At 47.0% G+C, this 571,033-nt stretch overlaps 8 protein-coding genes and 1 pseudogene across 21 annotated transcripts; 5 read left to right on the top strand and 4 right to left on the bottom strand.

The window, feature by feature from the left end:
- The window catches only part of LOC126541199 (tubulin alpha-3 chain-like), a 9,875-nt pseudogene extending 5,575 nt beyond the window's left edge, over positions 1 to 4,300 (bottom strand).
- Positions 4,301 to 8,287: 3,987 nt separating this feature from the next.
- Positions 8,288 to 38,211, top strand: Pbp45 (proximal sequence element A Pbp45). The gene is made up of 8 exons (XM_050188056.3): positions 8,288 to 8,590; positions 8,652 to 8,679; positions 8,911 to 9,039; positions 12,325 to 12,465; positions 14,893 to 15,003; positions 24,051 to 24,160; positions 33,251 to 33,296; positions 36,298 to 38,211. Exons 1-8 carry the CDS (start codon positions 8,442 to 8,444, stop codon positions 36,637 to 36,639), a joined length of 1,056 nt encoding a protein of 351 aa, XP_050044013.2. The 5' UTR covers positions 8,288 to 8,441; the 3' UTR covers positions 36,640 to 38,211.
- A 9,952-nt stretch (positions 38,212 to 48,163) lies between these two features.
- Nup107 (nuclear pore complex protein Nup107) lies at positions 48,164 to 51,527 on the bottom strand. Its single transcript, XM_050188051.3, has one exon. The coding sequence runs from the start codon at positions 51,370 to 51,372 to the stop codon at positions 48,655 to 48,657; it is 2,718 nt and encodes a 905-aa protein (XP_050044008.2). The 5' UTR covers positions 51,373 to 51,527; the 3' UTR covers positions 48,164 to 48,654.
- A 236-nt stretch (positions 51,528 to 51,763) lies between these two features.
- Positions 51,764 to 175,730, top strand: LOC126541322 (transmembrane protein 198). Of its 8 annotated transcripts, XM_055076543.2 has the most exons (8): positions 51,767 to 51,928; positions 63,163 to 63,323; positions 161,806 to 161,938; positions 164,310 to 164,472; positions 164,969 to 165,298; positions 170,032 to 170,265; positions 171,889 to 172,022; positions 174,488 to 175,730. In XM_055076543.2, the coding sequence occupies exons 4-8, from the start codon at positions 164,328 to 164,330 to the stop codon at positions 174,623 to 174,625; spliced, it is 981 nt and encodes a 326-aa protein (XP_054932518.1). In that variant the 5' UTR covers positions 51,767 to 51,928; positions 63,163 to 63,323; positions 161,806 to 161,938; positions 164,310 to 164,327; the 3' UTR covers positions 174,626 to 175,730. The 8 variants fall into 8 exon arrangements, with proteins under 8 accessions (XP_072142625.1, XP_054932523.1, XP_054932518.1 ...); XM_072286524.1 differs by lacking the exons at positions 63,163 to 63,323; positions 174,488 to 175,730 and adding an exon at positions 165,454 to 165,553 and having other exon boundaries at positions 51,764 to 51,928; XM_055076548.2 differs by lacking the exons at positions 63,163 to 63,323; positions 174,488 to 175,730 and adding an exon at positions 173,722 to 174,481 and having other exon boundaries at positions 51,765 to 51,928.
- A 6,592-nt stretch (positions 175,731 to 182,322) lies between these two features.
- hay (ATP-dependent DNA helicase hay) lies at positions 182,323 to 213,370 on the bottom strand. Its single transcript, XM_050188053.3, has 21 exons — positions 213,209 to 213,370; positions 212,981 to 213,061; positions 212,717 to 212,841; positions 212,430 to 212,510; positions 211,054 to 211,209; positions 210,886 to 210,960; positions 210,658 to 210,774; positions 210,136 to 210,311; positions 206,815 to 206,886; positions 206,626 to 206,732; positions 204,637 to 204,740; positions 204,410 to 204,482; positions 198,879 to 198,998; positions 197,308 to 197,510; positions 194,413 to 194,478; positions 193,395 to 193,531; positions 189,061 to 189,275; positions 187,015 to 187,163; positions 185,487 to 185,615; positions 183,545 to 183,687; positions 182,323 to 182,547 (listed from the first exon to the last, which is right to left on the bottom strand). Exons 1-20 carry the CDS (start codon positions 213,222 to 213,224, stop codon positions 183,556 to 183,558), a joined length of 2,334 nt encoding a protein of 777 aa, XP_050044010.1. The 5' UTR covers positions 213,225 to 213,370; the 3' UTR covers positions 182,323 to 182,547; positions 183,545 to 183,555.
- A 338-nt stretch (positions 213,371 to 213,708) lies between these two features.
- LOC126541320 (protein Loquacious-like) lies at positions 213,709 to 249,020 on the top strand. The gene is made up of 8 exons (XM_050188054.3): positions 213,709 to 213,848; positions 218,646 to 218,705; positions 218,983 to 219,112; positions 224,111 to 224,293; positions 224,955 to 225,205; positions 229,728 to 229,825; positions 236,853 to 237,162; positions 246,622 to 249,020. Exons 1-8 carry the CDS (start codon positions 213,836 to 213,838, stop codon positions 246,756 to 246,758), a joined length of 1,182 nt encoding a protein of 393 aa, XP_050044011.2. The 5' UTR covers positions 213,709 to 213,835; the 3' UTR covers positions 246,759 to 249,020.
- Positions 249,021 to 268,957: 19,937 nt separating this feature from the next.
- Positions 268,958 to 434,711, top strand: LOC126541323 (uncharacterized). Of its 6 annotated transcripts, none has more exons than XM_050188065.3 (6): positions 268,958 to 269,195; positions 409,254 to 409,280; positions 422,851 to 423,137; positions 423,810 to 424,015; positions 430,594 to 430,763; positions 432,859 to 434,711. In XM_050188065.3, exons 1-6 carry the CDS (start codon positions 269,185 to 269,187, stop codon positions 433,010 to 433,012), a joined length of 855 nt encoding a protein of 284 aa, XP_050044022.2. In that variant the 5' UTR covers positions 268,958 to 269,184; the 3' UTR covers positions 433,013 to 434,711. The 6 variants fall into 6 exon arrangements, with proteins under 6 accessions (XP_050044022.2, XP_050044023.2, XP_050044020.2 ...); XM_050188063.3 differs by lacking the exon at positions 268,958 to 269,195 and adding an exon at positions 374,711 to 374,927; XM_050188059.3 differs by lacking the exon at positions 268,958 to 269,195 and adding an exon at positions 401,714 to 402,155.
- A 15-nt stretch (positions 434,712 to 434,726) lies between these two features.
- On the bottom strand, positions 434,727 to 459,779 carry Elp2 (elongator complex protein 2). The gene is made up of 19 exons (XM_050188052.3): positions 459,535 to 459,779; positions 459,387 to 459,474; positions 459,194 to 459,264; positions 458,960 to 459,104; positions 458,805 to 458,891; positions 457,605 to 457,739; positions 456,529 to 456,681; positions 453,888 to 453,983; positions 450,893 to 450,993; positions 449,809 to 449,931; positions 448,459 to 448,617; positions 445,021 to 445,209; positions 443,094 to 443,241; positions 441,978 to 442,108; positions 437,671 to 437,848; positions 437,324 to 437,445; positions 436,183 to 436,319; positions 436,026 to 436,121; positions 434,727 to 434,896 (listed from the first exon to the last, which is right to left on the bottom strand). Exons 1-19 carry the CDS (start codon positions 459,655 to 459,657, stop codon positions 434,752 to 434,754), a joined length of 2,427 nt encoding a protein of 808 aa, XP_050044009.2. The 5' UTR covers positions 459,658 to 459,779; the 3' UTR covers positions 434,727 to 434,751.
- A 293-nt stretch (positions 459,780 to 460,072) lies between these two features.
- On the top strand, positions 460,073 to 540,886 carry LOC126541316 (E3 ubiquitin-protein ligase HECW2-like). Of its 2 annotated transcripts, none has more exons than XM_050188049.3 (25): positions 460,073 to 460,168; positions 472,934 to 473,290; positions 477,732 to 477,842; positions 478,773 to 478,879; positions 480,171 to 480,249; positions 484,754 to 485,060; positions 485,454 to 485,554; positions 485,633 to 486,799; positions 488,536 to 488,668; positions 498,043 to 498,234; positions 499,846 to 500,045; positions 500,544 to 500,691; positions 501,628 to 501,931; positions 509,032 to 509,114; positions 511,167 to 511,269; positions 512,021 to 512,185; positions 519,281 to 519,567; positions 520,689 to 520,801; positions 525,570 to 525,690; positions 526,251 to 526,364; positions 527,589 to 527,840; positions 529,303 to 529,582; positions 530,391 to 530,505; positions 531,452 to 531,650; positions 536,894 to 540,886. In XM_050188049.3, the coding sequence occupies exons 2-25, from the start codon at positions 473,005 to 473,007 to the stop codon at positions 537,003 to 537,005; spliced, it is 5,079 nt and encodes a 1,692-aa protein (XP_050044006.2). In that variant the 5' UTR covers positions 460,073 to 460,168; positions 472,934 to 473,004; the 3' UTR covers positions 537,006 to 540,886. The 2 variants fall into 2 exon arrangements, with proteins under 2 accessions (XP_050044006.2, XP_050044005.2); XM_050188048.3 differs by having other exon boundaries at positions 485,630 to 486,799.
- Positions 540,887 to 571,033: the final 30,147 nt, after the last annotated feature.

Raw genomic sequence — 571,033 nt, 5'->3', positions numbered from 1 at the left:
GTTAAACGTTCCCTTGCGTGCGCCACTGCTGTTTGTCTGCGTACTGCACAGAACACACGGGGAGAGGTGTATTTTTGAGGCGTTGTTGTGCGTCATACTTCATAACCTATAGCTGATGGCGAATATTTAATTTCTTTAACGTTTAGTTCAGCACAAGAGTGGCGCGTTGATGTTAAACGTTCCCTTGCGTGCGCCACTGCTGTTTGTCTGCGTACTGCACAGAACACACGGGGAGAGGTGTTTCCTTGAGGCGTTGTTGTGCGTCATACTTCATAACCTATAGCTGATGGCGAATATTTAAGTTCTTCAACGTTTAGTTCAGCACGAGAGTGGCGCGTTGATGTTAAACGTTCCCTTGCGTGCGCCACTGCTGTTTGTCTGCGTACTGCACAGAACACACGGGGAGAGGTGTTTCCTTGAGGTGTTGTTGTGCGTCATATTTCATAACAGTTGACAGCAAATATTTAATTTCTTCAACGTTTAGTTCAACACGAGAGTGGTGAGTTGATGTTAAACGTTCCCTTGCGTGCGCCACAGCTGTTTGTCTGCGTGCTGCACAGAACACACAGGGAAAGGTGTTTCCTTGAGGCGTTGTTGTGCGTCATACTTCATAACCTATAGCTGATGGCGAATATTAAATTTCTTCAACGTTTAGTTCAACACGAGAGTGGTGAGTTGATGTTAAACGTTCCCTTACGCGCGCCACTGCTGTTTGTCTGCGTACTGCACAGAACACACAGCGAAAGGTGTTTCCTTGAGGCGTTGTTGTGCGTCATATTTCATAACCTATAGCTGATGGTGAATATTTAATTTCTTCAACGTTTAGTTCAGCACGAGAGTGGCGCGTTGATGTTAAACGTTCCCTTGCGTGCGCCACTGCTGTTTGTCTGCGTACTGCACAAAACACACAGGGAAAGGTGTTTCCTTGAGGCATTGTTGTGCGTCATACTTCTTAACCTATAGCTGATGGCGAATATTTAATTTCTTCAACGTTTACTTCAACATGAGAGTGGCGCGTTGATGTTAAACGTTCCCTTGCGTGCGCCACTGCTGTTTGTCTGCGTACTGCACAGAACACGGGGAGAGGTGTTTCCTTGAGGCGTTGTTGTGCGTCATATTTCATAACCTATAGTTGATGGCGAATATTTAATTTCCTCAACGTTTAGTTGTGGGAGGCCAAGCTTTCCTCCGATGACCTGGACGACCAAAGCAGTCTCGTCGCCCGGGCCAAAGAGGCAGCCCAAGCCAGAGGGTTCTTGGAATGAGGAATCCTCCCACCTAGGGTGAACCGGGTTCTGACTCGGTTTACCGTTTCGGAAAATAAGAGTTTAGTTCTCTCTCTCTCAACGTTTAGTTCAACACGAGAGTGGCGCGTTGATGTTAAACGTTCCCTTGCGTGCGCCACTGCTGTTTGTCTGCGTACTGCACAGAACACACGGGGAGAGGTGTTTCCTTGAGGCGTTGTTGTGCGTCATATTTAATAACCTATAGTTGATGGCGAATATTTAATTTCTTCAACGTTTAGTTCAACACGAGAGTGGCGCGTTGATGTTAAACGTTCCCTTGCGTGCGCCACTGCTGTTTGTTTGCGTACTGCACAGAACACACGGGGAGAGGTGTTTCCTTGAGGCGTTGTTGTGCATCATATTTCATAACCTATAGTTGATGGCGAATATTTAATTTCCTCAACGTTTAGTTGTGGGAGGCCAAGCTTTCCTCCGATGACCTGGACGACCAACGCAGTCTCGTCGCCCGGGCCAAAAAGGCAGCCCAAGCCAGAGGGTTCTTGGAATGAGGAATCCTCCCACCTAGGGTGAACCGGGTTCTGACTCGGTTTACCGTTTCGGAAAATAAGAGTTTAGTTCTCTCTCTCTCAACGTTTAGTTCAACACGAGAGTGGCGCGTTGATGTTAAACGTTCCCTTGCGTGCGCCACTGCTGTTTGTCTGCGTACTGCACAGAACACACAGGGAGAGGTGTTTCCTTGAGGCGTTGTTGTGCGTCATATTTCATAACCTATAGTTGATGTCGAATATTTAATTTCTTCAACGTTTAGTTCAACACGAGAGTGGCGCGTTGATGTTAAACGTTCCCTTGCGTGCGCCACTGCTGTTTGTCTGCGTACTGCACAGAACACACGGGGAGAGGTGTTTTCTTGAGGCGTTGTTGTGCATCATATTTCATAACCTATAGTTGATGGCGAATATTTAATTTCTTCAACGTTTAGTTCAACACGAGAGTGGCGCGTTGATGTTAAACGTTCCTTTGCGTGCGCCACTGCTGTTTGTCTGCGTACTGCACAGAACACACGGGGAGAGGTGTTTCCTTGAGGCGTTGTTGTGCGTCATATTTCATAACCTATAGTTGATGGCGAATATTTAATTTCTTCAACGTTTACTTCAACATGAGAGTGGCGCGTTGATGTTAAACGTTCCCTTGCGTGCGCCACTGCTGTTTGTCTGCGTACTGCACAGAACACACGGGGAGAGGTGTTTCCTTGAGGCGTTGTTGTGCGTCATACTTCTTAACCTATAGCTGATGGCGAATATTTAATTTCTTCAACGTTTAGTTCAACACGAGAGTGGCGCGTTGATGTTAAACGTTCCCTTGCGTGCGCCACTGCTGTTTGTCTGCGTACTGCACAGAACACACGGGGAGAGGTGTTTCCTTGAGGCGTTGTTGTGCGTCATATTTAATAACCTATAGTTGATGGCGAATATTTAATTTCTTCAACGTTTATTTCAACACAAGAGTGGCGCGTTGATGTTAAAGGTTCCCTTGCGTGCGCCACTGCTGTTTGTCTGCGTACTGCACAGAACACACGGGGAGAGGTGTTTCCTTGAGGGGTTGTTGTGCGTCATATTTCATAACCTATAGTTGATGGCGAATATTTTATTTCTTCAACGTTTAGTTCAACACGAGAGTGGCGCGTTGATGTTAAACGTTCCCTTGCGTGCGCCACTGCTGTTTGTCTGCGTACTGCACAGAACACACGGGGAGAGGTGTTTCCTTGAGGCGTTGTTGTGCGTCATATTTCATAACCTATAGTTGATGTCGAATATTTAATTTCTTCAACGTTTAGTTCAACACGAAAGTGGCGCGTTGATGTTCCCTTGCGTGCGTTCCCTTGCGTGCGCCACTGCTGTTTGTCTGCGTACTGCACAGAACACACAGGGAGAGGTGTTTCCTTGAGGCGTTGTTGCGCGTCATATTTCATAACCTATAGTTGATGGCGAATATTTAATTTCTTCAACGTTTAGTTCAACACGAGAGTGGCGCGTTGATGTTAAACGTTCCCTTGCGTGCGCCACTGCTGTTTGTCTGCGTACTGCACAGAACACACGGGGAGAGGTGTTTCCTTGAGGCGTTGTTGTGCGTCATATTTCATAACCTATAGTTGATGTCGAATATTTAATTTCTTCAACGTTTAGTTCAACACGAGAGTGGCGCGTTGATGTTAAACGTTCCCTTGCGTGCGCCACTGCTGTTTGTCTGCGTAGTACACAGAACACGCAGAGAGAGGTGTTTGCTTGAGGCGTTGAGGTGTCATTGCCTCACATGGCACATCGCATCGTGGCAGATGTATTAAACTTTAACTGATTCGCGGGGCTGTAAGTGGGAAAACCATAATCGAATTATGAGGAACGCCGTGGTGGCGTGCTCCTTTTTTGACACTGTGATGTTATTTAACGTGTCGCTAATTATAAGTGCGCGAGCGTTTTATTATTGTTATTATTATTTTGCCGCCGTCTTTATGCGCCTGCCGTGGTCGGGATCAATCCCGCGATCTTAAGCAATGCCATAGCCGCAAAGCTACCGTGGCAGGCAAAGAAATGTTGATGTACGACTGCTTCCGTAGTGTCGCCTAGACCCTGTGGTGCACTTTACTTAATGCGGCTCTGCTACTGCAGGCCTGTGTAAGTAGTCCTCCTGACATATTTCCGCAGTGTTTATTCTTTAGAAATTACATAAACGTACTGTACCGTACCTTGAAGTTAAATATACCCAGTTTCCCCGCAACCGCTGTCGTGTCTCTAGTAGCAGCATTTTCGTTGCTTTCTCACGTCAACTTTTTCCTATCGCCTTCTCCCTGTATGGTAAATGGTAACTGCGAATACTAGAAGGTGGGCTAAATTCATGTTTTGGAAAGTAACAGCGCTAAACGGAGGACTTTGGCAAAGAAGAACTGACACGGGCGCTGACTATATAGCAACTGAAGTTTATTTCGAAGAATATCACATTTATAAACATTGGCCGACAGGGCAACAACTAAACGACTGTACTTGCGCACCAGAAGCCATCTTGGTGAAGTGTCGAACTACGCGGAATAAACCAGTGCGTCATAACAAATAAAAAAAAACAATAAAAGACTTTCATTATCAAACTTAGCAACAATCTATCGTGATACACGTTCTTGCAAATATCTCAACTCTTTTTTACTAATAGCGACAGACGACTTGCTGACACATCTTTCCCCTTCCCTATCAAAATAAAAGGCTTCCATAAGCTTTCTCGTTATTTGATCCTCATGCCAGAACAAACAAATAGATTTTTTTTTTTGCTAATGGTCGGCCCCACGCTCTCTACAATGCTAGTACAAACCCCCCGCACCTTTAACGATGACAAGTGTTCCTTCAATCTAATATTCACACATCGACCGGTCTGGCCCACATAAACCTGCCCTCAAGACAGCGGCAACCTGTAAAGAAAGATCTAAAAGATCTACATTTAGCATATTTATTTTATTAACTTATCGGAACAGAAACTGCATTCCTTGCCAAGGACAAACATTTTTTTTTTTTTCTTTAGTGTAAGCGGGAACAAATCGTGGTAAGCTTGTTGGGAGCGGACATGACCACACACACTTCACGTTCTTCAAGCAATGCGAAAACTTCTGTAGATACGACATCACCACCGGTCTTTTCTTTGTCTTTTTTTCCTTTCGCGCGGGATCTTTTGATTTATTCTTTACCTTATCAGTACCCTTTACCCACTTAATCAGATTAGCACAGGCCCTCAATATTTCACTGTCCGAGTAACCCACGTTCTGTAATCTCTGAATCTGGCCAAGGAAACTATCCCTCTGCATGTCTTCTGTAGCACCGCGCGCAGCACAGCGTAATAACACCGGTTTTTACTAACTTACACTGTCAAACAATTTACACCCTTCAAAGTGAAAAAGGGTGAAATGTGTCTATAACTCACACCCTTACGATGTGATTTATATAACTGACACCCTAAAGGCGTGATTGATAAACACATTTACACCTTCTTTTCACTTTAAGGGTATAAATTATTTTAGTGAGAGTGTCCTGAGCAAAAATTTAGCAGCGCCTTTACAGAACGTCGCTTATATAACCAGCACAAATGGTCCTCCCGAAACATCAATGTAACATCCACGAATTGAAGCTCGCCTTCAGCAAGCAAGACAAAGGTAAATTAGGTAAATTTCAAACCTTCACCGCATTCCTTGAAAACCTTTAAAATCTAAACTACCTTACTATTTCGGTTCTCTCTTTCCGTGATGATGAAGAAATCATCAACGTATCTAACGACACTACAGGCCAAACATCCTAAATTTCCAGCAATACAACTATCAACTCGACTAAGAAAAATATGGCTTAATGCTGGGGTCACCCTCGACCCTACAAAAATTCCCGATTTCTGTAACAACGTGCTCCTTTTCCATTCAACAAACATAGAGCGCAAATAAAAAGACAACAATTCTAAAAGCTTTCCACAGATGTTCCGCAATTACTGACAAACTTGGCTTCGTCATTATCATCAATCACGCAACGATTTTGGCGATTTTCTACAAACGTACTGAATCGTTAGAGTAGGTCCTTCTGATCATTAATTGACACATCTAAGTGCTCTGCGTAAAGCGTGTAATTTATTATTAGGTTTTAAAAATGCACATCGCTGTCGATCGCAGCGCACTGCTCGGCGGAATTTTAAGCCGCCCCTACCCATATGATGCAAATAACCCATATGACGTCACATGGGCGAGCTATCTGATTGGCTGACCAGGGCGCGTGGTCGATAATTTTTCCAACTTTATGGTGAACAAATGATGCTCGTAATAGTTGGAATGTTAGTTACTTTGTTTTTGTAAAAAGAAAATAACTTAAAGAGAATACACAAGTATAGTTTTTTAGTACACTTGAGCACTTCCGGCACACAGCAAGTGTCGTCTGCTTGTGTTACAACGTGCGCAGTCTTTGACGAGAGCTCCGCCGTCAGTGTCGATCAGTCTTTTCGTGAGCACGATGAATCACCCTTGTTGCGTTGTGGGCTGCAGACGTAGCGACTGGAAAGATGTGAAGTTGCGAAATCGTGTCTATCTGCAAGGCAGCATACGAGCGAACTGGCTGCTGCGCATCGGACTGCGGCTATCCGATAGGCGCCAGGATTTGCGCGTTTGTGGCCGTCACTTTACAGCGGAAGATTACTAACGCAATAGCGTTTCGCAAGTCCGGTATTAGGGCAAACACAAGCGCAAGGGGACAGGGTCTGGCCGCTTGACTGCGCCGGGATGAGCCATGAGATGAGCAGAAAGGTAAATGTGAATTGTCTGCACGGTGCAGCCACCTGGTGGCACAGAGCTCAACCATACACAGTAGCAGCAACGAAGTGCATTCTTCTTTGCTGCTGGTGTGTATTTTTCGCAGGAGTGTAATCATCAACACGTTGTTCTTATAGATGTTTAAAATGTTTTACACTTGGTTAGAGCAATATTAGCGCTTCGTTTGACTGGTTAAGCGCTCCGCCAACAAGTGTCTGGACAGTGCAGACCGATCAGGCTGCTCACGTACGTCTACTGTGAAGTTCCTTCATCAGCTTGAGTTTATGCCTCCAGTCATTTGCCGAAATGACCAGCTTGCCTGTGGTTACCGGAATACCGGCCACCTTCGGCGCTACGACAGAATGCTCGCAACGCACGCTGCTTCGATGGCTCTCGGTCGACGGCCAAGCGGCCAGCGGAGAGGTCTCGCGCGGGAGGAGGCGTGCTCCAACAACCGGAAGTGGACGATGTGACGTCGCATCGTGACGCAGGACCAGTGAAGGCGGAGCTTAGCGCCGCTCGCTCGGCGAGCGAGTTGAGGAGGAAAGGCATGGCTAGGGAGGAGGGTAACTTCTAATCGCTTGTAACTCCATTAATACGTAACGCTTCATTTAAATTGTGGTGCGAATGTTCTACTTAAGCTGTACCCTATGCGCCTACAAAATTTGTCCGAACCGTTTCAGGGGCCCTTTAACACTCTTCATAAGTTCATTATGACCCGAAGTCCCCTCCGTGGGGAACTCCTCATAATCAAATCGTGGTTTTGGCAGGCAAAGCCCCAGAATTCATTCAAGGCTCTTCCGACCAGAAAATTAAGCTGAACGGGTTTCGGAAATTGAAAAGCAACGCCCTTCACTCTAAGTACCCCTTCTGCTACACAACGATAATCGTCATCTGCCTTGATGTGTTTCCTTTCTTTAACGCTGCGAGCACGGTACTTTCCAGTAACGAACGGCACGCGCGTTATCAGCATGATAACGCGCGTGCCGTTCGTTACTGCTAACGCGCGTGCTAACTTGCTAACGCGTGTTATCGCGCGTGATAACGCGCGTGCCGTTCGTTACTGGAAAGTACCGGGCTCGCAGCGTTAAAGAAAGGAAACGCATCAAGGCAGATGACGATTATGCTATCATGCTGATAACGCGCGTGCCGTTCGTTACTGGAAAGTACCGGGCTCGCAGCGTTAAAGAAAGGAAACACATCAAGGCAGATGACGATTATCGTTGTGTGGCAAAGGGGCACTTAGAGTGTTCAGTCGCTGCGCTTTATTTACCTAAACGGTAAACCACGTCTACGGCTTCATGCGTTAAGTTGGGTTTCGCCATCTCGTGCCTAAGATGAACAACTACGGCGTAAGGAGATGGCAATCACGTTATGGCCTTCGAGATGCCAAATTACAACAAAGTCTTCCTATGGCTTTCTATCACTGTGAGCGTTCATCTACATTCAACAACACTTCTCAATCACAATTTATTTCTTGGGTCATGCTATTTCCCGTAGAAAGTGTGACGACAACTTACCCTTTCACATAGAGTTTCTCACTATAACACTGTGTAGTGAGAAACTCTATGCCCTTTCATGTCACCTAATCTCGGAGGCCGGACCTGTGCCCGCGAGGGGCTTTTGGCTTTTTCATAGAGGGCTTTTCGGACTACGCTCTCGGAGGCCATAGAAGAGAGAGAGCACTAGACAGCATCATGACAAGGAGAGAGAGCGCCTTGCAAATCACGTGGCGCCCTCGTTTGCGGCATTTACGGTTCGTTCGTATTGCGTTGCGAAGTTGCTATCCTGTATTCTGCCGGCCAATTTCATGTTGCTCTCATCTTTTATAGCACAACTTTGCTCGTTAAGCTAAAGCAAAGTGGTACGAACCCAGTATGAGTCGTGTGAAAATTCCAAAGAAAGTATCCGCTGGATTTCACACTGACATGAACATGCTCTTACGAAATTTTATGTCAGTGGAAAGTCTACGATACAATGCATTCTCCAAAGTCTGGAGGGAGGCAAAGTTTTCTCTGGTGTTTTGGTAAGCTCGTCATGCTACGACGGAAATTTGCACGAAAATAATGTACGCTGTTTCCTTTCAGTGGTCGGAAGGACCGGGAACTTCGTCTGGTGAGTAGCAGACATTCTTGTGCACGCGCGATGTGCGTTCTTGTTTATGGTTACGACGCGACGTGTGACTCAGGAAAACTATTGTATGTCTGTCACACGCGTTCTTTCATTAGATCAAACAAATACTCACAAAGAGTAATCCTTGCATTACCTTGTTGCCTTAACAGAATTATTATTGCAACTGCCGGCGAGAATGGCGCGTTGTGTCACTGTTGGCTTTTGCTTTTGCAGTTCTTCGAAGAAATCGTTCCCGTCATACTGCAGTTATGGCTTCCCACTTGCTCATTCCGAGAGAGAGTGTTTGGTCTTTACATGCTGTATGCGGTCTACACCATGCAGCCAACGGTGCCGAAATTGAAGGTTCGTATGAAATAATTCCTACTGCAGTTATGGCGTCCCACTTGCTCATTCGGGGAGAGAGTGTGGTCTTTACATGTTGTATGTGGTTTACACCATGCAGCCGACGGTCCCGAAATTGGGTTCGTGAACATAGTGCTGTCTGTAGCCCGAGCAATTTGCATATTGTTTCTCGCAACACACATTCGTTTATTGTTCACCATAAAGCTCAAGCTTGTACTGGGCAAGTGCGCTCAATGGATTTGAGTATTGCGCTTAACTGCGTGATACGTTCATTTCGTCCAGCCAGGTCGGGCATTACGGACGCGTCTTAATGAAATATGAAGTAATATAATTTTTTTTTCAAGTACAATATGACTCGTGCCAGCTGTTTCAAAATGAAACGATCTGCACTGTTTTTGTTTTTTTTTTTTTCCTTTACCGCAAATATGTATTGTGGTGCGTCCGCGCATATAATAGCTGCACTCTAGGAGATGACATCATGTCAAGCCTGATTGTTTGTATAGTATGCTGCATCAAGCACCTGCAACTTGCTACAGGCGTCAAAAGAATGCAGAACCAGCTTCTCTCATACACAGAATTCTTCTGTCAAACATAATTTATACTGGAGCTCAGTGCAGAGTTCTAAAATCCCTTTGCAGTGCGAGCAGTGCTTCAGAAGATGCTGGCCGCAGCATATCTAACGTCATAGCCATACACACTCTTCAAAAAGGTCGCACCCTTTGGGGCTTATTTTGTCCCACAACAGTAATCGACATCTGCCTTGCTCGCATTTCCTTTGTTAAAAACTGAGAATGCTGTGTCACGCTGAGAATGCGCAAGCCGTTCATGACTTGGAAGTACTGTGCTCGCAGCATTAAAGAAAGGAAATGCGGACATACACAGATCATTGTTCTGGGTCAAGATAAGCCCCAAAAGGCGTAAAGTTTTCGAAGATGGTAGAGTTCCCTGTCTTTTGAGGCTGTAAGTTACTTAGCAATTTCACTCCAACATACCATACATTACAGCACTCGTACACCTAATATCATTAACCAGTTAAACTAACTATTAAGTGTCTGATCAACACATCTCAATTGATCCACCAAAAAGCTATCACTTAATTTACATTGGCTCTCATCGTTCGATGGTCTCTGCTCAGTTTTTTAAATGTAAGGGAATCGGTAACTAAAACATAATGGAAAGTTTTATAAAAAGTATCTGGCAAGATCCCTCATAGGCCTTCAACTGTGCTCGTTATGCACAACCCATAAAAGAAATGAAAATAATGGTATGCAGATCCCACACAATGTGGGAGCTTGTGTAAGCGAAGCGTTCATATGCTGAAGACAAAATGACGCATTATAACAAGAGATGTGCTGCAAATTTCAGTGATGAATGCATCCTTCAGCCAGCATGGCGGAGCTTGCAGAGCAAGCGGAACTTTTATTCAGCGTTAAAACATGTTGTATCACAAGACTTGATGTGCTTGACCTCGTAGAAACATGCCACAGTGCCATGATACGATGACAGACATGCCACAAACTTAGGTGGCCAACGCATCCCATAACCTTTGTACGAGGTGTGTACTCGTGGCGAAGTTCTCAAAGGGGCTATCAAATACTTTTCATGCCACTGTTTTTGTTCACAGGTCGTGCAGATTCATGGTTGGAGAGATAACTGCAACAAGAATGACAGCGATAGGCATTGGGCAAGCGGACTGGGCATTTCACCGGATGAGCATAAACGCATACGAGAAAGGCCTGCACGGTGAAGGCACCTGGTGGCGCAGAGCTCAGCCAGACAAACAAGTAATACTGCAGTAATCAATGTGTATTTTACTTTGCTGCTGGTGTACATTTTTTACAGCAACACAATTACGCTGCTACTGAAAATTTACACCAGCAGTGAGGTAATATAGCGTACTTGGTTACTGCAGTACTAGCTCTGTGTCTGTGTGATTGAGCTCTGCGTTGCCAGGTGGCTGCACCATGCAAGACATTCATGTTTGTGCATCTGCTCACCTGGTAAAACGCCCAGTCCGCTTGTGTTTATCCGAATACCGGACAGGCTAAAACTCTTACCACAGACAGCTATAGAACATTTAGACAAGTAGCACCAAAAAGTTCGAGAGCTGGACCAGTAATGCCGAATTGCTCTAGCTTATGTAATAAAATACAATGATTTAGTCTATCAAATACCTTTGTCAGATCGATAAATGTAGACCCTACAATTCCCGATCAATGGCTTGTCCAATATTGTAAGTGAAGTGAACTAGTGCTAACTCAGTTGAATAGCCATGTTGGAACCCAAACTGGAAGGGAGTGGTAAGCCTTAACTTGTTTAGGTAGTTGGTGAGGCAAGTATAGATTAGTTTTTTCAATAACCTTGCTAAAAAATGGCAAGATGCAAACGGGACGGTGATTGTTAATATTTTGACAACGGCCTTCTTTGAAGACTGAAATTAGCAAATTGAAGTCAGTTCAGAAATACTCCAGTATGGAACACTTTGTTAATAATATCAGCAAGGACAGGTGAGATACCGGTAAATACAAGCTTCATATGGGCTCTTCTGATAGGATCAAGGCCTGGTCCAGTTGATTTCAGGGATGAAACAACATTGTAAACTTCTCACGGCAAAGCAGGACTAGGATAGAATGAGCATAAGCTACATGAAATACTTAGCACTGTGCTAGTTGGAGGGCTATTATCAGAAGCAGCGAAGTGATCACTAAATGCGAAAGCAACATCAGGATCTTTGGTGTATTCGTGATTATTGAGGATAATTTTTCTGATGCCCAGATCACTCTTTCATATTAAATTAAGACACTATCTAATTAGTTTTCAGTTATGCCTGGTATCGTTTCCGTTTTCAGATATGTTATTTTCGTAGTAGTTTCATTTTGTGCACCTGAGAACGGTGGAAAGAATGTTTGATTATCTATGGAAGCGACTTTTAAAAGTTATGTTAAGGCTGGTGATGTTACTTTTTGAAAAGTTTTTATGCAACGCAACATGGCATGTGTGATCAAAGAATTTCTTGGAGTAGTAGACTACCAATGTGTGACTTTTGAATAACTAGCACACTTATCAATGCATTTAGTAATTCTAGAAAGAAGTGTAGTAAATGCCTTCTCGGCACAATTTTCCATATATAAGGCATCCCAGTTTGTGGTCTGAACCTGATGACTAAAATATGGTTTACTGAATGAATATTTAATGTTGTGCAAGTTTTTGGAAAATAATGTTTCAATCATTGCATGGACAGTAAACAAAAGACAAGTGTTTTACTTTGGTGTAATGTATGCGCAGATAAGACTCAGACTGTCGGACTGGGAGCAGTCAGAGGTGCTCTTGCGGATAGCCAGCAGAGAGCAGCACTTGGATGCTTGCTACCTCCTCTACAGAATGCGCTTGGAGAAGTGCTTTCACTTTGTTGCCCTCTTGAGACAGGTACATGGTGTGTTTATGTTGTTCTCAAGGGACCCTGTAATACCTGTTTGTAGATTTTGCATAAAACATTACAATGAGTATGGCACCCAGCAAGGAATATTTTCCAGGAAGAATTCATTAGAAAAACTGAATATCAGCATACCATTTACATTCTCTGTTCCCCCTCAACTCTTTCTTTATTCCCTTACATAAGGTGATACAAGGAGCAATATGGCAGCTATTCTGCCTGCATCACATCACTGAGAATGTATAATATCCCCCCCCCCCCCCCCCCCATTTTTTTTTCTGCTTGACCAAGGAGCTCTCTGCTCTCCTTTGTTGGTTCTTTATCAACCATGCTCTGTGCTGCCTGCTATGGCCTATGTTTGCATTTTGATGTCTCCTACTGATCTCCAGACTTTTGATTAACGGGTGGCAGATGTGCATGCACATATGCCACTTGTCATGAGTTAGCTGGTTGAAATCCATACAGTAAGATGTCACACAAGATGCTCTATAACTTTGCTTGGATGCTTTCACACGTGCGCTCTACCCTCTAAATACCTTCATTCAGGAAGGTCAAGGGCAGCTACAAACGTGCTTGTAAAGTTGGAGATTATAGGTGCGCATGATCAATTCCTTGCTGCCAACGTCTGCAGGTGCAGCGCCTGATATCAAAAGGGTGACAATGCAAGTGCAGATCCTTTCTTACTTTTTCATCTGCTTGCACAGTCGCTTTGAGCTGACACCCATCTCACTAGCCAGAATTTGCAGCAGCAGCTGCCAGCTGTGTTGATGATGAAGCAACAGCAAAACATTTGTGATTACCGATGTGAAAGCTTGGCACATCTTCTTGAATTCTGGAAGTGGCTGCTTGCACTGTCTGTACTGGCAGCAGCTGCTGCTTCGTCATCAGTGCAGCAAGCTGTAGTGGCTGCAAATTCTGACGATCAGAAGGCACTTCAGCACAAAGAGACTGGACAAACAGGCCATTATATAGAGAAGAATGCGGGCATGCATTGAAGCCATCTTGACACCAGGCACCTCACTGTCAGACAGCACACACTTACAATTCACAATGCAGTGACGTGGTTTCCAAACTTATACATGCCTCCTAGAGTGCTGGTTTAATTGCCTATAACTTATATCCTGTTAGTGCAAGCTTGTATCAACATCTTCAATTTCTTCCTTTGCGTGTACTGGTGGTTTGTTGGCTCTCACTGAGATGGAGAGAGGAAGAGAGGGAATAAACTTTTATTTAAATAAAATCACCAGCGCCTCGCAGGGGTGACGGTCATGGGCCGGGTCCTCAATCGAGGACTCTGTGAGCTCCAGCCACTAGGCGCGCCCGCTTGACCAGTTTTAACTGGAGGACGTTATTTAAAGAAAAGCAGAAATGTTGACTCGGGAGAACTGAGGGGCTGGGATTTTTGTTAGTTACAACTACACAAAGCCAATAGATAATGTATTCAGAGAAAGCATCGGTGAAATTAACTGTTTCTTTTAATTTAAATGTAGAAGCAATAAAAACGGAAACGAAAGTGAATGACCACACAGCGTAAGAGCCAAACCCACATACCTAACATTACTCATGTAGTGCCATAGCATTGAGCTACTCCAGCAACCACTCTCCCATTCACTTTTGTGGGCATATGTGTATGTGTACAACATCCAGCCCTGGGAGTGCTACCCAGCACCATTCATGGAAGCAGCATCTTGATGTCTGCTTTTCATGCCTACATTTTTCCCCCCTCTCTTATGTTTCTGTATTGCACTGTATCCCATCCTAGAAGGACCAAATTGTGCTCTACAGAATGTTGTAAATAAAAAAAATAATTAAATAAAAAAATGTTCTCGGAATTGATACTTCGGGAGGGGGGGGGGTGCAGATATATATATAGAGAGGTGCATACACAACCATCATATACAATTTCTACAGATAAGGTAAATTAATTTAGTCTGGCAAACTGCTTACTGTCTGTATAAAAAGTAATACAACAGCAAAAGCGAAAACATTCCAAAGCCGGTGTCTCTGGACCACATAGCTGGCTGAAGTATGGAGCAAAAACTCTCACTTTAGTGAGTTGGTCAGACATGCAGTTCAAAGAATAAGGCAAAAGCACCATAATTTCACTTCAGTGTTTTCATATTGATCTTTAGGTGTATTTTTTGAGTAACGTTGCTAGCTCAACTTATTTCTGTCACAGTGGATTCTTGATCATTCGAATGCAAATGTGCTGGTGGGGCAAGGGATTTCACTCTTGTGTTAATCATCTTAAGCAGGCCACTGGACGGAAAAGTCGCATGTCTGTGATATTCTCGAGCTATCACATGCTAACTGTTCAATATAGTACTGCATGCTTCAGCTTCCTCAGATTGCTAGCTCATGCCTTGGCTGCTGTTGCGTCTGTGCTAGGGGTTGAATATCATATTTACATTTTTATGCAGAGGAGCCCTGTGATGTACCATGGTCAAGAGGAGGATGTCAGTACACTTGCCGCAGCCAGCGCCAAGGTGTTTTCTCCACTGGAGAGGATGACTAAAAGTGGCACACTCCAGGTATGCAACGTAAAGGATTTTTACCAGAATGTGCGTGTTAGTTCTTGAGCAAAAATCAGTTATGAAACATGGCTCTGCGCCTTTCAAGTTTGTGAGGATGCTTTCCAGCATAAACAAGCTGTGAGACGGGGCTCGCACGATGTTAAATAGTTGAGAAAAGAAAGCCTTCACAGATGTATGCCAATCTAACATCTGATACATCAAAGACTTTGAAGCTGTATAGGCGAGTTCTCACACCCTTCGGAAGCACTAGTCTGAAGTTTGCTTGCTGGCTCACAGCCTTACTCGAATGGAGTAGCAGTTGCTTCTCAGTTCAAGTGCAGCTGTAGCTCACTCCGATTACTGACGGCTTCTGCAGCCATACAAACGCCCAGCTGACCTCCTACATGAAGCCAGTGTAACACCACGTGAAAAACAAAAATTATTAACTGTTTGTACAGTTAAACCTTGATATAACGGAAGTTGGTAGAATCAACACTTTGTTATATCGAAATTTTATGTTGAAATTCGACATATGCAAATGCAACATACCGTATTTACTCGCGTATAACCCGCCCTTGCATATAACCCGCACCCCTAACTTTGAACCCCATGAAATAAAAAAAAATATCCTCGCGTATAACCCGCACACTTACCTGAAAAAATGAGGACTAGGAAGTTACAACTGAGCAAACAGTCACCATTTTAGTTTTCAAAACAAATATATTTGAAAACGACTGCCGCAACGTTGTCAGTGCTGTCGTTCAATTGTCAATCGTCGCCACTCTCACTGCTGCCGTCTGAGGCTTCATCGCCGCTCTCAAAGACGTAATCATCTTCGGTACCATCTAGGCTGTTGCTTATGGCACACTTCTTGAAACTCTTGCGTACCATGTCGGCCGGGATCATCCCCCATGCATCTACGATCCACTGGCACAGCAGTGCAATATCTGGCCTTCGCACGCGTCCCGTCGGCGTAAGGGCGTAAAGGCCATCGGCCATCCACTGGGCATATAGCCGCTTCACGTGAGCCTTGAAAGGCTTATTGATGCACACGTCGAGTGGTTGGAGCATGGAAGTCATGCCGCCAGGTATTACGACAAGGTCTGTGCCGTTGTCAGCGAGGCGAGCTTTCACCGCGTCAGTGCAGTGGCCTCGGAACGAATCCAGCACCAGCATCGAACGGCGTGCCAACAAGGCACCTGGTCTTTTTTCCCAGATTGCTTGAATCCAGTCAATGACGAGGTCACTGTTCATCCACGAGTTATCTTCCACTCGCACAACAATTCCTGGGGGAAGTGGTGTACTCGGTAGAGTCTTGCGCTTGAATATTACATACGGGCGCAGTTTGGTGCCGTCGGCCAAAGCACACAACATCACTGTGCAGCGCAGCTTGGTGTTGCCGCCAGTCAGCACACTAACAGATTTTGCGCCCTTTTTTTCCAGGGTCGTGTCCATAGGCATCTCGAAATATACTGGCGTTTGGTCAGCATTTCCCAGCTGAGATAGCAAGTAGTTGCGCTCTTTCCTCAGTCCGATGACGTAACGTTGAAAGTTGAGCAGCTTCTCCTCGTAAGCGTCGGGAAGCCGCTGGCACATGGTAGTTCGCCGCCGCATCGAAAATCCATGCCTGGCCATAAAGCGCTGCAGCCATCCGCGGCTCGCATGAAACTCGCGTGGAATGTGCATTTCCCGGGCCAGCTTCAGGGCTTGCATCTGCGCCATCTCTGTAGACACAGCGTGGCCACGACTCCTCTGCTCCTCGATGAATTTTGCAAGCTGCGTCTCGAGGTGAGGGTACGCGCCAGTCTTCGGGCCGCGAAATGCTCGCCTGTCCTTGTTCGCAGCTTCGAGAGAGTCTTTTTTCTTCCGCCAGTCGCGAATGCAAGATTCGTCGACATCGTTCTTTCTCGCAGCAGCTCTGTTGCCGATTTGTTCAGCAGCGGCGACGATCCTGAGTTTCTCCTTCGCCGTGAATGATTGCCGCCGAGACACACTCATGATGCCTAGACAAGGCTGGCGAACTGTGCAAACTGGGCGTACAAGAAACGGCACCTTACTCAAGGCCCATCAACGTCTGAACAAAGCGTATGCAAAGCATGCGAAACGCGTGGCTGGCGTGGGACTAAACAGACTATGGATGTGGATCTGGCTGTGACCTGCGTTGGCCTCTTGTTGGCTGGATGGATGGATCATAGTGGCTTAGCCCTTTGTAACGGTGGTGGCTTGCGCCCCCTAGCCTAGGATTCCCCCCTTTTTTTTCCCCCGTAATTTTGTTCGTATTGTGAACTGTAATTTGTCCCTCTTTTATAGACTCACTCGTCCCTAGCCCCTTTTGCACCAATCTTCCAACCTACTCTTTGTCACCACTACCCTTCTCTCATCCACACGTCCGTCCTCCCCTGCAAATCCCAGGGCACCCTCTATATCTATCGCCGCGTCTTCGGCAATGTCCGGACGAAGTGTTCTGCACCGCAAAACGATATGCTCCATGGTCTCCGCTTCCACGTGGTCTTCTTTCAGTCCATACTGGCCTTCGGTGGTCAAAAGGTTGGTGCAATATTAATATGCACTGCAACACACGTTGATGTCGATGGGGATGCGGACTCTGCACGGCAGGCCGCGCGTTGCCGTGAAGCCGACCCGCCGAGCCCCCCTTCTCCGGAATATTCGCGTATTACCCGCACCCCCACTTTTTAAACACATTTTTTCAATTTTTGGTGCGGGTTATATGCGAGTAAATACGGTATGCGACATATGTGACCTTTTATGCAAATAAGTAGTCACAGGCAAATTTTTCTTACCCATGGAAGGGGCCATAAAATTTTTCGAGTTACTGGGCAATTGTTAAAAAATAATTTCAATGAGAAAAAGAAATATTTTGTTCGATTTGACAGTTGGCAACCAAAGTTACGGTGTTGTGCTGTGTCAACGATGTTTTCACATCGGCGGTACAAAGCAAAGCCTGCGACGCTCGTCCACTCTGGCACCAAGGTGGGACTCCCAGGGATATCATGAAGAGCGCAGGCAGAGCAAATGCTGCGTCTGCCTCTCGCTTCAATGTGTCTCTGAAGCTCAAAATTACATGCACTCTAGCACTAAATGCACAGGAAGGTAGAGCACATGAAGCCACGGCCATCTCGGCACACCCATTATTTGCAACCATCTCCAGGTGCGCTTATAGCATGGAGGTGACGTACACTCAACTGCCACCTCACGCCCCCTCCCCCTTGCTTACTCGGGAAGACAACAGGCATCAAGTCACCATTCTTCTCGGATCACCCTCACAAGGTTTCCCTCGCACCCACAGCATACGTCGTGCGGGGTGCAATAGAATCTTATCGATCTTGGACTTCATATGGAACATGGCAGTGAGAAGGTCCTGCTGCTATGTTTTGGTGGCCGCTCTTCACACGTCTTGTGATTTAAGAGTTCCGTTCGCTAACAATATGTACTTCAACCATTTGATAATCTGCGCCCATGCCAATTTCCGTTTATTGCCTCAGTACAGTCAAACCTTGATATATTGAACATGGATATATTGAATTATTGCGTAGACGAGCCATATGTAAAAATAATGAAAGATATCTATAGCGGCTCCACAGTTACTGTAGTCCTCCATAAAGAAAGCAACAAAATCCCAATGAAGAAGGGCGTCAGGCAGGGAGATATGATCTCTCCAATGCTATTCACAGCGTGTTTACAGGAGGTAGAGACCTGGATTGGGAAGAATTCGGGATAAGAGTTAATGGAGAATACCTTAGTAACTTGCGATTCACTGATGATATTGCCCTGCTTAGTAACTCAGGGGACCAATTACAATGCATGCTTACTGACCTGGACAGGCAAAGAAGAAGGGTAGAAGTAGAAGAAGAAGTAATGTTCAACAGTCTCTGAAGAGAACAGCGGTTTACGATAGGTAGCGAGGCACTGAAAGTGGTAAGGGAATGCATCTGCTTAGGGCAGGTAGTGACTGCGGATCCAGATCACGAGATGGAAATAATCAGAAGAATAAGAATGGGCTGGGGTGCGTTTGGCAGGCATTCTCAGATCATGAACAGCAGGTTGCCATTATCGCTCAAGAGAAAAGTGTATAACAGCTGTGTCTTACCAGTACTCACCTATGGGGCAGAAACCTGGAGGCTTACAAAAAGGGTTCTACTTAAATTGAGTGCAACGCAACAAGCTATGGAAAGAAGAATGATGGGTGTAACATTAAGGGATAAGAAAAAAGTAGATTGCGTGAGGGAACAAAAGCGAGTTAATGACATCTTAGTTGAAATTAAGAAAAAGAAATGGGCAGGGCATGTAATGAGGAAGGAAGGTAACCAATGGTCATTAAGGGTTACGGACCGGATTCCAAGAGAAGGGAACCGTACCAGGGGGTGGTAGAAAGTTAGGTGGGCGGATGAAATTAAGAAGTTCGCAGGGACAACATGGCCACAATTAGCACATGACCGGGGTAGTTGGAGAAGTATGGGAGAGGCCTTTGCCCGGCAATGGGCGTAGCCAGGCTGCTGCGCCACTTAATAGTTTGTTATTGATACTGTTCCAAAATGCTTCAGTTGATGGACGTGGAGATGGCAGTGGAAGTACTGGCCAAATGAAGATGCTACTGAGGTTGATCCTGCAAGTGCTAATGTTGCCCCACTCCCAACTTCAACTGAGCCTGTAGCTGCTTTGGCCCTTCTACGTCACTACTGCAGCACAATAGAAGGCACTGGCTTATCGCTTGTGGATTGTTTCGACTATGTTGAGGATGGCATGGTTAAGCATGCGGCTGCCAATGAGAAGCAGGCTACACTGCTGCAGTACTTTGATCCAAAGAAATAAATACTTTGCGTGAAGCTTCAAGTGAGTATTTACTGCACCACAATTGGTTCGTTAATTGATTTGTACAAGTTCTTTATTCATTTTTTACATGACTTAATATATCGAATTCTGGCTATATCGAACTGTTTCACGATCACTGCACTGCTTGGTACTGTATAACGAGGTTCGACTGTAGTTCGTTGCGGGGCCAGTGAAACATTATATTATATTGCACACTTTATAAGCACACTTCATTATATTGAGATTCAAGATACTCGTCCATTGTGTTTGTACAAGAAGCTATAAGGATACATCATTATATAGAGAATTTCATTATTTGAAGTTTGTTACATCGAGGTTTAGCTGTATAAGTTGTTGCTTATTCGAATGTGGTACAAGAAAGAGAACATTTATTTTAGAGTCATTAACCCCTTAAGTGCCTGGATGAGCTCATATTGCCAATGCGCTTTGGGCGAGCCCAGCTGGGCAGTGGCAGTAATCTTGTTTTCAAGGTCATCATCATCATCATCATCAGCCTGGTTATGCCCACGGTGATTCAAGGTGATTTGGGCAAACTCAGCACATCCACTTAGTTTTTCTTCTTCTACATAGATGGCTGCAGTGCTAGTGTTTGAAATCTGCAGTTATTTCGCTCTTTTTTGCTTCACTTTATAGCTGTCAGCACATTTTCAAGGCCTTGAAGGCTGCGTTGATTACATTTTCATGTTCTACAACATATATGGCAGCCATTTCATCAGCGCTGTAGAGATGCATTTATTGTGGTCTTCGTTTTCTACTACAGTAAAACCTCATTAAACCGTACCCGCTTAAACAGTAGTTTCGTTTTAAATGTAGTAAAGTCAAATCCCCGACTCAGTGGCCATTGAACATGTGTTTTGTATCGGCATAAACCGTACCAGCTTATTGCGTACATATCGGTTAGCACGTAGCGTTTCCACTTTTCGTCGCACAAATGTAGCGGTGCGTCGTCTCCATCAGGAGGCCCGGCAGAACTAGAAGCTTCAGAAATCAGCACAACGGCCTCCAAGCGCCCTGTGCATTTGCGCGTTAAGCCACATCAACATCAACATCATTTCGGCGCCATGCCAGAGAGCGTTGTGGCGTTGTGCAAGCGAGGACTTGCGTCATGCCGAAACTCGAATATAAAAGGCGCCGGGTGCTTAGCTTAGAAACAAAATTAGACATTGTTCGTGCTATCGAATGTGACGCGAAAAGTCGGCGCTGGCACGCGACATGGGTCTACTGTTGACTATAGTGTGTGGCATTTTGAATGCGAAGTTGCTCGGCAGCGCTGCTGCGACCACAAAGAGATTTTGGCTACGAGGTTCGACTTTTTGCCATTGTTGCCTCTGTTGTTGCCGAAGTGTCCCCTAGCGACAGTGATAAGGACGACACGGAAAGCGACAGCACGGCCGATTCAGGCCCGACAGTGGCAGAAGCTGCGCTTTACGTCAGCCTCATGAATGCAGTCGTCGCGACGAGAACAGCACCCCGCAATGAAAAGGTGCCCCACAACTTCTGCAACACTACCGCGCCTGTGCACAGAGAATATGTAATGCCAACGAGGAATCTGCCATGCGAGTGTTTGCTGAGAAGAGGGGGCTGGCTGAAAAGCTGGCTCGCAGCTTTAGTAGGTTTGAGGTCGCTGTCGTTGCTGCTAGGCCGTGACGGCGTCAAACGAAAATAAGACTTTTGTCGCACGAAGTGAATAAATACTGCATGTTTTTGCCCTTTCATCGCACTCTCTTTGAGTTGCCCTTTTGACAGGTAAGTGGGCGACCTCATGCTATTTTGGTTAAGCAGTACTACTGTTTAGTGCGTACATTTTCCGAGCTCCGGCCAAGTACGGTTTAACGAGGTTTCACTGTAACATGAAACAAACGGGTTGAAAAAGCTTTAGGAGAGCTTTCAATGGAGTGAGGTTTCAGAATAAGCCTTAAACAAAACGCAACATGAGGTTACTTTTGGTAAAAATAATAAAACACTTAAAGGACCCCTCACCAGGTCTGGTCATTTCAAACCAACAAGGGCAGTGCATGCAATGTGCGCTAACGACTGTGCCTGCAAAGTATTGCGCCGCTACACACCGCGAAAAGAGCTGAAATTCAACCCTAGTGCCCTGCGCCCTTCTCGCGGGCCCCATGTTCCCAGCTGAAGAGTTGACGTCAGTCACGCAAGTGACTTGACGTAGTTCACCATGCTGGGATGTCACTAATAGTAGCACGTGACTTTGAGAATTATTCAAGGTAACAGCAATTATTCGTTTCTGTTCTTCATTAGACAAATCAGTGTTTAGAGAAGTATCAAAACTTGCAGACTGAATGTCTGCGTGTCTTTGTTTTACTTCGTACCATAGCAAGAGAGACATACTTCCGTTTTATCTGCTTATTCGCACACACGCACAGAGCATAACTGTCATTTCCTACCGTGTTCCAGCGAGCGATCACGCTCTGTGATCCACTTGCGTTATACCACTAGTCAAGTGTTCTCGTGCACAGCATGCAAAATCGTGCGCTGCGCAAAATAAGACAAACTCAACAGCTCACGTGAGACCGTAAGCAAAAGCGTGCTGCATAACAGAAACACAAGAAAACGGAAAAAGAAGGTTGGGCCTGTGACATATGTGTCATGTGACCCTCCAGCTCCGGTATGGGAGAACGCAGGGAAGGAATGTGGCTTGTGGAGGCTAGACGGGGCCGAGTGGAGAGTGTGTCTGTGTTGGCAGTGACACTCGCTTCCTGAATTCATGGGTTCACGGCACTTAAATATTTTTGTTTTAGCTATTAGTGAACCAATTTGAAAAATTCTTACAGTAAAACACTTTTTAGGGGGCATGTAAAAACCTCCAGCATATTATCAAAGTTTGCTATGTGGCCTGGTGAGGCGCCCTTTAAGGGCTTGATAGTTTGATCTCTAAGCAAATTTGGGACTCCACCCGCTGGTCTTTGTCACGAAAATCGTAGTAGAACTCCCCTTAACATCTTTACTGTAAAAGTGACTGAGGCAAACTGATTACCAGTGCTTTAAGTGCTGGATTGTACTAAACTTTTGTTTTGGACCATTTATTTTCTGATGGTCATTAAGTGACTGTAAAGCGTCACTTCATTATTTTTGCACAGCCTTCGTGACAGCATAGTACTATTCTTGTCGAATAGTCATAGTTGCACTCTATGGGAGAGCGGTGTGATGGGGCTACCACACCACCTATGGAACTTTATGAAGCTCACTTTACAAGTGTTCATGCCAGCACACATTTATTAAATATACATATTGAGACATTTTAGTCTCTTACAAACACTCACGCACTGCATGCACATACACATTTGGGCAAGTATTGCATCTTTGTTCACGGTGGCTTAACTCCAAAATCTTAGGGGAAAGAAGAGGCTGATGTGAGTTGATGGTGGGAAGTAAATGTTGCTGTATCCATAATTTTGCTCTTTTTTCTTTGTCTTTTTTACCCACATGGCATTTTCTTGTGTGTGTGCACTGTTTACATGCACATGTATGTAAACATTTGTATTCAAGCCCTAGCCAACAACTGCATCTCTGTCAAACACACACACATCTTGTTTTCATCGCAGTCAATCTGTGTAGAGCTTTTCAAGCACAATCAAATCGCAAAGTGCAGCTGAATACAGCTGCACTGAAGTAGCATGTGCTTAAATATTATGGTACATACAACTGTTGGACATGCTCAGTCAGGGGTATGTTCAGGCTCAGCAAGTACAGGCTCAGCCAGAAGCGACCAGTCATAATTAGACTTAGGCCAAATATTATTCTGATTAACTTTTTCTAATCTGCCATTTTACAAGCAGAGACTGATGTTCCAAAACACAAGTGTTCATAGCAGCACCTCCGTTGCTCCTTCAATGAGATTGATAAGAATTTGAGTTGCCTTTAATTTGCTACCGCCAACATGGTATCCTTTTGTTATTGCAGTTATTTGGGCGACTTATAGTTCACTTTTTAATCACAGGAAGAACTCTTGCAATCCTATGTGAAAGCATGCAGTTATGGCTGCTTGGCGATCTCTGTAAAATAAATTGACTATATCTTATTCTTTTGTTGCCTTAGATGAGATGCTCTCACTTTAACATTCCTACAGAATCTTAATGCAGTCTTTGCTCATCAGGGCAAGACAGAGGTATTCAGTGCAAAGTAGCGAATGTGTGCATTCAGGCTCTTCAGTTGTCAACGACACTTCGTATGCTACTATATATCTGTCTTTGCAGCAACTGTCGCTGATTCATCGACAGTACGTAGCAATGAAGTCTGCTCAAGAAACACCTGAAGTGAGAGATCTGGCCATTGTCAAAGAAGATATCTATGAAGGTCTTTGCAGGTGAGTTTATAATTTCTGTTATCATTCGGTTTCTTCATGACATGTCAGAAATGCAAAAAAAGTTGCACCATGACTTTTCCATTACTCTTTATCACTGTACTGGAAGCATTTGGCTGAGTTTGAGCTAGGTGGGCTGGAAATCATGAGACAGTCACGGAGCTCCCATCATGACTGTTTCTCCCATCAAATGTCACTGACGGTGGCACATTTATTTCTGTTAACCAGTCTTAGTAGAGAAAATACCTACCTCTTTAAACTTTAGTGCTACAAATGTAATAGGCTGGAAGGCAAGGCACCTCGACATTAAGCGTCAAGCAGATGGAAGATGTTTGATGTATTCTTAGTGGGATGTCACCCGGCACCAGGGCATCTATTTCATACTGTGCGACAGCCGCACTGCTGTCTACAGAATCTGCTTATGTGTTTGCTCGCTAAAGTGGGTGTGGAATGACAAACATTTTGACTATGGATACGCTGTGCGTGTGGCTTGGCATGAAACTAGCACATCTACACTGGGTAACGTCACGCTGAAAATGCAGCTAGAGTGTGTTGGCTACTTTAGACAATGCTTCTCTTGGTTTAGTATGTCCATTTCGTGTGTTTATTTATGCCTTAAGTGTGGCAATCTCCAGCTTAGCTCATATAAGCCTTTCCACATTTATTTGGTGCCTTGAAACCACGCTGCATTGTGTGCTCTGTGTGGTGTAGGTTGCTAATTATTGGTGGCCGCGTCCCTCGTCAACCTTGTTTAATCGCATGGTGGCCATTCTCAGCTGCTGTCCTTGCTGCTGCTTCTGTGAGGCACTTCGTTCTCTATTGTCTTGTAATAGAAGTGCATAAATGCAAAAATTTCCTTATCTCCATGTCAAAATTGTTTTTGGGTACAAACGGAGACATACAAAGGAAAGACACACACATGTGCAAATTCGATGGTGTGCATCTTACCGCGCTTTGCAAAACCTGCTCATGTCAACAGTACTTTCTTCGTGTTAAGTTTCTGGGCAGGAGAGGCAATAAAACAGCACATGAACTTGGGGAGGCATATTTGATCAAAAAGAAAGGTTCTGCGTGTGTCTGTGGCACATTGATTACCTTACCTGAGATGCACTTGTTTGAGGGTAATTGGTTGCATTATTAATATGCTAGCACTGTCACAACATCTGCATTTTGTGTTGTGCATGCATGAAAATTGGGGTGCATTTTCTGTACTTTGAATCATTAAGTCAGTTTGTACAGTGCAGTCCACTTATAACGATACCACATATAACGATATATCGGTTATAACGATGGGTCGACATGAGAGTGTCATTTTATGCATTAGGTCTATGGGGAAAAAAACCATTTATAACGATAGGTTATTCACCGCATATCGGATATAACGATCAAAATTTTGCAGTATGGACGGCGTTTTCCGTGCCAAATAATCGTAACGTTTGCATTGCTTAGTTCCCTGAAACGAACGATGTCGAGACGAGGCGATGTTTACCTCCGTAAGTTCGTATCTGCCGCCATTACCGCGCAGCGCGTCTCGCCCCGCCCGCGCACGAGTAGGCGCAGCCAACGTTGGCGCAGCGCGCCACAAGATGGCGCTAGCTGCTTCATGCGCGTCGGCCACAGTCGCTCCGAAAGAGAGAGAAAGAAAAAAAGAAGCGACAAGCAAAGCGGCGCGGTGGCGCCCGTCCCGCGTCTCTCTCGCGATAGCAGGCTGACGCCACGCCACCGAAGCAGCGTGCAACCAACGGTTCAACCCAGTTCGAAGATGGCGCCGACAAAGCTCAAAGCTGTGTCGCTTGACACGAAGATGGATATTTTGCAGGACTCTCGATGCGGCTTCAAGGTGAGCGCCCTCGTGAAGAAGTATGAGCTCGTCCAGTTAACGATATCAACCATCTTGAAAACCGGGAGCACCGCGATTGTGAAGGCAGGAGCTATCAGCGGCCATTCCGATCAGCGGAAAAGGGGTTAGAGACCCCTTGTACGCCGATGTTGAAGAGGCGCTTTACCAGTGGTTCATCACCAATGGCTTAAAGAAGGCGGGCTTTCTGCGTAAGGACGAACTTCCCCAACCCGCCGAGACCGACCCGGTGGAAGTCGCTGACATAACCGAGCTCTGGGAGCTCGTTCCAACTGGTGACACAAGTGGTGTGTCGAAGGAGGAGTTTTTGACTGCAGACAGTGCTGCCTCGTTCTGCGATGAGGTCACCGACGAGGCGATCGCCGAAGATGTGCTGTCTCGACAGACGCAAAGTTGTGCGACGGTGGCGACGGCATCAGCGACAGTGACAACGAGATCGACAGTGGCTCCTTGACCTCGACCACGATGTCCACGCAAAGTGCACTGTCGTCGATCGACTCCTTAATTGATTTTATGCATGCTAAAGGATTGCCGCCAGTGTTCGCGCAGCAGCTGGAATCCATGCACACCGCGGTTGTGAAGCTGAAGCTGCCGCAAAAGCAAGTGCAGATTTCGGACTATTTCGGCGCGCCTAATCCTTGACACGGTCATTGGCGCTAGAAATAAAGTTTGTTTTTCACGGCCTACTGTATATATCTATTCTTTACAGCAAGTAGCGAATTCGAGTTCAGAGCTGCAAAGGTAAAGAGCGCAAACGCGTTTAAAAAAAATTTTTTTTTTTTGATAACTGCAGTCCAGATATAGCGATCATCGGTTATAACGATCATATTTTTCGTCTTTATCGATATCGTTATAAGTGGACTGCACTGTAATGCCACTTTGTGCATTTCCTTCCTTCTGTATGTCATATGTTGCACCCATAAACGTCTAGCAGACAGAACCTACTTGGCCAAGAAGTTCTATTCAAATGCCAATACAGTAGAACCCCATTCATACATTTTTTAGAGGACCATAGAAAAAAAAAGCATAATCCAGAAAAACGTAACATGCTGTAACATTACTGATGAGACAAAAAGCTACTCGCACGAGAACCTTTTTGAAATTGAATAGGAAACCAACAAACTACATTGGAACCTTGTTAATTTGATTTCAAGGGGACTGGAAAACTATTCGAATAAAACATAGCTGGAAATAAAAAAGAGCCCTATTTAATATGGCATTCAATAACATGCATGGTACTGTACACAACACAGCCATTGACCGGCAATGCAAACTTAATGGGGCCAGCCTAAGGGTCCAAGCAGGTAGACATCCTAAATATTCTATTCACCGGAAGATAAGTGCCTTAATTTCACAGGCAGCCAGAAAAGTTGGTCAACATGTTTGCAGTGCAAAGATATACCTGCATGAAGGGAACCATCGACATCCACCCATATGTAGCATGAAGCTACAAAGGAAACCCACATGGGTATCTCAGAAACAAAACTTTGCGGTTAAAGAAGAATTCGTCCTGGTCCAAGATATGAACCCGAGACCAATGCCTTTCCGGGGCGGTTGCTCTGCCATGTGAGCTAACCAGGAGGCTAGCAGATCGCAGCGAGGGGGTGAATTAATCAACAACTCAAAGCACAAGGACAATCAATATGAATCCGAATGGTAATGAATTCGGGACCAGGAAAAATTTATATTCAACTACGAAGCTTTATTCCTGACAATCCCGTGTGGGTTTTCTTTGTAGCTTCATGCTATATACAGGTGGGTGTCAATTTTTCATTTCATGAACATTCCTCCACCTTGTGGAATTCCACAGAATTGATCTGCCATATGCTTGTATGCAACCTGATTTGCCTGTCTTTTGCACTCCTGTCTTTTGCACTTGCGACCTGCTTAGCTTTGCGTCTTGCACTTGCGGCACCACTACTGCTAGAAAGCAAAGCTAAAACAAATGATAAATAAAAAATGACAAACAAGCTGCTTTGGCATACATGTTTTGTTGTTTAATAAGAGTGCCTAGCATTAAAATAAATGATAGAGAGCATAATTTATATTATGTTGAGTTCTGAGTGACCAGCTTTCTTACTTTCATCAGTCCGGGCAGTCCAGAAGCTCAATTTCGCTGCAGTGTACTAGAATAATTTTGAGCATTAGTAGCATTAGTATTAATAGGTTCTTTCCCGTGTGTTCTCGTGAAGCAGATTTCAGAGCTTCACATTATTAATAATTTGTCATGGCTAAATTAGTCGCTCTTACATTTTTCGCGTCCATAAATTTTCTGCAGTCTTTGGTGTTGCCATTCCAAAAATAGTCATTGGAAAGGCATTGTCTTCGGCTGGGACACGCTTCACTACCACGTTGGGCCACATCTTGGGCTTTGCCAAAGGATTTGGCCGCTTCTCTCCGTGTAGCCAAAGCATTTCTGTTTTAGGCCTACAGGCTCTGAAATAGATAACTGAACTCGAAAACAGCGCAGTTTTATTGATTAATTTCTGCCACTTATGTGAGGTAAGACATAGCGATGGCCTATATTGCCACTTGTAGCTTATGAAATTTACAAGTTCCCAAGAATCTAGTCAAACTTGGCGTAAGGTTAAAGTGGTCCCATGTTTATTGGGTGCCAGCGTGTTTATTGATGCAAAGCTTCTGGCGCAAGTTTTGGGGCTCCCTTTTACATTAGAAAATAGCGTGCCCGAAGCAAACCCCAAATCCTGTTTGTGTCATGTGCATGCGTAGCGTTGACACAATTCCTTTATAATATTCTAAAACTCTTTACTATCACGCTGTTGCTACACTTAGATGAGAGCACTGTCTATGCATGTACCAAATATTCGCCCCCTGCAACACGAACCGAGGTCAACTGTGCTCAAATTGCCACATGATCATGGGTTTCCTTGCAATAGTAATTTCCCAGCACTTCCCTCTCTTAATTGCTGCCCTTTTCAGTAGAGACATCAAAGCTGGAGTTGGCACTGTTGGAAGTTGCTTGAGGATTGTGACCGGAAAAAAATTCATAATACAATAGACTTCCATTAATTCTAATCCAGTTAATGTGATCCGGACTGAATGTCACAGCCAGTGACCATACATTTCTATGGGAGAAAACTTTCATTCCTGAAATTAGCCTTTGCCAGATAATTCGAACTTGGCTGGTCATCATGCATGCATCCGACCCCAATGATGGCTGCAGTAGGAATTCCAGTAGCGGCAGTGTCCGTGTTGGCGGCGCTTACGGCACGGTGAATGCATTGAACATATGCCATCTCTTGTAAAAACGCCTGTTTTCGGCCTGCCCCAGGAAGATTTTAATGTGAAACTGATAGCTCATGATGAATTACTGAAGTATTTATCAGACTGTAATACATGCCTTCTCTTCCAAGCATTGTCATCCTAAAATTGCTTGGTTGGTGCAGTCTGGTACAAAACCAAGACCATGTTCATAACAGCCTACCGTGAGAGCCAGCCTAGCCAGCGTCATTGCCATTGCCATTACAAGATAGCAACTATGGGTACCAACAGCATGAGTTCTCCCTTAGCATAACGATGCGCCACTTTCAACCTGGTTATGAAAGCACTTTCAAACAATAAGTTATTTTACATGTTAAGCTGTGGCAACAAGTCACATGTTCTTGGCATTCTAGAGAATTGTATGTGTCGCAGGATGAACTAGCGAAGTGGCCGGTCAAGGCTTTGGCCACCATGTCATTTGCAATCCTTGCAGAGTCGTTTAATAAATGTAGAATATCAAATGTGCTCTGGCTTATACTTAGGACAACACATTGTGGTTCTTCATAAACAACGATAAAGTGCTGTCTGAGAGTGGTGACAATAAACATAAAGCAAATAAATTTCCATTCTGTAAAGATAAAGTTCACTGTTTCTTTTTTTTATTGCCAAAATCAGAGGCACGCTAGGTATTCCTTATTAAAACATTTGATATGCATTCGATTTCCACTTTGTTTACGAGCTATAATGTCATTTCTGTGTTAGTCTTTTACTTTGAACCCCTAAAAAGCAGGTGCCCGTTTGATTCAGGGCCATGTAGAAATTGGGGGTACGTAAATACTGCCAAATGAATCGGCTGTGTGTTTTGAAGTTTTTCTGTCTCTTTTTTAATTCGACCGGCCAGATAATTCTACCAATTTCCTCAGTCCTGTCAGGGCTGAATTAATGCAAGTCGACTGTATAAATCAAAGAAATCGCCTGGGATCACGTCACACGTAAAGGAACAAACACTGAGTGTCCAAAACTCTCACGACAAACCACAAGTGGAGCCATGTAGCCTATACTACTTGACGACTTGACCTGGCTGGTGCTGTAATTTAGGTGAAGTTGGCTACGACTGGGTCAACTATCCGACTAGGCTTTGCTACCTTCAACTTCACAGAGGCGCTGGCAACATATTAAAACAAATATATCACTTTCTCTGCTTGGCTCAGTCGGCTTGGTAGCAGCCATATTGGCACATGGTCATGCAGGCGAAGCAGGGTGGGATCCAAATTATCAAACATTGCCCTATAAGTTGTTAGAAAGTTAGGTCATCCTCATACATTACGTCTGTGGAACCAGTGATGGTGCTGCAAAGCTGTCAGAATGGTCGAGCATGTCCGATTTACTGTTCGGTGACTGTATCATATTTTTGGAAGTGTTGTCTCGGAAATTATGGATCACCGAGCAATTGCAGCTTATATATAGCTTGGATTGCAAAGAGAAGGATAAGTGCACTGGTGCACTATGTGGACTACATGCTGTGGACCCATGCTAGGGACTGCTATGGACTGTAGTGACTTGTGATGGTAGCGGCAGCTACCACTGCTTGTCATCGTGCGTGATTGCATAACATGGTAGAGCTCAAGCCACCTGTTTCGATCTGAATTCACTCCTGCCATAGAATTTCCCACAATATGCTAGAGGGAACTCTGGCGCTGCAGTCGTTCACCTACTGTGGGAATGATGGGAAGTACATGGATTTGTCTGATCTTTGTGCTTGTGGATTCAGGCATTCTTGTGGCTTTGTTTATTATGGCTTATATGCCTTCATTGTCGTAGATTTCTGAGCAATCTATACTTTTTGAAGTGCAGAAGGCATTGTGAACATGGGCAATTGCTACTAATTACGATTGAGCTTGTCGAGGTGGCCAAATCGAAACGCTCCAAGCGTCTCGAGGCACTGGCATGCATGCACGTCACTTGTCGAAGCATGCGTCTGTGGCGTAACGGTTTCAATATCAGGCCTCTATGCTAGAGGTCCTGAGTTTGAATTCTGCCACCTGACGATATTAATGTTGTCTGTTTAATTACTTATTGCTCAGTACGTTGTTGACAACGACGAGCTTACTAAGTCACAAAGCCATTTGAAGCAAGAGGGACAAAGTTTAGGCAAATCCATGTTCTTGCCATAGTTCCCATGCTGCTTCAACCGCTTCCATTACAGCTCCTGTAGACACTGGCTCCAGAGTTCCCTCGAGTAGTTATTTTATGAAACTCTGACTCCTGCTACCATTTGTGATGGCAAGAAATAGTAAATGGTTAAATTGGCCATTGCTAATCCCATTTCATGTCAGAGTAAAATATTACTGATATTTTGTCATTATGATTGAAATCAACTGTCTGTTTTTGATGCTGTTAGGTCTAAGGCACCGGCGAGCCTCAAAAGTGTTTTCACTTCTACTTATCAGATGGCACCACAGAATTTAGTTCTTTTCATTTGTTGGCAGCTGATTCTTCACTGTATCATCAGCATGCTTATTTGCTGAAGTACAGGCAGTATGCCATTACAATATATGCTAAAACGTTGATCACATGGCACATCACCTTGGTTCCATGGAGAGGCAGTCCATGCGCTGTGGGCCTAACATATCACATAGGGCTAAAATGCTCATTAGTGTTGCCATTCAATAGCCTTTGGCACCGCCATACCCATAGAGTTTCTCACTATATTACCTAGAGGGAAATCTGGCGCTGCTGCGCTGTGGTATGCATGGGAATGCCGGTATATTGTGGATTCGGATTGGCATCGTTCTCGTAGAGACAGGACACCTTGAAGACGCGCTTGGCAAGTACCGTTCCGTCTGTCACGATGATTCATTTTCTACTAGAACAGCACATAAAAAGCTGTTTTAGCTTTATTATTACGCGAAAACATGTTTTGTTTAACTATGAGAACTTGTTATTGTGTGTACGACTACATGTTACGTAAGAAGTATCAGCGGGCCGCTAAAGTTGGAGGACAGACGACAAGGTTTGCGCTCGCTTTGAAACAGTTGGTCGTCTGTTCTTGCTTTTCTTCGCTTGGTCATGCATTGTGGGTGAGTAAAGATGTAATATGCGTGAATGGAAACACTTTATGAAGATTTTACTTCGAGAACGCGTTATTTGCGTAGCCATATCCACGTTTTAGACGAAGCCTCTTACAACACCAGCCAACACGAGCCTCGCAGACACATATACCGTCATTCCCATGACGGCACGGTGCCCCCTTAAGAAACTCCCATAGACGGTGGCGCCAGATTACCCTCTAGGTGTTATAGTGAGAAACTCTATGGCCATACCCTCCCATAGTAGAGGGGTGATCAGGGTTTAGCGGTGGTAAAGGCAGTGCTTATAATCGCAACACTACATTCTACTAGACTGTGGTCCAGACAATTTTGGTAAGCAAATACCTTTCTCACACATGTGCAGCAGCGTTCTGCAAATGGCCTGTTCTCAAATCGAATAGTACATACTTTCATTTCTGAAATGAGAGAATTCTGTTTGTGTATTAACATTTTCCAGTGTGCACACACCCCTCTTTTCTGGCCATGCCATGAGAACTCTGCATTACGCACTACTATATCCTCATAATTGGTCCTCACACCTATGATGATACCTACCTCGGGTAACAAATACAAATAAGTAACCTCATGCGGACAGACATAAAGTATAATTTGCATGAAAGTCAATGTTGCATATAAAGTTTTTAGTTCCTCACTCATACAAAGAAAATGCGGCATTGGTTTAGTTCCTTTTTTTTGTTTTTGTGTATGTGCATGTGTTGCATGTGTGTATAGTGGCAGTAGAGTACAGATCAGCGTTATCAAAATAGTTGTTCTTTGAATAAATCTCTTCATCTAAGAATGTTTTATTGAAGCGTGGTCTTAAAGAAAACATTGCAAGCTCACAGAATCCTGATTATGTGCAAATGCCACAATTGTGCCGTTTCCTCCGTTTATGCACTTATTTACTACTTCGTTGCTTTGCAGGGAAGTTGCTGTGCTTCAAGCCAAGTATCGAAGTCTGCAAGAGCAGGTAAGGGACCTACTGTTCATCCATCTGTAGGTGGTGCCTCTTTGTGCACACTTGGGTGCAGTAAACAGTTGACTCGAGTGGATCCAAAACACCAGCTTACTGTGTCACGATTTCCCTTCGTAGAGCTGCTGTGTTGTCGAAGATGATTTGTTGATTGATGTTGTTGAGCTGCTGATTGTCACGGTACAAGAAACTATTGATTATATTGTCGATAGTATAAGATCACACAGTGTCTTTCATGTAGTTACAGCAGCACAAGCTAATTATCTTGTTGGTCTGTTGAAACACTGGCTTCAGTGTTTCAACAGACCAGCCAACAACAAACCTTGCACTTAAGTTGCATCTGACAAAAAAAAAGAATATATTTTGCTACATCTGATATTTCTTAAAAGTACATGCTGATATCAACAGAAAAAATATTGTGGTCCCGTCTATGCAGAGTAATTGCGTAATCGTGGTGCCTCCAGCATCCCAACAAAGGGTCTCCTGCTTACATTGATTGCCTGTTGGGGGCTCATCTTGCCAGTAAGGTGCACGGGAAGAACAATAAACTGCATACATGTGCTTTGCACATTTGCCAATAGGCAACCGTGCGATCTGTGCAATCACACAAGATAGCCTCATCGGCTTGTTGGCTGCGGTTCTGCCAAGCGAAGCTGCAGTCCAGAATGTGCCATTTCAATATGGAGTTTTCTTTCATCCACGCATTTCAAGTTCCACTCGCCAGGTGTAGTCACCAACCGATTTTTCGGGCATGAAGGGGGCCGCATGCAGACCCTACTGTACAACTATGATTCTAGCCAGTGCGCGTGATCTCATGTTTGATGCCATTAGCAAATTTTCGTAGCAGTCGGCAGCCAAATTTGTGGTTTTGTGCTGATTCAATGTGTTGGTAGCTTTGTTCTCTCTCACATCTCTCACAGCTTCACATCTTAATATTTCTTAATAGCTCCTAAAGAACATGGTTTTATGTATTGAACTACAAAATTAACTGGAACGCCAATGCATTTCATCTGACACTGAAAATTAATATCTCAAAACTGGTACAGTCCAGAGAATTCGTGGATGCGCCTTGCAAACTCACTAGTTACAATTCGTAGATTAAGATATGTGCGTAAAATAGACAGTTATAAAGTTAATGAGCATAATTATGTGAATTACTCAATTAGGCATTTTAATTTCTCATAGAAGTAATGGCCGCCTCATCAAGTATTTTAGATCAAGGATGAGAATTGTGCTATCTTCCACAGACAATTTCTTCAAATTTGGTGCACCTAAAAAATAAGCAAAAGTACGAACTGGATAACGAACACAGATATAATAAATTGTCAGATAGAAAGAAGTGATCCTTAACTGTTTCCCACCGATATCAGCATGTAGCAAATTGATGTTTGCACTAAATATCGGATAAACAATGGTATTTTCACGTTAGATGGCACTTCGTCGTAATGATGTTCTACTGTATCGCTGTTGGCTGCATAGTAACTTAGCAGACTATAATAGTAATATAGATAATTATGTAGCCTGTATTATATGTTATCAATAGTATTGTTTTCTTTATGAACTACAATTTACAAAAGCTCTGTATTCTTGGTAGTCTGTATCTACTAAATTCTAACACGTTCATGCATCTTCGATTGTGATGCACACTCGATTTTTCACTGCCAGAAATAAAGAACGCAAAATGCAATGCAAATGCCAAATGGTAAGAGAGAAAATGGCAATTTGTTCTCACTCAGAAAAATTAAATGTATTGCATGTGAGCCACAGTGGAAGCCACTTGTCACAGCAGTCCTGCATTGGAAGGAAGCGCTTGAGATCGGCAGGTCAAGATTGCAGTTTTGGTTTTACGCTCGATTATTGTTTGCCATAGCTGAGCGAACCTTTAAGGGGGGGAAAATGTGTGTTAGTATTGAGCATATGTGGTATACAATAGTTTTGCATCACTGCTGTATGCCCGCACATCCTCCATGATACTAAAACCTCTGTGCACTTAGGTTTCGAAGTCTGTATTAATGAAAATGCAGTGCAGTAGAGCCTCCATTCGAATAAGATTGTGCATTTTTCTTGAATATATTTTTAAAGATTTATATCAATACTGCCTCTGTAATTTGTCCTTAGCAGTGCTTTCGTGCACCTTTATCTGTTTGTTATTAGTGCTTCAAGCTTCGGGGGCATTTCTAGCCAAAGGTACGGGAATCTTGTATACACGACTCCACATTGTGCATATGTACTATATTAGAAAAGGGAAAGGCGAATGGTTGAAAAGTCTAAAGTAAAACACCTTTGATGGGCAATAACTTGAAAGCTTGTCTTTGTACCGGTTTTGAAAGTTCATGTATGCCTCAAACTAAGCGTGCAAGCTGATATCGTGCCAGCGTCACACAAGGTAGTGGAAGCAGCAACAAAAGGATGGATTCTAGTAAGCCCTAACCTGCTTATACTCACATATCTGACAACTCTCCAAAATGTTTTGTAATGTTTACAACCTAGGGCTTCTTCTAAGATTTTATGAATGCTGCAATATCAAGTCTTACATGAAGAAAGTTTTTCTCGCAAGAAAATTTTGCTTGTCGGTCTCCGAACCTGCTGTTGGAGGTATCTCACTTGTGAAAGGACACCAAGAGATGTAATTTCTTCGATCAAGCTTATTCAGACAAGTTGCAGAAATAGGTGAAATCAGCAACAGCAAAGTCACTGATAAGATCACTGGGATTTACTGCTGCTTGTCAGTCTCCGCTGTTCCAAGTTAGCTGTTGCTTGTGTGCTCAGGGCAAACCTTAAATATAATGCATGCTTGCTCTCTCTCCCGCCCCTGGTGTCATGTGCCTGGGATTTCTACGAATGTTAATGTTCAGAGGTTGGCAGGTATGGATTCATTTGTCCATGACAGTATATGTACTAGTTTGTGTCCGTATTTCTTCTCAAATGAAAGCTGCCTGAGCCTGTAGTTTGTGTGTAACCAGATGCATTGACCTCTGTCGCTCTATCCTTTCCCAAGGCTGCAGGCGTGGTCCGCAAGGACAGAAGAATCTCCAACAACAAAGGGGAAAGCGTGGCTGCAAGGCGTCAAAGACTACGAACGCAGCAGTTCAGCACAGTGACCAAAACTCGCAAGGGAAAGCGCTTCGCAGAGCTCTTGCACGAAGACTCGTCCACGACCAGATGCGATGACGAAAGCATTCTAGAGTCCACAGAAAGCACCAGCCCCACTGCAAAGCGTGCGAAAAAGCAGTCTGTACTACGAAAAACGGCACAGGCATCGAAGTCTGCTAGTGCTGCCAAGGGTGACGAGGAACCAAGGAGAGGACGCAGAAAGAAGCCAAGTCAAGAAGGGGACTAAGCAACAGCTGGGCAGAACTTTGTATAGAATTGTAGTTAGAAAGTGACGGGACTATTTATTTTTTCCCCATAAGTCTGTCTTTAGGGAAGTGGCCACTGGCTATTGTTTTCTTTTTGTTCATCAAAACGAATGGTGAAAGCCTTGGTGTAAAACACTTTAATAATATGTATGAAATCTAATGGACAAAATTGGATTCTTTCGTGGATCTGCTCCACTGTCTTGATATTTCATTCATTGCAGCTCCCATTAGTGTACTACATTGGGCTTGTACAGTTTCTACTGCATTTATTCATTTCATCAGTTCAGAGTTACATGGCAAAGTACGCCTATGTCCTTTTAATAGCTTGTTTTGATGTCAGAGGTTATGCCTTCTGCATGTATATCACATTGTTGCTAGTCAAGCACTGTCAGTGAGAATAGTCAAAAGCCTTCTACGTTACTATGCAAGTTCATACATTAAAACCTATACTGCTACATGTCTGCATATATTACTTGGTGACACCTTTCTAATTTTTTTTGTTTTTGTTGTGTGTGTGTGTGTGTGTGCGTGCGCATTTTGTTAATGCATTCAATGACTTTTATGCAAACATGCTTTCATTGAAATTATTGCATGCAACAAAGTCCTTTTTGTTACTAGGCATCAAGCACAATACAGAATCTCTGAACATATGCTAAATAGCATATTTGTCGTCAAACCCCTTTCGTCTGAATGGTTTTGACATACTAAAGCCAACAGCTCTGTATACGTTGCAAGCTTCCAATGCCCCATTGGAAGCTTGCAGGCAAAAGAGATGGCATGTCCGGTGTTGACTGCAATAAAGTGTGCAGTATCTTCCATAATTTTTTTTACAGTTGTAAGGAAAAGGTAGCAGCTCCTCATTCATAAGGACAGCCGAAGTGCAAGTGGAGGAATTGACAAGGCAGGGATTTAGAAGACGGGGGAATGAACTTGAATAAGGTGTCTCATGATATTTGATAAAAGCTAGCCACATTATGTCAAGTGCCCCATCGTTAAAGAAAGAAAAAAAAAAAACAGGAAATGAAAATGGTTCTTATTTAAGGCACTTTAGGGCATACTTTTTTTTTTTTTTAATACAGAAAAAAGCAAGTGAATCTTTTGAGTCTGAATGGAGTGCCGAATTCTTACACGTGGCACTGTAGTTGCAAAGCACAGTCGTTGAAGCAGGCACGATGCTTTCTTTGTCAAACCAATGAGAGTGTGCTATGTGAGAAGAACTCTAGTGGCTTATTGTTTACGCCCCTTTTCAAGGCCAACTGCAAAGAAACTTTGCACCGCTTAAAATAAGCCTAGATTCATCATGGAAAGCTAGCTAAAATAGCTACTTTTTTTATACCGAAAGTGAGAAAGAGCACCACCCTCAAAGTATGCTGGAAGTGCAGCAGAACCCATTACATTGAGAAGCAGCATGGGGCCTGGGCATGGCACAGCAATGTGCTTGGAATCTCGGAGGCCATGTTTGGAATATGCATAATACTAAACAATCAAGTGCCCTTTTCATCTGCTTCAGTGCTACTTAAAGGCTGTGAATAAAAGAAATTGACAATTACCAGCATGGGTACTTGGAGTGGGTATTTGCTGCAGACCCCTTCATCCTTGATATGGCTGTAGTACACCTACAGCCCAAGAACTGTTGGGGTCATGTTTTATTTCTTATAACCAACTTTTCCTATGAGTAAAAAAAAAATGTTCTGTCCTGTGTACAGCGTAGCCCATAAATTTCAGCTGCAGTTAAATCTTTAACTCTGTGAAACGCCTAGTTTAAGATAATGTAGATATAGGGGAGCCACCATGCAAAATTTGACATTTAAAATACAAGCGGCAGCGTCGTGAAAAGCTGTACAAAACAACCGTTTCTGATACTGAAACTGAAGATAGTCGCCACCATTACTGCTTGCTGGAAGCGACGCCTGACCTAATGCATGGCTTTTTGACATCCGCAATCTTGGAGGCCTTGCCGCTGTGTAGCATAGATACCATGGCTGCTGCAAGGTATCGTGGCGAGCCCTCTCCCAGTGTGATCCACTCGGACATCTGTGAGCTTTGATTGGTTTCTGTGGTTATCCATGCGTTGGTAAGCCTGTAAAACCTCCTTGGGTTACGGGAACCAGCCTGAGCGCCCGTTGCCAGTGGCACGCTGAAAAACCTCGGACATGGCGTGCTGGTACTTTCATCATGTAGACATGACCAGGTATATGTCTGCTTAGTGCTGTTTAAAGTCCATTAACAAAAAACTGTGCAATTACCACTTTTAGGAATTTCCAAAGATTGGTTTATTGGTATATACTACTCATTTGTAACAAATTTAGTGGCATAATTTCCAACTTTCTCTTGCAGAACACTTCTAAAGCGTTTGGAACCAATTTACATAAACTTTATGCTTGCAAACCTCTTTTTACCTCTTCATTGAGCAATATATGTGCAGTCATTGCCACAAATATTACAGGCCGCGTTTCAAATCCAACTATTCTGGGAAACAAAGCGTGGCGCCAAAGACAGCTTTTCACTTATTTTATGGGCTCTATGGGCTGCAGAGCAGAAAAGGATGGACAGATACAGGCATGGATTTAGCCCTCTCATGGGCAGTTTCATTCCCGCCACAGGAATGTGTTGCCATCTTGCAGAGACTTTGTATAATTAAAGGTGCAGTGGTGCCCTCTGTTTATGCAAATTTGGATTAACAGTCGTTCTGATTCTTTAAGCCGATCTCAGTGATGGTGTCTGCTCGATCGTTTCATGCGAGTTGTGACATCAGAAGGTGCTAAAAGGTTTGAAATAATCTTGTTAGCAACAGAAGAGCTCCATTTATTCGGAATTTGCTGTGATTCTGTTTTGTCAATGCTGCAACATGAAAGCAGTAGAGAAACAAGCAGGTTCATTGCATTTGCCAGGGCTGTGCTGTGCCACTTTGTGCAGACCCCTGCTTTAGGCAGCTACAGAAAGTGAAGAACTCTCTCCTTTTTTTTTTTTTTAGATGTTTAGATGTTCATGTTGTTTCTTGAGTCATACGAAAAAGCTTTTTTGGCTCTTACGTGCACCTATGAGGCAGTGGGAAGAATACCTCTAACTGGAGTGCATGCAAAAATTTTACTTTAAAAAATCTGATTTATGGGAAATTTCCGTAACCATGTCTTATGAAAAAACCCCTCAATGTAGACTTCTCTGCTGTGTACAGCAAATTTGCTCATAAGAAGGTTAAAGGGCAGGAGCTGTGGGGACGGCTGACCTTCCCTCCCTCCTCGACTAAACTGTGATAGGTGGAAAGTAACAGCATTTTTCTCTCAACTATGTGCGATGCTGTTTTAAGCTTGAAACACTCTTTCATCACTTAAATTCAGAATTTGTGCACCCCCTAAGCATCGTTCACCTGTGTTCGTAAATGTTCTTGGCTGTATGAAGAATCGTAGTTTCAAATAATTTATTGTATACTTCCACTCCAGGCAAGTGTGTTGCAGTGAAAGGCATCTAATATAGACAAAAACTGCAATGCATTGAATGACCTCGTATGCAAGGTTATCTAATGGCAGTAGAAAAAAGTTTAAATTTTTCCAAAGTGCTGTACTTACATTGCATGAGAAATAGGTGCTTTATATATCAAACAAGTGTATGCAGTACTTTGTATGTTTAACATTTGCATGCATACTAAACAAGAAGACATCCCTTTAATCTCAGATTTTAAAAAAAAGCAAATGGCATGGTGGTGGTAAACAAACAAACGAAAGAAGGAGCTCCTGACACACCCTAATGCCCTACATAGACTGCATCGTAAGTCTGCGCATGGACAGCTGGCACACCACACACTGGCAAACTGTTGCCATCTGCCATTCTAATTCTTGCCACCTAATTTTAGTGAATGCTCTTGAAGTGCTAACAAAGACAAATGGAGAGTTGCCCATGGCCACTTGTTTGTAAGCAGCGAAGCGATCCATATTATTGTTGAGGATGAAACAAAATTCACAGGACAGAGAACCAAATCAAGCAAGAGGAGTGCTATGGTACTCGCGTTTCGGATAGTTCTCTGTCCTGTATATTGCCCCGTTTTATTCTTGACAGAGCTACACCAACTGGCCTGTGCTTCTACCTCGTTGAACTGGCCTGCACTTCTACCTGCGTTGAACCTATAGATGATAAACATGGCTATAATGAATTATCAGATATAATGAAATAAATATAAAAGGTTGCTCCGATATCAGCAAGTGACGAATACATACAGCAAACATGGCTTCGTGCCCGATGCAGTTTTGTAGTAATGAGGTTCGAGTGCTGTACTACATTATTAAAAACCTCATAATAAAGACTGCGTGGTTGCGTTATCAATAAATAGGCATTTGAAACTACACAAAAGTATGGAATGGGCACACTCCAGTATTTTAAAATGCCTGGTCATAAAAAAATTTCGAGCAGTTTAGCCCAAAGTGCACAGCAGTGACAGCGGTAGCCAGCGTAACTATGGAAAATGGCTGCTTGTGATTGTTTCACTTCCTTTCCCCATATCTCACTTTGCACCAGCTGAGGTGCTGGAGTGTGCCAATGGTCAAGTCAGCCTGTGCCAATGTTTTGTCCTTCTCTATTTCCTCCTTTGGGTTTTTCCATGAAGGAAGGAAACTAGGAGGGGGTTGCACAGCCGACCTTTGCAACCTATGTCTTCATGGGCTGTCCCTATTGCTCTTTCTCTCTCCCGTGTCTCCAAAAATCAGCTCAACACATGACCTCTGACTCTCTGCTGTGCTCAGTGGACTCAACCTAGTATGCTAGGTTTCCAGTAGGTTATAGTCAATGCGTACTTTGTTTGGGTGCTCTGCCAACCACTCTGTGCACATTTTCTCTTGATATGCTTGTGCAACGTCAATCTTTCTTGTAATGTGCACATTCATCTTTGTTGCATTGTGCAAGAGCAGCAGCTGCACATTAATGTTGCATCCATTATGTTTTTGGAAAGGCACACAATGAGTGCGGTGGTGGGAGATGCTAAAACATACGACAAGATGATGACGTACTGCGCCAACTTTCTTAGATTTCAGTTTTGTTGCATAACACTCCCTCCTAGTTTCTTTCGGTCCTTCATGGGGGCTTTTTGCTGCCGTCAACAAGATGTTATACCTCTCTCCTCAAAGGCGGCATGTTGATCAATGTCTGCTGTGGTGTACAATCCACACCCATGGCAGAAGCACGAATCCGCATGACGGTGGGAGGGGGGGGTAAACTAGTCGTGTAATGGTGAGACTTGTATGTAAGGAATTACACGTAAATAATGACTTGTAATCAATAAAAAAATTTGGTAATTACGTAATGTTTCAATTACTTTTACTCGGTAATGCTCACTGTAATTCAGTTACTTTTCTTCTTCTGAAACGAATTACATTTGACCATTTACTTTATTGATTAGACGAGACGCAACAGGCAACCTAGCGTCAAGCACTTAAATTTGGTAGGAAACTAATTTAGAACGGCAGCGGTCGTGCCATGTAGCATCCTTGCGGATGTGCATGCTAAGACAAGCAGACCTGTGAACATAGTATTTCCTCATCTTAATGCTCCACCAGATGTTGGCGTACAATTTGAACTGATTGAATAATTTGGCACTACTATGGCTTAGACGGCAACCACCCCTACAGATGCTGATGCCAGGAAATCATCTAAGGACTTTTTTTTTCATTGACCATACAGTGATCGCCTTCTAAGAACCAGCAACAGTGAAGTGCTGCACTCCCTAGAGGACCCAGATGCTAAGTATAAACACCATCTTGAGCACAAGATCCATAAGTTACAACGCCACCCTTCCCCCAGGTATGCTCATCGAATCAGTTATCAGTATCGCTGCTCATCTGGTGTCACCAGAACGAAATGAGAGCAGATGACCGACAAAAATGTTTTAACGAGATTAGTATAGAATATAAAATTTTTAAAATTGTGTCTTGCGTTCCAAAACCAGGATCTGGTTATGAGGCACGACTTAGTGGAAGGCTACGAATTAATTTTTACCATCTGGAGTTCTTTAACGTACACCTATGTTTAAGTACATGAGCGCTTTTACATTAAGATTCCGTCAAAATGCAGCTGCCATAACCAAGAACCGAACCGGCGTTAAGTAACACAGCACCATTGCCACCGAGCCACGGCAGCAGGTGTTAGTGTAGATTAATGTGTAAAGGGCTGTAGAAGAAACACTGAAAGAGGCAGGCCAGCTCGTTATTATATTTAATATATTTGTGCAATGTCAAAGGTACGGGCGAAAGTAACATAAAAGTAGTCAATTACATGTTTTAGTGAAGTGATTGTAATTGTAATCAGTTAATTTTCTTCTGTAACATGTATAAATCTGGTAATGACCAACAACATGAAGGGGCACACAGAAGCATGCATTTGTATGCATTGGAGTGAACTGGTTTGCAAGCTGGGCATCTTTGGTGTGTGAAAATGACATTGCTCTCCAACACTAGTCTCCTGTGTGAACTGAGGGAGACATTGTTCAAGAGCCGTGCACTGATTGCATGTGGTCTTCTACCCATGCACTCACATTTTATGCAATGCTACCTATGTCAGCTGGTGCAGTGTGGCTGAGCAAAGGCAAAACGTAAAGCATTGCACACCTCTAGTAACATATACTTCAATAACTATAACCAAAATCTTGCTCATGACTGGCTCCTATAAAAGCGCCATTGCTTTCTTCAGTCCTTGCTTTTCGAGATAAGTAAGCTTAAACAAGTGTTGCCCTGCAAAATGCAGCACATGAAATTTGGATTCAAAGTATTAGAAGCAAACAAAGAATGCCTTTGGTATCCATTTTTACCGGCAGCTTCCCAGAAGAGCTGCTCCTTTTATGGTGTAAAGAATGGCAACAACACAGAAACATGGGGCATGAACTGGGAGTGGCACAATTTTTAAAGGGTTCATACAGATAATATTAGTAATAAAATTGTTTAAATAAGTTCTGCTTCTGCAATTGCAGAAAAAAAAAGAAACACGTTGCAATTGTATGCCAATTTGAACAACTTGTACATCATAGACAGTGAAGCTACTTAAGAGTGTTCTCACATTGTGTTCTCACTCTTCGGAAGTCCTGGGGGGCCATATTTCAAGTAGTCCTTGTCCTTGTCTGTCTTCCTTGGGTCCGTGGCTTTATTCGCGCTAAGCTACTACTTCAAATTCGTCACTATGCCCAAGCCTTTGAACATACTTCATAGCTTAGTTGAGAGACCTGCATTCATCCTTTAAATACAATTTTTTTAAATGGCACAGCATGAACGAAATCATAAGAAAAGATATTAAATTCATCTTAGCCAACCATTGCACTCGTCAAGCAATGGTTTGTATCTGTAACAAAGCCAGGTGCATGGTCAACCATTCATTGCAAAGAGTGCGGATGCAAACCATTGCTTGACTAGTGCTCAATAATCGCAAAAAAACAGAAATAAATTGCCACATTTGATAATATGAGCATAGAATATGTCAAATCTGGAAGACAAGTGCATCAGTGTGCCATCGAATACATAGTCAGCAATAGAAATAGCATTTTTGAGTGTTTGCACACGTGTGGAATGACTTTTCTCGGCATGGGCATTGATGTTCGGCAACATATAAAATTGTCACGATAGTTTCGCAATAAAATTGTTGACAGTTTATGCTGTGTGTGTCTTCGTTCCTTGCTTTTGTCCATGTCTTTTACACTCAACGCAATGCGTTCTAACCTATAACATGCAGCTACTCAACGTGACATCCGAGATAAGGCTGAAAAATAGCGGAGGGGGTGTGCTGGGATTTGCATTTTAATAACGACCACCAACTAAAGGCATTGTGCATTTAGGTGCCGTTCAAATGCTGCTAACAAGAAAACTACAATTACACATCAGCGCCATGGCTTTTGCCAAGTTTGGTTGAGTGGTATATACAGTTAAAATTTGATCTAACGGAACCCGAATTTACGAAGTTCTCGATGTAACGAAGACATTTACATTCCCCAGCAGGTACCCATAGAGTTCAACGTTATCAACGCAAATTAACGAAACAAACTTGGCCAACCTCGATTTAATGAAGTTCTTTCTAAAATAAATTAGTCAAAAAAGGGGCAATTTCTTTCCAATTTTGACACAGATGGGTTCTTCGACTGTACGCTCTAAAGCTATAGTGTTAAAACATCTAGCCGCCATGGTCACATCCGTAGCTTTATTTTGACGAGGTTGTGTGCCGCGCCCATGCACGGAACAGCCGACTTAACACCGCCTAGGTAGTGGTGGCAGTGGGTGCCTTCGTTATTTCATGGTTTATGCGACAGATGACTGGATTAGCGGCAAATACAGTGCCTTGGTAGCCTTTGCATGTTGCTACGTTACAATTTTAGATTGCGAAGGACAGAAAAATTCCTCTCTCGATATTACGAACTTCCATATTTTATGAAATAATTTGAGTGTGGTCATCACTTCGTTAAATTGAGTTTCAACTGTACAGCTGATTTATAACATATTTAGCCAAAGTTAAATTTTGTTGCAGTTAGCATTTACTAGCTTTGCTGTAGCAGGCCAAACTTAGGAGACTGGTAAGCCGGAATGAATGGGAACATAAAAGACAGGTGGGTGACACTGCTCTGAAGATCCAGCACCAGTTTATTGTGACATCATGCACAGCATCTACTCAGACCCAGTTAATCCTGAAGTGGTAGAAAACTACACTGCTTTCAAAAGGAAGCAGTGAGTCAACTTACCAAGTTTCAAGGACTTTACAGTGCCAAAACTGTCACAGTACAAGAAAGCAATTGGAAATCCACGATGCCATGACAACCTAGTGGTGCTGAGGTTTCCGCAGAAAACTCGGCAAAGGGAAGTCTGGCCTGTATTTTCTCTGCTAGTAATAAGCCTTTTACCCCCAAATTAATAAATTTGTTTTGCTAGAACACTTAATTAGCTTGAATCCATTAAGTGTTGCTCTTCAGTGTCCCTCAAAAATTAATTTGTGGAGAGGCTATACAACTTTAAGCTATAGGTTGTTTGTTGCACATGATCATAGTAATCAGCATGACTTAAAATGCAGATTTAGTTGAGATCCATACACCTAGAAAAGTTGCTCGGGTTGCCCTTCAAACCACAGCAGAGGTGCTTGAACGCTTTGGCCTGGCCATGCTTAATTCAGCCGATTCATGCCTTGTCTTCTTAGCATCTATTCTTTCTTTAGAAATATCCAGAAATTAGCATTTTTTCAGATTATCTTAACGCACTTCTTCCCTTCTACCAGCTGCTGCTTGGAATACTTGACCATTTTAAGCAGGAGGCCAGTTCTTGTGTGCCAAGTGCAAAGAAAAGGATTAGGACAAGAAAACATGCAATGACGTACACATGCTTGCTTGACAAGAAAATCACACAAGAAACTTGAAAAAAATCAAATCAACTACAGCCAAACCTTGCCACAACAAAGTTGCCTTCGACACAAAAATACCTTCGTTATATCTAATATTTGTTGCAAGCATGAATTTGTTACATTGGGACATAGGCGAGAAACTTCGTAATTTACTTTATCTGCTTTTGTCAATATAGAGGTGCAACTGTAAAAGCAGCCTTCAGTATTTCGACACACCAGTACCTTGGGTGTTCATGTGTACCACAGTCCAGCATTCTCTTGCAAATCTGGTGTTTTATTTCCACAGGCATTGTACTAATATGCAATACCCTCCATAATGCTTGTTCCAGGCCATGTAAAATATGTGTAAGTTGCTTTTCTGTTACGTTTACCAAAGCTTTGTTTTTTACTAAGCTTGCGCTATTTCAGTTTTTACAGCAAGGTCGTAGAAAAACCAGTTTTGCAAATAATGCAACAGTTGGCAAAATATTACGTGCAGCAAGCCATAGACTTTCCCGTGCAATGTTTGTTGGAGCGAACATGTGCAGATGCTAGCTCGCCAATTTCTTTCAATTAAAATAACTTATAGTCACATTCGTTAGTGAAAGTTGCACCTCCCAGTGGTGAAGTGGAAAGGCTAGTTTTTTCTTCCCGCTCTTATCTATCTGGACTTAGTCGATGGTGTCTACTAAAACAATCCTTTAGCTCCTTACAGCTGGATTTGTTCAAACTTTTCTCATTTATATTTGGACTACCGCATTAATAGGCTTCCTGCAATCCTTGAAGAAAAAAAGACGTCAAAGCCATCTAGAAAACATGAGAAGCCAACCACTCGGAAAAAAAATAATAATAATAATAATGAAGATCAAGCTGACACACTGAATCATTGCCATTACATGTAGAAGACAATTTAGGACCTCTCCTCAGCAAGGGGAAAGGCTAGTGCTAAGACACGAAGTAAACGCAGGTCCCAGCTCTATCCACTAGACAGATGTTGAGCAGGGGCTGGCAATGGAAGCCGCTGGGGCCGTTGCGATTTTGGGATCGTATTCTCCAGTGCTGTAGCTTCAACCGAGAGGTATAATCATGTCATTTTTTCCCCCAGTGTAACGTTCCCTTGCACTGTGCAACCACCACGCGGTATAACCCTGGACTGCCAATCTCTTGGTCGTAAGTTCGAATCCTTGCAGCACAATAGGCATCATTTGTTTTACATCGAAGCTGTTTATGGCCAGGGTTCAATGCATTTTTTGCATCTGTGAACAAATCTGTGCAAGAAAGAACTATCATCATCAGCAATGGCTCGCGCATTCTACCACAGCTGGCTCACTGGCACCCCTCAGCACAACTGTGCTCGTGCCCCTGCTTACGTGTTTGTCGTTGTCTTCTTCCACAGCTGGCTACATTCTGTTCCCGCACTGCCCCTCCCTCTGCGAAGGCGCCAACAGCACTGGTCCACTGCCAGTCGAGGCAGTGATTTCGGTCTCAAGTTCTTTGCCTCAATACATCGCGAAATGAAAACATTAATGCATATAACAAATGAACACGGACATATAAACATAAATGTGCGTGCATACCTTTCATCACGATGACCACCGATAAAGACAATAAAGGTGTCCGTACCTTTGTTCAAAATTCTGTCTCCTCCTTGTTGTGTGCTACACAGCTTTGCTGGTCATCCACCTTCACAGAGTGGAATGGCTCATGATTTTTTTTCTAGCTTTGCACTTTTCTCGCCAACAATTTTGCAATTCCAGCGATGGACACAGGTGGTCATCAAAACTACCAGGGGAGCAAGCCACGTAGCAGGCCAACATTATAAAATTAAATCAATACAACTGTCTCAACCACTACATTAAAAGCTAAACATTTTGACACAACTACCTGGCTGGTTAGGATAATTAAGAATTTAGGTATGTCTCCGACCAATCCCTACTTTGTGAAGGCAGTTGTGCAGAAACTGTGGCAATGACTGCCACTTTGTGCAATGTAATAACATTTTAGATATGCTGCAAGCACTATAAGTGATAACATTCCATGGGACAATGCAAGAGTAGACAACGTAAATCAGTTGTAGGTGCAAGTGCCCAGAACATTTTGTCCTGAGCACAAAGTGTGTTTCTGCTCATAATAAAAGTAATTTCGTGTAGTTAATGTTTTTAAGAAATTCGACACTGCTGAAAAAGGCCGATCCAGTTTTTATTTTGTTTGTGCGCAAGGTGAAAACTTCAAATTTTTTTATACCTTACAAACTCATTGTCTTTTACAAATCCTGTACAAGCTGTGATGAGGTCGTCTTTGCAAACTATTGATAAGGCGCTAGAATTTAAGTAAAAATGTTAAAATTACTAGAAACAGACAACAGTGAAAGATAACCAAACAAGCATGGTATTGCAGCAGCTCACCATTTCCCCAAGTATTTCAACAACGAAGGCAATGACTTATGAATGCGCTTTCTGCAATTATGTAATACACAGGGAATTTCATGCTGTAAGTCTTGTGTAGACAAAAAGCTAGATGTCATTTACAAGGTGTATGGCAGTGGCAGTGTCACACATGACAACGCTGGAGAAAACAAGAGTGGAAGGTGTCCCTCGTTTTGCTCGCTCACTTCAACCTTTCTCCCATATTTTCACTCTTGTCAAGTCTGAGCACAGGAAGTCACATTATTACTGCAGTGGGAATCCTAAGGCATCAAGCCCTTCGTCCAGCAGGATAAGAGATGCGGCCCTGCTCTTTTGCAAAAGTGTTCGCAGCTCCTCATCACCAAACTCTTCGTACAATGCCTGCCTCTCTGACGCAATGGTGTCCACCACTTCGGTGAATTCCGCGGCCAACCCAGATTCTTCCAAGGCCTCCATGAGAAGAAAGGTCAGCTGTGGAATGCACAGCCTGCGCAGTGCTGCCATCTGACGGCTCCGCGGGTTGTCACCACTGGTCTGAGTCTCCCCCTGGTCCACCATCCAGCCTCCATCTACAAACAGGAGCACATCGAAGACGTCCCTCTTGACCTCTTTGGCCAAAGTAGTCACCAAGTTCTGCCACTGTTCCAGCTCCATAGTGTAGGTCCGCATCTTGTGCTCGTGAGCCAATTTTTCAGGAAAGCGAGCCCCTGGAGCAAGCTCTTCGGGAGCTGCTGGCTTCCTCCTGTGGAACTGATTGAACCACTCCTGGAAACTGGCATGAACCTTCAGCAGTGCCTCGAAGCACAGGAACTCTCGCACAGCGTTCTCCTCCTCAGCCAGCAGTTGCCTGTCACGCCCCGAAGAGCGGCTCCACTGCTCCATGGCCACCCTCACAGAGTCGACAGGCAGTTTTCGGAATGTCTCCCGGGCGGCACCAATCTTTCCCAAGCACACAAAGCCTCGCATGAGTGCATTGGCTTGTTTAAGTGCCTCGCCCCTGTTGGATGAGTCAAAGAGAAGCCACTCCAGCGATGCTACTTTTTCTCTATCTTCAGCCGTGGTCTCCAAAGAAGGCACAGTAGAAATTGCATGAAGCTCTATTGGTTCGTCACCAGAAACACGCACCTGCTCAACCAGTGTTCGAGTAATGGCAGCCACATTTAGCCCAGCCACCCGTGCTAGCTGAAGGCACAATTCCTGTTCTTCAGGGTCCCTTGTTTTGAGGCCGCGCAACAGCTGTGTGTACTTGTTGACCTGATCAGCTGCTGGAAGCGTGGCTGTATACGTGGCAACCAAGGGAACGTGCCCCTCATCGATGAGCAAGTCTACATAGGTGCGAAGAAGAGCATCGCACGCTGCAGTGCTGGTCTCACAGTAGACCTGTCGCAGCAAGAGTACCATGTGAGCCAGAAACCGCATTGTTTGAAGCGGTGGCTCTGTTGGCTGACTGGTTGCCCACTCGTGCATCTCTTCAACCATAGAAACAGGGTCATTTAGCACCACATATCGCTGCAGAATATGTGTAATATCTAGGATGCGCTGGTCGCTATCACCAGTAGCTGCTTGCAGATCGCGAAAAATGGCTTCGAAGGAGTCACGGTTGCTGGGGTAGCCCGATGGCAGTGGCTCAAGGCTCCTAGCTTGCTGCGTGGCGGTGCGGAGCTCCTGCTCCACGCACACATCCACCAGAACGCGCATGCGCGCCCACAGCTGATCCTCCCAGCTGGTACAAGCAGGCAGCACTGCCTGGACATTGCCACTTAGGGCACCATATACGGCGCGCTCGTACAGTGAACACGTGGGACTCGAGGCAGCTTCCCAACAGGCGCGCTTCCAAAGGTCCCGGTAGAGGTCGCCTTCAGCCGGCTGCATTGAATCGGTGCCCATAATGCTGATGCTGCTCCCACGGTTCGGGTCGTGGTAGGGCCGCCAGCCTTCAACCGCGGCGGCTAGCCAATGCTGGCCGTTGTCTGCCGCCAGCTCCTGAGCCCGCTGCAGCTGGCCCGCTCGTAGGTGGTAAAAGACGCTGCGGAATAGGCGACACTCGTCGTCTCGGTCCAAGTCGTGTATTGGCAGGCGCAAACGCGAAGGCGCGTCCGGATCCAGTTCGCTTACGTAGGTCGACTGTGCGCTACCGGTGGAGGCACGAGACAGGAGATGGTGCAGCGTGTTTTCCCATGCGCAGCCACCGTCGGCGAAGTACTCGAGCCTTTCGTCGTCGTCGCCCATCCCGCGTTGAAGCGCCGCGCAACTTTCCAGCCAGTCGACCACCAGTTGCGCCTGGCGTACGAACATATCCCTCGCCAAAAGTGCGTCGATGACTTCCTTGTCGCTAGCTTCGCGAGTTCCATCGACAAGCATGGCGTCGTCGTCGCTGCCTTCTTCCATGCACTGGTTCGCCTTCAATCGGTCGCGCAGGAGGGCACCCGTGAGCTTCCATGTATTGCGCTCTTCGGTCAGCAAGGTTTGGCACACCATGGCTTCGGTCCACACGGATTCGCCCTTGCGAGAAACCATGCGCTCCGTCACTTTTCGCACTTTGGCTAAGTAATTGTCACACAGGTTTTCATACTTTTCAAGCAGTACAAGAACGTCCTGACTACTTTGATGGGCCTTATAGGCTTCCATAAAATCGGCGTAGATACCGGCCGTAGCTACGACCGCTGGATGTTCAGTCGCCAGCGCCGATGCACTGAACGCGGTCAAGTCAGTGACTTCGAAGTTCGCGCTGACATTGCCGGCCCGCGAAGATCTGCCGCCGGGCGTCGCGAAGCCTACGATAGATCCTCCCGTAACGGCACTTGCATTCCTATTCATCTGAGCGATGGTGCTCGTGTAGGACGCCGCAGGGGTGCCAAATTCTTGTTGCCGCTGAGAAAACGATGCACTCCTGTTGCTGAAGCGGCTTCGCGACTGTTTATCGGGCACCGGCGTGGTGACGCTGCTCCAATACAGACACGAGTCACTTTCACTTTGCGCCATGTCCAGTCGCCGCTTGACTACTCACGTTTTGTCAAATGACCTTTTAGAAACGCGAGACATATCGACACATTTACATTTGAACTCCAGAACTACCGCCGCATTTTTAGGGTTAGCTTTAAAACCGCGTAAAACATCACATGCATTGTGTAACGCAGGAAGCGCCCCCTAAAGCGTGTGATAGAGAACACCAGACGCGTGAGACTTACGTATTTCAGAAATAACTAACTCCATTACAATAAAAAATTAACACGAAATTTTTGGTAGCTTATTTTGAAAAAAAAAGTTCACATTGTTTGACATTCAGTAACAAGAAATAGTTTTAAGCTTTGCATAGTTACATTCAGAACCGGTAGGGTCGCTAGCGTCACATTTTTTTTTCTTCGTCTGCTCTTGCGCGGTTTTGTGTTTGGTTGCCAGCCGCTGCAGTCGGTGGTTCGTTACTTCTTGATCGTGTGTATCATGTGGTGAAGTTCTCTTCCGTGTGTTTCGCCGACCACATATGCAAGCGCTGCCGTGGGAGCCCTCTTCAGCTACATTGTGATACCAAAACACTTAGGTAAACGCATTCAAACATATTCGCCTCTTCATTTCCCTGCCTGTCACGCCGCTGCCTACGGCTGGCGGTCTCATTGATCCACTTGCTCTTGCGGCACTGCGCATGAGATGTGGGGCCTCCAAGGGCCTCCACTGCTTCCGTTTGCTCTCGACTATGTTGAGCAGTGTAGGTAGTACCACTGTAGTGCCGGTATGGGCAATCAACGGATGCTAGCTGTAGCTTTCCTTGACTTGTACTGTTATCGCGCTTCGCAAGTGAGCAGTCGGTAAAGTACCGTTATGCTTGCGCTACTGTGTTACGCATTGGGCCGCCAGTAGCTTTTCGAAGCTGCCCGATGGATATTAGCGACTTCCCCATTCCACGAATATTGACTCAATACAACTTACAATTCCTTCCCCGTCAGTCACTCAAGGTGGTGATCTCTGTTGGGATAACAAATACTGAATTTAGAACTCCGAAATTGGTTTCACGCGTTGGTTGCGACTTCGCGATGTCGGGCGTGCGCGGACCACATTGACGTTCACAATTTAATGGATTTTATTTTGTCGTCTTGGACAAGAACAAATTCTATCTCAGTAAATTCAGTGGTTATATATCTGTAAGCAAACCAGAGCGTGTGCATATTTAGATGTTCGTTCCTGTCAGCAGCGATTTGGGAGCGGTTTCTATTGTTCCTGTATGTGCAAAAGTGCACTTCGTCGTTTATATTCTACACGAACGTCTTCGCATTTTGAGGGGTTTTTGATTCGTTTGGTACAGTGTGTGCAATCCAAACAAACGAAGTCCTTCTGAATAAGAACTTTTGCGCCCCGGCCTGACCACGTTGCTTCTATTTTATGTGGACCATGACATTGAATTTAGTTGTCTGGACAACAGGTGTTCCTTACTGATATCTTGCGCTATGATGCTTGCCAAAGCACTGGTAGAGGCTTTACGGTCGAGCATGCTTCATGCAAAACCCCGAGGGTGCTCTTTTTCTGTTCTGCCTGTTTGTGAACGTTAGCGCTGTTATTTCTTGCTTAATGTCCCCCTGCGATAAACTTGTGCGCTGTTTTGCACCTATCGTTTGAGGTGGTTATGCTCTTCATAATTCCGGTTTTGGCTTAAGAGGGTGGTGGTGCGGGAACACGATCTAGCAACGTATCAGTGGGTTACGAAATGCGACTGCGACGTTACGTAACAACCACGCTGAATAGATAAGCATACTTGCACGAGAAAACACGCAAGGTGTAGAACTCTTGATAAGTACTCCTGCAGTAAAAATAAAATTTAAGAAATTGCTTGGTCGGGGGAGCTGAGCGCGGACAATAAACAAGAACCAGTGCATAGATAAACATGCTACACAGAGGGTCAGGATGAACGTCCATGTCTCTTGTGTGTAGTGTTTATTCCCACAATTTTACGGATACTGGGAGAGCGAGAGATGCAGTAGTAAGCAAAGCAGTGACTGTAGCAAGGTATGATTAGTTTCTGCAGCTTGCTACCCTGTCCAGTATGAAGCAACTTCCCCAACAAAGTACTTCTGCTACCCTATACGAGCCAGAGAAGGGAGAAGCACGGACACGTACACACAAATAAAGGATAAAGACAGTTGACCTGTGCGACCTTGCAGAATCAGGACCCAATTTCCAAAGAAATTAGTTGCTTCTTTCGAGCTGTTGCAATAAGAACTTCAGTTACCTGTAATTAAAGCACATACCTTAAAATGTTGCCCGTATATATGACTGACCCGATTGAAACCCAGCCCGCATATAACGCTTTTGGGAACTTGTAGAGAAAGTTCTTTTGCAAAGCCAGTAATTAATCCAGACATATTTTACTTCGCCAGAAGAATTGGCCATAGTTCCCAACATTGGCCAACGTGTCTCGCATTGATCACCGAAGAGACCGGCAAAGCCATCTACACGCCTCGTATAACGAACGAAAATTTGGAGAAGACGAATATTCGGTAATCTTCAAAGCACATGATTCACCTGCACACATTAAAATTTCGATACATTCACCTGCAGAGTGACCCCTGTTTCCTCTAAATATGACACATTTGCCGTTTTTTGGTCCTCCCATAGAAGATGGGAAGCTTTGTAAGCATTTTACCTTTAAACGGGCCTGCAACGAAGGTTTAGCGGTCTTCATTTAACGCATATTTAACCCACATACTTCAAAATTTGCCTGCATAGCGACCGTGACGTTCCCCACATTTCCTGAAAATATATTATAAACTTTTTAAGTGTCGTGTTCTTTCCTTTCTCAGTTTCTTTTTAGAAAAATCGGGAAAACGGCCACATAACGTTTTTCAATGCTGCCATAGTGGCGTTAGTTCGGTGTAAAAAAGTGACGCATTTAAACTAGCTCTAGCTCAGAGGTTCCCAAACTTTCTGGCCTTGGGGAATTCCACCTGCCTTCCTTCCGCGGGCAGGCAGGTGTATAATGTAAAGGCCAATGGAAACGTCGCTGGCCATGCATAGAACGGATAAATTGACTTCTGCATATAGTGTACGGGTAGATGTATTCTCGCTTCATAGCTTTTACTTGAGGCCACCTATTAATGGTGTTACCAAGAGCTGAACACGACTCGGTGACACTTGAAACCATCAAGGCCTTTCCACAGTCACCTGAGTTTTTTGTATCAAATGCCGCTATACTACGACGACAGTCACGAAGCCGGTCGTTAAAGGAGCTTGATCCGCGGCATTTATTGTTTCATATAATGGGCACTGTACTTATCCTTGGTTATCTTTTTTTAAGTCATTCCCCTCTCTTCCTGCCCCCCTCTCTCTAAGTATTGTTGAACGGAGCAGAGCTTTCTCGTCACCTGGGGGATGTCAATAAATCACCGTCATCATCAACTTGCATGTGCAGAATCGATTGTCGTTTGACTCGAAAAAAAAAAAAATTTGCATAAGAGCATTTGTCCGAAAAAGCAACGCCTAGATGAAGACATACTAACGAAATAGTTTACGCATCTGGCATTTATTTCACACGAAAAAAAGAAAGATAGACTCCCTCGAAAAGGGCAGTGGTTTTGTTAATCATAGTGTGACATGAATTACGATTCGCATATGGGAGGGGCGGTAGCGCAGGCCCAGTTCCTGTACTTCCTTCTGTCTTCGTCGCATGCAATAGTGCTGCGACGAAGATAATAGTGCAACATAGTGCAACATATTTCGCGAGGAAAACGTGCGTTGATTGATTTTTGTTGTTGTTGTTGTTGTTATTCGCATCAGCCGTGACTAAGATAAACTAAATAATTTTTTCTTCGCCAAAGAATCTGCAGGGGCAGTACATCTCAATGGTATTGAAAGGCTGACTTCCCGTTTTTACGCCCTGTTGATTTTGGGGTTTCCTTTTTCCTTCTTTCCCTCTTTCTTTTTCTTTTTTCTAATTAACTATGGCGTCATGAAGTGCCTGCGGGCACCTCCTAGAGTAAAATTGTGAGAATGTATGGTTCGTGTTATTTTACTTCATCAGCTTGTCAGCGTCAATCCTGAGTTAACTTCATCATTAGTTTGCCGTATCAACCGTGACCTCCTCGACTACATTTCTTGAACCTTGTCTTATCGTATTCTAATTTCTTTTTCTGTCTTTTTTATTGAATCTAGGTCTTCAACTACACTGCTGCATCTGCTTGTGTACGAATTGCATGAGCCCGTGACTAGCAGTCATCGTAAGGGCTCAGGTGAAATGGTAAACTAAGTTGTTTATATATTTAAACTGAATAAAACCATTCATTAATTCACTCATTCATTCATACATTCGTTCGTTCGTTCGTTAATTAATTAACTAATTCATTCATTGATTCTGTAAAGGGGTGTATTCAGCAGGTAGCGTAAGCGTTGCAGTCAAGCGACGCAGAGAAGGAACATCTGGAAGCCCGAGCGACTCACTCGCGCCAAGCACTGGCGATCCGGCCGACTCAGTGGCTTCACTGCACACATCGAATCGACGATTCGGGTAACCTTGCCCGTGCGCTTTTCATTCCAATTCACTCATTCATTTAGCCACGCCATTCTTACCTTGAGGGCTTTGTATTGCAGTCTTCTGCACTGGACGATGGTGTGCATCTCGCTACCCAGTTCATGGACGTATAGCTCTCATTTCTTTTCGTGGCGCGCGCCCCAACCGTTCTAGCTGTGATGCATATAGTATATGTTACAACTGTTTCGCGGACTTAATATTGCCTTGTCACTCCGCACCTCCTTCTCGACATCTTCTCTGCGTACACTTGGTTCACGTGAATGTTCTGCTCCTGTTAAGGTTTGTGTTCACTTGGGCTAGTTGGTGCTACGAAAAAGAAAAAAGAAAGGAACAGGGTGATGACGGGACGCAGAGGACAAGAAGCTGACACAACGGTGTGCTTCTGTGACCGCGATCGTTTTCTTTGCACATGTGTAGTTGTTAGCGGCATTCTAGTCATATCCGATTCACACTGATTGACTGGCCTCCAGTGGTACCTATCGAGCATGATTTCTTTAAAGCTAAGGCCTTTTCGGGGTTCCGAAGAACTTAATTTATCCACCTTGTGCATATTGGCCGCCCCGGGTTATTGTTATCTTTTTTTTTTTTTTACGTTCAACATTAGCGAGCAAATAATATTTCCCGTTGCATGATATGCCCACCAAAGTGAGAATGTTTTTCTTTTCCGACTCTTTCTTGATGAAAACATCAAATTTTATAATCTAATTTAAGAAGAAACAATTTGGTTCGCCAATAGCCGGCCGCCTAATAAACTTGCAGCTAGGGCTCTGTACGGCAGCTTCATATCTCGAAGGTGTAAATTTTCTTTCTCCTGTACTTTTGTGTACAGTATAGTTATACTCTTACCAGCGCAATTTCTCAATGTCACGGAGCTTTCTTTTAGCTAGCACACTCTACCGTCGCTTCCGGACCATATCTATAGGTTCTATAGCACACTGCTAACCTCAATCTCCACATATCCTTCTTTATCCATCGCGGAACGAGGTTACTTGAGCTACATTTTGCTTGTAATTCCTATGTTGTCCCCGCTGAAGAAGACATTACATATGTCACGTCGCCGTATTTCAAATTGTGTGCACCGTTTCGCTGAATAAGTTTTAGGCTCTCATCATCATCATCATAAGCCTGGTTACGCCCACTGCAGGGCAAAGGCCTCTCCCATACTTCTCCAACTACCCCGGTCATGTACTAATTGTGGCCATGTTGTCCCTGCAAGCTTCTTAATGTCATCCGGCCACCTAACTTTCTCCCCACCCCTGCTACACTTCCCTTCCCTTGGAATCTTCCCTCCTCATTACATGTCCTGCCCATGCCCATTTCTTTTTCTTGATTTCAACTAAGAAGTCATTAACCCGCGTTTGTTCCCTCACCCAATCTGCTCTTTTCTTATCCCTTAACGTTACACCCATCATTCTTCTTTCCATAGCTCGTTGCGTCGTCCTCAATTTAAGCAGAACCCTTTTCGTAAGCCTCCAGGTTTCTGCCCCATACGTGAGTACTGGTAAGACACACCTTTTATATACACTTTTCTCTTGAGGGATAGTGGCAACCTGCTGTTCATGATTTGAGAATGCCTGCCAAACGCACCTCAGCCCATTCTTATTCTGATTATTTCAATCTCATGATCCGGATCCGCAGTCACTACCTGTCCTAAGTAGATGTATTCCCTTTACACTTCCAGTGCCTCGCTACCTATCGTAAACTACTGTTCTCTTCCTAGACTGTTAAACATTAGTTTAGCTTTCTGCAGGTTAATTTTTAGACCCACCCTTCTGCTTTGCCTCTCCAGGTCAGTGAGCGTGCATTGCAATTGGTCTCCTGAGTTACTAAGCAAGGCAATATCATCAGCGAATCGCAAGTTGGTAAAGTATTCTCCATCAACGTTTATCCCCAATTCTTCCCTTTCCAGGTCTCTGAATACCTCCTGTAAACACGCTGTGAATAGCATTGGAGAGATCGTATCTCCCTGTCTGACGCCTTTCTTTATTGGGATTTTGTTGCTTTCTTTATGGAGGACTACGGTGGCTGTGGAGCCGCTATAGATATTTCAGTATTTTTACATATGACTCATCTACACCCTGATTTTGTAATGCCTCCATGACTGCTGAGGTTTCGATTGAATCAAACGCTTTTTCTTAATCAATGAAAGCTATATATAAGGGTTGGTTATATTCCGCACATTTCTCTATCACCTGATTGATAGTGTGAATATGGTCTATTGTTGAGTAGCCTTTACGGAATCCTGCCTGGTCCTTTGGTTGACAGAAGTCTAAGGTGTTCCTGATTCTATTTGCGATTGCCTTAGTAAATACTTTGTAGGCAACGGACAGTAAGCTGATCGGTCTATAATTTTTCAAGTCTTTGGCGTCCCCTTTCTTATGGATTATGATTATGTTAGCGTTCTTCTAAAATACCGGTACGCTCGAGGTCATGAGGCATTGTGTATATAGGGTTAATTTACTTTAAATGCCCTGTTTAGGACGCTATATATATCAGCTCGGAAGCTATAGGATACGCAATTGAACGGTGTATAGACACGCAGGCTACGTTACCGGTAATTTGCGAATATGGAAATTGTCCTTATGCGACAAGCTTGAAGCGCGATACGTGCAAATGTCGATGCCAGCGGGAACATGGTCTGTTGAATGCATTGGCGTGCCGTTCAAGCGTTTACGGCCTCCCAGCGCTTGTTGCTTGTGGTCGCGTCTGGAAAGAATAATGGGAGAGAGTATAGCTCCAGCGGCCGCTCTGAAACATCGTGTCTACTCCTCACCCGTACAGTCATGCGCGCACAGCCGCAACGGTTTATGTTTGCCGTTGTGACACTGAGCACGAGATCCCATGTTAGATTCCTGGCCGTCGTTCTTTCATGTATACCGCGGTAAGAGTTTGTCAGGGAAGAAGTGCGTAATTGGTTGTGTGTTAGAAATACCAGCCGTAAAATTCTGAGCCAAGCGGTTCTATTTACGTAACCTCTCTAGCTCTTTTCAGTCTTCAGCTTTGCAGCTGCTGAAGCGATGTGAATCGCGGTAAAGTGAAGAAAAAAAGAAAAAAAAAGAAAGAAGTAGCGCTAATTGCTCGATATTTGGACACAGTGCATACATATCGCTGTTTGTGAAGCATATATATATATATATATATATATATATATATATATATATATATATATAGGAGAGATTCCTCCATCGCACTCCACTCTCATATTTACTCGCGACTTCCTTGCAGTACTGCTCTGGGAGTTGGCACGTAAGAGTGTACGAATTAAACGAAATAATGATTCACGGTGCTTAGCGCAGGCGCTGACGTACCTCGCGTGAGTGAAATACTTTGCGCAAGCGGCTTTATCGCACGTTCTCTCTCTCTCTCTCTCTCTCTCTCTCTCGCTCGCTCGCTCGCTCCCGAACTGACTCATTTGCTGAGCGTCAACGCGCCTGGTTCGCGCGGCCTCGATGCTCGACGCTCGATGGCTTGCTTCGCATGCTCTCCTTCGGTGGCCGAGTCAACGCCTCGTACACTGAGCGTTAAACGCGCTCGTTTACGGCGCTCGTCTGAAGTTGCAGAAGAAGAAGAAGAAAAAAAGGACATTTCTTGGAAATGGCGGCAAGAAGGGAGGCCCGGTGTGCCGTGTGACATAACTCCTCTATATTGCTCGTTCACGGCGTGCGCGCCTGATGACGCGTAGAGAAACAACACGACCGGCGCCGCCTGTTCGCAGACAGAGGATCTCCTCTTCGGTAGAAGTGGCGCGTCGTTCTTCTCCGCCCAGTTTGTTTTTCCTCATCGACGCTTCAACGAGGAGGCTCAGCGCGCGGCGACGAAGCCGCCGCCGCTGCTGCTGCTGCGTCCAGCTATAGTGTGTGCGCTTGCTCGCGCAGCCTGCATTGCAGCTTGAAAGGGCCGGCGTTGTTGTCCTTGTCGTCACGCGTATGCGGTTTAAACGAGAGAGAGTGAAAAAGAAAATACGAAGACTGAATGGAGCTGGCTTCAGGGTGGGCTGCGCTTTCACGCTGTATATGCATGCCTTTACGCGAACCCCGACCCACCGTTTCCCCGCTCCGCAAGTTCCGTGCAGGTTATAGGGCTCGTGTCAGCCAATCATTAAGGACAGCCGGCTGCGTGTTCCAGGGGAAGGCAGTAGGGATCGCCCATTGTGCACTACTAATCCTCACGTGACGTTCTCATTCAGTCGACGTCACTTAGAGGCTGGCTTGGAGGAGCCGCTCTTCCTCGTTCTTTTCTGATTCGCTGACGCAATTCGTAGCTTTCTCTTCACTGCACGGAATTGGCGAGATGGAGTGTAGCTGCCGTGTGGCGCGTACTGGCTCTGCAGTGTGGAAGCGTGCTGCGGCCATGTCTTGCCTGCGTGCGTGCACGATGAGGCGCCTGGTAACGGGACGGTGTAAAGAGGTAGTGGAGACTCAGTGTTGCTCCCTTGAAAGCCCCTCTGTGTGCTCCAGCGTTTGCTGCACTTTAGAATAAGGTACCTCTATGCAGGTGCGCGAAGGCTGTTGTGTTAATGTTGTTGTAGGCTTTACCGTCTTTCGTGGACGGCAGTGTAGTAACACCACCATCGCAGCCTTGCGTGCGAGCTTTGGTTGACTAGCCTAGCGTAAAGCCCCGCGGCATTTCTATGTCCCGTGACAGCGGGCCGGGGGGAGATTGTATATAGCTGCATGGCTAACGACGATAACGGCGGCCTCGCTCGGCAGTGCACCGCTATCATAGATATCGCGACGCTTCGGCGCTTTTGATTTTCTTTGTTTGCGAGAAACTTGACTCGGCTGATCTGACGCGTGCTTTTGGACATCGTCTGCTAATAGGGCGCTAGATGGCTGTGCAATAGGGCTAGACGTGTTGACGCCGGTGCTGCTACGCTCCCTACTTGTGATACGCAAACATTTGCGATTTTTCGTTCAATCAGAACTTGCGAGGGCGAATGCAGGGGAAACTAATTTATCTAATTTGTTAAAGCGCCCCGAAATTTGAAAACCTGTGCTTGCAGTGAGCTTCGCCCAGCCTGTATCAACTCCATCAAGGTTCGCAAATGGCGGCGCGACATAAATCCGCCTCATATCGAAAATAATAATGAAATCTTGAAAAGAAACTGAAAAAAATATATATAAAGCGCGTGTGAACGAAAATGAGATGATATAGGAGTAGCGTCACGGCAACGCGGTTTGCAATTTGAGCTGAACCTTATTACGAAGGCACGAACCCTGGCAGCATACATGGCCATAGAAACGGTGGTCCGCTAGAGTAACGACATGAATACTATGGAAAGTTACTGCCACGCAGCAACAATCACCGAATAATCATTAGAGGGAGTGGGAAATTTCATCCCTTCATCTTGAGCGGGAGTGGCGGCATGCTGGCACGTGCACATGTAAATGGAGAACTTTCGTAGCGGCACTTTTCCTGCGGTGAACTCGATTAGCACAAAGGAGAAGAAGAAGAAGATTAGGTTGCCGTTTCGGCATTTGCGTTCAATGAGGTTCATTGGCTATGGAGGTAGTAGCAAGGTCGCTTTCTATGTTGTATGTGTTCAGACGCGGTAACTTGAGCGCCCAGGAACTCTCCCGCGGACTGGCGCGCGGGATCGCTGGAGCGGTTCGATGACGCGCCCATGGGAACTGCGGCAGTGGGAATATAATTCGAATGCGCCATTTAGTCTCTTGAGTTACCTCTATAGAGCGATGACAACGTCGCCATGTCCGTTCTGAAGCCAAACAATGGGAATCCTCGGCAGAAGCTATAGCTGACTAAATAAGGCACTGTGGCAAAGCCGACTTCTAGCGCAGTTTAGCAATATACGCAAAGTTTGCTAATGATAGCTTGCAAGAGATGGATGGATGGATGGATGAAAAACTTTATTAGGGTCCTTTAGGGCGCGCCCTAGCGCGCAGCGGGCCACTCCCACGTCGGGACAGAGAGGCCGAGCCTCTCCGCCACGTCGCGGGCCCGTTGGACAGCCCATAACTGTTCTTCGAGGTTGGGGCTGTGTAGGACAGCATCCCAGCGTGAAGAAGTGTTACTTTCATCGCCACGTAACGCGGGGCATCGCCAGAGCATGTGAGGTAAGTTCGCTAAGTCATTGCATAGTGCACATGTATTTGTCGTCTGAATTTCGGGGTACATCTTGCAAGAGAGATTCCTATAGTATACCTTCTGTGCGCAATATCAGAGCATACATAACCCTTACCTGCCGTGGTGGCATGGCGTTGCTCTGCTTCTAAGGGCGCGGGATCGAATGGCGGCCACGGCGGCCGCATATCGATAGGGGTGAAAAAATGCAAAAACGTCCGTGCACCAAGCACGGGTGCTCGTTAAAGAACCCCCGGCCAGGTGGTCAAAATTAACCGGAATCCACCACTACGGCGTGCCTCGTAATCAAATTGTAGTTTTGGCACGTACAACCCCGGAATTTATTTTTCTCCCTCCCCCTTTAAAACATGCTTGTGGCGTTATGTTCATAAAGTGCCATAAAAATAAAGGAAAAACAAAAAAAAAGCTGCCCAGCTTTTCATCCGTTTGATGATTCCCATTATTGCTCGGCATAAAAATGTTTTCTCTGTAGCGTTGTGTGCTTTGTCGCTAAATTTAAGAGGGAAGTAACGACTTTCGCCTTCCGATGTGATCCCTTGAATGGTGTAGAATAAAGAAACGTTCAGAGTTGGAGCACAGAACATGCGACGTGACACATCACTCATGCGTGGATAGATTAAATAAGCTCTTGAAAGGAAGAACATACAAAAGAATACCCGTGGGTGTACTCTTCGGAGAACGGCGAAAGCTTATTTCCGTCATTTGCAACCGTGTTTATTTTCATTGTTTTGCAACTTCGTTGACTTGCAGGTATAAAGATGCGTCGCTCGTTGGGTGCGAGTGTAAACTCGACCACCGCAAAAACCCGCGTATAGTACGGACCTGAGTAATAACGCGAGGGACACAGGCGAGGAAAATGTAAAAATGAAAGTGAGCTATACAACGCGAACGAGATGCGTGCGACGGCATGGCGATTCTGACGCGGCAGACGTCGCGATACCTGCGCGGTGGTGTGCGATAGCGTGTAGCAAACGGCACGACAGTGCGTAGCATCCACGCTAAGGAAACAGGAGCGGCAGATTTGGGCTAAGAAGTGTTTCGTTTCGCGCACGAGGCGCAAATTTGACACGCTTCAGTCTGGGAAAAGAAAAGGGCGGAGAGTGAATCAGTTTGTAGCGCCCGGATAGTTGACATCGTCGTGTTATACTGTCTTGGAGGTGACATCAAAGCCGCACGGCGCCAAGCACGGCTCCCGTCCAGGGCAGCATGCAGCGCTCGAGCGTTGGCTGGCTGGCTGGATCGGACGTCCGCGGAGCAGAAGCAGAGGCTCGCTGGATAAGCTTTCGTTGCTGGTGCGAGGAGCGGCTAGGATGAGGAGGTGAATGACCTTTTTTTCCCCCCTACTCCCGCCACCCTCCGCCGTACACGTCGCGTTGTCATCGCCGTCTTCTTGGCCTCTAGGTTGGGCGGCTGTGTGAAAGGGATGCACCAACACCACCACCATACCGGGTGGTGCTTCGAAGCTGCGTCGAGGTGTGTGCGTGTGTGTTACTGTGTCCTTCCTGCGCGGCGTATATAACTTATGCTCGAGGACGCGGCGGGCACGACGACGAACCGGCAGGAAGAAGGGGTCCTCTTCCGCTTCTTCAAACTCTTGGCGCCGGCGTCGGCCTCATTTGTGCGCGCTCCGTCTTCTCGCGTTGGCAATTTGCCCAGCAGAGCCTGCACCGAGTGGCAAGCGTTGTTGCGCGGAGTATTGCTTTTTCTTTTGCCCCGTGCCGTGTATATATTCCAGGCCGCACGTTGTCTATAAATAATTTTACTCCTTTTTTTTTCTCTCTCTCTCTCCCGCGATATGTTTGTGTAGCGCGGCGTGCGCAAAGAGAAGGGCTGCGGCGTGCCGCGGAGCTAAGTGAAATGAAACTGATGATCCGCGTCGTAAAAAGGCGGCGATCGTTTGCGAGTCTTTCCGGCGAACGCCGTTGACGGATTTATTGAAGCGAGGAAACGCTTAGGGCGTGGCGCGGCTGTTTCTTAAATGTATATATCGCGCCCGTCACCTGCAGGCACGACTGCGAAAAGCGGAGCGCGCACTCAGTGTTAAGACATCATACAGCGCGCGTGGGAATTTTGCACTGCAGGCTGTTTTCCGTGTCGTCTGCTCTGAAGGGTTGTTATGGTGGACGATCACATATATACCTGTAATTCCCAACGTATCATTCATGTCATGCTGAATATTATAACTCAGTTTTGATTCAAGCACGGCAACTTTTACTCGTCGCCTCTAGTGGCGTTTATGATACGCTGGAAGCGATCGGTGCTTCAGTTGTGGAAAGTTCAGAAAACAAGTTACTGATGATGAATTAAGAATACGCTGATTAGGTACTTGCACGGATAACCTCTCTTTTGTGCGAACGCATTCTCCTTGGCCAGAAATAAAGGTGAACTAGCTGTTATAATTTTCCTTGACGTGGAGCTGTGTTTGCGTGTTACGTGCTATAGGTTTACGTACAGACCACGCCAACTTTCGTTCAAACGTCCGCGCGTATTCTGCTCACGCTCTGCCATGCAATGCTTGGAAGACAAATGTTCTCGCGTTTTTCTGTCTGCGCAGTCGTGAATCCCCGTTACGTAAGCAAGGCGATTGCCCGTCGCGACATACTCTACCCAACGGTGTTGCAGTAGCCGGTTGAACGTCCTCCGCGCGCGCCCCTATTTATTGTGTGGCCCTCGGGCGGCTTTGTGTGCTTTCGCACTGTCTGATTTGCGGGAAATCTCGGCCAGACGTGTCTACGCAGTGCGATCTAGGAAAGCTGTATATGCAGCTAGTGCCGCTCACTCTGATGTCTCTGCGATAGTTTGGGTGGCGCGCGCGGTTGATGCAGTTTATCATCCACCGCGCGCACTCCTTTTCTTTTTGTAAGCCTCGTTTACTCTGTGCCGCCGGGTTTTTCGAAAAGACGGCTGCCCGGGCGTCTTCCTTTATTTTTTCGCTCTTCCATCGGCATCGTCTGGTTGACCCCGATTCGCGCAGTGGCAACGTATACAGGCCTTGCCTCTCCCTCTGAATACCGCCGGAGGGCTGCAGACGACACGACTCATCCCCTCCATATCTCCTTAGCTCCTGCTTTTTCTTTCTCGTTTCGAGCCGAGGCTGCAGCCATCGACCTGCTCGGTGGCTTCATCGCTTGCGGCTTCCCGTGTCCACCCCTCATTCTCTTTCTCGTGACTGCTTGTCGCACAGTCGTCGTGTGTCTCTCGTGTTTGCCTGCTTGCCTTTTTTTCTTTTCTACTCCGACGCGCGATGGCGCGCTGCTCCCGCTGCTCCTCAGGCGGCGGCCGCCATCTTGGGAGCCGAGCCGTCGATCGATCTGACGGAATGGCGCGGTCAGCTGAGCGGCAACGGCAGCATCCTCCTGCGAGATGCGCGCACTGGCATGCGCGTGTGTAGCCGTCGCAGCAGGCCCGATGCAGAACGGCGCCTTCATCTCCCTCTCGAAAAAGACCTGCACCGCCCCTCCCCCTATTTGGCTCGCCGCCGTCCATCGGGGCCCATAGCTCGTCAGCGAATGCGGCATTGCCGCTGACGGCCCCTTTCGTTTCCCTGGCCGCTCTTGATCGGAGTGGGCATGGGGCGCCTTCCCATTTGTCCTCCTGTCGACAAGTGCTGCCTTTCAGGGTTTCGGTTGCGAGTCAAAACGAGATTTTACGCTCCCTGGTCGTCTTCCTTCCTTACTTTCTTTCGTATCGCGTATTTTGGTTATTTTACTTTTTCTTTTCTTCCCCCCTTCCCTTCTTTTCCCTCGCGACTGAGACAACGAGATGATGCGAAATAGGCGAGTGCCGACGAAACGCCCGTGTGCAGCTCCTGCAGGTCACACTTCTCTGGGGCTCACGTAGCCCGAAAGCTGATCTTGCGGTGTCTTTCCTATACAGAAGGAGAGAAATGCGTCCCAGCGTGGGTTTTGTGATCCGCCCGCAGTTATCTATCTACACATGTGCACGCTTAGCATCTCTCTCTCTTTCCTTCTTTCTATTTATCTTTTTCTGTATGCGTGTTTGTATATATGTATATTTTACTTCATCTTTTCTTTTTTTCCGTTAAGCCCAGAACATTTGTATTATCATTGTTCCTGTAGTATATCGGATGGGCCTAGACTATACTGACGTAATCAATCAGGCATAACTCAAGAACAATGGCTCTATATATGCACACGGCGTGTACATGCAGTGCAAGTTTGATTTGTTGTACTTCGTGCGGGCGCGAGTCAGGCTGAGTTGTTTTATATACGCGATTTAGTAGCTTCTGGCTCGGTAAAAGATGAACTGTCGGTTGTCTGGGGGAATGGAACGAGCTATTTAACACTTACGGAAATCACGTTATAACTCAAGCCCGCAGTTCTGTAGTTTGTTAAGCGCAGCTTTTATTAGCAGTAATTTAACGTACCCCATAACCTCGTAATCGCCAACAGCCACTTTGAAGCCCATAGCATGTTATCGCTGCAATTACGCGCAGTATGTAGTTGGCGCTGTTCGAGGGGTATTCATTAAGCAAGGCTTAACATGTGCACAAAGCTGTTAAAAAGGGTATAGGATGCCGAAAACACTCCGTCAACCGCGGGCGGGTCTTTGGCCCGGGCGTCTGTAAGCGCGGTCGTATATATTGACGACGTTATCGCTTTTTGTTGCGACCTCTGAATCCTGACGTTTAGTGGCCTTTACATTGCCTGGTAAACATTCCTGATTTCTTTTTTTTCCCAGGGGCCCTCTATTTCGCGTTTGTTTACGGAAGTCACACGTGCGTCGTTGAACTCTATGGTGCGAATAAAGCACAATTTATTACACGCTTTTTTTTTTGTTACATGCTCTGTTATTTCATACTGTGTGGTTGTGCTCGTTTCTCTTCATTAACCTGTTCAATTGTGAACATGACTTCGATCATGGAATATAAGGCAAAGCTTAGTGCTCGAATCGAGCCAGTTTGTTGTTGCCCTCTGCAAGGTCGTATGCTCCCATAGTAAGGGAAACACGTCATCAAACCTCAAGCCAGTATAACTGCAATATTGCTCCACTTCATAGAAAAATGAAAAAAAAAATCAAGTGGCTAATATGACGTTTCAGGCGGATACATATCCGTTAATTAAACATTAGTCTGAATGCAGATATGCATGACGAATTTACGCTACCCTGAACGCTTTTCTACTGGTGAGGGTCTTCTGTACCGATTCACATTCCCCTCGAAGCCTGCATAGCCGACTACAGCAGCCTGACATCCGGGGCTAGCAACTCTTGGCGTCGTTAATTGTGGAAATCTGTTCGTCGTGCGTCTGGCGTCAGCATAAATTGAAGCCGGCGCCACGTCTCCTTATTCGCCAACGCGATGCAAGAGAGAGGTCCCCTGGACGAAGGTTCTCTTACTCGCTTTCGATCGAATAAAATATATTCTCTCCATCTCTCCTTGTGGATGACCCTGTAGCCCAGCTACGACTGCCACTCTTTTTTTCGTGGCAGTCACTGTGCCGTACGCAAGGCTCGCATTCGTCTGTCCGCGGCGTGCAGTCACGCACCATGCAGCCCCCCCCCCCCCCCCCTTTCTTTTTTGAACGGCTTGTGCGCGCACTGTCGTTGCCGCTCATATGAAACAACGTTCATGCTATGTACCGCGTTCGGCACACCCGTGGTACATATATCGTTCTCCGAGCGAGCCGCACACGCGGAGACACGCCGTCCCTCCACGGCTGCTAGCCTCCTGTCCACAGGCTCGGTGCATGACGCTGCGGCGATTGTGCACCCTGCGTGCACGCGCGTCCGTCCAGCGTCGTGACCGAAGCGAGGACAGCTGTCGCACGACAGCGAATGGATGGTGGCGCGCGCGGTCGACCGCTAAGGCGAGGACGACCCTCGGCTCCTCTGTTGTCCGTTTCGTGAGGTCCGGTTCTCTAATTTGGAAGCGCGCTGAAGCAACGCGAAATTAACTGTCCGTTCGCCCGACAGAAATGACGGACCGACCGCTATTTGGCACCGCGCACGTGACAACCGTATAGCTCACGGTGGAACGTCCTTTCTTGAGCCATCTCTATAACCGTCATTCTTCCCCGTGCATGGTGACCGTACGAATATTATTCGTCAGGGTGTGCGACCGCTCCCGCAATGATCAGAATCGCACCACCCTATAAGCCGCCGCGAGCCCACTGTATGCGTGCAAGCCAATGAGCACTCGCTGTTTGCGGGCACGGAAGGCTACAGTTCGGTTTGTGCTCTTCAATTGTGAAAAGGTCTCCAATTGTGAAAATGTCTCCAATTGTGCATGAATGTTTCCGTGTATGAAACCAAGAGGCGTTTCTCCATTTTTTTCTTTTCCTTTTGTCCTGAGTTCTTCGTCTACACTCCAACCGTGTACGCGATAAACGTATATCCTCCGTAGCCTTCCCTTCTTCTTTATTCTTTTTTTTTTATGGCCATAACCTTCCAGATTGTCACAGCTCGGCTACCGAGACACTTATCAGTTATCACCGCACGGAGCTTGCACCCCTTGAGGCTGAAAGAGTATTTCCGACGCGTAATCATCTTGCGTAATCACCCAATTGTGCGCTGCATTTCTGCATGTTACGTAATGTACGTCCATGTCGGCATCGCCTTCCGTCGCGGTATCACAGTGCAGCTAGATAAACTGCACTCAGTTCGATGAACCCTACACTGGAGCACCGCTGGGCACTAACACACATGCGCCTTGTCGCACACGTGTGTACTTATCAAGTTGACATCCACATGGCGTCGTATTTTCGACGTGGCGTTGACCGATGTCAGCGCGTTAACGTTATACGTCGAGCGATAACAGTGCTCATTGTTATCACAGCAAGAACCAGTACCGCGGCGTGTTATTACCTGTCTGCTCTTCACCGTTTGCCGCACGGGACATATTTTAACAGGTACACCTTACAGTACCCTAGGTACTCCGCGTAAAGGGGCCTAACTGTAAGGCACTGAAGTGAAATAAGACCACAAGTAAACGCGTGATGAACTGAATTAGCGCAACAAGTAACAAATGAAGGAACAGATGTAATATAAACAAGGATCACCATTGCACAATTCTTAATAAATGTCACTAGATGTTTGACATGAAACAAGCCGTGTGCAGCATTATAAAGGTAGAAATACGTCCGTTCAAATAATGCGCTGAATTAAATTCTACCGGAACTGTATACAGCGCGATAATATAGCGCTGCGAGATATGGACACTAAAGAGGAGTAAATTAAGTTCAGCTGTATCGGTCAAGTACACTTCTGCAATACCAAAACGGCTGCTCATACACTGTGCACGAGGTCGCTTATCTGGCAAGCCGCACAAACACGAAAGGCGGGTGCAACGTCTCTCTGACTTACTTGCCCGCGCCAGGTCGTCGTGACGTCATGCATTTTGACAACGCCTACTCTGCCCTTTTGTCTGTCTATAGGTGAGGACTACGCAACACTTGCAACCAGTAACTCTGAAGACTCGAGCCAACAGTTATTGAAAACGTTTCCCGAGTCTAAACGTGTCGAATATAAAAATATACATTCGTCACCCTGACGCGTGCCCGGCGCCAAAAGGTTCCGGCGGGAAATTTGACGTGTATAACGTGGTTTCGGTCTTCATTTTTACCCGTTATAGCAATCGACCACTTTCCGCGTAAGGAGTACAGTGATTTTTCAAAGAATACTTTACCACTGTGTATGCTAAATTAGTATTATTCTCCAGTTTCCGCTGAAATAAACGCTCCGCGACGCTGGGCTTTATCTGAAGTACGTTCCACGGGGTCCCGTCCCTTTTCGCTGCCTCTGTTGTGTCGGCGCATCATCCCGCTCTGACTGGAGCGTGTCGTCGCGCTCTGTGGGAAGGACCAAAGGGTGGGGGGAGGGGGAGTGAGGCCGAATTGTGGCGGAACCAGTTTCGGTCGCTCGTTTGCTTTTGGCGGGCGTCACGCTGTAGCGCCGCCGCCACCGAGTCGACGACGACGTCTGTAATTTTACGAGAGCACCGCGAGCCCGTCGTCGTCCTTCACCATCGCGTGAGTGTAGAGATGACGCGCACGCCAGCGAACGTGTTACCGCGTGTACACTTCTTCGAGCTGGTCATTTTCTTTCTTGGTTGTTGCGTAAATGATGGCCAGGTGCAATTCTCCGCAAGTGACCGCTGTACATACACGCTGCCGTGTAACATCAGTCTGGAGATGCTGCATCCTATAGATCGACCGCCGCTCGACGTCGCGCCTGTTTCTTGAGGGAAACGCGTTCTTCGTTGTCAGTCATTTCCTTTCGCTGTCATTTTTGCTTTGACATCGAGACGCAGTAATGTCACGGCTATACGCGCATATACAGTTGAGGCTGCGCTTTTACCTGTGCCATCAAAGAGGTCGTCGCCGTCTGTGCATTGGATCAACGTAAAGGCCGTGTCATCTTGTCGGGTCGTCTCCAGTGAGTGGCCATTGTTCTAAATGGTGGTGCGGGCCGTGTGTTGCTTTTCCGCTGGCGTCGTGCGAACATTTCGCAGCGGGCACCTTTCGAACCACGCTCGGTAATGTAATGGACGGATTCGCGCAGGAAGTGACTTTGCTGTCATAAGTTCAGCTGCTTCTTTTTCGTTTAGTAACTGTTCTCTCTTATGCGCTTACGTTGCAAAATCGATAACAACAAGGAAGTGGCGATCAGTTGGGTTGCGCATTATCGTCGATCTGCACTTGAAGTCTGTCAATTATGTGTCACAAGTGGTTAATTATCCTTACATTTCCTGTATGTCTCCGCGGGAGTAGCGATCTTATTGGAGCAAGAGGTGGAACCTAGGTAGCACGTAAGTGGATGCGTTCACTTAACGACGGGAAGGTCATCGTACGTGGAGCGTTACGTCCGAATCCCGTGTGTGAGTCGCGTCAACGCGCCTGCAATCTGGCGCCTCTGCTCCGGATGCATGTCGCTCAGGTGTAAAACTCCGCCGCTTCCACACGTGTTTCCGCTTCGCTTTATAGCGGTTATCTTTCGTATATATGTGCTTTCTTTTTATCTGCCTCGTCCTATCTCTCGTCTCTTGTTCTTTCTCTTTTCGCATAGAACAAGTTTAAAAGATGGCACGCGCATGCGAGGAGCCAGGAATGCGTTGTGCCGTCCGCTGAACGACTTGAACGCGACGCCTCGAAAATAACGGCCCGCTCCCTTTGCCGCCCCGGAAAGAGACACCCAGCTCTGTGCACGCGCACCCTGGGAGCCGAGCAATTACTCGCGCGCGCGGCATCGGGACGGCGTCGTCGCGCCGCTTGCGGTCCATTGTGCTTCGCGGAGAGTTATAACTGTTCCGTGCGCCCATGTCGGAAAGAATGCACGCGGCTCCGTGATGTACGTCACCCGGTCGTGCGACTGCAGTGCGGCCCCTTTGCGTTTCTTTTCTGTCTTCGTTTGTTTGTTTCCTTCACCTTATCTTTCTTTTTTTTTTTTACCGCCCGCCTCTTCCGAGCCTGGCACCAAGGTGAGCTCTTGCGTAGCTGGACAGCGATGCCGCAGGGCGTGTACGCGCGCGCTGTACGCATGTATTATCAACATAAATTGAAGCGCGGAAGAAAAACGTAATGAGAACACTTGTTCCCTGTGAACACAAGGAAGTGCTATGTGCAGTCGTTCCGTAGCCCGTTTTGGAGCATGTTGTAGACCTAAAATTCACAATGTAGAGTTTGAATTAAGCCACTCAGAGGAATCTGGAAATGTAATAACGAAGCTATAGTCGCTTTCAATTTATTCGCGTTTGAATTTATGCTGATATAGTGCTCGTATAGTGCCGCCGTTTGGCGAGTTCGCAACAGCACAGGCCGACGGAAAAAAGGAAGGGGCGCCCTGCGGGAGACGACGGTCTTCCCGATGTGTGCCGAAGGGATTACCGGCCCCTTTTAAGCTGCAGTTTATGGGCGTGGCGATGGACTTAAACGGCTTCGGCGATATAAGCGCGCATCCTGCTCGTTTGTCTAGCTCCGTGTCCCAACTCGGCGTCGTGCGCTCGCACTTCTCCGTTTGCTTTTCATTTTGTTTGCTGTCATCCCCGTACTGCTACTGCGGTCGCCATATATAAGAAACGAGCAGCGGCGCCCAAGCCTCGCCGCCCTATAGAGCCTTTTGCGTTCGTACATACCCCTCACATAAAATGCTGCGGCTAACCTAATTTTACAAGAATCTCTCTCTCTCTCTCTCTCCCTCCTTCTCTCTCTCTTTATCTATCTATCTACCTATCCATCTATATGCGCGCGCGCGCGCGTGTGTGTGTGTGTGTGTGAGAGAGAGAGAGAGAGAGAGAGAGCGTTGGCTCTCGTGTCAAATTCAGCCTTAAACACGCTTAGTTCGATTTCAGCGAATATGCGGCCAGCCAAGTTGAGGCTACACCTCGATGTGACTGATCTCAAAAGCAACGGGATATGTATACCATTCGCTTCGGTAACATCTTTCACATGCATGAGTATACATACGGCGAGAATCTATGGACTGTTTCTCCCCCCTCCCTCCCCCCTCTTGCATTTCCCGTTGTGTGAAGGGGTGCATTGCAGTATACAGGTTCCTAGCGCAGTTATTGACTCGAGGCTGCTTTAGTCTATAGATGTCATCTTTTACCTCCTGCGGACGTGCGTGAGGCCACACTTAGAAAACTTTTGATAGGAAGACATCGAAGTCCTTGCTGTTCCCGTTACTTCTAGTAGCATGCTCGTTAAGTAGCCGCGTCCATGATCAAGAAACTTCTCAAGCTACTGAGAGGTAAAAATAAGCTCTCGACTACGTATATATACTATACAACTGGTTGGCCTGTGATGAAGCTCCTTAGCGGTGCGTCCCGATTTCTGTCGGCCATTAAGGCCCGGATTTGTATTCGCTTTACTCGGTATAGGACGCCGAGCTCTTAAGCGGCGGTCGTTTCTCTCGTTCACCATTAACCCGTTAATCATTGACATATCCCTTGTACAACGTATTGATTCGAGGGAACTTTCGGATTCCAGGGTACTGATATTTCGCCGGACATTAAACAAGTCCCACGCGACCACCCTCCCACCCTGAACACCTTGCCACTTAGGCAGGGCGTATTATCAGGCGCAAAACTTACTATATCAGTAAGCAAATAGCTATAGAGTCGAGGTGCACTTCGCCGGTTTAATAGTGAGCCAGCGTTTTCTGAGAAACGGCATGGTGGGTAGCATTCTGTGTCTCGCCTTCGACATTTTTTATTCTCTCGTCGGGGCACGGGAACAGCGCTGGTCCCTTGCGTGTGTTACTTGTTGTCGCCGTCTTTTCGCGCTGTTTAAACTCGAAGTATATGGCTTCTTCCGAGGGCTCGTCTGCCGCATCCGCTCACCCTGCGTTAAGGCAACTCGACCTACATGTGCCATTCTTGGCGCGTGCATCGCCTCCCTGACCACGCGCGGCTGTATGTATTCAAATTAGCCTTGCCCCCCCCCCCCCCCCCCCTCCCCGACGATGTGCACCCTGCTCTCGCCGTCCTTCGGGCGACAAGGAGGGCGAAAGAGGCGGGTGAAGCAGGTCGTATATACAGCCGCGCCTGCAGCGTCGTCGTCGTCCCTTTGCGCGGGCGCGCGTCTCGGCAAGCTAAAATTACGCTCCTCTTCATTCGCAGTGGAGCGTCCTCGATCGCACCCCCTCACCCCAACCCCACCCTTTCACCCATGGAGCCTACTGCTCTTCTTTTTAGTCCACGTCCGCATCCTCCTCCTCAATTCCTCCAGGGTACACGGGAACGCCGTGTTCTTTCCTGCGCGCTGCTCATGGTTTGCATCGTGTTCGCCTCGAGCGTTGCGCATCATTGCATCCAGTCGACAGAGTGGACTTCGACTGTACGCGACTATATGTGCACGGCCGCTGGATAAAACTTTCGTTTTTTATCCAGCGGCCGTGATATGTGCATGTTTGTCCACAGCTAAGACAAACGCCGCGTCAGTATCCAAGCACTCAAAGCAGTTCAATATTCACACGAAATGCTGAAGAACTATATTTTCACAACAGACGCTCACAATAGTCGTCTTTACACTATATAGGACACATTTTCCGCGTACCCGCCGCCGTATATAACCCCAGTGGCTATGGCGCTGCGCTGTATAGCTCAAAGTCGTGGTCTCGAACTGGGCCGCGGCGGCCGCATTTCGGTGGGGACGAAATGCGGGAACGCTCGTGTACTTAGATTTGGATGCATGTCAAAGGACCCCAGGTGGCCAAAATTAATCCGCACTCCCCCACTAATGGCGTGCATCTTAACGAGATTGTTGTTTTAGTTCGTAAAAAGTAAAAAAGATTCTTCTCTTTACCTTTCCCGCTTAAAGTAGAAAGAAGAAATGCTGAACTTACACTGCCTTGAATACATACGAGGTGTTTCCCTAGAAGTGGACGACCCTGTATGTCTTCATTTCATTTCTCGTCAGTGCAGGCCCGCCTCTCTTCCGGCCGTGCTGCATCGTATATCGTTGTGAGTGCACTCGCTATAATGGTCCATTGTTTGTGGGAGTGGCTGAAAGCGAGCTTGGTGATTGCTTCAGACGTTAGCTGTAATAAAATGACTTCGGGGGAGTCTGGTGCGGACTGCTAAGACGCTTTTTCTGACATCCTCGTGACTACCATCGTGGGGGAGACCAGTCGCCTCGTGAAACGCAATACGGTCCGCTTGCGTATAAACCTTTATTCTTCAGTATGCGCCGTGGACGCAGCCATGAATGGTTCTGCGTGCACCCACAGCGTATAGGCTCTGTATGTGCATAAGTGCAGGATAATTTTTTTTTTTTTTCAGTTGAACCGAAGGAATTTTCAGAAATTCTGCGTTGAACACTTCTGATTGAGTGCACTTCAGAATCGTGGCAATGGACAATGGAATGCACACGGCATCGTATTAGAGGAAGATGGGGTGAGAGGGAAAGGCCAGGAAGTTTTAACAGGTTGCTCTCTGTTTCCTACCGGACATAGGTGAGCCGATAAAAACATACATAAATATAGGTAAATAGTCCCAGAAAATTGCGTGCGCGCACACGCGACAGTGTTTACTGCGCGTCAGAAAGACAAGCACAATTCACTCTTCTAAGAACCACAGGATGACTGCAAAAGCTACTTGCGTGGATGGTGTTCAAGATTTTATTCTCTTCTTATGGCTAACCGTCGTCCGATCTGCATATTGAGGCACCCATATACATTATATTGCCCATTACCTCTAATCATTTCAAAAATTAACTCGGAAGTTAACTCGGAGTGTTTGGCGCATTATAGTCTGCACGGCTGCTGCGCCATAAAAATCCCAAATCATCCTCAACTCGGAAGTGATTACGTAAAATATTAATCCTGGATGTGACGTCAGATGTACGTGGAACTGTGTCGAAATAGTTTAATCATGTGCGTACCGTCAGCTTTCGAGAAAGTTGACACTAGTTTGATCAATATCTAGACCATTGTGTCGCCTTAGACGAAGACACTCCCTGTCTTCCCTTTGCTTTCATCTCTCTCTCAGACTACGAAAAGCCACCGTGAAGTTCGTTTCGACTACCGTGAGTTGACATGAACATCCAGTATCCAGCATCAACATGTGAAGCTAACGCGATGTTTCATTTTCATGTTTGTGTTTAGGCAGATAAAGGCGGTTTTTACCATAATGAACATGATAAAACACTTTGCCAACGTTCTTGAAGACGCTATACTTTTGACATATTACCGTTGCATTTAGAAACAAAAGAAGTCACAGTTTCGCCCGAAAGGCGAAGCATCGATTGCGATAGCAAATTAGTAGACAGCTATACGCGGATGGTAGCTTTGCCGGCCGTTCAACCTGTAAGCATTCGTTTACTAATTAAATTAACAAGCATGGTGTCACGCGCTCACAGGCAAGCATGAGCATATCTCACTCGAAGACCGGGCACAATCGCTGTCAAAATGCTAGAGCGAGAAAGCGCGACAGCAGCAGCGAGTGAATTGACCTTCGTGCTGCATGCCTCTCGCTTAAACGCGAACTAAGTGGCGGGAGTGCCAAAGTGTATATATATATATATATATATATATATATATATATATATATATGTCTATAGTATGTGTGTGTGTGTGTGTGTGGTTTGCTCCGAACCACTGTCAGTTGCACTGCGCTCCTCGAAGAGGCAGCACGTGTATCGAGTGAGCTTCTGGACAACATTCTGCAATGTTGAACGCGGTTCCGACCATGGATCCGGGGCTTCTAATAAGTGCGACGTAATGTTAATGCATTTCTCTCGCGTTTGCCGCGTAATCGCCACTAAAATTATGTCCCCTGCTGTGTGTATAATGGGGTGGACAAATGTACTCGGTCGGCGGCTTGTCCCCGTTGTTTCTCCATGCCCACCTATAGCGGAACAGTATAGACCCCCGTGCTGCACAGAACGAGCGCGAAGAGCGGCGCGTCGCATCGATCAGCGCGACTGTCGCCCGCCGTGCCCAGCTGATTCACGCTTGCGCGCACTCATCCGCCGCCTCCGGTGGCCTTGGGCGCTTGTGCGTGACTCCGAACCATGGCCTTGTCGCGCGAGTGGGGTTGGGAGCCCGTGTTGGGCCGCTGCGGCGTGGCCTCGTTGTTCGGAACGCTGCGCGCGAGGCGACGTGTGGCCTGCAAGCACTCGGCCATGCATGTAGTAGTGCACAGTAAACAGATTTGCCATATAGATTTAGCCACACGATGATGGCCATGGCTTATTATCATTCCCCGCCGTGGTTGCTCAGTGGCTATGGTGTCGGGCTGCTAAGCACGAGGTCCCGGGATCGTATCCAGGCCACGGCGGCCGCATTTCGATGGGGGCGAAATGCTAAAACAACCGTGTACTTAGATTTATAAGGGAACGTTAAAGAACCCCAGGTGGTCCCAATTCCCGGAGTCCCCCACTACGGCGTGGCTCATAATCAGATCGTGGTTTTGGCACGTAAATCCCCGTAATTGCTTATTATCACTATGGGAGGGGGCAAGCCGTGGCTTTTCGCTATGCTCTCGGAAGGCAGCTTGCTGCGCATTACGTAATTGTGCGCGTGTAAGAATACCGGCGCTATGTAATTAGGAAATATAATTTTCTGATATAGTGCCGAGTCCGTGGTAAGCCGTGTGAAAATCCTGGATGAATTGCAGCTGAACAGAAGTTTTCTGCAGACCTAGGGGGAGAAAAGGTGGCGAGGGGATGCCATGGATAAACACTTATCATCCCCTAGACGAAGGATAAACGGGATTTGCGTCCGCTTAATTGTGTGTTTGTGAATGTGTACGTGAGTGTGTGATTTAAAGAGAAGTAACACTGGAGGCTGGCACGGACGAAGCAGACTCCGCAGCCGTGCGTATAAACAAGTGCGAGCTAAATTTGTTCCCTGATAGGATGGCCCATAAAAGGGAGGAGCGGAGAGTCTGTATCTCAGTCTTGCTTGGTATACGTGTATAAGAGAGTATATATAGCGGACACCGTGTCGACAAACTGCGTTGCTCTGTTGTCGCTGCGAAACACGACAAAGTGCAAAACACAGTTCCAAAGAAGGAAAATGCATTGGTGCAATCTGTAAGCGCGTGTTTCCACACACGCTGCATATATATATATATACCTGAGGCCACAGCATCTCCCGCGCTTGTCTGCACGTCGCGTTTCGCTTTTTTTGCTCTCCCCACCTGACCCCGCGGCGATGTGCGGCGATGTGCGGCGTTTGATGCCGAGCAGCAGTGTCCACCTCGCTATGTGCGGCTCATGAATACTTTTCAGTTCGTTAATTTCCTATATAGACCAGTTTTCTTTCACTTTGATTCCGCGCAGTGCTGGCATTTCTTCTGCGGCGCGTCGGAAGGTCGAGCTCGCTTCTCTCTTAATTACGCCTTTCTTGAGAGCCGCCAGACTATGCGACCGCTTGTGTGCGGAGCGATTGTGTACCCGTTTCGCGCGTGTCCGTGCACATACTTCTCATCTTTTTTACATCTTTCAGTCGCACTTCTCCAGGTCAGGGTAGCCAACCGGGCTCAGCCTTGTTAATCTCCCTGCCCGATTTCTTTTTCTTTAATTCTCTCCCGGCCGGCCATTCGTCGCCGTAATGTAAACAGCGTTCTCTTCTTGCTTTTCCTGCACTATTCTTTTTTTATATTCTATAATACACGCTAACTTTGAAAACTACACCTTTTCCTAGCCTTGATATAATCAAGGCGTGGAAGGCTCGCGTATACGCGGTGCTGGATTAACCGGGCGGGTCTCTCCTCTCTCCCAAGTGGAAAGACGCTTCGTTGCCGAGACATCGACGTACGACAAACGTCACTCGAAATGAGTAAAAAAATAAATAATCTTGGCTCGTTGCCTGAACGCGCGCTTAACACGCATGCCTTTGGAAGGACGTGTCGACGCTCAGTGCGAAGTGCGCTCAGTTGGCATCGTTCGCCGCGGTGCTTCTATAGCCGGAAGGGTTCCGATGCTTTCCGTCCCCGAATACGCGGTTTCTTGTTTCTTCAGAGCTGCGAAAATTGATACTAGCTCTCTATATCATTTAAAGTATCTAGATTTCCTTGGCTATTTCGCCCGTCTCCTTGCTCGTTGGTGATGGTCGGACTTTCACCGCCGATGCGGAAATGGGCGGAATGAAAAAAAAAAAAAAAATCTGAGTATCTACAAGCGACGGCAAGCAACATTACCTTGGTTCTGTCCAGCTACGTGGCATTTGCATACTTTTAATGCTTGGCTCAAGTTACATGGGACACCCTGTAGATGCACGTGCGTGGGGGAGTGCAAGAAGCATATCCCTCCTCCTTTCTCTCTGCCCTCTTCCCCTGAAGCGGTTTCGGGAAACGGCTCCGCGTTGGAAGAGGAGCGTGGCAGCCGCCTTCCACGCCGGCGCTCTTGTCGCTGGAGGCAACGCACAAATGGCGAATCAGATTATTTGCATAGCCACCCATATTACCGCTACCAATGTGCTGGTTAGCGACGTGTACTCTCTCAGACTTGTGTGTGTGCCGATTTTCATTATAAAACTTAATGATTCTCCAGTCGTATCTTTTTAAAACCCTTTTCCCCCTTGCAGGATAGTAGATCGGGCTTTTCTTCTTTTTAACTTCACTGCTCTTCCTTCGTTTCTCTCTCTCTCTTTCTGATTAACGGCCCTGTTCCTTACGGAATCACGCAATGAACAAGAGACACTACCTAAATATTCTCGCTGCAACAAACATACGCGCCTTAAGCGCATCATTCTTTTAATAAAGTGAATGTCTTTCTAGAAACGTTCGACTGTTCGCTTGTGTTGGCAATAATTGTCGGTGGTTTCTGCGAAGTCTTTAGTTGTACTTTCTGGGTTGATTTCTATTATCGTAACTTTCGATCACGCGCCTTGCATTTAGTCGTAGCTGCCTCTCTCTTTTATTGCTTCTGCGCAGTATAAATGTCTCACTCAACCAACAACTGCTGCTATCGTTTAGTTCGCACAGATGGAGAACCTAGAATGAGCTGGTTTCTCTTCCACGGGCTCGCGTCTTGTAGTGCTCGTCAAGTCCTGCCTCCAAATGATCACGTTAGCAAATGTATTATCGTTCAGTATACTGTCCCAGATTTGCGCGACGCGCTATAGCTATAATTTACGCCGTGCCTTCCAGGCACCAGCACGCATAAAGCTGGCGGACGTGGCTTCGATCCGTAACAATAACGGTGTAATCCGTTTCTCTAGAGCTGCCGGAATATTTGAACGCGCGAATCAGTTCTGCGGAATATCCACGAGATGGACAAATTCTTACGAAAGAAAGAAAAAATGACCCATTCGAGATTATAGCAAGAAGGTATACAAAAGAAACCCGTATAAGACTTTCAGAAAGATATGTACGCAGTTGAAGAAAAAAATTCATTGGGCCAGCAGTTAATTCACGGCCAGTCTTGAACTACTGTCTCGAGCATGCATGTGGCCTGCGCAGCTGTTACCTCCAACTGCGCGTTGCGCACCTCTCCATGGGGTGTGTAACGTCCCTTCCACGCTAGGTTTGAGTGCGTGAGAGCGGAGGCCGCTGCATACAAACGACGAGCTTCACGGCGGGAGGGCGGTGAACAATGCATATTTGCGCACAGTTCGTACTGAACTTATTGTTAGCGGCCATTACTGTGTGTACTTAAGACGGCAGAACTTCGTCATTTTCATTTTACAGCTGCTTCGACCCGCGAAAGACTTGCGGCTTTGCATTCTGAAACGACGAGGTAAATTAAGCCGAATAAAACGAATGTCGATACACGATATAGTAGACATGCTGTGATAGGGCCCTCAAACAGCCCGCACGCGTTGCGTGGAATTTCATTTTGAGGGGAGCTTTATAAATAATTATCACTGCAAAATACAGCACAAGTGGTATACTAGAAGAGGTTGATGCATAAAGCGCACATGAATAAAAAACGATATCCCTACGATCGAATGAGCGCAGGAAAAAACCTTTTTTTTTCGGCAGACAGTTCTTTTTATAACAGCTTGGCTAACGTTATCTGGGACACCCTAAATATTAGCGGAAATTCTAGCTATAATAAAAATAAATACTTGTCCTTGTTTCATGATGTGCACGACGTCAGCGTCATCCAGGCTCTGACGCTTAAGTTTTCGAGCATGTTTAATATAGCTGGCTGTAGGCGCAGTGATGCCACTTGACACCCGCATTTCGGCTAATCGTGCGTTAAGAGGCGCCCTAATTCACTTCTGACCCTCCGCGTTTCACTTTAAGCTCCACAGTGGTCGTGCCCCACAGGGCGTCGATGTGGAAGCGAGATACGCGGGTGAAAGGGCATCGAAGACGATAAGCTTAAAGAAAGTGCCCAGGGCTAGCGCTCCATCAAAAGTTGCTCCACAAACTCGGGGGGTGCGCGTCGATGTAGGTCACGAAGTGTCACGCCCTCGCTCTCTATAAGACAAAAAACGCCACCGCGCTTTTCGGCGTGAATTTGAACTATAACCCCCAAAAGCTTTACTTAAAAAGAGGAGAAACAAAGTTCATCGCCCGCCTTCGTGTCTCACACCGTTTCGCAGTGTGTAGGGGACTGTGCCATAAGTCGGCGCGTATATATATAAGATGTGCGTGCAAGCTGTGTAAGAACAGTGGCGCGCGCGTGGGCTTGTACGCGGTCTCACCGAGTATTACTGTCACGTCCATCGGCGACGTAACGGCAGGGACCGCATCGGGGCCTTGGATCGGGCCGGCCCGCTTTCGTTCGCATTTTTGTCTTTCATTTTGCCCTTTCACCGAACTCTCTCTCTCTCTCTCTCTCTCTTGAGAGGGTACAGTTAGAGGTCGCGCCGATGTACGCGCGTCTTTTCCCTTTCTTCTTTTCTCCTCCTTCTTGCGCGACCGCAAAATGCGCTTTTAGAGGTCGGCCTCGCACCGTGGCAGCGGGGGGTGAATGCGCGGGGGCGTTTCTGTTTGAAAGTTTTATTACGTCCTTACGCAGCGAGCGCCTGTTCAACCCATCATCCAGTTTCGAAGAAGACTTGTCCCGTCTCGCAACGTGTACTACATACACGGCTTTATACCTTCCTTGTAGGCGCTTGCGCAACGTTACCCCGACGTGTGTAGTATAACGGGACCACCACGGGTCAGGGATGCTGTCACGGGCGTTTGCTCGGAGCGTGTTCGGGCTGTCAGAGCTGTGCGCCTCGACGGGCGCCTCTTCTGCAGCTATACAGCGTTGTGCGACAGATGGGTCGAGCGTGTATGTATATGGCTTGTGCGACGTGTCGACTTGCGGATGCGCGACTGCTGTGGCCACCGTGTAGAGTGCGTGAGCGCGGACGCCCGCTCAGTCAAGCAACGCGGGCAGATGTATATAGCTTAACGAGTTCTCTTCATACGTGACGGTCCTTGGAGGCGGTCAACTCAATGAGGCACGTGCCTGTCGAAAGCTGCGCACGAGCACGTTAGTGAGACATGAGAGCCGATCACTTCGCGATGCAGGACGATCGGTATCGTGCGTATAAGGTAACAGTGTGCGTGCATATATATGTAGGGCACACAGCCATTCGTCACGCCGAATGTGACTTTTGAATGTGTGTCTCAACGTTTTGTGTCGCAATGCAGATTCGATTTGATTAATCGCTCGTATGCGCTGTACAGGAACTCGATACTCTATACAGACGCTGGCGCCTATGCTTGCATGCAATGTAGCGGTGGAGATTTAGAGCGCGGCTGGATTGTCGCCTTACTTCAGCGTGCGTCGTTTATCAAAGAAAGGTTAGAGGTTCAAGAAAACCGACCCACGTATACCGTGTTCAGGTGAGGTTCTTGCGCGCCCTGTTTTATTGTTCAAATCACGCTCGCGGTGTGCTTGCAGCTGCTATTAAGTAACATTCACAGCTGTGCAAGCCTTTGGAGATGTTAGGCGCACTTGTCTTCGCGCTCGAGTTTCGAATCGAAAGAATAAAAGTACGGTTGAAGAACGGTGCATTTTCTATTTCGAAGATGCACTATGTGACACCCGTATACGAGAAGGCAGTGTCTGTTGACTTCAAAGAAAAAGCTCCTGCGACGTCCTTATTGTGGTAAGTTTATCTTGCATATATTTAACATTCAAACGCATAGCGGGGAATAACCGCATTTTCCTCCCTCTCTTCTGCATCCACGTGATACAGCTACCTATTAAGTATTCATTATTACTTTTTCTAAAGCCGTACTTCATGCCGCAGCGCCATTCACGCCATACGGGACAATATTTGAGGTCGAAACGATTGTTGTTGACTTCCCATTACTCACTTGCCTTCCCCCCCCCCCCCCCATGCTGTTGGCAGTCATGACATATTGTGTGCGAAACTTGGGAATATGGCACGAGTTAACCTTCGTCGCATTAGCACGTCGCCCTGCGGGGTTATGTCCATTTGTTTTGCCGCCGAAAGTTTTTAAGTGTGCGTGAGTACGTCGGGGGGATGGGGGGGGGGGGGGGATTTTCTTTTCTCGTCGCGTGGCACTTATTGATCAAAGTGTAACCGACCACACAGCTGACAGCAGCATTCTGCGAAGAATGGTTCATTGTGTTGGCTATAGCCGCGTTGGCCTTGGCTCCGTACGCTGATGGATCGCGTCCGCCTGTGACGCGCGGCCGTGCCCTCTGCCGCGCCCGCGCATTTATCGGTCCCTTTTCGGTTGGTGCGTTTGGTTCGAGCGTCCCCAATCGCTCACTCCAACGTATGCTCTCCTTACCTCTCGGCGGCTGCGCTACCGTGTTCTTCGATTGAGAGCATGTCTGTACATTGGGCTGCTGTCAAAATCTCCTTTAAATTTACGTGGCAGTTCCTTTAGTTGCACCGGGTATAGTTATCGCTTTGCGCGCAACGAAGCCGCCCTTCTCAGATGCACTCTCCTCGAGCAGACACTTTATAAAGTGTCTTGTTACTGTGTGTGCGTGTGCTGTGTAGGAATGCGCCGTTTGGCAGTATGCCATCCTCATCGCGTGGAGCAGCACGCCAGGCGAACGTCTCGAGCCTCCATTAAAGAACGATTCTCTCTGTCTATACAGGGGCTACTCCCTAATTTACAAGCTTCACGGCGGATACCGAAATGAAAAAGAGCGAAAGGAATTGGAAGGAAGCGTTGTGTTGATACACGGCTGTTGTGCAAAGTCCATGGATACTCTACCGAGCTGGTTTAGAAACGCTAATATGCCGTCTCGTCAGTGAAGAAGAAGAGTATATACCACTAATTATCCGCCGCGTGCGAGCCTTAACGCGTTCGTAGACGAGCAGTTAAAGCAACTCGCGTATCAGCATGCTCTCCGTGAACAAAACGTTACGACGCGCGGTTTCGAAAGCGACTTCGTGCTACAGCGCGTATCGAGAGAGCTCGCCAGCTGCGGTGCGCGCGTCGCTGGCGGACTCCGCACGGGGAGCGCATCTGCGCAGCGGTGTGCAGCCGAGTGTGACGGAACCAGGGAACTGCAAGTGCAGCGTGAAACGGCGCAGCGTGTTTCTGGGAAGGAGCTCCCCTTGTTACGCCTTCCTCCCGCGGCGCTCGCCGCCAATTTCGCCGGAAACGTCACGAGCACACTTCGCGCATCGCGCTTGACAGTGATGCAGTATAGTGCCGCTGCAGCCTTATCTCTGTCACTGTGTCACACAATAGGCGTATCCATTCCCTAACGCGGCTATATACTTGAGGTGTGGTGCTGTTGGTCGGCATTGCGTGGGCGTGTGTCGGCTTGCCTCATGAGATTGGCATGTGACAGGTCTGTGAGGTCACATTGTGTTTGAGCGTCCTATGCAGGGACTGCGGCAGCGGTTGTGTGCGCGCAATACCGCCCTCTGCACGGGCAATCAGCTACGTATACCGCGGCGCTGTCATAAGTATATCGTAAAGTGTCGCACCCGCTCGCATATTTTAAGAGCAGCATGCACGTGTAATACTGGTGTAAAAGGTGAGATTTCGTCTGGGAAATACGCCGGGTTGTAGGCGTCTGTATCGTAGTAGCTTGCATACGGATGTTTCTGTCGAGTCATCAAAGCGTCGAAGTACGTTAAAATGCACGTATTCAATTGCGGTAAACGCTAGCCACAATGGCTTGTGCAATGCAGCCGCTTTAGGGATAAGCTCAGTGGTAATTGAACTCATCTGTGCTTCATGTGGAAGAACAACAAAAAATGTTGCAAGGGATTAATTGTTGCAGGAACAAGGAATTACATGCCCTTCCAAACAAGAATCATCTTACAGCTCTTTGGAAAGAGTATACTCATCGATAGCGCTATACATGCTCAATGTTCATCGCTGTGGGTCGACGTCTTGCATCCTTTTGTGCGTGCGCCGCGTACTTTCTAAAATGAATAATTATGTCATCCATGCGCCGTATTATACTATTATTATTCCATTCTTTCTTTCCTTTTTTTTTCAGCCACCCCTTTGTTGTGCCCGCTATTCGTTCGCCTTTTATTTGTATATATTCTGACGCTGATGAAAGGGAAAAAATCGCATCCATTCGACTATAGTGCGAAGGATCAAAGGAAACCCACCCGAGTTCCTCGGAAAGAATTAAAGCTTCGCGGTGTAGAAAAAAATTCGTCCTGGTCGGGAGATCGAACCCGGGACCAATGCCTTTCCTCGCCGGTCGCTCTGCTATCTGAGCTCACTATGCAGCAAACCGAATTAATCGATAATTTGAAGCACAGGGACACTGAATACGGCAAATCAATTCTGCCGAAGCCCGCAAGGCGGACGAGGGAACGAACCTTCCAGCACCTTGCGTGATTCCGCAGAACTGCCCCGGTCTCCCGCAAAATTCTCGTGAGAATCTAGCTGAAAATTGGTACGAAGCCCACATTAGTATACTGCACACATTTTAATAAAGCTGCGCCTGTTTACCACAGTGTCATTACCATCAGATGTCATGACACTATTACAGTAACTCAGCGAGGGATTAATACGTAATCATTTTCCCTCGGTACGAAAAAAGAAACAAGAAGAAAAATAAGCACGATGCACAAGGATCACGGGAAAAAAAAACAAAGAAAGGAAATAAGTAAACAAGTCAACTACTTCGCTTGGCAGCTTGCGAAGATCGTAATCCTGTCCCACCATCAAGAAAGCTCCATTTCGTCCCTATCGACGTGAAGGTTACAATCCCGCGATATTAAAATGTGTGCAGTATACTGGCAGGCAGTTAATCGCTATGGTGCAAACCACCGTGCAGAATATAGTCATGTTGCAAGGTGTTTAGTAAAGCAATGAATGAGCCTTTACGTTCGTCAGTGTAACACTAAGCGCAATATAATCATGCACGGTATTTATTTAGCCGCTTCGCGAAGTTATCTCTCTCTCCCCCCTCTCTCTCTCTCTCTCTCTCTCTCTCTCTCTCTCTCTATATATATATATATATATATATATATATATATATATATATATATATATATATATATATATATATAGGGGTTTTCTTCAAAGTTCAGCACGCAGGACCCGACGCAGGACCCACTGTACGCTGACGAAGGCTGGTCCACCAGCCGAAAACGTTAAGCAAAAGAAGTCTTCCAAAAAGTTCGTCGTCTCTTTCCTGCGTATATATATATATATATATATATATATATATATATATATATATATATATATATATATATATATATATATCAAACTTCTATCATTTAAAATATATTCCCTTTATTTACAGCTATTGTACAATTTTTTTAAAGGGGGAGGGATAGGGGGTCTATTCGTGACGCGGCTAATTAAACACCCTGAAACTGATTGTATTCTGCACGGTGGTTTGCACCATAGCGATTACCTGCCTGTCAGTATACTGCACACATTTTAACATAGTTGTGCTTGTTTGCCACACTGACGCATTAGTATCAGATGTCATTATGTATTTTTTTAATTTTTTGAAGTGCGTATACGCACTTGAAAGTTTGTGCTTTCGCTCTGTACTCTGAAATCTGCATGGCGCTCGCTGTTCTTTTACACCGGGCACAATGATTAATTATCTCATTAATAATACGCGCGCTATAGTCGCGTGGCTGTTTGACATTAGCGGTATATGCGCTAAATATTCTTCCCAACTGTATACGCGGCTGGAATGGGAAGACTGTGGCTTAATCGCCTAATCGCACGCATTACACCGGCGGAAGCGACCTGCGCCATGAACTTGGTCCCGTCGCGGCAAGGGCCGCGAGTGTGTGCAGATTAGATTGTTTTGTCGGCGCGAATAACTGCGTAGGCGTCGCGTGTGCCGGATCGACGCCTGCCTCGGTCACGTGGTGTGTCTGTCTACCTGTTACGCGCTTATCGCCGCGGATTACGAGGCTCAAGTGCAACCGACCTACGCGTCGACGTCCGCTTTCGTCCCGTCGCAGTCGTGCTCGTTGTTTTAAGTGCTGGTCGATGCGTGTACGTGCTTCTCTCCCTCGGTGATTTCTGTTGGCGCTTTCCGACTGTAGTACACAGGGTGTCCGAACTATCATGCACCGATATTTTTAAAAAATATATATGCAAATGCCGCGTAGCTAGACAGAACCTAGGAGGTAATGTTGTTCGTCGTTTCTTGGAGATACCCGGACTATTTGTTGCGTCCCACCTAATTGTATAATTAGTCTTAATTAACTAATCAACTTCTCGATTATTATACTTAGATATATATCCGAGATTGGGACGCCTTTCTTTTTAAACAATTGCTATGACACTGCTACGGCAACTCGTTTACACTTTATAGCAAAAGTTCTTTCCCTAAAGCTGGTGGTTCTGTTGTGTCATTCTAAGTCGCGCTTGTTGCTTTCTCGAAGGTTTGAGTGGGCGCGCATTGTTCTTTAGTCTCCACTGACTGAAAACTCCTTCGTTGAGCTTCAAGTCTGCATCTCCTTATTCTTCTAGTACAGGATGCGTAGATGGAGAGCCATAACAAGCTCCGGCTAGCTAACCCCCTTGTTGTCTCGTTACTTTGTCTATGTCCATCTGCTGGCTTTTGTGTAGCTATTACGCATTTTCTTGCCGTATATAGGCCAGCCCAACAGTAAAACTTCGTAAACTGCCTTCATTAAATGGTTGATTTGATTTGATGCGAAAGTCAATATTACCAGCAACGCGCATTAACTCAACTGCGTCCCGTTTTCTGGTTTCCTCTTTCCAAGGGGGGGTCTTTAGAAGTAGGGTATACGTGCAGAGTTAGCATCATCCACTCTGCAACACCCGTCGGACCGTACGTATATCCAAGGTAAAGATTTCATCTCTCGTAATAACTACCTTATATAGGTCGACCAAGGCTGCGCCGGCCGTCGAGCTGCGCGATATATATCTGACTCAGCGTGCCATGCGCAGTTTGCGAACGTATACGATCAGTTAAAAGGGCGAGCGCGCGGCATACACGCTCAGGGGCTCTCGAGTGGGCTTCTTGCTGCCATGCGTGTCACCACGAGCGTGAGTGACCCCTTGGGATCTGCAGCGGGCAGCGCATGTCGTCTTCCTTTAATGCGCGCGCCCAACGTAGGCAAATGGCCGTGCACTGCCGCGCCGTCCATCCAAGCTAAACATGAGCCGACGCCCCCGCTGCCATGGGCGCATCTATCGCCTTTTCCTGTACGCTATAGTTCCGTACCTTCTTTTCCCAACGAGCGTGCGCGCGCCGAACTCCACAAATGGAAATCAAACGAGCGTGCCACTAACAAAGCGCCTTTCGAGAGGGAATTGTGCGATCGTATATACACTGCCTATAGCGCCACGAGCATGGCAGGGACAGCGAGTTATCGCGTGGTCGTTTGTCTTGCTTCGTCGCGGCGCGTACCGTATATACGTTCGCGGTTTACGCCCTGAAACCGACCGCCTGCGCGGGAAAGCCCTTTCTTCCGCTCTCCTTTGCCGGGTCGGCGCGCTCGAGCGGTCGGTCGGTGCGCCACACTTTGCGGCACTCTTCTCGCAGCCCTGCCATAGAATGAAGAACCGACTTCCCTGCACGCTGCATCGCGCCGCGCGACGTTTGTCGACTCGCTTCACCGGCGCCGCAGTGTAAGGCGATCCTCGCACCACGCCGTGTCTGGTTTGGCATTGTCCCATTGTTTATGGGAAGCGCCATCGTCTTCTTCTTCTTCTTCCTCCTTTCGCTAATGGGGCAATGAATTGTCAGCGCTGCCAGTATAACTGCGCCGCTGCAACGAACGAGATATTCGCGGGACGTGCAGGTGCACCATTCGCTATATAGTATGTACTGTGCGCTTCGCCTGAACGGTGTTCCGAATTCGGCAGCCGTGGGCTATCATGTATTGCCATCCGTACAATCTCGTACGCATTGTTACCTTATTTTACCTTGAGGTCATCGTAATCGATAGCACAATCGAACGTGATGACAGGCGTTTATTTATTTATTTATTTCGGAAGCTACAATGGCCCGAGGGCATTGCAGTAGGGCACAGACAGAAGAGAATCTGTGATGCCCCATCCCCTTATTCGCAAGTCTCGAAACTGACACATTTGTTATGGTATAGAATAATTAAGTACCCTGACTCGCAGACAGAGTTGGCTGCGTGTTTCTTCCCAAGCATTTTAAATTTCGCATCCTCGAATTCGCATTTGGGCGCCAGTGTATATAGTGCCGTCATAGTCCAGAGTACGCTGCAGCCACGTACGCATATAGCCTCGCTGCGGTCATTCGCGAACGCTTTTTTCGTGTTCGTCCCGCGAGCGCCGCGGTCCTCCTATAGATATGCCTTTCGCGTGCCAATCAAACGCACCGCGTGTGTGTGGGCGGGAAAGGATGTGGCGTGACCGCCGTAGCCGTTGCGTGCTCGCGGAGAGCGCCGCGTCGACGGCCGGTCGTGCGCTCCCGTCTCGGCTGTCGTCGACGGACCGAAAAGGCTGACACTGGCTCTGAGAGCGGGACGCGCGAAACACGAGGAGTCGGCCTGTATATGCATTACGAGCCAGACGGGCATGGCGCGATCGCTTCTGCCTCCCCTCCCCCCAACCTTCACCATTTCTTTTGTTCGCCGGCCCTTCTCCGCGCGATGTCATGGTTCGACGGCACTCTTCTTTTTCTCTCGTCCTGAGGCCCTCTGGGACGTCCTCTCTGCAGTGAAGAAGAGCATCGATCCTCGTTGACAGCGTCGATGACCGGAGGCAAGCGCTGTGTATATACGAGGCGTTCAGTCAGTTATAGGGGCGATCGTGTCCCTCGGTTGTCTTTGCTGTCATGCGAGGGCATTCTGTCTGCACGCGTCTGTATGTAGATCGGTAGGCTTATTGAAGCGTGTTGAAAAGCGGCGGGGCTTTCAAAGCGAACTTTTTTTTTTTATGCGAGAGCATTATATGGCGCATGAGGCGGAAAATCCGGCGTTGGCATGATCACTGGATGGTCCAAAAAGGCTACGAACCCTCGACCTTTGGTGTTAATTAAGGCGAAGTTAAATTAAGAGGACTGAAAGAGCACATTCATCGCGCGGTGGTCGCAGTGTTTTCGCATACATGCACGTAGGAATAACTAAGTGCTCATTTAATTCCTTTTTTATTTTTTCATCGCGTTGCGCTCCGTGTGGCCGTTAGAAGGCACTCGTGCTTCGCTAAACGTTTATACTTCCGCACTGGAACATTTAGCGTTTGGTGGTATAATTGCACAGGTGTTCTACTATTTACAGCGTTGCACTTATCATCATTATTATTATTTTATTATGCGTAGCATAATGCATTAGGCGAGTGCAGTTACGCCTTATGCTTCTTTGTCAAGATGCTTGCAAACTATATGAATCTGGCCGGTATACGTTCGTATTTTGTGGCTATATATAAGAGCGCTCTCCAAATCTGTTGCCGCCTTTGTTGCGCAGTTTTTCCAGTGTCAGAGTGCTTTGGCGTGTAACTTTGCCGCTCCATACCGTTGCTTTCAGTGCCCCCCATCCCCCCCCCCCCCCTCCTCCTGGGTTAGAGGCCGCAGTTGATTGTGCGTGAGCAGCAACATTAGCGCTGAAGCCTTGCGCGAGTTTTCTTAACGAAAAGCAACTACGTGACCTTCGTTGAGATTGTTACTGTTTTGCCTTTTTAGGCCAGTAGTATAAGACACAGTCGTGAAATTGAGTTCAGAAACATGAGTTCAGGCGTGTTTTTGTCGTATACACCGTCAAATGAATTTGCCACCAAAGGCTTTTATCCCCGTCGGCGTATGCGTTATTACGCGTTGCGGTGTGAAGATTGCTGTGCGCATATTTTCGCTAAAGGTCTCCAGTAGAACGATAAGTGTCATATATGTATGCTGGCGCTTAATTAACATACGTGTGCAGCGCTCCGTCTTCATCCGTTACGCGGCCTGCATAGCCATGGCCGTAACAATTAACGCGCCTCGGAGAGCGTGCATATATTTACGTAAGTTCCCATGGAGAGACCGCATTAATAAATTATACCGTATTACCTGTAGACTTAAACGCCCATTTTTCTCCTAATAATCGGTTTTCAAACTGAAGAAGAATGAATTATAGAATTGCCCGTTGTCTTCGCATTCCGTAATCATTAATCGCGGGATTATAAACTTGACGGGCTGTTATTAAGGGGGAAATTAAGTTTTCTTGACGGAACTTTTTGTCCACCCTCTTCAGCTTCCTTTTCGATTTTTCTTTCTTCTTTTTTTTTTTCTAGTGAGTGCGAATATATACGTATTTATCGCTCGCTGGGTTACTGTTTTTATTCACTACCAAGTATATAAGAAACCCGCGGCAGTCGGGGGAAAAGAAACATCGCTCGCGATATACGTTAACTCTTCAAAAGTGCAACAACAGTTGGCGGCGATGGAAACTAGGAGCGTGACGAGGGCAAAGCCGCTAAGACAGGTTCGGAGTCGACCCAGTTCTGACCGAGCGTTTCTAAAATAGAGGTATGTAGCGATTAAGCATTTCGTCTTTACCGCAGCTGTGGGCAGAAACTTAATATAAGCTCTATTTTATTTCCTCGACTAAAGAGCATATTGAGAAAACAAGCCATGCACGACCTATATATATATATATATAGGGACGACTTTCATGTCCGTGTATACTGTACCGCAAGGCAACGCCCTTAGACCAAATGAGCTTGTTTCAGAACAAAGGCGTAATTAATTCTGCTCCGTGCGGCTCCGCACACCAGCGCGAACCGTTTACGCGGTCGGCGTAAGCTTGTTCGTTGTATAGCTGACTGTCAGGCGCTAACCAAGTATACGCGCATGGTTCGTATGCGTGAAGAAAGATAGAAAGAAATGCAAATTGACCGACCTCCCTGCTCCCTCATTCGCGTTTGTTGCTCGCTTTCGACGGTCGCGTAGGTTGTTATGTACCTTGTTCGCCGTGACATCCTGTGTTTGCGTTTGCATTCTTTTCCTCGCACTACAATGTGAACAAAGAACGAAAAAAAAAAAAACTGAAATCGGTTCCGTTCTTCGCAAACGAAGAACCGCGCACGTACTACGTGCGCTCGTGGTGCGGGCTCATCAAGCCTTTGTTTCGTAACACACGAACCAGCTTTGTACCGTTGCGTCTCGCGGCGCCACCGTTCCGACGAGTGAAGTGCGCGTAGTTGCCGTGCGACCCCCCCCCCCCTCCCCTCATCTTCCTTCTCCGCTTTGTTCAGTGATCCATTAATACTAGTCTTACCCTCCTCGGTTCGCCTTCGCCGAGCGATTTTTATCGATGATGCCGGTATACGCTGGCAGGAATCGATATTCACTGTGTCCTGTATAAGCTCCTCGATATAGCTTGGAATGTGGCCGCGTGCTGTCGCACATGACGTCCGACAGAGAGAGAAAGAGAAGCAAAGTCTAATGGTATATCTGGAGTTGAGCGCAGTTCTGAATGCTAAGCTTACGCATATACTTGTATACTGTCTTACATATGGTAAAAGACGCTCAACCTGCTTGCTGCATATGCTGTCAGTATTCTTTCTTAGAACTGTTACGCCTTATTGAATGCGTACATGACCTTTCTTACCCTTCCATCTCCAACCCACATAAAATAAAGGGGGTGGGCGGGGGGTATATCCTCAGGCACGTTTCTTTGAACGCATCTGTCTCGACGCCTGTCACTTCATGCACCCTATATATATATACATATTTCAAAGAACCGCTTCAAAATTCCTTATTCGTGAACGCCTTACAAAGACGCACATTGCTTCGTGTTGCGTATGGACCCTGCCGTATACGAATAGGTATAAAGACGTCAAACACAAGAGTACTGAACATATGATTTGACAGGGACAGAAGCCATTGCCGCGAATCTGCTGTGTACTTCTCTCGCTCGTTTTCCGTGTCCGTGTTCATCGCGTCAACAGATATGAACAAAGCATTGTGCTTTTCGAGAACGGTGTGGCTGACACGGATGTCTCCGTTTCGTTCATCGACTCCGGCGTACCGTGAGAACTGAAACCGGCGTTTTTATCGTAACGTTGTAGAACAAGACAGGCGATCGAGAAAAAGAGCAAAACAAAAAACCAACAAAACCAAGAAGGATCAGACAGCGCTTGAACGAGCAGCCCTTACCAAGTACACATACACACTTTCTCAAGCGAATGAGGCGTGAAGAGGCGAAGTTCTAAGTCGACGGAGTTTCACTCGCTCCTTTTTCTGCGCGCACTAAGGTTGATCCGCCTATCAAGAGCACTTGGGCTTGGCGTCGCTATAAAATACTTTTTTTTTCCTGCCTGGTTTCGAGGAGGTCGTCAGACGAAAAGCGCTGTGTGCTATGTTACAGCCTCGGCACTTCAGAAAACACGCGCCGTTTACTTGAGAGAGTTTGATGGCTCGCCGAGCTCAGTTGATAGCAGTTTGTTGGACGTTTCCTTGATTGTTGCACTCCCTCCGCGTACAGGCGCTCATACTCCCAGTTCGAGTGGCGACCTGCTTTTGGGGTTTTCCTCCGCTATTCTCGTACAAGTTTACAAGAAAAGGCGTCAAGGTTAAATTAAATGAAAGCAAGAATCGCGTTAACGGTGGCGGCGGTGGTACGCTCTATTTAGCTCAAAAATGCGAGTACAAATCTTTGGCCTTCGCCGTTCCTTTACCCGCTTCTCTTTCCTCTTTAGATGTATAGCCCAAGCACTAGCTGTAAATATAGCAACGGCCGATTGCCTGCAGCGACTCGTGGAAACACCGCTTTCGGGGCGCCAGTGAGCGAAGCGGCGCATACGCGCGACACACGCGTGATTCTCTATCTCGCCCCGTACACGACACATCTCTCTATCGGGGAGCGGTGGGACTCGTTTTAACAGCTGCGGCGAGCGCTTGCTAGACCTCGGTATGTACGCGCGATCGACGGACGGTCGAGGCGAGCACAGTGAAGTCAGCGACCGTCGTGATCTGCCAATCGGCGTCTGCACAGTATCGCACGCGAGGCGCCGTCGCCCTTAGAGAAAAAAAGAAAATGAAAGCAAGTATCGGGCTGGGGGCTCTCAATGGGGATCTCGAAGACGCGAAGTGAACGCGAGAAACCGCGATCGCCCGAGGTGGGGGTGGGCTATCGGGGCCCGTCGAGAGAAGGGAGCCGCGCCGCGTCGGCGGCTGGTGTGACCTGGTTCCAGTCTTTTTACCGCGGCGACTGCGTTCGTGTGTGTCTTTGTAGTTTCGAGAAGGAGGAGCAAGTAGCCCCTTTGTGCGGTGAGCGACCACCGCGCACACTGCGCCCGCTCTCTCTCTCTCTCTCTGTATCGAGAAAGAGTGAGCGAACCGCGAGTCAATGCAGAATATCTAGTTCTCTCTCTTTTTCATGGTTGTGCCGGCCGTTCGTGCGTTTCTCCGTCCACTCGACGAGAGAGAGAGAGAGACAGGGAGAGAACAGCAGCAGTGCCCCGCGATAGGTAGCACAGCCTCTCCGATATACGTGTGCGCGCGCCGCGGCGACGGCAGCGCGTCCTCCGATCGTTCGCTCGCGTCCGCTGTCGCTGACGCGAGCGCGCATACACACTCCAGCAGAAGGGCCGCGCCGCGTTTACTTTCGGCCGAACCGTCGACCGGCGCAGTTGCGCTTGTGAGGCCAGCGGGCAACGCGTCGACCAACGCTGTCGGCCTCCCCTTTGTTGGGATTCTCGTCTCCAACGGACCGGTGGAAGCACCGCGACTGCGGCGAGCCGTCGTCGTTTCGCTGGGTGTGTATCGAACTTGCCGTGTCTCCTCTCCGTGGCCAAGGAGCTGAGGATCTCCGCGACTTCGCTGTCCGTTCAAGAGCGGACGTCGACCATCGACCGTCGATCGGTCCGGTACCGCCTTGGTGTGTTTTGTGATTCCTTGTTCTGCTACACTCTTGTTTCGATTCCCGAGTGCTTTTTCTGGAGTGGTGGCGACGTCAGGCCTGTGTGTGCGCGACACGCCTCTGTGGTGAAGCGTTCGACTTTTATTTTTGGTGGCCGAGAACTCGGCAGCCGTCAGGGCCACACGGTCGACTTTGCCTTTCGTGCATTTCGCAGGTGAGAGTTGAATGCTACGAACGTTGTATCTTTACTGCAGTCATGTCCCGTGGTCACCACTGCCGGATTCTTATAGATGTGCACTTGCGCATAGTGTCATCACGGGCCTGGTTGTTTTAACACACGCGCGATCGTTCACATAAACCGGCATGAAAATTCGTTGTATTCGTTGCGAATGCTGTCTGCGAAGGCGAGCCATGTTTACCTCTCGTACGCAATGTCAGTTGAGTGTTGTTATATAGCACCTATAACGTACCTGCGCTTTCGAAAAAAAAAAAAAAGGGAAAAAAATGCTGAAACAGTCTTTCTACATTGGACGGTTTACATCGCCCGCGAAATTACATCGATCTCTGTGACAGACAATGTATCTGCCTGTTCAGACTCTAGAGCGCATTGGCGTAAATCTTCCTTCGGTATACACGGAAGACACACGAGCGGTGGGCGTGTCGCCGGCGTTAGATTTTCTTCTCCGAGAATACACGCGGTGAACCGATTCTTCTTGCACAAAATACGCACCTGCGTCGCTGCGTTGCACTGACGCAGCCCGCATAACCGATGATTTCTTACGTAAACGCCGCGAAGAATAGAGATGACTGCGCGAAAAGGAGATAGGAAGGAGTGGTAGATGGGCTTCGTGTGTATGAGGAGCCTTGGCGCGTTTGTCCACGCGCGCGCTCTTCGATTTACTTTTGCTTTTCGTGACTCTCGAATGCACGTATATATAATGTCCCTCGATGAATGCACACTCCTGCATGCTGGGCTGTCACGATCTTCGTGACCCGCGACCGCGGCGCTGCCGTATAGTGGAGCTTTCTCTGCCGTGATCACTGCGGTGTAAGTACTACGTTCACTGCGACAACGCAGTGCACACTGTATGTACGGAAAGAAGCGGGCGTCGTTTGTGTCGGTCTATGTTTGCGTGTCCCTCCCTTCTCCGCTTTCTGTATCCTATACCCTGAGCCATTCCCCCCCCCCCCCCCCCCCCCCTTCGTTCACCGAGTCTCATGCGGGCGAGGAGATGATCATCATCGGTATACTCGACGTCGCTCGACGGCCTTCAAACTTTCGGCACATTCCGCTGTGGTAACACGGTCAGCGCGGTCGTTCGCGCGCGTATCGTCTTGTGAACGCAGTGCAGCAGGAAAACGCCGCCGCAGTCGACGGCGCCCGGACCTTCCATCGCGACGGCGGCCGGCGTGTGTGGCGGCGATCGAGGTTTCGAAGCTCGCATGTCCCCGGCGGGATTAGTGGGCGCGCGAACGCCGGCGACTGCGCTGGTTTGTGGGTCGCACAGGTTTGACTGGTTTCGCCCCTGGGCTGCTGCCTCTAACTATATCGGATGTTATACTACACAGGCATACTCCTCTTTGCACGGGCCGTCCCACTTGTAGCTCGGTCCGCACGGTTATAAAATAGGGCGGGCTAATTAAACTGGGGATGAAGAGTGATAACGACAGCTAAAAAAAAAAAAAAAAAGAACTCCCGCAGTCTGAGGCTGCAGTAAATGGCGCAGGAAGATCGCGGGCGACGATTCGTTAATATTTCCTTTTCACTTCCGTCTTTCTTTTTTTTTTTCTCTCTCTCTCTCTGACGTCGATCAAATGACTATACTCGCGCAAAATATTGTCTTAACTCTCTCTTTTAGGGTTTCTGTTGACTTTCGTCACAAGTTCCTGCAACGAACGAATATATTCGCATGTTCGACGTGAACTCGGTTTGTATTTCGTGCGCGAATTAAATTAGTCAGTTCCGTGGAGATCATGAGAAAACTAATCGTCCGCTTAATGTCGTTGAAAGGCACGCATTCGAACGGGTTTTTCGTTAGGAAAGCCTCGCAATTAAGAAAACAAAATTCGTCCTTGTCCGGGGTCATCGAACCCGCGACCACCGCTTGGCCGGGGCAGTCGTTCTATATAGCGACTAGTCATGAGGCTGGCAGTTAGCAGCAGCAGCACGAGGAGAAATTAATCATCTCGAACCTAGTTCTTGGATTAATTTTCCCCGCGCTTTCCTCTTTCCCTTTCTTTTTTTTCTTGCACTCTATCATAGTGTTCGCGGAAAATAAAAAAATCTTGTTCTCCTGGCCTGTGTCCGTGCACGAACTGATAACGAGCTTTGTGCGACTGGAAAGGAGCTCCCGGAACCAGCTCTAGGACCTTAGGGGCGCCGCCTACCTTGCGCCGCAGTGCTGCAGCTGTCAGGGTAAGATTGACGTCCGCGAATGACTGGCCGCACCTCTCCCCACCGCTTCTCCGTCCCTGGTGTAGGCTTTTTACACGCGCGCTTTCGGCTTTCCCAGTGTGTCTTGGCCGGCCACTGCGACCTCGCGAACGACGGCTGCCATCATGCAACGCCGTTGCGGCTGACCACCGTGACCGATTTACTGGCATGCATTGGACACCGCGCAGCTTTTTCTTTCCCGCCCATACCGCCGAGGTTCGCTTTCACCGCCATTGTTATTCCCGCGTCGAGTGTGACCTTGCTTCTGCTAAACACGGTACAAGCGCCGATGTGTCTGTATGCATTGAAGCTGTCGTATTTAGAGTTCGGTTTCTGTAAATCATTTCTTTTTTTCTTATAAGACATTGCCTGCTCTACTTTAAAACCCTTCTGGACCATTGCGCACTTGACAAGGCCGGCATGCTGCTGGGCCCCTTTGGTGTGGGCCACTAATTGATTACATCGTTTGAACCCCCTGTGTGTGTGTTCGTGTTTTTTGCGCTTATCGGGGTAAAAGAAAAACTTGCGCTGCCCTAAAAAATTCAAACTAAGTTGCTCGAAAGCGAGGATGAAAGTTCACTTCCGCTCTTCAGAGCATCGGATTGCCGAGGGCGGAGTTACTTGCGGCTCCATGCACAGGAACCGGCTCGTCGTCTCACGCCGAACGACTGTCCCTTCGATTCTGTATTTCCATAAGAATGCGTGGTCGTAAAGGGGAGAGAGGAAACAGTATCCCGAAGGGAAACAAGGGTTGCTAAGCACACACCGCTTAATACCATCAATACACACCGAGAGGGTTTTACACAGCTGTGTTTTGAGAGCCCTTCGGCATTTCTTTGTACACATCAACGTAATTTGTTCGGTCTGTAGACTCTTACGAACTCTTATGTGCGTTTCATGTCGGGACTACTTAAGTAATGTCACTCGTAAGCTACGTGTGTAGTGTGGTTTTTATCGCACAGTGGACAGGAACTTGGAGAGAGAGAGAAAAGCAAAGGAAAGACAGGGAGGTTAGCCAGAGATTATCTTCGGTTGGCTACCCTGTACTGGGGGAGGGGCAGATTGATGCGATAGGTTGTGTGTGTGTGTGTGTTTGCATTTCTTTTCGTAGGCGGCGTTTGTGTGTCTGTGATATGTGTGCGCGCACTTATTAGAAAGTGGGTATAGTTGCAAGTTCTCATTATTGTATTGGGAGAGCCTGCCCTAATGTATCTTGTCGTCCCATCTGTGTGCAGCTATTAAACAATAGCTAAATGATGCAGATGGCCTCCTGTAGCTGCAGTGACCTCCGCCGAACGGAAACATATTCCCTTCGCAAAGTGACGGTCGGGAAGGAAACCTCTCGGATGTTGCGCACTGTGCCATTGACAGCTTCCTCTATGCCGCGTTGCTGTTACTTTCAAGGTTATCTATTTTATTCTTACTCGTTCGCATCCGCTCTGGCGCAGCGCTGTCTGTCTGTTCTCCGCAGGCACACTCAAGCAATTTCAGTTAGAACCACTGGGAGCCGCCACATTAGGCTGTATATACAGGGGGTTTCATTTCTTTTTTCACTTTTTGAGCGTTGACAGCATTTTTAAATATAACCTTTGGCATGTAGCACAATTCTACACTTCTTGAGCTAAATTGCTGTAAGAGCCGCACATTCTTTGCACAGGAAATCAAAACGATATAATTAACGAATTTTCGCTATTTGCCCAATAAAGTAATTACATTACGGCACATTGAAATTTACGAATTGTAGCCGGTGACTTTGAAAGTCATATCCACATGGATATATGTGCATGGCACCAGTTCCGAGAAATTCGTTTCCAACGCTTGCGAAGAAATTCATTGATGTTTCAACTTTTATCCTACCAATAATGAAAAAGGCATTTGGTGGGAAAAAAAGGTAAGCAGAACAGCAGTGCATTTTTACCTCAAGTTTGACTGCGCTTATCGAAAGATGGTGCTATAATTTCAAAATTAGTTTTAAGTGGATGTGCCATGTGAAATCTCTGCAGCTTAAATTCGTGTATTGCATTATGTGCGCTCATGTTATTAGTTAAACAAGTTGATTAGTCAAATTTATATATATATATATATACCACAGGGATCTTTAAAAATTTTGCTAACGTACACTGCATGCGACCGGCCGGTGCACTGTGACGGCCAACCTGTAATCGGTGTAACAGTCGCCCAATCTTGTTAACCACTGGAAGACTGGCGAAACGCAGAATATTCGATTGGACTGCGAAAAGCCGAGGACGCAAAAAATGGATGGAGTGATGGCCTATACGCGCTGTCGGTTCGGGCTTTCATCTCTGAGTCGCTCTTTGTGCCTTCTGCAGAAACGCTTAACTAGACAGCGTGGGAAATAATGAAAAAAAGAAAAAGGAAATAGCGGACGAGAGAGGCTGTCATATATACGTTAAAGGGGCCTTATTTCAGAGTCCTCTCTGCTTATTGTGTATACCCACGAAATGGCGTTGTTCGATCGATGGCGTAGCGCATTTGTGGAATGCGAGCTCTATATAGGATGTTATTTTTTTTTTCCTTCTTTCAACATTATTTCAACATTACCCTGTCTACTAACTTGGGCCCGCTATTTATCATGGTAAAGTGACGGGAACGGCCTGAGAAGCGTCATGGCTCTTCGTAATCTCTTTCTTGAGTCATGCATAGCCTTCTGAGTCACTTTTATTTGCACTCAGCCAATGTAGAGCCATTCTTTCTTTCAAGCGCCTTGCCTCGAACGGTCTTCTTTTGCGCCTCGCTTCTGGCTATAGCTGAGATCAGCAGGCTAGCATGAGGCTAGCAGGCTATAAATGCTTGCGGTTCGGCGAACCCGGTGACTCTTCGGGTCGATTTACTGAAGCCTGGACAACTTACACGCGTTGCCGCGCAGCCCAGAGCCTTCACCGTGGTGGCGCTTTATATATAGACCGTAGCTGAATGGTCTCTATGTATCTGCTGGCAGTTAACGCACTAGATGAATCATTCAGCGCGCACCGCTAAGACATATATACACATTTCGAAGCTGTCATGTCTTGCACCTTTTGTATACTGACGAGCCTTATATAAGGGGTGGGGCACGAGACCGGACGTGCGCATGTATAGAACTATACAACGGTGGAATACGGTAGCTCAACCTTGTGAGCTACTGCAGCTTGTAGAATAGATGACACGCCGCTTATTATGCCAAGAAAAATGAAATATGGTGAAAGTCGAATGATGGCAGGACTGACGACGGATTTTCGAAACCTTCAGAAAGGGAAAATCTTAATACCTTCCTTGTTCCTTCGTTTTTTCTTTCTTTCTTTTTTTTTTTCTTTCACATACATAGCTTGATTGCCCCCCCCCCCCCCCCCCCCACTCTATCCCCGCTGAATTTCGGAAGGAAGCCAGCTGTAGGAACGCTTATAGCGAGCTGCAAGGTCTGGCCTGCCATATTCCATATATTACGTAAAACAACGAACCTTATATACGTCCCGCAAGACTCAAGCGATGGCGCATAGCGCGAACCAGCCGGCTTGCAGATTTCTGCAGCTTATAATGGGCTTGCCTTAAACTCTGTCTTTCCTCCTGGTAAGTGCGACGTCCGGGCAAAAGCGAGCCAAGTGCTTTCACGAAAGCCCGCTCTCTCGCTCGAGCTGCAGAAATTAAACTGGTGCCTTTGTTTGGAGCCGCATTTACGTGACTATCCCCATTTTTTCCGCCAGCTTCTCGTTCTCTCCGAAAATAAAGAAGAAACAACGGGGGGCGGGGAGGGGAGTCCTTTTTTTTTTCCTGTTTTCCTAGCGTCTCTCTTGTTTATGCTGTTATATCACCGCGTTAAAAATACCCCGCTGACTCTTCTTCCGCTTGCATCGTGCTCCACCTTCAAGTGCAGTGACTGAATGAGCGAACCGAGAGGACACGGTTTGCACGGTCCCACTTGCGATGAAGCCCAGCCGCACGCGGTGTCTTCTCTCCTCCTCGCGAGGTTGTAGCTTTCGTCGCTGCCTCAAGTGCGGCGGAAACCAGGCGAGAGAGGAGGAGACCGTGAGAACCACTTTTTTTTTTTCTTTTTGTTTTTTTTTAATGAGCGGACGGTGCGGCTCGGTCGGTGGTGCCGCCGCCGCGGCGGGTCGCTTTGAAACACGGACGCGCACCACGTAACAAGCGCATGCGCTGAGAGAATTGTCTGAGAGAAAACGACAGGTCGCGGGGGGAGGACGCTTCGCGGCGATACACCAGAGACAGCGTGGCCACAGCTGCGCACGCTCTTTATAAGAGCGTGGAAAACTGGGTTGGCGTGCAGTGTGTAGGAGTAGGTGGCTCGTTGCGGACGGGGCCAAACGCGCACTCACGTCTTCTTGGCAAGCAACAAAGAACGGCGCAGCGGGGGTGGTGTATACGCGGTGTCGCTTGAGTGATGTTGGTTTTTGAGTCGCGTATGTGGCGTAACTTCCGCGGCGTCGTGTATCGAGGACGCGTCCGTACCCGCTGGATGTATATCGGCGCAATGCGCGATGCATCTGACGGGAAGTGTTTGGCTTCACTTTTCTGTGTTCGTTTGTTGTTTCTTTGTGTGTGTGTGTGTGTGTGCGCGCGTGCGCTCGGCGTTGAGGCGAGTACGTTCGCACGTTAGCAAGTGTCAGCCAAAAGCGACTGCAGGAAGCGACTTGGTTCAGTTGCTCGATACCGTCAACGTGTCAGCGCGTCGATCAACGTCGACAGATTTGGGCGAGCTACATTTCCGGGGTTCTTCTTATCCCTCGTGGCATCATTTATGACAACGACACGAAAAATGAGGATATATATGTTCGAAAAGCAGTTGGCTCTTCAGTGTGTGTGTGTGTGTGTGTGTGTGTGTGTGTGTGTGTGTGTGTGTGTGTGTGTGTGTGTGTGTGTGTGTGTGTGTGTGTGTGTGTGTGTTTGTCACATGTGGGCGGAAAGTATAACCACAACAACACCATCGAGATCCGCTGCCACCGCATTCCATCTTATTCTGCCATAATGAAACCGAGGCATATCAGTTATCGGTTCTTCCGCTCGGACGCACTGTGACGTAGTGCGATTCGCGTGGAGGGTCGTTCGACGTCGATGCAGGTTGACCCAGGGCTCCCCCGGGGCCGAAGTTCACGAGACCTCGAGCGTGCGGCGCACGTCACGTTCGGATTCGCATGCATGCGGCAGCTGCGGTGGCTCAGAACACCGCTGCCGACCCGCGCGCACGGCACGTGCCCATATGCATATGCAGCGACAGACTCATTGCATAAGCCGTGGCTAATTCGTCACGCACTCGTGCAGGATCTATGCTCGACAGCACAGCCGGCCAAGAATCAAGCCCGATCGATCGAAGCTGCAGGCGACCAGTCACGGATCTCTTTGCACAAACCGTGTCTAATTGGTCCCGAGTCTCGTCGCCAGTGGGCTCTAGGAGAGCGCAGTCGGGCAAAAATGAAACGTGCTCAAAACCTCAAGCGCTCATTTGCATCCTGTGGAGAGGGCTTGTGTACGGTCGACGGTGAGTGTGGCGTAGTTCAATGTCGGTGCCGTGGCTATATATGTGCGCTTCTTTCTGTATGTATACTCTCGCGTGTATTCGCGTGACCCAAGCTCTCCTTGCCTGCCAGCTGAACAAACGGAGTGGCCCTTCGCGCAATTGTAAATATTGTGTCGTTTTCTGACCCCGTTTTTTTATTTTTCTGAATATATCGTCGTGCTTTCATCCGGGCGACGTCGAGTATCGGGACTTACTCCCAGGCGCATCAACATAATGCGAAATATGCATGCTTTCCCCTCTCTTCCCCCCTTTATATCAAATAATGTGTTCGCGGTTAATATTCCAATTGTAACCTCGATCCCCGACTCCCCCCATGAACTACGCCCCTTGCTGAGGACTGTAAAGAAAGGAGGAAGTTTTGAGAATTAGCTGGCGCTTTTCAAATGAGGCGTACGTGAACTGAGGATCGATGCTTGAAATGCTCCTCACGTAAATTAAATAAGGAACGTGTGAGAATCCCTTTGTTCGTCTTCGTAGCGGCGCATGTTCTGAAGGTATACGCCGACATGATCGCGGATTAGCTTTTGCCTACTGTGGATTCCGCGAATTTGCGAACAACGTATCTATACTCCGGGGCCTGGAACTAATCTACAAGCTTCTGCAGGGCGCAATTGTTTGGCCTCGGCGGGCGCATGTCCATGGGGTCAAAAATGCGTAAATCCTCGTGTACCGCGTTTTCGCTGCACGTTATAAAGGAACCCGGGTGCTCAAAGTGCAGGTTCTCCCTTACCCGGACGCTCGTCTGGTTGGCCTCCCATGCCTTTCTATCCTTGCTTTCTCTTCCTTCTTCCTCCCGCGAGTACGCACAATTTAAATTGCAAAATTAATGTTTCTGCGCCTGTCTATCATTCCTTTTAAGAGGGGTCGTAAACGTTGCCAAGTAGAGGCGGCCGAGTGGAAATCGTTGTCGGCAGCTGGCACGCGCGTAGATGGCCGAATTTCTCCGGAAATCCATCAGGAGAAGGCGGAAACGACGTGGCCAACCCTGCTGCTTCGCGCGCGCATGTCGTCTCCTCAGTGGCGGACAGGCAAACTGCGGCTTGGGGAGCCTTTTATGTGCACACGCGCTCTAGCGCTATGCGTATACATGAAAGCTAGTTCCCTATATCGCGGCTGTGCTTTCCACGGACGTGTGCAGTCTTTTAGGCGTTTCGGTGGCGCTGCCAGTGAAACGACGAATGGCCAAAGCGAAGGCGCAGCCCCGAGAAAGTGACCTGAACTGCGCGCGCCTTGTTCTCTTTAAATTGTGGTGGCGTTGGTCGCCTCGGGCCGAACTTCATCCCCGTCTTCCGTGAGCCGCACTGCCCGACAAGTGGGTTTATACTCGTATAACCTTTTCTTTCTGTCTTTCTTTACATTAGATGATTCTCGCATAGAGGACCATAAACTTCTTGCCAATTGTGGTATGTGAAAAGCGAGGACATTCATCTCATATCGTCTACTAAAGTTTGTTGTAACACCTGTCATCACCATTCCCCACTTGACAAGCATCATATCACTAGCGCTCATTAGAGAAGTTTAACAAAAACGATAGAAGGGGATACGAGGATAAGGAAAGGCAGGGAAGTTAACCAGGACTTCGCCCGGCTGGCTACCCTGTAGAGAGGGAAGGGGAAATGGAAGAAAAAGGGAGATAAAGACCATTGTTGATTGTTGATGTCGCCAGCGTATAGTTAAAGTTCTCTGCTCTGTATCACAGACGATCGCTCATTCCGGTAGTGCTCCTTCTGCAGCCGCTATATGCGAGGTCATGGCCCCAAAATCGTTTTCAACGAGAAAGGCCTTCGGTTTAACTGCTTTAGAGCTGTGCGAAGGACAAGCCTTTCATTTTTCGAAGGACGGGCAGTATCAAAGAAACTGTTCCACAGCTTCTTCGCCAGCACAGGCATTGTATTCCACGTTATCGGTCATTCCAATCAAGGGAGGAGTATGCATTGGCGAATGCAACGCCCCGGCGCGAGCGACAGTACTGTTTCTTCACCTCGTGGAAAAACTGGCGCAGCTGCATAGAAGGGTCGAGTTATAATGCAACCGATGGTGAGTGAAGTCAGGTGGGCGCCATATCAAATCATGCCCGAGCTTGCTGAGGTGCTAGTTGTTCCTTCATATGCTTTCCTAGCACCTACGTCGGCGAGGTCGTTGCCGGAGATACCGCAGCGACCCGGCAACCACTGAAACGCGATGTTGTGTCCTTTAGAGATTACATGGTGGCGTGTTTTTTGCATCTCCGACACAACTTGTTTACAAGGCCCGCGACGAATGTAGCCTACAATAGACACTGTACAGGGCCGCCTTTGAGTCGCAGAATATCGCCCACCGGATTAGTCGGTTGTTGATTAATATAATCATCAACCGACGGAGGGTAATAAGCTCCGGACCCGTCGAAGTTGTGGCGTGGGAAATCTTGTATCTGGTGTTGATTGACCGTGACGGTTTAACCACTGCGTCGGTGGAGCTGGTCTGAGTGGAATAACCATATGTATGTGTCATTCTCCACCGTTCGCAACGCAAAATGTCACTCACTGCCGCCATCGTGCTTCACACCCTCAGCACGTTAACCGTCAGCCTTGTGGTGCGTATACGACAAGCTGCAGAAGTGCGCCTTTCCGTTCCAGGGATACGAAAGAAAGCTGACTTGCCTACATTTGCCTTAAAGCGAGGAGCTCTGGATTATTTGCGTGCTTTGTACTTTGACTGAAAGCTTTAGATCAGATGGACGCATGCAAACAGCCTTGCGTATGCGCTTGAACCGAAACACTGCTTGAGTTTTGCTGGGAAGCGACTTGCATACGCAACCGAGACGCAAGGCATTTGCATCCCCTGATATCTGTTATTCCAATGTGAGTAGCCGGCATATATGCGATACCGACATCCTTGTATAGGACAGAGACAGACATGGGACTTCATGTCATACAGAGACTTCATGTCTGTAGGTGCCTATACAACACCCTTCATGTAGAGTGCGAGATCCGCTTGTAAACGTCATAAATATCGATTAAAACACTCTTGTTAGTGTAAAAAATGTTTACTGTATACACTATATACCCGAACACAAACGCGCATTCTCGCACGCCTGAAATTCGCTCGGTGCCGCACATCATGGGCGTGCGCAGAGGTGTCGTTGTCACTCTGCATGCGTCAAGCAAAAATACATCGAGTCTGCAGGGCGTCACGAAAGGGCGCTCGCTCGCAATTCCCGTGAAGTTCGATAGACGAATATAAACACCTTCGGTGCGTCTCTTCTTGCGCGCGTCGATTTCTTGCCCACTCGCCGCCTCGACCGCTGCTCTCTCTCTCTCTCTCTCTCTCTCTCTCTTTGTGCGCGGATGTAAAAAGAGCTTCAGAGAACTCGATCTTCGCTGCCGTGAAGGCAAAGATATATCGTCGCATTCTATAGGCGCCTTTCTCGGTCCTTCGCGTAAACCGTGTCCCGCGCTGTTTAGACAGCTTGCGCCGATGTAAACAGCTATATACATCAAGGCGGAGAGAGGAAAAAAAGTATACTGCGTGGCGGATATGCGAATGGGCAAAAGCTTTCTCGATGAACGGCGCACCAAGAATCAGCGTAGGTTCCCCTTGGCAACGAATTTATGTTGCTGATCTCATATTTATGTACTTTTATCGTTTGTAAAAGCGGGATGCACTATACATGTCACAATTGAAAGGATTCTGCGCATTTGTGAGCGGGTGGCATGTTTGTACAGCCTTTCATTCTCTTATAAGTTCAGCGTGGATCTTTTTTATTTAGTAATGCGTATATATCCATACGCATGAGCATTTGGTTTTCTTCGCCTTTTTTATTTGTTTAGTTACTCCTTAAATTCTTGCACTGTGTCGATCGAAGACTCGTATGATCTTGCAGGGTGCTCGCGAAGCGTTCAGGCGCCTGATATCAAGCCGTTTTATTTTGCCCAACATTATCATTATCTTCTATTGGCTTGTTGGGACGGATGTTTTGTCTTTTCTATGTGATAAGTTCACGCAATCTTTTTTTTTATGTATATAGATTCAACATTGCAGTTGTTCTCGCGAGAGTCGCTCAGCCTTTTTCGGCATCGCTCGAAACCAGCCTAAACTATCGTAGGAAAAGGCAAAAAGAATTTTAAGGTAAGCTGTGTCTGGGACGTAGCCGCAGTGGGGTACATGAAACGATTTTTGCGTGCTGCTGAGGGAGTATGGTCAACATAGTGTACAGAAATGACGTAACCAAATACACAGATGGCATTTATTCACATGTTACGAAGCTTACATGCTTCACTTATGATGGAGCTATATAGTACTGTAGGTTCTTATCTTGGAAGCGTACTCGCTGCTATATAGTGGTAGTCGACCCGCCCTGGTCAAAGGTGGTGTGGTGGGCGCGAACTGGCATCGATCCTTCCATCTTGCTGCATGCCGAGTCTCCTCACGCCATTTCTGGACCCTATACGTGTCGAAGAAGGGGGCACCACGCATACCTGAGCAACCGCCAAATTTCAGCAAAATAAATAATAATAAGGCGCACGTAAGCCTTGTAACTCCTGATTAGCACGGGTTTGATCGACTTTGATAGATTGTACGTATAATGTGGCTAACCGAGCTCTCTCAAAGGCGACCACTCCCGCTAGCGAATCGACAAACGTACTGCTGTGCCGTGCCTGTCTGAACGCCGAGCGAGAGACTTTAGCTCCTTATTCCGCCACGCGTGGCCCGACAAAGGCGCCATATCTGTACACGCGCGTCCCACATGCACATGATCGAGTAATGACTTCTTTTCTCTACACAACGATACCAAAGTAAGGCGTGTGGTTAGTGCTGCTGCAAAGATATAAGCGATAACGGTACAATTTGGTTTCGTTATACATGCGGTTTTAGCACAGAACTGAAAAAAAAAAGAAAGAACACTATAGCTCGTAAACCTCTGCTCGAATTTCACTTGGCATTACTGTAAAGCTGCTACAGCTCATCCACTATAATTTGGAGCATTGCTCCAAGCTCGCCTTTCTCGCAGGAAAGTTTTCTGGTCTTTTAAAACGGTTCACACTTGTGTGGAACAATTCATCACGCTGTCTTTGTAGATCAAACGGTGTGTTGTATAGGTTGTGCACTGTACAGGAGTTTAAAGGTGACGCTGTACCGGTCACACGTTGGCCATCGTTCGGTAAATATCTTTAACCTCGCTCGACCACAATTCGCCGACCCCCCCCCCCAAGGCGGTCGACATTATTCGCGCGAATGCCTCCAAGTACGCAGGTGTCTGCACGTATACGGCCCGCAAGCGTCCTCGTTCGACCACTGTTTTTGTTTCCTTGCCTCCTGCAATATAGTCCTCAGACATGGATGCGTTGAGCGCTCTTCGCGAACCATATTATAACTGTTCAGGAACCACATAGCAAAGTAGGCTTCGCTTTGAAAGAAAGCTGAAGGCTTATAATCGGCAGCGTGCCGGCTGTCTCAAGGTCCACAGGTCACGGGTTCGATACTCGACTCCACCAGTGACACACTGCCGTTGACAAGACGTTCACCTCGCTGTGACTCAGCGCATGTGGCGTACTGGGGCCTTGCGCGACGTCGCGCGGTGCCTTTTCGTGTCCGAAGCGGTCCGCGTGCACGGCGGCGGGATGCAGAACTGTATACGTTAAATCCAAGGCAAAGATATATATATATATATATATATATATATATATATATATATATATATATATATATATATATACTCGGCTGATATTTAATGAAGGAAACGATCACACCGCATTCGTTATGACATATGCGATTCAAGAGCCGTTGGTATACACCCGAGTTGCTGCCTTCGGGAATCAATCACTCGTTCATTATGTATGTACACGAGCCTTCCGTGTTGTGCAGGTAAAACGAGACGCGCTTACCACGCGACGTCCGCGTCGGAGTGCGCACAAGGCGTATACGCGCCGCGCTAGCTTGCGCGGGTGCGTACGAGGCCCAATCAGCTCCGAGAAGGGGCGCACCGTCTCGCGTTCGTTGCCACGCGCCAGTGCAGCATTTAGCTCTCCGCTCGCCTCAATCACTGTCAGGGTCGACCTCCCGCTCCGCCAGTGTTTGCCAGCTCCTCGCGCTCCTCCCAATAGAACCGCGATCGAGTGAATCGCGCCCGTTCCTCGCAGAGCATCCACATCTATGGAGTGGCGGAGGAACGGGTCGATGAACTTGTACGTGCAACAAGAAGACGGTGCCTCGTCTCCTTCCGCCACTTTCTCCTTTGTGCTGATAGGTTGCGGGTGGTTATTATTCTTACTATCCTTCTTCATCATCTTCTTCTTAGTATTATTATTATCTACACCTGCTCCGAGCTCCTCAGTTGTGTCATGTTTCGTATTCCGCGCAAGATCACCAGAGAACGTAGACCTTTCCATATCACCAACGCATACACTGATCAACCGTCCACAGAGGATACAGAGGCGTTATATTATTTTCATGGTCTTCTTATTTTTCATAACTCGCCGTAAATGTTATTTTACAATCTAGCTTTGCGTTGTGTCGTAGTTTCACATATTTTTCAACTGCCCTTCCCTTTCGTTTTCTTTTGTATTCACCTTGCGCATTGTTGTATGCACTGTTGCTTTTTTTGCATATATTCCCCTGCTTTTTTTCTTCTGTTGTACGAGTGCTCAATCACTTAGACCTCATCGTTGTTTCTGGGCACAGTTAGGGCTTTTCAGAAGGGTTGCATCGCCAAGCAAGCTGCTCGTCTTCTTAGCAGCTCGAGTCGATATGCTCTCACGCATCATTCAATCCACTGGTTTCCAGCTCACGTAGGGTCGGTCGAGGGTGCTCCCCCGAACCTCAATGAGTCTGCTCACGAGGCTGCGCGTGAACTCACCGACCGCGCTTCCTCTGCAAGAAGCACCGACTCCCCTCCTCCCTACGGCCACAGGGACGCTCCCGCTACTCACAACGAGATTATTAAATTCTTCTACATGTCTAGAAGGGTCTTTCCACCCCCTCACCCCAAGCTGAATAGGGCGCAAGCCGTTTCGCTTAGGCTTCTGCAGACCAGTACGTATCCGTGTCTGTCCGTTCTCCACGAGGCTTACCCGGACGTGTATCGCGACGACGCCTGCCCCTCCTGCGGGCAGACCTCCACTCTAGCGCACATGCTGTGGGAGTGCGGGTCGACACACCCCAAGTTCATCAAGGAGGAGTGGGACTCGCTTCTGTGTAGCCCCGCTCTTTAAAAGCAAATCCTGGCTGTCCGGCGTGCCCGCGACCGGGCCGGTGGGCTAGACCTGCCGGTCCCGACGTGGGACTAGCCAGGTGCGCGACGAGTTCGCGTCCTCGCCGGACCTGCAATAAATGTTTGTTCACTCACTCAAACAAATGATTGATCATCATCATCATCATCATCATCATCATCATCATCATCATCATCATCATCATCATCATCATCATCATCATCATCGTTATTATTATTATTATTATTATTATTATTATTATTATTATTATTATTATTATTATTATTATTATTATTCACACCCGGACCCGCGTATACAACCAGCTGGCAGTATATACGCGCGTATATACCTATGGCGTACCGCAGTCGCGAGCACTGCGCGCAGTGCTTGGGAAATTTAGGCACCCGAGATTTAACGAGGAGCTGTGCAGTACCATGCACACGTTGGCATTTCGTTCGCAACGGCGAAGGCGCCTTCATTGTTCTCCCTTCGGTATACGGGCGCCGCTCCCATCATCGCGTGCACGAAGCTGCGTACACATGCACCGTCGTGCTTCTGGCTCGTGGCAGAACGAGTGGCACGTATACTCTCTGGCTGCATACATTTCCTCGGCTGCGCACAATTGCGGGTTGTGCGCTAATGCGTCGACTGTGTTGTGCGTCGGCTCGAGGCCCGTGAACGCACCGCAAAACGCCTTGCTTCGTGCCAAAGACAGCTATGCGCCAGGCTTTCTTGCGTATACGTGAACATCAAGAAATAGCCGCCTCAGGTCGCACAGCTTGGCCGAATTCTTTCAGTCAGTGCGGTGCAGGCTTCATATAGCTCTGTTTAATGATCGGCTGACTCATTACGGAAAGAGAGTTAAGGACAACTTATATAGGCAATCGAAAGCAAACGGTTTACGCAAGTTATTTCCATAAGAACGCGTATTATAAGTCGAGCATTCGCGAGGTATATCGTCTGCTTCGTTTTTCTTCTCAGTTGACGGTCTGTGTGCCCTCGGATACACCGATTTCAGTCCTCGGGTGTCTCGCCTCTCACGCATCTCCGCCATGTATATATATATATATATATATATATATATATATATATATATATATATATATATAGTGCACGAATCTCCGCGAAATAGTTCAGCTTGCCGCCCGCGCAGCGGGTGTCGCGGCTTCGTCGAGTTGCGGGCTTTCGTTTGGGAGCATATATACATGCTTCGGGAAAGCGTTAAACCCGCCCCCTGAAACGCGCGTATATATAAACTCTTCTGCAGGATTTCGTGACTTCGTCTCAAACGCGCGCGCGCGCTCTTCGCGCGATCCGGTCGTAGCAAGCCTTGCGCGGTCGTGGGCGCCGTAAACTACAGCGGGATTACTCCACACGTATGCCTGTACTGTATACGACGCGAAAAGGATACGCCTGCGCTCACATTTACCGGTATACACGTTATACAGGAACCGCGAGCTGCGGGCCAGGAAGGAACTGGCTCGCTTGTGAATGCCTTCTCTCCTTCCTCGTTGCGGGCGCGCGGCGCGGCTCGCGCCAGGCGAGGACGTCTCCGGTGTAGAGGTGTGTATAACGAACGAACCGCAGGACGCGCGGTGGCTCTGCGTACACTTGTCGCGTGCAGTGGGGTAAAAGCTGCCGCCCGATGCCGGCCAATCACGATGCGCATTCACAGCGGCGCGGTTGCACTCTATTTGACCGACGCGTTGACAACAGTGACTTACTTATTCGCGATTGGCTCGATTGGCCAGCGTCATTGCACCGGCTATATATAACCACGAACCGCACCTGCGCGTTACGTTCTCGTGTGAACGCGTTCCTCGTAATTGGCGATCTCCAGACCTATATATATATGTATGTATACCTTGACAACGGTGCGCGGTATTTAGTGGTACCTATATAATACAGATTCGCGTGCACTCCGTGCGCGCGCGTGGTCGCAGCCGGTTGCAGCGAAATGGGAAATGTCCTTCACTCCTTTGCAGCCGCAGCTTTTAGAAGATATATATACATGCCGCTCTGCCCGGAAATGAGTCCGCGCGGCTGCAGCTGTGTGCGAGAGGCGCGGTGTTTCGCCGCGGAGCCTTTGGGCACGAATTGGTTAGACGTGCCTGCTTCTTTCTCGGAACGAGTAAGTCGTGCGGCAGTCATTTACGTGGCCTGGGGTGCTATGCAGGATGCGCCGAGTTTCTCGTTCACCCGAGTTTTACCCGAGTTTGCTAGACGGCAGTCAGTGAACGGAGATAGCGCGGAACGCGCCGAAGGTGCAGGCAAAAAAATAAGTAGACAAAAAGCCGCGTATGACAACATGAGCGCACCCTGCGCGGCACGCTGCTTCCACGTTTCAAGCGCAGACGGCTGCACAACGAAACGCGCCAGCGCCGCGTATTGTTATCAACGGATTATCGCAACTTAGCGATACCGTGATTGTGCCGCTGTCGGTCTGCACACTTGCCGTGAGCCGCTTGCCACGCCTTTCCCGGGCGCGTCAAGGGCGTGCCTCGTCTTTCGGGCACTATCTTTCTTTCCTCTATCGAATGCGAACAGGGTACATGCGGCGCATTTTTGCACCTACACTTTGACTCATACGAATACGTTAAAATACAACAAATAAAATAACAAAAATTTTTATTTCTTTAAGTATCTGTATTTCGTTTTCAACGCTAGACATTTGTGATGACAAACGGAGATCGAGCAAATTATTAAATTTTGCACTTCTTGCCGCGAGTGGCGACAGTGAGGCGAAAGCTTAGAAGCGGTACATTGAAACGGGTCGCACGCACGAGGGCGTTCATACGGTGATAAGTCGCCTAGGGGCGCTGCAGTGCTATTCTCAATAAAGTCAGTCATGATCCATGGAGGGTCATGGCCACTCTTTCTCTATTAGGCGAATAGAAACGCAGCGCCGCGGTACGGCTGTTCATCGCAGGCGCTTCACTAGGCCATTAAGGCCCCCGCTGACCAACTAAAAACGACACGACGGCTGTCGTTGCAAAATGGCGGTATGTTATTTTAGAGTGCGTTGTGACGCAGTTCAGTGAAAATGTACCAGTTTATCTTTGTACGTGAAGCCTCTGCGATACATTGCGAAAAGTGCGTGCTTCCCCAGCGACATAATTCATCGCTTGTCATCGCTTGCCCAGTGAAGGTGCCTCTGAGCGCATGTACGCAGTATATGAGTGTGTTGTGCTGTCGAAGATGCTTGCGGATTACCTTTGCTGGAGCCAGCAGCGATCGCAGATGGATATCGTAACGACACCGCAGCACTCGCATTTTGGCAGGTGAGGGCTCTTGTGTGCAGTTATGAAGTCAGATTTCGAACAGAGAGAGGTGTTGGAACTGTTGAGTGCGCAGTGCTTGCGATGAAGAAATGCCATTGCACTGGATCTAGAAGAGCGAGCGATTCTCGGACGCTGATCGTGTTTACGACGCTGTGGCTCCGTTTCATCACCGATGACAGAGCAACCATCTCAAACGACTGCTGCGATACGCACTCCTCAGCATCGTTGTTCCCCTCGGCGCATCGACGCCTTGCAAGCAGCTACAGTGACGTGCCGATAATTATTTACTGTGAGCTACGCGCCACAATGCAGGCGATGAAACCGTGTTGTGCGGCCATCTCAGCCCGAGAAAATGTATGCATAAGCCAGCGACAGTCAACGCTTTGTTTTTGATAGTGGTGCTCTGTACATCACCGATGACAGTGCGTTGTGCGTGTATTATGTTGGCGGTTCAGTGTAATCTGATTGTTGATGCCTCTCAGCTCGACACCGCGTCGCTGTTGCCGGAAGTTGGGCGTGGCCCAACTGTAGTGGGTGCGCGCACAAGAGTTACATGCCTCGCGCGGGGCGTGACCTCTGGTTTTGATTGACAGGCGAACTCGTGCTAAACTCGTACATCGCGAAACCCCCTCCGAGTTCAACTCGGGAACATGGCGGCGGCGGCAGCAGCCTGTTTCATTGCATCCAGCGGCAGCAAGCGTCAGTATAACCGTCCGGATCCGTCCACCTACATGACCGACGGGGAGTTTCAGCGTCATTTTCGCCTGTCGAAGACATCAGTGCGCTGGCTGTGTGACGAGCTAGGCGAAGACTCTCGTCTGCGGAGACAGCGTGGCGGGTTTCATTCGCTCACCGTCGTAGAGCAAGTCATCTGTGCCCTCCGTTTCTACGGGACTGGGAGTTTTCAGGGAAGCGTCGGCGCCGAGCGTTACATTGGACGCCATCAAACTACTGTTAGCAACTGTGTCAGAGATGTGTCTGACGCGCTTATCGATGCGGCAGTGCGTAAGCGGTGGCTAGCTTTCCAGAATACTGCGGCTGAAGGGGCATATATAGAAGAATGCTTCCTACTTCGTGGGAACATTACGAACGTAGTGGGGTGTGTCGACGGAACGTACGTAGGAATTAAGGCGCCTTCAATGTCAGCGTTACTGTGATTTACATTGAAGCAATGTTTAGACACGCCATATTGCCAAATTTGTCACTTCTGTGTAGCCGACTTAAATATTGTGTTAGCGACATCTCACATGCGGCTGCTTATGATACTGACTTTTTTCGCTGGTTGAGGACTTTTTCCGATTGTTCTACTTGTCTGTCAGGGTGCCTTCCAAATGGCTCACTTTCTTGGGAAAGAGGTTAATTAAGTATAAATAGATAAATGGATATCACAAATTGTGTGAAGTAACCTATAAATCCTAATTTCATAAAGAACTTGGGGTTCTTCATTGGTGAAGTTACTTAGTATGCACAATGCTGAATTTTGGTCATGCGTAATCTATCGGCCGCACTATGAAACAGCGAGGCATTGCACAATTTGTTGCAGCGCGAGATGCGGATGTCGCGCCAAGCCGGTGGTGCCTATGCATTTGTGGCGAAATGAAAATGCATTGAGAATCTTAGTGTGTTGGCTTGCATGAAGAAAATACTTCAGATTGTTTGCTCTGTTCACTGTCGATGCATGTACCAGAGGTTCAGTGTATCTTCTTTTTTTTGGGGGGCGGCATTATTCTGGATGGATAAATTGTATATTTTCGTCTCATAATGGGGCTCTAATTCTTAACCAGTAGAACAATGCACATCCAATGGTCTGCAGAACTCTTTGTACGTGAAGATGTCATGAACCACCAAGGCAAAATTACATATCGGGAGAAATGTGGTGCAGATGCCAATGAAAAGTGGGTCTTTAACCCACCATGATAAAAATAAAAATTACAGAGCAAATAGACCATTTGTACAGCTTTAGAGCAATGATTACACAAAACGTGATATGCTCAAACGAGTAAACGCTTGCCGCAATGCCAAAGTAGGCTGAGCGACATGCAGCATATATTGGCATTGAACATGTCTCGTAACCGTTACTTTTATTGTAAGCCCTCGCTGTCACACCTTTCCCTCCAGCACTCCCTTTACTGAAACGTGGCACTGTCTTTCCATTGTTGTCATGATGATAATGGTAACGGCAGCAGCAAGGCTGGTTAATGCTTCCCCCTTTGATTCCTGTCAGTTTAGTAGTAAAGAATATGGCACGTGCATACATACACCTGTGCTGCAAAATTTAACATTTGTGATTTTTTGGAGAGCTAATTTGTGTTGGGAAATTTCAAAGATGTGCACCATTGTGGCCTAATAACTAGAGCATTGGTGAGGTTGAAGACGGTGTATTGGTATAGAAGCTTGAAGTTTAATTGCACAATTCGACGGGCCACAAAGAAGAGAAATACACACAGCAGAATGCTTTGCTGTGTGTGTTACTCTTCTTTGCGTGCCGTTGAATTGTTGTGCGATCCAACTTCAAATAGAGCATTGGGCTTCTTTGGTGCAGGACCAAGGAAGTGTGAACTATTCGACAACATGCCAGTGCCTTGCCACACAATTATGGAAGTCGGAAGGCTTGCAAACAAAGCTTTGCTTTCAAATCCACCTGCTCATGTAATACAAGCACTGATTGAAAGAACCATCATACAAAAATAATGGTGAAATCAATGGCCTGTGAAAAGTGTAATTTGTATATAGACACTGTTGACATAATAGGTGCCATACCGGCCTCAAAATTGTACTGGACAGAGTAGTTTGTTTCCTATGTGAAGCACAACCTCCCATTACATGCTGTGCAGATAACCAAGCCCAGTTTGTTTTGACGTGCTACACAACATTCAGTGTAATCTGTTTTTGATTCTAAAGAAGTGCCAAACACCGCCTCTTTTTGAAGGATGTCATGGGGATATTTGGCGAGACCTTTGTACAGCCCCTCATAATGGAAGTGTGGCCAGCCAGCTTTGCTTGGATGCCTTTATAGATTTCTGCTCCTGATCATTGTGTGCTATCAAGTTGCAGAAGTCTATGCAACTGGTGCAAGGCATTACGTGTTTCTATAGTCGGATACAACTTTAGGAGGCTGCGGCATCTGCACTTTAAGGCAGGTGAACACAAGCCCGCACCAATGGGCACGCACTCTAGACTGACATCGTGCCGCCGGACAGACTCATTGGAGAGGGACTATTTCTTTACACGTGGAGGCAATCGGCTGCTGCGCTTTGGTCATCTGGGCGGGGCCTCTCCTGTCTTCTGAAGTTTTATCCGACTGTAAAGGATGCTGCTTTTCATACAACACAAAATGACAAATTGTACAGTTATTTAGCCTATGAAATGGATACATCAGAAGTGTGCTATGCAAGGGCTTAAGATGTTTGAAATATAGTACCTGCAATTATAAGACAATGTTAAAGAATATGTGGTATCGAACATGCATGTAATGGCACATTTGAATCGGGGAGTGTTGCAGTCATATGCACAGTCTATAGGTGATAGCATTATTAAGCTCCTGCTGTTTCCTGTCTTCATTGTGAATTACACATACCGTTCATCTTGTGGCTAATCAACACGCACTGTATTCTTGCACATACAAAGAACAGCACAATGACGTGTATGCTGCATTAGTGTATTTTTCATTTACATGGTCCAAGAGTGGCACAGGTTGTCTTGCATTTTTGCCTATTTTGAAGGGACACCAAGTGCATGTTACAAGTCTCCTAATATGCACAGCACAATGTTTACTGCAATAATTTTATTCGTGTTCTTGAATAATAGACAAAATATTAAACTGAAAGCTCCTTTATAAGGTGCCTTCTGTGGGCTCGACAGGAGAGCAGTGAGGGCACCGATACTACTGTTACAGAGCAGCCGTCTGGACCTCTGCCACACTCTCAAGAGCACGTGCCTGGCGCTCGCCTACTGCCACCAGGCGGTTGAGTGCCTCCAGCAGCAGAATGTTTTGCTGCAAAAAAGTGTATTGGAATGAATCAGCCGCATACAAACCATTATTTACAAAGAAAAATGCTCCTCGGACTGTTAGTACTAAGTGCCCTTAACTGTGGAAGCCTCTAGTGTAGTATGCATAATAAAAGAATGCGTTGGGACAAAGTTGCTTTATTTTTCATAACTGAGGTTTTCTTTTTCAGAGCCAATTGTCATGTTGATTAGTGTGCCAGCAGCTGAGGTGGCCCCGCACCTTCACGAGTCTCTACTGTCAGCACCACAAACCTATTTTTGTTTGCTGCAAAACAAATGCCTCACCCTACAATCCCGTCTTATACGAGCTGATTGCATCCTATGCCTACAAACATATTTTTGTCCCATTACACAATTTTCTACCATCCTCGGCTGTAGTTCTCTCTCCTTGACATCCATTCTGTCATGCTTATGTAATCACCTGTTATGAATTGGCAACAAGTGATCGAATACGTGCATGGCCTGCCTGCCGATTCCTTTTTTTTTTCTTAATCTCAACTAGCATATCAGTTGCCACGGTTTACTACGCCACTATCTTCCTGCCTTATTGCTGTCTCCAACAATTTTTGTTACTTCGCTTTCTTCAAAGTCCTTGACATGTCAAGTTTTGTTAACCTCCAGGTTTATATACCATATTGCATAACCGGTGGAATGCAATAATTCTAGACATTTTTCAAGGATATCGGTAACGTGGCGATCACGATTCCGTAATGCCTTCCATGTGCTGTTCAACCCATGAAATTTTTGTATAAGTTTCCTGCTTTATATCAGTACCTGCTATTGATATTTCACCCGGATAAAGATACTCTTCCATAAATTTTGCGGGCTTAATGTCACTCATGAATTTCTGTTATCTCGCCAAGTTAGTGAAGGTTACCTTCATCTTTTCCATATTTTCGCGGGCCCACTTGCATGCAAAATCACGAACACTCATTGGTTCTCACTGCCTTCTTTAAACTGCTGGACATTCAGTTCGTTACTACGAAAGTGACTTAATCCGTGCACTCTTAGTATGCCAAATATGAAAGAGTAGAAATATACTTGTCTGCAGTTTGTCGATGTCTCCTTCACTGTGTTGGTAGCGAGATCCATCGTCGGTACCACCTCCTTGTCGCATCGTAGCTATATAGGATGTCTGCCTTTTGCCCACCCTATGTAATGTTCGTGACGCCCGCAGTCACGCAGAGTGGAGGTACTCAGCGCACTCGCAGAAGCAGCACCGGACGAGTTGTTTCTTCAGCACTTCGCCGTGAACAGTAGGTGCACGTTACGATCTGTAAAATCGCCGGAGCTATTGGCAGTCTTTCGGGGTGCACGGAAAGATTGCTCACGGAGGAACAGAACTATCCAAGAAATAGTGGTCATCGTCGAGCCTGATCACTACGTCGCGCTCTGCAAGCTCGTTGTACGAGTTTGTTTACACTGGGCGCCTCCGATGCTTAGCCGCCATGCTCGCCCGGTGAATGGATGTGATGGCGCCACCACAGCGTTCCCTCGTGGTATAAGGCGAAGCGTGCTAAATTACAAATTAGTCTAATGCACATTCAGTGTGCATGTTGTAAGCTTTAAATGCTTCTAAACCACGTTAAACTAACTAATAATATAGTACTAAATGCGTTTGTTTTATAACTCGGTTGTGAATGTTATGCACTCGGTGGAACGACAAACAAGTGAAAGAAGGCACGACCATGCACCGACGGTATGATCACGTGAGCCCTAGTTTGTCGACCGCCCAGAAGGCAACGCCCAAGGAATGATAGCCAGCCAGAGTGAATCAAGATAAACCAATGAAACTGGAGGCTTGTCGAAAGATAAACTGTGTCTCGGTACCATTCGTGCTTTCATCTTGGGGTGTCGCCAGAGCTCGTGAAGATCCCGAGTTTCGCCAAACTCGGCGCATCCTGCATAGCACCCCTGAGCCGTAAATGTATGTAAGAGTACCGAAATGCGCGCGCGGCGAGTTTAGGCACGGGATACGCTTTGAGACTGTGGCAGGGCAGGATCACACACACGCACACACGCACGCACGCACACACATACACGCACACGCACACACACACGCACATACACACTATATGCGCACCGTGTTGGTCGCAAGCATGATATCGCAATGACCACACTCGACGCGGAACATTGATTCGCGTAAAGTGCGCGGCGTCCTCGCGAGAAGTGAAGCATGTATGCAAGGACTGGCGATAAGGGGTTATGTAACTCGCTGCTTTGTGTTCAAGGCGGGAAGCCTGTCCTGACATGTTATGTCGCAGTGGCGGTATCGCTCATATTGATATATGACGCACCTTATGATAACACACTCGGCACACTGCAGTTGCACGCAGCCAACGCGGCGTTGCTCAATACAGTTCTTCAATAGCAAAAGGAAACAATCTGAAAGTGAGAGCTAGAGAATATGATACAATGAAAGACAGGAAGATTAACCAGGACCGAATCCTGTTGGCTACCTTCTGTAGGAATGGGAAAAAAATGTTAGCGAGAGCCCGCGGTTCTCGCGCACTGAACCCGCCGACGTATATTGTAACTGCCAGCGCATTGTGCGTGTACGGTCACTCAGTCTGGCTGACCTCATCAAAAAACGCAGCATCGCGTCTGTGGCCTTCTGCTGCTGTGGGGTCTATAAGATCTTGCTTCCCTTGTAGCTAGCTGCCTGCGCTGTGTGACAGCTGTAGCAGCTATCAGCTATATATATATCGTGATGTGTTTTAAGTTACGGCAAGTGCATGGCGAGTGTGACGACGGGTGCAAGGACGTTCAGTACGACCTCTGGCCGTCGTGCTCGAGAGTGCAAACATGAGTAAAATTATAGTTGCGCGCGTACGTGCTGCACTGATACCGAGTCCCGCACGGAGTTGCAATCAAAGGAAGAGTGGGGGAGCGCGAGGCCGGATGGTGGCCGGCCGCTGGCTGCGCGAAAAAGTGGAACAACTGACGGAGGCCGTGCTGGTCATTAGTGCGTGCCGTAATACGGATGGCATGCGCATAACCTGGCGGCTAAGGCCTAGACGGAAGAGTCCGCGGCTAATGGGACGCATTATAGCTCCGCGGAATGATCGAACGGGTGCGGAGGGTGCGCTGACACCGTTCGGGGATGGGTTAGCGCACGCATATCGGTCATCTTGGAAAATGGTGATGCGCTTTATACACATAACGTCACGCTTGCCGTAAGCGTAAGGTTTCTCGACAGCGAAGCCTGTAATCAGTTCTAGATCCGTCGACGCATGGCGCTTTTTTATAGCCGCCTGTGTGTTTTGGTCGCGACCAAGCACGGCAGGCATCACCGGGCCATCCCAAGCAATTCGCAGCAAAGATGGTTGGTCGGCTTTCCTCAAATTGGGGCTCATACCCGCTATGGGGGATTTGCCAAGAATCGGGTGAGTTAGGAATATAATTAGTAGAGTCTAAATAGTCCGACTCCTCCTTCTTCTTCTTCTTTTTCTTCTTCTTCTTCTTCTTCTTCTTCTTCTTCTTCTTCTTCTTATTATTATTATTATTATTATTATTATTATTACAGATGCCATCATTCCTAGCTGAGATCATTATGACGGCCTTGGTGCACTCTCATGGCGAGATGACATGAATATAGCAGTCGTCTTTTAGAAGCGAAAAGCGAATAAATTGAGCACGAATGAAAACGAATTTGTTTCTTTATTGTTTCTATCTTTTATAATATGCATGGGTGTCCGAAATGAAATATCGGCTGATTAACCACGCGCTTTGAGCAAGAAATTAACAACTGTAAAAAAAAAATAATTTTTAGGTAAGTAAGTCCTATTGAGGTTAGGCCATAGACTAATATATCCGCGGTCAGCCTTCAGCGACTTCAGAAGTGCGGATAACGAGATAGCTAGTGGAGGTGTTCTGCAAGACAATCGGATTGAACGTAGCAAATTTCTTTTCAGATCTGAACTGCAAGAACAAGGATAAAAATCGAACGTTGAAAATAATCGACGTGCTGCGAGACTTCCTGAAAGGAGCATTTAAAGAGGTTACGTAAAAGCGCCCAAGGACGTATAAATGCAGATAACACGGGTGCGACCGTGGAGCCGAAAGTGGGTTGGGGGTATAGGTGTCTGCAGAACGGACGAATTAAATGGAAACTGGCGCAGGCGCGATAAAACAGGCCAGAAAGAGATCAAGAAACGCGTCTTGTGGTAGAGAGAGTATGAGCCCAGCGAAAGCTGAATGTCGGAAGTGCATCCATGCGAGGAAGAAAAATCGGTAGCCTCGAGAAATCTGCAGGAATAAGTGTCGAAACACCGCGAAAAAGGAGGCGAGCGAGGAATAACGACGATAGCAGAGACCTCGATTATTCGTGGGCATTTGAGATATCGTCTACGAGGATTTCAAAGAAACCGGGAGGACGAAAAGGGGGAGGAGGGGTGGAGGGGGGGGGGGGGCCGCCGCGCGCCGCGAAGGCTATTCAGTTGACTTGGCAACTGGCAGAGGATTCACCGAAGCGAAAGGTAGAATTCTTGCACTCGCCTGACGACGTTCCGCCGCCTTTACTTAACGCATTGTCATCGGAACGTGTATTTCCGTAACGAAGAAATTGTGCAAAAGTAATAAGCGGTGGTGTTGTGTAGCACAGATCAGCATGAAATTTAGGGACGGTAAAGAAAAAAAATTGTTGCGAAGCGTGCGTGAACTTGTACATATAGTTAACGCGTGTGCACCTGTGACGCTCCTTCCACTTTGTTTACTTTTTGTCCTCTTGATATTTGCGTTTCTCTTTTCTGTACAGACAACTTCCGTTTCGGTTTTAGTCCACATGATATACATTATACGTTTCCGTCGCCGAAGCTGATTGTCGCCAGGTGAAAGTTTACCTCGTTGCCGCCCGAACCATGGGAAGAGCAGGTGTTCAGAGACGACCTCACGCCGCTGGGAAAGAGCGGCTCCTTCGCGAGCGTGGCCCGTATACAGTCGTGCGTGTGCGCATACGCGGGTGAACAACCCGCCGTCGCTGAGGAAGTCGCCGAGCACTGTGGGCTACCGTCACTGCAGCTCGATGGCGGATGCGCGGAGCACACCGCCGCAGGTGGCGTGATGTGCAGCTGCTATCACGTGCGCGCCGTGACGGCTTCCCAGTCGCTTACTATATACTCGCGCCGTCTCTTTCTGACGCTGCATGCAAGAGCGTCAACGTTTGTTTGTTTATTTGTTTGTCCATACCGTGCTCCCGTCGCGTTGCCGGAACACGCAAACGTGCGCACGTCGACCGTCGCTTGCTGAAGTTTTCGTGGCCAGCGCAGGTTGCTTACTTGGCCAACTTGCGCACTGTCCGCGCTTGAAACGCACATGTGGGCGTCATTTACGTTAGTTCCTCTATGTTTCTCCTTCTGAATACGATAGGGGCAGAATGCAAAAAAAAAAAAAAAAAAAGGAAACCGCTCGTATACCATGTTTTCGGTACACGTTAAGAACGGTCGCAAGAATGCAAAGATCGCACCATGCGCGCGCGAACACGCGCACACACATACACATTATGCGACGGCTCTTGTGTGTGCTCGTATGTGTGCCGCCTTGCGACGTGAGGCCACGTATCTGTTGTAATTTTTTTCCTATCTGCGCATTCGCATAGAATTTCGCGCATGTGCCCCGGAGGACGGCTGTCCAACAAAGAGGCAGTTTGACAGCGCCCAGTTTCGTCAAGGCAGCGCGAACACGCGTGATTATTCCACCTATATATATATAATCGGGTGGGCTGTGCTGGACAGAAAGGCAAGAAACTGCTTCCGCGACATGGCCGTTGGCGGCCGCGCGACAGCGAACCGGACAACCCGCTGGACGAGGTCATTTATACGCTTTTCTTTAAGTGTGCGCGGCAAGCGTTTCTTTCGCGATTACGCGACCTGCAACCGTTGCTCGCGCGGCTTTGAGGTGTGGGTACGTCTCGCCCGCGCCCCGCTGTCCTTGCGTGCGAACGTCCTGGTCCCGGTGATTCCTGCTCTGGGCTCCCCTCGGGGTGGAAGGGGGCGGGGTGGGTCGAGGAGCGGGAGAGGGTTGTGCGCACGAGTGCAACTCTTTCTTGTCTTTGAGACAGGGACACCTTTACGTGACAGCGGTTCGCTTAATGAGACCGCATGTTCCGCGCTCCGCTTCTGGGCTGCCCACAGTAAACAGCACATCGACCGGAAATACGTACGCAGATTCGTCTTGTATAATGCGCTGAGCGCTACAGAAGAAACACTGAAAGAAATGGAAGGAAACGACGCACCAGAACGACGGAGCAAAATTTCCAATGTTCGTGTCCGTTTGCTACTGGTTTGTTAGTGCAGTACTCAGCGCATGGGGGAACAGGAAGGGAGGGGGGAGGGGGTATTACAAGATGAACAGCCCAATTTCTCGCTATCCGTCGCCGACTTCCTGTCCTCTTTTCTCTTCGCTGTCCGCAATTGACGTCGTTCATCCCGGAAGTCGTAACGCGTTGACCGTAGCTGGAACGCATCATCTTTTGGGCGTTCAGGAGTCCGCTATAAAGCACTGCCATGTCGTGCGAACGCACGGCAACTCTGCGCGCGGATGCTTCCACACAGGGCGTGATTCCTAATAACGACTTTTTCAATCGCTACACTTCGTTGCCCGTGCCCCCGCTGCTCGAGAGTGGCGACGTATGGGGCGCGTATGCCTTATCTCATATCGTGTTTATATTTGCAACTGACCGCGACCACCGTATTGCCGTTACATATAACGCTATGGGTGTTCCGGAAGAATAAAATGCGCAGCGAAGACAAGGACGAGAGGTCAAGGGTCCCTTGAACTCTCGTCCTGGACCTTTGACCTCTCGTCCTTGTCTGCGTCGCGCATTTTAGTCTTCCTAAGCATTGCGAACCAACTCGCCCAGCAACAAGTTTTATGTAACGCTGTGGATGCCGGTGTGTGTGTATAGACTTGTGCAAATATGTATGTGCGCGCGGCGCTGGAGTTCGTTCAAGCGGCCAAGAATTGCGCGTTATCACAACGGCATCCCGAAATTTTCGAAATGTGGAGCATATATAGGATGGATTCAGCTGACGTGAGGATGGGAGAAGTCTCTTCCCTACAGCTGCAGTGTTATGATGATGATGATGATGATGATGAGGTCATGCGGCGAGATGTCGGCCCCTGAACAGAATTTGCTAAGACCACAACGATCTGCTGTACAGAGAGTGATCGACACCACTTTATCGATATATAATAAATGGTGCAGAAATCGCGCGTGCAATGAGATAGCTCGTCTACATATGGTTTTCACAGCGCTTTATTTATTTCTTTTACTCGACTAGTGAGCACGTCCTATGAGCTGCACTCTAAAGCACATGACTGCTATAATCTGCTTTTGTTGTGCTATCCCTCATTATCGAATAAGTCTGCTTCGTTTATTATTTGCAATCGAGGCCCGCTACCTTGGGAAAGCTACTTTGGTGGTCTAGAGTGCACGGAAGTGATAGAGGAAGAGATGCTAGATATTGTAGTCGACGAAGGAAAGTCCATGGACTTTTTAGGCTCTCCGATGAAGGATAGTGCGCTACAGCATGGGCTTCCTGGTATCGGGTCATTTTGAACGTCGCGCAAAGCGAGAAGACGAGGGACGAGACAGGAAGGCCGCACACACGGTCACTGATGTGTTAGAATAGGTGTACATGTGTAACATGAAGTGGGAGCCAGACTCGTATACAGTGAATTTTTCGTCGGCATCTTTATTTAAGTGCGCGACCGTGGTACTCACTGGCTCACTGGTGTTGGCGGCTGTGTTGCGTCAAATGTCGTGAAGACATGCCACGATTCGCGTGTCGACTGCGCGTTTAAACAGTAATCTCCTGCTACATTTCGCCACTGGACGGAAAGGTTATCTTACCGTACAGCCGGGTGCTTTTTTCGTGCTCTAAATACGGCACGGCTGAAGCTCCCTTCTTTCCGCCGGATAGTATTTGCGCTCGCGGAGGACAATCACCATCTTCCAACGACCATTGCGAAGAGGCTTCATGGAAAGCGGGGCTTGTCGCTCGCACCGAACGAAGCCTGCACAGGACTGGCTCGGTTTCTCGTATACGCACTTCAGACCCCACGGGATAGCGCCTTTCAAGCGCCAGCACGCGTGCCATGGCGACCTGTATGAAAAGGCGAGAACGGCATATGGTATAACTCCTTCCCGAGGGCAAACGTTTATACATGTGGCTCTTCCGCTCTGCTCGGAGAAAGTTCGTTGGCCCACTTCATTCGGGCACCCCCTGTCTTTCACGGTGCGAGGGCAGCTGCCAAGTTGCGTCATCATCGTTCCAGAGAGCGAAGAAGTCGTGCCCGCTATGCGCTTCTTGGCTCGGAAGTCTTCTCGGGTACCCAGGCACGGGGAGAAAAGAAGGAAGGGGCGCGGCAAATCGATGGGCCCCTTCGTTGCTGCCTTCCAGCTCCTGGTTCTCGGCGCTTCCATTCACGTCGCTCTTCTCCCCCTCTCCCCACTGCCATCCTTTTGTGCAGGCGCGCAGTCGTTCATGGTGCTTGGCCGTTCAGCCGACCCCGCGCTGAGCTAAGGCACTTGCACCCTCCTCCTCCCAGCACCTTTGTCGTTTTCCGCCCCTGTGCATACTTCGACTTGGCAACGTATAGGCTTCAGGCACGTTGTGAGCGCTCCCTTTCACCCGACCTCCTGAGAGCTGGGCGCGGAAGAGAGGACTTCAAAGGGTGAACAATGAATGCACGACTTTTACTTTCCCTTTTTCGGCTTCTGCTGTTTCGCCCTTTCTTCTCTTCACCTTTCTTTTTTCTTTTGTTCATTCCTGATCGTTCTGTTCGCCTCCGTGCCCTTCATCGCTCCCCACGACATTGCTTCTGTTGGTGACGATGACAAGTCTCTTTCTTTCACTCTTTTCTCGTCTTTATTTTCTCCCTGCTAGGTTACCCATGGCGATGCACGTGCGTCTTGGCACAGTGGCCTGCTGCTGTAGTAGTGGCCGTGCACGACAAAGCGGACAGGTTCGAAGTGTTTTTCCGAACAGTTTCCGGGGTTGCTATCGTATGGCACCGAAATTTGCGCGCGAAATAACGTTATATGTGTTGGTCGGTGAATATAGCACTCTCATTCGCGTTACCCAAGTTACGCGCATCCTTCCCCAACCCCCGACACACACTCGCGCACACTCTTTCTTTCTTCTTAAGCAAGCGATGTCAGTGACGCGCGTGAATTAAAAGAAACAACTAAATTTGCGGTGAGCCGTAGCGAACGCGTTGAGGTTTCCAGTTTAGCGGTGACTTTCCGAATCTCCATCCTCTCAGTCCTGCCTTTTTCATCCCATCTGGGGAACAGTGATTGTTCTTTGTTGAGCTTCCTTTCTCTTTATCGGGAAGGGCTGTTATACAGCGCAGTAGTGCGTCGATCCTGCGTGGGACAACGTATACAGACGGTGGGGGGTATACATAAGAGACGTCTGTTAAACAAGTCAATGACCCTTCCTGTTTCTAGAATCCTGGGAGCCATAAGGATGAGTGGGGAGGCTGGGGAGGAGAGGGGAGTACTGATGATAAAGTTTTGGCAGCCCGACCAGCATGATGGAACAAAGGCAAGTGATCGCGCACAGCTAGAGAGAGAGAAAGCGGGAAGAGAGGGGGGTGCGTCGTCAAAACAACGAAACTTCGCCTATAGCCCAATCGCGTGCGTGCGCATAGCAGTATGCGCGCAGTATGGCGGTGAATCACAAGCGGGTGTGCTTGGAATTAAATGAAGCAGACACGAGCGAGTGGGGTCTCCCACATGGTGCCTGCCGCATCCCGCATAGAGAGCACTTGATTGCGGGCGTGACGCATACGCGCATGCTTGGACAGCGCTGTATGAAGCTCTAAATGGCCGTAGGAATAAAGAGCGTCTTTAGAGGAGACTTTACGCCACCGAGGAAGTTTTACGTTGCGTGCATATACGTAGCGAATTGCTGGCATACACGAACGTCGCATTGTGTATTGGTTTCTGCTATAAGACACGCTCGACCATTCGTCGATGAATGACGGCTTTTTCGCTTTTTGGTACTGTAATTTTCTTCCGTTTTTTTTAACAGATTACCGTCTGCTACCATATAGCATCTAAATGTTATGGAAGACTTATGATATTGTAGCAACGCATACATATAGTTAACTTACTTAATTTCCCACTTTTCTGCGACTTCCAGTCTTTACAGGAAAGGTCGGTGGGCGGAGTGTCATTTGACGGTAAAACCACAAGTGGTGCAATGGAAAGTGACATGGGCTAAGTTTCCTTTAAAGTCGGAGATGCGCAGAGCAAGGTAATTTTTTAAAGAAAGAATCGGGAACATTAACGAGAAGAAATGGGCAGCTTAAGTGCACGTATACCTGTATATCAAGAGCGTGGACACAGAATGGAGGAAAAGGTCGGAAATGTCGGCAGCCCGAGTACAGAGTAATTGAAATTGTAAATAGACAACCCTGAGTCATCAGAAAGAAAGTGAGAAAAGCACAGGCTGTAAATTGGCTTCGAAGAATGGGGGAGAAAAGACCATAGAGATTTACAAATACGGCAAGAAAGAAATCGGGAGAAAAATTCTGCGTGATAACACATAATGCAGTGCCATGCAATTCGATGTAAGAGCTGTCTGCTGGGGATAAAAGCATACCGGAACAAATATACGCAGCAGTATGAGGCATTTGTCTGATACAGAAAACGTCCGAAGAGAACTCGGCACATCGTATCGGAATGTCGAGGTATCTGCCCAGCAAGAACTGTTCTACAACTCCCAGTCTTTACAGCACTTACTGCGGACACCACTTTTCTATATTTGTTTTTTTTCCCCACGGCATAGCGCACATGTGCACTCCTACTTAGCGCTCCGCTCTTGTCCTCGTGTGCGTTATATACAAGCAAATACAGGTCACTGCATGTATGTTATTCGGGTGTTATGTAAAGTAGCAGTTTCGCCCGAAAGGCGAAGCATCGATTGCGGTAGCAAATTAGTGGACATGCATACGAAGTAAGGATAGTAGTTTTATCCGCCGTATAAACTTGTATAAACGTAGGCATACTAGCTTAATTAACAAGCATGGCGTCACGCACGCGCGAGCAAACATGAACACATCTCACTCGGTGACCGCGGAAGCTCGCTGTCAAAACGCTGGAGCGAGGAAGTGCGGCAGCAGCAGCGAGCGATTTGAGCTTCGTGCTGTGTCTCGCATCACCGTGAACTAAGCCGCGAAAAAACAGCGCGAGGCCGGACTTTGTCTCCGTCGCAGATGGCTTTCAAGACACAGCGGCGCGTGCGGCCGCCCGCCGTAGAACGCGCCCTCTTCCTACCCTCCCCCAGGATCCTTGCGCGCGACGGAAGACGGCGCGCTTCCACCCCGCTTCCCTGGCTTGCGTGCGCGAGATTAAGCCACAAACACCTATATGCCGGTTCACCCTCGCAAGCTTTCGCTGGCACATACACCGCGCACGGCAACGATCTTATCGGCCTTCGACTTTATACGAAGCCTCACGGCGACGGCAGAAATGTGCCTGGAGTGTCCATGTAACTGTTATATCACAATGAAAACTGCAGTGTTCATGGCCTTGTCGTGACCTGGGACGTATATACGACGACGTGATGACGCTTTCATGACCGCGACATCATTATTCCGGCATGAAATATATACACGAATGGACGCAAAAGCCGGCATCCCGAATATATATACACTATATATATGGTGTGTGTTCCGACGTTGCCGGCGGCACGACAGATGTTTGGGCCGCAACGAACCTCTTCTGTCTGCACCTACGACGCTTTCCGTTTTGTTAACGACGCGCGCACGTGGCCGATTTCTCCTCCCCGCGCTTCCGCACATGCAATATGTAACGAGTGTGCTCGCGTGCTGCCGCACTGGAGGGTTCGGCGGGAGTGCGCCGTTATAGAGTACATATATACGTATATATATACGTGCGGTCGTCGCGCCGTCGGCCGGAACTGGCACCGGCGGTGCGACTGGCGCCGCGCCGGCCCGACGGCAGGAGCGCCCCGGAATCGATGGCTGTGGAGCTTTCTCTGTACACGGCGGACCGCTGATTCATGCGCCGTGCGTGCAACGGGTCTCCAGTAGCCCGAACCGGGCCGACGGTTTTGTCGTAGTACATGCCCGCAAGGCTTTTGTGGCAGCGGTTGCTGCGGAACGCTTCTTTCTCTTTTTTTTTTTTTTCCTTCCCGGAACGGCCGAGCGAGGGAACGTCCCGGGAACCGCGTTGTCGCCGCGGGCGCGTTTGGACGAAGGTCTGCGGAAGTCTGCCCGCCGAATCTTGCCTTGCGCGTGTGACGGCTGGCCCTTTCGACATCGACGCGACCGTGAGAGCGTTTTGATTAAAATCGACCGGGCACCTTTTCCTCGGATTTGGTTGGCGCAAAAGGGCGTGGCACGCGCTGCGCGCGAATTGAAATGGAAATGGAACTCAGTTTCTCCGATTCACGCGCAAGAATCGGCGCGCCTATGAAAACGGGACGAGAAAAGAAACGTGAGCGACAGGTCGCTGTTTTGTGCGTATGCACATGCACGGGAGACTCTAAACAGATTTCGGCCTGCAGAGTGTCTTCCTCAATATTCCTACCTTCACCGCTCTTGCTTAATGCATTCTGTAGCCTACGTGTGCACTCTGTTGAGTTAAAGGTACACTAAAGCGAAACAACAAATCAGTTTAGACTAATAAAAATTGTTTGAGAACACTGCAGGCAGTCATTTCAAAATAATACTTTGATTATTAGATGAGAAAATGAAGGTCGAAGTATCAGTATTTGAATTTCACGCCGAAACCCCGACGCGGGTACGTCAGTGTGACGTCAGGGATTCCCAAGTATGTTTTCGCATTTGGGCCGCGTTGGCTGAGTAAAGGTTCCCGAAACTTGCCATGTGCAGCGACAATGTGCAGGAACTTCATGGAGGCGTCGCCACCCGTCTTTCTTTTTTGCACTTTTTCTGGCTTACTAAGGGTCTTACCGTGCTAAGAGTACATGGTGCTTTTGGTGTCCTAGAAATGTAATTTACTGATGCAGAAGAAATCATTTTTCTCTTTAGTGTCCCTTTAAGGAGACATGCGTGTAGTAAGCAACGCTTCTTCGTTTGCTATCACTTTGTCTTGCTGCCGAAAAAAAAAAAAAATAAGCAAGGAAAAATAATTTTTTACGAAAAGAAAATGTATGGCATCTACGTCTGCTCCATTTCGAATCCCGATTTGCTTGTATCGTTTGGTGCTGGCAACTTGGGCGCCAGTCGTCGGTGTGCGTTCGCTGCGCGTGTACACGAGCAGTGCGTACCGTCAGCGCGTGCGGTACGTGGTTAGCTTTCTTTATGCCTATGTTGATGCTCGTCGACGTACGGGATGTGCAATTCCTTCACTGTTTCCGATGTTCGGTGTTTTTTTTTTTTTCTGTCTCCATCTCTCTCTTCCGTTTTACTTCCCAATTTGGGGTATGTTGTCGAGGTTTTCAGGCCAGCCCTTTTCGTGAGTCTATGCAGAATTTGTGAAGGAAACAAGAAATAAAGACTATATATATATATATATATATATATATATATATATATATATATATATATATATATATATATATATAGTGAGAGAGAGAGAGTCTAGCAAACCTCGTTCTGCGATCCAAGCTTGGTGACGCGCGACCGTTCGGAATGTCAATGGTGTGTTACGTACAATCCGGTCTGTGCATGGTGGTTGCGCCTGAGAGAACGTGACGCTTCCCGTGTCGCCCCGCGGCTTCGTTTGCTTTGCGTTTAACTCGTATACCCCGAAGTTTCGGGAAGGAATTCATGCAAAATGTACAGCGGCGGAGCCGCACTGTTTGGTTGCATAACGGTCGACGCCGGGCTTTGTTGCTTCTTTCTTCTTCTTCCTCTTCTCTCTCTCTCTCTCTCTCTCTATCCCGCAACGATGCGGCTGTTACTTTGAAAAATTGAAGTGTGTAGCGTGAAAATAATTTGAAGGTCGAGTGTCATTTTGTTAGATAGCGAGCTATATAGCCGAAACTCGCGCAGCGTGTATACACCTGCACAAAGGAAGAAGGCAGAGCTCTCTTGCGCCGTGCGCTGTATACGATTAGCATGAAACGGCTGTTACCCGCCGCTCCGCAGCGCGTTGGCCGTGCCATCCACCCTACAGTACCGCCGTGCAGGCAGCGCAGCCTTGAAATCCACGCCAGTCACGAAACGCGCGTTTTCCGGGGCGCAGAGGCGCGCCAGCGTTGCGAGCTGCACGCATGCAGGGTCGTGGCGCGAATAACACGCGCGCGAACAGAAAGAAACCTTCGCCGCCTTATGAGATGAATGTAGCGATTGCGTAACTCGCGCTTCCGCAATCACAGTCATTACAATACCAACAAAGCAGCTTGCGTCGGGAGAATGCATGCGGTGCGCCATCACTCGCTTGAAGTGCTTGCTGGTCGCATGCGCGGCGAATGGGAGGAAACCAGCGCTGAAGAAGTGAGGCGCCATACACGGAGGAATTCTGGACTGCACAGAACTGTGACGCTGTGATTGTTCGTATATATACTTCGACTACGCGCCCTATCCGAGCCACACTGCGCCTTTGTGCACCGTTGTATGCTGTACACCCGACGGATGGTATTCTGTCTATATGTCGCACGCAGGCGTATAGACCGCGGCGCGGTGTGTCAGCTGCGCTGCGCGTCTCTTCACCCGTACATGCAGTTGGCGTGCTACACACGCGTGAGATCGAAACAAACCGCGCCAGATGCGCCCGGCGCCGTCTCGGCTCCTTCCTGCTCCGTCCGTGCGTTCATTTGTTCGCTCGTGCGGCCGGGTTCGCTATTACGCCGCCATCGACCCGAATTTCGTGCGCGCATTCTTCTCACTCGCCGTTTCATCCGTGCGGAACGCTGATTTGTGCTCCCCCCCCCCCCCCCCCCCAACGGGATTGGGGTTGATATATATCGTCGCGCTGGCCAGCTTTGTTTCCCCGCGTTTTCTTTCTCTTCGCTCGTGCCGGTCATCCTCCTTCCTCATCGATACTTCGTGTCTTCCTTCCATTGCTCTGCTATTACTTTTTTTATTATTATTATTGTTATCAATATAATAACGTTCGCAGTGCATATATGTCCATAGAGCGGTAGCTCCGCTAGAGATGCGGCGAGAAGCTCCCGAATCAATCTAGGCCAACTGGAGTTTCTGGTGCACTGGTGCTTAATGATCTGGGAAAAGAAAAAAAGAAAGAAAGAAGAAAAAATACTAAATCTATTGGATGTCCGCCGCGATAGTGGGACACGGCGTGTCCATTGGCGGACTTTATAAATGTGTGCACGCACTCGGGGCGCGCGGGCTGCGCGCGCCATTCAACTCATGACGTGGGCACAATTGGCTGTATAAGGCACCCTGACATGCAGTGCATGGTGACGCGATGCAATAAGTATAATATTAGTGCAGTCGATTCCCGTTGATTCGACCTCGTTAACTCGGTTGATTCGATTTTTCGTCAAATTTGATAGAATCGCACCGCTGGCACGAGTTGTTGGGGCCTCGGTGCTGACGCCCGTTATTGCCAATGGGTCGCAAGCCCCAAGGGTAGCGTTGGCCTGGCGGCCTGGGGCACTGGAAGCATCCGAAGGTCCCGGCAAAGCAAGAGAAGACTGGTAACAGAACAACTTGTTTATTCTAACATAGTAAAAGAGCGGCCGGTCAGTTCGACCGAAGTGGAGAGACGGGAGAGCACGTAACTCAACAGTACAAATCGGAGCCTCTCTCCTGGCGTCCGGGGGCAGCTGCTCTTATACCCTCGGCGTCGCGGTCCAAAAAGGGAAGGTCACGGGAAGAAGGTCACGGGATGAAGGTCACGGGACGGCGGAGCATGAGCCCACGACGGCGCGCACGGTCGAGCCGAGAGACCTGCTGAACCGAGTGTAGTGACGCATCGCCAACCCTCACTTGAGGAGCTCCGCTCCCCGGCTGCCGCGCTTTGACAAGCGTGGGCACACACACACACACGCACACTCGAAGACACGTGGCACTGAAACACGCCTGGACACGCTTGGCGGGGAAGCGTTGCGGCGGCGTCGCACGGGCCAAAATGTCTGCCGCTTTGAACGAAGCCCCGGCGTCCGTTGCATCCGCGCCGGCATTACCGCGCGTTGTAGGCGAAACGTAACAGACCGCCCCGCCGGGGGAAGGAGATCCCGATGGTCAGGGGACTACATCCGCTGTCCGGAGGGATGTCGCTCGATGATGCTCATAACCGAAGTCGGGCGTCCTTTGGCGTTTCTTGAGCGCAGCGCACAGAGAAGGCCTCGTTCTCACGTTCAGGTGCACACAGGACACTGCAAAGTGACTTCGGGAGAGTTGACATTTTTGTTCTCGTTTCCGGCAAGCGTTAGAACTACGCCGAAAGTCAACCGCTCAGTCAGCAAGCACGGCACAACCCTCACTAAGCCCTGCCAGGCTCTTTCCCCTTTTATGCTGCTGCCTAGTTCCTTACAGTAGTTTGGCAGCACTCAGAGCGCGTCCACAAATCGGAAAAATTGCACTAAAAAGCACATCATCACTTTGAAACACTACACAAAAGCAATAGGTTAAAAATCCTGCCTCGGGAAGAAAAACATCAGTAACAAGCAATTTTGAGGCTGATTCCCACGTTAGGGGCTTCGACTTAAGCCATCGGCGTTACCGTTGAGACTCCCCTTTTTGTAACGCACCTCAAAGGAATATTGTTGCAAAGCGAGGCTCCAGCGCAGGAGGCGGCCATTTTTGGGAGAGATGGTCTGCAGCCATTGGAGAGGGCAGTGATCCGTTTCAATGATAAACCTCGAGCCGGCTAGGTAACATGACAATTTCTGAACGGCCCACACGATACACGCACACTCTTTCTCGGTGGCGCTATACGCCTGCTCACGACTCGTCAGCTTACGACTAGCATACAGGACGGGGTGTTCTACTTCTCCATTTTCCCGTTGGCACAGTACAACGCCCATGCCTCGCTCACTAGCATCGCACTGAACAACGAACCCTTTTGTGTAGTCGGGCGATCGTAGCACAGGCTGGCTTGTTAGGGCGCTCTTTAGGGCGCTAAAAGCTCTTTCCTTCGTCTCATCCCAGACGACTGTTTGCGGCTCTGTCTTTCTTAGAGCATCCGTCAAGGGAGCCGCGATATCAGAGTACCTGGGGATGTACCTCTGATAGTAGCCGGCGACACCTAAGAACGACCGAATATCGGTCTTCGTGCGCGGTTGCGGGAAGTCTCGCACAGCGGCCACCTTTATTTCAGAGGGGCGGCGACGACCCCGACCAATCACGTGTCCGAGGTAGACAACCTCGGCCTGTGCTAACTGGCACTTGGGAGCCTTGACTGTCAAGCCCGCATCGCGCAGGCGGGTTAGCACTGCCCGCAAGTGCGCCATATGCTCAGGCCAGGATGCGGAGAATATCGCTACGTCGTCTAGATACGGTAAAGCGAATTCTTGCTGTCCCCGCAACACTTTATCCATGAGGCTTGAAAAGCAGTATGGCGCGTTCTTCAAACCAAAACTCAAAACTTTAGGACGGAATGTCCCCATTGGTGAAATGAACGCCGCATACCTACTAGCCTCTTCTGTAAGTGGAACCTGCCAATAACCCCTGACAAGATCTAGGGTGGAAATAAACTGAGCGCTACTCACTCTCTCAAGGCGCTCCTCGATGTTAGGGATCGGATAAATTTGATCCTTAGTGATGGAATTAAGCCTGCGGTAGTCGACGCAAGGACGAGGTTCCTTGCCCGGTACCTCAACTAAAATCAAAGGGGAGGTATAATCACTCTCACCCGCTTCAATAACACCGAGCTGTAGCATTTTCTTTACCTCAGCCTCCATAATATCGCTCTGGCGGGGTGACACCCGGTACGCCTTGGATCGTACTGGCTCTGGGGAGGTAAGTTCTATGTCATGAGTAAGGACAGAAGTCCTACCAGGCCTCTCAGAGAACAGACCTTGAAACTCTTGTAAGAGCTGGTGTAGTTCGGTTTTCTGCTCAGGCGACAGCGATGCTTTACTTATTAAGTCACTAATGACTTGATCGGTGTCTTTCCTGTTCGTCACTGAGCCTAGTCCCGGAAGCTCGACCGGAAGCTCTTCTAACTTTCCCGCATCGGGAATTTCCTCTCCAGTATCTGGTGCCTTTAACGCTACAGGCTCAATTTTATCCCGTTCGGGCGTGCTCTGAATACCAGCTTGCTGCGCCTCTGACCCTTTCTCATCGTTCAACAACGTCGGCCCCGTAACTACCGCCTTTGCAGCGAGCTCCCGAACCTTCGATCTGGTTAAGGCCTGAACGCTAGCCTCACCAAACAAAAGCCCCTTCTCGCGCAGGAGGTGATCGGACCTGTTCGAAAATAGGTACGGGTACTGGGGGGGCAGCATAGATGACACTGCGGCCTCCGTCTCAAGTGCTCCGAAAGGTCCTTCAATAAGCACTTTTGCTACCGGCAGACACACGCTATGAGCTTCCACTGCTTGCTTGATCCATGCGCACTCGCCCGTGAACATATCGGGTTCTACGTAAGAGGGGTGAACGACATCCATCGTAGCTGCGGTATCGCGAAGCACTCGGCACTCTTTCCCGTTCACGAGGAGGTCTCGCATGTAAGGCTCGAGAAGCTTCATGTTCTCGTCAGTGCTGCCTAATGAAAAAAACACGACTTTTGGTTTTGTTTCTGGGCACTGCGCCGAAAAGTGTCCCGGCTTCTGGCACGTATAACACACGCGCACTTGCCTCATCTCGAACCGCTTTCCGCGTTCGGCTTCGGCTGCCGCCGTCTCCTCACGTTCGGTCGGACACTGCGCCGAAAAGTGACCCGGCTTCTGGCACGTATAACACACGCGCGCTTGCCTCGTCTCGAACCGCTTTCTCATGGGCGTGAACTTCGGCCTCTCAAACTTAGAGCCAAATTCACCCTTTTGACCGTCCTTAGCTCCACGAGCCCGACGCGTCACAAACTCCTCGGCTAACTCAGCGGCTCTAGCCACCGTACTAACGTCTGGCCTATCCAAGACCCAGTACCGCACGTTCTCAGGTAACCGACTATAAAACTGTTCTAGCCCGAAACACTGCAGAACTTTCTCGTGGTCACCAAACGCTTTCTCTTCTTTGAGCCACTCCTGCATGTTTGACATAAGCCTGTACGCAAACTCTGTATATGACTCACTTTTGCCTTTCTCGTTTTCCCGAAACTTCCGACGGAACGCCTCCGCTGACAGCCGGTACTTTTTTAGCAGACTCGATTTCACTTTGTCGAAATCCTCTGCCTCCTCTCTCTCCAAGCGAGCGACTACGTCGGCCGCCTCGCCGGGTAGCAAAGTGAGCAAGCGCTGTGGCCACGTTTCCCGAGAGAACCCCTGCTTCTCGCACGTTCGCTCAAAGTTAACCAGGAACAAACCAATGTCCTCTCCAAGCTTAAACGGCCGCATCAGGTCAGTCATTTTGAACAATACTCGTTCTCCTGCACCGTGTGCCTGACTTCCATTACGAGCGCGTTCCATCTCTAACTCGAGACGCTTCATTTCCAAAGCGTGTTGACGGTCGCGCTCTTCTTTTTCTTTCTCTTTTTGTTCTTTAAGTTCACGCTCATCTTTCTCTTTCTGTTCTTTAAGTTCACGCTCCCTCTCCTCAATGGTCTCAAGGCATTCCGACAGCTCGTCATCCTCAGCTTCTAACTCAAGAATAGCCCTTAGCAGTTCTGGTTTTCTGAGTTTGTCTGAGACATCCAGACCCAACTCTCTCGCAAGCTCCAGCAATTTCGGTTTGCGCAACGACTTCAAATCCATGGCTGCTCTGAATGCTGCTTTCTCTACTGCCTACTATTGTCTTGCCGCAAACTAACCCGGCAGCAACGACAACCACAATTACCAGCTCTGTTTCTAACACTAACAAAAGCCTGGCAAAACTCAGAAGAAGAAAGTCCCGCACTCACCAAACCTCGCAGCCAAGACTTCAGCGCAGTCGTTCCGCTGCAGGCAACCAGTCATCACACAGGGCTCGTTGCACTGCTCCCGGATGGTCGTTGTGCTGCTCAGCATACATTCAACCGCATCTCTTCGCTGCTGGCCTCCGTTGTCGCGATCTCACCGCTGGCAACCAGATGTTAGGATCGCACCGCTGGCACGAGTTGTTGGGGCCTCGGTGCTGACGCCCGTTATTGCCAATGGGTCGCAAGCCCCAAGGGTAGCGTTGGCCTGGCGGCCTGGGGCACTGGAAGCATCCGAAGGTCCCGGCAAAGCAAGAGAAGACTGGTAACAGAACAACTTGTTTATTCTAACATAGTAAAAGAGCGGCCGGTCAGTTCGACCGAAGTGGAGAGACGGGAGAGCACGTAACTCAACAGTACAAATCGGAGCCTCTCTCCTGGCGTCCGGGGGCAGCTGCTCTTATACCCTCGGCGTCGCGGTCCAAAAAGGGAAGGTCACGGGAAGAAGGTCACGGGATGAAGGTCACGGGGCGGCGGAGCATGAGCCCACGACGGCGCGCACGGTCGAGCCGAGAGACCTGCTGAACCGAGTGTAGTGACGCATCGCCAACCCTCACTTGAGGAGCTCCGCTCCCCGGCTGCCGCGCTTTGACAAGCGTGGGCACACACACACACACGCACACTCGAAGACACGTGGCACTGAAACACGCCTGGACACGCTTGGCGGGGAAGCGTTGCGGCGGCGTCGCACGGGCCAAAATGTCTGCCGCTTTGAACGAAGCCCCGGCGTCCGTTGCATCCGCGCCGGCATTACCGCGCGTTGTAGGCGAAACGTAACAAATTCGAATGCACAAGAAAGTGCCGGCGAGAAACAGTACACATCGCAATGGAAAGAAAACTCGTTTATTCTGTTGGGGTTTCGGTGCTGACGCCCGTTATTGCAAATGGGTCGCAAGCCCCAAGGGTAGCGTTGGCCTGGCGGCCTGGGGCACTGGAAGCATCCGAAGGTCCCGGCAAAGCAAGAGTAGACTGGTAACAGAACAACTTGTTTATTCTAACATAGCAAAAGAGCGGCCGGTCAGGTCGACCGAAGTGGAGAGACGGGAGAGCACGTAACTCAACAGAAGAAATCGGAGCCTCTCTCCTGGCGTCCGGGGGCAGCTGCTCTTATACTCTCGGCGACGCGGGCCAGAAGGAAGGTCACGGGATGAGCCCACGCGACGGCGGAGCATGAGCCCACGCGACGGCGCGCACGGTCGAGCCGAGAGACATGTTGAGCCGAGTGTAGTGACGCATCGCCAACCCGCCGACGGACAAACCTCCTGGCTCCTCACTTGGGGAGCTCCGCTCCCCGGCTGCCGCGCTTTGACAAGCGTGGGCACACACACACACACGCACACACGAAGACACGTGGCACTGAAACACGCCTGGACACGCTTGGCGGGGAGGCGTTGCGGCGGCGTCGAACGGGCCAAAATGTCCGCCGCTTTGACAAAGCCCCGGCGTCCGTTGCATCCGCGCCGGCATTACCGCGCGTTGTAGGCGAAACGTAACAGACCGCCCCGCCGGGGGAAGGAGATCCCGATGGTCAGGGGACTGCATCCGCTGTCCGGAGGGATGTCGCTCGATGATGCTCATAACCGAAGTCGGGCGTCCTTTGGCGTTTCTTGAGCGCAGCGCACAGAGAAGGCCTCGTTCTCACGTTCAGGTGCACACAGGACACTGCAAAGTGACTTCGGGAGAGTTGACATTTTTGTTCTCGTTTCCGGCAAGCGTTAGAACTACGCCGAAAGTCAACCGCTCAGTCAGCAAGCACGGCACAACCCTCACTAAGCCCTGCCAGGCTCTTTCCCCTTTTATACTGCTGCCTAGTTCCTTACAGTAGTTTAGCAGCATTCAGAACGCGTCCACAAATCGGAAAATTGCACTAGAAAGCACATCATCACTTTGAAACACTACACAAAAGCAATAGGTTAAAAATCCTGCCTCAGGAAGAAAAACATCCGTAACAAGCAATTTTGAGGCTGATTCCCACGTTAGGGGCTTCGACTTAAGCCATCGGTGTTACCGTTGAGACTCCCCTTTTTGTAACGCACCTCAAAGGAATATAGTTGCAAAGCGAGGCTCCAGCGCAGGAGGCGGCCATTTTTGGGAGAGATGGTCTGCAGCCATTGGAGAGGGCAGTGATCCGTCTCAATGATAAACCTCGAGCCAGCTAGGTAACATGACAATTTCTGAACGGCCCACACGATACACGCACACTCTTTCTCGGTGGCGCTATACGCCTGCTCACGACTCGTCAGCTTACGACTAGCATACAGGACGGGGTGTTCTACTTCTCCATTTTCCCGTTGGCACAGTACAACGCCCATGCCTCGCTCACTAGCATCACACTGAACAACGAACCCTTTTGTGTAGTCGGGCGATCGTAGCACAGGCTGGCTTGTTAGGGCGCTCTTTAGGGCGCTAAAAGCTCTTTCCTTTGTCTCATCCCAGACGACTGTTTGCGGCTCTGTCTTTCTTAGAGCATCCGTTAGGGGAGCCGCGATATCAGAGTACCTGGGGATGTACCTCTGATAGTAGCCGGCGACACCTAAGAACGACCGAATATCGGTCTTCGTGCGCGGTTGCGGGAAGTCTCGCACAGCGGCCACCTTTATTTCAGAGGGGCGGCGACGACCCCGACCAATCACGTGTCCGAGGTAGACAACCTCGGCCTGTGCTAACTGGCACTTGGGAGCCTTGACTGTCAAGCCCGCATCGCGCAGGCGGGTTAGCACTGCCCGCAAGTGCGCCATATGCTCAGGCCAGGATGCGGAGAATATCGCTACGTCGTCTAGATACGGTAAAGCGAATTCTTGCTGTCCCCGCAACACTTTATCCATGAGGCTTGAAAAGCAGTATGGCGCGTTCTTCAAACCAAAACTCAAAACTTTAGGACGGAATGTCCCCATTGGTGAAATGAACGCCGCATACCTACTAGCCTCTTCTGTAAGTGGAACCTGCCAATAACCCCTGACAAGATCTAGGGTGGAAATAAACTGAGCGCTACTCACTCTCTCAAGGCGCTCCTCGATGTTAGGGATCGGATAAATTTGATCCTTAGTGATGGAATTAAGCCTGCGGTAGTCGACGCAAGGACGAGGTTCCTTGCCCGGTACCTCAACTAAAATCAAAGGGGAGGTATAATCACTCTCACCCGCTTCAATAACACCGAGGAGAAGACGACGAAGTGTCTTCTTGACAGAACGCTTGTTTCTGTGCTCTCTGCATTTTTGGTGAACTCTTTGCCTTTCGGGGTGCCTTACCTCCCCGTCTTGCGACCATGGACGCGGAGCATGCCACAGGCCCTCCTGGCCAGAAGTCATCACGGCTGTCAACCGCAAGGAAGCGAGTTGGCTCCCCCAGCGACACCGAGGACACCGAGCTGTACTCTATGTCGGAAGACGACTCATCCGACGACGGCTTCATACCCGTCCGGAGTAAGAGGGCGAAGAGAAAGATCGCCAACACAGCGCCGTCACCTCCTGCGAGCACTACGACTATGAAGTCAAGGCCTGCGCGCTGGCCACACGTCATCATCTTTATGCCGGAAGAACCGTCAAGCAACCTACGGTTGCTGAACAGGCAAGCCCTATCCATTTTTCTGGAACGTGCGGTGCCGAATCAAATTAAAGACATCAGAATAAACCCACGCAAGAATATACTCGCCATAGACGTGTACAACGCGAGTGCGCTTGGAACACTTCAAGAAATCACGGAGCTTGGCGGAATCAAAATGCGCCCCTTCATCCCGATCGACGACACATCGATAGCCGGTGTAATTTACGACATTGACATTGCCATTCCCAATGAAGATTTACCTAGCCTCATCAAGCCGGCAAACGAGGGCACGATCATTACGCAAGTGCGCCGTCTTGGGAATACGCGCTGCGTAAAAGTAATCTTCAAGGGGGATTGCATACCCTCCCACGTTAAAGTCGGACATTTTCGACATCCAGTTCGACCATTCATCCAGAAGCCGCTTCAATGCCATCAGTGCTTCAGGCTAGGACACGTAAAGGGCGTGTGTCCGAACTCGCTTCTGTGTCCCCGTTGCGCTGAACCTCATGCAGAAGTGACCTGCGGTGCCACAGTTCTGAAGTGCGCCAATTGTAGCGGCCCTCACGCAGCCTCGTCGAAAGACTGCCCCCGCATCAAGAGGGAGCGCGCGGTTCTGAAGCAAATGGCCAGAGACAATTCGGCCCACAGGGAGGCAGCCGAAGTAGTCCGGCGTCGGCGTCGACGTCGGCACCGTCGTAAGTCTTCAAAGAAGGCGCATGAGCGAAGCGATAGTACCCGCTCCACTACGGTACCACTTAGTCGCGACGCGATAGGGCCCACCACTTCCACGAGGGCATCAGATAAGACTCTTTCTTTAGAGGAATGGCCTACGCTACCGAGCCGCTCCCTTGCTAAGGAACCTCAGAAGGTAACGGCGCCACCGGAGCCTTCTCCGGCCATTGATGATTCACCTAAAACAGATCAAGTCATCTCGGTGCTACGTTCCCTCATGGAGGCCATCCGAACGATTTTAGTTGAGATGGGGACACCGTCTGCTCGAAGCGCACTTAAAGTGCTGGACGCCTTAAGCCCAGTGCTTGAATCCCTCAACTAGAAAGATGGCTACCCATACCCCATCCTTCCGAAAAGAAGTCAAGGCAGCGTCCGTCATGCAGTGGAACGCCAGAGGGCTAAAATCACGAATTTCAGATTTCCGTCAGTATGTGTACACCAATGTGTTTCCACTCATCGTCATTTGTGAGCCCAACTTGTCGAAACCAATCAGACTGTCAGGGTACGAATGTTTCATGTCATCAACAAATAGTGCATGCAGCAAAATCATCATTTTTGTTCGTCGGGAACTCACCTATGTTTTGCAACCGATTGCGCCCCACGACGACAATCAGTATATATGCGTCACAGTTAAAAAGAACAAACTCTTGTTTACTCTCATAGGCGTGTATATATCGCCTTCCAACAATTTCGACACTAAAAGATTAGCGGATATCTTGAGTGTTTGCCCCGCTCCATGGGTCATCATAGGAGATTTCAATGCACACCATCCAGCATGGGGAAGTACACAGACAAATGCAAGAGGACGAAGATTATCAAGCATCGCCTACAACTATGGCCTTACTCTCTTGAACGATGGTAGCCCCACCTTTCTTCGAGGCGTGACATACGGCAGCTGCCTCGACCTTGCTTTTGTCTCCAACTCTCTCGCCAGATATGTGAAGTGGTTTCCAGATATTGAGACCCATGGGAGTGATCACATTCCCACCTATCTGAACATCAAAGGCTTGATGTCTAGATCTGGCCCACGGAATACCATTCGGACGATTCAATGGGCCAACTTCAAATCTGATATGGAAGATGCCTGCAGCGAGGGCCTGCCCTCTGGGTTAGAACAAACAATTAAAAATACGATGCGGAACGCCACTCGCATACTGACGATCTCTGACACGCGAAACGACTTCGACATAGAATTAGAGCGACTTCGCGCACTTCGTCGCCGGGCGGAACGTCGATATCGGCGTACAAGATCAATCCATGACCTTAGGGCAGCCAGGAGGATACAAAAGAAGATTCAGCGTCGAATGAATAGATTAGCGTCGGAACGTTGGGCAACGTTTTGCCAAACACTCGACCCCCGCAAGCCGCTGTCTCACATTTGGAAAACGGTGCAAGATCTGCGTTGCCTTCCGGAACAGCGTTTTCCATTCAAGGCACTCGCGCTTTTCCAAGGGCGGCAAGACATCGATGTCGCAGAAGACTTTTGTGTGCGAATGGCAGACCAAGCGACACGCCCAGATCCTCCAGCCCGAGATGATGTCCCCCATTCCCGAGATTGCCGCATGGACCTTCCTTTTACAATGGAGGAGCTCGAGGCGGCACTAGCTCTCTGCAGGCGCTCATCATCTCCGGGTCCAGATGGTATATCATACCGAGCCTTGTGCTATCTCGGAGAATCCGCACGGACAGCACTATTGAGTCTCTACAACACCTCATGGCAGGAGGGAAATGTTCCTGACGAATGGAAAGTGAGCCGCCTGGTGCCAATATTGAAGCAGGGCAAATCCCCACTAGAGCTCAGCTCTTACCGCCCGATAGCGTTGGCCAGCTGTGTAGGAAAGATAATGGAACGGATGATCCTTGGCCGCCTGGAATGGTACCTTGAACACTACAAGATTTATCCGAGTTCCATGGCTGGTTTCCGACGTGACCGCTCTTCCATAGACAATGTAGTTGATCTCGTTTCATATGTCCAGCACGAAAGGTCCCGTAAACGTTTATCTGCAGCTTTATTCTTAGATGTGAAAGGGGCATACGATAACGTATTGCATGAGGCTATTCTCGACGCTCTTGTGACGGTTGGCCTAGGTGGCCGAGTATTTTTATGGATTGCAAGTTACCTATCTGCAAGATCATTCTATGTATTAACTGACGATGGCCCAACTACGCGACGCTATACCAGCAAGGGCGTTCCTCAAGGCGGTGCTCTCAGCCCGACGCTATTCAACCTCGCTCTTATTGGGCTTGCTGAACACTTGCCAACTACCACCAAAATTTCAGTATACGCAGACGACATCTGTCTCTGGACTTCGGCAGTCACACGTCCTCAGATACGTGCACGGCTTCAGAGAGCGGCTACTTTGACAGCGAGCTACTTGTGTGAACAAGGTCTCAGCATATCGCCAGAAAAATGCGCCCTAGTGGCGTTTACTCGCAAACCAATGACGCCTTATGTCATCTCAATCAACGGGCGGACCATTTCCTATGTCAGAACCTACAGATTTCTAGGCGTAACTATCGACCGAGACCTCTGTTGGAGCCCGCACGTGGCTTACATGAAACGACGCCTAACAGCAACCTCCCAGTTGTTTAAATACCTGACAGGAAAGACGTGGGGGATGTCAGTAGACGCAATGCTGAGACTCTACAGAGCTCTCTTTCTCGGTTTTTTAAGATACAGTCTACCTGTACTGAACAACACCTGCAAGACAAATATTCGTGTTCTGCAAGCAGCGCAAGCTCAAGCACTCAGAGTTTGTCTTGGTTTGCCGAGATGCACGTCAACTGAGGCAACTATTGCGATTGCTCGGGACCATCCAATGCAGACTCACATCACGGTGGAAACCCTGAGAACGCATATCAGGCATTTGGCACGGGCCCCCTATCACCACCTTGCAACACTACCTTCAGACAGGCACCAAGCATCATTCTCAAAAACTATTGTCAAGTACAACGACAAACTTCCCTCGGGCTTCACCGCTGCATCTAAACCATCGATGCCCCCTTGGTGCCTTGTCAGCCCCACAGTCCATCTCAACGTGCCAGGAATCGGGAAAAAGTCTGAGCTGTCGTCGCCTGTGCTGAAACAACTGTCTCTGCTTCTTCTGCACGAGAGGTACGCAGACAGTGCACATATTTATACTGACGGTTCCACAAACATCCAGTGTTCGTCCGGTGCTGCAGTCGTCCCAGAAAGAGGTATTACCATCAGCTTTAGGACTGACCACCCAACGACATCTACATCTGCGGAACTAGCTGCTCTTCGAGCTGCACTTTGTTTTGTCAATCGGGAACCACCTCGACAATGGTCAATTTTCAGCGACTCAAAGGCAGCCCTACAATCTGTACTATCAGCTCTGCGTCGCGGGCCATCTGAACAGCTCGTATTCGATATTAGATGCTTACTTCAAACATCTCATGAGAAAGGACATCACGTGACGTTTCAGTGGCTGCCAAGTCACTGCGGCGTCATCGGAAATGAAGACGCCGATAAAGCCGCTCGGACAGCTCTTGAAGACACACAGGAAGAGGCCATACCACTTTCACGTTCCGACGCAGCCAGCAGACTTCAAGTGCTTGCACAGGAGATCACGCTCTCTCTATGGTGCACACCAAGCAGCCGGACCAACCGCAGCGATCATCAACACGACCTGCCCTCCTTGATGCATCTCTGTATGCCAACCGGACTCCGCCGAAGTGAGGCCACCCTGCTTTATCGCTTATGGCTAGGGGTGGCCTTCACGAAATCTTACTCGTTTCTCATTGGAATGGCCGACAACGCTCTCTGCAATGCCTGTCTTTGCGAGGAGACGCTAGAACACATTCTGTGCGACTGTCCTGAATATAATGTTCAGAGACAGTCCATGGCGTCCGTTCTAGCGCACCTTGACAGTAGACCATTGTCAGTTGCAACCATTTTCACATATCGCCGACTGAAGACATCGCAGCTGAAGGCGACGAAGGGACTACTTCGGTTTATGAAGGATACGGGCTTGGACAAGCGACTGTGACAGTGATGTCACGTACCACACAAGAGTGACAGACTGTAACCAACGATGTGTGTGCCGTGTTATGTGCCCTCTATCTCTTCTCCCCATCTTTCATCCCCCCCATCCCCCTCCCATGTGTAGGGTAGCAAACCGGTTAGGCAAAACTGGTTAACCTCCCTGCCTTCCTTCTCCACTTTTTCCTTCCTTCCTCCTTCAATAACACCGAGCTGTAGCATTTTCTTTACCTCAGCCTCCATAATATCGCTCTGGCGGGGTGACACCCGGTACGCCTTGGATCGTACTGGCTCTGGGGAGGTAAGTTCTATGTCATGAGTAAGGACAGAAGTCCTACCAGGCCTCTCAGAGAACAGACCTTGAAACTCTTGTAAGAGCTGGTGTAGTTCGGTTTTCTGCTCAGGCGACAGCGAGGCTTTACTTATTAAGTCACTAATGACTTGATCGGTGTCTTTCCTGTTCGTCACTGAGCCTAGTCCCGGAAGCTCGAGCGGAAGCTCTTCTAACTTTCCCGCATCGGGAATTTCCTCTCCAGTATCTGGTGCCTTTAACGCTACAGGCTCAATTTTATTCCGTTCGGGCGTGCTCTGAATACCAGCTTGCTGCGCCTCTGACCCTTTCTCATCGTTCAACAACGTCGGCCCCGCAACTACCGCCTTTGCAGCGAGCTCCCGAACCTTCGATCTGGTTAAGGCCTGAACGCAAGCCTCACCAAACAAAAGCCCCTTCTCGCGCAGGAGGTGATCGGACCTGTTCGAAAATAGGTACGGGTACTGGGGGGGCAGCATAGATGACACTGCGGCCTCCGTCTCAAGTGCTCCGAAAGGTCCTTCAATAAGCACTTTTGCTACCGGCAGACACACGCTATGAGCTTCCACTGCTTGCTTGATCCATACGCACTCGCCCGTGAACATATCGGGTTCTACGTAAGAGGGGTGAACTACATCCATCGTAGCTGCGGTATCGCGAAGCACTCGGCACTCTTTCCCGTTCACGAGGAGGTCTCGCATGTAAGGCTCGAGAAGCTTGATGTTCTCGTCAGTGCTGCATAATGACAAAAACACGACTTTTGGTTTTGTTTCTGGACACTGCGCCGGAAAGTGACCCGGCTTCTGACACGAATAACACACGCGCACTTGCCTCATCTCGAACCGCTTTCTGCGTTCGGCTTCGGCTGCCGCCGTCTCCTCACGTTCGGTCGGACACTGCGCCGAAAAGTGACCCGGCTTCTGGCACGTATAACACACGCGCGCTCGCCTCGTCTCGAACCGCTTTCTCATGGGCGTGAACTTCGGCCTCTCAAACTTGGAGCCAAATTCACCCTTTTGACCGTCCTTAGCTCCGCGAGCCCGACGCGTCACAAACTCCTCGGCTAACTCAGCGGCTCTAGCCACCGTACTAACGTCTGGCCTATCCAAGACCCAGTACCGCACGTTCTCAGGTAACCGACTATAAAACTGTTCTAGCCCGAAACACTGCAGAACTTTCTCGTGGTCACCAAACGCTTTCTCTTCTTTGAGCCACTCCTGCATGTTTGACATAAGCCTGTACGCAAACTCTGTATATGACTCACTTTTGCCTTTCTCATTTTCCCGAAACTTCCGACGGAACGCCTCCGCTGACAGCCGGTACTTTTTTAGCAGACTCGATTTCACTTTGTCGAAATCCTCTGCCTCCTCTCTATTCAAGCGAGCGACTACGTCGGCCGCCTCGCCGGGTAGCAAAGTGAGCAAGCGCTGTGGCCACGTTTCCCGAGAGAACCCCTGCTTCTCGCACGTTCGCTCAAAGTTAACCAGGAACAAACCAATGTCCTCTCCAAGCTTAAACGGCCGCATCAGGTCAGTCATTTTGAACAATACTCGTTCTCCTGCACCGTGTGCCTGACTTCCATTACGAGCGCGTTCCATCTCTAACTCGAGACGCTTCATTTCCAAAGCGTGTTGACGGTCGCGCTCTCTTTCTTTCTCTTGTTGCTCTCGTTCTATCTGTTCTCTACGTTCGCGCTCATCTTTCTCTTTCTGTTCTTTAAGTTCACGCTCCTGTCTTTTTGCCGTCTCCCTCTCCTCAATGGTCTCAAGGCATTCCGACAGCTCGTCATCCTCAGCTTCTAACTCAAGAATAGCCCTTAGCAGTTCTGGTTGTCTGAGTTTGTCTGAGACATCCAGACCCAACTCTCTTGCAAGCTCCAGCAATTTCGGTTTGCGCAACGACTTCAAATCCATGGCTGCTCTGAATGCTGCTTTCTCTACTGCCTACTATTGTCTTGCCGCAAACTAACCCGGCAGCAACGACAACCACAATTACCAGCTCTGTTTCTGACACTAACAAAAGCCTGGCAAAACTCAGAAAAAGAAAGTCCCGCACTCACCAAACCTCGCAGCCAAGAATTCAGCGCAGTCGTTCCGCTGCAGGCAACCAGTCATCACACAGGGCTCGTTGCACTGCTCCCGGATGGTCGTTGTGCTGCTCAGCATACATTCAACCGCATCTCTTCGCTGCTGGCCTCCGTTGTCGCGATCTCACCGCTGGCAACCAGCTGTTGGGGTCTCGGTGCTGACGCCCGTTATTGCAAATGGGTCGCAAGCCCCAAGGGTAGCGTTGGCCTGGCGGCCTGGGGCACTGGAAGCATCCGAAGGTCCCGGCAAAGCAAGAGTAGACTGGTAACAGAACAACTTGTTTATTCTAACATAGCAAAAGAGCGGCCGGTCAGGTCGACCGAAGTGGAGAGACGGGAGAGCACGTAACTCAACAGAAGAAATCGGAGCCTCTCTCCTGGCGTCCGGGGGCAGCTGCTCTTATACTCTCGGCGACGCGGGCCAGAAGGAAGGTCACGAGATGAGCCCACGCGACGGCGGAGCATGAGCCCACGCGACGGCGCGCACGGTCGAGCCGAGAGACATGTTGAGCCGAGTGTAGTGACGCATCGCCAACCCGCTGACGGACAAACCTCCTGGCTCCTCACTTGGGGAGCTCCGCTCCCCGGCTGCCGCGCTTTGACAAGCGTGGGCACACACACACACACGCACACACGAAGACACGTGGCACTGAAACACGCCTGGACACGCTTGGCGGGGAGGCGTTGCGGCGGCGTCGAACGGGCCAAAATTTCCGCCGCTTTGACAAAGCCCCGGCGTCCGTTGCATCCGCGCCGGCATTACCGCGCGTTGTAGGCGAAACGTAACAATTCCGAACGCGAAAGGATGCCACTTCGGTTAGTTCGACCCGCATTGGCGCCCCCTCATGCGCGCAGCGGTTAGTGAAAGCTTGAAAACGCAAGAAATTCCGCAGACGGCGTTACTGCTTCCCTATAGGCGAGTGTATACGGTGACGGCAGCAATCTGTCCTGCAGTCATGACGACGACTTGCGCAGGGCTATGGGCGGTGACCACAGTGTTGCAGTCTGTGGGCCACGGAGGTACGGACCGACGGCGACGTGTATAGTCATTGCAATACTGTATAGAAGTATAGTCTGTTCACGACGACAGACTATATATCTAATGAAAAATAAAATGGATTCGTTGATTTTACCGGCGTTTTGTTAATTCGACCTTTCGGATAATTCGACCAAATCTCGCTGTCCCACAAGGGTCGCATTAACGAGAGTCGACTGTAAATGCGAGTGGTCTTTATCGTACGCAGTCACTAATGTGTGCGGTATATGTGAGCTTTGGTTTTGTATAGGCGAATACCGATGAAACTTTGTTTCAAGACTGACAAGCACGTCGTGCCGACTTTGCATGTAACGCTTGCCGTCGCGCTACTGAGAAACCTTCAGTTTCACCAACATGTAGACAATAAAGGCATATGCGTCTCCTATATAGACGTGATCCGTATAACCGCGCGGGAAGGTCCAAAGCCAGTGCGTTTAGTGGACGTCGCGGGGGCAACGCTTAGCGCTATATCATGGCATTTTCCGATGTTTAGTCTAGTATATGTAACGACGCTGCGAAAAGGCCTGTGACCAGCTATTTAATGCGATGGGTGTGACCTTATTGGTCTCACTCCCTTCTGATGACGTATGCACGCGAAGCACCAGCGGTATAAGTGTATACACAAATTTGCGTGCTCGCACGGCCGTGTTAATTAGTTATCTCTCTCCTGATAAGGTTATCTATAACCAACACAGTACAATGATTCGGCTCTCCTCCCCGTAACAATGCGCGGTGCATGCTGCTGATCATCGTTCTCGCTTCCCAAGAAAGCAATCGCCCGCACGTATGGACATCTGAACCCGTTGTCTCGATCTGCAGGTATACAGTCCCACGTTTGCAGCGCACCGTTCTTTTTTTCTTTCTTTCTTTCTTTCTTTCTTTCTTTCTTTCTTTCTTTCTTTCTTTCATTGTGTGTGTGGGTGTGTCAGCTTCGTGTGTCGGTTTAGCAATTGCATTTCTTTTACTTCTGTGTACTCTGCAACATTGCCGCTCTTCCCCTCTTTCTTTCTTTCTTTGTTTGTTTTATTCAACTGTATATACTCCTCTTTGTTATTCCCACAGGTCCATCCTTTGTTGATGCCGAGCTGCATGCAGGTAGCCATCCGAGCGTATCGCTCTGGCTGCCCGCGCGCCCGCGTTTCCAAACGAACTCGTCTGTGTATGCGTGCATTAGATCCGAGATCCACGGCGCCGATACACGGACGCGCAGCGGCGGCGGCGGTTGTGCTCGTTTTCTCATGCATGGTTTCGCGGGCAAGGGCGAGCCACACTCCACGTCGGCGATCGTATCGGCGCAAGTCTGGCTACTCCGAGCCCGACTCCGTTGTGCCCGCCGGTGCCTGTGTCGGTGTTGTGCGTGCGTGCGTTGTCTCCGTGCTCGCACATATATATGCCCGTTTTGCAGCGTATAATGTCCCTGATACGCCGGGTCGGAAAAAAGGTGCGCTGGCTCCCTCCGCCTTCAGCCTCTGGATGCTGGCTCACTACTAAGGCAACGTAGGTGTCTTATCGGACTCACGTGGGTTTTTATGCCCGCTTTCAGATGTTAAAATCGGTGGTATAAGCCAACCGTCGGTATAATTGGCGAGTGATTGCGCTCACGCTCGCTTATTTGCGTGCAGTGACCTTTATGCGTGGCACTGACCGCGGCAGTCTCCTGCTTGGTGCATGCAATTACACCAGTTTCGCATTGAGAATTAGCTATACCTTGGAACTCGTCGTGTACGGCGCATTTAGTTCGGCATCTGTACTTGCGGTCAGTTTTACGTGAGCTTATGCGCACACCTTGCTCAGAGCCCGGGTGCGCGTCGTTTCTTCGCATGCGTAAGGTCGCGCGCCTTTTTTTTTTTTTTTTTTGACCGAGGAAACAAGGCCCTTCGCTTTCGGAGGGGAAAAAAAGCTGCATATCTGATGTTAATTAAGATGTGCCGAATCGAAGGCAGGGACCTTCAATAGCGAACGTGGGTTCAAAGCGGAGTTTTTTAAATGTATAAGCATTTATTAAGTGCGTAAGCATTTATATATGCTTGCCCAACGAGGAAAGCCGTCCATCCGTCCGTCACGTAAGATAATCGCTTTCAAGATATGGCCCGCAGGAGCGAGCGAATTGACCTTCATGCTGCTTCTCGCTTCAACGCGAACTGAGCCGCGGGAACTCATAGCACACGAAGCTATCATCACTCGGCGCACTATATATGTCCCCATCGCAGATCGCTTTCAAGATAGGGCCCGCGCGGCCGCGCCATACGCATCCGCCGCCGCAGTATACCGTTGATCACCGTTGATAATGGCTAGCATACAGAGGAGGCAACGTAATTGACCACGTCTACGTACGAGGTCTACCAAACGTGACACTGTTCAATTACGTCACGTACTACAGCACGCATAGGCCATCTCCCGTCTTCCATGAAGCAGCGGCATCATCCTATATAACGTGAGTGAAGATTGCGGCTACTCGCCTTTTCTTCGTCGTCTCATATACTGGTCTCGTCAACGTTTAGGTATTGCAACTCCGCTTCACCATTTCACGGTTCTTTCGCGGTGTTTCTCGCAATTATACCAAATACAGCAGCGTACGGCTACAAAACGGCAGGTGATAAGTAGTAAATACTTACTCATCATTACATAACTCCCACAGGAGATTCTGAGTATTATTTTTTAATTGCAATTCCTGGCCGAACTGCTTGTGCTCTGAAACCTCCCCACGTTTGTGTATTATAGCAACGCCGCGATCATAAATTGATTAGCGCAATTTCCTTTATTTCAGTATTCACCTCCCGGAAAATCACTCGCAGTTGCACGCGTTAAAGCGCGATTTTGCCTTCGATTTTGTCTTTTTCGTCCCTACTTTTTCTTCGAACGTGCGAGTCACCGTATTTCGTGCACGGCCTTGGTGAAAACAGATCTACACTCCAGTCACGTCTCGTGAACCCTTTCGACTTCCCGTCGATAACTTCGCAGCTTTCTTTTCTTACTTTCGGGGCTGTATACGTACAGCGCCTGCGACAGGCATCGTGCGACCTAATGTCCCGTGACCACAATGCGGGTGCCCGTGACGACAATGCGAGTGCGCTCATCCAACGAGAGACAGCTATCTCAGTATTGGATCGCATTTTATTTCGCTTATAGTTCGAACTTCTCGCCAGGGCACGGTCCTGCATGGAGACAAACGTCGAGGCGGCGTCGGGCGTATAATCTCGTTCGCCGCAGTTGTCGCGGTAGGTTTAGCTTTCGCCTGCGCGCGCTAGAGAGATTACGCGCTCATGTGCAACTTTCACAGGTGCGGCGCCCCGCGGAAACGCATCCGTCGTGCAAAGTTCGAATCGCGCTCTCCATACAGGACGATATATGTCAACGTGCACTTAGCGCGCGGCCGCCTGTAGATGTATACGTGGACGTCTTCCGTCTCGTGTAATGCCGCGCGAAGCAATGGAGCGGGTGGCGTGTATACATGAGCGCGATCTATGCGATATCTTCTGCCATAGCGCAAGGGACGACCTGCGCCGTCACGAGAGGGGAGGCTTCTTCGCCCCGCGCGCTCACTTTCGCGGAAACGACCGCGACGCAGTGTGCCTGTGTGCTCTGGGATGAGGCTTCGCCTGATGGTTTCAGTTATCGCATCGATCGAGCGCGTTGCTATAGCGGCTCCGACGCTGCTCGTTTCTTCTTGCGGAAAGAAAGAACAATTGAGGAACTAGGCAGCCGTGTGTGTGCGTGCGTGCGTGCGTGCGTGCGAGGTAGGAGTCGCGTTGGGCTTCTATATATTTTCGTTCTCCGGGTGCTACGAAAGTTGGTTTTCGCGAGGTCGTGCCGCGCGGGTAACTATAGTATATACGGATGGCGGCGACAATGAACGTGCTTTCCCCGCCAGGGTGTGTCCTATATATCGCGGCCAGCCACGATGTGGTCCGAGCTGTTGATTAAGTTTGCAGGAAGGGCACGGTTGCCGCTGGGAGCACTGTTGCTGCAGGCCGGCCGTGAGTGGGATCTGGAAAGCATCTACTTTTTCTTCGTTTCTACGTGGCTGCCGACGGCTGCGCGGAGCGCGCGCAACGTGGGCGAAACCGTTATTCGATCTCTGATTTCCCTGGCGTTTTCGCAGTAGCTAGACGTAAAGATAAGAGAGTGTATAGTACTGCGCACGAAATTAAGACGGGAAGGAAAACAAAGTTGGCAGAACTCGAGAACGGCCTCGCTTAAGTATGCAAAGTGCAGGATTAATGTTATTTCACAATCGACGGGGGGCTGCTGGGGGAGCAGTCGTTTATACATGTGTGAATGTGCTGCGCAATGCGCTGCTAAAGTGGCTGCAAAGTTAATTGCTCTCGTTAGAGAAGTATACCTCAGATGGCTGGTGCAGCTTACTAATTCCCTGGGGACGCTCTGTCTAACGCGTATGTGAATCTTATGCAACGTTAATTGCTCTCGTTAAGGGGAGTAAAGTTAAAAAGAAAGCTTTAAGCTCAGATGGCAGCTCCAGCTACTTAATTCTCTGCATGGGGTACTCTCTCTGACGCCTATGCATGCGACTTGCATTGCAAAGGACAAGCCTGTGGGATGCTCCAGGAATCGCAGGGTTTTGTCGCGCAAACTGCAACGCGCAGGTCTTGTGTGAACATTCGGTGATCCCATACACAACTATACTTCGCTGCTGCTTGTATCGGATGTCAGACTCGAAGGAAGAAAATTAGAGGATAAAATGAAGCAGGAGGAGGTGGCCCGCCGTCTTTGATGCTTGCGAAAGCTTTAGAGGGATCTACATTTTTCATCTGTTGGCGTCAGCCTTCGTTCTTTTGCTTGGTGGATGTCTCTCTCTCTCCTTCCTCCCCCCCCTTTTCTTCCTTTCTTTTTTACGGTATGTTTTTTTCTTGGGGCGCGCGTTCCATGCGGTCGGTCGACTGGCCTTATAGCTGGCGTGCCAACGCGCCTAAATTTTTGAAATGCCGCGGGGCGTCTTTCAGTGTTTCGCGACAACCGCGAAAGAAAAAAAAAAGGGAAGAGAACAGCAAGAATAGATTTTACTGGCCTCAGTTTGAGGGGGGGGGGGGGGGGGCAACCTACACAGACACTCGGCATTATGGCACGGTTCGGACGTCCGGCGTACCGTAACACATTTGGCTGCGCACCCCACTGTCGCAGCGTTTATATTTAGCTGCGCCTCCATGTTCTAAATAAAAAGGCAAATGAATAAATATACAGAAAAAAAAGGTAGGTGAAGTCTACGACGAACGGCCTCAACGTGCCTACCGCGCGCGCGCACTTGTCAAAAGATGTCCCAGCTCGAACGGTGCGACGTGAATGCTCAAGCAGAGACGCCGATGACCGCGTAATCGAATTTGCTGCCGCAAACGCGCCTATATAGCGGGAGGCGCGGGGGGGCCGTCGAAAGGCGGCCTACGCCATCCATGCGTTACGCAGTGCTTCTATATATCGCACTTAAAAACGCGCAGCATTAGGTGAGCTTAAAAGACATGACTATGGTGCACGTGGCGCTGCAGCTACATGATCAATGTCGTGCACGATTCGCGTGGCCTTTTTAAAGCGTAACTTGTTCTGCCTCGCATACGGCTGTCGTGATATGCCAGCGGATCAGCTTCGATCAATCACGCACCCTTTTCCTCCGCGGGTGCGAACGTCTAGGGATGGGTTCATCTCGTGGTTAAAGAAACCCTCGCGCCGGCTGCGTAGCTTCTGCAACGTTGCACCGTTTTTGAGCGATAGCCCGGCGCGTACACACGGTGTGCTTTCCGGCTACTGCAGCCGCCGGCCCTGCAGCGGCGACGACGGCCCGTCGACGCCTCGACGTGATCGGCGCCCCGATGACGGCCGCGTCCGGACACCGCTTCGGCTTCGCCGCCCGCCCAAAGTGGCCTTCGCGTTGGATCGCTCTCTTTTCCGCATCCTTCTCTTTTCCTGCTCTCCGTTCCTCTCTTTGTTCAAGCGCTTCTTTGTTTCTTTTCGCCGCTTTCTTGCTTTTTATATTTTGTACATGTCCCGTGGCTCTTTCGAGCGCGGCGCACTTTCGCTGTCGCATTCAGTTATTGCCTCCCCCCTCCTCCTTTTGTTCTGCAGCTCCTTCCCTCCATCTTTTTTTTTTTTTTTTTTGGCGCTTCCCCACAATGCGTCGCAGCTTTGCGGAGGAAACCTTGGCAACTGCGGTTGTCAGCTTCTCTGGTATACCGCCATTGTCGTGACCGTTTCTGGCGTATGAAGTAATTTCCCGCCTGCACCGTTAATGCATTTTTTTTTGCATTATCTGGGGAACTCTGGCGCGTGGATGGAAAGCAGAGGAAAGCAGCGAAGGCAATTCTTTCTAATGTAATTCTCGGCGCGCCTTACCATTTTCCTCTCTCTCTCTCTCTCAGCCGTGTGCAAGTTGTCTCAAATATTCAGAAGTCAATGCAAACGACGTATGCCGTGTTCCGACGGCTGCCTGATGAAAATTACACATGTGGAACTGCACTTCGTTACTTGCTTTCTCTCTCTCTTTTTTTTCGTCGCGTAGCGTGGTTGAACCGCGAACGGCTACGCGGTTACTGGAGTCTTCCGCGGCAACAGGTTGCTTGCCTGTTCGCCTCTTTGTTCGCCTGTTCGGCGTCTTCTTCGGCCTCTCAGGTGAAGTCTATCAGGACGCGTTGCTGCCAAATCCGGTCGTTCATTTTCTCGTGATCGGAAACTTCGCGAGACATGCGATATAAAATAGTTTCCTTTTCCACTCATTGTATTACGCGCAGAGGCTAAACAGTCGCGAAATACACGTGACTTCAATGTAGCCTTGTTGTCAGACGGGCAGTTGTTTTGCTCAAAACGAGTTGGCGTGAAACGACATTCGCGACGTAGGCACCCGCGACAAAAATATAAGGGCCAACTCTGACCTTTTCATTATACAGGATGCCATGTATAATGAAAAGCCATTTTCGCACCATCTGATGCGAAAACGGCTCAAGATCGACAGGCCAAGGAACTCGCAGGGCACTTTAACTAGCTCCTTTGTTTTTTCCCCTTCCTGTTTCAGACACATCTGCAATCCTGTGCTCGTTGTGCCCGCTGAGTCTACGCGTCACGAAGCGTATGTGTGGGCTATGCTGCCTTTAATGCATTCCTAAACAGAACACAGTAGCCGGGAGAAGACTAAAGCTCACGCGTATAGCAAGCGCGTGGAAGCGCGCACTTCGCATACTTCTGTGTGCGACATACGGTACTTGTCAGCATTTCCAATGAATCCGCGAAGCCCCATGCACCCATCCTCCCCCCCCCTTTTTTTTTTTAAAGTTGCGCAGAGACAAACTGCGAGAAATGTTAATCTTTAGTAGCGTTCTTTTTCTTTTTTAACTTCTTTTTATCTCTCTCTCTCTCTCTTTGCTGTTGTCGTTGCCGGCTGTAAACTATTCGGTCTCGTAGAACAGTCGGGAGCCGGCTGCCGCGCGGCTTGTGCGAAGGTTGTTTTGCGAGCCTCGCGACATCTGCTCGCCGACTGCACCGGAGGTCAAGGTCGTCTCGCGAAGTGACGACGACGGGCCGTTCTCTGCGAAACAATATTATACGACGGCGGGGGCAAAAAAAAAAGGAGATTGAATTAGCGAGAAAACGGAGCAGCGTGGCAGGGCCAAGCAATTGCCGCAGCCTGCGGAGGGCGGCGGCAAGCTGCGGCATTCGCAGCAGCAGCATGCGGCAGCCAACGTTGGCTGCTGCGCGGAAGAAGGGAAGCCAGGGGGCGGGGTATACCATTTGTCGCGACGCGAGCGGCGGCGGAGGGCCTTGCGACACCCGATCGGCCCGAACGTTGGGAAAGCTTAAACGCGTGCGACCGTTCGAGCGTCGCGCGCGCCGCGGCCTGCGTTTTTTCACCGGGGAGAAGAGAAGGACGTCGTGGTGCGTGTGTGTGTGCGCGGCGCGACAACCGGAGCGGTGGCCGAGACGTTTCCACGCGGCGGAGCTTCAGCCACGGCGAGCCGCCGCGTCTGAATGGGCCCTTGTGGGCAAAGGTATACGGTAAAACCTTTGGCGGGAAAGCGCAATTCGTGATCCGCCATTGTTACAGCAATGATATGGCATATGAAGCCAGCCGCACTGGTTTTCTTCCTTTTCGCGCGTGCATACCTGTAGGCCTAATGCTTAACACCGGCTACTTTTCTGCTATAAAAATGAAGATGTGTTGTAGTTTTAATCTCGCTGTCATGCTTTCTTTCGTTGTTCTTATCTCGACTGAATAAGTGCTATATCGCGTGCGTAACAGTTTGACGTGTTGACTCGAAACAGTCGTCAAGCACGCATTATCCATCTTCTTTCTTTTTTCTCTCTTTCTCATTCTCCGAGGCAGGAAAACAGCCACATAGTCTGGCTTAATGCAAGTCGACAGGTTGGTTCGTATATATATATCGCACGCCACGCGCGCACCCTTCCGCGCCATCGTCCACGTATTGGCCACGCGGCGCCTCCTGAAGAATGCAGTTGCGAATCCCACGTCGGCCGCAGCACTTCTGCTCCGGTGAAAGCGCGCTCGAAGGCAGTGAACCGTTTCCCCGCCGAGCTGCAGCCGCGCTCATCAGCAGAGCCGACCTCTCCCGCTCTCCTTTCGCTCTGCGCGCCGGCGGCTGTCGCGTTGCTCGCTCGACCTGCGTGCCTCCCTGCCGCTTCTCCCGCTGCGCCGCATCTCCGCCCCTCCCCCTTGCGTCTCGAGCGCGTTATCTTTAGTGTTACCCCCGCGCGAGACGGCGCGCTGTCTGCGGAAGCGGCCCAGGAGCAGAGAGGGGAGGAGGGACGCGGTTAACTCCATCCCTGCAGTTTGCCGTTCGGGTTCACGTCGAAGAGTGCACGTGTGCTGCTCCGCCGCCGACTCTGGTTTCTTGAGCGGATCCGCTGCGGTGGTCGGAAGAAGCAACGATGAGGAGGAGAGGAGGCAGCGCAGTCGTGTTGACGACGTCCCGACGGTTCGCAGCCGCGACCCCGCCTCATCTGTATTTTAATTGCGCCGCGTGCGGAAGCGATTAGATTATACGGCCGGCGTGGCGGGTCCTCCTTCCGTTCTCGCAGTCACGTTAGGACTTGCTTCCGCCGTGAGCATTCGCGCAGTCTGTGCTAGCGGACGACTGCTTTTAATTTAGCGTTGAAGTCAGCCTTTTCGAGACGCGAGCTCGTGGCGTGTGGCACAACACGTTTCGTCTGCGTACGTCGAGCTCGCGTGCGTCCACGAAAATGATCGCGCCCGTTTTGCTCGTCTGCGTTGCATGTGTGTGTAAGCGAGAGGCGAACGCCGAGCGTTCGTAATTCATCGCGGGTATTGCTTGAAAAGTTGTTCGGTGATGATAACGTTTACGTTGAATATTGCTCGACACGCACGGATTGTCACGCTTAACTTTAAGCGTTGTTCTTATCTCGCAAATGACGTGTGCAGTGTCCACGTGTTTGCGCGCCTGAAAATTAACTGTTCCGTTCAAAGTCAATAGAGAGTGATGCATGTTGTAAACGCCGATTGGGCCCGTATACTCGAGATCCGGTACGCGTTAACCTAGCTGTCGTGGCGGCAGGTGTTTAACTGTGCACTCTAAGAAAAGTTTGCACCCTTTGGAGTGTATCTCTGCCACACAACAAAAATCGTCATCTGCCTTTATGCGTTTCCTTCCTTGAAAACGCCGCGTACGCTACTTTCCTGTCGGGAATGCTATGTCATGCTGATAACGCGTATGCCGTTCGTCACTGCAAAGCACAGGGCTCGCAGCGTTAAAGAAAGGAAACGCGTCAAGGCGGATGACGATTATTGTTGTGTGGCAGATATACACCCCAAAGGGTGCAAACTTTTTTTAGAGTGTGATGTCGTGCTTAGAGAAGTCGACCGCAACATTCGTTAACGGACGGGCAAAGAACAAGTCCTGGACAGACCGGATACAGGCAACTCAACACCGCCCTAGATTTCCCTGTACTGAATCGGTGAGCTAGAGGCGTCCCTGCATGCGTTGGTAGACCGCTGCCGAAACCGCGGTGTTTCCTCGGCAGCAGTGCGACGCAGCCGCAGGCTAGGGCAGGGCAGACCTTCTCCCGCCTGTGCAAAGCAGTCGTTGACCCGCTTTTACGAGCCGCGAATGTGAGTGAGTGTCTAGGGCGAGCCTGCGGCGGCGGCGTCTGCGGGACGTCGCCTCTCAGGCGGCGGGCGCCCGCGAGACGACACACTTGCGCACCGCGCCCCCGGCGCTTGTCTACCGAGATCCGCAAAGAAAAGCACGCGACGCGTCGACGCCCCGACTGGCTGAGAGATGTGGAGAAAGGGTTCGGCGCACGATGCAGAATTCGTCAACCGGGCTGACGACGACAGGCAGCTTGACGCGCGGCGGGTCACCTGCATACTTGACTGTTAAATAGAGCACTGTGCGCGCTCTATTTCAGCTGTTCTATTATTATTATTATTATTATTATTATTATTATTATTATTATTATTATTATTAGTAGTAGTAGTAGTAGTAGTAGTAGTAGTTATTGTCGTTGTTGTTGGTGGTGTTGTAGTGTGGTAGAAAGGTTCAAAGTGCAAGAGTGAACTTGAAGGTAAAAAGCGCTGCCTGTGACATCAGGAACGTGCGCGGACTCGTTTGCTCCTTCTGATTTTGCTAGTTTTCATTCTTCCTCCTCTGTTTCCACTTTTCTTTGGGAACAAGAAGTGCGGAGTCGTATTTACTGCAGGTGACAGGTACCACCGCTCTCTTCTTTGTGTGTGTGCGACTAAGAAAAATGAAGTCATTGTGCGTTGCTCGAAATCGGCGAACTTATAACGTTGGCAACTCTGAGGCGACGCAATTTTCGCCCAGAAGTCTCACACGCTCGTATCTTTCACATATCAAACGGTAGTCGAGGCCGGTTCCTCGAGAAGTCCCGCCAAGGTGGCTTCTAGTAGAGCTGTTCTTTGATGTGTCATGCTTACGTAAGCTTTTCCTGCGTTTACGCTACGTCTGACTCTGATTAGTCTCCAGTATGGCATCCGCCACGTCCCTGCCTGCTCCTGCGAGGCTTGCTCCGTCCTGAGCGCGCTTGCTACGGGGAGAAGCCAACGTTAGGGCGTTGGTGGCGTGAAGCGCCCCGAGCGTAGCAGATGTGTACGTTGAGCACATTGTTAATTGCCTTGTTATGCAGCGTGAGGCATGTGCTGCTGTCGCCCTAACGTGCCGCACATATTCCCAGTGTTCCCCATACATGCTATAAACATGTGCCGCGCCATCTTTTAGTTCGAGTAGTGTATACTATGTATCTGCAAATTCTCCGGAACTTTTCCGTAAACATTTTCTTTTCACTCTTTATTTTACGTTTATCAGCGTTATCGCCTTTCGTCATTTTATTAGGTGAATTCTCGATCAATCAATCGCGGACCCGTCGTGATTGCTCAGTGGCTATGGTGTTGGGCTGCTGAGCACGAGGTCACGGGATCGAATCCCGGCCACGGCGGCCGCATTTCGATGGGGGCGAAATGCGAAAACACCCGTGTGCTTAGATTTAGGTGCACGTTAAAGAACCCCAGGTGGTCGAAATTTCCGGAGTCCTCCACTACGGCGTGCCTCATAATCATAAAGTGGTTTTGGCACGTAAAATTTCATAATTTAATCAATCAATCAATCGCGCAACTTTTATTTCAGTGCCGAATAGACACGGGTGGACGCAAGCAAAATGTCTCTTGTTGATTAGCTCGGACACTGTTAGTGTATACTCGGAAAGTATTAGTGCATGTTCTACTTGTTTGCTTGTTTATCTAATTGCGTATTTTTGAACTTTTTTCATAGTTCTGCAATACGCGTCAGTGCCGGTGTGGTTCCTTCTTCTTCCTCCTCTCTCTTTTTCTTTTTCGAAAAGTGAAATGCAGTAGCTGGAAGCGTGTTGCTTCTAACCTCTTCACCTAACACGCCCAGTTAAATCTATAAACCTGCTTATGTATAACTATAATCTGTCCTAATTTATGCAAGTCCAATGGAACTTCATCTGTCAGTGTTTGACGCGCGCTGCAGTCGAGAGTATGTTGTTCGTACTGTAATAGCTGCAGTGCCTGCGCGTGGAAGCGTCTGAGCGTTTTACCATTTACGTATCTTGTAACGATTGTTGTTTGCTCATCAGTCGCGATGATTGACATAGGCGTGATAACGGCGACGAGGCGGCGTGCGATCCGATGACGAGGTGCAAAAAATTAAAGCAGATAAAAGTCACAAAATCCTGAGGTATTTTCCAGCTAGTGCACGCTTTATGCGTGGTAGCATGGTTCTTCTGACGGTTGTTCGCTGTATGTACATACGTGCAGTCAGACAGGTCGGAACGAAACGCTAGCAGTGAATAATTGGCGTAACCCATTGCTAAACGTGCTCTATTCCTCAAAAATTAGCGTGTGTGTGTGAATCACGCCAGTGTGTGTCGCTCACAAAGGCGAATACGGAAAGGAAAACACGTGGTCTAGATCGCTTCCCGTTGCCCACTTTTCATTCCGACAAGCCTTGCAGTTGCGTTGACCATAGCTGAGTTGACTGTTGTCACGCATGCGCGCGATGTAAAGTGTACGAACATGACAAGAAAAAAAATCGTCTCTCTCTCCTATTTTTCTGAACGAAATGGAATGATTTGGTGACTTATCAGCTAGCTATGCGACAGCTGCAGTCGCGTATTCCTTTAACGGCATTTCCCGTAGCGTGTCATCTGGGCGTCCGTTACTGACCAGCTGGCCGTTGCCAGTCCGCACGCAACAGCGTCGCGCCCTCTGCGCTGTAGTGTGTGTAGTACGCAAGAGCGTTGGACGAACGTACGTTCAAACGCGCAGCGCCGCGACGCGCTTTCCAAATAATGGAACGCGCCTGTCGCGTGCCTCGTGTCGCTGCAGCTGGCGCGAGCAGTCGGCGCTGTGCACACATAAACGTGCGCGGATTCATTTTCGCGTACGCGGTAACGGTACTGAAACAAGCGTTGGCGGCTATTCCGGTTGCGCAGCTACAGGCGAATTCCGCATACGTCGACCGCCTTCCGTGCATGGCCGCGACAATCTGTCTGCTGACCGTGCGTGGGACGCTTTTTGTCGTAGCCTGGCGCAGCTTTTTTTTGCGGTCTCGTTCCTGGCCGCGCGTGTTGTCTTTAATTCTCTCGCGCATGTGCTCTCTGCAGGCACCGGGGCCTCCGGAGCAGGCATGACCCCTGCCTGCTGCGAGCCCGCGCTTTGGAGGTTCTGAGCTCGACCTGTCCGCCTACCAGCGTCTCTGCTGTTTAGGTGTGTGCCAAAGCTGTCTCCCTCTAAAAGGTGAGCTCGTGACTGACTGCGTGTGCCTATCCGTTTTTTCCCGTCGTTTAACTATTTCTGGGCGGCTATAACATCTAACGTTTAAGGGCTGAGATATCTGAACTTCGAGGTATCGTGTTCGCGCTGTGCCGAAAGCACGGAAAGTCGTCAGTGCGTAACATGCCTGTGTCTACATTGAAGCACATTTAAACGCATGGAATTAATTCATTCCTTTTCTCTCTTCATTTTTTGTTTGTGTTCATTACATGTGTTTAGTATGTATTCATAGTGACGTTCACCAATACCATTAATTTGATCATTATAAAGTTAGTTAAGTACTAATTATAATTAAGGAGAAATAAATTGCGGAATAGTCACCGTGTCGCCGTCAACAGCCTACAATTAATCAAACTTGATAATTGAAAGGTTAGTTAATTAAATTACTATTCTATCTAATCAAGGAAACAAAATTGTGGAGGATTCATCATGTGTCTACCAATAATCTGCAGCTGGTTTTTCTAAACTGTTGCATATTGTTAGTTGGGACACCCTGCATAGTTTGCTCACGTGCCTTTTTTTCTTGTAACAAAAGTAATTGAATACTAGTTCCTGAAGTACCCCTAATGGGTCTAGACACATGACTTAATTGGAAACTACTATATATGATTATCTTGTCAACCACCACACTGTGCTTGGAATACACTGACTGATCCTGTTCAACTCAATATATTATGTCATGTCAGTTTGTAAAAAAATATATGTATATAAATGGCTTTGTTAAGCTATATTCACATTGGCAAAATGTTATTCACAGCTTCTTGCACAAGCAGAAAAGATATCGTAAGTTGTGAAATGTAAGCAGGAATATCTATCGGCACTGTTCTTAAGGGCATGTCATTGTAATTGAAATCTCTCTCTGAACCTTATGACGGGTACTGAAAACTGCTATTTTAAGATGGCAACAATGTATAGCCTTAAAACTTGTAGTGCTCAGTTCTATTTTCTTGGTTTGGAAACAGAAAAGAGTCAGAACAACGCCTTATGGTAAAACATGCTCAATGGGGTGACTTTCTTCAGAAGGGCCATTTCCTTGGTAAATAAACAAATAAGTAAATAAATATGTCTCATCAGTACATGCACTGTCCTGCATAGTGAAAACACCTCCACTTTTCCACATCTACCCTGCCCCTCCTGGCTTTTTAAAATTGCAAAGGCATGCTGTAGATAGGACAGGAGTAAAGGGGACGTGTACAACAAGCACTGCACTTCTGTTCCAATTTCACCCAAATCTGCACACATTCTGGCTATCTTGTGTTGTGGAGATCCAGACTACTGCCATAGGTGTGATTGGTATAAGCTTTTCTGTTCATAGTGACATAATAATTTACTATAAACAAGGGTTAGCCACTGCAAAAGCTGCTTGCATGTACATGACGATTCATTTCTTATTGTGCATCTGGTTTTTTTTTTTTTTTCCGTCTGCACAATTTTAGAAAAACCTGCAGATCCACCATCCTTCCCTTTTTAGACTCATGAGTAATCACTTCTTTTAAACATTTACGTTTCCCTTACCCTGCCCTAACTTTACTTTTTCACACTGCTCATTCTCCTGCTCCATTGGAGATTGGGAGAGAAAGCTCTATAAATGCTGCCAAGACCCACCGTTGTGGCGTAGTGGCTTTGGTGTTGCCCTGCTAAACCCTGGTGTGCAGGATCTAATCTCAGCCACAGCAGCTGCATTTCGATCAGGGCGACATGCAGAAACACCTGTGTACTGTGCGTTAAGTGCACATTAAAGAACTCCACGTGGTCGAAATTAAGCTGGAATCTCTCACTACAGTCTGCCTCATAACTATGTTGGGGTTTTGGTGCACAACACCCCAGAATTAAATTAATTTTAATGCTGCCAAGGAAATTGTTTGCTGCTCTTAAAAAGGAAATTGTCGAAATGTTGGATGCAGCTGAGACTTCCTTTGTTCAGCCACTTCTGATCACTTTGTCTCCCTCTTCCTGTGTACACTTTGTCTTTTTTGGGTAAGCTTTGCATGTTAGCGAATGACTTACTACATGCTTTGGAATTTGACAGGTTTTCAAGATCACAGCATCATTGTGATGGTTACTTTTATGGAATGATGACGTTAGAGGCCTCTTGAGGCTAAGCATGTTTAGTCGGGAATCCTCCCTGCTAAAATTCGGCACAACTGTCTTGAACATGTCTTGTGTTGCCTTTAATACACAACAGTTTTAGTTGCTATGCAAAATATATGAGAGTATTAATGACCAGCACATTCGAAATGCCAGTGTTCATTATGACGAAAGAGTTTGTATGCTAATGAACACAAACCCTTCTGTTTACTTTTTGTTTTTTTTTGTTGTTGTTTTTCCCTCTTAGGACTCCTCCAGCCCAACAATGCAGGACCAGTTCTTCGACCATGGGCGAGACACCAACTCATCTGAGACTTTGGACTGTGAAGAATTCACCTTTGATTATGACATTCCAGTGGCTATACTGTGCGGCATGTACATGGTGTTTGGTGTTGTCTACACACTGTATGGTGAGTTAACTTTGTGGGCATTAAAAAAATAAGTAGGTTCATGTGCATAACCTGAAAGAAAACATCTGCCAGATACAGATCTATAAAAGGAAGAAACATTAATTTTCATTTTTTATTTGGCACAAATAGGTTCAATTTCTCACGCCAAGCAAGACTATTGTTAGAAAATGTTTGTAGGAGGATAATAGAGAAGGAGAAAGAGAAGTAAAACTGCTGTTTTTATTTTCAGTAATCGCACTGTACATGCGGAGTCAAGTAGTTGTCTTTGGGCTGGCTGGTGTCTTTTATATTGTGCAGACTTAATGATAAACAAACATATTGATAAATGAATGGCATTCAAACCATGTTGCTACTAACTTATACTTACTAGTGAGACCTAAGAGATTGTGGCAGCATGTACAGAGCAGTGCTAATATGCCTGGTGGCTTCGACACCATCCACTGCTACAAGCTGTTTCGTTAATTTCTTTCTGTGCTGCTGCCACTATTGCACCCAGGGTATCGCTGCTTCAAGGCTGTGATGTTCCTGACGGGCTTCCTCTTTGGCTCCTTTGTGGTGTTCAAGATCTGCACTGTGGAGAGCCTCCTGCCAACAGCAGGCAATGCAGGCGTCTCTCTCGGTGCTGGCTTGCTGTTTGGCCTCATCACCATGCTGGTGCAGCATGCGGGCCTTTTCCTGACCGGCTTCCACACGGGGCTGTTTGCAGGCTTTGGTAGCATAGCCCTGATGCGGATCTGGTACACGCCGTCCACAGTGTGGCTGACTGTTGGTATCCTCCTCGCCTGCAGCATCCTGGGTGCTGTGCTCAACCTCTTCTGGCAGAAAGGTACTGCGGCCTGTTCAGCGTCTTCTAATGTGATTGCATTCTTTGGGAACTTCACTCAGCTTGCGGTGTGTCTGTCTGTCTGTCTGTCTGTCTCTGTCTGTTTGCTTGTTTGTCTGTATCTAACCTCTTTCACACCAACTTGGGTCACTGGGTAGTTCATGATCTAACTGGTAGAGCATGGAGCTGCCGTGCTGAGGGAACCGGGGTCAGAACCAACCATTGGACCAAGTTGGGTCACTGGGTGTGTGCCACCGGGTATGTGCTGCTCTTCAATGAACCTCTTTGACATCAATCTGGGTCACCGGATTGTACCGCTCTTCACTGAAAAAAAAAAATCCTTTACAATTTATGGGGTGCTGGGCAGAATGAAACCCGTGTTATACCAGATGTTCTTTTTAGCTGCACCAAATTTTTGAAGTTTGCCGTGGCAGACAGCACAATTCTAACCCTTGAACTAAATTATTCGACAAGGCGGCCACTTCTTCTACAAATCAAAATGGTTAATTGAACAATTAATATAATTACCTTCTTATTTACTTACATTACGGCACATATTTCAATTTATGAAGTGCAGCTGGTGAATCAGGGTGTCTACCAACCGGGAAAACTGGGATTTCTCAGGAAATTTTAATAGTCTGGAGATATTCAGGGAATACTCTTCTATCATGCAGGGAAGATTAGCTGGATGGATGGATGCAAAACTTTAATAAGGTCCTGAGGTACGCGACTCAGTGCGCTGCGGGCCGCTCCCACGTTGGGACAGTCAGGCCTTGCCCGACCGCCGCATCGTGGGCCCTCTGGACAGCCCATAGTTGCGCCCCGGCATCGGGGCTCTTGATAGCGGAGAACCACTTGTCCTCATTGCTTTGTTCTGTGCCTCGTAACGAGGGGCAACGCCAGAGCATATGTTCTAGGCTAGCGATGTCATTGCAGTGCCTGCAAGAACTAGTGGCATAGGTGTCGGGATAAATTTTGTGGAATAAAGCCGGGTTGGGATATGAGCCTGTTTGCAATAATCTGAGGGTCAATGCCTGCGCTCTATTTAACTTCTTGTGTGGAAGGGGAAAGTCTCTCCTGCCGAGATAGAAGTGCTGCGCAATTTCGTTGTATGTGGTCGGTTGATCTCTGTTCTCCACCACGGCGGGCCGGCGTTGGAGTTCTCCATGGTCGCGGAAAGCGAGACCTCGCGCCTTGGAGTGGGCCAGCTTGTTGAGGTTTGTGGGGCCTCGCATGATGGATCCCATGTGAGCGGGGAACCACGTGAGAGTGTGGGTGGCGATGCTTTTGTTAGCTGTAATTTTATTGAAAGGGAACGAAAGTCGCAGGAATGTTGGCTCCAGTAACAGAGGAATCGCAACGAATCATCATTGACACCATGTCATCGGCTTGAGGAGTATCCAGAGTACAGTCAACGACCGATATTCCAGACGCCCGATTTTCTGGACATGCCCGATAATTCGCATGGCTTTGCGGCACCACCATAGAGTCAATGTATAAGAACGTCTGAAATTTAGGGTGCAAGAACACTTCGCCCTCTGATTTTTCGGACTTTTTGCTCTGACTGCAGGTCCGAAATGGCATTTATCAAAGCCACCATCGCCTCCATTTTGATTATCTTGCCGCCTCGAACCGGCGCTCTCACGCGCAGATCCACTGGCAGCCGTAGCCACTACCGCGGCAACGCTAGGCCTAGCTGCTTCTACGTTCGCTATTAAGCTTCTTGCCATGCGGTGTCGTGTTTTTTTCATTGAAAGAATTCGCCGCTGTCAGCAATGGCACCAACTCTGCCTTTGTAATCCACGCGATTGGCTTCGAAGCTCAGTAAGCACAGCGTGTTGTGTAATGGCCGTTTCCAAAAGTTAGCTTCACGTCAATACAGCAGTGGCACACGGTCAAGCCTATGCAACATATTGCGTGAAGCTTCACAAACGTGGGAAGGGGCAATTGTCACAGGACACAGTATCTATTCCTTAAGTATATGTGCATGCACCCCCGTCTCCTGTCACAGTACGAGCACCGATATGCCTAATAAGTGTACTGGCAGGCCTTAAGAGCTTTTTCCGGACGTGCCTGTGACAATTCGAGCCCTTAAGGGCAATTAAAAACATGCAATTTTCATTTTTTTCGGACTGCCCGATTTTTCGGACGTGTTTGCGGCCCCTGGGAGTCTGAAAAATCGGCCGTTGTCTGTACAACTGACCAAGAGGATGCTTTAAATGGTCCATGGGGCGAATGCGGGGCGAAAGGAGGACGAGAACAGAAAGGACCGACACATTTAGGAATGAACAGGAAAGGAAGCATGATGCCGCCTCTTTGAAGGAGCTTGAACTAAAGAAAAAATGTGTTGGCTCAAGCTGAGATGCAGGTGTCCCTCATCCAAACCAAAATAAACTCTTTAAAGCAGTGAAATCCAACACTGATATGTTGTGTATGGGCTGAGAGTATGTCAGGACAGTTGATGTCCACTTTCCAGCTGCTGAGAGAGAATCTTAGTTGTGACAAAGTTCAGGCCTCATACTGATGAGCTTGCTATCAGTTGATAGAAATAGCTCATATTCGAAAATATTTACTTCTTTATGCATCTCAGTTTCATTCGTATTTGAAAATCTTCGATTTGATTTGGAATGGGTTTTACATATTTTCCGAATATATTTTATTCACTGTGCATTTTATTAACACGCTCCGTCTGTTTTCTTTTTGAATAAAATAGATATTACTCCTTACTATTCAAACTGGATTGAACCATTTTTTGTTTCAGCGTGCTTACTAGAGAATGACAGCATAGGGCAACATGGTATCAGCCCGCCTTGACATAAAACCAACTTCTGTCTCATTCAGGGAATTTTGCAAAGGTACTGAGGGAAAACCTGGAAAACTCAAGAAATTTGGAGATGTCAACTTGGTAGATGCCCTGGTGAGTTTGCGAGGCATATCCATTTGGAACAAATTCTGAGGACTGCACCAGTTTTGAGATATTAATTTTTAAAGTGTCCAACGAAATGCATTGATGTTCCAGTTACTTTTGAGCTTCAATGCATAAAACAGCATTTTTCTAAAGCAAGTGGAGCAACATTGCATTTTTACCACAAGTTTGACAGCACATATCTCAAAACCAGTGCCATCCCCAGAATTCGTTTTAAGTCTATATGCCTAATTGCATACTCACTAGCTACAATTAGTAGATGGAAATGTGTGAAATTAGTCATTTTGATTTCTCATAAAAGTAATGGCTGCCTCATTGAGTAAATTAGATCATGGGTTAGATTTCTGCTATCTGTCACAGGAAATTCTTTAAAATTTGGTGCAGCTGAAAAGAAAACGCCCTGTATATTCAGGCAGTCTTGTCTGAATATGTATTCAGACATACCATGCAAGGACTTTGAGGCGGCACTTCTAGATGGCACAGCGGGTACAAAGGGTAGCGCGAGAGAGAAGCCCAGCTGCTGTATGCAATTTTTGTATGCAATGTTTTGGCAGTGGCAACATGGTGTGTTGCTAAATTGCGATAATGCTATTGCATTAACATCAGCAGTCATCCCGAGGTGGTTTCTAGCAGAATTTTTCAGTGGCAGCAGTGGCTGTGTTCCAGTAGATGGTTATAATAGACACCTAAGTGGACAGGGGCCATCTTGAAGTCTCCTTCCAGTTCTGACAAAAAGCTGGCAAAAGAGACAACTTCACAAAGAAAACATTCAAGTAAAGAATGATGCAAGCTGCTTTGTTGATGGCGACTGAGCAGAATGCTTGGAAACTCGACGGGAAGGTCGCCTGCACACAAGAAAACATAGTCACACTTTTTTATGCGCAAACTACGTTGTGTTTTCCAAAGGTTCACACACATGAAATGTTCAAATACATCGATATTATTTTATTTTCTTGGCTTTTTCTTTTCGCCATGAGTTGGCACCCAGTCGCAGAGACGTGTTTTAGATGCGTTCTATTACGTAAGCTCAAAACTGCCTTCTTAGCAGTCAACGTGATGCTGGCCGCGATGCTGGCCAGAATTCGAACTCGTCCTATATGGAGTACTCCTTGGTTCAAAGTGATCTGTTCAGTGATGATTGTATAGAAATTACCTGTCCAGGTTGACGCACTCTGGCTCAAGGTAGTGTAGCAGATGTTGAGATCAGCCACTCGATCTGCTTGTTGTGCCTGTATAATAGTGTTGTGGGGCTTACAGAGTATAACCAAAAGGTCATTGTAGGTTTACTAGAAAATACACAAGGACACACATGGCTCCAATCATGTGCCGTGGCTATCACTGGAATTGTTCCATAGATTCACACAGGACTGCAGAAGCCATTTTCAGCTATAGATATTGTGAGAATTTTACTAGTTCAGTATGATGTAGGACAGTGGTCATAATAAAAACAGCTACTGCATTGATCACAATTTATTAGGTCAGAACCAACACATGTTGCACAGTGGCTTGCCTGTATTCATTTATCCCATGGATTCTGGAGGACTGGAATTGCCTTCATGTGCCAGTCACCTCCATGAAAGACATTTTTCGTTGTTGCACATTATTAGTTAACATTGTATAACCAGAAATTTCCTATTATTATACTATATTCCCTGGTTTCTTTTACTCTGTAGTGCCTTAGGTCCATAAGGATACTAACAAATCAAATGAAACTGCCAAGGTTTGTTCATAGTGGCTAGTGTTATAGGCATTGAATGCAGTTGTTAGCTATGGCCACACTACATGTTTGCACATGTTTTGCCCCATACAGCCCTGACAATTCTAGGCACGAGCGTGTATGGAGGTGCCATGATGGTGGTAGGCTCAGACTACTTTGTGAGTCGGTCACGCCTGACAGACTGGTCCCTGGGTGTGATCCTACTCAAGCCCCCTCTGCCGCTGTGCTGGTTTTCCTGGCTCATACTGGCGCTGTGGCCACTGCTCATCGTCATCGGAGTGATCACCCAGTGGCGGCTCACTGGCCGTGGCACCTACCACTCTGACAGTACGTGGAGCATTGCGTGCTCACTCATTCCATTGTCATGGTTGTACCATTGGTTGTAGCCTGCAGTGCAGCAGGTGGAGATGTAAAAAGGGAGATTGAGCTCTATCTGACCAGTCATCTTTGCAAGACCATTCCTTCACTGGCACTTCTAAAAAAAATGTTGAGGTCATCGAACAAGCATAAGACTGGTCCCGGCTTGACGCCTATCCACCAGCAAGGCAGCATGTAAAACCTCCCCCTCCATATCTTTGTCTGCCACACCACAGGCTGTGTATGGCCAATGGTAGTACTGTTACTGTGTTAGGTGTCTGATGTGATTTGGGTGCTCCATTGAGGATAAGATGTTAAACTTATTAGGTGATTGTTTGACGTGCTGAGGATTTATTTATGTGCAGTGTCTGTCCATGGATAAGGTTTATTGTTCACTGCTTCTGATGGGTGTATGTTAGAACACTTACTTGTAGCAATACCTTTGTTTTATTGTGATCGCAATTATACAAACTTGAGGCACAACCAGGCCATTGGCACTGCTGCTGTCACGACTCCGATAACACATGAGTGGCCTGTGCACAGAGGTTAGAAGGTCCCCAGAGATGCACACGATACTGCAGTGGGTTTGACAGCAAAAACGACGAGGCCAAGTGGACGCACTGTCACTCAATCGGCTCGGCAGCAGAGACAGAGCAGCATTCTGCCTTCTGCTGCTGGCATGAGCATTGCGCAAATGGACACTAGCATTCCTGCCGAGCAGCTGTGTGCATACACTGGCCTTAGCGATGGTGACAGTAAACGTCAAACTAAAACGATATAATCCTTTTATTGGCTGCTGACAAATCACCACGGTTTTCTGTCAGTCTCGTCGCATACACCATCAAGGTGCGCCTAGCAGCTGCCAGGTTGCTGTTCCTGCTACGTAGCAGCAATTGCCTCACATGCAGCCTTGTGCCAGGATGCCACCCCCATGTACTATTAGAACACCTTCCGAGGAGATCAAGCACAATGCTGAAGCTTGCTACGGCAATCAGTGCTTGGTCCTTTTGGCAAAACTGCCAATTAATTGTGCAGATCCACGTCTGCTATCTGCCAGCCCAGCTAATAAAAAGGATCGGCTTGAGGGAAAGCTTAGTTGGCTTTGGCTTTTACTTTCATCTACGTGCTTTATGATAACGAGATTTGAAAATAACAACTGGGAGAACCATATGTTCATCCATATAAACGGCTTTCTGACGTCAAGTCTGTTCCACTGCTCCGGTCAACTGGTGGGGTGCCTGTCTGCCAAGCTCATGTACGTCAACTTGTAGGACTGGAGCACTCAATGAGCACTCAATCATGCTTATACATAGTTGTTATAGCTTCTGTTAGTCACCATATGCATCCTCCTTTCATTTATTTTGCCCTCATTTGCTTTATGTGCCACTCTTTATAGTACAGTATGCTATCACAGTCATTGAGCAATGCTGTTTTTACTAGTGCACTCCTTTTTCAGTGACCATGCAATCAATATGTTTAGGCTTGTCACTAGATCGAGCCTCCGGTGTCTAACAGGGCAACCGATTGGCCTTACATTATGGGGTCTGCATCTTTGGTGCAACATACAAGTAATTTTCTTTGTCCTGTCTGCAGTTGGGCCATCCCGAAGGTCTCGTCAACTCAACCTACAGAGAATAAGGCAAGAAGAATCCCGCGCAGAGCAACGACAGCGCAAATACCGATACTTGTACCAGGTGCGGACTGCTCACGGAGATGTCATCTCACAGGTGAGATATACGGGCATGCCGAGGGAGGGCTAGAGCAGGGGGTCATGTGCAAGCGTCTGTCATTGCTAAGGCCATCGCTAAATGTGTCGTGTTTGTCAAGGTAATACTGCTGCTTTAGTAAACACCAGAAAGCGGCAAACTCTTAGGAGGAGTGACTCCGAGCCTCCAACGGGCAATAAGCCACCAGATGATGCCAAATGTTGAAGAGGTCTGATGCGAGGAGCATGCACTTATGACAGCTGGTGGCACAAAGCACAAATTAAGCATTCAGTGCTGTGCTGACTGCTATGACAGCAGCAGAACAAAATGTAGCCTTTCTATTCTCTGATAAATCCAGTGTGCCACAGACTCCAATTTGCCTAGATAGCTTGTAACATTGTCTGGAGGCACCGGATTCTTGTAAAGTATCTTAATTATTCTATATAGTTAAAGCATATTGTTCAGTATCACATATATTTGCAGTTGTGACTAGCATAATGTATGCCACTGATAATCTCAGCTCAAGGGACCTACGAGTAATCGATGTCAGAATGCCATTCACTTAATTAAATTACAGCATTCTGTTAGTACCATGGTATTGCATATTTGTCGTTACTCTAGAAAAAAGTGTGTACGATTCACAAACTGCTTTGCTTGGTAGTCTGTCACTTCTGTAATGCATTCTTGATTTAGTAAACTTATTTCTCACTGATAGGACTGCTTTGGCTTTCCTGGCAATTAAATTTAAAGGTATTTTAGTGATAATGAATATGGTAGCCCTGTGCACCTCTCAAACACCTTTGAATTACAGTGGGCTCTTTTTTTGCATTTCAATAATGTTACTCTTTAACATCGCTCGCATTGCACAAGTATTTAATTTTGCTTAATGCAGTTTTTGGCTACATACACTGCAATTGCTTTCATGCCCAAATTATCATGTCCAAGGTAGTAGCCTGCCACCTTCTTGTTCACCTTTTTGATGTTTACAGGATGCCTGGTGTCATAACTTAGTTTCACATAACAGGCTGCTATGGTATACTTATAGTGCCAAAATTTGCAAATATTAAACGAAAGCAACAGGGAAACTTGTTCTATGTCAAAGTAAGATAGCACACGCTCCATTACATATGTAATGTATTGTGTTTTTTAACAACGAAGTGTCCAAATGATGCCGCTCATCCTGTCACTTCATGTATTCTTTTACCTGCACTTAATAACATTTAAAAGTTATGAACAAGTTGTGCTGTGAACAAGGAAAGACCAGCAGTAAACTCGGTCCTCATACATGCAATGCATTAATGATGGACGTCTTGTCAGCCGGCATAGATGGCCTCAAATGTTTTAAAGCCACACTATGATAGAGTACAAAAGCACAAAGGTTTCAATGGGAAAAGGGATACAGACCAGTGTTTGGTCCGTACATGCCCTCCTCTTTGTTGTATCTCTGTTGTCTTGTATCTTGTCACAGCACATTTCTAAGGTATTATGGCAAGTTATCAACAAGCCTCCTCCCTCTCCATATCCCACAGCTAAATTGCTAAGCTCAAGGTTAATGCCAGTCAAAGCCACTGCTGTGGCTATAAATAAAAACACGTCGCATTCATTGTCTCTTTAAAAACGTGACTTGTTTAAACATGAACGAGATATTGTAGATGTTTTGTTCTACTTACTAACATTGGCTGTGGGCCTTTTCAATCCCTGGGTGTCTCACTGCATGCAGTACCTACCTCTGCAGCCATGGTCCTCCGTTGCTTATCTTAACACGTCTGCTTGAAGACATTTGTGCACCTATACCTCTTCCACTGCACTAAAAATGCTTAAAGTACACTGCATGACTACAAGCATGCACAATTTCTGCTTTCACATCTGTGCTGTTTAACCATCAGATTCTTTCTGTGCAACTGAACATTTGAACAAAAACAATCACCACCACCGCCAGTGTAGTGACATGGTCTTTGCATGTGTATTGAAATGAGCACACTCTTCAACATAATGCTTTACCCGTGTCTCGATTTGTAACATGTGGAGTAAATGTGAATGCAGCTGTTAATTGTTAAATGTAAGTGCAAGTCATGCACTTTGACAAGCATTTTAATGCATGACGACTCGTCAGCCTGTGAAAAACGAAGGATGTTTTTGTCCACTTTACTTGTGAAACAGTGCATAAATTTAAGCTAGAACCATTGCCAGTGTGATTGCATACTGCCTTAGTAACATACCACCACTTTTCTCCGTGTCTGTGGCCTTGCAACCTTGGCTGCCTTGTCAAGCTCAGCGACAGCTTTTTTTTTTTTTTTTTTACCTGGCAAACAAAATCAAATACGAGTTGAGATGTCCCCAGGGTTTGAGAAACTGGGCCTTTTTTCTCTCCCTCTCCCTTTACCCTATCTATGCTGCTCCTGCTCAATGCGGCACCTATTGAACTGCGGTCGACCGATTTCTCGGCAACGAAAACTTGTTCCTCCTGGCGTTGGGGTGCTTCGCAGAGCTACATCCAGAGCCTGCAGAAGAAGGTGTGCCCACCACCTGACGACAGCCTCTCAATGCTCCACTCCGACCTGACGCATCTCACAATGCTCAACCCTTCGGAGAGCACAGCCACCACACTGAGCCAAGTGACTTGAGAACGACCTTCATCGCCTCTACAAAGGTACGGAAGCAAGCAAGCCGTGGGACACGAGCAGGGTTGGCTGTCCAGAGGGACACAAGCCACGGACGACAAGGAGCGAACTTCTTGTTCGAACGTTTTGTGTTCGTTGACGTGCAGAGCAGGTGTTCAGTTGTCGTCCTCAGCTGGGACAGACCCGAGGAGCCTTGAGGCAAATGGTAACAACTCCAACTGAGTGTGGGAAGGACAACTAACCTGCTCCAGTGTTGTGGTGAGAAGCTGTGTCGTGGAGGTTCTTTCGAGACAAGCAGGTTAATATGGTAACACAAGGTGTTTCCATAGCAGTGACATTTTCAGTCTTAAAAGCTTCTCTCCCAATCCACTGTTGGAGTGCAATGTAGAAAGAAAGTGGTGCTGAGTGTTGAATAGATGCGGCAGCTTAAGCCGCACTTTTTTTTTAGTCGTTTGTTACAGCAAGCAAATATTCATGAATGGTCTTTTGAGGGTGTTTTAAGCTGATGTAGACATGGCAGAGAAGTCAGAGGTGCAGTCTTGGATGCGTTTCACAAGCCATGCTGGAAGTTGCTGGGGCACAAAGTATTTCTCATCTATCGCATGACTTTTTCCAGTGCGCAGAGAGAGTGAGGCATTTCTCATGCTCAAGAGCTTAGCGCAGGCCCGGTGCTGTTGAGTTGATGTTTGGAATGTGGTCTAATAAAGGACTGTTTGGTGTACATAGTTACGGACAGAGACTAATGTGAATATGTTTCACTTGTGATACGTGGGAGAAAAGGACAAGTACAGTTTTTTCTCTTTCCTTAGCAGTCGTAGCGTGTGGCACAACTTTGTAGTGTTCAGTGACTGCCAAAACTACAGACACTAAAAACAGTATTGTGTACTCTCTGATAACAAAACACTAAATGCCATGTTCACACATTCAAGGCATGGGTGTATAATAATAGGTAGTCATTACATTATCTCTTCACCTGGAGTGTACTCAGCCCTGATACACGGGACTCATTGTGCACATCTGAGAACGTCCAAGTTTTTTTCATTGTTGTTGCTGTACTCCACTGTACATATCATATGCTGCAGGACATTAAAATGATTGTTTATGACCACTTGGTTGTTTTGCTGCCTCATAACAGCATGCCATTGAAAACAGGGATGTTATACAATGGTGTAATATGGTGAAACCAGAGGTGGACGAATGTCCTCAAATTTTGTTTACCTTCATCTCATCCTAAAAATCTTATACCCACCTTACCTTCAGTTTGCTAAAATTACTGACCTGCCATGACCCTCACCCATACATTTAGACTATATTATTGCTAGAGGAATGCATTTCTCAGTTGGTGTAGGCTTCAAGCTCATTTAGAACAAAAAAATAGAGCATGCATATATAGGACCGTATTTTTTACACATCTCCACAATGGCATGAAAAAAAAAAAAACGTTTAGGGTTAAGGGCAATCATAGAATAAAAAGGCTATAGGAGACTTCTGTTATAGCACGAACATTATTTTTTAACAGAACTGCTTTTGTGGGCATCATATGGGCCTCTAAGATGTGTAGCAGTAGCAGCCAACTGTTATTGTAGCCTACATTGGCTACAAGTGATGTGCTGCATATATAGCTGCTAAGGATGCAGCTAGTTACAAAGCTTGTCAGGCTCCTGCTGCTAGAGTGAAAACAGTATAACGGTAAGATGGTAACAATAACAGCATGATGGTAAGGTGTTGAAGTTGGATGCATGCTCTTAGAGTGCTATTGCATTGGCCACATAGTTTGTATGTATGGTGCAAGTGCTTTGCAGGATGGCTCTAAAGCCATGCTCTGTGTCCTCTTACAGTTCAGAACTTTTCTCATCTTTTCTTTATGCCTCGAGAATGATATCAATGTAAGGCTGTGCATTACACAAAGGTATTGCTGCTGCAACAGTCTCTCGTGCATAGGAGCAGTTTATTTTCTCGTATCTTCAATGTATAACCGATGTATAACAGAGAACAACTGCAGCGGATACACAGGGTGTTCATTTTTTTTAGCTGCACCAAATTATTAAAGATTTCCTGTGGCAGATAGAACAATTCTAACCCTTCATCTAAATTGCTAAATGAGGCAACCATTACTTCCACGAGAAATCAAAATGCCCAATTAAATAACACAATTATGCTAATTCACTTCTCAATGATTTTATAGCACATATTTCAATCCATGAATTGTAGCTAGTGCGTATGCAAGGCATATTGTCTTCTCTCAATGAATTCTGATGGCACTGGTGTTGAAACATGCGCCATCAAATTTGTGGTAAATATGCACTTGTTGTGCCACTTACTTTTTAAGAAAATGTTGTTTTATGCATTGAAGCACAAAAGTAATGAATGCCAATGCATTTCGTCAGACATTTTTACAGTTACAAACTGGCGTAATCCTGAGAATTCATTCCAAGTCGATGTGCCTCGCATACTTGCTAGGTACAATTTGTATATTGAAATATGTGCTGTAGAGTAATTAATTAAAAAGGTAGTTAGCATAATTATGTGAATTCTTCAATTAAGCATTTTGATTTCTCATAGAATTTTGCTATCTGCCATTGGATATTTTTAAAAATTTGGTGCAGGCATTAATAGCAAAAAGATTTTGCTTTCTTGATGCTGCCATGTTGTGTAAACTTACGTGCTCAACAATACTTTAAAGGAAAAGCACCAGCTTCATGTATCTCAGCAGTGCATTGAATAGGCCTATGAATGTAGTATAGTTCACAATGGATCCCTGTCGTCGGCACTTGTTTTACTGCCAGGGAATTCAGTCCGTCTCGTCAGAACTTATGCTGCAGGACATTCAATGCAGGTGAGGAATGTGGTCAATAATGCAAGCTAACTTATAGCACTGGCACATGTATAATTTGGTGCAAACATGCAAAGTGGCTTCAAAATGTGCAGTATCAATATGCACAACTGGCAAAGCACTATCAGAGAAGTGCAAACCTGGAGCTTCTTAGCACAGTAATAGCTGCTACAATGTGTACTTGCCTACACTCGGAGAAATTGGAGCATCGCACTATATATGGACTGAAAAATGTCTGTGCAACAGGTACGTGACCTTAAGAGGAAGCTTTAGCTCGGGCCCAACTTCGACGCAGCCTATTCAAATACATCTAAAACGCAAAAACATTTTTCTGAAATAACCCCTGGACTGATCTTAATGAAATTTGTTGCATTTAAGAGAGAAAGTTGAATTCTAGTGACTGGTGAAGCGGAATTTCGATATCGGTCCTGAATTTTTTTAAACAGATTTTCAAAAATTCGCAAGTTAGAAAATAGAAACACGAAGTTTACATATTCATAGCTCTGCATCAAGAGAAGATATCGCGGTTCTGTAAATGGCATTCATTAGATCATTCAAAGCGGACAAATTTTATGCGTCATTTTATATCTTATGTGAATTTGTTACGTTGTTTACAAGGGTTCTGCAAAAGCTGTATTTCCATATTACTAAATTTCTTTAGATTCATGTGTAACACAGATTTTGTCCGCTTTAGATGTACTACCATATGCAAGTAACAGAATTGTATGTATTATCATTTTTCATTGCCGAGTTACAGAGTTGTAAACTTTATAGTTTTGTTTTTTCAGAATTTTCAATTTTTGCCAATCTTTTAGAAAAAAATTGAGGGCTTAAATCGAACATTTGGAACCAACAGTCACTGGATTTTAAGTTTTTATTTTAAATGCAGCAAACCTAATCAAATTTGGTGCAGTGGTTGCTGAGAAAAACGAATTCTCCTTTTACGTGTATTTATATAGGAGCACCCAAGCTAAAGCTTCCTCTTAAATATGAGACTCAGTGACATGCAGCCTGACAAAATGTGAAACGTGCAGCCTGACAAAACATGACATGCAGCCTCACATATAGACTGAACGGTCCTCAATTTCTATTCTTGACACAAATCGATACAATATTCACACATGAAGTGCAAATTTCGGAGTGTGCGTCTGCAGTGTGCAGAAATGACAAGCACACAGGCTCATCTGCAATAGTTTCTCAATAACGCTCAAAATGGACAGCAATTTGCGAACACCATAGATCCACCTCTGCATGAAGATGTGCATGCAGTCCCAAGGACCCTGCTCCCTCAAAAACAAGGAAAAAGCAAAGCATCTTTGTAAACTATCTCACTGGCAGCAATGCTGACCAATGAACCCACAAAAGTGTGGAAAGATGGATTAAACTGTCAAGGACCGAACACAAATCATTCAATAAGAAAAAACAAAAAACAAAGCTATATCCAGAAATTGTGGAGTGGGGGTTGCAGTCAAAGCAGGGAGCCTAGAACCGAAAGTAAGGTTTTAGAGCTTCCCTTAGCAGATTCGAACAGCAAGGGAAACTTCAGAAGCTATTTAGACAGCAGGCCCTCTGGATGACTCTTCATTACATAATGAGAAATCCACAGTGCATTTCCTGTAGACGAGAGTTCTACCACCACATAAGCATGGAACATTTACAGGCAGCAATGACCAGTTTTCATCCAACCTCCCATCGAGTCTTCCAAAGTCACAAATAGTGTTGCCTGTTTGGCAAAATAATATACTGCCATCAATAGCCCCTGTTGAGCTTGTAGGAACTGTACTCTTATGGATGCCAGCAAGAGCTTATGTCACCGACCATAGAAAAAGAAAAAGCTTTGCAAAACAGGTCCAATTAGTATTTGAAGGTGGGATCCTTCAAGCCCACCGGGGCATTTCCCTTCTAATTTATTGCTGCAAGAAAACTAACATGTTTGGACAAGCTACTGTTGCTTAATGTATGCCCGGTGTGTCAAATGAATTGAATGATTGTTTGGTTCATGGGGTTTCACAATTTAAGGCAACATTGTGTCTACGAGTCAGGCCATCATGAAGGGTTCTAGATTAATAATTCCGATCACCTGGGGTTCATTAAAAATGTGCACCTATATCTAACCAGATGAGCATTCTTGCATTCCAGCCCCAAATGTAGCTGTGGCGGTGGAGAATTAAACCCGCAAACTCATGCACGGCAAACTGCCATAGCCACCGAGCCCCCACAGCCGGTGTCAAAGAAATGCGCTTGTTTGTTCCACAAGAGACACATGGTTGCAGTTTGCATCCAGTGGAGATAACTGTGGGACGCCGTGTCATGTCAATTTCTGGTGGCAGGTTTGAACAAAAAGAGAAGTGGGGGTGCTTGCCTTCAGGGCAGTTGGCCAAGCTGTTCAGAGTGTAAAACGTGTACAGTACCAGTTCTACATACAAGCACAGACCACATGTTTTAGTGCACCAATGCAAGAAAGGTTAGATCGTTCTGGATACCACTGAGAGAGAGAGAGAAGCTCTTTATTAAGAAGATAACTTTTACCAGCACATATGCGACTGCGAACAAAGCACTTCATGCATGTAGGGGTTCGAGAGATTCTAGAGGAGCGTGGAGAAAAGAAAGGAAAAAAAAGAAACAACAGATGTGCAAGTAAATGTGATAATAATCGCAGGTGAGACTGGCGAGAAATTTAGACCAAATTTCGTAGGATGGCAGAAGGAGTCCTGCTGCTGTCTTGACGGACAGGGCAAGGGATTTAAGATGCCACATAACTTCAGTGGAGCATGAGAAATCTTGTCCCTTTGCCACTTGATACAAGATCTTTCGTCGTGCTATCTGGGGCATTCAAGTAGTATACAGCAATGGTCATTCCTAATTTTTAAACAATTAAAAAAAAGACTGCCTGTGGCAGATAGCAGAATTCTTGTCCTTGAGGTGGATTGTTTCAAGAGGCGGATAATATACTAGCACAATAAGTAGACACATATCCAGTTAATTAGAAAATTTTCACTAATTAACTTTGTAATGAAATACTTTACGGCACATGTTGCAATTTATGAGCTGTAGCCAGCGAGTTCTGAAGATGCATCCACTTGAAATGAATTTCCAGGATGACACCAGTTTTGAGGTATTTCCCAAAGTGTGGGACGAAATGCATGGCTGTTTGTTCCAGTTACTTTCATACTTAAGTGCATAAAAGAGCGTTTCGTGAAAAATGTAGGTGGAATAGTGCATTTTTGCAGCGAGTTTGATGGTGCAGTGTCATCCTAAAAATTCAATCCAAGTGGATATGCCTTGCAAACCACCGGCTACGATTCGTTGATTACAATAAGTGCCGTAAAGTAATTAATTAGGAAATTGACAAATTTTTGTTAAATAGTTGAATATGTGTTTTAATTTCTCATGCAAGTAATGTCCACCTGTGCAAATAATCCAGCTAAAGGCACTAAATTTGTGTTATCTGCAACAGGTGATTTAAAGATTCCATAAAACTTAAGAATGATTGCCCCATATTTTCCATGGCCTTGAAACATCGCAGTTATCAGCGCGGATCAGTGGTTCAGCCCATGTGACACATAACTGTTTATAACTAGGATGCAGAGTCAAAGTTGATGATTCAGTGTCTTTATTTGATGAAGCGTAGCAGTTAAAAGTCTGAATTTTACCCATCGGTCAACCGTACACGGGAAGTTGTTCTGGTGAAGCAGTGGACTCCAGAGGCAATCCCGTTTTTCTTAAGCATCTCTCTTTGCCACAACTAATATGTCGCTGGATTTACTTGAAGATATCCTCCTACTTCTAGTAATGGAGCCTCTTTCAGGGAGCTTTAGATACCCTAACACTTCTTGGAATAGCACAGTGGCTGGGCATCTACTGGTAAATGAGGGACTGCTTAGCAATGTTGCCCATGCATGTGAAAATAGGTGATGTTGCAGGCTATGGGGTGGTTGTTCCAGTGCATGCACATGTTCCACACATTTCGTGGGGCTGCTTTTGGCTTCATGAAAATGACTCATCACACTGACAGCTGTCACAGATCACATAGAAGGGCCTCTTTAATGCCACAGAGCTCAGTTAACGATGGCTGCCACAGGTAAAGAGGTCTACTCTCTCTATCAGTGCAAAGTGTTAATACACACCTAAATGATGCCACACCATCAAATGGTGTGCATTCAGAGTAGACATCGATTGACAGCGATTTTGTGGCTCACAAGATGCTTTCTGGGATAACCTTTCTGGGATCAATGGAACCACTGAAAGTCTGATACATCTAAACTTTCTGTGCAGGATCAAATGAAATACCGTATTTACTCCTGTAAGGGCCGCACTTTTTTTTTCTAGAATGTTGGCTGGGTGCAGCCCTCGCACGAATCAGGGCGACAGCAGCCTTCTAAAGGTTTGTACTGTTTCCGCAACTGTAGCAGAGGGTAAGAGAGGCGCAGATGACAACGCTGCAGTAAACAACCTAAGATGCCTGCCCATCGTCCCTGACCAGCACTGAACCACATAGGACTCCCTTCTCTAGAGGCAAAATGCCACTGATCTGACTGGAAGCACACCGAACACAGCCGAGACGACACGCCACACAAAGAAACAAAGGCACGGCGGCGCTGGCCCGAGTGGTATTAAGGAAAAAGCAGCTAGCGTCATCTAGCAGCAACGGAACTAACTTCGCTTTCCAGTGGGACATTGTTCTTTTTTTCCCCCGAAAACTTCGCCTTCCAAAGTTGAGTTGGGTGCAACCCTCACACGAGTATACACAGTACTGCTGTTAGCTTATACTATTATGCTGTGCTGTAGCTGAAGAATGGAGTGCGAGATGGCTTGACAGTGTGCAAGATGCACCACTGAACCATGCAAGAACCACAACACGGAAAAGTTTGTGTGTCAATTATTGCAGTGTTTATTTAAATAATGCCCATAAGACATAGGCACCACTCCTTTGAAGTAATCTCTTTAGATACACCACTGTCTGCTCTCTTCCAGAATCTCCTGCGCTTAGTAAAAAAGAAAAGGTATTCTACTGCTTTATTAAACAACTAATTATAACAGTATACGAATGTGTGATGACGCATTGCTTCTTCCACTTGATATGTTTTATACACTGCAAAAAGGGAGGGAAAAGAAATGCACATCACTGCACATTATAGGGATTGTATGTTTAACAGGTATTTTCTTTCTTTATTTTTCTCCATACAATACCTAGCACTATTGAATGGTGAATGTTCACTGCATGTATCATTTAGGACCAACTTCAATACAATCATCACAGATAACACAGTGCGCTCTACATTAATAGCAATCAAAATTAGTTATATTGAAGTATACAATATATTTGACACATACGACTGTCAAAAGTATGAAGTGCTATTAGTGATTTACATTAAGAGGAAGCTTTAGCTCGGGCCCAACTCCGACGCGGCCTATTCAAATACATGTAAAACGCAAAAACGTTTTTCCGAGATAACCCCCTGACCAATTTTAATTAAATTTGTTGTATTTAAGAGAGAAAGTTAAATTCTAGTGGCTGCTCGAAGTGGAATTTCGATTTTGCTCCTGAATTTTGTTACAAGAAATTCCAAAAATTTGAAAGTGAAAGCGGACAAATTCGATGTCATTTTACATCTTACGTGAATTTGTTATGTTTACAAAGGTTCTGCAAAAGCTGTATTTCCACATTACTAAATTTTTTAGAATTCATGTGTAACATATCAATGTTGTCTGCTTTAGATGCACTATTAGATGTAATTCACAGAATCGTATTACGATTTTTCGTTGCTGAGTTACAGAGTTGTAAACATGATACTTTCGTATTTTGAAAATTTTAGCTTTTTGCCAATTTTTAGTAAAAAATTGACAACCTGAATAAAAAATTCGAAACCCACAATCACTAGATTTTAAGTTTTTCTTTTAAATGCAACAAACCTTGTCAAATTTGGTGCTGTGGTTGCCGAGAGAAACGAATTCTCCTTTTACATGTATTCAGATGGGAGCACCCGAGCTAAAGCTTCCTCTTAACTCGTGTTAGTACCTAGAACCTGGCTCCAGGTGCCTGTGCACCTATGGAACCATGCCAAGAGGTCGCATGCCTTTCAGCATACCTAGGCTGAGATTAAGTTTTCCGGAAACGCTTGAAAAGTGGATGCCTCAGGCCCATGTCCTTCTTCTTATCAGTCCTGTACTCTAGGTACACTGCGCTGTCGGCGCCAGACATGGAGCTCATGTTTCCAGTTCTTCTCGACATCTGCAACAAACGCAAGAAATAAAAACGAATGCTCCTTATAATTCATTAGAGAAGTATGCCTTCAGTAGCAACAAAAGGCACATATGAAAAAGAAAAATTATATCACAACTCTATCCCATATTTCTGTAAAGAGCTCACAGAAGTGCTTCCACATAACACCTGCATGCAATTACCATAGCAGAGTTATGTGCAAATATGGCAGAATGTTTAGACCTTACAGCAGGTGGATGTGACCCAATTTACAAACTCATGCAAGCACCTGCTACGAGAAAGACAAGCCGTCTCTACTGTAAAGATGGTGCTCGAATGCAAAGATAAGTGCACTGAGGCAATATACTTTAGCAGAGTTAACTGATGGGCTAGCTGGTGATCTTGCATACTCAAAAGATTTTGCGCCAAAAAACACAACACACACAAGAAAGTGCCTGTGGTGTTGTCGTCTTTCTTGTGTGTGTTGTGTTTCTTGGCGCAAAATCTTTTCAGTAGGCACTAAGGCACATGTCAGCACACACAGGTACATGCATTACAGTCGAACCCAGATTTATTGAATCCGAAGGGGATCACAAAACAGTTCGATACATAGGTAATTCGATATAAAGAATAAAAATTTCATACGAAAAATTTCAAGATCTTACAGCTGTTCGATGTACACTATAATTCATTACATGTGGGCTTGATAAATCCTGGTTCGGCTGTAGTTACAAAAGCATTCCACAGCACTCAAACAGAACATCCAGAGCCCTCTCGCAAAGACAGCTTTCTCATTTGTACGATAGAGGTCATACTGGAACAAACCCATTGTATTTTTGTGTGTTACCTAACTGATGCGAAAAAATAAATAACATTAGTTACAACACAGTAGAGAGGGCCACAGCTGCGGATTAAACAGGAACCGACAGTGAATGTTGACAAAGCCAAACACTGTTATTGAAATACTGCTGTGTGTTAAGACATTGCGGGCAGGTTGGCTTTATAAAGATTTGCATGCAGTTACTGTACTTGCACGAGTTGCACATGCAGATATTTTTTTACTTTTCCAAGAGTTACTAATTAGAGTACAGGTTATTTGCAGAGGCAGGCTATATGTCTGAAAATAAGGCAACTTGGTGCATGCCACATCCTGTGCTCTTTTTTGAAGTTTACTGATTTCAGCACATTCACATTTTTATTTGTGCACACTATGTGTTAAATTTCAGTTAAAGTTAAAAGTGTTTCACTGCAACGTGCTCAACATTTTTGTTTCATGAAAGCTTTGGTCTCAAGAAATTACATGAGGCAATAGGGCTGCTGAAGGTGAATAACTGGGTATTACAAAAGCATTCCAGGCCTTTAAAGGCTGTGCAAAGACATTCCGCACTCAGTGGCCATCAAAGAGAAATCACTCCCACTTTGTTTGTAAGCCTCCCATTTCAGTTACATCATAAAGGGTGTCCCATGTAACTTGAGCCAAACATAAAATATATGCAAATGCCACGTAGCTGGACAGAACCAAGGTAATGTTGTTTTCCATTGCTTGGAGATACTCGTATTATATTTTCATTACATCTAACTATATAATTAGTCTTAATTAATCAACTGCTAAAATACTACAGTTAGATGAAAAGTGTAAAAGAAAAAATTGTAGAGCAACATGAAAAACTCCCGATACAGCTTTCTGTTGCTCAATACGTGCTACATAAAGTGTTTTTTCCGAGCGTGGAAGAAGCACGCAAATACACGCAAAACTGCCGCTTGACTGGTAGCTCAAGGCACTTTACCCATAATCTCTATCACTAAAGCTATCACTAAAAAGGTCGAACCTGGACACGGTGGCCAGTTGGACCAGTCTCGCCAGCAACGCGTTCCTCCTCTGCATCAGCATCATTGGCAGCCAGCACCTGCTGCAACAGGTTTGTCTGCTCTTCCTTTGTGCGGTACGCAAGGTCCTCCTGTGGGATGAGGAGAATGTGAGAATATGTGCAAGGAACAACGGCAGCTCTTCAAAATTGGTAGTCTGCACATGTGTGACCAGTGTAGCGTGCCCGTGTGTTGCATAGTAGCTAATGTACCACCAAACCAAGAGATATCTTCATGCCTTTTCTACCGTTATGACTGTTTACATCTCGGACATTTCCAGGTGGGGTGGGTGAATAGGGGAGGGGGGAGTTGAAGACCAGTGTCTTTCTGGCCCTGCAGTCTTTCCTGCATTGTTTGAGGGAACCACTTCGTTTTCCCCTGCCCAGGGCGCTGGAAATGACTCGGCGTCAGCTCCAAGATACAGTCAGCTCTCGTTACAACAGACCCTGATAATCTGACAAAAAATGTCCGTTTTATCTGAAATCTGAAATCTGTAATATCTGAAACGCCTCACTACCGAAACTTTGGTTGCGATGTGTAACAATGTTATTGCAAAGTGTGAGTGACGAACGTCAAAAAAAAAGTCACAGTTTCGCCCCAAAGGTGAAGCATCAATTGCGATAGCAAATAAGTAGACAGCTATGCGAAGGGTACTAGTTTTATCGGCTGTATAAAGTTGTAAGCATTCTCTAACTAACTAAATAAACAAGCACGGTGTCACGCGCGCAGGTAAGCATGAACACATCTCACTCGATGACTGTGGAAAGTCACTGTCAAAACGTTGGAGCGAGGAAGTGCAGCAGCAAGCGAATTGACCTTTGTGCTGTCTCTCCCTTCAACATGAACTAAACATAAAGCACAGCGCATACAGCGCACTCTGTCCAAATCACAGATCGCTTTCGAGATACGGTGGCCGCACCTTAAACAGCAGCTGCTGAAGTAGAACCCCCTCTCTTGCCTCCCCCCCATGCCTCGTGCGCAAAAGAAGACAGCGTGCTTCCACCCTGCCTTCCTTTCTTGTATGAGCGATATTTAGCCGTGATAATCGGCTGACCCTCGCAAGTCAGTAGTCAGTCTGTGTCGACACGGCAAAAGTCCGTTTTATATGCTTGATTTTGACAAAAATTGCCTCTAATTTCATCCGCTGTAGCCAATAGTTCGTTGTAGTGTGGTCCATTAAAAGCAAACTTCGTTGCATTAATAAAAAATTGAAATATGGCTCATTATATCCGAAAGTCTGTTGTATGTGGGTCTGTTGTAACGAGCGTAGACTGTATCAGTTTTCTGCAATAAGATTGTTTATGATTGTTACATGTGTTAAAAAGAGATTACAACCTCCACACACGTAACCAAAGCTACTAAGAAGACTGCATGAGGTAGCAAGTTTTGTGGCACAGCCTACAGACACAGTGACAGCTGAAACTACCCTCAAAGACTATTGTTGCATATAAATAAAGAAATAAACCAGCAAGAAAGGCATCTGGAACCCACCTCGTCCATGCCTGCCATCTTGGTAATAACCTTGTAACTGTAGCCCTGGTTTACCAGGAAGCGCTGTCTCTTTCGCGAGTAATGCATCTCCATAGTGTCTTCAGACACCAGAGAATAGAAGAAGGCATTGTATTCTTCAGCCACGGCACCTGTGCAGGGACACCAAGCATGAAACCATTAAACAAAGTGTTGATATTCTTGCAACATGGTATGTCTTGCAAACCAGAAATGCTTTGCTGCATTGAACGGCTATCTTTTTGCATATGTTAGGAACGGCATGGGAGGAAACATGCTTAATAAAAAGACATCTCAGGCAGGAAAGAACCACAAAGAAGTGCTCATTTCGACAATGCTTATTTAATAACCATATCTTCAAAATAAAGAAGACATTTATAGAGACATTGCAATGGCAAGAATAATGAAAGGAGACAATGAAGGAACGCGCAAATCAGGGCAATATTATGAACAGGTCATTCTCGCCTCTCAAAATCTTGGAAAGTATCTCAGCCTGTGTTTTCACTACAGCTGGCGTGATGTTTCTGTGCATGAACTCCTGCATTTTATATTAGGGATGGCACCACAGACATACTCAAACACGATTTTGCTGAGGCACCACAGCAGACTCGGGCATTGTAGATTTCTACATAATGAACCTTATTTTCCAAAAGCTTCTGAATTATTGGCTTAGTTTCCAAAAACGGCTTGCAACTAAGTTTGTGAGAAGCCACTATGTTAGCATAAACTGACCCATGGTACCTCTTTAACTGTATACAGTCTGTGGGGCTTCCTGAAAATGCTCATATCATGTGCATTTTGAAGGAGTGTGGGATCCCCTTAGTTTAGTATGGGGAGTAACCCACTCCATTGCAAGAATGGTAGAGAAGTCGTTCACCGATTGATTCACAGGATTTAACATCCCAAATAAATACACAAGCTATGAGAGATGCTATCATACCTGCCAACCAGCGAACTTTAGAATTCGTAAAAAATCCCACAGACATAACACCGAATGGAGAGTATTTTTTTTTTTTAATTTTCCCTGGGCACACCTTTTGTGATATACATGTGCACTTTACTGACCAAACTTGGAATCACAGTGATTCTTCAGCGACATTTCTGTTACCAACGTCAGCTGCTTCAGGGACATGTCTGAATAAACTTGCTCAAAGCAGGTACTTCTCTGGTGTCCGTTCACAATGAGAAATCTTCCAAGAGTACGGGGAGATGGACAAGCTATATATTTTCGCGAACAATTTATTTTGTGGTATAACTTGACGAAATATTTGTAAACTCGAAGAATGAGCCCGAATTCTCAAACATTATGAAAAATATGCAGAAGCTGGCAGCTATGCACTGTCGTAGGGGGCTCTAGTGTGCAAGAATTTCTGCACTGCATCTCCATCAGAATGTGGCTGCCACAAGTGGCAGTCAAAACTCGCAATCTGTGCTCAGCACTGGGACACTACAGCCAATGAGTGGCCACAGTTGGCTGTCAAAGGCAAAGTTCCCTGGTAAAATTACTAGAGCAAAATTTGGCACTAGTGTCTATGTTCACTGCCAGTATAATGCTTCAGCCAACATGGGAGTGATGCGCAATTTATGAATTTTTCTAAACTTCGTCCTTCTGGCTTTGAAAAACCTTTAGTTTTTTTTGTTGCCACAGCCCACAGGCCATCCAGATCTAGTGGGACGGATAATCAGAAGTGCCAAGACATATTTATTCATTCAAAAGTATGTAACACAATGAGAACATAATATGCGATCAACACTCCTTTGAAGAAATGTTGCATGACTAGCACACAGCACTCTTTAACCACAAAGACCAATAAAAGAAGCCGCAGTTTACTTCTCAATGAAGCCATGCCAAATCGTAGAAGAATCTGTGTATAGTACCCACCATTACCATGAAGGTTGGACTGCAACACCAGATTTTCTTGTAGTAACTTTAGTAAGAACACTATGGTTTGAGCCTTCCTGTGCCAAGGTACAGGAAGGCTCTAACCATCTGTGCCTACTAGAATAGCAGGCACCAAGGATGAGACCTACCTTTCTTGGCCCTGAGGATACGACCCAATCGCTGAGCCTCCTGCCTCCTGGAGCCTCCATGAGCGGACACCTGGATGAGGACATTTGCCTCTGGCAAATCAAAAGAGGTGTCGGCCACCTTGGACACAAAGATGGTGTTTACTTTGGGATTGTACTTGAAGTTTTGCAGGATTTGCATTCTCTCTTGCTGAGATGTAGGACCATAGATGTATGGCCTGTCGGAAGACAACAGAAATCATGTGAAGTCCCCCTTTTTTTTATATTTAACCAGCCAGAGAAAGAAAGCAGAATGAATGCATGATGAACTGTAATGACACTTGTGCATGCCATGTGATTACTGTAAACACACGCACACAGAAAAAAGAAAGTCGCAGTTTCACCAAAAAGGTGGGGCATTGATACTACAATACCAAAGTATTAGCTAACTACACGAAGTAAGATTCATGGTGTTATCAGCAATATAAATTGAAGAAAACATTCGTTTACTAATTAATTAACAAGCATGATGCCATGCGTGCACGCAGGGCGCCCGAAGCCACCAGCCATTTCGATTTGCCGTTAACCTTAATTTGCACCTGTTGCAGATAATCTACAAAGGATAGGATAGATAAACTTTATTAAAAGAACAATCAGGCACGTGGGCTGCATATGCGCTCAGACACACAGATAGTTACACACAGCCACGACCGGGCTAGAGGAGCAGACGTGCCACTCACATTCTCATGCCAATAATCTCATAACTATACATAAATGTTCATACTGTATTTACACACATCTAATGCACTCTATTCTTCCTAGAAAATGGGTCTGAAAATTGCCCGCACATTACAATCGGATATGAAAACAAAACTGCATTGGCAGTGTTGACAACAGGCTACCGCCAGAGCCATCAGACGCAGCGTCATTGCCATCACAAAATAATGAGAACAAGATTTTGTGAAAGCTGCTTTCGGTACATTTTGTACTTGACTACGATCTTGGCGGTATTTTCGGCCAATAACTTATACCGCATATAACTTACGGAGATACTTTCATTTTCCCGGGATTTCACACGACTTGCACCGGATGCATCAGTGTAATCGGCCCCAATGTTTTCGGCACTGTGCCAAGCTAGCTATTTGCGCGCAGGGCCAGAAATGCTGTCAGATGGATACTTTGACAAGTCCAATGCAGAGTTTTGGGAAAATCGTAGCAGTTTCTCTAAAAGTGATCGCTCGAGAATACTACTCCTGTGTGCAAGTATCTCTGGCCAATGGAGCACAAATGGCGACGACACTTTCATTACGAAAAGTCACTAGACGAACGAAAATTCTCATCTGTGAAGGATCATTCTGCATGTCCGTTTTTTTTTTTACCACGAATGCGGAGGGCATGCTATATTTTCCTTTTACAAATTGGTGGCATGTTCCGTTCAGGTGAACTGGGGCACACTACAATCAGGCAAATGCGGTACTTGATCAGCAAATTACACATGTAAAGCATAACAGTGTATTAAAAACAGTAGAGCACCTCTACAACAAAAATTACCTGTATAATCAAGGGAATATTGTGTCCCATTTCTATTGTGAGCAGTGCAGTGCGCAACTTTTACAATGAAGTAGCCCGTATAGTGAACTATATTGGAGGTCCCTAGCACTCCGTTATAAAGGCGTTCAACTGTATGCGAAATTATAACGGGTACGAACCAACAATTTATACACTGTGGAAATGTATTAAAATTTGCATTTCAAAAGTACTTTTACATTTTTAGAGAAAAGAACGTCCACATCAGGGGGATGGGAACATCGCCCAGTGCTGCCAACCTCCGAAGCCAGTTTTACCTTAACTTGAATAAAAAAATGTCCCTAGATTTCTCTAGATGTGTGGAAAATGTGATTCTTAATAGATGTCCGCGCGCCAAGTTTCATCCTAGACACCAGCGCTCATTTCTCCCCTGGCAGAACGATTTCACATCCAACGGGTGTACGTTTCTGCTGCTTCCCTTCAAGGTCGCGCCCGCGTTCAGTTCGCGCTGAGCGCGAAACGTCTCTTGTTTGCGACGGCGCCTCTTTGGATGACTGGAAATTATTATTGTGTTGTTAACTGTCGTGACAGCAATGTAAACACGAAAGGGTTGATGTCACCAGTGAAATTCTGCCGATTCACAAGAAAATGGTACGAAAAAGCCGACGACAGACATGGATTACTGCGGTGCACTGAACAAAGTAAACAATTGGCAAACAAAGCGATCTTGTTCACTGATCACTCGTGAGTGTATGACGCTTTTTACATGTAATTCACATGAATTTCATGATTACTAGGTATATAATCCTTTTAGTCAAATAAATACTTTCAGTTGTTTGACCAGCGCTTGTCCTGTCTTCTTTCTCGTGTTTCGTTCGTGTGTGCGCTGCCCAAGAATGGACACCACTCCTGCTGCATGCACTAGCAGTGGCCGAAGTTCACGCGTGCTGAGAAATTGAATATGTGCACGATGCATTGAACGTGACTGAAGTTCATTCCTGCATCACCACTGCACCGATCGATCGAGTTACTGAACGATACACGCCTGTGGCTTGGTCGCGCCGGCATTGCTGAAGCAGAAATGATTACTAATACTTTCAACTTCTGTCTCTTGAGCACTGTTAAAAAATGGCCAAGCTATTTACATTCCTGCCTCTACTCTGTACTGTAGGGGACGTACTAGTTAAAGTTGTGTGCGCATGTCGTATTTGTGCTATGCGGCGATATATTTTGTTTATTTCTGCACAGTGTTAATGGAAGTCCGTTGTCGCCATCGGAGACAACACAGATTTGTAGCAAACATTTTGTGGAAAACTGCAAAAATGACTTTAGCTAACACACATCGTATGTGCCGACGATTTTTCCAGCGGCACATACAATGTTGTTTCCAATTATCTGCTGTGTCACTTGCATGGCTAAGCAGACGCTGCCCTTTCGCCGCATTGCAGCCATGAAAATAATTGTCAAGCGTGCCAATATTCTTAAAGGCAAATAGAAACGTGTACATTGTCCTTCAAATAAAACGTCCACCCACACACATACGTAGGCACACACCACGCGCGGTACGAAACGTGCCCAAACACGCGCAGTGCAAGAGGCAATCAAGGCAGTGTGAACGAGATATGGAAGAGCTCTACACCCGCTAGTTGAATTTTGCCCCGCATGCGGCACTCTCACGCCGGCGCTGCAGCGCTGCTCGGCGGTGCCGTTCTTGGCTATCAGTTTGTAAATGTGATTTCTGTAAAGATTAATTTTTGTTTGTATTATGAAAATAGATTACAACATCTATAGTGTAAATTTATTTGTAAGGCTGTTTTAATAGCAGTTTCACATAATGAAGTCGCTTCTCTCAAGCTGATATAATGCCGGAGTGGAAGTTATGCTAACAAGGATGTCTGCTGCTTAAGCCACATTCACAGAAGAAGCCGTCAGCAAGTTTATACCATGCAGACTTGTTTTGCATGTAGAGCACATTGCCAAGATTACACAGAACTCTATCCGTATTGTAAGGAAGTTGGGTACCACTTCATGACACCAATGCAATAGTCGAGAATAATTTTTTCTGTTTTGCATGCAGGTACTGACATAGCACCACCACACTTACGTGCTCACACATCATTTGCAGCGAAGCACGCAGATATGCGACTAATTTTTATCTTTCTTCTATGGCAAAACTTGTCCAAAAACATGACCACTGTGACTCAGTGCAAGGTTGCTCCGCCAATGGATAATTCCCGGTAAAATTTAGTAGACGTGTGTATAGTGATCTGTTTAGCACTATGACCACATTGTCGTGCTTGGCACTAGGTATATGTCTCTACTTACGTTCAAGTCTGCTCATGCTGCTTTGTTTGGCCTTGCAGCATACGTTTGTTTAGCCAGTTATGAGAAAATATTTCATTCACAGTGCACAAACATCTGCAGCACAGCTAGATGTATGACCGGCACAATCAGAATAACAGTGTCTCCAAAAGAGCCCAGGGCATCGGTGCCCTGTCATTTACTTGGTGAGACACATTAACTGCACTGCAGCATGAGCAGAAGTCATACTTTGCATGTTAATGTGAAGGTAATTTGTGCTGGCAAATTAAAACATGCTGTGACGTCAGTCGTTCTACTGTTTCAATGTCTCAGCACAAAATTCCTCTAGATTTGGACAAATTTTCCTTTTATACCTAATCAAGACCTAAAATCCCTAGATATAGAGAAATATCCCTAAAGTTGTCAGCACTAACGTCACCACACTTTACAAGATCCACGTAACAGATTGCCTTCCAAGTTTATGTGCCACGTTGTGGTTTCACGACATCATCCTATTAGTGAAGACTCACCTGTTCATCTTGATGGCATAATGCTTGAGGGAAAAGACGTTGTCAGAGAATACTATGATCTTGTCGTTTCGCCTCTCGTGATATTTAATGAGGAACTGGCAGGCCCTGAACTTGTTTGGGTTCATGACGAATAACAACTGAAAAAGATGCGCAGATGAAAGGTCATGTAAAGGACATCCTCATTCAGTGAAATTGGTAAGCATGGAAATAACAGAAATCACCCCCACAATACCTAGTTGTAGTGCTCAAAGCAAGTCACTGACAACAGCAGAGTGTTTTAGCTTGTTGGAAAATGCATAAACCTTTGCAGAATACTGGGTCAGCCCAGAAATCACAGCTATAGCAGTGACCTACCATATTCTACTTAAAACTGCTGCTGTAAAGCATCGGTAGTTACATAATTGTTGAGATGCAGTCCTTTTATGATTTTCCTTTGACAAGAACACTCATGCTACACAAAAACATTTTGAATGCATTGTAGTTGCACAAAGCGCCACAAGACGTCGCTATCAGCATTGCTATGGCTGTGTTAACTTGTGTTAACTCGGCATTCTGTAAAACGTAATAAGTTTACAGCCAAGATACAACTCTAGAGACTGATCTACACAGACCACCAATAAACCAAATAACTCCATTTTACTTTTAACTTTTGGTCAATCAGAATTCTAGACTGTTAAATTACCCACATGGAAACGTCCCAATGCCTGTTCTACATTTGGAGATGACTTGGTTGCTGTGAAAACTGCAGCTGCAAGGCCTAAAATACACAATTGCACCCCCAATCAAGAAAAATGGGGTGGGAAGGCCGTTTGTCAACAACAAGGAACAGCAACAAGTTTGTAGTGCATCAATAAATCAAAAGGGCAGATACAGGCAAGTGCGGTAAAGCAATAATGCAAGTATGACTAAAAAATGAAAACAAGGATCTACAAAGTTGCATTGGAAGACCTGACTAATAGGAATCGCATGCCTACTACATGTACATATTTTTCAAAAGATTCAGCGATAAAATGCTCACCATCTTCTTGCATGCTCTTGCTTGCAGATACTCCCTGTAGAACTCTGGTGTCATTGGGCACCACACCTAGAACAAAGCAAAGCTGAAGCATAACTGCAAGTCGGCCTAGTTGGAACAGATTCATTTTAAAAAACACCTCGAGCGCAAAACAAACAGGGACGAAGAAAAGAAGCAACACAAGAACGAGCGCTTTCTAACAACTGGTTTTATTTTAGAAGAACTATCTGCTTAAATACCCACAGATCTGCGCGATCTAGTCAACAGAACACGACGATAGCGCATATAACAGCACTTTTGATAAAATGCCACGGTCAGCGCTACCTGGTCAACATAAAAACAGCTAAGCGTATAAAACAAGCACTTAAGACGAAAATGCGTTAAAGATATGATGACAGGAGTGAATTCTCTTTGTCTAACAATGAAACGGAAGGACGACTGATGCATTTTTCCTTTAGTTTTTCAATCCAGTGAGCTTCCACAATTTCTCTCACGGTTTGATTTCTATGCCTTAAACAATATGTCGGTGCTACTAAGACAAAGTGAGCATGCATGCTCTTGACAATGCATTGCCAAATGCGTACTAAGGCGACCTTTCAGATTAGACAAGTGTTCCCTTAGTCTCGTGTTAATGCATCTCGCAGTCTGCCCTACGTGCACATGACCACACGTCATTAGAATCTGATGCACAACGTTCTTCGCGCAATCGACAAATTGGTTCTTACGCGCATGTTTAATACTGCATTCTTTCTTTGCATCGTCCTTACTTTCGAACTTACTTTTTACTCCAAAAATGCATCAGTCATCCCCCCGTTTCATAGTCAGACAAAGAGAATTTGCTCCTGACATCATATCTTAAACATATTTTCGTCTTAAGTGCTTGTTTTATACGCTTAGGTGTTTTTATGTTGACCTTGTAGCGTTGATCTGCAGCATTTTATCAAAAGTGCTCTTATGTGCGCTATCGGCGTGTTCTGTTGACTGGATCGCGCAGATCTGTGGGTGTTTAAGCAGATGGTTCTTGTTAGTTGTTAGAAAGCGCTCGTCCTTGTGTTGCTCCTTTTCTTCGTCCTGTTTGTTTTGCGTTCAAAGTGTTTTTAAAAATGAAAGCAAAGCTGTTACTCAATGTACAGGGTATTTTAAGGCAGACATTTGTGTAGCTGCAATTTGCTAAAGGACTATGCAAAAGGATAGAAATAAAGTTTCTATAGCACAAAAGTTATTTCCCTAATTTTCACATAACCAAGGAATAAGTTCCTTAGGAACTGGAGCATAATTGAGGCCAGAAACTAAAGGCTGAACCACATCTGTGCCTCTCTTATTCTGATGCCACAGTCACTAAGACGCTCAATGACTCTGCATAACAGGGTTCATAGCAGTTTCTTGGAAGGTTTTTTAAACACTTCCAAGGCAATAACAAAGCATTTTTAATGCTTATAACAACATTATGTTTCACAGCTTAAAAACAAAATGTTGTCTACAACAATAAACTAATTCTTTTTTTCATTGCACACAAATAAGGAAGGTTTGTGAAAAACATTTAGCGAGTGAACCAACACCAACCACCGCCGAGCTGCTGACTGGGTAAGCAACACAGATAACAGGGTAAGTGGTGCAAACAGGATGTCCTGTTTGTACCACTTGTCCCGTTGTCTGTGCTGGTGATTGCGCTGTGCACAAACCAGCCAGCCCATTTTAGAACTTACACTGCACCAACCTTGCAGCCAAATGCTCAAGCAAAATCTACAAAGTGTGGCTCAAATTCGGAAGTCCTTTAAGCACATTATGACATTTAAAGGGGCCATGACACGTTCATCCAACTAGTCTCAGTTAATTACTGTAACTGATGGCACATTCGATTGTTTGGCTAGTTCCTACCGCGCTTCAACTCTGTTTACAGCGATGTGGAGCCCTCTCAAGATTAGAGACAGAGAAGGCCTGCCCCAGCCAAATGCTCAGCTGCTCCCAGAGCAATGAGTGTAGCCACACGATCAGGATTCTGTAACATCTCGGTTGCACTCCCAGGTTGAAATTGGGAGTGCCTTCAAGCACCTTAGGCTGGAGGGTGATGCTCTGAATGAACCACACGAATTTCTTCCGAGTACTCGGGTTCGACTAACTGAATGCAAAGAGCCCCACAACACGCTCAAAAGTGACCAGTTGAATGTGCCACAGCCATAAGAGTAGGGGGACCATTATACTACACGCAAAAAAGACTGGGTTCTCCGCTCACATTCTAACCCAGAATTTCAATTTGAAATCGCTGCCTCTAAGCCCCTCTCATGAACAGCAACTGCCATTTTACCATGGCTTTTGCTACATCAAAAACTATGGGGCGACCGCATGCGTGCCTTACTGAATCCTTGCTCTGCATGCCATGGTACCTAACAGCACAGCAAGAATGTTGCTATTGTACTGTGTCCACAATTCTTCCACTTGCGTGACAAAAACCGCATGAACCAGAGAATTCTTGTAGAAGCTATGCCGTGCTGACCGTCAAGATAGAAATACAAAAACGAAACCATGTGTATATCGTGCTACTGACCACACATACTGCTTCATTTCATCATCTGCCAGTGCTGACAAAATTCTGCATGGTTCAACAGCAATTAAAAAAATTTTAATAATACACATTTTCTACTGCACAATGAGCTCAAGTTTTGCCAGATAACTGTGGGGCATGTACGGTTTAGCACGCAATGCATAACTCAAGTCTGAAAATTTGGTATCATGGCCTCTTTAAAGGTTTTCAAGGCCTCAAAATTGCTTTGGTATTCAATGGCGTTCAGTGCTCGCCAGGACCTCTAGGAACCTTACATGACATCTTACTGACAAAAACAGATCAGCTGGATATTTTTCTCACATCCGATGGCAGTTCGGCAGGCACCAATCACTCACCTCAGCACACTGCACTTTGGCAATGTAACCATTATTCTGGAGCTCAAGCCAATTTGCTTCGTACAGCTTCGGGCCAATGAGAAAGTTGAGATCCTGGATCTTGTCATCTTCTCGGACCAGTGTGGCCGTTAGACCCAGCTTGCAGTGTGCTTGTACTATTGTCAACACCCGCCTGAACATCTTGGCTGGAATGGTGTGAACCTCTGCAGGGCAAGTCATGCCTTTGTCAATATACAACAGAGCTACAAGCAAAAGAAGCTGTTTAGTGCAGCGCGCAAAAGAAAGTTTGTGGACCACAAGTGCTACGACAAGATGAACTTCTTCGAGCAAACACTAGGCATGCATAACAAATCGCACAGAAGCTTAGGCTACACCAAAAATTTTAGGCTCAAAGAAGAAGCGCATTTTATTGCTAACTGTGCGCTGCACAGGCTGACATAAATGGCTGTGGGTATTTTATTGCAACGACTCACGATTTGAAATTCAGAAACAGAAAATAGAAATTAATACACATACACTAGAATTGTGAAAAATACATTGCTTTCTGCGATTTCCATTTTCATCTTGCCACAAGAGATGTCAACGAGATAAAACAGCACCCCATAAGATGAAACGATCTCACTTCTGAAGAGTTCTGCTGAACACGTTAACCAAGACACACCTGTTTTGCGCTTTCAATCAGTTGTATGACATGCATAATCCTTTTTTTTTCTGCAATGACTCATATCCTCCTTTTCTTCAGGCCTGTACCCTCCATTTTACAATGGAAAAGAAATGCCTGATGAAATGCTGGTTCATGAAACACAGTAACACCGCTTTTATTGGCGCACAAGGAATCCAACTATCATGATAAATAAATATCAATGCTTTATCGAGTGCAGCAGCACGACTTATAAGTGTCAGGTTAAGAATGCAGTTGTAAATGTCACTCAAAGAGAATATGTATACATGAGCCAGCAAGCCATCTCATCTATAGCTCCCCTCGCCTTCCTTCATCTTTTGTATGCCTTCGCTTTCCTAGGCTGCTTTCTTGACAAGAAGCTCCTCACCCTGTTGAGGGAGCTTCTTGTACATCAGGTGTGAGCGATAGGTTTGCAAAGAGATCAATCCACTCCCTTATCTAGCAAGCATGCATGCACATACACACATAAAGTGTGTACATAAGATTAAGTGTACAAGCTGAAATTACACCAATGTATGAACTGGAGAGTGTGGAAATGGAAAATGTGTGCATTAGTTAGTCCTAAATTGGCGTGTTTCATTCCATGAGTATAGCACAAGGTCAGTGATATCCTTCCCCTAATCAATTCTTCAAACATCCTGTTTGTGCACAATAAGAGATTTTAGCTCGTTGTATGCAAGGCCACAGTGCGCACAATGTTGCTGAACAGCTAAGCTCTTCATCCCTATGCCACTGACATCTGTAAGGGAACAATTTGTTGGAGTGCAGAGGGTTAAATGGCAGGCGGATCACACTTTGTTTTGAAGGAGCCACTCCTGCAGTCTTGACTTGTCAAATGACTACAGACCTGCTAAGACATGACAAATAAACTGCTAAATTTCGCACTTGCCATCAAGCAGCATGAGCCCCCACTCCTGCTCTTTCAGCCAAGCCATGACCTGTTCGGCCTCCCAGGAACGTCTCTGAGTGTGCGTGATCATGGAATATGTAGTGATGCAGATCCCACAGCCTGTAAACAGAGACCATCCGATTCAGCACATTTCTGCAGCAGAAAGTGAAAAGTGGGCCTCAGGTAAGCAGTAATACGGAACCCTCATACTTTTAGCAGGAGCCCTAGAACACTAATAGACACCATTTCACATGCTACCTTGACGCAGTCGAATGTTTAACATTGGCCACTAGGGAGGCTCGCACACGTCTGCGTGCTCCTTTTCATCTGAACTTGCGCTTCAGCCAAAATAAATGCCAGCTGCAGGTCAGCACTGCATAGTTTGTTTTCCTTGCTCACCTCGTGTTTTTGCACTGTCCTTGATTCAAACAAAAAATTTTGCTTTTATCTGCATATAGAATGCATGCGAATTTTCTTTCACAAAATCTTGGAAAGAAAAGTTCAGCCATTACAGCAGCCTACACAGTATGAAGAAGGTTATTGTGCTGCAGTATTCTGAGCTGATTAAGTTTCCTCCCTGCTTGAGTGTACGTAACTGAATAAAAAATGTGCTTAGCATAAAGTAGCCGAGTACGAAAGTACATCCGAAAAAGAAGATGCAACTCCTAGTGTAGGCAAAACATAGTTACACTAGTAGCTCATAGTTTTCAACAGGTCAAGTGGACTTCTCATTGCCCAACACACAAGGGGAGGCCTAAAAGCCTAATTTAACATGATCATTCAGTCTACTTAGGTTCCTTTTACTTCAAAACTTGGATGTTAGAGCTCTGATTGTAATTGCCATTTTGATGTGCTTTTGTAAGTATATGTATTGACCTTGAGATACGTTTCCTCAAATATTGGTATTCTGCACTGGAATACAGCTAATCATCCCTTGATATATTATCCAGTTCTCTACAGGTTGCCTTGATGACAGCATAGCACCTTCATATTCCAAGGCAAAGAAAACAGCTCAAGTAAGATCAGAGGGACAGGGTGGTGTTTTGGGTGCACCAGTAAGCTGAACTACTACCATGGAAAAGCAAGTCCTTTGTTTCCTCAAAGCTTTCCCAAAACTGAAATAAAGAAAGGGGCCTGCCTTTGTTCAAACCGTGAAAAAAGGCAGGGTAAAAGACCCCTGTCATGATGTGCTCAAGACATTCTAGACAACTTTCGGCAAACAAACCTTTAGAGTGTACAATGTGTTCTGTGTTCAATGCAGTACATAACAGCTGAACCTGAAAACCTGTCTTCCCCTCTTCGCTTGAAGAAAATGTGATTGATTTCTTAATATTTGGCAAGAATATCATGGAAATAAAGGCATTGGGTTCCTAAGCATCTGGCCACAAGACACAGAGGAAGGGTAGAAAAAATCTACTAGTGCAGCTCAGTTATCGTTATGTGGTGTTCTCGTCTGCGTAATTCATCTCCTTAATAGCCACACACAGCACATGTTAAAGCAAGTGTCTGCCATTGTCATTATTTGGGCTGCAAGTGCAACTGCAGGCATCGAACTAGGGCACCACTTCCTTTATGCATCAATACCAAAACATCCACCTCAAAATGTGAAGGCCATTTGTGAATGTTCTGGAGAGAAGCAGTTGGCTACCCCAGATGCTCTTGGTAATTTTTAAATGTGCTGCTGTTATGCCTCCCCCTAAAGAAAAGAACAATGGTGAAACAGAGTCAGCGTTCCTTTTTTTTTTTCCACAACCGTTATAAGGTTACTCGAATACCACTTGTTGCTTTACCAGAATTTTCTCTCGTCTCCATGATCTTAAGGCGAGGCATGAGATTTTGACCAGTTCTTAGTTACAGCTGCACCAAAACCATAAATGCATATCTGTAATGAGAAGAAAAAAAATTAAGAAGCTTTTGGGCCTCCCCTTGTATAGTGAACATTTACAGTTACTGTGACTGAAGGCATTGAAGATGTGGGTACAGATACAGGCAGTGCAATATGACCATAGCAAACACATCTCTTACATATGCAATTACTAATGCCCTGGCCACAAAGAGAAAATTTGATGCCATTTGTAGCGAATGACATTTGGCACAACAAATGCTGTGGTTCTGTACAGCTTAAATATCCGTAAAAGTAGATAAAGTTAACATATGCAGTTAAAAAATTACGAGGATAACCTAAGTGGTTATGACTACATCAAGGAAACAAAAATAACAAAGCCATTATGTGCATACATAAAATGTACGAAATGACACTTATCTTCTCTCGAAAATACCTTTCAGAACATTCTTACAGTAATTCACAGAGCTTGGCGTCAGCTCTACAGCAATACTCAAGAAACATGCTTAACACTGTTGTGCGGAACGATGAAAGGACGGGACTTGAGCGAGAAAACAACACACAACACTTGAGCACAATTTTGCGCTCAGGTGCCGTGCGTTGTTTTCTCGCTCAAGTCCAGTCCCTTCACCACTCTGCACAATAGTGTTAAGTATGTCCAACCAACTAGTCCACTGCGGAACTTTCCTCAAGAAACAGTTATCCATAATTAGACCAACTCAGGTCAAGTACAATTCCAAACTGAATGAGCAATATAGCTGACAAGGCAAAGCGTGGCAATGATGGGCAAATAGGGTTTGTTGAGGTCATTCAACTCCTTGTTCCAAGAAAAATAAAGTGTTGTTTTCATTGCACAAGAAGAGCAAGCAGTTAATGAAGCAAATATATTCTTTGTGCTGTCGCTTCGTTATCACTGTTTTTACTGGCTAGTTTCTTCAACTCCCTTGAATTGAAGATGTGAAACTTCTACATGATGACACTGACTTTCTCTGTGCAGCAGGCCTTTATGAAAATAAATGAAGATAACATACTGCAAATGTTTAAACAAACAAAACAAAGAAAGCATGTGATCTGATTCAAACTGGAAAAATACGCGAAGTATAGTGGTGACGACTTGAGTTAGAACAATGAGCTTTTCCCACTGACCTCGCTTGCACAGGCCAGGTGAAAAACAAAGCCACGTGGATTCCTTCAAGACAGTGCTCCGACAAAAACACTGCTTTCTTTCACGCTCACAATGCATGTCAAGCACTGTGACTTCCGCCAACCCAGCTATCACCATGCCTTAATTGGATTAATACCAGGAAATTAAGCAACACAGTGCCACACTGCTTCAAGCATGCCCAGCATGCATGCTGACTTTTACCAGGCTCATATTTTCTGCAACACCAGCATACATGCTTTGCCAAAGTGTGGTGAAGCAAAGGACTTCATTTGACCCTCAAGGTGTGGGGACTCCATTCCCACAGCTGGAAAGTCATGGAAGGCACCTCACAACAAATGAGATGTTTCTGATATGTCAAATGCTTTTTCAGCCTAAGTTTATATTACAGCGTATTCTGTGAAATGGTACCCAGGTAGCAGTATTCGCTGTACGGCTACACGAGTAATGTCAGGCTTTCACATCAGTGCAACGAAAATGATAATTTTGGCAATGGAAAATAATTAAGACCGAGAAAATTGGGAGGTCTGAAATTGAGGCTGATTACAGAAACGATGCAATGCTATGCATACATGCTTGTTCCTTCCCTTGTAGCAGGCTGCTTGCATAACAGATAATGTCATCCACAAATAACAGTTGTGTGTATTTGGATGTTAGCTGTTTTCAGTAGTATGAATTGCTTTGAATAAATATTGTAGCAGGTATATTCACTCAATGGCTTTCAAACTATACAAAAGCTTGTAATGAGGAAAAAAGAAAAGCAGATTGAATGCTGCAGTCAAACGCTTACTGTGGGAACAGCCATTTTAAAAGAGCACTGACACAAAATGTTGGATCTTGTGTTTTCTGTTGCAATAAGTAGCCAGTGAATTATTTAGAGCCTTGTTTATAGCAACAAGTCCAAGTTTCGATTTCAGAGAGCAACAAGAGAGGACAGTGGGTTTCTAAACACAGCTAGTCACGTGATCGCACGAAACTGTGACTCAAATGCCAGCATGTGAGACTCATTGTTGCTATTTTTTTTTTCTCAATCTACGCGCACACATGAAGCACAATGTCCACGCCGTGTCCTCGTCCTTGTTTCGTCATTCAGTGGCAACCGTTTTCTGCAGACAGGAGTCACTGCCGACCACGTTTAGGTGCAGGCATCTTCAAACCAACTGCCTTGCCCATGTGGCAACCCTGCTGGAATGATTGCTTTGCTTTTAGCAGCTACTAATAGGTGGCAACACAGGTCCATGTTAGCGCCGTCTTGGCAACAGCTGGCTTCGCCGCAGATGAAGGCAAATTCAAATTTGTTTTCTAAAACACCAGGCACGCAGGAGTGCCATGTGTTATAATGAACCACTTAGCAACAAAATGTGATCTTTCTGCAAACTTTCAGTAAGGCAAAGCAGAGGTAAGTGGAAAAGCCCTTTGTTTTTTTTCATATTTGAAATGAGGTGAGCAAATGCAGCTTTCTCTTCAGCAGGATCCACTCGTCGCGTCCAGTGGCATGCACCGACTTGGCCCACTTCTGCCACTGAGGGCCGTTGCAAGGAAACCTATGCATGACTATACCCAGCCCTGAATGTGTTGGGAAGTGGTAAACGACGCACTATGCACCCAACATTGTGCTGTACTCGCATTCTATGGGGGGTCAGTGCAGCTCAGTCAATGAACACATCAACAAGCATGACAAAAACTGTTGCAGCGACACTGAGAGTGCGGCAATGAAGGGCTAGGTCATGGGACGAGCAAGAGAACACGCAAGGAGCACGGTAGCCAACACAAACTCGTGACGTAGCGCTGTTACTGTTATGATCGGGGATGTTTACAAAGCCACATTGTTGATGTCAGTGTCGTGAGTTGTCGTGCTTTGTGATTTTCTGCAGGCACATACTTTAAAAGTGATTTTAAATATGTTTTAAGCTACATTTACCACTGATATTTTGTAGATAATGTGCGTGTTCACAGAAACCAATCTCACAAGTTACGTTGACTTCAAAATATTGTGTCAGTACTCCTTTAAAATTATTATTATGTAGGAAATAGCACAAACAAGTACAGTAGTACCATTTTTAAATACCTCCTTCAGTTTAAAGGTACATTTATACTGTACATGCTTGTTCGAAGTGATGTTAACCCACTTGCATGCGACTATCCACTTGGTGAAAAGTTGCCTCAACCTTCAGCGCTTTGGTGACAGAAAACAAAATTATTGCATTCGTTTAGGACAATACAACAAGTGTCCTGGTATGCTCAATACATGTGATTTGTGGCAGGCAAGATGCAGTCAGAGCTCTATGTGCTGTCTGTACAACCTGTAACAAACACATGCACGGGGAAAGGCAAAAAAATCGAACTTTAAGCATTCCTGAATATGTCACCATCACACTGCACAATACAATATCCTTATGAAGGTGCAATATGCATGCTGGTAAGTACCACTATCCTTGAAATTCCACTGAGCACAATAGCAGAATGCCTTTTCAGAAAACAACTGCTGCCAATCTAACCAGTGTAAGTGCATTGTGTTTTACTCACCCATAGGCTTGTCCTTGGCCTCTGATGTAAACCTGCAAATGACGCTGTCGTCTGCTGTCGACCACATCTTGAACTGCAACAATTAAAAATAGAATTACTAAAATGTTCCAAGCACATGGAAGCTAAACAAGTACACGGAAGCTAAACCAGCCAATAACAGCAACAACGACAATGAAAAATTAACAAGTAACAACTGCCAGTAACCAGTAAAATCAAGTGATGTTTACCTGTGCTTTCCACTGTTCAACGGACACGCCAGAGTTACACAATACAAGGCATCGCTTGCGTACGGTACAGCAGGCTGTGACACCCACCAGCGATTTTCCAGCACCTGCACACAAGATTGGCATCACAAGGTCATTCCCAACCGTGTAGAGAACCTTCATCAACCCTTTCCATGCCACTTTCTTTTCCTTCAGAAAACAAAAGTAATTTCTCAATTTTATGACTGATTTACTGTGAACAGTTGTCATTATTGAAATATCAACAGTTCATTTGTCATTGTCAGTTGTCTGTTATTATAACAGTTTTCCTGTTTTTGAGTTGCAGATAGACATGAACAGAGAAAAAATCTATACAAGGCTTGGCACTTTTTGGAACAGAAGTCAAGCGGGCTTTTGTTGTCCTGCATGCGACCAGTCATTCCTGGTGCTGCGAGGAAAAGAAATCAGAGAGGCTCTGACGGCAAAGTGTTTTCGTTAGGCTGTGTCCATATGAGACCGGCTGCCAGAGGCTCGGACTCTCGCTGCCAATTGTCAATACTAAGTTGAACCTCTGAAGCTGACTCACTAGAGCTTTCCAGTTCTAATTATTTATTTGAAGTTAACAAACGTTAAAAAGAGAGAGAGAGAACGAAAGCACCAATTCCACCACTGAAGGGGGCAACCATTGCTACTGCAGCCGCTTAACTTTGTGCCACCGTTTTTAACATACTGGCCTGCCAAACTTGCATACCGATTCTGCTAACCTTGCCTGCCTAAAATCAGTTTTCTGGGACGCTTGCACCATTTAGCAGCACAGCATCCACATTAAAGGGTCTCGGCAAGTTTTTTCAGGCTACCATATTTCTTCTAGATCTTTTCTCAGCAATGTCAAAAAACACAGAGTAAAAAAAAAATTATGATAAGTTGACTTTATTGGCTAGAAAAATGTTTTAACGATAACCATAATAAGAGTCACCCACAACTCGAATTTTCACGGCTCAAGGTGCCGCATTCCACTCTCCCATGACATCACAGAATGGCGCCAATAGTGGTAGCTGCATTAGTAGAAGTAGGTGCACCATGGTTGCCAAGCCTGCTCAGCTTGCTGGAGGTGTCCCCATGGCCTGGCATGTGTTCCCATGGCATGAGGTCTAATCTCAGAAGCCATGGCGTCAATTCTATGGTTACAACAGCTTCTGTGAGCCAGCTGTTGGCATGCCATGTGCCTGGCACGTTGATGCGTCATTGGTTGCAACACCGCGTGCGATACTTAAAATGGTTGTAAAATGCAAAGCCCCAGCTTTCCACAGTACTCACAATGTTGTGCGAACATAAATCGCACACTACCTCTTCAACCAATGATCATAGTGCCACTCATTGACGTCACGCATGTTGCACAATGCACATGAAATCGTGCACTTTGTGGACATGATGAAATCCCTGGACAAGTGAAACTCATCTGTGGCATGGAACGAGTAAATACAATTCTGGTGTTCTATCTGAAGAGCAATTGAAAGTTTGCAAGCTTGAAACAAGTATGGCAGAAGGCCTGTATAGTTCAGGACTTGCATATTAATCATGCGTTCATTCTGTTATGCCTGTCACTGAAGTAATCACAAGATTATTATTTATTGTGTGCAAAAAAGAGTATTGCCAGATGGCAATAATTTTTTGCACACCACTATTTTACTACGTATTTCATGCTGTAAGAACGAGAGGCTTCCAATAAAAACTGTAAATGCTGTTGCTACAGCAGAAGAATGCATGTTTATTTCAACTTAAGTGCACTGCATAATGATCTTTGACAACCGCAGCACTGGTTCACTAATACTCACTAAATCCACCGAAACAGGTACTACTATTTCTGTTACGTGCAAAGAAACAAATAAAAACAATACATGAAGTAATTAAGAGAATACTGCAGCCAGCATTACAATTGTCACTGACTACAACATATGATTTCAAATACAAAAACAGCAGCAAATTGCCCTAACAGAACTCAAAGCAGCCTACCGCATGGAAGGACAATAACCCCCGATCTTCCTCGTCCATTTCCAAACATCTTTCTTAAGCTCTTCTCTTGATATGGTCGGAGTATGGCAGATGGCTTCAGGTCAACGCTGTAAGTGAATGAAATGCTTTATTCAAATACATTCCTTATGAGAAGAAACCAACTGATTGTGATGAACAAAACGTGCTTACTGGATGTCTGGGTTGACAGTGTCATTCTTGAAGTCATACTCGGCCAACAAAGGATACTCAAGTTCTATGCATCTGCAGAAGAAAAACCAAGATCTAGCACTTCTTTTTCCAGAGTCAACAGACAATGAAAAGCTAAAATCAACCTCATCTTTTACATAAAAGGCTCTTCTAACAATATTACAGCTTTTTCTAAAGCAACCTTCCTATACAAATCAACTCGTACCCCATTTACTCGTGCAAGATCCACCCTTCTGATAATTTCACAGGGCATAGGTCTTACACGACGCAGGCTCATGGCTATTTCCTGAACCTGTACAAAAAATGCTCTATGGAGCATGGAACCACAGATGGCATAATTAGGAAACATTTATTCAGCATCCCTTCATTGCGTTTGCTATCATTTCTTGAGCCTGCTCTGGTGCCTGTGTTGATGTGAATGTGCCCAAGAAAAACCTTTTAGAATTTTGAGCTCTAAAAAAAAAGTGCCTTACATGAATAATACAGTACATTACATGAATAATTTCAGCGCCTTCAACACTTGCAAATGCCTGAACAGATTTAATTAGCACTAACATCTGCAAAATAAGCATCAGCATGGAGGCAAAACAGTGCCAACATAGACAAAAGGCAGTTAAATAAACGTAGGGGAGAGAGGGGGCAAGAGGATGTAGTGTTGCATACCTTTTGGCTGTCTTCCATTACTTAGCCCTGTTATGTACCTAAATATGCTTAATCAACGAGACCACATTCTAACAATTTTAAGAAATATCAGTTTCTCCGTTTATACTGCCATCTGCTGCACCTATTTTCTTCGTTGCAGGTATGCCATTGTTGAATGACCAAGAGAACTAGGTTCAAAGCAGAGAGATGAGAATGCTAAATTTTAAAAAATTAGGCAGCAAACTAGGCTCTTTTACATAGTGGGTATTTTCAGTTTGCAACACCTGAACATCAAGAGCTTTGGTTTCGGTTCTGCAACATTATTTTTCTATGGTCTTAGTAGCACTCGTGCACTCCTCTTGTTTGTTTATGGTGGTGCTCGCCCTTTGGAGAGTACCTACCTCGCATCTGTCAATTACCTATTATGCGCCTTTTTTTTGGTACTGCTCAACTACTGAAGTGCAAGCGTGCTAAAGCACCTAGGGGTTACTCCTGGACCTTTGTGTGTTTCCATGCGCACTCTCTCAATGGACTTGCAGGGGGTAAACAAACTGACTTCAAATTGAAAGCTGAAGCAAAACAGCGAAGGAAGGGCCACAGAAACAGAGAAACAGGCTACGGCAATCATAACCACAAAATAAACTGCAATTATGAGAGATGTTTTGATAAATCAAGCAGTTTAACACCACTTTATTGGCCTTTTTCTCAGAATGCGATTTAATGACACTTTGGTATCGCTTTCTAACAAACTGTTGGGTGTACATAAACTAAATTTTGTGAATATTTGAGTTAGTGCCACGTAATACTTGGGGATGAATATCCATAAGTTAATGGGAGTTTAGTACACAAGTAGGAAGCATGTGATAGTGGCAGTTGCTACATAAAGAAGAGAAAAAAATGTTTACCATAATTTTTTTAGGCATCTGTATAATTCTAGTTTCAATGTATAATATAATTGTGCTTTTTGCAAAATCCTACATCTCTGTGACTAAAAGTTCTGAAAAAGGTACATCTGTGAAAAAACAAAAACTAACATACAGTAGAATTCACTTAAATGCTACTCGAAATGACCCCCCCCCCCCCCATATAAGAATTTGTTCCATTTATCCAAAGTTACATAAGCGAATGAAGCAATAATCAAGAACAATAATTTTATTTGCAAAGTATTGAGACTTTAAATTTTACCACGGTGAACTAGTGTACATTACTAAGCTCTTCGAATAACATCTTTGTTGCGAAGTCATTAATACCCGTTTTAGATGCAACCTCTGCTGTATTGCCTTTTGAAGTAAGGCAACTGATAGAAAAATTGGCGCCGCACGGATGCTACAACCATAAGAACAGTACCATTTATATTTGTTTGTGTTGGGATGTATGTAACTGCACCCAATCCATCAAAATGCTGCCGTTAGTGGCAGCGTGTATCTTTTCTTTGTTTTTCATTATCCGTGACTAGGATTTGAAGTTCATGTGAAACTTCGCCATGTTTTACGTCTTTAACAACATCAAATTTTGCAGCCAGTGTTAGCACATTGCAATTTTGCTATTTGAATGGCGCCACCACAAGGCACATAATGAGAAAACTAAGCAATGTGAACGCTGCATAGAAGCTAGTGACGCCATAACACTGTAACTGTCTGATAGATTGCATTTTCTTGACTGTTCAGCATCATTATTTTATGTGGTTGCTGTATGGTTCGTTTTGCATGAAGCATACCATCTACGAAGTACGTGGTAGTTTCAGTTCCAGGCATGTTTAGCCGGATTCTAAAATAAACAAAAACACGATCCATTTAAACAAAGTTTGTAAACATTTTACTTATGGGTGGCCAACCAAATATGATACACTCATTCCGTTTATCCGGCATTTCCATCTAAGCGAGTTTCATTTATCCAGAGTCCACTGTACACTTTTTAAAGATTTTGAGCTCTATAGACAGCCCAATTATAACTGATACCCTACGAATAATTTTAAAAGCCCAACCGTGCTCATGACTCCTCTGATTGCAATTCTTCCATACCACCTTCGAAAGTCTCACCCCACCTTAACATCCCAAATGAAAAGAGCAGCTATAAGCAAAGCTATCATAGCGAGGGGCTCTGGATTAGTTTCAACCGCTTGGTTTTTTTTTTAGTGCACCTAAATTTAAGCATGACCACTTTTGCATTCTGAATCCATCGAAATGCAGCAGGGAATCGAACCTACAACCTAAAGCTCAGCACCGGAACTCCATAGCCACTGAGGTAGGCAACGTCCGTCACTGCTGCTGTCCAGTTCACCGCATTTTAACAAATCGTGCTAAATGAACCATACAAATAACCCATGCTAGTTGGACCATATACCAGTTTTCTTTGTACAAACTAGTTCAGAGTCAGTCCCTTATGACAAAAAAAAAAGAGATAAACACAAGGAAAAGACGGCCCTCTACAAAAAAAAAAAAAAGGACATGTATACAGCTCACTGCTAAGTTTCTGTCTATAGGTCAACTCCACTCCCTCCCTAAACAATTAACCTAAACTAAAAGAGAGAAAGAAACATTCAGAAAGACTGTTATTGGAATTTCTGTATCACATTTATATACATGTAAAAAAATATCATCAGGACAACATATACACATCCTGTGGATTTCATGGTTCCTACTGAAAGATCAAAACCCCTACCTCTTCTGCAACTTTTCAATGTGGTCTTGGTTGACTTCAAATGACACCGTTTGAGAGTCTTCTATGTCATCCTCATCCTTCTCCATTTTTTCATAAAAGGCAGTAATATCATCAGGAACGCTAGCCGCTTGAACTTTGTCATCAGCCTTGTCCTCTGTAGCGTAAGTTTTTGTAGGCTAAAAACAGACAACATGTTAAGATAACCTTTATGCAGTGCTCAGATGATCATCCATTCGACAACTTCTTCCACGTTTACCAAACATTAACAAGCCATGAAAGTCCCTCAATTAGTGATCTCATACCAAACCTTTCATGCACACTACCCTAAGAACACTAAGAACACTAAGAGGATACCTTGAAAAAAATAATGTCTGACATTCAATTGCACTCCAAAAGAAAGTCTCTTGAAAGAAACAAAGGGATCAGTTGAAATGCACAAGAATTTGTAAAACTCCTATAAGGTTGTTATAGAAATTACAACAAGTTTCTACAGATTTTTTGCTTGGTGGAGGGTCAACTTACAAGCGTGGCACTTAAGATATCCCTCGTGACAACACTCAGATCTGTGTCATTTTCTGCGTCACGCCTTAAGCGGCATGCCTGTATAACTGGATCCTTGAGAAGCTTCTGGAGTACATCCTGAAACATTCATTCACAAATTAGTTAGCGCCAAACAAACAAGCTGACGATACCCACAGAAAATGAATGAAAAATAAACCATAGATAAATTATTATAAAAGGAACCCTTACCGGGAAAGGACTTTCCACAAAGTACCGATTGTGCTTCAAGACAAGTTTGACTTTACCATAGCTGACAGTGCAAAGCTGAAAAAAAAATATACTTGTAGACAAAAAAAAATGTCTCAATTGCTAAGGGCTGCTACACAACGGTAAGCAAAGATGCTTGCTCTACTCCACCTTTATGAACTCTATGATGCCCTCTGGAATGCTAGTCTTGCTAAGCCTCCTTAAGTATTCTATGATGTCTTGCGTCTGAAGTCCGACAGAGACTGCAGCATACAAGGAATAGGATGTCAGCTTGTATTCATGAATGTGGTGGGGCCTGCAAACTGGCTGTAAAGAAAAGGCACGGTCATGTCAGAACCAGTGGTTACGAATGCTTTTAATGCCATCAAAGCAGGGACCAATCACAATACAGATGCAAATATCACTGGGCTGAGAATTTCTGAAACACAAATGTGACTAAGTGGTAAGAGTTAACTGCATACAGTAAAGGAACAATAAAGAGTAACACTAAGTTAGCTTAGATCAGTGTAGTATTCTTTTAAGAGTGGTTCTGTCTACACGGCCCAAAAGCTTGGTTATTGACAAAGGAAAAAAGGCTACATTCTGGGGTGTTACAGAAGGACAATCTGATAATGAGGTATGTCGTAGTGGGGGACTCCGGATTAATTTCGACCGCCTTGGTTTCTTTAATGAGTACCCAGTGCATGGCACATGGTCATTTTTGTATTTCACTGCTACGAAGGACAACCACCGTGACCGGGATTTGATCCTGCATGGACAAAACAAAATACAATGTTTCCGCTTTTGACTTTCAATCTTTAGCCATGGGACCAATACATCAGTGTGATTTCACAGATGCTTGCACAGTTTTTGTGCCTGGAGCACATTTTCAAGCAACCCTAGGTTGAGTTCTCAGTTCCTCTACAATGTAATTCAATCCTTTATTGCCAAGTAAATGCTATAAAAATTGATGATGTCATGGTGTGCTAGTATGGGAACTTCAAGGTGGTATCACCACCCTTCTTTCAGCTGTATGTCTTTTCCTGGGTCCATGCGCGAAATAGTGACCTTTATGGCACCTTAGAATTGTAATGTACTAATCCGTCGTGACTTAATATTCCTCTTCATTGTTCCGTTACAGGCACCTGAAATTAATCACAATAATAATTGTCCCAAGCAAGTTACACGGTTACCAATTTTGAAACTGAATTCCATATGTGCATAGCGTAAACTGACAATTCGACATGCAATATACAACTGAGATCCAGCATTATTTCACTGTCATGTTTATGCCAACACACTAGCAATTTTGAAGCTTTTCTTTTAATGCATTGCCGAACAGATGTAGGTCACCAATATTCAGTCAATTAAGTGCCATCATGAAATCTTCAATAAGAATAGTAACACACCTTTTTTTTTTCTTATCTTAAAACATCACTAATTAGTTTAGTTGGGGAAAACGAAGCCCTCCAAGTGGTAGTGCAGTCAACTGCATAAGAGTGCTGCCGAATTCTCACAACTTAAACCAACGAGAAAGATCAGCTTACCTCAGATATAGCTATCAAAAAATCATGCGCATGCTTATACACCGGTGAAAAGGCTTCTAAAAAGACATGGCCATCAGCAGCCTGTGGGAGATACAAAAAGTCAACGAATTAGCAAAATTACAGGCGTGGCAGTGCAGTGTGATACGTATACGTTCCTAGTTGTATCTAGGAAGTACACAACACTTCTTTAGACTGCACAAACAAGCGATTATAGGCAATAAGACCAGTTTCAGGGGACATTGAAAGGCACAGCTTTTACACCGCTCAAAACATATTCAGCCCCTTACCACCCAAAGAGGACGAGATGTATGATCGGGCCTAAGCTCCATTTGTGAACGATAGTCCTTGGCCCCGAATTCGTCTTCCGTTGCAGCGGTGCTGAGTTTCTGGCTAGCAGCAGCAGGCACTCCATCTCCAAAACAAACCACGAAGAGAACACACACAAGGTTAAACAACACCGGATAAACAACATGACGAAACCGTTTATTAAAGCCGCTACGGCTACCAACAAAGAATTCATCTGTGCTGAGAGCAAAATTTGCGAGCAGTACCTCCGTTTCCATCGTCGTCATCACCCAATTCTTCTGTCGTGTTTTCTTCAAATTCTTGCCTTTTCTTCCAGCGTTTCGCACCTGAAAGCAAAGGGGAAACGCACAAAGTCAACAAACTGAAGGCTACGGTCACGATTCAATGAGAGCGCAGCAAATCCTAATAACACAGCGATGACAAGCAGTGCTGTTTTCTTTATTTCCTAAATATATTCTGTCTAAAACACTGACCTTTAGTTTTCCCCATGATCGCAAAGCTTAAGCGAAGTCAGTGACTAAACAGCCATGCCGGGAAGACAAACACGATAGTTTACGGCACAACCGCGTGTCGGCGCGAGCACGGCAAGGAGGGACGCAGTACACCGTCCACGGATCGACTACGACTGATGTTGAATGATGGAAATCGCAAGGCCAAGCGGACAGTTCTAAGCTTGTGCCGTTCCTTGAGAGTTGTTGCACTAATAACACGGCAGGGGCGCCACATGCCTTTCAAATATGCAACAGGATTTACATACCGAAGCGCAAGGTGATGTAGGCATAGAGCGCTTAAACTTCGTGCGGTGAAAAAAGAAAGCTTGTCAAGGCAAACATTAAAAATAGTCAAAGTTACTTGCGCGCGGACAAAAACAAATATGACTCGTAAAATGAGCTTATTTTTAAAAGTGTTATATGGTTACGTTATATAAGTTATATGAATGGTAATGCATTAAGAGAACAGCGACGCATAGAGGGCGCTTTCTGCAATTTTTCAAGTCCGTGGTCGTGGGTTGGACCCGACTTTTCTTTTGTAGTCCGTGAGGTCCTGCACGTGTTGTGTTTATTTAATACAAAAGATATAGTTCAAAGAGCAAGTGAAGCATGGAGTCCACAGGTAAGACTGTTCCCTATGCACTGTCTTCACCTTGTGTACTGCAAGCCTTCCCTCCACCGCGCTTGGTGCGAGGCAAAGCGTCCACTTCTCTAACAAAAAAAAAATATACGTGCGCTATTATTTTCCGCAACACTCTTCCGGCTTATCATTTCCCCATTTTCACTGTTTGCTCTAGTTTATCTTTTTGCTGCAGGCATGTGATTATCTGGTATTAGGGTGACTCGTGGTTAGCCAAAATCCAGGAGTGACCAAAGGCATGCAAATGCCGGTAGGCCACACTTCATTGAGTTCCCCGTCTTTCTTTAGCCCTGAACGCCTGTGTTTCCTCAAATAGCGCGACACAGTACAAAGTTCTGCATCATGTTTGCCTGCGCCGTCGAAATAAGCGCTGCAGCGCAGGAATTCTGCATTGCGGCTTATGTGTTTCGCTGCTAATGAGGTAATGTGTGGGAATCCAAGCTAAATGCCGCTATGAATGGCTCATTGTGGAGAATGGAGTTCCTGTTATTATAGTTTATCCAGGACGGCGGGGCTACATCTGCTGTAAAATATAAGATGCGGTGTGCCTTTCAGCGTCTCCTGAAAGGTTTTGTAGCATGGTGGTATGCTCTTAACTGTGGACCGCGATCAGTCGTGAACACACCGGCGTGCGTCTAATCTGCCCTCCTCTACCTTCGCCCTCCTCTCTCCTCTCTGATCAGAACTTTGCGAGCGAACTTTTGCGCCCGTGTAGAGAGCTGACATTTCAGCAATGCAATATTAAGCGCACCGCGTGGATGCACGCATGCTCATGTGTCCTCGCAAGGGGGGTGGGGTGGGGGATATATAGCAATCTTTCAAAACAGTACCGTGGTGCACTTTGATGAATTTTATTGATTACTTGCCTTTCGTTCTTTTTTAATTAGCTGATCCCCCCCCCCTTTTTTTTTTCATATTGAATGTTGGATTGTGTTCTAGCATTCATTATAAATATTTCTCACACTTTCCATCAAGTGCGTCAGTTTATGTAAAAGGAGGAAGAGATTATTTCTTTTCTTTGCTGATCGAGAAAGCCACAAATGGTCATTATATCGTGACTCTCAATTCCAAAGCCAAAATAGGAATTGTTTCATAGTAATGTAGTCTAAGTGAGCTGAGCAATGAATCTTTGTGATAAGTGTAAGTGCCTTAGCTTTTAAACAGCGTATATAACCAAAAGTGTCAACCTTTTCATATGATCAGTTTTCAAATGACACAATATCGAAATATTGATTTGTATGGTCCTAGTTAATTGCACAGTTGATTCTGCTTGAACAAAACATGCCAAGCTTTGTCTAACACTATTCATTTATAAATAAGTTGTAAGTGCTCCTGTCAGAAGAACTTGTGCGAAATTGGGTTTTAAGTAAAGCAAGAAAAGAGATTAAGAGAAGCATGCTTGGTGCTCTTAAGTATCAAAGCAATGTCCTCCATAAATAAATTTCATTGTATATGAAGCTGGGAGTATTCTTTAAAGGGACTGTTTTAGGCTTGTAGCGCAGCTCAGAAAGAGCAAAAAAAGGAAGGAGGTAGGGGTAATCAAAGGGAACGGAAAACAGAGTGAGCGCTCTTAAGATAAAACTTAAGATAAATATAAGATAAGATAAACACTTAAATATAAGATAAACACTTCAGATAAATGCTAAACCAGCTCAGATGGGAAAGTATTCTTTCAAAATTGTTTCCTCCATTTGGTGGAATAGCGTTAATTACTAGCAGGGAAGAGGAATGCCAAACTTTCATGCCCAAACTACAATGCCGTGTGACATTGTTGATATAAATTACTTTTATTTAATTTTGTCTGTTCTAGCACGTAAAATTTCCTTAAAACTTATTAGCTTGAGTTTTTGGTTCATTTAGGATGCAATGTAGTCTTTATTGTAATGAAATTAACTAGACAGGAGGTGATGTCAAAATGCGTGACGTCAGGAAAAGCTGGTGCAAGAGCTGCAAAGGGGCGTGTCACCCCCTATTTTTAATTTTTGCCTATTCTTTGGTCTACCAATGAGCTGCTCACAATAAGATAGAGCTTTCTAGTGTCCTAAAAACATTATTTACTAATATGCCTTATCTTACTGCCGCTCTCTTTAGTGTCCCTATAAATACTTTTGTTTTTCAATTAGTTTTATGCCTGTTATGTCATTGACTGAAATGTTGCCATTGTATCATAATAGCCCCAGTTAAGCATGAATTAATGCATTTTAAGCAACGCAGTCAGCCCGCCCCGACGTTAAAGCAATGCCAGAAGAGGTAAAGTAGGCAACTTACTTGGCTGTATCCATGGCCTAATGAGCAACTTCTTTCGAAGAAGCATTGAAGTGATAGCAACATACACTAGAGGAACCCGAGGCTTTAAAATTGGAAGGCTTGTACATTCTATTTTTGGTTGCTTGCAAGAAATAGGGCTACAGGTTATAATTAAGTCACTTACACTTCATAAAGTGAACTCAGTTCATACTGTTAGTCTGCGTAAAATTACAGTTCCTATGACTTTCTTATTAAATTTTAATCACTTACTTTAGTGCCAAGTGTTGTAATTGCATAACTGAATCCAGGCAATGTTTAAAGCATGTTTGGTTTAGCAGGAACCCTGAGACTAACGTTGGTTTTAAGATTATTTGTATGTAAATGAACAAATAAGTGAAGAATTCACGAAACTGTTTTTATTGGCTTCTTCTCAAACCTTCATGCCATACAAAAAATGGTTTAAAGGGACCCTGAAAAGATTTTGATTTTGTACCAACGTACTTAATTGTCAGGGTAGGTACTTCTGACCACCAAGTGACTCATTGTAGGGCTCCCTGTAAAGCGTTGAATTTATTATAAGGTTTCCAAAATGTGCATTGCTACCCATTGCAGCGGCGCTGCTATCCTGTGTTTTCAGCCACCCCCTCCCAATTTACGTAGTTATCCCAGTTGAAGTCAGTTGGGTGAGCTATCCGATTGGCTACCCAGGTCGCGTCATCAATAATTTTTCCAGCTTTGTGGTGAACAAATGTTGTTTGTAATAGTTGGAAGGTTGGTTAATTTGTTTCTACAAAAATAATGTAACAGAAAGAGAATGCACAATGACTATTTATCACTACACTCAAGCGCTTCCGGCACACAACAAGTGTTGACTGCTTGTGTTACAACATTCTCCATGTTAAAGCGAGCCGCATGGACCGTGCTGGTCTCGAGCTTTCTTTTCACAAGCACCATGAGTAGCCCTTGTTACGTTGTGGGCTACAAATCTAGCAATTGCCAACATGTCAAGCTGCAGCATTGTGTCCCTCTGCAAGGCAACATGTGAGCGGTATGGCTGCAGTGCATTGGGCTGTCAGTATCCAATCTGCGCCAGCTTCTACGCATTTGCGGCCATCACTTCACACCGGAGGATCACTACCACATTGGAGAGTTTTAGTGTGTCTGATATGTTTTAGTTTTTCTGGTGGTACAGACCTCAAGCAGACAAACAGAGAGCTAATATAGCAGTAACGAAGTGTATTCTACTTTGGGGGTGCTTGTGTAAATTTTCAGCAGGAGCATAATCGTGAACACATTGTCGTTTAAAATGTTTTACACTTTGTTACAGCAATAGTAGCTCTATGTTTGGCTGGTTAAGCTCTACGCCACCAGGTAGCTGCACTATGCAGGCTGCCCACATTTACGCTAAAGCACCTCCATCAGCTTAACAGGAGTAGTAGTATGGAGGGGTTTAGTTTATGCCTCCGCCCATCCGTCAAAACGCCCAGTTCACTTGCAGTTACCGGAATAACAGACACGCTTGGAGCTGCAACAGAACACTCGTAGCATGCACTGCTTGGATAGCTCTCACAGGGAATCAGTGGCCAGGCGGCTAGCAGAGATGTTGCAGAGGCTTCGCGTGCTGGCTCCAAGACAACCGGAAGTAGATGACACGACGTCGCATCACGCAGAGCCAGTGAAGGCAGAGCTTAGCCCGATCACTCGGTGAATGAGTTGAGAAAAAGCATGGCTGAGGAGGTGGGTATTTTGTAATCATCTGTAGCTCTCTTAGTATGAAACAATTTACTTAAATTGTGGTGCTAATGTTTTACTGTAGCTGCAGCCTACATGTCTGCAGAATTTGTCCAAAGTGTTTCAGAGACCCTCTAATGCAAATTACAATCTGCATTAATGTGCCTTCATTCAGAGCGGAAAGCAACTTCAGGTGCACTGTGTGTGCAGATCTAGCACTACACATGCCAGCAAGGCCTAGGAGTTATTTTAGCCTAGCTGTAATGAAAAAAGAGTTCAGGTCGACTGTGCTCGGTAATTCAAAGACCTTTTAGCCTTGAGTCCCCTTTTCCATTCCATTTATTATTACCATGCCAGGATTTGCATATCACAGTATTTCCTCACTACAAGCTACTCACTGGTTGTCAAAGTTGGATCAGTGCTTCATAATTGTCAGGCCGCGTAAATTTTTTTAGAATCGGCCATGAATTAAACTTATCAGCTCATTGGAAAATTACCAAAATGGCAGATTACTTTATAGAGTGTCTTGCACCTGGGACACCTATTGAAGGGTACATCTCCTGTTGTGCACAATTTACCTAACTATGCAGGAAAACAAATAATTTTAAATCAGCAAAACAAAATGTGCCAAAACTGAACCTGTCAGTCTAGAAAGCCGCGAATTCCGATGACGGGGATGACATTATTAACATGCATATGCTGGGAACAGGAGTGCTAACGGCTAGGTACAACCAGTTTTGACTGTTCATGTTTCACCTCTCTTCTCCACAGACAAAATAGAACAATAATTGCTTTATGCAGGTTTCATTGCAGCTGAAACCTCCATGCCTGCTGACAAGCTGAACATGGTCGCTCATGACAGTAAGTATCCTACACGCTTTTTCTATATAGGCAGCTTTGTAAATTGCCAGCACCAACATTTCTACTTTCATGCTGACCTCAAGACTAGCAGAAGCTAACCTTTTGATGGCATGAACTGAGAGTGCTCATGCCAGTCTTATAATTTAGTTTGTGTGAAAACTGCACACGTTTTAGACACTTTGGTCCCCATAGCTGAACTGCCGATGAAATTGTACAAGTTTCATTGAGATTTGTGTACCTCAGTGGCTCTCATTGTAGTTTGACTTGTGACGTGCAGCAGCAGCATCTGTGAACCAGAAGACGCCCATCAGCATCCTTCAGGAGCTGTGTGCCCGCAACTGCCTCACTCCGGAGTACAAGCTGCTGTCTGTTGAAGGCGCAGTGCATGCACCTACTTTCATGTACAGGTGAGCTGTTGGTGTGTCTGCTGCAGCATAAGTTCAGAGGCTTTAGCACATTGCAATGGAATGCCACAATATTGGCAAATGTTCTTGTTTATCTTTTTCTGGTGACCGCTTTTCACCAGCTAACAAATTTCAAACATTGCTCTGTGCAAGATGCACCTTGCATGTATCAGAAGATCCTCTATTCTTGTAGCTGGTTCTGTCTGTTACCTGTGTTGCCGCTGAACCGTTTTAATCGGATTGCATGCATGACTCAAATAGTGTTGTACATTCTAGAACTTGTGCGAGCACCACTGGTGACGCTGGAACGTTCAATGAGTCGAGTATAAATAGCCGAAGCATCTGACACGCAGATCAGATTTTGACAATATAGACGAGTGTGCTCGCCACTTTGGTTTTGCTGAGTGTCACTTGCTTTGCTGGGTGGTGGTTCCATGTCACTATAATGTAACAATATTCACTAAGCAATAACTATAGGGAACATCCACCTTCCGGAAGTGCTAGGATATGATCCAGGTAGGAGCATTAACTGGTCAGAAATAGGTATAAGTAAGAGCCGTTTAGAGCATTGGTGCGAAGAAGAGTAGGGAAGAGCTTGTTAGAACTGTGGTTGGTACCGGCACAGGTAACCACGTACAATGTAGAGATATAGGTTTCAATGATGCAAGAAGAGGTGGAGAGCTGGGGAAAATGGTAAACTGCAATAGATGTAGTAGAACTTGATTAGCTTTGCAGGCTAGGTGACTGCTTGTCGCCACGCCATTTTGAAGGGCATGCAAATATAAATCATCAGCCGTGCTGTTGGTGTTGCCACTCGGTGCCACTCTGGGCAAGTTCAAGTAGCCTGAAATAAATAAATTGGTCATCCACAAGAGAGTTGCACAAAGAACCATGGAAACGCTTATGTGTTTCTCAGAAAGAAAACTTCGCACTTGAAAGATTCGTCCTCGTTAGGGGATCGAATCTAGGACCAACCCCTTCCGGGGTGGTCGCTCTACCATGTGAGCCAACAGAGAAGATACACTTGCAGATCTTAAAGTGAGGCTGTATTCGTAGACATCTTGAAGTGCATGGACATTCAATATGGCATTCAAGTAGCTCCAAGTCCATCCACAGTGACTATCGAGCTCATAAGCATTGCTACACTGTCAATACAAGAAAGGGGCAAGAACGCCCCAGAATGTCCAATAACCTGGAAGGCATCGAAAACCAGGAATTGTAAAGAAAAAGAAACTTAAAGAAATCAGCCATCTCAAGAGAAATCGCCAAATGAAATGCAGGAATTTACGATTGCAGCTGGAAAAACTGCAGTGACTAAAAGCAGGAATAAAACAGTTGAATCTGTTTTTAGTTAAAGTGTTTAAGGGGTGTGTGAATATTCAAAAATGTTGAATGTTATATTTTAAAGAATAAAAGCAGACCATTTCAGGCTGGTGCTTGCAAACAAGCACGCAGCTTTAGAACAGAGCTGAAAATGACATAGAGGTAATGAATGAAACCGTAACTAGGAGTATTTCAGAAGCAGCAATTGAAGTGGGAGGTAACACACCAAGGCATCCAATAGGTAAGCTCTCCCAAGTAACAAAGGGCCTAATAAAGAAACAAGAAAGCATGAAAGTGTCCAACTCAAGAGATCAGATAGAATTTACAGAATTGTCAAAACTGATCAACAAGAAGTAAGTAAGGAATATTCAAAATTAAAACAGGAGAAAGACTGAGGAAGCAGTAAAAATATGGACGCAGCATGAAAACAGTGAGAAGAAAACTTGGCATAGGACAAGCAAAGATGTATGCACTGAAAGATAAGCAGGGTAATATCATCAGCAATTTCGAAGATATGGTCAAAGCAGTAGAAGGATTCTGTACTGACCTGTACAGTACCCGGAGCAGCCATGCTACCTTCATTCAAAATAGTAATGAATAGGATACAGAGGCTCCTTCTATAATTAGCAATGAAGTTAGAAAGGCCTTGCAAGACACAGCCCGGGGAAAAGCGACAGGAGAAAATGGAATAACAGTTGAATTAATCAAAAATTGTGATGTCATGCTTGAAAAGCTTGAGGCCCTTTATGCGCAGTGCCTCACGACTTCAAATGTACCAGAGAGCTAGAAGAATGCCAACATTATACTAATCCACAAGAAGGGAGACTAACGTTAAAGAATTGAAAAATTACAGGCCCATTAGCTTGCTTTCAGTATTGTATGAAATACTCACCAAGATAATTTCCAATAAAGTAAGGGCAACACTTCACTCAACCAAGAGAACAGGCTGGCTCAGGAAGGGATATTCTGATAATCTACAGTGTATCACATCCAAGTCATCAATCAGCTAATCGAGAAATCTGTAGAGTACAATCAACCCCTCTATATGGCTTTCATAGATTATGAAACAGCATTTGATTTAGTAGTGATACCAGCAGTCATAGAGGCATTATGTAATCAAGGACTACAGGAGGTGTACATGAATATATTGGTAAATCTCTACAGATTTTATAGCTACCTTTGTTCTCCATGAGAAAAGTAGGAGGTTACCTATCAAGAAAAAGGGGTCAGGCAAAGAGATACAATCTCTCAAATGCTATTCGCTGTATGCTTGGAAGAAGTATTTAAACTATTAAACTTGGAAGGCTTAAGAGTGAGAATCAATGGTGAATGTCTCAGCAACCTTTGGTTTGCAGATGACATTGTCCTGTTCAGCAACACTGGGGATGAGTTACAACAAATGGTTGACGACTTTAACAAAGAAAGTGTAAGGGTGAAGTTGAAGATTAATATGCAGAAGAGAAAGATAATGTTCTATAGCCTGGCAAGGGACAAGAGTTCAGGATTGCCAGTCAGCCTCTAGAGTCTGTAAAGGAGTATGTTTATCTAGGTCAATTACTCACAGGAGACCCTGATCATGAGAAAAAAATTTGCAGAAAAATAAAGATGGCTTGGAGTGCATACAGCAGGCACTGCCAAATCCTGACTGGGAGCTTACCACTATCATTGAAAAGAAAGGTGTACAATCACTGCATTTTACTGGTGCTAGCATATGGGGCGGGAACTTAGAGGTTGATAAAGAAGCTCGAGAACTAGTTAAGGACCGCGCAACGAGCAATGAAATGAAAAATGTTAGGTGTAGTGTTACGAGGCAGGAAGAGAGCAGTGTGGATAAGAGAATCGGGAATAGCCTATATTACAATTGACATTAAGAGAAAAAAATAGAGCTGGGCAGGCCATGTAATGTGTAGGATGGATAACCAGCGGATCATTAGCGTTACAGAATGGGTGCCAGGAGAAGGGAACTGTACTTGAAGACGACAGAAAACTAGGTGGGGTGATGAAATGGGAAATTTTCAGGTGCAAGCTGAAATCAATTGGTGCAGGACGGGGTAATTGGAGGTCATAGAGAGAGGCCTTTGTCCAGCAATGGACATAAATATAGGCTGCTGATGATGGTGATGATTATATATTTAATATTCATATTCGATTTGAAAACTAGTTATTCAGAAATTTTTGAATATGCGATTGGATATGAATATTCGAATCAAATAGAATATATTGCTGGCCATGGGGAGAAAACATGGTTCTTAGCGTTTATTTCTATCTCATCTAAGAAAATGTGTGATATTGTGCTGAATTTTGCGATAATTTCATGCTGCTTGCAAAATTTCGCCTGTAAAACACACTTTGCCACTGGATGTCAAAACTTACAGGAAAGCCAGCCTCTCAGTAGCAAAAGGCAGGGGTTTGCGAACAGCAGGGGTGCACTCTTGTGCAGGTTCTGCCCCCAGTAATGAGCTTATTGCTTGACCGCAAATACGATGAGTAACAACTGGTACAGGGTTGAATGCCTCTGACTTTACGGGAAATTGATGCGGTATAATAAGGCACAGGGGTTGGCGAGAACAGACAACTGGAAGAAATTAATAAATTTTCCGAAGCTAACATGAGCCAAATACACAATATTTTTGTATAACGGCTTACTAGTTGAATTTTTTTACCAATGACAATATAACTGCAATGTTTGCACATGCTAAAATAAACCAACTTGCTAATTAATACATGCACTTATCATTATTCGATGCTAAGTATTCGTGTTTGATAAAATTTTGATGTTTGCCCATCCCTAGTTATTTGCGACTTTGACAACTTGGTTTTGAATTAAGCAAAGGACATCTATATTGCGGTGTGGACATCGTCGATGCTGGCAATGCGTGACTGTGATGACAACCACAAAGAAGGGAACAAAACAACATATGGCACACTGCACAGACATTCTGCTCTTGAGATTAATTTGCAATTTGTTTTCTTGTTCTACTTGCATGTGTTAGCTTTCTTGGAGCATCAAGAAAAAGAAATAAGCACTCTGGGAAGGTGGCACTGGTTGGCCAATCTGAAGTCGGAAGTAGGGAGCATGCATTTGCTCATAGTGGGGTGCCTGCTAGGAATTTTTCAATAGATGCACGTCTTTGTTCGATATTCTGGAGCTGTCAGGTGTTTATTAAAGAAATATGGGAGAGAATGCTGTTGTATCTGCTGCCTCACCATTGGAAATGGTGATTGTATGCTGTAGTACTCTGTAATTTTTATTAATAACGTCATGGCTCACTGCTTTTTGGGTCCACTTCCTTGTAGTCCTCAGAAATGTTCAGGGGGCAAAATCTTCATGCCAGGTATCAGGCATACTTCTCTTTCGTTTCGGCTACACCATACAGGCAGTGGTCTAAAACCCTGCAAACTGTGCCTTTTTGTATACAAAGACCTGCAGCTAGCGCTGTTGTTCAGTTTTACTCCATTGCACTCTTGAGAATTCTCCGCATGCAATTTCTCAATCCTTGTCCACTGCCTTGCAAGTCCCAAATTCCGTACAATAAACCCATTAAGTTTCCAAGGTCTTGTTCCATCCACTTCCCCTATTTATTTACACATTGACTGCATATCCTCTGTTTCTGCTATGACACCAGAGTGTTCAACACCTTAACTTTTCCCCGTTAAAGTAGCTGCCTTGTCTTACAGGGTGCAGGTGGGTGAAGTGGTTGCCAATGCCACTGGCCAGAGCAAGAAAAAGGCCAAACACGCTGCTGCCAGGGCTATCCTTGAAAAGCTGCTTGCCGATGATGGTCCATTTGCAAAGTACCGGGCTGCAGTCATGGAAGACCTTCCTTCCATGGATCCAACAGAGACAGTGACCACAGCAGTGTGAGTTGGCAATTTCTTGAGTTCACTGAACATGGCAGCTCATCTCTTTGTAACTTTTAAAATTGTTATTTATCAACTTATCCATTGCCCCAACAATGTATGGGGCTTGGGGGCAAGAAACATGTTGCGTGGTGTTGCTATCTTTTGGGCTGGTGCTTTGCTATGGCCCAGGATGAGTCATGATTTCTAAGCCTTTTACATACCCGAGGACACGGAGACATACCACGAGGAACAGTTCCTGTTAGCTGGCATGAATAGCAATCTTAGTGTTCATAGATTTTTGTGCCCATTGTCAGAGGTTGCAACTCAACAGCAATGTAAATGTGGAATACTTGTACATATTAACAAATAGATTACAGTTTATGCTGTAAGGTCATCCACGACCATTGGTACATCTGTGCGTAGTAGCTTTGCATGACTGGCCAGGGCTTGTTCTAGGCATTGCTCTATGCAGTTGTGCCTTATCTCTGGTATGTTTATAAACTTACTGCCTTAACATAGTAAAAAAAAAGCTTATTGGAAAGCAGCCAGAAGTTGCTAATGTAGATGTCCTGGAGCAGGGGAGGGGAGCTTATGGAAACAATGTCAAAGTTCTTTTTTTAAGTGAGCACTGCAAGGTACTGTGGCAAAGGAATATGTATGGTTTAACGTGCCTGTGCAGAGGTGAGATGGCACCAAGCAACAATGGGCTGCCTGGCAACACACCCTTGGGAGGCACCCTGGGGGGCACGGCGTCAGCGGCATCTGGGGCCGAGGATGACGGCATTGCAGGCAACCCAGTTGGGGAGCTGCAAGAGCTCTGCATGAAGCTTCGCTGGCGGCCCCCTTTCTACGAGACCGTCATTGAGGATGGCCTACCCCACGAGCGCACTTTTGGCATCTCCTGCCTTGTCAACAACCTCAATGAAATGGGTCAGCTTGATCGCCTTTGCCTTGGAATCACTTTTGATGTGCCTTGGTTGGCTAAACCATTGCTCAGAAAGAAAACATACTAGGCACTACTGCATGCAAGGGTGACAGTATCCCTTATAGCCACTGACAGAGAAGACATGACCAGTACACTTGCAGTAACACAGAACACTCACATAGTGATTTTTGCCGAAGTGAACTTCACATAGTTGCATGGTAAAATAGTAAACAAACAATGGTTGCAACCAAATTTTCCTGTATTCTGTGCCAAACAACACTCATCATAGTCTGCTGCTGCTGTACTTCCTTGCCTTTTCTTTCAAATACCATACATAGTGTTACCACATAGGCACCTCAGTGGCTGCGCATTGTGCCGCTAGTCACGAGGTCACAATTTCGAATTTGGCCACGGCAGCTGCATTCCGAGGGAGCTGGAATTTAAAAAGACTCGTATATTATGCATCGGTTGCACATTAAAGAACATCAGGTTGTCAAAATAATTGGGAGTCCCCCCAGTGTGTGCCTCATCAGGACATTGTGGTTTTGGCACATAAAACCCTAGAACTTAATTTAATTGGTGAAGATGGAGTCGGCACCATTTGAAGCTGCTTGATTTAGAGCGACAGAATTACGCAATAACAGTTCAAGAAGTTGCTGAGGAACATGTTGCTATTTCACACCTAAATGAACAAATTGTGGACACATGGAAAACGTATGGTAAACCGCAGATCTATCTTTTACAACTTAGCAGCTCGACTTGTCACATGGCTTGGGCGCGGTCGGTGACCACTAGATCGGCTGGGCTTTGCCACTTCTCCTTTTTTCTTTTGACATAGTGCAGGCACTGTGTCAGAACCAGAACGTTGCTCTTTGTGCTCAATTGTATTGAATTTGCATGAGTTCGTGCAGGCAGAGTCCAAATCATCGAATGGCACACTGTAATGCATCAGAAATTTCAGTCCTCGTAAGTTATGTCTATGAAGCAAGAAGTGGCGGTAGCGTGAAGCTATTGAAATTATTGGTTGACAACTCTATTTACACTGTTATGCCACATCAACTGAGACCCATGTGTGCTATTGTTGTGCTTATTATCACACACTGTTTTGCAAAGGCTGCCAGTTATTCGCGTTTTTACTTGTAGATTTCAGCTTGGCATCAACACCACTCTTGTAATGGCCTTCTAGATACAGTCGAAGCCTGCGATAACAAAATTCTGCGGCAACAAAATATTTTCGTATCCCCAGTGAACGCTCGTAGGATTCAATGCACTTTGTACCTCTCGAGAGTGAAATGTTGCCGAGCTAAAAATGTTGCATCAACGAAATTTAGCAGAACATAGTCCCGCATATTACAGTCAAACCTCGATATATCGAACAGTGCAGTGATTGCAAAATAGTTTGATATAGATTGAAGTTGATATATATAATCACGTAAAAAATGCATAAGAATCTTGTACAAATCAATTGATGAACCAATAGTAACACAGTAAATACTCACTTGAAGCTTCACACAAAGTATCTATTTCTTTGGCTGAAAGTACTGCCACAGTGTAGCCTGCTTCTTATTGGCAGCCATGTGCTTAACCATGGCATCCTCAAAATCCACAAGCGATAGGCCCGTGCCTTCTGTTGTGCCGCAGTAGCAACTTAGAAGGACCAAAGCAGCTACAGCCTCAGTTGAGGTTAAGAGCGGGGCAACACCAGCGCTTACAGGATCAACCTCGGCAGCATCTTCGTTTAGCTGCTGCTTCCGCCGCAATCTCCACGTCCGTCAATCGAAGCATTTTGAAACACCGTCAATAACAAAGTATTAAGTGGTGACTGCCGTGGCACCAATGAGTGAGCCCAGTGAACACGCACAGTAGCAAACCGCCATTCCTTGCGAGGCGCAGCAGGGGTAGAGCACGGTACCGAGGAGGAGTCAGTGCAGTAAATGCAATGCGTCATTGATGTTGTCGAACCAGCCAAGCCGCCGCATGTGTACGCCACTACATTCAAGTGGCACCCTTAGCACATTCAATGTGTCCAGCTATAGTGCGCAGAAGTCATGAACGCCCATTGCACCACCGCTGTCTTCAAGGGTGTTGCGGGAAAGCTGTCCGCCTATCAAACAGAGTGCACGTGGCCTGGGGTGGCGGAGTTCTATACATCCATTTTACGTCGGACCCCGTTAGAAATAAAAAAAATTAAAAATGCATGCATTTTTTTTTTAGAAAGGGTTGCGATTAGAAAGGGTTCGATATATCTGTGTTGTATATATTGAGGTTTGACTGTACCTACTCACGCAAGGCTAACAGGCTCCAAGATGGGCTCAAATGTGCTTGCTTTGCACTAAAATTGCGTGAAATACCACCACATTATGCTCGCATGGGTGCCACCATTTTTGTTTACAAAACCAACCAAGCACCAGAAGCTGTTGTTTGGGCCGGAAACACGTCATGGCCACCTGTTTGAAGTAGCACGCATGTTGCTACCGGCATGCGACGACGGTTTTTACACCCGTAGTGCAGTGCACAATGTGTGACTCTACGAGAAAGGTGCAGCAAAAACCAAGAAATCCACGTCCTACTGATGTGGACTTGTTTACGAGATGGCGGTCGTGGCGCAGACTGCCACGCATCAGGCTGTGATTGAGTCACCATTCAGGAACGTGTGTCCCTTGCTTCAAGAACGCTGGTTTTGGTGCCATTCGACAGGCAATGCACGCAGATTTGGTGCTGGACGTAGATTTGCACGAAGGGGCCGTAATCTCGATCGATCGCCTTTGCGGATATGAGATATGATCACTGTCGCGCTCGGCACCAGGCGTGTTTGGATGTAAGGGCGACAGCGTGCGCTGGAGAAGGGCTGCTGCGTGCGTGGAGCGTGGTTGCTCCACGTCCAGTGCCAAGTTTCGCAATATCTCACAAAAATGATAGACTGAGAATAGTGCTCCATGGCAGTGCCACCACTGCATGGGGCGCACTTTGTGCCGTCGGCAGTGCGGTTCCATGTCCTCGAGCAAGGCTTGCCAGAGTAGGTTAACGCAATTTTGACTGAGGTTTCGTTCTGTGATGCATTCGCTTTCTGTGCTGTCATTTCGCAGCAATGAAATTCTCACGAACATGATTTTTTTTCTTGTTCCCCACCCATTTTGTTATTGCAAGGTTTAACTGTATTCTTTTTCTGCTATCTTGATGTTGCATATATACTGTACTAGTACTGTGCTCTGCACTGCAACTTGTAATGTGGTCATGGCCACAATGGCAGTAAGGAACTGATGAGCAACCAGATTTATTTGTCCTGCTATATATTAGCATGTTACTTAGTCATGATATTTTCCTTTTATGTTAAAACATTTGGCTTAGTTCCTTGTCTGTACGAGCCTGCTTAGAAAACTGTAGTGCACGCACATAGTCGTGTGACAAAATGGTTCACAAGACAGCAGCAGTGTAATGCTGAGCGGGGAAAAAATTATTGCACAATTTCTGCAGGATGGCAGCTTGTACAACAAAACCTCATTAATTTGGATTTCACAGGACCAAAAAAAAAAAAGTCAATTAACTGAATGTCAAATTCTCGAGGGATCAAGAAAACAAAAACAAATGCTTACTATGTAAATACACTTTTATTTACCGAATAAATGAGCAAATCCTGTTTCTATTTTGCACAAAGGCAGTGCAGAAGCTGGAATTCTTGCCATCGCGTGACTGACTGGCTCTCGAGGTGGCGAAGGCCTTGCAACTGCTTTCGCAGCGTTACCGTGGCGCGTGCCTTCACCTGAGACATGCTTATTGCTACCATGTACACATCCCGATAATTTTTTTCACCAATGAGCTGGTCGCCAACAAATCGTCCGTCCATCGCGATATAGCCAGTACTTTTCATCCTCGACAGTGCTTTGCACAAAGTTAGACTGAAACAACTGTTTGCCACAACCGCTGTGGAAGAAACCGCAACTGCTATTGACACGGTCATTGCAGTTTTGAAGTTCTGATCATCTTGCAGTTCTGAAGGCACCCGGCCAACATGTGCACAGATTTACAACAGCTGTGGATGAAACCGTGTTGGCTCTGATGGCACCTACGCACTTATGAAGGCACAAGACCAATGCGTTGTTAAGCGCGGCGGTTGATGCAAGAATAAAGACATTAAAGGTGCAAATCGAGACAAAACATTCTAGCATTGCTGTCATTCACATAAAGTTTCCGCTGATGTGATGTCTATGGCACTGTGGTCTCTGCCACTTTGTTTTGGTTGGACGCTAGCGCCATTTTTGCTCTTGCGGCGCACGTTTACAGTGCTATGCGTTCGCCGAGCTCAGAGAGTTGTCCAAATTAACTGGTGTGCGGCCAAATACATCAGAAGTAACGAAAGTTTGATTGTATTAAATAATGCATATGCCTGCCGGGACCACTGGATGAGTCTGAATTAACAAGGGTTGAATTACAAGGTTTTACTGTATTCGTTAATTATATCTGCTACACACCCAGGCCACTTTTATCGGCACATAGCCCGCTCACACCCCTCCTTTTCTTTCTTTTCAGGCAAAGGCAAGTCAAAACGCCTGGCAAAACGTCAGGCTGCCAAGAAAATGATTGAACTTATCAAGAATGTTCAGAATGGCCTCCTCAACGGCGAGGATGTGAGTTGTTTTGACTTGTATTCTTTGACATGAAAATTATGTAGAATGGAATGAATGACATGTAATAAATTGTAATGATGTGAATGTCAAATGCAATAAAGATGCCAGGAACCACTATGTGCCAGAGGGATAGGCTTGGTTGTGAGACTGATTTGCGTGAATGCAAGCATTTGTTTGTACAACAATGCATTGACAAGTTGGTCACTTGCGGAATAATGACACCCGTGGTGAATCTGCTTTTTGTGGACTCCCATTTTTGGAACCTTTAAGCGATCCCAGTCAAGGCCAAATAATCGTTTGGTGGTTGTGCATGTACAGTTGATCCCAGATATGTTGAACTTACAAAGATTTCGAAATAGTTTGTTAATTATGTAGGGTTTTATGGCACAACGGCAACTGAGGCTATGATGCGGCAACCATAAAGTAATATTTCATAGTTAGCTAGAAAATACCTTGTTCAATAAACCCATTGCCTCTCAAACCTTAAACACAAGTTAAGAAATATAAGTGTGTTTTCCAGTAAGATCAAAAAGGGATGAAGTGGTGTTAGTAGGGGTGCAGCATCTGTGACAATGGCACCATTTTTCTTCAATTGCTTATTTTTCTGCTAAGCTACGTGGAAATGCCCCGACTAGCCGCTGAAGTTCTCAGTCGCACAGCTGGTAGTATTTAAACCGATGTCTTAATTTTATCTTTGGCAACAAGCGATGACCACTGTCAAATCTGTAGCACAGACTAGAGATGCAGTATGAGGCAAGTTCAACTCTCGGAGCATGCGTCTGGCCGCTGCTGCACTGCATGCAAGATGCATCACGCGCCTCACAGTCTGTACACTGCAAATAGCAGCACATTTTGTGTGTGTGTGTGTGTGTGTGTGTGTGTGTGTGTGTGTGTGTGTGAATTGATTTGATAAAAAATAAACTGTTCTCTAAACGGTGCATATTGCAATCATCAGCAGTTGTTTTTGAGAGCTGTATGCAACAGCCTTGCTGCAAACAGCCAGCTGGTTAGGCCTAGCAGCACTTTCGGCGCTTGCTCAACACTGAGACGACAGCAGCAGAGGCTCTCTGGCTGGACATTGCGAGGCGTGCTGTTGGGGAAGCCTGCTGCTAGTCTATTCGTTCCTTAAGAAAATGGGTGTTTGTGCGAATTCCGTAAGCGGCCAGAAACAATTGCGGGCAGCACACTGCTGCATGCTTTAGTTGCATGTGGGGAACAGAAGAGCCTGCCTCAGAGCAACCCACTCTTGAAGCAGAAAAGAGCGATTAGAGGACTAACTGGCGGCCAGCAAGGCATTGTTCACTAATGCCGAGTAAATTATCAACTCGGGTGTGAAGCAAAAAAACACAAATAAGATAGAAAGTAGCCATGTGCTCTTAATAAAAGGAAATCCAAGCCTTGAGCAGACACTTCAATAAACTTGGGCAGCTCGGAAAGAAAATGTTGAAAAACGCAAAGCATTGCTGTCATGTCAATGACATCTGCACTAGTCATGTAAAAGCTGCTAGTTAGCCTAGTGTCCTAGGTAAGACCAGTTTAGTCAATTTTGTCTTATGCGTATCCAGTGCAGTCAGATCTTGCTCAGATGGAAGAACTCGTAGGTATGCAAATAAGTAGGGGTATGCGAATGCTCGAATATATGAATACGAATCAAATTGTAACTTGTCGAATGGTTTGATTTGCAAATTGAATCTTAAGTACCCGGTTACTCTAATATTCAATATATTCGGGGAGCCTGGTTGGCGGGTAATATACGAAACACATTTCAGTTCTACTGTTCCATCATGATCTAGTGCGCAGACTCTACATACACAAAGCCTGAATGCCATGAACCTAATAGCACACAGATTTAATTGTGGTCGTGACACAGCCAAACTGTGAAACTCAACTAAAACAGCCTTTTGTTTGCGTCGCTCGCATAGGCTGCACTATGTCTCGTTTCCTTCACAAGCAAAAGTTGTAGATACACTTGAGAGGAATCGGAGACTGCAATTCGCGAGCGCAAAAAGCGTGCCATTGCGAACCACGAAACGGCACCCCGTGGTTCGCTGCATCGCGTCGCTGCATGGCTGGCGCAGGCGGCACTCACGCCACCTCTCGGCCGCAGAGCCAACCAATTTCTCTCCTACTTTTGCAAGCGGGATAGAGATGACGCCAGTTTCTCTTCCCTCGTTTTCCCGGTGTGCTTCGCGTCGTTGGCCATTGGCATCATTTCACTGGGCAATCTGAAACCACCCAGTCCCTCGCTATTGGAAACCAAGCCGACGTGTTCTGCTCTCGAATTTCATCTGCGTTATCTGTTGGAAAACGTTGTCTGACGATCCTGCTCTTGGTCAAGGGCGACATGACTGAACAAATGAAAACTGCCATTTGGAAACATTTCGTAAAGAACTCTGCCCAAGAGACAACGTGGAAAAGTTGTGAAACGGAACGTCGAACGCCATCGAGTACGTTGCTGCCACTTGCGAACCATCTCAAGAACAAGCATTTTTCTTTGCACACTGTGTTTATTTAGAGACAGCAGGAAGCAAGGAAGACCAGATGGTGCACAGCCGCTCATCACAAGTGTGCTGAAGTCAGGCAAGGACCTCTCGCAGCGCGAGAGAACAGCAATAACCACTAGGATTGCCCGAATGCTGGCGCTCAACCTTCAGCCTTACATCTGTGTCGACAGTCGAGGTTTCAAAGAACTGATGAAACACATGGAGCTGTACAAGATACCCGGCTGCGCGACGTTTTCGAGGACAATCATCCCGGGGTTGTACAGAGACACAGTCATGGCTGTCAAGGAGAGAATGAATGCGTATTTCCAGGAAGGCATAGAGTCGATCTAGTTTACAAGTGACATGCGGACGTTGAGGTTTAACCAAAGTTACATCAGCCTCACCTGCCACTACTTAACCTTCAACGTCAAGACGAGAAGCTTTGCCTTGGACAACCGGAGTGTGACCGAGAGCCACACTGCTTGCAACATCCTGGGATAACTGGGAGCCGCCGCTGCAGAAAGTGCCAATCTATGTGGTGACAGACAATGCACGAAACTTCCGTGCAGCCCTTATGAGCATTTCTTGTGTCCCAATGCAGTGTATGGGCCATACACTGCAACTAGCTATAAAAGATGCCAAGAAAGAAAGAGCAGGAGTTACTGCCATTCTCAAGAAGTGTCGCGCAATTGTTGGTCATTACAAACACGGTGCCCAAGCTGCGACAACACTGCAGGATTGCCAGCGATGAATGGAGCTTTCAGTTTTGGAACTTACTCAAGACAAGGTGAGAACGAGATGGAACAGTGAGCATGACATGCTGTCACGTCTTGTGCAGCTGAAAGGAGCCATCTGTTTATAGAGCTTGCCACGAGACAACTGTGCCCAACCTGACATCATAGGAGTGGAAAGCAGTGGCTGGGCTCATTAAAGCTCTTGAACCAATCGCAACGGCGACCAAAGATCTTAATGGCCAGAAGTGTGCAACTTTCTCGTCAGTAGAGCCATTTCTCTGTGGAACACAAATGGTCCTGAAAGACTGCATTGCAGCCGATGATGACACCTCAGAGTTTGCAAGAAACTTGCTGAAAAGTATGAGGACAAGGTTTCCAGGGCAGGATGAGCAAGAGGAGTATGTGTTGGCAACTGCCTGTGACCCAAGGTTTAGGAACGTCATTTGTGAAACGTTCCAGGAAACAAGGCTCTTGGAGCTTGCACGAACTGAGTTGCAGAGCTCTCCAGGAGAAGCATCAAGTGACTGTACTGAAGCGTCAACATCTGCAGCTCACAAGGAGCGCGTCAGCGGTATCTAGGACAGCATTGAGAAGTTGGCAGCATCATGAGAAAGAAGGCACTCCTCCAAAACAGCCAACATCGAGGATTTTCAGCGGTACCTGCGAGAGCCCACTCGCAGTAAGGACCAAGACCCTCTAGCATTCTGGAAAGGAACTGGCAAGCAACACTTTCCAGGACTGTGCAAGATGGCCATGAAGTACATGGGCATTCCAGCAACGAGTGTACCAAGTGAAAAGTTGTTTTCAACGGCTGGTAACACTGTTACGGCCCGGAGGGAGTTGACCCCAGATCACGTACAACAGCTGTTTTTTTTTTCCATGAGAGTTTGCAAATATTCTAACTTCTATTAAATAATTTTGTTGTTTGATATTCAATTTGACATCCGGCTTTTATTTCTTGATTCCATTCGGTATTTGATTCGAGACTTACTATTCGGTATTCGCACATCCTTACAAATAAGTTTCAGCTTGTCAAGTTCTAGACTAGTCAAATGCTGCTCATGTATAAGAGCACTTTGTAGTTTAGATTGAAAAATGTGTTTGTAGTTTTCATACCAGCCTTCTTCTTCTATGCTTTATTTCTTTGCTTGGTCATAAGAATATTCCAAGCATTCAGATAAACCTGTTTTGCAGATTCGTACGAATTCACCACACCTTGCAGGTTTCCGCAGAATTCATTGGTCACTTTTGCAGGACCTTGTCCGCTGAAACTAAAGCATTATTGTGCTGAAGTTTAATGGTTTGTAGCCCTGTCTGATTGCTGCAGTTAATTACACATAGTTGCTGTAAAAGTTCATATCGTTTTGTTTTCTGTTCTAAAAGTAAGCTTTCTTCTCTATTAAAATGATCCAAATTTGCAATTTAGTACTCCAAAATGGAGCTTTCTTTCTCATAACCTGCTCCAAGTTTGGATTTTCCTGCTCCAAAAATTGCTGCAAATTGTATTTCAACTGTTGCACCCCTTTGTTGGTGTTTTGTAAAATGCATGAGAGTGTTTTGTTTTTTCTCTTCTAACGCTGGACATGTTATTAACATTTGTTTCACAGTTAGATGTTGCTGCCAACAATCACACTGGTGTTTCTTCATGTTTCAATAAAACGTTTTGAGTAAGGTGTGTGTGCCCAACTCGAATGTAAAAAAAAAATTCAGATGTTCCTGGTATTGACAAGTCTTCCCTTTGAGCATGGGTTTGATGATTTGAAATTTATTCACTGTAGCGTTTCATTTCTTTCACATAAATGTTACAGGAACTACCCAGATTGAGTCCTTGAATGGGATCTTTCTTTCCATTAGTCTGTCATGGGCCCACATTATTGCAGTTGTCCACATTTTTATTTCTCAGCATAACCCGACTTGGAACCCAGCAGGGAGAAATTACTTGACATGTTTTTCAGCTTTGACCTGCATGCTCAAAATGTCGCCTCTAAAAACGATTTGCACTTGGATATTTAATGGAGGGCCTCTAGTGCACTTAGTGAACCTGCGTACACAACTGACTTTTTTATATTTTCCTGTTGCAAAAGATCGTTCGATATACAGCAGAACCCTGTTAATATGTTCCTCATTGTTGTGTTTTCCTGGCTGCTACATCACACTTTTACGGTCCCAACATAAATCCCATTGGCTCCCATGTGTTATGTTACCCTTTGACATGTCTCCATTCTGTAATGTTCTGGCATCTTGCGTTACATTTGAATGTGACCGTCACATAAATTGAGCTGTGTGACCAACTGGTACGTTGCAACAAGTGAACAGTTTTGCAGTAAACACAAGCAAGGCGCTGCAAAGCATATCAGGAGAAAACATGCACAGAGCAGTTGTCGAAGCACCTGAAGAAGTGTGTATCAGTTAAAACCTACCTGGAACCATGCACACTGGGCCATATCTGCCTGGTGCAGGGCTACATTTATTCTTTTGGGCTGGCAAGCATTAGATGTGTTGCATAATTGCTGGTTTTGTTTAGTCAGCGTCTCTGAAATAGAGCACTAGCAGAGACAAAAAGAGAGGAAGCTGGGTACCGATGCAGCAACTCCACCTATAGTTGAAGGATGTGAAAAATGTTTGAAGCATGAGATTTGCAAGACAATGTCCTTTAACAGTGAGGCCATTCTATGATTAGCTAGAAAAGGGGTGTGTGGTCCCTTTAATTATACATGCGTGTCTTCCCCGGTCACAGAATGAGCACCGAGACGTATAATAACTGTACTGGCAGCCATTCAGAGTTCTTTGACGCTGCTGTGGTGATTTGCGGCCTTCCTCACGGTTATGCTTTCCTGGCTGGTAGTTTTTTTTTTTTTTTTCTGCAGTTCCTTGAAAAACTTATCAGCGGTTTTCTACTGTATGGGTAATTCAAAATATAACATATGGCTACTGAAGCTTACTTGAAATCTCCGCATATCTCGAACAGTTTTCCCAGATTGTAAAAAGCAGGAATTCACTGCATTGCGTTTGAAGACACAAGGGCTTAGTTGTTTCGCACATGAATGTTGCAAGTCACTTGCACTGCGGAGTGGTCATAAATATACAGTCGACGTCTGTCAATTTGAGTCTGACAGGACCAACAAAATTAATCTAATTATCTAGCAGGTGGAATTAAACAAGATGCAGAAAAAACTCAAACACACCACCAATTCATTTGGCAGTATTTGCCCGATTCTAACACATCCCGAAATCAAACGCAAGCTTCATTCAATGATTCCCAAGTAGAAAACCTGACATAGAAATTACACTAGAGCTCTTAAGCAAAGTAGAAATTAGATGCACTCTTCATTTTTTTAACTGAAAAAATGGGCAAGGCTCTAATATGTGTTGCACGAAGGTGGCCAGTTTCCTCAAGTCCGATTCGCTGCAATACATCAGTGTTTTGCGGTAAATCCTACAAATGCTGCGAAGGCAGTTGTATTATGTTCGACTGAGTGATCGCGTCCCTGTTTGGAGAAACACACTTGAAGGGGCATGTCTGATATGTTGATGTAGCGGTTCGAACAGCTGTTCGATACACACAAAGTGCAATGGTATACTTTTGTATGGGATTTTTAAGGGGATGTTACAACTGTTTGATATAGACAATAATTCAATACATTATGGATTCACTGTACAAAAAAAATTTGCTTAACAGAAATTTCGTTGCAGTTGGCCTGAAGGTAGGATCATGCAAGCTACAGGAGGAAGCTTTTCTTTCCCTCCCATTGTGCCTGCGGCTGCCAGAGAGATGAGTGAACACACTGCACTGCTTTTAATTTCATGCAGGATAAGTTTAACGAGTCTGGTCTCAGCTCTGGCTCTGGTGGATTGGGACCCTGCAGCACCGTGCTCCAGGAGGCCAAGTGCTACATGGGGCTGAAGGAGCAGAACATCAGTGCGCTGACTCCCCGGCACAGCCAGCAGGTGGGGCAGCTGCTGCGGCAGCTGCAGGCCTCGGACGGTGCTCGGCTGACCAGCCTGCAGGGCACCTCTCTCAGCACTGCAGGGATTGACTACGTCGGCCTCTTGCGTGAGATCGCTGACGAGCAGAGCTTCGAGGTTACTTACGTGCCCATAGACGAGCTCAGCCCCGATGGTGTGTACTGCTTCAAGTTTTTCTTCCTTCAGTTCTCCAGTTATGCTGGTTATTTTTTCTGACACTGTGTTCAGCATAAACAGAGGTACATTCTCTATGAATGAAAACACTGAATGAGCATTCAAACAGGGATCACTCTGTGGCTGTGTGCACAAACCTTGCGCGTGATTGCGTCTCGCGTGCACAAAATCCTTTTTTATAACTAGGGTATAGCATTTTCGTTTCAAAGAAACGAGAACCAGAAAGCTGCACCATGTTTGTTTTCTGACATTCAGTTTTAATTAAGAATGTGCAAAGATCAAAATTTTCAAATTCAGATCGAATACAAATGTTTAAAGTTGAGTATCATATAGTATAATGATATGCAGATGCATTTATTCACTTTATTTATTTTAACATGTTATAAGATCATAATTATGTTGTCAGCAGTAAAACAAAAAAAATAGTCTAGTAAGCTGTTACAGTAAAAGTTTATTTGACTCTTTGTAATTCATAAAATCGTCATTCACGCTGTCTGGTCTTGCCAACCTATGCAATAGTATACAGCATCAAATGCCTGCTAACTCGGAGACATTTGGCCCTACACCAGCTGTCGCTTCTTGGCAACGCCACTAGATGGCACAGCAAGTTTAGAAACAAGTGCAAGAGAGGTGCCCAGCTGCTGCATAATGCATTTTACCTATGCATTTCAGTGGCCACACGGTGGTGACACTAGATGGCGCCAAGTGTTCTTATGGAAGCGTGAAGGCAGAATCCCGTTGCATTACATGCCTCATCCCTAACTCATTTCGACGGTGACAATACATTGTGTCGAAATATTTTTTCAGTGCTACACACATAACAGTTGACAGTCATCGTGAGATGGGTGTCGATTTTTTTCTGTAAAGCTTTCCTGAAATCGTGTACTTTGACGTCAACTGCATTTCTCAACTTTGATAAAAAGCGGTTCGGGGCCCCTTGTGTGCCCATGCTCTGCACAAAGCTTTCCTGCAAAGCTTAGCTGCCCAGTGGCTGTGCTTATCGTATATACTCTAATGTACCATGACCGCAATTTTAACGCAAGGGTCTACTTTCCATTCAGGTGAAAGAAAAAGAATCAAACCACTAATGTAACGCGAGGTGAACGGAAGAAGATATGGACCTTCATTCAAAAAATCACAATTCAGAAACGTCATCGTCTGAAGTCTCAGCCTTCCTTGGGCGGTATTCTTGGGCAATCCCTTTCGGACTTAGTTTAACTTACGCGAAATTTCACGTGACTCTGCGCAGAAAGCATCCCCGAAAAGTGTTTTTGGCGCATGGCCAAGCTCGTTATCAGTGCCAAGAGCACTATCGGCCATATACTTTGAGGGATTTCATGCCGGGAAGAGCTGTCTCACGAAAGCAAAACTAAGTGATTATACAAGATCACGTCATCTTCGAGCTTGTTTTAGATCAAGCACTTCTTAAGAAGCTACACAACCATTTTGGCACAGTAGCAGGACACAACTATGTGCACACAGCCTTTTTGACTGGCCTTTCATTTAAAGAGGGCTTCCCACTCATCCTGCCGTCCAGGAATCGTTGACGTCAAGCCACCAAACCACGCTAGAATTTCCCTCCTTCTCAGCCATCAGAATTGCTTGTCTCTCAAAGCGGGTGTCATATTGAGTGCACTACATCGTCATAAGGTTATGGATAAGCGGAGTCTAAATGCAGAAGACGTCAGGGTACTGCAGCACCGTGACCGTGGCACCAGTCACAAGTACCGTGAAAATGGTGTTGATTCCAACATAAAAACAAGTTTTGACTTTGATCGACTTGCCTATAGATTGGATCAAGCCATAAAGGTACAGGTTGTAAATGTAATGCTAAAAACCGCGGAATTTAGGATATTGTTTTAGAATTGCAAATTTTATGGTTATTTGAACACAACACACAGTTATAGTTCAAGCAACAAAAATCATGAAAGAAACTTGCATTACAATCGAGTAAATGCAGTACCTTATGCATTAAATTTTCTACCAATTCCCCCCCCCCCCCAAAAAAAAAAAAATTTCCGCATATAAATGACCACATCATTTTCATAGATTAGATAGAAACAAATGCAAGGAATTGTGTTGGCTGCTGCAGAGCCAGCAGTATGTTTCATTTGCTTCGAATACAATTGAACCCAACATTACTAGACTAGCTTCAGTTGTCAAACTCTTCACCCGTGCGCTTACCACTGCAGACGCCTCGCCGCAGCCTTGAGCTCGTGCGGATGGATAGCTTGCACATATTTCATGCTCGCTGGCGGTCTCCCTTGTCCGAATTAGTGATACCTTGCGAAAGCGATATCCACCTACAGTAATAAGATGTATCGGGCTAGTTGGTTCATACTGAAATAAGGGAAACTGTACGAAAGGAAGAAACGCATACGACGAAGAGCAGAAGCTGCATTTCGGTGTCGTGTGTTCCTTCCTGTCATCTTAGCCTTTCACGCAGTTTACTATTCACCTAGAGCAACTTGGCACATTTCGTCGCTGATATTACTTGCTTAATTAAGTTTGGCTTGGGCCAGTAATAAGCCAGCCAGCGAAACCAAATTTATTATCCACAAAAATAACTGCACAACTTTCTCGTGAAACAATGAATGCGTTATTTAAAAAAAATGAAGTAAAAAAAATACAACTGTATGCCCCACATATATAGCTAAGACCTAAACTGTCGCAAGGGACATAATCTAGGCAAATGATTTATGCCCACGTGGAAACCAACTCCACCTACAGCAGTTTGGCACATTTCCTCGCTGCCTTTACTTCAAGACTGGATACCCGCTGCTGCTCCAGGAGGAACCTTGCATAAAAATGCATGCATGCTACTAAATAAAATTTAAGGATGCTTGCACTCAGTTCCTGAAAGTGCAAGGCGCACCCAGCACGACTCAGCATATTCTCTGACAGCTCTTCTAAGATGGCCCAGAACAGGTCACCACACCTTGTTTGACTTTGTTAGTTGTTCTGTAATACTTTCATTGGCTGACAGCACAGATGTTAGGGCTCCAAATGGGTGCTTCAAAGCTCCAGGCAAGGCACAAAGGACCTAAGTTTGGTGATAATGGCTGCAGGGGCTGTATTCTGAGACCATCCACTTCAGCGATAGTTCACTGTTAGGCGCACGCTGATTGGCTGGTTGAGCAAAATCTGATGATGTAGCTCATGCGATTTTGCTAAAACAAGAGATCAGCACGTGCCTGATGGCGAGCTATTGCTGAGGCGATAGTATCGCCAAAGTGGATCGTTTCAGAATACGGCCCCAGGTGGAACGTCTGAGCAACAAACGCGGTGAAGGCCCCAGTTTCCCGGATAACATGTTTGCTGAAATCCACCGTCAACAGCCAACCACAATACACCAATGCTGCACCATGTGCGTTGTCTGGCCCGTCCGTGTAGCCAGCTAGTGAGGAAGTGAAGCTGGTTGCGACTGCAGCGCCACGAAGGCACAGGTGGGTGGAGGTTCCGTGCAAAGCCGCCGAGTTTGACAATGGAAACTATACCAGCGGAAGGAAAGCTATGGAAGGCGAAGCGCACAAAAGTGAGAGCGCTTCTGAAAAGAGTCCCGCATTTCCATCCACATTAGTTTAAGCTGGGGACCAGGAAACATAAACACCTTATCAGCAACAGTTAAATAAGACAAAACACACCACTGAATGTAAAAGCTTGCTGATTTTGTGGCTTTTCCCTTCTGAATCTTGGCAAACCCGAAACCATCGCACGTGGAAGCTGCATCGATTCAGCGTCTTCTCCGAGCAACCAAAAGCACTGTCAAATGCTGGTGGACTACTTGGCGCGGTAACACATGTGCAGAAGCTCCGCCCCTGTAGCTTTCCCTTCACAGCCACAGAAAGTTGTCCACAAGTATAGTCTATAAGTGGGGTATAATCCACTTATAACAATAATCAAGTGCCAAGAAAATCCCACTGTTGTAGCCTATCACTGTTATAACAGGGTTTCGTGAAAAAGGCAACCAGGTTACAGCAGCACCAGACACGGCGCGTTTTTGAGGCTTCATCGGCCTCGTGCACCCCTCTCTCATCTCTCTTCCACCCCTTTTCAATAATGAATCGCCTGTGCGGGTAGAAGGGAGACGGGAGAGAGGCCCACAAGGCTGGTGATGCATAGGGTGAAGGTGTGTCATGAGGGGTGCGTGGCACGATGGCGGGTGTGACAAAGGTGTGCAGTATGCATTTCTTTTTCTTTCTTTCTTTCTTTCTTTCTTTCTTTCTTTCTTTCTTTCTTTCTTTCTTTCTTTCTTTCTTTTCTGCTGCAGTTACTTAGTAGCCAAATTGTTATATAGCCAATAATGCAGCACGGGAACATTGTAGTGAATGGTTTGTTTTACCATAAGACACACACAAAAGTTGCTTATTGTATCGGAGTATTGTTAAAACTGGTATCATTATAAGTGGGTTCATCTGTATTTGCATCCCATCTAGTATTTGAAAATCTTGAAATGCCTGGTTTTCAAATCTAATTGAATATTAAAATTGTAATATTTGATGCCATGCAAAATTTGTTGATATTCCCACACGCCTAGCTTTAACTGAAAGGGGTCAGTGAATGAAAATTTGCCACCAAAGATAAAATAGCAATTGGCATGTAATGGCAAGCCTGCAATTGCTCGATGCAACGAGCCTGGTTGAACGTTAGCTGGTTGTCCCAGCTATCTTTGTCTTATTTGTGTCTGAGCTTCCTACCTGCAAATAAAGCCTCAATCTATTTGTGATTGAACCTCAAATACCCTCATCTTTAATTCCTGCATAGTTGCATGGCTATATAGCAGTGTGCGCTTGCTAGAATGGTTCTTTAACCCTTTGAAGTGATCATCAGTCAGCATAAAATGGAAACCTCGGGCTGTAGCTAACAATTCGCAAAAGGACTTATCTTTGTCCTGATGAAGTCCTCTTGTCGAATCATTGGCTCTAGGCTGTGGAATGCCTTGTTCGGTTCGGCCGCTATTGATTACTTCGTCCCCATCCTCTTTTGAAGCCTTTCCCTTGCTTAAATTTCTAAAACATTGTCGTTATTCTGTGCATTGGGTGAAACTACACGGGTGAAGAGCATGGGGGTTCAGTTATACAGTGCATTTCAGTGTCAACAAAACTAGTGCACAAGATATTCACTGAAATAAATAACTGATAACTCCATAACAAAAATAACTCTCCAATAAAAATTGTCTAACGAAAAAAATAAAATGGTGAATGTTAACCGGGAAAAATAGATAAATAAAAGAACACAACATTTTTTGGGTGGGGGGGAATAGAAACTGAATATAGCTTTCCATATTTTACGAAAATAAAAGCCAAAAACACTGAATCATTGTTATAAGAGATACGCTACACATGTGATCACTGTTCATATTCCCTTGACCCATTCATAATGCACATGTCATGTACTGGGTTATTGTGAATTACAGTCAGTGCCTAATTTTTCTAACACCCAAGGAACCATGAGAATGTCCTAAAAATTTGGAAGCCCAAAAAAGCTGCTTCTTGCAGAAAATGCACCATTTTATAGGTATTTCTTGGATGGAGATGGTCAGGGGAAAGGTATCAGACTTGTGCAACTCTGCCAATGCATTGTCAAGGTGGCTCTGAAAAGTTCGGCAAAGGGTGTCGTTAATGGTAGCTGGCGCTATCTTCAGCTGGGTCAACGCTACCTGTTACAGCCTTAGCAGCGTAAAAGAATCATTCATCCTCTTCCGCACCACACCATGTTCCGCTTGCTGTACATCATTGCTGTACACTGATGAGTCATCAGTGCTCGCATCAACTTGGAGCTCGTCAGCTGTGCAGGCACTGGCTCTTCAGTCGCAGTGTTGGAGTCATCCGAATCCTCCACACGGAGTTTGAGATTTTTGTCATCATCGGCGAAGTTATGCTGATTGGAACCAAAACGCCAGTGGCGTGCAGGTCATCAAACACCACGAAAGTCCATGAAAGGAGATTGATTGCAGATGCTGTTGTTCTCTCCGGGCAAGACAGTGTGAAGCCCGCGTGGCAAAAATTGCTAAGCATCTCTTGTGCAACCACGTTCCACAAGTCTGCAAGCCTGCCAACAGCAGACCTAAGGTCAATGGCGTAATTTTTGCCGCTGTCTGAGCACAGCGCTATCCAGCTGCGCATGCGTGACCTGTGCAGAAGCTTCAGGTTGCGGATCACGTCTTGGTCCATGAGCTGCAGGATTGCTGTGGTGTTCAGGGGCAGAAATCGCATCTGTACAGCCTTTAGGTCTTTGATGTGGCCATGCGCTTCAGAGTTGTCCACAAAGAGCGGAACTTTTTTATTCTTTTGTTCGAACCTTATTTTCAACTTGCAAATGTACGCTTCGAATAACTGCTGTGTTGTGCAGGCCTTCTTGTTGGCCTCGTACGGAACAGGTAGGGTTGCCCCCTTAAAACACCTTACCGTAAAAACCGGAATATAGGTCGAACTTTTTTTCAAAAACCCATCGCAAAAAGTCGACCCTCGACTTATATACCGGACATTGGCGGAAAAACTACGCAAGTCTTGCAACAATGGGCGGATAAAGTAGACAGCCGCCTTCGCCATCGCCATCAGCAGCATGGCGGCGTGGCGACGCTGTGGCACCTGTGACACCGGCATTTTGCGTTTCCATTGTCGCAAAGTTATATTAATTAAAGGCTGCACTTTCATTTTGTTTCAAAATGAGCGGGAGCGGAAGCCAACGTCAATTCACCGTCGCCTTCAAGAAAAAGGCGATTGAGTACGCGGAAGCCCACGGCAACCTGGCGGCACAGCGCGAACTTGAAGTATCCGAAAAGAGCATTCGGTAGTGGCGGAGGCAAAAGCAACGTATTACAACTTGCAGCAACCAAAAGAAAACGTCATTTCGTGCCGGATCGCAGTGGACTGCAGAACTGGAAGGCAAGGTTGCGGAGTCCGTCCGCGAGCTGCGTGTAAGATCGCTGCCTGTGACTGCCGAATGCATCCGTTTGAAAGCGGTAGAGATCGCACGCGCCTATGGACTGGGCAGCGAGAAGCACTCGTCATCCGACTCTGATCAAAGGCCTTGCTCTGATTCGGAGTAGCGCTTGCGCACTTCGTGCCCTTCTGTGTACTGTACACCCGACAAACTTTTTAACAGTATCGCGCGACCATCGACCCGCGTGTTTGTCAGCACCTTATCATCACGGCACGGAGCGGCGAAATAGCGAAAGTAAGGGCATGTGTACACATGCGCGTATCTCGTTTGTTTCGCTGCTCAACGCCATTAATAAGGTGTTGACAAGCCCGCGTGTCGATGATCGCGCGAAACCGCTAAAAACTTGGCCGGGTGCACACGCGAGCAGCATTTAAATAAATACTGTCACCATTGTGCAACCCCCCGAGTCGCATTTGTTTCAAGGTAAGGGTGTCATGTCTTTCGGTACTTTTGCCATTGAAAAGGATATTTTTTTTTTTTTCATTTTGAGGATTCGTTAGTTGGGGGATCGACCTATATTCCGGTCCGACCTATAGTCCGGTTTTTACGGTAGATTCTTCAATTTTCCTATGACGAGCATCAGAAGCTTCTCGATACCCGAGATGTTGCTGCCGATGAGGACAGTCAGCCGCTCTTTGCTGTGTTTGCCCCATGGCGGGAATCACCAGCAATTGCAAGTGTTTTCTCTCTGAACTTGGCGTAGAACAATCCACTATTATCACAGTTGAAAATGTTCTCAGGCGCAAACTGCTGCAACGAAGACTGTAGCTTTCCATTCCGATACTGCACGATAGCTGAATCGTCCACAGTGCGGCTTTCCCCTCATGTCTTCTTCTTGAACTTGAGGTCATTGCGATTCTTGAAATTTCTAAGTCGCCCATGCTGAACTTGGAAGTTCTTGACGTTCATTTGAAGCGCAAAAGCCTCCTTCCTCCCTCTGCTTGAAGATGTCATCCAAGACTGGGATTTGCTTTGCTTTCATGGTATTTAACCACACGAGGAGTGTTTCCTCAAGTTGTGGGTAAACACCCTGTGTTGTATTATTGTATTATATTTTTTGTGTCCCAGTTAACTTTCTGGCCACTTCCAAGATGTTCCACTTGTTTTTCATGAAATCCAAAACTGTTTGCTTTGAAATTCCGAACTCCTTGCCCATGTCGGCTTGTGACAGGCTGTTTCAATTTGCTTGATGTTGGCGACTTTCTTTTTCATCCTCAGCCTACGATAGGGCTTTGTGCGCCTCAAAGCCATGAGCGAATGTGATGAAGGCATAGTCACCGCCATTGCTATCAGCTGCGAGTCCGCTCGTTGAAAAACACAGTACTAAACAGCAGGAAGCTTCTCAGCGAACATCAAAGAGGGCGCATAGCAGCACAACGTGGTCGCACGACCTATTGTAAAGCTAACCAAACAACTAAACACAAAAGCCATAGCTAAGGTAGGCTGTGGCTGCCAACGGATTGGCGTGCAAGAGCGCTGGATTGTGGTTTCAATACAATACGGTGGCCACAGTGCTACAGCTGGCTACAGCTAGCAGATCAGCGTGTGAAAGTGGGGGTTCGAGGCTGCAAGATAATCAAAATGGTGCAGATTAATGCCACTTTGGACCTGCAGTTAGGTGTAAAAAGTCCGTAAAATCAGACATTGACTGTATCTGCAAGGCCTGTCATCTCCACCGTGGGAGGAGAGCAAGTGTGCTATGACTGAGAGATAGTTCTTTTCTGAGCATGAGGTGGTGGGTTTAGTTCTCAGTTTGCCACAGCTGTACTCCAGTCAAGACAGAATGTAAAAACACTCCTTACCAAGCGTTGGGTGCATGTTATTAAACCACAAGTGGTCTAATCTAAGGTAACCACATGGTCTAAAGCAACTACTGCCTCGACCGCGGCAACAGCACCTTTCCTGCAGCAGATTCATTCAGAACCCACTTAACTTGCATCATTCTTTCTCCCTGTAGAATCCCGATTATTGTTATTCCTTATATTTGAGCCAACAAATATCCATATGTTTCGTGTAGGAACGAATTCTCTCATCAAATGTGAATTGGACATCAAGGACTGTTCGATTAATATGTGAAATTTTGAATATTTGTGCACTCCTTTTTTTTTATGCCATGTGATTAAAGAAACAAATGAGAGTGATGATCACGCAGCGCCAACATGCAGTCAGTGAACTAGCATTTTATTCTATGACTATGAACACCCGTTGATTGAGCAGCTGTCTTTTTTTTTTTTTTTTTTTTGCTTGTACAGGGTTTTAGGCATCTTCTCAATCATTCATAGACACAATTACTAATATGATTGATGCTTGTCCAGCTCGTTGAGCCAAAATGAACCTGTAAATGTGCTGAAATGTTAGCCTGTTCTCCCCAAGCCATCCTGCTTCAACTTGGTCAACCGCATTCCTTGTATTTTCTAGCGTCTTGTCATAAGAGCATGTAGTACCAGACCCAATGTTGCCGCTCATCTTCGTCTTGTTTGTTTTGTTGATGCAGGCAAGCACCAGTGCCTGGTCCAGCTGACGTCACTGCCGCTGGCAGTGTGCTTTGGCACGGCCGACACGCCCGAGCAGGCGCAGGTGGCTGCAGCGCGCTGCGCACTGCAGTACCTGAAGATCATGACCAAGAAGTGAGGCAGGCAGGGTACCTGGCTCAGCAGCATGCTGGTCAACCTGGATTGAACAGAGGAGTTCTGCCACCCACACGGCAGAAAACCCTAGCATTTTGATGTTCAAGGTACCTTGTTCAAAGAAAACCCGTCTCTAGTCAGATGAGCTGCACTTCGGCCTTTGGCTGTTCCCTCCTCTTCGTTCACCCGCGTCCTTAATCCGACCTTGGGGCAGTGTTGCGTTCATCCCGTCCCACGCGTGTGGGGCAGGGCCTATATGCAAAGCCAAGCCTGCGCAAAGGTTGACGTAGCTTTCATGTCCGGTCGACAAGGAGGCAAGTTGCTGCAGGCTGGCCTATGACGTCTTCCCATTTTTTTATCGGCTTCTACCTCTAGCCAATTGCATTTTTGCACATCTCTCTCAGTAACAGCTCTCTCAGCAGCCAAGGCATACTTTATTTTGTTCCCTTAGTTTTACCTTTGGACTGTTTGCACTAATATTAGGACTTCAGGTAGATGGCTTAGCTGATCCAGGTGGTTTGTGATTAATGCATTCTTCAGGTCTGTGCTGAAGTGCAGTTTACTCTTGCTTGTTCCAAGAATGGCAAGAGAGGTGCAATCAGAGTAGCTTTCTCATTAAATGAGATCTGTGGCTGCGCTTTTTCTCATTTTTATTTGTTTGTTGCTCGATCATGGGTGTTTGCTCCTGCTTCAAAGAGCTGGAACAAAATGTTATTGTGGAGGACAAACACTGAAAAGTTTGGGGCCTCTGGACATTTTTGGAGAGAGTCTAGTGCGTTTTTCGACACCAAAGACCTTTTTTAAAAGTGTAACAGACGTGTAAATCCTGGCTCACTTGGCCAGTCACTAAACTGAGCTGGCAAGTGTTGCATGACATACACATGAAAAAAAGAAAAGCCTTCTCGAGTGATTTTGATCTTGCAGTTAACAGCAAAATTGCCATTCTACAGTGCACTGACTTGACTAAGCTAGACTCCACTGTTTGTCAGTGGGAAAGTGCAGCACCATAGTTGACTGCATGAAGGGGGATAAATCCCTCTGCTTGTTTTATTTACTAAATGATGAAGTTCCACAATCTTTGCATCCAGGCTGTGACGAATTGCATGAGCATTGCAGGAACAAATGCATGTTTGAGACATGCATTTGATGAGTTTGATGCATGTGGCATTGCACTGCGATCTTTCGGGAGTGGACTCCTGCAGTGAAACATCCACAGATTTTTCAGTGGCGTCTTGCTGTAGCTACGTTCAACTTGTTCAGCAGGTAATGCACCTGCGTAGCTCACGCAGTCTTTTATAATTGTGAAGAATAACTTTGCTTTGCTATGCTCTGCTCTGCAAGAGAGAGAGAGAGAAAAATGTGTTTTTGTGACACTTATACGTTACCCGTGCGGAAACTGTTGCCAGAAGCGCTTTTTCTTCTTCTTGAACGGACGCTACAAAAGGAGGGATGAAGAGCGTGGCCTGTTTTTTAACACTAAGCAAAGAGCCAAAATTGTGAACGAAGATGGGGGAACAGCCAGCAACTCTAGCTGCAGAAAGCATTTTCTCTCACATTCCGAGGAACTGACACGAATCGGGCATCCAACGATCTGAAAGTCTGGAGATTGGGAGGGAGGACAGCCACACCATTGTCTTTAATATAAAAATATGTTCTTGAATGGAAAAAAAAATTCAGTCTTCTTTTTTTTTTTTTATTCCTGAAGCAGGTGTTGTAAATCTGTAATCAGAGTAGTGCTTGTAAAGTCCCTTTGTTGTTCTCACAAGCATTTTGGGGCAAGATTTTAATCTAGCAATTTTTTAAGACGAGTTTTCTTTATTTATTTAGTATTATTATTTTTTCTAAGCACTGGTTGAAGGTTAGATGCTACAGTTTTCAACTGCATGCTGCATTCTGGGCATCAAGAATAAATAGGGGTGTATGCAGTTATAGAAACGCACCTTAAAGACTTGGAATCTCCCTTGGTATTTTTGCACCATTCCGTTGTTTCCTTTTTATTTTATTTTTTCACTTTTTTTCCCCCCTGTAGTCTAGTGCAGGCATTTTGCCAGAATTGTGACTACATAAGATTGCTTTTGCAAATTATTTATGGTTGCTGGTGTGTGACGATAAATAGGATGGGACTTCAGGCTGGCAAGGAGGGAATGAATATTAACCAATCATGTAGGTGGGAATTTTTCTCTTAACTATCGAGCATTAGGCTAGCTTTTTTCCCAATTTCCAACCTTTCATCTGCGAGTGACAAAATAAACGGTAATCAACAATACTACTGTGTTGTGTGTTTATTCAATGGCAACAGACGAACTGTTATCAAAAGCACTCTGTGCGTTTTGTGATCCTGCATGAGACATACACTGCATTGCTCCGAGGCAGTGAGGAACTAATTTCCTGTTTTGCGTGTTGTGTGGCTGGTGAAAGGACATTACTTGGAAACTCCTGCGCCAGCTTGCTAGAATGTAGGTTTCGATAGTGTGTAGGCAGTGTTTATGTAGTATGTGCAGCGTGTGTTAAATGCTGCAGCACTTACGAGGACAACACAGACATGTTACCATGTGTTCTGAACAGGTGTAATTGGGCGTGCTTGAATCTAATTTGGCTGAATGTTGCTTTTACTAATAATTCCTTATTTAAAATTCAGCAGCGCAGTACTCTAATGTGTTCACGAGGACTTGGCAAATATGATACAGTTGAACCTTGCAATAACGAAATCGTTGGGTTATTCTTAGCCAGTTGCTTTTGGAGATGCGATCACTTTTATTGGATTTTGCTAACTCGGCATCGGATGCAGAGCAACAGTGCTCCACGCATTCAGCAGCATTTCTCGAGCGCCTTGTAGGCTCTGATGCATCCTGTGCCGAGCACGAAATTGATCGTATCTTGTATACCCAAAGGCAGTTGATCGAGATTACGGCCCCGTCGCGCAAATCCACTTCCTGCACTGAATCCACACATGACGCTTGTCGGATGGCACCAAAACTAGCCTTCTTGAAGCAAAGAATGTGTATTCCCGGACGAACGCTCAATCATTACCCGATTTGGGGCACTCCATGCTGCGACCGCCATTTCAAGCGGGGTAAACAATTCCACGTTGGTGGAACATAGATTTCCTTGTTTTTGCTGCATTTTTCTCGCTGAAGTGCACATTACGCACTGCACTAAGCGTGCAAAAACCATCGTCGCATGTCAGTAGCAACATGCTGCTGCTTCAAACGGGCGATAAACAAACAAGATAGTGGCCATGACTTGTTTCCGGTGTGATCGCTTCCGGCACTTGGTTATTTTTGCAACCAAAAATGGCAGCACCCACGCAAGTGTAATGTGGTGCTTTTTTTTTTGCAATTTTGATGCAAAGCAATCGCATTTGAGCATATTTTGGAGCATGCTAGCCTTGCGTGAGTAGGTAATATGTGGGGTTACATTCTGGCAAATTTTGTGATGCGAGATTGCAGTACAGCGACATTTCGTTGTTGAGAGGTACAAAAGGCATTGAATCCTATGGGCGTTAGCGGGGTACAAAAGAATTTCTTTGTCCCGAGAATTTCGTTATCGGGGATTTTGACTGTATGTACTACTATCAGCGTCAAATGGAACACGAACAGTGAAGTGCATAGTCGAAGCATAACTGAAGGTACAGTATGCGCCATGTGGTCATCACCATTGACTGACGCACTCATCAGGTTTGACCTCTCTGCACAATGATGCTCCCCCTGTACTGCAATATCTTTTTATTCTGGTCTGGTTCTGCTTTATTTGAAAGCGAGAGAGATCACTCTGCCAACTGCACCATGCGATAATACTTCCTCTACACTGCAATATTTTAGCTTAAGCTTTCTTCTTTTCTGGCTTTAAAATTAAAGAGAACTAGAACAGAAAAGAAAATGTTGCAGTATAGGGAGCGTCATCAAACCGGATGTGCATACCTCTCAGTGGTGATGACTAGATGGCGCGCACTATGCCTTCAGTTAGCTTCAGCCATGTGCTCCCCTTTTCGCGTTTCATTTGACGCTGATAGTACATGCAAGCATTTCATAACATCAAAAATTTAGTTTGTTAAACCTCTGTCGAGTTGCCTGCCTTTATCTGTAACATGGCCTTGTACTCGGGTGTAATGCTGCGTTTGCTTTGCACAAAGCAAAAGGCACTTTCGACTTTTTGAGACATGCAGGTCTAAAGTCCTTTATGATTTACCCCATATATAAATCCCTAATACTCCTGACACGTGGGTGAAATAAAGTCCTTTAAAGTAAACCCCTTGCATTGCACTGAAGGACCCCTTACGAAAAGGAGCTTTGCCGATCACACACGGCATGGTGCGATTTCCCTTATATTTTTTTCAGAAAGCGTGGCAGCAAAACGGAAGATGCTGCTTGTGTTAACTGAAACTGACAAAGTGCTAAAACATTGTGCACCTGTTCAATGCAAAACAAGAAAGTATACAGTCAAAAGAAATGAAAGCATGATGCATAAGAGAGCTGCTGCAGCATTATAATTCACATATTCGTTATTATGAGTGTGGTTTCTTGTTAGTAGTGAAATTGAACTTCCTTGTCAACAGCAATGGGCAATGAGTGAGCACGCTGCTAGTGCTGAGGCGTGGCTGGTCTGGAATGCGTGTCAATTATCCAGACTGGCCATGGGTGGAGCTGCGGTTTTCTAGATGTGTTCAATAGTTAGCTACGCCAATGCCGCTATTACGAGCACCACTGCGTGACACAGGGCATGTCGATTGGTACGCTGCCCATATATTCTACTTCACTGTAATGCTGGGCCAATGAAAGAAGAGTGGCTGGAAAACATTTGGATGAAGCTGCTTGAGGTGAGTGTGGTGATGCGACAATGGCGACATCTATGACGGGGTCAGTTGCATATGTTTTAATTGAAAGTGTGGTTGCATTAAAAGCTCACTGCAAGATAATTTGGGCGTCTGTTAACTGTAAGAAACATTTTTAAAAGCAATTGAATTATCACCAGGACTACAAAGTGTTTCAGCAACTTTTGTGTTGTTGATGGGCTGCATAGGCAGACTACACCTTTATGCCCATAAAGTAGTTTGGATATCTCCCTTTCCACGGGGACCCTTACCAGAAAGGAGGTGCTCCTTTGTCATGTCACCTCGCGTGTATGCCTTTACAGTAGATGTCCCTTAGTTCAAAGGACTTTGCAGTACCCGTGTGTTACTGGATTACTTGATCTTTCATCCTGACCATCTGGAGTATCACGTTAGACATTTCTTTAGGTGAACATCTCCAGCTCTCATTTAAGTCTTTCTCAAACAAACAAGATAAGAACAAAGCTGGTAAGTTCTAACCAGAGGAGGCTATGCTTGACCCTGGGATTCTTCATTACCATAGCAGTTAATTGTCTAGAACTGCCCACTCTCACAGAAAATTCACTTGGGGTTTGTCTACCAAGGATGTCATGATACAGATTCCTGAAGCCACTGGTTGTCCTTTATCACATTGGGTTTTTGAATCGTACCACTTGGCCATACTATTAAATGGCATTGACAAGGTGCAGCTTTGTAAAGCCTAGCTTGTTTAGTTGGTGAAGGTCAGAAAGGAGTGTGCAAGAAACAGGGTGGGGTGTCAGGAGGGCTCTTATTTTATAACCTTTATTGCCCCCAAAATATGCATAGTTCCTATAAGGCAAATCGCAATGTTCTCTGAAGGCTCTTCCTTTCGTGGCAAGGTCAACGGCCTGGACCATAGAGTTTCCTACAGTAATTTCTAGAGGGAACTCTGGCACTGCAATGGGAATGATGGGAAGCACAGGGATTTGTCTGATCTTTGTGCTTGTGGATTCAGACATTCTTGTGGCTTTGTTTATTGTGCTTTATATGCCCTCGTCCTAAATTTCAAAGCAGTCTATACTTTTCGAAATGCAGAAGACACTGCGAACCCGCACAAACACTACTAATTGCAACAGTTCAGCTTGTCGAGGTGGCCAAATCTAAACGTGCCAAGCCTTTCAAGGTACTGGCTTGCCTGTGACAAATCATAAGGGCCTTTTGTGTCGTTTGTCGATGCAAATGGCCATTGCATAATGGTTTCAATATCGGGCTTCTGTGCTCGAATCCTGCTGCCAGACATTCTAATAGTGTTTATTTAATGGTTTATTATGCAGTACTTTGTTGAAAATTACGAGTTTAGAAAGTCAAGAAGCTATTTGAAGCCAGAAGGGTGAACTTCAGGCAAATCTGTGTACTTCCCATAATTCCCATGCTGCCTTTACTGCCCCCATTGCAGCTCCTGAAGACACTAGCACCAGAGTTCCCACGGGCGGAAGTGGCGCGAACCTCTCAAATTGAGAGACGTAGTACCACGAGGACAGGAAGAGCCATATTGACCAAAGTTGGAATAAATTCGGATGGAGGCCCCACTCAAAAGGTGGAGGTCGATAGGGAAGTCAGAAAAAATCTGATTATCACCCCCCTGCTAAAAACATGCACCGGAAGATAACAAAGACTGGAGGCAAAAAGGATACAGAGCATTGCAAATTAGATTCGGCAAAATTTCGGGACGTGAGGTGGCCTATGTAGACGCAGCGAGAGCTGGCGGTGGTTTTACGGTGGCAACGACCGTCAGCGGCCGGGGCAATCCCGTGACAGCTGCCACTCTGCGCGGGCAGAGCATAGAGGTTGTCGAGGAAATTGCGATCGCGTTAGCTTGCATTGGAACGGACGCGAAATTTCTGATCAGTGACAGCAAAGCTGCCATACACAATTTTAGCACAAGAAGGATCTCGCCCTTAGCGGCCAGAATCCGAGGAACAGAGAAAGTTAAATAGAAAAATTCAAATATTTTGGACTCCGGCCGCACGAAACCATCCCCGGCAATGAGGTGGCCCACAAGCTCGCTCGAGATCGCTACCGCCGAGCCGCTACGGGGCCCCTCGATGACGAAGGAAGCGGAGAGCGCATGCTAAAAGATGGGGAGATCACGCAGCATTATAGATTGGATTGTCGACTGGTATCCCCGCCAGACCCGAAATTAAATAACAGACAAGCAGTCGCGTGGAGACGACTGCAAACGTTGTTGCAAATGGGTCGCAAGCTCCAAGGGTAGCGTTGGCCTGGCGGCCTGGGGTACAGCTGGAAGAATCCGAAGGTCCTGGCAAAGGATGAGTCGATTGCTAACAGAACAACTTGTTTATTTTAGCATCGCAAAAGAGCGGCCGGTCTGGTCGACCGAAGTGGAGAAACGGGAGACCACGTTACTCGACTGAATAAATCGAAGCTTCTCTCTTGGCGTCCGGGGGCAGCTGCTTTTATACTCTCGGAGTCGAGGGCAAGAAGGAACGGCTCGGGAGAGGCGCCCGTGACGGCGGCGCACGGACACATTGAGACAAGAAGTGACGCATCCGCCGGGCCGGCGCCGGTCAGACCTCCTCGCTTCACAGTTGGGGAGCTCCTCTTCCCGGCTGCCGCGCTTTGACAAGCGTAGGCACCAACATGCACACACACGAAGACACGTGGCATTAAAACATGCCTGGACGCGCATAGCAGGAGGCGTTGGGACAGCGCTGAACTGGCCAAAATGTCCGCCGCTGTGAACGAAGCCCCGGCGTCCGTTGCATCCGCGCCGGCATTACCGCACGTCGGAGGCGAAACGTAACAACGTATCCACATCCGGTTATGGCGAACCACATGTTCGCCGAGGCCAGGAGCGATAGGTGTAATCTTTGTGGGGCGAGAGGAACCCTCGACCACATAATATGGGAATGCTCGTACTCTCTCGGGGGGACGCAAAATATAGGTAGTAGAGACCTGGGAGACCTTGCTGCGCAGCTTGGACTCTGAGCTCCAGCTCCGGCTTGTCCAACTGGCTGAAGAGGCTGCTGGGACCCAAGACCTTCCCAGCCTGCATCTGAGGTGGCTGCACGCGCGCCCCCTGACCTGCACGTTGGGGGGAAGGTAGGTCACCTTATCCGTTGGACAATAAAGTTGGACAATAAAGAAGCGGCGCTGCTATCGAGGCACCCAAGAATGAAAAGCATGTATAGCATTTCTGATTAACTCAATCAGGGCAGGTGACTACATGTCACTGCCCCGTGTCAGATGGGGCGGTGACATAAATGTGGTGATAAATCGTCACCTGGAGCCGCAGTAAACAGGTATCTCCAAGGTAGGTAGAATCTGCACCCTGCTAACGCAAGTTCGTCAACGTGCACCTGAAGTGGCGTCTGATGAGAAAGAGCATTAAGAACACATACGTTAGGGTAAGCGTGTGCGAGAGACGCGAAGGAGCACCTCGAAGTACTATACGACAGCGCACACAAGCCCTGTACTAGATTCTGGTGTTTGCAGTGATTCAGCACTTGCCTAATTTGCTGTCGCAAGTCACTTCAGTCACAGTATGGTCCCAAGAACCCTTGGTATTGTTGTCATTGATATTTCGCTCAAGATTATGAACATGCAGAAAAAGATGTGCGGACTTCACGTTTGCTTTATGGACCAGAATATAGTTCTGCGAAGCATCGGCCGTTTGGAAACCGGAGCGCGCACGTGATATACGTCACGTGACGCACGCGGCTGTCGTATGGGGCTCTTGCATTGCCCAGGGGGCGCTGCGAAAAAGGTGCGAAAAAGCGCCCTCTGTGCTAAAATGGGTCGTACCAAGCTCGGTCGTCTGCTTCGGAAAGCACGTTTACAATATGGACCCGCCACTTTCGGTTGTGTTGTCACGGCCTGCAGCGAATATCGGGCGCCGAAGATTTTTTCAGGAGTGGCACGCTGCGTAAAGGCAAGAAATTATGCAGTGCCGAATACGTGTATGCCGTTCAAGAATTAAGCGGCGAAGTTTTAGCACGGTGTCAATCGCAAGTGAAGCGAGTCGCGTACGAAGTGGAACTTCAGGTAAGGTTTGCACGCTGCTAGATTCAGGCGCACAAACGCGACGAAATGCTTGCTATAAATGAATCCACAGCAGCGATAAGCAGACATCATGTGTACGGAACTGCTCGAGCACACGACGGTACGCGCCGCGACGGCAGCGGTCTTTCGACATGCCGCGAAACGGCGGGTCTCCTGCAATCTTTGTTGACTGCATGCCGCTAAACAAGTAGTTATGCCTGCGTTGTAGTAGCGGCCATCTGTCCCTTTTAGTAACTGGTAATAACTGATGCAATGCATATGAGCTCGCACGTACGTGCGAATCGCGCTGCAGTGCGAGCTCGTGCGCTGCTCGATTGATGTAGCTTTTAATGATAACGCTCGAAAATCGATCTGCTGTAATCAATACTATCTTGCTGCGCTGCCTCAACATGCTGGCTTAATTGAGGTCAAGTATGAGCACATTTAACTCTCTAACCTGCGCTGCTCGTAGTGGGGTAGTGAATTCACCGAATCAGCCCGGCCATTTGTGGTCATTTGCACACACTGGGCACTTCACCACTTCGCACTGGTCGAATTGTCGCTGTGGCCGGGTTTCGAATCGTGAATCACCAGCCATGCCTGCTGCTATGTCGGTCTGTCGTCGGGACTGTAGGTGCAAAAGACCGAATTTTAGAACGCAGATCTATAATCAAGCAAGCTTCAAGACAGGTGAAGCAGTCAGCATGGCGCGAAGTTTCGCTTACCCAGCGCGACGAACTGCAGTTATACAGCGCGCCCGACGCTCCGCTTCGTGAGGCCTTGAAGGGAAACGATAGAATCGGATGTTGGGATTCAGGCCTTCTTTTTCATGGCAGCCCACGACGCAGCAGTATCGACGGTGACGCTTTTTCAATACTGAGCTAGGTCCCTCCGGATCGGCGTTGCCGATTCCTTCTGCTTCCAGCATTACGTCCCACGGCACACGGAGAGTCCGTTTTCGCTTAACTATAGGCTGCGACCGGCTCGCAGCGTGGTCTGTGAGAAGTGATGAGCCTTTTCGCACTTCCAACAGGGCAGAAAAAAGTGCGAATCGACGCAAAACTCGGCCTAGAAACGTGCTTCGCCACAGCCAGGGCTCAATGCGACCCAAGCTGGTACGACCCAGATGTCGTTTCCCGCGCCGCCACTAGGCGCCGCTACTATACCTTAAACTCCAGCGCAAGACGCCCATCGAAGATAGAAACTGACAGAAACTTTATTGAAATGGAAAAAATTTGAAGGAGGGGTGGTCGGAGCCTCAGTCCAGGGCTCCACTGGCCTCTGCCGCCTGCCTGACCTGGCTAATTAAGGGCTTTTGTCCTGCCAGGTAGGAACGGGCGAGCTGTGCCTCCCACTGCTCCATTCTGTTACTGGTATTTGGCCTATGAGGGTGCTTAGTGCACTCCCAGATTACATGTATTAGGGTAGGTATGCCACCGGACCAAGGACAGTTGGCCCATTAACGAGTGGGATACATGGCATTTAGCAATTTTAAATGGTGGAATACCCCGGTCTGTATTTTACGCCAATCGGCGGCCCCTTCCCCGCTAAGTTGTGGGTGAGGCGGCGGGTATTTTCTGCGGACTCCGCGCTGATGAGCAAGGATGTCTTTGACATTTAAATTGGTGGAATTTTGTGAGGGATAGTGCGGGTGGTTGGGGTTAGAAGAGGACGCCGTCGCTCGGTTAGTGAACCCTCGAGCTAATGCGTTAGCCTTTTCGTTCCCCTGTACCCCCGCATGGCCCGGGCACCAGAGTAGGCGATGATGGTGGTTGAAGGATTTGGGGATCATCGCGAGGCTAGCCGCAGTGACGTGCCCCTTGAGAAACATGCTAGGTTTTTGCGCCAGCGTCAACCATAAAAGCTCGAAGAGCTTTTATGGTTGACGCTGGCACAAAGAACTAGTTTCAGGAAAAAATAATTCACTTACGCGGGAAGTAGCGCTCTAGCAATGCTCTTGACTGGTACCATCTTCTTAAATTGTGTTCAATTTTGCTCAATCATTTGCATGTGATGTGTTTAGTGTAAGTGCTTCGGTTTTACTCCCCTGCAATGAAGAAAAGAAGATCAATCGTAGCTTGGTTAGAACATCGAGCTGCTATCCTTGGAGTCAGTGGTTCGGTTTTGAATTTCCTTTCTGTTCAAGAGGCCCGAAACGAGACAAGAGTGGAGCCTATCTATTTACCGCAGAAAGGTGCCTGGTACGAGTCGAAAAATGCGTTACAATAAAATCTTGCAGATCACGCACGCTGTGAGAATCGGTGTTACTTGAAGCATCTTGCTAGTAGACTATGTGGCATCGTTTGTGGTTTCGCAAATTGTTACCATATGGCACTGCATGTTCGTGTAGGGCCACAATGCTGGGATGAAAAAATTCACCGATGATTTCGACACTTCCTAAAGCGAAATTTGAGCACAGCTCTATACGTGTTTTATTTCGGGATATATCGAGGCATCACACTAATCACCGCACCCCACTGGCAGAGCCGCAATGTGCGGCGTTATATATACAAACCGACCACACAGTTGCCGCTTCCCCGCAACTGAAGCTTATGCAGCCATAATCTTTACCGGGAAGCGCTTGTGATGAACACTACGCACAGACAAGCTCTATGGGTTTTTTTTTTTTTTTTTCTCCGCACAGTCGGTGCTGCGGATGCGCGGACGTGAGCGCCATCTACAATCGGGTGCACTTTTAGAAGAAAAAGGGCGTTTACTCCTCCAAGTCGGACGCACACAAGCCTCCACCAATGGACGTGCATTATAGATTGACGTCACGAGCCAGACGGATAGTGACCCCGCCGATGGAGATGATGGCCACCCTCGCTTCGAACAGGGCCGAGTCACGTCAGTCATGTGTGTCTGCCCTCGTCAGAGTGAATTCCAAAACTGTTTGTGGTGGTCTAATGTGCCGGAACTATTATTGCGGGCTTACGATTTGTGCCGCGTGCGTTTATTCTGAGCTGTGATCTGGCGATGAAACATTGCAGCGAGCATCGCTGACGCTGCGCTACGCGAACTGGCGAGACTACAGGCTTGCAAAAAAAATGAAAATGAACGGAAAGAAAAAACCATCACATTCTTTAAAATAAGGTTGTGAAAGCACAAAACCAAAAAATATAACTCATGCTATTTAAAACCAAGAGAATTTATTTAAAACGATGAATGAAACATTTTTGTACCTTTTGTACTGATTCTAATGGCAACGCACGTGGCAATGGGACCTAGCAAATAAGACAAAGCTTGTGAGTGCCTCTCACCATCTGCTGGTGACGAACTGACTGGTTAACAATGCCAAAGAAAAAGAGCACCGAAAGTATGCTTCTTCGGCAGTGGGCACGCAACTCCATGTTACATGGCAGGTGGGAATTTGAGAGAGAAAGCTTTGAGCAGCATTGAGAAAGCTGTACTGCCGACTGCTGCTTGGAAAGGCTGTTGACTGTAGACTGTGGAGCATGTGTGCTAGGCGGAAGTGTGTAAAGTTCACTGCAGGATACTGTCAACTCTAGTTATGTGTTCGTTTTCGGCTCCTCCGCTTCTTTTGTGGTTGCGTAGATATATCTTCCAATGGCGGCTAACCTGAACTCTGCTGTAGACCTGCAAACAGCTTGGCTCCGCTGCAATAAACTGCATTTTGTATTTTTTGTGCTTGCTACACTTCACGTGTCAGTGTAGTATAAGCAAGGAAATTTGTCTATTGACTATACACTATACGTGCTCATAGTGCCGGGGCAAACATATTTAGCGTGTTGGTTGCAGCACGTGGATCGACAAAAAAAATCGGCCTTTTGCCTGCCTAGCAAAGCCCTGTGGAGCGAAAACTTGCACAATACGGCTGCTGCCTTTCAAATATCACAAGTGAATGCTACGTCAGTTTTCTTACTACGAATACGGGCTATACGCATTCAATAAAGGTCGTTATTTACGAGCAGTTTATAGTGCCCATTTCGGTCCCTATACACTGCAAAATAATTTACACCCTAAAAAGTGAAAAAAGATGTGTGTCTATAACTCGCACCCTTAGGGTGTTATCTATATAATGTTATCCTATATATAACTGGTGTTATCCTATATAACTGGCTATATAGGTGTTATCCTATACATAACTCACACCCTAAGGGTGTGAGTTATAGACACATGTATTTACACCCTTTTTCACTTTTTAGGGTGTAAATTATTTTACAGTGATAGTGCCTGAAATGAGGCTTTTAAGTTCCTTTTTTAGGCGCCTATAAATGCCACATTCTTGGTGCCCTAAGAATCCGGCCTCTACGTAACATTGCTGCATAAATTAGAAGATGACATCTGCAAACAACTGGAGCAACCAATCAGCGAGGCTGAACTTGAAAAGGCAGTCGATTACCTTAGCCCTAATAAGGCGCCATGGTCACAATGGGCTGAGGTCAGTGATGAAGCCTATGAAAGGAAAATACTGCCACCTTCATTTTCCGACTCGCATATCACACTTATCCCGAAGTCCAACGAGAAACCAAAAGTTTTGTTTGTGACAACCCATTATGGCCTATGAGCTTAGCGAATGTTGACTATAAAATTTACTTTAATGTCCTTGCTAAATGAGTACGAAGTTTTACTTAAGACGTAGTAGTGGCTACATAACATGTGGGGTATTGAGAGACGCACTATTAGTGCGAATATCCACGTAATTGGAACAACCTTATAATGTTGTGACACGGCTGCTCGATGCAAAAGCACAGGGTTGCAAAGCACTTGCTTTGCATCGAGCGGCCGTGGTTGTGACGTCTTTTTCAGATCGAATTGCGATGTTGCAGCTCGATCTGGAGAAGACTTCTGATCGTGATCACATCAAGTATTAGCTATTCTGGAGCACATTACCATTGGGTTAATTGGCTGTTCTAGATGGTGTAAATATTGCTTATTGAAACTGCACTTCTATAGAATTGTCGTAAACGAAGATGTTAGTGGGCCTGTATACAAGACCCATTGGTTGGGGTAGATTTTCCACTTTCGCCACTGGTGTTTGCATTGTACTTGAAGCCTCTGTGTCAAAATATAATTAAAAACGAACGAGTCATTAGGCTACAAACATGCGCAGTTATTCATTTTAAACAGCGCCCCCCAAAAAAAAGAAAGAGAACACGGACAAGGAAGAGCACAGGACCAGCACTGGCCCTATGCTCTTATATACATATATATTTACGTGCCCGATGCAGGGTTCGAACATTGGTCCCCTGGCACAGCAGCCGGACGCCAGGATATTTCCTTATATATATATATATATATATATATATATACACACACACTCTCACACACACTCTCACACACACACACACACACCCAGCGACCCAAATTGGTCCGGCGGTTGGTTTCGAACCAGATTACATTCAACACAGCAGCTGGATGATCTACCCATTCGAACAGCAGAACCGAGCCAGCAGCCACAGTCAGGAAAGTCCGTGAAGAGTTCGCATAGAAAACTTCGCTTAAAAAGAAATTACCGAACTGTTCCCGGGTTATATCGGCTGCGTCGTGTGTGAACCTAATTCTTAGGGCCTTTGGGCCATGCCCTCACCGTCATTATGAACTTGAAATGACACCTAGGGGGCTTCCTCAATTGTGGTTCCTACGGTGTCAGCACTGCAGGTTTTCACGCTATCGTCGACGCTGGCGTATGTAGGTTATCTCTACTAGAACACTAATTGCTTCTCGTGCTTTGCTGTATGTATGTGCCTGTGTCTCACTGCGTCCCTTTGTGCGCTGCAAGTTGTTCGTTTATTCTTGTAGCTAGCAGAGTCGCCTCATCCATGTCTGACGATCCGAGCCTCTAGCCGAATGGAATTTCCCACAGAAACTTCAAGAGGACTCTATAGTGTGTACATGGGCGCGGCAAGCATGGCGGTTTGGCCTGCATGGGAATGATGGTTAGTACATGGCTTCACCTAAGCTTCGTCCTTCTGGCTTCAAATGGCATTGTGACTTCGAAAATTGTTTAAAAAAAAAAAGCAAAAAAAAAACAAGAAAGAACATTGCGTTAGAGCAGCAACTATGCGTAGTGATTCTGCATGCGCACAAGAACAACAAAAGAAGTGTTTTTCCAACCACAACAGAAGCCCGCGTATTCACGCAAAGTGCCTAGAGTGGCCAGTCGCGCGGCAATTTTCCATGCATTTGCGGGCTTCTTTCATGCTTGAAAAAATTATTTTATGTAGCATGTATTGAGCAACAGAAAACTGTATCGGGAGTTTTTTCATGTTGCTCTACAATTTTCTCACCGACCTTTCTCACCTAACTATAATGATTGAAAAGTTGATTAATTAATTAATACTAATTATGTAGTTAGGCAGAATGCAAAACACAGTCTGCAAGAGTGCAAGAAGTACTGAAGTGCTGCATTTAATATATAGCACTACATTTATGCACTTGTAACACAATCAGTTCTTGTGGGCACTTTGCCTGTTGTCGTCATCATCGTCATCACCATCAGCCTATTTTTATGTCCACAGCAGGACGAAGGTCTCTCCGAGCAATCTCCAATTACCCCTGTCTTGCGCTAGCTGATTCCAACTTGCACCTTCAAATTTCCTCATTTCATCACCTCACCTAATTTTCTGCCACCCTCGACTGCGCTTCCCTTCCCTGGCACTCATTCTGTAATTCTAATGGTCCATCGGTTATCTGCCCTACGTATTGCATGGCCCGCCCGACTTCGATTTTTCCCCTCCATGCCAACTAGAATATCGGCTTTCCGCAATAGTTTTCTCTCTAATACACATTGCTCTCTTCCTGCCTGTTAACATTACGTCTAATATTTTTCGTTCCATCTCTAGTTGCGTGGTTCCTAACTTAATTTTTCTCAAGCCTCATTCCTAACCTTCAAATTTCGTTTAGTACCGGTAGAATGCAATAATCGAGCACTTTTCTTTTCAATGACAGTGGTGAACTTCCAGTCAGAATTTGGTAATGCCTGCCGTATGCACTCAAACCAATTTTTATTCTTCTGCAAATTTCCTTCTCATGACCGGGGTACCCTGTGAGTAATTGTCCTTCTGCAAATTTCCTTCTCATGACCGGGGTCCCCTGTGAGTAATTGTCCTAGATAAAAGCACTCCTTTAGAGACTCTACAGGCTGACTGGCGATCCTGAACTCTTGTTCCCTTGCCAGGCTATTGAACATTATCTTTGTCTTCTGCATGTTAATCTTCAACCCCACTCTTACACTTTCTCTGTTAAGGTCCTCATTCATTTGTTGCAATTCATCCCCAGTGTTGCTGATCAGGACAATGTCATCTGCAAATCGAAGGTTGTTGAGATATTCGCCATTGATACTCACTCGTAAGCCTTCCCAGTCTAATAGTTTGAATACTTGTAAGCATGCTGTCAATAGAATTGTAGAGATTGTGTCTCCTCGCCTGACCCGTTTCTTCACAGGTAATTTTCTACATTTCTTGTGGAGAACCAAGATAGCTGTGGAATCTTTGTGGATATGTCCGAAGGTATTCATGTATACCTCCTGTACTCTTTGATTATACAATGTATCCATGACTGCTGCTATCTCTGCAGAATCAAATGCATTTTCATAATCCATGAAAGCCATATACAGAAGTTGATTGCATTCTGCATATTTCTCAATTACCTTATTGATGACATGGATGGAATCCATTGTAGGATATGCCGTCCTGAAGCCAGCCTGTTATCTTGGTCGACTGAAGTGAACTGTTGCCTTGATTCTAATGGAAGTTATCTTGTTGAATATTTTATAGAATACTGAAAGCAAGGTAATGTGACTATCATTCTTCAATTCTTTAACATCTCCCTTTTGATAAATTTGTGTAATGTTGGCATTCTTCCAGCGTTCTGGTACACTTGTAGCCGTGGGACATTGCGTAGAATGGGCCGCAAGCTTTTCAAGCATGATATCTCCTCCATCTTTGATTAAATCGACTGTTATTCCATATTCTAACGCCGCTTTCCCCCGGGTCATGTCTTGCAAGGCCCTTCTAACTTCATCGCTATATATTATGGAAGGAGCCTCCTTATCCTGTTCATGACTACTTCCAATGAAGCTTGCATGGCTGCTCTAAGTACTGTACATATCAGTATAGAATTATCTTGCTGCTTTTACTATATCATCAAAATTGCTGATGCCAACCTTGCTTATCTTTCACTGCATACATCTTTCTCGGTCCTATGCGATGTTTCTTTCTCACTGATTTCATGCTGCGGCAATCTTTTGCTGCTTCCTCAATTTTTCTGACACAATAATTTAGAATATCGCTAACTTTCTTCTTGTTTATCAGCTTTGGCAGTTCAGGGAATTCTGTCTGATCTCTTCAATGAAACACTTTCGCTCGTTGTTTTTTCTTCATTAGGTTCTTTGTTTCTTGGGAGAGCTTACATACTGGTTGCCTTGGAGCCTTACCTCCCACTACAACTGCTGTTTCTAAAATTAACCTAGTTACAGTTTCATTCATTACTTCTATTTGGGAGCTTGCGAATAGGGATTTTTGAGAATACGAATCGAATAGTGCCAGTAGAAAATCGAGTTGAATCGAATATCGAATAGTTTTCGGATAATGAATAACCGTTATCCTAATGAAAATAAAACGATGTTCACATCCCAGTATTCTTAATGTTAGCAAGTTCCCGTTATAATATAGTACGTTATGAAGCATTCTTTATTAAGCACAAATGGAGCAATATGAGGAAACAGATAGTTTCTTCGCATGCAAAGGGCTCTTCAGCAAGTGCGAATGATCGCTGTACAACCTGTAAATTATGACTACCTAAGTGACACAGCCTGCTCCATTGTGCAAGTTCACATGTTTTGTGTCTATACTATGCTCACCTGGGAGAAAAATCTGCCGTACTTTTGCTCCAATTTTATGTTTATTTGGGTGCAGTTGATGTTTTAAAATATTCTGAAAGTATTCGAAAAATATTCGCATTTATGAATATTAAATATTCGATTCGACAACCGAATCTAATAGTCAATATTATTATTACTCCTACCGGATTGAATAGGACACTATTCTATTCGTTATTCGAAAGTTTAGAATATTCGCACACCCCTACTTCTATCTTATCTTTATCTTCCTGTTCTAAACCTGCATAGTTGGTTGCGAGCAACAGCGGGAATTCATTTGCTTTTACCTTTACTGCGTCTAGATTGGCCTGTTCTTGCTAATTTTGCTCTTTCTCTCTTCAAATTGAGAGCAAGCCTGGACCTCACTAACCTACGGTCACTGCATTTTACCTAACACTTCTACATCCTGCACTATGCAGGGATCAACAGAAAGTATGAAATCTATTTCGATTGTTTCTCCATTAGGGCTTTTCCAGGTCCACTCCCTGTTGCTGCACTTCCCGAGGAATTTATTCCTTATTCGGAGTCTATTTCTTTCTGCGAATTCTACAAACATATCTCCTCTACTATTCCTAGAGTCGATGCTGTAGCTGCCAATTGCTTGTTCCCCAGCCTGCCTTTTCCCCTATTTTGCATTGAATTCGCCTATGACCACAGTATACTGAGTTTGCACCCTTCTCATTGCTCATTCAACATCTTCATAAAGCTGTTCTATTTCTTCATCATCATGACTGCAGGCTGGAGTGTAGGCTTGTACTACCTTTAGTTTTGATCTCCAATCCAGGTTTATTATGCCGAGTTCTTGTTAATGCTGTAGAGTTCATCAATGTTGCCTGCTGTGTCCTTATGGATCAGAGATCCTATCTCATATTCTCTCTTATCTGAAGACCTCTGTAGCAGAGGATGTAGCCAATAGTCAGCACTGTATAAGCCTCACCAGTTCTAATCATACTAAGGCCAATAATATCCCAGGCAGCGCCTGATAATTCTTTAAAGGGACACTAAAGCGAAACAATAAATCAGTTTAGACTAATGAAGCATTGTTTGAGAACCCTGCAGGCAGTCATTTCAAAAAAGTACTTTTATTATTAGATGAGAAAATGAAGGTCGAAGTATCAGTATTTGAATTTCGCGCCGAAACCCAAATGCCAGTACGTCAGCGTGACGTCAGGGATTCCAAAATATGTTTTCGCATTTGGGCCGCGTTGGCTGAATAAAGGTTCCCGAAACTTGCCATGTTTAATATTTAGTTCCTTTAGAACACAATGTAGTCAATCTGTACCGCTATATATAATTAGTAGGCTCTAGAAAATGCCATCTAGAATCCAAGACGTCACAGCCCCCAGGTGCGGGAACTTAAGTAGGCGTCGCCACCCGTATTTCGTTCTTGCGCTTTTTCTGCCTTACCAAACGTCTCATCGTTATAAGAGTGGTGTTTTTGGTGTTGTAGAACGGTAATTTACTGATGCAGAAGAAATAATTTTTCCCTTTAGGGTCCCTTTAAAGAGAAATTATCAGGCTATTATTCCTAGCTTAGCAGGAATTATCCTGCTAAACTAGCCTGACTAGAGAGTGTTCACATGTTAAACATTGCCAGGCTTAGTTTCCAGTATTGGGACCCGCCGTGGTTGCTCAGTGGCTATGGTGTTGGGCTGCTGAGCACGAGGTCGCGGGATCGAATCCCGGCCACGGCGGCCGCATTTCGATGGGGGCGAAATGCGAAAACACCCGTGTACTTAGATTTAGGTGCACGTTAAAGAACCCCAGGTGGTGTAAGTTTCCGGAGTCCTCCACTACGGCGTGCCTCATAATCAGAAAGTGGTTTTGGCACGTAAAACCCCATAATTTAATTTTTTTTTTTTTAGTTTCCAGTATTGGCTTATCCTGATCCAGAGATTCTTAGTGCCCTCTGCCACGTTGCAGGTCTGGCCGCCGCCTTGGTCAGGTGCTACGCAGCCGCTGGGGACTGAGGGCCATGGGTGAGGTGTAGGAGTCATGAGGGACGCAGGGGCTGAATACTGCACCAGAGAGTCAATTCCTGTTCTGGTGAATGAGTGTGTCTTTGTTGAAGCTTAGTGGGCCTTCCTAATTTGGTTACCCCTGGATGGGTATACAGCCCCACTGGCTCTCGGCACTTTTTTTTTTTTTTTTGCCGATGTCGAGCGCCACCGCAATTTAAGCCTGCAAGATGTAGGGGACTAGACAAGGATTTGAGCTTGCGACCTTCAGATTAGAGTCCCGGCGCTCTACCTCTGCGCCACGCCACCACCTGTCGTATAGTAGGATTAATGTAGCAGCATCTACACAGCATTATTTCACGCAAGGCATCTCAGCAGCTCTTCATATTCAGCTGACAAATTCAAGTATATGAAACCATCATATATATATGAACGAGAAGAGGGTTAAGCGAGGTGCCCGATATTTATTAATCATAGCATAAGAAGCCAACAAACAAGAACGCCAAGGACAACACAGGATAAATTACTTGTACTTACTGACTGAATTTAAAAAAATAATAAATTAATGAAAATTAAAGTGGGTGAAAAAAAAATCGCAGTTCCGACCGAAAGGCGAAGCACCGATTGTGATAGCAAATTAGTAGATAGCTGTACGAAGTAAGGATAGTAGCTTTATCGGCTGTATAAATTTGTAAACATTCACTTACTAACTAAATTAACAATGATAGAACGTGTAAGCGTGACTCAACGAGGACGTAGAAAGAAAAAGACGCACAGAGACAGCGCTGTGTTTGTGTGTCTGCTTCTTTCTACGTCCATGTTCAGTCGCGCTTACACATTCTATCATGCGTGGATTCAAACCAACTAGCCCGTCAATGTGTTTCAACTAAATTAACGAGCATGGCGTCACGCGCGCACAGGTAAACATGAACACATCTCGCTCAATGAGCGCAGAAACTCGCTGTGAAAATTATGGAGTGGGGAATTGCAGCAGCAGCAAGTGAATGGACCTTCATGCATGTCTCGCTTCAGCGCGAACCAAACGTCGAAAGCACAGCGCATAAGAAGCTACCGGCACGACGCGCACTCTGCAAACATTGTTCGCAGATCGCTTTGAAGATGAGGCCCGCGTGGGCGTGCACTTTAGCCAACGTCGTAGATCGCTTTCAAGAAACGAGCGCCGGCAACGCGTCCCTATGGCGTCCGCGATTCGCGTGGCCAGCACCGTAGTAGACGCCGCGGTTGCATCCACTCTGTACGGAGCAGCGGGCGAGGAGGACAACGAGGCACTGTAGCAGCCGCCAGAGAAGAACGCCCCTCCTCTGTCGCCTCACTTCCCTGCCTCGCGCACCACAGGAGAGGGCACGCAACCGGGCCGCGTTCCTCGCTCGCACACGCGAGGTTAAACCGCGTTCGCCGGCTCACCCTCACACGCTTTCACTCATACGGAACCTCACGGCGACGGCGACGGCAGAAACGCGCCTAGAGTGTCCATATAATTGCTATCGCAATAAAATAACTTGCCGCAGGTGAGGAACGGTCCCACGTCTTCGCATTACGCGTGCGATGCTCTACCAATTGAGCTACCACGGCGCCGTTCTCCCATTCACTTTCTGGGTATTTATGTGTTACTACTAGTGCTAACCCTGGCAGCGTTAGCCAGCGCCACCACTCACAAACCTTAGCAGCGGATGTGGAACATCCTTTCTGCCGCAGGCGTCACGAGTACGTGATCTTCAATCAGTAAGTACAAGTAATTTCCCCTGTGTTGTCGTTGGTGTCCTTGTTTGTTGGCTTCTTATGATATATATATAATGTTCGCGTTTTTATGACGTTAATGCATTATTTAAATATACTTGCGTCACTTCATCGCAAATCTAAGGGTGGTATTGGCTGCGAACATGACTGCTTGTTTTGAATCTGCATACCATATACACTCATGGAGTTTCATATTACTAGTTATTTAGAAACTCTATGATATACACTATTTTGCATAGCAATTACAGTCACGCAGAACTGACTCACTTGGTTTTTTAGAACTTCGGGCAAACTTGCGGGGATTTCCTAACGGCGCCGCACGCAGCGATTAGATTCGTACGTTCTTCTTCTCTCTCTCTCTATCTCTCTCACTCTCTCTCTCTATCTCTCTCCCTCTTTTTTTTTTTAATAGGAGCGGCGAGTAGATGGCGCAGCGAAACCCGCTCGAGAATGCTTTCCCCGCGGCGTCAGCCACGGCGGCACCGCTCAGTTCATTCTTGGGTTACGCTGGGTTTACGGAAGAAACGTCGCCCCCTTTGCTAAGGGTCCTTAGACCTGCCGGACGAGTTTTGGATCTTTACTTGAGCGCTCGACATTCTTTTATTCTTTTATTACTTTTATTTTTCCCGCCGTCCGTCCGGTCCCTCTTGCTGCGGCGGCGGAGGCAGCGCAATTTGCCCCCTACACCGCTCTCCGCCGGGCCCCACTCTGGAGGTCGGCCAATCGCCGAGCGCGCCTCGGGTCATGTGACGACTCGCCGCTTTTGCTTCGCTTTCTTTGGACGGAGCGTGAGGAGCGCGCTTCGGCAGCTTCGGCGGTTGGAAAGCGTGTTGAACGCGCGAGAGACTCGGGGGGAAAAAGTTTGCCGTCGCCGTCTGTGGCAGTTGTGCACGCGGATAACGGTGTATTCCCGCTCCGACGACGCATACACATCGTTGCCGACGTCGACGAGCACATCCCGGTGACCATTCCACTCTGTCGGATTTTCTGCGACGCTTTTCGCTCGCCCAACGTTGGAGAAATGGCATCCAAGTGAGTGCGAAGAGTTTGAGCAACATGTGCGCGCGCGAGCGCGCGTTCTTTCGTCCTGGATGCGGCGGGCTTCTACTTCGAGTGCTTGTTGCAACGCTTGCGGCCGGTCAGCCGCTGCTCACCGTCCGACCTAAGACAGTTTTCATTTTTTTTTTTCAGTCGAAGAAATTTCACAGTGCTGTTTGTAGCGCGGCACGTACTGAAAACTACCTTATATCTCGAGAACGATTTGGTTCCAGTGTGTCTTGAGCTGCATATCAATAAATGCTTTAGCTAGGTTTGCTCAGTGAAAGAAGAAGAAAAGGACTCTTTCTCGACACCTGAGCTGTTCGCTCTTCGTGCCCTGACAGGAATAGTTCTATCGTGCACGCCGAAGAGGCCGAATAATAAAGCTTAGATGGTATAGTTTCACCACCAACCTCGCGCTAAGCAGATGTGTCTCGCAGTGAAGCCATGCTTCAGAATTGCGCACTTCACCCCCTCCCCCTTCCCATCCTCCTCGTTTTTTTTCCCTTTTTCTTTCTTTTTTTCCTTTCAGTTAAAGCGCAGCATACGAAATTTGTTTGTTGCCCAGAAGTACGTTTATGCGCTCTCCGTCGACTTGCACCGTTCAACAAGGACATACGGATCTCGACTACGGCATTTTGGCGTTCATATGACGCTAAATAGAGGTTTGGCTGGTGCCGTTAGTCACTGTTAAACATGTACACTCGTCGGTGTTCCAGCTGCTGTGCTGTCCTTGCACTAACCGTGGCTGCAAAGAGGAGGAAAAGAAAACCTGCGTATGCGCCTTAATTGCGTTTAACACGTGTCATGCTTGGCGTTTGTCACGTGAATATATGTTGCATAACAGTATCTTGCGCATCATGTGCTTCTGTTACAATTCACAAACGAGCGAGCGTCAGGGGTACATTTCAGTTACGTCGAAGCTTAGTACCCCGAGTGGAAGGATGCTGATTAGTAAATATCAGCGCTGGAAAATTGAGGTGTCAAACACGAATACCCACATATACGCTCACGCTGACAGTATAATTTCGCACGACAGTTTTATAACACGTTTTTTATAATGATAGAACGAAATGTCCTTGCTCCAACGTGATTGATCTTTTGTCGAGGTCAGCTTTATGTTATTCATATTATTGTCTGTACTGCCACGTAGGTTTGGATGGAACGCGCTTTTAGACCATGCCCAAAGTTTGGTCGGTGATTCGTATGGAAGATGTGTGCTCATTAGTGTGTGTGTGTGTGTGCATGTGTGTGTTACAAAATACCTTGAACAATATATGACGCTGTTTCTTTTAATGGGGTATATGGTAGGGTCAATGGGTCATCTTGGTTTTAGCTTTATAACTCAACAATTGTTCTATATTTCATTGTGAAATCTTGCGTGTTGGATAAGAATGCTTTTGGTCTTCACTTGGTGTAATTTTCTCACTGCAGCCTTTATTTTTTTTTTATTTTTTGTACTTGAGAACCAAATTTGAGGCTGAGAAGTAAAATTAAATGTACCTTTTATGAGAAACCAAAAATAGTATGACCGTGAAATTTTGCACACTACTTCCACCTGATAGTGGCTTTAATCCGAACCTAAAAATTTTCGGTTCCTACATTCTTTCTCAGAAGAAAAAAAAACTATTGCCCTCACTTGTCACGTACTATAAGAGATTTTTTCGAAGTTTTAGGTTCATACTATTTGCAAGGAATTTGCGTATCAGCTGAGAAAATTGCAGCGTAATCGGACGTATAGTCTTCCAGAAAAGGCACAGCAAAGTTCGAAAATTTTCTGAAAAGTGACTCTGAGAAAACGCAATTCTATGTTTATTTTTATATACCAGGAGGCGCGATTCTTGGCATCATTTTTAAATGGCTTCGAGCGCTCCTGCGCGCTCGACACTGCACGGTAATTCTGTTCCTCATAGTGTGTATTATTTTTTAGTAATAAATAAAAAATTTTTTTTTATTTTATAATAGGCGCACAACAGCCAATCGCGCATTTTCCCACGTCGGAGAAATCTTCGAATCTTGCACGGGAAGGAACACTTGAGTGACGGCTAAAACAAACTCTACTTTCTTTCCCTTTCTTTTTCTAGATAAGATTTCAAGATATCCGTCATACACTTTTCCTTTTATTTTGTTTCAAAATGCGCGCGACACCTTAGGAAGAAGATACATGTATTTACCATCATGCAGCCGTTACGAAGCTCATTTGTCGTGTGAAGTAATTACTAATCAACTCGCAAATGCTATATCCGGAGCCCTTATTGGTGATTCTCACGGATATATACATCGAGAGAATCGTTTTAGTGTTGTGGATGTAATTCAGTAATTAGCGGATAAATGTTTTTTGTGCACTCCCCAGAAAGAGAGATAAAATTGATAAAGGAAAGGCAGGGTAGTTGGCAGAGCAGCCTCTTTTGGCAGCCCTGCACTGGGGAAGCCACGCCACACACGCCAGATCAAGGAAGAGATGTCGTGAACCTAAAATATCCGTCATCGATGCGAAACCCAAAACTCCGCGTATAGAAGCTGGAACGAATATATGCGATGCAACCCTTAACGTGACACTCCCAGTATACTGCAGGAACTAGCAGTATAAAATACAAAGAAATGTCTGTTGGAAATGTCGTGTGAACAGTGCCGTCGTATCGCGAGACTGCTGGCTCCCGTGAATTTATTGCCAACGGGCTCAGTCAAGCGTTGGAGATTAATAACGGCAAAAGAAATCTCCAAGCGCTGCTTACTTAATTGTTGCGTTAGAGATTGACGCAGCACAGCCGCGAACGCAGCCGTCCATTTCAAGCCGCCGCCCTGTTGATCAAGCGCGGGCAGACAGACAGACAGAAAAACTTTATTCATAGCAAGTGAGTTTGGACTCCTCTGGGTCCCTGGACCACCGCACGGTCCCGCACTACGTCGAAACGTTCATGCTCCTTTTGCTCATGACGTCGGCAGCCCGAGCCACCGCAGTAACCTGCGATGTTGGGTCCGTCGACGAGAGCAGGACCTCCCAGTCCTCCCAGCTTGAGATGGCGGGCTGTCCCTGCGGGGGAGGATCGGCAGGGCAGCCAAAAAGGATGTGGGAGAGTGTGGCGTGAGGGTCTCCGCATAGGGAGCATGTAGGGGAGATGCCACAGTAGTGGGATAGCAGCTGAGGTGATGGGAGAGAGCGGGTCTGGAGGCGTCTCCAGAGGATCTGTTGGGAGTGCGTCAGGGAGGGGTGGGGAGGAGGGTAAGTCCGACGGTCCAAACGGGGTATTTGCGTGAGCTCCGCAAAGCTGTGTACCCGCTCCCTCGAGAAACCCGGATCGAGGCTGTCCTGAGCCCGGCAAATTAAACCTCGGGCCAATTTATCGGCAGCCTCGTTTCCGGGGTTCCCAGAGTGAGCCGGCACCCACCGGAGCTCAACCCTGCGTGGTAAATTCTGGGTGGGGATGTTCAACAAATTCCAGGCAGGGCTGTGAATTCTGCCTCTGGCAAAGTTGGACAAAGCAGTCTTTGAATCGCTAAAGATGTATTCAGCATCCGAAAGGGCAAGGGCTAAGGCGATGGCGGTCTCCTCTGCTTCCTCAGGTGTAGAGCCCGAGGGAAGATGGTGAGTTAGGGGTCGGGGTAAGGTTGGGTTGTAAGCAACTGCTACAGCTTCATGCGTTGTACATGCGGCGTCCACCCAGATGGCTTTCTCGACTTGTCCGTAATACTTGTGGAGGGCATTTGCGCGAGCTACGCGGCGAGAGATGTGATATTGGGGATGGACGTTTCGAGGAAGGGGTTTCACTACAAGCGGTGTATGAATGTGTCGAGGAATGGCTATAAGGGTTGACTGATTAGCGGGTATGTTGATGCGAAGGGAGGCGAGGATATGGCGGCCAGTGGCGCTCGCGGCAAGTCTTAAATACTGCGTCTGAAGGTGCGCCTCAACTAGTTCAGGAAGCGTGTTATGCATGCCTAGTGCAAGGAGTTTGGCTGTGCTAGTGCTGCGAGGCAGGTTGAGGGCTGCCTTAGTTGCAAGGCGGATCATGGCGTTCACGCGCTCGGTTTCCGTGCAGTTCAGCTTGAGATATGGAGTGGCGTACAGAATGCGGCTAAGCGTAAAAGCATGTACAACTTTCATGTTGTCTGCTTCGTCTAAACCCTTGTGCAGGGAAGATACGCGGCGTAGAAGCTGCAACACTGATTGCGTGGAGGCCTTCAGTGTTTTAAGGGTATGGTCATTGCGTCCGGAATCCTGCAGGTAGAGGCCAAGGATGCGCAGGGTGGGAGTGATGGGGATAGGGGATCCTTGTAAAGTGATTTGGATGGGTAGCGCGGGCAAGCGTGCGAGTCAAAACTGCCGTCTTCCTCCCAGCGGGGCTCTCGACTTCAGCGCTTGACAGAAGCCAGCCGGCGCGGCATTCAGTGGCTGCCCGCCGCGCAGTGCATCCGTTATGAGCGCGTGGAACACCGGGGGAGTGCTGTCTGAGATGATTCGGAGTAGCTGCGGATATCGTTGTGCACCAGACTCTCCATGGTGTGATGTCTCCTCCGCATGCAGTGCAAGCACAATTGCGTCCAATGAATGGCGTTTCCAGCGATCGTTCAAAAAACAGTTCTGACCATGCGTGATCGCTCTAGACCATAGCGAGGGATGCTGCCACGTGATGCAAATATCGATTATTGCACTGGCATTTTCCAAATTATATGTATATAAAGAAAGAAACGCCGAATGTGGACGTGCATGCTGGAAGCTGCAGCCTTGCACGAAAGCTGGTTAGGAAACCACTGGCGCACCATGCGTGTGCACCGGTGGAGTGCACAAGAATACGCTGGCCGCTTAAAGTGGTATCGGCTTATAACGACCTGTATCCTCTCGCAAAGGGTGGTAGATAAATGTTATTTAAAGAAGCGTGCGCGCGCGCGACTTGCCTCTTTATTTCTTTCTGTGTAAGTTGAGGCTTTTCTCGTAAATATCTACGATGCGGACAAAGCGCCGCCACAAGTAAATGTTTTCTTATTCTACTATGTAAGGGCTTGATACGCGTAGCTAGTGCCGTAATTTCGTTCTCTATAAATAGATTCTGGACAAATGTGTACTCATCTTTTTACTGTGTTTATCAGCTCGGGCATATACATGGTTTGAAGCCACTTAGCACATAATTGCCCGCGCTTCTGGCGATGTCTTACTTAATATCGATGACACGCTGCCGCGCTCGTTTGGGCGGTGCCACGGTCTCTTCTATACAGCCCATATATGCTGGCTATGCTCCTATAGGTCACGTGACCTTACTAATGCGCGCTGTGTAATGACCCGGCACGGCGCGCCCGCGCATCATGGACCGGACGGCGACACGACCATCCTATAGTCTTCGGGATAATGGCAGCATGCATCTTCGCATTTTTTGTTCGCCGGGCCTCTAATTGCAGTGACAGAGACACAGGCATGCAGAGCCGCTGCTTCGGATGACTGCAGCGCATTCTTTCGCATGCATCGTGCCATCTGCACATTCGCGCGGTGTCTGGTCCGGGCATCGGCTGGCTGCTCTGATTTCGGGTTGTGGGGTCGGAACTCGCGTATACGCGGCGCGCAGGACACGGACGGCGAACAATGCGGCCGGCGACCTCTGATGGTGTCCTTCTGCGTGGCCGCTGCTGCTGTTGCGACGAAGGCGGAACACGCTGCGGACGTGAATCACTCCTTTGAGAAATTTTACAATGGCCGAGGCGGGCGAGTCCTTGGGGGAACCGAACTGAGGAGTGTGCGCGCGTTTGCTTCCGGAGTTTAGGATTTGCGGCTTGCCAGGCCGAAATGCGGATCGGCGTGTGACAATGGAGCGAATCCATCACCGCTCGGCATCGTTTGTAGACTACATACTGGACCGCCGCCGGTGCGGGGAAGTTCGGCCTCACGAGAAGGCGCCCGTGAAATCTTACGGCCTCGACGTCTCTGGAGGCAGGAGGAGGTCAGTGCGATCCATTCGATGCGCCTTTTGAAGTTGCTTTTATAAACGTAATTTGTTCGATGAAGAAGCTTCGCTGAGAGCGCCCTCATGCGTACGCCTCGAGCACGTGCACTATACTACGGTCGAAGCAGAAGCTTTAGTATCTACAACTTGCTTACAACAGTTGAACTTCTTGGCAAACGGAAATAGCACTGTGTATACGAACGACCCTTCTTTGTTATGCTTGACAACAGCAGCGCTGAGGCGAATAAGATCTTGAGTCCGTGAAACAAGGGCCGTTGTGAACGCCGAGATACAACTGACATTCGTCGTTCGGTCTTCTTCCGGCCCTTGCTCCCATTTTGCAAACGAAAAGCTCTCGAAAAGCCTTTCGCCATATGAGGGACGGGGATGCGAGTGAGCGCAACATTCACGCGCTGATTATTCGCCATTTTCAACAAAGATCCTTTTTCCGCTCTGACGCTTCTCGTGTTGAGGTCCAGCTAGCTCCCGCGGACACGTGTTCTCCCGTGTACACATACTGGCGAGCGCTTTTAGTTTTTTTTTTTCCTTTAAAGAGAACGGCCACCGAAGTTGGAGAAAAGGTGTCACCTCCACGGTGGAGTGTAAAACGACGCACGCGCTCTGCTTGGGCGGCGGAGCCAACTGGCGTGTGACGGTGATGCTCGATTGGACATCAAGGTCCCCCCCATGTAGACGCAACCGACGAGACGACGGCGTCGAAGAAAACACGTGGTGTCACCAAGCGCGGGGCGCGAGTCAAGCGCCACACAACGCAACTACATGGACGCGCTTATAACCTTGGGCGGATTTCGCGGCTCTTTCTTCTTACATTTTCGGCGTCGTTGCCCAGAGGCTCGTTCCTGAGCCTTTCCTTCGCGTGAGCGAAAGGGGGGAGTCTAGAGGGAAACTCGACTCTGATCGGGGCATATACCGGTTGCGTTTTAATGTAGCATTTCAGAACTGGTCGTTAGTGAACGTGCTCGCTGCCCGCTTCTCGCTGGGAGCGGTGCTCTGCAGAGCGTCGACAAACGGCTGTGGTGTAATCCAGGTCTCATTCCTTCACCAAGCGTGGACGAAATCTCAGTATACCCCGGTCGCTGGCCGCCGTGTAATTTCTCTGTTGGAGCATTGACTACGCAGCCGTCGATGTGATTCGTGACCGCGATATTTGGTAGCGGCCAATGGCTTATACCAAGTCTGTTACTCCGAATTGACGTGTGCTGATTTCGCGCTGCACAGACGCCTTCCTGCATTCGTGCGCGAACTATAGTCGAGTCAGTCGTTTTACACGCACCACGCCATACGTGCGCTGGCATTATTATCCTGTGAGCGCATGCGCATTACTAAAACGCCATGTATACGGGGTTACGCACCTTTAGGAGAAACGTCTAATTAGTATTCAGGTGCCCACATTGCAGCTTAGGCAAGGAATGAAGGCGTGCAGATTAATCTTTCATTAGTAGGTATCCGCGTAAGGCGCGCGCCATACCACTTTTTGCTTTAAGCTGAATGAAGTGTCGGGCTGCTTGACTACCAACGAAGGGCTTCGCCTCACCGTCGGCGGCCATGCACATACATGTTGACGACACTGACCGGTGTATTGCAGTGTATTCGAGAGCAGAGTAGTGGTCTCGGACTTTCCTTAACTTTTGCCTTGCAAATTCGAATAAAATGATACTTAGAATAAAACTATTTAGTTATAACGAGAGCTTTACAGCGACTAATTTCGTTATAACGAGGCCCACGTTCACTGTTATTAGGCATACTCGGGGAAAATACACTCCATTGGGAAGTACGAAAACTCTCGAAAACAGTCAAATAGGGGACACATATCTGTTCTTCTTGCATAAATGTGTTGCAGACACTCGCTTTGTTTTAGTGTTAAGTGATGTGGACACGTAGCAGAGACAGAGCGAGGCAAGTCCGTTTTCTCTTTTTCTTTCTTTCTTTCTTCTTTTTTTTTCTTTTTAGCGTCGGCGAAACCCACCTTCCTTATCGCTTTCTATAACGGGAAGGGAACGAAAAATAGGAATTCCACGTAACGCCGTGAGTGGCGAAAGAAAAACATACGAGCAAAACTGACAAGATATGGGTTCGGGAGACGGGGCTCCATCCAACACGGCACAAGTCCCGCACCCCAACGTGGGCTCTTCCGTGGGCACTCATGGGGCACCTCCGTGCTTCTTCGCCTTGCTTCGGTTGACTGTCGCGGTCGGCTGACTTCTGCTGCTGCCGCCGATGCTCGGTCGGCGGCGCGTCGTCGCCAGACCGTCGCCGCCGACGTCGAGCCGCACGCGGCGTCCGCGATCCACGGACGTCCGTATGCGCGTGCACGGACGGGCAAACCGCACGCGGACGGTTGCGCTGGGCGAGCAGCCCGCGCGTTGTTTCTTTCACCTCCGAGGCATCGTGGGGAGAGAGGCCGTGTTTTCGCGCGGCATGTTGCCAGCCACGCGGAGTGTGGACACCTTCACGCTCGCCTGGGTCCGGTGTGGCCAGGGCGACCTACTGGATGCGTTTGTTGGCCCTCCGTGGCGGACGAAAGCGAGCGCGCGCGTTTCGGCTCTCGAGTGCTGTACAATGAAAACTCGTCGTGCGTGCACGCGTGTACCACTGGGATGCGGATTTTTCAGATTATTTTATTTCGCGTTTTCTTTTTCTTTACAAAGGACGTGTGACGTGTCATCGAGGCGTCGTTTTTACTGTACGGACACGATCGAGAGGTGGGCGCTCCGTCGAGTGACGAGTGCGAGTGAGCGCGTGGACGCGGGTAAAAAGTGAACTGTGATGAGCATATCGAAAAGTATAGTCGCATACCTTCAAGGGTGGAACACTGAAGGAGTTTTTTGCTGAAAAAACTATAACTGGTAGCGAGTAAGAAGCGAAGTGTCAATGAATGCATCTACGCATGCGCTAACGCACTCAACTAAAAACCCACATTGCAGCGCCTCCTTTGTTACAAAACATGCAAGAATAAATCGTTCTGTCTAAAGCTGGTGACCCTAACATGGCAATGATGCAGTGGCCATGTGGCGCCATGCAACTCCTCAGGACAGAGAGCGAACACTTCAAGCTGCACATCAGAGAACTTCTTGTCGGAGGAGGCGCTAATATTACGAGTTCTGTTTATTAAGTTTTAGAGTTGACTATTGAGTTTCATCTCTACATGGAACCTCGTACAGGTAGCATACATCGCCACTTCAGGGAGTTGGCTAAACGTTCATTGCCTGACGAGTTCCACCTTCCTGGTGACAAACGGTACACGTGTTTGGCCCATTCGCATGAAGGCGCTACAATGTTGTAAGAAACCCTTTCATCGTTTCGTGTAGCACACAAGTAATGACACATGCTGACTTCCATTTTTTTTCACTAACTAATCAACAACAGAGAACGAGAGAGAGAAAAGGAAAGACAAGGAAGTTAACCAGAGGATATCTCATGTTGGCTACCCTGTACTGGGGAACGACGCTTAGAAAATAACAACACGGAAAGAACACAGTAACCACGATGGAAACAGGATAAGTCAGAACGTAACATCATAGCACAAGTAATCTTTCACTAACACTTTGTGCACAGGGTGTTACTCGGAAACTTATGTAATGATTGTCTAATTTTTACATGAAATGACGTTTAGTTCAATATTTGAGTGGTGCAGTCACAAGAAGATGCTATAACAATCGCCAGATATTGCATAACCCTGTGTTTTCCGCGGAATGACGCACACGTATAATCGCACCATACGTATGGATTCTTATACTAAAAATATGTTCAGCCCTTTAACTCGTACATCGGCCTTTCCTGCAACGGTAGCGAAGCTTATCGTATATAGACGTAGTGGCAGGGCGGCGCGTTTTTACTTGCGTGCTCGATTTCGTGTGTCAGCGAGAACACCCACGACGGGGCTACAATTGCCCTCAGGGTCCTCGTTTAGACTAGGGCACCAAGGCAATCAAGCATTTCCGGAAAGCGCGTCTTTTTTCTGAGTAAGCACTTGGCTGACGCTGCAGCATGGGCTCCGTTAATGACAACCCATGTATCCGACCCCCTTACGAGGCGAAATTACTTGTCTGGCTCGCGTCCCGCTTTGTGGCTGATAAAAATCGCGTTGGTTGTGCTTTAAAAGTGCGATAACGTTATTAAGGTTTGTGGTTTCGACTAATATATATATATATATATATATATTACGCTCATAATCGATCGGATTGTGGTTTTGGCACGCAGAACCCCAGAATGTGTTTCTTTCTTTTTTTTTAAATATCAACATACACGTGAAACCTGAAATTGTCGCACTAGGTTGGACGTCTACACTCTTACTCTCTACACTTTGGCCACTGTGTACTGTCATGATGACGCCAGCCCCCAAGCGCGCTCTCAGGTTTTATCTATAGTAGAACGTATACATTCGTATATCAGGATCTGGCACTAGCTTGCGCTAAAATTTGAATGCTGTCATTCGCGCCTTCGTGTTTACGACAAAGCGGCGCAGAAGCGGTCGCCATCGTTTGGGTTGTGTGTTCAGACGCGTGTTCGGCGTCTGAGAGAGAGAGAGAGAGAGAGAGAGAGTCTCGCCTGATCAGAGGTGTGTTTCCATTCGTTTTTCGGCTTGGCAGCTCATACTCGCGGCACCACCCACAAGACACGACAACTGGATCTGAAGCGATGTCAGCGCTCGCGGCCATCAAGGCTGCGACGATTACTACGTGTCGGCTGGCCGCGCCTGTTTATCTTCGAGACTTCTTTTTTTTTTTTTTCGTTTCTGTTTACAGCTTCACTCATTTTTCCTTCTTGGCATTACACTTGGAGGTCAGCGTATGCCCGCAGACGCGAAGTGGATTTTTCTTTCGGACTCGTTAATCGCGGGTACCGGGCACTGCTTCGTGTTATATGTGGAGTTTTTCATGCTTCCGTTTTGTTCTATTGCGATTGCTTCGCAATCGCCGCAGCAGACTTAGCAATCCATAACGGCATGCATGTTATATTAGCCAGGGTGGTGCGCTTGCGGCATCATTTGCAGTAATTTCTCCTCAGATCACGGTCTACCGTCTTCTAGCCGCATTTTCTTTTACTCAGACTGTTGTTTCTTTCTATTTAACGAAAGGCTCTCACTGATAGCGAGGTAGCGTAGGTTCGATCTCTGGCCAAAATAATCAAGAATAAATATCTTTGAGTGTCATTGCCTGCCGTGTAGGCTGACATATCCTATATATAACTTTTGCAGAGATATCTGGCGAACGAAAAGAGAGATGGATGCAGCAGATTTCAGCGATTCTTTCGGCTTTGAACTCGTTTACTGCGACAGCAGAATTCTACAACTGCGAAGACTACCACGTCATTGTTGTTGTTGTCCAGCGAACATGAGGTTCATTCCCACAAAAATGGCGTGTTTCGCCAAGCAGTGGTTGTATTATTCCGAGATATGTTATCAGAAATAAATTTTCAGGACTGCTATAGGCTAAATGCTGTTTAATGTTGAAATTACACGTTAAAATGGAATTAATGAGTACACGTATACATGCACGACGCCTTTAGCCCTTCGCTTGAATTGAACGCCTCCTGCAGCTGGGTTTAAGAGACGCGACTGCAAATCTCAGTCATAACACGGCATAATCAAACAGGCCCACGGAACGAAACGTAACATTTTCAGCTCCGGCCTTCACCACATTTCGTGTGATTTCGTGCACGGAAGCATCTCGTTCAAGACTATATACAGAGTGTTTCACGTAATTTGAGCCAAAGATGAAAAAAGAAAAAGTGGTTAACGGCAGCTGAATGAAGCCGACGGCATATGGTTTGCCGCCATGTGGCGCTCCTTAGAATATTATTCTTTATATTCAGCTTAATTATAGTTAACTAAGATTAGTTATGCAATTTTTTTAATATTCACTCCAAAGGGCCAAGTGCGTTTCGTTGCGTGGTCGGGGGGATTCAAAAATGACGGATCCATTTTTTTTTTTATCGCAACGTACTGTGTAGTGATTTTTTCGGCGTTTAAAGAAAGCCGGCGAAATATGAAATAAAACCACGTGACTGCACTCATGCGCTATCGTATTAGGTTTTGCCGCCGCGTGACGGCAAACTATATGCCGTTGGTTTCATTCAGCTGCGGTTGACCACTTTTTAAAATATCTTGGGCTCAAGTTACGTGAAACAATTTGTATATAGCTAATATGGCGAAAGGTACGCCCATACACGCGGCACGTGTAGCTTGTATAGCGTTCCGTGACGCATGTGCGATTAACAACGCAGCAAGTATACACCTGGAAGCGCGCAGGACGGATTTACCGCGTTTCATTCGGTAGGTCACGTGGATCCCGACTCGGAGCATTTACCATGCCTGTCTCTGACTCTTTTATTTATGTTCTTTTTGTTTTTCACTTCACATAAAAAAGTAGCAATAATGTTTGGTTCCGGTGCGGAGTAGTGCACGCAGTCGCGCGACGTCCGGGGGCATGGCGCATATGGCTCGTCGCTTTACACAAAGGTCGTTGGTCGCAACTGCAAACGCCACGCGTGCCTCTGCTTCCTTCCGTTAACTCCGTCCCTCCTCTGCCTGGCCCCTCCTCCTCGCTTCCTTCGTTTCCCTCAGGCGGTTCATGCATGCATCGTCTTCCTCGCTTTGTGTCCCACCTCCTCGTGGACAGTTCTCTTGTGGCATTCCACGGATGACGTCTTCATTCGCCCTAAGCGCCACGGTTCGCATTGACCGCTTGCGACACCTACGTATCGCGCGTCGTATCACTGCGCCGTCTTGCGGTCGCCGTATAAAGGCCCGCGTATATAAACCGCGTGTAGCCGTTATACAGTCCATTAACGCGCCTGTGGTAGCCGCTGGCTACTGCCGCCGGCATACCGGTCGAGCTAGCTCTCGCCGAAGAGCCGATTGTTTCTTGTTCTTTCTTTTTTTGTTGTTGTTGCTGTTCGTTTTTTCTCCCAGAGGCACGTTAAGGAATGCCCGCGTCGAATTGTGGCGGCGATGCACGCTGCGCCTCGGCCACGTTGCGAAAGAAAAAACGCTCCGCTGCAGTCTTGCAGGCGCTTATGTGCGTGGACTTCTTTACTTGCCGCAGCGTGGTTCTCGCTGTGTACGACCCGCCGTATATTGCACAGTATTACGCGCGCTTACGTGCAGCGCGCCTAACTTGCACGGCTTCTTTCGCGATGTCACAAGGAGAAGCCGTATTGCCCGCGGCAAGCTTAGATATTGAGTACCGTGCACACTATATATACTGCCTTGTGTTTTATCGTTCGTGTGCCCAGAATTACGCGCTGTAGCGCTATGTAGCGTGTGAGCTGCTTCAACGATCTGTGGAATCTCGCGCTCGTGTGGACGCGCAGGTGTACGGCATCCGATATTGCTTTCCGCTTGTATATGCTATAACGGCTCACATCCGCAGGCATCCGATATTATAATATCGGATGCCTGCGGATGTGAGCCGTTATAGCATATACAAGCGGAAAGCGCGTTTCTTCTTTTTTTTTTTTTCGCGCGTAAAATGATGACAGATTGCAAATTCGTTCTTATTTGGCCGCTGCGCTAAAGCGGAAAAAATCGTAGTATTTGAATGTGCCTTACAGAATAACCTGGTGGGTCGATACAAATGCGCAGTCATGCACGCTATATATACAGCGTCTCTCATAGTCCGCAATGTGTTACGCAAGCATTTAGAATTAATTGCTTAATGTAAAGAGCATAGAAACTAGTGACCTTCGGTGCCGCTCGCCTGTCGGCTTATCGTTTCTGAACTCTTGCTAACAGCTAGACGCAACGAAAGAAACAATGTTTGCGTATATATATACGCTTACGGACAAGCAGCATGTTTGTGGACATGGCGAGCTACAGGGCAGGCAAAAAGAGCACAATGACACTGCGCACTTCAGCCGCTTGAATAATAGTATTCGTTGATTCGAGGGGTTTAACGTCCCAAATCAATGACAATGGGACTATATATCAGAGACCCTGCATGTAGAAATCTGGATTAATTTTGTCTACGTGGTGTCGTTTAGCATGCAGCTTAATCTAAATACGCGAGCACTTTTGCACTGTCTAAATTGTTTGTATCTGCGTCGAAGCTAACGGCCGCCTCGCCTCATGTTGGTGACGTCACCCTGTGCAGGTTGTCGATACTGCGAACCTGCGACTCCCAGCGACCTGGCAGCAGTTAAGAGCACGAAAGTTTTTATTACTGCATTCATCAGCCGAGTTATAAGAATGACTGCGAGAGGATACGGCGCTCGCATCCCGCGGCCAGATACCTTGAGAACGCCACGCACCAGCGGTCGAAAGAATGGTCGATTAGCATAAGGGGGGGGGGGGGGGGTCGGCCATTACCGGCAGACTTCTCCGTGCCGTGTCTAACGCTCGCCGCGCGTGGAGTAAGCTGCGGGCAGTAGCTGAAAGCATTTGAAACATTCCAGAGTTGCAAAACACTCGTCTCGTCCTGTCGGCGCTGCTCGCATCGTTCTCTTTTTTATTCCTCATATATTTTTTTTTAAATCGTATCCATCGGCGTCAACACGCGTTCAGTTTCAGGACTTTCAGCAGCAAGCTGGCGCAGGCCTCGAATTTCTGCCGTGCCGGCTGCCGAAAAAAAAAGAAACGGAGGATACAGACAAAACAGGTGGTCGCGTTGCGGCGTGCAGCGTGTGCTATATACGCGTAAAGACAAGCATTTAAGCGATCGCACACTGACACGTTTCTGAAATCGCCGAGGAAGAAACGTAACGGATCAAACGGAAAAGAAGCTGTACGAGGGCAGAGAGATTACGAGAAGGAAAGAAAGAAGTTTAACGAGAGGGAACGCACCTAGGAGAGAGATAGACCGAAAGATGTTGGTGGTCGGGGGAGCACGTCTCAATGAATGTTGTAATTTTGTGGAGTTTCCATGGAATCAATGTTAGTACAACAGATAACCAATGGAAATTCAACAACAATTTTTGTAAGGGCTAGCTGCTACTATCTCTCCTGTCCTGTCTGTCCTGCTGCTACTATTTACCGAGGAAAATATGGAAGGAGTTGTATGCGCCGAGGATGTCACTCCCGTGACTATTTGCTTTATTATTTCATGCAGTGACAGCGGTTCTTGCTAAATGCAAAAAATTGCAAAGACGCGAGGATCTGTATAGTGTAAGACAGAGCCGAATTAATGAAACGTTGAGCGTATTATGACGCCTTGTGTGGAGCGTCTAAATCGTGCACCGCTGAAAAGTCCACAGATATATGCATGTCGCAGGACAGCACTTCGAGTAGGCTCAGTGATACTTAAAATTTGGGTGACGTGAGCAATAAATTTGTTGTTCGCGTGATTTCAAATAGCGTTTTCTCTTGTTGAGCGAACCTCGATGTCTTAGGAACTTAAACATATACCTACGTGATCTGAATGCATCCATAAAGGGGAACGTTAAGTGTAAGCGTCAAATATATCTCATGCCTTCTTTATTTTTTTCGAAGTCTGAATGTGGCAGATGGAAATATATGGATCTGAGGAGTGCCATAGCCAAGGCTCCTGCACAACTTTAGTATACGGTGTACCGCGCTCAAAATTGCGGTCTATAGGAACCCGATTCAGGAGACTGCTGTTGAAACAGAGACACGCTGCGAAAACGGTCACGTCCAGAATTCGACGAAATTCCCCGTCGACTGCCTGTACGGCGTCCTACGCAGCACTCGTTAATGTTGTTATAAACACGTTAAAGTACGTTAGGCTACGTCATGTATTTTTACATGTTTATGATTGAAGTTATATGCACTATAGTTTCACGTAAGGCAAGGGCGTTGTCATATACTGTTACACGTATATACAGGTGACCGATGAAGGAGATGACTTGTATTATGCAACATAGTACGCTGCCGCCTATGCCGTATTAAGGGCATCCGTAACACCAAGCGAGTATTTAGATTCCTTCCACGTAAGGAAGGATTTCCTTTAAGTGAGCCTTACAGATTAGCGCGGCAAATAGACTGGCTGGAAAGCGGCATACGATGTATGGGTAACCGGCATATGGTTCTTCAGTTCGGTTCTTCAGAGAGAGAGAGAGAGAGCGTGACACCAGGAGCAGGAAAGAGACGAGGAGTGTGCATCTTGGCGCGACTCTCACCGGTAGACCCACTGCTCGGCTTTGTGACAGTCTTTCGCCTCATCGGCGGGCTTTGCCGCAGGCTTGTGCGGAATGCGCTCGCGCGGTATGTCTACGTACAGTCTCGAGAGATGGTGATCCGGATCTGCGGGGAGGTGTCGACGAGTCGCATTTTAAGCAGTGCCAGCCACCACCTTTTCTCCTTAACGTGATCTTTATCTTTATTTTCTTTGTTTTTCTTTTTTTTTGCGCCCAATCCTTTCTTCTTCCGCAGCGATCTGCACACGCCTTCAGCTCAGACTTATCGCCAATCCGCTTCTGTGCAAGTCGCGCGTTCCCCGTTGGCACCGCCGCTTCAACGGCTCCAGAGTTGCGACGCCATCAGGGGCTGTAAGCTGACCCCGCGCACTCGTTGCATGTGCAGCGCAGATTTCTCCTTTACGTAATCTCGGCTGGTGTAAAAAACACGCCCGCGCGCTCTCTGCGAGAGCTCGCCGCGGATCGAGACTCGTCGCGGCTGATACTCGGTTTCTCTTTCACGCTGTTTCTTCTGTACATATCAGGGCTTCGCTTGTCCTTTAATTTATTCTATGTATACCATGCCGGCTTAGAAAACATCACAACATAATGTCTCGGTCTTCTTGCCATGCTCAGTGGGTCGTGTCCTTGTCGTGGGGCCGATTAAAACGGTGTGCGTGTATCCCTTCGGTATATCGCGGGGACCTAGCTCGTCGGTCGGATGGGCCCCCGCCTTTTGTGAAGTGCCCGCCGCGGGGTTGTTACGTAAGTGGCGATGCCCGCGCGGACCGCGCTACAGCGTCGCGCCGTCTTCGCGAACCAATTATTGCGCACGCGTGTCTGAGTTCACATGGCCTTGTGCGTATAAGTTGCGTGGGTTCAGACGTGCACGTGATGCTTTTGATTTCGTCGTCTCTTGAGAAGGACATACAGAGGCTGGAGGAGGAGTAGGAGGGGGGGGGGGGGGAGGGGAGATGAATGGCGAGGCGTAGGCGCTTACGACAGTTGCTTCGCTGCAGATCCAAAGCTTTCATCGCCCACTGGTTGCTCACTAATGGCCCTTCAACTTAAATATTGTGCGCGCGAATGAGTTCGATAAAATTCGGGCAGAAGGGCGATGTTCAGAAGAAGCACGAAAAAAGAAAAAAAAGAAACACGGACCGATGTTTACCTTACAAAGCCTGCGAACGTTCTCGGTAGAAATTGAGATGTACAGTGACAGAGAAATAACTTTTTTTTTATCTGCACCGGCTTTTGCCCTGTCCTTCTATATAATGTGGATGGGAAATCCATATTTCGAAGCCTCTGGCGTGCTGCCGTTGTGCACTGTTCAGGTGCTTTCGGTGACGCTTCCCCTACCTCCATTTCTACGGCTCATATCTTTTACAACTTTCTGATTGCTTCCAATGACTTTGATATTCGCTTTGTATTACCGGCAACCTCAAAAGTCACAAACTAACCTAAATGTGTGCATTTTAGCTACCATACACCGACGCGCCTCTTTCTGAAGCTCCTGAGGGGTCTTTGATGGCGCCCGTCAAGAGGTCCGACGGTGCGTTTTGTTGAGTGTCTGTCTGAAAATATAGATAACCTTTGGTTCTATCGGTCCTGCTTGACGTGTCTTAGATATAGCAATGCGTGCAGTCACCATCTTAACGTTTTAGTTTACACGAACGCATTTACAGTTGCGATATACTGGGTGATCCCTGCTATACTGAAGCAAAATTGCAGAAGTGGGCTTCTCCCTACAATAATCTTTAGTGTGAAGAAGCAACCTTTCAAGGGATGCGTCACAAATGTGCAGACACGTTCACTATTCCTTCGAAGTTCGAGTCGCAGGCGGCTGTTTATTGCACAGAGCGCAGAAAGAGCACAACGGCAATTTCCAGCGCGTACAAAATGTGTCTAACTGACATTGAGCAGGACATTGCTGATTGAAATAGTGTATAGGCTTAGCCATTATTGCACTCAATCGTTTTTTTTTTCTCTCGAATTTAGCGCTTGCCCTCTCTTCTTAGGGAACAAGAGCCAGAAAAGAGTATTTTAGTGAATGTAAACGGGGCCTCATTTGTTTCCGAACATAGGATAACTTAGTTCGAGACGTCGGTGTAGTGTAGCCTTTCGGAAAATGCAGCTCCGCAAACATGCTCGATCAGACAATGAAACGAGGGTTGTCTGTCTTGTGATACCGACAGCGGCATGGACGGAACTCTTGAGCGGCGACGCGAGGTAATTTTTGTCAAGTGCTAACTTGAGTGAGTGACCATAAAGAAATTTGAGGATATCGAATAGTAATTCACGAACACCGTAATTTTCTCTTCGACATGGACAGGACATTTATTTATCTTTCTGTCTCTCCTTGCCTCTTTCCCAGTGCAGGGTAACAAACTAGATATTCATTTCCGGTTAACCTCCCCGCCTTTCGCGAGTTTTATAGATCTCTCGCTTGACCGTAATTCCCAGATATTCTGCAATAACGTCATATTCCTTGCTTGTACCTTGAAATATGTTTTACATTTCGGCCAACTTGTGGGGTGGCGGAAGGGGGAGGGGATGAGACCGTACATTTGAGAGGTTGGGCTTAACAAAATACGGTTGTTATGTCGTTGTTGCCATATCTGAGTTGGTACGTGTTCAGGTTCGAGTTCGCCGTTTCAGGTTGCCTTGCAAAGAACTTAGCGGTCAATAAAACGTGATGTGAAAGCACTTGTATTGCTGAGTATTGTTATCCCGCTGCGACGGCAGATCTATCGATACCGACCTCGTGAATATCTGCCAAAAGCGTTCGCTAGATCAGGTGCTGCCACCGAGGCGTCAGCACGTAAACGTAAAATGGACCACTGTTTACAGGACGAGCGAACGTCCACCGATTTCCTGGTATGGAACAACAACAACAACAACAACAACAACAACAACAACAACGACCAGCAAGATGCATGCTTTAAGTCAAACATCCGTTCAACCAGTGAAGCTAGCGAGTCAGTGGATCCGTCGAATCGAAACACCCACGTTAGCAAGTGTTCCGACTGAACGGATGTTAGACTCGGGGGCGCCTTGAACCTGCTGTCTTTTCTCTCTCCCTCCGGCATTTACTTTTGAAGCTGCTCCAAGGGCTCCTTCAACCGTCTTGCAGGGCCAAGCAAACAAACCGTTAGTCAAGTGCATGCCTGCGACCGTGAAACGAGGCGGGCGGAAGGCAGCGCTTGTTTTTGCTGGCAGCTGTCGGAGCAGGAAAGGCTGACGTTTTTCCGCTTATTGGCGAGGGGAACAATGTTTTGCTGTTCTCGTGGTTTCATCCGTTCAAATGTGGGCGTCTGAGTCGTCCCTTCCTGAAATCCCGGTCGCTGTGCGAGCTGCACTCTGGCTCAGTCTACGCCGCGTACAGCTGTTTACAGCAGCCCATATACGTGCCGGAATATGGTACGCTTCATTTGAAGCAAATGATGTGTCTTTTTGAGAACTTGAGACTATCAGTTCGCGAGCCTCAAATAGAGCGCTGACAGCATGACTAAAACAGTCTCAAATCACGATAAAAATATTTTCTCCAAAAGATTACATATTAGATTGTGCATGCGGGGCGCCTCTCGCCAGCTGCTGGCAGAAGTACTTCCCGTGGCGTAGGATGGCACGAGGTTTGGTGCGCGCTCTCGGAACGCCCAGTGGTCAGAGCTGGCCTGGTTGGCTGGCTTCGCTGGAAGAAGATAAACCTTGTGTGTTTATGGTCCCGCGCTGTCATTCTTGAGGGCGACGATCGAAGTACAGGAACACACGTCCCCACAATAGACGGACGGACGGACAGACAGACAGACAGACAGACAGACAGACAGACAGACAGACAGACAGACAGACAGACAGACAGACAGACAGACAGACAGACAGACAGACAGACAGACAGACAGACAGACAGACTTACGTCAGGTTTGCTACCCTGTGCTGGAAGAAGGAGATAGAGACGATTTTCAGTTCAAAAATTAAGATGATTGTCAATGTAAGTGATAGCTTTCTTGTGTAACCTACTGCATATATGAACGAGAAAAATGGGAACCAAAGGACCCGAATTTTGTTACTTATAACCACATGAAGGCAACAGATAATGAACCCAAATAAACCATAAGGTAAATTATTTGTAGTTTCAACTGGAGTGCAGAAAGAGTAAGCTAATAGGAGATGAAAGTGGACGAAAAAAGTTGGATAGACTATCATCATCATAGTAATAATCATCATCATCTTTACGTCTGATGATATATCCTATGCTCAGTGATATCTGACAGATGCTTCAAATATAATTTTCTTGCATTGACGCTGTATACTTAATGTCTTAATGTAAAATAAAGTGGTTGCAAGTTTCCGTCAGATGAGATTGGTTAACTGATGCGCAGGTTTTCGTATCTGTGAAGCACATTTACGACAGAGAGAGGAGGAAGACATCAATTCTCCCCCGCGGCTGTTGTGTGTACGCTTAAAGCCACTGGCCTCTCATAATGAAGCTAACGTTCATGAATCACCGAGCGATGGCCCGCCGAGACACGCCCGTCAGCTCTTCATCACGGGACGAACGCGCCGTATAGCATCCGACGACGGACGAGGACGAAAACAAACGCGAGCCTGCTGCTGAACTCATTAACTCACTTCCGTCGATGGTTGCGCGTATCCCGGCGTATATACGCGATCAAGGCGGGTGGGGCTGCGGCTAATGAACGCTATATACACTTCGTGAGACGGCCTATAGGAAAGCGAACTGGAGTGGGGCCGACAGTCCCGAAGGCCGAGGTCCTCGCCCCGCGACGAAAGCCGCGCCGGGGTTCGTCGCAGGGGTGCCGAAAAAGGAGCGCGCGCGCCCCGTCTAAACAAGGCGCGCGATTTGTGCGTTCGCCGGGCCGCTTGATGCATGGTATACGCACACGGCAGTTTCAGGTTTTATATCCTTGATGTATATATTTTTTTTCTTCTTCTTTCCGGCTGGTTGACGTAGTCTCGCAACTCAATATTTTCTTGTGCGGACGCGCTCTGCGAGCGACGATGGGGACGCGCACAGCCAGGGACTCACGCAGCGCGCCTGCGCTTTTGCCTCGGCAAGCGCACCTCGATCCCAAAATGGAATGGTGCAGGCAGCCTCGGGGGTGCGCTCCCGGTCGGTGAGAAAGAGAGTGCGCGGCCGTGCGCGCGAGTGCGCAGATACGAGCGGCATATAGGGCAGTCCATCTTGCTTCCTCCGTCGCGTGTTCGTGGAATCCGTCTCTGTTTTCTGTTTATTGTTTGCCTTGTGTTCCTTTACGCATTTTTGGAGCTTACTTCAGCCGCCGCACCTCGAGACTCTGGTCTTGGGTCTTACCAAGCTATTCGCCGCGCCGCATTTATTTCTTGTTCATTTCTTTTCTTTTTCTATTTTTGTTAGCCCATTTCGCTGACTCGCACACACGCGACTGTATATTTGTGTTGTACTTCCGGAAACTACGCCGCATATGCATTACCGCGGTTTTCTCCGCAACGCGTGGCTATATGTGCGGTGTGTGTCTACAGCGCCGCTTACAGAGTAACAGGATGGCGGAGGCATAGCAGCGATCGTGTACACACATATGACTGGGCCAGAAGCGAAAGCCGAACCGCACGCATAAAGCACGCCGAAGCCTGCCGTCTGTCTCTCGTGGCAAGAAATTGGCACGAAAGACGCTTTCGTATCTGCTCCGGAAACATGTAGCAGCTTGTCGCGCTTGCTTTTGGAGTGCAGCCCGCCGGGCACATTCTCTCTCGAACAGAGTGCGCAGACGGCGCGTGCACACTCCGACGTGTACACGTTGTACACTTCCTGTTTTCGTCTGTGTGCAGGCAGGCTGATATGGCACTCAGACTTCCGATACACCAGCCGTCTGTCTGTCGGCACCTCCTGTTCCACCACAGTGATCTATCCGTGTCGCGAAACGAAGCTGAAGGTGCAGCGGTTCTTTCGCCTTAAATTGTATGGTGCGCATGTTCCATAGGACAAATTCGTCTGTGTGCCGGGGTGCCGTTCCTGTTCACGTAGAGACCGTCAGAGGCGCTACGTGCTCATGACGCGCCACACGCTTCTCAAATGAAGTATCGTAGAATTGGCTGATCGATTCGTGCACATTATGTGGCCTACATAAACTCGAAAGCTACGAAGGGATTATGGAGCATTGTATAATTAATGTCACAGCGTGTGTGTCATGTGCCCTGGTCCAAGGTCACGTCTGCGTCTGCTAACCATTTCTCATGGCTCACTTCGTTGCGTCATTCCTTTCCTGCTGTGTATAGGATCATTCGTTTCTCGCCTGAATGATTCATAACGCGCTGTGATCGATGACGCGATGAGAGAGTCGAGCCACGCGGATCGCTGCGGTGCTAAGGCCGCGCTTGTGAGGCTCGTCCTTGGTGGGCACCACAGTCGGTTCTTTATTCTATGACCGCAGCGGTGATCGCGAACGAGACTGGAACCACGCTGAGAGCTCGCGCCTTTTTACGCCGAACCTTTCACGCGGTCGGCCAAGGAAAGTCTATGTCCGGGGCTTACTGTGTTGGTGGTGACTGCTGCGTGGAATAAAGCGGTGCCATCTAAAATAAAACAGCGATTTTCCTTCGGCCTCGGCACTCGCGGCGTCTGCCACGATCTGCGGCTGCTGCAAACCAATAGACCGGTAGTGCGCTATAGGCATTAAGCAGCTCAGCGCCGTTCCACGGACGCGGCGTTTATACACGACGGCGAGTCGCGATCGCCGAGATTGGGAAAAACTTATGAAAGTTATAAACATGGCACAGCTGCGTGGGTCTTTCGGCGCCCGCGAATCATGCACTGCCGCAGCCCAGCTGTAGCCATGCATGGCTCGATCGTGAAGTGCGGCGCCGATCTCCCATCGCGGCCCCGCGCCGCTCTCAGCAGAGACTCGCGCCCGCATATATATGAGGCCAATTGGCCGCGATCACGCAGGCAAGGGCCGAAGGAACCAGTCCCGGGAATCCAGGAACAATAGGAGCGGCTGCACGCGAAGGGGTGTAAGCACGCGCGCGGTCGTGCGGGCGTGAACGTGTCGAACGCAGCATATACTCGCTCGCCTTCGAATGGCTCCCACAGTTCTATTGCTGTGCGTCATATATACTATACCGGTGAAAGGCAAGGTTTACCTTTCGGAATCCAGCCGTTATGCGTGCACTGGGCTGCGAGCCGCAGTCTGGAATGTGAGCACGAGTTGGCACATCACCACGCAGACACGCCAGAGTGGCCTTCCTCCTTTTTAACGACTCACGTAAAACAACTCGCCTTTCTCACAACCACGAGACCTCGTGCGCAGCGCTTATTTCGTCGTCTGGCTGCGTTGCGGGCGCAACAATTCAGTCGTGCTTGGTCGATCGGGTCCGAGCACTCGGTAGTATGCCACGGAATTAGAAGACAAGAAAATAAGCGAATGATTTCCTCGCATCACTGTTGCGGCATCAGGCCTTTTCCAGCTTTTGCTTCTTAACTGACCGCACTCTGCTGCCAGGATCCAACAGTTACTGCGGTATCTGTTGGAAAAACACGCAACTTTCGAAGGTGCCAGGCGCGTCAAAAGAAAAAAAAATGACAAAATAACATGAAGAAAATGCACAAAATAAAGAAAGAAACACCAGTAGTAATACTGATCTTTAAAAATATGTCCGTGTTTAGACGCCTTGTTGCAACCATGAAGCTATACCAACTCCCCCGATTATCCATCCTGCTGAACTTTTTTTGATTGATCGCCGGCCTTCGCCAATAATGTGTTCGCTGTCACGATCACGATGCCGCCATAATTAAAGGCGCCAACCTCCTCTATTTGTCATTTCAATAATAATAATAATAATAATAATAATAATAATAATAATAATAATAATAATAATAATAATAATAATAATAATAATAATAATAATAATAATAAAAGTAATAATAATAATAATAATAATAATAATAATAATAATAATAATAATTAAAGATATGTTCGCTGTCAATGCCAGATGGTTTTTGTTCTTACGAACTTTACTAGCTTAAGAACTTCTTGTGATTACGGGCACAGAACTCTAATTAGTTTTGAGATTATTTTCTGTGACGGGTGATCAGGCCCCGCTTCGAACACAAGTACAGCATAGCAGGTAGCAACGAGTAACAACGCCCGAGTTCTGAGCTAACTGTTGGATTAGGAAACTCTAGAGAAAAAAGAAAGGGAATCGCCGCAGGTCCTGCACAATCCGCAGTGCATTCGCAGTATATGCACATCTGCAGCCATAATGGCCCGAAAGTTCCTGCTCTCGCTCTGACTTAATCATGTTTTATACATTGCCGCTATAGCACGCGGAGAGGTTTGATGGTTGGTCCTACAAGGACACGGATCGTCGAGGGGAGGCGCATGGCAGTGTTGTTTGTAATTCGTTGTACTAAGAGCTCCGTAATTGAAGTCAGTCGCACGCTAGCCTTCGTCAGAGCTTCCTAGCAGCCTTGTCGCTGCCTATAGAGTGCTCGCGAGGCAGCTGTAGGTCATTAGACCGCGGTCACTTTCGCGACGAACATAGTTCTATGCAACTGTTCGAAGAGTCGAGCGAAGTGCGGAGTTTGTGCTCCACACGCGCTGGCACCCCTCGTCTCAACGCTATTCTCGGTGACAAAGGTCCTTGGACTGCGGCTTAATCCGCCGCAAGCTCAGAAAGCGGCCTGTGTATGGCTGGCAGCCTCTGCAGTCGACATACATCCGTGTCCGCCTGTAATTTTGATGTGCAACTGCGGATCCGTACACTCCGTGTTCTATCTCGCCCCCCCCCCCCCTTTCTTTTTCCTCCCTTCACCCCCTTTGCCCAGCATATCGGGTAGCGATCGAACCAAACGTGTGTTTGGTTATAACCACTTAAACCGATTCCCCGCAGCATGTTGGGATCTGCTTTTCTTTTTTTCAGATTGTATGTTGCGAGCTTGTCTGCCGAAGAAGAGCGCAACCGCAAAGCAGCAGCCTTGCGAGAGGACGCCGCACAGACAAAGCGATTAACGAAAGAAAAAAAGAAAAACGCAGGCGGAGCAGAGTTATAGGAGTGGAATGGCGGATATAGAGGTGTTAGAACGAAACTTCACGACACGTTACGGGCGGATTTCGTGCAAGTGACATTTGCGAAAGGCACAATAGTAAAGATTAAAAAAAGGACGAAGAAATACGCGCAGGGGACAATACGCCGGTGCCACGTGAGAGACGCATATACGCTTATACGCGAACGCCGCGTTTTCGCCGCGTCCGTGATCAGTATCACTGGAGCGCACGGTGCGGCAGCTGCCAAGTCGGTGACCTGGCTCTGCCGGCAGACTTCGCGTCGGCGTCTCCGCAACAGAGGAGCGCGCTCCCGTGAGACGGCGTATCGCCCGGCATCTTTCGTCACAACACCCGCCGCGTAGCCGCCGCCCGTTCATCCTTCCTCCAGCAGGAGCAGCAGCATGCGGCGGCGGGGTTCGGAAGCGTGCCGCGGTTGCGGTGCGTGCCTCGAATGCCGTGCGCGTGAACCGGCGCTGCCGTTGCGCGGTTCAGAGTCGCACGTACGACACCGCGTAACAGATACAATGTGGCTGCGCCCCGTGTACCTAGTAAACTACTCGCGGTGTCAGCGGTTCGGCTTTGCCGTGGCATCAAGATGTAACGTTGACCTCGTCCCCTGGCCTTATAACACCGTCCGCGCGCGTATGTGCTATACGGTCGCGGCACTTCGAGATACGCGGGGATCGCCCTCGGAATGCTGGCACATTTTGCGTCGTTTTGCTGTTCCTTTTTTTTTTCTTGAATTGCGCGCGATCGCAGTATACCACCAGCCGGCTCGCTGTATACGCGTTCTTCGATATCTGTTCGCGGTTTTCCTGGGCACCGCCCGAAGGTGTCGCGTCCTTTGAGGTGAGATATGCGCCGTGCGCGGATGTGACGCGTTTGCGTTTTGCGCGACGCGCGAGAGAAATGGAAATTGGAGTGGCTTTCGGCATCGGTCGCGCGCGCTTCTTGCCGAGCGAATGCGGCGCGGTGCAGCTGAAGTGCGCAGCCCTGCGATCGTCGTCCTCTCTCGGCTCGATCCGCACAGGAAGGCGGAACCTTTCTTTCAGCGGCATACGCACGCGCGCGCGTTTAATCTGCGACACGATACGCTTCGGTTATTCACGGGTAAGCGGTAGTTCCCCGAAATAAGCGTTGCTCCTGTTCACTATAGGAAATGCTCCGAAAGCGCATCACGTTAACCCCGTTACATACATCCATCGTCGAGCGCGCGCGGGCGCGCTCTATGAATGGCCCCTCTATGAATTTTAGAAACGCTGGAAAATGGGCTTGTGTTTGAGTTTCCGCGTAACGGAATTATGTTTTATCGTATATTCAAATGACGATCCCACGCCATCATGTCTGTAGATCGTGTGTAAATTGTACTTTACGGTTTTTCTGACGTATCTTACTTTAAGAAATTCCGTTATAGTCCAGTGTAACTTCTTTGCGCTACATGGAGGGCCTGCGTGGTTGGGTATGCGTAGTTCGGAATTGTTTTTGCCGAAACGACGCTGGACGCCGACGTAGGATTTTTTGCGACACGGGGACCTTAATTAACGCTGTCACGTTAAAACCGCGCGAAAATGTCACTTTCAGGGTTCACTAAGTCGGGGGAGCAGGCCTCGCAAAATATCGCGACTGCCTCAGACAAGACACACGCAGGCGATTTAAATGAATCCGAAACAGCCATACAGGGGCTGCCGAACAGCAGACTACACAAATGCCTTCTCTCTCCTGCGCTTAATTACGCAGTCCGACGCGCAACCGTATCTATTCTATATACACCGCTGAGCGAAATTGGCCGCCTTGTATAAGGCCATGCTTGTGGCTTTTCTAAAAGCGCCGCGCTCACAGCCCGGCCAGCCGTAATTATGCTTCTCCAGAGTTACGGGGCACAATGGTGCATAGCGTTCCCCGCGCACTGCGTACCCCACGCGCCGCGGACATTTAAGCCTCGCGTGCCCGCTTCGCTAAGGAGAGAAATGATTTCCTATTCATTTATCCCTTTCTTTTACTCTTGAAGTGCTGCATATAGCGCTATAGCGACGCCTACAAGCGCTGACCACGCGCGCCTTTCTATTCCCCGTCCTTTGTCTGGATACACCATTTGTGCGAAAAAAAAGCACATACCTATGTACACGAGAGAAGGCATTCGGCGTTGGCGCTAACGCGTTTGTGATGAGCTCGCCGCTAGCCCCTCACTCGTGGTTGGTGCGCACACCGCCAACGCCATCTAGATATAGCACGTGGCGTTGACACCGCCCGCGACCGTGTATACGTCTCGGAGGAACGATTATCTTTGTATTGTTTTGCTGGTCGTCTATTATTATTATACAGCTTTCTTTCTTTCTTTTTTCATTTCACCTAGAGTCCCATACGGCACGGACAACGACAACGAGGCAAAAGCGTGTCAAGGTGCGCACGCTTGCACGCAGCCAACTATAGACAAAGCAGGCGCGCCGTTTCTTGCGGTCTGCGCGTTCCGAAGGCGAAAGCGGCAGCACTTCAGGCGTATAGGTGCTAATCACTGCGTCTCGCGGGAGGACAGGCCGGACAGGTCTGCGTCTGGCGGGGCCGCCTGAGCGAGCGCAGTACCGACTTGTGACAGGCGCGTGCCACGATCTTGCCAAGCTTGTATACACGGCTGTATAGCTGTATCGCATGCATGTCGCTGTCGGACACTGAGCTCGTGCTTAGAGCTTGCAGCATTCTGCTGCCGAACACGTGGTGGGGGGGGGGGGGCTCGATTTTCGGCAACGACTGCCACATTCCGATCGTGACATAATGAAAAAAAGAAAAAAAAAAAAAACACTCGTGTGATTACACTTAGTTGCGCGTTCAGAAACAGCAGCCGGTGAGATTTAGTTTGGAGGTTCTTTCATGTCCCATGGGACGCAAAATACCCATCAACTTTATAACCTCGGCTAAACGTCGTTTTCTGCTTGAACGTTTTACGAAACCTAATTGTTCGTCGCTGTCGCCGGTGCGATGACCCGGACGCAAGAAATCAGATAGTTCTTTCACTGACCCGTTGTAGCTGTGTTAATATTCAGTGTCAGGAATCGACAGTAAAAGAAAACAGATATCACGCACGTTCACGCACGCTGTGCCGAACGTGCCGACTCGGAGATGTGCGTGTGGTTAACGGAAGGGAATTTCGTTGCAAATTATATATGGCGAAGCATCCCGTACAGCGTCCGGCAGCTCAAGATTCTACTTCGTTGAATAGCATCGTTCCTTTGTGTTCTTGTGGAGAACACAAGAGTTCTTGTGGTTGCCAATACGTAAGTGACATGCGTGGTCTGCAAATCAAGTGATGAAGGCAGGTGAACTGAACACGGTTGAAGAGCTTGAACGAAATAGTTTTTTTTTTTTTTACGACGCAGATTTGGAGATGGTGCACTTACGTCCTGCTCCGATGCACGCAGAAAAAAAAAAGAAAAAAAGAGGGCGCAGAACGTACGTGCGCATTTTGCATGCATAAACCTGCACTCAAACCAGGCCGACAGGAGGGCAGCGGCTCTATAGTGTTTTTCAGGAAACCGTTACGTGCAGGGCTCTGTTTGAAGAAAATAGAGGAAGCATTTTATTGATATCCCAGAGACATGTCTGACAAAACTTCTGACGACAAGCACACGGCTCATGCAGCCACAGCTATACATATGTACCAAGTAGTAGACCAAAGCTCGAATAACCCATTGAAATACAAGAATGTTTTAGTTGAGCGTGTTTACGTTCTGCTATAAGCAGCTAAGCGGAGCAGAAGTACGAATGCGCATGCGCCGCCCGCTTAGCCTTAAGCGGCGGAGCGAGGAACTCGGTCCGCGTAGAAACTGCCTGAGCCGTAAAGAGTCTACTAAAACACTCTATTGACTGTATTCGTCGCGGTGTTCTTTTTTTCCTCTCTCTTTCTCTCAACGTGCAAGATATGTCACCCTGGAAAATCCTCGACGTGTACTCAAATAGCCTTTCAAGGTGCGATTTCTCCAACCTAATAGTCTCAGCCCTTTGCTTGCATCTGTAAGTTCGTGTTTTCGCGTGCATATACAAGTAATGGACGCCGGTTATTTCGCGCGTCCCAAGAGCGCATGCGAGATGATGGCCAGCGGTCGGCGGTGCCGCCGCTGGGAGCGCGACACGGGGGGGCGGCGGTTGGCTGCGCCGCAGTGTCGACCCGCTTCACGTCAAAAGCCGCGGAAGGCAGCGACCCTCGCGCGGCCCTGTCTTCGCCCCCTTCCTTCCCCACGTCATGCATCTTGGCGAGACTGCGTGTATACTGCGATCTCGCCGTCAGCGCGAGACTCCAGCAGTGCATGAGGGTCGTCGGTTGGCACGGAACAGCGCCGATTGACCGTTGACGCGTGGCAAAGCGTTTACGCGCGGCTCACGCAACGGAAAGGGTTAGGAAGAGGCTTCCGTCCCCGCTGCCAGCCGCGGCAGAGTGGCTTAGCTGCTGCAGCCGAAGCCGTGCTGCTTCTCACGCTGCGCGCCCGGCGACCAGTGCGTGTGCCAGCAGTGCGCGGTTGCCTTGCTCGCCTGCGCTTCCCGGAGCGCTGTTCCGACGCTCTTCCCCCTCTCTGCCTCCGTCCTCCTACCCTTGGGTGTTAGCGCTTCTGCATTTGAATTTGTGTGGCTCCCTTTTGCCGGGTCGTTAGCTCCGTCGTTTGCTTCTTGTGGCTGCCGACTCCGAACACATGTGTTCGGAGCTTAACTGCTTGCTCATCGCTTATTTACTCTGTCTTTATTTTTAACCATTCTTGTCATGCGAAACAGCGCGGCTTCGTTTCTTTATCTCGCTTTTCCCCAGTCCCGTCCATATGCTCCAGCGGTGTGCCTCCCTTCTTATTTTGCTCCGATATCTACGTATGAAATCCGTTATTACGTTTTGTGAATGGCCGAGCTATACGGGCGTGTCTGCGGGCCGGCATAATACGGTCTTGTTGTGCCCGCAGCCTTCAGTTCCGCCACTTACACGCGCGGTATTCTGGTAATCGAATGGCGCATATGCGGCTTTACGTGCGCTCACAAAGGAGGGAACTCTGCGTGTTCGTGCGCGGTCTTCCGTTTTCGGCACTGACTCGTCCGCTTCTGATCTTAGCATCCGTCGCATTATACACGTCAGCTTTGCCCGCTTATACGGATGTATAGATGTAACTGCCCTTGGCGGGGCTGGCCTGGTGAGGCCGTGCCTGCGCCTCGGACACTGCCGATAAACTGGGGCTGTCCGCGCGTGCGAAGATACCGTTCCCGCGGCGCGGAAGTCCCGTTATACCGCGTCCTGCGGCGGCCTCGCGTTGTTTTTGTCCGACCTTCGTAACAGTTTCGTTCCGCGAGCCATCCCGATGTCGCGTGGCCTCCGACGTGAGTCACTCATTCTCCTTTGTTCCCAAGCGGGCGGGCGCGTGCTTTCGCCGCGCAATTTCTCCCTTCTTAGCGGCAGCCTTGGAAGGAATTTTCGCGTCGCGTCTCGCCGTACCTCCGCGGCGGGGGTGACACGCGGCAGGAACTTCGCGGGAGGACGTTGCAGTTAAAACAGAAACAGACGAGCAAGAAAGCTTCGTGCGCCCAGCATGCAAGCGCAGCATCTCTTCAAGATGGCGTTGCCGGGAAGAGGAAGAAGAAGGGGATGCCTTAGCGCGGCGAAAGAGCGAGAGAGGGAGTGAGTCAGGTGGAGCGGGCGACGCGCTCGGACAGAGCCAGCTGCGATTACGGACTCCGCGAAGGGGCCGCGTAATGACAGGCAGGGTCTGCCGCGGGCAAGGCTGAACGTGCATGCGGGCGCTGCACGAGGGGGGAGGGAGGCTATAAATACGAGCGCGGGGCTGCGCTGCGTGCTACTCCTCCCGGTCCTCCGGATTCTTCGCTCCCTGCCCGCGCGTTTCCTCGCCTTCGTGTTTGCTTGGTTCCTGCCCCCCGACGCCGAGTATCGGTTCCGGCGGAGCAGCAGCCGCGGGCCGTCCCGGTCGGAAGGGTGCCGATGCTGCTCGGCGCAGGCGTTCTGGTTCGGGACGCCCCCTTCTCTCCTCCTCCTCAGCTGGCGGCCGGATCAACGAACCTGCGTCCGGCCTTCGCGCGGATGCCTCCTTGACGGCCTTCGTCCTGCTCCTTTGAGCTGCCCGAGAGGCGCTTTCCTGGGCTTTATTTATATTTCTTCCCTTTAAATTCGTCTTCTTCTGATGTCGCAATGGCCTGCGTTTAGACTGAATGCAATGTATTGCCTATCGTTTCCTTCACCGGGCGCTCGCCGTTCGCCGCGCCTGCCGAGCTATTCTATTGTGATTCTTCTCTCTAAGGCCGTCGTTGAATGGCTGAGGGAACGCGAGCTGTGCGCGGCGCATCTGAATGATGACGCTATAACCGCGGTGGCGAAAGGATACACGTTGCTGCGCTGCCGCTCACTTTCCGTTGCTCCAAGGGTAACTTGCGGTGCGTGTCGTACCAGACGTGCTTCGCGTCCTAGTTCACTAGAAATCTTCTCCGTCGCTTCTGCTAGAGCATGCAAAGAAAATGCCGAGGATCGCAGTGCCAGTATCTCTAAAGCACGTGTTTATTCGAGAAGTATGAACTGGTTTGCCAAGATTCTCTCGTAACAACTGCTGTACAATGGTTTCGCTGCGTAGAACTCCAAGTTCAAGCGTGCCACAAATTCCTCATTTGTCCTTTCGGATAGCGTGTGTCAGTGGACTGTGCGTGTAAATGAACTTGTTGCGAAAGAGCCACGTACTGAAACACCAATAAGTGTTTTGTTGCTAAAAAGCCCTGAACAGCGCTTCTCACTATTCTGAACTTGAGAGCAGTATATAGTTAGAGCTACAGGAGGGATGCAACAGAGCATGTTGATAGACGTTGCTGGTAATGGTTTGAATCAGAAGCTTCTGACAAAGCCTACATATATACAGTCAGAACGCACTGTTGATTTCATTATTATTATTATTATTATTATTATTATTATTATTAGCTCAAGAGCATTTATTCTTCACACTTCATGTGAAACGTTATTTTCAATATCACCCAAGTGTCTTTCGGGTAGTTTGTTTAATAATGAAGCAAACCCTCAAAGCAGTTCCGGCATTCTGCTTTCTTGATTAGGAGAAAAAGAAGGCCGTAATGGAAGCCCCTAATAGGAATCGATGGTATTCTCGGTCACGAAATTAAAAGAAAACACGGATTCTCTCGGTACTTATATTCGGAGCGACGTAGGCTGCAGTGCAACATGTCCTTTGTATATAGTTAGCAAAGTGAACAAACAAATGAGTTTGTTTTTTTTTTTTGCTCGGTTTTTTACGACACAAGTTGCACGGAAACGAAGTACGGGTAATTGTTTCTTGGCCAGACGGGTTAAGCCGCCTGTTTTCCTTTCCCTATCCTGTGCACATGCGTTTACCTTCCAGATGTGTTATGGACATGGACTAATCGCTCCGTATAGATGCGGCGTGTGCAATGAGCATTTCAATTCACCGATCTCGTACGCGGGCAACTCCACGGCTCATAATTGCCGGCAGCACGCAACGGTCGCATCTCTGCTGAGCTCCCGCGTCTGCACACACAACACGTAGCACCCACGTCGTGCCACCGACGGAGTCGGGTCGTCGCCAAAGGTTCAGCCTCAATGCGCTGGCGCCTCTCCCTACCTCCCTCTCCCGTCTTTTGCCGCCCTCGTTTTCTCTTACGACATGCTTCGGGAATTTCTTTTATACAGACCCGGAGGCGCAAAATGCCTTCTCCGTTTTCCTGGAGAGCCTCCCCCCTCTTCTTTTTTTCACTTCTTTTTCCCGTGTTTCTTGTTCTTCTTCGGTCGTGATCCTAATTCTCGAGCGCGGCTCCTCTGTCTAGCGACGCAGCGTGGAAAAAAGGTCGGGTCAGGCCCCCGCGGATGTGCCTCGTGCGCACACACGCACACAGCGCGACGTCGCGCATGCGACGACGTCGAGCGCTGACCGCGCCGCACCGCAGCGGGTTGCCTGGCGGCTGGCTGCACGCAAGAGCTTCTTCGCGCCGGCGCATTCACGGCGAGGCCGGCGACACTCGGCAAAAGCTCGACGAATGAATCTTAGCAGAGGCGACGCTCTGTGCGTGCGTGCGTGTGTACGACTTTTTGGTGAACTTCTTCACTCGCGCGCGCGCGCACACACGTGAGTGTGCCTTATGACTCCTTATACGACTCGCGCTGTCTTCCCGCAATCGCGGCGCGCGCGCGTGTGTGTACCGGGCGCTCGCTCGCTTCACTGCGCGAAGCCGTGCGGCCAGAGTTCAATGATCAGCAGTCGAGTATTGTAATGGCTGGACGAAGGTGAAAGCGTGGCTGCGGCGATTAGTTTCTGGGTGAGCGCCGGTGCGCGTCATTTTGCTGCTGCATTCGCGCGTTCGCGCTTCGACGCGCGCGGAGTCAATAAAAAAGCTCTGGCCGCGGGGCAATAAGCACTTTTCGGGGTCTTTCCTGTTCGCCGGCTGTACGCGTCTGTTGCGTGCCCTATAGCTCGGTTATTCTGCGTTTGTCTTTCCTTGATCCTGTGCGCTAGAGCACTCGAAGTAGGGTGGAAAGCACGTAAGCCGCTTGCACGCCTCGACCAGGTATACACCCGGTTTCGCGGGGCAGCTGCTGGTTGCAGCGATCGAGTGCGTCAGTTGTTGCCGTATGTTTGAGGCTCTGGTGTTGAGGAATGAATTATACGCCAGTATTCGTAATGTCACACTGCACGCTGGTTGTTTGTCGAGTATCACCCGCCGTGGTTGCTCAGTGGCTATGGTGTTTGGCTACTGAGCATGAGGTTGCGGGATCGAATCCCGGCCACGGCGGCCGCATTTCGATGGGGGCGAAATGCGAAAACACCCGTATCCTTACATTTAGGTGCACGTTAAAGAACCCCAGGTGGTCGAAATTTCCGGAGTCCTCCACTACGGCGTGCCTCATAATCAGAAAGTGGTTTTGGCACGTAAAACCCCCATAATTTTTTATCATGTATTCATAAGGACGTAATATAAACGAGGATCAAGAAAAGAAGTATTAGTAAAAGAAAGGAGAGACACAAGAACATAGCAACGGAGCTTAAGGATTTTGCGGAGCTTGAGCATACGTTACCGTACTGATAGAGGCTAACTGGTGTTTATGCATAAGGGTAGGGCTTTTATGTCTTGCTGTCAAGAGTCCATTCGTTGGTTCATTTATTCTTCTTTTTTTCCCCAACGTGCGAAAGGCTTCCGGCTGCGCTAGCGCCATCATTTTCTCTGTTTCTGCGTTGCTAAGTCTAAATGATAAATAAGCAGTTCACCAACATTCGCAGAGGTGTTCGTGTTAATGAAGCCGCATATGTGATGCAGCGAACGTGCACTAGTGGCCACGCAGCACGGCGGCCGCCGGCATAAAAGGCGCCCGGATGACACTATCATATGTAATGAATGGGTGGCGCGCGCGCGGCGCTGTAATGAAACCGACATTCCGGCCTCTAATTCCTCCATTCGTTTAAGGAGCATCCAGAGAGTTGTAAGCACGAGTGTACGCAGAGAGAGAGAGAGTGCGTGCGTGCGTGCGTGCTCACTTGCGGGAGGTTTCTATTTCGAACGCGTCGCTCGCTAGCGCGCGTCCGAGTTTGCTGCGTCGCGCACAAACGCAAACACGCGCTGCTTACACGGTCGACGAGTAAACACGCTCAGTTGGTCTTCGTAAATCACCGCACTCGGCCGAGATGCGCCTCGTGGGAGCGCGATCGGGCCGGCGGCGTGACCCATTGGCCTCCTGGCGCCGCCGTTGGCCGTCACTAGCCCGAACCGGCCCCCCACGCACTCTCCACTCGGTGCTGCGGCAGACGATATATCGCTCCGCGGGGCTTTCTTTCGTTCTTCTTTCTTTCTTTCCCCCGCGCGATTCTTGCAGTTAACGCTTGGGCATCCAGTCGAAGCTTGTCGTATACGTTCGGTGCGTTCTCCCGCTCCTCATCCATATGCTTCCTGCAAAGAAGCGTTTATGCTGAGGAAGGGAGCTGAAGTATTGTTTCACTAAACGGAGTGAAAGCATCTTCTGAGCCACGGGGTGCTTTCTAGCTCCACGGAGTGACTCGAGAGCAATTGACCTCGGTAGATTGCTCCCACACTGTGTAATATGATTTCACGGCGCCTGTATACGTTTACCGCCTCAACTGCTATAGCTACCTCCAGGCCACCGTTCGGGAGCGCTGAAACCACAACCGTAGGCATGTCATTGTCTGTAACGTGAGGCAAACTTGGAAAAACGGATTACATATTGACTTACTGTCCGTAAACCAGGGATGCAGCTGTTCCGGGACTGGGGAGTCGTAAAATAACCAGAACGTGCACGACGTTTATATACGATTTACTGGGTCAATACCTGAAACTGAACGTACACTAAGGAGAAATGTCAAGCTATGCTGGTCAATTACAGCTCTATTCTTACCGAAAACGCCAGTCTTTCTGTGAGAGAATTTTTCGTAAGCAAGCGAACTTTAGTTCCCGATCTGTTAGCGTTTTCCCGGGAGTAGGTAGTTTGTCATATAGTTTATCGATAAGCAAGGGTTACCTTCAAGTTTACAAGAACCGAAGGCTCAACCTAGCGAGTTTTGACCACTATAGGTTTGAACGGCAAAATGCGCGTACCGTACTGAGACTAAACACACGTCTGCAGCAAGCTATCTTAAATGAACCGTGTACCAGTTGAGCATAAACTAAGTTCAGTCACACCACTACCAAAGGGCACGCTTACAGGACACGCACAAGAACAAAGTGAAAGCGCAGCTATAATACTGCAGAAAACGAAACGAGCAGAGTTATATGCCATTGGCTGAAATGTGTGACACCTTCAGGACACAAAAGGAGGAGGATCAGCGATACCACTTCGCGTCGAACGTGCTCCAGAACACTGAAAAGGCGAGAGATGGAGCAGGCTTTCAAGAAATTGAAAAAAAAAAAAAAGAAACCGCGTCATCCGCCTGATCACCACTTTAGAATTATGCAATTCTCCGTCGGGACGCATGCCGTAGATCACGCATGCGCACTCCTCCCAGTTTATTCCTCCAACTCCCTTCTTCGCCATTGCATCTAGCAGACGACACTGCCTTGACATGCATGCGTTTCAGCACAGCGCTTGGTAGAATGTCAACTGTGGAGTACGCTGTAAAATTGCTTTGTCACAAGTCGCGAATAGCCCCACATCAAGTACGCTCGTTCTCGAGGACATGTCAAACCCGAAGAAAGTGCACACAATATTGAAACGCTGTATTGACACTCCTCACGCGTCGTTACACCGGTAGTGTACACCTTTCACTTTTCGTCGTATATTTATAACGGTGGGGCACCTTATCTTGACCACAGGCGGGCTTCTGCACTACTAAGTCTCGCAACAGAAAAAGTATATCCGTGCTCGTTCAAAGCAGTATCGACGAAAAAAAAAAGAAAAATGATCCATTCCTTAATTCGGTTGTCGCAAACGTTTACGGGACGGCTCATGCAGTGCTCTTATCGTTCCGCTGTAAAGTACGAGGAAAATCAATTTCGCTCGACAGCCTGGGTTCGTGTGTAATATTTGTGTAATATTCGCGGCTCCGATTCGTGGTTCCGAATCAACGGCGAACGAACGCAAGCGTGTTCATCTTGCCATAGCACGACCTAAATGCCCGAAAAAAAAAATATGGCTTCGAAATGTACTCATCCAGCGCGAACGACGTGCCGCTGTCTCCGTCACGCTGGTGCGGGCAAGACACCGTTTACAGCCAGTTTCCTTAGATTATAATAAGTGTTTCATTAGCACACATTTTTTTTTTTTTTTTTTGCTTCCTCGTCGCGCAGGGGCGTTCACCTTGACGAAATAGACCGTGAGTCACCCCGACGCGATTTGTCAGAGGTGAATCAGGTGCTTCTGAGTGTGTCATTGGGTGTACTATTAGAAATAGCGCGAGGAGGAAATGAAAGAAGATTATGCGCAGCTTTTGACACTCTTGGTGCGAATGACGAAAACTGGCGTCAGCGAGGTTGTGACGGCACTGCGCGAACGACGTTGCAGCGTTTGAAAAATTGTTGGTAATCTTACCTCCAGTTAACGAGCACGTTTACGGCTGGTCGAAGTACTCCTTTCTTAGCACTACTCGACAAAACTGAACGAATTAATATTTATTTATTTATTTATTTATTTATTTATTTATTTGGACATCGGGTAAGGGGATGCCACATGAAGCTTCCTATACAATTTATACAATATACATAATGCACAGCCTGTAGATTAAGCAATAAGAAGCGACGGATCGATTGGATTCCTTTATCCAGACAGATGGCACCACGGCCTCAGTGTGGGAGAGGGAAGGCTATCAACAACAAGAAAGTTATTAACACGTGAACCAACTATAGAGGTCGTGAACATAAATATAAATGAACATATCAGACAATTGCTGTGGCAGTTGAGCTTATAAGGTTAAAATGACGATTAGTAAATAAATTTATAAAGAGTACTACAAAATATACCGGAACGATCAGTTGGTATAAAAGAAAAATAAGTAAACGTGCTAAACTAAGCTCGCAAAATAAATGTGGTGACTCTATTTCCGGGTTAGTATCATTTGACGTCTTGTTTACAAAATTTATACCTGTGTGCGGAGTGGTGGAAGAGGAGGGAGGGAGTGTTACGTGCTCATTCAGTGATAATTAAAGCATATGTGAAAGAGTAATGGGTGCATAATCATCCTCTAGAGACATGTTCCCACATTTCGTAGCTTATTGAAAGACGCATTGTCTGCTTTTAATGGGACACCAGCGGGGAGAATGAACTGAACTGATCCCGACGGCATTGCACTGGGTTTTCGGTTACCACCACGACCAACCTGAGGGCTCTTGCTAACTGATTAGTGCCAGTAATATAACGGCACTGTCGCCTGGCGATTTGCACCCTCACCTATGTTATTAATTATCACACTTCTGTTAGCTCACAAGCTTTAATGATATGCTGGAGATGTTAGCCTGGCTGTTCGCCTGACATGCTACTTCAGGTTGTGAGTGATGATGATGATATAAGCAGTAAGCAGCATGTTAGCTCGCACAAATTACTTTTGTCTTACTATATATTTCTCTACCGGTCGGGAACCCATGCCGGTGCCTTCATGAAGCTCGCTACACTTGAAATCGGGATAATTCATACCGCATAGTATAATTATGTTCGTGGCCTTGCGCGACGTCTGATCTATATAGCTAGAGAGGGTATTTATCGAGGACGTAGCAATTTTTCCATGAACCGGCTGACAGATTGGTTGATGTGTTTTAAACTGAGGAACGTAGTGGTACCGTATAGTCTGTAAGGGGCCAGATCATTCCGTCGACAGTGATTAGGAGATGGATTGAGCCTCGTTATAGTCACGTATATTCTACGTAAAGGTAACTGGATTAGGGTATTTGTTTTTTTAAGTCCATGTTGGCTATGCGGATACAGGTCGCGTACGCATGGTCATAGCTGCAATGATACGTACTTAGTGCATACAGGGCTCGCAGCCTGATGCCGATGCGTTAATTACCTCGAAAATTCAAACAACTCTCAGTATTCAAAGTTCGCGGATGAAGAAAAAAAAAAAAACAAGTTAAATACGGGCAGTTGTTACGGCACTCATGTGCACTCAAGGCTGCGTTTATTGAGATGCGCGAGTAATACGATACTTGCACGGCGGATGTTAACGCGGCCGTGAAAACAGGTAAGTTTGAGCGAGCAAAAGAAACATAATGCGTAACGGATCGCACTATACGTCCCAGGCGCATCCCTTCTTGTATTACAGGGGCCAGCGGCCACGCACGTAAGCTACCGGTTCTTCGCACGTTTGCTTTTTGTATGCATTGTTTCTCTGCACTGATCGAGAGATGCCTTCGCACTTGACTCGTAGTAAAGCCGCGGGGTTGACTGCCGGGACCGTTCGGCGAAGGGTCGATCGTCCCCGGCCAAGAGGCGGCCGCGTCCTAAGTGGCGTTTCTCTGTGGCCCGCTTGGCTGCCAGCGGTGGTATTCCACGGCGCTCTTGGCGATCGAGTCGCGGAACCGGATTCCCCGGTGGATGCATCTCCCAGCGGGCAAGGGGGCGTCCTTTATTCCGCGCTCTCTTCCATCGCGGCGGCTGTTACATGCGCCGCGCGGTCGGCCCTGCACTGGGTACACATCTCCGCGCGCGGCCGGCAGCGGCGGCAACGCCTTTTTATGTACATATATGTGTGCCACATGTGTATACGGAGTGGCCGAAAGTCAGCTATGGCCTCCTTTAAATTTCTAATGATCCGCAGAATTACGAGACGGGGCTCTTGGCGAAATAAATTCTATTATGCGCAACGAAGATGGAGCGCTATATCGCGCCGTCATAAAATTATACGTAGGTTCCCGCGTTGTCCTCAAGCCTCTGCAAATTTTTATGTTGAGCATGCGAAGAGTTCCTTCACAGATATCAAAAAAACAAGAAAAGGAAGAAAAGAAACGGGATGCCGTAGGGCAGCTCAACGCGTCGTGCTCCATTCCTGCTCAATAACCAGCCGGCCGTTGCTCTTCGCTTATACAGATATTTTTTTTTTATAAAAGCGTTTTTATCCACTGATGCGTAACTCTTGTAGTCAGTGACTGTTGATTAAATTTTGTACAAAAACATGCGCAATTTGCTCGGTCATGCTCCGCTGCGGTATTCAACCAGGCCTCATATATAGAAGTTTCATGGAATACACGAATACTACATGAATACGTCTTCTAGTAATCTTTCAGTAGTTTCCTGGTATTGTGTTTCGGGCATTCTCAAATTCGCCATATTGCCAGATTTGAGAGAGAGAGAGAGAGAGAGAGAGAGAGAGAGAGAGAGAGAGAGAGAGAGAGAGAGAGAGAGAGAGGGCAGCTTTATTTAGCGCTGTACTACATGCAGTCTGCGTGCACGAGGGAAAAGGAAGGATATAGTCGTCAAGCAGGCCTTTAAATCTAAGGTGTCCGGGTGGCATCTTCATGATACCAGTTCTGATTTTCTCACAGGGTGGCTACGTCTTCTTCGATTGGCTCAAAGCGCAAACATGGCGTAATTCGACAGAGCCCTGAGTATCACCCGAGTTAACTAAAGTATCTGAAAGGGATGGAGAGGCCGTTCCACGTCGGCGCGACTCTCATTCATGGCCACAGACATACAAAGCCGTATGGTTCTCCAACTCGTTTTCTTTCTCGAACAGATTAGAAAGGAAAATCGCTTGTGATAGAATGCGCAGTTCCACCACATCCGCTGGATTGCCCAAAGCGACTGACATTCTACTCACACAACCGTCCCAGTATATACAATTGCTCCTTTAACAAAATTTAATGAAATATTTTTCAATAACCACTTTCGGACACTATTGAAATCACGCAGTTGGACTCGGTCAGTGCGCAGCTAGGGCGTTTATAGCATGTCTATCTTGAAGGCGTACACCGAGGCCATTTGAGAGATAAACGTCTGCGAAATGTGCCACAACATGCATGAGCATATTACGTTGCTTTGTCATTTATAGTGCGTGTGAAGAGTATACCTTTGAAGTAAACGATACATGGAACGTCGATGTACAGACGAGTATTTCGACGCACATTTTGTAGGCAATGCGCTCGAAGTTGCTTTGGATTTCAGATTTTTTATACGCCTCACCGGCCTGTATTATGCAGAGCCTCTTTCTCGAGTAAAACGACTCAAACCATAAGGCTTGTTTTAACGAAAATGCTGCTTTTGTAGGTGCGTGCGTGCGCGCGACGTAATAAAACGGCACGATCCCGGCGACCCACCTCTTACTTTTCTCGTTCGCTGCAGCTCGTCATACTGCAAAGAAGTTGCACACATTCCACCATGCAGACGGGGTTAAAAGGCAATCGAATGTCGGCTTCGCAAGCTCTCGCTGGAGCGACGGCACACTTAAACGCACAAAGCAGCCGTACGATGCAGTTCAATGCGTGCCAAGCTTTCATTCTTCGTCTTCTGTCAGCTGGCACTTCGCCCATTGTAATCGCGTTGACCTCGAAATTTTTCTCTATTCTGCCCCTCTTCTTTTCCTCTTAAGGATGCGTATATACTACGTCTGGACCTTTGCGTATACGTGCTCTCTGACTAGCGAGGCGCGAAAGGTGGCGCCCTCTATAGCTGCTCTTTTTTTTTTTAAAGGAAAGCGCTCGCACTTGGAATGTTACAGTGACCTGTGCGCACGCGGCAGTCCATTTGTTGCCGCCGGTTGAGTCGCCGTAAACTTAAACGATATATTTCCTCCAGTGGCGCATCGCGAAAGTGTCACCGTCACTTCTGCGGTGCCATAGGCTCCTTGCGCTTGCGGGAATAAAAACTGTTTACGGACAAACCTCGCAACTCCGATCTCAATGCAGCAGCGGGGTCGCATTGTGGAGTGGGTGTACATTAAAGGTACGCGAACGTTTCTCGAGAAGTGAACATGACCTTGTCGCTGTTATGCGTCGATCTCAATAAAGAGATGTGTCTGTGAAGCTAGAAAAGTAAAGGGCTGCTTGACTTTTCAAACGTGCAGTCGAGTGCAAACGTCTAGAGAACGCGGCATATGAAATAATAATAATAATAATAATAATAATAATAATAATAATAATAATAATAATAATAATAATAATAATAATAATAATAATAATAATAATTTCTTCTAGCGCAGAGGCGTTCAACGTGAAATTGTATAAAAGCATGGCGCTGGTAAAGCAGGTGCACCTGGGCAGTACACTTGCTGTCATCCTTTACGCCTAGAAAAAAAAAAGGAAATTTAGCGGCAACTCTGGTCCTTAAACTTTTGCACTCGACTGTTCTTATGAGCGCGGAAGTTACGCGTGGTGAACATGCATTCTGCTGACGCCAAGGGATAATTCAATGTGACAAGCCAGGGGACGATGATACAGATGTGTGCCAGCGATAGCTTATATAGGTGGCGTTACTATAGTTTTGACATTATGTTAGTGGCGTCAGTCAAATAAGTATGGGACCATTTGATTTCGCAACCAAAATAAGTAGACGCAGATGATATGGTTGTGATTCCAGATTCAAGTTTATTGTTTCATTAGTGGTACATATATGATGATGATGATGATGTATGGGGTTTTGTGGCGCAAGGGCCAGGTGTGGCCAAAGAGCGCCATGTCTGTGGTAGTGGGTGTGCAGTGTAGATATGATTACTATGAAATTGGTAGTGGTACATATAGGAGATGTTATACAGAAAGAGGCCCCGCAGTTAGAACCTGCGGTGGGACTTCTTGTTCTTAGTGTACATAGTAATAAATGATTAAAAAGACGTTAGTTGTAGTTAGGAACAAACCAAGGACGGTTACGCAAGTTCTACGATGTTAAAGCAATATAACGTATCGCAACATATAGCACAACATAAAGAATGTACATAATAATAATAAAAACAGAAAATAGTACCGAAGAAGAAATGCAGTTTACAAGATAGTCTATAAGCTCTCAGTGAACGCTGGTACGATGATAATGTAGGGGGAAATTTCACACGAGCCAGTAAATTATTCCACATTTTCACACTAGCGAAACCAACAGTTTGCGATAGTTGCTGCGTAATTTTAGAAGTAAAAGATTATTTTGTACAGAGAACCTACTAGTGTTAGGGAAAGCAAGACTATTTCTGCCAATGACAAAATGTAATTGTGGGTTTTTAAGTAGGCGGTAAATAACGATACTGTGGTTATACCAGATAACTTTATTTATTGTGAGGAGATTTACTTCAGTGAAGATGGGGGTAACATGCGCGTTTTAAGGAGCCGATGCGATGGTATACGGACAGCGTTATTATGGATGTGCTGCAATGGAGCTATATGACAGTGATATGTAAGACCCCGAGAACTGATACGATAATTTAAATGGCTATAAATAAGGGCATAATGCAATGTCAGGGGAGTGTATTTTTGAAAGTATCGTCTGGCCTTTAAAAGCACCGTGATACCATAAGCGGTTTTCTTTATTAAGAAGCTGACATGCTAATTATATTTTAGGAAGGGGCCTGATAGAACACTTAAAAATGAACTCTCATTAGATGGTAATATTGGTTGAGACGCTATGTAGACTGGTGGAAGGTTAGGTCGAGGTATATTGTGTGAACTAAGAACCATAAAGTTTGTTTTCTGAAGGTTAATGAGTATTTTTTTTCCTACACCAACTACTGATATTATTTAGTTCATCCCTTAAAACGCTCAGGTAGTCTACAGATGTCGTTGTGAGAAATGTAAACAGTGGTGTCGGCCACGTACAGAAGACATTCTGTAGAATTATTCCGTAAAAGTAGAAATATCTCGTGTAATTGCTGTCAGATGCTGACAGGAAGATGGTGGGAGACAGTCAGCTAGTGAAAGCTGCAATGTTGAAACAACAAAGAAAGAAAGAAACAAACGTTGTGCCTTTGTTTGCACTACGTCGCTTTTCACAAGGCACAATTTTCGAAAGTTAACGGAGAGCATGTATAATCTGGTCACGAACACCAACTCTCGCACCATACGCTAGCTGCGAGTAAGTGGCTGTCCGCTACAATGTGCGGGGCGTTGAACGCACAGCACACCTAGGTTCACAGTGACTCTGAGCGCGCCGCACTCTCACACATCACACACCATGCAAGCTGCGACATATGTGCGCTGGTCTCCGCAAACAGCACTTCACTGCGGCACAGCGCGAAGGGACCGAATATGACACACCTGTATACATCAGCGGCTGGTACATGTCCCCTTACGGCGCCCTTCATTCTCGCGCTCAAAAGGCCGTTTTCTTTTGTTTGAGCACTCTTTGCAAGCAATATATTGTCACGAACAGACAATGGAAGATGTACCCGGCGTCGGCGAGACAGACAGTTGTACAAGATGGCGTGCAATAACTCAAGCCGGCGTCCTCAGCTTCTACTACTTCTTCGTCCTCCCGTTGCTCTCTTTCCGACTAAGGTGTAATTTGCACACGGCACGCACATTCATGCAGTTAGTGCCTTGAAGGACGAAAGCGCCCTTTTTAGGACTAACTGCGCAGTTACTCCCGTTTTCCCCGGGATTTTTCTTAGAGTGTATAGAGCAAGTCTGTTCGCACGCGGTAGCACAGCACGAGTTCCCGTCGCTTTGCCACCGGCGAGATCTCTCCGCGCTCGCACAAGAGCCCGCCCCGCCGGCGGTGAGGTGTCGCCTCCTCGCCTTGCCCCGGGCAGTGCCGCCGGTGGGGCACGGCCGGGGTGTGTCCGGCGGCCCCGCCGTTTCTCTGGTCGCCTCACCGCGGAATTCCGCGTGCTCTCCTTGCCGTCCAGCTCTGCCGCGTTCGCCTCCAGCCGGGACGCGTGGACGCGTGCGCACGCGAACGCGGCGACCGGCCCGGCGCTGGCCAGCCCAGAGGCGACTCGGAGAGCTCGCCCGGCCGCCGGAAAGTCGGGTTCGCTCCTTTCGCTCGCTGCGCGCCCATCACCTCGCCCCCTTCCCCTCTTTCGAACAACCGCACTCTTTCTCTCGACCTAGTGTGACGCCTCGGGTCAGGCTCGACCTTCGACGACGCACACTCTCTCTCTCTCTCGCTTTTTCTCGCCCCTGCCCGAGCGTAAATCGAGAGCGCCTGTGTGCGGCCGGTATGTGCACGTCAACGCTAAGGCAACAAGCTTGAGGAAATGGCGCGGCGCTATCACCTCACCGACGGATCTTGCACGCCTCGCTTGAGCTGACATTTACCAATTCTCGCGGAGTGAACGGCGAAAAAAAAAAAATAATGACAGTAAGAACGGAGGCAGCACTGCGGGAAAGGCACGCGTCCCTGGTGGGCGGATCAAATGGACCGTTTTGCGGCGTCTCGTGACGGACTGACGAGATCGCCTTTTCTTCGTCTCTCGAATCCCGTACCGCTCTTTCTCTCAGCCCCTTCATACCCACGCTCGGACAGCATATTCAGCGTTCTTGTTTGCGCCGCACGCGGTATATGGTTCGCGGGCCAAGCCAAAACTCTTTAAGTATGTTCCAAAGTAATCTTAATTAGAATCCTTATGCGGGAATATGCACTAGGAACGCGCACTGACTTGTTACGTAAGTTATTTTCTATTAACAGTTTATTTCAGTTTGCAACTTGCAATGTTCGCGCCTAGTTCCTTGCTGTCGTGTCAGGTCGTCGGCGCATCCATACATATGCGACTTACGAACGCTAAAACATCTTTGTAGTCTCCAAAATTTCTTTCCATGAAGTTTCTGTAAAAGGAACTGTGCCGGACAGCGCCATCGCACGTGGTGATGTTCCAATCGAACGCCACTGTATCTTATTGGAAAGTCTGTTTCCTCGATTCTGCACATTCTGATCTTTGCGACCACACTGACATTGAGGACCAGTGTCAGCATTCAGTGCAATGTTATTAGGCTAAAGCAGCTGCCAGCATGCACGGACAATGGCAAAGACTACCCGGATGCGGAAAGTACCTTTCATCCCGGGCGTGTAGATTTGTGGAACTCCTCCCCTATAACTTACTTATTTCGGCTTGCCACAATTCTCCCCTTGTCGACGTTTGGCATCGGTATTCTCCAGCTCGCTATTACTTATACATTCCAGCCTTTACTTTTTGGATGGTGGCGACGAGCTTCGGTGGCAACTTCCCGTTGCAGGCTCGTAACCTCTCTGTTGCGCACCCACTTGCTGTTGCAGCAGCCGTTTTAAACCCACAGATGAGTCCACAGATATGAGTTGACGCCACTGCTTGCACAAACACTTACTTGGACTGTCAATTCAAATTCTATATACATTTTATTTACACTAAGGTCGAATGTATAGTATACTGTACACAGCGTAGGCTATATGAACTCAACAGGCAAAAAAAAAAAAAAAAAAGGAAACCTGGTAAACAGTTGGAATAATTTCTATACATGTCAAAGAATGCGTCTATAAGAAGGCACGGACCTCCATGTGAAGTCTAGAAAATCCATAGACGGCAAATTTATTTTTGCAATGGTTTTCGCCTAAAGGCGCAGCTACTGAGAAAGGGCTCGCTGCTACTGCTTTGCGTTTTATGAACTGCAGAGCAAACTATGTGATCGCGCAGTGCTGCATCACTTGTGTACGTGTGGCCACTGAGGCGACGAAGTTTGTGCCGTAATTTGACAGTTGCTCTTCGAAACCGACGTGTCTGCTGGCAGTTCTGCTTTATCATCAGAAAACGATTTACTTTCATGAAAAAAAAAACATTAAAAATGCCATTAAAGCATACCAATAGAATAGGACGGGACAAGGCCCACAGAGAAAAAGAAGGAAGATAATAACATAATAAAAATGGAATAGTCTTGCGCAGTCACCACGTCACAAGCTCTCAGAGCTACGACACACCAAAGTGTCCGGTCGACCGGGTCCCGGAACCTTCATTTCAAGACAGACCACCGTTCGCTATACTGAACGTTCGAGCCTGCGCGCACCCGCGAAGTATACTCGCGCCGCCGAGAACCGTGTTTTATTCATTGGATTGTGTCAATGTGGCATAACAAAAAGTGTTGCCTATAATTCGGTACAGCATGAAACCTGTTTCCTTGTCGGCAGAGTCAGGTGCCAGGGGCACGCAACCGGAAGCGTGCCCACAGATTGGGCCACTGCCACCGCTCGGGCAAAAGCGCGCGTCATGGAGAAGTTCCTATACTTTATCACGTGCTATCGCTCTGCGATGTCTCGTAATCGATACGAAAGAAGCGAGGGAGAAGGGAAGACGCCGAAGCTGTTTCTCTCGAGTGGGCCTGGCCCGCGGGGAATGTTGGTATACATATATAATCGGCGTTGGATCTTGTGGACATTGAAAATGCGAACGAAGCGGTTGATTTTCTCGTGAGTAGGTTAACGATTGTGAAATGAGCCGCCCTGTCGAAGCCGTACGCTTGCGCCAGGATATCTCGAGATAGGAGATCCCGGTCGTTATGCCATTCAGTGCGCGCAGCGCGGACTTGGTGTTCGGCTGACGCGAAGGGCACGCAACTTTTCATTTCTTTTTATTTATTTGATGGTGTCCGAAGACGGCGTGACTGTGTTGTTGAATACCGGCGCTGGAACTTGCGTGTTTAAACCCAGAATAAAACCCAGGAATTTCGGAGAATGAGCTACCAGGTCGTGAGCAGGCTGATAAGTGTAATTGGTTCGGCAACGCCAATTTTCCGCATTCCTAAAGGCTCACTCGCACTATAGGGCGGCCCGACACCGATTTATAGGACTGCCGACTGTTGGCGACAGCGTTTTTTACATTCGTGTCGGCGCCTCTGTCACACTGTACCGAGGGCGAGCTCTCCGCCGACCGTCGGCAGATTGTCGGCGTCGGGTCGGCCTATAGTGTGAGTGAGCCTTAAGGATGCCTGCTTCGCAGGTATACGTGTCAATTTTATTACCGCCGTATAAGAACCTTAGAATTAAGGGCTGATATCTTTCGTATGCTGTTTAATTTTTTGTTTCATCACGTCGCGGTGGCGTTCTTTTAATGACGCGGTCTGTCTCGCCACTTCTTTACCCTTGTTCTTAACACTATACGCCATCGCATGCACATAACTGCTATGACTGAAGCATCAGGTGGTAGGTACCCTTGAAGCGCTTCACCTTGTTCTATTGTATCCCGTATGTAACATAGATTATGCCTCCGGCACAGTTACAGCCGGATGTGAATACGTAATGACAGTGTATAGGAAGAACTACCACACACGCATCGCTTCCAGCTATTTATATGCATGCGCTCCTCTGTGTGAGGACGCTCCTTACGGATGTAGCGAACTAAGCTCTCCTGCGTGGTATTTTTTTCCCCGGAGGCGCTATAGCGTTTTCATTTTTTTAAAGATCAAGAAGCCTATATGATCGACCACATGACACTTTCCTTGTGAGCGAATGCGTTCAGGGGTCTGTCGGTCGGTCTCTTTCTATTCTCTCTCTGTCCCCCACTTTCTGGTAAGCTCTGCAGTGCGCAACGTACCCAGTGCTGTCGCGTGTCCCGACGTACGGATGCCGAGAATCACGAGAGGTCGACCGGTGTAATCAAAACACACACACACACACACACACACACACACACACACACACACACACACACACACACACACACACACACACACACACACACACACACACACACACACACACACACACACACACACACACACACACACACACACACACACACACACACACACACACACACACACACACACACACACACACACACACACACACACACACACACACACACACACACACACACACACACACACACACACACACACACACACACACACACACACACACACACACACACACACACACACACACACACACACACACACACACACACACACACACACACACACACACACACACACACACACACACACACACACACACACACACACACACACACACACACACACACACACACACACACACACACACACACACACACACACACACACACACACACACACACACACACACACACACACACACACACACACACACACACACACACACACACACACACACACACACACACACACACACACACACACACACACACACACACACACACACACACACACACACACACACACACACACACACACACACACACACACACACACACACACACACACACACACACACACACACACACACACACACACACACACACACACACACACACACACACACACACACACACACACACACACACACACACACACACACACACACACACACACACACACACACACACACACACACACACACACACACACACACACACACACACACACACACACACACACACACACACACACACACACACACACACACACACACACACACACACACACACACACACACACACACACACACACACACACACACACACACACACACACACACACACACACACACACACACACACACACACACACACACACACACACACACACACACACACACACACACACACACACACACACACACACACACACACACACACACACACACACACACACACACACACACACACACACACACACACACACACACACACACACACACACACACACACACACACACACACACACACACACACACACACACACACACACACACACACACACACACACACACACACACACACACACACACACACACACACACACACACACACACACACACACACACACACACACACACACACACACACACACACACACACACACACACACACACACACACACACACACACACACACACACACACACACACACACACACACACACACACACACACACACACACACACACACACACACACACACACACACACACACACACACACACACACACACACACACACACACACACACACACACACACACACACACACACACACACACACACACACACACACACACACACACACACACACACACACACACACACACACACACACACACACACACACACACACACACACACACACACACACACACACACACACACACACACACACACACACACACACACACACACACACACACACACACACACACACACACACACACACACACACACACACACACACACACACACACACACACACACACACACACACACACACACACACACACACACACACACACACACACACACACACACACACACACACACACACACACACACACACACACACACACACACACACACACACACACACACACACACACACACACACACACACATGCAATAAGAGGAAAAGACGGAATTACGCGCGGGTTCTCGCGAGGAAAGGCAAAGCCACGCCAACTCGCTCTCTGGCCGGAGCGCCCGTTCATCCACGCGGCGATGGACAAGGCCGGAAGGCACAAGCCCCGCGGTCGGTGGCACTGCGCACTCAGCTCCATCAGCGTGGGCTGCTATGCGGCAGCGTCGGCGCACGCACAATCCTTTGTCTCTCGCCCATTACGCGTGGCTTTTGTCTGTGGCTATACGGCCAGCTGCCACGTTGCCGCGATTCAGACGCGAGTGACGCAATAGCGACGCTCCGTCGAAGACGAGTCCCCGGCGGTTAGTGTCCGCGCGAGTCGTTTTCTACGTGTTTTTGTCTGTGGGACGGAGTGCGCGCCACGCCTAATGGAGATGCGCACGGTGCACCGCGCGTATGTATACGCCGCGCAGAATCCACAGCGACTCCTCCTCCTCTCGTAATACTTTGACCCGCGGATTCTTTGGCTCATGTAGAGAAGCGGCGCTACTCTCATTCTCAGTGTATGTGCCCCGGTTCCTCTGTCAATGACGGGAACCGAATGATTCACTTTGCCAGCCTGCTGCAATGTGCAGCGGTGAGGCTTTTACGGGAACGGGCCATTTGTGCCTGTTGGAAACAGGGGAGCGAGCGACGCCATACCATTGCTGAAGCTTTATTGCGAAGTTTGTCACCAGGATTCACCTTGTCCTCGCCCCAGTTGGCTCAGCTGCTCAGCAATAGCTTCCTTCTGATGCGATTAGCATCCCTAGGATACTTCACGCACTTTACGGTAACTATATCTATCTGCCTATTCGTCGGCCTACGTCTCTAACCGTTTTCCCGCCAACTTGGGATTACGGTGTATAGCCCATGGTCTAATGGGTAGAGTATCGGGCTGCTGTGCTGAGGGAACCGTGTTCGAAATCAACCGTCTGACCAACATGGTTCACTGGGTATGCGACAGCGGGTAGTGTCGCTTTTCAATATGAACGTCTATGACGGCAACTTGGGTCACTGGGTGTGTGCCGCTCTTCAACGACAAAAGCGTCCTTTAAAATTTCGCCGGTGCTGGGAGGAATCGAACATGTGTCGTAGACATTCAGATGATATTGTCTGGTTATATATCCACACGCGCCACGCGCGGACTTCGCCGCGGCGCCACTACGTGGCGCAGCGTGCACAGAGGAAGCGCGAGAGAGGAGCCCGGCTGCATACACGCTTCATATATGACGCGTTGGAAACATGGTACGTCCCTGCATTGCTTCAATGCTAATCCCGTTAACGTTGACATTCCTCGTCAAGTGAGTTCTGCCGGAATTTTTTTTATCGGACATGAACATCCCATGGAGACATGTTTCTTATAAGGACATAGAAGAGCGATTATTACCGCCCCCCCCCTTTAATATATATACTTCTCAATACACGTTTGCGTCTTGGGTGAAGTTGAGCGCCTTGTGTTGAATCCCTTGAGCTGCCCACGCGTGATCTTGGAATGTTAGCCTTGAAAGTCAATTGGTATACGCCTGCAACACGCGCATCCAAGATTAAGAAGGCATTCTGCTTGTAGTTTTGCCTTTGTTTGCTGTCCCCGAACATATATCGCGTGATAAAGCACTAAACGTATGCAACGCACTTAGCAGTCACTGAATGCCGTCGTCTCTATCTTCGAACGAACCGTTTAAGGCTGGCTGACTGGCATGGCTAGTTGTGTCCGTTGCTTGAGCCTCGAGGGCAAAGATGCGTCCCCAGGCGTCGCACCCGGTCCTCGTCATTGAGTGCTGGTTTGCCCGCGCCCTCACTTTGCGATGCGACGCCGTCACACACGAGCGCGCCGCCCTGTCAGACGGACGGGGTACAAGCTCATGAGTTTCTCTTCAACGTGGGTGGCCTCTGTGCGTGTGTAAGCTCGCAATTCAAACACGCAGACAACGAGTGTCGTCCAAGCACAACCCCCACCCACCCCACTGTCTCTATGGGGTTCAGATAACGACGTGTCACCGACAGGACCCAACTTTACATGGTATAGCAAATGGACGTTTGTTTGCTATACGTGGGTGCTGCAAGACAGATGACTGAAGTAAATGCACCGTCCAGTGTGAATGCTGCTTTCTCCGTGCGGCTCTGACACCAGACGAATACCAGGCGGCGCAGAGTTTCGAGAAAGGAACAACGCATTTATGCACACGAGTGATGGTGCTTGTGTCACGTATACATCGTACACGGAAGTGCGCGTGCCGTCGGCCATATCACTTTACGTAGCGCACCGGAAGCTGCGAAAGCAGGACCTTCTAGCAGCGCAGACAGGAGTGGAGACTCCATGCAGATGCGTCTTCTAACACTGCAGTTTCTGCTGTGTTTCACATACATGGATACGGATTTCTACGAACCTATATACGAAGAGCAAACAAATGGAACAAACGGGCGCAAACTTAGTCCAATTGACTTTGTTTGAAGACTAGCGTTTCATATATACTGTACTACCAAAGTGCATGTAATGTAACAATCACCGCTAAAAAATATAAGGCGAAAAGGAGCGATGAACGAAGCATCACGATCTACACCGTTCTATATCAAGTGAATATATATGTGCGTGCGTGCGTGCGTGCGTGTGTGCGTGTGTGTGTGTGTGTGCGTGCGTGCGTGTGTGCGTGTGCGTGTGTGTGTGTGTGTGTGTGTGTGTGAGAGAGAGAGAGAGAGAGAGAGACTGAATGCACACTCCTTCCTTTGATAAGGAATGCCTCGATGATCCGCCGCCTTCATGGTCGCCCTCATGATCGTGCAAATAGTAGTCGTGAAGTTCTGAATAGCAGTTAGGTGAATTCTCGCCCAATTGTCAACTCTGTCAGTATAGTGCTATAAATTGAGAGGAAGCTTTTTGTTTCTTTCTCCTCAGTGGGGTCGCTATTTCCGGCAGTGTTCCGTGAACGTTCGCTTTAAGTTCGTCGTGCGAACGCGCACGTTAAAAAGGGGTGAAAATAAATAAATGGGGCTCTAGCCAGTGGAAGAGCGGAAAAACGGGGTTACCCGAACTAAGTAACCGAATGAAGGGTGAACAAGGCCAAGGATATATATAATGGAAAATTACATCGTTTGTACGAAGACTGCTAATGCTATACACTTGTTTGTGTTCATGATGATCAAAAAAGAAAGGGGGGGGGGGAGTAGACTAGAAGAAAAAGACAACGCACGACTGTGATGACCCGAACGAGTAATTAACCTCCGCGTGACGTGGAGAAGCTCTGCCGAACGCATGCTTCTATAGGTGCGCGCACCGTATCCGTCGCCCAGTTGTCATCGAGAGTAGATGCTAGACATACTGCCAGGCAAACATATTTAACATTTATTTAAAAACCTCTATCTGTCCTCTTCCTATCCGCGAGCGATCGACACCGCCCGCGGCCGATGGGACTTCGCCACACTTTATCACTTCACATCGTTCCGCGGTGAGGCGCGCGTATCGAGCGAACTGCGACCTTGTGTGTCTTCTGCCGGCCAAGGCTTCTGTTAAGACAGGTCGGTTGGATGCAGGACGTACACAGAACGGAGCCACAAAGCGAGGCCGAAGAAGAACGCCCAGCCGTAAGCGTTAAAGAAGGAGAGAGAGGGGGAGAGAACGAACGGAAGACAGAGAGCACGCATGCGGGCACGCTATAGTTCGGCCGAAATATTCCGACGGCTAAGCGCGGCCGCTCGCATATGCGCGCCTTCGGTTCGTGGTGCGCGCGGAGGTAATCGCCAGTCGCTCGACGCAACGCTCGCACTGCGCGCCAAGTTTCGCGAAATGACACGTCTGATCGCGCGGCATGCATAAGCACGCGGCCGGCTGCCGTTCGAGCGAGGGCGGAGAAGCGCAGCGAATTATGCCGCTAACGTCGGGACGGCCGCGTGTAGCTCTGCCGAAGGTCGCGCTTCCACGCGTATAAACCGATCGTTTCTCACCTTGCAGCTTTCTCGATTCTTGTACTGCTGCCTTTCTTCGCACAGAGCCGTCCGCACTGTGTAAGGAGGACGCCTCAACAGCATTCAATCCCACAAGTATACTTGCAAGGTTTATTCTACTTCGTGGAGACAAGTCGCCGGTTTCGAGACATACCCGGATTAATCCACGGAAATTCTTTCAAAATAGAACCTACTATGAGTTCTTAAAAATTAATTAGGCGTTCGCACCAAGAGGCGACGGCCTTGTACAATCTGCTCTATAGCTAGTTGAATCTGAGGATCCAATTCAGTGTATATGTCGCATGAGATTCCCAGTGAGGGCTTGTTCTGACCACATGCATTGAATTATTTCTTTCTCTTTGAATTGTTAACTGTACAGCAAGTGCTGTATATCCGCTGTTGTTCCTCCTGGACGAAGATGTTATGTATGTATGTATGTGTGTGTATGTATGTATGTATGTATGTATGTATGTATGTATGTATGTATGTATGTATGTATGTATGTATGTATGTATGTATGTATGTATGTATGTATGTATGTATGTATGTATGTATGTATGCATGTATGTATGTTCTCACGTTCTTACCTAGCGAAAATAGCGAAAAGAAAAGGCTGGCCTGTACACCCAATGAACTTAGAGCTGACCTCTCTTCGTGGCCGCTTTCTCGCTTCTCGCCTTCGTCCTTTTGGAGTTCACCGGCTGTAGAACGATGCCGTTGGGAAATGCAGCGCTACACGCATTGTCGGTGTACAGAGTATACGTTTTCGTCGGCGCAGCGATGTGCGCGTGTCTGGGAAGGTTCAAAACGTATACGGTGCAGCGCTGACATTCGCCGCTTAGCCCTCCCCTTCCCCCCCTCCCATTTTGTCCTCCCTTGATCCCTACCGTCAAATTCCCAGGGATAAACCAATCTCAGCGCTTGAGCGCGGGCGACGCGTATCCCTCCAGTCGGCATGTGTTCTCCGTGCATCCAGCCTCGCGGCACGACTCCCTTCCTCATCTTTCTCGCCCGCGGGATCAGTGCCAGCCGCCTTGTACGCATTGTACTACGCCATGACGAAATGATCTGCATACTGCAATTGTCTGGGTCACGTACCTGTGCGCGTAGTTGCAGTGCATGCAAGAGAACAGCTTTCAAGAGACGACTCCTAATCGTACCAGGAAGCTCCCGCAGACGTGACGGCTGAAAAAGAAAAAGAGAGAGAGAAGTAGAGGATTATGACATAACTTGCTAGAGAGAGAGAAGGAGATAAGTGTATAGTGCATTGAAAACGTGTGTGGGCGTCTGAAAAGAGTTCAGAAGTATTCAGAAGCTTGGCAGCAGTGATCGAAGATGGAGGATATTTCACTGCTATGGGCTCGGTATACACATGCAAGATCGGTTGGCTTGACACAGCCTATAGCAGCGGCCTATTAATTATCGTTTGAAATGACCGCAGCGACACAAGTATATCATCGTTTTGGGAATATGTATGGGACAGATGAAAATAATTACTCATGGGCATTCTGAACCGGTAGACACTCTCACATTTTCCTTCTGCGAAGCCATTGTTAGCCTTATTTTCACATAGTAAGTGCACAGCGGAACTTCAGACGTCAAATACCGAGCAATGCTGTTGTCCCGCAGGCAGCGTGAAATTTTAGTTTGATAACCAAAGCGTGGCGTCAAAAACCTGTAAGCACGGCATGTTTGACGTGTGAGGAACGTATGTACTGCTCCTCTGTGGGGGAACAAATGGCTCTAAGGTGATCAATGCTTTGCCGCATAAATTTTAAAACTACTTCTAAACGAAGGAAAGAACACATTTTGACATTTGCTCCTCAACGATATATATATATATATATATATATATATATATATATATATATATATATATATATATATATATATACATATATATATATATTCCAAAGGCAAAGATAGCAGAGCAGATGCTATTTCCATTCACAACGGCGAAGACGCGCACGCTATATTATGGAAACGCTGACCCAAATGCACCTTCATTATATAGTCAATGAGCGTACTAACATTTACGGAGCAGGAGTCACGGCCTTCCACGGAATGCGTGCGCGCGTGCGCCGCTGTTTTGTCAGGTACCATCTGGAGTGGTCTGTGTCGCCTATATTTAGGCTGACGCCTCCAATTATCACCTCCCTTATACAGTTAATACTCGATATAACGAAACCCGAGTTTACGAAGTTCCCGATCTAATGAAAGAATCTCCATTCCCCGGCAAGTACCCGTAAGGTTCAATGTTGTCATCAACCCGTATTAACGGAACTAGCTTGCATTAAACCTGATTTAACGACGCTCTTCCAGAAATAAATGAGTAAAAACATACAACCTGTGATTTCTGCTAATTTTGTCGCAGACGGGTTTTTCTTCGAGAGTGCACTCTATATAACGCTGTCGCGTTAAGACATCTGGGCAGGTCACGGCCTTAGCTTTACTTTGACGAGGCTGCACGCTGCGCCCATCTACGGCACAACAAACTTAGCATTCACTAACGTTCTTACATACCAGATGGCGCTATAGGGGGGGGGGGGGTTAGATTAAGATTTCTAAGGACCAAAAATCCTTACTCGATTTTCCGAACTTCTCGATTTAACGTAATAATTCGAGCGTGGGCCTGACTTCGTTAAATGAAGTTTCCACTGCAGTTGTTTCCGGAGGAGATACAGAGACCTCTTACGCCCAATTCGTGAAATCGTGGTCTACTACGAAGTGTCGTTTATGTTGCCTATTTCATTCTGTGTTACGTTTGTTCTATCCTGTGCTACAAGCGCCAGAAGGGAGATAGAGAACAAAAAGAAAAACAGCGATGTTAACCAGAGAAAATACTTGTCTGGGAAAGAAATAACGAACAGAACAAATTATGTACACCCCACGTACTGCAGAAATGGGCCGGTGACAAGTTTCTTTGATGTACATGTTTGTGGTAATGATCAATGCGCTGACGCAATGTGACATTACATTATTGTGCATACTATGTAACATTTCGCAGATGCTATGTTTACGTTATGTAGATGCTATCTTTGTGTCACGAAGGTGTTAACATTGTTTATGTTGAAGCAATTTACACGAGGATGAATTAAGTCAACTTCTTTATTTTTTGAACGAATTGAATTATATCGCCAACTGCTTCACATCTGAGCATATCTATACCCGCGACGGCTTCCATCACATCCTTAATTAATACCGAGACGCTGTTGGTCTCGCGGTGCAGGTAGAATAGAGGTAGAATAGCAAGTAGGGCTGTTTCTGCTGAAATATACGAAATGTAACGTTTGAAGTGTCTACACCCCTTGAAAAGACATGATCAATTGCACCTTCCAATCGAGACGTTGATAAATGCCCTTTGGGGTTGCACTGGGCTATATATACTAACACCATTTATAACGTGTAAACCAGCTCCACTGCGCAAGTGCTTCTTTTCTAAACTTCTCCACGCTGACGTCACAGCGGTTTTTTGTTCTTTCCCTCTCCGAGCTACTGCTGCTTCTCGGCAAGACACTGACGTCAAACCAAGAGAATTAGGCAAAGAAGCTGGTCCACATGTTACACCTGAGCGACTGTAATGCGATAACATTATAACTATCGGTCTATCCATGCCTTTGATATCGTTATACCACCATGATCAGCCGGCAATACAAACCACACTAAAATCCTTGCGTGGATATCACGTCTGGATCGGCCCACGAAATCACCAGCTTCGATTACACAGTATTCGGGATGGGCCCAGCCTACTCGGCGAGAAACGCAGCCACGCCAACCCCCCGCGGAGGTAGCCATAGAATGCCTGGCTTAAAACAACAACAACAACAACAACAACAACAACAACAACAACAACAACAACAACAACAACAACAACAACAACAACAATAATAATAATAATAATAATAATAATAATAATAATAATAATAATAATAGAGAGAGGGAGAGAGAGAGATAGATAGATAGATAGAGAGAGAGAGAGAGAGAGAGAGAGAGAGAGAGAGAGAGAGAGAGAGAGAGATGTCTGGCTCTGCCATAGTGCTTCTCCAGATGATAATGAAATCTGTCTGCAGCATGCAGCTCAGATGCGCTGAGTAGGCCAACGACGCGAATACCTTCTTCAGCCATCAAATTGTTATTTGGACATCCGGACGCTTCTACGGCAGAAACCACTGCCCTATATTGAGCTGCCGAATACGTTTGTCGTACTTAAAGTCTATGGCCTGTACTTGAACGGCGGCTCCTTTTATCTATTGTGAATATAGGAGGCGACCTTTTCCAACTCCTCCCTTTAATACAGAAGTATACCGCACCAAGAAACCGGAGTATTTATTTGAGCCATAGCGTGTGCTCCCAGTACTTATACTGTACTAGACTGCTTGTTACACTGTCTTCATGACCGCGATACTTTTCTCGGCCTTTGAATCAACGCTATGTATTATGTGCACTTTTCCTTCTGTAATTGTTGTATTTTTTTTACTGCCTTTGTCCGTCATGCTTCTTTGCACCAAATAAATAAAAAGAAAGAAAGAAAGAAAGAAAGAAAGAGAAAGAAAGATAAACTCGCCGATCCGTGCTGCGTAAGAGGCCGTTGTGAAGCTGCCATCATGTCTCTCTGAGCTGTGGTTGATGACGGGCATTATACACTAAAGGAGGCTACGAGTTGGCGCCTGCAGGCGACGCGCGCGTGTCGAGCGTTCGGCGTACAGGAGACTGCACGGGCACGCGACATGTACACATAATAATAATCTGAATGCGGAAGGCTCTCACGCGCTACCGCCTTATTTCATTTATGTTAATGTGTTAAACATAGGGGAGTTTTGTGGCTTTAGGCGTCCCAATAACCTACTCTCAAAATCAGTATGGGAATACGCATCATCACTGACAAGTTAAACTGACGCCAACGACGACGATGCTGACCTGACGGTTATGATGATGAAGTGTTTATTTCATCTTTAGTGTAAACGGAACAGTAAGTGTCTCACAATGAAGCGCATGGTCACCTCGAATATTTCTGGGCAATAAGGAATGGAAGAGTATTGAGATGAAAGAAAATACTTATGAGAGAAATGTGAAGGTTTGTGGAAGGTAGGTAGTTTACAGTGATATAGACTTAAGAAAAAAAGCTTAATCTGTAAGGAACGTTATACAAGGAAAGCACGATCCACCAAAGACTGTCTCCCACCCACGCGCCTATTTCTTTGTCGTTGTTGTGTTGCCACTGGCCAATTTTTGCCAACATCTTGCCACTTTCAGGCTCGTCTTGAAATACGAGCTATAGAACACCGAAGTTATGTTCAAGCATTTGTCACTCGTCATGCGCGCATTCATTCGTGACATCTGGCATGTACCAAAGAGCTTTCGCGTTCGACGTTTAGTCTCACGAAACGTTCTTTTTTTATTTTCGGCGTAGTCGTTGAGTCGTTATGATCTTCTGAATGCAAACTTGGGTTACCGTAATTTCATATTGCCGATAGAGGACGGCTTTCCGTCACCGCATGCCATGAAAATGCAGATGTGGATTTGGAACCCTGCAGTTAGAATTGCGCCATACGTCAGTTCTCTCGTGCTCAACTAGTGACCATGACCAGTGTTCGGGCGGCACCGATACGATTTCTTAGGCAGCATTGGCGTGACCACGGAACTCTATGCTGGGAAGACATTTCGGCGTAGAATCTGCAGGAAGCGAGGCCGTCCTTTATTTACTCGCCATCTATTCGTGCTGTACTGTGACCTATACAAGTTGAAATTTATTGTCTCATGCGAGGCAGATATATCCACGGAAGAAAACGTACGTTATAGTTAGCGCGCATGCACTATACGTCGCGATCATGGATCCCTCGCTCATCCTCCGCTTTATTTATTATTTTAATGTGCCGCCTCACAAGTGCAGAACAAATATTATGGGGGCAGGTCAAGCTGACGTAAGAAAAGGCGGTGCCGGGCGCGTCCCGAAACTCGTGTACGCCAAGTGTTTTGTGCTTCCTTCGTGTTTTCTTTTTTTCCCCTTTCTATCTCTCACCTATCGCATCCCTTTGCCCCTCCCCCAGTATAGGGTAGCCAACCGGAGATAATCTCTGGATAACCTCACTTTATTTCCTTCGTCTCTCTCTCTCTCTCTCTCTCTCTCTATCTATCTATCTATCTATCTATCTATCTATCTATCTATCTATCTATCTATCTATCTATCTATCTATCTATCTATCTATCTATCTATCTATCTATCTATCTATCTATCTATCTATCTATCTCTCCGTGACAAGGCTGTTTATTCAGAGACAACAAAAACAAGAACACAGGTTGCCTCGCAGCAGCCGTATGCTCACGAGAAGCAATTTCAAATAACGTGCAAACGCCTAGGGGTCGACGCGTTGTTCTCAACACGCGGAGAAGACGGGGTTTTCCTATAGCCCGCGCTGCCTCGTCCCGAAGGCTGCTGCCCGTACGTGCACATGACGCATTCGCTGGATGTACGAGATCTACGGCCGCATTGTCTAACGCCTCTTGCGTCGGTGCCTATATGCACGTCGACCGGCGCGGGCCACCAGGGCGCGCGAGCCACACCCTGCGACGTACGCTTGCTCCGAGAAATATTTGCCGAAAGTCTACGTCTTCGCTGCGCGCACTTCGAAAGCGTGGTGTGATTTATACAAGCGCTCCCCTTTACCGACGAGATGAATGGAGCCAGATGCGACCGTATACGAGCGAGTGCCGTCCGGGATTAGAAGCTTCGCCCGTCTTCGCCGGTGCACGTTCTTGCCAGGTTTAACGCGACGTCCCCGGCTCTACGCTGACGTGCGTCGTTTGTCACAGCGGCGAATATGCGACGGAGCTCGTGGAATCGCGATAGCGTGGCATTCGGCGACCCGCTCTCGGCGTGTCATATTCGTAGAGCTTTTAAGGCCGCCGCGCATACAGCTCTAAGCCAGTCCACGCTCTGCGGGTGGGCTCCGAGCGCGCCGTTGGGGCTATCGTAATTTTCTTTTACTTCGAAACTTTTTTTCTAACGTGGTACGCAGCGCGAAGGACCGTTTAAAATATAAGTGCATAGCCCTGTTGTGTGACCCACTATACATAAGGTCATAAGGTAATATTCGCAGCATAAGTCTCCCTCCTGTTCATATATGTATACCTTCTATATGTGTCCCAATCTCTTCACTGCGTCGTTTTCAACGAGGGCAGTCGTAATCTGAACTACCCTTCTTTCTTTCTTTCTCTATTTTTTTCTTTCTTTCTTTCTTTCTTTCTTTTTGGATAACGAGTCGTGCTTTCTTCGGATTTAGGAACAAGGTTAAAAGCCACGATTCCGTTTCTGGGAAGAAATAGAGAGAGAGAAAAGGGAAAGAATAATGAGTGCTGGCCTTTCCGCCGCATGTTGGGAGAGATGCCCTTCTCGGTTATTTTTACACGCACTATCCAAAACTACGGTCTCCATTTCTTAAATATTTTTTATTCTTTTATTTTGCATGCGGGGTCCTGTTCGCATGCGTTCCTCCTTGAGCGGCGGTTCACACGTGCTGCTGGTTAGTTAACTTACAGCACGTGCACCCACACAAGCCCGCAGGCAGCGATGGCGCGTTTATTTCTCGTTCCCGATATACCTGTAGCCTCGATCCTGTTGCGCCCTCACGTATAGTGTTCTTTCTCGTTCCTTTGCTTATAGATGCTTGTTCCGAACACAACGCACACAGGCGGTGGGGGGTCAACTGTCATCTTGCTCACTTCCGGTTCCTTAGCTCGCACTCCTCTGGTTTATACTTTTCTTTCCCGTAGCAATCAATATTCGCTCGTGCCTATTTATACGCTCCTATGTACAAACCGGTATATGCACAACAGATGGATTAGACGCGTACGGCACGCTTTTCGTGACCAGCGCGTTCCCATTCTTGCGCGATATAGCTCGTCGCCGTGCGCGCACGTTATTTCTGTCTCTGTTGCCGCGCGATCGGAGTCGTCGTTTTTTGTTTGTTTGTTTTTAGTCCTCGTTGAATCTGTTTCGTTGCTATTCTTCTGCGTCTTGTGCCGCATCCGCAGTTCTTCGATCGCGCAAGCTGCAGGCGGAAGAAGAGCTTGAGTAACAACGGGAAAAGGATGTACCATTGACGTTGTCGCAGAAGAGGCTGCTGATGCAGGTTTAGCATAATGGACAGCTCTGTGACTTTGGAATATATGTGTCGTTGTTCTTTCAAGTAATGATTATACGGGAAAATGGTTGCTCCTGAGAGCCGGCTATTCCGAAAGTGTACACATCGGCGATACATACTATACGCTGTGCAGAATGAGTTCCTTTGAAGAAGGGAGGAACCACAAACAGCATACGTATCTCAAAGAGAGTCTGTTGTGCATACAACACAACAGAATAGAACGAGATAAGAACGAAGGAAGGTTTACGACTGCGTCCTTCTTTGTTTGCTCATCTACACACTAAATAGGAAAAGGGCGGCGAAGGGAAAGGGAGATACATCAAGAAAATAAGAAATGGAGGTATCAAAACATTATTTGCGCGCACATAACGCTTTGACAAAGTCTAGGTCGCGTGTAGGTGGTGTCGACGGTGTTCGATGCGCGTGAATATATATATGGTAACACCGTCAACTTGTACCAAAGGGCCGCAGCAGTGCTCTAGCTATATGTTCTTTTTGTGAATAGATTACCCCTGAGGCCATGATCTCAACATTTTATCTTCTGCGAGCCGTCTGGCGTCGAACCTGGTAGAGTAGACGGGTGCAGAGTTTCTTTTTCTTCTTCTTCTTTTTTTAGCAAGAATGATAACACAAGGCATGTTCGAGATCGTGGCCGCTACCGCAAAAGTTGCTAGATGCGTTTACTGTCCGCCATACCGATAAGTAAAGAGCAACCGTATGCAAATGCGACGTCCAAACAACGCGGTCGCGTTGAAATTCCTTCGCAACGAATGCGTGAGTGCGTGGAGGCGGCGGTCGCAGCGAAGTGTCGAGGAAGTGGAAGCGGGGAGTTGCTAAACTAACCGAAAAATATCTGCTCAAATTCCATGTCGAAAGCAAGTAGCCACAATGTTACCGTTTGTTTCTGACTATATATATGTACAGGGCACACGCTGTATTTCTTGGTGGGCGAAGCGCGCTGCCGTCGTTGCCGACTACATTCCGCAGTTGGCCGTAAAGCTGTAATTGACTTAGCTTATGTACTGAGCTCGAAAGGATTGAACACAGCACCTTGCCCGTTATTGATCAACAACGTTAAGCTTTGTAAAAACCGCTCTGTATAATCATTGTTGAATGAGGCGCTGAACATTCCACCCTTCCAGCGATGGTCACTGGCGCTATATAAGGAAAGAAAAAGAAAACTGCGTGAACTGGAAACACAGCACTGTGAACGGAGCTTGTGGTCGTCGTGTTGTTAAGATGCTGCCGCTATAAACGGTCTAAGGACGCGCCGCCATCTTGGGCGGATACTATATCAAAACATTTCCTCTGTTTGTCATTCGGTGACGTCAAGTCAACAAACTTGTGAACACAAACGCCACTTACCTAACCAATTTGATTCGAATGCTCTCAAAATGAGAAATCAGTCGTAATATGCGCGGTGCGTATTTGTATGTGGCCTACAGTTAAATAAACACCCATGTTAATCGCGTCCCGTGTTGATGGCGCTGCAGCGTATGCCTTCGAAACCTTCGGTGTGTAAATTCCTGCTCCGCACGCGGAGCGTCGTGAATTCGTGTCGTGTTAATCCTCGATTCCCGTTCTTTGAATGCCGCGTATTTGCGTTTACCGTTTCGGCGGAGAACGTGACTCCGCACAGGCGCGAACAGAATGTGCGGCCATAAACAGCGTTTCGCAATCTGTGCACTATACGGAGGGAAGGGACGACGCAAACGGGTTCAGAGAGGGGTGGGGTGGGAGAGTGGAAACCTAAAATGGAGATTCACTCACCGGCGGCTCGCCGATTAGGCATGCATAGCGGCACCGCTCTCGTCAACGACGGCAAGTATATACGGGCGAAGCACCGCGGCGCCAAGGGACGCCAAGAGGCGGCGGCGATCGCAGCAGGATACGTCGAGGCGGGGAGGACAGGCTGCTGCGGGGTCACGCTGAAGCATCGGCTCTTGACGGCCGTTGCGGGTAAAAATAACGTCACCGTGTGTTCGTTGCGCGCTTCTTTCGCGGCGTGCCGATGCTTCGTAACGGCTGCCGAGCTCTTACAACTTACAATATACTGCCGAAACGTGTGCGAGCGCAGCCGTGGTCTTTCTTTATGGCGATATGCCGTTGTCTAGCGTGGACCAGAGGAGGTAGAAAAATTAGTCTACACGAATTCGTTCACCACGTGGGACTCTGCGTGTTTTCCGCTTCGCCGCACAAAACTTGCAAATGCGCAACGTATTTGCACAGTTCGGGAGACGTCGTGGTGAGGAAAGCCTGATCCTGCGCAGAACCACAGCATTCGGTAATGCTTGCATGCGCTGCATGGCTCCGTAACATACCCATTTAATGAGCTTACATTCATTCATTCATTCATTCATTCATTACCTTGGCGACTTGAAGATGCCCTCGCTCCAGGCGTAAATCGAAGCTTTCACCAGGTTTGTTATCAAGTAATGCGATTTGTTTCTAAATGGACATCCATTAACGCGAGATACGCATCTGCATTTATATCTGATATTTACAGCAGCTATCCGGCGCACTTGCTTTACGTAAGAGTGTGTGTAACGGCACACACAAAGACGCGTACGACAAAAAAACAGAAAAAGAAAACCTCTAAAGAAATGAACGAAAGAAGCAAGAAGGGAAAGGAGAAGCCTGTCCCTCTGACACAAAAGCGATGGATATCACGCTGGTGCACGAAAATGCGCAATAGCTGCAGTACGGTATATACGCGTGCCCCAGTGAGACGAGAGAGAGAGATAAGAGGCTCGACAAAAGCGACCAGCAACGACGCTCGTGGCGGAAGACTGCTCGCTTTCGTTTTCTTTTCTATTTTCTCTTTTCTCTCTTATTTATTTATTACTTGTGTTCCCGCGAAGCGGGTCTTTTTCGTTGCGGAGATCGAGATGAGTATCGCGCGCGTGATTGCGGTGAAGATGAAGCAGAACTGCCTTCGGGAACGAGCTGCTAGAGAAAGCAAAAGGGTTACGGTGTCTGCTCCCCCTTTCCAACCCCCTTCCCGTTACCAGAGGGCGTTTTCTCTTCTTCCGTTTGTCGTTCGCAGAGAAAGGACTCGGCATCACTGCCGCCACGCAATGGCAAGAGAGCGTGCAGAGTAGGACGAGGTGTTGCCGCCGCCAATCTCTGCAAAGACCCGAGTCGAACGACGACGCGCTGCAGGGAGCGCTGCAGTCTGAAAGGGATGAGGTGGCAAGGGAAAGTCCTGTGGCGAGGGTCTCTTTTCTCTGCGGTTATGGGGCAGTGGAAGACACTTTCTCGGCCACCACCACGCTTCCGAGCTGAAACGCCGCCGTCGGTGCGACTTTCGAAAGAGAAATAAAGGAGGGAGCGCCGCCGAAACGAAAAGGATCACCGCGGAAGCGAAGCGAGGACGCCTCGGAGGTTGGCTGTTCAGAGAGAGAGATGGAGAGAGAGTTCGAAGCAAGGTTCTCTTCGTGAAGAAGAGAACGATGCTAACGATGCGACGCCGGCTCGGAGGTCGTATGCGCCGAAGAAACGGTCCGCACGCCTAGTGGCACGCGGTTGACCCGATTCCTGTTGGGGGGGCTGCAAATGCCGCCCGGCATGACTCCTCGCTGTCGACCCGATGGCTTTCGCATCGTCCCCCCTGACAATTACCTGTGCCGCTTAATATGCCGCGCCGGTGTCGGCTGCCGCCGCGAGTCTTTTGGGCGACCTCCGCGGCGGCTGTGGCTCGCGCCGTCCCAATCTTAACGCCGCCGCGGCAGCCTACAGTGCGAACGAACGAGCGTCGGTATATGCCGCGCTTCCGTGAGTGTTTTTGGTTCGCGTGACGTCTCGATCTGCGGCGCGCATTTGATTGCGCGGTGGCGTTGCTGGGTTGTGACTGTGGGCGTACGAGTGCGCTGTGTGTCGCTGCTTTCGTATCTCGCAGCATAATAAGCAAGAGCAAGAAACGACGCAATGTGAACGAGACAAACATTTTGGTTTGTCCCGTCTACTTACCTATATGCTCCTGTTGCGGCATTTTCCGAGCTGGTTTATGTACTTTTTTTTAAGTGCCACGAATCAACTCGCCCGGAAAGCAACCTCACTGGTCTGCATGCGTGCGTGCGTGCGTGCGTGAGGTGCACCGTGAAGGAGCACTTCTGCGAGGCTCATAAGTGCGGCAAGCTGTACCACGAGTTGCGTGGTCCGCGCCGGTGAAATTGGAACTATTTCAAAACCACTTTCTTTGGTGTTGTTGCTGGCGCTACCGCCCGTGGGGCACGGACGTAACTGGTTTTATATAAGCTGGATACTTCGGGTTTTGCATAACGATATCGAAGGTTTCAGAGCTGAATATACGGTCTCCGAAGCTTAACTGCTCCTTCGAATGGCTTAGGCTGCTTTACGCAAGCAAACAAGCCACTTTACTGCGAACAGCAGTCATGAGACAGGAAATGGGTCGATCTTGTTAGTTCGTGACGTTTTTGTGACCACCACGTCCGCACTGATAGTTGAAGGAGTAATGGTGGGATCGGTACGCATACATTTCAGGTATGCGGAGGGTGTTGTGTGTGTATGTACGCTAACTCGAAAGGTATATACGAATTAATTGTGGAAGTCACAAGACGTTATCGAAACCGAATAACAGTAACCGGGACGGTAAAGGAAAGCTTTCTGCGAGATAAAACTAAACGTTTGATCGTAATGAAACTCTGAAGGAATAGAGTGCGAGTCTTGCAAAATATACTGGAGGAGTTTCAAACATGTGAGCCTCAAGAAGTTATCAAAATTCGCACTAATTGCAGCGTGATGCAAATACCCTGGAAAGACCAGCACACTAGCATTTATTTATTTATTTATTTATTTATTTATTATGGGTTGAAAATATTGGCAACAAGCACAATATATTGTTCTCCACAGCGTTAAATTGTTAAATGAATGAAGCATGAAGCAATTTTATGAAAAATGTCGTTAAGCGATGAGCGGGTGGGTGGAACGGCTGCAAAATTATTATTATTATTATTATTATTATTATTTTTTTTTTTTTTAGGCAAACAATGACAACGATGCTGAAGAGATGCAAAGTTTCCTCCTACACTTTGCACATATGTGCATCTGATGGTGACGCATGGTCGTCATTCGAAAAGAAGTCCCTGACGCGTGAGCTATACGTCGTACATGCGGTAGCACATGATTTCACATGCGGAAACCGCGGCGGCGTTCTTAGCGTATCTTCAAAATATGAAATGCGCATTCAAACCGCTACAGGTTTGAAAAGTTTACCGAGCCTCCATTACGTTGTAATGCCGCTCGTCTGCGGAAGGCTTAGCTATTTGGAAAATTGCCTATAAAAATTTGTCGTTGACCTACAAAGGATTGCTGGAGCCCTGATGTGTGGGAAACGTGTTGCGAAGAAACGTATTGCAAGCGGGATGCGAAGAGTAAATGGTGGTTTCCAACCTAATGACTCTAGCTGCACACGCAGCCGTAGGTAAATCGCGTTTGTGGCAGTGCGTTCCTTGGAACCGCCTGGTCCGCGTTTCCTTTAAAAAAAACAAAAAAAAAACATACCCGTTTGCCTGGTATAGTATAACAGCAATTCCTGTCAAGCTTTCAGGTAGATTCCCGACAGGAAAGGAGCGACTACGAAGGGAAATTGTAAGTGCGCGTGTTTCTGTGTGTGCCATATGGCCGTCTTTTTTTTTTTTTTTTTACTTTTCTAGTAACAACAATGTCCCGCAAATTTCGTCGCCACCTCATTTCCTCTTTCGTCATCCGCGCACTTAATTCCGGTGTTTTCCCTCGCCGCGAATAACCCTAAGCGCGTCCCTCAATATCCTCGTTCTCTCTGTTTCTCCTTCGAAAGGCTTCATATACTGTTCTCTTTTCTTGATGGCGCACAATATCACGCCGTGCGAGCCATTGCGCTAATTAGAACCAAGAAACGTCATCCTGCTTTGCAGAAATAGAGTCAGACTGGCGACCAGCCAGGGTCAACCGTGAGATGCTTACTTTTTTCACATGCCGGAAGTCATTACCCCGATCGCGCTCTCCTTCTCCCTTTTATTTTACTTGAAGCGCAACATTTGATATAGCAGTAAATATTTCTACATTTTCTCGCTGCCATATGTTGGTCGTTATCTAGCATTATCTCTAAAATCGTGAGTAATCGTTTATATATATATATATATATATATATATAGAAAACAGCGGTAAATATAGGCGAAGGTGCTGTGCGAATTGATCACTGTGCTCTTATCTGATGTGTACTTTCACATGTATCAATAGATGAAGTTATTATTCATCAGAAGGAAGATGACGAGCATTTCGGCTGTTGGTGAACATATATATATAGCTGTGGACAATCACACATCCATGAACCTTGTAAAGTTGTAAAGGTATACGTGTACCACAGTCCGCAGCCACCAGCTGTGGAAAGCCGCAACAATACGAGCGACACAGTTATCTCACCAATTGACCTCTCGTGTTGAAGTTTGTGCTTAGCGACGAGGCTGCATGGTCGACCGCTGGCGTAGCACCACCGCTTCGAAAACCACTGTGCCTGAGAAGGACGTCTGTGGCATGTTAATATGTTGAAGCCAAACGAACTGAACGTTGCCGTTCGCGGCAGCAGGTATCCGTCTTTTTATGATTTTTGATGAATGTCTTTTTTTTTTTTTTTTTTTCACCCGGTGCTGCATCCACTGCGCGCCCATGCACATGACCCTCGCACGTCATGCCTCTGTCTCGAGTGTGTACGCGCCGCGCCGATTGTCTCTCTTGTTCTCTCTCGGCGAAGCCGTCCTTCAGCTCGCAGCCTCAGCGTGCAGCCACGTGCGGCACTCGTAGTAAATATAACGTACTGCGGTCGCCTCTCCCGGACAGGCACAGTCGCAATGCGCGCTGTGCACAAGAAGTAACGGGCCTGCGCGAGCAAACACGCGCCCTGTGTAGCGGAGGCAGCCCGCACGAAAACCAAGAAGCGTGGGATATCGGCGGGCAAACATTCTCGACTTCCTTTCCGTGCCGCGGAGTTTGCCGCAGGCGACGGCCGTCTCGCGGCCTGTCTGTCAGTCGTCGTCTTCGCCGGCTGCATGCGGCGGCAGCCGAGCGACTGCTCCACTTGTCAAATGGGACGGACCTGGCGGGACCGGTGTGTGTGCGCGCGCGTTCTGTCTCTCTCTCTCTCTCTCTCTCTCTCTCACTCTCTCCCCAGGACTTCGTCCTCTTCTATGATTCGCTTCCTCGCTCCCATTCGTGTAACGCCTCAGTGGTTCTACCGGTTTCTACGGGCTACAACGGGTACGCGTGCGCGTATCTCGAGGCCGTACACCTGATAAGATATGGCATCCTTCAATGGAAGACCGTATGAATTGTGCGCAGTGGGCGCACTGCGACGGGTTCCTTCAGCTCTCTCGATTTCTCCGTCCACGTGCCGTGCCAAAAGGAGTGTTATCGTCACCACGTCATCATTGCAACTGTGCGAGGCGCCGTAAACACAAAGTGTATCGTAGGAGATCCCGCCTGTGGCTTGTAAGCGTGGAAGCTCCTTCTGCATATTTTCATATGTGTCACTTTACTGTTGTGTTCGGATTGATTGATTGATTGATTGATTGATTGATTGATTGATTGATTGATTGATTGATTGATTGATTGATTGATTGATTGATTGATTGATTGATTGATTGATTCCGTATCTTCGGAAAACTCGTGAACCAACTGAGGTCATCGTCAAGTCAGCTAACGTCGTTTTGGACGTCACTTAAGTACTATATACACACTCTCTGCCACTTTATTATTAATTTAGCCATTTCTCAGTCACCCGCTTCTCTAACTTCAAAAGGCAAGGATAACAGATAAAAACGTACGGGACTCTTCCACTCGTACGTATATTTATGTCGGTTTGTGCCTGCTACAACAACAACAACAACAACAACAACAACAACAACAACAATAATAATAATAATAATAATAATACTTTATTCTACAAAGTCACAAAAAAGCAGCGTACATAACAGGCCTGCCAAAGCCACACAGGGCTTGAGCGGCAGTGCCTGGCAGGCAGCGCAACAAACACTTATTCAATTGACATGTATTTTTCACATTTAATGTAGTCTATGAAGGAAAAAAAATAAAGAAGAAAAAAAAAGCTAATGATTCCCTGAGGCGACTAGTCAATTTGCCTGACTGCCTTTTTAAACTTATATTTGGTTTGAGCGCGCAAGACGGTTTGAGACAATTTGTTAAAATATACAGGAACATAGTAGTCTCGTATTCTTGCCATATCTTGTACAACGCCTGGGTACGAGGTAAAGATTCTTAGGCCGCAAACAACGTGAGGGAACGTACTTCACCCTGAAATTACTTTCCCAGAAGTGCTTTAGCACAACAGTTTCCAGCAGTCGTTGATTAAAGTCTGGCATATATAAGGTTTTGAAAACGTCACTTTTGTCATGAAGATTTAAATCATAGCTGATGTTCTTTAGTAGAGAAGGGAGAATAGAGTTGACCCTAGTTTGCCAACGAATTGCACAATGACCATAAACTGTTATGCCGTACCTCAATACACTATAACACAACGCATGTACAACAACTTTTCGAACAGAGAGGGGCATATAATATCTCAAACTGTAAAGCACACAAGATACCGCACGAAGTCGTTTGCATACATAATCTAAGTGGGAGTTCCAGGAAAGATCACTGTCAAAGTACAAACCGAAGTATTTTACAGAAGTCACATAATCTAAAGGTTTACACAGACATGGAGAACACTTTGAATTGTGTAGTACAAACGGGTAATCAATGTCTATTTTTTTCAGATGATTGTGAAAACAAATAAGTTTTGTCTTTGACGTATTAATATTGATTAAGTTAGCACAAAATCAGTCCATAGCCTTAGTCGCCATTGCTTGTAAGGAAGTAATAGCATGCCTAAAGTTTCTTGATTGAGCTATAATGTCAGTATCGCAGAAGGGCAGCGGATTGGGCGAGTTGGTGTTGCATGGTAACTATAAATTCAAACAGCGCCGTGTTTGTCTCCTCCTCATTCTGGTCCTGTCGTTTAGCGCTGTTTGAATTTATAGTTACAATGTCAGTATCATCTGCATACTGATACAATCCAACAGGCACTATATCAGCAAGGTCATTCACATAAATATTATATAACAGTGGACTGAGTATAGATCCCTGGGGGACACCAGATTTTATTACAAGGAAATCACTTTTAGCCAGCCCTAGTGAAACCTGCTGGCGCCTGTGATGCAGAAAGTTTTCCAGAAGCGTCAGGAATGTGCCACGAAATCCTAATATTGAAAGCTTGGTTAATAGAATACCATGACTCACGCTATCGAAAGCTTTGCTGACGTCAAGGAGGACGGCACATACGATCTGATTACGTTCGAAAGACAAGTTCAACACGTCAGAGAGATCTTCAAGAAGCGATTGGGTACCTTTTTCGGGGATGAAACCATACTAAGAAGAGGATAAAATCCCGTGTTTATCCAAGAAACTTGTCATTGTTAGTAATAAATGTTTTTCCAATACTTGAGATAAGCAGGGCAACACAGAAATTGAGCGATAATTTTCTGTTCTATTATGTGCTCCTCCCTTATAAAGTGGAATCACTACAGCAGTTTTCATATTTAATGGGACTGTACCACTGGAAATGAAATTGTTAAAAAGCGACAGCAACACATCCTTGATGACACCAAAGATGGCACGCAGGTCACTTACATAAATTCCATCTATACCTGGTGATTTATTACAATTTAGGCTAAAGACAAGTGACCTAAGTTCGTCTTCGGCTAGTAAAGGCAAGTGCGCGGACTCCAATGTACTATTATGCAAAATAATAATAATAATAATAATAATAATAATAATAATAATAATAATAATAATAATAATAATATCGACATGCGCGTTCCCGGCCGACACGATGTTGCAGAACACGTAACAATATGCGGCACATATGTGCCGCAGCAGCCCTGCCCCACACTGTTGTCCTTACTTTAGTGCAAGCAGCCGTACAGCATCATCTATTGACTTAACAGACGTCGCACTTACCTTAACGCTAAGCAGTATAGTTGGGCCGGGAATTGAACATACACATGCTGAAAGCGCTGGGACAGATTTAAGTCTCCGAAGCCGAGTGTTATCTCGAGTCAGCATTCCGGAACAGAAGTAGAGGATACACGTAACGGACTCAGTGTCGGACGAAGTCGGAGAAAAGTCAACGGGTGGCCAGTGTGGCGTATGTTCACCCTAACCTAAACGATAATTCGACTCGTTTGTTATATTTGCGGCAGGTGAAGAAACAAGGAGGGAACGAAAGGGCAAGTATCACAAATACTGTCCGATCCGATCTGCAGACACCGAATTAACGCTGCTGGCGCGCTGACGCCTGTACACTATGCCTTCGGATCGAGGCTTCCTGTGCGCGAACAAACGCGGTACCCCTTTTGTCTCAGCAACTACACGCGCAGGAGGTGGAGTGGAAGGAGTGCGAGAGGAGCGAAGGAACAAGCGCTGTATCGTATACGGCCACGACGCATTCCGCTGTCTCTGCGCTCAAATAAAACGTTACACGAACGCGCGGCGGAACGGACGGCGCGCACGCTGCGTGTGCGAGTCCCACATGCCGACGATGCGTTGCGGATTCCGTGCGTTTCTGGGTGACTTCGCATCGAGGAAGCAGCGGCCAGGTTTCCCTGCTCTGTGGTTGTACTCTTTATTATTTCTTTTCCCTCACGGACACCGCAAGTTACCGAAGCGTCCGCCGCCCGGTTCCGCGCGCACGCATGCGTGTGGTCAGGGATGCGGTTCACGTGATTATCCACGCCATGGGGAGGGGTTGTGGGAGTCGTAGCCGATGCGGCCTCCGCAACTCACTCGTTCTGAGTGTAAAATATAGAAAGAGACGGTTGGCTGTATACTTTTTCGGAAGCACCGGCGTATACGCTTGCGTGTGCTCGAATGGCGTTTGATCGCTTGGATCGAAACAGTGCGTATAGTTGCGAGAGTTCCCTATTTCTTCCTTTACTCGGAACCAGGGACGTACGTCGTAAGTGCATACAGTGCTCCGTGCCTGTAACAAGAGGTTGTTGAGTGTGTGGCTCAGCTCTTACATGCACTTTAAATGCGCTCTGCCTAGCTGTAGACAGAATGTATACCATTCCAAAAAAATGGTAACCAAGCCCACTAATTCTGACCACATACATGTAGCCAAATGAAGCTGTTAAGTAAAACTCTTGCTTGGGCTAGTTGGTTCATGCTTGAAGTAGGTAAAGGCAAGGCGCAGAAGACCAGGACTTAGGAAGAGCAGAAACGACAAGACGGGCGCCGCTCACAACTGAGCGGCGCCCGTCTTGTCGTTTCTGTTCTTCCTAAGTCCTGGTCTTCTGCGCCTTGCCTTTACCTACTTGAAGCTGTTAACTTTCGCGCTGAAATAGCTAAAGTTAACAGCATCACTGAGAGCTTCATTAGTGGAATGTTGTTGGAGTAACGTCAATGTGTCGGGGGCGTTGTGCCACATGATTAAACGCTGATGGCTTCCTGTGTTATCAGAGTGGTGCTGCGCTTCCTGCCGCATATTTCGTAAAGCTGCCACTTGTTTCTTTTTTGTTGTTTTCTTTTTTGCGGGCGTGATTAATTTTTTTTTAGATGTAAGAAATCGAAGGGGAGAGAGCAAAAAGGAAATACCAGTAGGAAATGTCAGGACCGAGCTTAACCGGAGTCCTTGTTAGCACTTTTGATGTCGCTCATTAGGCGCTCAGATACCAGATTATACGATTGCGATCAGGCTCACAATTACAATACAGAATCTTCCCCTTCCCTTACGTAAAGTAGCAGGCCAGATGCTCCATTGCGAGTGCGATCAGGCTCACAATTACAATACAGAATCTTCCCCTTCCCTTACGTAGAGTAGCAGGCCAGATGCTCCATTATCCGGCCGACCTCTATACATTTTCCAATAATTAAAATACTTCTTCTATTCTAGCATGTGTACTCTATTTGCACTGTTCTTGTAGCCGAACGCTAAAGGGCGACTCTGTCAGCTGCACGCCACACGCGAAGTCGCCCTCGCGCGCGAGCCAAGCATAGCGCAGCGGCCTCGCACGTTTCGTCAACGTCGTCAGAGGAAATTGATAAAGATACACGCGCCGGGTGAACGTGTCCCGCCCCTTGCGTCAGTGTCGATAGAATCTGAGCCATTACTGTCCGTCTCTAGCCAGACCCGGCCTCCTCGTTTGTTCCACTGCAGAGCCGTCGCGAGGCGGGCAGCAATTTGCGCGCAACTCTCGAAGGAAGGCCGGCGGCAACGGCGCGTCAGAGAGTGGCGCTCTTATGCAAAGATCAGCTGTCACTGCTCGAGGATCGCGCAAGGACGTACTGCGCCACGAAACGAACAGATTTTCTTTCTTCAAGTGCACGCTCGCGCGCGTCCTCGCCCACTCTTTCACTGCCGACGCAGGCATGCTCGTAGTCTGTATCGCTCTATAACTTTCTGCTGTCGGAGCAATGGCCATTCACATCTGGTCGTCTTGCACAGCCCTGCACGAAGGGAGGGCAGATGAACCCCGAGAGGGCCGTGGGAGCACGTCTCTATATCGCACTGGCCCGTTGTCGAAGACCGTTCGCGGCGTTTGTTTCTTGCGGTTTTCTCGTGCGGCGTTGCGGTTGTTCATTGGGAACTCCTCCTCCTCCTCCATTCTCTCCGCGTCCTCCTCCTCATCCTCTTTCGTCTTCTTCAAAAACGAGGGAGAGTAAGGGAGAGGAAGGAAAGAAGGTTTGATCGTTCCCAGATGCCACGGAGTTCAAGCCGTGTGTTTCGGCAAAGCGGCCGGCCGGGCTGGCTGGGACTGCACGCCAGGCGTGCGGTACGGTTCCATCTGCCGCCCCCCCCCTCCTCCACACACACACACAGACATGCCCCTCAGCCCCTCGCCCCCCATCATCCCCCCCTCCCCCCCCCCCAATTTCTATAGCTCCTGGAACACCCGTCCCTCCGCTCCCTCTTTCGTCTGGTGTCCTCGAACGGCTCTGCTTGCTCCCAGAAGCGACAGCAGCAGCAGCAGCGGCCCTCGCTGCAGCCGGGTCTTCTCCCGCGGCGTCCTCATATCGGAATCCGATGACAGGCGAGACGGCGGAACCGCGCGACCGATTTCCCGCGATGGAAGTAACAATCCGGCCAGCCAGGACACGGAACAAAGACGTCGCTAATGATTGCCAAATGCTTCTCGAGAGGGATTATATTTCGTTCTGCACGGTCGAAAGATCCGCGTTGAGTGGAAAACTATTTGATGCCTCCGCTGATGTGTGCGAAAAGAAGCGCGACAAAATAATTTTCTTTTCTGTTTCGTTTACATTTCGTACGATGCTGAGACAAATATATTTCTCGCGTGTGGAGTAACGTGGTGAGGAACTGAAGAAAATGTTAAATGTGCAGAAATGTCTCGGTTCGCTGGCGCACGTCCCCCTTTCTTGTAGAACAACTGTTGCTGTTTGTTTATGAAGTTACTAAACGCATCGCTCGACCTTCTCGCGACAGAGCTGATAAGCATGATGCACATTTGCAGAGAATCCGCAGGGGCGCCCTTTTAGCGCATCCGCTCTGCATATATACCCGACTCGTTACTGTCAGAGGCGGGGCATTATAAATAATCGATGATTTCGCGATAAATAGGAAATAAACTCTTTAAAATAAAGCACTTTTGTGACGAGAAATTCGTGCAGTGATTTATTCGTTATAGCCATCTGTCGTGTTCGTTCTCCATGTATTCCTTCACCTCGAGTACATCTAGCTGTCTACGAAGTAGGCGACACCACTTAGCGAGTACCTATATACGTTACGAACTAGTATTAACGTTTGCCCGACATAATATACGCACGTCCAACTTATAAACAATTAAGGTACGCGCACACGGCAGTGTGTATCAATCCTTGGCTGTCGCAGGAGGTGCCCTGTGCTCCGACATGCTTAGCCTTTCGCAACTCCAGCGCAATCATCGCTTCGTTCCGCGGCATTTTTTTTACTCTCTGATGAAAGCGTGATCATACGGACGCGCGCGCTGAATTGGCTCAGCGCTGGTGATTCGATTCCGCCTCGTTCTCGACGTGGGTCGCTAGCTCTCGAATCGTCAATATCCGCCTGAGCGGCACCGACACGGTCACGCTAGTCCTGTTCCAGGCTGATGGACGCTCGTGTGTGTCCTATACCGGCGGTCACGGGATCGCGACACTGCCCGGGGCGTCGCCTGACCCACTGCCTACCCGCGGTCACGAGCTTTCGTGCATCGGCGGTCAGCACAGCGAGCCGAGGATTTCCTATGGCTACCAGATGATGATGGAACTCTGTAAGCCTCGGTTCGGGGTGGTTTTATTCACTCGTTTGACCCTCACGCCTCGAAGGGGCCTTAAAAGTGAAGCGATCGATATAATTAATATGCATGAATTGCGAGAAGGAAGAGGGCAAGCTTCAAAAATCTGAAAAAGTGTGGCCGATAATTAGACGTGATAACACGCGTGATAAAAGATAGAGAGAAACGATGACGTACTGTAAGGAAAAATACGCAAGTAAAACAGACTATATGTATTACAATACGTCCTTCGATGTAGGGAAGGAAGCAAAAGGACGCTTTAACGCAAACGAAGGTGTGAGTTGGGGGATCCGACGACGTTTCTTTGTAACATCGTACAGATGCGCTTATGTTAAATTGCAAACAAATGCCCAAGTTCAGAACAAATGCTACAACTTCATCCTAGCTCTTGAAGCGTATATAGCGGTGTACCCGGACGCATTTTAAAGGGCAGCTGGGATGTCTGCTTTACGTGCGGAAGCGTATAAGATGAGCTGAAAGGTTTGTCGCTTGTGACATGACCGAGCCGAGCAGCTTCCGCAAACTTGTGGATGTGGTGCAGTTGCAAAACATGCCGCGTGTAGAACACTGTTCCACTTCACTAAAGAATGGCACGGGAGCCAGTCTTGCTGTCGTCCCTGTCAGCGTGACATTGGGCAGGTTTTCTTCCCCCTTTTTGATGGCTTTTTTTCACTTCACAACTGCTTGCCGGGAAGCCTGCTTCAGAGTTCTTTGACGTGTCAGAAAGATGCACAATTCGTTTTGTATTTCTTTTTAAGTTAAATGTCCCTAGCAGGGACTCATTTACACAAACATTCTTTTCTTTTCCTTTTTTCAAGAATCACGCAGCAAATGAAACGATGCTATTTATGGTAATTGTAGATGAATCCACAAGTCTTCAAGTACTCTCAAGTGTCGACAAATACCGTCAGCGCAAGTATTATAGACGTTTCATTAAAACTTCGCCAAAAGTTCTACTGAGCACGTATCGCTAAGCTGTCATCATGCAGCTCTAACGTAAACAACGTCGGTATACGTGCGCACATCACTTTCGTGCTGATGCCAAAACGCGGAGCCTTAACGAACGAATGAAGGTTATGGCGTAGCCAGTTGATTCTGAAATTGATGTCCGTGCAGGTGTAGTACGTGTTACTAAAACACTTTATTCACGCGACATGCATGCAGGTGAGTGAAGGGGACCATTGCTCTCAACTTTAACCTTAGAGACACTGTTCTCAATGAGGTGTTTTAGCTTGTAGTTATGTCGCCTGTTGTGGTGTGGTGCGTTATGTGTGCGTTGTTTATCTGTGACGGTGCATTGTGCATATAATTTCGTTTCGCAACATCCATCTGGAGTAGCAGGGTAGGCATGCCTCCAGGCAAAACGTTTTCGTGTGTTCATTAAATAGATCTCTCTCTCTCTCTCTCTCTATTGCTGTCATCGGTTCCCTAAAGTTAGGCTCACTGCCGGAGCTAAATGACGACTCACTGTCACGTGACGAGTGTATATAGCGCGGACTAAGTCGGCAATGCAGTCCGTGGTTCGCGCGTCACGTGACTCAGCATCACGGAATTGTGCCACGGACAGCTGCAGTCCACGTCGTTTCAAGTGCCGCTGAGTCATGATGGGTGATCCACGAGCGGCCCGGCCCTTTGTCAATTTGTCCTAATGACGCAAATGGTCGATGAAGAACGCACGTTTCGCGCGAACAGTATACATGAACCGCCGCCGAGCGACGCTTCGCCCTCCTCGTTTTATTATCCTGCTGTTTGCTTCGCGACGCTGTGCTCTGCTACGGCGTGGTCTCTGGTTGGTTACACCCCACGTATACGCACGACTTCAGTGCCGTTCCACCGCTGCTGGGTGCGCGCGCGTCGTCTGATCGAGACTGCAGCCGTAGTGTCGAAACGAGCTTCCCCCAGCTTCGCCACATTTCTGCGCGCTATCAAACGCGACCGCCATTCTCTGCGGTAACGTTTATCTTCTGTCTTTCATCATTCGGCGGAACCGGGCCGTCCCCGTTAACGAAACAGACTGCGGAGGAGGAAATGTGGCTGTGAGAGGAGGTGCGCGTTGTCGCGTGTGCGTGCGGTGCAGCTACCCGGCAGGGTATAGCAGCCAGCGCGGTCTCGGGCGCCTTTATCGGTCCTCTCGCCGCTCCCCGAGAACCATCGCCGCGGGCTGTCGCCTTGCAAGGTCGCTCGGTCCATTGGACATCGCCAGAGCAACGAGCATTGCATCCAGACTCGAAGAGGGAGGTAGAAAAAATATGAAGCAAAAAAAAAAAAAATTCTGCCTGGAAAACAACCCGCCAGCGCCTAGACACACGCAGTATAGTAGTGAGGGGGAAAGCGACTCGCCCGATCCCGGTTGGCACGCATGGCCTCTCGCGTCGAAACACTCGTTGGCCCCGTTGTATAAGCCGACGACCCTCCCCTTCTCCCGCGTACAACGTTACTTCTCGTTCTACTACGCTATTTGCCAGCTTTGTTCCTTTTGTTTTCTTGACACGCACCATTCGCCAGCTGACCGTGAGTCGCCGTCCATCGCCGGGCGAGCAGGCGTGAGCCGTTCGTGTTGAAAAAGCTGGCGGCTCCCGTTTATGCCGTGCCCCTAAAACACTGGCCGCGCCGCGAACACGAAAGTCGTGCCGGATCGAGGTGCAAGGCGCCGCTTGCTTGGCAGTTTCTGGCGCCTTGCCGAGCGCGCTCCGGCCGCCCAGGGGCAGCGGCCCGGCGAGTTCGTGAACTGTTGACGCCGTCCGTCTAATTCCGGGCCTCTTGTGGCGCGAAAGCGGCGGCGTGCAGTACAGTGACTGGGCGAGCACATCGGCGCCGCCTTCGAGAGTGCGTCAAGAACGGCTCAAGTGCGTCGAATGCCATCGTGGTGCGCTCAGGGGCTCTGCTGACGCTGCAACTTTATAAAGATAGATTTGTGTGGTCTTATAGACTCTTTTGTCTGCCTATTGTTCTTCATTATGTATTCATCTTTCTGCCGATAGTTTATCGATACTCCTATATAGGTAATCACTGATGAAACATATAAACGTACAAGTAGGCTTGAGTAGAATTTCTAGAATATTTAGCCGCCACTTGGATTTCTCATGTACACATGGGAAACGCATCCCGTATATATATATATATATATATATATATATATATTTATATAGTCAATAAATAGTTGGTTAAGAGTAAAACGTTATTGACGGACTGCGTGTCAACGGGAAGTTTGTGGACTTTTCATGGACTGTGTAATGAGAGAACGTAATCACGCACCCCATAACGTGATGGCGAGATACGCTGATAATATTAGTAATAAAGAAGTGCAGCAGGTCCAACGAGTAATTGGAATCTATGTACAGTGAAGCTTTGTGTGAGTGCACAAAGAGTCGGAACACAAGCTTGCGTTTATTGAATGTCCGCACAAAGTGACACGGAAGGCTTTATTCAGGCATATTAGAGATACTAATGTAATGCCGTCGCCTATGCCGTGGATGCGCGAAGGTGAGCTTCCTGGTTGTTGTTCTTTCTTTCCCCCGTGTGGCCGCTGCCGCTGATGCGCGGAGGCGAGCGCCATCTGGTGGTGGTGCCACGAACCCAGCAGCGATGTTGCGCGCGTCCTCCGCTATGATTGGTTGGCCTATTCGGAAAGAGAACAGCCACGCAGCACCCACGGTCACGAAAACCCGGCGTCATTCGCAAAGAAAAACTTCGCTTCTAAAAGAGTGTTGTTAGCAGTCAATGACGCTTACAGTCTGAGAAGTTGCGCATGTCACTGACGTAAGCTGACTATAGCTACTGACAGATCTTGAGCGTTTCTTAAATGCAGTGTACAAAATCTAATAACCTTACGTCTACAGTGAGTAGATATTCAATTTTGTCCTGTTGTAGCTGGAAAGTATGATGAGGCAAAATAAGACACGCCACACTCTACGATACTCGTATCGTTTGGTCACCTTAGATCATCGGTCGAGCCAGATCGGTATCGAATTTCTCGATCGCGATTGTCTCCTTTGCGCAAGCAGCGGGAAGGAGCCGCTCGCGGTCGAAAATTTCGATCCGGATCGAGCTCGGTCGCGATCTAAAGTGACCATGTGGCAGTATGAAAATAAAAAGAAATTAAGTGGTTTTTTTTTCTTTTCTCATTTGTCGTAATTCGCCCCAAGGTGTAATAAATGGCAAAGGGGTCAACAGAAATTGGGTGCCGACGATTTAGCGCGCGGGAAAATGAGAGAAAGTCCAACTTCTGCGACGTACATGTCCATTTCGTTATTATTATTTTGTTTATCTCCGTTCGGGATTAATCCTCGTCGAACACATGGGCGCTGACCTGGCTCCTGCTGTGCACGTTCATCCGACCGTGCTTTTTCGGCAAAACTTTAATTAAATCCTCGACTCCCGTAGTACGCCTCACGCGAATGACTTCACCGACTGCTCGCGCACCTCCTCTTCGGCACGCGCGACGCCATCGTCCGCAATGCGCGGCAACCACCGACGACGACACCAACACCCGGTATCCGTTTGTCTTCGGCGCGAGCCACCCCTTAATTGCCGCGCGGGGGGAGGGGGGGGGGAATGGGCGACGGCAGCGCACGCGGAAAGGCGTACCTATAGGTAATCGCAGGCGCGCGTGCGTGTGTGTGTGTGCCTGACGGTCGTTGAATAGGTGCCTTGTTTAGAGCCGGCGTCAGCGGAGCGTTCGAATAATAGGCTGCCGGGTGGCACGTGTCCGTGTACACACGCAACAAGGACGTCGCGCTGTCCAACAGCGGCGAGCGACGGTCAGGAAGAGCTCTCCCTCCTCCTCTTACACCAGCATCCTCTCCTGCGGCGCTCACGACGTGGCCCCGACCCTTGCTCGCTCGCCGCTGCATCCTTTCATCCCGGGCGCCCGATATAGCCCATGGGGGTCGAGCCGGGCCAACCCGTCTGTAACGTTTTGACGCCACTGCCGAACGCTTCCCGACGTCACGGGCTGGTTTCGCAGCTTTCGTGGTACATACGCCGTGTCTAATTCCTCTTCTCTCTCTCTCTTTCTTCGGCCGACGCGTCATCGTTTATCATCTTTGTTTCGTTGTCGTACTGCTACGCAGTTGCCGGACTCGCCGTTGCCGGGATAGCGAGAGCGTCAGTAGCCGTTACTGCGTTCCGAGTTTTTCTTTTCTGACCTTCTAGTTTCTTTCGTTTAACTTGGGCTGGCGACGGAATACAAAAGGTTTGGTATACACGGTGCGCATAGCGTAACGCATACTACGTAGTGCCCACACCTCCTTGAGTGTACCGCACAGCACCTGCGCTGAGCAAATTACAGACGGGTTGTCATACATAGTGCACATGCTATAGTGCAGTGCATTTAGTGTAGGCAGATAATGGGGCAACAGGTTATGCATGATGCGCGTACCACGCAATTACTATAATGACGTGCTTTGTCATTACGTATATTTGTATGTGTAGACCCAGTGCAAACCTCTAAATGTGCACGAAACCGTGATCTCTCTCTTTCTCTCTCTCTCTCTCTCTCTCTCTCTCTCTCTCTCTCTATATATATATATATATATATATATATATATATATATATATATATATATATATATATGTACATGTTTTATCGAATTTTCACCTTCCCTCTCTCTTTAACACTCTGTCGTCGGTAAAAGGGCCATATGGAGTACGTAGCCAGTCCACAGTGGAGTTCAACCTGTCCATCTATCATAAATACTACTCTCTCTTATTCGAACTGTTTCGCGCTTTTGTTCGTAACACACTGTACTGACAATAGAAATTCAGTGAAATTTGATAGCGACGTTCTGATTTCTAGGGGAGCTTGATGCTACAGTATGGCGCTGTTATCGCCGAAGGGAGGAACTTGACGATTTGGCAACGATACTATGTCGCAGCGGCCGTTTCACCCCTTGATTCATTTATTGTTTATTTTTATTTTGCCCTTTCTCATTTCTCCTTCATTGGGAAATTCGCAGAAATTGACTAGGCAGCCGAAGCTCGAAATACGCGAACCTTTGCATAGCTCTGGTACGCAAGGGGAACAGAAAAGTTAATGTGCGTTAAGCAGAAGTGTGAGCACAACTGTAAAGCTCTGGCGACGAGATTACGGCAGATAACGTCTCGGCTTTCTCAGCTTGCGGCGCACATTTGCCGTGTCCTGAACACGGCAGTGATGAACTTGCAGTGTGCGAACGACAGAGAGTCTTTGAGATCCACGTCTTGAGAACAGCGCTCAAAGGCACGAAGCCCGCTTTGGAGATCTGCGCGTGCGACAGCTTTGCCGTTCGTGTGGTGTGTGCTGTTTTGCGTGTATTGGGAGTTTTCATTATTACAGCTCTTCAGGACAATATTTAACGCAGTGGAAACGCCTACGTAAATAAATTACTTCCTTCTAGAACGGGAGAGGTGAAATTCATGTCAAGAAAGTTGAGACACATGTCAAGATAGGTTGACCTGTAGTGAAACTTCTCTACATTGCTACTCTGCGTAGAGGGAAAGGGAAGAGCCGAATACGTTCCAACCACTGAAAGCTAGGAGGTGTATTTTCTGTTTCGGAGCCATACCGTCGACTATGAGAAGTCCCCCTACCTTTACCACGTGGAATGCATGGGTTAATTTCGACGACTTGGACTGTCCATAAAGACGTCAATGCGCAGGTGTTTGCTAAAGGGACAACAAGTAAAAACACTAAATCAGTTTAGACGGATAAATAACTCTTTCGAAGCTCTGTTTTCATTAATTTCGCGATAACGGGTTGACAATTAGAACAGAGAACTATGTTCAAAGTGGCATGTCTTGAATTTTGGGCCGGAACCTCATCGCTGGTGCGTCAGTGTGACTTCAAGGATCTTAGAGCATGTGCTCGTGCTTGGGGCGTTGTGGCTCAGTAGAAGAATGTTTGAAACTTGCATCATTTGTGGCTTGCCAAGCGTGTTATCATGGTAAGAGTGTCATTTTTATTATTGTACAAAGAACATGTACTAACACTGCTCAAATTATTCTTCTCTTTAGCGTCTCTTTGAGGATAGAGCGCGTTAAAATACGGGGTGTGCCATTTCGCGGTCGCCCGGAGCTTACCTGGTTAAACGTATTTTCTGTAGGTATGTCGGACTGGCATAAGTATGTTCAACAGTAATTTATTCTGTGAGGCCGTACCGTTGAAGCGTCAAGCATTTATTGACCAGCGGTTTTGAAATTTTACTGAGCGTCTTAAGTCATTTGACTCGTCTCCCACTTTTATTTCCCTTTTCTTCATTATTTTCTACATTCCAGTTTCAAGCACAGTTAATTCCCCCGATTCTTTCCTTTGCTTCATTGTCTGTTGGCTTTATGTGGCCATGATTAACAAGATCGAGCCCATCGAATCGCTTTCTCTCGTTAAGTCATTCGAGGCATATATACGCGAAGACCAGACGAATACCGCTTACGGCGGCTTTTGCATTGTTGCTGTTTATTTATGGAGGGTCTGACAGGAGACTGTCCAGCGAACTCAGTCCATAAAAGGATGTGCGTGCGTGCGTGTGTGTGTGCGTGTGCGTGTGTGTGTGTGTGCGCGCGTTCCATAACGGCAGACCGTTGTGGCAGCTATTGTGAAGCCTGACTCCGGCACGCCGCTGTAGCGCCTGTTGCCGGTGTCACACTGCCTTTTATTGACAAACTGCAGCTCGTAAAATCGCCGCTCGAACGGACGACTGCACCAGCGATTCTATTGGCTCGGCGTCAGCAATTATGGCGCGTTGCTAAGAGTGCCTGGTCATTTTTCACCACACCTTCCTGTGTGCACGTAGCCAGCCTAACGTGGCTTCTTCTGGATTTCGGGGAATATTCTCTCGTATTAGGTCCGAAAGAATTATAAATGGAAAAACAAATCTGCGCATCGGCCTTGTTCCTGTCAGCTTCGCTGCAAGTCTTCTCGTTCAGATAAACTAATACGCTTGTTTCTTGGCGCAGAAGGTCAAGAACCCGCGGAAACGTGCTGGGGGCGCGCTGGCGAGCGTTCGAAATGCGCGGGACAATCAGGAAGCGCCGGAGATGAGCGCGCGCCTGGCGCCATCTGTGTGGTGCGCCTCAAGGCTTGCGCCGACTCGCCCGTAGCGCTTCAAATCAAAACACGCGCGCGTCGTACTGTGCGTTGTTCCTCGCGTGGATAGAGTTCGTGCTCTTTCGAAAAACCCGGCATTTCTTATAAACAACGTAACGAGCTTCGATGATTACTTCCATGGGTTATAGTGTGCTTTATCATGTGCTATGTTTATAACAGCCTGGAAGATCCAAAACGAAAAGTGAAAGAAAGCTCTGTAAAAGTCCGTGTGCTTGTACTTTACTTGAGCCGACTGATCTTCACTGTCTTTCGCTTTCCCCTTTCTTTTGTACTTTTTTTTTTTTTAGTACCTGTCGTGGTACTTAATCCTTATAGGAATATTTGCATTACTTATCCGTTTGTCAGCGTACAGTAGGCTTCCCCGCCCAATACGTGTACTTTCGAGAAAGACATGCACCTTCTAATCGATAAACGGTGCACAGTATTTACAAATCCATTTGCGAATCAGAATATTCACAAATTCCCTGTTACCTCTGTGTTATATAGCATAGGTATCTAAAATGACGGTTCTCTTTGTTTCCTGGACCATGCACTTATCTCGTTACTTATTCTTCCTCTCCCATAATTTCTCTCCTTTTCTTTCGTTCCCTTTCTTTTCGTTAATTTATGGGGATGATTTATAAATATATTTAAAAAGTCGGTGCCCTTTCAATCTGTGAAGAAAGATGACCAGCGAAGCTGTGTATGTCGGCCCATTAAGAGGAAGCTTTAGCTCGGGCTCAACTCCGACGCGGCCTATTCTAATACAGGTAAAACGAAAAAAAAAAGTGTTTTTCTGAGATAACCCTTGGACTGATTTTAATGAAATGTGTTGCAATTGAGAGAGAAATTTAAATTATAGTGACTGCTGGAAGCGAAATTTCAATTTCGGGCCTGAATATTGTTTAAAATATCTTGAAAAATTCGAAAGTTCTAAAAATATAGAAGCACGACGTTTACAAACTAATAGCTCTGCATCAAGAACAGATATCGTGGTTCTGTAAACGGCATCTAATATAACAGTCAATTAATATGTCAATTTGCATCTTACGTGAATTTGTTACGTTGTGTACAAGGGTTCCGAAAAAGCTGTATTTCAATATTAGTAAATTTATTGAGATTCATTTGTAACATATAAATTTTGTCCGTTTTATATGTACTATTAGATGCAATTCATATAAATGTGATATCATATTTCACTGCTGAGTTACAGCGTTGCAAACTTCATAGTTTCGTTTTCTGAAAATTTTCCATTCTTGCCACTTTTTAATAAAGAATTGACGACCTAAATCAAAAATTCGAAACCAACAGTCACATATATGAAGTTTTTCTTTTAATTGCAACAAACCTCGCCAAATTTTGTGCAGTGGTAGCCAAGAAAAACGAATTCTCCTTTTACATGTATTCAGATAGGAGCACCCGAGCTAAAGCTTCCTCTTAGTGACAAACTGCACCTCCGCCGCGGGTCGGCCCGGCATTGCATTATCTTCGGGGTCGGCCCACGTATGGGGAGTCCGTAGCGCCTGCTTCACCTCCGTCGCGGGTCGGCCCGGTATTGCACTACCTATGGGATCGGCCCACGTATGGAGATCTAGTGCTTAACGCCTGCTTCACTTCCGCCGCAGGTCGGCCCGGAATTCACTATCTTGGGAATCGGCCCACGTATGGGGAGTGCACAACGCCTGCTTGACCTCCACCGCGGGTCGACCCGGCATTGCACTATCTTCGGGTCGGCCCACGTATGGGGAGTGCTTAACGCCTGCGTCACCTCCACCGCGGGTCGGCCCGGCATTGCACTAACTTCGGTATCGGCCCACGTATGGGGAGCTTTGTGTCTCCATACGGACACGATCGTGGGGAAAGTAGCCCTTAAAGGGCCCCTCAGCAGGTCTGGCCATTTTGAGCTGACAAGCGCAGAGCATACATTGCGCGATAACAATCGTGTCTGCAAAATATTACGTCGCTACGCGCCGCGGAAAGATATGAAATTTCAATCCGAATGCCGCTTCCCTCTTCACTCGCGGCCGCCGCGCTCAAAGCCGAACGGTGACGTATTCGTGCTCCGGCGCCTACGTAATCGTGTCCGCAGTGCGACGTCGCTCGTGGTGACACGTGACTTCGAGAATTATTCAAGAAAACATGTTATCTGTGCGATGTGTTGCTTGAATTGACGCATTGAAGTTTAGATAAATAATAAAACACACAAACGGAATGTCTGCGTGTTTTTTTTTTTTTTTTTCGCACCGAAGCAAGAGAGATGTACTTCCGCTTCGTCCGCTTGTTCCCACGGTCGTGCGGTCACGTGCGCAGGTACCGAAACTATGCCATTTTCTACCGTGTTCCAGCGCGTGATCACGCTCTGCGATCCGCTTGTTCTGCCTCAGTATTCGTGTAGCACTGAATTATACCGCTAGTCATGTTTCCTTGTGCACAGCGCGCAAAATCGTGAGCAGCGCGAACGAGACAACAGCTCGCACGCGACTATGGCGTTAGGCTGCTGAGCATGAGGTCGCGGGATCGAATCCCGGCAACGGCGGCCGCATTTCGATGGAGCGAAATGCGAAAACACCCGTGTATTTAAATTTAGGTGCACGTTAAAGAACCCCAGGTGGTCGAAATTTCCGGAGTCCTCCACTACGGCGTGCCTCATAATCAGAAAGTGGTTTTGGCACGTAAAGCCCCATAATTTAAAAAAGAAAAAAAGAAAAAAGCTCGCACGCGACGCTGTCGGTGGAAGTGCGTAGTGCCGGAAAAAAAAAAGCGAGGAGCAAAAGAAAAAAAAAAGAAAGAAAGAAAATTATGGCGGCGCCTGTGACGTATGCGTCACGCGATCCTCGAGGTGCGGTATGGGAGAACGCAGGGAAGAAATTTAACTTGCGTCCTTGCGTAGGCTAGACGGGGCGAGTGGAGAGAGCGTCTTGCTTGGCAGTGGAGCCCGCTTGCTGAAATCATGGGTTCGCGGCACTGAAATATTTCTATCTCGGCTATTAATGAGCCGATATGAAAAAATTTTACGACAGAACGCTCCCTAGAGGACACGCAACAACTTCCAGAGTATAACCAAAATTTGCTATGGGGTCTGCAGGTGAGGGGCCCTTTAACAGTTTCGCTGTAAAATTGTAGCAGTAGGATTTAACCGATTCAAGGAACACAAGGAGGTCGAAGGCCGACGCGTTTTATTCTACCATCCGTCGTGCTTACGAAAATTAACTGATATTGCTCTGCACTATCTTTTTAGATATTTATTACGCCTAAACGCACTGCGCGAAAGTACAGACTGTACAGACACTCCGCGTTGTCCTCGTAAGTGCATCGTAAAAATAGCAGGGCTCGTATACACAAACATTTTCGTTCGTAAGTGTTTGTTGTCATTGGCCGGTCGCCTTCGACAAGAATATCGCTGAAGTCACGATTGCCTAGCATTGATTCGCTCTTATACGAGCTGTTCCAACGCAATAATTTTTTTTAATGAGCATGTTACTCTGTATACGGCAACGAAGGATCGAACGCTCTATGCATATCAATGAAGTCTCGTTCTCGACATGAACCAGAGCGCAGAATTATTCGCTAGCTTCTTTGCATCCACATACCTGTCGTGGTAACCTAGTGCGTTTCATTCCTGGGACATACGGGAGATGAAAGACTGAAATAAATATTTCGGGTAGCAGGAATAAATTCCTTCCTTATTAGAGTTATCGACGCGGTTTGAAGTGTACTGCGGCCGCAGTATGAGGTTGTATGGTGGAAAATTTTATGATACAGCGAAATAAGAGAGACCTTGCGATGGTGAGCTTAGCGGAAAAATTTCTAGGTTAGCTTTCGTGGAGGTTATATTCGCTGTTCGATTTTAGCTTGAAATAATGAAATTACCAGAATTATTTTGCACTAATTCAATTGAATTAAGTAATTATACTTGATGCCGGCTTCGCGACGCTTGAGTTCGTTGTGACATTCTCGCACGTGTCGTCATATTGCCATGGATGATGCCGTCAGCTTCCATCGTCGTCGTTTCTGCTGTCTTCGTCGCGTCGTTGCTGGCATCCCTGTTGCCGCGTTGCCGTCATGCCTGCAGCTATCACTCTTGGGTGGCACTCAAGGCTTACCGGCCTTTTTGCAATATGTTGTACTGCAGAAGCGTTTCTCGAAATATTGTTTGACACACGTCCTATCCTTTTCCGCTGCTATTCGGTGTTCCGCGATGTGTTTCGGGCCACTCACTCTTATTTTACGCTTCTATAAGCGCGTATTAATCTCTGTTTAGAATGAAACGGTGAAATGAATGCGCTGGAGCGAATGACAGTTAGACCGAGTGGCAGTCGCTGAATGGGCTTAGGAATGTCTCGCACAGAATCGCCGTTCTAGCTTTCTAATGTGCGTGATATGATGCGACAAAAGACACAAGCCCAAAAGCCTAGCGGACATGGAAGAGCTCCGACGCCTGTGCCCGGGGCATCCTATAGACTTCGTACACGCCGCCAGCTTACCGGCCCTTCTGTAATCCCCGTTCCCTTTCCCGGGACATGTGGACCATCCGCATTTTCCTTTGGCGTCAAAGCGTGCTATGCTCAGTTGCAGTGCACGCCTGCAACGCAGTGAAGTTTCATTGAGGGAATGTAGAGGCGCAGCTGTTGTTAGGGGGTGAAGGAATGAAGTATTTAATGAATATACTGAGCGGGAAGATGAAGCAAGAGACTGAATGTAAACAAGATTCGCGCATTACATACAAGCGCAGCCGTAAATGGGTTCTTTCGTTAACCAAGGCGGCTAGAAAGAGAACCTTTAGATCGTAGCGCGGACACAAAACTAAAGGGGGAAAAAGAAGTCACGCAGGTAGGCGAGCTTGCGAATGTCGAATGGTGAAGAGGCCCGTCGTCCATGTTACAATTTTGAACAAAAGTTCCTAACCACTTTTCTCTCCTAGACAATTCGCTTTGTTATGACAAACATTGTGAAGTGCGTGCGATGCGCCACGAGGCGCAAACGCGACATCAATAAAGATGGAACACAAAGTTTACTTCTTTAGCTCAAATTTTCCACTTCTTTTTCATTAGTGTGAGGCTCCAGGTTGCCTTTTTAGCTGTGCTGTCGCTGTCGAAACTCCTGGCTCAGTTCTTGCAGAGTTCAGTTCCCTAAGGCAGGAGTCGCGTTGCTTGCAAACACTGACATGGCGAAACAGAAAGCACCCAGAGTATCATAAAGGAAATGTAAAGAAAATAAAGCGAAACGAAAAGCTGTGGAAACGCGTCTAGACTTGGACCGCTAGCTTACGCAATGGCGCGCGTAGCGCATATGCGGCCGGGGTGGCCATGGTCGCCCTTCGTTTATCTCCGCAAGGAGTCGACAGAGCGAAACCCACTCGAAATGCTCCTCCTTCCCCAAGAGCGGGCGCGTGTCGCTACCGTTGCCACGTCGGGCGCGACTCGGGAAACACGCCACGGGTGTCAGTCGGGACCCCGTTTTCCGCGGCTGCCACCGAAGTAGCGCTAACCTGGATTCCTAAGAGCGCGAGCGCAGCGGAAATGGCCCGAGCAGCTGTTTCTTCTACCTTGACGCGCGCACGCACGTCGGCGGTGGAGCAACCACAGGAAGGGGGGAAAGGGGGGGTTGCGCGCGTGTGTGTGTGTGTGTGTGTGTGGTGGGGGGAGGGAACGTCGGTGGGGTAAGAGAGGGAGGGTGTGGACTTTCGGCCACGGAAAGCGCGCTGGAACCAACCGACCACGTCGCACCCCTTAGCTCGCGCGCACACACGCACACCAGCGTACATACGCACAGGCACAGACGCACACAAGCACGAGCTCACGCGAGTTGGTATAAGCGAAAGCACGTGCGTGGGACAATGACGAGTTGCACCGCGTGGGCTCGCTCCTCTGCCGGGACCGCCTCGAATCGAAACGACGCCTCGATGGCGTCGTCGTCGTCTCTGTTGAGCCTCCGCCGTCGCGAGCGGCCAAGAGAGCTGTTCCGAGAAGCTAATGCGCGCGACGCCCCCTTCCCCTTCCTCCACCTGTGCACGCGCGTCGCGTTGTGACAGCTGGCGAGGACGCCCGCTTTAATTGACAGGGCGCGCGCTCGTGAGCGTTGCGCGGGCATTCAGGTGCGTTGCGTTCGTGCCACGTGACATGCGTCAAGCGCGAAGGCGTTTAGACGACGAGATGCGTTCGTGATCCCACACATGGAGATACTGCAGCTTCTGTTGCGGATAGTCATATAGCTTATAGGTAAGCTTCACTACTGCATCGTTGGAAGGAGCTTACGAAGAAAGAAAGAAAGAAAGAAAGAAAGAAAGAAAGAAAGAAAGAAAGAAAGAAAGAAAGTGAGAAGTCGTAGATCCGCAGGATGTTATATGTGCAAATTGGTCTCGTGAAAACGCGTTTCTCGCAAATTTAGAGCGGACTCGCGTACGATGCGTTCTCTTAACGGTGTATACGTGTGCGGAAAGACGGGGCGCAGATTGCGAACCTGCGAGCGGAGATTTGGCAGCTTTTTTTCTGGTACCAATAATGGTGCCGAGTCGGCGGGGAAGCTTCGTGATATTATCCGTCATAACTGAACGACCTGTCTCCAGGAGTAATTCTTATGCGTCCTTTAGTCATCTTTTGATACGTTCTTGCCTCAATACGCCTAGAAAACTATGTTAATGCGCTGTTCGCAGTTCTCTTTCATATATATTTACGCTCATATGATCACATACAATAACGATCCCCGGGTTATGTGCATGCTGTTTCTGTCTGTCAGGTGTTTCCGTGCCGCATAGGTACAGTATATTCCAGTCTTCACTTTCTTGCGCACAATAACTCGTCGACAGAAAGAACGCCCATTTTGTGGCGTTGTTCTTTGGTGCATTACATCCACAGTAACGCTGTTTTGCCGAGAATCGCTCTTCAAACAATATATGATCTTTTGTTTCACTGAGGAAGGTTAGTTTCCACATATGAAGACACAGGGGAAAAAACAAATAGTTTTTTTTCTTCGAGTTCAAGTTGGTGTTGAGGAGCTGAAAACATGTAGATCCAAGCTTCGCGCCGATACTTCCACTTATTTCAACTTAAAACTCTTCTTTCTTCTTCTTTGCCTTCATCTGTTGACTGAGCACTGACGCGCGACAGTTGCGACACGGGGCCTGCGCTGCTACGATCGGTTGCGCGATGGATGAATAACGTAAGGACGCCGCTGAGGCGAGCTCGCGTGACTGAGGGGTTCGTTCGCGCAACATCTTCGCGAGAGGCGTCATCTCGATTGCACTTGCGTTTGTGAAGCAGCGCAAGCAAGAACAGGCGTATAAGCCAGACGGGGCACGAGAAAGAAAAAAAAAAAGGAAGACCGGACGGGCGGCCATAATCGCGCTGGTCGGTGGATGGAAAAGGACTGTCTGTTAATTCAGCCGAGGCAAACCAGCTGCGTGCCTTCCTTTTCGGGGGCAACATCCTGTTGTCGCGTATACGTATATATGTGCACAGCGTGGCAGCTGATTAAAGCTCACAAGGGCGACTCGGGCGACGCGTTGTGAAATTTACGGGACGTCCGCGTCTTTCTTCGGTGCTGCGAGGGGGCTTTTGTTAGGCCTGTTGCTGGCATCCAGGCCTTTTCAGAGCCCTAGACGTCAATGCAGCCTCTCGGACTCGGCAGTGGCGTGCAAGAAATGATATCCCTTTCGAGAAAACAGCTAGCGGTGGCGGTCCCGTGTCACGTTACCGGATTTTACTGTCGTAATGAATGCGATTCGTTGAGCTTTTCTCGCTTTCTTTTTTCTCGTGAGGTCAAGGACGCAGAGCGATGACGTCACAAATTTCTTTAATTGAACGATGCATGATCCATGTGGGGTGCGAAGAAGAGCGCCGTAATTTCTCCTTCTTGTTATTACTTTAACAAGATAAACGGAGACGACAGCTATCTTGTAACTGTCAGGCAATGACGACAGAGAAGGGAAAAGGAAAAGGAGACGAGTGATATTTACTGCGAGAAGTAACAAATATGCAATATTGCAATATGAAAATATGCAAATATGCAAATATGCAAATATGCAAATAGCCTCTCTCTAACATCGGAGAAACAGCCGAAAGATCTACAACAACAAAATTAAACATACAGCGCGCGACAAGGAGCAAAGAAGTAATGCACCTCTGTTTACTTCGCTGTCAGTGTATCGACGTTAGCCGTAACTTAAATGTTCATCCACTGACCGTCAGGGAAGTGGCGATGGTGCTAGGCAACATGACTGCATAAGGCTTGGGGGAGGTGGCACTCTTCTGAGTTTCCTCCAAGGCAGGAGATAGGAATATAAACTGTGTGGGAAAGACAGGGAGATTCTGGTTTGCTATCCTGCAATGGAGCAAGGGTAAGGAGAAATCAAAGACGGAAGGAAGAACGGAGAAAAAGCAAAGACAAGAAAAATAAATAGGGGAGGTTGGGAACGTCCGTGACAAATAGTCTCTCTAATAGGCCACTCGAACGCAAAAACTTCAAGAGCGCCTTGACTGCCTTGTGGTGCGACGACTGCGTAGTTCGGCGTTCCAGACGGTCTGCTCCGAAAGCGGCCGGTCGCCAAGACGCGCCAGCGCGGTCGTGACTGACTGCCTGTGTGCGCTGTATCGGGGACAATGGCAAAGAACGTGTTCGATAGTTTCCTCGTTGCCGCAGTGTTCACATGCAGCACTATCTTCCCTTTTGATTCGGATAGGAAATGATTTTGTAAAAGCAACACAAAGCCACAGGCGGTAACGAACCGTTATCTCGGGTCGGGATAATCCAGGTGGAGGACGAAGTTGAAGACAGGGGTCCAGTCGCTGCAGACGTGTGTGTTGGAAACTAGTTGTGTTCCACAACATTGTATGCATGACTCGAAGTTTCGCTGGTGCATCTGTTCTTGCCAGCGGCATTGGTTCCTACACGCCGTCTTCATGAGCATATCGAGCAGCTTCATCGGCATGTTCGCTGCCCATTACGCCACAGTGGCTAGGGAGCCAATAAAATATGACGTCGTGTCCTTGCGCGACGAGGCGGGGAAGGAGCTGTCGGATGTATAGAACTAGTTGTTCGTAGGGTCCACGGCGTAAGGCCGAAAGCAAGCAATGCACAGCTGGCTTGGAGTCACTGAAGACACTCCATTTTTGAGGTGGTTCCTCTCGAATTATGCGAAGTGCACTGCGAAGAGCATCAAGCTTCGCGGCTGTCCGTGTCGTCTGGTGCGATGTCTTGAACTTCAAGGTGGCGACTTTAGCAGGAAAGATCCCTGATACTGCAGAACCGACCAGGGTGGCTGGGTATGATTGTTGTATTTTTCGTACAGCAAGAGCAGCGAAAGTTGCTTGAGAGCTGGGGATGAGAGTTGCGCCTTCATTAGAATTTCTGGTACTGTGAGTTGAACTTGTGGCTGAGCCAAGCATCAAGCTGTGTAATCTGATGGAACGTGCACACGATAAGGCAATATCGTCTGACGAAAAGAGGTGCGTGGTCGGTCTTCTGACACTGAGGCGAGATACTGGAGAGGGGCGCGAGCAAGGTGCGTGACGTGTGCTTTGAGCGCTTCAATAACAATGCTGGGTAGTCAAGCGTAATTGCAATGACTTCTGATGTTAATGCACATCGTGGCAACACTGTACAAACCCTAAGCGCCTAGGCCTGAGCGCTTTCGAGTGTACGGATGTTAGTTGTGCATGTATTGGTCAGCACTGCCAAGCTGCACCTCAGATACCCAAGAAACAGCGTATTGTGCAGTTGCATCATCACGTGTACTGAAGTATACCCCAGGTTTTTCCTCTAAGAAACTTTAAAATATGGGAGAGGGCTGTCAGGCGCTTCTTTAGGTAGGCCACATGAGGACTGTAGCAGAGGTCACGGTAAGTGATTACCCCCAAAAGCCTGTGCGTCCTGACATAAGACATATTTTGTCCACTGACGGATATGACGTACGAAGTCATTGGTTTCCAGCTAAGCGCGACTAATGCACATATTCCTGGAAAAAATCTTGAGGCCATGTTCGCTAAGGTACGTCGTTATCAACGTCGCAGATTTTTTTTAGCCTTGCACGGCACTTGAGGACGCGTCACTCCAGATGTCCGGACGAAGATGTCATCGGCATATACAGATTGACAACTTCACTGTATTTGGTAGGCATTATACGAGACCAATGAGCACAAGGTTGAAGAGTGTGGGGCTCAAGACCGCAAGACACCACACTGCGGAACTCCACGTTGGGTGTTGTAGTGCGGAGAAATTGGGCCGTCTTCGGTAATCACAAAGTGAGACCGCATATGTAAATAACTGCGTGTCCAATGATAGACTCGACCACCGAGACCAACCATTTCCAGAGCTTCAGATATCGCCTCATGAAGAAGGAGGTTAGCAAGCAGGACAACAGAGGTCGATCGAGATGCAATACAGAGGGCAACGAGTTGAGGTGACTCGGCTAACTCTCACGCTGCTTTAACATGAGGCGACCTAACACCAACCAACTCGCTGGGCCACAAACTTCACGAAATTCTACCTGCGCCGTAAGTTGATCAGAATTCAATGCACGAGCAAGGACAAGGTGTAGAAGTACACAGGACACCGGCGTTTTGTAGCTTTAGGCAGCCTGAAAGTAGCAGAGCTCTCGCGGGAAAGGGGAAAGGGGATTTGGTGATATATGAGGGAAGGGCGTCTCTTGTCTCGCGCTCCGTTCCATACCGGACACGTGTGTCCCGGTGTTTTTACACAGTAGTGAATTAAATTTACACGCACGGCGTATCACATGCGCTACGACGTCGGCACATGTTGGAAAGGGGCCGCGCGGAAAACCGCAAATAATCCTGCGGAATGCTGGCATCCGCGGAGGACGCGTCGGTGATATGTGTGCCGCCGTCTCTCCGTGCTCTTCTCGCATTCACCGTGAAAAGACGCACCGTGCCGCGGACAGGTTGCGCGTGATGCCGGAACCGGCGGCACGTCGGCTGTATCCCCCCCCCCTCTCTCTCTCTCCACCACTCCTTCGCCCCACACGCATACGCCCTGACCGCCTTCCTCCCCGCTTGTCGGCTGAAGTAGGCACTCCGGCTCCCGGTGAGCGCGAGTTGATGTTGGCGGATGCGGCATCTCCGGATGCAAGGGTGCTGTCGCCACGCCCGCTTCGACTATTGTATGCGGGACGCGTTGCCGGCGAGGGAAACGCCTTTGTTGACGGTAGTCGTCCCCACTGTTTATGGAAGTAGGCATTATTTCTTATTAGTTTCATTTTTACGTTCTCACTCGGCTTTTGGCATGCTGCCGAACGTCCTCTTGACGTAGCTGTGACGGCTCTGAGAATTCATGCTTATACGACACCCGAGATGTGCACACCGCGTGAACGACAATGTTCGTTTTGGTCCGGTTCCATCTGCAAGAACGTAGTGGAGTCAGCACCTGGGCTGTTGCCAACGCGATCTCACCAGACCGACGCACACTTTCGGCGGTACCTCCGAATCAGTGTATGAACCCGTTTCTTCTTTCCTTCCCCCCCCCCTCCCCGCTTAGCTAGGGCAGTACCGTCAACATCTTGGTAATGGCGGCAATTGGTTAGTGTGTGTTTTCTCCTTTCTTCCCATTTAGTTGCGCCGTTTTATCTCATGTTATAGTAGCCTCATATCTTAATTTCTGCTAGTAATCAACTCCACTGAATAACATAACCAAACCATTGTGGTGGCCCCGGCTTCCATGCGCTAACCGAAGCGCCAACAGCTCTACGCTGGATTCTTTGATAGGGATGATACCTCACATATCGTTAGGCTCCCGGTCACTGTACTGGCCGAAGTGGCGACATGGACCGACTTCCTAGACAACGTTGACCGGCACCCACGGTACAGACATTATTTTCGTATACCGCTGCCCAGTTGCTACAACAGTAGCTGCTACTACTACTACTACTACTACTACTACTACTACTACTACTACTACTACTAATACTACTACTACTACTACTACTACTACTACTACTTCTATGCTTCTACTAACTACTAACTTTACTAACTAACCATACTAAGTCCCCAACTGATGTGGCCGGTCCTTCGTTCGAGGAAGAGGCTGTGGGGAGCAGAGGGCCCACTCCTTTAGCGGAGGAGGCGCTTCTTCCTTCCTGGCCTCTGCAGCGGCGGTTAGTCGTGTCATTCGGCCCTCTCCCGACCGTCGGCGGAGAGAAGGTGCGCACCTCCGCCAAGAGCGCAGCGCCTCCGACGCTGCCGCCGCCGCCGGAACGAGCGTTCGCCCGACGACGGCCACTCGGTTCCCAGGGCCCGGCGCTCGCGCACCCCAAAGTCGACGCGACGGCAAGTTCGTGACCGCGCACGCGCCGCCACCCCTGGCACAAAGTGTGAGTGTTGCACCCCTCTGGCGCTGTTGCCGCCCGGCTGCTGTTGTCATCCTCCGCGCGTTGTCGAGAATAAGAGCGACGCCGCGCGAGGTGCCGTTTATTTTTTCTCGCCTCATCGCTCCTCCTGCGTCCTGCTTGCAACCGTTCTACAGCACGCGGTTTACCGTTGCTTGTCAGCGGCGTTGACCCCGCCCGTTACCACTGCTGCTGCTGCTGCTGCCGTCGCTGGCTCGGCGCATACGATAGACGCCGAGCCTCGTGTGAGCTTAACGAGAGGAAGCATCCTTGGACGGCAGCGACGTCGCGGCAAGGAAAGAAAAAGAAAATAATTGTGCGTGTGGTGTGTGTGCCCTTGAGTTTTGTTTGTCCGCTGCTGAGTTGTGAGAGCAGCGGCCAGGGACGAGGCCTCTTTTCCGCCTTCTCGAAATATACGAGCGACGTGCTGTACGTGCGTGAGAGTGCGTGGCTATTCGCTCGAGTCAGCGACAGTGACCCCTTTGGCGGCAGATGCAATCTTGAGGTGAGTTCCGAGCCGACGCGGAATGCTTCGCGCTTGGCAAGGAAAATTTGTCTCGACTCTCTCTTATAGCCGTATATGTAACTAGAAGCATGTGCAAGGTCTCTGCCTAAGTTCTTGGCAACTGCCAGTAACGCTTCGTATATAAACACCGAAGATCTAGGTTAGCTGCTAAAATTGAGACGTTCTAGATACTAAAACATATACTTGAAAGTCTATGGCCGAGTTTGCGCGCATTCTTTGTTGAGCAATGTGTCCAAGAAATACGCAAATCTCAAGGGAAAATTTATAGGAGCTGAAGCGACTGAGAGAATTCCTTCCCTCCGTCATTCCTTGGATCTCGCAGGTAATTGGAGACTGCTGGAAAGACTGGGTCCCTGGGACATCTAGTTATCTCATTTTGCCTCCTCCGATTTCCCGCCGCCTGGGACACTATCAACCGGATCCGCAGGATGAGATATATCCTCCCCCGTCGTCTTCTAAGAGAGGTCTTTCGCCTACGTAGTGAAGCCCGCAAGACAGTGATATTAAGCATGCATTTTAGCTGGCTATAATTCCAACCGACAAACAGCTGCCCCGGCAACTTTATGTTGATTCAAACCTCGTCATACCGCCATTTGAACCCTGAAGCTTCATATCAGCATCGGCGGTCACTGAAAAATCAGACATTGAAAATGATGAGTTCGAAACACTGTAACCTCCATCGTGGAACCAACTCTCATTATGAATATTATTTCCTTGCATCTTAAAAGTTTATACTCAACATAACGTGCCCTTAGCGTGATCTGTACACCTTACCTATTTTTCTTTTGGCATAACGAAAAGAAAAAAAAAGGAAAGGCGAATTATGATTGCCGCAATGTTTGCCAGGCCAAGAAGCAGCCAGCTATATATGCTGCATCCACTTCTGCACTTGCCTCCAGGCCGGTACAGCCGGGATCGATGCGCTTCCGGAAGACGTTCTTATCCGAATAACAGGTAGAATAGTTTATCCTTACTTATAATCTGTGCCGCCCAGAGATATGCTTCCGACCTTCGAAGCAGGCGTGCTTGCGTATATGCTTGCGCGGAACTCCGATACAATGTACGAAGTGAAATCAGGAAAGAGGAAACAAAGTTCTCTTTGTGTGTGTCCGTGCGTGCGTGCATGCTTGCGTGTGTTGTTTGTGTGTGTGTGTGTGTGCGGAGGCGATGCTTGGCGTGCGAGATCAACTGGCACGTGGGCGTCGCGCCGGTATACGGCGAAACCACGCGGAGAAGTCGCTTGCGCCTCGTGGGCGACGTGCAAATGAGAAATGAAGATCGACCGTTCTCAATCAACGTAGAAGCTGCGGTTGATGGCTGCTGGCGAAGCCTCGAGGCGATTCGAGAGCGCAACAACTCAAAAGGGGGACGAATGTGCGCTATAGTTGTGACGTCCGTTCCGTTACAGTCGCTTAGGTGAAAGTTCATCGTTGGAGAGGAGCCATACTCATAAAAGGCGTCTGCTGTAACGACGAGGAAACTGTGCACACAAGTAAATATTAGCTGAAAGACTAACGTTAATACTTGGGGAAGCGCTCTTCGACTACACTTTATACTATTTCGTCCGTTTTTTTTTTTTTTTGTACTGTACGCGCTCGTCTGGTAGTAACGTCTCGTGTATTGAGAACCCTAATTTCGCGAATTGTCTGACCTGGAGAGTCTCTATTCTGTAGTAGGTATACGTTGGTTCCATGCATTGTTAAGAGCTTCGAAACGATTGGTCGCATACTGGAGTTCTGAATTTCCAATCTTTCTTTTCCTGCTAATTGAGAGGTATGGTTGTTCTCACTCGCCATGTTGCAGTGCAGAAAGTTTGACACGAAGCCTGCAGATCGGCGATGTCCTTTCACGTGCGCACTGGTTTCAACGCAGTCCTGCATGGCAAGCTTCCCTGCATTGTGGAATGTGTTGATTAAACACCGTCTATATAGTAACCTAGAGCGCACGCGTTTTGCGTGTTAAGCTTTTCGCTGAGTGTATTCCTGCCTTGCAGAGTAGCGTATTTTCATTTGGCTTGTTCCTGTATATACGTACTTCCTATAGCTTTATGGGGACTACAATCCAGCACGGCGCTCAACTTTGGTGAATTTCATGAACACATTCACCGACCTCTGGAATATTAAAAACAACGACGCGTACACCGTTCTTGTCTGACTTTCGCAATGGCAAGATGGCGCAGGAGGGCTATAGGGGAGGGTTAAGGAGAGAGACCATATAGTGTGAACTCAAGCCGCCTGTAGCCTCCTCTTCTTCTTCTTGTTCATCTTCTTTCTTAGCTCTGCTTCCTTTCTTTACCGTTTCCTTTTTCTCGAGTTCATCTCGTGCCCTTCAGGCCACTTATGAGCGACCTGTCTTTTCCTCCGCCGCCTACACATGTGTTCTTCGGTAGTGGCACAGAATTTCTTTCTATCTTTGCAGCCGCGTGCCCTATTGCTCTTACATCAGCCGCGCGAAAATAGCGGAACGCGCGCCTCCCACTTCCAGCTGCCCCACTTTCTCAATGGGACACAGCCCGGTGTGCGGTGTGCACCGGGCCCCTTGCACTGTCGTGTATACTCTGTGTCGAGAACAGCTATAGGTTCGCTTTGGTTGGCAGCAGTATATCTGACAGTGCTTTCGCAAGGAAGTGCCCGTCGTCGTCGTTGTCCGAGGTTCTTGTCTTTGACGGCCGCCGCTGACAGCCGTGAGGGGAGGCCGGCCGTCACGCTAGATTGACGCTGGTGCCTGGCGCAGCCGTCCCGTTCACGCTGGTCTACAGCAGCCGCGCACTTCCACCTGTATACGTGGGTTGCGGACGTCGTTGTGTAATGGCCTGTGATTTCTAAATAGCAGGGGATGGGGGCGGGAGGTAAGTGGCGACGTGGAATTCTCGTACTCCGCGGACCGCGGGCGCCTTCTGTGTATGTTCTGAGCATCGCCGCCTATTTGCTTTGTTTGCGGCGGTTGACGTCACTACATCTATTGTTCGTTGGACCTCTCCCTCGATGTAGTAGATGTACTTGCAAAGCAACGGCTGCAAGTGGGATTGTTTATTTACTTGTAAAAGTGCGAACCAAAAAGCCAGATATACGTTGACATGCACTGAAGGTCTTAGCCCTGATAGTTGTTGTATACATATGGCAGTAGATTGAGGAATATGAAACACGAAAAAGCTAACAATGATTTGCACATAGTTTGGCAACATTTACGCACGCGTAGAATTGTTTTTAAGCTCCTGCACTATTGCGAATCGACGAAACGCATAACAATGTCGGCAATGACTACTTATGATGCATCCATGGATATTAGGCTGCAGTGTAATGCAATGGCTTGAACACGTGCGTGTGTGTGTTTAGGTTTTTCTTTTTTTTTATCTTTCTCTCTCTCACCTATTGCATCCCCTTGCCCCTCCCCCAGTACAGGGTAGCCAACCCGAGATAATCTCGGATTAACCTCCCCGTCTTTCCTTTGCCTTTCTCTTTCTCTCTCTTTGAACGCCTATGCAGCACGGCTACCGCGTTTTCTTAACGGACACATTCAGGGAACATTATGAGGAGTTGCTGGCCTGGCCTGGACGAGACGTATTGCCGCAGCTCATAGCGCGTAACGTCCTCAAAGAATGAAAGGCGTTTAAACTAAAAAGTGACAAACTAGGAAAAATATAATGCACATACTTCTTCTTTCTTTACGCTTTATGCTTCTATGTTCTAAGCCGGCCAGATCTCTTCCTTCGAACTGTGAGAACACATACCTGTCACTAATATGCAGGCGCCAAAACTAAAATAACATGCCCTGTATATTGCGCGTGCGTTGGTTTTCCGCAAACGTGATGCTCCGGCGAATATTTTTGCATGTTGTTATTTTTTTCTTCTTTGTCTGCGCTTGAGTTGGGCCGAGTTACCCCATCAGATCGCACTCTCGAAGCAGCAGACCGTGACAGCGAGAACTCTAGGAAGCGATTACGCGAGACAAAAGATGCTTTATTACGTTTCTCGACTGCTCTCCGTGGAGCGGGCAGTGGCTGACCTTGCATGCAGTAGCTGCAGGTTGTCTTACTTCCCCACGTTGCACCAAGCTACCCACTGGGCACCTGGTAAGTGGCCGCGTGGATCGCTGCCGTGGCCTTTCGGTCAGGCCGTGGACTATAGGCAGGGTCGCGTGCTCGGAGACAATGCGCTTGTCTTGTTGGACGTCTACTTGCAGCTCCCTTGTCCTGCCCTGGATCCTCGCGCGCGTGGCGATGCAGCGCAGACGGCAGTGCGGACAGGAGCTCGTTGCTGCTCCGTTAAGGCCGGAACGCGTGGAGCTCTCCCTCTCTCTTGCGTGTTTAGAGCTTGAAGGCTATGTAAATTGTTTGCTCTTTACCCTATCGCATGCAAGGCACTAAAATACCGCGCATGCCAAAAGGTTCAGTAGGTTACCACGCCAATTTAGAAACCGTGGCGCCTTGCTGTATAAAATCAAAACATAGAGAGAACCCCCTTCCCCCTTCCCTTCAAAAACAAGAACAAAACAAACAAAAAAGGCTATCAAGTACATCTGGGGTACTTGCGATGCTCGGCAAGAACTGGGAAGGCTCAGAAACAAGCCCGTAGATCGATTTCTCTACTAATAAAAGGTGTGGAACTATAGAAATGAATGTTCGCTGGCTCAGTGCCGTGTCGCAGTATAACGCGCGGGAATCGATGGGACGCCCATTTTATTCCTTTGTTTTGCGCAGCCAGAGACGGAAGACGCGTGCATGCAGTTCGCGTGACGACCTTTATCCCGCGCATGTATAGCCGGCATCGATTACGCCGATACGCGGTCATCGTTGTATCACGCGATCGGTATACGCTGCGGGTGCAAAACCAAGAAACGTCATTGTTCAGATTCCTAAGCTGCGGAGTTGCGGTGTTTTGTGGCCTCCGCTTGTTGCGCACCGCGCTGGACATGGTGTGACTATACATGTGAGTAATGATCGAAGCAACGCATGATGCGACGTGAATCGTGTGCGACCGGTTTCTGACAAAGCGGGTTTCACGACGAATGCGAATTTCTGGGAAATTAGAAGAAAGAAAAACATAAATTTACGATTCAAATTTTATGTATCGCTACGTAGGTCGCAAAGGCCGCCACTAAAAATGAAATTCGAATTCGAGGCCGCGGTCCCAGGCCTCGCGGGGGTTTAGCTTCCTGGCAGATCGTGTGCATATATACCGTGAGCGTTGGTGGCTGACTGTCTGTACAACGAATTTCTCGATTCGCGGATAAAAAACAAAACAAAAAAACAATGTCGCGATATGCACACTGCGTGTGCCCGTGCCAGCCAATGCAGAAGCTGGCTGCATGCGGGCATCGCAGCTGCACGGGGCGATTCGTCAGCGCCGTGTATGCAAGATTCGGGGAGCGCGCGAAAGCAAATAGCGGAAGTCGTTGGGTTCGCGCTGGCGTTCCCACGGGGAAAGCTCGTGGGCCTACCCTTGCGGCTTCCGCTCTCGTGTTCTCATGTGAAGTCGCGCTGAAGGAGACAACGGTTTCTTTTTTTTTGCAGGCACAAACCCACCAGCACAACCCGTACTACTACTACTATTACTACTGCTACTACTACTACTACTACTTCTACTACTACTACTACTACTAATATAAATATCATCATTAAATAAACATGATTGCTTGATTGATTGATTGATTGATTGATTGATTGATTTTGCACTGGAGTAAGTTCACGCTGTACAAAGCAGCTGCACAAGTGTGTACACGCGCACGCAGGGAGGACTGCCGCGCACGTTGGGCGTGGAAGTTTAACGAATGCGATCATTCGACGCTCTTGCGAGCGATATCTCGCGCGTCCATCCAAGGACCCCGGCTGGGTCGTCCTTGCTTGAAAGATAGCAACGTGCCTCGCCGCGCGTCTCAGATGCCAAGGGCTCTTGGCATGCGCGCTTGCTTCTAGCACGACGGTTAACTCGCAATTACCACGGCCGCTCGATCAAAATAAAACACGCCGTGTTTTGATCGAACGACCGCGGTGCGTTGAGCGCGTCATTAATTCCGCCCTTTGTATGCACCTATAAGGGGCTCTTGCGTGAAACCATATAGTTTTACGTACAATGCTTCCTATTCATATTTCCCTTTTCCCTTCCACTTAGTGTGCGGTAGCAAACCGGACGCTCGTTTGATCGACCTCCCTGCCATTTACTATCCTTGATTTCTCTCTCGCTTAATGTGTTCTATTATAGCGTGCAGCATATGTGCAATGTTCTGTTCACTTTGCTTGCGTAGAAGAGTGGCGAAGCGGAATAGCGTTCACAAATGTACAGTAAATGTTTACAGTGGCATTAGCGGCCGGGAACTTCAGTCTTCACCTTTTCATTCCTTGGCCCACCGTGTCCGTGCGCAGCATGCAAATAGAAGCTAAGTAGCTCTGCTTATATATGGTATCACAATTTTTTTCGCTTCGATCTAATCTCAAATTTAGCAGCAAGTATCCGGGGCGTACCATATTTTACACGGGACAAGGACACTCTATAACGACGTGGCAAACGCCCCATTTTCCTAATTTCTGCCGTTAAACGACGTCGTCCGTCAAGGTTTGTCGAGCTGATGGTGCTGGGAGAAAGCGCGACAACATATGTTTGATATGCATAGGAACGTTGGACCGCGAATGACCGACGACATTTATATACGTCAATTCGCGATGGTGATTACAAGAATACCGATGACGACGGCGCGATTATGATGATGACCACGGCGACGCGGCGACGTAATGATACGGCGAACAGCTGCGAATGCGTACACTGTAAAAAAAAAAAAAATTGATAGAAAGAAAGAAAACAACGGCCGTCACCTTAACGGTCATTATTTTATCATTTTTAACGAGCCATCGGCGTCGTTCCGACAAGACCGCGTTATCACACCGTGAACAAGGAAAGAAAGAGAGCGCCACCAAAACCGCGTGAGAAAAAAAAAAAAATGCTCGTGATAATAACGCGATTTGATTGGTTGCCGTGTGCAGTACGTCATGGTGAACGCTTTACAATATGACGGCCTGCCGTCATTTTTTACGTTTAGGTGTTTGGAAACAGAGCTGCCAATATATTTACCGCCACTCACTGCAGCATTTTTTCGCAGTTGTATAGTGTAGTGAATACTCGAATGCTCATAAAATTGCGCTTCACAATGTGCCGGAAATGCTTCGCAAGGTCACAGCCGAGACCTCGAGAGCTGCGCATGCTCGGATAACGACTTACCGTTGTTTTGCATTGCCGACGAGAGCTCTCGTGTACGCAGAATGGGAAAACAGGTATCGAACTTTTCTTTGTGAGATAATACCAATGGGCAAAGAAAGAAATAAGTAAGAACGTGTTGCACATTTTCAAAAGCCCTGTCGGAACTTTGATGAAAAGATGAAAGAAGGAGCCCGGAAGAGTTACACAGCCTACCGCGGAATGTAACACGGATAGTCACGATCTCTGAGCAAGAGGGGGCAACTTCTCCGTCTCATACCTCAAAATAAAAAGCATACAGAAAAGCCAGGGAAATAGAAGACCGCATGTAACATAAGGGCGCGCGTGCGCAGTTCGTGCAGTCCGGTGAAGCCGTAGAGGGAAGCTAACAGGAAAGACGATGGGTTTAACGACCCCAGGCTTTTCAAAAAGCGAAAACTCCAGACGAGCTTGCATCATTCTTCTTTTTTCCCTGCGAGTTCTGTCTTTTCTTTTTTTCTTTTGATTCGCTGCCGTAGCCTTAGCCAAGCGCAACCACTTGCTGGTTTTGAATCCGAGATACCGGAACTAAACTCAATGGCGACTCCTGCAGCACTAAGAATTCAACAACAGAAAGTCGCCCTGGTCGTAGTTGATGGCGGGAGATCTTACGCAGGAGCCTCGTAGAGTACAATTTACTCAGACTCTCTCTCTCTCTCTCTCTCTATGTGTGTGTCCGTGCGTGCGTGCGTGCGTGCGTGCGTGCGAGCGAGCGAGCGAGACAGCGATCTGTCTATTAGAGGGCTGTAAAGAGAGCACTGAAATAAAGTTCCGTTATGACTCTGCAATTAACGCGAGAACTATACAGCAAATGATGTGAGTGAGGTTCTGACGCACATTTGCGGAAATCGTTGTTTGAACACAGATTAGGTGTTCCCTTCCATATTGGCACGATGACTACGCTAAAACACACGAAACATTCACCGTTGCAGCAATGGATGTGTGCCGGAATTCCCGCGCTTTTTGACCCGCAAGCTGAAGCTCGAAGGCTCGAAGCCGTGCTCGAAGGCGTTGTCCCGGGTGTCACTGGCACAGCGGGGGAGGCCGAACTCTAAATCATGCGCGCATCGCCGCCGTCTTATCGGCGATAAATCCTATATCGCGCATGGGCGTCGCTCGCGCTTTTATAGGGAGGAGGAGGCGTTCTGGGACCGTTCTGTCGCGATTTAACGCACGCACTCTCGCACCCGTGGCTTCCCCGCCCCCTGTCCCATGATGCTCGTCAGCTGCTCTCGTCGGTGGCGGCCGTCCTTGCAGGCAACAGCTGTAGTACGTGTGTAAGTGTCACTTGCCACGAGAAAAACGCGCAAAAAAAAAAGAAATAGGGGGAGAGAAGAAAGAGAGGTGTTTGAGGAGAAATGGCTTCCGAATCGCTGTGGCTGTCGGAATTCAGGCCCGTGCGACCGCTCCCCGAGATGTGAGTACCTGAGCCCTGTGGTTATTTGTTGTTTCTTCCGTCTCCATCTTGCGCTGTGCCATTGAACGAGCACGTTCTGTGTTTCAGTGAACTGACTGCATGCAGTACGCGGATTGCAGTGCTCCGTTTCGCTTATGCGGACAATTTCCAAGCTGTCATTCGAGCCTCGCGGATTAGCCAACTTCGATAGCGTCCGTGGCGGCCAGAATAAAGCCGCACCGCGTACTGTGCACGAGCTTGCATGCTGTGCGGTCCCTTGCAAAACTTACGCCCGAAATCAATTAAATTAACAATTTGGCCTGTTGAAGAATAGAAGATAGGCGCGAAGTCAGTAGGCTATGACGTCTTGAAGGGAATTAAACGGGCGGATTGGAGTCGCTTGATTGGTTCGTTAACCAGTCCGATGATGAGACTGTAAAGAAGAGTTGCTTTTGCTCTATGTAATGGGCTGCATTTATATCGCCGACAGGAGCAAGGGAACAGTTAAATGTTTTGTATACGTGCTTCTCTCCGTCAATTCGACTGCTGGCGCTGTTTCTCGTATAGGTCCCCCGCAGTATAAGCGTGGTGTTTCTGTCACCATGCACTGGTATCATGCAGCGGCCACAAGATCGCTTATGTGGCATAGACTGTTCTTTATAGACGTGTTTGCTTACACGTGAGCGGGGTACAAAAGCACTAATTTGTCTCGGCGCTTCGCCGAACCGAACGCCGTTTGCACAATGGCTTGCCCTGCCGGATGATCTCTTGGCGCGGTCATGTGGCATATATTTATGATCCAATGGTTCCTGATAGGAATCGCGGTTTACAGGTGATGCCTGACGCAGACCGAGACAAAACTACCTCGAGATTTCAGAGGTTGGGGTCCAGTGAGCTCCGACGGCCTATCGTCTGTACACTTCTTGCCGCATATTCATTGGCGCTTCCTAAAGCTTCGCAAATATTCACGTTGCAGCCTCAGTATATAGCTCATCCTTGAAGCCTGTCACCGGTAAGGCATGTTACGTGCCTAAGGCAGTGTGCAGCCTTCAAATAATTTGTGGCCATTCTTAATTCACAAACCTACGATTGAAAGTTTCAAACTCCATAAGCCATCTCCAGACTTAATTCTTTACAGAAAGCTTCGATGCCGTATACGTGGAAAACTGCATTGCTTTCTTTTTTCCCTGTTCCTTTTGGTCGCTTAAATACGCAACACGTAAACATTCGATTTCGGGAGCCAATGAGCAGCGTGAAAGCTCTGTTTATGTTATATCAGGCACAATCGGTTTTATGAGGTGAATTTTTAAAATGTTGACGCCTTGAGGGCATCCTTGTCTCGTAATAGTAAGCATACGCCACGAAGTCGAAATCGCAGGTGTGCGTCCTGGTTATTTAATCAAGTTTTTGACGCACTCAGACCGTTTTACACAATGCAAACTGCTATCTGAATGCTCGCTTGCAAAGGGGACACGAAACATGGGAGAAATCGAGTTCACGCATATATCCCAGTAACGAACAGATAGCGTCCGCGCTCGAAAATACGAACAGCCTACATAGGCACGTAACCTTTTCTTCCTTTTTTCGATTCCGGTCTATATATAGGCAAACAATCGTAACAATTGTGACGCAATGCGATAAGCTATGGCTTATCGCATTGGGTCACACCGGTTACGATTGTTTGCCTAGCTGCATACGCAGGCTCAATGTTACCTCAAGCGTGGAAACAAATTTTTGTACCTAGCGCTCGCACCTTCTGAATGCAGCGCGGACGAGTCGTTACTTTTTGTGGGCCGTAAATTCATTTGACCACGAATATATTGCGAGTGCCATGCTTGCGAAGATCGCAACTATATGCATGTTTTTCCATATATTAAAATGTGTCGTAAATATTTATTATGCGGACGCGCACCGTGGTAGTCCAGTGACCATACACTACAGGGTGTCTCAGCTAACATTAAGCACAGTTTAAAAATATGCGAATGCCACGTAGCTGGACAGAACCAAGGTATTAATTGGGTAAGTAATCAACTTCTCAAGTATTATAGTTCGATGAGAAGTGTCAATGAGAAAATTGTAGAGCGACATGAAAAACTCCCGATACAGCTTTCTGTTGCTCAATACGTGCTACATAAGTGTTCTTCCGAGCGTGAAAGAAGCTCGCAAATACGCGCAAAGTGCCTCGAGCGGTCAATCGCGCGGCAATTTTGCGTGCATTTGCGGGCTCCTTTTACGCTCGGAAAAACTTTTACGTAGCATGTATTATGCAACAGAAAGTTGTATCGGGAGTTTTTCACGTTGGTCTACAATTTCCGCACGGACACTTTTCATGTAATTAGGATATTTGAGAAGTTGATTAATTAAGACTAATGTAATTACGCGTAATGCAAGAATTAATCTGAGTATTTGCAAGCGAGGGCAAACATTACCTTGATTTAGTCCAGCTACGTGGCATTCGCATATTTTTAAACTCTGGCTAAAGTTAGCTGGGATCGACACCCTGTATGATGTTGCACTGCTGAGCTCGAGGTCGCAGATTCGATCCCAGCAGCGGTGGCCTCATTTCCGTGGGGCCGAAATATAAAAAAAAAAAAGAAAAAAGAAAGCTTTCGTGTACTTAGATCTATGTGCACGTTATAAATGAACACAAGCTGGTCAAAATTGAATTAATCCGCAACCCCCCGCTACGGCGTGCCTTATATATAACCAGACCTTGATTTTAGCACCGAGAACCGCATAATTTATTTTAAATACTTTGGGTTAGTATTCATTAGGTGTACACAAGCAAACGCCTCCATACGAAAGGGGTCGCGTGACCTTGTCTATATAGCCTGCGATTCGCAGTGGCTGCTTATCGTGCAGCTACGCGAGGCGACTGCAATAAGCTGTGCAGATGCTATAGTGGCAACTTCAGGTGCATGCCGCTTTGAGTTTTTTATACTCCACCGTATAGCTGTGGCTTGGCGTTCGTCGTTCTTCTGACTGCCGATTGCTGTCGAGCGTTTCCACATAGTCAGTCACCTGTTGGTGGCGCTATAAACAGCTCAGGCGGGGCGTAGGCCATGCGCACTGGAACGTTCCCTTTCATATGGGCGATGTGTATACCACCTCGAGAGACCTCGTAGTAAGAGTATGTAAACACGGCATGTATACCATGTTTACAGTCTCTGCATTGCCATAGCAACCTTTTTTTTTTTCCTGTTGCGAGTGTGGCCGAAGAAGGAGCGTCGAGATGTTTTTCGGCCTTTATATATAGTGACCTACACGCGTGATCGAGCCCAGAAGTCGATGGGAGACGTAAATATGTAGCCAAGGGCGCGGTATGCCGCCTATTGATTGCTCCGCCCTCAAACATAGAGCGCGGCACTGAGGCTGTATATTTAATTACTGTGCCTTTATTTGCGTGTTTTTTTTTTCTGTTCGAGCGCCTTTATTTTATTTATTTTTTGTCACTTCACACGTTTACCTCTCTGCCATCCTGTCCTTACGCGCTGGCTCCGCTTTTCCATCTTTTGCCGCTGCATTCGCAGTTGTGACCTCTTCTGCAAATATAGTAAGTGCGTGCTCGCGTGTGCTTGTGCGTGCGTGCGTGCGTGCGTGCGTGCGTGCGTCATCACAGTCTAGTAAACAGGGTATTCAGGAGTGTGGAGGCAAAAAAAAAGGAGGGTAAGAATGCATGATCTTCAAAGGTGCCACTATAGGACGGGAAGATCAGTGCGAGAAAATGGCCGAAACTCGATGGGTGCATAGTGTTTTTTTTAGCTGAAGGTACACAACTGCCCGAACATATTGGCCAGATAGTTTTGATTCAAACGCTTTTCTTTCTTTCTTTCTTTCTTTCTTTCTTTCTATGGGAAGGGACACACAGAAAGAATGCGTGATGTCTGTCTGGATATTTATCTTATTTTTCGTCCGCTCGTCCTTTGCTTGGAAGTTACGCTGCTTCAATTCCGCGTTGCAATCGTAACATTTTTCAGTGAATCCTTTGCCTTTGAGACCTTGTTGTCTATGATTCAGTGACAGTGATTGAAAGAAATCAGTCAGAACTTGACGTGAAGGAGCGCGGAAAATAACTTAAAGAATGCTAGTGGTACTTGGGGCGCTCATATAATTCCGCACATAAATGAGGCATCCACAAGATGAAGCGTTTGGGTGATTAAAAAGAAAAAAAAATTGTTAGCGCTGCGCAAACTGGTAGCATATAGACAAATGCCGGTACAATACAAGAACATGTATATATGTGTAAATTACACTGGCGCATGCGCAGATATGCAACAAAACTATCACTGCATCTGGCAACGGTATACATACGTAGCACATTTATTAAGCCGATACAACAATAAACACCGCTAATTTGCAGCATTGTCAGCATGCAGGTCAACAATGCCCCACGCACAAAACTGGAATCCTTTGACACAAGAATATGAAAATTTTCTAAGAGAGAGAGAGAAAGCAAGGACAGGAAAGGCAGGGAGGTCAACCAGAAGAGTATCCGGTTTGCTACCCTACACTGGGGGTGGGGGAAAGGGGAATAGAAAAAGGAGAAAGGGAGAGAGTGAGCACTGAGTACGTCTGGGCGGGACACTATGCACAGCATAAGCGGTCTCTTAAACCGGTGCACCTCAAGTATTGCAGTAATGCACGATTCGCTTTTCGTGCCAGTGACGGGTGGGGCCACGGTCCGAGTATCTTTGACTCGGTGAAAGGTCGTAAGTCGAGTCGGTGCAGTTTCCCGCAGAGGGAGGCGTTGTACATCGTAGCGGGGGCAGGTACACAATAGGTGCTCGATGGTCTCCTCGCACCCACAGGAATCGCACATCGGGCTCTCGGCCATTCCCAAACGAAAGGAATATGAGTTTGTAAACGCTACTCCCAGCCACAAGCGGTACAGCAAGGTTGCTTCACCGCGGGAAAGGCTAGATGGCACTTGTAGCCGTAGCGTGGGGTCCAGTTTATATAATCGGCAGTTGAAGGCACCTGAACTCCATAGATCTTGTGACTTTTTGCGTGCATGTAGGCGAAGTTCCCTGGCAGCGTCCGACCTCGCCAAAGGTATTGAACGCGTCTGGGTATCTTCGTGGGCAGACCGGGCAGCCTTGTCTGCTAGGTTGTTGCCGACAATGCCACAGTGAGCAGGAATCCATTGAAATGTAATGGTGTGCCCTCTTTCCAGAGCATGGTGGTGCACTTCCCTGATGTCAGATATCATCTGCTCGTATATTCTGTGACGTAATGCAGACTTGATGCTGTGAAGGGCTGCCTTAGAGTCACAAAATACGACCCATTTCTCTGTTGGCTCTTCGGTGACGTACATCATAGCGGCATGGAGAGCTGCAAGTTCTGCCGATGTCGATGTAGTCGTGTGCGACAATTTGAATTTAACTGTAACCTTCTTGGCTGGAACGACGAATGCGGCAGTTGAGCTGGCACGTGAGGTCGAACCATCGGTATATATATGTATGCGGTCATGATACGTCTGGTGTAGTAATAGGAGCGTAAGTTGCTTCAGAGCCGGCGATGGATGATTGGACTTTTTTGTAATTCCAGGAATATCAAAATTCACTTGAGGCTGTCGTAGGCACCACAGGGGAGATGGAGGCTTTGTCGCCGGTGTAAAAGATGACGGTATGCACTCTTGATGAGCGCTAATCACTCGTGAAAAGGTCGCTTGAGGTCTTTCGGCTGGTAGGGAGGTCAAATGATGGTCGGGGATCCTTGACAGATGGCGAATGTGCGCCCTGAGAGAGTCGAACACTACGTGTGTCTGGATCATATGGTCCCCAGCGATGGCAATTGTTGCTGCTGTTGACGTGCACCGAGGCAGCCCTAAACACGTGCGTAGGGCTTGACCTTGTATGCTCTCCAAGGCGCGAAAGTTCGTCTTGCATGCATTTGACAACACTGGTAGACTGTAACGTAGGAGTCCGAGAAACAGTACCCTGTAGAGCTGCATCATAGAACGGACTGGTGTACCCCAGTTTTTGCCGCAGAGAAATTTAAAGACCTGAGCAATGGCAACCAATTTCTTCTTTAGATAGACGCAGTGAGGGCTCCACGAGAGGTTGCGGTCAATGATTACACCCAGAAAGCGATGTGTCTTAGAATAGGATACCGCTTGACCATTGATTGAAACAGGATACGATGACATTTGCTTGCGCGTAAAGCCAACCAATGCGCACTTTTCAGTAGACACGCTGAGGCCATGTTCTCGGAGATAAGACGCCGTCATGGTTGCCGCCCGCTGAAGCCTGGCTCGTACCTGAGGTCTAGTCACCGCAGAAGCCCAGATGCAAATGTCGTCGGCGTATATTGAGACGTGAACTGACCGCGGTAAGTACTCCGCTAGTCCTACCAAGACGAGGTTGAACAGAATGGGGCTCAACACTCCACCTTGCGGCACACCACGCCTGATGTAATGTTCCGAAGTTGGGCCGTCTTCAGTCTGTAAGAAAAAGCACCTCTCAGTTAAATAGTCCCGTATCCATTGATACATCCGGCCACCAACTCCAACGGCCTCAAGCGAGTTCAGTATGGCCTCATGGGCGACGTTGTCGTATGCTCCTTTAATATCTAGAAAAAGTGCCACTGATAGGCGCTTGAGGCTTTTTTGATTTTGGACCCAGGTAACGATGTCAATGACGTTGTCGATGGACGAGCGACCTCGACGAAAGCCCGTCATGGCGTCCGGATAGATGTTGAATCGCTCTAGGTACCATTCCAAGCGAGCAAGAATCATTCTTTCCATCACTTTACCGACGCAGCTCGAAAGCGCAATCGGACGGTATGATGAGAGCTCAAGCGGAGACTTTCCAGGTTTCAGAATGGGGATCAAGCGGCTTGATTTCCATTGTCTAGGAACGGCGCCGTTCTGCCAAGACTCATTGTAGTAGCTTAGCAGCTCATCACGTGCGTCATGTCCAAGGTGGCATAGGGCAGCATACGTGATGCCATCAGGTCCTGGTGACGACGAACGTTTGCAGGTCGCCAACGCAGCATCGAGCTCTTCGAGTGAAAATAGTACGTTCATTTCTGGTACACGTGCCTCAGGAATGTAATTCAATGCTGCGTCAGTAATGATGGCCACGGACCCAGCAACCCGTGCACAGAACTCTTCAGCCACTTGAAGTTCCGAGCGGAGTTGGTAGAGGGCCAGAGCAGCGAAGGGCTTCCTTTGATGCGGAGATGAGCGAAGTCCCCTAACAGTTCTCCATGTGTGCGAGAGCGATTTTCGGGGATCAAGCGACTGACAGAAAGTTTTCCATCGCTTGTCATCCAGTTTATCTATACGACGCTGTACTTTCTTTTGTATGCGTCGTGAAGCCCTCAGATTTTCTAAGGCTTCCTTAGAAACATCCGTAATAAAAACTTCCTATATAAGTGGATATTTGTAGATAATTCAGTGGATAATTGGATATCTCAGACAGAGGCCCTCGTCCTGCAGTTTACACAAAATATGATGGTGACGTCAGTGGATGAAACCCAGCATCCTGCAGGAAGACCAATGATGCTCTGAAATTAGAGTAATCTTTTATCCACGTGCTGAAGGCATGCGTACCGGTCACAGCGGAGGCGAGACGTACCTATGTCTGAGCGAGAGCTTCCGGTTAAGCCGCGCGTGTCCCTGGGCAAGGCCACAGCAGATGGTACACAGTGGTTTCTAGTGCTAGGGTAATATACAGTTGGGGCACGTAGAGTTGTCCTTCATTAAGCCCTTCCACTGGCAAGTGACAACAGGGGGTGAGGGCTTCCCCTCCCCTGATTCTCCTCAGAGAAACTTGCTTGGTGTTGCGTGTGAGGAAGTGGGCACACGGTAATTAAGAGCCCGTGCATCGCCCCAGAGTTCTTTCTTCTTTCTTGCCTTCTTTCTCTTATATCTATTTTTTATTTGGGGGAGGGGGAGGTGAGGCGGGACTGGGGCTATCAGAATAGAAAGTGAGTCCAGTACAACATTTACGCAGTCTGCAGTTTACGGTGTCGCGAAAGATTTGGAAGCTGCTGGTCTCTTGTTCATGTTCGTTCAAACTCTGATGGTGCTCGTACACTAGACTTGCAGCTGCTACAATCTGTTTAAAAAGAACGAACTAATAAGTAAAGTCGTTGTCGTTTTACTCGCTGGCTACTATAGTTAGCCAGTATATGTCCACCATTAAACCAGTAACTTTGCTCTCCAACGACTCGTGCCATCGTCGCACCTGTACCTTCAGTATTGGCCTCGAGCTCCACCACTGGAAAAGCTGGCGCCACTGTCGGCGTGACGTGCTAGGAGGGATCACGTGGACATAGCGGCCGCGTCGGCTGCTTCGGTCGCGCCGAAGCGAGCTGAAAACGAGTTTAAATTCCCTCGTACGCTGCGGTCCTCATTTAGTGGCGAAATTTTCCCGCTTCGAGTGTCTCCTTTACAACGCTTGAAAGCACTACAATGGGTAGTGGCTGCCTTTGAAGGCGCGCAACATGGTAGGCTACTGCTCGGTGCCGCAGGGCCGGACGCACGTAACGGAGGCCGGTGTCAGCCTTATTCACACGTAGCCGCAGGACAAGAAGCTGCGTGAAGCTTGGCTGGCGAAACATAAAACCGTCAAACAGTCATCGGCTACAACTCGGGTATGCAGCAAGCACAGACGCGAGGAAGATTTCTGCTACGGCGCCCGGTCTGCGATGTTATGAAAACGCGCACTGAGACGCTCGCCCGAGTCCGCTGCTCGACTAATGTCGTGACGGTTTGGTCTATGAACTTGTCGATGCTATAGATACTGGCAAGTTCAGTGGAGTGGAAAGGCAGCGGTAAGAAGCACATTTAAGGAAAGCATGGCATATGGTCATGTTTGTGTTATGAACTAATGCGCTAAATTACAAAAAAAGGAGCAGCGGGAAATTGCACGCTGAGAACACCGATAAACATACAGTGCGACGCAACTCGAGAAATACTATTGAAAGGTCAAAGAATTTAGAAGAAAAAAAAGATTGAATCGTCGCGACGGCACATCACAGTCCCCGTAGGCGTCGAAGTCTCTACAATGAAATTATTTTTGAACAGCTGTGATAGCGCCCACGCAACAATGGTTGCTTGTATACTGTCAAATGCTCATATTCTGCTGCCTAAATCTCATGGCACGGTGCGAAAACGCGCGCGCGGTGAAAACGAAACAGTGCGCGGACAAGCATGCAGACGCGCAGTCGGTCGCTGCGAATCTGCGCGATCGCTGCATTGAGGCTTCGTTCTATTACACTCCATTTAGTTATACAAACACTATAAGAACATATTTCCCATAGTTTGCTCTCAGCGTTTGCCTACCTTTCACGCAAGAAGCCGGTTCGGGAGACTCCATCGCGGCGACCGCGCGCAGTGGCGTTCACTGTACGTATTTGGTAAAGAAATAGCGTCTGTAAACGATTGTGTGCTTTCAGTTTGTCCAAGATTATTATTTAGACAGTAATGAACTTCTCTCGTTTCGAAAGTACTTACAGAAATGTCCGGAAGAGCTCGCGCATGGTGTTTTCAGTGAGCGCTGACAGCAAAACCTATGAGGAGCGCGCCACGTGATCCCTCATAATACGCCAGCGAGGCGCTTCCGATAGATGGCGATTCCGTAACTCCTCGCCGCCAATAGTCCCAAAGGAAGTTGCATCCTAATGGCGCGCACGCAGCTTAGACAACCGAAGTGTATACTGGCTCCTTGCAGAGGTTCGGTGAAAAGGAAGCGAGTGAAGACAGACTAATACTCGAGAAAGGTACGGGAAAAACTAACGACTGAGTCCGGCTCTCGAAGTAATCGGATAGACGAGCGAGCGCAAGTAAGCAATGAAAGCCTAATGCGTACGCACGTATACGCGAGGGGTAAAGTGCGTCGCATCGTCACAGGCCATTGCACAGGGCCGCAGGGCCGAGAAATAGGAGCAGAGCCCCCGCTGGGCAGTCTCTGATGACCGGTTGAGACCAATATCCGAAAGTCCGGCCGTGCGCTCTTCCGACAGATGCTGCGAGACTATCCGCCGTGCCATGCCGTCGTGCGACGTAAATGGGTCGCCATTGTGTACTCGTTGGAGCGAGCGCACTTGCGCATTTAGGTTGTCCGATTGTCTTTAGCTGGATCTGCAGACGTTGCAGCCATGTCTGTCGGCCATTGTGGCGACAGCTGGGTAGCCGACGGTGTAATCTCTTCGCACTGCTTTAAGACTATTTTTGTTATATGTACACACATATATATTATAGTTATTTCAAGTCAGGTAAGAAGATCGTTCACCTAAAGATATGCTTTGTTTCGTGTTTCTCTAAGTTCAGACTTTTCATGATATTATATATATAGTAACTCAGCGACACCGTTAAACTAGCAAATACAGCAGCGTATACGCACACACACCCGCCGCGATGACGCAGTGGCAATGGCGTTCTGCTCCCGAGCACAATGTCACGTGTTCTATTACCGGCCGCGCATTTCGGCACATTTCGGCAGGGACGAAATGAAAAGGACGGCATGCACTAAGATTCGGATGCACATTAAATAGCCCCATGTGGTCAGAACTACTCCCGGAGCCTTTCGCTATGTCGTCGCATCATAGCCCCAGTGTTGCTTTGGGACGTTAAACCCAATTAAACAGTAACGTACGCACGTTTACCTTATACACAGGCGCGCGCGCGCGCACTTTGATGCAGCGAGCAAGAAAGGGACAACACGGGTCACAAAGGGACAATACAGGTTCACATGCAGTCGCATAACATGGCCGTTGACGTGGGCTGGCTGGTGTACATATCCAAGTCTAAAAAGCGCGAAGGACGGGGACATGCAAGCGGGGGGCGGGACGCAGGAAGAAAAAAAAAAAAAAATAGAACGCAAGGTGGAGATAATCTCGACAACGTCATTCCATGTGATTCCATCAAGTGACACAGTTGAGCCGCGCACGCCGACATCCATGTGGAAATTCTACCTCTTTTTCTGTTCCGTTAAACGTAAATGAAATTCTTAAAGAAAAGTAAACGCAAAGAAATAGTGAGGTTTCCGTATTGTATAATAGCACCTTCTAGTTCCACAGGCTTAGAGGTACATTTAGCCCTGCAAGTTAACTTGCTGCCGGTTGAAACGGAAAGCATCGTTCCGTATGGCCGTCTCCAGCCTTGCCCGCAGGGTCCATCGCAGCGTCTCTGCAGGAAACGACGCCGCGCGCCCGAAAACGAGGTTCTTCCACGCGGGCACACGGCATCACCGCCGCGCCAGCTTCATCGCTTCGCACTCAGCGGAGCGTGAACGTCGCGTCGTCGTCGCTTTTCTTGTCGCTTTTCTTGTCTGCTAGTGTTTTCCGAGTAATTGCATTTCCGGTCCTCTGGGACCGTGTACAGCAGTGAGTCAGCCGAACGGCCCGGCGCCAGATTATGGGTCCTGTCCACGTTTCCGCCCGACTGCTGCGCATCCGTCTGTGTGCGTGCCCAAAGCGCTTGTGTACACAGAGTGCATTGCCGAACAAGAGAGACGGCACGTCATAAGTACGCACATTGCGCTCTGGTTCGGTGTTGACTCTCGAGGTGAGAACGAGCTACCGGTTGAATCCAATTATAGTCCATTTTTGAGCCGGTAGTGGCTGGTTCCTTGCCGGCTTCTATAATACATTTTAACCGGGTTTTAAAAGTGAATTTGACGGAGTTGTAGGTTCAGTAGGCTCGTAATGTTCACCCGGAGTTCACGCCGTGTAGTGAGGCCCTCGAGTTACTCGTAGTACTCCGGACCTCAAAAATGTCAGGACAAGAATCGTTCCTAAACTCGGATATATGGCAACGCCTCCTGCTCGTGAGTCCATGCGCTGTTTACATAACGATTCCAGCATACCCACCGACTTGATACAATTCATCTTGATTTAGTTATTTGATTTATTATTATATATGATTATCATTAGGGGTAGAGTGCTTGAAGTCTGCTTCACCTCCACCGCGGATCGGCCCGGTATTTCGCTCACCTTTTTTTGTTTTATTGCTGACGCACGGACACGAAAAATACGTGGAACCCTAGCCACGTACAGCATCGCTGTAAAAATACTGGCGGCTGAGGCTACAAACGCTGGTAACAACCGAACCCCCAATAGCCCCCATTCGCATTGCGGAGATGCACGTTAGAAACATTCCGAAAGAAATGTTGTACCCCAATTCTCGCACAGGCTAATATTGTAGAACTCGGCCAACACTGACGCACCAGCAATGTTTCACGGTGTGTGGGTTCCGACCCCCTCGTTTGCCGGCGACACAGTGAGCCTCAAATATGTTTGAGATGCACTTTGTCTGCGGTTCGGAGAATTTAAGGTAGCGTGCGAAAGTTCACGTCGTGGAAGAAAGGGCGTGCTCCCATGGGTGATATATCGACAACCATTGTAGCGCCGAAAGCCAAGAGTCGTAGTCTGCTACGACGGTCTTCTAAATGGCACCTATAGGTTCAATCTTCTCTCTTCGTATAGCTCCAGGTCCCTTCTTGCCGAAGGTGCTTCTGCTATAGGCATAACTGAAACGAAATAGTTTCAGTTTATTGAGAAATTCATTTGTCAAAGACCGTGCCCTATGCAGCTGCTCATGCAGGTGTGTTAGGATACACGTGACCGCAGACTGCGCTGCAAAGCTGGGGAGACAAACACCGCTTATGCAATGACGGCGCAACCGCTTTTATCTCAAAGCCCATCCAATCTCGCCCGTGACACGGTACTACAGCGGCCATATAAACACGTCCAAGTATAGGAAACATTTAACAAGGAAGCATTCCGCGCTGTTGCGACAAGCTTTTGTTTTCTTTTTTTGATTGCCCGCGCAAGGTCCTGCCCCTGAGATGCAGCTTTACAGCGGCCAGCTCATGCGAACTGTCCTTGACACGTACGGCGACTGCGTCGCTATCAGCGATCGCTTTGTCTCATTTTCATTTCAAAGGTGTAGCACGGCGCGGACAAAGGGCCCACCGGGCGTCGGCCCGTTTTCGCACGTCCTCTGCGCGGTACCAACTCCGGCATTGTCGTGCGGGCATGCGCGGCAGCTCGGGCGACGTTTTGTTGCTCGCAAGGGACGGCGTTGCGTCGAGCGATTCGTTTGCAAGCGAGCTTCTGAGCTGGTGTGCGCGGCGGCGGCGGCAAGCTGTTTGCCGTTGCCAACCTTGGCCCCGTGGCCTTTTCTCTGGCCTTTTCCTGTGGCAGGTCGCGTGGACCTCTGGCCGCGCTGTTTTACGCCGTAAGGTCACGGAGCTCGCACGTATCGCCATGCGTGGTTCCCGCGACGGGGGCTTCTCCGCACGCCCGTTGTACACTTCTCCCATGTACAAGTGCACACCGAACCGCCACGCTACAGTTCGTGACCTGCTGCGTCTTGCTTGCTTGCTTTCCGCGATGAAGGTGGGTGATTAGGGGACGTTGGTCTTCTTTTTTTCCTTTTTTTTCCGGAAGACGTCTTCTCCTCGCGAGACTCGTCCTGCTCGTTTTTCTGGCGGAGAAGAGGGATTTTGCTATTGCTATATTATGGACGCTTGCGCTGCTGTTTGCTTATACGCGTGCCCTGTGGAGATCTGCTCGGCGTCTTTCGAACACGTTATAGGACATGACCTTTTAACGGGTTGTGACGAAACACTTCATGTGGGAGACCGTTAAGGCCAGTATAAAATATAGATTGCGGCTTTAAAAGAGCACGTATAGGCGGTGGCTTCCACCGAGGGCAGCAGTTTGGTGCGGCGAGAGGCAACGAGTGCCGAAAATTGACCATAAAAGCTGACTATAAACACCCCCTTTATTCGATAAACCGTGTTAAATGATTATTTTCTTAGTTCTGTATTGAGTACAAGGTTTCCCTTCGCCCGAATGAACTCCTTATTCACCGTCTGTGCCGTCTGCACGTTTGCACGCCTTTTCTCTGTTCAACTGTTGCTGTAACGTAAGATGTACTACATAACTCGTCCGCCTTATTGGGTATGTGTGTGGGCATACACGGCGCAGTAGTAGTTTCCTGACAGCATTGTATCACGCGCTACAGTGATCGAAGCGCTTGCGCACGTTGTCGACAAGGTTGCATGCAGATTTTTCGCGCGGACACGTGACCTGGCTGGGAGCCCATTAGTCTCTCTCTCTCTCTCTCTCTGCGTTGTGAGATGAGACATTCACGCTGACACAAAGCGGAGCTCTCTCGCGCGCGCGCTGTTAGAAGTGAGCAAGCTGCAGGGCTAGTCGACATATGCAGACTCGTTATCGGAACTCAGTGCCCTCTACAGACGGGAACAATTAAGGAGAAGAGCGCGACGCATGCGCTCGCGATTAGTCTCCGTTGTTTCAATCACGAGACTCTCAATCAATCCGTGTATATACGGAGCTGGTCGCCGTGCCTGGGCCTAAATGCTTCATCAATCCAGGCGCAAAGCACATCCGTGGGTCCCGCCTCCACTCCTCTCCGTCGAGTCCTTCCTCATTTCGCCTTCCGTCGCGGCGCCCCTGCATTCAGATGTGGGTCCCCTCGCCTCCCACCTTTTTCTTTCGGCGTCTTTCTCCGCGTTTTCTTTTTTCAACTTTTTTTTCGTTCTGTTCAGACTGAGATCCTGCTGCTCTGACGTGCGCTTAATGAGGCCCCCGGCATAATGAGGCTGGCATTTAGCGCTCGTAAATTTTCGCTCTTCCTTCTACGTCCGTTTCAGCGCTCCCCATAGAATTCATCCCCCCCCCCCCTCCCACCACCCACAAGCTGGCGGGGCGCTGGCCGTTTTCGTGTGCCCGCCGGTACCGCGGTCGATAAGGCAACAGCGTGCGCGTAAGCGCGCGGACGCTGGCTTAATTGAACCGATAAAGCTCCTCGCGTGCGCGCCACCTGCAGGCGCCTCGCGTGTGTCACCCGCCGTGCGCAATGTCGAGCACTAGCAGCTTGCGATCGAGCTCTACTCAGTGCGAGCGCGTAGAGAAAACCGCAAGTGTGAACGCGAGCTTATAGGTGAGAAACCTTGCAGCACGCGCTGCTGCCGTCGAAGGCGTTTCTTTCAATGACGCACCCGTTATGTGGCTCGCAGTGATTGGGCGGAACCTCGGGTTTGGGCCGCCCTAGTTGGGCCGGCGATATTGTGCAAGAAACCTCGTTTTCCGAATCTGTTTTGCCGGCTATCCTACAAAAAAATATTATGCATACGTCAGCTGAAACGAGGTTTATTTCACTTTAACTTCGGTTCCCGTTACCAGTTTAACCTTACGAACTTGTTCAACTTTCAGCCTTTCTAGAATATAGACTGTAGAACAGCATGAATTTCTCTACGTGGTCTTTAGCCGGCACTGCAGCAGTCTCCGCAGGGTTCCCTCAAGAGTGCAGAGGTTCGCATGAAGACCATACATAAGAAACTAGAGGGCTCCCCGTGAAGCCCGCCGGCTTTCTATAGGTTCACTGAGACTTTGGTAAATAACTACGGGCTTTAAGATTTTACCAAGCACGTATCGCGTATCTCACCCGTAATATGCACGTTCTTCTCGGTTCCTGCAAAGTTTCACTTCGATGCATTTACGTGTCTGCCCGTAGCGATCTCGGACAGTCGCAAGCATGCAGGCCCATGAGGCTGACATTAACGTCACGTTACACATTCAGTGGATGGAGCAGCATAGGAAAGGTTTTAGTTGGAAAAGTTTTGAAAGCTGGCGCTGTAAAAAAAAAAAAAAAATCTCACACCGCCACCAGCACCACCTTGCATCGCCTTGCACACCGTCACTGCTAACTACTAACTGCAGCGAACTTTGTTCGAACATGGACAGAAATGTTTGCTGGGGACTTTCTCTCCTTTAAACGAAAACACGGTGCCTCTTAGTAGGTCGCCTATACCTGACACATATCAAACAACGGGATGTTGAGTTACGCGGCGTCAAATTTTACTCTGCCCGTAACCTCACTGCAAGGGAGGAAAAATAAGAGATGAAAGGCAAAGTGCTTTACCAGGTTTACGCTGCCCTGGGAAAAAGGGAACGGATGAAGAGAAACGAAGAGAAGATGGCAAAAGAATCTGTCCGCGCAAGCACGAAGAAGGCAAATGACAACGAATGCAGTTTTCTTTATTATAATTATTAACTGTATTCAAGGAGATGCTTGATGCATGTTAGACAACGCTGGCTATTCGTCTTTTATTTCATATTTCATCGTGTTCAAAAAATGTTTCAAGCAAATAAGGCGGAGAAAACTACAGTGAAAGAGTTCTGAAGTTTTATTCAGCCCCAGTGCTTAGTCTCCCTTCAGTGGAGGGGGGGGGGGGGGGGGGGGCTCTCATAGGGCGGCGACCAGTAAAGCGCGCGTGAGCTCAAAGCAAGAAAGTCTAGCTGCAACGCAAAACACTAGTTGCCTTGCTTCATTGACAACCTCAGGCACTACAACATATTTTATGGTTTCACACCTTCTTGTCTACAAAAGTGTACAAAATTCACGCGTCTTTGGTATAACACAGCACTCATAATGCACAACTAAATTAATGAGAATTAACTGGCAACCTAGAGAAAGCAAGGTGAACCTTCACTAATTCACGAGCAGGTAGCTTCACGCTCAGGTGGCTCATGAGACAGTATGCTGCGCTAAGAATCTTAGTCGAACAAAGGGTGGTGACCTTCACGTGCACTGCCTCGGGGAAATACATGCAGCAGTGCGACAATACCTGCTTTCCTGTTTTTGCTCATGCTACATCGACTGATTAATCTCGATTGAATCATTAATCTCCAGCGCCTGTCAAGTGCGTGCTGCAGTGCTACAGTGTACCGCGGAGGAGGGGGGAAAGGGGGGCGGGCGTGCAGTTCTTTAAAAAAATGCAGGGGAGACCAAGCCCCCCCTCCCCCGACCTTAGGAAGCACTGTTCAGCCACCGTGCTGCTAAAAAAATGCGTGCCGTGCCCGTAGTATAACGTTGCGAAGCCTCTGCATCCGAGGCTGACTTTCGCGCCCTGGCCGCTCCCACGACCGGCGTCGCTAAGAGACTCATCTCTATGCACTGTGGTCACGTGTGTGGCCCACATACCCACCCGCATACGAACACCAACCACCACACCACACCGCGCCGTTGGAGATGCACGGGACCTCTTTCCCTTTCCCACACCTCACTCGCTGCGCGGCTGAGTTGCGTATGCGCGTGGGACGGACCCGACGACGCGCTCGTCTGCATCTGCGGGAGCGCGCGGCGTTCGACGGTGAATTAGCATTGTGTACGCGCCCGCGTCCTGACCTTCGTCCTCTTGGCATTCGTGGCACGGAGAGCGAGAGGTCGCCACTACATTGCGCGCTCTCTCAGTGTAGCCCTCCCACAGCTATACTTCTCTCTGACCCGTTGATGTGCCGGCGTTCTATTCCACTCGCCCTGCCGCTCTCAAGCCGCCGCTCGCGGAATGCTATACAGACAGGAAGTGTCTCGTAGTAACGACGTTATGTAGGCACTCCTGTACCGCACCCCCCCACGCCGAAAGTCACCTCGGAATTTTCGTTGGCGTGCGAATAAAGGGTGAAGACTGCAGCTCCTTTTGTAATACAAAGCACTCGGTGGACTCGCTGTTATAGCCAACGCTGCAGCGCCCAGTTGGCGTTCCTATTCTGATGAACGTATGCGTATGCATGTGTGCGATAGATATTTCAACTTGCACGGCCTCGTGAGTCAAATGTATTGGACGGTCGTAGCTGTCGAGTGATTGCTGTCGAGCTGCTGTGTCGACGCGCGTCTCACGCCACGAATAAACCACGCGACTCCATTTCGTTATAGAACTAAGTGTAGACCCGAGAGCATCATACATTTCAAATCAAACCGATCCTTTCTCTGAACACGTGCTATATCAGACCAAAAGGTTACGTAATTTTCAGCGAGCTCTAGTCTTCCGCCTTTCTGCAAGCGTTGAAATTTGCCGAAAGCGTGGCGTATTAAACACCATGAGAGATCGGCTTACGTATGCGATGAATGCTTGCGGAGCGGAAGACAATCGCGTAGGGCCCTTCCGGTGCCGACGCGAGAGTGTTCCCACGTCGTTTTCGGTACATACGGACGCATGGATGGTCGCATGATGGAAAGCGACGTCACAATGGTCGCCACGAATTACGATATCTCCCATTGTTTCCTCCATTACCCGAGTGGGCGTGTGCGGTACAGGGAGCCGTCGTGCGTGATCGTGTTTCCTCATTTGTCGCTTATAGATACACCTCACCACGTCATTCCTAAATATATTCTAGGGTGGAATGCAAGAATGCTCGTATGAAGTGCTTTGGGTGTAATGTAGTGCGAACACAAATGAATGCAGTGCGCAGACAAGCAAACCAAAGCATATTTGTATTGTGACGAATGAATGGAGGTGGCGTTGAACTCGCATCCGTCAGAATACTGTGGAACTGCAGATGACGAAAGCATATGATTTCTTATCGCGCTGGCTTATCGCGCACGTGACGCTATTGCTTGATTATGGCAAGACGGCGAAAGATTCTGCTAGCCACTAGGGCACGGTAATCGGCGTGGCAAGACAGACCAGAGGAACTGGCATCCGCCTCCGTTCGTATACACACAACTTCGTCGAAGCAGAAGAGAGATCGCCATTGTCCTCAGCATAGGATGAGGAAATATATATTCTTACAGATTGTCAATCAGCTTGCATAGAGCCTATACGTGAACAGCCCATCTGCATAAAGCAGCATGCGATATCCTCAACCGACTCAACGGAATACCCCGCACCACGATAATGGAAACCGGGACCATAGCGGAAACCATAGTGCACACACGATAGCCCGAGGTCACTGCAGCCGAGGCACTGTAAGAGACTGCAGACGACCCCATTCCACGAGCACTACACACATCCTGTGAAATACTTCAACACTGCCGCCTTTGGAGAAGAACGATGCCGCCACCACACCCATCTCTCACCAGAGCTGAAGCCACGGCCTGGAGGCAACTCCGGACCAACGCCCTCATCCTCACCTATCCTCACCTCACACTCCTCCACGCGATGTACCCTAACCTTTGTCAACCCCTTTGTCCTTTCTGTACAGAGCTAAACCCCATACCATACAGCATGGGCCTGCCAAATATCCCTAATAACCGAAGCGAGTACTTTCATTTGCCATTCTTTCTAGTCTCCTAAATGCGTAATTTCATCTTTTCATGCAGATAGAATGCCGTGAAATACGTCAATTTAGGTTCACCTTGATGCGTGCAACAAGTGTAGGTGTCCAATGCCACCGCGGCGAAACAAACTTTGTTCCTTCGTTAAAACGCCTCTCTCTCTCTCTTTTTTTTGTATTGTCGATGTTTGGAGACGCCCTGCAAGTGCGAGAAAAAGAAATGGCGTGTCCTTGACTTTCGCATATAATTGCGCCCTTTCGACAACGCAAAGTGTCGTCTCGCACGGTGCACCACGTGCACGCGCGCTCTTGGCGCCTCGCGTGCGGCTCCGACTCGGCCAGGATCGCTCCCGCGCTCGCTTTTTACTCTTCGCCTAAACGCTTTTTATTCCTCCTCCTCGCAAACCACACGCACGCGCATGGACCGCCGAAGAGGAGGACGCCCGCGCTTAGAAAACCCGACCAGTGCGTGCATTTGGCATTGGACTTGAATGCGGAAGCCGCCAAGGCCGCTCTGCCTCTCTCTCGCTGCCGCGAGCTTGAACTTGGGACGGAAAAATATAAATGGACTCATTCGAGCTTTCCTTCTCTCTCTGTCTCGCCCCCACGTCTGTGGAGGTGCACACAGCGAGCTCGATCGCGATATATGGGCTTATGTATACACTGCGCTCTCGTCTCGTGTGTACCTGCAGGTATACATACAGCACCGCGTGCCACGTCTGCGTCGTCCGTATACGCGGTCACGCGTAAAGCATCGTTTGCTGCTGGCAGTAAAGCACATTCGCTCTGCTCCTGTATGCTGTGTAGTACGTACCGTAGTATACGTCCACGGAACATGGTGCGTTCAGTGCACGCGGCGTGGGATCGCTGTCGTGAGTGCCCCTTCTGAAACCATAGCTACACCGGGAGTGCGTGCATGCTATATAGTGCAAGTGGCTGAGAGTGTTGTTCCCTTTTATTCTTCGTTTCCGTAAGGCATCTCCCTGGGTGGCTGTTCCGTGCCCGCCGAGTTGCTTTCATCTCGACTGCCTCCGCCAACCTCCCAAAGTGTTCTAGATTCACCATTTCCGCCATCTTTGTTCGGGTTGCAATGTTTGTATACCGTTGGAAGTGGTTGCAGACATAATCCTGTTCGCCTCTAAATAAATAAATCCGAACCTGGCCTCGTGGTTTGGCTTCGAGCTTATGCATGTTGCGTGTCGTTCACCCTTCTGCGTCCACATGTAAAGGCGCAGATGAACTACAAGTATTATACAAGAATGCGGTGATATGCCTTGCGCCAGGAAGTTCTAGCTCGTTAAAAGGAATTCACGTTTGTTTACGTCCGTCTATCAGCACCGCCTTCATCGGTGCATTGCGAGTGGACGGCATACATGGGTGAGTATAGACACTGTGAATTCGGCCTTCGGACATTACCAGGCATACCTCTAGCCACGCCCGGATCGTGGCAACATTAGGAAACATGCACTCGCAGGCCATTTTGTTGCGATGCTATCCGGGACGCTTTGCCGTCGAGAAAGTGGCTCTATTATGGCCACCGCGGCTTCTGCAAAAAGGGGTTATTCATGAGCGGGACGTCTTCATGGGCCCTGTACAATAACTGTCCGCGCGGTCGGGCGGGAAGCCTTTGCTAATGAACGCGGCGTACGTTGAAAAGGAGCGCGAAGCATCGTTCTTCCAGCGTGTTGCAGCACGCGGCCGGCGCGCGTGCATAATGCACCGAAGCTGCCATTGTAAAGCAATGGCGAGCCGACCGCTCCGCCCTCTATCTGCCTGCAGCCTCTGCGCGCTTGCGGCTGTCTTGTATACAGCGAGATGCACAGATGCGCGCGTGCGCTGTGTCCTGCTAATTGCGTGCGACTCCGCACCGTACTGGGAACGCGCAGTGTCACGCTTTTTCATCCGCGCAAGGCCAATAGTCCTAAACTAAAGATAGCTCCATCTACGGGCAGATAGGCACGGTTCACTGTACGTTTTCATTTTTTTTGTTTTTTTTTTGTCAATCGATCGGCACGTGTGTTATCTTGTGTGTTTTCGAGCAGTTCGAAATAGCAGTCCTAAGTTCGCGCAGCCTTACAATACCGCAGTTATTCAGTTCGCTGTGAAACGCACATATCGCCAACTCAAAGCGAGCTATAGGGGGGAAAATGGAGGAACGAAAATTGCACAGAACGAACGCTAATCGTATGCTTGTAATGTACTCATCATGGCTTTGTAGTGCTGATATTTGTTTAAAAGAGTCAGCGGCAGTAATTTCTCTTTCACGATGAACCCCAGGTATAGTCAACGCAATAAATTCCACTGAACTACAATAATTTTAGCCAACACAAATATTTCACTTTTTGTATTCAGTTAAGTGCGAATTTTGGCAAGCTTTCTGTAACTAGCCTAAATATTCGGTGCCTCTTGTGACTTCTTCCCTGTGTGCTTCGTTAATTTTGTTTCACGCTGTTGATCTATATGTGCGATCAGGCCAACTTTGCCAGTTTTTAACCCGTCGGTAAGCTACTGACAATAAATCGACCGTGAGATGAATGGTCAATTAAATTTAAAAAAAAAATTAAATTATGGGGTTTTACGTGCCAAAACCACTTTCTGATTATGAGGCACGCCGTAGTGGGGGACTCCGGAAATTTCGACCACCTGGGGTTCTTTAACGTGCACCTAAATCTAAGTACACGGGTGTTTTCGCATTTCGCCCCCATCGAAATGCGGCCGCCGTGGCCGGGATTCGATCCCGCAACCTCGTGCTCAGCAGCCTAACACCAGAATGGTCAACTCGACTGACATAATGCGCGCATGACGCAGCGTTGCATGCTGCAAGCTTAATCACGGCGATTTCTGAGCTGACATTTTGTAGAGAGGCGCTGTCAGCCTCTCTACATGGTGTTTAACTTAACCTGAGCCAAGCTTTAAAAAAATATGCAAATGCTACGTTGCTTGACGGAACCAAGGCAATGTTGTTTGCCGTCGCTTGTGGATACTCGGATTATTTCTTGCATCCCGCCTAATTATATAAATAGTCTTAATCAACTTATCTATTATTCTAATTAGTAAATGTGTCAACGAGAAAATTGTAAAGCATCATTAAAAAAAACTCCCGATGCAGCTTTTGTGTTGCTCAATACGTGATACTTTAGTGTTTTTCCGAACGCGAGAGAAGCTCGCGGATACACGCATAATTATGTGTCTCGAGCGGCCACTCGCGCGGCACAAGTCTCCAGCTGCGAGCATCGCAAAGTCTGCATGACTCCCTGGCGCACGCACGCGCACACGTACGCACACGACACGAGTGGCAAGGCCGACCGCAACATGAGGAGCGGCCCATGGCCTCGCCCTGGGTTTTCTGTGTGTCTGCAGCGTGCGAGCTACAGGCGCATATCGCGCCTCTCCGTCACGATGCGAGGAGGTATAATTGCGAGGACCGCTGCTGCGAGCGTGCGAGCTGGCATTCGTGACCGTCTCGTCTTGTGCGAGTTTTTGCGTTGACGGGTCTTTGTGTGCACACGCCATTTTCCTCCACCTTATTCGTATTCCGGGCGCGCGCAGCGTGATGACTCGGTAAATGGTGAACAATCGCAACATTTGTTATTTTGATGCGTCACGTTGTTTTCTCTGCGGTATATTCGCATGCTGCATTTCAGATCCGCATGCAGCTTCCAGAACCTCGGCGTATACGTTCCTTGACGACGTGTTGTGCTCTGGTGATTCTGCATTGATACATTTCATAACCCAATCATTGATATATAGGTGCGGTGGTGGTCGCGATGGAACCCCTTCATAGCATGGGACACATTGTTGCTTCGAAAACGCGGCAAACCCGCACAACGAGCTAGGAATGCTGGTGCAGCGGATCCCCTTATTTCTTTGTGATTTACGAATGTTCCTCAATACATGATGTAGCCATATGCACCTTTCAATTTTTTTTTTTTTTTTTTTCAAAAATGGAGTCCGGCTTCAGTTTTCCTTGCGCGTAATCTTTTCATCGGAATGTTGTTTCGTGACAGTTTCGAAGGGCTCTCCCACCGCGTCCAGGGAGTGTGCTTAGAGAAACTTCCTATTTTGTGGCGGTTAATAAGCGAGAGGCAGTGCGCGTGTGTGGGATGTGAGGATAGGAAACCTTCGCGGCGAAGCCATCAACAGGCCTCGGCGACTTTCTTTCGCATTCCGTTGGCTCAATGCTCATTCGCTGCTGATCTCGTTCAATCAATGCGCATACACATCGTCCTCTCCCTCATCCCCACGAGTGTATCTTTTCTTTTCTCTCCGAACCTGCCGTGGTATGGCATCCCTCAACGGAGCACGAGGCCACGGGTTCGATGCCGACCGCGGCAGCCGCATTCTGATCGGGACGCGGAATGCAAAGAACGCTCGTGTATACCGTGCATTGGGTGCACGTTGAAGAACCCCGCAATATATCTCGCAATATCAGTTTTCCACCGACACCGCACGTGTGTCGCGTGTGTGCCGCGAAGACCGACTGCGCGAAAGCTGTCTTTTCTGCAGAACAGCCGTCTCTCGCGTTTGCGTAGCTCGAGTGTACGCGCACGCACGCAAGCCAAAAGCAACGCCGAACGCGTTGCGGCGTTTCAGAGAACAAGAGACCGAGCGAGCATGCAGCCATGCTTGGGTTCGTCCGCAACCAAAAAGTTGGGAGCGCGGTGGTGTCAAGGGCGCGAAGGGCCCCGTCGCCAGCGCCAGAATGGAGTGTCCGCACATAGTCGGGCGGGCCTCTTGCGTCTGGCGACCGTCCAGCGTCGCCTTCTCTCTTGCGCATCGCTGCTTCTCGCCCTCGGCGGCCGCGCCAGCTTGCAGCGTCACCGTCTCGTTCGCTCGGCGCCGCAACTTCTGGCTTGGGCCAACGCGCGCCCGCGCCCCCTTCAAGCGGCCAACTCTACGCGAGACAGCCGGTTAGGTGGCCGTATACTTACTTCATTCTGGCCCGTGCTGCGCGTTCTTCCCGTGCCATCATTCATGCTCCTCTGTTTCTTGAGCGCCTACTGGACACCTCTGGAGGTTTTCACCCGTTGGAGTAGCCTTCGGATCACTAGAGAGGGCACGCAAGCCGGCGGATCCAGAAGGACCAACATAAAGATCTCCCCGGCAGGCTTTCCGCAGCACGTCGTAAAAAATACTGCTGCCGTGCGGACTGTGGGTGAGCGTCATCTCTGCACCGTTTGGACGCGCTATGTTTTCCTTTCGAAGCCATTTCCTGGTTGGAGAAATCTGTGTTCCGTAATGTACAATCCGTCTCGCATCGCCGATTGTAGTTTCTGTGGACCATTTCTTTCTTCCTTTCTTTCTTTTTTTAGCTTTGTGTGAAGGAAAATTGTGCGGAACAAGTTTGTGACGAGAGCAGCGAACTGTATACGTGAGTGAACAGTCATCAGGCTGGCGGCAGGAGTGTAATTTGCCGTCTATATCCATGGCTGCTGAATAGACTTCCCATTGTTGTTTGTGATGACCGAATACCCGTGAAGACGGGCGATTAAGCGAAGAGTGAAGACACCTTTCTCTGATCGGTGCTTGTCAAAATCGACCAAACTGCACTCAGATATGGTATAAAACTACATATGCTAACATTAATCCAATCTAATCCCAAGACGCTTTTAAAGAAATATAGCGTTACAAAAATAATAAAATAATGTACCCTTTACTTTAGGAACTCTTTTTATACCACTATGGCACTGCCCTCGGGCTGTACTGTTCACTAACTCCACCCTGCCAAATTCTTCCTCGGAATCTTATTTCGTTACAGTTTCGATAGGCTATCACTGCATCGAACGGTAGATAGCCTTATATATAGCCTCAGAGCCATCGGGGTGCATTAGTGTTCCAAAGGAATTAGTCGTAACTAGGTCGGTAGTTTACTGGCTTTAGTTACACAAAGACGTTAGGGTGCTCTATTTCTAAAGCTCACTATCGCCATCTTAAAAGCTTGCTCGAACCTAGCTAGTTAAAACGTGGTTTTAAGTTTCTTACGTATATTGAGAGGTTACCGAGCAGACCACAAGCGAAAAACAGCAAAAATTAAGTTCTCTGGCCCGAGGAGCTCCCCGTATGGGATCTCTAACGGCTTAAAACTCCTCAGGACCTCACTGAAGTTCTTGACTGACTGATCTGACTGGCCCCTAGGTGCTATACAGCAAAAATGGCATACATTTCTGAGTTACGCAGTGCACCTACCAAAAAAAAGCAGCAAACGTATGTCATTACACTTCAACTTATCCAGCATCCGTGCATTGATTTTTGCAGGAAAGCCAATAGAAGTGTGCATTTCATTAAATAAATAGAATAGGTTACCGAAAGTTCATAGCTCATACATTGCTTATCAGATTAGGCGAGAAACAGTTCACAATTAATGGTTTATCATTGTAAAACATACTGCATTACCTTCGAAGGCGTGCAAAAACGCAGCATGAAAATTTCACTTTCTTGCTCGAGAACGACCACAATTTGCGAAGGTTACCGCTAGGTTTCTGACGTCATGCTGATAACCATTGGCGCCGTGGTTTATCTCTGTATTCAATAAACAACACTAGGCAAAGTTGGAAAGAAAAACGCAAAACAAAACAAAAATACGGAGTTGTCGCGGGGTTCGAATTAAGTCTCAAGCTATATACGTATCGAGTCTATCCAGTACGTAAACTTTACTCTCCGAGATGGCTTAACAGATATAGTATTTCTACGTTTTGCACAAGTCCACCGCTTCGATGTCCAGCGTCGGCACACGTGGTGGTCAAAGTCAATTTTCTACAATAATTACTAGAGGGAACTCTGGCGCTGCAATCGTTCAGCCACCACGGGAATCATTGCATTCCCGTGGTGGCTGAGTGCATGGATTTGTCTTATCTTCGTGCTTGTGGATTCAAACATTCTTGTGGCTCTGTTTATTACGCTTTATATGCCTTCACTGTCGTAAAGTTCGGAGCAATCTGCACTTTCCGAAGTGCGGCAGACGATGCGAACACGCACAATAGCTACTAATTGCAACGGTTCAGATGGTCCAGGTGTCGAAATCGAAACGCGCCAAGCGTCTCAAGGCACTGGCTTGCCCGCGATAAATTCATAAGGGCACCTTATATCGCTTGTCAATGCATGCGTCCGTGACATAATGGTTTCAATATCTGGCTTCTGTGCCACAGGTGCCGTGTTCGAATTCCTGCCGTCGGACTATCTTAATACTGTTGATTTAACTATTCATTACACATCACTTTGTTGAACATGACGAGCTTACAAGGTCACGACGCCGTTTGAAGCCAGAAGGACAAAGTTTAGGCAAATCCATGTACCTCCCATCCTTCCCATGCTGGCTCAACCGCTCCCACTGCAGCTCCCGTAGACACTATAGCGCCAGAGTTCCTTTTAGTAATTTTTCTATAAAACTCTATGGTCAAAATCAAACCGCAGTCGTCTGCTGCGTCGTATTTTCTTCCTCATTTTTTTTCTACAAGCGTATACTTCGTGGTCAGAAACAAAGGTGAACGTGTCCTTCCAACGTTTTCTTAATGAGGAACTGTGTTTGGCATTACGGGGCTAACACGGCAGCCCGTACGACTTCATGCTCGACGCGCAACTCTCAGTTCACGCCCGTTCCACCGTTTAAGAGTGGCAAGAGAGAGAGAGAGGGGGGATATAGGAAGGGGCAGGGATGTTAACCAATCAACAGTCTGGTTGGCTACCCTATGCTGGGGGAAGGGAGAAGGGGAAGAGAGAGAAGGTGTGGATGCGTGTGTGGAAAGTGCCAACAATGCCAATATCGCGCTTCGGGCCGAGCAACAGGCGAGGTCGCAGGCAGCGGACTCGTCAAGCAACGGGCGGTGGCCGTCGCGTGTGTTTTGCGCGCGAGTGAAATACGACTCGCGGCGAGCCGTCCGCGTGACGCTGCGTTCTCCAAATTCCGCGTGCGTCACTTTTTTTTTTTTTTTCAATGCCTCCGCTTGCACCTGCGTGGCACGGTGATCGCGATGCGCCGTGTCGCGAACAGGGAAGTGGGCGCGCCGTCCCCAAAATCGGGCAAGGATAGCAGCTCGTTCCCGGCCGCCGGATTTTTGTGCATAACGCGATTCTCCCGTCATTCTCGGCGGTGACGGCGTCGAAGAAATTGCGTTACAGCATGCCGCGGCGCGGAAACATGGATCTGCAGATGCGACCTCTCGAGACTGTTCACTACCGTCCTGCGTCGGAAATGGACGACTGGCTTCAGGACTTGTAAGCTGAGACGTCTCTCGCTCCAAGATATATTTTTCTTTTTTTGCTTCTGTTTCGGGGGAGCTAGGAGAAAGTTCATAGCGCCTTTCTTTATTTTCGTTTGAAGTTTTCTCTGAAACTGCGTCTGCGAGCGGTTTATGTACGTACACTCTTAAGAAGCGGGAATATATTTTTTTTAATAGGCACATGTTTTGACAATTTTAGGCGACCGCCGCTCTTTTACGTTCACTGGCAGTAATGCGGTCCTTGGATGCTTCGATTATTTTTCGTTAGGTCTGAACGGAGCGTCCACGTTGCAGTGCAGTATGTTATTGCAGCACCAGTCATCGTGTCAAACAGGCTGTTGCATATACAGTTGGCGTCAAAGAGCTTACGGGCGGCGGGATATGCTGAGAAATAAACTTAATATTTTCGCAGCCATGGTCACGGAGCACCCACCCCGTCTGGTATTCGTATTTGCAGCCTGCACTAGTATATGCGAAAAACAGTTTTCTGTATTTTTACCTAGCTACGGTCACAGAAATGATCGAGAACTGCTCGGAGCACAGTCTGTGAGCCGCATTCGTTTTACCAACGCGAGAAGAAAATAAACTTTATTAAAAAGAATGGTCCGGCAGTTTTGGTTGTGGTGGCCTCAGGTGGCGGCTCGAAGTCATTGGACTCGGGTGGCATATTCGCGTTGCCGGACGGCCCAGAGCTGGTCTTTCAACTCCGAACTTTTGAGAGCCGCCTCCGAGCGGCGGCGACGCCGACGGAGGTCCCCAACGTCTTCATTTACGTACAGTCGCGGACAGAATATTATGGACCATGAAATCTAAGAAAAAGCTGAATATCTCCGCAACTTCACAACGCAATCTGGTATTTGCATTTTGGACCTCGACTAGAATATGCTAACAACGTTGTCGTGGGCAGTTTTACTGGTTACTGCTACAGGCTGCTCGGGAATTGAACGTTTTTGGAGATCCCGTGGTCCATTTTATTCTGTCCGCGACTGTACGTTATGTATTTTTTTACCGTTCACAAGGAGTTTACCAGTTGCGTGGGCTTGATTGAAAGCGCCAAGAATTCCGCGGTAGATGTCTATCGACCTTCCGTTAAAGTTGACATAACAAAAGCTATTTTGCTATGTATCTTGTCCGATTGTAAAAGACCCATCTTCGTAGCATCGGCAATTGCGTCTCGTGCTCCATGGGCTGGAGGACACTGCGGCTAGACGCTCGACAGTTGTGACCATATTCCGATCCCATATAGTGCCACACAAAAAATACACAGGTGTGCTTATGTGTTTGAGAGCCCTGGGTGCATGCCTTAGTTACTCCCTTTGCCGTACGGCGTAGCCGTCTCTTCCGTTAGACAGTCAGCTGTAGCCTTGAAGCGTGAAGCCTATACTGCAGGCAAAGAGCTAGTTTGATTTAGACAAAGCCACTCAGAAACCACGCGTAATGGCGTACATATACGAACACCTGCAGCGCGACGATAGCTGCAGGGTCGAGTTCCGCGAATCACACTGCATCAGGCTGCGCAATCGCAGGCTTGACGCGAGCTGATTTCCTTGCGCTAATGGCGCCAAGGAAGTGGGTTGAAGTGCTTAGCCCGAAAAAAAGAAAAGTCAAAACATGGCTTTGCTTCACGCTTTAACAGATGACTCTGCGTTCACGTGCTTGCATGAACGTGCTCGTGCGAATATCTCGTGTCAGGCAAATAAAGTACCAGTAGCATGACAACTGGCGAGAACGGTTGCAGAAATCCTACCCGAGAGAATGAGACAAAGAAATAAACTACATTCCATACTTTCTTCCGACGGAATAACCAGGCCAAGCAAGTCATAGCGATTGATTGTTATGACTATTATTAATAATAATTTATTAGTGGCAGGAGTACGTGTATATTGATATGTTAGCACCGGCTACTGGTGCCGGCGTAACCATGAATTCTGGGCGTTGTGCCCCTTCGGGCACCTGAACTTCACTGCAATGCACCAGCGTTAACTCCACAAAGTGCCGTAAATGCGTATGTTATTAGAAAGTGCTCTCTCGCCATTGCTAATTGAAGGTTGTTGAAATTGAGTCAAAATTTTGAAATATCGTTTTTCTGAATATGCTGCCCATTGAGTTACGCTGGTGCATTGCGGTGGAGTTCAACAGATGACCGAAGGAGCAATGTCCGCAATTCCTGGGCATGTTTCTCCTTGTCACACTAGAAAAATGAAGACATGCGCTGCATGTGGTCAGACTGCTGTTTGCGTGTATTTTTACATCAAGTGATCGCAGTGTCTTATCTAATACGCGAACTATATCTAGGTATAGAACACCAATAATATATCAAAGTTGCAAGCAGGCAAGATGCCATAGAAGTCGCAAGCAGCAGACGAGGAGTAAGACGTCAAGAGAAAAATCCAGTAACCCAGTTTCCATAAAAATCGTACTAATGTTAGCGTGGCCGGACATGTTCACATTCGTCTGTATTTACACACACCCCAAATTTACGTACATAATCTATCCAAACACTCGCCAACAATAGCACTTCATGAGCCCTAAAATGGTACCGTCTTCGGGTAACAAGTGTAAGTTCCTGAAAAAAATATGTGCACTTGTTGGCCACGGGCCTCACATCACCTGTGGATGCGGCGTTCGGCTGGTGAAAAATGAGTGCGGAGTGGTTGGCAAACCACTTGAACAAGTGCCCACTTAACATAGCGGTAACCAAGCACACGTTGCCGACTTCGGCGGACTCAGGGCTGTCTTTTAGAGGCGCGGGAGGGAGAGAGAGAGAGAGAGAGAAAAAAAAAAAGCGAAGGCGACGGACGAGTACGCATTTGGGCTGGTTGGTTCATGATTACGAGCAGCGCAGTTGTCTGTGTCCCTCTCCTCGTCCTGTTGTTTAGCGCTGTTTTTACTGCTCGCAAAGGCGACGGCTTCACGGAGGGTTGGCTTGCAAATGCTGGCTGCGTTACGTCATGCTACCTCCTAGTTTAATTCCTTTCTTTGTGCATGCGAGTGGTTGCCAGATGTCCTGCATTTCGCGAGATCCTACTCTTTGCGAAAAAAAGTCAACCCGCCATGCAGCTTCGAGCGAGTCCACGTTGCACGATCTGCACAGTGGGAACACGACTTGCACTTTACTTGCTTGATTAGTCTGGTTTGGTCATTTCCGCTTGTTGCTCTGCGGTTGCAAGTGTAAATTTCCAAGTAATACCTCCGTGATTATGATACCGGAGCACAGTTCTTGCTACAATACACGGCATTAAACACCAGCATCCATGATACGCTTCCTCAAAATCCGCTAAAACGGTCCCCGCATCAAGAGCGCGCAGTATTGCACTATGGGCGTACGTGGTCCCTTCCCGACGGCGAAATGAAACGAAGCTTTCAAGGCCAGTGTCAAAGCTAATTTCGCACAGCGGGGAACGGGAAGGCATGCCATCCCTGAGTGACGTGCTGTCTGTCACACTGACATGTGCCGCACCCCCCCTCCCCCCCTCCTTTTTCTATCCTTTTTTTTTTGTAGTTTGTACTACGTAGTGGCATTCTCTAATCTCTTCTCGTCATGGTAGTTCATCGTCGCCACAGGATACATACGTCACGAACGCGTTCCCCGGGGGCGCTTTCTCGGTGTGTGCCCACTGTTATAGAGAACTCATGATCAGCTAACTATATATGTCCACTGTAGGACGAATACTTCCCCCAGCGATCTCCGATTATCCCTGTCCGACTCGGAGCTCCAAAAGACGCTCCCTTGCCAGAGCAGGAATTGGCCTCCCTGGCGCAGTATGTGACCACTACACCTCCCCTCGTGAATCCTGCAGTAATTCAAGAAGGAACACCTCTATGGTAATAGAGCACATGTAACTGCAAGATTACTGTAACCTTTTATTCTAAGAAAATTGCTAATATGACGTGCTATTTATAGGCATATCTACTAAAATTAATCTGCGGACCTTCGATAAATCTATCAAATGTAATCGGTGTGGCAATACTAACCTGATGTGCGTTCCTACAGGGTGGATCATACTGTAGAGTTTGTTCCGCGTGACTGAGAAAGACATCACGAATGCTGCTAGCGTCCAACGTATATGCAGAGCGCGAACTAGATTCTTTTAGAGAGAGAGAGAGAGAAAGACAGAGAGAGAGAGAGAGAGAGAAATGGGGTGGGAAAGGTATAGGGAAGTTAATAGGGAGAGCTTCTGGTTTGCTACCCTGCACTTTAAGCTTTTCGGCAAAAAGCATTTGGTTGTTATCACGTTTGCCGTTTGACACGGAAGTTCCCTAACTGCACAGCGCAACTATTGGGCGTTGTGGCCGGCTTCTGAGAGCGAAATAATGCGACGTATACATGAGCGCCGCTGTGTGAAACGTTGCGAAAGTGCTACGACCGCATCGCTTTCATAATGGCGCCGCCCATTGGGCGGAAATGAAAGTTTAGGCAACCATGGAGGAACGAAAAAAAGTTTCTTGCCTCCATGCAGACAACAGTTCCGTAAACTTTGACTTCTACGACGTCGATGTCGCTCTTGGCCACAATGTCTGTGACCAGTTTATAGCTTCGATCGATTCAACATCGTACCGTGTTTCTTTCGCAAAAAAAAAAAAAAAATCGCTTTATTGAGCACTCTTAGACAAAAGTACACCTTTTGGGCTGCATATCTGCCACACAACGATAATCGTCATCTGCCTTGCTTGCGTTTCCTTTCATGAAAACTCCGCGCCCGCTACTTTCCGGTCGGGAATGCTATGTCATGCTGATAACGCGCATGCCGTTATTTACTGGGAAGTACCGGGCTCGCAGCGTGTATCCGATTGGATACAAAATAATACTACTGGGAACTAGTTGGAAAGACTTCTGTGATAACGAAGCGAGACGATGACATTTAAAGGTCGTAATAACGATATTCTATCTTTCCTCTCTGTACGGGGCGCGACGTCCAAGAACACGAGGTATCTTCAGTATCTTCTTATGGGACAGGGAGGCGGCGGTTGCTTTTCATTGAGCGATTCGCGACATCGGACAACACGCGGCCGAGACCGCTAAAAATGACCGACTTGTATCGACCACTCACGGCGTACCGCGGCGTACATAGGAACATTCTAGACGCGCACGAGTGACGCCCATCGACTACTGCACGTCTGGAGTGTAACGGCGGTGCGCGCGTTCTACGTATGCACTCCGTTTCCCGACTGACGTCACGCGGCAGCCAGGCAGGCGCTGTTGGTCACCGAATACGGATGCGTCTATCAGAGAGCGCGTCCGCTGTCGCGCCCCCCTGCACCCGAGACAACAACCAGGCGACGATGACTGTGCTATCGAAGGAGCGTCAGCGCGTGCACCTATCGAGGCGGCACAGTCCCGCTCGACGCGTGGCGTGGAAGGAAGTCGCGCGCCGTCCGCGGCCAGTGGCCGTCGCCGCCGCCAAACGTCTTCCTAATCTGCCCTCGCGAATTCCCGTCCGCTCTCCAGCGAACCCTCGCTGTAGCAGTATTTTCACAGCGCGTCTTCGATCCTTTCGTCAACATGCGGCCGAGAAACGCGGAGGCGCACACCAAGCTGGTGCACGTGCTGGACCGTATTTATGAAACGCCGGAGCGAGTGTACTACAGGCCCGGGTGAGTGTCTTCCGTGCGGTCGTTCTCGAGTCGATTCGCGCGTTGTCGCTTGTTTCGTGGCGCGATCTGATTGCTGACGTTACAGGTCAGCGCGCGGTCGAGACAGCGTATATGAAATGAGCATGACACGAGGCTGGTCAACGGCTAATTTTATTTATTTTTCGATCGAGAGCCAAAATACTGGAGTGTATGCGAAGTTATCAAATTTTTTGTCAGACTCAGGCGGAAGGAAAATCGCTTTCCCGTTCACTCTTAGTAGGGGTATACACGTTCGTTCTTAGCCATGTGTTTTGCTCGTTTACTTTACCGTATAGACTGTGTTAAGACCGCGTCTAGACCACATCAAACGTGTGTGAGGCTGCGTTGCCGCGTCTTTCGTGCCGAACGTTGTCCGCTCTGCATTTGTGAACGAAATTCGTTTTTGGTCGCTGCCGCGTTCCGTCTCCACGTGGTTGTTCACTCATCCCTGATTTACGGCAAGGGCATCTCGCGGTGTGAAATGACGCGGCGGCGCCGCGCCTTAAATACGCCCGAAATACGCTCCATGTAGTTGCTGCTTCTACGCAGCAGGAAGATATGCGCCAACTGGCTGCCACGAAAACCCTTGCTTTGTCGCACTCTCCGAGCCTTGAATACTGGTCGCTTGGACATTGCAGTTGAAACTTATACACACTAGGGCTTGGTAGGCTTCCGTATTTTTGGTACGGTTGGAGGTTACAATGACTAGAAGCTTTAAAATTGGGCGCTGCTAACCGGTTATCTTCCTGGTGGACAAAATTGTTCCGGAGCAGGCATGAAACGAGTGTCTGCCGAGCAGGCGCAAGAACTTTAAAGAGGAGCGTATACAAGGCAAGAAAAGTTGCCTTGGACGTGTCACGCCTTTTTATTTTAAAGCTTGATCGAGTCCGAGCATGCTGAGCGTCGAATATTTTAGCTGTTAATGTAAAACCGAGTGGACCGCATAGTTTATCCATGCAGCTTCTTTCTCCACTCTGTATCGCTGTCAATGTCAAAGTACGATAAACATGCAAGCTCGTCTTCGCGCTTTCGAATACTGCTTAATTAACTGTCTAAACGGAGAATGGCAGCGCGCACGTGGTAAACTGTCTGGCCGCATATGTTGCGCATTAAATTCAATATCTCATGCAAGGCGAAAGCATGATCGACTTCGCGGCGTATGCTGCTATCTGTACACACCAACAGCAAATACGCGATTTTTATGACCGTGACCGGAACTACGCGTTGTATAGCGAAATTTATGTGCCACTCAGCGACAAGTGCTTTCGGAGCGCGATTACAGCCGATACTTCCGATACTCCGAGATGGCGTCGCTGCTTGCACCCTGTGTAGTACGCGTATATATAGGGCGTTCACGCCAACTGATTGCGGTATCGTGTGCAAGGCTCCTATCTCATCGCTGCCGTCGATAGTGTCGAGCGCGTCTGCACCTTTTGTGAACCAGTGCTGACTGCGAAACTCGCCGTTTGTGTCGTTCCAGGCATAGTCGGCACGAGCATCGCCCGAGGTGAGTATTCTGAAACGCCCTTCTCGCGATGGCACATTTTGTCACTGCTCGTGTGCACAATGCACCCACTTCCCTGCATTTATCGTCTTTCTTTTCTTTCTGGCGTTCCAGCAAATTCCCTCGTTCACTTTGCCTTTTGCGCCTCGCTGTATTGTTCTGTTTGCCGCCGACTTTCCGTTCAGGTGGCCGGCGCGGCCGTTCGTTGCCCCGACTCCCAATGCCTTCCGTTCCTTAAGGCCTGGACATTCTCTTTATTTCGTGCCATATATATATATCCTTTACACTGTCGCCCATTTTTCTCTCCCCACGCGCATCGTCTCTCGATTCGTTCCCGGCATGTCTATACTGTGTTGTCTTTATTTTCCGCCTTCTTTGCACCCCGTCGCTTTTCTGTGGACGTTACCTGATCACACTTTTCGAGTGTTAATTTTTGTTTTGTTTTTTTATAGCAGGTAGAAGTGCCCGCGACATCCTTGTGATTATCGTGATCGAGCGTATGCGAGCGCAATACGCGAGCGCAGTCACGTAGGAAGCTGCGGTCGCACGCTTCCTAGGTGGCTTGGGGAACCAACTGATACTGTTATCCGAAAGAGTTAGTGCACTGACCGCGTCGCCGCGCTCGGTGCTATATACGGTTCACGTGAGTGCGGCAACGGTGATTACTTACTGCTTTGACCGTGTAAGTAACGTGACATGTGCCCGACTCCTGCACCTGCGGCAGACACTCGTCACCTGCTGCAGCTATGCCCTATATATGTAGCGTATATACTCGCGACGTTAGGCACAAGGCGCTACGACACTGTGACCGCTGGATAACGGTCAGTTGCTCAAACTCAACTGCTGCAGTAACTGCATCGCAGGCTAGCTGCGTTGGTTTGTTTAATTTCACCTTTTAAAAATTTTTTATACGTATGTCTATTGGCAAAGCTCCCTAATTAAAAAGAAATAGTAGAGGATAATTGTCTCACACAGTCTGTAACATCATTGCCGAACAGCCGGTGATACGAAACGCGTGAGCTTCCCCTCGCCTGTTCAAACTTTTCGATCGAGCGTGCGTTGTGTACGAGATCGTTTTGAGCGTGAACGCGGGAGCGCGTGGCTTTTAGTACACTACGAGTGCAGCATATAGCGGCAGTGCAGAACCGTTGTGCGCGTGCGTGACGAGAGTAGCCTTCCTTTGCGGCGCATTACGTCATCGGGGCACTCTCATGTAGTTCGCTCTAGGCAAAGCTATCGGCGGTCTTCTTTCCTTCAGTGCGGGTCGCAGCTAACTCATAGGCCACACTACGCAGCTGCGAGATGAAACGGTGCGTTTGATCTCGCAATTGATTAGTTATTAGTTAATAGCAAATTTATTAGTACGGGAATTCTATGCAGCGAGAGAAACAGGGTGCCCGAAGGAAGCTACGGACCATTTTTTTCATCATTTAGTTCAAGTTTGTAAACAGTTTAGACACAATTACAAACTTGATAGCTGCTGACTGGGATTAACCGCTGTTTGCAACGGACCACATGGTGAAACGTTCTTCGGCCGGAACCATTTCTTCGTGCGATTCTACACGGTAGTAAATTGTAGACAGTTGGCACGGAAGTTTGCCTGCTCTCAGGTTTCCCAATTCTTCGCAAACCAACGTCACCGCTAGTCTGCTGTGGCAGTACAAATTGACGTTCCACCACGGCTCCTTTCATGAACCCCGATATAAGTTTTTCAGAGGCTAATGCTTGTTTCTCAGCCGTAAAACATGGCGTAGCAGACGAGTACGACGGCATCACGTCATGCGCGCGAAGTAATAATTCCTTTACGCTGCACCTACTGAGCATGCGCAGAACACTTCGGCGCCACCGTTAGACAGCGCTGACAGTACCGAATGCCATAGGCTCCCGTACTCACGCTCAAAAACATCTAGTGCACTTGCATGCGATCGCGTGGCCCAGTCGCGCTTAGTGATTGTGGTAAGCATACTGTGTTTGGAAAAAAATTTAATAATAAACGTCCCCAGCGCGGAAGTGTTTCTCTAGTGCTCGACACGAACAGTTATAGCATTGAATGGGCTTAGTGGAAAAACAAATGCGCCGGTATGTCGAGTTTCGCACTATCGGCGAAGAGCAGCTAAACGATTTCAACAGTTACTTTTGGGCAATGGCAGATCCACCCTCTATGCTACCCTGTATCCGCCCCTGCGTATTACCATTCTAGATTTTTGTATTCATCTGGGTCCATTTACAACAAATGGAAGAGGCCGAGGCAAAAGCTTCTGTGACGCAGCTCGAAAGGCCTTCGCCCCGCTGTAACACAGGAAACACGGTAGGTTACGCGCATGACGAGGAGAAATAAACGGAAAGACAGGGAGGTTAGCCAGTCCTCAGACCGGCTGGCTTGGCTGCCCTGTGCTGGGGAAAAGGGGTAAGGGGAATAAGATAACAGATGTAAGTCTGTAATCCAATATAGATGAGCTGTGAAAGAAAGTGACTGCAGACACACTAGATTCATAAACAAAGCGGGAAACACTGAGTATGATACTAAATGAGGGATTGAGCAAGTAAGATGAGCTCCGATGGTGGTACGCACGTGAATGCCAGAACCAAGGTAAGAGTTACGTAATCTAGGCAACGAATCCGTGATCATTTAGTGCCCGTATAGCCAGCTCTAAAACGAGGCGTGCGCCAATGAATGCTGCTAACTCTAGGGAATTTGTGCTTTCTTTAGGTAATTAGGGAAATGTGTTTTAATCGACGGGGATTTCACGCTAAGAGTCACGCGGTGTATCTTGCTGACACGACGGCGTCTTCTGATTTCAGTCCCCGCAAACTACCTTCGCATTAGCTCGCAAGAACTGCGACTTCTGATCGTACAGCAGTGCAGTGGATGCTCCTCGCCAAGTAAATGACCGGGTGCGGATGCACATGGGCCCTTTAATGAAGTATCGCATTTCCTGTGTTCTCTGAATGAAATACTTATCTGTTACCAGCGAAACAAATGTACGCTGAAACAGCAAACAAAACAGCACAGGCAATTCTGGGCGTAAGCGGACACGTGCACCGGTAGCACCAGGCGCGACAACGCGGTCGTGGTGCTGAACAGCCGGCTATGCAACACGTGTACCAAAGCTTGGAGCAGGTGGAGCAACCTTGCAGAGAGCCCCGTGATCCTGTGTTTGGGAGTGTTTTGCTTTGGAGGAAAGAACAGAAATTGGCACGCATATCTGCGTGCTTCGCTGTAAATGACGCATAAGCCCGTAATTTAAGTGTGGTGATGCTACGTCAGTACGCGTCATACAACAAATATTATTAACATCTTTTAAGTTGGTGTCTTGAAGTAGCCCACTATTTTAACAACTGCACCCTGTAAGGGAGTTGCCGCACCTACTTTCTTTACATTTCAGATAAAATTCCGAGTAATCTTTGTACTTCGTTCTTTGTGCAAAACAACTATATATGGTCAAAAACAAGGTATATACGTGCTGACATCTTTCGTTGAATATGGGTTTTGAACGGAGCTTAGAAATATAAATATAAAATTTGCAGCCTGTTTGCATAACACAAACAAAAATGTATCATTTGACGTAATAGTTCTGCGGAAACCCGCAAGGCGAAGAGATCCACCTTTGCAGCAATTGCTACGATTGGGTGGATGTCTCATTTTCCCTTAATTAAAAATGTATCATTACCGAAATCATATTGGCGAACAGCCACATTTTCACAGATCTAGGGAAATCCAGGGTAGCTTTTTATCCAAGTTAGGTGGAAACTGCCTTCGGAGGTCGACAGCACTGGCGCCAATACTCAGTTGTGCGTGCTGTATTATATGGTGTTTCTTTTTCTATCGTTGACAGAATTTTCTAAAATTACTCGTGGCTTGTAGCACAATTCTACTTCATGAGATGGATTACTCAGCGGCGGATTTCATTCGGCCGGGAAATCAAAATGAATGTTTCACTAGTCAACAAAGTTTCGTTAACTAACTTTTAAGTTACTTTACGACACATATTGTAATTTACGTATTGTAGCCGGTGCCTTCGAAAGTCAGACCCACATCGAACGAATTCTGAGGATGGCACTATTTCGAGATATGCGTTTCAAAAGTTTGCAACGAAATGCACTGGTGTTCCGGTAATTTTTTACCGTCAGTGCATAAAAAGGCGTTTTATTAAAGTGGAAGAACAGTGAAATATTACCGCAAGTTTGACAGCGCTTATCTAAAAAAAAATTCACGCAGAAACTCCTCCAGGAGTTGTCTAAGCATGCTTAACCATTGTGCCACTTGCCTATTTCCACGCAGCCCGGTGTCATTATCAATATTATGGAACTTGATCCGACCAGCATAAACCCTTATCAACCTTCGTCGGTCGTTCGCTTATCATGTTAAGGCAGGTTTAATTAAGATATAGTTCATTAAGGCACTCGAACCCTCGACCTTTGGTATAAGGTGAATTAGCGTTAATTTAGCCAAGCTGTCGCAAAACCACATTTGCTGAGGGGGGTATACGCAATGCTTTGTTGGTGGACTGGGTGCTTGTTTTGAGCTTGTTCTTCAAACGCATGCTGTTCTGTGTGTTGTATAGGTGATTTCAATGAATGTATGCACTGTTCGCTTCACTTTGCTGAGCGCTTGTAGCCCCTGCCTTACGTGGGTACGAGCCAGTGCAATTTTTGCTTCGTTACGGGCTATGAGCCATTCATTGTCTTACGTGACGGACGAATTTCTCGTTGGGTAGGCATATAGAAGTGCCTACGCATTTAAAATTGGTGCTACATTAAAAAGTTGTTTGAAGTGGATGTGCCTGTGAAATCACTAGCTTCCATTCGTATGCTGCAATATGTGTCCAGGAGTAACCTCATGGTTACTCCTGGATCTGGTGTCATTGAAGTTTCACTAACTGATCATTATCCAATATTCGTGCGTATAAATCCCAATATGAATATTCCAGATATGCATGTTAAAAGAAAAAAATCTCGACAAAACTTCATTTGTTAGAAAAAACGCCGCAGTTAATTGGTATCCCGTTACGTCGCAAAATAATCCAGAAATCGCCTTCGAATTGTTTTGAAATATAATTTCTAACGCTATTTCCGAATCAAGCACAATAACCACGAGTAAGAAAAGGTTCGCTTTTCCTCGTTGTCCGTGGATGACTGATAATCTTCTCAAATGCGTGCGCAGAAAAGATAATCTTTATAAAAAAACAAAAAAGAAGCCATTTAATTCGACCCTGCTCACTCGTTACAAGTGCTACTCGAATATTTTGAGCAGGCTTCTTAAAAACGCTAAGAAAGAGTATTATGAAAATGAAATTGACCGTGCTGGCAACGATACTAAAAAACAGTGGAAAATTATCAATGAATTTTTACATAGAACATCGCCAAATCCCGCCATAACTGCTATTCAAGTTGGGGAACAAACCCTTAATAATCCTTCAGCCATTGCTAACGCCTTTGTCGATTCTTTTCGCCCTGACCAGCCACGTCTGTCAGTTCACATCGACAAGGCTTATCATCGTTTGCCACACAGTTTTTTTCTCGGTCCAGTTTCCCCAGAAGTGCGCATGACCATTCTGAGCTTAAAGAACACTGGAGCTGGTTTAGATAACTTCAACTCATCTCATATAAAGCTTATAGCTCATCTTATCAGTGACACACTCTCACACATAATAAATCTAATCTTCGAAACTGGCGTCTTTCCTAGCTGCTTAAAAATCGCGAAAGTCATTCCTATTTTCAAAAAGGGTAGCAAGAACTCGTTATTAAACTACCGCCCTATATCTATTTTATCATTTTTCAACAAGATAATTGAAAAGTTATTCGTAGTTCGTTTAACTAGCTATTTCACAAAGTTCAGTATTTTGTCCTCTAATCAATTTGGCTTTCGATCTGGTTATTCAACTGAATTAGCGCTCATTACTTTAACTGATCATCTTAAAACAGCCATTGACACAGGTAAATTGGCTGGTACCTTGTTTATCGATTTTTCTAAAGCATTCGATTCATTAAATCATGACATACTTTTTGCTAAACTAAACGCTGTTGGCGTGTGTGGTCCAGCACTTTCCCTTATTCGCAGTTATATACATGATCGAAAACATATCGTCTCTATTTCTGATACACATTCGCGTGCCAAACTAACATAGGGGTTCCACAAGGCTCAATACTAGGACCAATTTTATTCCTCGTGTACATCAATGATTTTCAGAATACATTACACATTCCAGTTGTATTTTATACGCTGACGACACAATTTTTTCTTCTAACACTTCCTTGGAATCGCTAATATCTTACCTTAATGCCGACGTGGCTAAAATCGTTAATTGGTGCCGAGATAATATGCTCAATATTAATGCTACTAAATCGAAATTTAATTTTTTCATCCCCGCAAAAAAGTATACAGGAGAAGCCATGCATTAACATTGGTCCGACTTCGCTTCAGGCTGTTGACCATGCAACATTTCTTGGAGTTGAACTCGACAATCATTTGAAATTTACAACTCACATATCCTTATTAACCCGTAAAGCAGCATATGGTATCAGAATACTAATCAAAGTCCGCCCCTATTTTCCTATACGTATATTAATTTCACTCTACTACGCATTTATTCACAGCCACATCTCTTACTGCATTTCTTCTTGGGGTAATACTTACGCAACTCACTTGGCACCCCTGCAACACACACAAAACCAAGCTTTGAGAATAATCAGTTACAGCCATTTTTCATGTAGTGCTCTGCCATTACTCCGCACATATAATATTTTGTCCGTAGTGGATTTAAATAAATGTTGTCTTAGTGTCCTGACGTATAAATTTTGTCGAGGAGAATTACCAATTTCGTTGATATCAAAAGACCAAACCCCCCATTTCACTGGCACTCGATTTCCACACCATAATAACTACCTCCTACCGAAACCAAGGACTAACTACGGCAAACTTACTGCGAACTTTTTGGCAACATCAATATGGAATTCACTGCCACCCCCATTAAATCATCTCCTTCCATTCATTTAAGAGGAAAATTCGTCACCATTTCTTGGGAAAGTGATTGTGTTGTATATTTTTTTTTTACGCTTCTGTATGTTGAATAATACTCCTTGGATCTGCTTTTCGTGTTTATAATTTATTGTTATTACTATGACTCGACTTTGTTAATACTTTCTGTTCCTAGGATTGCTACTGCTGTGGTTAACCGCATTAAGTATACTTTTTCTATGTAATTATTGTTGGAGGTCCCTCCCCAGTCTTTGACTATGGGACCTCCTAGAGTTACTTTTTCTGTAAACATTTCAAACGCATCAATAAACTGAAACTGAAACTAAAGTGATTAGTTATAAAGTTAATTAGCGAAATAGTCTCGGTCGATTATGAAATCTTATCTTCAGTAACAAATGTCCTCCTCTTCGGGTAATCCAATTCGATGGGTAGATTTGTGCTCTATGCCACAGGCGATTTTTAAAAAAAATTAACGTAAGCACCCGGTATAGGTGCTTTGTTCTAAATTTGCAATTTTACTAAGCATATTATCTATTCGTTCCGGTGTGTAATGAATATGAAAGCTCTTCAAATGCACTGGTTACTCCGTAGTACTTAGCGTACATGTTAACCAACTCGTAGCAAACTTAGGGTACGTGGACTTATACTGACGCGTTAGTAATTTCACAATTGCGGGAACACCTGGCCCCTTCGCGTGTAACTGCTCTAGTCCTTTACAGCAGGGTCCGTGGACCGGAATTGAAGTAGTCTACGAGAAATAGTATACAAGCAGGGTTGAAGGCGTTTCAACAAGTTGGCGGTTTGAACTATAGTTGGCACTTTATTTTGACCGTATGCCATGCGCAGCGAACAGGGTAGGAGAATATACCGCGCATGCCTTTGTCATGCCCCGTATGCTGCGCTAGTACACGGTCGAAGCGCTTCTCCCCCGAAAACGCATGTATCGCTCACTTCGTCAAACTGAAGTAACTCGAATGACTCGCCCTGTACAAGACCCCCCCCCCCCCCCCCTTTTCTTTTTCCTTGTGTTGGGGTGGCGTTGTTGCAACAATTCGCTCGAACGAATATCTAGGATAACTCATTTCGTAAATAAAGGAATGATGCCACGACGTTTCCTATTCCATTTCTTTTCTTTCGCTGCGCGGGTCTTGACCTGGCCGTCGTGGTGGTGGGTGGGGGCGCGGCTATTGCAGCTCGCAATACAGGCATTAGTTCTGCGTGTGCATTGAAGGCGGCCGCAGATAGCATCTAGCCCGTCTGCACAAGGCCAGGGCGAAGCAACCGCCTCTTCTCGCGCAGCGATGCAGGGGATCGGGGCGTCTTCGCGCCCGCATCGCAGCCAGCGATGCCGGCGTCGTTTGCCCGCACGTCAAAGGGCGAATCAGAGCGGCTCGTATCCGATTGTCCGCGCCGCGATGCTGGGCCAGCGGCTGCCCGCGCGCGCGTTGCCAAGCGCTCCGACCTTGTTTCCGGCGCCCTCCGCGTTCACCGACTTCGCGAGAAACGAACGGCCGCACCCATGGCCGCACCACATTATGCGATGCTGATTCTTCCCTCCTCCTTCGGTGCACTCCTCGAGGCAACGCGCGCTTTTCGGGCGAAACTCGGAAAATTGTTTCGCGGGCGCAGTCAGCCAGCCATGCATACCGCTTGCTGCGCCCACGCTTTATGAAATTAATGTAGCCTTGAAAGGGAGCCGGGTAGCTTTTGGTGGCGCGGATGCTCTAGATACGCTGTGTATAACGCGGCCGCATTTTCTTTTTTTTCTTATTGCGGGGTATCCGTATCCAAGAAACATCGTCAGCTACCTTGACTCGTTTCTTTTCATTTTTGATCAGTTCGGGTTTCTTCAGAAGCAAGTTAGTTTGCAAAGATGTTCATAGTGTTGGCCGACACGTACTGTCCGCCAATATAGTTCGAAACTGCAGGATAGCAAGCTGCCTCTGGTTTGTTCCGACCAACTTGAGTGGTGGGTAGGAACTGAAATAAACGTGCGCATTTCGGCGTAAGTTGTCCGAACGCTTTCACTGCGGAAAAAGCTACTTGGCCGTCTTGCGTGACATTCAGCCAGAAATCTGTCGGGTCCGCACTTAGTGGGTTCACGTGCGACCTATGCGCTGCCTTTGTTTTCAGGTTGCCAGATGGCGAGGGGGTTCGCATTGGTCTTCAGTTTCGCGCTCCGTAACCTTTTGCACAACCATTTTTACGTGTCATCGTCTTCAGTCCGTATCAGTTTTTTGCGCGGAATTCATGGACACCTCGCGGTTCACTTAGATCAATCCGCGTGAGATAAACGCAGTAAACAATTTAAATAAACCGTCCTCAGATCGTACATTTTTCGAAGAAACGTAAACTATAGTGAGACGCTCGGAATCTGCATGTCTGTTTCTGTTGTGAAAAGACGTGTGCGGCCAAAAGGCCGTACACGATAGCGAAATTTCAAGACAGCGCCAGGTAACGGGACGACAAAGGGAGAACACAAACGCTGCCTAAGGAGTGGTACGTTGATCAGAGCAGCTGTGGTTCTCAACAGCATTTGCACAAGCGAGCGCGAAAACACTTGAGGTCGTCGAGTTAAAACAACTCGGTTCAAGTGGACAATCGCAAACAAATGGACTCCGAGTAGGAAAATTCAGGCCTCACGGGCAGCGAAACAGCAAGATGGTGCTCGAGTTGTATAGGGCTGGAACAACGACATGCTATCTATAGCAAAGAACTGCAATATATAAAACACCTAATAAATTCTACATCTCATTTCCAGTGCGAACTGTCCCGTAAAGCTTTAGGGAAATTGCGAGGGGACACTGCCTAGCTGCCGTCGGGGACAGTAACTATCGCTCAGTGCAAACATGTACACTGGTCAAGCTTGACTAGTGGGGAGGGGGGGGGGGGGGGTAACGCGGACACCGGCCAAAGACATTAAAAGAAACCAAGACATTTCGGCTCCCAGCCGAAACGTCTTGGTTTCTTTCAGGCACGTACCCAGGATTTCTTTTCGGGGGGGGGGCCCACCACCTCCATCATCATCATCATCATCAGCAGCAGCAGCAGCAGCAGCAGCAGCAGCAGCAGCAGCAGCAGCAGCCTGTTTTATGTCCACTGCAGGACGAAGGCCTCTCCCTGCGATCTTCAATTACCCCTGTCCTGCTCCAACCGATTCCAACTAGCGCCCGCGAATTTCCTAATTTCATCGCTCCGCCTGGTGTTTTGTCGTCCTCGATTGCGTTTCCCTTCTCTTGGTACCCATTCTGTAACCCTAATGGTCCAACGGTTATCTAACCGGCGCATTACATGACCTGCCCAGCTACATTTTTTCCTCTTGATGTCAATTAGAATATCGTCTATACCCGTTCGCTCTCTGATCCAAACCGCTCTCTTTCTCTCTTAACGTTATGCCTAGCAATCTTCGTTCGATCGCTCTTTGCGCGGCCCTTAACTTGCGCTCAAGTCTCTGCCCCATATGTCAGCACTGGCAAAATGCACTGATTGCACACCTTACTTTTCAATAATAATGGTAAGCTTCATGTCAGGAGCTGCCAATGTCTGCCGTATGCGATCCAACCTATTTTTATTCTTCTGTGAATTTCCTTCTCATGATCAGGGTTCCCTGTGATTAATTGACCTAGGTAAACGTACTCCTTCACAGTCTCTAGTGGCCGACTGGCGATCCTGATCTCTTGTTCCTTTGCCCGGCTATTTATCATTATCTTCAACTTCTGCATATTAATATTCAACCCCACTCATACACTCTCTCTGTTAAGGTCTCCAATCATTTGTTGTAACTCGTCTGCATTGTTGTTGAATAGAACAATGTCATCGGCAAACCGAAGGTTGCTGAGATATTTGCCGTCGATCTTTACTCCTAAGTCTTCCCAGTTTAATAGCTTGAATTCTTCTAAGCACGTAGTGAATAGCTTTGGAGAAATTGTGTCTCCCTGTCTGACCCCTTTCTCTATAGGTATCTCCCTGCTTTTCTTGTGTAGAATTAAGGTAGCAGTAGAACCTCTGTAGATATTCTTACGTGAAGGACGAGTCAGTAAGACGAGAAACTATTTACAGATTATATTTACAACAACGGTTGCAGCTCTGACCGGTTAGATTCACAGCGCGAGCCCAGTTCGTTCTTCTTCCTCTTTTCTGGAGTGATGGCGCCTACGCGCCTCGTTCAAACAAACAAATACCACACGCATGTAGCAATATTTTCCAAGCTTTTTACGTAAGCGTTCTGTACTCCTTGATTACGTAGTGGCTCTACGATTGCTGGTATCTCTACTGAATCAAATGCCTTTTCGTAATCTATATAAGCCACATAGAGAGGCTTATTGTACTCTGCAGATTTCGCGATAACCTGATTGATGACATGGATGTGATCCATTGTAGAGTATCCCTTCCTGAAGCCAGCCTGTTCCCTTGGTTGACTAAAGTCCCGTGTTTGAAGATTATTTTGGTAAATATTTTATATAATACTGGGAGTAAGCTAATAGTCCCATAATTTGTCAATTCTTTAACGTCTCCTTTTTTGTGGATTAGTATAATGTCTGCATTCTTCCAGTTTTCTGGGACCCTTGCAGTCGATAGACACTTCGTATAAAGAGCAGCCAGTTTTCCAAGCATTATGTCTCCTCCATCTTTGATTAAATCGACTGTTATTCCACCTTCTCCTCCCGCTCTTCATCGTTTCATGTCTTGCAGGGCCCTTCTGACCTCATCGCTAGTTATAGGAGAGTTTCTGTATCCTGTTCATTACTGTTTCTAAGTGAGGTATCGTGACTCCTCTGGGTACTGTATACAGGTCAGCTTAGAATTTTTCCGCTGCTTTTACTATACCTTCGAGATTGCTGATGATATTATCCTTCTTATCTTTTAGTGCATACATCATGGTTTGTCCTATGCCAGGTTTCTTTTCTTACTGATTTCAGGCTGCGTTAATTTTTTACGGCTTCTTCAGTCTTTCTCATGTTATAGTTTCGAATATCAGTTATTTTCGCCTTGTTGATCAGTTTTGACAGTTCCGCGAGTTGCGTAACGCTGTGCGGCCACCAGTCCCATACAACGGCGTAGAGCGCAGGACTCTGCGATTCTAGACGTACTGCGCTCACCGCGAAAGGTGAGCGCAGTACCCACATAAGCACAGCAGAGAAGTGGCTACGTGAGGCGGTTCGACCGATAACTGTAGAAGCGTCATTCAAAACAAGTAATTGTTCTCCACTTCCGGCGGCGTTTTCTCTACTTCCTTTTTAAATAAAAAGATGTGGATCCATAACTATTCTCATAAACAACGGTTAACTTTTTTATTATTCGCTTTTGCTTGCAGTTTGGTTGTTGCCTTGGCTCTCTCCCTTAGTAGATCGCTTAATTTCTCAATTCCTTGCGATTTTTGTTTCCAGTTGCCAATTTTGCACGAAAAGTGCTATACAATTAGGGAAAAACAGACGAGGTAACGGGCGACACTCATCTTGCTTATGGGCTTAAGGGTTATTGCAGGGTTTCATGATGGACGCTCTTTCACATTATTTTATTTCCCACCTTATCTAACCCATATCACGTGTATATGGTTCCGGGCATCTGCCAGCGTCGCGGCGAGCCGTAACTCAAGGAAATAATGAAGCAAAGGGATAAGTTAAACGCAATTGGCGTTTTCTCCCGCCTCAACTCGTTCCATGAGAGTACAGACCAGCTGAGTAACAGCCGCATCCCTCTCCTGGTCCCAGGATCAGCCTAAACAAAGAAGGTTGAACTAACAAAAGCAACAGCTATGCGCGCGACGGTTGAATAGATGGTGACAACTGAACGCATCTCGAGTTAATCGCGCGGGTGCGGAATCTATGAGAAAACTGTCCTTCACATTACAAGAGATGCCGATAACTACCGCCATCTAAAAGGAGTGAAAAAGGCAGCATAATGCTGACCGATGAACAGCTGCCAAGTCTCAACATTGATCTGGCGGCGCTTTAGGAATGTGTGAGGAGTGGTGGCGTGGGTGGGGAGGGGGGGTATGCCACTTGATTTCGGGGGGGGCCCGGGCCCCCCCGGGCCCCCCCTTGGGTACGTGCCTGGTTTCTTTTAATGTTCTTCGTCGGCGTCCGTCTTACCCTTGACTATGAGCAATACCGACCATAGGAGTTTTCGTCGAACTCTTGATTGCGAACATATGCACTGTTCCGCGGTACAAATTATAAGTAACATCAGCACTCGCCGCACCCAGATGGTCTCCTTCCTGTAGCTAAGGGCTGGCAAAATACAACGCGGCTTAGATTCGGTGATTTTCGAAGAACCGGCGTGTTCAGCACAGTATGGTCGATGGTATAGTCGATCGTGTCTGAACTGTCTCGTTTCACAAATCCACGATACATACATTGTGTGGGATGTGTGCATACATAACACCATGCGCGTATATGTAATGTTGAGACAACACAGTTCGTGTACAAAGGCGTTTTTCTTGTCTTTCTTTTTGCAATTTGCTAATTCATCTCCCTCCTTCCTTTAGCACGAACGCTCGCTCATGCGGATTATAGAGCTTTGGGAGTAGATGGCCCCTTGCGCAGTGTGCCCATCTCCGTACTAAAGTGTTTGCCCTCTCTGTGTCCGGTGCAGAAAGCAACAGCAGTCGGCCAGCAACGGTCAGCGTAGCGGCGGCGGCGGCGAGGCCGGAGGTGCGGTCGCGGCGGCCTCCAAGGCTGCCACCGAGTCTGTGGCCATGAAGGCGCTCTTCTACCTGCTGCTTTTCCTGGCCGAGGTGCTGCTGTTCGGCACCATCACGCTGCTCATCTACTGGATCTTCAACTACCAGGGCGGCGTCGCATGGGCCAACGACATCAAGAAGCAGTTCAACCTCCACTACATCCTCATGACCGGGGGATTCATCTTCCTCAACGGACACGGTGATTACATCGCCTCAATATACGCCTTTCAATAAGAGCTGGTTTGAAAAAGCCCTGGGGCAACGAAAAGGGCTGCTATTTCTGTGCTGCGCTCCTGTGGCGCTCGCCATAGCATCTCCTCCGCGGATATACCCCTGCTGACATTGGAAGCTATATATAATGAAAGCTGCCATTGTGCATACGGCACTTAGGATATAATTTTTGTGAAGACGTACGGACCGAGAAGTGTAGCACGATTCAAGTCGACGGTCTTTAACAAAGTCTCATCAGAGCGGGACATAGCTGAGTTGCTGTCTTTTTCGAACATGAAGCGCAAGGCTTTATCATCGCGATGTATGGGAAGTGTAGCTTCTCGTCGATCACCACCTTCGCTGAAACTTCGGTTGCTCTGTACAAAGAATTTGCGCTCATGCACATATCCAAGCTGTAGCACGTATGCGCTAATTAAGGTCGGCTGAGCAACATCGAACATACTATGGGAGCCGTAAGACCTTCGTGGGCGAAGAGGGAACGCAGTTGGGGAAACGTGGTTATTTGTGCGCCACTATATATTGCATAATATGCGATGTTGGCTTACACGACCAGCGCGTATGCACTGTTCAACCAGATATGATCACGACAAGCGGTCTGCAAGTGCGGTTCTACATGGCGGCGTTTCTCCTTTTCCTGCAGCGATGCTGGTGTACCGCAGCTTCACCTGCTGCAAAAAGATCTACAACAAGCTTCTGCACACCATCTTCTTTGTGCTGTCCATATCGGCCATCACCATCGGCATAGTGTCCGCCTTCATGGCGCACAACAGCAGTGCTGACCCGAAGCACTTTTACAGTTTGCACTCGTGGATCGGCCTCGGAACTATGGGACTCTTCGCTTTGCAGGTACGATGTTCGTGGTGTAACAGCGCACTCATTTCCATAAGGTGTAATCGGCTGCCCCTTGACGGTGCTACTGCACAGGACGCGCAATGTTTAGTGAACTAGTGCAATGAGAAGGATAACTGAAGGATAACTGCATGGCACACAATCACGTGCCCAGCACGCGCTTTCGACTTGCACGTAGTGTTTGGTAGGGAAGCGCGCGAACGCGCGCCACTATACGACACGGAAGAGTCCTTGCTCAACACAAATGAAAACCGTGGGGCCTTCGACCTTCGTGAAGAAGCCTTCGTGCTTTAACCTTGCATGATGCCGCGGAGAGAGGCTCGGGGACGTTGAAGCGCTTTAGGATGCTAACATGCTTCCAGCCAAAACTTCCGAGCGCTTCCGACGCACTAAAACGTGACTTCCACATACCAAGTCCAGCTTCCAATTCAGCATGTTTCTGTCCCCCGCAGGGGCGTCTGCGTCAGCAGGCGTTTGGTGTGTTGCGACACCACGGACCCGAGCACACGAGGGTCGGACCCTCCCGCGTGTAGCCGTGCGCGGCTTAGCCGTGTCCGGGGAAAGGGGGATCCTGGAGGTTGAGCCGATGCTGGGTGTTTGGACCTTTAAGGCCCCCCGGCGGAGGCAACACACCTCTTCGGCCTCGGCTTCACATAGACGGCACCTCCAGGCTGACCCACCTGGAGGAAATCGGCAGTCACCTTTTCCTGTCCTTCTCTTCAATCTTCGTCTTTCTCTCTCACTTTCAATCTTTCCTGTCTTCTCTTCGCTTCTTATTACTTCCAGACTTCCAGGTGGCGAGGGTTAACCTGGTGTAGTTATCCAACCTTGGGTATCGTATATTAGGTTATAGCGGCGATGCATGGCTGGCGTCTGCAGGTATTTTCCCGACCTTGTAGCGTCCCCTTGTTGGGCTCGGTGGTGGGTGGCCACCATCGCCGCCGAATTTTCCAATTTTTTATGGCTGAAGCTTTTCCCCTATTGCCTGATCGCTCCCTGAAGAGGGGGCGCACCGATGAACCTTTCAGCTTTTTTATGCAACCAAAAGAGTCCTTCCCGAAATACCACGTCGTTCACAGCCAACACGAAACTAAGACAGTCCGAATGATATCACCTTTTCTTGTAGCGAAATCCCTGACTGAAGCAATAGGCCCAGGGTATAAAGTAACAAAGATGGGAAGCGGTGATCTTCTTCTCGAAGTCCGCGACAAGCCACAGTACGACAGACTCTCAAAACTTGTAGCGTTTGGGGACATTCCCGTCTCAGTAGGCCCACACAGGACGATGAATACAGTGCGCGGGGTCATCTCGGAAGATGACCTTCTGGAACTTAGTGAAAGTGAATTACTAGAAGGATGGCAAGAACAGAACGTTGTCAAGGTGCAAAGGATTAAAATAAGACGAGATGACAAAGAAATACCAACTAGGCACATTATCATAACTTTTGGAACCAGCATTCTTCCTGAATCAATCGAGACCGGTTACTGCAAGCTACGTGTCAGGCCATACATTCCAAACCCACGTCGATGTTTTAAGTGTCAACGTTTTGGGCACGGGTCCCAAACCTGCAGAGGGCGTGCTACTTGTGCCAAGTGTAGCTCCATCGAACACTCTTCTGACGTTTGCAGTTCAGCAACCCACTGTGCCAACTGTGAAGGAGACCACCCTGCTTACTCGCGATCCTGCCCTTCGTGGAAGAAAGAAAAACAAATAATAGAACTCAAGGTGAAACTAAACCTGACTTTCCCAGAGGCCCGCAAGCGTTTCCATTCCAACAATCAGACCAGTCCTTCTTACACCGATGTGGCACGCCGAGGGGCAGCGCCACATCGTTCGGCGGCCGCCCAAGTCACTCGGAGAGTGACGACGGTCACGCCATCCGCCCCCCTGACTGGAACAGCCAGCGCTGTTCCGTCTCCCGCAAATGAGGGCCAGCAGGCCTCCGGGCCTGTTGAACCCAGGGCCACTGCCGATGCAGATCGGCCCACCACTCCCGCGAAAGTGCCCGCTCCGCGGGCAGTATCCACCGCCTCAGAAGAGGTGATGGATACGAGCACAAACCTGCCGTCTCAGACGCCCAAGGAGCGGCGCAGCTCCCTCGAGCGCGCCCGCAAGATAGAGAGATCTCGTTTCACGGGGCCTGGAAAGGTCTCGTGAGATAATCTAATCTATTATTCTTAGACACACAGCACAAAACACATACATTATGGATACACAGATAATACAATGGAATGTCAGGGGTTTACTCCACAACCTAGACGACATTAAGGAACTCTTAAATAAGTATAATCCAAAGGTGCTGTGTGTCCAAGAAACACATCTCAATCCTTCACACACGAACTTTCTCCGGCAGTATGCCATATACCGAAAAGACCGCAAAGACGCCCTTGCCTCGTCTGGCGGTGTGGCAATAATTGTAGAGAAGGGTGTTGCTTGCCGGCAATTACAGCTTAAAACACCCCTAGAGGCAGTTGCCGTCCGTGCGATACTCTTTAATAAACTAGTAACAATTTCCTCACTATACATCCCCCCGAACTGCCATCTTTCAAAAACAGAATTCCAAAGCTTTTTTAATGAACTGGCCGAACCTTATATTGTCGTCGGAGATTTCAATGCACACAACACTCTTTGGGGAGGCTGTCGTTGTGATGCCAGGGGACGCTTAGTAGAAAGCTTCCTCTTCACTACAGGTGCCTGCTTACTAAATAATAAAGAGCCTACATTCTATAGCGTGGCAAACAAAACATTTTCATCGATCGATTTAAGTATTGCATCTGGTACACTCGTACCGTATCTTGAGTGGAACGTGCTCAAAAATCCATATGGCAATAAAATCAACAAAACGTGATGAATGCTCTTCATGCGTCCCCCACTGGAAAGTCGAGTCAGCCGACTGGAAACGCTATAAAGAACTCACCCGCATGGCTTGGGAAGACATCTCTACACTTTCTATTGATGACGCAGTGGCATATCTGACAGCATTTATTGTTGATGCGGCGTCACTATGTATCTCTGAATCAAATAGATCGCCCTTCAAACGACGTGTTCCCTGGTGGAATGCGGAGTGCAAAGAAGCTCGTAAAAATCAAAATAAGGCGTGGAGTCTCCTTCGCGAATCTCCAACTGCCGAGAATCTGATAAATTTCAAGAAAGTAAAGTCACTAGGCAGAAGAACACGCCGCCGTGCCAAGCGGGAAAGTTGGCAAAAATACATCAGTAGCATCAACTCATATACAGACGAACAGAAAGCCTGGAATAGGGTCAACAAAATAAAAGGCCGCGAAACTCACCCTCTACCTTTAGTAAACACACAAGGAGACACTATTGAGGACCAAGCTGATTCGCTAGGGGCACATTTCCAGTACATCTCGAGTTCATCCCATTACTCAGATACATTTATAAGATATCAGCGACAAGCGGAGCGACAACCTCTGAACCGGAAAGGAAATAAAAACGAACCTTACAACCGGCCATTTAACATGGTGGAATTTCAGGCTGCACTGCACTGTTGCAATAAATCAGCTCCTGGAGGCGATCGAATAGTTTATGAGATGATTGAACACCTACACGCCGAAACACACAAAACACTGCTATTACTCTTTAATTCCATATTCTCTGCCAGTTACATTCCATCTGCCTGGAAGCAAGCAGTCGTAATTCCTATTCTCAAAGAGGGCAAGGATCCAACTTCGGTCTGCAGCTACAGGCCTATAGCCCTCACAAGCTGCCTATGCAAACTCTTTGAGAAAATGGTAAACAGACGCCTAATTCATTATCTTGAGAGCAACAAAATACTAGACCCCTTGCAATGTGGTTTTAGGGAGGGTAGATGTACAACAGATCACCTTGTCCGCATGGAGGCGAATATCCGAGATGCCTTCGTGCACAAGCAGTTTTTATTAGCGGTATTTTTAGACATGGAAAAGGCATACGACACAGCCTGGCGTTTTGGAATTCTTCGTGATCTGGCTGGTATGGGCGTCAGAGGCAATCTGTTGAACCTGATTCAAAGCTACCTCTCCAACCGTACGTTCCGTGTGAGGGTTGGCCAAGTGCTGTCTCGTCAGTTTACGCAGGAAACAGGCGTGCCACAAGGTGGTGTGCTGAGCTGTACGCTATTCATCGTAAAAATGAATTCCCTCCATAGGGTCATACCACGAACAATGTTTTATTCAGTGTATGTGGATGATGTACAGATAGGATTTAAATCATGCAATATTTCTATCTGTGAGCGACATGTACAGCTTGGCCTAAACAAAATATCTAAGTGGGCTGACGAGAATGGATTTAAGTTAAACCCGCAAAAAAGCACGTGCGTTCTATTCTCTAAAAAGAGGTATATTACCTGACCCTGTTGTCCATCTTAACGGACAGCCGCTATCTGTCAGCCACGAACATAAATTTTTAGCAATCGTCTTAGACTCTAAACTAACATTTGTCCCTCACCTTAAATATCTGAGAGCGAGATGTCTGAAGACAATGAATTTACTAAAGCTCCTGTCCCGTACATCTTGGGGAAGTGACAGGAGATGCCTTTTGAGCCTCTACAAAAGCCTTATACGGTCCCGCCTCGACTATGGAGCAATAGTATACAGCTCTGCTGCGCCTAGTGCTTTAAAGGTGCTAGATCCCATTCACCACTTGGGTATACGCCTGGCGACAGGCGCTTTTGGGACAAGTCCCGTAGAAAGCCTGTATGTGGAGTGTAATGAATGGTCATTACATCTCCAAAGGACATATTTAATTTTTTCCTATGCACTCAAGGTTAAATCAGACGTGCAACATCCATGTCACTCATCTATTCGTGAAGTGTCTACAGCCAGGTTATTTCGTAACCGCCCAACTATTAGAGCTCCGTTGAACCTTCGTTTGATAACACTGGCAGAAGAAACGGGTGTCTTAGTCCCGGAGAATTTCCTAATGGCACCCACTCGCCTGCTCCCACCATGGGAATGGCAGACTATTGAATGCGACGTCTCTTTCGTAGAAATATCCAAGAGGGCACCAGAAGCACATATACAATTCCATTTTCGTGAACTTCAGGAGAAGTACTCCTGTACAGAATATTATACAGACGCTTCCAAGTCCTCTAAAGGAGTTTCCTACGCAGCTCTGGGACCTTCATTTTCAGTATCCGGAGCACTAAATCCACACACAAGTATATTTACAGCTGAAGCCTACGCTATACTGTCGGCAGTTCAAAACATAAGGCTCAAAAAACTTGTTAGGGCTATTATATTTACAGATTCACTAAGTGTAGTCCGAGCCCTACTTAGTCCAAGAAAATATAAGAACTCAGTTTTGAGTGAGCTGTTCAGTCTGTTGTGCTCCCTCTATATGTGCAATCAAGTGATTGTCATATGCTGGGTACCTGGTCACAAAGGTATAAAAGGCAACGAAGCTGCTGACGAAAGCGCTGGGTCAGTAACTTTTAGCGATGCAGATTCAAATATCCCCATCCCTGCCACAGACCTAAAGCTTTTTCTACGCAGTAAATTGAGGAATCATTGGCAAGGCGAATGGGACAAACAAGCAATGAATAAGCTTCACATAAAACCAAAACTGGGGAACTGGATAAATGGGAAAATAGCAAGGTACAAGGAAGTACTTCTTTGCCGATTAAGGATAGGCCACACGTACGGCACCCACTCTCATCTCTTGATTGGGGGCGATCCTCCAACTTGTGTTAAGTGCGGCAATAACCTCACAGTACTCCATGTTCTTATTCAGTGCCCTGCAATAGAAACAGAGAGGAAAAAGTATCTCCCTGCCGCATATCGCGAGAATTTACCCCTTCACCCTGCATTTTTTCTTAGCGATGAACCACTTTTTAATTTGCAAACAGTCTTAGAGTTTTTAGCTGAAACGGACACCCTGAAAATCATCTGGCCAGGCAACTTTTAAGCACACGACTAACCGCCCTGCATTCAAGGGCTCTCCTGAAACTCTGGTGTCAGTGTTATGTTTTATTGCATCATCGTTTAACGAAAGCCCATTGCCATAGCCCACATCACATCGTAGTCACCGTCATGATTTTAGCACTTATATATTCCACTCCACTTACAGCGTCAGTTTTTTTAGGCCCTTTTACAGCCATATCACAGCTACCATGATGAGTTCATTGTGCATGTCATCCAGAATACATCTTCAACATTACCACATGTCATGGCGCTCTTTGGTCAAACCTGGCCCTTGCGCCATAAAACACCACACATCATCAGCATGTTTCTGTCAATCCGACGTGGGCGGGACAAACGTTAGGGTATCCACGGCAGCGCAAGATCTCGCATGCCACGTACGTGGCAAGCGTACGTTTGTACCACGAGATCTCACAGCGCATTGACAACTCACAAGGTCCAAATGAAACCTCGAAAACCCTATGCTACGTCGCCTTTGATAACATGGACGACTAAAGAAACGCGAGCTGGACACCAACATAAATTTATGTCCAAATTTTCCGCATTACGGTCCTAATTTAGACCACACGTAGCTTCTTTTTAACCCGTTCCAGAAGCGAAAGAATAAACTCCTCCTCGTCCTTGTATACTGGTTAATCCTCGCTCCTAACCTCCCAGTTCATCGTGGGGTTCGTGTCGTTCCTGGTGCTTCTGTGTTGCGACAAGGCCACCGTCACCTACCGGCAACGCCTGGTGCCGATTCACACCAACTTCGGCCTGATCATCTTCAGCATCGCGGCGGCTGCCTGCGTTACGGGCCTCATGCAGACTGCCAAGGGTAGATTCAAGTGAGTGCACCACGCCCGCGCGGGTTGCCTGCTGCGGGTAGTGTCGTCGGGTTCGCTCGAGGAGACGTAGTAGGACAGTTGCGTGACGTATATGTTACGCAAAAGTGTCATGTCTGGGCTTGTCTTCAACGATCGAGCAGGTGTATCCAGACATCAGTGGCATAGCCAGGGGGTGGCACACCGGGCCCGCCTACCCTCCACCTCCCGCAATTTTTTGTTAGTGTGAGGCATGCCCCGCCCTTAAGAGGAAGCTTTAGCTCGGGTGCTCCTATCTAAATACATGTAAAATGAGAATTCGTTTTTCTCGGCAACGACTGCACCAAATTTGACGGGGTTTGCTGCATTTAAAAGAAAAGCTTAAAATCTAGTGACTGTTTGTTTCGAATTTTCGATTTAGGTCCTCAAATATTTATAAAAATTTGGCAAAAATCGCAAATTTTCAGAAAACGAAACTATCAAGTTTACAACTCCGTAACTCAGCAAGAAAAAATGATATCGCAATTCTGTGAATTGTACCTGATAGCACGTCTAAAGCGGACAAAATTGGTATGTTACACATGAACCTCGAAAAATGGAGTAATGTGTAATTACAACTTTTGCAGAACCCTCGTAAACAACGTAACAAATTCACGTAAGATGTAAACTGACATATCAAATTTGTCCGCTTTGAATGGTCGAATGGATGCCGTTTACAGAATCGCGATATCTGTTCTCAATGCAGAGCTATTAGTTTGTAAACTTCGTGCTTCTATTTATTTCATGTCTCAATTTTTGAAAATCCTTTTAACAAAATTCAAGCCCTAAATCAATATTCCGCTTCCAACAGTCACTAGAATTTAACTTTCTCTCTCAAATTCAACAAATTTCATTAAAATCGGTTCAGGGGTTATCTAAAAAAAAAAACGTTTTTGCGTTTTTACATGTATTTGAATGGGCCGCGTCGGAGTTGGGCCCGAGCTAAAGCTTCCTCTTAATTCCTCGCCATTCCCGGTCAAGTGTGTGCCGTCCTCCTCCCGCCCCCTTTTTAAAAAAAAAAAAAAAAAAAAAAAAAAAAAAAAAAAACCACCTATGCCACTGCCAGGTATGGATATAAGTACGGTCTATATGTAGCTTTGGCTTTGGGTGCATGGGTATGTACGCGCGCGTATCTGTACAATCTTTATAAGAAACTGTACTTCACATGTAGTTGTATAATTAAGGAATAGATACTACTGTGTCCCGTGACAACTGCCCCTTCCCACGCTTGTTATGCTTCACCGCGTAACATTTTTGTATTGAGGCAAAGCTGACTTTTGGGAACCGGCATTATGCAACGTGCCGTACTTTCCGAGCTTCGAAGCCAATCGCGAGGACCACAAAGACGGAGTCAGTGCCACTGCTTACGGCGGCGAATTCTTTCAATGAAAAACACGGCGCCGAAAGGCAAGAAGCTTTACAATGAACGTTGAAGCAGCTAGGCCTAGCGTTTACCGCGGTTACGAGGTAATCAAAACGGCGGCTGTGGTGGCTTTGATTAAAGCAGAGTCCGGAAAATCGGACGGCAAAGGGCTCTTGCGCCCGAAATTTCACATTCTTAGACATTGATTATATGGGGTACGTGATATAAGGCCGCGGAGCCATCGGGCGTCCGGAAAGTCGGCCATTGACTGTAAACTCCTCGATCCAGCCGACGACACGGCGTCAAAAGACGATTCATTACGATCCCTCTCTGTTACGCGAGCCAGCATTACTGCGGCTTTCGTTTCCTTTCAATAAAATTACAGCGAATTTTCCCTGATAGAAGCACAAACTCCCCGAGTGTTTCCATACTATTCAAAATCTCTGAGAATTCCCGGTTTTCCCGGTTGGTAGACACCCTGTGTAATCTTAAAATGGTTCAGAAAATGAACAGTTTGCTTTCCAAAACGTTACAAGGTTGCACCTCAAATTAGCATCCCAGAAGTGATAATTCTGCTTGCTCTGCCTCTTTATTGGTTGGGCGCTCTTGTTGCTGTTTCGCTGCACGTGTTCAGAGTTCTAATCGCTTCTATGGTTTTGGTTGATGCCTGTGTGCAGTATGCACAGTAGCTTATTTCTCTTCAATTTGTCGTTGCAGTGGTGTAAATGGAGCACCGAACTACCAGGATCTTCCCGAAGAGGGAATCTTCGTAAACACCATTGCCATTGCCATCATTGCACTGACAATCCTCCTCCCACTGCTGGTCAGAAACAACCTTCGTGGTGGACAGGCTGTGTTCTCTGTCAACTAGGGCGGCAGAACGTCTTCCCCGCTAGACGGCACCCTACGTGTTGTCGCTACAAAAAGGCGTTTTGCGACTCTGCTGGAAAATGATCTTTTTACGAGACTTCCGAGGGGTGTAACAACTGCGCGGACCAAGTTGGCCGTACAGCAAAGGCAGTCTGCACCCCATGTCTTGAGTGCACACGACAGATGTGTACATCCTGACCACCCTCCACAGGTACAGCATGAGGTCTGGTGCAAGAAAGATCAGTTTTTAGCACTATCGTCGCAGGTACGACAGAACAATTCCTTTTTATTTCTATGTGTGGGGGGTCAGGGATGGGAAGAAATAGTTGCGCAGCTGTACTTTTATTGTGCATGTTTTGCTTGAAACAGACTACGACGTCTTCTGTCTGGTATTTGTCAAATGTGGTCATGGTTTGTTCAGAATGTCTTTTTTTATTCGCCAAACTTTGCAATCGGGGAGGGTGGGCACTTGTCACACAATGTGTTTTGTTTGCTGGCAAGTCTTCACTTTGACACTATGAAACGAAATTTAAGTCAAGCTGGGTTTTTGTACCTTGTGGCAAAATGGGAGTTTACAGCTTGAGAGATTCCGCATGAAACTGCCACCAGGAAAAATCTTTTCCTGACTGACATGCCGAGTGCTATAATGAACAGTGTTGTCGCATTTTTTTACTCATTTCACATGTGTAAACACACCCTCATAATGCTCATCTTCAGTAATGTTTCAAAACTTTTAAGGCCTGTGTCTCAGTGATGTCGCAATGGGATGGTAAAGTGCATTTCATTCCCACTTTTGAGCCAAGAATGGCTACTATTACAAGCAGTAATGTCCACTGTAGTTTCAGCAATCTCTGCGACTGCAGCTACTATTTAAAACTTAAAGTGGGTGGCCCTGCAATGCACGACCATTCTTTGCGAAACTGTCATGGGCGGAGGTCCTGTTTCATTGTCATGCTATAGCAGTATTTGGTTCTGATATTCTGAAACCATCCAAACTGCACTTGCCGAAACCTATAACATTTCCTGGCCTAGAGAATCTTTGCTTACTGCAAGGCTGTTCTCCTGGGTGCCTAATTTGTCTGAGCCAAGAGGAACTTTATTAAACAGATTTTTAATACAAAATGTTTTTCTTTCTCTCAAGTTCCAGCTTGCATCAGATGCACAACCAGCCAAGAGCAGTTTTACTTAAAGAAACATGAAAATCTCGGCATGTCAAAAATGTGTATTGTTTTTAGTGCCTTCACAAAATGACTGTTGTAGTATGCGCTGCACACATTGTTTGAATGCTGTTGTACAGACCCAGTCATATATATGAGAATGTGCAAACGGTGCAGAGATAATTTGTGACTGCTGGGCTTCCTAACGGTTTCTATGATGCAATGGCTGAAATACTGTGCATATAGCAGCATTTGCTTAGAGGCTGTTTCAAGCCCACTGTCACTTGTAAGCACGGTGGCTGCAATCTAATTACATTGTCAGTGCATTCTACACAACTGTGACTGGGTGTGTACACTATTTTAAGTTGCATGAGCCATGTGGTTCATTTTTTTTGTACATACATCTCAAAAGTCCTGTTTTCGCAAGCTAATAAAACAATTGCATGAAATTTTGTGTATATACATACTATACCTGGCGAGACACATAGCATGCTCTTGTAACTTGATGGCAAAGTATAACATTAAAGTTCTACCTTCTTGCCAGTGTGACTTCATTGATGCCAACGGGAACAATATATTTTAATTACAGCATCATGCTTGACATGGGGATGTTGTATACTCGCACGATGTGGTCATCTCCGCAGCTTGCCAGCTGAAATGCAGCACTTGATTCATGGTCTTGTCTGGGGGAAAACTTCAATCTCTTCACTGATAGGTGGTGTGCAATGCTGGTTTCAATAGTCAAGGATTTCCATTACATGTCTCTTCTAGCACAAGCTTACCAATGTTTCTACACACGATAATGTGCAAAAGCTACTAATTTTCTGTGAAGGTAGTGCCAGAAAGACTAGCACTGCCATGTTTGTGAGAGACAACCCTGCAAAACACATGATCTGACACTTGGTTGCCAGAGATTGTGCAGGCTTCAAAGTGTACAAGCTGGAATCTTGCCAGCACCACAGGAAGTGGACACAAAACACATTTTACTTGCCCCTAGCCTTTCTTGCATTTTGTGTGCACTATTGCACAGTGCAGCCCGCCATAAAAGGACGCAGGACTTGAGCAAATACCCCCTCTTGCAAGTTGGGCAGTACGTAGCATTATGTGCCAGCAAACCTGTGTGCTCATATTACCAATTACGACCATTAATTTCACAATTCTCTGCAAGCACAAGGGTCGCGAGGATAGGGCATCTACAATGACCTGTTCGTGACTCCTGCTTTTAATGCGGTTTAACTTCCTGTGTGCTACTTTTACCTATTCCTGTCCACTGGTTCGTTTTCCCGAATACAACTGCTTGCTTCCATAGCAGGAGGGCTCAACAACTGTTCACAGCTATGAGACCTGCACACTTTAGGCAGAACTTACTGGGTTTTTTTCATGCCCTTACATACATAGAATACAACGGTATTATACAGACACTTGAGTTAATATGGAACTAGAACACACAAATACAAAGCATCTGTGGGGCAAGAATATGTTGGCTAGCTGCAGCCTTAATACAAAAGCTGTTATCGTGCACACAGAACCAGAACACTAGTATCTGCTTTAATTTTCCAGTAAATAGCTGATGCTGCTGACCAAGCAGTGTGACAGCAATGCAAAATGGTTTCAAGGGTGCAATAAGCGTGGTGCATTTGTGCTTGCTCTCTGCTACCCCTATAAGGCAGGTGGCCAGAATAAACTTCACTGCACCTTGTCATCTCAACAAAACTACAACAGTCATGCTTAAACTTTCCCCTCTTGCTTACAACAGTGGCAAGGCAACTGCCAAATGTTTCTCAACAGGACTCATTTTCATCATGTTGTTGCATTCTGCTAGAAACTACCCATACTAAGAAATATGGCAAAGGATACGATTGTTGAAGTGTTTCGTAAGGAGTCCACCCAGATTTAAAACTCCAGTGGTGAAGGTGAATAGTTCCGTTCTCAAGTCCTATGGCTACAAGGTACCTGGGTTTTCAACATGAAAGCTCTCGTACAGCTGCCAACAATGGGTCTTGCACTTTCTTACCTGTCACCTCTACAGAAACCTGGTGCAAAGCTGATAGCTGTGGCTGAATCCTCCACATTCAACTGTGCCTTGCTCTCAAAGGGTCCCAGACATGTTTCTGAAGAAGGACCGTCTGCTCTCCAGCCCCAGACCACGACCTAAACAATACACAGAAGCCTGACAAGTCACACTGTCTACAACGCACAGCTTATCTTTGCACACAGCCATATGTAACACTTATTGTTTGGCTCTATTTAAGCAGCAAACATCTTAGAGCCACTGAAAAGCCATATCATATGAAAATGGACAATGTAAGCGGCTTCCACACAACATTTTCCTGTTTAGCCATGCTGGAGACAGCTCGCAACGAATTGATTCGGAAGCAGCATCGACAACGTCTAAAGGTAGGTGTGAAAATTAATATCCAGAAGGCTAAATTAACGTTCAACGGCCTGACAAGGAAATGAGGGTCTATGATTGGCGGACAGCCAAGAAGCTTCTCTAGTCCAAGTAATCTCGGGAGGCCTGGATCATGAGAAGGAACTCTCCAGACATACAAAAATGGGTTGGAGTGCATATGGAAGGCATTCTCAAGTAACGATCTGCAGCTTATCAATATCCTTGAAAAGATGAGTGTACAATCACTGCATTCTACTGGCAATAACCAGTGGGGCAGAAACAATGAGAATAACAAAGAAGCTTGAGAAACAACTAAGGACTAGTGATAGAACAAAAAAATTATAGGTGTGGTAAGGGTTAAATGCCAGTATGGATTAAAAGGAAAACATGGGTAGATGATGTATTTGGGATTAAGGAAAAGAAGTGGAGTCAGGCAGGTCATGTAATGTGCAGACCATTTAACCGGTGGTCTATTACGGGTCGCAGAGTAGCTGCCAAAGAAAGGAAAACAGACTTGAGAGCTTTAATGAGGTTAAGGGATCTGCAGGCACAGTTGGAATCGGATGACACAAGAAAGATTTAATGTCCCGAGTTCTGTCGAAGCCATTATTGCTTCTATGCTTACAATATAAAGGCTATTGGAAATGTCTTTAAAGAAAAAGAAAGAGAAACGCTTCCTACTCATAGAGGCTTAATACTTGCACCTTCTCGCATCGTAAAATACAGGGTGCCGAAAAAGTTCAAGGTAGCTATTTCAGATTACCTTTTTATCCCTTGATGCTGTTGCAAAGTACAAGCCATCGTGAGACCAGGCACAGCTCCAAATAATTCTCTGGTGGATAGCAGTCTTCTTATCGGCGAATGCTTCTCTGATGAACATGTTTCCTAAACGAAGAGAGCAGCAGAGAAAGTGATAGTAAGTCCACTTTACCGTAGAATCTCTGGCTGCCCAAGTTATGCTTCATTTTCCAGTATACCAAGCCTCTGTTCTTCGTAATTAGTCGCCTGTTTGCTATTCCAGAAGCACCATTTTCCAGTCTAACTCAATTTTCCTTCAGTACCTATAAAAAAAAATTTAGGAGTAAAAAGGACAATGGCCCCGAGACTTACCGCTGATGTCAATTCTGTGTATGCACCATGACCTGTCTCTCGAGACGCTCAACAGGTGAAGGTTGTCAGGTGAAAACTCCATTTGAGTTACTGTCAGGTTGTGAAACACAAGCTCCCCTACTTGCTTCCATGTGGCAGTGTCCCAGAGAATTATGGCTGCATGCTGCTGTGTGCTTGCCTGCGCTCAGGACAAGGACCAAAGGGGGCAGACGAAAGATAACACCAGAGTGATACATTTGTTAATGTGGTCAACAGAACCCACAAGCTGATCTTCAGAAGCAAGAAATGCTTATCAGGTCACTTTGGAGCACCTCCTGAAATGCTTCCCTATATGAAGGGCTGCCTACAGTTACCAATCCTTTACGAGTTATTCACCAGTATTTTATGTTATAACATACTACAATCAGGGACAAGCTAAGGATGCAGAGGCAAGTGTTCTATGAAGGGCATGTAGATATATGCGCTTAACGAATTACGACACCTGCCTTGGTCTTGCTCAGGCACTGTGGCATCCTCAAACTCTTCGCCCAGATAGGGCAGCATTTTCTTCCTGAAGTGCGAGTAATGCTCATGTCCACGTGTCAAGGGATCCACTGGGGCCATTCAGCCTCCCGTGGTGCACTATTCTTCTCAGCTACTGCCGGTATTCACCTCAGGGCGAATTGGTGGTGATGAGATTCTTTGGACAGGAGGGCAGGGAAATTCCTCTCCTGGTCCCTTTTCAACACAGCCGTTTGTGCTATGAGTTGTCTTCCTCACTCCAGACCTGATGGCTATTCACGTGTGGTAAATGACTGTGGCATGCTCATTGTTGCCATTGTGAGGAGCCACATTGAGGCATAGAGCAACTAAGGCACGCGTCACTTTCCACCATTCTCCTGCATTCTCAGCTCATCATTGACTGCAGTATGGTATAGAGCAAGGAGAAGAGGATGGTCTGTGCCAAATGTTACAAGGCCCACTTGCAAATTATTATCAATGCTGTCTCGAAGCTGTGTTGTGGACTGCATTCTGTACAACACACAGCACACTCTGATAGTACCATGCAGAAAGATAGGAGCACTTCAGGTTTCTGACTCAGAGCACCAATAATGGAGGAGGAGACCCTCAACAGAGTCCACTAGCAATTGCAGACACTAAACGTGCCAGTAAACTCAAACAGAGGTAATGCATGAAAATGCTGCGAATGGTGTAGTTCAGAAAATGAGATTAATATCAAATAAGATATTCCAAGAGCAGAAAAAAAAAAAAAAACGAAGATGTACAAAAAGAACATGCTTAAGAAACTGCATATTGGAGCCATAATTGGGATGTCAATACGAAAGCTTGGCAACTGTATTGTCGACATGATATTATCTTCTTCAGGTGCATGTGCACCTTTGTGCATGTGAAGATAGTGCATAAAAATCAAAAGCACCGATTAAAATTAGAATATGTTAAATTTGTTGCAAACATCTTCAAGCACTTCTTATTGAACCTCTGCTTCAAGTTCAAGTAATACCGTATTTACTCGCATAATGATTGCACTCGCGTAATGATCGCACCCCTGAATTTTGTCGTCAAAATTTGATTTTTTTTCTTTCTCATGTAATGACTGCACCGCGAACTTGTCGCAGCGATATCGTCGTGTGCCAAGTCTAGCTAATGATGATCGTGCTTACCATCCGTCGAATGCCATGCGAACAACTCTTGAAGACATACCAAGTGGTCTGCACGCACCAAACATTCTTAAGCAGATGCCCCGTTTCATTACTTTCATCACTTCCATGAAAAAAACAGAACTACAACCAAACTCCCTTGGCTGTATTATTTGTAGGCTTCATAATGGTTTTGATTAAGAACAACAATAGAAAAGGCGCCTTTCAATTCTTCTCATCTGCACTCGTGGGCACACAACAAATGGCAAGCAACAACGATAGTGGCCACGTTTACACTGATATGTTAGCCGTGTACCCTATTCATACGTTGAAGTTTGTAACACAGCTAAGATATTCGCCCACCCTTAGCGGAAACATGCAGTATTAGGATAGTAGTATAGACAAATGCCGCAGTTTCTGCAGCATGCCCGCCATGTGTTTCTATGTCACTGGCAGTTATGTGCGCCAACCTCTGTTTCTGTCCCCTCAAAGTGGACATGGCTAAGTTATTGTCGCAAGCTTGCCAATATTTACGATATTATTCATTACTGATATGGAAGAAACTGTTTCAATGCGCGTAATGCACTTATGAGAAGAAAAAAAAAATCGTGTTCGGCGCGTTAGGCTTGCTCCGCCGGCCGCCATTTCTGTTTTGATGTCCCGCACTGTTCAGCAGCAGCCGCCTGCTTGTTCACCTGTCGTCATCCCGCGGCAAACACGGGATGAAAAAAATAATTTTTTTTTTTCACGGCAAGTTTAACCTGTGCAATGATCGCTACCCTGAATTTGCGTCAATTTTTTAAACAAAAAAGTGCAATCATTATGCCACTAAATACGGTAAGTGTGAAGTGTTTTAGTAAAATGAGTTGGAAGGTAGACAGCTGGATGTTTGTCTCCATGTAATGGGTTCACTTCTTTCATTGTTTTCACGTTTTACATCATACATATATTTGAAGTGTCTGAATAAGTGCTTTCTAATTGTACTAGGCATGAAATAGTTGATATATTCTCATTTCTGACATCCTTATAAAGAGTTCTCACGTGGAGTCCACCTTTTGTAAACTTGACAAAACTCACTGAAGAATTAAAAGTTTCAAATTCGTTTTGCAACTGTACATTTTCATCACTCTGAATGTATGAGACAAGTCACAAAGCAAAATTTTCAATTCAAAAGAAATTTTTGAATAAGTTTTCAATTGGCTCTAGAGGGTGTATTGTAAATTCGGGGTGAATCACAAAAGAGTTCATTTGATAGGGTTTGATGCTGTGCCAGAATGTTAAGTAATTTAGCACCAATGTTTGCAAAGATGTTCATATCTGTCAACCCAAGAATTAATGAGTTGACAGGACACATCAGCTGAAACCAAAATGGTCATGTCCTGATAGCTACATCAGTATTTTGGTGAAAAAAATTCACTCTGTAGTGTAATAAAAAATATCGAAGTGAACGCTGTTAATCGACAAGTTATGCAGCAGGAATGTAAAGCACAGTTTAAGCCATCTGCTGAACTTCACTGGAGACAATGAAATGGCACATGTGACAGAACAGGCGGTAGAAGTACCGCACAAGAAGGGGTTCCTGCTCTACCAAGAAAATGTTCCCACGGCCTGGGGGGCAAATGCATTGAAGCTGGTGCACAAGAGGGAAAAACAGAGAACTGTGGGAGAGAGCTTTTTGCCTGATGAGCAAGCAAATAACCCTAGCATAAAACACTAACAGCAAATGCTGTTGCGCACTGAATTCCAGTGCTACTGAGTAACAAAGCCTGCAACACTAGCTTGAAGAGGATGCTGCAGAGTAGCAACCAAAAACTGATTGCAAGGCATAGTGTACACAGTGAGTGAGACAACAGAACATGCTTGTGTAGCAATGTTATTCGCTGTATACAAGCCAGACATAATGAACTAGAAACTTCCACCAAAAGAAGCTGTCAGTATTCCCAAACTTAAGCACAGAGAGAGAGAGAGAGAGAGAGAGAGAGAGAGAGAGAGAGAGAGAGATGGTAAGTTGCTGCCCTGAGCCTGTCAACAAGACATGCATTGTTACCTCTCACGTAGAAACCTTTGGAGGATGATTGTCAAAGTCAAGTGACAGCTTCTCAGTATATCTGCTGAGATACGCTGATGGGAACACCATAGTTCCAATCATTAATGCTATTGGGTATGTGGGTGCTGTAACTCAGAGAGTGCACTTGGGAGGTAGTTCTCAGTCTCACCATGTGATGAGATGAGAGACATGGTGATGTATTCATTTTCCATGCACCTATGGTTGTACCATCAGATATGCTGTGGTCAGAGTCTTGTGAAGTGTTGCTTGTGCTGCAAAGTGTTTTTCTTTGGGGGGGGGGGGGTTCCGTGTTCACATGGCGCTGCTCAAGCGTACCACGTCATGTTTGACAGAGCAACACTTTGTGTGGTGTACACAGAATGCAAGTTCTGCATTCTCTTTTGCTGCCCAAAGCAGGCTGCAGGTAGCCAGGACATGCCAACGCCGTGAATCCGACAGGAGTGTCCACATAAATGCTATCGCAACAACAAATATATGTGCAAACTTGAAAAAGTGCGGCACTAAGATGCAAACATCCGATGTCTCGCTCAATACCATAGTGTCCACAATGCTTGCTGGTTTGCAGGTAAATGCTCATAAAGGATGCTACTATGCTTCCATACCTTGCAGGCAGATGCAACGAGTTTGCCATCATGTGTGCTTGTCAGTGCAAAGAGTTCGTAGCCATGTCCATAAAGCTTCCTCACTTCTGTCCACAATGTGTTCTGCAGAAGGTCTTCCTCTGTAGGTGGCTCTGGGAAAGCATGCAACAGTTCTAAACAGTTCTGTCACAAATATTCAAAACCTAAAGAAACTCAGAAATACAGAACCATATGCAGGTTGCAGTGCTTCAGAAAACATATGAAGAGCCAAAAAATATACAGTCTGTTTACTGCAATGAGATCACTACAAATAGGAGACAACACAGGTAAACAGGTGTTGGATGGCTAGTTTAATGTTCTTGTTTTAAGCTGTTTGATGTGTCTCATTCTCTTGGTTCTAAGGAAAGGTTCAGTTATCTACTCATCCACAGCCCATAATGAAAGTTGGTTATTTTTCAGCTGCACAACAGCAAATTTTGTCCTAATGTGGCTATCCAAATTCAGAACTCCTTCCTGCTTGTCATGGCACAATTACAGGACTGACAAGGGCAACTGTATAGGAATGGGCAAAGAATATAGAAAACATTAACTACTAAAATCAGTAAAGATATTGGCTTTGCAAACAAGACTGTGACTATTACAGGTATCTAAACATATAAAACAAATGTTTTTAGGATTCAAGATGTTGAGATGTTGAATGCTTTTTAAAATAATTCATAAACTTTGTTATGTAGGGAAGTGGCTAACAAGCTTTTTTTACTATATTCACAGCTATAATTTCACCACAAATGCAAATATTGATGAAATTAATTTATGAACTATTCACGTAAGAGTAGTTGGTGCTTGGTTGCTGTTATACGCTGGTTCGATGAAGTGGTCGACTGTGATGTGGGCATGCATCTGAATAATCAAGCGGATCCAAAAAATCTGGCTCTGAAAATCGGTCCGTGGCCGTATTTGTATTTCTTAAAACAGATTATGCCCCAAACTGGATGAACGCAAAGAAATACTTGTGAAAGCATTGGTGCCTATTGAACAACTGCAATAAGCTTTAAAGATTGGGCATTTTACGATAAATTGGTAATTGTGGGCAACCATGCTGAAGTGACTGTGTAGCAGTGAGAAAGGAACAGCCACCTGTGAGGACAACGGGCGTAAAATAAAACTCTGGAAACTGGTTTTTCGGGTGTCGCTCTGCATCATCGATGTTGCGAGTCAGGTCACTCTCGTACACAGCCTTGTTGGACAGCCCTAGGGAGGGCACACTGGCGCCTTCTGCCAGCTCCTGGAGTGAGAAAAAGAAAACAGAAGGAAACAGTGAAAGAATAGGCTTCTGGCGTCCGAAATACATGTTGACACAAATCATGATGATAATGTTTGGTGCCTTTCTTTAAAACTTGTGACCTTTACACATATATCCATTTATGAACTTGTTAAAAAGACTATATAACATACACAAATTCGTTCACTTGACTACTCTTTTAGGATGTGAATGCTCAGCCTTGTTAGCTTATTCTGTTATGCTTTTCTTCTTAGTTTGTAAGATTCGTCTTTATAGTAGTTTACATTTCTTTCTATCTATATATCCTTTTTGTACTTGATTCGTGAATTGATTTAAGGTGTGTACATATACTACTCCCCCCCTATGTAATGCCTTCAGGCCTTTAGGGTAGATGAGTAAGTTTACTGCCACATTTAGGCACGCAAACGCTTGAAAGTGGGCAATTGTAGCGCTTAAACCAGATTGGCTTGAACACACAAAGGAAGCAAGAACTTCTGCAATAAAAAAAGAACAGAGACAAGAATTGTGATGAACAAAAAGGAAAAATGCACTAAAGGCTGAACATCACCACTGACAATCACTTGGAAACACAGGCAATGGAATTTACAGATACTGTAAGGTCACGAAATACTGAAAGATACTGAAAGGTCACTGATAAAGTGCTGCCATTCATTATGCCCCATTAATCTTACAGACAGAGAGCACACAGCAATAATAGTGCCACCTCGGAGAATGATCTCTCTTCATGCCTGCCATTTCCACTGGCCTAACAAACTTTTACAAAGCTGGTAGCAGCTGCAACTGCTAGTAAATACATCGTTTTTTTTTGTATTTTCATTGTTTAGTGTTTCTGGTGTTATCAACACTACCTTATTCTGCAACATGCACCCTAACATAAGGGCCTTGTAATGTTACTGTTGTAGCTGCTTTCAGAAAGACAAGCCTGTCTCATCAGATTGTACACAATGCATATATAGTACATGCCAGAATTGTTGTGATGGCTTCAGATTGATCCTAAAGACGCTTGATGATGCACTTTAAGTAGGGCCTGACTACAGCCTGTGTTGACTACTGACTTAGCTAATGACTCCCACTGCCACCAAGGTGCTTGCTTAGTTTTTCTGGGCACTATTTCTTCTAAATATACACTTTTGATTTTCCATGTCCATCTTTTTTCATGTGCCTGGGCGATGAGTGTTGCTTACGGTGACTATCAAGCCCTTATCAAGCCTGTATCAAGCGTATCTAACCACAGTATTGGAAGCCGTTCAAAATCTTGCCGCCTGATTCATTAATTCCTCATATTCATATGACGTCAGTATTTCATCTTTGAAAGCACACCCAATCCGGAATACCACCCCTCTCCTATCGTTGCCACCTTGCTAGCCTCGCCCTTTTTCACAAGTTCTTTTATTCTCTCCATCAAGCATCGTATATTACAGCTGCAGCATATCATACTGCCCCAGTCATCCACTTCAAGTTGCCCGTCCACCATAGCACACTGCTACGTTTTATACTTTGTTATTTTCTAGAGCAGCTACAGATTGGAACAGCCTGCCCTATGACATCGTCTCCATTGCTACATCATCTGCTTTTCAAGAATGTGTAACTGATCATCTCCAATGTTAAATATTCTTCGCTGTTTGTTTTTCTTATTCGAAATGTAATCCCACCCCTTGGGGGCCTTTAAGGAAATAAACTATCTGAACTGAACTAAGTCCTTGTTGCTTTCATAAAGGCTTGCATGCTACAGGCAGAGTGATTTCGTTGTTGGAAAGGTACCTTAATGCTGGAGTGTTCAAGCAGGTTGGCACCACACAATCTCTTGAAATTGTCAATGAAGTTGCGGGTGCCTTCGAATGCTCTCAACACCTTTTCCTCAGCACCAGTGACAAACTGGAGCCGTCCAGTCGATGTGATGCACGCAAGGTCATGACCATGCACTTGTGGCCTGGCAATCTCTTTCCAGGACTACAAAGAAAGAACATAAACAATGCAAGATGCTGCATACTGTGTTCTATAAACTTGCAGTTATTAACTGCCCTAGTTCAACAAATATACGCTTCCTCATTATCACTTTAAGAAATGCAAAGCAGGGAAAAGATAACTAGGTGATTTATTAACAAAACAAGTACTGAAAGACATCTACAGCAGGACCTTGTTGATACGATCCCGTTTTGTACGATTTTTCAACACCAACGTTAGCGACCATGAACATAAAAAATGACCCAACACAGTTATGCTTCTTCTGGTGGTTAATATGTTCCCGGAAAACACTATCTTTCGGCAACAACATCCAGCACAACGGGAAACTGTGACAGCATGACACTCTTTCCAGCCGCTCGATCCCATGTGAACAAGAAACGGCACAAGGCGCGCGATTTTGAATAACCACTCGCTGCAGTAGCTTCTCTTGTGGGTCGTCGCATGCTGCATTCACTGCTATCACTGCCAAGCCTATCACGATAAGCATCTTCATTTATCTGATTGACAGAGCATGTGGCGCAGTGCCGTTGGAAGCGTACTGCATGCAGTTAATAAGCAATAACCCAAACCTGCCGCTGTTCCCCATGACAGGCGACACAACATGAGCGTCATGCTTCGCTCTGGTGGCATCCTATTCATCGCCCACCAGTTTGATTTCATTTTGGTTTCCCTTTGCAATTATGCAATAGGAAAACCACAAAGTGTGTCCGGCCGCTTGAGCCCCACCAGCTCGATGTGCGTTAGCATCTCGTGCCACAACGATTCTCGCCAGGTGGGCACGTCAAAACTTCCCACCAAAATGCCCCACCCGAAGAAGCTGCCGATTCAACCGGAATTTGAGGAACATGCAAATAAACTTGGCAAAGCCGCAAAAACTACCGTATAGTGCGAAATATAGGTCAAGATTTTTTCCAAAAAATATTACTGAGAGGTCACCCCTCGACCCCTCAGCCCTTGGCACAACCTGAATAGTCGTCTGGCAACATGTAGGAGCGCAGACCTTTCGGCATTCGCATCGTTATTGCCTCCTTGGTGACTGGCGCCATAGAGTTTCTTACTATATTACGTATAGGGAAATCTGGCACTGCTGCGCTGTGGTATCTATGGGAATGCCGGTATATCGTGACTTCGGATTTGCATCGTTCTCGGAGACCCAGGACACCTTGGCAGAAGCCTGGCAAGTACCGTCCCATGAGCATCGTGCCAGATCTTTGCCAGTGACAGCAGAACTCATCCGCATCAAAGCTATCGAGATCGCCTGAGAATCCGGACTGCCCAAGGAACAATTCAAGGGCTCCATTTAATGGGTTCATCGCTTCATGTGACGCAAGGGATTCACACTTCGATGGCGCACTCAATCTGCCAGAAGCTGCCAGCGGCATACGAGGACGAGCTGGTCGAATTCCAGCGCTATGTTATCCGTAACCGGCAGCAGCATGGCTACATGTTGGGACAGATCGGCAACGCCGATGAAACGACGGTGTGGCTCGACATGCTGTCGCCCACCACAGTGTGCGAACGCGGCGCAAGAAAAGTCAAGCTTCTTTCTATGGGGAACGAGCATTCGTGCTTCACGGTGATGCTCGTGTGTACTGCAGACGGCAGAAAACTGCCGCCATACATAATCTTCAAGAGGAAGACGCGCTGCTGAAAGAGGCTTCCCCGCGGGATGTTGTCGTTCGCGTGAATGAAAACGGCTATATGGACGAGGCCCTCACGCTCAATTGGATCAAGACCGTCTGGAATCGGCGACCCGGCGCACTCCTGTAGCGTCGGAGCATGCTCGTCTTGGTTAAATTTCGCGGGCACTTGACCGCAGGTGTGAAGCAGGCACTCCGCAATGGGAGGACAGAGCTCACCGTCATTCCGGGAGGCGTGATGTCAACACTTCAGCCACTGGACGTTGTGCTCAACAAGCCCTTTAAGGACCGCGTCCGTGAACAGTATAATCAGTGGATGGCCGGCGACAACCCGACGACTCCAACCGGCCGGCTGCGCAGGCCACATCTCGCCACTGTGGCCACATGGGTGTCGCAGGCTTGGCGCTCCCTGCCCAACGATATGGTGGTGCAGGCATTCAAGAAGTGTTGCATTAGCAACTCCTTGGACGGCACCGAGGATGACATGGTGTGGGACGCAGCCAGTGAAAAGCAGTCGTCTTCGGACGAGAGTTCAGACAGCTCAAACGAATGAGCAGGTGACGAGTCTGCCGGCACCACTAAATAAAACGAAGTTTTGTGCCTTATAATTTTTATGCTAACTTCTTTGCTTCAATGTAAGGGGGTCGACCTATATTCTGCATTATACGGTACACCTCTAAGTCTAGAACCGCTCTGGCCCAACCATCTCAGCGCATGTCAGCGACTCATTCTGCAATGATTTACGTAACACTTTGCAATATGTAGATGTCAACTATCAGTGAGTTTGCCAAATTTTCTTGCGACTTCGAACTTTAAGTTTTTCCAATTAGTACATTCTTTCTCGCATATTTTTCCAGCATGTAGGAACGAGGTACTACTGTACTGTAATCGCATACACAAATACGAGCCTAACAGAAGTTTTTCTTGACAATTTTGAAAAGAAGAACTCATGCATGTAAAGCATTCATGCACATTTTTACAGCATTTAATAAATGCATTTACATGGGCAGAATAAGGATTCAGCTGTTTCTTTTTCACATGAAGCAGTGACTTACAAATTGGCCAACAATACAAAACAACAAATGGCGACGTATACTCAGGAAAAACTTTTTACGTTTCTACGCTATAAAGGTGAAGCTATAAGGGAAAGGCTTCTGCACATGTAATACTACACTGAGTAGTCCAGGCGAATTTGTCACTGCTTTTGGTTTATCAGAATTTGTGTAGATTTTTTGCTTTTGCAAAAATTGCCACAATTAAGGCAGCACAAACATTGCACAACCACTAGCTTTTTTCTGTGTTGACAGTCCTTTGTTGCTGAAGTTTGTCATAAATATCTGAAGCAGGCTGAGTGGTGGTCCTGCCCATGGCAGTAGGCACAGGATGCGGACACCACATGGCTTTCCAGAGACGGGTAAAACAATTCACAATGAGTCGCAAATAATTGTCTTCTGTTTTGTACACCAGAAAAAGTGAGCAAAGCCACACCATCATCTCGAACAGAGGCGCAACAAGTAGGCCTTAGTGCTGCAGATTTGTCTTAACAGATAGAAAAAGCTGTTCATAAGTATATCAGATGTCTTAGGCCACTCACTCTGCCTTGAGGTGTGATCCAAGGAGCATGAAGTCTTGTGGTTTGATCAGAGCTGCAACTCAGCAGGTATTCACCACCAGCAGACCAGGCAATGTCTCCCACTTTGTCAAAGTGACCACCAGGTGTCACACTGGTCTGCCACAGGTTATCTTTGTTGTCCTGAAAAAAAAAAGGAACAATAATAAAAACAAAAGGTTTTTGTTTGGTTCCTTTGGTTCTAGTATGGAGGCTTGAGTAACCTCATAATTCACAGAAACAAATTAACACAGTGTGTAAGACGACACAAAAAAAATTAAATACAAGCATAGTGCTACGTTTGTGTTTAAAAGGTTCAGCAACAATGAAAGCTACAGTGCTGCTTCTGTGCTTCCATTTATCATGGTTTGCAGCTGGGCGCATTTTTTTTTTTTAGATGAGCTTTTGTCTTTTATTAAATGAGACTATGCAGAGCTGATCAGAATGCTAAACCCAGTTGCAAAGACCGAAAACAATTTTGTGGTAGCCAAAGGCCCAAACACCATCCCAAGGTTTCTGTGCACAAAGACAACAGCCAAGACAGAAAGTCGAGGGTGCAAAACAACAATGTGATGTCGATTACCAATGCAGCACTAAACATAAACACTTTTTATGAAGACTTGTAACTTTTCAAAAGTTCTGATCAGCTGAAACAACAATGCACAGAGGCATGTGCAGCGTGATGACGACAAAAATACAACTTCAAATTTATACGTCTGAGAAGCGGTGAAGGTGACCGTTATTGCAGCCAAAGTTCAAGATGGATGGCTGAGACAGTTATCTGAAGTAATAGTAAGAAAGAAATACAGAGTGCAAGACAGCTGCGAATACTAAAGTTTACGGTTGAAAGAAATAAAGCCGGCTCATGTGGTGAAACATCATTGAGGATGTCGTTAAAGCCAAAAGACTGAGCACGTAATAATTTAAAAAGGAAGGAAGGAAAAAAGGAAGGCAGGGCAAAGTGAAAAAATTCTGCAAGAGAGAGACCTAACACTGGAAATGACATACTGGAAATTGAACGTATAGCTGTATGCGCTGCTCCTTCTCATTGCAAATAGTAGATGTCTGCTCAAAAAAAAAATCTCTCTCTCTTTCTCCAAAATCAAATGTTATATACCAGCTATCTGCCCTCCTAACATACAACATGTACAAAGTACAACCTCAAAACAACAAATACTTAAGAGCCCTAATGGAAAAGATATGAAAGAAGTGATAGGTGCACCCAAAATGCAGTAAGTAGGTGTCAGGTTGCAATGAATGTGGCAATTTACAAAAGATAAAATCTCAGCCAATGAGCCCAGTCTTTGCAATTGCTCGTACAAATGAGCAGCATACCTCTGGCCTCTTCCACATATGAAGTGAGCCCTGGAAGCCATGACCTAGGATTCTGTTCCCACTGGGGCCAAATACCGCCCCAAGAAAGCCTAATGTGTTTCCGCCTATATCACCAAACCGAGCCTGAAAAGGAAAGACAGAAGTAGTATTGCAGCAGCATCATAATACAGTCCTCACAAAAAAGATCTGCAGAAAAGCTTCAGTCCAGCCCATCCCCATGTCCACATGGGCGAGTATGTGAAAGCTTGCACAAGGTTCTTGACTTCATTCCAAATATGTTATCTTTGTCATCGAGGAAAATAGCACCCATATCATGCAGCAGTTTGCAATGCATCAAGTGCAGAAAAGTTGCTTGAGGCATTAATGAATAATGAGTGCATACCATGCTATGGAACATGCCTCTCATGGAACTGCTATGGAATTGTCCCTCAGGCAATTCATTGCTTCAGGCAGCGAAGGACTTGGCAACCTAACCATCAATAGTAGCCTCAAGGCAGCAGATTGTTTCCCTGCAGGCAAACAGCTTTATTTTTGGCTGTTTGCATACTTGGGATCACAACAATAATTTGTTGGTGGTATTTTTCAATAGTATTTGATGCAAGCTGAGTTGTCAAACCCTATTGGTTTTCATTAACTGATATTATGGAGCATGTGACAATGCAAATAAATGAGTAGGACTTTCAGACTGAATCCAACCAAATAAGTGAATTTTATTAGTACGACGTTTCGGAGCGTGTTCGGCTCCTTCTTCAGGGGGGTATTCTTCGGGGGTAGCGGTGTGCAGATTTTAAAGAGTCTTTTGTAAAAAGGAGGGGAAGTATGGAAGGTGCTGAGGCAATTCTGTCGAAATGTTTAGCTTCAAATTGAGTGTTTCGAACAATTTGCATGGTAATAGTATATAGCTTGCCCTTGCATGAATCACTAGTAAAATTTGTACTCTAGCTGTATATGGAAAGTTTTACTCCCTAACTCATTCTATTATGTAACTGTTTTCTGTGAGACAATGGTGTTCTCTGAGATTATGAGCTTTCTGTAAGGACAGTGGTTCTAGTGTAAACACTCAACTTTAGAAGAATGGGCTCACCTTATCCAGCCATAGCCCTGTTGAAGTATCCGGTTCCCATACAACAACAGTCTTGTCCATAGATGCCGAGAGAAGACTGTGCAGTTCACTCCCATCTTCGCCTAAAATGCATCAGCAGCATAAGTCCATTGCACAATTGGCACAGGCATGTCTTTATATTGTGTTTGCTTTCTTTTGGCTTAGTATCTTCAGCTGCCTAATAATAACAGAAATCTGTAAAATATCATTGATGCGAGCACTCTATCTAGAGCCTGACAACAATATACAGTTAAACCTTGATATAACGAACTTCAATATAACAAAATTCTTGATATAACAAAGTATTAACTTTTCATAACCTCTTGCCTATAGAATACCATGTACCGTATAGTGCGGAATATAGGTCGAGGTTTTTTCCGAAAAATATTACTAAAAGGTCACCCCTCAACTTATATACCGACCCTTGGCACAACATGAATAGTCGTCTGGCAACATGTAAGAGCGCAGACCTTTCGGCATCCGCATCGTTATCGCCCCCTTGGTGTCCGACGCCAAAAGCTTTCCCGCGGGATGTTGTCGTTTGCGTGAATGAAAAGGGCTATATGGACGAGGCCCTCATGCTCAATTGCATTAAGAACATCTATAATCGGTGACCCGGCGCACTCCTGTGGTGTCCGAGCATGATGCTCGTCTTGGATGCCTTTCGCGGGCACTTGACCGCAGGTGTGAAGCAGGCACTCCGCGACGGGAGGACGGAACTCGCCGTCATTCCGGGAGGCATGACCTCAACACTTCAGCCACTGGTCGTGCTCAACAAGCCCTTTAAAGACCGTGTTCGTGAACAATATAATCAGTGGATGGCCGGCGACAACCCGATGACCCCAACCGGCCGGCTGCGCAGGCCGCCTCTCGCCACTGTGGCCACATGGGTGTCGCAGGCTTGGCGCTCGCTGCCCGACGATATGGCGGTGCGGGCATTCAAGAAGTGTTGCATTAGCAACTCCTTGGACGGCACCGAGGATGACATGTTGTGGGACGCAACCAGCGAAAAGCAGTCGTCTTCGGACGAGAGTTCAGACAGCTCAGACGAATGAACAGGTGACGAGTCTGGTGGCACCACTAAATAAAACAAAGTTTTGTGCCTTATAATTTTCATGTTGACTTCTTTGCTTCAATATAAGGGGGTCGACCTATATTCCGCATTATACGGTATTTAGAACCTCAACATAACGAAGTGTGTTTGCTTGCGATTTCCCCCCTCCCCCAATATAACAAAATTTTAATGCCGCTGCAAAGGAATGCCGAGACAATAAATGGAAACTGCCATAGACCAGGCGGTCAAAGGATTGAACTACAAGTGGCACTTGTAAACCCACCTCTCAAATCGTGCCCCATGCAAGGAGAGGGACCACTGAAGTGGAGCCGCATCATGTAATCGTGTCCCATGCAAGGAGAGGGACCACTGAAGTGCAGCCGCATCATGTTCGGTATAAAGTCCAAGTGTGATAAGATCCTATCAGGCCCCTGACCCCCGCATACTGTGTGCTTCAGGTGCAAGTGAAAGTGTACAAAGCGAGACAAGAAAGATGGTGGCTTCACAAGTGATGCCTTCCCGTGCGATCAAAGGGAAAGAGAGGGAGGGGAGCGAGTTTGCGGTAACGTGATCAAGCACACGTGTGTTTCGATTTCTGGCACCCGTCTTGGCTGTGGCTGCGCATGGCTTTAAGCGCGCGGCTGAGCACATACGCAGCCACGCAACCTGCTTTAGTGGTAATCTGCTGTATGTGCAAAGAGTGGGCGTGCCGAGATGGCGTTGCACCATGTAAGCTGTCTTCCCACGTGTTTAGTATTCCAATACTAAACACACCTAATTTCGAGTTTCGTTGACCTGTTGAAGCGAAAGGCAGATGAAGCATTCGCTCCCCGCTGCGGGGCGCTTTTCCTGATAACGTCGTCCCAGTGCAGGCAACGCTATCAGCTGCGGGGACGGAGTGCACATGAAAGCATGGCTGGCTTCGCTTAATTCATACCGCGGATGTGAAGATATCATCGACGTATGTGGCATGATACCGTATCATTTGTTGCCGACTCTCAAATTTAACAAAATTAATAGTTATCTCAATCAGATTAGCTTTTTTCGATTGCCAGATAATTCGAAAAATTCTGCAGCCCCTTCTCATGGAAAAAAAAAATCGATCAGTGACTGTACTTATTTGCACAAAAGGTTGACTTTCAATACAATGAAATTTCGATATAATGAAGCAAATTGACGATTTTACCAACTTCGTTATATTGAGGTTTAACTGTATTCTAATTTGCTAGTTCAAATCATTTAGAGTACTACATAATGGAGTCGGTCCTCAGTGCTGTCTTGCAAGAAAACGCAAACAATACAAATTCCAAAGGACCAAAGCAAATAATGTGCACTGTCTATATGGTGTGGTTGCCACATCTTGATGGTCCCTACCTTGCCCCGTCAGAGCATATGTACTCCTGTGCAACGTACTGAGAGAAGCTATTTTCATCCTTAATACATAGTGCATTGTAATGAGGAAGATGAACTTGGCAGCTCCATGCTGCAGTCTCTGGGGTGCAAAACTTCTGCTTGCTCTGCTGAATTCGCTGGTCTAGTGAGACCATTAAAGCATTCCACTGAGTAGCTTTCAAAACTGCAACTTTAAAGGCACACACAGCCTGACTCATCTATGCCTGACAAAGTCATCAGACAAGCAACTATTCAGCCTCTGGCCGTCATCTGTATTGGCATATTGTGTGACCATGCAATATTCAGAGGCATTAATGGAAAAGATGTTGAGGACTGGTTGGCACATACCGGAAGACAAGCACCTTCAATAAGTGGGATGGTGGAACAAAGCTCAGCAACATAACTTTTTACTTGATGGCACAGTAAATCTTTGGTTCTGCAACCATGAAGCCAATAATGCTTTTACAATATTTAAAGCACACACAAAACAGCACATTTTTTTTTACCTTGCCAAGGCATGTTTTACCTCACCTCGTGATGTTACTGGGCACCAGTGTACACTGTAAACCCAGCCCTCATGACCAGAAAGAACTGTCTCCAAGCCAACTGCAAATGCTTGAGCAGATTCTGTAATAGAGTATGCACAAAATGAAGCACAGTTAAGCCATGGTCAACAGGTGGCTTACTCAAATGAGGTCTCTCAAGTCCTAATAAATATCTGGCTGTGGAATGTAGAAAACAGACTGTAAGAGCATCATGAGCACAAATGCAGCCAAAAATACGAGCTGCAGCGGTGACAGAGTAGCTGTTTTCCCCCCAATGACACAGGAATAAAGTGATTTAGCGTGTTTTAACATTTAATAACTAAACAACATATATTTAAGTTATCTTTCAGCGTTAACTGTTCTTTCACCTTTACGACAGCCTGGAGTGATTTTCTTTAAAGATTACTCAATATGCACATGTCATAAGAAGCCAACAAACACTGACACCAAGGACAACATAGGGGAAATTACTTGTGCTTAATAAATGGAATAATGAAACGATAAATTAATGGAAAATTAAAGTGGATGAAAAAACAACTTGCCGCAGGTGGGAACCGAACCCACAACCTTCGCATTTCGCGTGCGATGCTCTACAAATTGAGCTACCGCGGCGCTGTTTCCCCATCCACTTTCTTGGGTATTTATGTGCCCTAGTAGAACCTTGGGAGTGTTAGCCAGCGCCACCACTCACAGACCTTGGGGGCGGACGTGGAACGTCCTTCTTGCCGCAGGCGTCACGAGAACGTGACCTTTTTGGGTGAAGGCAACTGGTCAATAAACCCACATATGCTACCTGAAGGCATCAATGTAGCCGGATTCGAGACCCTCGTTAAGTAATAAACGAGAAGAAAGGGGGTTAACCGAGGGGCCCGACTTTTATTAGTCATATCATAAGAAGCCAACAAGCACTGACACCAAGGACAACATAGGGGAAATTACTTGTGCTTAATAAATGGAATAATGAAACGATAAATTAATGGAAAATTAAAGTGGATGAAAAAACAACTTGCCGCAGGTGGGAACCGAACCCACCATGTTGACTGCTTCATGAAATGCAAAGGTTGTGGGTTCGGTTCCCACCTGCGGCAAGTTGTTTTTTCATCCACTTTAATTTTCCATTAATTTATCGTTTCATTATTCCATTTATTAAGCACAAGTAATTTCCCCTATGTTGTCCTTGGTGTCAGTGTTTGTTGGCTTCTTATGATATGACTAATAAAAATCAGGCCCCTCGGTTAACCCCCTTTCTTCTCGTTCAATATGCACATGGCCACTTTGATTATTACAACTTCTTACATAGATTTACCATACATGTATATCCTTCTTTCTATACTGTAACGCGGCCACAACAAAGTTTTCTTGACAACTGCATGAGAAGCATTCATATAGCAGCATTAATGCTGATGCCTAATGTATGCTTCGACATTATATGATGCCTCATACATTGCGAGTTTTTACTGCACTGTCTAACGAGGCACACCCTAATAATCACATGCTCAGTAAGACGCTTATGTGCTCTGTGTGCCTTGCTGTGTCATCTAGGCCTCTGCTGCCGATGAAAAGTCCCTGGCCTAGTCATGTAAGTGCTTGCATTATACACTAAGGAAAGAAGGAGGTGGGCCACAAATAAAAGTTGCAGTTTTGCCCAAAGGGCAAAGCACTGACAGCAATAGCAAAGTACCCAAAATATATTACATAAAGTAAGTGCCGCAGTATCATAAGGGCACTATAAATTGCAATAAACATTTGCTTACTTCTATACAAGCCTGCATGGCATCAGGCTTGACGACTACAAGCACTCACAGCGACAACTCTGATTCGGTGAGGAGCCCCGGCAGCAAGGAACATGTGCATGCTTGTTTCAAAGTGAACATTACATGCTGCTGCTCCCTGTATTATTTAACTTTGAAATGCCTCCAAAACTCAGCAAACTGGGCAACTTCCAACAATGTGTGAACGGGACAGCGTACATCAAGGCACTAGCTTTCTCAACTTGCCCTTGCTGTCATCCTCGCACCCAGGACAGCATGAAAACCACACAAATGTTCCTAGAGTGTCAACGTAATTGTTATTGCACTTAAACTGGACATTAATAAACAAACAGCATCCAAGGACTGGCCGCACGAGGATGAGGAGCCAAGAACAAGCTAGAAACCAGGAAGCAACTGCACAACTGCTTGCAGCTTGAACTTTACAAGCTCTACAGTGTGCAGTCAAAATGAGCGTCAACACTACAATGCTTGTAGATAGCATGTTGACTGCTGCAACACACTTATTTCAGAACTGTGAGTTCAGACTCTTGGAGTGGCTACTGGAAGTGGGTTTTATTTTACACCAGCTTCCTTCACCTGACACAACTCTAGAACTCTCGAACAGCAGCTTGGGCTTGTTGGTTTTCCATCCTGGTGTTAACAGCGCAAAAGGTAGCCGGGACACGAGATGAGAAGACGACCCCACAAGCGCTGTGGTGTTGTCTTCTCGTTTCGTGTCCCGTCTATGTTTTGTGCTGTTAATACCAGGATCTAGAACTCTTGATGCCTCCTGTGAACATGCACGGCTGACGAGCTTCACCCAACAGTAAATAAAAATGCTACTACATTCAAAATGACAAACTGCAGTTTGCTCACCATCAATTGTTGCCATAAATGTAGTGCCTTGAAGTTTGATTTCATCAGCAGTGCTGTCAGTGTTAACTGACTCCTCATCCCTGCTTGGTGATATCTTCCATATTCGTATTACACTATCTTGACTACAAGAAGCAATAAATATGCTGTTGTCAGCTGAAAGAAAACCCAGAGACTATTAATTAAAGGAAAGGTAATCAACACAGTAGGACACAAAGCGTGGTTCTAAAGGGCCTTTTCAGTAATCCCCGTTGAAAATTCCAGCTATACAAATTTATAAAGCACCATCCTGATAGCATTTCAAAATTGTTAAAAAAAAAATTTCAATAATAAAATTCAAGTGCCTCTACAAATGTAGATGCCCTCTTCCCCTTATAACACATAGACAACTTTATTTTTCTTCGTAAACTGCAGCATCTGGCTACAGTAAGAAGGATTTAGAAGAGGAATGACAACGAAATTGATTAGAACAGAGTGTCTAGTATATATATTCTACATAAGAAACAAAGACAATGGATATGAAGGAATAAAAGCATACCAAATGCACATGTGCAAAAGAAAGAGCATGAAGAGTCTTGCACTGACAGTGAAGGTGTTAAGTTGGTATTGGAGACTCATGCTGATTCTGCTTATTAAAGTGTTCATAATTTGCTGCCACCTTTTGAAATTTTGCCATAGTTTCATGAACCTCAGCTGAATTAGCCCAATGCTCACTGTGGTGGAAAGCCACAAGTTGCGAAACACCGCTGCAATACCACACGGTAGCGCTAAAACACCAATATCACCAGCTTTTTTTCTACAATGATCCTGCTTGCATGGGTTCCTGGGCAAAATTACAGCAGAAAACAGTTATAACAATATAAAGAAATACCAAGTGCCTCATTTGGTGATGCTAGAGGCTTAGCTCAACAAGCACTTCTCACATGTCTCAAGCTACTGCTGTTTACCAAACACAAATGGCCAAATATTTCTAACATTTTATACCACTTAATTTCTTGGAAAAACAGCAACAGTTTTTCCATGTGTGAGAACAGTATGAAATGAAGCACATCAATGTTTGAAGCTGCAGAGTTTGTTACCGCATTCCTCGAAGGCAATGCCTCTGACCCAATCCTCATGACCGTATAGGGTATGGCACTTCAGGAAACCTGCTGTCGTATCCTTGTAGTAACAATGGACCATCATGTCATTGCCACCATAAGCCAGCAGCGGAACTGTATGACAAAGTTGAAAGGATTTGTGAAATGTATATGCGATAAGTCTTTATAACAGCAGTTCATAGTTTTGCACCATCAATAACACCACATTTTTCCCCCCTGCAAAGTTGTGACAATAATTGCTGCAGTAGAAAAGGTTGTGGACACTATCAGCTAAGTTCAATTCTGATTGGTGAGTATGGTGATTAATATTAATTCTTCAACAGCAAAGCCTTATAAACGCTACACCGATTAGAAGATGACTAGAAATCAAACACATAACCATAATGTTTTTGCAAGCTAAATTCTGTGTCAGGGGTGCATAAATTACATTATGGTGCCTTACAACGACTGAAAATCCTAGGTGAAAGCTTGAGCTGCTTCGTCCCCCTTAGAAACACACATTATGCAAAGCACAACAGCTATTTTTCTTCTTTTCGTTGTAGTGCCCCGGCTCACACCTTCTGCAGATTATTCCAAGCACAGACTACTGCTGCAACAAAATGGTACAAATGTTGTAGCTACATTACCAGCACTAATTTACTTACACATTATTATATTGTTATTATGTTGCACGAACCACTCTGATCCCTGCTTCAAATAAATTATGAATGTGAAGAATTACATAGAGTTGTAGTGCAGCTTTCTTATCTCTTAGCATGTTCACTAATTTTGTAGTTCACAATAAATTTCACAGTGATAAATATTGTTCTGCACCAGAGAAAAACAGCTTTAATTAATGGGATATGCGACACGAAGAACAGGCCTCCAGCTGGCATGTAGCCTACGTCTTCTACTTCCTTATTTTCGAGCTAGCCTAAAACACAAAAATGGCAATATCACTACTTAACAAGTATGTGTGGATAATGTGCATAAACATGAGAAGTCACTAACGAAACTGCTATCTCGCTTCGCCAATGTCGAATTCATCAAATAGTCATGCCAGCATAACAACAATTTGAATTTGTACCTGCTGATGTTTGGCTGTTCTGTTAGACATAGGTATATAAGACCTTAGTCATAAGCTAGATGTTGAAGAACACAGTGTACTGCTGTAAAACAGCAACGACTACGAGTGCATACCATATGTGGATGGCAGAAAACACATCCTGATGTCCATTGCAAAGTTTCCTTTCAAATTGATCTCTTGGGCGCATCTCACTGTGAATCCTGCGAAGATTTTGTTTTAAAATGTAGCAATGTTTGGAACGGTGTCCTGAAGTTATAACAAACAGCACCTGCGTCAACCTCCCATATTCGAATAAAAAAGTCTCCGCCAGCGCTTGCAACGATGATTAGGTCGCTTGTTGCAGGTCCAGAATACAGAGCATCTGCCGTCGTCACAGCGCTTTCGTGGCCAACAAGGCGTGCAGCTGGAATAAACTTGTGAATTGACAGATTTGGAAGTTAGTAAGTTCAAGCATAACAGCCGCAAATTCAACCTCTGCAGTCCTATTCGAGCAAACACCTACGTGATCTTCTTTCTTGTCCCATATAGTCACAGTTTTATCCACAGACGTGCTCAGTAACGCCGTTTCTGCACCTGAAGAAAACGATTTATCGATCAGCAGAGAAGACAACACACTATTAGGTATGCTGCTCGTCGTCCAACCGGAGACGATTCGCAGGAACAACATCAAATCGAAAAGTAGTGTGACAGCTTACTATTTTTTCTGCGGATCCAACGAACGCAGTTAACCTTGGCGCTGTGGTTGATAAGGGTGTGGGTGACAGCACCAGTACCACCGTTGGCCTGCGCAATCGGCAATATTTAATTCAACTAACATCGTTACGAAGAGAAGGAACGAAATACCTCTGGATCGTACAAGACAACAGCATTGCAGGCACCATAAGCTACGACATTGTTACGGCCCCAGTCCAGCGCTTGGGGGTTGCGATTGCAAGCACAACTCGTATATTCTACGCTGACAGCCATCTAGCATTCTCTTTTCATGCTCCCGAAACTAGATGACACAAACAAGACGACGACCACATCGCATGCTCGAGTTACACGTGCCGTCCGTCACTGCGAAAACATAAACCGCGCTTGGCTCGACTAGCCGACGAAACGGAGAGAGAAAGCCGCAAGCCGCTCTAAAGCTGCTGATCGTTCAGTCTTGCCAGGTGCGATGCGAGAGTCCTCATGCTACGATTGTGTCGCAATGTCAAAAGATGAAGAAACATTTTCAGAAAAATAAATTATTAGAATGCACTAATATTGTGCGTATACATGCCGATAAAATTTTACTGAAAATGTAAAAAAAAAGTTTGTGAGTGCTTGTTTTATTTTTCGCGACCTATCAACTTTTTGTGGTTTTTGTTCTGTTTTTCGATCAGTTCCGCCAGGCAGGCGTAACAAGATGGTGGGGATGTTATGCGAGTGATGCTCAGTGTACGGAGTTTGTTATGATTGTGATCCGAGCCGCGTGTTAGGATTCTCGTGCAAGGTAAGCATCTTCACTCTGTTTCTATATCTTCAACTGTAGCGCAGGTAATGGCGTTCAGCTCGAGATGCTGCCTATTAAATGCTTATTGTGACGAAATATTGCCAGCTTCCTATCCTACTAAGCCTAACGTTTTGTACCAATTTCCATCTCTCTGGCCTTATTAAACTTTTCGACGATCGCGTTGTTGGCAGAACGACGTGCATATCAACCTGATCCCGCCTAGTGGCGTCGTATATGGTGCAACAGTTTGATCTTTCATGTGTGCGCGCTCGCTTTCGTACGACACGGGCTTGTCAGAAGTAGAAAGCGCTTCCATCCTACTTCGCCGGACCTAAGGTAGGTAGCTGCCGAAATTCCGACAGTTTTGATTAACGTGAACGCCCCTGTGCGCATTTTACAGACACCGATATAACTATTCATCTCGCTTCTGGTTGCTTCCTATAATACTTCAACGTCGATAATGTGTGCTTCTCCATGCGAGATGTCATCCACACATGTTCACTTGACATAATTCCATCGGACTTGCAAGCGCGAATGTTTGATAGCTGCGGAAATAACTGGCGATCAGAGCTCTTGACGAGTGAATACTATTGCTTTCCGTTTTGTATCAATTTAGCTAATTTTGTGACTACGCCTTAATGAAAAATGATGCGTAGTAAACCTCTTCAGAGAAAACAAAAGTTTCCACATTAGCTGTTTCCACGTCGTACTCTTTACTCTTTTTCTGCCTGTAAACACCCAGTGTAAACTTATTCACGATGATTAGGTGCTGGGGAAGCGCTAGACGCTGTCTGCACAATAATTCGACCCTAACGATTGCGTTGCGAAAGGGGCGAAGCTAGTGAGGTTAGTCATCCGGGCTCCGGCTTTCCGAGATCTGTGTCACGACCGGGCTAGCCCGTATTGGTATCGGATACACATGGTCTTGCGTAACTACTGCTTTGTACTTGCCTAGTTCGTGCAGAGCAACAATGCGTTAGCGGTGGTTTGTAGTCGAAGCAATCAGGCGCTGTATGCCCATTTGTCTACACGCCCCGTCTTTGATACAGCCGCTGATAATTTTTTTCACAACTTCGATCGCGCGTGCTTTCGCGCTCGTCATCAACTTCTCTGTCTCTCTCTCTGCCGCCGCCTCTTTCTTTTTCCTTTCTTTATTAGCATTTTGCGTATTTAATGTGGTGAAATAAAAAAAAAAAGGAAGACAGCCGCCGTACCAGAGCCCTTTGATGCTTTGCCATGACGTTGCGGTGCTGCGCTCGGGGCTCGATTCCCGCCGTGGCGGCCGCATTTCGACGGGGGCGAAAGGCACAAACATGTTCGTGTACTTAGCTTCATTCTGCCTTTAGGTTCACGTTAAAAAGCTCCAGGTGGTCAAAATTAATACGGTGTCCCCCACTAGGACGTGCCTCATAGTCATACCGTGGTTTTGTCACGTAAAAGCCCAAGAATTTAAGTTTCGTCATATTGTCGGCGGTCGCGCGTTAATGCTCGGATCGTTAATGCTCGGATCGCGATCTCGCCTGAGTACCGGATGCGAACATGAGACCCAAGTTGGAGAGGTTTCGAGAGCTGAATTGTGTTTGCTTCCGGTGTCGCCAGTATTTTCCTTTCGCTCTGTCGTTCAAGCGCACGCGCACGTTTGAACCGGGTATCTTGCTGTGGCATCAAATTCGGAGCGGAGCTCGCGGCCAATACGTGTTATGTAACGCGTCCTGCCAGCTGGCCACGTGTCGTCGACGCCGGATTGCTGAACCAGAGCGCTCGTTGCCGCAACTGCTTGAGCGCAGTGCACGTTCGGTCCCACTTTCCTGCAAATGCCGCGCACACGAGAGTTGGCGTTCGCGAAGCTTCCTGGGCGCAGTCAGTCGACGACGGTGTGTTGCCGAAATTTCCGCCCGTCCCCTCCGCATCGTAAAGCTTTTGTGACAGTCGCTAGACCTTGACGGCCGCTTTTATATTGGGGCCTTTCTTTTTTTCATACCGTTTCTTCCGCGTGTTTGCGCGGTCACGGTCGTCGTCGTTCTCCCCGTGTTTACACGTCGCCTTTACGCTCCCTGTGTGGCCTGAAAGGAAGAGCTCACTGTCTCGTATTTGTCGCACGATCCGCCGCGTTGTGCCGGAGCTGCCTCTACCTCCGGTTTCCTTCTTTGCTTTGTGTCGTTTGGAACCCTCTTGCTTAACTCGCGCTAAGGGTGCTGCCGCACAATCGGCGCCCCGTCCTCTCAAGTTACGCCTTTTCAACGTCGGGAAGTGGGGAGGGCAGAGAGAGAGAGAGAAGCACTGCTTCGCGTGTGTAAGACGATCCGCTCGGCTTGAGCCCCGGGAGCGCGCAGCAGCCTCTTTTTACTTCCTGTGTCGTCTCCCCTTTCTCTTCGAGAGACAAGACCCGTGAAGGTCACAGTGCTTGAACGATGGGACTGTCTGCAGTCGTTGCAGTGCTTCCTTGCAACTATGCGTATGCTTCCTCTTGACCCTGTGCGAAATCACATAGGAGAGGACGGGGGCCGATATACGTCGCAGTACGAGATAGGCGCGTGCTTTGTTTGCGTTTACCCACCGGCCGATCGCTCGCTCTCAAGTAAGCTTCACCGTGCGCACCACGACGTGCCCTGGGAGCTGTTTGTTCGCCTTGCGTCGTGTTGAACAATGCTGGGGCGCACCGTTTTCCAGTGTGCTGTCGGCGCCCCGTAATCTACGACCGTGATGAACAGCTTGCGTAGTTGGTAAGTTAGATTCCGGAGTGCTGACGCCTAGCTCAAGGCGATTACCTTTTTTTATAATAGTATGGGTGCATTATTGTCCCGTAATACCTGCTGTTACTGACATATGCGCTAGTTGTATTATTACCGCAAGTAACTATCTCAGCCGCTTTGGCAAATCCTGTGACATTTAACGAGCACTGCCGATACAGCGAAGATTCTCGAATGCATGCTAAAACACAACTGTTGAGAGCGCATTTGGCTTCAGTGTAACCCACCGTGGTTGCTTAGTGGCTTTGGCGTCGCGCTGCTAATAAGCACAAGGTCGCGGGTTCAAATCCCGGCTGCTGCGGCCGCATTTCGATGAGAGCAAAATGCAAAAAACGCGCATATATCGTGCATTTGGGTGTACGTTAGAGAACTCCAAGTGGTCAAAATTAATCCGGAGTCCCGCAATACGGCGTGCCTCATAATCAGATCGTTGTTTTGCGAAGTAACAGAATTCATTCATTCATTCATCACTGTATTGCCGTGGCCGTCAGCTTGTACTGTTTTCACCTGTGAAGTAGATCTACATTATCTTCATAACATACGCTCAAGTGTATTATGCTGTTAGACCTGTTTGGCGCCGCAATCCGTAATCAAGTAAAAGGCTTGCAGAAATAAGCGCCTTTCTTTTTTTTTTTTCCTTGGAAGTTAACGTAATTTTTTCGGAGCAACGCATTTGATCCCATGCTGCCTCCCTACGAGCGACAACGTGCAGCTTTCGGAATGTATGGTTTCTGTACGCATGGCCTGGTGCACATTACCTCGTGAGGTCTAAACTCCCATTTAACAAAGAAAAAAAAACCCTAAGCACTTCTTATAGGTTGTAAATGCGAAAGCATTAATGTCCAATTGAACGCCGCTGAGCGGTCCTCCGCCCTGGACTGAGGGCCCGAAAACTTGCCTGCCTTTCCTACAATAAACGAGAAGAGAGGGGGTTAACCGAGGGTCCCGATTTTTATTAGTCATATCATGAGAAGCCAACAAACACTGACACCAAGGACAACATAGGGGAAATTACTTGTATTTAATAAATGAAATAAGGAAACGATAAATTAATGGAAATTAAAGTGGATGAAAAAACAGCTTGCCGCAGGTGGGAACCGAACCCACAACCTTCGCATTTCGCGTGCGATGCTCTACCAATTGAGCTACCGCGGCGCTGTTTCCCCATCCACTTTCTTGGGTATTTATGTGTCCTAGTAGAACCCTGGGAGTGTTAGCCAGCGCGATGGGGAAACAGCGCCGCGGTAGCTCAATTGGTAGAGCATCGCACGCGAAATGCGAAGGTTGTGGGTTCGGTTCCCACCTGCGGCAAGCTGTTTTTTCATCCACTTTAATTTCCATTAATTTATCGTTTCCTTATTTCATTTATTAAATACAAGTAATTTCCCCTATGTTGTCCTTGGTGTCAGTGTTTGTTGGCTTCTCATGATATTTCCTACAATAAGTGTTTTCTCTATCTCTCTCGCGGCGAAACGAGTGTGTTGAAACGCGTTGAGTTAGAACGCAGGGGAGAGAGCGTACGCGGACAATGAACGCACGGGTAACGCAGGCTTCCGTGAACGATGGTGATTTGGCGCAACGTTGTTTGGCGTCGCGGCGATGCCCTCTCTCCTCACGCAACACCTGGCACGCTATCGCGGCAGCAGGCGTTCCCTTTCGCCCACTCGGCTCCGTCGAGGCTCGTTCGTGAGGTGGCGTCGCAGCCAATGGGAATTTAGGTGCCGTTTCGCTGCTACAGATGCCGGCTCTTTCTCTCAATGAGCCATTTGACGCGTTCGCATCAACAATCGCAATAAAAGCGCGCTTTGATCTATATACTTGATTTCTGTTGGTGGCATGTTGTTGCGCTGCTCATGCCTATACGGACGATTCTGAAAGGTCCTCGGGAACCCGAGTCGTATTGCTTCCGAGGTATAGATGCTAACAGAGCAGGCACGGGACGCTTCAACGTTATCGCGCCTTCGCTTTCTTTAAAAAAAAAGCGCCAACCACATGAAATGTATTTCTGGCGTTTGCGCGGCCATTTCGTGCTGTAATTCTAGTCAGAACGCGCAGCGAAATTTCCGCTGGTACGCATTCTGGCCGTGATACGCATCGCGCGGAGTTAAGCGCAGACGCCGGGCGATGCCACGCTGAAAATGTGCTTGAAATGTGTTCCATGCGGTCGACTCGGCTGTAGCTCTTTCGCTTTGTAGCACAGACAGGGTAGGGTGCCTGGACTTGTGGACGATGTCGCCGATCGTTCCCAGGGCGCGGTTGCCTGTGACGCCTATACCGTCGCGTTCTATATTCGTTTCTTGTGGCATCTTCGACGTGGTGTATTTCAAGTACGACCCATGACGCTTGCGAAAGCCGCGGCACGGAGACGCTTGATGTCGAGTGCTTCGTCGTGCGTGTAATTTAGCAATGTTTGGAAGAAGTCACGCGCCGCATAGGCTCACAGACGCGTCGCCTTTTGAGGTGTGTTGGGCCACCTTTTCCTTTGCACGGTATGCCTTCATCTGCGGCAGTGCAGCACTACCCATACCTGAAGCCAAAGTGGAGAGCCCTGTGTATAGCATTCCTATTAATAAGAGTGCTTATAGTCACGCCCAGTATTCTGTCGTACTAAATTGAATCGAACAAAATTTCACATGAGGTGTGCTTTACTACTAAAACGTAATCGCGCAATAATAATAATAAAAAAGAACCTCGGCTAACAAGAGCGTCAGCACTGAGTTTACCAGCATACACGACATGATTGTTAAGGCACCTAGTGATATTTTAAATTAGCGCCGTTGCATTCGGAGGTAAACGCTGCAGGCAGACTGAAGTCTGGACAGCTTACTGTTGATGGCAGCTAAGCTAAATATTGCAAAAATAAAGAAAAAGGAAAAAAACGGAGGAAGTGGGGGGGAGGGGGCTGCATCAAGGGGTGCGTTTTTTTGCCGCGTAGAGCAACCACCTCCAAGATTGCTGGTGTGTCTAATGTAACGGGTTTGTCGGGTCCCGCTATCAACAATGTCGGGTTATTTTTGCCATTTGTTACCATTGAAACTATGCAGAAACGTAACCGGCGCCGGTGCTTGCGTTTCACACAGCGGCCGTGTCGCTTTGCTCCAGAGCATGACACGATGTCACGGGTTCGATACCTGGTCGGGTTCTGGCGTTCTGGTGAGGGCACGAATCGAGAGCTTCACCTATAGGCTTATATGTAGATGCATTTACGAAAAAAAAAAAGAACACACACAGTCAGAATGCTTCCGGACCATTCCCCCCCTCCCCTTTCCCCCCATCGCTGCAGCCAGTGATATATAAATAGCATTCTGCGCTAATTGTGGATGATAATCAGCTTTTTGTCAAATCATCCCCGCAAAAGCTAGCATGTGATAAACCACGTGCACGAAGAAGCCGGATATTTGGCATCGCATGTCGTATCAAGTTACAAAACAAAAAATGAATCGCAGTTTCGTGCAAAACTTTATTCCAACTTTATTGATAATGAAGGTGGGGTTCTTGAGATGCATCCTTACTTAAAAGTGGACTACGTAGTTGTGTAAATCGGGCTATAGAGTGTAAGGACACCGTCGAACGCTATTTGTGTTGAATACGTACACCGAGGTCTGTGTATAGGCGGCAGACGGTCCAAATTTTTGAAACCGGCTTGCCTTCTTTATAAATTCCACCAAGAGACATCCATGCTTCCCCCCCCCCTTTTTTTTAATTTGTGACGTATGGGACGTAGTTCAATTTTTGGTTAGTGTTCAAACCTGCTATCCCAACCAGAAAACTTTACTTCCAAAATCTTGATTTGTGATCTAACAAGCCGTGCAGCTTGCTCAAAGCTTTCAAGCTTGCACACAGGCTGCGATATATATGCTCTGACCAACCAAGTGGAAAGCGATACATGATAATGGGGGGGGGGGGGGGAGATTTCTTTATATATCACTTTGGGTTTGCCTTCGATCCTCTTTCGATCATTGCGGCCTCACTTGTCTTCTTGACACCTTAGCGGATGCCGCTGTTGCCTATCGGGGACATTCCCCCCTGTATCATTCTGGAAAAATGCCACAGCATAGGACGCGGACGGTGTCTGAGTGTGTATGAAACTTCCTCTGATAGACGCCGTTGTGTCAAGAAAGCTCTGTCGTCGTTGTAGATAGCACACTGTCACTGACGTTGTGAAACTGTGCTGTAGAATGGGAGACGGTGACAGAGAGCGGTGCATTCACGTTGTCCCGTTGACGACCGAGGAGGCAATCGTGGACTGTGGTGGAGCAAAATTTGCGGATAGGCACGCGTTCGTATTCACCAGTATGATAAGCACATGCACTCCATCAGAATTCACGTGCTGTCGCTCGCGTTCTCGTGCACGTCGCACTTGCGCGCATGAGCTCCTAAAGTTGTTTGTGCGGACGCTCAAGAGCGAATGAACGCACTGCATTCACTTTCAGTCATCTGGACCAAGCATGTGATGATTTACACCACCCTTGTTCGAGCTCTAAAATCACACGGCCACGTTTATATTCCATAGTGCAGATTGGTAAAAAGTAGCGGAACTTGGGTTGTTCCTGCCATGCTTGGAGCAGGTAATCCGGATATTTGTTCGCGCAATAATAGAACGGGTGTCAATAGAAGGAAAACACAGTTGAAAGTGTAGACAGCTGGGCAAGTTAAGTTAACAGTCGTGGTGATCGTCGCTTTACTCTGTTCAAAACCAGGTGGTCCACGTACGAGTTGATTCCAGCCTATATATTTTGTGACGTTTCGTTTCAATAAGTCAGTTGCGAATCTGTGCTGATGATCCTTGCCAACTTTCTTGCGCTCGTGCCGTCTTTAACTGCCCAGTTTTCAAGTATCAAGACACAGTCGATGGTAGTGTAGAGATTAGGTGGAGCCATATTGGATTAGGAAGCTTGCAGGCGTATACGATGGGTTCTGCTGACCCCACGCAGGACGCGGGTAACTTGAGATCCCCCTTTGTTTAGGCTTTTATCGCGCCAATGAACATAATTTGTACGAGGGTGATGATGGTTGCACAATAGAGAACGAGATTATGACGATAAATGGACGCGCCTTCTCCCGTTAGCGTGACGCTTGCAACTCGATCGCGAACGGAGAACCCGATCATTTCCAGAAGGCGCTTTCTCGTGGAATTCCATCGCGTGCCAACGGCGCGCTACGAAAAAACGTGCGCCCCCGCTTCCCACGGGCTTGGCTTGGCGAAGGGACCTTGTTCACAGCCGGAAGGCGATCACCATTGGCACCCGCGACGGCGGAAGCGCGGTTCACTTGAAACGGGCCGCCGCCGCAGCCGCACTCATTCCATTCCACCACGGCACGCTTGTGCCCCACATTTCGCATTCGTATCCTGTGCGGGACCTTCTCGTCACCCGGTGCTCGCAGAACGGCGGATTTTGCGTAGAAAGAGGTTTCCCCGCTACTGGTATTTCGCGGCACGCCTTTGCCCTCTCGCCCCCCTCGAACGGGGGGGGGGGGGGGGGGGGGGGCGAGAGGGCAAAGCGAAAGTCGTCCGTCTCTGGCTGGCTGGCATCCCGAACCGGCGGAACGTAGACTCACGCTTGTGACGTCGGCTGTGTCGAATTCCGGTGCCTCCCCGTATTGCTCAAGTAATTTTACTAGATAGCGTCACGTCTCATTTCCCCTTCCTAATCACTTTCTCATAATTTGAACCTTGTATAGTATTCCACCAATCCTCTTTCTTGCGTTGTCCGACGTTTAGGTATTCAAAGCCTAATACTTGACAGGGTGCGGCCAGCCAAAAAGTTTTTGTTCATTTCATCTCTCCACCCATCTCTTTCATGTTGATTACTAGCTCCTCCCCCTGCATAAGGAAACGGTGGTCCGGCAGCTTTGCTGATGTGCGCTCAGCCCTGTTTCCTGTCTCTGTGAGGTCATGCTTTAATACAAATTGTTTTGCTTGAGATAGGCTATCAGAGCAATGTCGAGCCCGAGTTGTGAACGCTCCTTTTAAATGATTAAAAACCACGCGTGATGTCAGTCCAGCTGTCTACTTTAGACAGGCAACAACTGTTATCTTTCCCCGCAGTGGATTTGAGGCAGCTACTTCGTTATAACGAATGGCTCTGTTACTATATATACGCACAACGCTAGGGTTTTGCCTGTCTCGCAGCGAGAATTTGCGCTGTCTGGCTTCGGGGACCGCAACACGTCGCTGGCCTTGAACAAATGTAGTGGCGGGGAACATTAATGTAGTGTAGACCAACCGCTGTATACAGTGCGCGGCCGGAGCTTCGTTACGTCGCCTGGGAAAACACGGGAAGTTGTCAAGTGCATACAGCACATTATCGTGCGTGACCTTACTGGTGCTCCTAATGCTGGCAACATTTCCGCATGCTGCAGCAAACCACGTGACCCCCATTGTTCACTTCGGTAGCACTTCCTTCCTCTTGAACAGCGTTCTACGTCTCGTGCATTGGCAAGACGCCTTTGGTTTCCTTTTTGCTTAATAAACGTTTGAAACAACAACATAATAAACATGTGCATAGGCTCGGCCTCTTTCACAGACCTCAGCTTATGTTGGAACGCGAGTGTGAGCTGAACTCCCACAATAATTTAGTAATTAAGGAGGTCATGAAACACGGTTTCCGGGGTGGAATGGAAAATCCTGGATGGGAAATCAAAGTCATAACAATCAGACCGGTAGTGGCCACCGACTTGGTGTGGAAACGTACCTACAGAGCGAGTCGTACGAATCTTGCTTGTCGTGTTTTTGTGTCACAGTTTAACCGGTGATTTCGAACATTCGAACATTTTTTTTTTTTCGTTGACCAGGAATTCCTTATGTCAGCATATGTGAGTGTTCCAGCTTCCAACTTATAGCTTTTATTTATCACTTAATCGAGAATTTGATTTGGAAGGGCGATATTGAATGCTCTGGCAGTAAGGACTGATGCGAATAAGATTTGAAATAATACTTTTACAGTGCACACTGATTTGTCAAGGAAACGCGCCACATCGGCTGAATGTTTTGTGGTCGATGACGACCCGTATTCGATTTGTGTAAAATAACTGGCTGTCTGCATCGTTCGCATTTTCTTACTATTCCGTATTGCTACATGCGTTAACGGCTAATTGTGCCTTGGTTTTCAACGACATGCTTGAGCCTCTGGTAATAATCTTGAAGTCGCTCATGATCCTGTAATTAGCACTGCTAGCATTTTGTAACAAGTTGCTGCTTCGAATAAGATCATAAAAAAAAACTGCATAGCTCTATTACGCACCATTCTAGCAAACACAACATGCTCGTTCTTGAGTTCCGCGATGTTAAAGCGAAACCTGCGGATATCCCTTGAGCTGATCTGTATATATGTATATATTTTTATAAAATGCTAGTGCTCGGATGTTCAGTTCTGATTTACTTTGTTCCTGCAGTCCGCACTATCTGTATTTTATTCGATTCTAAATATCACTGTTCGCGCAAAACTCGGGAAATGAGTGTTCGGGGTGTCTACCAACCTGGAAAACCGGGAATTCTCAGGGAATTTGAATAGTCTGGAAATACTCAGGGAAAACTCAGGGAATTTGTGCTTCTATCAGGGAAAATTAGCTGTAACTTCATTGAAAGGGAACGAAAGTCGTGTTAATGCTGGCTCCAGTAACAGGAATTGCAACGAATCGTCATTGACGCCGTGTCGTCGGCACGAGGTATTGCCAGAGCAGTTAACGACCGATTTTCCAGACGCCCAATTTATCGGACATGCCAGATAATTCGCACGGCTTTGCGGCACCACCACGTACTCCATATAGTCAGTGTATATTGCCCTGACTGCAGGCCTGAAATGGCAATAATCAAAGCCACCACTGCCGCCTTTTTATCTCGCCGCCTCGAACCACGCAGATCCGCTGGCGGCCGTAGCCACCACCGCGGCAACGTTAGGTCTAGCTGCTTCTATGTTCGCTATTAAGCTTCTTGCCGTGCGGTGCGGTGTTTTTTCATTGAAAGAATTCGCCGCTGTCAGCAATGGCACCGACTCCGCCTTTGTAATCCTCGCGAATAGCTTACAGCGCGTTGCGTAATGACAGTGTTCAAAAGTTAGCTTCGCCTCAGTACAGCAATGTTACGCGGTGAAGCATAACAAGCGTGGGAAGGGGCAATTGTCACGGGACACAGTATGTATACACGCGTGCACCCCCGTATCCTGTCACAGTACGAGCACCGATATGCCTAATAAGTGTACTGGCAGGCCTTAAGAGCTTTTTCGGACGTGTCTGTGGCAATTTTAGCCCTTAAGGGCAGATAAGACATGTATTCCTTTTTTTCGGACTGCCCGATTTTTCGGATGTTCTTGCGGCCCCTAGGGAGTCCAAAAAATGGGACGTTGACTGTACAACTGACGAAGAGGATGCTTCAAATGGTCCAGGGAGTGAACACATGGCAGAAAGAGGATGAGAACAGGAAGGACCGACGTACTGAGGAATTAACAGGAAAGGAAGCGTGCCGCCGCCTCTTTGAAGGAGCTTGAGCTCAAAAAACAAAGCGTTGGCTGATGCCGAGATGCAGGTGTCCCTTATCCAAACCAAAATAAGCTCTTTAAAGCAGTGAAACCCAACACTGAGATGTTGTGTACGGGCTGAGAGTATGTCAGGGCAGTTGAGGTTGATTTCCCAGCTGCTGAGAGAGAATCTTAATAGTGACAAAGTTCAGGCTTCATACCGATGAGCTTGCTATCAGTTGATAGAAATAGCTCATATTCAAAAATATTTAGTTATGTATGCATCTCCTTACAATTCGTATTTGAATATGTTCGACCCAATTTGCAATGTATTTTATCATTTCTTTTGCTGTTCATTTTACTAACACCTTCCTTCTGTTTTCTTTTTAAATAAAATAGATATTACTCCTTACTACTCAAACTGATTAAGTAATTTTTTTGTTTCAACATGCATACTACAGCATCGGGCAACATGGTGTCAGCATGTCTTGACATAAAACAAGAGTTCAGGCTCATTCATGGAATTTTGCAAAGGCTATCAGGGGGAAAGCCTGGAAAACTCAGGGAATTTGGAAATGTGAACCCTGGTGTTCTTCCGACTTCGCAGTTTCTAACTTCACTGGCACATGCATCGCGTTTCGAAAGACATTGCAAAATGGTGTGGATACGACGCCATTTATCATTGCCTATATGCGCAGTTTGTCGTCATAATGACGCCGTTCTGTCACACCCTTAAAGAAGTTCGCACCCTTTGGGGATTATCTTGTCCAACAACGATAATCGTCATTTGTGTTGCGCTCATTTCCTTTCCTTAACGCTGCGAGCCCCGTACTTCCAGGTCGCGAACGGTATGCGCGTTATCAGCGTGACATGGCCTTCTCGAAACGAAAGTAGTAAGGGCGGAGTTCTCCAGAAAGGAAACGCAAGTGAGGCAGAATATTATTTTCTTGTGGGACAAGATAAGCCACCAAAGGGTGCAAAGTTTAAGAGCGCCCGTGTTGAAGCTTGTACAAGCTTGTGCCCAAGCTTTCCTTAGCACTGCGCGCCCACTGCCAGCTGATTGCGACCATGACACCATACATGATGTCACGCTGATACAGGCTGCGCTTGTATTGGCTGCTCCAGATACGCGCGTGTCGTTCGGGGCCTGAAAGTACCAAGTGCACGCGCGATAGATGACGGTTAGTGTTCGGGGTCGAGATGGTCACATATCTTTTTAGAGTGTGTACTCCATCCAGTATGACCGAGTTGCCGAGTGCTTGCAAGTTAGGGGCTCATTGGCCTGGCTATTCTATGCCTGTCGGATGCCCGTCGTTTGTTTTTATAAGCAGCGAGACTTAAAGAAAAGAACTCGCTTTGAGCTCCAGAGCTTTTGAGCGGCTTATTTTTTTATTTTGAACACGTTACGACGTCCCGAGGCGCAGGTTGCCGGGTTCTTTAAATGCGCGGAAAAGACTCGCGAAGGTGGAAATGCGTGTGAAGTGGCCTTTCTCAAAAGAAATAAAAGGAGCTTTCAAATAACCCCGACAACGAGAGCGACCTTCCCCGTTCCGTTGCAGCCCCTGTGGTGGTGGTCGCCGCCGCCGCCGCCCATGCGGGTGACCACCGTGGGCGGCGGGGCCCCCGTGGCATGATCGCCAGCCCGCCCGTGCACGGGCTGCGGCTGGTTGGCGGCGGCGGCGCGCAGCAGCCGCCCGTGCCTCGGCGGCGCAGCTCGTCGCCGCCGCCGCCGCCGGCGCCCGCCGAGGCAGCGCCCGGCGTGCCGCCGCGCCGGCTGCCCGCACTCCAGGGACGCTCCAGCCTGAGCGTGTCGCGCACCCGGTACGTGCTGGCGCCCAGCGAGCCCCCGCTGCTGGTCAGCTGGGACGTCCGCGAGGAGGTGTCCCCCGACGACTGGATCGGGCTCTACCGGACCGGTACGACAGACGAGCGCGTTTGGTCGCTTTATTATTATTTTTTTTTTTGCTTTCTTCGTTCTTGTTTAGAACCGATACTAGTGCTGTCAGATCAAGCCTTTCTTTCGTTCCTTCTTTCTTTTTCTTTTTACTTTTTTTACAATACACTACGTACAGGCTGACGGCAATTTGTTTCTGTGGAAATCAGCAAGGTGTAGGAAGCTTTACTAAAGCATAAATTAAGTGATTTCTATCTCCTCCCCTCTCCCCCCCCCCCCCCAAAGTTGTCTTAAGAAACCCTAACCCCTTTCCCACGGAAGAAAAAGTTTCAGTAGGTGGGCTCTGAAAGAGTGACATGGATGAAAGGGAAAGCTCGAATGTCAAAGCAAGGTGAGAGCAGTGGCAGGTAAAACTGCAAGGCATATCCACTTGCAGTAAATATTGTTTGGGTGACACATTGCCGGGTGGGATGGGGGGGGGGGGGGTAGCAGTTGATCGCCTCTCCAATGGGCAGAACACTGCTGCCCACTCATGACACACCTCTAGCTCAATCCAGATTGGATTGTGTTAGCCATAACTGCTGAGGGGAGATCAGCACTAAAAATTCAACACACAGATAAAACTTGGGGGCATTGCTGCTCCCCACCAGGCCTTCATGTCATCAGAGAGCTTCTAATTTCTGGTACTTGACCAAATCATCGACCACGCTGTGCTGAAGAAAATCATTCTGAAAATGTAGTGACTTGCTTGTTTAGGAAACGCATAATAAGCACACCCCCATTTTTTAAATTTCTTTTCTCTGACTTTCACTATGTTAATAAACTTGAGGAGAGCTTGATGTTAGTCCACACTGAAACAGAAATATAGGAATTTTAGGGGCTGCCATGCCATTCAACAACCTGGTGAAGGCTGAAGAGTGCGACAGTGACTAACAGAAAATAATTTTAAGAAGGGGAGTTGGGTGATGGATATGAAGAGAGGAGGTAGTGGATGCACATAAAAGGTGTCAAGAAGAGCGTCTCGTCACTGCGCGATCACTCAACACCAGACAGCCGTGGCCAGTCGCCTAGCTGTAGCTCACCTACCCCTTTGTAACACGTGCTGCTTGCTGCGGAGAGCCCGTCCTAACTAAACGTCTCCAGAATAGGCAGGCATCAGAAGACATGACACTTTCAAATCTCTCGTAGCTACTGGCCCTTATTTTACTGTGAACTACGGATACCGTAATTTTCACTAAGGCTTCTAAACAGGAAGCAGCCCTGCTTGGGACTGTCTGCCTCATCAGTTCCCGGTGTCATCAAATAGAAGTATGCATTGGGTGATGACTACTACATCGTGATCACAAGTTACTTCCAAAGATCTCTTCAAACAAGAAGGGAAACAGGTCACTGGAAGTGAGTGAAACTTGCATCATACGATACTATCGAAGGTCTATATCGCAAAGCTTCGTTCCTGTATTTTTAAATCTAGAACAGTATAGCATGACCACTTATGCCAGAAGCGCTACTGAGTAATAGGCGTCTTGCAAAATAATGCCCGCCCTCTTCCGTACTTAGCCGTCGCCGTACCACTCTCCAGAAGATCTGGCTGGAAAACGACAGTTATCTTCACTGTTTCCAGGGCTGCAACAAGTTTGGCCCGCAAACAAGAAGACACACAATAGTGCGCTGTCCTGTATTGTTTGGCCCTATTTTCAGCGCTCATTTTTCGAAGTGATGTATCAGCTAGGTCATCGACATCCATTATATAAATGCATCAATTCGTAAACAAAATTTTCGTCTTTTTCTAAATATCATTTTTATATATAGCATAAGGATGATAGCATAATTTGATGTTAAGTGGCTGGACGCCTTAGCAATGAAGAACTTTTGTCAGAAATTAAGCAAACTGTTGTTTTGGCAACACAATAACACGCATCCTCATTCTTAAAGCATCCTTGTCCAGGGAGCGCTAGGAGCTTGTCTTTGCGTGGTGTGCAACCTCCATATATATATATATAATTGCTGTGGATTAACATGACCACTGCCACCAAAATGTAATGGGAGTCCGGCACCTTGAATGGGTTCCAAGTGGAATAGAACAGACCCAAATCACAGCCGTTTCAAAACCAGCTATTCCCCTCACCCACTACTTCTCTTATCTTTCTGCTTGCCCTTCTCTTCCTCTACTTTCACTTACGGTGTTCTTCGTTACCATTACAATATATATAAATATATATCTATATAATGTGTGTGTGTGTGCAGTAAACGCTCATTTGTACGAACGACACTTTAATAAGAAATATTTCAGAATAACACACTCTTAGAAAATCCCCGGCAGTTTTCCTATGCATTCTATCCAAAAATCTTTCAGTTAAACGAATTTCTTAATAACAAATATTTCAGTTGAATGATTTCGAGGCTCCTGGTGGATAACAACACCAGCTGCAATTAGAAACTGCTGGCATAAATCAGGCCTTTCCCCCCTGTGCGGTGAAAGTGAGCAAGAGGAACAGCGTGACGAGGGGATCGACCGCAGGACCAGGACAGAGGTCTGTCACCAGCTGGATGTTAACAGCAACACTTCGTTTGAAGACTCTGTGCAGTGACAGTGAGGCCGTTACCTGTGCTGAATTATTGATGTGGGAATTGTTACCGATGATAGTGCCGAAAAACAGTACAACGAGGAAGATGCAATGGCATAGGCAGATTCAAATACTGTAACTCTTGGCAAGGCTGTAGGATCCCTTGGAAAGTTGTGAGACTTCGTGTCTCAGCAACAAGGTGTGCCAGAATAAGCGCACAAAAACATGCTCTCTAGACAGCTGTGTTTAGTACTTCTTGTGCTTTAAGAGCATCAGTGCAAATGAAAATTAATTGTTCTTTTTTTTTCAATATGAGATAAGCTTCAGTGTAACTGATATGCACTTTGTACATACCGATGCACATAATAACTCCATAAATTGCACTTCACACTTTTGACTTGATGTCTGCTGTGCCCTATGCTGTTTCATATTCTAGTGAATATTCAGTTAGGTGAACTATTTCCTTGGCTTCCTTGAAGTTCCTTGGTTCCTTGAAGTGTGTGTGTGTGTGTGTGTGTGTGTGTGTGTGTGTGTGTGTGTGTGTGTGTGTGTGTGTGTGTGTGTGTGTGTGTGTGTGTGTGTGTGTGTGTGTGTGTGTGTGTGTGTGTGCAGTGGGAGGGAGGGAGGGAGGGAGGGAGGGAGGGAGGGAGAGGAGTGGTAGTTGTCGGTGGGGGGAGAGCCCCCCCCAAATATAGATTTCTGTCTATGCCACTGAAGCATAGGGCACTGGGCAATGGTCCAAGATTCGTTCCAGAGCCAGGGTGTATTTCTTCTTCAGCTGCAAAGCTTTCTTTCTGAAAAACCCGAACAGGGTGCCTTTATAGCTTCGTGCTATTGTCAGGTAGATGGCAATTATTTCCTTTCAAATTGATGCTACTGTCACATACAAAAGAGGGTCCTATAATGATTGACTGTAGGGAGACCTCCAGTGCTGTTAACCCTTTAATTAGCATGATAAGAAATACTTAGCCGAGAATCTTTCTCTTGCTTTATGTCTTCTTTAAGATGCAGAAATACATACAAAATGAAATTATAATATCATTTCTCCAAAATCTGGACGAGAAATTGTGGGTTAAGAATATTGTCAGTCCTCCAGTTAAAGGCAATTTTATAGTCCAGGGCTGGTGTGTTTTACTTGCTTATGAAAGCCAGCAGCCCAGCGTTTCTTAGAATTATGGTCATTGATAAAAAGGAACAAAGAAGTTGTTTGCACTCTTCGACCACAAAAGCACAGTGAACTATATATCTTAGCCACACCTCTGTAGCATAGACCACAGCAGCCCTTCTATTGACTACTGCCTGGAGAAAAACTGCGGGAGTGCTCTCCCGCCGTTACTACACAAGCTGCAATGACCTTTTCTGGCATAGGTATTTTGGAAATGTTGTCTTGGTTGTTTGCTCTTCATTTTGCCACAGTCATGTATTTTTTCCCACTTTGGGAAAAAAATGCACCACCAAATACACCATAAATGCCAAACGTTTTTCCCATTTCGTGCCTTTTTTGTAGGCAGTAACAGGAATAATGCAATATTGCAGCTATTCAGTATCATAGAAAAAATGTGACATTGCTTATCCTACAGGAATGTTTGACATGATAGATTCAATAGGGCACTTTTGTTACCTGCTGACTGCTTTGATCTCATAGAATCGACATTTTGATCAGCTGTATTATTGCCACTTGAAGGATTCACTGCATAGCTTAAGAATAGCGCGGTGCCCTACTGCTCTCTCATTATAGGCTACTGCAGAACATTTTGTTCATGGCTAGTTAGGGACAACATTATCGAAGTTGCTGCAAGGGCAAAAAAATGCGTAGTTTTCTTGCAATGTGTGTGTCAGCTATATGATTATTCTTTTTTTTTTCTCTCTCTTTTTCTTTTTACTTTTGCGCACCTTTAGATGAAACAGATCCACTTCGTTTTCTGGAGCACAAAAACAAGCGGTGCCCAAGTAACACTGCAAAAGGCCAGGTCCTGTGGAACATAGACTGCAAAGATGCATTTGTTGAAGGTGGGACATTCATTCATTCTAATTGAGACTTATACACAGGAACTTCTTGGCAGCTCAGAATTGTCAGAAGTTGTGCTAATGAAAATTTGGTTATCCTGTGCTTTATGTAAAACTGGTTTGCACATACTGTGACTGCAGCAATTAAGAGCACTTAAAAGGATTGATTTAGTTTTGGTCAAACTCTGAAGTCTCAGCTCGTGTAAGTGTGAAATGCAGTAAATATCTTGCTAGGCAACTGGTGACTGGATTGGAATCAAGTCAGCTGCATACAAAAGATCGACTATTGTTCGTTCAGAAATTAAAATCTAAGAAAATTGTGATAGCCTGTTTACAACTATGAAATGCATACTGCACCTGATAATTGCACATTTAGGGTGCATAAGATAAACATGGTAGATGTGTTAGTACCACTGTTATGTGAGTTTTGCAGGAGTCAGTTCACAAGTTATCTGTGATGTTATGTCGTGTGTAGTACATCATCTTATTCCACTTTTAATGCAGAATTGTGTGTGCGCTGTTCATGGAATCGCTGTATTAACTTTTGTTGTAGAGTTATGTGGAGTTGTAAACATGGCATTCAAACTTTTTTTATTGATTATCACTATTATTATTATTACTATTAAGCAATTTTCACTAAGATATTGAGGGACCAGACAAAGACATCTGCTCCCTCCAGTAAATAAAATGTGAGATTTTCTTGTGATTGCAACAAATAACATCCAAATCAGATTGAGTGGTTGCCTAACTGGAGATCATTTCTGTGTTTTACATGCGCTCTGCTGTACCCAAAATGAATGCCAACAGTATGTTGTTGGTCTTGTCTGTGGCATACCACTGTTTTCTCAAGCTTTGTCTTTTTTGCACACAGTGCTCTGTGTGACATGGTGGGATATGAAATATGTCCTCACACTGAACACACGCTTGTTGCAGAGACAACCAATGTTTGCTTTCGCTACTACCATGGGACAAGTGGCACTCTCAGAGCTGTGAGCCCAGTGGTGACCATCTGCAGGTCGGCTGACACCACTGGAATTATGGTAAGCTCTTCCTTCCTTTGCTTATCTTTAGTGTTTACGGCTGTATTGTCGTGCTTTACACCATGCCCTAAAAAAAAAAAAGAGAATCTGCACTCAATTGCAGCATTTAGAGTAGGGAAAAGAAAGAGTCCGTACACATAATCCATGCACATACTAGTAGCTGCATACAAAAAAATGTTTGAATCCTCAAGAAAGCAACCCAGTTTGATTGTCAGCACAGAAGAGCGCACTGGCTACAACCTTGTGCTGAATATCCAGTCATCATAGCTAAATGCTGTTTCTGTTTGCAGTGTGGGGCTTCACTGCAATGCAGAACACATTTATAAGTGAATTTTGTGTTCAGGTGCAACTTCATGGCAGCAGGCTCTGCATTGCTCTGAAGCTGCAATTGAAGGCAACAATCACATGTATAACAGCCGCTTCCCCACTTTGTTCTAAATTTCGTGAATTTTTAGGTAGATTATACACTTGAAAGATGTCATGTCTATGATTTTTCTGTGTTGGTATTTTAGGTGAATTGGGCTTTGGTAGAGATCAGCTAATACTCTTGCACTTAATCCTCTTTGTTCAGGAAATAGCTTTTCTGCTTTTTCTTTTACTTGTTTAGCTGCTGTTTTAAACAAATTAGACTCATCTAGTGATGCATTAGATTCAACAGTGATGCAAACAGATTTTAAGTTACCTAGCTTACAAGTGCATTTCCCTCTCTATCCTTCCCAATGCATATTGTTCTACGATTGTTTGTATGCTCATTTCCAATTCCTTGTTGCTTGAACCCTGTAGACCACTAGCTACCTAAAAAGTGACTTATTCTGACGGTTTAAACATGGATATGGTTTAAACATGTCCGTAAAGGCTAGATGAACGGAATGGGCCAAGTCGCAATTTGCTTTGTAAACCAAGCATGACTTGCCTCAGTGGAATGAAAGTGTTCTTGTTGAATTGTGTCAAGATAGCTAGTCTACAATGCCCTTATGCACTGATGTCGTTTGGTGCATCCCAGTCATATCATGCTTCATGTGCATATGGATTGGCAACATTGTGAGATTTGTGCAGCACTCACTGGCAATAAAGACAATTGGTGAAGCACTACAGTGTACATGGTGGCTCACATGTTTAAATTTTACACCACTCTGTTGTGGGAATCCCCCTCGACCATTGTACTTCAGTGAGAGAATGATCATAATGGGCGTGCATTGTGACTTGGTTTTTCCAGAAAGTAGTTTTGGTAAATCATTTCTGCTGTTGTTAATGTTCTTGACGTTATACTATCTTAAATACCTTTTTCCAGAATGGCCATGGCTCTGATGTTTTGGTGGGCTACTCTTCGCAGCAGATACCAATGGAGATGGTCAAGTTTTATTTGACCAGTAAGTATTGTCGCCATTGGGTAACCTACACGACTGTGATATCTGCTTACTTCAGCAGAATGGGTAGGGTGACCATATGATCTCCATAGCAAGAATAATAGCTGCAGCAGAACAATGTTGTAGGAATCACTGTCTTAGAAAAGGCTAATACAGGCACAATGATATCTATCCTGATTTTCTCTTCACTTTGATTATCTTGGATGGTATAGTCACCCTTTCTCACAAGCATGAGGAGTGCTCATGCAAATTTTCACTCTCTATGTATGGTGAGCTCAGAAGTAGAGCATGTACTACAATTGGCAATGTGTGTGTGCTTGGGCTGAAGAGGACAAACTCGCATGACTGAAGTTGCTTGCACATCAAGTTATTTTCCTATGTTCACCTGTCATGTGAACACCAATCTTATTCCCACACATATCAATAGTCTTTCCTTGTAGAACTGTTGTGAAAGGGCCTTTGTGTCATTGCCTTTCACTGCTACTGTGAAGTACGCTTAAGGGGGGAAGCGGGGATCAGATCGCGATTTTCGCGAAAAAAATCGATTTTTGAAAAGTACACTTTTCAGAATCTACAGCATCATTTCTATCTTGTACTGAAATATTTCACCGAAAAACAAACTCTAAGCACTTAAAATAAATATATTTGTCGGTGCCGGCGTCCACAAATCCGCCCGAAATCGCGAAAAAGCCGCGAAGTTCAACGCGCGACTGCTCGGCTTTCCCGCCACGGAGCGCCGCCATTTTGGTATCGTTGGAAAGCCCGACTCTGACTCTTTGTCCCAGCCCTTCCCTTCCTTCCCTGCCAGCCAGCAAGCGCACAAAAAAAGAAAAACAGGAGAGTGGCAGCACGGAGCAGCCAATGGCTGCCGCGCCCCGATTGGCTCTGCGCCGCGGCTCGTTGTAAGGCGCCTCCTCATTGGTCGACGCCGCGCCATAATGGCGGCCGAGGCAGGGAGCGCAAGGAGCGTCTGCTTTTGTCCGCTGCTGGGAAGCCTTTCTGGACTTTCCTTCTCTTGTGTTTCGAGGACGTCGGCCACGTGCAATGGATCCGCGCACGTTCGAAAAGAAGTACCGGACGAAGCATGCCTACGGGAAGCGGAAACGCAAGCCCGTCACAGCAAGGAAGAAGCGGCGATTGTCAGCAGGTGGTTCGGCCGAGCCGAGCGTCCGTTCAGAATCGGCGGAGTACGCGCCCAACGTGCTGTGCGATCTCTCGCCCAACGTGCTGCGGGATCTTGCGCCGAGTCGAGCACCAGCCAGCGATAGTGAGACGAACCATGATCTTTTGCCGTCGAAGCGCGGGCGCAGTGTTACTTCACCGGTGACGATCGACATGCCAGTGAGTCTCGCCGTACGCGAGCGTCCCGTCGCAAGTTCGTCCAGCACAGATTACGGAGTGAGCTTGCAGCGGTCATCGCCGCCCGACTGCAGAGCATCGGAGACGCGCTTCCGCGGTGTGTCGTTCAACGCCGAGATGTCTCCGCAGCCAACAACCGCCAGTGAAGGCAGTCCCATGCCATCGACGAGTTCCGGCGCTTCGACGGAGCTGCAACGCGGGCGCACGCTCGCTGCCGCGGATGCGCCGGCGGCCGACCTTGCCGCTCATCGCAGTGTTGACTGTTCGCCCAGTGAACGTCGCACTATTCAAGCTCACCTGGAAACACGATTTGTGTCCGCGGAAACTGCAGAACTGCAAGCGTCGAGAGTTCGCGAATCGCTTCGCGCGGTTTCAGCAACGGAGCGCAAGTTCGGGCTGACTGGCTCACAGGAAAATGCCATTCCCGCACCTCCAGAAGAGGAGTTTATGCTTGTTCAAGTTGCTGCTTTGAACTCGCTGATTGGTTCCCCGCTTTGCCCAACTTGTCAGCAGCCCGGCCTAGCAGTGCACCGCGAGACTGAACTGGGACTAGCTGTGAAGATGGTACTTTCATGCATTTCCTGTGGTAGTACCCTACAGTCTGAGTGGTCCTCACAAAGGAAGAGCGGCTCTAGAGCTTTCGAGGTCAACATCAGAGCTATGCAAGCAATAAAGAGCATTGGGAAAGGACCAACTGCTCTTAATGACTTCTGGGCCACCATGAATGTCTCGCATCGTGGGTTACACCACAAAACATGATGGGCACCTCAAAAAGACTTACAAGCCTGCCGCAGCGGCAGCTGCACACAACATCTTCACAGATGCTGTAGAGGCAGTGAAAAAGGTGTACACTGAAATGGAGACAACATTTTCAAAGAACATTACAGTAGTGTATGATGGCACATGGTTGACACGCGGCCACAGCTCCCATACCGGCGTAGGCTGTATAATTGATTTCCATACAGGGCTTGTGTTGGACTGCATAGTTCTGTCCAACTTCTGCCTTGGGTGCAGCCGACAGCCAGCAGAAAGTGACCCCAACTATGCTGAATGGAAGCAGCAACACCAGTGCCAGAAAAACACTGATGTGAATTCTGGAAGAATGGAGGTTGAGGCTGCACTACAGCTCTTCAGGCGCTCCTTGAGCAGAAATGATCTACGTTACACAAACATAGTTTGTGACGGGGACAGCCGCATGTTTCGCACTCTATGTGATGAAGAAGTTTATGGTTTTGTGCAGCTATCTAAAGAGGACTGCATAAATCATGTTAAAAAACGAATGGGGGCTGCACTTCGCTCTTTGGTGGCCAAGGCAAAGAAAGGAGAGCCACTAGGTGGAAAGGGGGGCCTGACACAGCAGCTCATCAAAAAACTGACAAACTACTATGGCCTTGCTCTGCGGAACCACTCGGAAGTCGAGGAAATGCAAAGGGCAGTAATGGCAACGTACTACCACATCACATCAACAGATGATGAGCCCCATCATGAGCTGTGTCCCCCTGGCCCCCTTAGCTGGTGCAACCACCGGTCAGCTGAGGCAGAAGGGCAGCCAGCACCAGCTCACAAGTACAAGCTTTCAGCTAAAGTTGCTGAAGCACTCCTGCCTGTGTACCAGCGCCTCTCAGACCCTCAGTTGCTGGCCCGGTGCAGAGGAGGCAAAACTCAAAACGCGGCTGAGAGTCTCCATTCAGTGATATGGTCACTAGTATCAAAAGACCAGCATGCCTCACTGTTTGCTGTGGAAACAGCAGTGCACGAGGCAATTTCAAAGTACAACTCGGGCAGTCTGAAAGCTTATTCAGACCTGTGCACAACATTGGGCCTGCGCCCTGGTGCCCTCTCTCTTCAGCGGGCTGTCGAGAAAGACTCCCAGCGAATGAAGAAGGCACACAAAGTCCATCTCCTGAAAGGACAGAGGGCTAAGAAGTCACCTGCTGCCAAGGACACCAAATTCTACAATGCAGGAGCATTCTAGACAGTGTGTGCCAGTATGGAACTTTGAGGCTTGTTTTCTCAAAAGTTTGTTTTGAGCTTATCACCTCGCTCGTGGAAAGCATAGCACGGCAATGGGAGCACGGATTTTAATCCTGTTTGTTTTGCTGCAATTGGTGAAGTGTGCCTTATGTCAAGACAGTCTCAGATTTACCATTTAGGCTCACCATTTTTTTATTACACAATAATTGGAGCATGATACATTCTAAACATAAAGAGAAGGTGCATACTATATCGTTTAGAAGAAGAGCAGAGAAATTTAAAAAGAAATTAAGAGAATCTTGACTTAGACTATACTTCTTAGTAACTATTAAAAACATTTACAGACCCATAACCCATTTTGCTGTCACGCTAGGCTTTCCACGAGCAAGCAACATGTGAGCAATATATAAATAATGATAAAATAAAAACTACTGAAGATATGATTGTGAAACTTTGCAGCTGTCTGTTTGATGCTATTTCGAACCTGTATGCCAAATTTCATCACTCTAAGATAAAAAATGAAAAAGTTAGTTCCGATCCCCTCATCCCCCCTTAAACAACTGGTTTCACAAATTTGGTTTTGATTTCAATGTGGGCATCATGTGGTGCAAGTTGTTTGCATAATTTTGCTTTCTGCTTCAGAAACTGTTCTCAATTCCCAGCAGAAGGCCTAACCACTCTTTGAAGGGTGCTGCACCACTCTGATGTCATTAAAACAACCTGTGCTTTAACCTGGCATCAACAGATATGAGCATTCAGCAAGCGTAGGGATGCTTCAAATGCGCGCACAAGCACCGACACAAACTCTCATACTGGGTCTCTTGACAGGCTAAAGCTCAAGTATATATCATTTTGTAGATGCGTGCTACTACAAATTACTGTGCACATTTATTTGAAACTATAGCTCCACAGCTTTCATGAGTATAGTGGCATTCAAATCATTCAGCATAATTTCTTGAAACTTGGCTAAAATGGCTTTGCAAAGAAAACAGTAGCTATATGTTGGAAGTCTTCTGCTGGTGTATGCATGAAAACTAGATGTGGCTTGTGAATAACTTAAGAATGGTTTTGGTAAATGTGTTCCTGCTGCTTTCTTACCTGGGTTTAGGGAAACCTGGTATTCAAAAGCGCGAGATTGTGCTAATAGCACTTGTTGCTTCTTTTCTCTCTGCAGACCTCCATGCTCGAAATCTCAAGAAAGGGATGTTTTTTAATCCTGATCCCTATGTTAAGATGGGTGTCCAGCCTGGTTTGGGGGATGGCGTCTTGCTGCTTCCACACCATGGCCAAATCTGTCGCACGGGTGCTGCCGAATCTACTGTGCACCCTTCATGGCCTGGCCAGTACGAATTTATTGGCTACCCTTCTGATGTACTGGAGTTTGAGGTCAAGGACAAGTTTGCCCGCAGCAGGCCAATCATCGGCCGCTTTTTAGGTCGGCTTGCTGTACGTGTGTGGGACCTCCTGGACCGCTGCACTGGGTGAGTGGTTGCATGTCTTGTAGGTACTGCCTCGTGTACTGTGCCTTGCTTGCCTTTCTTGCTGGCTTCTCAGAGTATAAGTGGCCTTATAAGTGGCCTCACGTATTAAGAACTTTCTCTCGTATAGGACGTGTGTGTGCATTATTGTTGTAGATTGTGCTGCTTGTAGATTGTGCATTGCACCAAGTAGGAACCGTATAATTGAGCCTATGCCTGCAATTGCATAACAGTAGTGTGCATTAAATCATATTTAGTGCTTAATGGTAAAATGATAAATATGGTAATATTTATGAACCTGTCTAATAAGTACGCATTCTGCCAACAGCAACTTTACATTGCCTTAATATTTTGCTGGAGTAATGTTTTCTTTTTTTCTATCTCTTGTTTCTTTAGGGGTGTTCCTGTGGAGATGAGTTTCTCTCTTGCTAACAAGACACCTTCAGACCATGTCACAGGGGAGCTTTTCTTTACATTTGTTCTGGAGCACGGCCCAGGTTAGTCATCTGCCCAGTTCATAAGGGTTACCTCCATTCCATCCTCTATTCTCACTGACTTGTTCCATTTTGCAGTAGACCCGTGGACCCACATTCGACAGGTTCACAACCCAATCTACGTGTCGGATGTGCCTCCAGAGCCATGCCCCTCAAGCCCGCCTCCTTCATCAGATGTCCCTCCACCACCCGCTTCAACGCCACACCATCCACCCTTGACAGCCAGGACCACCTCTCTGCCAAATGGAAGTGGCATTGTAGCACCGCCACCCACCTCATCATCATCTTCTTCTTCAACTTCCTCCGCGGGTGATCCAGAGCCAACTCCGAGGAGAGATTCCTCTCAACCTGCAGCGCGGCGTAGTGTCCGTTCAAATAGTGAGCATGGCCTGCACTCCCCTGCAGCTCCACAGGCAGTAGTGAGGCGACTATCCCAAACACCTAGACCGCCTGCCACAGTAGGTGCTGCACCGGCATCCGCCTCCTTTGCAAACATGGAGTACATGATGCAACAGGAGGCAGTGGCCCCGAGGCTCGCTGCTTCGATTGATCAGCCACCACCACTACCCCCAAAGCAGAAGGGCCCCAAGCGGCATCACCACCACAGGCCTCTCGAACGATCACGAGCTTTGGATGTTGTCGCAAGAGCAGAAGAGACAACCTCTTCATCGTGGAAACATGCCAGGCATCGAGAGGAAGTGGCTGGTCTCACGGCGGATGTTGAAGAGGCGCCTGCAGACTCTGACGAAAGCTCAGCAAGCCTAGCCTCTTCGAGTGCAACATCTTTGACTGCTGGAGATGCAAGCCCACCACCAACACTACCGAGAAGAACACGACCAGTTGCCCTCCAGACAACGTGCGAGCCAGCTGGGGCAACGGCAAGAGCAGCCCCGCTGGCGACTCCTGAGCAAGATTCATCTCTTCAGGAAGGTGGTCCATCATCTCTCGAGAACCTCAGTGGTGTTTTGGACACACTGGACTCGGATGAAGAAGGTCCAGCCCCGGCAGATGAGCTTTCTGCCTGTGACTTTGACCGTGCCAACAGTGAGCCAGCCAATCTTGAGTTTGATGCTGGTGGCACGGTGTCGTCTTCAGCTGCAGAGGACAGCCCCTCTCCAGCGCCCGAGGTCAGCAGAGGTGCGTCACCAGCACCGTCATCCTTGGGGGATTCATCTGCAGAGGCATCATCATCGCAAACATTGAGTGCCAGTGACGAGGAAGGAGCGCCCGAGGCCAACAACTTGGAATGTAAGTGGCAATTCGTTTCTTTAGGTGCACAACCTACACCTCGTTAAACAAAATTGTCCGCAAAGTTCGAAATGAACGTTTGTCTAATATACCTCAACGTACATTGGTGTGCAATTGTGCAAGTGCTTATGAATGGTGCATTTTGGTTACGAGATTATTTAAATATTTCCAGCACTTTCATGCCTTGATTCTAATAGGCAAGATAGCAGCAGTATCCAGCAGCCTCAGTCGGGAAAGTCCGGGAGGGTTCGCAATGAAGGCTTTACTTTAAAACTTGACATTTCAGCCCCCACCCAGGAGCCTTGTTCACAATGAAGGGGAAACAGAAAGGCCACAAGGTTACGTATATGCTATTGTATGAGGTTATATGTAACATGCATTACATCCTTATCCAATCATCATAGTCTCATCTCAATCTATGCTGATGTATCTGGTGCACGAAATTGCCAGATTGGGACAGTGACACCTAAGAAGCAATTGTACGCTTTTTGCTGGGCCCTTTCAGAAGGCCCTTTACCAGGACCTGTCAGAAATGTCTCTGTTCAAGGAGCATTCTACTACAATTTTAAATGGAGCTTAATACTATTAGTAGAGTTAGAAGCAAATAAAATGCTGCAAGGCAATGGTGTGAGGAGGCGGGTTACCCTTCTAGTAGCAGAGGCTATCAGCTCTTGCAAGTCGCCTTCCTCCTCTGCCTCCTCCTACACTAGGGCTGAAGGCCATGATTGCCACAGCATGTCACTATTGCCACGCTTGTTACTTCTCATTGTGCAAACCTGGCGAGTGGCCCTGTGAAGTTGTCAAAATGCTTAGAAGACGAATGTAAAAGCAAAGCTTGTGAAAGCAGTTGATGCAACATTAGAAAAGGCCTTGGCTCACTTTGGATCCTTTGTTTAACCAATCTAAGATACTTGCACTTCGGAGCACTTTACCCTCAGATGCACCACCGTGCATTGAAGCGTGAAGGGCTTTCTTTTGAACTGTACTCGAGATTAGTAATGGCAACACCATTAATTAGAAAGTTTATGTGAATGTCAAATTGCCCCACAAATAGCTTGGATCCTGTCGGTCATAACGCATTGATTTGCTATGAAGTTGAATACAAAGAGAACTGATCCTTTTATTTATTCTGTATGTTCAGACACTGGGTGCATAGTGGACTGTTCAAATGCTTGATCTTGTGAACTTTTAACATTCTGCAGAAAAGGCGGCATGAAAGTGTACGGACTTGAGCTGAAGCTTTTGTGGTATTAATTTAGTTTTGTGCAGAATTTTTTTTCCCCACTAGTATTGTATTGTTTTACTACAGACACAAAGAGCCAGGAAATCGGTGCAGCATTCATTGCTGAGCAAGTTATTGTTCATTCACCGCTGCATAGCAAATGACCTGGCTTGCTCCTTTAGTTAGAGCTGCCAAAGATCTGTGTTTCGTTCTCTTGTGCGCAAGCACATAGTTCCAGGAGCTGCTCCAAGCACACAGCCGTGGTGTGTAGTATATTGTTTTTCTGATAATTAGCAACATGTTTGTGGCCTGTGTGGTCATTTTTAGCATACAAATTTTTCTTGTTCCTTTCTTTCATCGGTGTTGTTTCTTCTTCACTTATACATCTGTTTTGCAAATGAACAAAGGATATTAGTGTCGTATCTTCAGAGTAATCTGTCACAGTATTGGTAACATTTTGGCACGGCAGTTGTCATAGAAAAGTTTTTAAAATACCTCACGATGAAACTTGCAGCTGGGCAGGAAGTGTCACAGCGCCGAAGGCGGCTCGTTCACCCGCCGCAGCGGTGTCACTCAGACTCGGAGTGTTCTTTCACTAGACCTCGAAGGCAGCACAATCGGCACAGCCACCACCAGGCACACCGCAGGTGAGCATGGTTTGTACATGTGGCAGCGTAAATATTCAGACATTTGTGCCTATCTGAGAGTGGGCAAGGTCTCTTGGTCAAGGCCTTTTCATGTGTGGGCTTGTCCATCGTGCTGGCATCTATGCAAGGTGACATGGCATGTGAACTTATTTTGTTACACTGTTTCATCATAGTCTGTTGTCACCTGCTGCATGCCATATCGTGCAGCTCTCTCTGCCAGTCTGAAAATATTGTTATGGAGTGACTGAGTGCAAGGATGAAGGCAGCTTGACTGAGCGATGGCAATTTTGATGGGGCACTTGGATGTGTCTCCCTTCAACTATCTTGCCTCATTGATATTGCCTTACCCTGGCTTCTCCAGAAGTAGCATATAAATATATTTCAAGTCTACGTCTTGTCTCCATAACAATACAGTTCTTCCTTTGACCCTTTCAGCATCAGATTTTCTTTAAGAAGTGATGCACCCCAGTATTGGGTTTTTTCACTGACAAATTAAACCTTAATATAATGAACTTCACTACAACAAAGTGCTCAATATAACTAAGTATTTAACTTTATAAACTACTTGTTCGTTGAACACTTAAGTATTTAGAACCTCAGTATAACGAAGTATGTTTATACATGATTTCAATATAAGGAAATGTCATTGCTGCCACGAAGGAATGCCGGGACAATAAATGGAAACTTCCATGGACGGAGGTGGTGAAATGGTTGAATTACCGGTGGTTCATTGCGAACGCAGTTCTCAAATCTCGCGCCGCGAGATCAAGAGTGACCGCTGAAGCGGAGCAGCATCAATGTTCCACATAATGTCCTAGTGGAATAAAATCCTATAATGCCCCCGTGTGCTGTATGCTTTAGGTGCTAGTAAATGCATGCGTGATGGTTTGCCAAGAAGGATAGTGGCTTGATGAGCGCTGTTTTCCCGTGTGAGCAAGGGGAAAGGGAGGGGGCGAGCTCGCGGTAATGCAGTCAGGCGCCCGTAGGGAAAAGTGCTGTATGTTAGCGCATGTCTTTTCTTTTTTAGCACAGCTGTGGCTGCGCATGGCTGTCGGTGTAGCTGAGCACATATGCAGCCTGTGTGCCCTGTTTTAGAGACAAACTGTCGCGTCTGCAAAGAATGGGCATGCAGAGATGGCGTGGCATCCTGTGCACCGTCTTCCCATGCTTTTAGTAATGGAGGTTATGTGACCTCCAGTTTTGGAGATGCATTGAACGAGAGACAGACATAGCGTTCGCTCCCCAACTATCAGCACTTTTCATAACAGCGTCGTCCCACTGCAGGCAACACTATTAGCCACGGGGTCGGAATGGATGCAAAAGTGTGGCTGTCTTTGCTTATACTACTGATGTGAAGATAATGTTGTCACGGCATAAAATTTTATCTTTCACCGCCGATTCTCATATTCAACAAAATGCATTTTTTTTTCTCATTGAAGTTTGCTTTTTCCGATTGCTCGGTAATTTGGAAAATATTATGGCCCCATTCATGCAAGAAAAATCCATCTGCGAATGCGCTTTTTTGCACAAAAGGTTTAATTTCAACATAATGAAAATTTTGATCTAATGAAGCAAATTGCCAGTTTTGCTGACTTCGTTATATCGAGGTTTAACTGTATTACAAAACGAACGCAACAGTTTATTTTTGTTTATACAGAAGGGAAAAAAGATGACACAGATAATGGCAAATGCACTCATAGTACCTAGTTTCATACTGAAGTGCACGCTTCCGCAATAGCGCGGCCATCACAAAAAAAAAAAAAAAACACCTTCTATAAACATATAACAGGTGGCAGAAGCACACGCAACAGATAGGTTTGTGCTGCGCTGTGAATATTTTAATGAAACAGTGCCACTGCAGCGGTTCACAGTGCATAAAGTCCAGGAGCCACCTCTCCCATTTGCAAATGCATGCTTCTAGAAATATACAACAGATGGCGGAACTACTTTGGAGCACACCACCTTTGTGTTACTTTGATTGGGGAGAGTGGGGAATGTATTGGTACCTCAGTAACATGACTGGACAGAAATGCGGAAACATACCGGTATGTCAGTGACACTGAAAGGGTTAAACGGTTGAAAGGGACTGAAATCATGCTTACTTCCATCATCTTGAGACATGTCTCCACCAGCACCTTATCATGATCTTGAGAGGCATTTTTGTGCAACTTTCATCCCTTTAATGTGCAGGGGAGCTTGACTGAAGGTTGGTACTAAACCATTTTCTGTTTAACAGGGTGCTAATTGTTCTGACAGAGCATTGTATAGATCAAGAACCTTGGAATTCTTTGCACAAAGCAATGTTGTTAGTGCAACAAATTTTAAAATTAAACTGAATTGAAGCTGAAGTAGATTTCAGAGGAACAAGGTCTTGAGGATTAGCCAATGCACTACTAAATACATGGCTTTCAGCTTGAGAAATCACTGCGACGAAGGCGCAAGTTGGACAAGACAACACAGTGATTAAAAGGAAAACTCATTTCAAGTATCTGAGTTCAACGTAACTAACAACACGTGTTGGATAGAGGGATGTCTTAGAAGCTCTGTGCAACAAGAAAATGGCAGCCAAGTTTAAAAGACAAGAATACAAAACTGTGGCAAAACCATTAGTGTTGTACGGAACTGAAATTATCTTGATGAAAAAGTTGTAACTTTAAGATACATGTGGCTAAAATGAGGGTGTTGACATAGGCATGTGGATGTGACAGCGAAAGATAAGAGTTTCGAAAAACTTTGCCTGAGGGTAGCCAAGGATCGCAGATGTTCCAGAAAAGATTCTAGATGGAATGCTGGGGTGAATGTGTTGGATCATGTGATAAGGAGAAAAGAAGGAAGAAGGAAATGATGATTAACCCTGTTAACAAGAGGGAGGGTTAGCATAAGGAATAAATGGCCAGACAGTGTCGTGGAAGGCAAGAACCTAAGATATTGACACGTGTACTTATCTTTATTGGCCGACCACATTTCGCCGCCTAACAAATGTTATCGCACAGCGCGGGACGCGCCTGCATGTATCCGAAGTTTCTGGAAAGTTATCGATGCTTCTATCCGCTGTCTGTTGTCGCCGAACCTTATGTTATCTGATTTCATCACCTGACGCGAATGGTGTAGAACTTTGTGGAAGGCACGCGGGTCCCAACGATTAGTCTGGAACATTCGATGACTGCTCTATAAAAGCCGACGCGCTTGACCCGCTGATCAGATTTTCGACGATCGTCGACTGTGTTCGCCGCTATCGTTGTGCTTTAAGTGTAGCCTGTTTTGTGGGCACAGGTTCGCCCAATAAAAGCTAGTTTTGTCTTTCACAGTACTGCTACTGTGTTCTTTAACGTCACTACCACGTGACATCTGGTGGAGGTGCTAGTGCGTTCATGTACCGAACGCCCCCGCAAAGCCGCGATCCAAGCCCGAAGCCCGAGGACAAAACCAACATCGCCCAAGACCAGCGTGCTAGCCGCAGACTGCAAGGACTGCCCCCAGAGCACGGACTTCTACCTGAGTCGACAAAGAAGATCGTGGTCAAAACAACCCCAATGGCTGCCCCAGCATCCCCCGTTATCCTACAACAACCTCGGGACCCACCGACCTTCCATGGAGCAGCGACTGAAGACCCAGAATCCTGGCTGGAGACGTACGAACGAATTGCGACTTTTAACAACTGGGACTCCGACGACAAGCTGCGGCATGTATACTTTGCCTTAGAAGATGCCGCCAGAACGTGGTTTGAGAACCGGGAGTCGACCTTGACGACATGGGACCTCTTCCGTAGCGGCTTCCTGCGCACCTTTACGAGCGTCGTGCGCAAGGAAAGGGCCGAAGCCATGCTGGACGCCCGAGTGCAGCTACCTAACGAGAACGTTGCCATCTTCACGGAAGAAATGAACCGTCTGTTCCGCCACGCCGATCCGGATATGCCCGAGGAGAAGAAAGTCCGCCTTCTCGTGCGTGGTGTAAAGGAAGAACATTTCGGCACAATGATACGAAGCCCCCCGAAGACCGTAGAAGAGTTCCTTCGCGAGGCCACCAGCATAGAGAAGACACTCGAAATGCGGAACCGGCAATTCAACCGCCGTACAAGCTCTACCCACTACGCAGGAATTCAATCACTGGCCACGGACGATCTGCGCGAGACCATCAGGGTCATTGTGCGCGAAGAACTGCGCAAGGTCTTGCCTTCGTCGCAGCCTCAAGTGGCCTCAATCGCCGACATCGTGAAAGAAGAGGTGCACCGATCACTTGGAGTTCCTGAGGTGCAACCAGATTCACCACAGCCCCAGCCGGAAGCAATGACCTACGCCGCCGTCGCACGCCGTCAAGGCACCCCTCCGCGACCGCGCCAGGGCCCTGTAACGCCGCAATTCCGTCGTCCGCCGCCGCCGCCACCAGCACGCGCACCCGTCGCCCACCGCACCTACGCGAGGAAGACGGACATTTGGCGAGCGCCCGACCACCGCCCGCTCTGCTATCACTGCGGAGAAGCCGGCCATGTGTACCGCCGATGCCCATACCGCGACTTGGGACTGAGAGGGTTCGCCGTCAACGCGCCGCGACCACAGCTTGGCGAGCGCCCACGTGACACCGCCGATTACCTCGCCGCTACTCAGTGGAGCCCTCGACGGCCGTCCCGTTCGCCCTCACCAGGCCGCTACCTGTCGCCGCAGCGCCGACCATACACCGGCCCAGCCTGGGGCCGCTCTACGAGCCCATATCCGGAAAACTAAAAGCAGCAACCGATGGAGGTGCGGGTGCTGTTCGTCGAACTGACGAAGATCCTCCGCCACCGACGAAGACGACGAAGAGACCACCTCGACGACATAATAACGACCCGCCGCCGTCCCGACGAAGTCAGGAAGCCAAGACTACACCGACGAAAGACTACTTGACGACGCGACGTTCCAGCTTCAGTTCAACACGACGCAGCCGTGATCCGACGCCAAGACCTAACTGCAACGCCAGACAAAGAACCACCGACCTCGACGTGCTTCTCGACGGCCACGCAGTTACCGCCTTAGTGGACACAGGTCTGATTACTCCGTCATGAGTGGACACATCGCCGCCCAGTTGAAGAAGGTTAAGACTGCATGGGAAGGCCCTCAAATTCGCACCGCTGGAGGACACCTGATTACGCCAACTGGAATCTGCACGGCAAGAATAACCATTCATGACCGAACTTACCCTGCCCCCTTCGTTATCCTCCAACAGTGTTCACGAGACGTCATTCTCGGTATGGACTTCCTGAACCAACACGGCGCAATCATCGACCTGAAGTCGAAGTCAATAACGCTGTCGGAAGATAAAGCGATACCGCCGGAGAGCCCTCGTAGTCACCACGCCTTGAGTGTGCTCGAAGATCAAGTGAGCATCCCGCCTCGCTCCAGCATTGTTATTTCGGTCGGCACCGAAATACCCGCTGACGTAGAAGGTGTCATCGAAGGCGACCAACGTCTACTGCTAGACCGTGAAATTTGCGTCGCAAGAGGGATCGCTCGACTGCATGGAGGGAAAACTGAAGTGTTGCTGACAAACTTCAGCCAGGAGTTCAAGCACATCAACAAGGGCACGACGATCGCATACATCGAGGACATTCTGCAAACCAGTAATGCGTTTGTCCTCTCGGATTCCGCCGCATCTACCCTGACGACCATAATTCCCGAACCAGACTACGACATTAATCCAAGTCTGCCCGTGATTAAGCAACAGCAGCTCAGAAGTCTGCTCCGACGATATAAAGGCTGCTTTTCGACGTCATTGAGGATTCGACAAACACCACTCGGCAAGCATCGCATAATCACTGAGGAGTACGCTCAACCACTCCGCCAGAGCCCTTACCGAGTTTCGCCGCGAGAACGTGAAGCTATAAGAGAACAAGTCGACGAAATGCTGCGCGACGACATCATCCAGCCGTCGAAAAGCCCGTGGGCATCCCCTGTTGTCCTGATGAAGAAAAAGGACGGAACCCTACATTTCTGCGTCGATTATCGTCGTCTGAACAAGATCACGAAGAAGGACGTATACCACCTCCCACGGATAGACGACGCATTGGATCGGCTCTGCAACGCTAAATACTTCTCCTCGATGGACCTCAAGTCTGGCTATTGGCAAATAGAAGTCGACGAAAGAGATCGCGAAAAGACCGCCTTCATCACCCCAGACGGCCTCTACGAGTTCAAGGCTATGCCATTTGGACTGTGCTCGGCGCCTGCAACGTTCCAGCGCGTGATGGACACGGTTTTAGCAGGATTGAAGTGGCAGACCTGTCTCGTTTACTTGGATGACGTCGTTGTGTTCGCCAGAAATTTCGACGATCACCTTGGGCGGCTTGCCACAGTACTAGAGGCCATCAAGTCATCAGGGCTCACTCTGAAACCAGAAAAGTGCCGCTTCGCTTACGATGAGCTTCTGTTCCTAGGCCACGTCATCAGCAAGTCTGGAGTCCGCCCTGACCCGCAGAAGACAGCTGCCATCGCAAAGTTCTCGCAGCCCACCGACAAGAAGGCAGTTATTATTTCTTGGCATGTGTGCCTACTACAGGCGATTTGTCAAGGACATTTCATGCATCGCTGAGCCGCTGACACAGCTAACTAAATGTGACGTCGAGTTCAAATGGGAAACGCCGCAGGCCGACGCATTTCAAGAACTAAAACGACGCATGCAGTCGCCGCCCGTACTTGCGCACTTCGACGAGCACGCCGATACCGAAATCCACACTGACGCCAGTAGCCTAGGCCTCGGTGCCGTCCTAGTCCAGAGAAAAGATTGACATGAACACGTGATAGCTTACGCTAGCTGGTCGTTGTCAAAAGCGGAAGGCAATTATTCTACAACCGAAAAGGAATGCCTCGCCATCGTTCGGGCTACAGCGAAATTTCGCCCTTACCTATATGGCAGGCCATTCAAAGTGGTCAGCGACCATCACGCGTTGTGTTGGCTAGCTAACTTAAAGGACCCTTCAGGATGGCTGGCACGGTGGAGCCTCAGACTACAAGAATACGACATCACTGTAACATACAAGTCTGGACGAAAACACTCAGATGCTGATTGCCTATCACGCGCCCCCATTGACCCGCCGCCGCAAGATGACGAGGATGACGACTCCTTCCTTGGAATAATAAGCGCGGAAGACTTCGCCGAACAGCAACGAGGAGACCCGGAGCTAAAAGCCCTAGTCGAGTATTTGGAAGGGCACACCGACATTGTCCCTAGGGCATTTAAGCGTGGATTGTCTTCGTTCACGCTACAAAACAACCTGCTCGTGAAGAAGAACTTCTCACCAGTCTGCGTCAGCTACCTTCTTGTTGTACCGTCAGCGCTGCGTCCAGAAATACTGCACGCCCTACACGACGACCCAACCGCTGGGCACCTCGGATTCTTCCGGACGCTGTCGAGAATACAGGAAAGGTATTACTGGCCGCGTCTGACCGCCGACGTCGCCCATTACGTCAAGACATGCCGAGAGTGTCAGCGATGCAAGACACCACCGACAAGGCCAGCAGGATTACTACAGCCGATCAAACCTCCTCGCCGACCATTCCAGCAGATTGGGATGGATTTGTTGGGGCCGTTTCCGATGTCAACATCCGGGAATAAGTGGATCGTCGTGGCGACGGACTATCTCACCCGCTTTGCTGAAACTAAAGCTCTACCAAAAGGCAGCGCAGCCGAAGTGGCGAAATTTTTCGTCGAGAACATCCTGCTGCGACATGGTGCTCCAGAAGTCCTCATCACCGACAGAGGAACGGCTTTTACAGCAGAGCTCATCCAAGCCATTCTGCAGTACAGCCAGACAAGCCACAGGAGGACAACTGCCTACCATCCGCAGACGAATGGTCTCACGGAACGCCTGAACAAGACCCTCGCCGACATGCTGGCGATGTACGTCGACGTTGAGCACAAGACGTGGGACGCGGTCCTGCCATATGTAACCTTCGCTTACAACACGGCGGTGCAAGAAACAACACAGATGACGCCATTTAAGCTGGTTTACGGCAGGAACCCGACGACGACGCTCGACGCCATGCTACCGCACGTCACTGACGAGGAAAATCTTGACGTCGCTACCTATCTCCAGCGCGCCGAAGAAGCCCAACAGCTCGCCCGCCTGCGAATCAAGAACCAGCAGAGGACCGACAGCCGACACTACAACCTCCGACGACGCTTCGTCGAGTACCAGCCCGGCGACCGTGTTTGGGTATGGACCCCGATACGCTGACGAGGACTAAGTGAAAAACTACTCCGACGCTATTTCGGACCCTACAAGGTCGTCCGACGTATTGGTGCTCTGGACTATGAGGTTGTGCCAGACGGCATTTCGCATTCACAGCGGCGCCGCGCACGATCTGAAGTGGTCCACGTGGTGTGCCTTAAACCCTTTTACAGACACTGACGAACTTCCTTATTTTTGTTGTTTTCTTTGCTACGAGTGCTTTTGTTTATTCCTCTCGCTTGTTTGCAGCATCGGGTCGATGCTTTTTAAGAGGGGGGTAATAACACGTGTACTTATCTTTATCGGCCAACCACATTTCGCCGCCTAACAAATGTTATTGCACAGCGCGGGACGCGCCTGCATGTATCCGAAGTTTCTGGAAAGTTATCGATGCTTCTATCCGCTGTCTGTTGTCGCCGAACCTTATGTTATCTGATTTCATCACCTGACGCGAATGGTGTAGAACTTTGTGGAAGGCACGCGGGTCCCAACGATTAGTCTGGAACATTCGATGACTGCTCTATAAAAGCCGACGCGCTTGACCCGCTGATCAGATTTTCGACGATCGTCGACTGTGTTCGCCGCTATCGTTGTGCTTTAAGTGTAGCCTGTTTTGTGGGCACAGGTTCGCCCAATAAAAGCTAGTTTTGTCTTTCACAGTACTGCTACTGTGTTCTTTAACGTCACTACCACGTGACAATATGAATGGTTGTCTCATTGGTCAACGTGCACGAAATTCATTAAAATGGGTATGTTCATGCACAATGAGTCCCAACTTGCTGAAAGTGTCAACAGACTTTCTTGTAATGATGTAAGGACTGCGGAATGAGTGAGTGTTAAAGCATGCTTTAGAGACAGACAAAAGAATTTACTGTGAAAATGGCAGAGAGGTTGACCTAGCCTGCTACTCTGCTCAGAGATAAGGGGAAGAGCAAAAACAGAGGGGTATGAGGAGTGATGAGGATGGGTGGTATAGGCATGATTATAGTTATTCACACCTTGACCCATGCACTCTGGTTTTTCTATTTTTTGTCTTGTGGTTGCCTCGCCTTGGACCATAAACTTGTGGTGTTGCCCAGTTTCCATGAGTCGTTCTCTGTGCCATGCCTGCCCACCTGTCTACTTGCGAGAATGTCATGATGACCGTTGTACTGGGATGCTTCGTTTGCAGGCGCCACATACCAGAACAGAGGTTAGGGCCTGGGCTGGCTGGGTCTGGCCTTCTGCCGTACAGCCGCAGTGACCACAGCAGCCTGGCACTGCCTGAGGTCACCCGAGCAGCAGTGTTGGGCCACCGGGAGAGTGATTATGGCAGGCCCTGCCTATTGCCTGCTAGTGAGAGCCCTGCAGTCCTACATGCAAGGTGGGCCACGTGTTCCCAGATATATACCCCTCTCCATAGCTGGTTACTTCTTCAGTCCTGGCGCCATAGTTTATGATCTACTTTTGAGCTGGGACATGGATATGCACATCCAAATTAACTTGCCTGTGAATAACAGGTATGCTTGCTAGTTTAGATTAGATGCTGACTCAAAATTATTTGATTTAAAGTTATCAGTACTTCAATAATGCATATTTGCCGTGTATATGCTGCATTTAGAAGTATAGCTGGCACCAAATGAATTATAACAGTGAATCGTGTCATTCACCAGTCCGTGGTGAACCAGCGCACATGGTCAGTTTGAATGAAGGATGTGAGGATGCTTGTCCTACTGCACTATTTCTGCATTTGTCCTACTTTTTATTTCCTCTTATTATTATTGTTTGTCTTTGCATGTCTGTTCACCCATCCCCCATCTCTTCCCCAACCTCAGTGCTTGTTTTAATGGCCTTCACCGTGTGAATGCTGGTAGCACTACGTCGACCATTAGCACCCATGCAGCACAGTAACACTCGAGTGATATTGGTGCAGCCAGCTGCAAAATTATAATGCACAAACAGTGATGGTAAGTGCAGTGCGTATTGACACGCATACATTGTGTATCTTTTCCCGGTGGCCGTTCTTCACTGGCTAATCGCTGTTACAATATGGTTTATATTATCGCTCGACACGAGATGTGCCTGCTTGTATCAGAACTTTTCCAACTGTTTTTGGCAATTCTGTAGCAAAGAAATCCTTTGTAATCAGATTGCGTGCATGAAAAGAATAGTAATGTACTTCCTGGAACTGTGCCTAAACACAAGTGATTACACGTGAATGTACGATGAGCCATGTATAAATAGCCAATAGATTTGGCCTGCAGACCAGATTTCGATGACCAACAACTGTGCTCGCCGCTGTTGTTGTGCTTTGAGTGTCATTTGTTTTTCTAGGCACAAGTTCACCATATAAAGCGTTAAAATTCATGACTCACAGTTTTGCTACTGTCTGGTTCTTCCGTGTCACTGCAATATGACAATATTATACTTTATTCACACAGCGCCAAGTCAGGCAATTAATAAAACGCAAACAAAAATATTGCTCTATGCTGTGCATCCTCACATACTTCGTGCAGACCATTTCATTGCGACTTGACAAATGGCATAGTCCATAGATTCAGCCACTTGACAAAGAGCTTTACTGGCAGCGACGGCAACGGCCGTTAAATGTGAATAACTTCCTTTTTTTTTTTTTGTTAAGGTAAGTTCCACATGTTTCATGTTTTTTTCTTATTGCAGTAATTAACGTGATGTTACTTTCTTTTCTAAAGTTAAGAAAATCTGGTGTGTCGTAGATTTGAATGTGCCTTATTCACTTACTTCAAGCCCATAAATAGAAAAAGAGGGTGCACATTAGAGTCATGAGCATGTTGGAATTGTGTAAATACAAAGATTTAAGCGATTAGGATACGTCTCTGGCCTAGGCAACTTTCCTGTTGTATCTTACGTGTTCTAGATCAACTCAACTCGGTTAAAAGTTCCAATGAAGCTGGCTTTTAATGGGCAATATACGTATATTATTGTTGCGTAATGTATGCACTGCGTGTGGTTGCAGTGTGGCAAGCAGCCGAACTTCTACTGTGGAGCCATCCCCAGCAACGTCTGCAGCTGCTGCTGTCTTGGCTGGCACTGTCACACAGTCACAACAGCAGCAACAGCTGCAGCAGCAGCACAGCACCACTACCCGTCTGCCTTCCATTCCTGAACGCACAATTCGGTATCAGCGTGTGGAGCTTGAGGAGCCACTGCCGCCGCGTAAGCACTTCCTGGCATAAATGAGACTGATTGCAATGGAACTTCGTTAGCACACATACTTTTAGGGAATGTGGCATTACTACTGACTGAACGGTAGTATTTGCAATTCCTGGCAACTGCAAGTTCGTGTCTCTTCACGTTTGCCAACACCAACAAAGAAGTAAGCTGCAGCACAGTAAGTTAGTGCATACCATGGTCATGGGACACGCTAGCCATTATCAGTAGCACAAGTCACAACAGCTTAGCAGTCAATAAATACATTAGGCTTTATGAAGACTGGGTCGGAGAATATCACAAATACGTCTTAACCATCAGTATATATTAAGAAGGTTCTGTTGTAGTTGAAGCCCTTGTACTTTGGCTTTTTGAGACTGGAATTCAATCTGCTCACAAATTAACAATAGCAAATTAAAGAACATTGGCTGTATCAGTAAAGCCAAAAACCTAATGGAAGGGGCCAGAGAAAGATGTTCTAAGATTTTATGCCATTTTTGGCAGACTGGGAGGCTCGGATTGACAGTCATGGCCGCATCTTCTACATCGACCACCTAAACCGCACCACCACGTGGAACAGACCATCGCTGTCACAGCCAGCTGGCATAGCTGCCACCTGTAATGAACTTCAGAGGCAGCAGTTTGATCGGAGGTAAGATCCTTTCCGTCGCTGCATAAATACTTTACTATAAATGTAGTCTACTTGCGCACTATACCTAATTAGTGCTTTCTGCTGAGGCCATGCTTCACCGTACAGGCGAGCTACCTTGAGCTGATTGTCGAGCTGGAGCATTTTTCAGGATTGATTTTCAGGTTTGCTTTTCAGGTTTCAAGCAGGTGTCACACCATTTGGTATTACTGGATCTGGTACTATGCAGCACTGGACTTGTTTGTTGTTTACTCATTGTAATTTTGTTAACGTACACTGCTCTTGGCATGGCTAAGGAAACTACGCCATTGCCAGATAATGTGACTCCTGGAACACTGGCTTTACACTAAAAGGAAAAGAAACGTTTTGCGTGGTTCTTGATAGCCCATTTTAGCTTTAGCCCACACTGCCTTTAAGGCATGAAACAACATAAATCAAGTGGGCAGAGTGCTTAAGATTTGATCAGTGCTCACAAAAAAAAAAAAAAAATGTTCACAGCAGAAACAAATGTCCCAAAAACAAGCGGCTTTTCTGTTGTCCCCCACACACACACTCTCTCTCTTTTTTGTGAGCGCTGCACAAATCGCAAGAGGAATGTGTGCCAACTTGCCCAGTTTTGAACCCTAAGGCAGAGTTCAGAGCACTGTCGTGGTTGTGAAAAAGCAGAGGAGCTTATTATCTTTATAACTGCATAATGAATGTTTGCAGTGCTGGTAGGTATACACACCACATTGAAAGTGCCAGTGCACCTTTGCTACTCTAGCATTCTTTTAGTTGTGTTGGACGTAGTACATGTAAATGCGGGTACTGCTGGCAGCTTCTCATGCTTTGTGTACACTTCATAAAAGCACAAATGTATGCGATAGCAGGATGCAGTGCTGTCCACAATTGACTTTGCAGAACTTGCCATGAGGGCTAATCACCGCCATTGCTTTGCAGGTACCAGAGCATACGGCGCACCATGACACCTCGCATGACAGCCGCAGCAGCTGCAGCCTCAGCAGGGCCCTTGAGCCTGGCAGCTTCAACTCCTCCTGCTCCGGCTGTTCCTTGTAGCAGTGCTGCTCCCTCCCCTGTGCCCGTGGTCGAAGAGGTGGCCGTGGGTGGCAGCGCAAGCGTGACGCCGTCGGCACCTCCAGCTCCTGTGGTCTCCAGTCCCGACAGTCAGAGGGCACTACTAAGATCACCTGCTGTTCGCTTCACAACTCGGTCAGACTTCTTCAACGTGCTGCACATGAACGACGTAAGGGAAATCTTCGCTTAAAGTGATTCCCGTAGCACGGGGGAACCGCAGATTTCTTTTTCTTGCGATCCATTAATTTAATTTTCCATTCTTTTCATCCTTCTTCATTGTTTGAATGTAGCCCAGATGCCGACACAGTGCCATTATCGCTGCTATTAGCCATTCAGTGCGACACATGATGACAAAAGCAGAATGGAAAATGAAATGGAACATTAAAATATGTGGGCCAAAGGCTGGTAGCCTTCCTTATTCCTTGTAGCAGATTCAGCTTAGACTGGCTCTTATTTAGGCAGTGCAAGGACTATGGTTTCCTAGCATCAGAAGCAGGGGAGTTCCATTATTCCCTACTACAGTCTACGCTCGTTGCAATGGACCCATGTAAAACAGACTTTCAGATATAATGGACAATATTTCAGCCTTAGTTTGTTCTACCTATTTCATTAATGCAACAGAGTTTGCTTTTAAAGGACCACGCTATCTAGAGAACGGACTATCTGCTGTAGTGAATGAAATTAGCGGCAATTTTTTTCAAAATTGTGCGTGCAAAATGTACTTTAGCCGTGTCGACAAAGGCGACTTGCGAGGGTCAGCCAACGATCGTAGCTCAATATCGCGCACGTGAGGGAGAAAGGCAGGGCAGAAATGTGCCGTCTCGTCTCGTGCGAGGCACGGATGGTGGGTGGGGGGAGTTCTACTGCAGCAACTGCTGCTTATGGCATGGGCGCCGTATCTTGAAAACAATCTGCGATGTGGACAAAGTGTTCGCCCACATGGGCACCATACCTCGAAAGCGATCTGCGATGTGGACAGAGTGCTTGCCCACGTAGGCGCCATATCTCGAAAGCGGTCTGTGATGTGGACAAAGTGCTCGCCCGCGTGTGCACCATATCTCGAAAGCGATCTGTGATGTGGACAGATTGCGCGCCCTTGCCGTATCTTGAAATCAACCTGTGATCTGAACAAAGTGCACGCTCGCACAAGCCTCATCTTCAAAGCGATCTGCGATGTGTGCAAAGTGTGCCCAGTGCCAGTAGCTGCGTATGCGCTGTGCTTTCGATGTTTAGTTCGCATTGAAGCGAGAGACAGCATGAAGGTCAATTTGCTCGCTGCTGCTGCCACGCTTGCTTAATTTGCTCTCGCAAGCAATGCTTCACCTTTTGGGTGAAACTACGACTCTCTTTTGTTGTTGTTGTTGTTGTTTGTACTTCGAACGATCGTCACTCACTTTTGCAATAAATTTGTTGGACGTCACGTCGAAAGTTTCTGAAGTGAGGCGTTTCAGATATTATGGACTTCGGATGAAGCGGATGTTTTTTGTTGGATTATCAGGGTCAGTTGTAACGAGAGTCGACTGTACTGCATTTCTCAGAAAGGCTCTGCAGGCCACAGCTCAAACCGCAGCTTAGAGTCGCAGCTTACGTGACATGAGCTGTGGCTCCAAGTGGTACAGCTCTAAATATCTTAAAGGGACACTAAAGGCAAGTACTAAGTCAAAGTGGACTGTTAAAATACCATTCCAGAAACCTTGCGGCACTTGTTTCGTTCCAAGAATATACTGCCAAGGTCCTTGAATACTTTTCACCTGGTCATGAAACTTGCGTAACGCAATGGGAGAGCTTCATATAGCACCCGCAGTCGATGAGCGGCGGTGCTGCCGCAAGTAGAAGATGAACTGAAGAAGACACCAAAGAGATGCCGTATGCTTGCTACGTATGCTCGCTATTGAGCAAGGGTGGACTGCTTGTATCGGCGTGTGAATATTGTCAACGCAATGTGCAAATCACTGCCCTGTTTCTGTACAGCATTCAGAAACTTCAACGGGAACAATTTTGAAACAACTACGATGCCTTGTTTCATTTCCAGTTCAACTGCATGCGCAACAGAGGCTTGATTCGTAATTCAAAACTCTTGGACTACTCTATCATTAGAAACCCACTACAGAGCATGTTCATGTTGCACTTTTATGTAGTTCCCTGCTGTTGTCAATGTAGCAATGTTGTCAATATAGCAAACTTCATCATCATCATCATCCCATTTTATGTCTACTGCAGTACGAAGGCCTCTTCCTGCGATCTCCAACTACCCATCCTGCGCCAACTGACTCCAACTAGCTCCCGCGAATTTCCTAATTTCATCACCCCACCTAGTCTTCTGCCGTCCTCGACTGCGCTTCTCTTCTCTTGGTACCCAATCTGTAACCTTAATGGTCCAACGGTTATCTAACCTGCGCATTACATGACCTGCCCAGCTCCATTTATTTCTCTTAATGTCAATTAAAATATCTGCTGTACCTGTTTGCTCTCTAATTCAAACCGCTCTCTTTCTGTCGCTTAACGTCATGCCTAGCATTCTTCGTTCCAGCGCTCTTTACGCAATCCTTAACTTGTTCTCAAGCTTCTTTGTCAGTCTCCAAGTCTCTGCCCCATATGTCAGCACCGGTAAAATGCACTGATTGTACACCTTCCTTTTGAATTATAATGGTAAGCTTCCAGTCAGGAGCTTACAATGTCTACCGTATATGATCCAACCCATTTTTATTCTTCTATGAATTTCCTTCTCATGATCAGGGTTCCTTATGATTAATTGACCTAGATATACATACTCCATCACAGACTCTAGAGGCTGACTGGCGATCTTGAACTCTTGTTCCCTTGCCTAGCTATTCATTATCATCTTTGTCTTCTGCATATTAATCTTCAACCCCACTCTTGCACTCTCTCTGTTAAGGTCCTCAATCATTTGTTGTAACTCATCTGCAGTATTGCTGAATAAAACAATGTCATTGCAAACCGATGGTTGCTGAGATATTCGCCGTCGATCCTTACTCCTAAGGCTTCCCAGTTTAATAGCTTGAATACTTCTTCCAAGCATGCTGTGAATAGCATGGGAGAGATTGTGTCTCCCTGTCTGATCCCTTTCATTATAGGTAACTTCCTACTTTTCTTGTGCAGAATTAAGGTAGCTGTGGAATCTCTGTAGATATTTTCGAAGATATTTACGTAAGCGGGCTGTACTCCTTGATTACGTAATGCCTGTATGGCTGCTGGTATCTCTACTGAATCAAATGCCTTTTTGTAATCTATGAAAGCCATATAGAGAGGCTGATTGTACTCTATGGATTTCTCGATTACCTGATTAATGACACGGATGTGATCCATTGTAGGGTATCCTTTCCTTAAAGGGACCCTAAAAGTTAATATTAAGTCAACGTGGACTGTTGAAATACCATCCCAGAAACTTTCAAACGCTTGTTTCATGCGAAGAAGAGACTTATTTTAAGAGAAAATGTGTTCTGAAGCGTCCGCATACCTGTAGCGCAGTTCAAATCGCCCGCCCTCTGATCGAGGAGTGGTGACGTCATGGTCTCATAGTGACGGTGCGCCGTCGTTGAGTAAAACGGCACCCGCAGGCGGGGCTACGGCTTTTCTGTGAAAAACACAAACGCTCGGCCAGAAACGGAGCCAAGACAGAGCCGACAGCAGCGCAAAAGCGGAACTATGGTGGCTAGCGGAAGGGAAAGCGCGCAATGATAAGCTGCTTCTTTATTTTATGACGCCAACTTTGACGCTCGTTGCAATGGATGACCCTGACAACGACACATTGGCTCGCGATGCAGGGTTCGACTTCAGCGATTTAAGCACTGATGAACGTGACCTGCTGCTGAGGGCTCGCACTGCCGGCGTCGTTGCGTACTACTACGACGGCAACTGTATGTCATGGCTGTACATATTCGCACATTTGTAGCTTTTCCTTCGTGAAAGCCAAATGCCGCACTCACCACCCCGTCTTCGACCTGCAGTTGTTCTTGCGCTTCGGAGAATGCAGGCAAAACCGACGGAACAGCGCTACGAGAAAGCATTGCTTTGAAAGGCACTTCACACGACTTCAGTAAGTCGGCGTTGAACTCGTAATCCTCTGGACAAAATTGCAGTGAGCACACTGTGCGATTTTTCGGCTCTTTGCCAGCGCGCTGTGGCAGAGGTACGGCACTTAACCACTTCGAACGGAGAGGTTCACTCGTTGGCACACAGTGATAAGTAACGTTGGATTCACCGCTGCAACTGCCCTTGGACAACTTCCACAGACCATTCACGCATCCCACGGCATCACATGGACTAGGCATTCTCGCTGCTTGTTCCAAATGCAAGTTTCACGAGCCAGCAGAACCAGCGCAGCAGGACGTGATAACGAAACAACTGAAACTCCAAGGCGCGCGCGGCGCAGAGTCGAGCAAAAACGAAACCTTTCGACCACCCATACTACTGAAGGGTAACGTCAAAATGTTATTTTTTCTTAGAATTGAACAGAAGTAGACAAGCAGCATTTTCTTCCAGCTTATAACCTAATGAAATTATCTTTTTAATACAGATGTTGAGTACTAGTGACATAAATTATGATGAGGAGTGCCTTTGTCATCGGGCTAGTACCGGAATGTCACTGGGGGGCTCAAATCGTGTCATGCATTTATCTCAATTTCTCGGTTACTAAAGATCTGTTCGCGATTATATTGACGCCTTAGACATTCTAAAGCATTGCTTTATCACTTTAACTTGACTTCATAGTAACCTTTAGTGTCCCTTTAAGCCAGCCTGTTGCCTTGGTTGGCTAAAGTCCAGTGTTGCCCTTATTCCATTGCAAATTATCTTGGTGAATATTTTATATAATACTGGGAGTAAGCTAATGGGCCTATAATTTTTCAATTCTGTAATGTCTCCCTTTTTGTGGATTAGTATAATGTTTGCATTCTTCTTCTGGGACCCTTGCAGTCAATAGACACTTTGTATAGAGAGCTGCCAGTTTTCCAAGCATTATGTCTCGTCCATTTTTGATTAAATCGACTGTTATTTCATCCTCTCCTGCCGTTCTCCCCGTTTCATGTCTGGCAAGGCCCTTCTGACCTCATCGCTAGTTATAGAAGTTTCTGTATCCTGTTCATTACTGCTTCGAGTTGAGGCAGAATGCCTCAACTCGAAGCAGTATGACTCCTTTAGGTATTGTACAGGTCAGTATAGAATTCTTCTGCTGCTGTTACTGTACCTTCGAGATTGCTGAGGATATTACCCTGCTTATCTTGCAGCGCATACACCTTGGCTTGTCCTATGCCAAGTTTCCTTCTCACTGATTTCAGGCTGCGTCCATTTCTTGCGGCTTCTTCAGTCTTTCTCACATTATAATTTCGATTATCCCTTATTTTTGCCTTCTTGATCAGTTTTTACAGTTCTGCGAATTCTATCTTATCTCTTGAGTTGGACACTTTCATTCTTTGTCGTTTCTTTATTAGGTCCTCTGTTACATGGGAGAGCTTGCCTACTGGTTGCCTTGGTGCCTTGCCTCCCACTTCAATTGCTGCCTCTGAAGCCAGCCTAGTTACGGTTTCATTCATTACCTCTATGTCATCTTCATCTCTCTTTCAAGGCTGTATATTTGTTGGCAAACTTCATATGGTATATCTTAGCAGCTTTACTATAATGTTTAGCATGTTTTGTCAGTGCTTTAGCAGAGTCGTCGTGCTGTTGTATGCAGTCGTGTGTGCAGTTCCTCTCCTTTGGGTCCTTTGACCTTACACATAGTTTATTTTTAACACGCAAGCATTTCGTGGCTTAACTTTCGGCCGACTTCCTGCAATGCATCTATGTAGGCTCATTCACACCGCCGACTTGAGGAAGTCGTGTGACCATTTGCGACTAGCTACCAAAAAGTGAGTGAAGGTGACCGATGCTCACACCTGCAAGTGCGACCGGCCAGTCGCCATCGGCTCACAGTTGCATCGCTACGTAAAATAAGTATGGGCAGATACAGACGTTCTGTTTCTGCTCATCTGATTGGTTCAGCAGTTTTGTGACTGGTCACACGGCTGAAAAACCAAGCAGTAAGCGACTAGCCCAAAATGGTCGCTTTCTGAGAAAAGCAGCCATTTGTGACGAACTTGGTTGAGGAACCACTGTCAGTCACCGGTGTGAATGAGCCCTAACAAGGCGGACATCATAGCTGGCTTGAGTTGATACATCCTAGTGGTGAAAAAAGGAACTTTCACCACTAGGATTGAAATGTGGTTCTGCATGGTGAAAATAACAATGCATTGATTGCAATGCCGTTGGCAGGATGCTGTCCATGATCATAAATCTACAAACACATTTTGTGGTGAATGTCATCTTTCTTTGTTCTTTTTTCACCGTGGCATTGCTCACTTGCACATGATATATATGCAGTCGAGCTGCAAAAGTAGGGCATTTCAATGTGATACTTTATCCACATAGCTGGTTCTGTGGGACTTGAGTAATTAATGTCATTTTAAAGGAATGCAGGAGATTGTAAAGTGCTCACTCAGTCAACCTAAGCAGGCAGTCATCTGCTAAGGTCTACGGTAGTGTTATTCAAAATTGTCAGCTATTTCTATCTTTCATGCAAGAACTCATTAATAATTTCGTGCCATATATTGTTCCACTTCTATTTATTGAAGCGAAAGTCAGTGGTTTCCAGGAGGCTTAGTTCACTTTAGTTGACCCTTGCCTGTGGTGTTCAGCTTCTGAGCACGAGGTCATGGGTTCAGTTCTCAGCCACAGCAGCTACATTCTAATGTGGATTGAATGCAAAAACACATTTTTATTCAGTCTTGGTTGCACATTCTAGAGCTCCAGGTGGTCAAAACTAATCTGGAGCTTGTGCAATTGCTGCTTTAGCTTGTTTAGGCATCTATCCTTCAGCTTGTTGGATGGATGCCGTCATTGATGAGGAACACATCAGAAGCATGTTGTTCGAAGCTTTAGGAAGTCTTAGTGTTGCACCTATGGGAAAAATAGTTTTGAAATCTTTGACAGGTTCTTGTATATGGTGAGCTCTGCCTACAAGAGTTCATCGTGAACTCTTCGGCTCATTTAATTATTAATATGTTAGGAGTGCCACACGGTACACAGGTTAAATTAATTGCATCAAGGCTTTGAGTGTGTCTGAGTCATTCCTTTGACTTAAATCACAGCAAATTGGAATGCCATATATGCTAGTCTAGCGTTATATAATCATGATGAGCTTTGCACATAATCTCACAATGACAAGTTGTGCAAGTTGTGCCCTTCTCCCTATATGATTTTGTGTCTCTCTAGGATGCGTTGGCTGCTTACAATAGAAGCTCATCCTTGAAACACATGATTGCAAAGATTCGAAGAGATCCTGCTAACTTTGAAAGGTAAAAATTATTTCTTTGAAGTTTTCACTCTGTACATTTCTCTGCAAAACCTCTCACTGTGTGCTGGTATTTCAGTGTTATGGGTTGTTGTTGTTGTTGTTGTTGTATTGTGTATTAATTACATCTAATGCAACAGACTTGACTAAATCTTGACCTCTTGGGTCACCAGGAAACCAGGAAACATTAATAAATGTGCATTTATGGTAACTAGGTGGAAGGATACAAGAAACAAATTCAGCTTTTTTTGGGAGGTGCTCTTATCGATATGTTGCTCACCTCTGATGTTTTCTGCATTTCTTGAGAGCCTTTTGTAAACTCTTCACTCCCTGTTATCCTGGTTTAACCAAGCACACCTTATGATAGTCAGCATGATTGAATTACTATGCATTCAGTGTTACATCACTTGTCAGTGTTGAGTTAGTCAAATTTAATGTCTCCCGAAAAGCAGGTACTAGTCTCAAATGTTAGCCTTATTAAATACACTTCAGATTATTCAGACAGTGTCGATTACTGACAGTTTTACGACACCTCCACACATTACGGAGGTACGTATAAGGACAACCAAAAATTTTAATGCCTTACAGTGCGTCGTTTGATATTTCTGACTCCACTAGCATAATGACATGCTCATTCATCCACTGAGACAAGCAGAAGGAGGAATGTTTTTGTTTTTATATTACATAAGTGTCTCTTCAATAGTGAGCCTAGTCAATCCTATACAGTAAAACTTTGTTGATATGTCTGCTTGATAAGTAATTCCGGTTTAAATATAGTTGTGATGAATACACCATGCTTTCGCCATTGAACTTAATGCATTAAATAACCGTTTAAGCCGTAATCGCTTACCGCATGCCAAGTGGTTAGTGCATAGTATTCCCTTCATATTTCGGTACATACAAGCACGAAATCAGCAAAATGTCATGCGCGCAGACCATAGATAGTGAAATTGCATTGCACGGACCTTTCACATACTCACGGTGGAGTCACCACTTATAGTGACGTCAAAACACGGTGCCCATGACATGTTTCCTGCTCCCATAGCTTTTGGTGCTTCCACGTCATCCACGACAACGATGTGGAAGTGGATGATGTCCCTTCCGTATCCGATGCGGCGCATGTGTTGACCATCATGAAGGCTGCCTCATGCGTCATTTGCTGCCGGCTCACAAATGAAACTTGTCAGCATTTGTGTCAATCAGAATTAAGACGTAATTATTTTCTGGCTGGTAAGTCTACAGCCGCTCATCTTTCATTGTCGGGTAATTAGTATATTGCTTAATGAGTACATGGTCCACGTTCCCCGGCGACTACGTATTAGCGAGATTTTACTGTTGTCGCTTACCATGCCCAAACCATGGGACAAGCCAAACCAAGCCTGCATCTCCAGCATTTGTTCATTAACATGTTAAATAATGACTCAGTGTCAAGTGGCTTCATTGTCTGCAGTTCAGAATTTTTTATGGTCAGAATCGTCAGACAGCTCCATATGGCAACAATTACATCCTGGCTGTCTGTACCAAGGGCCATGATGAAGCGATGTAAATACTGGGCAATGACAGCTGCATAAAAAGCCGCAGTCATTCAGCTACCGGAGCATGGTCAACCTCGGTTCATGTTGCCCGGCAATGAGGATTTGATGCATTTATTGGCCATACTCTCATCTAGCTATAACAATATCACAAAAAGTGACCAAAATGCAGATTTAGCTGGCTGCGTTCAAGCGTATTTGCACGTAGCAGCACATTGACGAGGTTTTTTAGCCACGTGTAGAATGAAGACACTTCTTCTCTGGTAAATCTGTTTCTTCAAACTCCAGAATATTCGTACCTCTAGGCAGTCCTGTCAGGTTTTAATAAATAATTTGTGGCTTTGAGTGCCAGACAGTATGTGCATGTAATGATGTTCCGTATGTTGTTTGCTGAGAGGTCACTTTGCTTTCTTTTTTTTTTTTTAATTGAGTTTTTGAAGTAGTGTTTTGAGTTACAACATTGTCAGACGGTGTGATGAGTTCCCTGGCTCACACAATCTTTTGCTTTTTTGCACACATTATAGATATCAGCACAACCGAGACTTGGTGAGCTTGCTAAACAAGTTTGCTGACAAGACAAGGGAACTTCCTAGAGGCTGGGAGACGAAGCTGGATCGCTCAGGGAAGGTAAGGTTTCCCCATTGATCTGTTTCCTTGTTGACACCGAATCATTATATCAGAAGTGGCAATGCAGTGCATATTGAGCACAGCAGTGACAGTACTGTCAGATATAAGGACTGTGGGCATATGAGCATTAAGTTAGGCAAGAGCATATTAAAGTATCGACAGTGGCAGAATGCATGCCATCAAAACAGGCAAGTGGCAACATTTTTCTGCTTTTGAGTAAATTAATATTCATGCTATTTCTTCCTTTCTTTCTTTCTTCCTTCCGTCTTGTGTGTGTGTGTGGGGTGGGGGGGGGGGGGTCTTTTCTTTGCTTATCTCACGACAGGAGAGAGGGAAAAGTAGCCAAGTTATTCATATAGAGAAGTATTGCTAGTCTTTTGCCAGGGATCATTGCTGATTCCTGGCAACATTTGCTTCAATATTTGCATACTCTTTCCACTTGTATCCTACAGTAGGGATCATTGCCGATCCCTGCTGTAGGATACAAGTGGAAAGAGTATGCAAATTTAGAAGCTATCACATGACGATCATGGCGGGAGATGCCATTCACTGTAGTCAGGCCAACATTGACACATTACAAATGACGCATGCAGTTTTTTACTAATGTGGCTTTACCTTTGCATCTCCCCTGCTTCCTCTTAGTAGCTTGATAGCCTAGCTGGATTACAGAATTGCGCACTACCACCATTTCCTTCTGCTAGTTCTTGCCATTGTGTCATGAGCTGCTGTTTTCTGTATCTCTGTGCTGCAGCAATTCTTTATTGACCATACGTCCCGAAGCACAACATTCATCGATCCCCGGCTGCCCATAGATGTGCCTTACTTAAACCCAAGCAAGCTGGTGGTTCCCCTGGCCAGGAGGCGCAGTCGCAGTGCTGGGGAAGACGACGGGCACAGAGCTGAAGCTGCAGCCAGGGTGAGCCGGAGCGGTCCAGCACCTGCAGTTCTTTAGTTTCAGAATTGGTGATAGGGTGCAATCCACATTATATATTATGGCAGTATGTTTACTTTCACCTGTTGCTCTGGCATGGTTACATGTTGCACTGTCTGCATGCAGGTAAGCCATATAAAATAGATTTCTCCTAAGACAAACATACAGGAACTGGAGCAGATGATTTGCTAGAACTTGTGTCTAACTAAAGTTCACTGAACTTGAGACAACTAAACAAATTTTCTTGTGCTGTTCAGTTTATCAGAGAATTCAGCTTTATAGTTATGTTGAAGCTAGTTCATTGTCATGGGAGTTTGATTTAATCAACATTACTACTTAACCAACATTGAGCTGCTTCCACAGCTTGCGACACAAGTTCAGCCCCTAGGCTTTTGTCACAGAGTGCATGACCGCGCCCCTCTCAAGATGGCCGCCATTGCCGCAGCAGCAGCAACGCCGCTTGAACGGCGATGGGGAAGAGAGCTTCACATTGTCCCGAGCTCGCACAACCTGTTTGGTCACGTGTGTCGCCTGAGCGCGGCGGAGGGACGAGGCGGCTCGGCGAGCCGGCAGAGTGGCTTGGAAGACGGAGGAGGGTGGTCGTGCACCGGGAAACAGCTGAAGATGTGGTCGGCAGGCTGAAATCTCCAGGCCGAAGTCTTCGCCGTTCGACCGACAGACGGTGCAAGTCCGTCAGGATCTTCGGCAGCGAGGTACCAGCAGCCCGACGCTCTTCAGACCGGGATCTCGGCAAGCACGCCACAGTTAAGCCTCGTGTTCCAGCCCGCTCTCAGAACTTTCCGCCGGACTCTTTTTTTTTAATCGCGTTTAATCGTTCATTTATTTATCCATCGCGTGTTAATTTTTGTATGTTCTGTTAGTGTAGTGTTTGCCGTATTTATTGTCGCGTATATTTTTCATTTGTGTCGCGGATTTTTTGTTATTTCGCGAGTGTAGGATTTCCCACGTGCTGGGCTTAGTGTCGCGCGAGTGGCGTCAGGGCGTGTGTTGTGTGACCCGCACGCCTTCCGCGAACTAGGCCCCACGGCTGGTAGTTTGTATGTCCTTTTTCCATTATGTCTCTGACATGATTTTATTTTATTAAATTGAATGGGTGTGTACGACGTCGCCTCCCGTCTCATGCCTCTGGTTCACGGTCGATCAGGCGTGGACCCTATCGCCGGTCAGCAGTCGAACCCTCACTAAACGCACGCGGGGTGGGTTTGTTGTCACCCCATCCCCTCCGGTTCGGAGAGTGCGAATTGCTCACCATCAATCCTTGACAACTGGCGTCCGCACGACAGGACTCGCTGACCGCGATCTTCCGTGACCACGAGGCATAGCGGGCGGAACAGACGCGTATCGCGGAGAGCGGGAGAAGGCCAAGATATGGCTGATGGACTCCTCGATGAATTGGAGCGCATCGTGGCCGTCGGGAGGCAGATGGGCCTTGAAGGGCCAGCGCTCCGGGAGTTTTTGCGCGACATGCGCTCCAAAGAAGAGGCGGATCGTCGCGAGCGCAGGAAAGCGCGAGAGCTGCGACAACGCGAGGCGGATGAGTGCGATGCGGCACAGTCTTCCCAGCGCGTCCTCGAGTTAGAGAAGGAAATTGCGCTGTTGCGCGCGAGGGAGAGCCGTGTCGAGAGCATTCGCAACAGAGAGTGCCTGCCGGGCTCGACCGCCGCCGCTGACCAACCTCAGCCCTCTGGGGTGAGCCTTGTTCAGGATTGTGCCCAGCCCGAATCCTGCCTCGTGCCTCAGCCCTTGGGTGCCGGGGCCTTCGAAGCGAACGAGAGGCCGGTACTTCGAGAATCAGGCGGTGTGGCGGGTAACGATGGTCAGAAGCCGGCCACGAAAAACGTCAGCCGCCGCGCAGGCAAATTGTGCCATCGCAGGCCGAGAGAGGCGGCGAAGTGTGTGGCACGGCGGAGGCTGGCGGGTTACCGCACACCGCGGAGGTACGAGGTACAGACCGCTAGCAGATTGCAGAGGATGAGGAAGAGGCCGCGCAAAACGGCGCAGAGGTCACGGAGGCGTCGACGGAGCTTGGCGGTCGCGAAGCGTTGCTCGTCGCCGCGAAAGAGAGCGCGAGCGATATATTCGCTGCGGCAGATGGTGCTAAGCCGCGCACTTCGTGGCACCCGGTTGGCCAGGCGCTGCGCGTGGGTGAGGACCGGGCAAGGTTCAGTGTACCCCAACCACCGAGCCAAAAGCAGGCAACCGGGGCGCGAGGTGATATGTCGCTGTAGAGCGGCTAGTGCGTCTCCCCACCTATGCGTCGGGAAAGCTCGGGGGACGGCAGGAATGCGACCGCAGCGAGTCCGTTTGAAGAGCAGGGGGTATTGAGCAGGGCAGCCGGCACTGTGTTGACAGTTTAGATTTGTTGATAGTGCCACGTAACTTTTTTATGTTTCATTGCATTTGTTAACGAATTAATTTTTCTGCCCTTCAATTCACCGATCTGTTTTTTGTTTGTTTTCTTTTGTGTGTGTGATACGTGTTGCCTGTAGAGTGCGCGTACCGGCTCTGCCGTGGTTTGCGCCAGTAACAGGGCCCAAGGGGACAATACCGTATCGCATGTATTTCGAATCTGTGGATTCTCGGGACCATTATTTTATCGCTAGTTTTCTGTTCTTTTGCGTTTGAGTTGGGCTGTGGACTGCACTGACTGGCCGAGAGCGAGGACTAGGGCCTTTTGCGGAGGACTTCCCGAACCGTGACCCACACGACGACGTGATTGTGCGCGGGCATGACTATGTGATAGTTTTGAATGTTATTGGAATAACATTCTTGTCGTCGGGGTGGTGTCACAGAGTGCATGACCGCGCCCCTCTCAAGATGGCCGCCATTGCCGCAGCAGCAGCAACGCCGCTTGAACGGCGATGGGGAAGAGAGCTTCACATTGTCCCGAGCTCGCACAACCTGTTTGGTCACGTGTGTCGCCTGAGCGCGGCGGAGGGACGAGGCGGCTCGGCGAGCCGGCAGAGTGGCTTGGAAGACGGAGGAGGGTGGTCGTGCACCGGGAAACAGCTGAAGATGTGGTCGGCAGGCTGAAATCTCCAGGCCGAAGTCTTCGCCGTTCGACCGACAGACGGTGCAAGTCCGTCAGGATCTTCGGCAGCGAGGTACCAGCAGCCCGACGCTCTTCAGACCGGGATCTCGGCAAGCACGCCACAGTTAAGCCTCGTGTTCCAGCCCGCTCTCAGAACTTTCCGCCGGACTCTTTTTTTTTAATCGCGTTTAATCGTTCATTTATTTATCCATCGCGTGTTAATTTTTGTATGTTCTGTTAGTGTAGTGTTTGCCGTATTTATTGTCGCGTATATTTTTCATTTGTGTCGCGGATTTTTTGTTATTTCGCGAGTGTAGGATTTCCCACGTGCTGGGCTTAGTGTCGCGCGAGTGGCGTCAGGGCGTGTGTTGTGTGACCCGCACGCCTTCCGCGAACTAGGCCCCACGGCTGGTAGTTTGTATGTCCTTTTTCCATTATGTCTCGGACATGATTTTATTTTATTAAATTGAATGGGTGTGTACGACGTCGCCTCCCGTCTCATGCCTCTGGTTCACGGTCGATCAGGCGTGGACCCTATCGCCGGTCAGCAGTCGAACCCTCACTAAACGCACGCGGGGTGGGTTTGTTGTCGCCCCATCCCCTCCGGTCCGGAGAGTGCGAATTACCCCACCACCAATCTTTGACAGCTTTATATAAGCCAGGTGCAGAAAGAGAAAGGGCTGGCCATAAGAAATGGTGACAAGTCTCGTGAACAGAAAGGTTGCTGAACAGTAATTCCAACTCCTCATTTCTCTGTGATGTCAATACAGCTGCACTTGTATTAATCCGAGCACATGAATTCCAGTCTTTAAAGTCCACTTCAAAAGTTACGGTCTTAATGACTTAATGCTATGCAGCACTCGAGTAGTGCAGGCTCAACTTATTAGGCCAAGCCGCTCGCATGTGATAGAGGAAGAGGTAAACAGAGATTGGAGGAATGATCATTACCCAGGCACACATATAATAAACGATCAGACACACATATGTTGCTGAGTAACTGATTCATACGAAGGTAAACAGAAGTGGAGAATAGAGGAATACAGTAGTACTTTGTTTTGTTATGCCTTTACGGATATTTCACTTTGCCTATTTAGCTTCTTTTTATTGCCTGCTTCTTGCATTTTCTTTTCTCTCTCTCTTTCTGAGCCTTTGAATGTGGTTGCTTCTAGAAGTGTCTAATCGCATTTTACAATCAAACCAATTTATAATAACCCCATTTAAAGGGAGCATTCTGCTACTATGAACAGTTTATCAACACGCAAGAAGTTTTGCAAGGAGTTTTGCGAGACAGCCACCTACATATAAATAAACGGGTGTCCTGCTCAGTTTTGTTACAGTGAATGGGATAAATAGTCTCGACGAGTCAGGGAGGGGAGGAGGCTGCGTGGCACCAGCCTCGGTGCATGCCGTACGATGCAGCCAATCGGTGTGCTCCCCCCTCTCTCTCTCTCTCTTTTGCACAATAGCGTTAAGGGCTCCGTGTCACAGAAAACGCGGCGTCCCGTGTCCAGTGTCTGCCGCCGTCTCGGGAATAATCATTCTAAACCACGCAAACCCAGCCACACAGGCTCTCCATGTAGCACAAAGAAGTTACTGAACTAATTGAATTTCTCAAATTAAAATGCTTCAGAAAAATCGTAATGTAGGACTTGCACAAAACTCACAGACATGATTGTATCAGATTGTAATTTAAAAATGTGAGGAAACATAATTCTGTTACGTGCAAACTAAAACAAAAACCCCTTTTAACGCAATAGCGCTTTCCAGCTGCTGTTTGAGGTCTGTCTTAGTAGGATCGGCATGGCCTGCTCGGTTCTTGCACACCATCAAAAAAAGAACCCCAAATCTTGCCTTTGTGTATAGCGTTTACCACCAGCGTTTCCCGGTAAACATTAGAGTTACATAAGCTGCAGTTGCCGGGAAGCGTGAGAAGCACTCGGGGATCTTTGAATGCTATTGCATTCCACTCTTAAAGGTGAAGATTAAGCGTTGTCCAAATATTTTTTGTCTTACTTTCTCTTCCTCCTCCCCTTTTTCGCTTTCACGTGTGCTGCCACAATTATGGCATTGTCTAGAAAATCTTAGCTGTGACGCGCATCACTTTCTTATTCTTTTCTAATTCACATCAACAGCTTCACAAGCTTGGACTGCCATTGTCATGTCGACACTACTTGATAAACAAGCCTCTCTGACCTATTTCTGCAAACAGACACAGTGTGCGTGATTTTAGGTAATAAAGCATGATGTAGGATTCGGGGGTCATGGTCTCAGAGCCTGGCATCGACTGACGGTCACTCTCTAGCCAATGCTGCCGGTGCGTCTTGCAATGGATAGCTGGCCTAGCTATCGGGTCGTCACACGGTGCCTAAGCAGGCCCACGCTGTCGGCCTAGCTTTCTTGATGAGGGTTGCTTCTTTAGTGACGATTACCAGGTCGAGAGGATAGAGAAACGGAACAGGGAGTTTATTTACATATAAGAGGCAAACTTATCTGCAGAACAAGGTCATACTGACCAGAAGCACTGGTCAGAGCAGAAGTTACAGGTCAGAGCAGACTACACCTTTCTGGGAGAGCACAGGTTACAGATCGGAGTAGAATACATCTGTCCGGGAAAGCACACCAAAGCAGCCAAAAAAGACCACTTTTAATATGGTCATCTTCCCTAGATGAGTAGACTAGAAGATCTGGGGACTGTCCTGGCCAATCGTAATCGTCAAATCGTTCGCAAAGTTCCACCTATGACGTCGTACCGTTCTGCCGACCTCCACTTCCAATGTAGCGCGATAGCCCCCATGTACGAGGCAACCATGTGGCAATTTGGGATCCTGGAGTCAACGCAGTTCCCATGAAAGTTTTCAACGTTGGCGCCTTCTATCAATTAGTAGGCTCTCCATGATGATCAGCTTGTAAGGGTCAGGAGACTGGCCTTTGTGGTAGTAACTGCTTCAACAGAGGGCGGCAGGTGTTGTCACCTCGAAGTGAGCTCCTTTGTTAGCGCTTGCTTGGACACTTCCATTTTTGTTTGCAAAAACAACCAAGTGCCACAAGTGATGGTGTAAAGGGGAAAATCGGACATCTACCGGGCTTCCGCAGAACTACTACAGAATTGTAGCCCGCAATTGCAGCCCGCAGAATTGCGGGCTTCCGCAGAACTACTACGTCAAAGTAATGGTGTGTGCCAGAAATATGTCATGGCGGCCATCTTGTTTGTTGATTGCCAGTTTCAATGCACGGCTGCATGTCTCTACCGTCATGTGGCGATGGTTTTTGCATACCTAGCACAGTGCATAATCTTGGGCTCGGTGAGAGAAGTGCAGCAAGGACAAAGAAATGCACACCCGAACGAGATGGATTTGTTTATGCCACATTAGATGGCGGCTGCTGCATGGGCTTTCACGCATCCGACCATGATTGAGCAATCTTCTTGACAATACGCATCCATTGCTTCGAGGACACTGGTTTCAGTACCACCAAACAGGCATCGCATGCGGATTAGGCATCACCGGATGTGTGTTTGTACCAAATGGCTGTATTCTCGGTCAGTCACTTTTAGGGACACAAGATCCAATCACTTTCGCGCTCAGCACCACACGTGTCAGTGTCCACAAGAGATTGATTGCATGAGGAACGCTGTTGCTCGCGTGGAACGTTGTTGCTCGACGTCTGGTGCCGGGTCATGTGGAATCTCACAAAAGTAATCATATATCCAAAAACAATTCACCGAGAATACCGCTCCTGGCAGCACCGCGATCACTGACCGACGCATGGCATGCACCTCGTGCTGCTGGCAGTGTGATTGTACAGCTTTAAGCAAGGCTTCCAAAATAGGCTAATGAAATTTTGACAATAAAGTTTCATTTTGTGATGCATTCTCTATCTCTACTGTCTCATTTCGCAGCAATGAAATTCTTGCGAAAGCGAATTTTTCGCTTCCCCTGCCAGTATCGTTATTGCCGTATTTAATTGTATGTTTGTGCCATATGAAATCACAGTGTGTGGACAACGTTTTGTTGTGTGAATGTATGCAGGGTGGCAGCAGCACCAGCGGGGGTCCCGTACCACCACCCCGCCCCCCGGGCAGTACAGCAGGGGCCGGGGCCAGCCTGCCGGGTGCCAGCAGCAGTGTGCCCACAGCCTACAACGATAAGGTCGTGGCCTTCCTCAGGCAGCCCAACATCCTGGACATCTTGCGCGAGCGCCACCCTGCAATGGCATCCAACACCGCTCTGCGCGACCGTGTGCACGCCATCCGTGCAGAGGGAACCGCTGCCCTGGGACGCCTCTCGCACGACCTCGACCTCACCATCTTGCTCAGGTGCCCACCCACATCGCTTTGTGCATGCCAAGTAGTGAGTTTTAACTCCTTGATGTCCTCTGACCAATTTGCCTGAGATAATTTGTCAGAAGACACTAAATATAGCTTCCTCAGGACAGCCTGTCATGAATTATCTCTGCAACTGCCTTTACATTTGTTATCTGAGCTGTGGAACTGACTTCAAGATAATTACTCAAAATCTGCAACACTTTGTTATGTTCTGTTCTCCTAACTTGTTTGTTCTAAAGACAAAAATCTTGCAAACGGGCTGGAATGTGGGCTCGATGGTTAGCTGGATAGGTCCGATTGCACATCTGCTGCAGAGCTGATGCTAGCGATGCATTGGCACTGCGCAGCAGAAACACATGAGCACATTAAAAAATGATTCATTCGAGTTTCCTCTTGTGGGAATGAGAAATAGTAGCAAGGAGTTTGGTCGTAATTGGTCTTATTCTGTATTAGCCTTTGTACCTAGGCCTTTCTTGAGTGGGTATTTCTTAGTCAATTTTGTTGTTGCCTTTCTTTGAACTATTTTCATATGTTATTCTACCTGTACATCTTGTGTCTGGGCATGATAGCTTTGTAGCAAAATCTGTACTCGATAATGTCTTTCCAATCCACTTGATCTCTACCACTTGTGGTGGTGTGCCTGCACGTTAGGATTACAGCAAGAACAGTGAGAATTTATTCTCCCCATTCGAGAAATGAGTGTGCCTTTTATACTTTCCTGAATATTTCACCCCACAAAGCCCAATGTATCATTTTTGATATGCTGGGTTTGATATCTGAAAATACTGATTTGTGCAAGAGAAGATTAAATCAAAGCCCATAGTAGCGTTTCTGACACGCTGGAGCAAAGTTTCAGTTGTGAATAGTACTTTAGCAAACCAAATAACTATGAGAATAATTAATCGTAGCTCAGATAATGTTTAATTGTTTGTTTATTTGTTGTAACAACAAGTTGTTATAATTTTCTTCGATGTGGAATGGTCATTGCGCTTTGTGAGGTTAAGACAAAAATTGTTCTCAAGATGAGTATCCGTTCTCTTTTTTTAAGGAGGTCCTCATGCTCAGAGACACATTTTCTTACGTATCTTCCATACCTGTTCACTGTTTTGCAGCTTGTTTGAGCAGGAGATCATGTCATACATTCCGGCCCAGTATTCCACTGGAAGCAGTTCTAGTCATCGCTCTCCACGGGACTCTCCTCAGCCATCTCCCCAGGCTTCACCAGGTGGGTAGCACGTGATATGGTTATCTTATCATATTCGACTATAGTTCAGCCCTTCGATGCCACACTGTCGATGCATCGCAGCCTTGCTTGTAATAGTGTACAGTAAGTGTTCCTTAATTTGACCCCCGTGGATTTGGAAAATTACATTACTTGGGCGTTGCCATTGAAATTGTGCTCCATCTCTTGGGATTACACAGTAAACAATTTGGAGGTATTTATCATATGGCTGTGCAGTGTATAGTGTATTTGCATGATTCTCAGATGCCCCCGAATCTAACACGCTTATAATTTTTCATGGGTTTAAAATAAGAAAATAAAAGTGCACCTAAATGTAAAATACGCCTGATCTATAAAAGAAGAATATAGCGTGACCCCCCCCCCGCATTCGTGATCAGAAAAAAACTAGACGTGCACAATTTACCTCCACAGAAGGGAGCTTTTTTTTTTAAATGAGGTTTCATAGAAGTCCAAATGAAGTCCAAAAAATCCATCGGCGACTGTATCACTTTCGCAAGGTTTTACGTGAATCTGTGTCGGACTTGTCGAAGTATGCGACCAAGATCATTCCTGGCACCGTGCGCAGATAGCAAGCTTGACGCTGCACCAGAAATGCTGGCAGCCGTAAATGCCGACATATTTGGTGCTGAGTTGCGCGAAGTCTCGTGAAAGCATTTGTCTGAGAATCAGTCAATCAATCACGCTACTCCTGATCATAGTTGAGCACGAAATGAACCCACAGCAACCTTCATAAAAACATGCTCTGTTGCCATTTTGTGATGGCAATGATGCTACGTCTGATGGCTTTGATGGCTAGCTGTTGCCAGTGCCGCGAACGCAGTTATGGTTTCATATTCGATTCAGGCAAATACAGTAATTTGAAAAAGCTCCAGGTAACTGCAATTATGTGGCTTGAAGGGGGCTGCATTAGCGTATACCTAGAACACAGCTGCCAATTATACATCCCTATAATCATCATTCGGAAAGGGTTGAAGGAAACGCTTTGCAGTGTCCATGGTGTGTCTTTGTACTATGATGCGTGTGACAAGCACTAGCTTTTACAGTGGAAGACGTGATAAAAGAGACGCCCTGAACCATGTTGCCAGTAAAGAAAGGCACATTGTGACCAGCTCACCAACTACATCTCATTACGGGACTGCATTGCGAGCAAGCTCACTGAAATTCTCTTATGTAAAGGGACACCGAAGTGAAAATTAAGTTGAGCAGTGTTAGCAAATTGCACTTCTACAATGTCAAAAATGCCTCTCTTACTGCGAGATAAGGCCAGAAAAGATACAAGAAGGAAAGAATGGTGATGACACTGCCTTGCCGCATAAGATAAAGAGTTTCCACAACGATAGTTTCTGAATCAGATTGTCGTGATGTCATCGATTTCGATGGCACCTCTTCGGGCATGGTTAATTTTTATTGGCAAAGTGGACTGGCATTGTATTCTAAAAGAGCCAAAGACTGAACATCGGAAGTTTTGTGAACATTTGTGATGCTTAACAGCCCAGATATAAGAATATGCTTTGAAATCTATGGCATCACATTGATGCACCAGTGCTAGCGTTATGGCCAAAAAGTTTGAAACTGGCCCTCTTTTTCTGTTTCTATCTTACCACAAAATTGAAATAATACTTGGTGAGTCAAAACTGATTTAGTGCTTCTCTTCGTGTTCCTTCAAGGCACTCAAGTACATGCAAGTAAACCTCGATATAACAAACTTCACTATAACAAAATTCTCGATATAATGAAGTATTTAACTTTTCATAAATTCTTGTCTATAGAACATCATGTATTTTGAACCTCAATTTCTTTATACACGATTTCAATGTAACGAAATTTCACTGGTGCCGTGAAGGAATACATAGACAATGAATGAAAACTTCCAAGAATTCAGGTGATGAAATGGTTGAATTACATGCGGCTGCTTGTGCTATTTTGCTCGTGTAACTGAGAGTGAGTGCCGAAGCGAAGCAGCATCACATTCTGTATAAAGTCGAAGTACAATAAGATTCTATGACACCCCATGCACTGTATGCTTTGGGTGCGAGTCAGAGCGTGAGAGGATGAGCTGAGAAATTAAATTGAGATCGATGTCCCGTCTTCCATGCGAGCAGATGGAAAGGGCTGAGGGAAGCTCGCTCGTGTCAACATGGTCAAGCGGGGGTGAGAGAGAGGGGGGGCAATGGAAGGGCATGTTGGTGTGTGCCACCTTTCTTTTGGTGCGGCCGTGGCCGCGAATGGCTGAGCGCAGGTACAGCCCATGCACCCTGTTTTAGAGGTAATCTGCCGCATATGGAGACTGGGCAAGCTGAGAGGGTGTGGAATAATTCACTGTCTTCCCACTCGTTATACACTGGAGGTTGCGTAATCTCAAGTTTCAGAGATGCATTGAAGCGAGAGGCTGATAAAGCATTTGCTCCCTGCTGCTGGCACATTTCATGATAGCATCGTCCCACTGTGGGTGACAATATCAGCAGCGAGGGCGGAGTGGATGCAAAAGTGTAGCTGGCTTCGTTTCGTACCGCTGATGTGAAGATATTGTCGACCCGGCCTGAAATTATATCTCTCGTTGCCGACTCCCAAACTCAACAAAATGATTTTTTTTTTTCCTGATTCAGATTTGCTTTCTCCGATTGCCTGATAATTAGAAAAATTTTGCGGCCCCTTCTGTGTAAGAAAAATCCATCGGCGACTACTTAATGGCTTAAAAGATTGAATTTTATTAAACGAAAATTTTGATATAATGAAGCCAATGGCGATTTTACCGATTTCATTGTATAGAGGTGAAACTGTGCTGCATCTTCAGGCAAAGGCTAATAATATAAAAGGCGCAAAAGTGGTTGGAATTAATGGAAAGGGAACTAAGGAAGGAAATTAATAGGAAGTTTGTATCACTAAGAAATAAAAGGTCGCTTTGACAAAAGACGAATGTGAGAAGCGATAGCAGTTACTAGATTTTGCTTGCTTCAATGTATGGTGCTTGTGGAAACCTATGAGGCAGCAAGTTGCAGTCTGCATTATAAGGAATAGCAAACCATATTGTGGGTAATAATAAATACCTCTCTCTCTCTGTATTGTGGAGATGTCTTCTGACGCACTTCTGGAAATGCAAGTGGCACAATACGAAAGACGTGCCACGATTCATGCTTTTGTACACAAATTGCGTGTATGTTCAGGCAGAAGACTGTTGGAGCCAGCTGACACGTGACACAGCTGCTTAGTGCCTCAGCATGAAACTCCAAAAATGCGGACTTCGTGGATATTCCGGACTTAATGCACCGTCAGGGTTCCCATAGAGCTGATGCATTTTCCCAGCTGATTTCTCGAATGAATTTAGGCCCCAAAGTTCAATTTTCCGGACTAAATCACTCATTCTGATGTACGCTACTTGGTTCTTGAGGGCTACCATGTTGGAATTACCCCTGGCTTGGCTAGGCTTGACTTTCAGTGGCCCGCTGTATAGCCTCCAAGATGAGGATGCACATGCCTTCAATAGGGAGCATAGGATATCTTGCAGTCTCGGACACCATGCCCGCTCTTCCTTGGCTGACAAAATGCTCGAATGGGCAGTAGTTTTTCTTATTTAATTTTTTGGTCAGCACTATCATCATAATCACTTAATTCAGGATCCATTTTTATTCATTTATTGATTTTAAAGTTTCACTTGCTATTTTCGCGTGGTGTGTCCACAAAGCAGAGGTTTCTGGGAGACGACGTTGCATCTTTGTGTGCGTTTGTGCAGCTTTGGATTTGTGTGACCAGCACCACCTCCTTCACCTTCACTAGAGCCAAGTGGTACAAAGAAATGGGGCTCGTTTCTTCGATCCCCATGGTGATCTCCAGCAATGTAGATTGCAGATCGCCAATGCGGTGACACTCTTCTCAAACTATATGATACAGAGACTATGTCACTCTTGCGCAAATCCAAGCGAATCTGATTGCCTCCAAGCGTAGTATTAGGCAGGGCATTATTAGTGATGTTTTTAAGCCGTTCTAAGCCTAATATATTTTCCTCGCTGAGTTTTTCGGACTGTTTGATTTTTCCGGTGATTTTTCAGTCCCCGCAAGGTCCTGAAAATCGGTCATCGACTGTATTCATAATGTCACTAAGTTTATAAGGGCTGGCAAGAACTGTGCATTGCATGTGTACGTGTGCTCTTTGAATGTGTCTAAGGCACTCTGCACCTTACCACCAGCGCATTTAGACAGAGTACTTCCACAAGTAATCTTTTTGTTTGCAGACAGGGCCCATATTCTTAGCCACTTTTGTGAGGTTTTGCTTGACTCGGCATCGGGTGCATTGACGTCTGCGATCAACATCGTTCCTTGAGTGCCACGCGCACTGTCTTGGCACAGTGCTAGGAACACTTGTTTCCTGTGTGCATGGAACAAAGTTGCACGATGCATCCGGTGCCAAGTCATGTGAAATCTCTCCATGTGCACCAGGAATACCTCTCTTGGCCAACTACTGCTCGCAGCGTTTCTCCACACTTAATAGGTTACTGCAATAACTTTGGTGCTTTGTTTCCATCCGAATGGTTTTTCTGAGTAGCGAAGCATAGCTGTATGTGTTGCATCACACCAAAAATTGGGCTTGGGTATGGTGTTCATGTCGGCAGTATTGATAATCTTGTAAAGCACATTGTAAGTGTTACTTCATGCAATTTTAACGCAAGTTTACTGGTATCAGTTCATTGTGCTACAGTATTTAACTGCTCATGTGTCACAGTGCGAGTTGCCAATGGCCCGCTATTTCTTTCAGGTCTGCAGAGGGCTAATCTTAGAGCTCCAGCGCCTTATCGGAGGGATTTCGAAGCCAAACTTAGGAATTTTTACCGCAAATTGGAGTCCAAAGGCTACGGTCAAGGGCCCAGCAAATTAAAGTGAGTACTGTCACTTTTGTAGTGGACTTTGTTGTGCTCTAACCAAGCGAAAACAGAATCTTGTGTGATTAAAGCCACTAATATTTATTTGAGTACGCATAGTTGGATAAGGTGCACTTGAAAGCAGAATTATGGCTTATGGCCTTAACAGGTGTACACATCTGGCCATGTTTGAACAGAGTTATGGCGGGAGCAATTATGCAGAAAGATCTGCAAGAAATGTACGGTAGATAGACACAGAGAAATTAGTGTTTGCGGCCACTGGATCAGTAGCACAGCTCTGTAGCAGTGGCCAACATATTATTCAGCAGCCTGAAAATCAAACATGGGCATGTTATGAATAATCATGCCTTAATATGTCCTCCAATCATCCGTTGTGGTGATTGTGAAATGTGCCATCCTGTGTTCACACTTTATTGCATGGCAGCTTAGGAGTGTACTATGCTTGCAGCTTATTTACTTAGAAAATGGGTAAATATTGGCCAGAATATAGCAGGTACATTTCTTTCTAGGCACACATTTCTTTTGGTTACAGCATTTGCTTGCATCATTTACCACAGATTAAACATTCGTCGAGACCATCTGCTCGAGGATGCATTTACGAAGATAATGGCTGCATCCAAAAAAGATCTTCAAAAGTCTCGACTCTACATAGGATTTGCCGGAGAAGAAGGGTGAGATTTTTTTATCTAAGTACTGGTTTACTGCATTATGTGTTCTAGTTGGGTCTTCAGGCAGCTAGTAAACATGTCACAATCTGCTTAGGTTACAGCTGAAGAGGTGAGTATTTTGTGCATTGACATTCAGCATCCTAAGCTTGTAAAAGCTTTGAAATATCTTTGAGCTTCGATCGTTGGTCTTAATTTTTTGTTTGGTAGTGCAGGCTGAAAAAAAAAGGGGGTTTACCATCGGTTAAACAAAATAAATTTGTCAATACAGAAATGGAAAACGATCAGACACCAGATGCCAGTTGTGTATAAAAATTTTTAAGGTGTGATGTAGTACAAAGCCTTTCATAGTGCTCAGGCAGGCTTGCATAAACTAGCATTATGCTAGAACTCTGACCTCTCGGGTGGCTCCTCTCTGGTATGAGCGTGAACTACCTCAACTGGGAACAGAAAATACCAGAATATGCCACAGAAGTGAAAGAAAGGAGAAGGGAATACCTTCCAAGTTGGGATGGGGTGCTTGGGGGCCATGTCACATGCTGAAGTGCAAGAGAGTGAGGTGACATGTACTATTGGAATTGTAAAGAAAGAAAGAAGGGACAAGATATTGGAATTCTAAAGAGCTTCCTATAATGTTTTGACTGGTGAAGTTGCAGTTGGTGGAAGTAAAGAAAGTCATCGCCAGATCAAACTTGTAGGCAAGTTTGTAGTGCTTTTATGAGTATCTGTCTCTCATCTTCAAGGACCCATAGTATGCTAAGTGGTACAGGAGATTTCATACTTGGAACAATAAAGTTTGTCTCCTGCTGTCCCAAATGTGCATCTGAGTGCTATTGGGAACTAAATTGCACAGAAATTATTTCTTAGTTTATTTTCGGTCTTTTTTTCGCTTTATATTCTCAAATTCTGCACGTGTGGCTTTTGGGTTTATGGCTTTGTGCATATTATATTGATATTTTGAATGGTACTCACATATGAAAGTTGTGTACCTTTCCTTGGTGTGTATCTGTTCATTTGATTTTTTTTTTTTATTGATCTTTCTACGAATGTTTGTCTTTTATATGTATTCAAGTTGTATTTCAAATGCAAAGATGGCACAGCCAATGCTCTATGACAAGGGCCTCATTACTGAGCAGCTTGTTCTCCCATCACCCCTTCAGAAGAAAACAGAATTATACGGAATGTGGTAAACAACACAGCACAAATCTTTCTTTTTTTTTTCTCATGCAGGCTAGATTATGGCGGACCCTCCCGAGAGTTCTTCTTCCTGCTGTCACGGGAGCTTTTCAACCCGTACTACGGCCTGTTCGAGTATTCAGCCAACGACACGTACACGGTGCAAGTGAGCCCCATGGCAGCATTTGTGGACAACCAGCACGAGTGGTTCCGCTTCAGCGGCCGGGTTCTCGGCTTGGCTCTGGTGCACCAGCACTTGTTAGACGCCTTCTTCACCCGGCCATTCTACAAGGCCCTTCTAAGGCTGTGAGTGTCGTGAGTGATTGTATGGGTGATACCGGGTTGTGCCAGCAGTTTGAATAAATTAGAAAGCAAGTGGTGTGTGGCAGTATGCAAGCCCCACTTCTGTACATCACTGGTGCAGCCAAATGATAACAGCCTTTAGCCGAAGCATGCACGTATTGACAAAGGCATCATTTCGTCAGAATGCCAGTAGAGCCATGAAAAGCAGGCAGTAACGTTTTGTGACACTCTCTTCATTCAGCCAGAATGCTCTGGGATATTCATCTGATGTGCGAAACTTTTTGCTCAGAAAGGTGTTGTATTCGAATTATTGCGTTGCTGCATGAGCCGCAATGGTGTGCCGGTCAACGCTCTGCTGGAATTGAAAGTCTTAGGGACAACCCAAGCATCTCTCTGCCGCCCACCTCCCTCAACTCGGTGCCAAAGGTCTTGCTAGGCCTAACCCACTTCACCTTAAAGCCATAGCCTACAGTGCTTCAAAAACAACTGCTTACAATTGTAAAATGCATTGTTTTGAGAACGCTTTTCACATCCATTTGCACAGAAAAGATGGGTTGCTTTTAACAATGTCTAGACTGCAAACCCCGTGATGTGGTCGAGTTGTCTTGTATCACAGTTCTCATTGATGTAGAGGTTTGACAGTGGTCATCGCTCATCATGAAGGATAAATTGGGACATCAGTTTATTCTATCGATTATTGTTTTTTGTGCATGAGAGGTTTCAGTTCCAATGTTCTAATGCAGAATGGTTTTTAAAGGGACCCTGAAACACATTTATAACTAATCAACGTGGTGTTACTATTAAAGGACGTCGCCTCACAGACATCTTCCCACCAAAATTTTTCAAATCTTTCAAGTGTAAGCTGAGTTGGACGTAGTTATCACACCAGTGAGAGGCTTTCTCTCTCCTTTCGTCTCCGTTAGTGCACTGGAAGTTACAAAGGGGATGTGGCAAGGGGGCAAGGCTCAGCCAAAAGTGGAGCATCTCACCTGCGAGAAGGCTCAATGCGGCATATATGCTATGCAGCATGCTGCTGCTATCTCGGAGGCTACATGCAACTGTCCTGTGCAGACTGGCAGTGTAAAGACGAAATGCTTTTTCTGTCTTTTTGATATCGCAGATAAATATTTTTCATTTATTTTCGTCCAAATTAGCAATAATGGTATTACTGCAAATGTTCTCGCAATCATGCATCAGCCAGTAGCTGTTGGTGGGCTTTTCTGCTTGCGATAACGACATTGTGAATGCGGGAGCAAGCAATTTTTCTTTGTTTTTCGCATGAGATTGTAAATTCCCTGCTGCATACATTGCAATAATGCTTGGCTCACATGTTAACAGGAGCCTCTTCTACAGATCTGCAGCATTCTTTTGCTATGTTCCAGAAGTGTTTCAGGATCCATTTAAGATGTGTGAATGAGCTTGCTATGCTTTTTATTCCTATATTGTGACTTGTGTGTGCATGCAGACCTTGCTCGCTGAGTGACCTGGAATACCTGGATGCGGAGTTCCACCAGTCGCTAGTGTGGCTCAAGGAGAATGACATCACCGACATGGGCCTTGAGCTGAGCTTCTCCGTGGTCGAGGAGGTGGCCGGCCATGTGCTTGAGCGTGAGCTCAAGCCTGGTGGCCGCTCTATGCCTGTCTCAGAGCGCAACAAGAAGGAGTACATTGAGCGTATGCTCAAGTGGCGCCTCGAGCGCGGTGTTGCCCAGCAGACCGAGTGCCTTGTGCGGGGATTCTACGAGGTAAGCAGGCAGGAGTCTCTCACATTGCAGTGTTAGTTTATTGTGGGCTTTCCCGTGTCTCAAAAGGGTGCAGTGTGTGTTGTTGGCATTTGACGCATAGTAATAGCTTTGAAGAAAGATTTGTGTTTAGTTACGGCCTGTAATGTACAACTTACAGCATTACAGGGCAGCCACCCTCATAGTTATTATTGAAGTGAAGGGCTTGCACTTCCGATATACTGTATATACCCACATAATGAATGCACTTTTTCTTTCCCGGAAAGATGTGACATTAAAACACGCATTCAGTGGGCAGGTATGGCTTATGCTGAAGATTCCAGAAAGTTCAAAATGGTTCAGTTAGCTAACGTGCTGCTGGTGTACCTACTGATTACTGGCCTCATGAAGCTACACATTGTCATTGTTGTCTGAACACCTTGTCATATATGCAATTCGGTTCTGCAACCTCTGCTCCACTACCCTTGCAAATTCACAAAAAACATGCAATTTTGTTCTTCCATAAGTGAAAATATGCAACATTTATTCTGTGTCAATAAACTCTTGTGAATATACGTTAAGAGTGCTAAAGGTCGCTGCACACAGCTATAGTCACCTGGCACATAAGGTGACTTGTTCTTAAAGTCCACTTTAAAGAAAGGCAAACTGCAAACATCGGCCTGTGTCGATAAATTCAGTGTGTTTGAGTTATAGCTTAGCATTGGTTTGGCGTGTTGTTTAGTTATGGTGTACTGTTATTTGTCTAAGGTAAGCAACAGATGAAGTTTAAATTTGAAATTTCCTTCATTACTCTTTTTCTCTGTTTCAAAAGGTTGTGGACTCCCGCCTGGTATCAGTCTTTGATGCCCGAGAGCTAGAGTTGGTGATTGCTGGAACAGCTGAAATAGACACTGCTGACTGGAGGAAGAACACGGAGTACCGATCTGGTGAGCAGAAAGTTGTTACCTTGATATTCACCAACATTCTCTCTCGGTTTAAGGAATGGTTAAGTGATTATAGCTCTCAAAGGAAACAAGCCTGAGGCATGGTTTCTTTTGTAAAGGGGTGCTAACACAAAATTACTTGAGCTCTGTTTTTTGCACTTAGTCAGTAACTATTGACCCAGCAGTCAGGCTAAAAAAATAAACAGCAAACAGTAAGAACATCGCACGTACGCACGTATGCTTCGTGTGGGCACATGTAAGCTTCATGTGCAGTCAGTACAAGACATCCACTGCAAACAGTGTTGAAACATCTTCATTCTGTTCAGGCAGGGAGGAGAGATGCGGAGCCCTCGGAAACACAACGGAGCACTCGAAACGCCACAAAATGCAAAATCCACTGTCCCTTGACATTATGTGTTGGAAAATGGCACTTGGCAAAAGATGCCTACAAATTCTTTACGGAGTAACTTGGGAACATTTTAAGCATTTGCATTCATTTTTTCAAGTGAAAAAATCAAGTGATCGATTTCTTTTAAGAAATTGGCAAGCCACACAATTTAGTGTTTTCAGTAAATGTTGAATATCTTTATTGTGCTGTCCTCATTGATTAACTGTTTACCTGTGTCTGTGAGTTCGTGGGAACTTGCAGTGCAACTCATTTTTAAAACCTGACCATTGCGGGCATTGGTGGTTTCCTATGGTCGACGATAATCTGTACAGGCCTGTATCTTTCTTAAATGCACTGATGCTCTTGTTGTACTTTTACTGTAGCATGCTTTGCCTATATGTTGTCAGATCTAGAGCATTCGAATTTGAGTTAGTGTGTACATAGCTCACAACACATTTTTTACGTTCATGTGTTCCTGTTGTTCCTTAGTGTGCTGCTGCTGTTCCAATGGGCTAATCACCCTAAAACTGTGGTTCTGAAATCAACCTTCTTGCTATGCAGGCTACCACGATGGCCACCCTGTTATCCAGTGGTTCTGGATGGCCATTGAGAAGTTCGACAATGAACGGCGGCTCAGGCTGCTCCAGTTTGTCACAGGCACCTCGAGCATCCCGTATGAAGGCTTTGCCGCTCTGCGCGGGAGCAACGGACCTCGCAAGTTCTGCATTGAAAAATGGGGCAAGCCAACTAGCCTGCCAAGGTATGGTGCAAACTCGTGTTTCTCTGCTTGTCACCCTACTCTCACTCGTGTTCATTTACTTACTTTTTACTTTTCTGCCCCATTGTCACTGAGCAATTGCATAAGAGAACAAAAGTTTTGTCAGTGCTTAGGTGCAATGTACTACTGCATTTGCATAAAGCATATTGTGAGACTTGTTTGGGAAATTACTATTTGAAAGCACCCTGCGTCCCAGATATCATTTATTTTTTCGTCCTTCAAGATGCGGTGTGCTCCACCTCTGTACAACTAAGATGTGCAGAAAAATCCAGGTCCTCGATGTTGCGTGGAACATACAGACACTCGTAAGCAAGAGGGAGCCCATGTCATCAAGAAGCTTTTTGCATAAGCTCGAGGCAACATGCATATGCAGTGGAACCCCGGTTATATGTCCCCCCGTTTCACGACGACCCAGGTTTTACGACGGATTAGCGCAGTCCCAGCGAAGTCCCCGTAGAAGCAATGCATTGAAAAACCCCGGTTATCCGACGCAATTTTACGCCTGACCCGCATTATGTGACGACCCTCGCGAAGCGCAGGACGGAACAGCGGACAAAAGAAAAGTGTTATGGGTCTCTTTCCTCGCTCCGTCTCTCCGCATGCGTAGCGCTTGACACTGCTCGACCGGTTCGCTCCAGCGCAGCTTTCTTCCCTGCCTCATCTCATCATTTGTTTCTCTCTTCCCCACTAGCAGCCGTCCGCGACGCTTGCTTTGCTGAAATAGCGCCTTTTCTTCTCCACAATCACTTTCTCCCTCTCTTCTCGGTGGCGTCGCCTCTTGTCGCGTTGGGGAAATGATTCTCTCCCCCCCACCAGCAGCCACCCACGATGCCCACTGTGCTGAAATAGCGCCTTCTCCACAATCACTTTCTCCCTCTCTTCTCGGCGTCGCCGCCTCTCGTCCTGTTGGGGAGGCGTTTCTCTCCTTCCAGTTTCCCAGCAGCAGATCAACGACAAGGTAGCATGGAGAAGCCCAGATTTATTGCATGTGTTCTTTGTCGTAATCCTAGCAACCAGCATTCAGCGGAGGTTTTGAGTTGTGTGGAGCAACACGACGCACGATATCCCGAAAGTGGAGAGTTCTGTCGGTCGGCGATAAGCTGAATATTATCGAGGAAGTGTAAAATCGGCATGGAGCACGAAAGCCAGCATTGCCCAGGACCTTAAGATACCGGAATCTTCGGTTCAGACGATCCTGGCAAACAAAGCGGTGATATTACAGAATGCCAACAAGTTCAGGCTCAAGCGGAAAGTGGCAAAAGAAGGACAGAATGAGAAGTTAGAAAATGTTCTTGTCAAGTGGCTGCATCAAGCACGGCGCTCTGCAATCAACGTTGACGGCGCCATTCTAAAAGAAAAGGCAGACCTTGTGGCATTGCGTCTGGGCATCGATGACTTTCAGGCATCGAACGGGTGGCTGGATCACTTTAAAAAACGAAACAGGATTGTGTACAGCCACTTCTGTGGGGAAAGCACTTCCGGGGACATTTCGACGGTGAAAGAGTGGATGGAGTCGCTGCCGGAGATGATTGCTACATACAAGCCCTGCAACGTTTTCAGCGCCGATGAGAGAGGTATTTTTTACCATATGCAGCCCGAGCAAACCGTTGTGTTTAATGGTGACAGCTGTCATGGTGGCAAGCGAAGTAAAGAGCGTGTGATGGCACTATTCTGTGCTAACGAGGACGGTTCCAAGAGGCTGCCCATGCTCGTTGTTGGAAAGTTTGCAAAGCCACGGTGTTTTAAGAACTTGAAGACGCTGTCGTGCAGCTACAACTTCAACAAAAAGGTGTGGATGACGTCTTCACTCTTCAGCAATGCAGCGGCGTGATAACAAAAGTGGTGCTAAAGTGAGGAAAATATTGCTTTTCGTGGACAACGCACCGTGCCACCCACCCGATACGTCCAGCCTGAGGAACATAAAGGTTTTTTTTTTTTCCCGGCCAACTCCACAACCCGGCTGCAGCCGCTGGATGCCGGCACCATTAAGTGCGTCAAGCAAGGGTACCGGAAGCGGTTAGTGCAGCGTCGGCTGGCGGCTATGGAGCACAGCGAGTCGGAAAAAAAGATCACTGGGCTCGACGCCATGCACCTTATTGCCAGTTCGTGGAATGCAGTGTCATAAAGCACAATCGCTAACTCGTTCAAGCACTGTGGCTTTAAGTGAGAGACTGCCTGGTCTGCTGGGGACGCAACAACCTCGATGCCGCTCGAGGGTGATGCAGGCTTCAATGACGACGATTTCGAGGGTTTAAACCTCATCACGACCTTCGCCGAGTGCGTGGAGGCCGACGACAACGTTGCGATCTGCGACGAGGTGTCGCTGGATGATACCATCGAGGAAGCTTTGCCTAGTGCCAACACCCGCTGCGACATCAGACGAGGACAACGATGATGTCACAGATGCCGTGCCTGTGCCTACCACGTTCGCCGAGGTGCTACGGCACATAGACGGCATCCGGAACTTCATCTGTTCACGCGCCGCCGCAGAGGACCTGCTTTTGGACGTTGCCCAACTTGAGTGAAAGCTCTTGGTTCACTGATCAAACAAGGTCCAAAAGAAACTTACCGACTTTTTTTAAGGTTCGCGTCGGCTGGCAGGAATCACGGCAGTGGGCAGTGGAGTGCCGCAAAGGTTCGTTTGAATAAAGCATGATTGGTACCTGTACTGCAGCATTAATTCTTATCACATTTACTTTTTTGGTAATTTGGGTTTCCAAGTCCTGCAGAGTATAATCGTATAATCGTATAATCGTATAATCGGGGTTCCACTGTAGCTAGTGTTGCCAGGAAGCAAGAGCTTCCCGGTGACACATGCTATGCGGGAGAAAGGCACAACACTCTGAGAGAAATAGTTTGTATTTGCAAGCACAGCCACCCATGTGTACATGCACGTGGCCCATAGATGAGAAGTGCGCATCATAGTCCCGTTAGAAAGCATTTGCCTAGCACTGTCTGAGCGGGACACTGTTTATTTTAGAGCGATGTGGCACCTAATAAAGCCAGCTCTTTCTTTTGGGGTTACCAAATATTCCAAATTTCAAATACAGATTGAACACTTCAGTTTCAAATCCGAAACATTCTATTGAATTCTGATGTTCAATTTATTTAAATATTTGTTTACAGCCAAATGTACAGGATAACTATGATCATTGCAAACTGCCAGCCATGGAAAAGGGGCCCATGGTATTTTTCATCATTTGCTTCAAATATACATTTTAATATAACCAAGTTTTAGACTTCTGCTCGAGCAAATACTGCTTAGCTATGTTGACCTTCAGATAAGGTTGTGTGTATGAAGGACCTATTGTCTTTATTCTTTCTTTTTCCCCCCCCATCTCCATTCGCCAGTCCTTAGTGATTATTTCATGTTCTTCTTCTTTACTTTCACAAGCACTGAAATATTTAATATCATATATATTGTCATTTAAGGACTTTACCTTTCTTTAGATTTCAGCCCGAATTTTTGGTGTGCAGCTCATACGCAAGCAAGAAGTAAACAAATTTGGGTCTGCTTTGAAAAAGCCATATTTTGTGACGACAGCAACTGTCTTGTCGACAAGCTTTCTGCCATAGGATTATCTACCGAGATTGCAGGGGAAGAGGAGACCGATACACATCTGTTTACCACGTCGGTACCGCACGGGGATACTGCGTCTGATGGTGTGCGCGTGTTTGAAAAAGAGGCTGCAGCCCATACACAAATAACTTTTTCTGAAATAGTTAGGCCTAAATTGAGCGGTGCGGCCCTTGTGCTAGGATATTATAATATGCAGTGTTTGTTTAACTATTCAAGGCACATTTCTTTATTATGTATACTCAATTGACTATTTGAACAGTGTTACGATTTTGTTGTTGCTATGAATATTTGTATCTAGCTGTCGCTACAGCCGAACCTCGTTATGGTGAAGTCACATCCAGCTCGAAAATGCTGTCATTACAGTGAAACCTCGTTAAACCGTAGTCGGCCGGAGCTCGGAAAAACTACGTACTAAACAGTAGTACTGTTTAACCGAAATAGCATGAGATCGCCCACTTACCTGTCGAAAACGGAACTCAGAGAGAGTGCAATGAAAGGGGGAAAAAACATGCAGTATTTATTCACTTCACGCGACATAAGTGTTATTTTCGTTTGATGCCGCGGTGGCCTAGCACGATGACAGCGGCCTCAAACTTACTGAAGCTGCGTGCCAGCTTCTCAGCCAGCCCCCTCCTCTCGACAAACACTTGCACGGCAGATTCCTCGTTGGCGTTACGTATTCTCCGTGCACGCGGGCAGTAGTGCTGCATAAGTCCCGGGGCGCCTTTTTCATTGCCGGGTGCCAGAGTTCGGAAATCTTTTGGTCTGGAATAGTTACATTATCGTGCTCCTGTTCTCGTTGCGACGATTGCATTCATGAGGCTGACGTAGCGCACAGCTTATGCCATTGTCGGGCCTGAATCGCCCGTGCTGTCGCTTTCCGTGTCGTCCTCATCACTTTCGCTAGTCGACACTTCGGCAACAACAGAGGCAACGATGGCGAAAAGTCGAACCTCGTAGCCGACATCTCTTCGCGGTCGCAGCAGCGCTGCCGAGCAACTTCGCATTCCAAATGCCACACACTGTAGTCAGCAGCAGATCCATGTCGCGGGCCAGCGCCGACTTCTTCGTGTCACGTTCGATAGCACGGACGATGTCTAATTTTTCTTCTATGCTGAGCACCCGGCGTCTTCTTTATCCGAGCTTCGGCTTGAAGCGAGTTCTTGCTTGCACGACGCCACAACGCTCTCTGGCACAGCGTCGAAATGATCTTGATGTTGATGCGGCACAGGGCGCTTGGAGGCCGTTGTACCGATCTCTGAGGCTCGTTGTTCTGCTGGGCCGCCCGACGGAGACGACGCACCGCCGTGTTTGCGCGACGAAAAGTGGAAACGCTACGTTTTAACCGATGCGTACGCAATAGGCTGGTACGGTTTATGCGGATACAAAATACATTATGTTCAATGGCCGCTGAGTCAGGGAATTGACTTTACTACTTTTAAACCGAAACTACTGTTTAAGCGGGTACGGTTTAACGAGGTTTTACTTATATCCAATATTCGTTACCAGTTGATATCGACAAGAAACATTCTGGATTTTCTTAATTACATCCATTTTCATTGTATCGTGATTTGACTATTGTGTTTTAGCATGTGGTTATGCATCACCAGACCTGAAACCATTGCCTTACTTTTCTCTTGCCCAGGGCTCACACCTGTTTCAACAGGCTAGACTTGCCCCCATATTCATCGTTTGATATGCTCCACGAGAAGTTGCTCCTGGCTGTTGAAGAGTCGAGCACATTTGGCATTGAGTGATCCACTCATGCTCGCGAGGAAGCAGAAGTGTCACCAGGGGTGTCCAGCACACGTCCAAGCACATTTGGCAAAGCACCGTGCCTGCACCAAGTTTGTCATCGTTCTGTCGTGGGGAAGTGCCTGCAACGCCCGCTGCCAATTCTTCGGGAAAGCCATCCACATTGACGACAATCCCCTTGCTAGGGTAGCCTTAGCCTTCCAGAGCATGCTGGGAAATTTTTGTTAGCACCATTCCTTTTGTTTTTGTCTTTTCTTGAGACAAAGGCCAGCTAATGAGTGTCTGACAACTGCAACCCGGTTGAAGCTTGGTGTACCCGATGATGCATTTAACGTGCACAAGTCATCTCCTCCTCGTCTTTTGCCTAAGTGCAGGCCTGGACCTTTATTGCAAAGGGCCTTAGGCTTCAATGAAGGCTGTGCCTTAAGTTTGAAAAAGTAGTAGTTGAGTGCAGCAGATATGTTGCAATCTTGGTGCAGTTTGGAAATGCGATCACTGCATAAGCTGCATTCGGTTGAAGCAAACAAGAACCACATTGACTATGCTGCACCAGAATTTCTTTGCTGGATGAAAAAAAAAATATGTAGCAGAGGTTGTTAATATCAGGGCTGCTACAACTTCCACTGCACCCACTCCCACCCTATTCTGTTCTTTTTTAACGCTGCGGGATAGGGCGATGCCCTGATGTCCAAGAACGAACAGGCACTTGCCGCGAGCTCTGTTTGCTATGCCATTGCAGTGAATGGGATTGTCATGTGGAAGGCACTGCCCATTTTTGATGCGCCGGCTTGTGGGAGCACAGCTCACACGCGTTGCTGAATGAAACTTCACCTCTGTGAGAACCCAACACCTGCAGCTGTGTGCAGTGACTCTTTTGCACGTCTCGTGTCACAAGGAATGATGTCCAATGTCCAGTGCTCAGAGTGTCTCGAGGATGCTGACCAATTTAGTTGAATGTTTATAATTGTGCACCGGTTTTTACGTGGAGTGTCCCGCGCACTGCCTCCAAAAGCCACTCGGTGTTTTTGTGGATTATGTGTACACTGGTGGCCGTGATTTTTGATGCCAGCTTGCTGATATAGCAGAGAAGTTCCTGAGGGTGCTGCAGTCATTTTATTATTGAGCAGTGTGTGTTAGGTTGACCTTATTTAGCACCAAGAAAGTGTTGGTTTTATTTATTTATCATACGTCTCAGGGCACCATTGGGTGGAGTGTTAATAATTATTAACAAGCTCTTTTTAGTGTGTTTTATTGAAGTTTATGCCCCAGTGCTGAATAAGCTTGCATCGTTTTCTGTATAGTATCGACAAGGTGGTTTACTTTTTTTATATTGTTAGGAGCACTCGTTATTTTATACAGCCCATGTGGCTCTTTAGAGAGCTTCACGCCTAACCAGTTAACTAATCATTGTTTTAGGAATATATGTATTATGATTATTAATATTATTCAAGTATTTTATGTTGTGCTGTATTGTACAATTTTGACTTGCAAACACAAGGTTTGTGTTGTCCTGTCAGCCATGTGGTTCTGCATTTTGTTAGTATTATTATTACCGTATTAAGCACATTGTGATAAGCTTATTGCAGTGTGGTTAGGACTGTAACAGTAATTTCTAACCTTGCTTCTCATTCCAAGAAATATTATATAGGTAGAATCCCTCTCGCTCCCCTTTATCCTCCTCTTCCTTAGGCACATGGTGTTCTCATCTCCTCAGATGATGCCATTCTCCCACAATGCACCTACATCTTCTGACCTGTCCAGTTTCTGTGCTGCCATGTTTGGTTTTCTTTCCTTTCCTTTCCAACAGCTGAAATAGAAGTGGCATTTCTGTACTACTCGTACCTTTCGGTGTAAAAGCGCTAGAGTCGTGCTGTTTGGAGACAGATGCGCCTATTTATTTCCTCTTTTCTGGAGGCGAGTAGCAAAACAAAGAACAAAGTGCGCCCTACTGTGGACCTCAACACCTACAATGACATCTTCGCCACGCTTCTCGAAGTGGTCTCAGTGGCCATGGACATTGCGATATATTGTTGTGCTACATGCAAGATCTGAGTGTTTAGATGCATATAGATTCTTTGAGGAGCTAGAGTACTATTTTTTGATTGGCTGTTTGATTTGTAATGCCTGTATCCATCACCTAGGGAACTGGCCAGTGTCAAGTTGTTGTGCCATGACTGATGTTTGCATTAGTCAACTGTTGTGTGTTTAGTGATCTTTCATGTGCAACAAAGTGTCACAAGCCTGCTGTGCATTGTGCTGCCCTGTGTTGTATACTATTGGCTCCTTTAACTATTTTTATGGAATGATTGCAGCCTATATAGCGTGTGTTTTGAGAAATACATGTTGGTTCTGTGTTGTACAGTATGAAGATGCTGCGGGACTAAACTAAAAATTAAGCAGTGTTAAATACTGTTTTATTAAAAACAAACCTTGCTTGCATCAGTGGACAGCATTCAAAATGAAGCCAGCCTCAGTAAAAGCTTGTTTTTATGCGCTCGTGTTGATTACAGTGGAGCAGCAAATGCAGAGTGTGTAAATGCACTTCGTCTGTTAATCAAGAACAATGTTCTTTTTATTTAGCATTTTGATGACACAACAGCATTGCAGGCATCGCACTAAATTTGGCTGCCACATCTTATTGTGAAAAGCAGCATTTAAAAGCTGTGCAAGACATATCTATGGCATTGGTTTGGCTGCATTCTTTGCTGGTTGCTCAATGCTCTTGTCAAACCACCCTTCACTGTCCACTGCATGCTGTAAATCTATTGAAGTATTTATTCTGTTCTTGCCTTCTTTCTGAATGGTCATAGCTTAGTCAAAGTTCAGATATCAAATGTGAATGCCTTGAGGAAAGAGTTTCTTGATTATTAATAGGCTGTCATGCTTGCACAGGTGCAAGATGAGCAGTTCAGCTCATTTCATTGGCATGGGTGCTCACTTGTGCACTGTGCTGCATGTCCTGCTGTGCAGAAATAAGCCAGATTATGACTGCATCCCCTGCATCTTGTTTTTACGTGGCCTCCAGTGCCTCTCAAATCTGTTAATGCACTGGGATTTCTTTGTTGCTTGAATCAGCTGCATGGCCAGCCCAGTAGTGGTTCAGGTTGCATGGATTCAGGCACTAGCTGCCCCCGTACGGAGACCTTTAACGAGGGGAGAGAGATGTGCGACCAGTGCAAGGAGGTGTGACTCCATAGGTTGGATGTGTAATGTGTGTGTGTGCGCGTGTATTGTCGTGTCATGGTCACACTTTCTCCTTGCATTCCGGTGTGTTGCACGCGAAAGAAAGTTGAGTGTACAAAGTAAAAAACAACAAAAGAAAATGCAAGAAAGGGCACTTGCCGATTCTGCACCCCTCTGTGGGTGGTGGCTTACTTTTTTTTTTTTTTTTTTTTTTTTTTTTTTTTTTTTTTTTGTACAGCTGCTTGCAGTGACCGTTGTGCACTGCCCATCCTTTGCACGGTGATAGAGATCGCGTATCCCTCTCACCCTTGCAAACAAAAGACAAGAGAGGTACGCTGGCTTCCTTTGCCAGCGGCGCTTGCTGCGACTATTTTGGTATATGCTATGGTGGGAAGCGCGCAGGCGTGTATGTCCACTGCTTGTGTGTGCAGCAGGGCCCCTCGGTGCCTGAGGGTGTGGGCTTGCCGGCAGGGCCCCAGATGGCCCCCGCACAACGCGCATGCGCACTTCCCTTTGTTTTCTACGAACCCCCGTCCCGCCATTCCTCATCCAAGTCCCTCCGCTACTGCTGCTGCCGCCGCCGCATGGCGTCCGCATCGTGCGGCCATGTGCGTCTTTGTACAGTATGTATATGTAAACGAGAACACTTGACGCAGCGCTCCTGTGTATTATAGAGCAATAAAAAATAACTTACGCTCGATTCCAAATGCCTTGTTCTTGTTTGCGGGCCCCCGAAATGAGTGTCGCATCACGCATTGACATCGTGTCGCAGCGCTCTAGCAGCGTATACATTTGCAAAAGTGTTTCCCAAGATTAATAATTCTAAAAAAATGCCGATGCGGAACGAGGAGAGAACGCTGATGCTAGATCTCGACAACAGCACCGAGATCTCGCATGTCCAGCACTCGGTATTCTGGTTGGTATTGGGCTCCACGTCCATATGCCGAGTTCAGCAAGATGACAACACCGAGCTAACATAGACACATCATCGGAGATAGTTTCTGCACCCCCCCCCCCTCCCTTTATTTTTCTTTAGTTCCATGGTCTCTATTGGGGGCGAGCTCCACCACTGGTAAAGCTGGCGTCATCATCGTCGTGACGTGGCATGAGTGATCACGTGGACACAGCGGCTGCTTCGGAAGCGTCGAAGCTAGCTGAAAACGAAAGTTTACACCTGCGCCGCGGTTCTAATTGGTGAGGCCTTCCCGCCTTGGGTGTCTGCTTGAAAACATTTGAAAGCACTATAATAGTTATTGGCTGCCTTTGGAGGCGTGCAGCATGGTAGGCTACTGCGCGGTGCCGCAGTGCCGGACGCACGCAACGGAGCCCGGTGTTAGCCTTATTCACACGTAGCCGCAGGGCAAGGAGCTGCGTTAAGCTTGGCTGGCGAAACTTAGAACCGGCATACAGCCATCGGCTACAACGCGGGTGTGGAGCAAGCACAGACGCGAGGAAGATTTCTGCCACGGCGCCGGGTCTACGCGATGTTCGGAGAGTAGCAAAAAACGCGCACAGACGCTCGCACGCGCCCGGCTGCCCGGCTAATGTCATGACGCTTTATTAGGTCTATGAACTTGTTGATACTGGACTCCAGCAAGTTCATTGCAATGGAAAGGGAGCGATAAGAAGCGCATTAAAAAAAAGGAAGGCATATAGTCATGTTTGTGTTATGATTTAATGCACTGGATTACGAAAAAGAAGCAGAGGGAAATCGAACGCCGAGAAGACCGATAAACATACAGTGGGACGCAGCTTGAGAAATAATATTAAAATGTCCAAGAATTTAGAAGACAAAGAAAGATTGAACAACTTTACACAGACGCCGCTCAGTTTCCAAGTGGTGCCGGCGTGGCTTGTCATGATTGCGAGTCAGATACCACTGCAGTCCAACGGCTTCCCGACGAACATGCTGTCACTAATATTGAACTCATAGCCATACGTCTTGCCATCACTCGCATAGTAGAAAGACAGGTTCCGGCTCTTTGCATCCCCTGTTATGTTTATACTGACTCGCAAGCAACCTATGTATACACCGCCTGTCGCTCAGGGAGAGCAGAATATGCCGTTCTTAAGACCATTCGTGCTGAAGTCCGTCGCCTACAAGGGGAAGGCCACAATTGTCAAATGAATTCCTGCACATGAAGGAATCACTGGAAACGAAAAGGCACACCGGGCCGTGCGCGCTGCAGCTCTTTCCGCACCTTTGCCTGGACCCACTGTCGTTTCCGCTTCCTGGTCCCCTGCCGCCTTTACACACCCGACGTCGCCCCCTATAGATAGGGCCGAGACATGGCACCGCGCACAATGCTACTGCCGCAACATTCTCCAGCACTTGGCCAATTGGCCAACACTGAGAAACTATATCGCCGCCCACCCAGCACATTTCGCAGGATAGAGGCGGTTCTTCTTCGCCGAGCCCAGACCGGCCAGCTTCTGTCACCAGCAAGGCTACATCTCATCAACCGCACTCATACCCGAGCCCTAAGTGCCCGGCATGCCCGGCCAGAGGTACGGCTGAACATCTGTGGAGCTGCTCTGCCTTTGACACGGTCCGAGAAAGGACACTACACTCCCTGGGCGGGAACCGACCTGGCACCTTGCAGGAGTGGCTCGACCCACCATTGCACATCCGGCCCAAGGACTCAGTCCAGCTTTGGAGTGCTTTTTTGGACTTTTTCAGGGACAAGGAAGGGCCTGGCCGCCTCTTCGCAGAGCCGACTTCGGGACCACTCCACCTCGAGGAAGAAGCGAGTATACTGGTCCTCCTCCCCCTCCCCCATAGAGCACCCCTTTTCTGCCGCAAGGCTTCGATCGCCTATTAAACGCAGAAACAAAGACGTTTTTTTTTTTTTTTTTTTTAATTGAATCGTCGCGACGGCACATCACAATCGCCGTAGGCGTCGAAGTCTATAACGAAATTATTTCTGAACAGTTCTGACAGCGTCCACGCCACAATAGTTGCTAGTGTGCTGTCAAATAAATGCTCATATGCTGCGGCCTATAAAGCTCACGGCACGGTGCAAGAACGCGCTCCCAGTGAAAGCAAAACATTGTGCGCGGACATGCATGCAGACGCACAGTCGGTCGCTGCATTGAGGCTTCATTCTGTTATACTCCATTTGGTTATACAGACAGCCCACTATAAGAACAAATTTCACGTAGTTCACTCAGCGTTTGCCTAACTTTCACGCAAGACGCCGGTTCGAGAGACTCCATCGCGGCGACCGCGCGCAGTGGCGTTCACTGTGCATATTCGGTAAAGAGGTAGCGTCTGTAAACAATTCTGTGTTTTCAGTTTGCCCAAGATTATTATATCGACAGTCAAAAACTTCCCTCGTTTTGCGAGTACGTATACATAAATGTCCAAGAGGGCTGCCGCGTGGTGTTTTTATTGAGCGCCGTAAGCGAAACCTATGAGGAGCACGCCGCGTGATCCCTCATACTACGCAATAGTGGCGCTTCCGACAGATGGCGACTCCATAACTCCTCGCCCCCATATTCTCCCGGCCCCACGTTCTCCCGGTCCGACGGAGAACGCAAGCGCACCGGCGGCTTCTGCGTCCGGCGCAACCGGTAACGTTTGTAGAGACGCAGGAAGTCAGCAGTTCGAGCGTCAAAGTAGGAAACCGCGATTGACCGGCTAGCCATAAGCAGGGTGGCCAGATGAATGACAGCAGCAGGCCATGATTTCGCGCGGTCGTGCCCGTCCGCAGTTTGTTTCCAGGAGTACACAATGGCGTATCAAGGATGGCCTGCCCTTTCTAGTGAGCCAGCGGAGGCAAGCCCGCGGGGACTCTGCCGTGCCTCTTCGAAGTTTGGACATCCATGATCCACTGCTAGGATATGGATATTCGTAGGACTCGCTGAATTCGTCTTACGGCTGCATGTCCCTCACATGATTGTTTGGCCGCACTTTTCACGTCTTGCGGACATATACCGGGTTTGGCAGGTATTTGAGAACAAAGTTACGCCCACACGTAAACGCACACAGATACTGGATACAGATAATTTATGACTATTTAACGGGGTTGTGTACAGGTGGCCATGCATGCAATGAATATCGTCATTCAATGAAACCGCGGAGAGCGGCAATCACAGACTCCACACGCTGCCGAAACCGACCGCAGGCTGTGACCAGGTGTGTCTTCGGAACATATTCGCCATTGCATCAACAATAGCTCCTCTAAAAGCCTCAAGGGTGTTGTGTGGGTGCCTATTGGACTCCCTCTCAACTACGCCCCAAACGTAGTAGTCCATTGGGTTGAGATCTGGGGAGCTGGGGCGCCACATGTTTGGAGTAACGTGGTCGTGTAGATTTTCGGCCATCCATTCTTGCCTGGTATGGGCTGTGTGGGATGGTGCAGTCTTGCTCGAAAACATGCGGCCTCTCGCGCTACAGCAGTAGTCCAGGGCTTCACAACCGTGTTCAATACCTCAGTGTAAGCAACAGCATTAGCTCTGTCACCTTGGAGAAAAAATGTGGAGGCAACACGTCTCCTTCACTGCTCACGACACCCAGGACCATCACTGATCCTGGAAATTTTGTGTGCATGACAGTTGGGACATCCTCGGGGCATTTGCACAGCCACCGATCATTTTTGCGGTTCAGCTTCTGGTCCTGGACGAAGTTTTTTTTTTTTTCATCTGAGAAAAAAAACATTCCAGGCTCCTCTGGGTGTTTCAGTTTGGTCGGGAGACGTTTAGCTCTGGTCAGGCGCTTCTCCTTGGTTTTCTTATACGAGAACTGTCTTCTCCGCATAGCATAAGACTTGTAGCGAATGTCCTCATGAACCGCACCTCTGACAGTGGCCGCGTCAACCTCCACCTCCTTGGCGAGGGTTCATATCGACTTGCCAGGGTCTTCATCAATTATACCTTGGACGCGACTAATGAATTCTGGTGTCTTGAGAGTGTCGAAATGCTGACAATGTTGTTTCCTTTGTGAAACGGCGCCCACATCACTCTTGGCAGCCTCCAGTTCTTTCCGAACTTTGAACACGAATGATAGGGCAACCTTCAAGAATGTTGCAATCTCTGAATCGGAGTGTCCTGCAGCCAAGGACACGATAACTGCATGTCTCCTCATTTGCTCAGTTAGCTGAAGTTATGCCATGGTTACCTGCAGCAAAAAAAATAAAAATACATTTGCAGCTATTATGTACCTAGAAAAGGGGGGTCACGAAATGTGTGTTCTCAAATACCTGCCGCACCCTGTATTTGCATGTGCCTGAGGCACATGATTGGGAACGTGATGCGCAGATTGCATGGACATTGTCAGGGCCTTTTACACAGCATTACAATCGCAGCAGACACTATGACGCATCAATCTAGATTATCTAGGTGGTATTGGCAAAAGCCCCCACATTTTCTCTCTCGCACACGCGCATGCGCGCAAACGTCCGGCGCCTCCGCAAGTGCCACGCCCCGCTGTACTTACTAGCAACTGTAAAGTCGCGTCCGGGCAAGAGGTGATGTCAATGGGTGTTAGGCCTAAAATCTCGTCTTATGCCGTCGTCGACGAGGCGGTCGGAATCTCCGTTGTGTGCGGCGTGCTGAGGAAGACATCGAGATCTCCTTGTTGTCATAGTGACGCCAAAGGCTTGCAGAAACGGTCGCTGATTAACCAAGGTAGTATCTGTGAGCGGAAGTGCACGAAAGAAGAAACCATTGCTCAGCCGTAACGAACCCGATTATACCCCGTTTAGGCGGCAGCCGCACTAGCCTCTATTTTACTCCATTTAGATATGAGATTTCCCGAGAGGAGAAAACTCCGTTTAAGATCGATTTTAGTACATCTATAGCAATGTTAAGACTGAATGAAGTATTTTCTTTACATTAAATACATTCACGCTGATGAAATTAATATATTGCGGCGTGGAGTACGTTAAATAGGTTGTGCGTCAAATCTCGTACCTATACCGGCTATGACTTGGGATAGCAGTGCATGGAGGAAATGCATTTTCGCTCCATTCCATGGCACAACATTTTCATACCAATCAACTCCCTTCTGTAAATGAGAACCCCAGGTGGTAGAAATTTCCGGAGTCCTCCACTACGGCGTGCCTTATAATCAGAAAGTGGTTTTGGCACGTAAAACGATATAATTTTTAGGTGATATCAAGTTATTCCATTTTTTTACTCCGTCGTTTGGCTAAGGAAGTGAAATTGTGGTTTAATGTTTCTTTACTCCATCCTGATGGAGTAAGTATATTGAGCTATGGAGTTTTAGAAGGTATTCAACCATAAATACGTCTATTCAGGCTCATGTATGTTTACACTGCACTCTTAAATATACACCCCTTGGGGGTTATATACCTTGTCCCACAACGATAATCTTCATGTGTCTTGCCCACATTTCCTTTAACGCTGCGAGCCCGGTACTTCCAAGTCACGAACGGCTTGCGCGTTATCAGCGTGAGAGAGAGAGAGAGAGAGAGAGAGAGAGAGAGAGAGATAGCTCTTTATTAGAAAAACAGAGAATTTTGCCGGCGCGTATATAACCGCTGGCATGCTACTCTGTATAGGGATGGGGAATGGGATTAAAGGATTCCAGAAGAGAGTGGGAGAAAAAGAGGATAAAAATAAATATGAAATGTCCGAGTGGACCTGATACTAATATTTACAGGTGACATGGCGGGTAAATTTAGGCTTTTATATATGAAGTGTGCAATTTTTAAAGCTTTCCTATTAGACCAATTTCTGGCAGGTATTTGAACAATAAATACAAAACCACTCGCTGTTTTGAAGGGCCGGGCATTGGACCTAAGATGCTCAGTAACGTTAACGGTTCGTGGCAAATCATGTCCATTTGTTGCTCAAAATATTGTCTCTCGTCGCGGTACGCGGGGCATTCTAGTAATATGTACTCAATTGTCTCTAAATTGCGACAGTTATCACAGTATGGATTAGTGGTAAGCCCTATGCGGTACAGATAATTGTTCGTGTATGCCACGTTCAGTCGAAGACGATGGTACAATGTCTCTGAGTGTCGAGGAAGTGGTCGTGGAATTTTCGGTCTTATTTCTGGGTCAGTGTAACGCAAAAAGTTATCTTGGTGAAGCGGCAGATTCTAGATGCGGTCTTTTTCTTGATAGGCATATTTTTTTGCCATGTTTGAAGCGTCGGCTTTTGTAAAAAAAGTTCTTTTGAACTTGCGGTATTGGAGTCCATTTCTGGCAGCTTCATCCGCTCTTTCATTTCCCGAAATGCCGGCATGGCCAGGTATCCACTGCAACTTTATGCAATGCCCAACAATCTTAGCCCTGTGGTGAAGATAAGCAATGTCAAATGCTGCAGGTTATTATTGCAACGCTTGTGCCTGTTCCACATACTTTGTAGGGCTGCTTTTGAATCTGTGAAAATCACCCATGTCTTTGGCGGCTTCTGTCGAAGTACATATACAAGGGCCTCCTTAATGCCATATAGCTCCCCTGAAGTAGATGATGCCGCTCGCTCAATACGAAACGAGAATCGTTGCCCTGTAGAGAGAACAAAAAGTCCGCATGATGAACGATGTGGAGTTGTAGAGCCATCTGTGAAAATGTGCGTTGCGGCTGCGTATTCTTTGTGCATATATTCCAAAGCTATCTGATAAGCCGCTGCTTGAGGCATTTTCTTTTTCGCACTGATTCCAGGTATATATGGCACGATTTCCAGTGGGGACAGTGTCCATGGTGAAATGTTTCGTGGCATAATTTGTGACGCCTGAGCAGGAATCGAAATAGATATGCTTCCGACGGCCTGCCCAAAGCTATAGATGTAGCACGGGTTCTAGAAATATCCTTTAAAAAGTGAGTCTTCGTATGAATGACGTGGCGGAGGTGAATCCGAATTGTCTCCTGCGATGATAGCACTTGGAGAGGCAGGAATCCAGCTTCTGCTACAGTTCCTGAGCGGGACGACATCTTCGGAAGGCCAAGACATACGCGAAGGCAGTTGTTTCATGCTGCCTCAAGTTTTCTCTTGCTTGTGGGAGACATTTTGTGCAGGATCGGGAGGTAATATCGTAGTGTTCCGTCGACGTAGGCCTTATGGAGAAGCACCATTGATCGACAGTTGCTGCTCCATTCTGATCCGGCTAAAAATCGGAATACGTGCGACGCCGAGGAAATCTCACGCAGTTTTTTCACTTGGGGCGACCATGTGAGGTTCCTATCGATCGTCACTACAAGAAACCTTTGCGTCTTGACGTATGGAAGGGCACGACTACCCAACACTAGCGGGTATTTTTCCATACACCTCCGCGTGAAAGCCATGGCAACGCTTTTGTCGGGGGACAATTTCAGACCCCTTGGATTTAGGTAGGCCGATATATTTGCTAGCGCTCTCTGGAGACGTTGTTGGGTGGTACTGCGGGAACGCGCCGCACTCCAATTGCAGATGTCGTCCGCATACAGTGTGATTTTGGCGCCGCGGGGCAAGTTTCTTCTCAGATGGATGAGGACTAAATTAAATAATACTGGTCTTAACACAGCTCCTTGTGGCACTCCCTTCTCGATGGCATAAAGCGCCGTGGGGCCATCCGGGGTACACATGAAAAGTTGGCGTCCTTGAAGATAGTCTTCAATTCATGCGTAAAGCCGTCCTCCAAGACCAACGGTTTCCAAAGCGTCAAGTATTGCTTTATGATAGACCAAATCATATGCTGCCTTAATGTCTAAAAATAATGCAATAGGTATGTTTCCAGAGACCAATTCCTCTTCAACTGATGAGACCAAGGCAATGACATTATCAATTGCGTACCTATTTTGCCGGAAACCATTAATTTCCTCCGGGTAAACTTTTGTAGTTTCCAGGAACCAATTTAGTCGTTTGCAGATCATTTTTTTCGAATAGCTTCCCTACGCAGCTAAGCAGAGATATGGGTCTGAAGGAGGCATAATCTGTTGGCTGCTTCCCTGGCTTCAATATAGGAATAACTTTCGAAAGCTTCCATTCCGTAGCAACCTCCCCAGTTATCCATGAGGCATGCATTATAGTACTCCAGAAGGCGTAGGCGAGATGTGTGGCAGCGTGACACAGCATTCTCGACAGGAAGGTAGCGAGCGCTGAGTTTTCAAGAAACGAAACTCAAACAAGGCAGATGACGATTACTGTTGTGGGACAAGATAATCCCCAAAGGGTGCAAACCTTTTTGAGAGTGTGTATATAAGGGATGTTTCACGTAACTTTGAACCAAGCTTTTTTTTTTTACAGCGCAACTCAGGCACCCGTTCCTGCATTGAGCATCGGCGGCCCTCGGAGTAGTCGAGCGAAGGATGAGAGTGAACGCGGAGCGCAGCGGGGGATAAAAGACGGAAGAGCGCGAGGAGGAAAGCGGAGGATGAGAGTATATCGAAAGAGTAAGGAGGAAAGTGTAGTGCCGCACGAGTCCTGCTTCATGGATACCATGGATACCATATATGGAAGCGCTGGCGTGGGCTTCGGACCCACTGCGCATGCGTTACTTCGCCTTCGCCTGTGCTGCTAGGGGATGCGCTCCACGCGAGACGCGCGTTCCCGTGTTCGCGCTTTCTTTCTGAACGATGAGCGACGCAACCGGTGGAAATGCTTCGTCTGCCGCTGCTGCTAAACGAGCTGCCCGAGCAGAGGCTCGGCGCTGCCGCCGAGAGGACCCTGTCGTTCAACATCAAATTCTTTGCCACAATACATCGCGAATTCAAATCTCATAAACAACTGCGCTGAAAATTCGCATTAGGGTCGGTGAATCGTCGGTGAATTTTCTAGCGCTACATCTTGCGCAAATGAGACCAACGGTATATTGTTCGTAGTCGCCTAGAGTAATTCATATTTTTTGAGGCACGATTAGTTACATAATTGTGATTTTGCAGGTTCTTAAACATTCGCTTGAGGGTAAAGTTGTGTTTGAAACGTTGTAGGGCGTTCTTATAGAATCGACCCGATAAGGTTGTTTTGATTACGTTGTCTTTCATTTGGTTCCTTTTTCGTTGCTTTTAGAAAAGCACGTAAACTAAGAAAAAAAATATGAGAAGCCATTCCAACCTGTGAGGGTGGATGACCAGCGAAGCTAGCACATCACACTGGGTTAGACAAGGGTACGTGTATTAATTTTCATCATTTGGTAATGGAAGTGACGATAGTGATATACACCGATTTGTTCGGTTACAACCTTAGATTCGTGGCCAAAGTTAAATCTATACACGACCGTTGTTGAAAAGTTGGGTGACTTGGATTCGCGTGGAACTTACTTCAAACCAAACTCTTCTAGCACAAACTGAGTGAAGCATTTCTTGTCTGGTTTTGAAATGTCCGCATTGAAGTCTCCAACGATGACCACTGGGGTAGTGTCATCGTGGCTAGCCTAAAGTTACTGTATATGCTACCGTGGTAGCATATACAGTAACTCTATGCTAGCCCATGCAAAGTGCGTGGTCATGAAGTTGGTATCACACTCGGGTGTGCCTGAAGCTATACACACATGCAGTGGATATCAATTCCGTGTTTCGTCTGTATGGCACAGACATCCCCACAGTCGGTGACATTGTCTTCTTGCGACTGAAGGCTGTATGGTCAACTATTCGGACAACTTTGACTCTCCTCCTGTTGTCGACACCGCATTCTCCGCTGCTCGCCGTTCACCTTCTCCTCGCCGCCGCTCGCTTTCACCCATGCACCGGCGTCGGAGCCCTTTGCGCCAGGAAAACTAAATATCGCAGTTCAGGAGGCGAGAACTGCGGTGCCAGCGAAATGTATAGGGCCTCACACTTCCCCGAAGAACGTTATTGAAGTCGCAATAGAAGGAACATTGACGCTAGCACTTGTCGACACCGGCGCTGCACTTTCAGCGATAGATGCCTGTATTTGCCGCAAGATCGGAAAAGTGACGACACCGCTTTCTGGACTGTCTCTTCGAACTGCCAACGCGCAGCACGTCGAGCCATCCGGCGCCTGCACTGCTCGTGTCGTCATTCAGGACGTCCTCTATATCATAGAATTCGTCGTGTTGCCATCATGTTCACACGACGTCATATTAGGTTGGGACTTTCTCTCCACACATCATGCGATCATTGACTGCGCCCGCGCCGAAATCGAGCTGTTTCAGTTTTCGACTGATATTATCACTGACCATAAGGACCATTGCCGCAAAATCTCTGTTTCAGAAGACACCATTATACCTGCCTGGTCTTCCACCCTTGTCAGTATCTCTTGTGACTATGTAGATGACGGCACAGTACTCTTCGCTCCGTCTGAACTCTTAGTTCGCCGCCGTTCACTACCACTGCCGTTCGCCGTCCTCGAGTTCAAAGCTGGCGCCTCTCTCATCTGCGTCTCCAACCCATCGGCTGAAGCAATTACTTTACGCCGCCGTGAAAGCCTTGGCAGAGCAGAGCCACTGACTTCATCTTCAATATTTGACACGATGGACGACTCCACTTATATTGCTGCTCTCGAGGAATCGCGTCCACAGTCCCTACCGAGTATCGGCGACTGAAAGACAAGTTATTAATGACCAGGTGAACGATATGCTCAATCGCGGTGTCATCCAGCCTTCTAGTAGTCCTTGGGCGTCACCAGTCGTCCTAGTTAAAAAGAAAGACGGCTCCATACGATTTTGCGTCGACTATCGAAGGCTTAACAAGATTACCCGAAAGGATGTATACCCGTTGCCACGTATTGACGACGCACTTGACTGTTTGCAAGGAGCGGAGTTCTTTTCCTCCTTAGATCTCCGCTCTGGCTACTGGCAGGTGCCCATGGCGGACGCTGACTGTTCTAAAACCGCATTTGTAACACCAGATGGCAATGGGGCTTTTCAGCCTGCAGTACGTACATTTTGGCCTTTGCATATATGGCAACGCCTCCTGCTCATGAGTCCATGTGCTGTTCACAGACGACTCCAGTATACCCATCGACTTGAAACAACGCATCTTGGTTTATTTATTGCATTTATTATTATTATTATTATTATTATTATTATTATTATTATTATTATTATTATTATCATTATTATTATTATTATTATTATTATTATTATTATTATTATTATTATTATTATTATTATTATTATTATTATTATTATTATTATTATTATTATTATTATTATTATTATTATTATTATTATTATTGGTGGAGCGCTTGAAACCCGCTTCATCTCCGCCGCGGGTCGGCCTGGCATTTCACTATCTTCGGTATCGGCCTATACGTATGGGGAGTTTTGTGTCTACACACGGACACGATCCTGGAAGAACTAGCCCTTAACGGCTTCACTGTAACAAAAAAAAAAAAGTCACTGCTAGCTTCCGCGTCTGTTACCGAAGAGGGAAGCTCACATACACGTCGCGAAAGAAAAGCAAAGAAAGAAGAAATGACGAGAGCGTTTTCACGTGTTCAACGCAGCCCTATCTCTTGTCATTTAGGAACGTGACGGATTTCCATCTTCACGACGGTGCCTGCTAACATGCTGACGTGTTTTTGCGGCTGACTTAGTTATTAGCAATAAAAGAAAATAATTTGCATTATGTTCGAAGGTAATTATCAAGGCTCGAAATTTAGGAATTTCTTGAAACTTGTCCTGCCGCAAGAACAGCCCAAATGCTTGAAAATACCGCGAAATCTGTCGTCACATTGACGTCACTGGCGTCAATGTTGTGCGCAAAATTCGAAGATTGAAGTATGCTTCGACTATTTTTTTTTTCTATTTATCTCCGCTAATGATCAACTTCTCCCGCTGTAAAATAATTGACAATAATCAGAGTTCTGGAATAATGCGTTTAAACTGACTTAATGGCTCTTTTCAATGCCACTTTAAGAATAAGCACCGCAAATCAGAATCAGCGCCTAAAATAAAGCACCAGCTCTGCTGCGTGCCGATGTAATCAGGAAGGAGAGCTTCGTGTACCGGTTTCGGGACCCGTGTTTGCGCAATGGAGTGGTAGGGACAACTCTATGGCACTGCGCACGTTTGCTAAAATAATTTCACAATAGGGATTAACGGAGTGACCCAGAGTTTAAATTTGACATTGCACAGTTTTTTTTTTTTTTTTCAAAATAATTCTGCGAAGTGGGTTTTCTCTCTATAGCGTTCGCGCATTCGACTCTTATAATGAAATTATGCCTTGCAACACTGACAAATTATTTCCACGCGACCGAACATTATTATACATACAATGCAGTTTTCTCAGCCGCCTCTATCTTACAGAGCTCTTGTGAACACGCTGTATTCGGCACCGTATATATGTGTGCAAACTCTACACTCATACGGCGCAGTTCCCACATATTACTGCTGCTGGGTCACAGCTGCGGGTCGCAGCTGCGGGTCGCACTCGTGCCATACCGTCAAACATTTGCGAGGAGCACTGAGGCTGCTTTGTCGGTTGTCGAGTGTGGAATTTGCATATAGCACGAGCCGGGCGCTCCCACCTCCGTGGCTGGCTCCCAGGTGGGCATCTCAGCTGCCGACCTCGGTTGTCAGACGGACATTTGCTCAAGTGTCCTCTAGACGTACGACTTCCAACAGGTCTAATAAAACTGCCACACCTTGGCCGCCTCGTCACCACGGGCTGACTGGACGTCCGCAGAGAAAGTGTCGGTAAGGGGAAAATACGTTGAGTGCGCGAACTGGCGATCGCAAAGTTACGTGCAGCGCTTTCAAGGAACGGTCGAAGGCTCTTTACTCTCCTGAGTGAGCATCTGACGGATGAACAGAATGCATTCGTACATGGTCGAGTGTCTCTCGTTTTCGAAGCAACATTTTGTTTTGTGAGAAATGCCAGGGACGTCGTGGTTGAGAAAGACAACCACGAGGTGTATATGTAGTAATTGGGAAAGAATGTATATCGAATGTTTTCTCTTTCGAAATGCGGACACCGTGGGCCTGATGGACTCTCACCATTGATGGACTCTCGCTGTGGCCTAGTGCACGAACATCGTCTACGAGCGTGACAGCAGAATAGCAGAATGCCATGTCTGCTGCTTTGCTGTGACCATGCTGTGACAGATGGAGCAGGCCACAGCGGCGTCAGCCTTCTGGTGGCGGCAAAGTGAAACAGCAAACGAACAGCACGGGACCTCGTAGACCTCGTTGCACGCGGAAGAACAGTCCGGACTGGCCTGGGTGTCCTTGTGCGTCCTTGAGGCGCAGCGCTGGGGACCTCCGGAACAGTCTGGATGCGCCGTCGCTCAACAAAGGGCGTTTCAATCTTCGCCGAGGTTTTGTGGTCACGTTAATCGCTTTCATTCGTTGCTATATCAAGGTATACAGCCACTGCTGTAACGCGTTGGGATTAACGAGGCCCGAGACTACGACGACGTGTTTTGTTGCCCGATCTTGCTTCTCTGGCTCGCGCGAGGAATTTTGCGACCTCGTTTCGAGCTCTTCGCGCTGAACGTATAAATACGCGAGGTGGGTTTGAGCACGTTCTGAGAGTGTAGTCATAGAATTTCTTCTTTCTTTTTCCTCCAGAGGGACAGAAATCTGTTGAGGACTTGGCTTTGTAATCGGAGCCCTAGTGGTTAAAACATTTCTGGCGTGTATTCTGGGATTTCTCAAATGGCCAGGACGTTGGAAGAGAAAACAGGCGTTTACACGCCTGCACATTTAAGTCTTTCCCTTTTGAACTTTGAAATAAATGTTAATCAGAACCAAGAGGGCTTGCCGTCGCTTGAAATACATATGTTACTTCTATATTTCGAAAATTCCCCCTAACAGTGGGGTTGACGTTTGATATATATACGCCAAGAAACAAAATTAGACGTTACATAGAAATCGGGAATGGGTGCTTGTATATAGTGTGGGCACGCTTTCTCTGTAGTCCGAGTCCCACCATTTTCTAATGCCGTTTTATCTCTTCCGGGAGACATGCAGCAAATATGTATATATAGGGTAGCTGGCGGCGCTGGGCTCCTCTACTCAGTGCACCATCGATCACTTCCGCGCGAACGCGAATCACCTTCGCGTCGATAAGGTATTATCGAAACCCTTCGTGCTGGCAATAACGAGCGCCGGACATTCAATCGTATGGCATCGAGGCTGCGGGACAGCGATAGCGACCGAAGTATATCAACCACTCGGGACGTGTTTCGGGCGCAACTTCCGTGTGCCTGCAACGCGTCTGTGTATTTTGCTTCCTGCCAGCCGCCATGTCCACGAGTAAATCAAATCTGAAATGCTTTCCTCGTGGTTGACACCAAGCGGAGTGCATTTTACAACTATAGCAAACCAGGGCATACATCATTCATTTTTCTGGTGTCTGTCTCGGGCATCGATGTCATATGTTTTCTCCATTGCGTTTCCGACCTGCAAAACAAGTTGCGGAAAAAGATGACCGTTTATTTGTCCACAACACGATTCGTATGCTGTCGTCGTGCCGTCCGTCGTCGTCGCTGTATACCGCTCGTTGGCTTCGGCGTATGCATCGCGCGGCGCGAAATACAGACACGTCGATGCCGCGCTTAATATTAGCTACAGTCATGGAATAAAACGCTCCGTATGTGATGATTGCCACCATACCATCTTAAAGCACGTTTCCGTGGTGGTCGATGGTAGGTGGTATAAGCCTTTCGCCGCCGATACAAATGCGCGTCGAGGCAATCCGCGGGTCTGTTGCGCTTGCGTCCCCGCCGACCCACACGGCTGTTCGTGTACTGAGCGCAGAAACTCTGTTCGTGCTGTCTTAAAGCGGCCCCCTTGTCCGGGAAGCACCGTTGGCCCCAACCGAAGCCCCTTGCCCCGCCTACCGGGGTCAATGTACCGAATGTTGTTGGGTTGATACATGAGCACGTAAGCTCTGGGACGCGGCAACTTTGGATGCCGAGTCCTCTTCCCATCTGACAATGGCACGAAGGCGTCGACACAAAGGGCCTGTCCTCTCGCGCAAGCGAGTTGAATGCCACGTTCGACGCCGAACACCAACTATATACTGATACGTATACTTCCTGTTTTCGTGAGAGTCTTAGGGCGTCTGAAGGTTTAGACGCTGTGGTGCAGCTCTGCTGAGGTAATAACAGGTCTGTTATAAGGTAGGAAGGTGGGCGAGTTGGAAAGGATGCGTACTTATTAACCAGCGCGAAAACAACGGAAGACACAGAGTTAGAAGGACACAAGACGAGCGCTGTCTAACAGCAGAAATTTATTGAGCAAGATGCTCGAAGAAGACAACACGAATAAACCAACTACCTGCGTGCGATTGTGAAACGCACTTGCCCACTAACCATTTGCACGTCACTGAGTTTTAATGCGCTCGCAGGTAGTTGGTTTATTCATGTCTTAATTCTTGTTCGAACATTTTGTTCAATAAATTTCACTTGTTAGACAGCGCTCGTCCTGTATTCTTCTGACTCGATCTTTGTCTTGCGTTGATTTCGCGACTAATACGAGGGTCGTTCAACTCAGTCCGGGACTTTTCTTTTTTCCCCGGTTTAAACGGACGCCTAGGCTGAAGGTTTTGTATGCAATAGAAACTGGTACCTGTGTCCTGTTAGTGGTAGACAGCGCTCAATTCCCGCGCTTCTGGATAGGCTGTTATTCAAGATGGCGGACAACAGTGTGAACGTCTACGTGGAACAGCGTGTTGTGATGAAGTTTTTAGTGAACCGAGGGCGTAAAACCTGCTGTAATTTACAGAAGACTTCAGGCTCAGTACGGTGATGTGACACTCAGTCGCAGTAAGACATTAGAATGGTTTAAGCATTTAAAAGAAGGCCGTATCTCTATTACTGACGATCGCGATCGTGGTGGATGACAGCCCACAATAGTCATTCCTGAGAACATTCAGCGCGTGGAGCAGCTGATCGACAATCGTCGCATAACCTGTCGTGAAATTGCAAGGGTGTGTAATCTGTCGTTAGGAACAGTGAACACAATAATTCATGCTCATTTGTTGTTCCGAAAAATGAGTGCACGCTGGGTCCCAAAGCAGCTGTCTGCTTTTGACAGACAGAGAAGAGGGGAAGTCTGTAGAGAACTGCGAAGGAACGCTATGAAAGGGAAGGCCAGGATTTTCTGAATCGCGTCATGACTTGTGACGAAAGATAGGCTCACCATTTCACCCCAGAGTCCAAAAGAGCATCGATGCAGTGGAAGCATACGAAATCACCATCTTCCAAGAAATTTCGAACAGCTGCGTCTGCTGGTAAAGTGATGGGAAGTGTATTCTGGGATAAATCATTCACGTTGATTTTTTACCACTTGGTGTCACTATCAACAGTGAGTATTACTGCCGTGTTCTGCGTGATGTGCACAAGAGTTTACGGAATAAACGTCCGGGTTTGATCACAAAGGGTGTGGTCTTTTTGCAAGACAATGCATTACCGCATACCGCTCAACGCACATTCCAAGCAATCCAGGAACTTGGCTGGCAGATATTACCCCACACACCCGTATAGTCCTGACTTAGCAACAAGTGATTTCCACTTGCTTGGGTGGAAAACATCTGAACACTGATGACGAAGTGAAGAACGGTGTTCTGCAATGGTTCCATCGTAATAATAGATCTTTCTATGCCGAAGCATTTCTGGCGTTTGTTAAACGCTGGGATAAGTTTATAACTGTACCTGAATGTTATGTGGGAAAATAAATCCACTTTCCACTTTGAAATTTGTTCTTAAGTTTGTTTTATAAAAAAGTCCCGGATTGACTTGAACGACCCTCGTAAGTATGCAAGCTCTGCTCTCTGCGGAATTCGGCAAGTTCAACCTACAAATGGTATACCTAAATATCTTCTCTGGAACAAATATGGCGCCTTCGAGCCGAGTCGTTTCGAATAGCTTTCTAGAAGTGATTAACTATTCGCTTATCACATAGACAATAATCGTCGATGCTTTCTTTTTACGAGCGGGTTAACTCCGGCCTCGCCATAGCTATATAGGTCTATGCGGGGGCATTCGATCACCTCCATGCATATCCGGCCCACGCAGACGGATGCTTGAAGTTCCGGCCGCTGCCAATAGCGTGCGCGCGAAACGTGGCTGAAGAAGTGAGGTGCGGTGCAAACACGCAAAGGCGATTAACGCAGGGGCGCGCCCCGGCACACTGCGCAACAGTTCGTATACACTGTGAGCGCACCGCGCGCTATACTTCTGGTTTCTTATTCTATGCGTTTGCCTCCCTCACACCGCGACTAGCAGGTGCGGCGATGCCGGAAGCCCTCTCGACATGCGGCGAGAGGATACCAGCGGAGCGATATGCTTTTGCGGTGCAACCTCAAAGACTGAAGTATCGGTGCGCAAGGAGCAGTATCAATAAATCTTTCTCCTCCTGTCGAATGTGTCAGTTGAGCGCGCGTCAACGAACTTCCCGAGAGGCGTGTAAGAAAGTTGCGTAACTGACGATTTCTATCGTGCCGGGTCGTCAGCGTCTCGATAAGTTGTCTGTATCGCAACTTGTGCACCGGTATAGTTCTCGAGCAAATGAAGGTGTGTCTGCGCCGCATGAAAAGTGCGTTCCCACGGTCAGTCGCGGGTAAGCTCGCGAGTCAGAAAAAGGCAGCAAATCCTCTGTGTACACTCGGGCCCAGGGGATTTCTCCATAGTTGATGGCGGACATCCGCTGCAGAGCAAGCGGAGCACTTCGAACGGTTGACGTTGTCTTCGTATATAGTTGACCCTGCAGGTACAAGTGATGGCTGGTGTAAGGGCCGCCTCGGCCCGAAGTGTCCGTTAGAGACACTTTCTCAACTAGAGAAAGAGAAAGCGCGTCTCCCGGCGTCTACCGTCTCGTGCCATGGCTGCTGGGTGCTGTTGGCTCGGTCGCTATCTCGGCGGTTATATTTGTGGATCTATACACAAAGGTTATATGTGCGCCTATTGTAAGGGCTAGAGAATGCGGCCCTTTTATGCTGACCAAGTATGCGCGCCTCCATTGTGCCTAACAAAGAAATAACTTCCTGCATAAAACCCGAACATATAATGCCGGCTCACAGATATCTCTAAAGCACACCTATCCGTTAATCGAACGGTGATGTGTATTTGATAAATTCTTTGATTGATTTTATTTTCTTTGATTTAGCCATTCGTTATGTGGCACGGGGATGTGCCCGTTCTTGGCCACTCTGACACAATGGGTATGTCTCACTGTGACACAAGAGGTATACTAGTTTAATCCTTATATGTCGCTTGATACGCGTCGTTTCTTTCGTTTTTTCTGTGAATTGTCAGGATTGGGGGCTCAATCCCGTCGCTCGTGATCCGTTGTCAAGATTGGAGTCCAGCATGAATTAGAAGGTAGCTGGCCCATGCCGTCGTCCAACTTATCCACGCTGAGAACGTTGATGAAGGGAAGGCCTGCTTCTCATCGAGAACGAGGAATATGGGTTTATTTACAATATTTATATCAGTCTAACATGACTGTATGAGAAAGTACATCAGTCTAACATGACTGCTTGAGAGAAGTGTCAGTCCAACACGACTGCTTAAGAGAAGTGTCAGTCCAACATGACTGCTTAAGAGAAGTGTCAGTCCAACATGACTGCTTAAGAGAAGTGTCAGTCCAACATGACTGCTTAAGAGAAGTGTGTCGAGCATCCGCACCACAGCAGTTTTTAAACACTCGGTCCTCCCGCGATAGAAGGCGACCCGAACATTCGTTACTCATTGTAAACTAGCCGCCTCTCCGCAGGACGGCCCACACACACAAAGGCACCCACGTTCGCGCCCACACACACAAAGGCACACAGGTTCGAAGGTCTGGAACCGACGTCAGGGGGGCCCCGTAGAACTCGGAGCCGTTCCGGGTGGCGCGTTGGGGAGTTTGGGAACAATAGTTGGCCCGCCGAACTCATTCCGTCACAAAGTCGCTTTAGTCACGCTGAGGCTAGAAGTTCGCGGCGTCGCTCCCGGAATGCAGCCGTCACAGTCGCAAGTGGGTGGCAATCTTGCATTGCAGCTCGCCGTTCTTAACAGCGCCGGGATGTTGCCATCATAGTCGCAAGCGGGTGGCAATCTTGCACTGTAGCTGGCCATTCTTAACAGAATATACCTGCCATCACCATTCTTCCCTCGGCAAGCATCATGTATCGCCTTCGTCCTTGTGATATCGCTGCCTATATGTCTCACACTGCGCATCCGTCCGATTTCGAGATTGTATTTCAGCATGGCTTGATAGTAATGTTGTGCATAAACATAGAAAATCGGAGTGTCGAACCGAAACTTTTTCGTTCCGTTTTTCATTCCGGTTCAGCGAAAACGGTTCAAGTTCATTTGCATGACCGAAGAATAATTACAGGAAGACAGTATAAATTTACTTTCCAAAAAACCTCGACGATGCTGCTAAGCTCCACCGATAGATTACGGGTGTTGTTCTTCCGGCGGCACGTAGTTAGTAGTTACAAAATAATTATGCAGATCCAACAGCAATGTTGGAATCTATGTGAAGCGAAGCTTTAGTGTGTGTGTGTGTGTGTGTGTGTGTGTGTGTGTGTGTGAGAGAGGTGTTTATTGAGGAAACGCAGAGAGGTCCTCTAGCCTGCTACTTTTCTCGTCAGAGGGAAGGGAAAGAGAAGAGAAAGAGGGTATGAGGAGTGCTGATGAGGATAGACAGTAAGATGCGACTAAATACGCGTTCTTGTCCGGATGGCCGATTCACAGCCTTGAATCTAAGCCGGCGTTAACTAAGAATTCTGAGAGAGCCTTAGTGGCTGGCTTCGTTTATATTATATCCGACAAAGGGCCCAGTATTTCTCTCTTTCTCCTTTTTTTTTTCTTTGCTCAACTGCTTGTTGTTCAACAACGACTTTTTGTGAATACGGGCCCAGGGCCTGTCTTCACATAAAGTTCTTACGCTTGTTCATATGAGAGAACTGTTCATAAGAGAGAACTTCAGATAATCCTAATGCAGGGCATATAATTATAGCGAAGGCGGCCAGCAAGCGACAAATAACACCGACGAAAGAAACTCATTGTGAATTAGGCCCCCGGATCTTACTCGGCAGGAACACAGGCGAGTAACCAAATTTGGCTTAACGAGAGTAAGTACAGGCACGGTTTTGACATATGTGAGTCTGGCGCTCTTTTCCAGAGGGAATACTTCTTGTCGTAGCAGACCAATCACATCTACATATCGCAGTTTCAGGTGCAACATCAGAAAGCTAGCCGACGTTTTACACTTCAGTTAGGAGTGCACAGCCTTTACCCAGCACTGACGCCGAATTATAAGCACTCTACCCGCAGCCCTCGTACAATCTTTCTGCGAAACGTCCTTGTACGCGCAATTTCAACTTGCCTTATGGTGGTTCCCCTTCCCTCTGCCATTTCTCCTTGAGTGTGACCACCAATGTGACAGGTCCCATTCCCTTTCATTATAAATAAAACATTTGCAACAACCCGGGATAGTATAGCCAAGGAAAGCTTCGATAATCACGTTGCGGAAGTGCATGACAAGCAATATGTCATTTCCATTGCAGGTATACTTCAACTTGTGAGATTGAAAGCCGCGAGCCAGCTAGGAAGCACTTCTTTATTTGAACGATAATATGTATAGGTCTCTGACTAACGGGAAACTATTTGACAGTCCCCGATTTCAAGCGCTTGCGAGTGTATTACTAACATGTCTGCCACCAGGCGCAATACGTTGAAAACCCTACTAATGGTGCTGCTACTTCTAAAATCAGGAGGAGGAGGAGGAAAAACTTTATTTGCTCTAATTGGTTAGAAATTTGCGGTGGCAGATGCGGTCGGCCGTCTTCACGGTCTTCTTCCCCATCTGCGCAGGGTCGACGCCCCTATTCCAGGGCACCACTGAGGGTGGCTACTCGGCGAGCGTGCCTTACTAGTCCATGCTGAACTTTCGGGTCGCTGCTGGAGAGCACCCTCTCCCACTGCTCCGCACTCGGGTCTTTTATTTGAAGGAATTGTTGATTCTGAACGCATTCCCATGTAATGTGATATAAGGTGGGCTTGGCGCCGCACCAGGGGCAAATGTCTGTATACTGGGTGGGAAACATCTTGCTTAGTGTGTTTAGGTTTGGATATGTTCCTGTTTGCAGCCTCCTCCAAGAGGTTGCTTCATGCTGATTTAGGCTGTTGTGGGGTGGAGGGTATTTGATTCGGACCGCCTTATAGTAATTCAAAATGTCTGAGTAGCTTGGGTTGACTGGTATGGGTTCCTCAGGGTCGGTGCTTGTGGCCGCTCGGTTTGTGTGCTCTCGAGCTGCCTTGTCCGCCCTTAGGTTCCCTTCTATTCCAGCGTGTCCCGGTACCCAGAAAATTGTATGCCTGACTTTGTTGTTAGCCCTGCAGGAGCGGAGGATGTGAAGCGCTCTGCGTCCTATTCTGCCGTTCATGTAATTCCGACACGTAGTTTGCGAGTCGGTGAGTATTGTTAAAGACCTTTCGGATCGGTAGCCCTCCACTGCCGCTAGAGCTACGGCTATTTCCTCAGCTTCCGTTACCGAGCAGTCCTTCATTGACGCGCTGCTGATCTCTTTGTAGTCCTGGCTTATTACTATCGTAGCTGTCTTTACTATGTTTGTGCCCCTTTGCTTGGCGTATACTGCAGCATCTGTGTATACTGTTGTGTTTTTTGTGGCCAGGTACTTTTCGACGTATTTCGCCCTTGCGTCCCTTCGCGCCGTGTGGAGGTTTGGGTAGGGGGCTAACAGTGTATGTTTTCCGATATTCATCAGGAATCCCCTCCGTTCTTTGGGTTTCTTTGATTGATTCCGCGAAGCCTAGCCTTATTAGCAGTTCCCTTCCCGTTTTGGTCTGCTGGAGTCTCATGAGCTGTGCGATACTTTGGGCTTCTTTTAGTTCTTCGAAGATGTTGCTTAAACCAAGTGCCATTAGTTTCTCTGTCGATGTATTGTTCGGCAGGTGAAGTGCTGTTTTGTACGCTTTGCGTAAAATTGTGTCCACTTCTTGTATTTCCTGTTTGGTGCAGTTGAAGTACGGGAGTGAGTATGCGACCCTGCTGACCACTAGGTTGCCAACCAGCTTAAGTGTGTCTCCTTCTTTCATCCCACATCTCTTTTGTGACACCCGCGTGATCATGCGTGCTATTTGGGATGTTGACTGCTTGAGTGTTTTCACCGTGTGGGTGCAGCGCTGGTTGGATTGCACTCACATTCCAAGGATCCTGATTTGTTGGCTTTCGGGTATCGGCTGCCCCTTTAGCCATATGTTAAGGCTTTCTTTGCTTTTCTTGCCCCGTGTAATTCTCAGAAGCCATTGCAGGCAATGCATGGATGGAAAGCTCCAGAAAAGCCTGACCAGCCTGAACCTAAAACTTTTTTTCTTTTCGGTTTCACTACGGAGTGAAAAAAATCTTAACGTTCCGGTTCAATGGCGGTTCTAGCAAGAATAATGTATTCTTTTAAATTTCAGTTTTCGGTTTTGTTTCGGTTCGATACTGAGATAAAAATTGCATGAAAATGGAGCTGTGACCTTTGTGGTGGATAAGCATCCCCTGAGATTACACATTGCATGGGATGAAAGTAAGCAACATTGTACGCATAGATACATATATATTCTATTTTTCGGGTTACCTGATTCTTGGCCGGTCCCCCAGAGTGGATATGTACCATTGATCATCGTTCTACCATCTACAAGAACGATGGACAACAACAAGCGATCTTGGCAGTCGGTCGCGCTCAGCGAAGGACAGGGAAGCACTGTTCAGAAATCACGATCTTGGTGCACCACTCTGGGTCCCACTTTAGTACCATGGCAACCCCAGAGGTGCCGTCACAGGGCCAGGCTCGAAGAGGCGGTGATCTCTCGCTCTGGAACCAGTACGTGCTGGTCCCGAACTATGCCTGGAAGCTTTGGACACGTCAGTGCTTACGATGCTCGCCGTGGACGCGAAGTCGTTCCGGTCTGCGGCGTGAGCTCCAGCCGGCACGGTTGCTGACCTACCCGCCGTGGTTGCTCAGTGGCTATGGTGTTGGACTGCTGAACACGAGGTCGCGGGATCCAATCCCGCCACGGCGGCCTCATTTCGATGGATGTGAAATGCGAAAACACCTATGTAGTTAGATTTAGGTGTACGTTAAAGAAACCCAGGTGGTCAACATTTCCGGAGTCCTCCACTACGGCGTGCCTCATAATCAGCAAGTGGTTTTGGCACGTAAAACCCCCTAACTTAAAAACGGTTGCTGACCTGCCGGAGCTCAGCAAATATCGTGTAGCGGTGACGTCATCGACGCGTCAGAAGCGATGTTCACAGATGTAATGCGCCGCCAACAACCGCGACGAATACTATGCTATATATCTCCTCACGATGTTCCAGACTGATTGTTCGGTACAGTAAGCGTCACTGAGGGCTAGCGTTATAATTGCTGAGCTAAACTGCTGGGCATTATATTTTTCACAGCCGTTGTACTGACGTGGACTAAGGAGCGTTTCTGCATGTAGTTGGAAGCCAGTTGTCTTCGTGTTCGGGTTCGTTGTTCTAATGAACCGTGCCTCGAGTTGTGTTCGTGTGTCCATTCTGTTTGAATCAATTAACGTCCCAGGCAATCGCATACGTACGTGACGCACGACTTTCACTCATGGCAATTCATACAGGGCTTGGCACAGACAGTTCGACTTCCTGGTGCGTTCTCCGAACTCTCAGCTCTATCACGACCGTTTCCAGAAGCAAAAGAAACATTTCACTGACGCTGGAAATGCGGCCGTATCGCGACCTTACGAGCTGTCGTACGCAGCTTAGTTTAAGCTGTGCTAGTTGCAAGAGGGGAGAGGAAAAGGCTGAGGGCGTGCCCTGCTACGTAGCGTGCGCAAGTTTCGCACTCGTGCACGCCTCGGCGACTAGACGTCGTCCGTGCACGGCCTCGTGGCTGGCACGCAAGTACATATGCACACCCTACCGTTGGGGACCCCTGGTCTACTCTCTGACGTCCTTGAACTCGCAGTAATCGACCCCCTTGGGAGTTTCCTGCCACTGGCGTCGAGGCACGGCTCCGGCGCACGCTCTGTCTTGATGATCGCACCGGGAATGTGTCACGGCCCCGGACGCGGGCGCTGCCGACAGCTTGTATCGCCCTGGGACGTTTTTGTTTGCGCCAAAGCCTACGCGAGGTTGCGGGAGCGGCAGCGACGGCTCGTGCAGGCGTGTATATGCAGCGTGCACCGTGGGATTGATTGAACACGCGAGCGAGAGCGCGCGCAAAAATCGGCGCGAGTTATGCATGCGCGCGCAGATGAACTGCTTGCCTGACTGCATGCCTACCTTGCTCAAGGTGAGGCGTGCGTACACATATTCACCCACGCCGCTGAGGGCTGTCTGCCTGATCGCTCTGCGCTGCGTGACGGAAGTGGATGCGGCGAGCCGTCATATATGTGGAGCCATAAAGATTAAGAGAACTGTCTGCGCGTAGCTAAATAAAAGAAAGCTACGTATTCCTTGCATCTGATGGGACCATCAAGCGGTTGCCCTGCTGTTCATTCTTGATATGGAGAAAAGGAAGAATAATGACTCTTTTTTTTTTCATTTCCTTTAAAAAACAGTAGTCTGCGCAGCTGTACAAAGTGACAATCGATAAGGGAAAGGCAGGGAGATTAAACAGTGTTTGGCCTGCTTGGCTGTCCTGAATTTGCGAAGAGGAAAAGAGAGCAGAAAGATTAGGAGGAGAGAAGGAAAGCACAAAACACGTACACGCACCCACGCCGAAGTGTATATACATGGGGAATGCGTATTCGCCTTGACAGTATACATAAAGTTCACGTTACGCATGACATGTCGACATGTATTGGTCAGCAGTAGGAGAGAGATGCAGCCGGAGAGAGTAGCAGGAGAGACGGGGGACTCAGGGCCAAAGAGTTGGAAATTAGCTACTGTAACGACCTGCTTGGTACGCGATTTATGCTAAATTGTCAAACCCACAGCGTCGGTACAACAGCGTTGCGCTAAGAAAAAGAAAAAAATGATAGTAAGTAGATAGAGTGCTATAATGTGTCTGATGATGCAGGAAAGTTTTCTGAGCTGTATAAAGTGGGCTTAATTACCGCAGAAAGGCATATGCGACTGCGTGTGAAAGTGTATAGGCGCATAACTATAAATGACTGGCTCGTATACTGTCGGTGTTTGTTTTGTCCTTTTCGTTTCGTCTTGCGTCTGCGTTTGTATGCCTGCCTGCCTTAATTAATTAACATTAATTCTATTACCAACTTGCTCAACTTCTAGTCGTTCTGCTCTCTAATCCTCTTGTTCGATCGGCACAATTTTACTGCCAGCATCCTCACGAAACAACAAACTGTACATGCACAAGCGTCAACAATTATAAATAATTTTGTTTAACTGGCAGAATGACGGCAAATTAAACTGCCCGGCTTGTGAATGAGATCGAAAAGTGAATGCAAGGGGCACGGTGCGCTAGATGACCTCCGTGCCTTTTCTGCCTGTCCTTTTTCAGAGGCCGCCGACGGCACAAGGGAGCGTCGACATGTTTCCAAATGTGTCTGCGCGTTTGTAGCAGACACCTGTAACGGTTGCTTCGCTACATTAAGATGTCTTGTGGGGGAAAACTCCGCTTATTTAATAACTTCCGCTTTATACAGTATAGGGGATAGCTGGCGTATAGTTCAGGTATGCATGTGTGCACGCATATCTAAAGAATGGTGTTGCTATGACAGCAATAAGTGCGTTACAATTGCGCCCCCTCCCCTTCCCCAGACATCACCGGAGATGGAACTCTTCCGCTCCCCCGTCATTAGACCATATTGCAGCACCCCTCAAGCAACGTCACACGCTGTAAGATCGCGTGTCTCGCAACACGGTGCGCGCGCGGAGTGGTGAAGTGCTGGCGATGGTTGCAACAGCCACTATCAAAGTAGCTGTGTACCAAAGAAGGCCAGTCGAAGGTGGAACGAATAAGGAAGAATTTATTGCGTAAGGTGGTTTTGAAGCGCAATCAGACGGTGCTTAAGATACCGGGTGGTGAAAGACTGAACGCTCAAATGAGCACTTCTCCGCGGCCACCTTTCGCCGTTCCATCTTCTCTGCGTCGTCACACAATGCAGCCACATCAAGCCACTAAGTTTTCGATCCTGCGAGCCTGCAGCTAAGAAAGAAAGAAAGAAAGAAAGAAAGAAAGAAAGAAAGAAAGAAACTGAGCCAAACGCAGTCAGCGGCGAGCACAAGTTTATGTAAAGGAGTTATACAGCAGGGGCGCACGGAAGTTTCAAGATGCTGCCACTTATCGCCTATATGCTGTCCCGCAGCATCGACGGAATGTATGTGGATTTTCTTCTTCTTTCTACTCATTCAACCTATGCTTTACGTTACCTAGTACCGAGAAGCACTCTGAATAGCTTCCAGGGCTCGCAGTTATCCGTAAGCTTCGCAGCTGTATACACCTTGGTTCTTACTGTTATACAAGGAAGCGTGCGTAAAGGAAACGCGTATGCACTATAATGGAATTCCAAGCTGCAGCTCCTCTCGTTCCTGTTTGCGGAGATCATCGGGCTGCCCCTTATAGATAAGAACCGGCAAGCATGTCCCCGCGTATGCGCATACAAGAGCGAGAGGCACATCATTGTCGAGAACATCATTATCCGCCAACCTTGTCATTATACACCTCGTTTTTGGCTTCTGTGTGTCGGATACATAGGTATAGAAGCGAGACCAAGCAGGAACAACGAGTGTAACGGGAAGACAGCCGAAAGTGTTGCACACGCATATACAGGGCGGGTATATCGCTAACCGAGGCATCGAGGCTTTCTCCCGATCGCACTCACTTAGCGCTTCATAAAGAAAAAAAAAGGGGGGGGAAGAAACGGCGGTCGCATTTAGAGTTGGGGCGGGGGGGGGGGGGGGGGGGGTGAATCGATTTTCGCCCCAGCGCTCAAGGGAGCGACACTCCCTGCCACCATTTCTTCCATCCACGGGTGCAGCTCGCACGCGCGCAACTTCCTCCGCCAGAGAAAGAGAGAAGGTGCGCTTGCGAGCGCGTTTGTGTGTGTGCGTCAATAGATTGTGCGCGGCCGCATCGCTGGTGCATACTTCTTCCTCCCGGGAACAAAAAGCGCGGAATCATCAGTCAGCTGGGCGTTCCCGCCAGTGAGCGCGCGCGCGTCGCGTTGTGAAGAAGACCGACGACGAACGGAGAAAGCGCCAGGCAGGCCGTTTAGCCAACGACACCCACTTCCCCGCGTGTAAAAGAGACAAAAACAAAATCGCTTTCGCTGCTAGTGTTGTTGTCGTCGCTTCCGCACGGATACATGTATATATATATTTTTTTTCTCTGGCAGTGAGCGGCGCGAAAAGGACATGCGCGCGAACACGCGAGCGAACAGAGCGAGTCTATATTTGCAGGTAGCGGCGCGCGACGCATTCCGAGCGTAGCGGCAGCGTGGTAGCCGTGACGATTCCTTCCTGAAGTCGGATGGATCGCGTGTGCGTCTCTGCTTGCTGCTGTCGGCGTCACGTGACCACGGCGCACTGCTTGCAGCCGCTGCTCACACCGCTCTTAAGATGCCACTGCAACGCGAGGCACAATTTTCCGCGTATGTAGAGACATCTAAACGCGCTTGGAGTGTTTCTAGGTTTTCTCCGCCCCCCCTCCCCCCCCCCCTTTTTTTTTCCATTTTCCCGAGAAGCGAAGACGAGTCGCGAACTGTTGGCATTTCAAATGATAGGAAAGTCGGTTGGCAGGGCTGTGCCCGGCCCATCGAAAGGGCGGCTGTATACGAACGTCTGCATGCCAGAGGTGCAGATACTGAACTGGACGTAAGAACAGCGTATCTCAGATACGAATGACTTAACTTTACACAGGTTTTTCACTAAACCCACCAACATATTATAAGCAGATGTAATAAATCCTTCTAATAAAGATTAAGAGGTTGCGAATCCTTTGAAATATGGTTCTAGTTATGCTGATTTATGTTACTACCGCAGAGGAAATTTACAGCGAGACGGAACATCAGTGGCGACGCCGCAACTTCGAGCAGCAGCTGTAACATATTGATGCCGGGCTGCGATGCCAGTGCAACGTGAGAAACATTTTGGAGCTTGCCGATTACTCGGGAAATTAGAGAAATAATTCATACTTGGAGTCTCATCTGCAAGGTCTTCCTCACAACCGTCACCTTGCTATTGCGAAGACCAAATAGATATACTGTATATGCTTGGGACACTATATATTTCTGACATCGTTCTTGGCAGTGTACGTCCCAGATTGGATTAAGAAGCTGCGGAGCTGTATGAAAAATAGAGAGCAACATAAATGAATGACTCTTACTTTTCTATTGGCGTCAGGTAGGCTGCGCCGACCTCACTGCAACACTACAGGCCCTGTAATTCTCTGTCTGCCAATTTATTTTCGCTATCTAAGCTGTATCGGGCGTTCCTAATAACACACAAAAAAAGTTTTAAAAAACGAAGCTTATTGTGCGGATGAAGTGCATTGTATGTTGTTAGAGACCTACCGAAGAAGCCTCCAGTATTTCTTGAGAGTCTAAGGGGCGGTCAAGAGAAACGTTAAATCGGATTAGGCAGGTCAAGTATTCTTGCAGAACTTTATTTTCGTTAATTTCGCGTTGACAAGTTTAGAGCGAGAAGAAAAACTGGGGCTCTTATAAACAAAATGTCTTACGCTGTATAATCGTTCGTAAGAGCAAAGTTCAACCAATCCTGATGTTTTACATATTTCTTACGGACGAGACAATTTGTTAATATGGACCCTGAAGGCGAAACTTTCATATTTCTTGAATTTCGCGCCGGTGTGTACGTCAGTGTGACGTCACGGATTTCAAACGTATCTTCTTGCGTTCGAGCCGTTGCGGGACAGTAAGAAGTTATCGACACTTACCAAGTGTACATTGTTCGGCTCTTTTAGAATATGATGTAGACCTCACCATTACCGATTTTAAGTTTTTCTTTTAAATGAAACACACCTTGTCAAATTTGGTGCAGTGGTTGCCAAGAAAAACGAATGCTCCTATTACATGTACTTCGATGCTCCTATCTAAATACATGTAAAAGGAGTATTCGGTTTTCTGGGCAACCACTGCACCAAATTTTACAAGGTTTGTTGCATTTAAAAGAAAAAACTTAAAATCTAGTGACTGTTGGTTTTGAATTTTTGATTTAGGTTGGCAAAAATCGAAACTTTTCAGAAAACGAGACTATCCAGTGTACAACTCCGTCACACAGAAATGACAAATGACATCATAATTCTGTGAATTGCATCTAATGGTACATATAAAGCGGACAAAATTGACATGTTACACATGAATCTCAAAAAATGTAATAATATGGAAATACAGCTTTTGCAGAACCCTTGTACTCAACGTAACAAATTCACGTAACATATGAATTGACATGTCGAATTTGTCCGCTTTCAATGATCTAACGGATGCCTTTACAGAACCATGATATCTGTTCTTGATGCAGAGCTATTAATTTGTAAACTTCATCTTCTATCTTTTCCAGACATTCGAATTTTTTAAAGATCTTTTAACAAAATTCAGGCCTTAAATCGAAATTACGCTTCCAACAGTCACTCTAATTTAACTTTCTCTCTGAAATACAACAGATTTCATTAAAATCGGTCCAGGGGTTATATCAAGAAAAGCGTTTTTGCGTTTTACATGTATTTGAATAGGCTGCGTCGGAGTTGGGCCCGAGCTATAGCTTCCTCTTAAATCTACTAGATGCTACACACGCGTACGCCTATGGTGCTCTTTTCAATGCACCCATCACTTCCGCGACTCGAAAGACGCAGTTCACGTTACGCACCGTCGCCATCGGCGATGGGACTTCAGCTGTATGGCCATTTCGCACGGTTGCACAGGCGTGGTGTCGCATGACTTCCGGCAATGCCCCCATCTTGTGTACATGCCCAGTGACCCAATGAAGCTGCTTATTGGAGCACATGCATACCCGGTGGCGCATACCCAAGGACCCGAGTTCTCACCCGCCAAGTTGGCGGACAGAGGCAAAGAAATATCTCAATCA

This window comes from Dermacentor andersoni, chromosome 2, assembly GCF_023375885.2.
Source record: "Dermacentor andersoni chromosome 2, qqDerAnde1_hic_scaffold, whole genome shotgun sequence".
NCBI lineage: Eukaryota > Metazoa > Arthropoda > Arachnida > Ixodida > Ixodidae > Dermacentor > Dermacentor andersoni.
This window is presented reverse-complemented; position numbering and strand designations above follow the sequence as displayed.

Excerpts from the sequence above, each read along its gene's own strand:
- Pbp45 (XM_050188056.3), top strand. The coding sequence starts at position 8,442 with ATGAGTCGTGTGAAAATTCCAAAGAAAGTATCCGCTGGATTTCACACT. Across the intron at positions 12,466-14,892 it reads TTGTTGCCCTCTTGAGACAG|AGGAGCCCTGTGATGTACCA; the intron begins GTACATGGTGTG and ends ATTTTTATGCAG. Across the intron at positions 33,297-36,297 it reads ATCGAAGTCTGCAAGAGCAG|GCTGCAGGCGTGGTCCGCAA; the intron begins GTAAGGGACCTA and ends TCCTTTCCCAAG.
- Nup107 (XM_050188051.3), bottom strand. The coding sequence starts at position 51,372 with ATGGCGCAAAGTGAAAGTGACTCGTGTCTGTATTGGAGCAGCGTCACC.
- LOC126541322 (XM_050188057.3), top strand. The coding sequence starts at position 164,328 with ATGCAGGACCAGTTCTTCGACCATGGGCGAGACACCAACTCATCTGAG. Across the intron at positions 165,299-170,031 it reads CAACCTCTTCTGGCAGAAAG|CCCTGACAATTCTAGGCACG; the intron begins GTACTGCGGCCT and ends TGCCCCATACAG. Across the intron at positions 172,023-174,487 it reads ACGGAGATGTCATCTCACAG|AGCTACATCCAGAGCCTGCA; the intron begins GTGAGATATACG and ends GGTGCTTCGCAG.
- hay (XM_050188053.3), bottom strand. Across the intron at positions 212,842-212,980 it reads TGACGACGATGGAAACGGAG|ATGGAGTGCCTGCTGCTGCT; the intron begins GTACTGCTCGCA and ends TTTGTTTTGGAG. Across the intron at positions 189,276-193,394 it reads TATGCCATCAAGATGAACAG|GCCATACATCTATGGTCCTA; the intron begins GTGAGTCTTCAC and ends GTCTTCCGACAG.
- LOC126541320 (XM_050188054.3), top strand. Across the intron at positions 219,113-224,110 it reads GCACCTACTTTCATGTACAG|GGTGCAGGTGGGTGAAGTGG; the intron begins GTGAGCTGTTGG and ends CTTGTCTTACAG. Across the intron at positions 225,206-229,727 it reads CAACAACCTCAATGAAATGG|GCAAAGGCAAGTCAAAACGC; the intron begins GTCAGCTTGATC and ends CTTTCTTTTCAG.
- LOC126541323 (XM_050188059.3), top strand. The coding sequence starts at position 402,061 with ATGCCGCGGCGCGGAAACATGGATCTGCAGATGCGACCTCTCGAGACT. Across the intron at positions 423,138-423,809 it reads CATCTTCCTCAACGGACACG|CGATGCTGGTGTACCGCAGC; the intron begins GTGATTACATCG and ends CTTTTCCTGCAG. Across the intron at positions 430,764-432,858 it reads ACTGCCAAGGGTAGATTCAA|TGGTGTAAATGGAGCACCGA; the intron begins GTGAGTGCACCA and ends TTGTCGTTGCAG.
- Elp2 (XM_050188052.3), bottom strand. The coding sequence starts at position 459,657 with ATGGCTGTCAGCGTAGAATATACGAGTTGTGCTTGCAATCGCAACCCC. Across the intron at positions 448,618-449,808 it reads ATATGTGGAAGAGGCCAGAG|GACAACAAAGATAACCTGTG; the intron begins GTATGCTGCTCA and ends TTTTTTTTTCAG. Across the intron at positions 443,242-445,020 it reads TTGAACACTCCAGCATTAAG|GAGCTGGCAGAAGGCGCCAG; the intron begins GTACCTTTCCAA and ends TTCTCACTCCAG.
- LOC126541316 (XM_050188048.3), top strand. The coding sequence starts at position 473,005 with ATGATCGCCAGCCCGCCCGTGCACGGGCTGCGGCTGGTTGGCGGCGGC. Across the intron at positions 501,932-509,031 it reads ACGTGCTGCACATGAACGAC|GATGCGTTGGCTGCTTACAA; the intron begins GTAAGGGAAATC and ends GTGTCTCTCTAG. Across the intron at positions 511,270-512,020 it reads AGCTGGATCGCTCAGGGAAG|CAATTCTTTATTGACCATAC; the intron begins GTAAGGTTTCCC and ends TCTGTGCTGCAG.